Source organism: Coregonus clupeaformis, chromosome 1 (assembly GCF_020615455.1).
Source record: "Coregonus clupeaformis isolate EN_2021a chromosome 1, ASM2061545v1, whole genome shotgun sequence".
Lineage (NCBI taxonomy): Eukaryota > Metazoa > Chordata > Actinopteri > Salmoniformes > Salmonidae > Coregonus > Coregonus clupeaformis.
In genome coordinates this window covers 82,504,953-82,948,365 of record NC_059192.1, presented here as the reverse complement: position 1 = coordinate 82,948,365, position 443,413 = coordinate 82,504,953, and the positions used below count along the sequence as shown (strand labels likewise).

General features: G+C 42.2%; 1 protein-coding gene across 1 annotated transcript; it reads right to left on the bottom strand.

Annotated features, from left to right (window-relative positions):
* Window positions 1-31,312: 31,312 nt before the first annotated feature.
* On the bottom strand, window positions 31,313-385,878 carry csmd1a (CUB and Sushi multiple domains 1a). Its single transcript, XM_041888224.1, has 5 exons — window positions 385,562-385,878; window positions 189,633-189,849; window positions 137,019-137,131; window positions 32,523-32,717; window positions 31,313-31,524 (listed from the first exon to the last, which is right to left on the bottom strand). The coding sequence occupies exons 1-5, from the start codon at window positions 385,626-385,628 to the stop codon at window positions 31,313-31,315; spliced, it is 804 nt and encodes a 267-aa protein (XP_041744158.1). The 5' UTR covers window positions 385,629-385,878.
* Between the last annotated feature and the right edge of the window lie 57,535 nt (window positions 385,879-443,413).

The following is a 443,413-nucleotide window of genomic DNA, read 5'->3' as shown; positions in this document are numbered from 1 at the left end:
CTTTCGTACAGGCCAGGTTCCCAGAATGCTAAGGCAGATGCTCTGTCCCGACTGTATGACACGGAGGAGAGTTCCGTGGAGCCCACTCCCATACTTCCGGTGTCGTGTCTGGTGGCACCGGTGGTGTGGGAGGTGGACGTGGACATCGAGCGGGCGTTGCGTAACGAACCCACTCCTCCCCAGTGTCCAGAGGGTCGTGTGTACATCCCGCTGGAGGTCTGCGATCGGTTGATCTATTGGGCTCACGGGTAGGGGTTGCAATTTCCCTCTGGTCATCCTGGTATCGGTCGGACAGTGCATTGTCTTAGTGGGAAGTACTGGTGGCCCACCTTAGCTAAGGACGTGAGGGTTTATGTTTCCTCCTGCTCGGTGTGCGCCCAGTGTAAGGCTCCTAGACACCTGCCCAGAGGGAAATTGCAACCCCTACCCGTTCCACAACGACCGTGGTCCCACCTATCGGTGGATTTCGTGACAGATCTTCCTCCCTCACAAGGGAATACCACGATCCTGGTCGTTGTGGATCGGTTTTCTAAGTCCTGCTGCCTCATTGCTCTGCCCGGTATCCCTACGGCCCTACAGACTGCTGAGGCCCTATTTACACACGTCTTCCGGCACTATGGGATACCTGAGGATATAGTGTCTGATCGGGGTTCCCAGTTCACCTCGAGGGTTTGGAGGGCGTTCATGGAACGTCTGGGAGTCTCAGTCAGCCTGACCTCAGGGTTTCACCCCAAACGTAACGGGCAGGTGGAGAGAGTCAACCAGGAGGTGGATAGGTTTCTGAGGTTGTTTGCCAGGACCGGCGGGGGGAGTGGTCGGTTTTCCTCCCCTGGGCAGAGATGGCCTAAAACTCACTCCGCCACTCCTCCACTAACCTTACTCCATTCCAGTGTGTATTAGGTTATCAGCCGGTTCTGGCACCTTGGCATCAGAGCCAGATCGAGGCACCTGCGGTGGATGAATGGTTTCGGCGCTCGCAGGAGACCTGGAACGCTGCCCATGTGCGCCTGCAGCGGGGCATCGGGCAGCAGAAGGCGGCGCCAGTGAGGCTCCGGTGTATGCACCGGGGGACCGGGTCTGGCTCTCGACCCGAAACCTGCCCCTTCGCCTGCCCTGCCGGAAGTTGGGTCGGCGGTTTGTGGGGCCATTCAAAGTCCTGAGGAGATTGAACAAGGTATGTTATAGGTTACAGCTTCCTCCTGAGTATCGTATTAACCCCTCGTTCCATGTGTCTCTCCTCAGGCCGGTGGTAGCTGGTCCACTCCAGGAGTCTGAGATACGGGAGGTTCCTCCTCCCCCACTGGACATCGAGGGGGCACCGGCGTACTCGGTCCGTTCCATCTTAGATTCAAGGCGTCGGGTGGGATTCTGCCGAGGCTGCCCCTCCTCCTTGCTCGGGCAGGCTGCGGCGTTCGTCGTCACCGGAATACTAGCTACTGCCGATCTATGTTCTATGTTGCACCTGTTGTCTAATGTCACACACCTGTTGCCCATTATTCTAATCACGCCTTCCCTATTTAACCCAGTGGCTCCCAATGTGCTTTGTGCGTGGTTGTTTTTCGTTTTGTGTGTCGTTGGTGAGCGGGTTAGTTCCTTCCTGTGTGGAGGTATTTCTGTGTTGTTTTCTTTACTCATTTTCAGTAAAGTACATTTCTTCGAGTTCTGTGTCCTGCGCCTGACTTTGATCCACCGCATTACACTGACACTCATTACAAAGGTATTATAGTAGAAGCACAGGGCCAGGAGCAAGAGACAACGGTGACAAACAGCACACTCACAATTAGAGTATTAGAGCAATAAATCTCATTTCATGTTCTAACAAGATCACGCGGCATTAGTCTCAATGAAAGAAAAAGATTCCTCTATCGCTGCCATTAATTCAGAAGCCATGAAATAATACAAAGATGAGTCCACTCACAGTTACTGCAAATTTAGATCATTAGCAGTAAAACTGTCAATTAAAACCTTTGGAGCCAATTTGGTCTAATAATTTCTTTCAGAATAGAAAATACATTGATCATTGGGCGTTGTTTCATGTAAAACATGCATGCATCTAACACAACACAAAACCACTGGACAATACCCCAATACACTTTTATAGTATTATATCCTGCAATATAATAAACATTACTTGTATGTTTGCAAAATGTAAGTAAGAAGTTTAAGTAAGAAGGTAAGAAATCTGTCATACAATTTACAGAATAATGGTTGGATAGATGCATTTCTTAAAGGAACAACATATTTTTATATTACAGTGAACCGGTTTACAAGCTTTCATTCAAGAGAAATCATTGAACAGGTGAGTCAAAAGCTATAGAAATACAACAGCCTGTGCAATGTTTCATCATAACATTTGTATAGGTTGCATTCAGATACGAAATATTTATTTCCACCTTCTGATGACAGGAGCTTTAATGATTTACCGCTCATGGCAATTAGTGTTGCAAAGGGAGGGTATATTACTGGAAACTTTCAAAGTTTACCAGTAAACTTCCAGCATTTTCATAACTTTCAAGGAATATATGGAATTTTATCAGATGACATCTACTGGCCTTTTTGGGTACTTCAAATTATCACAGTTGTCTGTAATTATCTCTGGCCCTCTGTGTGGCCTTATCACATGTCAAAAATACACTCACCTGGACTGTTTATTAGGTACACCACCCCGTTCACAAAAATGGATCGATCCTACATACAGTGAGTCATGTGGCCGTGGCTTGCTATATAAAGCAGGCAGACAGACATCGAGGCATTCAGTTATTGTTCGTTTGAACATTAGAATGGGCATAACGAGTGGCCTAAGTGACTTTGAGTGTGGTATGATCTTCGGTGCCAGGGACGACGGATCCAGTATCTCAGAAACGTCCACCCTCCTGGGCTTTTCACGCACGACAGTGTCTAGGGTTTCCCGAAAATGGTGCCCAAAAAAAAATAATCCAGTCAGCGGTAGTCCTTTGGGCAAAAACAGCTTGTTGATGAGAGGTCGAAGGAGAATGGCAAGAATCGTGCAAGCTAACAGGCAGGCCACAAACAGACAAATAACGGAACAGTACAACAGTGGTGTGCAGAACGGCATCTCGGAAAGCACAACTCGTCGATCTCAGTCACGGATGGGCTATTGCAGCAGACGACCACACCGGGTTCCACTCCTATGAGCTAAAAGTAAGAAGAAACGGCTCCAGTGGGCATGCGATCATCAACACTGGACAATTGAGGAGTAGAAAAACCAAGCGTGGTCCGATGAATCCCAGTTCCTGTTGAGTCATGCTGATGGCAGAGACATGATTTGGCGTAAGCAGCATGAATCCATGGACCCACACTGCCTGGTGTCAACAGTACAGGCTGGTGGCGGCGGTGTACCACTGCGTGATGCCATTGCGTCATAATGGACTAACCTCCATGTGGAACGTTTACGACTTGTGGAATCCATGCCCTGAAGAATTCAGGCTGTTCTGGAGGCAAAGGGGGGTCCGACCTGGTACTAGATGGATGTACCTAACAAACTGTCTGGTGAGTGTATAAAATAATCAAATAAGATGTTTTGAAAATAAAAATAGAATGACAAAGCTGTAAAACATTATCCTAAATATTTCAAGCAGACCACCATAGTCCCTGTGCCCAAGAACACTAAGGTAACCTGCCTAAATGACTACAGACCTGTAGCACTCACGTCTGTAGCCATGAAGTGCTTTGAGAGGCTGGTCATGGCTCACTCAACACCATTATCCCAGAAACCCTTCCTGCTCCTCGCACCAGACTAGTGGTGCGTGTTCCCAGTCCTGCCCGGCCCGTTCCTGTTCCTCGCACAAGGCCAGTGGTCCGTGTCGCCAGTCCAACCCGGCCCGTTCCTGCTCCTCGCACCAGACCAGTGGTGGGTGTTCCCAGTCCAGTACGGCCCGTTCCTGTTCCTCGCACCAAGCTAGTGGTGCGTGTTCCCAGTCCGGTACGGACTGTTCCTGTTACTCGCACCAAGATAGTGGTGCGTGTTCCCAGTCCGGTACGGCCCGTGCCTACTCCCCGCACCAAGCCAGTGGTGCGTGTTCCTAGTCCGGTCCGGCCCGTGCCTGCTCCTCGCACCAGACCAGTGGTGCGTGTGTCCAGTCCGGCACGGCCCGAGCCCGTTCCACCGGTGCCTGGTCCGACACCGGTCAGCTGCTCCACTCCTGAGCCAGAGCAGTCCGCTCCACCGGGGCCCAGTCCAGATCCGGTCAGCTGCTCCACTCCGGAGCTAGAGCAGTCCGCTCCACCGGAGCCAAGTCCAGCTCCGGTCAGCGGCTCCACTCCGGAGCCAGAGCAGTCCGCTCCACCGGTGCCTGGTCCAGCTCCGGTCAGCAGCTCCACTCCGGAGCCAGAGCAGTCCGCTCCACCGGGGTCCAGTCCAGCTCCGGTCAGCTGCTCCACTCCGGAGCCAGAGCAGTCCGCTCCACCGGTGCCCGGTCCAGCTCCGGTCAGCGGCTCCACTCCGGAGCCAGAGCCGAGTCCGCTCCACCGGTGCCTAGTCCAGCTCCGGTCAGCGGCTCCAGTCCAGACCCAGACGTCAGCCCCTCTCCAGGTTCGGGGTCTCCCACACCAGGGTCCAGACAGGGCTTGGTGCATCGTGGGAGGAAGGAGAGGGGAAGCAGCGCACCGAGGTCCAGACCAGACCAGGGGTGCAACAGGGAGGCTGAGAGAATGTGGTCGTCACCAAAGTTATCATAGATTGCCATAGATTATGTGTTAATTACCAAAGAATCCGGTAACTTTAGTAAATTACCAGTAGCTTTGCAACCCTAGTGACAATACAAGGAAAACAAGCCATGAAAAGGTCATGGGATGGCTCCGCTTCATAGCACATCCTATTCCACCATTCCTGTGCCAATGTGTGTTTGTGTTCTCACCTTCACTTCTGCATCATTCTGTCATATAATCTCAGATGGTTTACTGCCCCAAAACCACATTAAATCAGTTTACACATAATTTTATCTCACTCTGTTGCAAAAAAAATCTATTTTTTCCACCCATTCCTTTTGATGTACTACACAGTAATCACAGACTACAGCATCCTTTCAAAACCATTTCCATGAGTGAACTCTCAATGTACAGTATGGTATTGGTTTAAGTGAAGATTACTTTCTATGAAAGATCAACATGCTACAGTACATGCGAGAAATGGCATATTGGAGGATACGTACAGTGCATTTGAGAATATATTAACCTTGTCCCATGAAATCAGATTTAGTCATTTATAATGCTAAAATGTTCATTTCAAGCCAAGGTCAGAGAATGTGTTCATGGACTGAGCAGCATGGACAGCCAGTGCTATCCCTTTGATCAACTGTCATGTATTTCTCTTTGATGTTGTCTTCATCTCCGTTTATTGCTGATATCAGTTAAAAAAGTTACACCGTGCGTTCAAAGCTTATGTCCAACTTACTGATGTGAATTTTGCACTACCATTTCTGTTTCCTGTACTGCACAATGATCATCCTAATCCACTTTTTTTGTGTTAGGACTATGGTTTGAAAATTAAAAGGATCATGACTTCAATTTCATACTAGTTTTATTTCTCAAGTTAACAAAGACATTTTGGTTTGTCAGCAAGTTTTTTATCAGGGAATATTTAGCAGGGAGAACTACAACTGAAAGCTTCCGTTCCCTCTCACAGCCTCCCCATTTCGATTTCTCTAGACTACTATTATAGTCAATGATAAGCCCACATAGCTCACTTCTGCTGAGAAAGGTACATTTTCCATTCCATCTTTAATGACTACTATCATTAAAGATCCACGGATGACTTCGTTAAGATACATATTTGAGTACTGTCAACAATAACAAACTGAACTTTGCTCCAAACACAGATACCAATTTAAAAATAATTTTATTTTCTGAGAAAATTACATTATTTTCATTGTAAATAGAACTACAGTGACTCTATTTTATATATTTTTGCAATCTCTTTTAACCTTTTCCATGGCTGCCTAGCTTGGGAATTTGAAGTGAAAATCAATACTTGGAACAGACTGAATAAGATTGTGATGGTATTCAGTAAGGTCATCAGAAATATTTACCTAGCAAGTTCTAGGTAAAGCCAAGACAACTTTAGATAGTGACCAATGCAGCTTGAATAAAGAATTAGAATTTCTTCCTTTGGGCCTGTAGGTTTATACTACCCAAGGTTAAGTGAAATAGAACAAAGAACTCTTTCATCCCACATGCAATCAATCTGCTAAATTTGTGCAGGTAGAGGTGGTTCTTCTGACCAGTATGTGCAAACCATCAGAAGGAAGGGTAATGAATACCCACACTCTATTGTATTCTCACACAGTTTATTGCAAGGTTTCGACCAGAAGGTGTTTGTCAGGACTTCAACTTCAGCCTGACAAAGATCTTCTGGTCGAAATGCTGCAATAAACTGTGGAAGCATACAACAGTGTGTGGGAATTTATTTCCCTTCTATATTAACTTTTTATTGACGTGATGGATCTAGTCTACGGAGCTGTGAGGGGAACGGCACCTCCTTACCTTGAGGCTCTGATCAGACCCTACACCCAAACGAGGGCACTACGTTCATCCACCTCTGGCCTGCTAGCTCCCCTACCTCTACGGAAGCACAGTTCCCGCTCAGCCCAGTCAAAGCTATTCGCTGCTCTGGCACCCCAATGGTGGAACAAGCTCCCCCACGACGCCAGGACAGCGGAGTCACTGACCACCTTCCGGAGACACTTGAAATCCTACCTCTTTAAGGAATACCTGGAATAGCATAAAGTAATACTTCTTCCCCCACCCCCCATTAAAAAAATAATTTAAAAAAAAAAAAAGGTGGTTGTCCCACTGGCTATCATAAGTTGAATGCACCGATTTGTAAGTCGCTCTGGATAAGAGCATCTGCTAAATGATGTAAATGTAAATGTAAAAACAGCTAGCAAACAATTGACAGAGGTGGGCAGCCAGTTTGGATCAGTATCAATTCATTATTGGTCCAATGGGGATACCCATTTGATGGCAAACACAGGCTCCACACTGTGTTGGTGGGTGGAATTTTCATCCAGTGAAAAATGTGAAGAAGCCACCTTGGTGATGGATGTCAGCCATCTTTGACCAACAGAATCAACAGAATTGACCAAAATATCGTCAATTTCAATGCAGATGAGAATATTTGAAATCTTGAAGGATATTACGAGTAGGCTGGCTATACATCTGGGGTTACACCTCTGCTCCTTAAATAAGCACCATGGGATCTTTAATGACCACAGTGAGTCAGGACCTGAGCTTAATCCCTCATCTAAAAGAGTCAGGTGATGGTGATAATATGCATAACCTTGTGTGGTGAATGACCACATACATTTTTCCTTTGCAGAATTTAGAATGCTTTAAAGGCAGTTAAGAGTTACAAACTTTGTTAATAATTACCTGTGCTTATTGATACTATTCAAGTATATAAATATGACTTTTTTTATACACTGCATTATGTTGTTCAGTTGACAAGGTTGCCTTACACCATCGTCACAAAATGGTGTTTTCATAATTGCTATTTGTTTATCCATCCAGGATCTAATATCACCATATACCTAAGATGCAAATTCCAGATTAGGCATGGTGCCTCACTTTTGCAAAATCAGCTATTTAGTAACACTAATTGCAATAGAACATGCTTTGTGAAGCATAGCATGGCACACATTACTAATACAATTTAATGTGGTGTTTACCAGGGGATTGTTTTTCCCCATACTATTATAGATAGCATCAAGGGCATCTTTTGGAAAACACATTATGGAAATTGGGCAAACATTAAACGCCAAGCAAACACTGCAAGTTGGATAATGATTTGTATGTGTGTGGATATGTGTGAAAATGAAAATCGTAATCAATTACGCACATAATTATGTGTGATACTCATAGTGGTAATGTCCAACTGATAATCAAACATATTACCACTTTTTGATAAATAAATATGAAAAACAAATACTATGACCTCAATTATATGGATACATTTATTCCCTGGATACTCAGAAGAGTGTTACTAGCAGGGTTTGAAATACATTTTGGTCCAACACCCAATGTGAATAAAAACATTAACTGGCTTTCTTGTAACAGCGTTTCAATCCAAGGTGGTAATTCGTCAGGTCAAAGAGATTGTATGTGCATATACTGTACATATCCATAAACAAATCAGAAACTACCTGATCACCATGCATACATCAGACTGGGTGGATTTAGTATATAATAAATCTGTCAGATAAAATCTGTTAGGGGGAATATTGATATTTCCACATATACAGTGGGGACATTTTTTTTTAGTCAGACACCAATTGTGCAAGTTCTCCCACTTAAAAAGATGAGAGAGGCCTGTAATTTTCATCATAGGTACACGTCAACTATGACAGACAAATTGAGATGTATCTTCTGCTTGGATAGTTCCATCTTTGCCACTGACAGTCTGGCTTTAATTCAAGTTTGTCTACAAATTAATAATTTATATGTTGAATTCACATCTCCATTTCAACCAAAAGTCTAAGTAAAAAAATAGGGCTAAAAAAAACTATAGTGATAACACATTGGGAATTCAACAAGTGTGTGAACAAATTATTTTTGAGTGTGTGAATAAAGGTTGAAATCTCATTGATCAATGTCTCAACCAAATATTACCCACATTTCCACGTTGAAATGACATGGTGTGCCCAATGGCACACTTGTGAAAGAATGTTGTGGCTAAACTGATTGTAAAATAACAAGATTGTATCGCCTCACTGTTATATTATTGGTGTGAATAGGGTCTATACCAGCAATTCTCAATTGGATGGGTAAAATAAATAAAATAAAATAAAATAAATAATTTGCTTTTTAATAATACAGTGGGGAAAAAAAGTATTTAGTCAGCCACCAATTGTGCAAGTTCTCCCACTTAAAAAGATGATTGAGGCCTGTAATTTTCATCATAGGTACACGTCAACTATGACAGACAAATTGAGAAAAAAAAAATCCTGAAAATCACATTGTAGGATTTTTTATGAATTTATTTGCAAATTATGGTGGAAAATAAGGTCACCTACAAACAAGCAAGATTTCTGGCTCTCACAGACCTGTAACTTCTTCTTTAAGAGGCTCCTCTGTCCTCCACCCGTTACCTGTATTAATGGCACCTGTTTGAACTTGTTATCAGTATAAAAGACACCTGTCCACAACCTCAAACAGTCACACTCCAAACTCTACTATGGCCAAGACCAAAGAGCTGTCAAGGACACCAGAAACAAAATTGTAGACCTGCACCAGGCTGGGAAGACTGAATCTGCAATAGGTAAGCAGCTTGGTTTGAAGAAATCAACTGTGGGAGCAATTATTAGGAAATGGAAGACATACAAGACCACTGATAATCTCCCTCGATCTGGGGCTCCACGCAAGATCTCACCCCGTGGGGTCAAAATGATCACAAGAACGGTGAGCAAAAATCCCAGAACCACACGGGGGGACCTAGTGAATGACCTGCAGAGAGCTGGGACCAAAGTAACAAAGCCTACCATCAGTAACACACTACGCCGCCAGGGACTCAAATCCTGCAGTACCAGACGTGTCCCCCTGCTTAAGCCAGTACATGTCCAGGCCCGTCTGAAGTTTGCTAGAGTGCATTTGGATGATCCAGAAGAGGATTGGGAGAATGTCATATGGTCAGATGAAACCAAAATATAACTTTTTGGTAAAAACTCAACTCGTCGTGTTTGGAGGACAAAGAATTGTCACGAGTTGCTAAGCCAGAACCCAGAAGCAGACCAGGACAAGGTAAGTTGAAACGAAGGTGAGTGTTTATTACAAATTCAAGAGTGGTGCTGAATAATCCGGGGAACAGAGCGGGCGGCGTTGATTAGTTGTTGGGGGTGCAGTGGTTGATCCCATCCTGGGTCGGCAGCCGCCGACCACCAGGCAGAGGTTGGATGAAGGTTCCGGACGGGTGACTGCAGATGGAACAAAACGGGGGTAAGTAAGCAACAACCCAACACGGTGCAAAAACAACAAAACTAACGCTAGGCTCAAAGACTGATACTCTGGTAAACCTACTGTTCATGGCTAACGATCCGGCAGGAACTGGATGTTAGGCCAGAGCCTAAGAAGGGTGATGATCAGGACCAGGTGTGCAGATTGCTGATGGGATGCAGGTGCGGAAATCAAGAGAGCTCCCCGGAGCGTTCCCGAACCCTCGGGAAACTGGAGATCACGAACAGAAAAACTAGTCACCAGACAGGACCCGACTCAGACTGCCGGGATCGTTACAGTACCCCCCCCTCCGACGAACGCCACCGGGCGGACTCCCCGGAGCGCCAGGATGGAGGCGGTAGAAGTCACTGATGAGGTCAGCATCTAGGACCTGTCGCCGCGGAATCCAACTCCTCTCTTCAGGACCATACCCCTCCCAGTCCACGAGATACTGGAAACCCCGGCCCCGCCGTCTGGAATCCATGATGCGACGCACCGTGTAGGCAGGACCACCTCCGATCATCCGAGGAGGAGGAGGAGGAGGCGGAGGAGGCAACAGAGGACTGAGGAAGACAGGCTTGAGGCAGGAGACATGAAAGGTGGGATGGACTCTGAGCGTCCTCGGTAGTTTGAGTCGAACTGCCACTGGATTGATCACCTTCTCCACCACAAACGGACCAATGAACTTCGGTAACAACTTCCTAGACTCAGTCCGTAACGGAAGATCCCGTGTGGCCAACCAAACCCTATCTCCGATGGTATAGGTGGGAGCGGGGATCCGGCGACGATTCGCCTGGAGCTGATACCGGTCCGAAACTCTAAGGAGTGCCTTTCTGGCCCGATGCCAGGTCCGGTGGCAACGACGAATATGGGCCTGAACAGAAGGCACTGAGAGCTCCTTCTCCTGAGAAGGGAACAGGGAGGTTGGTAGCCATACAGGCACTGGAAGGGAGACATCCCAGTGGCAGATGTAGGGAGAGTATTGTGGGCATACTCAACCCAAGGCAACTGAGAGACCCAGGAGGTGGGGTTGGAAGAGACCAGACAGCGTAGCGTGGATTCCATCTTCTGGTTGGCTCTCTCCGCCTGACCATTGGATTGGGGGTGAAAACCAGATGTGAGACTGACTGTAGCTCCAATGGCCAAACAGAAGGACTTCCAGACAGCAGAGGTAAACTGAGGGCCACGGTCGGAAACGATATCACTGGGCAAACCGTGGACCCTGAAAACCTCCCTAACCAGGATCTCGGACGTCTCCGAGGCAGAGGGAAGCTTGGCAATTGGCACAAAGTGGGCGAACTTGCTGAATCTGTCCACGATAGTCAGAACGACCGTGTTCCCCTCAGAAGCGGGCAACCCAGTGACGAAGTCCAGGGCCAGATGCGACCATGGTCGCCGGGGAATAGGAAGGGGGTGAAGTAGTCCAGAGCTGGGCCGATTGGTACTCTTATTCTGCGCACACACTGGACAGGCAGCAACAAAACCCCGAGTATCCTCGGCCATGGCAGGCCACCAAAAACGTCTGCGAAGAAACGCCATTGTCCGAGCCACGCCAGGGTGACAAGCCATCTTGCTGGCGTGGGACCATTTGAGGACAGCAGGACGAACCGACTCAGGCACAAACAACCGACCGGGTGGACCGTTACCGGGACCGGGCTGAGTCCGAAGGGCCGCCAGCACCTCCTCCTCAATCTTCCACATAACTGCTCCCACCGACGCAGTTCCGGGGGAGAATTGTCTCGGTCTTGGACCCACTCTCCTCCGTCTTGGAGAACATCCGGGACAAGGCGTCCGCCTTGCCGTTCTTAGATCCAGGTCGGAACGTCAGGGGAAAACTTGAATCGTCCGAAAAACAACGCCCACCTGGCCTGGACGGGAGTTGAGACGTTTAGCCGATTGCACGTAAGCAAGATTCTTGTGGTCAGTCCAGACAATAAACGGTTGCTCCGCCCCTCCAACCAGTGGCGCCACTCCTCCAAGGCAAGTTTCACCGCGAGAAGCTCCCGGTTACCCACATCGTAATTCCTCTCCGCAGGCGAAAGGCGACGAGAGTAGTAGGCGCAGGGATGGAGTTTACTGTCCGTGGAGCATCGCTGCGACAGGATGGCGCCAACTCCCACATCAGACGCGTCCACTTCAACGACGAACTGACGGGCCGTGTCCGGTTGAGAGAGAATCGGTGCGTTGGTGAATCGCCTCTTCAAATCCAGAAACGCTCGATCCGCCTCCGGATTCCACTTGAAGGTCCTGATACTGGAAGTCAAGGCAGTTAACGGAGCGGCCACACGGCTGTAATCCCGGATGAATCTGCGGTAGAAATTCGCAAACCCCAAAAAATCTCTGGAGCTGCAATCTCGCACCGGGCTGGGCCCATTCCAGAACCGCTCTAACCTTCTCCTGGTCCATCCTAATCTCTCCCCTGGAGATGATGTACCCGAGAAAGGATGTCGTGTGGGCGTGAAACTCGCACTTCTCGGCCTTCACGAACAGGCGATTCTCCAACAATCGCTGCAGAACCTGCCGGACATGCTGGACGTGGTCGGAAGGTTCCTTCGAGAAGATCAGAATGTCATCCAGGTAAACAAACACAAAGAGACCGATCATATCTCTCAGGACGTCGTTCACCATACTCTGGAATACCGCTGGAGCATTGGTCAGTCCAAACGGCATCACCTGATACTCGAAGCGACCCATCGGTGTATTGAAACCCGTCAACCACTCGTCCCCCCTCTGATCCGGACCATGTGATACGCATTGCGTAGGTCTAGCTTGGTGAACACCGTAGCACCCTGTAAGGAGTCGAAGGCAGAACTCATCAAGGGCAGGGGATACTTGTTCTTGACCGTGATGTCATTCAACCCCCGATAATCAATACACGGTCGAAGAGAGCCATCCTTCTTACCCACAAAGAAGAATCCTGCCCCCAGGGGTGATGACGAGGGACGAACGAGACCAGCAGCTAGGGACTCCTTGATGTAGGTCTCCAACGCCTCACGTTCAGGTCGGGAGATACTGTATAACCTTCCCTTGGGGTAGACAGCTCCAGGGAACAGGTTGATGGCACAATCATATGGTCGGTGGGGAGGGAGTGACAGAGCCTTCTGCTTACTGAAAACTTCCCCAAATCGTGATATGTCTCGGGAACCAGGGACAAATCTGGGGGTTTAGCCTCAATCACCTGACTGGGAACCGAATGGGGGCAGGCAGTCTTGAGACAGTTAGCATGACAATCAAGGCTCCAACTCGTTACCTTGCCCGTCACCCAATCGAACGTGGGATTGTGTTCCTTCAGCCAGGGGTATCCAAGGACCAGAGGAACATGGGAAGACGGCAGAATGAAGAATGAAATCATCTCAGAATGATTCCCCGACAACCGCATCTTAACCGGTTCAGTCCTCATCGTGATACGTGCCAGACTACTGCCGTTCAGAGTGGTCGCTTCAATGGCTTCCGGCAATTGCTCCTTGGAAAGCCCCAGCTGTTCCACCAACTCGGCATCAAGAAAGCTTCCATCGGCACCTGAATCGATAAAAGCGTTAATCGCTAAGCTCTGATTCCTGTTCACAAGGGTAGCCGGAAACGGGGTCTGACAGAGGTACTGAGAGGTTGAAACTGGCTCGCTAAAAGTCCTCCCAACTTTAGCGAGCCGGGCAGTTTGACGACCGCCGGGAACAAGTGGAGATGTAATGTCCCGAGCTACCACAGTAGAGGCAGCAGTTGGTCTTACGTCTATGTTGACGCTCCTCCTTGGTTAACCCGTGCCGCCCCACTTGCATGGGTTCAGAATCGGGAGAGAGGACCTCTCCACTAATCCTTTGTGGTGGAGAATGATCGACGTGGTCTGGTCCACCACCCGACCCGACTGGGAACTGAGAAGCTGATCGATTGGACGGACCCCATTGCTTCTCCCTCCTTCGCTCTCGGACTCGATTATCCACCCGAATAGACAAGGCTACCAAGCTGTCCAGGTCACTAGGCTCCGGATAGGAGATCAACTCATCCTTGAGCTGCTCCGACAGACCCTGGTAAAAGGCCGCCTGCAGAGACTCCTCGTTCCACCCACTCTCCACAGCCAACGTCTTGAACTCGATCACGAAGTCGGCCACGCTGCGAGTTCCTTGGTGAAGCGAAAACAGGCGCCTAGCTGCGTCCCTCCCTCGGACGGAATGGTCGAAGAGCTTCCTCATCTCGGCCGTGAACCCCTGGTATGAAGCCATGCAGGGGTCTTGTCGTTCCCAAACGGCTGAAGCCCACTCCAGCGCTCGACCACGCAGCAACGCAATCACAAAGGCTATCCTAGCCTTGTCTGTGGCATAAGAGTAGGGCTGTAGATCGAACACTAATCCACACTGCATAAGGAAGGAACGGCATCTTCCCAGCTCCCCCTCATATCTATCCGGCGTCGGAACCTCGGGCTCACGGAAGGACACAGCTCCAGAAGCGGCAGGCGAGATGGGTGAAACCGGTAGTGGATCCTCCACCGGAAACTTGCGTTGGTTCTGGACCTCCGTCAGACCGGTAGAAAGGTTCCGAACTGACAACGCGATCTCCTGTAGTACCGTGCTATGATGGCCCAACATCTTCTCCTGATGGGTAATGGCATGGCGAACAGAGTCCAGGTCCGCTGGGTTCATTACTGGCCGGATCGTTCTGTCACGAGTTGCTAAGCCAGAACCCAGAAGCAGACCAGGACAAGGTAAGTTGAAACGAAGGTGAGTGTTTATTACAAATTCAAGAGTGGTGCTGAATAATCCGGGAACAGAGCGGGCGGCGTTGATTAGTTGTTGGGGGTGCAGTGGTTGATCCCATCCTGGGTCGGCAGCCGCCCGACCACCAGGCAGAGGTTGGATGAAGGTTCCGGACGGGTGACTGCAGATGGAACAAAACGGGGGTAAGTAAGCAACAACCCAACACGGTGCAAAAACAACAAAACTAACGCTAGGCTCAAAGACTGATACTCTGGTAAACCTACTGTTCATGGCTAACGATCCGGCAGGAACTGGATGTTAGGCCAGAGCCTGAAGAAGGGTGATGATCAGGACCAGGTGTGCAGATTGCTGATGGGATGCAGGTGCGGAAATCAAGAGAGCTCCCCGGAGCGTTCCCGAACCCTCGGGAAACTGGAGATCACGAACAGAAAAACTAGTCACCAGACAGGACCCGACTCAGACTGCCGGGATCGTTACAAGAATGCTGAGTTGCATCCAAAGAACACCATACCTACTGTGAAGCATGGGGTGGAAACATCATGCTTTGGGGCTGTTTTTCTGCAAAGGGACCAGGATGACTGACCGTGTAAAGGAAAGAATGAATGGGGCCATGTATCGTGAGATTTTGAATGAAAACCTCCTTCCATCAGCAAGGGCATTGAAGATGAAACGTGGCTGGGTCTTTCAGCATGACAATGATCCCAAACACACCGCCCGGGCAACGAAGGAGTGGCATTTCAACGTCCTGGAGTGGCCTAGCCAGTCTCCAGATCTCAACCCCATAGAAAATCTTTGGAGGGAGTTGAAAGTCTGTGTTGCCCAGCGACAGCCCCAAAACATCACTGCTCTAGAGGAGATCTGCATGGAGGAATGGGCCAAAATACCAGCAACAGTGTGTGAAAACCTTGTGAAGACTTACAGAAAACGTTTGACCTGTGTCATTGCCAACAAAGGGTATATAACAAAGTATTGAGAAACTTTTGTTATTGACCAAATACTTATTTTCCACCATAATTTGCAAATAAATTCATTAAAAATCCTACAATGTGATTTTCTGGATTTTTTTTTCTCATTTTGTCTGTCATAGTTGACGTGTACCTATGATAAAAATTACAGGCCTCTCTCATCTTTTTAAGTGGGAGAACTTGCACAATTGGTGGCTGACTAAATACTTTTTTTCCCCACTGTAGTATACCCCCTAGGTAATGAATAGCAATCATACAATATAATTATGCAATATTAACATTGATCATATACAATGCCTTCAGAAAGTATTCACACCCCATGACTTTTTCAACATTTTGTTGTGTTACAGCCTGAATTTCTAATTGATTAAATTGAGATTTTGTGTCGCTGATCTTCAATCGAACGTTGCTGGCACCCACCCACCCGACTAGAATCACCACTCTCGATGGGTCTGACCTAGAGTATGTGGACAACTACAAATACCTAGGTGTCTGGTTAGACTGTAAACTCTCCTTCCAGACTCACATTAAGAATCTCCAATCCAAAGTTAAATCTAGAATCGGCTTCCTATTTCGCAACAAAGCCTCCTTCACTCATGCTGCCAAACATGCCCTCGTAAAACTGACTATCCTACCGATCCTTGACTTCGGCGATGTCATTTACTAAATAGCCTCCAACACTCTACTCAGCAAATTGGATGTAGTCTATCACAGTGCCATCCGTTTTGTCTCCAAAGCCCCATACACTACCCACCACTGTGACCTGTACGCTCTTGTTGGCTGGTCCTCACTACATGTTCGTCGTCAAACCCACTGGCTCCAGGCCATCTATAAATCACTGCTAGGCAAATCCCGCCTTATCTTAGCTCATTGGTCACCATAGCAGCACCCACCCGTAGTCTGCGCTCCAGCAGGTATATCTCACTGGTCATTCCCAAAGCCAACACCTCCTTTGGCCGCCATTCCTTCCAGTTCTCTGCTGCCAATGACTGGAACGAATTGCAAAAATCTCTGAAGCTGGAGACTCTTATCTCCCTCACTAACTTTAAGCATCAGTTGTCAGAGCACCTTACCGATCACTGCACATGTACACAGCCCATCTGAAATTAGCCCACCCAACTACCTCATCCCTATATTGTTATTTATTTTGCTCTTTTGCACCCCAGTATCTCTATTTGCACATAATCTCTTGCACATCTAGCATTCCAGTGTTAATACTAATTGTAATTATTTGCACTATAGCCTATTTATTGCCTTACCTCCATAACTTGCTACATTTGCACACACTGTATATATATTTTCTGTTGTATTTTATGACCTTATGTTTTTTTTACTCCATATGTAACTCTGTGTTGTTGTTTTTATCGCACTGCTTTGCTTTATCTTGGCCAGGTCGCAGTTGTAAATGAGAACTTGTTCTCAACTGGCTTACCTGGTTAAATAAAGGTTAAATAAATAAATACACACAATACCCCATAATGTCAAAGTGGAATTATAGTTTTAGAAATGTTTACAAATTAATTAAAAATGAAAAGCTGAAATGTCTTGAGTCAATAAGTATTCAACCCTTTTGGTATGGCAAGCCTAAATAAAAATGTGCTTAACAAGTCACATAATAAGTTGCATGGACTCAATCTGTGTCCAATAATGGTGTGTAGCATGATTTATGACTATCCAATTTCTGTACCCCACACATACAATTATCTGTAAGGTTCCTAAGCCAAGCAGTGGATTTCAAGCACAGATTCAACAACAAAGACCAGGGAGGTTTTCCTATGGTTCACAAAGAAGAGCAGCTATTGGTAGATAAGGAAAAAGAAAGCAGACATTGAATATCCCTTTGAGCATGGTGCAGTTATTGATTCTACACTTTGGATGGTGTATCAATACACTCAGTCACTACAAAGATACAGGTGCCCTTCCTAAATCAGTTGCCGGAGAGGAAGGAAACCGCTCAGGGATTTTGCCATGGAGGCCAATGGTGATTTTAAAACAGTTACAGAGTTTAATGGCTGTGATAGGAGATAACTGAGAATGGATCAACAACATTGCAGTTACTCCACAATACTAACATAAATGACAGAGTGAAAAAAAGGAAGCCTGTACAGAATAAAAATATTCCAAAACATGCATCCTGTTTGCAATAAGGCATTAAAGTAATACTAATAGCAAATTGGCAAAGAAAAGCATTTTTTGTCCTGAATACAAAGCCTTCTGTTTGTGTCAAATACAACACAACACATCACTGAGTACCACTCTTCATATTTTCAAGAATGGTGGTGGTTGCATCATGTTATGGGTATGCTTGTCATCGGCAAGGACTAGGGATTTTTTTTTACGATAAAAAGAGCTAAGTACAGGCAAAATCCTAGAGGAAAACCTGATTCAGTCTGCTTTCCAACGGACACTGGGAGACAAATTCACCTTTCAGCAGGATAATAACTTAAAACACATGGACAAATATACACGGGAGTTGCTTACCAAGACATCATTGAGTGGCCTAGTTACAGTTTTGACTTATATTGGCTTGAAAATCTATGGCAAGACTTGAAAATGGCTGTCTAACAATGATCAACAACCAACTTGACAGAGCTTGATGAATTTGAAAGAATAATGGGCAAATATTGTACAATCCAGGTGTGCAAAGCTCTTATGGACTTGCCCAGAAAGACTCGCTGCCAAAGGTGATTCTAACATGTATTGACTCAGGGGGTTGAATACTAATCTAATCAAGATATATTAGTGTTTTATTTTCCATTAATTAATCAATAATAATACAAACAAGTTTTTTTCTTCCACTTTGACATTACAGAGTATTTTTTGTAAATCGTTGACCAAAAAATGACAATTTAATTCATTGTAATCCCACTTAGTAATACAACAAAATGTGGAAAAAGTCAAGGGGTGTGAAAACATTCTGAAGGCACCGTAACTGTCAGATAATGGACACATACTGATATGGAATCATTTGTTTTTCAACAGGACAATGACCCAACACACCTCCAGGCTGTGTAAGGGCTATTTTACCAAGAAGGAGAGTGATGGAGTGCTGCATCAGATGACCTGGCCTCCACAATCCCCCGACCTCAAACCAATTGAGATGGTTTGGGATGAGTTGGACCGCAGAGTGAAGGAAAAGCAGCCAACAAGTGCTCAGCATATGTGGGAACTCTTTCAAGACTGTTGGAAAAGCATTCCAGGTGAAGCTGGTTGAGAGAATGTCAAGAGTGTGCAAAGCTGTCATCAAGGCAAAGGGTGGCTACTTTGAAGAATCTCAATTATTTATTATTTGTTTAACACTTTTTTGGTTACTACATGATTCCACGTGTTATTTCATAGTTTTGATGTCTTCACTATTATTCTACAATGTAGAAAATAGTAAAAAAATAAAGAAAAACCATGGAATGAGTATGTGTCCAAACTTTTGACTGGTACTGTAACTTTGTAAGAAAGCCTAATTTGTTTGTTTGATTTTATGATGATTCCAATTCTATGTGGGTAAAAACGGCACCTCAGCTCATAAGAAAGTACTTACAAACAGCATTTTTGTGGTTTGTGTCTTTGCTTGGAAGCAGTTTCACCCCTCTGGACTTCAGCTCAATGGCCTTTTTCACTGTTGGGGAGAGAAAGCACATCATAATCCATTCATGTAATTAGCAAAACACCCTAAGAGCACAGGCTGAAAGAAAATCTGTGTCACAACATGCAAACACTTCTGTGAGATTCCTTTGCTATACACGCATCTCTCCCACCCCACCCCCCACCCCCTCTCTGCCTCCCAAAAATCATTTTAAGCTGGTGTTTACTGGAGAAATTCACAAGCAGAGATGTCAAGCTGTCCTCCAGGTGACTGCAGAGGGCCAGGATGGTGCCAATGTGCCCAGGCCACCGCGTCATTATTGGGGCTGTATTATTTAGTCTTTATGGATCATCCAAGGCAGAGGAGTCCTATATTGTGCAGGGCAAGGGAGCGCCAGCTTGTGAATAGTGGTGGCAACACAGTCACCTAACACCACTGGGCTCAGTTCCCAGCAGGCAGTGCAGTGGACGCATAGCCTGAATTTGTGTCAACAAGAGCCAATTTGGATTTGGATATGACTCGGAATCTAATCTGGTAATTATGTCATGCTGGGAAGCCAATTAAACCCTAAGAAAACTGAAATAGGTTCAGTGTGAGTATTAGTTTCTCCATATGACTTGTGTCAAATTGTGGGAGGGAAAAAAGTTGCCAACTATTTTTAATGAGAATGGCCTTCGTATCCAAACTCTTTTAGGCAGAAGTACCTGGGGCTACACTTAGTGACTAAGCCTGGAGGGCCTCAAGTCGTGTTGCACTTCGTCAAACTCCATTTAACAGGCAGAAACCAGATAAATAACTATGCATACACCTGCAAACCGTATGCGGGCAGAATCCAGGTCAGGCCAAGATGTCATGTTTAGCGGAGCTCTGGCAGAGCGTGCCAAGTGATGTGATGTGAAGGAACTCACTGCCAAGTGCACTGACGACTGCCTGCAATGGGAAGGGATCTATCCCAACCCTTTGACACTGACCCATTACCTTGGTACTGGGCACTAAATCCTTTCCGCCGATGGTTGCTGTCTGATGTGAAATGCAGCCGTAACCAGTTCTTGCTGCTGATGACGGGGGAAGGTAGATTCATACCGGTCAGCCTGGAAGAAAATATGATTCTCATTTCAGCCGAGTGACCAAACACCTCCATCAAAAGGACACTCAAAATAAAACACATGGGGCGCTGTTAGTAACAATGCAACATCTACACTGCATGACTTCTGGAATCATTACACAATGGGTTAACTGGTAGGAATGCTAAGAGTACATACCAAATCAAAAGTTTAATATTATAAACTTATAAAATCACACACATGATTTACTCTCAAGTCTAGCTTGATTGTTTCTAGCCCAAAGAGTTATACAATGCCTACTCGAGTCGACAGCTGTGTGTTATATATTTTGCAGGGTTAACTTTGCTGCTCTGCTCCCATTAACCTCACAGATGCCTTGAGTAATCATCACACATTTTGATATGGCTGTATTGCTCTATTCCGCTGGTTTCAAGAGGCACTCAAGCTATTTATTTTTTTACTTTTCCTGTTGAAAAACAATATCCCATGTATAAATACAGTAATGTACACACACTTAAGGGTAAAACATATGTTAAAGAGCAAGTGCAAACTTCATGGAGTAGGCCATTCAAGGAGTCTGATGGTGCCCTCTGATGTCATCAGCCTCCCCCTTGCTTGAGGAACAATAGAGGAGAAATAGAGAATAAAATATGAAAGGGTCAACTGAAAAATGGTTACCTGAACCCAAATGAATGAAACCCTTATCAACAACCTCAGACATATCAATACAGTGTACCAACAAATATATACAGTATTATCCCAGTTTACCTATTTGCTTATGGTCTTGCCTACGCCTAGCGAACAGTTTTTTTAATTATATGAGAAAAAAATATTCCATTTTATTTGGAACGGAAAGCCAGACAAAATTAAACGGGCCTATTTATATAATAAATATGAATTCGGAGGACAGAAATGATTAAATATTAAAGCATTAGACCTATCATTAAAAGCTTCAGTCATACAAAAGTTATACTTAAATACGAACTGGTTCTTTAGCAAATTAGTAAGATTGTCTCACCCAATGTTCAAGAATGGCCCTTTTCCCTTTATTCAGATTACAACCTATCACATTCAGTTATTTGAAAAGGAAATAATCTCCCAAATATCACTATTTCTAAAACAAGACATAGAAAGTTAGTTGCAATTTCAATTTAATCCTCCAGAAACGACAGAACAAATAATGCAACAAATATTGTGGTTAAACTCAAATATACTAATTGATAAAAACACTTTATTTATTTTTTATGTTTAAAAACGGTATAATCTTCGTAAATTATATCATAGGTAGGACTGGTGGAGTTATGTCGCACATGCAGCTAACAAAAACATATGGAAATGTCTGCTCTACACAAAATTACAACCAAATAATTGCAGCATTACCGCAAAAATGGAAGAGGAAAGTGGAAGGGGGAAAAAGTAAGGAACTTGTCTGTCGGCCCTGCATTAAAGAACATAATTGGTTAAAGAAAATTGTGATAAATAAAAAAGTATACCAGTTTAATTGAAGGACCAAAGGACAAACAGCCGACCCATATAGATTGCAAAATAGTTGGGAAGAGATTTGACGTACCAATTCCATGGCATAGTGTTTATGAACTGATATGCAAAACGACGCCGGATACAAAACATATAATTTTTCAATTTAAATTATTATACAAAATTATTGCTACCAATAGAATGTTGTTTATATGGGGGATACAATCTTCACAGCTCTGCAGATTTTGCTGTGAAGAAACAGAATCATTAGATCATTTGTTTTGGTACTGTCAATTTGTAGCTTGTTTTTGGTCACAGGTTCAGGAATGGCTGAAGGTTTGCAATATTTACAGTGAGGGAAAAAAGTATTTGATCCCCTGCTGATTTTGTACGTTTGCCCACTGACAAAGAAATGATCAGTCTATAATTTTAATGGTAGGTTTATTTGAACAGTGAGAGACAGAATAACAACAAAAAAATCCAGAAAAACGCATGTCAAAAATGTTATAAATTGATTTGCATTTTAATGAGGGAAATAAGTATTTGACCCCCTCTCAATCAGAAAGATTTCTGGCTCCCAGGTGTCTTTTATACAGGTAACGAGCTGAGATTAGGAGCACACTCTTAAAGGGAGTGCTCCTAATCTCAGTGTGTTACCTGTATAAAAGACACCTGTCCACAGAAGCAATCAATCAATCCGATTCCAAACTCTCCACCATGGCCAAGACCAAAGAGCTCTCCAGGGATGTCAGGGGCAAGATTGTAGACCTACACAAGGCTGGAATGGGCTACAAGACCATCGCCAAGCAGCATGGTGAGAAGGTGACAACAGTTGGTGCGATTATTCGCAAATGGAAGAAACACAAAATAACTGTCAATCTCCTTCGGCCTGGGGCTCCATGCAAGATCTCACCTCGTGGAGTTGCAATGATCATGAGAACGGTGAGGAATCAGCCCAGAACTACACGGGAGGATCTTGTCAATGATCTCAAGGCAGCTGGGACCATAGTCACCAAGAAAACAATTGATAACACACTACGCCGTGAAGGACTGAAATCCTGCAGCGCCCGCAAGATCCCCCTACTCAACAAAGCACATATACATGCCCGTCTGAAGTTTGCCAATGAACATCTGAATAATTCAGAGGAGAACTGGGTGAAAGTGTTGTGGTCAGATGAGACCAAAATTGAGCTCTTTGGCATCAACTCAACTCGCCGTATTTGGAGGAAGAGGAATGCTGCCTATGACCCCAAGAACACCATCCCCACCGTCAAACATGGAGGTGGAAACATTATGCTTTGGGGGTGTTTTTCTGCTAAGGGGACAGGACAACTTCACCGCATCAAAGGGACGATGTACGGGGCGATGTACCTTCAAATTTTGGGTGAGAACCTCCTTCCCTCAGCCAGGGCATTGAAAATGGGTCGTGGATGGGTATTCCAGCATGACAATGACCCAAAACACACGGCCAAGGCAACAAAGGAGTGGCTCAAGAAGAAGCACATTAAGGTCCTGGAGTGGCCTAGCCAGTCTCCAGACCTTAATCCCATAGAAAATCTGTGGAGGGAGCTGAAGGTTCGAGTTGCCAGACGTCAGCCTCGAAGCCTTAATGACTTGGAGAAGATCTACAAAGAGGAGTGGGACAAAATCCCTCCTGAGATGTGTGCAAACCTGGTGGCCAACTACAAGAAACGTCTGACCTGTGTGATTGCCAACAAGGGTTTTGCCACCAAGTACTAAGTCATGTTTTGCAGAGGGGTCAAATACTTATTTCCCTCATTAAAATGCAAATCAATTTATAACATTTTGGACATGCGTTTTTCTGGATTTTTTTGTTGTTATTCTGTCTCTCACTGTTCAAATAAACCTACCATTAAAATTATAGACTGATAAATTCTTTGTCAGTGGGCAAACGTACAAAATCAGCAGGGGATCAAATACTTTTTTCCCTCACTGTACCTGGAGCTAACCCTGCAGATAGCACTACTGGGTGATCTGAAAAGTCATAGTCAATCGATCAATAATTTAATAATACTTTTAGAATATATGGCAAATAGAAATCCAATATGGATGGTGTTAAGAGATAGATGGGAGGTGTTGAATGGAGCTGAAGGATGGGACTAATAACAACTAACAACAACTAATAACAACAAGATAACTAATGTAAAGCATACTGTGTCCATGATAAGTATATAGGTTATAGGTTGAGAGCTTTTGTGAAAGAGCACAGTTAGAAAGATATGGCATATAGAAGCAAACCGGATGGACATCATGAAAATGATTGGAGAGGTTTAGGGTAGAGGAAGTTCAGGAGTAAAAACAAACAAAATAGAATTATTGTAAAATTGGTTGTGTCCATAAAATGTATATAGTATGTATAAGCTGGAAGTAGAGGCCTAAGCGTTGTTGTTCACTAGTTTACTCCAATTAGGGAAGGGGTGGTGGGGTTGGAAAGTAATAAAGGTTTAAAATATATATATATTTATATACAGTTGAAGTCGGAAGTTTACATACACCTTCCCAAATATATTTAAACTCAGGTTTTCACAATTCATGACATTTAATCCTAGTAAAGATTCTCTGTATTATGTCAGTTAGAATTACCACTTTATTTTAAGAATGTGAAATGTCAGAATAATATTAGAGGGAATTATTTATTTCAGCTTTTATTTCTTTCTTCATATTCCCAGTTGGTCAGAAGTTTACATACACTCAATTAGTATTTGGTAGCATTGCCTTTAAATTGTTTAACTTGGGTCAAACGTTTCAGGTAGCCTTCCACAAGCTTCCCACAATAAGTTGGGTGAATTTTGGCCAATTCCTCCTTACAGAGCTGGTGTAACTGAATCAGGTTTGTAGGCCTCCTTGCTCGCACACGCTTTTCAGTTCTGCCCACACATTTTCTACAGGATTGAGGTCAGGCCTTTGTGATAGCCACTCCAATACCTTGACTTTGTTGTCCGTAAACCATTTTGCCACAACTTTGGAAGTATGCTTGGAGTCATTGTCCATTTGGAAGACTCATTTGCGACCAAGCTTTAACTTCCTGACTGATGTCTTGAGATGTTGCTTCAATATATCCACATAATTTTCCTTCCTCATGATGCCATCTATTTTGTGAAGTGCATCAGTCCCTCCTGCAGCAAAGCACCCCCACAGCATGATGCTGCCACCCCCGTGCTTCACGGTTGGGATGGTGTTCTTCGGCTTGCAAGCAACCCCCTTTTTCCTCCAAATATAACGATGGTCATTATGGCCAAACAGTTCTATTTTTGTTTCATCAGACCAGAAGACATTTCTCCAAAAAGCACGATCTTTGTCCCCATGTGCAGTTGCAAACAGTATTCTGGCTTTTTTTCTGGCGGTTTTGGAGCAGTGGCTTCTTCCTTGCTGAGCAGCATTTCAGGTTATGTCGATATAGGACTCGTTTTACTGTGGATATAGATACTTTTGTACCCGTTTCCTCCAGCATCTTGACAAGGTCCTTTGCTGTTGTTCTGGGATTTATTTGCACTTTTCGCACCAAAGTACGTTCATCTCTAGGAGACAGAACGCGTCTCCTTCCTGAGCGGTATGATGGCTGCGTGGTCCCATGGTGTTTATACTTGCGTACTATTGTTTGTACAGATGAACATGGTACCTTCAGGCATTTGGAAATTGCTCCCAAGGATGAACCAGACTTGTGGAGGTCTACAATATTTTTTTCTGAGGTCTTGGCTGATTTCTTTTGATTTTCCCATGATGTCAAGCAAAGAGGCACTGAGTTTGAAGGTATGCCTTGAAATACATCCACAGGTACACCTCCAATTGACTCAAATTATGTCAATTAGCCTATCAGAAGCTTCTAAAGCCATGACATCATTTTCTGGAAATTTCCAAACTGTTTAAAGGCACAGTCAACTTAGTGTATGTAAACTTCTGACCCACTGGAATTGTGATACAGTGAATTATAAGTGAAATAATCTGTCTGTAAACAATTGTTGGAAAAATTACTTGTGTCATGCACAAAGTAGATGTCCTAACCGACTTGACAAAACTATAGTTTGTTAAAAATACATTTGTGGAGTGGTTGAAAAAGTAGTTTTAATGACTCCAACCTAAGTGTATGTAAACTTCCAACTTCAACTGTAATATATATATATATATATATATATATATATATATATATATATATATATATATATATATATACACACTACCGTTCAAAAGTTTGGGGTCACTTAGAAATGTCCTTGTTTTTGAAAGAAAAGCAAAAGCAGTCTCAACGTCAACAGTGAAGTGGCGACTCCGGGATGCTGACCTTCTAGGCAGATTTGCAAAGAAAAAGCCATATCTCAGACTGGCCAATAAAAATAAAAGATTAAGATGGGCAGTCTGATATATGGCTTTTTCTTTGCAACTCTGCCTAGAAGGTCAGCATCCCGGAGTCGCCTCTTCACTGTTGACGTTGAGACTGGTGTTTTGTGGGTACTATTTAATGAAGCTGCCAGTTGTGGACCTGTGAGGCGCCTGTTTCTCAAACTAGACACTCTAATGTATTTGTCCTCTTGCTCAGTTATGCACCGGGGCCTCCCACTCCTCTTTCTATTCTGGTTAGAGCCAGTTTGCGCTGTTCTGTGAAGGGAGTAGTACACAGCGTTGTACGAGATCTTCAGTTTCTTGGCAATTTCTCGCTTGGAATAGCCTTCATTTCTCAGAACAAGAATAGACTGACGAGTTTTAGAAGAAAGTTCTTTGTTTCCAAAACAATGACAATTTCTATGTGACCCCAAACTTTTGAACGGTAGTGTATATACAGTTATCTTTCAAATAAATTTTTACCCACATCATAGGAAACTACAGGATCACCTGCTATCTGTATTTCACTACCATAGCACAGTCTTTATGGGAAGCAGCGTTGTTGATGGAGTGAGTCGCTGCAGGTGAAGCAATTTAGGTAAAGTACCTCAGACCATGGACACATCATGATTGTTCCATCAACACCTCAGTCATTTTAGTTACACAAGCCCAGTTCAATCTCTGTTTATTTCAATAGCCTCAAAGCAACTGAAACCAATACTTGTTGATCAGCCAACTCTTAAATCTTCACAAACAGTACTAACAATGCAGTGGTTATTTCAATCTGCTTTAAAAGTACAGCAGCACATTTCCTTTTCATTCTTGCTCTTTTTCCTTGTACCTGGTATTGGGACCTTTTTGCCTTCTTTCTGTTCATACTGCTTCACAACCTAGCTTTCACACGCCAATGAGCAACACTGTCAAAAAGAAATTGAGAAGGCCCAAACACCACCCAGCATTAATTGCTATTCGTACACTGTCCTGTACCAACTCAGGCTAGACCTTCAATCCAATCCATTGCATGTTTATAATGGTGTTATAACATCATGATTTAATTGAGTAGTGGTAGTTATGAGTTCATAATGTTTAGGAAACCAATGTGATAAATACTGTAGTCAAGTGGGTGCAAAACTTCAAAGAAAAGGAAGGCTTTTATTTTATGCAGAAGCTATTATATAATTAATTCAGCTTTGGCAACAGAATGTCAGAGAGGTCATGAGGACAAGCATATCTGCACTTTGATGAGTTCTACTAGTATGTGAAGAGAATGGAGAGCCTTCCACACACATCATACACGCATGACAAAATCTCCTAGGATTAACTATAATAACCTTTGGACCACAATTCAAGGCACAACACCTTCTCAACCATTGGACACTACCTCCTGCTTATAGTGTTGCCACAATGGTTGTGCAAACACTGTTGTCCATGCATATTAGATGCAAATATCTGTTGTCACACACAAGATGTGTCAAATGCACTCAACATCCATTATTCTGCCTGAGAGTTTATGGGGCCTCTGTCATGTTCAAAGAACATGATTGGCATTTGACAGCTGCCAAATAGTGTCGTACATAGAGAATTGGGTAATTGTAATTTCTGTCAAATATGTTATGTTTCTGGTGATTATATCCTATTCTGAATTTAAATTATTAAAAGGTGTCATGTGACTTAATAGTGGGCGGCGGGTAGCCTAGCGGTTAAGAACTTTGGGCCAGTAACCAAAAGGTTGCTGGTTCGAATCCCTGAGCCGACTAGCAAGGCACTTAACCCTAATTGCTCCTGTAAGTCGCTCTGGATAAGAGCGTCTGCTAAATGACTAAAATGTAAAAATGTCAAATTTGATGCCATGGTAGTATCCCAACGCATCTTCTCCATATCTGTTGCCAAGTGAATAGTGATGCTAAGCAAGCTTTCGAAACTTCTGAAAATATCCTCTGAAAGTGAACATCAACAATAATTTTAACAACTCAAGTCGAAAATATCCCCTGGTTTAATTTGTATCACAACTGATACACCTCAGAGTCAGCGTAAATGAAATAAATAATCTTGACATTGGCTGGAGAGTTCAATTATGAAATTAACATATTTATTATGCTATGCAGTGTGAAAAAACCTAACATGACAGTTTGTCAGGCACCTGTCTGCCAGGATCATGTGGTGGAAATTGCTTAGGAAAGCATTTTAGGGAACATCCTAAGAGGAGGATATGTATCTGTCATCAATACAGGAATTTGTTCAGCTGTCAGTTGTCAATCTTGTTCACCGAGTCTCATTCCTTCATGTCTGTCTGTATATCAATCACCACCTCTTGTGTCAACGACGTACCAGTGACGAAGATCTAATATTCTATAATCTTATCAATTTGTCTGAGGTAATTTAATTCAGACAGAAGCAGTCCCTGTCAACTCCAGGTGAAGTATCAATATATGTATGTCATTCGCCGAACAGAGTGCCTTTTGGGTAGAGTAATTTTGTCAGAAATAACCATTTATTTCTACTTATTTTAACATTCTGTCATAAAGAGCACCTTTTCAACTCCATAACAAACATGTTTTCCCATCTCAAGAGTTAAATTAAGAAAAATGACTTTAACAGTGACAATTAAAGTGACAGGGTTGACAGTACAGGATTGACAAGTCTAGCCTATCTATCTATGGGTAACAGGGTTGATGTGTTATGCTCGACGCACTCCGTTTTCGACCAAAAAACACCAAAACATTTCCCCAAAAAGTAGAACTAGCTCATCTGCTTTTACACTGTGATTGGATTATTATGTTTAATGTTTCTTTAGAATTTCTTTTTTGGGGGGGAAGTTTTACCATATTAAAACAAAAGTTCAGTTCACGGTCCATGGGCACATTAAATAAGTAAAAAATCTTTAGAAATTACTTTCCCAAAGCAACAAATGAACTAGGGCTTTACAATGATGGTGAAAACGTGGGGAAATATTGGGGTTAAGTGGGTTAAAACTTTCGTCCTAGAAATTGGATGAACATGATTTGGGACATGCCAAAATTGGGATTTTCTGAGAAATCAAATAATTTATTTTAATGAAAACACACTGCTATTGAAATGTTTTACATGGTTTAGATTAGTTAGAGCATAGACATATAATATGTGATCCAACTGTTAAATGTAGTGTTTTATCAAAACGTACACAATGTCTGAAGGATATAAAAGGCAATCTATTCATGGAACGACCCATGTGTCTAATTAGCAACATGTATTATCTGCTTTATGACTCCCAAGTATTTTTACTGAATGGTATCATTTTTGTTCACTTCTTCAACAAACCACCAGACTTATGTCACAATTTCTCATGGGCAAGGACTGCATAGAACTTCTGAAGTTGAAGTATGAACTCTGAACATCTCTGGACACATGTCTAGGAGGTGGATGAGTTGCGGATGTAAAGGTCACGTGTGTGGTATGTCTATAAATGGTATGTCTATAAAACTGCTTCCAATCAGTATGAAAATGTATGCACTCACTAACTGTAAGTCGCTCTGGATAAGAGCGTCTGCTAAATGACTAAAATGTCAAAATCATCAGAGTGCACAACAATGTCAGTAGCAGAGCAATGTTATAGGACAATATCTGACTTTGAAAGGCTGTGTGAAAGTCACTCAAACGATTGATGCCCTTTGCCCCTTTCAGACTTTAATAGACAGAAGAATGGGGTAGTGATTATTGTGTTACCTAGTGACTGCCTAGTTTTTAAACTCCTGTAACCTATCATTGATTAATGCTAGCGAAGTGTACTTCTGTAAATGACAGTGAAAGCAGCTCCTGAAAAGATTAATTTGACCTATTTTGAGTTCAGTGAAGTACTTTTCATTGACTTTAACTTGTGGGGCTTTTACATGCTAATTGCGGACACAACTTATGACTCATCAATGACTATTGTAATGTTTTTTTTTTAAATACAATTAATCAGATAGTAGAATTCTCTATTGGAATTAGCATCTATGTGTGCTATCCACAGCTAAAGAAGATTTTGCCACCTACTTTAAACCCTATTTCCACAAGCTGAGTAGACTTAAAGTATGAAAGCTGTCAAGCTTTGCTTTGATGTTGATGTCATTCCTCTAGCCATGCTCCGGGTGTGGATTTCTGCTATTAAATATTAGGTGGTGCAAACGCAGATCTTGTGAGTCATTGGTTTGAGTTGTTTCTTAAATGACGGACGCCTACCATCAACCTGAAAAACAGAAAATATTTGGCAGTGTGCACATTGACATTTGGGTGATTCCTCACAACACTAGAACAAAACAAGACCATGATTTTGGGGATTTTCACTAAATGTAATCCATAGAAGGGTCCTTTGGAGGGAGGATTGTTGATATATACTGAACAAAAATATAAACGCAACATGCAACAATTTCAATGATTTTACTAAGTTAAAGTTCATATAAGGAAATCAGTCAATTGAAATAAATAAATTAGGCCCTAATCTATGGATTTCACATGACTGGGCAGGGGCACAGCCACTTGGGAGCCAGGCCCAACCAGTAGTTTCGTGAGGAATCACCCATTTATCATGGGATGCTGCAGTAACGCAATGTTATTTATAAAACTAATACGATATTGATATCGAATTTAAAAAATGCAACTGATATCAATATAGATGTTCCATATCGGTGCCGATCCCTTGTGTGAAGGACGTTGGAAGGAGGACGTCCTAAAATGGACACCATATTGCTGAAAAATGTAACTCCCTAACAGAAATGGAAGCCTCTTCAACAGTCTTCACAGGCAGTCTCCAAAATTTCACAGGCTGTCTATGTGTTTAAATGCAGATATGTCATCCCATTCTGCTCAGAATACACACTATAGCTCTCTGCATTGCAGTGGCATTCCGTTGACAATACGCCGTGAATATTATTTTGTCAAGGAATTGTCAAATGGACTGGTCCTCAAAGTGTCAGGTTTCAAGTCCTGAAATGACTCATGTCATACCTTAGCTGTTGACAGGACAAAATGAAGCAGTGTTGTGAGGTCCTGTAAAACTTCAGTGACTCATCTTTATATTCTCTCAGTTGAAAATAAAGGTATATTATTGACATACTGGGATCAAACTTATAACACAATAATACTTTAACTTATAGCTTTCATATATGAGTGAATCACAATCACGTCCCTCAATGACTTTTCGAGCAATTAGCAGATAATTGATGCCATGACAGTTGCTACCATTAGAATACAAGAGGTGCTATTGTGTTGGTTAATTACTTACCATATTGATGGCGCCTCAGTCCCACTTATCTCCAGAAAGTCGTATCTGTCTTCCAGCTGGAAATCACTAAAGACCAGGGCGATGGTGTCCCCTGGTTCAGCCAGAATACTCCATGTGCAGTCTGCATTATTCTCATACTCTGAAGGGAAATGTGGACTTGATATCGTCCCTGTTGTTCCCCTCAATGTCCCACCGCAAGCTCCTTCGGCTAAAGGAAGAAAATAAGTAAGACAAAATTGCATTACTGACTGGGTCACAACTTGCTCTTAGAAAATAAATCAGTCTCGACTGAGTCCTGACTCCAGCAATTGTTCCAACTCCTACTGAGTGGATGAATATTCACTTGTGGGAGATAAAGGTTTGACAGCTAAGATTGGTATTGCGTGTAAAATAAATGTTGTTTTCCGTTGCAGGTCGCAAGTTTAACAACAAAAACAGTGACCATTGGACGCTATTGCCTTGTGACCTTCAAAGACCTCTAAAACCTACAATTTGATACTTCAGGTTCCATGATCTAGGACAATCCAGGATCACCACATCTTAATGTCACTCTAGGTCAACACAAATAAATGACGATCCAGGATCAATACTGCTTAATGTGTTCATACTGGCCTGTTTGGCCCTCCTTTTCTTATAGTCCACAATCATCTCTTTTGTCTTGCTCACATTGAGGGAGAGGTTGTTGTCCTGGCACCACACTGCCAGGTTTCTGACCACCTCCCTATAGGCTGTCTCATCGTTGTCGGTAATCAGGCCTACCACTGTTGTGTCGTCAGCAAACTTGATGATGGTGTTGGAGCCATGCTTGGCCACGCATTCGTGAGTGAACAGGGAGTACAGGAGAGGACTAAGCATGCACCCCTGAGGGGCCCCAGTGTTGAGGATCAGCGTGGAAGATGTGTTGTTGCCTACCCTTACCACCTGGGGGTGGCCCGTCAGGAAGTCCAGGATTCAACACAGCTAAATGATGATCCAGGATCAACACAGCTAAATGATGATCCAGGCACAACACAACTAAATTACGATCCAGGATCAACACAGCTAAATGATGATCCAGGATCAACACAACTAAATTACGATCCAGGATCAACACTGCTAAATGATGATCCAGGGAATGTCTTATGCTCCAAAAACAAATAATATGATATAATATGTAAATATTGATATTCTTGCCCCCCACTACAAACTTAAAATGTAGTGTCTTACCTCGACAAAATGGTGCTGGAAAGTCCCATGATGCTCCAGTACCTGGACTCACAATACAAGTGAGTACAGCATGTCCCTCCAGTATATATCCCATGAGACAACTATAACGGATCTTGTCTCCCATGTTGTACCTTGTTCCATGAATTACTCCTTTTGGTATCAACCCTGGATTTCCACACGTGTGGCTTGGTAGCACTGAAAAACAAACCATATAGAACACAGATAATAAGCTCAATTCATTTTCATGGCAGGCCCAAGTGCTATTCTATTGTCATGAGTCTAGCACCAAGATCATTTCAGGTCCTCATCACGCACAAGGGCTCTATACTCAGCCACCTCTGGTCTCAGTCAGAACAGAGGAGTCACATCCATCTTCACAAAGAAAATTAGTAAACAACTATTTTCTCATCAGGTCGAAAGAAACACCTTTTATTCAGCAATGCCTTTCCACTTTTTTTAACGTTTTAGAAAGCTAGTTAAATTATATAATATTATTGTGAAGTTCTTCTAGCCAGTTATGTTTCTATGGTTAAATGTACTGTTCTAGTTTATTGGCATTTCAATTAGACAAAGCTTAAATTTGCTGAAGTCTCTAGAGAACTAGGACGTTGTAACAAGAAAGAGGTTAATTAATTGCAGAAGCATTTAAACATGCATAACTAAAACATCATCCTTTGTTAATTTAGAAATATTTTAAACAAAACATTGCCTGTCTTGTCAAATAAAATGAATCTACTTTAACACTGCCCAACAGATACCAGAAATAAGGGAGTATATTATTATTTTATACATTATGTAAGATAGTTTTCCTGATCCTTAAGACACATTCCAAAACCTCAACTTCCAGGGTTCATGTCAAAGAGCATTGTTACATCCTGCAAACTCTTAAACAACTGTGTCAAAACATGCCCTCGAGCAGTGTGAATTATATCTGTGACAGTCTCTATTTTTTTAAAGGGACCTCCTATGTGTTTTATATGGGCCTAATAGTAAAGATGTCATTTAATGTTAAAAAAATGTATTACCTTTTAATTTGGCATGAACACAATCAGCCTAGGGACCAGTCTGCCTCACAAAATAAGGGGGAAACATTGTTTTACCCTACCACTGAGACTTGCTTTAGTCTACACCTATGATGCAATTCCGGATAGAATTCTGATACTTTATGACGCAAATTTGGCATCATCAAATTCGTACACCACATGACCTAAAGTATGTGAACATCTCATTCCAAGATAATCTGCATTAATATGGAGTTGGTCCACTCTTTGCTGCTATAACAGCCTCTACTCTTCTGGGAAGGCTTTCCACTAGATGTTGGAACATTCCTGCAGGGACTTGCTTCCATTCAGACACATGGCCCGTGTAGCTCAGTTGGTAGAGCATGGCGCTTGCAACGCCAGGGTTGTGGGTTCGTTTCCCACAGGGGGCCAGTATGAAAATGTATGCACTCACTAACTGCAAGTCGCTCTGGATAAGAGCGTCTGCTAAAATGAGAAAAAAAAAAAAAAGAAGAAAAAGAGCATTAGTGCACTGATGTTGGGCGATTAGGCCTGGCTCGCAGTCGGCATTCCAATTCATCCCAAAGGTGTTAGATGGGGTTGAGGTCAGGGCTCTGTGCAGGCCAGTCAATTTCTTCCACACCGATCTCGACAAATAATTTCTGTATGGACCTCGCGTTGTGCAGGGGCATTGTCATGCTGAAACAGGAAAGGGCCTTCCCCAAACTGTTGCCACAAAGTTGGAAGCACAGAATCATCTAGAATTGCATTGTATGCTGTAGCATTAAGATGCCCCTTCACTGGAACTAATGGGTCTAGCCAGAACCATGAACAACAGCCCCAGACTAATATTCCTTCTCCACCAAACTTTACAATTGGCACTTTGCATTCGGGCAGGTAGTGTTCTCCTGGTGTCCGCCAAACCCAGATTCGTCCATCGGACTGCCAGATGGTGAAGCGTGAATCATCACTCCAGAGAACGCGTTTCCACTGCTCCAGAGTCCAATTGCGGAGAGCTTTACACCACTCCAGCCGACGCTTGGCATTGCGCATGGTGATCTTAGGCTTGTGTGCGGCTGCTCGGCCTTGGAAACCCATTTCAAGCAGCTCCCGACAAACAGTTATTGTGCTGACGTTGCATCCAGAGGCTGTTTGGAACTCGGTAGTGAGTCTTGCAACCGAGGACAGACTATTTATATGCGCTACGCGCTTCAGCACTCTGTGAGCTTATGTGGCCTACCACTTCGCGGTGGAGCCGTTGTTGCTCCTTGACGTTTCCATTTCACAATAGCAGCACTTACAGTTGACCTGGGCAGCTCTAGCAGGGCAGAAATTTAACGAACTGACTTGTTGGAAAGGTGGCATCCTATGACGGTGCCACGTTGAAAGTCACTGAGCTCTTCAGTAAGGCCATTCTACTGCTAATGTTTGGCTATGGAGATTGCATAGCTGTGTGCTCGATTTTATACACCTGTCAGGAACGGGTGTGGCTGAAATAGCCAAATGCACTAATTTGAAGGGGTGTCCACATGCTTTTGTATATATAATACAGTGGGGGAAAAAAGTATTTAGTCAGCCACCAATTGTGCAAGTTCTCCCACTTAAAAAGATGAGAGAGGCCTGTAATTTTCATCATAGGTACACATCAACTATGACAGACAAAATGAGAAAAAAAATTCCAGAAAATCACATTGTAGGATTTTTAATGATTTTATTTGCAAATTATGGTGGAAAATAAGTATTTGGTCAATAACAAAAGTTTCTCAATACTTTGTTATATACCCTTTGTTGGCAATGACACAGGTCAAACGTTTTCTGTAAGTCTTGACAAGGTTTTCACACACTGTTGCTGGTATTTTGGCCCATTCCTCCATGCAGATCTCCTCTAGAGCAGTGATGTTTTGGGGCTGTCGCTGGGCAACACAGACTTTCAACTCCCCTCCAAAGATTTTCTATAGGGTTGAGATCTGGAGACTGGCTAGGCCACTCCAGGACCTTGAAATGCTTCTTACGAAGCCACTCCTTCGTTACCCGGGCGGTGTGTTTGGGATCATTGTCATGCTGAAAGACCCAGCCACGTTTCATCTTCAATGCCCTTGCTGATGGAAGGAGGTTTTCACTCAAAATCTCACGATACATGGCCCCATTCATTCTTTCCTTTACACGGATCAGTCGTCCTGGTCCCTTTGCAGAAAAACAGCCCCAAAGCATGATGTTTCCACCCCCATGCTTCACAGTAGGTATGGTGTTCTTTGGATGCAACTCAGCATTCTTTTTCCTCCAAACACGACGAGTTGAGTTTTTACCAAAAAGTTATATTTTGGTTTCATCTGACCATATGACATTCTCCCAATCCTCTTCTGGATCATCCAAATGCACTCTAGCAAACTTCAGACAGGCCTGGACATGTACTGGCTTAAGCAGGGGGGACACGTCTGGCACTGCAGGATTTGAGTCCCTGGCGGCGTAGTGTGTTACTGATGGTAGGCTTTGTTACTTTGGTCCCAGCTCTCTGCAGGTCATTCACTAGGTCCCCCCGTGTGGTTCTGGGATTTTTGCTCACCGTTCTTGTGACCAGTACCTGGACTCACAATACAAGTGAGTACAGCATGTCCCTCCAGTATATATCCCATGAGACAACTATAACGGATCTTGTCTCCCATGTTGTACCTTGTTCCATGAATTACTCCTTTTGGTATCAACCCTGGATTTCCACACGTGTGGCTTGGTAGCACTGAAAAACAAACCATATAGAACACAGATAATAAGCTCAATTCATTTTCATGGCAGGCCCAAGTGCTATTCTATTGTCATGAGTCTAGCACCAAGATCATTTCAGGTCCTCATCACGCACAAGGGCTCTATACTCAGCCACCTCTGGTCTCAGTCAGAACAGAGGAGTCACATCCATCTTCACAAAGAAAATTAGTAAACAACTATTTTCTCATCAGGTCGAAAGAAACACCTTTTATTCAGCAATGCCTTTCCACTTTTTTTAACGTTTTAGAAAGCTAGTTAAATTATATAATATTATTGTGAAGTTCTTCTAGCCAGTTATGTTTCTATGGTTAAATGTACTGTTCTAGTTTATTGGCATTTCAATTAGACAAAGCTTAAATTTGCTGAAGTCTCTAGAGAACTAGGACGTTGTAACAAGAAAGAGGTTAATTAATTGCAGAAGCATTTAAACATGCATAACTAAAACATCATCCTTTGTTAATTTAGAAATATTTTAAACAAAACATTGCCTGTCTTGTCAAATAAAATGAATCTACTTTAACACTGCCCAACAGATACCAGAAATAAGGGAGTATATTATTATTTTATACATTATGTAAGATAGTTTTCCTGATCCTTAAGACAAATTCCAAAACCTCAACTTCCAGGGTTCATGTCAAAGAGCATTGTTACATCCTGCAAACTCTTAAACAACTGTGTCAAAACATGCCCTCGAGCAGTGTGAATTATATCTGTGACAGTCTCTATTTTTTTAAAGGGACCTCCTATGTGTTTTATATGGGCCTAATAGTAAAGATGTCATTTAATGTTAAAAAAAATGTATTACCTTTTAATTTGGCATGAACACAATCAGCCTAGGGACCAGTCTGCCTCACAAAATAAGGGGGAAACATTGTTTTACCCTACCACTGAGACTTGCTTTAGTCTACACCTATGATGCAATTCCGGATAGAATTCTGATACTTTATGACGCAAATTTGGCATCATCAAATTCGTACACCACATGACCTAAAGTATGTGAACATCTCATTCCAAGATAATCTGCATTAATATGGAGTTGGTCCACTCTTTGCTGCTATAACAGCCTCTACTCTTCTGGGAAGGCTTTCCACTAGATGTTGGAACATTCCTGCAGGGACTTGCTTCCATTCAGACACATGGCCCGTGTAGCTCAGTTGGTAGAGCATGGCGCTTGCAACGCCAGGGTTGTGGGTTCGTTTCCCACAGGGGGCCAGTATGAAAATGTATGCACTCACTAACTGCAAGTCGCTCTGGATAAGAGCGTCTGCTAAAATGAGAAAAAAAAAAAAAAAAGAAGAAAAAGAGCATTAGTGCACTGATGTTGGGCGATTAGGCCTGGCTCGCAGTCGGCATTCCAATTCATCCCAAAGGTGTTAGATGGGGTTGAGGTCAGGGCTCTGTGCAGGCCAGTCAATTTCTTCCACACCGATCTCGACAAATAATTTCTGTATGGACCTCGCGTTGTGCACGGGGGCATTGTCATGCTGAAACAGGAAAGGGCCTTCCCCAAACTGTTGCCACAAAGTTGGAAGCACAGAATCATCTAGAATTGCATTGTATGCTGTAGCATTAAGATGCCCCTTCACTGGAACTAATGGGTCTAGCCAGAACCATGAACAACAGCCCCAGACTAATATTCCTTCTCCACCAAACTTTACAATTGGCACTTTGCATTCGGGCAGGTAGTGTTCTCCTGGTGTCCGCCAAACCCAGATTCGTCCATCGGACTGCCAGATGGTGAAGCGTGAATCATCACTCCAGAGAACGCGTTTCCACTGCTCCAGAGTCCAATTGCGGAGAGCTTTACACCACTCCAGCCGACGCTTGGCATTGCGCATGGTGATCTTAGGCTTGTGTGCGGCTGCTCGGCCTTGGAAACCCATTTCAAGCAGCTCCCGACAAACAGTTATTGTGCTGACGTTGCATCCAGAGGCTGTTTGGAACTCGGTAGTGAGTCTTGCAACCGAGGACAGACTATTTATATGCGCTACGCGCTTCAGCACTCTGTGAGCTTATGTGGCCTACCACTTCGCGGTGGAGCCGTTGTTGCTCCTTGACGTTTCCATTTCACAATAGCAGCACTTACAGTTGACCTGGGCAGCTCTAGCAGGGCAGAAATTTAACGAACTGACTTGTTGGAAAGGTGGCATCCTATGACGGTGCCACGTTGAAAGTCACTGAGCTCTTCAGTAAGGCCATTCTACTGCTAATGTTTGGCTATGGAGATTGCATAGCTGTGTGCTCGATTTTATACACCTGTCAGGAACGGGTGTGGCTGAAATAGCCAAATGCACTAATTTGAAGGGGTGTCCACATGCTTTTGTATATATAATACAGTGGGGGAAAAAAGTATTTAGTCAGCCACCAATTGTGCAAGTTCTCCCACTTAAAAAGATGAGAGAGGCCTGTAATTTTCATCATAGGTACACATCAACTATGACAGACAAAATGAGAAAAAAATTCCAGAAAATCACATTGTAGGATTTTTAATGATTTTATTTGCAAATTATGGTGGAAAATAAGTATTTGGTCAATAACAAAAGTTTCTCAATACTTTGTTATATACCCTTTGTTGGCAATGACACAGGTCAAACGTTTTCTGTAAGTCTTGACAAGGTTTTCACACACTGTTGCTGGTATTTTGGCCCATTCCTCCATGCAGATCTCCTCTAGAGCAGTGATGTTTTGGGGCTGTCGCTGGGCAACACAGACTTTCAACTCCCTCCAAAGATTTTCTATAGGGTTGAGATCTGGAGACTGGCTAGGCCACTCCAGGACCTTGAAATGCTTCTTACGAAGCCACTCCTTCGTTACCCGGGCGGTGTGTTTGGGATCATTGTCATGCTGAAAGACCCAGCCACGTTTCATCTTCAATGCCCTTGCTGATGGAAGGAGGTTTTCACTCAAAATCTCACGATACATGGCCCCATTCATTCTTTCCTTTACACGGATCAGTCGTCCTGGTCCCTTTGCAGAAAAACAGCCCCAAAGCATGATGTTTCCACCCCCATGCTTCACAGTAGGTATGGTGTTCTTTGGATGCAACTCAGCATTCTTTTTCCTCCAAACACGACGAGTTGAGTTTTTACCAAAAAGTTATATTTTGGTTTCATCTGACCATATGACATTCTCCCAATCCTCTTCTGGATCATCCAAATGCACTCTAGCAAACTTCAGACAGGCCTGGACATGTACTGGCTTAAGCAGGGGGACACGTCTGGCACTGCAGGATTTGAGTCCCTGGCGGCGTAGTGTGTTACTGATGGTAGGCTTTGTTACTTTGGTCCCTGTCACGAGTTGCTAAGCCAGAACCCAGAAGCAGACCAGGACAAGGTAAGTTGAAACGAAGGTGAGTGTTTATTACAAATTCAAGAGTGATGCTGAATAATCCAGGGAACAGAGCGGGCGGCGTTGATTAGTTGTTGGGGGTGCAGTGGTTGATCCCATCCTGGGTCGGCAGCCGCCGACCACCAGGCAGAGGTTGGATGAAGGTTCCGGACGGGTGACTGCAGATGGAACAAAACAGGGGTAAGTAAGCAACAAACCAACAAGGTGCAAAAACAACAAAACTAACGCTAGGCTCTAAGACTGATACTCTGGTAAACCTACTGTTCATGGCTAACGATCCGGCAGGGAATGGATGTTAGGCCAGAGCCTAAGAAGGGTGATGATCAGGACCAGGTGTGCAGATTGCTGATGGGATGCAGGTGCGGAAATCAAGAGAGCTCCCCGGAGCGTTCCCGAACCCTCGGGAAACTGGAGATCACGAACAGAAAAACTAGTCACCAGACAGGACCCGACTCAGACTGCCGGGATCGTTACAGTACCCCCTCCGACGAACGCCACCGGGCGGACTCCCGGAGCGCCAGGATGGAGGCGGTAGAAGTCACTGATGAGGTCAGCATCTAGGACCTGTCGCCGCGGAATCCAACTCCTCTCTTCAGGACCATACCCCTCCCAGTCCACGAGATACTGGAAACCCCGGCCCCGCCGTCTGGAATCCATGATGCGACGCACCGTGTAGGCAGGACCACCTCCGATCATCCGAGGAGGAGGAGGAGGAGGCGGAGGAGGCAACAGAGGACTGAGGAAAACAGGCTTGAGGCAGGAGACATGAAAGGTGGGATGGACTCTGAGCGTCCTCGGGAGTTTGAGTCGAACTGCCACCGGATTGATCACCTTCTCCACCACAAACGGACCAATGAACTCGGTAACAACTTCCTAGACTCAGTCCGTAACGGAAGATCCCGTGTGGCCAACCAGACCCTATCTCCGATGGAATAGGTGGGAGCGGGGATCCGGCGACGATTCGCCTGGAGCTGATACCGGTCCGAAACTCTAAGGAGTGCCTTTCTGGCCCGATGCCAGGTCCGGTGGCAACGACGAATATGGGCCTGAACAGAAGGCACTGAGAGCTCCTTCTCCTGAGAAGGGAACAGGGGAGGTTGGTAGCCATACAGGCACTGGAAGGGAGACATCCCAGTGGCAGATGTAGGGAGAGTATTGTGGGCATACTCAACCCAAGGCAACTGAGAGACCCAGGAGGTGGGGTTGGAAGAGACCAGGCAGCGTAGCGTGGATTCCATCTTCTGGTTGGCTCTCTCCGCCTGACCATTGGATTGGGGGTGAAAACCAGATGTGAGACTGACTGTAGCTCCAATGGCCAAACAGAAGGACTTCCAGACAGCAGAGGTAAACTGAGGGCCACGGTCGGAAACGATATCACTGGGCAAACCGTGGACCCTGAAAACCTCCCTAACCAGGATCTCGGACGTCTCCGAGGCAGAGGGAAGCTTGGCAATTGGCACAAAGTGGGCGAACTTGCTGAATCTGTCCACGATAGTCAGAACGACCGTGTTCCCCTCAGAAGCGGGCAACCCAGTGACGAAGTCCAGGGCCAGATGCGACCATGGTCGCGGGGGAATAAGAAGGGGGTGAAGTAGTCCAGAGCTGGGCCGATTGGTACTCTTATTCTGCGCACACACTGGACAGGCAGCAACAAAACCCCGAGTATCCTCGGCCATGGCAGGCCACCAAAAACGTCTGCGAAGAAACGCCATTGTCCGAGCCACGCCAGGGTGACAAGCCATCTTGCTGGCGTGGGACCATTTGAGGACAGCAGGACGAACCGACTCAGGCACAAACAACCGACCGGGTGGACCGTTACCGGGACCGGGCTGAGTCCGAAGGGCCGCCAGCACCTCCTCCTCAATCTTCCACATAACTGCTCCCACGACGCAGTTCCGGGGGAGAATTGTCTCGGTCTTGGACCCACTCTCCTCCGTCTTGGAGAACATCCGGGACAAGGCGTCCGCCTTGCCGTTCTTAGATCCAGGTCGGAACGTCAGGGAAAACTTGAATCGTCCGAAAAACAACGCCCACCTGGCCTGACGGGAGTTGAGACGTTTAGCCGATTGCACGTAAGCAAGATTCTTGTGGTCAGTCCAGACAATAAACGGTTGCTCCGCCCCCTCCAACCAGTGGCGCCACTCCTCCAAGGCAAGTTTCACCGCGAGAAGCTCCCGGTTACCCACATCGTAATTCCTCTCCGCAGGCGAAAGGCGACGAGAGTAGTAGGCGCAGGGATGGAGTTTACTGTCCGTGGAGCATCGCTGCGACAGGATGGCGCCAACTCCCACATCAGATGCGTCCACTTCAACGACGAACTGACGGGCCGTGTCCGGTTGAGAGAGAATCGGTGCGTTGGTGAATCGCCTCTTCAAATCCAGAAACGCTCGATCCGCCTCCGGATTCCACTTGAAGGTCCTGATACTGGAAGTCAAGGCAGTTAACGGAGCGGCCACACGGCTGTAATCCCGGATGAATCTGCGGTAGAAATTCGCAAACCCCAAAAATCTCTGGAGCTGCAATCTCGTACCGGGCTGGGCCCATTCCAGAACCGCTCTAACCTTCTCCTGGTCCATCCTAATCTCTCCCCTGGAGATGATGTACCCGAGAAAGGATGTCGTGTGGGCGTGAAACTCGCACTTCTCGGCCTTCACGAACAGGCGATTCTCCAACAATCGCTGCAGAACCTGCCGGACATGCTGGACGTGGTCGGAAGGTTCCTTCGAGAAGATCAGAATGTCATCCAGGTAAACAAACACAAAGAGACCGATCATATCTCTCAGGACGTCGTTCACCATACTCTGGAATACCGCTGGAGCATTGGTCAGTCCAAACGGCATCACCTGATACTCGAAGTGACCCATCGGTGTATTGAAACCCGTCAACCACTCGTCTCCCTCTCTGATCCGGACCATGTGATACGCATTGCGTAGGTCTAGCTTGGTGAACACCGTAGCACCCTGTAAGGAGTCGAAGGCAGAACTCATCAAGGGCAGGGGATACTTGTTCTTGACCGTGATGTCATTCAACCCCCGATAATCAATACACGGTCGAAGAGAGCCATCCTTCTTACCCACAAAGAAGAATCCTGCCCCCAGGGGGTGATGACGAGGGACGAACGAGACCAGCAGCTAGGGACTCCTTGATGTAGGTCTCCAAAGCCTCACGTTCAGGTCGGGAGATACTGTATAACCTTCCCTTGGGGTAGACAGCTCCAGGGAACAGGTTGATGGCACAATCATATGGTCGGTGGGGAGGGGAGTGACAGAGCCTTCTGCTTACTGAACACTTCCCCCAAATCGTGATATGTCTCGGGAACCAGGGACAAATCTGGGGGTTTAGCCTCAATCACCTGACTGGGAACCGAATGGGGGCAGGCAGTCTTGAGACAGTTAGCATGACAATCAAGGCTCCAACTCGTTACCTTGCCCGTCACCCAATCGAACGTGGGATTGTGTTCCTTCAGCCAGGGGTATCCAAGGACCAGAGGAACATGGGAAGACGGCAGAATGAAGAATGAAATAATCTCAGAATGATTCCCCGACAACCGCATCTTGACCGGTTCAGTCCTCATCGTGATACGTGCCAGACTACTGCCGTTCAGAGTGGTAGCTTCAATGGCTTCCGGCAATTGCTCCTTGGAAAGCCCCAGCTGTTCCACCAACTCGGCATCTAGAAAGCTTCCATCGGCACCTGAATCGATAAAAGCGTTAATCGCTAAGCTCTGATTCCTGTTCATAAGGGTAGCCGGGAAACGGGGTCTGACAGAGGTATTGAGAGGTCGAAACTGGCTCGCTAAAAGTCCTCCCAACTTTAGCGAGCCGCGCAGTTTGACGACCCGACTGGAACCTGAGAAGCTGATCGGTTGGACGGAACCCATTGCTTCTCCCTCCTTCGCTCTCGGACTCGATTATCCACCCGAATAGACAAGGCTACCAAGCTGTCCAGGTCACTAGGCTCCGGATAGGAGATCAACTCATCCTTGAGCTGCTCCGACAGACCCTGGTAAAAGGCCGCTTGCAGAGCCTCCTCATTCCACCCACTCTCCACAGCCAACGTCTTGAACTCGATCACGAAGTCGGCCACGCTGCGAGTTCCTTGGCGAAGCGAAAACAGGCGCCTAGCTGCGTCCCTCCCTCGGACGGAATGGTCGAAGAGCTTCCTCATCTCGGCCGTGAACCCCTGGTATGAAGCCATGCAGGGATCCTGTCGTTCCCAAACGGCTGAAGCCCACTCCAGCGCTCGACCACGCAGCAACTCAATCACAAAGGCTATCCTAGCCTTGTCTGTGGCATAAGAGTAGGGCTGTAGATCGAACACTAATCCACACTGCATAAGGAAGGAACGGCATCTTCCCAGCTCCCCCTCATATTTATCCGGCGTCGGAACCTTGGGCTCACGGAAGGACACAGCTTCAGAAGCGGCAGGCGAGATGGGTGAAACCGGTAGTGGATCCTCCACCGGACACTTGCGTTGGTTCTGGACCTCCGTCAGACCGGTAGAAAGGTTCCGAACTGACAACGCGATCTCCTGTAGTACCGTGCTATGATGGCCCAACATCTTCTCCTGCTGGGTAATGGCATGGCGAACAGAGTCCAGGTCCGCTGGGTTCATTACTGGCCGGATCGTTCTGTCACGAGTTGCTAAGCCAGAACCCAGAAGCAGACCAGGACAAGGTAAGTTGAAACGAAGGTGAGTGTTTATTACAAATTCAAGAGTGATGCTGAATAATCCAGGGAACAGAGCGGGCGGCGTTGATTAGTTGTTGGGGGTGCAGTGGTTGATCCCATCCTGGGTCGGCAGCCGCCCGACCACCAGGCAGAGGTTGGATGAAGGTTCCGGACGGGTGACTGCAGATGGAACAAAACGGGGGTAAGTAAGCAACAAACCAACAAGGTGCAAAAACAACAAAACTAACGCTAGGCTCTAAGACTGATACTCTGGTAAACCTACTGTTCATGGCTAACGATCCGGCAGGGAATGGATGTTAGGCCAGAGCCTAAGAAGGGTGATGATCAGGACCAGGTGTGCAGATTGCTGATGGGATGCAGGTGCGGAAATCAAGAGAGCTCCCCGGAGCGTTCCCGAACCCTCGGGAAACTGGAGATCACGAACAGAAAAACTAGTCACCAGACAGGACCCGACTCAGACTGCCGGGATCGTTACAGTCCCAGCTCTCTGCAGGTCATTCACTAGGTCCCCCCGTGTGGTTCTGGGATTTTTGCTCACCGTTCTTGTGATCATTTTGACCCCACGGGGTGAGATCTTGCGTGGAGCCCCAGATCGAGGGAGATTATCAGTGGTCTTGTATGTCTTCCATTTCCTAATAATTGCTCCCACAGTTGATTTCTTCAAACTAAGCTGCTTACCTATTGCAGATTCAGTCTTCCCAGCCTGGTGCAGGTCTACAATTTTGTTTCTGGTGTCCTTTGACAGCTCTTTGGTCTTGGCCATAGTGGAGTTTGGAGTGTGACTGTTTGAGGTTGTGGACAGGTGTCTTTTATACTGATAACAAGTTCAAACAGGTGCCATTAATACAGGTAACGAGTGGAGGACAGAGGAGCCTCTTAAAGAAGAAGTTACAGGTCTGTGAGAGCCAGAAATCTTGCTTGTTTGTAGGTGACCAAATACTTATTTTCCACCATAATTTGCAAATAAATTCATTAAAAATCATACAATGTGATTTTCTGGATTATTTTTCTCAATTTGTCTGTCATAGTTGACGTGTACCTATGATGAAAATTACAGGCCTCTCTCATCTTTTTAAGTGGGAGAACTTGCACAATTGGTGGCTGACTAAATACATTTTTTCCCCACTGTATATATATAATACAGTATAGTCTGAGTTGCTATTCACACTTTCACCATCGTGGGGGAAAACACAGGATTCTCATAGGCCGCAAGCAAAAAAGCCTCCATTTATATGCTGCTTATGAGTATATTTCACACTACTTTTGGATTATAATTGGATCGTAAGGCTCGTATGAATGTCCTGTTTGTGTCATCGTTGCCAATCAACTGCAATATACTTAAAAAAACATTAAACATCAACCAGTAAAATTATCTTTGGCTAGCTTTGCTACCAGCCTATGTCAATGAGAGTTAGCATTCTAGCTAACAACTACTGCATCCAAAAAAGGTATTTTGCAACGATCACAACTAATCTTAGCGATTGTTCAAGCAATAACCAAAACAACATTGTAAGCCTATGGGAACCCAAAAAAGTGTTTTTGTTTAGAAGTAATAACTACTAGGCTATGTTGAATTGGCGCAGATGGCTTTCTGCAGTTGTTTTCCCCCAAGGTTGGCGTGGTTTAGGGGAGTACTTCATGACGTGAACAGCGACTCAGAGTATACTATATATCAGCTTTATCTTAAAGATAGGTGGACTGTGCTTCAAGTTTACAAGATGCTTTATTTTTTCCCTCATTTCATGTAAGGTACCAATAAACCTGTCATGTATATTCAGGCTAAATTCAAATACATGTAATTCGATATAAATAAATAATTGCATGCCCCGAATGCAAATGCTGCCTCCTTAGTGTTGTGTTCTGTGGACCTTTGAAATAACTACCTCTGTGCTGATTAGACCTTGGATGAGCTTAATGTCTTATTGCAGTTCCTTTTTCCTAATTGGAAATAAAATCAATAGTGAAAGCCTGATACAAGCACCTAGATTCAGTCCAGTGGCTGAGTCCTCCACCCGCCCCTCTTTCCCTTATGGATCAGACCGTCTCTGTCACACTGCTACCCCAGTAGATGAGACTGACTGAATCATCTTAGTAAGGAACTGACATGGATCTGGAGGTGTAAGAAATCACCACTGTTGGGGGGATTTAGATTGTGACAGGAACAGGAACTGGAGAGGAGGATATTGCGGTGGACAGGTCTACTACACTAAGGGCGCCTGGAAGGCCTCTGCATAGAGCAAGACATTCTGCAATCAATATAATATAAGAATGTAAGCCTGACTGAGTATTACTGTATGTTCCTACTGTCCTGCCAAAACAAGCATAAGTACCTAAAGTAATGTTAATCTAAACAAGTCACATACTGTACGTAATGAAGAGAAGTCTCCAAGCCTGCACATTCAGCACAACCTTCATCCCCCCAAATGTGTCAAATTTTTTTTACATTTTACGTCATTTAGCAGACGCTCTTATCCAGAGCGACTTACATTATTTTATTTTTTTTTCATACCCCCTGTGGGAATCGAACCCACAACCCTGGCGTTGCAAACGCCATGCTCTATCAACTGAGCTACATCCCTGCCGGCCATTCCCTCCCCTACCCTGGACGACGCTGGGCCAATTGCACGCCGCCCCATGGGTCTCCCGGTCACGGCCGGCTACGACAGAGCCTGGATTCGAACCAGGATCTCTAGTGGCACAGCTAGCACTGCGATGCATTGGTTCAGCATTGGTTCAGATCTAGATGACATGTCTTTTTAAAAAGCATTTGAAATGCAACAGTTTTGCGGTTACCTACATAAATGATTCACGCCTGTGGATGGATGATTCACCAATTGGGATTTTGAAATAAATGCTGTAACTTGTATTGTGAGTAATATAGTCTATTTTTCGCCCAGCCCTCAGCCTTCTTCATCGATCAAGGGATTACTACAAACACAGGATTGTAATGGCTACATAAGCCAAGAGGCAGTAGTTGAAAGACAATGTGAAAATTTTGAGACACTACAGATTTTCAGACTAAATAGTTGTTACAGTATCTAATATCTGGAATTCTATTAGCAACATTCAAGAGAAGCAGACAGAAAGAATATAGAAGGGAAATTCCAGCAACATTGTCACATTGTACATTTACATAAATGCTGGAATTTCCCTTCTTTGATGCTTCACAAAACACAAGTGGTATATAGGGCAAAGACACTGGAAGAAGAAGTCCTACAGACAGAAAATGACGCCCATTGTCTTAAATCATGAGCAACAGCCTTTGATGTTACCATATGTATGGTGTTAATTAAGGACCATGGCACGTCTCCCCAATACAATAGGGATTTTCTGAAGGAATTACTCCCTTTCCTTTCCTACCCATGCCAAATCTACACGGACTGATATTTCACCTGAGACATCCTTAATGCAGAAATCAATGGAGGCCTTTCTGTCGAAAAAAATGGTTAGTGTCTTTAAATTCTGTCACAGCTGAGGGGCATTTATTATGCAGTGTTGTGCACTTTGCATGCACTTTTTGAGACTCTTTTTTATGTCTCACTTTTTCGCTGTCATTAAGTATTTATTAGCAGTCTCCATATAGCATCTTTTTTTTTTGATAAAAAAGGTTGATTAATTCATGTGTGCTGGCAGCATAGTGATTGCATGATGAACCTTATTGATTTTATTGTAATTAATAATTGTTTGTCAGTTTAATCATCTAATGACAAGACAAGACCATTAAACATCACATGTGAAGATCTGTTTGTTTTCAAGGGTGAAGAATAAACCCTTTTAAATTCCAATATACATGCTCAATGAGAAACCCAAGTTGGTTTTCAAGTAGGCCTAGATTTCAATGATTACCTATAATGTGAAAATGATGGGCATCCATTAAGATCTCTAAGCCTCCACAACAAATTGACACGTTTTAACGACATCTGAAATGACAGAAAATGCACTGTCAACAGACTGCATCTGCTTCCCCCCGCTGCCTGCCCAAACTGATTGCATCACTAGCCAGCTAAATGTAACATCCCCTGCAGTTTGTGTTGGTTCAGAGAATAGGGCTGCTCCAGAACTGCTCACTGTTGGAGATGTGATGAGAAGATGTGATGAGACACTACCTTGCAGTCCCTCACACTCACTATCAATGTGTATATGTTGGTAAGTCAATGAGTAGCATTCATGAAAACATTCCCATTTTTAAAAGTATGTAACTAGTGGTCATTCAGCCAAATATCACATAAAATACAGAATGGAACAACTATTTTATGTGACAGTACTTTGGCTGGATCCATTGTGGTCCCCATACACTATGTTGCCCTATGGAGGTTTCATCCAGGCACAAAATATCAATCCCCATTGAATGGGGGATGACAGATGTAAATGTGACTGCAAGCTGTTAAATGAAGATGCATTAAGTCAGAAGGGGGTGTAAGTCAATTTCCCTCAGAACCTGTTGCTCGGGAGGCTGTTCATTCTTCCCCGGCACATCAGCTCAGAGGTTTGTGGCTAACCTTAGCATCTGTTTTGCCCCCATGTATCATTTGCCGAATCCCATGGCGTGACTGGACTAGCAGTCATGGGTCTTTTCTTGTATTGTTTTGACTGCCCTGAGCTGATACATCACTTTTCTTAGCACCTTCTTAGTTGGGGAAATTGTTGAAATGCATAAACTTTGCAATCATTCCAAAATGCAATCTGGAGTTACATATTTTTCAGGCAAATTTGGCATATCCAACTGCATTAAGAACAAATCTAGCTGTACTCACAGCATGGTAAAAATGGTGTTTGGTTACCAGCTGAAAAGATGGTCCTCGAAGAGCTTATGTATTTCATGTATATCTATTGGAGAGGAAGAAATCTGCATAAAAAATTAAAGACTTCTTCATGGGCACACCTCAGTGTTGCTGCCACCAGTCTAAAGCCTCTTCAGCAGAATCGCATTTGTCTTTTGAATATCAGTGAGCTCTTGAGAAAGGGCTTATCGGACAAGTGGAACCATGCATTGCTACGCAACAGAGACCCCTAAAGAGGGCGTTTACTCTTAAAGCATCAGCAGATATTGATCCTTGCCTCTTCACAACACCCTCAGTGAAATTAAAGTGGGGAAAGAGAAATGTGTTCTGGCTTACGAGGGCTTTCTCTTTTATGGTCAACCCACACGTTTTTGAGAATGGTAGATGACGGTGTGCAGAGGGGTGGGCAGAATGATGCGTCAGTTGCTTGAGTTGCTTGACTGTGCTTGCATGGTAACATTGTAATTACTCAAGTGGCAAGTGGTAATACAGTCAACCTACTGCCTTGTGACTAATAATATGGGACTGATTTAAGAGATCTCTTTATTGACACGTGTGGAACAAATTATATGATATTTTAGTTTTTTCCTCAAAAAACGCCAATTACAAAGTTAGAAAAAAGCAAGTCTTCCCTATCCCAGGTTGTTACAATACCCCAGAACTCTACTTATGTCTTTTGGACAATAATTTGCTGAGTCTTGACATTGTGATTGATTGAGTTTAGCCTCCAATTCCTAAACACATCCAAAACCATGATGTTCAATTGGCATCCATTCCTGCTGACGGTCAACTGATGGAGCTGTATTATGCAGTACATTGAGACCAGAAAGAAAACTATTTGAACTGAACTCTAGCCAAACAGCACTGCCACAAAAGCAGCCAAAGCTATACTTTTCTCCATGTGATGGATACACTGTTTTAACTTCAGTTCACTTGATAATAATGAAAGATGGATGCTGTTTATTTTAGTTCTCCCTTTACATAGCTCAATCCATTAAATATCTAGCCCATGGCGATAAGACCATAAAGGCACATTTCTTCTGGGTACAAAAGTCCTGCTGTGAAAGCGACAAAATGCACACTGTACGAAGAGTAGCACTTTATCATTCATTCATATCAATCATTAACATACTATATGTATAAATGTTGTTGATATCTGTCAAGTTACAAGAATATCAGGTTGTGCAAACAGTAACTAACCCTCGTGTTCCAGTGACATTTTGTGACATATTCAGATTATAACAAATCTAATAAAAATAGCAGGTCAATAACTTTAAGCACACGATGCATGTGGGGGATATCATAGTTTTCAGATAATTATCACTGTAGCTAATGCTCTGCTAGGTACATTATCCTTATATTGATGTTCTTCATAACATGTTTTATTGCATCAGTACATGCTGCAAAAATAGCCATTCATATGGGAACGTCTAGACAAGGACTACCGATCAAGGATATGGATTTAATGAGGGTAGTTTTTTCCTGTTTTGTTTGTGTTATTTTCAGTCTCTCTCTCCAAGTTTACTTTGAAAACTGACTTGCCAAATACTCGTCATACGTTGTTTTTCTGACTTTCCTCGTGTGAATGCTTATTTTGCGGTTTAAAATTGATTGCTTAACCCAGCTTTACATATAGAAAACACACATACAGACATGTTCAGACAGATCTTCAAAACATGCCAGGTCAGTATAACAATATGCAGATAAATTGTTAAGAATTCCCTGTTACCTTTACAATATACATTACAAAAACATAAGTGGCCTGGCCTCATTAACAGAAGTCGCCTCTCCAGTCACATCTTACAGTCAATTAGCATATCAACATTTACAAATTCATCATAGGCACAACTGTAAAAAGGTTGATCATTATAACTCAATTAAGTTAAATGTTATCCAGCCACAATGTGTTAGTGATTGAATCCTAGGTTGTACACAAGTCTTGACCTTTATCTAATTACTCGCTGTTATGTATGACCTTTGAAAGCTGTATCTCAATTAGAATATTTCAAGTCTTTCAAAACTGGTTCAGATTATGATTCTTTTTTGAAGTACAGTCTAAATGACACACCTAATAGTGAGTGAATACTGTGATTATATATACACTCCCCTATGTATTTATTTGCAGAAGCATCGTGCCCCACTCAGATTTGTCCTATTTAAAAATTAAAAATATAAACATTTATACATTATTTGTAAAACTACTAGCCACCTAGCAATTTTATGAAGTTGGCTTTAGCTAGCCCAGATAGGTTACCAATCTCCCAACCTCATAACTAGCTACCAAGTAGCCATTTCAGGATATAAAAAAATTACTCGCTGTATATATCAATCAAGTTAGAGTAGCTAGCTTGTTTAACTATCTTAGCTGGCATGCCTGCTGGCAAGGTTGGTAGACTTTAGAAAAGCAAGCATTAACTAAATGTACTGAATAAGACTAACATTCCTTTCAATCTTTTACCAAGATTTTAGCAGAGTATGGGGCTGTGGTGGTCATTACATTTTGTCCGACGGTTATTGTCTTGAAAAGACTGCCGGCCTCACGGTAATTTACCATTAATTAACATAAACACATTTAGCATTTCAAGGCCTCCACGCATACAATCCGCATACAAGCACGCCTTTGGAACGTCTACATTTAAAAATGTATAATAAATCAATGTAATATACACCATCACAATAAATCCATAATTTATTTTAGGCAGGTCTAAAGAAACATTATGATATGTAGAAAATGTATTTCAGAAGAACAAAATGCCATGCCATAGGATGTGCCATGCCATAGGATGTAGGCTTGTTCATTTAGCAGATAAGATATGCTTTCAAGTCCAGTGCAATGATTTTATATTATATGATTTTATAGTAAGAAGAATATAATTGAACTTAGCTAAATGAAAGAGAAAGGATATTTTTCCCATTCAAGAGTGAGTGTGCATATGAAGTGGCTATGTAGAGCGTAAAAGTGATCATTTGACAGGTCTTATATGCTACATTTAGAGTTATTTGGCAACTTTAGTTGTGAATGATACAAACCTTAGAATGTCTTAGAAATCAAAACATACACTGAGTGCCTTGCAAAAGTATTCATCCCACTTGGCGTTTTTCCTTTTTTGTTGCATTACAACCTGTAATTTAAATGGATTTTTATTTGGATTTCATGTAATGGATATACACAAAATAGTCCAAATTAGTGAAGTGAAATTAAATAAATTACTTGTTTAAAAAAATTCTAAAAAATAAATAACGGAAAAGTGGTGCTTGCATATGTATTCACCTCCTTTGCTATGAAGCCGCTAAATATGATCTGGTGCAACCAATTACCTTCAGAAGTCACATAATTAGTTAAATAAAGTCCACCTGTGTGCAATCTAAGTGTTACATGATCTGTCACATGATCTCAGTATATATAAACCTGTTCTGAAAGGCCCCAGAGTCTGCAACACCACTAAGCAAGGGGCACCACCAAGCAAGCGGCACCATGAAGACCAAGGAGCTCTCCAAACAGGTCAGGGACAAAGTTGTGGAGAAGTACAGATCAGGGTTGGGTTATAAAAAAATATCAGAAACTTTGACGATCCCACGGAGCACCATTAAATCCATTATTAAAAAATTGAAAGAATATGGCACCACAACAAACCTGCCAAGAGAGGGCCGCCCACCAAGACTCACGGACCAGGCAAGGAGGGCATTAATCAGAGGCAACAAAGAGACCAAAGATAACCCTGAAGGAGCTGCAAAGCTCCACAGCGGAGATTGGAGTATCTGTCCATATGACCACTTTAAACCATACACTCCACAGAGCTGGGCTTTACGGAAGAGTGGCCAGAAAAAAGCCATTGCTTAAAGAAAAAAATAAGCAAACACGTTTGTTGTTCGCCAAAAGGCACGTGGGAGACTCCCCAAACATATAGAAGAAGGTACTCTGGTCAGATGAGACTAAAATTGAGCGTTTTGGCCATCAAGGAAAACGCTATGTCTAGCGCAAACCCAACACCTCTCATCACTCCGAGAACACCACCCCACAGTGAAGCATGGTGGTGGCAGCATCATGCTGTGGGGATGTTTTTCATTGGCAGGGACTGGGAAACTGGTCAGAATTGAAGGAATGATGGATGGCGCTAAATACAGGGAAATTCTTGAGGGAAACCTGTTTCAGTCTTCCAGATATTTGAGACTGGGATGGAGGTTTACCTTCCAGCAGGACAATGACCCTAAGCATACTGCTAAAGCAACACTTGAGTGGTTCTCTCTGCCTCCTTCTTTCCACTCCTTTCCTCTTTTGATCTCACCCTCTCACCATCCCCCCCTACTCACAAGGCAGGCAATACGCTTGACCTCATCTTTACTAGATGCTGTTCTTCTACTAATCTCACTGCAACTCCCCTCCAAATCTCCGACCACTACTTTGTATCCTTTTCTCTCTCGCTCTCCTCCAACACTACTCACTCTGCCCCTACTCCAATGGTAATGTGCCGTCGCAACCTTCGCTCTCTCCCGCTACTCTCTCCTCTTCCATCCTATCATCTCTTCCCTCTGCTAAATCCTTCTGCCTCCGATCTCCTGATTCTGCCTCCTCAACCCTCCTCTCCTCCCTTTCTGCATCTTTTGACTCTCTATGTCCCCTATCCTCCCGGCCGGCTCGGTCCTCCCCTCCTGCTCCGTGGCTTGATGACTCATTGCGAGCTCACAGAAGAGGGCAGCCGAGCGGAAATGGAGGAAAACTAGACTCCCTGCGGACCTGTCATCTTTTCACTCCCTCCTCTCTACATTCTCTTCCTCTGTTTCCGCTGCTAAAGCCACTTTCTACCACTCTAAATTTCAAGCCTCTGCCTCTAACCCTAGGAAGCTCTTTGCCACCTTCTCCTCCCTGCTGAATCCCCCTCCTCCTCTTTCTCCCTCATCCCTCTCTGTGGATGACTTCGTCAACCATTTTGAAAAGAAGGTTGACGACATCCGATCCTCATTTATTAAGTAAAATGACACCGCTGGTCCTGCTCACACTGCCCTACCCTATGATTTGACTTCTTTCTCCCCTCTCTCTCCAGATGAAATCTTGCGACTTGTGACGGCCGGCCGCCCAACAACCTGCCCGCTTGACCCTATCCCCTCCTCTCTTCTCCAGACCATTTCCAGAGACCTCCTCCCTTACCTCACCTCGCTCATCAACTCATCCTTGACCGCTGGCCATGTCCCTTCCGTCTTCAAGAGAGCGAGAGTTGCACCCCTCCTCAAAAAACCTACACTCGATCCCTCTGATGTCAACAACTACAGACCTGTATCCCTTCTTTCTTTCCTCTCCAAAACTCTTGAGCGTGCCGTCTCTAGCCAACTCTCCTGCTATCTCTCTCAGAATGACCTTCTTGATCCAAACCAGTCAGGTTTCATGACTGGTCATTCAACTGAGACTGCTCTTCTCTGTGTCACGGAGGCTCTCCGCACTGCTAAAGCTAACTCTCCTCTGCTCTTATCCTTCTAGACCTATCCGCTGCCTTTGATACTGTGAACCATCAGATCCTCCTCTCCACCCTCTCCGAGTTGGGCATCTCCAGCGCTGCTCACTCTTGGATTGCGTCTTACCTGACAGGTCGCTCCTACCAGGTGGCGTGGTGAGAATCTGTCTCCGCACCACGTGCTCTCACCACTGGTGTCCCCCAGGGCTCAGTTCTAGGCCCTCTCCTATTCTCTCTATACACCAAGTCACTTGGCTCTGTCATATCCTCACATGGTCTCTCCTATCATTGCTACGCAGACGACACACAATACATTTTCTTCTTTCCCCCTTCTGATAACCAGGTGGCGAATCGCATCTCTGCATGTCTGGCAGACATATCAGTGTGGATGTCGGATCACCACCTCAAGCTGAACCTCTGCAAAACAGAGCTGCTCTTCCTCCCGGGGAAGGACTGCCCGCTCCATGATCTCGCCATCACGGTTGACAACTCCATTGTGTCCTCCTCCCAGAGTGCAAAGAACCTTGGCGTGACCCTGGACAATACCCTGTCATTCTCCGCTAACATCAAAGCGGTGAACCGATCCTGCAGGTTCATGCTCTACAACATTCGCAGAGTACGACCCTACCTTACACAGAAAGCGGCACAGGTCCTAATCCAGGCACTTGTCATCTCCCGTCTGGATTACTGCAACTCGCTGTTGGCTGGGCTCCCTGCCTGTGCCATTAAACCCCTTCAACTTATCCAGAACGCTGCAGCCTGTCTGGTGTTCAACCTTCCCAAGTTCTCTCATGTCACCCCGCTCCTCCGTACACTCCACTGGCTTCCAGTTGAGGCTCGCATCTACTACAAGACCATGGTGCTTGCCTACGGAGCTGTGAGGGGAACGGCACCTCCTTACCTTCAGGCTCTGATCAGACCCTACACCCAAACGAGGGCACTACGTTCATCCACCTCTGGCCTGCTAGCTCCCCTACCTCTACGGAAGCACAGTTCCCGCTCAGCCCAGTCAAAGCTATTCGCTGCTCTGACACCCCAATGGTGGAACAAGCTCCTCCACGACGCCAGGACAGCGGAGTCACTGACCACCTTCCGGAGACACTTGAAACCCTACCTCTTTAAGGAATACCTGGAATAGTATAAAGTAATCCTTCTTCCCCCACCCCCATTAAAAATAAAAATAAAATAAAAAAAAGGGTGGTTGTCCCACTATCATAAGTTGAATGCACCAATTTGTAAGTCGCTCTGGATAAGAGCATCTGCTAAATGATGTAAATGTAAACGTAAATGTTTAAGGGGAAACATTTAAATGTATTGGAATGGCCTAGTCAAAGCCCAGACCTCAATCCAATTGAGAATCTGTGGTATGACTTAAAGATTGCTGTACACCAGCGGAACCCATCCAACTTGAAGGAGCTGGAGCAGTTTGCCTTGAGGAATGGGCAAAAATCCCAGTGGTCTCTATAAGCATGTGCCATGCTTATAGAGACATACCCCAAGAGACTTGCAGCTGTAATTGCTGCAAAAGGTGGCTCTACAAAGTATTGACTTTGGGGGGGTGAATAGTTATGCACACTCAAGTTTTCTTTTTTTTTGGTCTTATTTCTTGTTTGTTTCACAAGAAAAAATATTTTGCATCTTCAAAGTGGTAGGCATGTTGAGTAAATCAAATAATACAAACCCCCCAAAAATCCATTTTAATTACAGGTTGTAAGGCAACAAAATAGGAAAAATGCCAAGGGGGGGGGGTGAATACTTTCGCAAGCCACTGTACAAAACATTAGGAACACCTTCCTGATATTGAGTTGCACCCCCTTTTGCCCTCAGAACAGTCTCAATTCGTCGGGGCATGGACTCTAAAAGGTGTCAAGTTGGCTGGATGTGCTTTGGGTGGTGGACCATTCTTGATACACATGGGAAACTGTTGAGTGTGAAAAACCCAGCAGCGTTGCAGTTCCTGACACACTCAAACCATTGTGCCTGGCACCTACTACCATACTCAGTTCAAAGGCACTTAAATATTTTGTCTTGTCCATTCACCCTCTGAATGGAACACATACACAATCCATGTCTAAATTGTCTCAAGGCTTAAAAATCCTTCTTTAACCTGTCTCCTCCCCTTCATCAACACTGACTGAAGTGGATTTAACAGGTGACATCAATAAGGGATCATAGCTTTCACCTTGATTCACCTGATCAGTCTATGTCATGGAAAGAGCAGGTGTTCCTAATGTTTGTACACTCAGTGTATATGGGCTGCATGATGCGACTATAGGTTATTGATGATTTGAGAAAGTCGTAAAAAAAGCTTGCGCTCTGTTCCATGCCTCAGGCTGCACATGCTGTTTTCTCATCAAGTGATCATATTTTCACTATTCTCAATTTAATCTTGTCTTTACTAATTTTAAAATTAGTTTTGATTTAGAATGGCCCATTATCGAATTGGCATGAACAGGGCCAGGGGAAATAAGACAAGTCATCCGTATGCACTTTCCCCGAGTTAGTTTTTCAATCATGCCGCGTAAGCTACTCCGGTTATTTCACTCCACACATCAACCATTGTTTGAGGAGCATGCAGCCTCTCACTGCATGACAGGTGATATTCTGCCCAAACTCTGTATGCTATGGGCTCTCCAATCATGTTCCTGCAGCTATCCAGTGCTTCATTTGGGAAACCAAGTGAAATCTGTTCGGGAACATCGATAGTAACATGTTTTCACAACTAAACGTTTAATTAAACTGTTGACAGCCCCTCTCTCTGCGCACTCGAGAAAGGAATGAAGGAGGAGATGGAAATGCATGCCGGTGAAATATCCTGTAGCTAAAGGTAATGTCAGCCTATTAATTATGAAAATATAAAAAATGACCTATTACTTGGCTATTCAAAATCAAATACAAAAAAGTATCTATAATTGTAACTCTGTAAGCCGATATTTTTGACATATAATGAAGCCTAATGATTATGGCTCTAGATTGCAGGAAAAAGCTGTTTAAAAAAAACAACCTGAAACAACTTTTTCCTGCAATCTAGAGCCATATTCATTATGCTTAATTATATGTAAAATAAATGTGTATTTTTCGGAATATCTAAGCATAGCTATTGAGCTGTCTGTATCTTCCTGACGGATGGTTCTTTTTGAAAATAAACTATTATGCTTCTATGCTAGGGCTGTTGTGGTAGACCTGCTAGTTATTTCTTGTCACACAATGAATGTCCCACACCTTAATATGATGTTTAGTATTGACAAGTTTTGTAAGTTGGAAGGGCTAATCAAACTCCTAAATGAGAAAACAGAATCACTTGAAAATCATTCCAAAAATTTAATGTGTGGGTCACAGGACTTGAAACTGGTGTGGAAGCAGCGGGCAACCCAACTTCCTTCATGAGCAATCTTTTCTAGAAACTTTTCGAGCAGGAGAAGGTGGGTCCAATGCAGCTGACTAACATTGCGCACCGCACGGGTCAACTCCGTAACGGCTCTCGCTGTATGATTGTACAGATCCACAGCTTTGAAGTCAAGTAGCGAATTGTTCGCTTTACAGCGGGATCCAGGTGACTGACCTATGCAAGGAGAATCAGCATCTACCCAGACATGAGATCCGAACTGCTAACAGAGGGAGACCTACAACAAAGTGAGATCCCAACTACACAAGATAAACCTGAGATGCGGCTTCATCCACCCGGCCAAACTCATCTTGACCTTCCAGAACACAACACACACGTTTTCCACTGCCAAGAAAGCTCAAGACTTCTTCGAGAACCACATCAAACCCAACACACAAGCGGACAGATAGAACCCCATGACTGGCTCATTATTCAGGTATGCTATCCCTGCACAATCACGTAGCCTAGCCTGTGGCTATGATGCTGCCCTCAGCATAAGACAATGACACCCCTCATGTTTGGGTAGAAGGAACAATATTACTATTATTGCTGAGCATTGAACTTGTTATAATTATATTGCCTATGGTCCAGGACATTTACACAGTGATGACACTATGCCAATTAGTGAACAATGGACAATATATGGAGGTGTCATACGTACTGGGAATACTCTCTTGTGTGGCTACAGCGCATTGAATCCATTTGGGCTAAATATGGCAAATAAGTTTGACGCTATCCCCATACACTTTTTTGTTTAATTTTGTATGCATTTTTTTGCTACTGGCAAGGAGAGATGGGCAGTCCCATATGGGCTGTCCCATATGGGCTACTACAACACAATAGCTTTTTTGCTTTTGCTTGTTTTTCTTCCTGTTGATTCCTGTCCCCCTCTGTTTAGGCTACTGAATTTATATCCCAGGGAGGACTTGCCCTACAGGCAATAATGCATTATTATATAATATCTAGAGTATAGACTTCACTTTTTGCACATACCCTCTTCTTTTTTTATACATAGTATAGAGCACTTAAAGGAGGGCAAATGTAGGTTTACGGTCATTTAAAGTGTATTGCTAATAATAAATGAAGATAATGGATTAAGTGCTATTGGTCCTACTACTATCCTATTTTTGACTGTTGAGGCATTAGGCTTGCATTTGTATCATATCTTATTTTTGTTTTCATATTCTATATTTTTTCTTTATTACCCACCCTTTCTCATCAAGTCTGCTAACTTAATTGTAAAGGTCTGAATTGGTTACATATTTTGTTTTACCTATTATTATTATTATTATTATTATTATTATAACATTATTATTATTATTATTATTATTATTTTAAATTTTTGAATACCTTAAGACCAAAAGATTTATAGAGGGTCTTCTGGGTGGGGAGCGACCAATGGGTGGGCTTCCCTGTGGGTCCTGCTTTTTATTTTACATCCATGGGCTTATCAACACTAGAGATAACGATTACATTTTAGAAAAACAATGGCAACACTAGCTATTCTCTCGTGGAATTTGAAAGCCCCTAATAGTCCTATCAAACATTCCAGCTGTCTGGATATTCTAGCAAGAAACCATATTGATATATCGATGCTCCAAGAAACACACCTGCTCCAAAAGGACACAAATAGAATAGAGAACCAATTCTACAAACATGCTGCTTTTTCATCAGCCCCTAACAAAACTAAGGGTGTAATGATAATGATACATACAGTGAGGGAAAAAAGTATTTGATCCCCTGCTGATTTTGTACGTTTGCCCACTGACAAAGAAATGATCAGTCTATAATTTTTATGGTAGGTTTATTTGAACAGTGAGAGACAGAATAACAACAACAAAATCCAGAAAAACGCATGTCAAAAATGTTATTAATTGATTTGCATTTTAATGAGGGAAATAAGTATTTGACCCCTCTGCAAAACATGACTTACTACTTGGTGGCAAAACCCTTGTTGGCAATCACAGAGGTCAGACGTTTCTTGTAGTTGGCCACCAGGTTTGCACACATCTCAGGAGGGATTCTGTCCCACTCCTCTTTGCAGATCTTCTCCAAGTCATTAAGGTTTCGAGGCTGACGTTTGGCAACTCAAACCTTCAGCTCCCTCCACAGATTTTCTATGGGATTAAGGTCTGGAGACTGGCTAGGCCACTCCAGGACCTTAATGTGCTTCTTCTCGAGCCACTCCTTTGTTGCCTTGGCCGTGTGTTTTGGGTCATTGTCATGCTGGAATAACCATCCACAACCCATTTTCAATGCCCTGGCTGAGGGAAGGAGGTTCTCCCCCAAGATTTGACGGTACATGACCCCGTCCATTGTCCCTTTGATGCGGTGAAGTTGTCCTGTCCCCTTAGCAGAAAAACACCCCCAAAGCATAATGTTTCCACCTCCATGTTTGATGGTGGGTATGGTGTTCTTGGGGTCATAGGCAGCATTCCTCCTCCTCCAAACACGGCGAGTTGAGTTGATGCCAAAGAGCTCAATTTTGGTCTCATCTGAGCACAACAGTTTCACCCAGTTCTCCTCTGAATCATTCAGATGTTCATTGGCAAACTTCAGACGGGCCTGTATATGTGCTTTCTTGAGCAGGGGGACCTTGCGGGCGCTGCAGGATTTCAGTCCTTCACAGCGTAGTGTGTTACCAATTGTTTACTTGGTGACTATGGTCCCAGTTGCCTTGAGATCATTGACAAGATCCTCCCATGTAGTTCTGGGCTGATTCCTCACCGTTCTCATGATCATTGCAACTCCACGAGGTGAGATCTTGCATGGAGCCCCAGGCCGAGGGAGATTGACAGTTATTTTGTGTTTCTTCCATTTGCGAATAATCGCACCAACTGTTGTCACCTTCTCACCAAGCTGCTTGGCGATGGTCTTGTAGCCCATTCCAGCCTTGTGTACGTATACAATCTTGTCCCTGACATCCTTGGAGAGCTCTTTGGTCTTGGCCATGGTGGAGAGTTTGGAATCTGATTGATTGATTGCTTCTGTGGACAGGTGTCTTTTATACAGTTAACAAACTGAGATTAGGAGCACTCCCTTTAAGAGTGTGCTCCTAATCTCAGCTCGTTACCTGTATAAAAGACTCCTGGGAGCCAGAAATCTTTCTGATTGAGAGGGGGTCAAATACTTATTTCCCTCATTAAAATGCAAATCAATTCATAACATTTTTGACATGTGTTTTTCTGGATTTTTTTGTTGTTATTTTGTCTCTCACTGTTCAAATAAACCTACCATTAAAATTATAGACTGACATTTCTTTGTCAGTGGGCAAACGTACAAAATCAGCAGGGGATCAAATACTTTTTTCCCTCACTGTAAGAAACTCAAAATCACCATCCTTGTATCCATAATGAAAAGAAAAGTGCTTTTATTAATGTGTATGCTCCAAATTCATATGATCCTATGATTTTTGATTCTCTGAACAGCACAATGTTAGAATTAACAGAATTCCAACTGGTTATTGGGACAGACATGAATCCCATTCTGGATATGCGGGACAAATATAATAAGACCAACTACAATCCACAGGCAACCAAGGCTCTCTAACATAAACTCTCTGATTACAACCTCATTGATGCCTGGAGAGCTCACAACCCTGAGTAACATTTATATTCAAACAGGCACAAAACAATCTCCCATATCGATTTCGTACTATCATCTACTTCTCTATTTTCGTTAATCAAGAAAATAGAAATTCGACACATGAGCCTATCTGATCATCATGCTTTCTACTGCCAGATACACATTTCAGAATCTCCTAAAAGAGCCACAAGATGGCGCTTTGTTTCCTTACTACAAAATCCTACTTTCTGTGAACAATTTGAAACTGAATTTAATTAATTCATAATGATTAACAAAAATTCAGTCGATGATCCTCAGATTTTATGGGACGCCATCAAAGGTTTTATTAAAAACAATGCAACTGGGCCTCCCAAGTGGCGCAGCGGTCTAAGGCACTGTATCACAGTGTTTGAGGCATCACTACAGACCCGATTCCGATCCCAGGCTGTGTCACAGCCGGCCATGACCGGGAGACCCATGAGGCGGCGCACAATTGGCCCGTCCGGGTTAGGGGAGGGTTTGGCCGGCCGGGATTTCCTTGTCCCGTCGCGCTCTAGTGACTCCCTGTGGCGGGCTGGGCGCCTGCAAGCTGACTTCGGTCGCCAGCTGGACGGTGTTTCCTCCGACACATTGGTGCGGCTGGCTTCCGGGTTAAGCGAGCAGTGTGTCAAGAAGCAGTGCGGCTTGTCAGGGTCGTGTTTCGGAGGACGTATAGCTCTCAACATTCGCCTCTCCCGAGTCCGTAGGGGAGTTGCAGCGATGGGACTAGACTGTAACTACCAATTCGGGAGAAAAAGGGGTCAAAGTTACAAAAAAAACAATGCAACTTAATTTGCATCTGGGCTGAATAAATCACAATTAAAGAAGATATCAGAATTGGAAAAGTTGTTAACGACGTTATAGCGTTCTCAACAAACAATTTTTTCAGACCAGATAGCAACTACTCTCTGCAAAGTCAAGACAGAACTACATTTATTGATAAGACAGAGAGCAGAATTTGCCATCCATCGAGTTAGACTCAACCATTACTTCCATGGTAATCAACCCAGTCGTCTACTGGCTAACAAGCTTCGCTGTAATGATCAATTAGTGGATATTGCAACTATTGAATCTGAATCAGGTGAATTACTATTAGAATCCAAATTAATCAACCAAAAATTATTTTTAAAAAATATATAAGAACTCCTCTTCTCTCAACTGAGGAAGCCGGCTTGCTGGGAGGCCAAATCTCTCTCCATGAATTTAAAAGGGCATTGGATAACATGAATAAAGACAAATCACCTGGTTGGGATGGTATTCCTCCTGAGGTCTACTTAAATGTTGGAACCAATTAGGTCCACTGTTACTTGAAATGCTTAACACATCCGTTCACAAAGATTCATTTGGAAGGGATGTAAATACAGCACTAAGTTCACATTTTTATTTTTAGGTAAGGAGGCCACCCACTGTTCTCACTATCACCCCATATCTTTGATAAACACAGATATTCAACTATTTTCAAAAATTCTGTCGTTCCGTCTTGAAACTTACTTACCCTAATTAATACATCCGGATCAAAGCGGGTTTGTTAAAAAACAATTATCCTGAGATAACTTCCGTCATCTATTACATACATTCATTCTCCAAGATGGTGTAGTAGTGCGGTCGTGTATTGTGTTGTGTGCTCGTGTAAATAGCCAGTTTTTTTTTGTTTTTTGTGTCTTTTATTTGTAAATATTTCTCTCTCACTTTCCATCCTTTAACTAAATATACTTTCCTGCAACCCGCCTCACCCAATGTGGAACGGATTCTATTATTTCTTTATATTAATCAAGAACCTACGGCTGAAACTAGCCAGCTAACTAGCTACTTGCTATTAGCCACCGTTAGCGGTCTTCACCACTGTCCGTGGCCTGCACTACCTACCAGCCAGCTCTAGCCTGGACAATTATCGGCCAGTCTGCACAGCGTGCTATCGACCCAGAGCATATCGGATTTTCTGCCGGAATCACTGAATCACTGGACCTTAACACCGGACCGTCGCAACTAACTAGCTGCAACCGAATGGCTGTTGTTGGCTAATCACCACTTCCCGACGTACCAGTTAGCCTTGAGCTAGCATCAAGCCAGGCCCATCTCCCTGCTATCTACCTCTCTGTCAACCGGACGGGACCTCTTAGTGTCGACACGGAGCACCACCGATCCATCACATCACGACTGGTCTGCCGACGTAATCGTCTGATGTGGTTTCAACAGACTTCCCATTGCGACGACCACGAACATCCATCTGCTAGCCCCGGCCCGCTAGCACACGCAATCAACGGCCGTGCCTCCTGCTCGCCTGTGCTTTAGCAGCCTACGATCTACTCCCGGACTTACTTAGTGTTGATCACTGGACCTTATGATCACTCAGCTACACAGCTAATGCCTGCTGGACTGTTCCTTTACACGGTACCCCATCCTGTTTATCTGTTTAGCCTCAGCCCAAACTTTCGTCGCCATTACCAGTTGTTGTCTTAGCCCTCTCGAATAACACCTGTGATTGTGTTATGCCTCTCTCCCATGTCAATATGCCTAGCCTATTGCTGTTTGGGTTAGTTCTTATTATACAATTTCACTGTAGAGCCCCAAGTTCAGCTCAACCAGCCTCAGAGAGCTCCTTTGTCCCACCCCCCATACACGCGGAGACCGGCTCAATCGGTACCTCCAGTGATGCTATCTCTTTCATAGTTACCCAATGCTTAGGTGTACCTCCACTGTACTCATATCCTTCCATATGCTTGTCTGTACATAATGCCCTGAATCTATTCTACAACGCCCGGAAATCTGCCCCTTTTTTCTCTGTACCCAACGCACTAGAAGACCAGTTCTAAAAGCCTTTAGCCGTATCCTTATTCTATTCCTCCCTTGTGTAACACCCTGGCTCTGGGACTCTATATGTTGAGCCAGGGTGTGTTCTTTCTATGTGGTGTATTTCTATGTTGGGAGTTCTAGTTTGTTTATTTCTATGTTGGCCTGAGTGACTCCCAATCAGAGGCAACGAGTGTCAGCTTTTGGCTGGTTGTCTCTGATTGGGAGCCATATTTAAACTGTCTGTTTTTCCCTTTGTGTTTGTGGGTTCTTGTTCCGTGTTGGTCTATGTTACCTTGGACGTTACGGAGTCGTTTGTTGTTTTGTTGTTTGTCCGTATTTATCACTAAAGATAAATAAACATGTTCGTTCATCACGCTGTGCCTTGGTCTATTCCATACGACGATCGTGACAGAAGAACCCACCATACAAGGACCAAGCAGCGTGTCCAGGAGCAGGCAGACTGGACATGGGAGGAAGCGCCGGGAAAGGAGATGGAGAGGTTGGCGATGGCCCAGGTGGGCAAATCGTGGTCCTGGGAGGACATGCTCGGGGGCAAAGGGCCATGGGCTAGGATTAAGGCCCTGGCGAGAGAGGAGCAGCGGCGTCAGCAGTGTCATCGTCGGACGGACGAGAGGCAACCCCAAAAATTTTTAGGGGGGCACACGGCATGGGCGGCTGGGCAGCAGGAGGCTGCCACAGGGCGATTTGGAGAGGAGGCCACCGGGTTTGGGGGCCAGAAGGCAGGTTGGCGGAGCCTGGATGGAGAGCGGAACCAACTTCCCGTACTCAGGCATGGCAGCATGGGACTGGGCAGGTTCCGCGGTATGCGGAGCGGCGTTCTGTGCCACGAGTGGTCCGGCATAGTCCTGTACGTCCTGTGCGAGCACCCCGCACGTGTTGTGCGAAGGTGGGCATGCAGCCAGGACGGAGTGTGCCGGCTCAGTGCTCGTGGCCTCCAGTGCCTCTCCTCGGTCCCGGATATCCTGCGCCAGTGTCACGTGCTGTTATGCCAGTACAGGTACACAGCCCTGTACGTCCTGTGCTGATGACACAGGGTAGGCATTCAGCCAGGACGGGTTGTGGCAGCTCTTCACTCCAGGTCTCCTATCCGTCCCCACAGCCCGGCCCGGCCTGTCCCTGCTCCTCGCACCAAGCCTACGGTGTGCGTCGCCAGCCCGGTCCGGCCTGTCCCTGCTCCTCGCACCAAGCCTACGGTGTGCGTCGCCAGCCCGGTCCGGCCTGTTCCTGCCACTCGCACCAAGCCTACGGTGCGCGTCGCCAGCCCGGCCCGGCCTGTTCCTGCCACTCGCACCAAGACTACGGTGCGCGTCGCCAGCCCGGCCCGGCCTGTTCCTGCCACTCGCACCAAGCCAGGGGTGCGAGTCGTCAGCCTGGTCCGGCCTGTCCCTGCTCATCGCACCAAGCCTACGGTGTGCGTCGCCAGCCCGGTCCGGCCTGTCCCTGCTCCTCGCACCAAGCCTACGGTGTGCGTCGTCAGCCTGGGCCGGCCTGTCCCTGCTCCTCGCACCAAGCCTACGGTGTGCGTCGCCAGCCCGGTCCGGCCTGTCCCTGCTCCTCGCACCAAGCCTACGGTGTGCGTCGCCAGCCCGGTCCGGCCTGTCCCTGCTCCACGCACCAAGCCTACGGTGTGCGCCGCCAGCCCGGTCCGGCCTGTCCCTGCTCCTCGCACCAAGCCTACGGTGTGCGTCGCCAGCCCGGTCCGGCCTGTTCCTACTCCACGCACCAAGCCAGGGTTGCGCATCGTCAGCCCGGTCCGGCCCGTTCCTACTCCACGCACCAAGCCAGGGGTGCGATTCGTCAGCCCGGTCCGGCCCGTTCCGGCTCCACGCACCAAGCCAGGGGGTGCGCGTCGTCAGTCCAGCACAACCCGTGCCTGGGTCACCGGTGCCTGGTAAGGTACCGGTCAACTGCTCCACTACGGAGCTGAAGCTAACCGCTCCTGCTACGTCCAGTTCAGCTCCAGCCAGCGGGGCCAGACCGGACCAGGGGCGCTATGGGGGGGTTTATTGGAGGGTGGTGGGCAAGGCCGGAGCCAGAACCGCCGCCGAGGAGGAATGCCCACCCAGCCCTCCCTGTTTTGCTCTAGTTGAGGCGCGGTCGCAGTCCGTGCCTTTATGGGAAGTACTGTAACACCCTGGCTCTGGGACTCTATATGTTGAGCCAGGGTGTGTTCTTTCTATGTGGTGTATTTCTATGTTGGGAGTTCTAGTTTGTTTATTTCTATGTTGGCCTGAGTGACTCCCAATCAGAGGCAACGAGTGTCAGCTTTTGGCTGGTTGTCTCTGATTGGGAGCCATATTTAAACTGTCTGTTTTTCCCTTTGTGTTTGTGGGTTCTTGTTCCGTGTTGGTCTATGTTACCTAGGACGTTACGGAGTCGTTTGTTGTTTTGTTGTTTGTCCGTATTTATCACTAAAGATAAATAAACATGTTCGTTCATCACGCAGCGCCTTGGTCTATTCCATACGACGATCGTGACACCTTGTTCCTCTGGTGATGTAGAGGTTAACTCAGGCCCTGTAGCCCCCAGTATCACTCCTACCCCCCAGGCGCTATCATTTGTTGACTTCTGTAACCGTAAAAGCCTTGGTTTCTTGCATGATAACATCAGAAGTCTCCTCCCAAAGTTTGAGTTATTCACTGCGTTAGCACACTCTGCCAACCCTGATGTTCTAACAGTGTCTGAATCTTGGCTTAGGAAGGCCACCAGAAATTAAGAAATGTCCATTCCGAACTACAACATTTTCCATCTAGATAGAACTGCCAAAGGGGGCGGGGTTGCAATCTACTGTAGAGACAGCCTGCAGAGCTCTATCATACTATCCAGGTCTGTGCCCAAACAGTTTGAGCTTCTACTTCTAAAAATCCACCTTTCCAGAAATAAGTCTCTCACTGCTGCCGCTTGCTACAGACCCCCCAGCCCCCAGTTGTGCCCTGGACACCATATGTGAATTGCTTGCCCCCCATCTATCCTCAGAGTTCATACTGCTTGGAGACCTAAACTGGGATATGCTTAACACCAAGGCCGTCCTACAATCTAAACTAGATGCCCTCAATCTCACACAAATTATCAAGGAACCTACCAGGTACAACCCTAAATCCGTAAACATGGGCACCCTCATAGATATCATCCTGACTAATTTACCTTCTAAATACACCTCCGCTCAACCAGGATCTCAGCGATCACTGCCTCATTGCCTGCGTCCGTAAATGGTCCGCGGTCAAACGACCACCCCTCATCACTGTCAAACGCTCCCTAAAACACTTCAGCGAGCAGGCCTTTCTAATTGACCTGGCCCGGGTATCCTGGATGGATATTGACCTCATTCCGCCTGGATGTTCTCCAAAAGTGCTTTCCTCTCCATCTTAAATAAGCATGCCCCATTCAAAAAATTCAGAACTAAGAACAGATATAGCCCCTTGTTCTCCCCAGACTTGACTGCCCTTGACCAGCACAAACATATCCTGTGGCATACTGCATTAGCATCGAACAGCCCCTGCGATATGCAACTTTTCAGGGAAGTCAGGAACCAATATACACAATCAGTTAGGAAAGCAAAGGCTAGCTTTTTCAAACAGAAATGTGCATCCTGTAGCACTAACTCCAAAAAGTTTTGGGACACTGTAAAGTCCATGGAGAATAAGAGCTCCTCCTCCCAGCCACCCACTGCACTGAGGCTAGGAAACACTGTCACCACCAATAAATCTACGATAATCGAGAATTTCAATAAGCATTTTGCTACTAATGGCCATGCTTTCCACCTGGCTACCCCTACCCCGCTCTGCACCCTCCACTGCAACTTGCCCATCCCCCCCCGCTTCTCCTTCACCCAAATTCAGATAGCTGATGTCCTGAAAGAGCTGCTAAATCTGGACCCCTACAAATCAGCTGGGCTAGACAATCTGGACCCTTTCTTTCTAAAATTAGCCGCCGAAATTGTCGCAACCCCTATTACTAGCCTGTTCAACCTCTCTTTCGTATTGCCTTAGATCCCCAGAGATTGGAAAGCTACCGCGGTCATCCCCCTCTTCAAAGGGGGTGACACTCTAGATCCAAACTGTTGCAGACCTATATCCATCCTGCCCTGCCTTTCGAAAGTATTTGAAAGCCAAGTTAACAAACAGATCACCGACCATTTCGAATCCCACCATACCTTCTCCACTATGCAATCTGGTTTCCGAGCTGGTCATGGGTGCACCTCAGCCATGCTCAAGGTCCTAAACGATATAATAACCGCAATCGATAAAAGACAGTACTGTGCAGCCGTCTTCATCGACCTGGCCAAGGCTTTTGACTCTGTCAATCACCGCATTCTTATTGGCAGACTAAATAGCCTTGGTTTCTCAAATGACTGCCTCGCCTGGTTCACCAACTACTTCTCAGATGGACTTCAATGTGTCAAATCGGAGGGCCTGTTGTCTGGACCTATGGGGGTGCCACAGCGTTCAATTCTCGGGCCGACTTTATTCTCTGTGTATATCAATGATGTCGCTCCTGCTGCTGGTGACTCTCAGATCCACCTCTACGCAGACGACACCATTTTGTATACATCTGGCCCTTCATTGGACACTGTGTTAACAAACCACCAAACGAGCTTCAATGCCATACAACACTCCTTCCGTGGCCTCCAACTGCTCCAACTGCTAAATGCATGCTCTTCAATCGAACGCTGCTTGCACCTGCCCGCCCGACTAGAATCACTACTCTCGGCGGGTCTGACTTAGAATATGTGGACAACTACAAATACCTAGGTGTCTGGTTAGACCGTAAACTCTCTTTCCAGACTCACATTAAGCATCTCCAATCCAAAGTTACATCTAGAATCGGCTTCCTATTTCGCAACAAAGCCTCCTTCACTCATGCTGCTAAACATGCCCTCGTAAAACTGACTATCCTACCGATCCTTGATTTCAGCGATTTACAAAATAGCTTCCAACACTCTACTCAGCAAATTGGATGTAGTCTATCACAGTGCCATCCGTTTTGTCATCAAAGCCCCATATACTACCCACCATTGTGACCTGTACGTGCTCATTTGCTGGCCCTCACTTCATATTCGTCGCCAAACCCACTGGCTCCAGGTCATCTATAAATCACTTCTAGGCAAATCCCTGCCTTATCTTAGATCATTGGTCACCATAGCAACACCCACCTGTAGTATGCGTTCCAGCAGGTATATCTCACTGGTCATCCCCAAAGCCAACACCTCCTTTGGCCACCATTCCTTCCAGTTCTCTGCTGCAAATGACTGGAACGAACTGTAAAACTATCTGAAGCTGGAGACACTTATCTCCCTCACTAACTTTAAGCATCAGTTGTCAGAGCAGCTTACCGATCACTGCACCTGTACACAGCCCATCTGTAATTAGCCACCCAACTACCTCATCCCCATATTGTATAGGAGGGCGGCAGGTAGCTTAGTGGGTAAGAGCGTTGTGCCAGTAACCGAAAGGTCGCTGGTTCTAATCCCCGAGCCGACTAGGTGAAAAATCTGTCGATGTGCCCTTAAGCAAGGCACTTAACCCTAATTGCTCATGTAAGTCGCTCTGGATAAGAGCGTCTGCTAAATGACTAAAATGTAATGTAAATGTATATTGTTATTTACATTGTTATTTATTTTGCTCATTTGCACCCCAGTATCTCTATTTGCACATCATCTTCTGCACATCTATCACTCCAGTGTTAATACTAAATTGTAATTATTTTGCACTATGGCCTATTTATTGCCTTACCTCCATAACTTACTACATTTGCACACACTGTATATAGATTTTATATTGTGTCATTGACTGTGCATTTTTATTCCATATGTAACTCTGTGTTGTTGTTGTTTTTATCGCACTGCTTTGCTTTATCTTGGCCAGGTCGCAGTTGTAAATGAGAACTTGTTCTCAACTTGCTTACCTGGTTAAATAAAGGTGAAATAAAAATTAATAAAAAATAAATACAGTATCTTACATGCGTCATTAGAAACCAACACTCCTTGGGCAGTTCTATATCTCAATGCAGAAAAAGCTTTTGATAGACTAGAATGGTCATATCTTTGGTCGGTTTTGTAACATATGGGACTTGGCTCCAATTTCATTCAAATGAAAAAAATATTATATGCCAATCCCTCAGCCATAGTAATAACAGGCAATACCTGCTCTGTTCTGTTCAGAATAACTAGAAGTAGCAGGCAAGGTGATCCGATCCCTCCTCTGCTATTTTTATTGTATATGGAGCCCCTGGCCCAGGCAATTTGACAATCGAAAGAAATTACAGCAATATCTCTCAATTTTACGGATCACGTCATCTCATTATATGCCAACGATATCTTACTTCATCTAGACAATGTACAGTATCTCAATCCCTCCAAAACGCTTTGAAGATCGTAGACAAATTCAGCTCCATCTCAAGTTATAAAATCAATCTAACCAAATCTGCCCTACTGCCTCTCAAGACCCCGATGGAGGACTCCATCTCTACTTATGGAATATCAATCGTTTCCCATTCAAAATATTTGGGAATAGATATATTTCCTTCCTTAGATGAAACCATTGCCAGAAACTTTAACAGAATCTTCAAATCAATTCAATCCGACCTCAGTAGATGGACTAATATCCCAGTTGCTTTAACCGGCAGAATCTCCATTGTCAAAATTAATATATTGCCATGGCTGAATTTCTGTGGTACAATGCGTCCCTTGTCTCCCCCTTCTTGCTATTGGGATTAAATGTATACGGCAAGGTAAGTGATCCCGGATAAAATTAACACATTTACAAAGAGGGAAAGACATAGGAGGACTATTCGTAGAAAACTTAAAATTACATTTCCAGGCACTAACATCTCGTCCCATCCTAAATTGGTTTAGACATGATTCTTCGGCCCCCTGGCTGAGTATAGAGAAATAAGCACCCACCTAATTATCTAATCTTAAATATGGTGTTTCCTATTGCCCTGGAAGAGGTCGTCTTCACTGATATATCACTTAAACAATGTAAACTATGCTTTGGTCTTATAATTGCTCACAGAATTTCAATTTTGGGCAAAATTGAAAAACAATGTAACTGGGAATAAAAATGGCATGCCCATACTTAAGATTTATAAATACATTTTCTGAGCTCCCGAAAGGACTAATCTCTACAATATATAAACAACTTTTGAAAAGCTCATATTCTGAGCTAGCCATTAAAAAAGTATGGATTTACAGATCTAAGTAAATTGGAACAACCCTTTTAACTAACATAATATGGAAAAATATGACCTTGACATCCCGTAATCTGAACCATCAATTTATACATTTTAAGTTTGTTCACAGACTGTACTTAACACCAAGGAAAGGTTTTATGATTAAATTAGCCCCAACTCCCTACTGTTCACTGTGTCCCCTGCATCAGGTAGGAACATTCCTTCATATGATGTGGGAGTGCCCTGCAGTTAAATGCTACTGGGACAAAGTTTAAGAAACAGACACCTCACAGGTCCTCAACTGGCAGCTTCATTAAATAGTACCCGCAAAACACCAGTCTCAACGTCAACAATGAAGAGGCGACTCCGGGATGCTGACCTTCAGAGTTGCAAAGAAAAAGCCATATCTCAGACTGGCCAATAAAAATAAAAGATTAAGATTGGCAAAAGAACACAGACACTGGACTTTTTCTTTAAAACTCTGCCTAGAAGGTCAGCATCCCGGAGTCGCCTCTTCACTGTTGACGTTGAGACTGGTGTTTTACGGGTACTATTTAATGAAGCTACCAGTTAAGGACCTGCGAGGCATCTGTTTCTCAAACTAGACACTCTAATTTATTTGTCCTCTTGCTCAGTTATGCACGGGGGCCTCCCACTCCTCTTTCTATTATGGTTAGAGACAGTTTGCGCAGTTCTGTGAAGGGAGTAGTACACAGCGTTGTATGAGATCTTCAGTTTCTTGGCAATTTCTCGCATGGAATAGCCTTCATTTCTCAGAACAAGAATAGACTGACGAGTTATTGCTTCTTTAATCAGCACTTTCAGCTGTGCTAACATAATTGCAAAAGGGTTTTCTAATGATCAATTAGCCTTTTAAAATGATAAACTTGGATTAGCAAACACAACGTGCCATTGGAACACAGGACTGATGGTTGCTGATAATGGGCCTCTGTACGCCTATGTAGATATTCCATAAAAAAATCTGCCGTTTCCAGCTACAATAGCCATTTACAACATTAACAATGTCTACACTGTATTTCTGATCAATTTGATGTTATTTTAATGGACCATAAAATTGCTTTTCTTTCGAAAACAAGAACATTTCTAAGTGACCCCAAACTTTTGAACGGTAGTGTATATGTGCAGTACCAGTCAAAAGCTTGGACACACCTACTCATTCCGGGGTTTTTCTTTATTTTTAATATTTTCTACATTGTAGAATAATAGTGAAGATATCAAAACTATGAAATAACACATTATGAACAATAGTTTTGGCAAGTCGGTTAGGACATCTACTTTGTGCATGACACAAGTAATTTTTCCAACAATTGTTTACAGACAGATTATTTCACTGTATCACAATTCCAGTGGGTCAGAAGTTTACATACACTAAGTTGACTGTGCCTTTAAACAGCTTGGAAAATTCCAGAAAATGATGTCATGGCTTTAGAAGCTTCTGATAGGCTAATTGACATCATTTGAGTCAGTTGGATGTGTACCTGTGGATGTATTTCAAGGCCTACCTTCAAAATCAGTGCCTCTTTGCTTGACATCATGGGAAAATCAAAAGAAACCAGCCAAGACCTCAGAACAATAATTGTAGACCTCCACAAGTCTGGTTCATCCTTGGGAGCAATTTCCAAACGCCTGAAGGTACCACGTTCATCTGTACAAACAATAGTACCCAAGTATAAACACCATGGGACCACGCAGCCGTCATACCGCTCAGGAAGGAGATGCGTTCTGTCTCCTAGAGATGAATGTACTTTGGTGCGAAAAGTGCAAATCAATCCCAGAACAATAGCAAAGGACCTTGTGAAGATGCTGGAGGAAACAGGTACAAAAGTATCTATATCACAGTAAAACGAGTCCTATATCGACATTACCTGAAAGGCCGCTCAGCAAGGAAGAAGCCACTGCTCCAAAACCGCCATAAAAAAGCCTGACTATGGTTTGCAACTGCACATGTGGACAAAGATCGTACTTTTTGGAGAAATGTCCTATGGTCTGATGAAACAAAAATAGAACTGTTTGGCCATAATGACCATCGTTATGTTTGGAGGAAAAAGGGGAACGCTTGCAAGCCGAAGAACACCATCCCAACCATGAAGCACGGGGGTGGCAGCATCATGCTGTGGGGGTGCTTTGCTGCAGGAGGGACTGGTGCACTTCACAAAATAAATGGCATCATGAGGAAGGAAAATTATGTGGATATATTGAAGCAACATCTCAAGACATCAGTCATGGAGTTAAAGCTTGGTCGCAAATGGGTCTTCCAAATGGACAATGACCCCAAGCATACTTCCAAAGTTGTGGCAAAATGGCTTAAGGACAACAAAGTCAAGGTATTGGAGTGGCCATCACAAAGCCCTGACCTTAATCCTATAGAAAATGTGTGGGCAGAACTGAAAAGGCGTGTGCGAGCAAGGAGGCCTACAAACCTGACTCACTTACACCAGCTCTGTCAGGAGGAATGGGCCAAAATTCACCCAACTTATTGTGGGAAGCTTGTGGAAGGCTTCCCGAAACGTTTGACCCAAGTTAAACAATTTAAAGGCAATGCTACCAAATACTAATTGAGTGTATGTAAACTTCTGACCCACTGAAAATGTGATGAAAGAAATAAAAGCTGAAATAAATCATTCTCTCTACTATTATTCTGACATTTCACATTCTTAAAATAAAGTGGTGATGCTAACTGACCTAAGACATGGAATTTTTTACTAGGGAATAAATGTCAGGAATTGTGAAAAACTGAGTTTAAATGCATTTGGCTAAGGTGTATGTAAACTTCCAACTTCAACCGTATATATGAAAATAGCCTAAAATAAGAGGTTACATTTTGTACTGTCGCCTCATATATAACATTTGATCTCAAATCCAAAATGCTGGAGTATAGAGCCAAATTAAAAGCTTTAGCTTCCCTGTCCAAATAAATACGTAGGAGAGTGGATAAACAGTCTTCACATTTTGCTGCCTTAAAATTTAATCTAAAAATGGGTTGAATTCGATTTTCTTTCCTGCCGATCTACACAACCTACTCCACATTTTCAAAGTGAAAGAAGAATTATAGAACAGAGGAAGCATCTTTTGGCAGCCATTACAGCTGTGAATAAGATTCTACCAACTCTGCACAACTCTTATAGGGCAACATTAATCCATTGTTTTGGTCAAAATTTCTCGAGCGCGGTAAACTTGGTTGTGAATCATTGATATACAGCAATATTCAAGCCTTGTCTCTGATTTTCAAGCAAATTTAAGTCAGGACTGAGAATGGACCACTCAGGAACACTGTTGGAAAGCCATTCTGGTATGTCTTTAGCATTGTGTAATTGTCCCACTGAAAAATACAACTCTATCCCAGGCTTAAAGAGGAAGTTCACCAATTTTTACGTGGCTTTATTTTCACTGTTTCTGTGATCCACCAAACCGTTAAAAAAATATATTTTGTTTCGTTACAAACTGGTTGTCACATTTTGTTGAGTCATAACTTGCCATTGATTATAATGCAATATGCATATACAGTGGGGACAAAAATATATTTAGTCAGCCACCAATTGTGCAAGTTCTCCCACTTAAAAAGATGAGAGAGGCCTGTAATTTTCATCATAGGTACACGTCAACTATGACAGACAAAATAAGAAAATAAAATCCAGAAAATCACATTGTAGGATTTTTAATGAATTTATTTGCAAATTATGGTGGAAAATAAGTATTTGGTCAATAACAAAAGTTTCTCAATACTTTGTTATATACCCTTTGTTGGCAATGACACAGGTCAAACGTTTTCTGTAAGTCTTCACAAGGTTTTCACACACTGTTGCTGGTATTTTGGCCCATTCCTCCATGCAGATCTCCTCTAGAGCAGTGATGTTTTGGGGCTGTCGCTGGGCAACACGGACTTTCAACTCCCTCCAAAGATTTTCTATGGGGTTGAGATCTGGAGACTGGCTAGGCCACTCCAGTACCTTGAAATGCTTCTTACGAAGCCACTCCTTCGTTGCCCGGGCGGTGTGTTTGGGATCATTGTCATGCTGAAAGACCCAGCCACGTTTCATCTTCAATGCCCTTGCTGATGGAAGGAGGTGTTCACTCAAAATCTCACGATACATTGCCCCATTCATTCTTTCCTTTACACGGATCAGTCGTCCTGGTCCCTTTGCAGAAAAAACAGCCCCAAAGCATGATGTTTCCACCCCCCATGCTTCACAGTAGGTATGGTGTTCTTTGGATGCAACTCAGCATTCTTTGTCCTCCAAACAAGACGAGTTGAGTTTTTACCAAAAAGTTCTATTTTGGTTTCATCTGACCATATGACATTCTCCCAATCCTCTTCTGGATCATCCAAATGCACTCTAGCAAACTTCAGACGGACCTGGACATGTACTGGCTTAAGCAGGGGGACACGTCTGACACTGCAGGATTTGAGTCCCTGGCGGCGTAGTGTGTTACTGATGGTAGGCTTTGTTACTTTGGTCCCAGCTCTCTGCAGGTCATTCACTAGGTCCCCCCGTGTGGTTCTGGGATTTTTGCTCACCGTTCTTGTGATCATTTTGACCCCATGGGGAGAGATCTTGCATGGAGCCCCAGATCCAGGGAGATTATCAGTGGTCTTGTATGTCTTCCATTTCCTAATAATTGCTCCCACAGTTGATTTCTTCAAACCAAGCTGCTTACCTATTGCAGATTCAGTCTTCCCAGCCTGGTGCAGGTCTACAATTTTGTTTCTGGTGTCCTTTGACAGCTCTTTGGTCTTGGCCATAGTGGAGTTTGGAGTGTGACTGTTTGAGGTTGTGGACAGGTGTCTTTTATACTGATAACAAGTTCAAACAGGTGCCATTAATACAGGTAACGAGTGGAGGACAGAGGAGCCTCTTAAAGAAGAAGTTACAGGTCTGTGAGAGCCAGAAATCTTGCTTGTTTGTAGGTGACCAAATACTTATTTTCCACCATAATTTGCAAATAAATTCATAAAAAATCCTACAATGTGATTTTCTGGATTATTTTTTTCTTAATTTGTCTGTCATAGCTGACGTGTACCTTTGATGAAAATTACAGGCCTCTCTCATCTTTTCAAGTGGGAGAACTTGCACAACTGGTGGCTGACTAAATAAAATTTTCCCCCACTGTATGTCTAAAGCATATTAGAAAACACTCTGAAACACTAAAACTCATCTTACATCAGAATCCCATTCTGAATGATGTCTCTGCACTAAATTGTTTTTAAATGTTCCAATGTGTCATAAATCAATGTTTGAATGATGCTGTTTACAACAACAAAAATATACAAATATGGGATTTACAGGACAGTGGAAATGTTTTTTTTTTTTATTGTGCAGAGACATCATTCAGAATGGGATTCTGATGTAATATGAGTAGGTTTGGAGTGTTTTGAAGTGTTTTCTAATATGGCAAGTGATGACTCAGCAAAATATGTCTACCAATATTCTTTGTAATCAACTACAATCACAGAAAGAGTAAAAATAAGTCTACATGGAAAAATTGGTGACCTTCCCCTCAGAAGACTGAGGTGGGTTTTCCTCTAAGTTTTTATCTGGGCTTTGCTCCTGTCATATTTCTTTTGATCCAGATAAACTCCCAAGTCCCTGTCTGTGACAAGCCTATCCATAACATGATACTACCACCACAATACTTGATAATATAGTGGTTTTCACTCTGTGTTTTGTTGAATTGGATTTGACCCAAACCTGTTGTCTTTAATTTAGGCCAAAAAGTGATTTTATTTGCCGTGTTGTCTTACAGTATTAGTTAACAGGTGTTTTGGAGTGGATTTTCTAAACACAGGCTTCCTTATTTTCACTTTGTCATACAGGTCAGTAATGTGGAGTCAATGCAATGTTGTTCATCCTCTGTATTTTCAAGTATTGAGGTGGTAACATAGATGTATAGATGTATTGCATACGTGCCAGCCATGTACAAAGCAATACAGATAACATTATTCAATTTTTTTTTACAACATTTACCTTCGAATACTTTGTGGCTGTCACGGTCGTTGAGAGACGGGTCAGACCAAGGTGCAGCGTGGTATGCGTACATGTTTATTAAGATGAATAAACACTTGACAAAAATAACAAAAACGTGACGTCCTATGGGCTATACATACAACAAGCCTAACAGGAACACAACCAAGATCCCACAACTAAGGCAGGCAACCAGGCTACAGCTGCCTCTGATTGGGAATCACACCCGACCAAACATAGAAATATAATGACATAGATCTCAACTGAAACTCACACCCTGACCCAACCAACAAGAGTTCTCTAGATCAGGGCGTGACAGTACCCCCCCCGCAAAGGTGCGTACTCCGGCCACACCAACCTGACTCATTAGGGGAGGGTCCGGGTGGTCATTCAGCCTCGGAGGCGGCTCCGGCTCCGGGCGTGACGACCTCTCCCTCTCTGCCTCCCCGTTGCGCCCCTGGTCTGGTCTGGACCTCGGCGTGATGATTCCCCTCTCCTTCCTCCCACGATGCACCAAGCCCTGTCTGGACCCTGGTGCGGGAGACCCCAAACCTGGAGAGGGGCTGACGTCTGGGCCTGGATCGGCAATCCTCCCGCGATGCACCAAGCCCTGTCTGGACCCTGGTGTGGGAGGCCCCAACCCTGGAGAGGGGCTGACGTCTGGGCCTGGAGTGGAGCCGCTGACCGGAGCTGGACTGGGCACCGGTTGAGAGGACTGCTCTGCCTCCGGAGTGGAGCCGCTGACCGGAGCTGGACTGGGCACCGGTGGAGCGGACTGCTCTGGCTCCGGAGTGGAGCCGCTGACCGGAGCTGGACTGGGCACACACACCACTGGTCTGGTGCGAGGAGCAGGCACGGGTCGTGCCGGACTGGAGACACGCACCACTGGTTTGGTGCGAGGAGCAGGCACGGGCCGTGCCGGACTGGATACATGCACCACTGATTTGGTGCGGGGAGCAGTTACGGGGCGTACCGGAATGGCGACACGCACCACTGGTTTGGTGCGGGAAGCAGGTACGGGCCGTACTGGACTGGATACACGCACCACTGGTTTGGTGCGGGGAGCAGGTACGGGGCGTACCGGGCTGGTGACAGGCACCACTGGTTTGGTGCGAGGAGCTGGCACAGGCCGTACCGGGCTGTGGAGGCGCACTGGAGGTCTGGAGCGTAGAGCTGGTACAACCCGTCCTGGCTGGATGCCCACTTCCGCAACGGTACGTGCGTGGCGTTAGCACAGGACGCACTGGGCTGTGAACGCGCACTGGAGACACAGTACGTAGAAACGGCACAGAATATGCTGGACCGAGGAGGCGTACTGGAGACCAGGAGCGTTGAGCCGGCACAACCTGTCCTGGCTGGATGCCCATTTTCGCACGGCACGTGCGTGGCGCTAGCACAGGACGCAATGGAATGTGCAGGCGCACTGGCGACACAGTACGTATCTCCGCATAACACGGCGCCTGCACAGTCACACGCTTCTTAGCGTGAATACGGGGAGTTGGCTCTGCTCTGAACCCTGGCTCCACCAACCACCCCGTATGCCCCCCCAAAAAAAGTTTATTCGGGCTGCTTCTCTGGCTTTCTTCGTGACCGAGTCCTTTTGAGTCGCCGTTTCTCCTCCCTCGCTGCCTCTGTTTGCTCCCAAGGAAGGCAATCCATCCCAGCCTGGATCTCTTCCCATGTCCATGATCCCTTAACATTTAATATCTCCTCCCAAGTCCATGATTTCTGCTCCTCCTGGGCACGCTGCTTGGTCCTTGTTTGGTGGGATCTTCTGTCACAGTCTTTGAGAGACGGGTCAGACCAAGGTGCAGCGTGGTATGCGTACATGTTTATTAAGACGAATAAACACTTGACAAAAATAACAAAACCGTGACGTCCTATGGGCTATACACACAGCAAGCCTAACAGGAACACAAACAAGATACCACAACTAAGGTAGGCAACCAGGCTTCCTAAGTATGATCCCCAATCAGAGACAACGAGCGACAGCTGCCTCTGATTGGGAATCACACCCGGCCAAACATAGAAATATCCAACTAGATCTAAACATAGAAATACAATGACATAGATCTCAACTGAAACTCACACCCTGACCCAACCAACAAGAGTTCTCTAGATCAGGGCGTGACAGTGGCCCAGAAACCCATTTTTCCCAGCAGTGGTTTTGATATTCCTCTCTGCTCAATCTTTTTTATATGGCAAAGCACTTTCATAATCTAATCCAAGAGACGCAGTTTGACACAAAGTGTCAACATAAATGACACATTTGGGGACACATAATTTTTTACCCTGCACTTTGTGGCAATGTCAGGTCCTATTCTATTGGCCAAGGATTTCTTCCTTCACACGCTATGTAGTGCTATGACATCCCTGACAGTTGTATGTATGAAACTGTTTATAAGGGCCATTGGAGCATTTGGAGGCCAAATTTGTTACTATGCAACACAAATAAAAACATGGTTACTCCTTCTCTGACCCTAATTTATTCACACTAGTAATAGAATGGTATTACAACATTGATAAAATACAGTAATTAGCCTACAAGCCGCTGCCAAATCAAGACCACAATCTGGCCCTGCACTCTATATCGACCCATTATGATAAAAATACATTTCAGTCAACCAGATAATGTCCCATTGTGACTGTAGAGAATGTAATTTTGCTATCCAAAAGATGTTTCATGTGTGAAGGGATTTCAAACAACTTGATTAGGGCCCTGGATTCTAAATAACTATATCAGTAGACCCTGACTACACCAATGCACCTGACTGGTGCATTGATTTATTTCTAGACATATAAAATATCAGTGATTATATCTAAGGAAACATTGGTTTGAGTTGTGGTTTCTCTTATCTTGACATTTTTAGTGTGTCTCGATGCAATAGAAATTGACGAACAAGTATATTGTCTGTCTAGACTACACTATATATACAAAAGTATGTGGACACCCCTTCAAATTAGTGGATTTGGCTATTTCAGCCACACCCGTTGCTGACAGGTGTATAAAATCAAGCACACAGCCATGCAATCTCCATAGCCAAACATTGGCAGTAGAATGGCCTTACTGACTTTCAACGTGGCAACGTCATAGGATGCCACCTTTCCAACAAGTCAGTTCGTCAAATTTATGCCCTGTTAGAGCTGCCCCGGTCAACTGTAAGAGTGCTGTTATTGTGAAGTGGAAATATCTAGGAGCAATAACGTCTCAGCCGCGAAGTGGTAGGCCACACAAGCTCACAGAACGGGACCGCCAAGTAATAATCGTCTGTCCTCGGTTGCAACACTCACTACAGAGTTCCAAATTGCCTCTGGAAGCAACGTCAGCACAAGAACTGTTCGTGGGGAGCTTCATGAAATGGGTTTTCATGGCCGAGCAGCCGCACACAAGCCAAAGAACACCATGCGCAATGCCAAGCATCGGCTGGAGTGGTGTAAAGGTCGCCGCCATTGGACTCTGGAGCAGTGGAAACGCGTTCTCTGGAGTGATGTATCGTGCCTTACCATCTGGCAGTCCAACGGATCACGAATGCATAGTGCCAACTGTAAAGTTTGGTGGAGGAGGAATAATGGTCTGGGCTGTTTTTCATGGTTCGAGTTTGGCCCCTTAGGAAAATCTTAACACTACAGCATACAATGACATTCTAGACGATTCTGTGCTTCCAACTTGTAGCAATAGTTTGGGTAAGGCCCTTTCCTGTTTCAGCATGACAATGCCCCTGTGCACAAAGCGAGGTCCATACAGAAAGGATTTGTCGAGATCTGTGCTCGGCCATCGAAGCTTGGCCATGGTAACCCATTACATGAAGCTCCCGGCGAACAGTAATTGTGCAGACGTTGCTTCCAGAGGCAGTTTGAAACTCGGTACTGAGTGTTACAACTGAAGACAGACGATTTTTACGCGCTACGCGCTTCAGCACTCGGAGTTCCCGTTTTGTGAGCTTGTGTGGCCTACCATTCCGCGGCTGAGTCTTAGTTGCACCTAGATGTTTCCACTTCACAATAACAGCACTTACAGTTGACCAGGGCAGCTCTAGCAGGGCAGAAATTTGACGAACTGACTTGTTGGAAAGGTGGCATCCTATGACGGTGCCACGTTGAAGCCACTGAGCTCTTCAGTAAGGCTATTCTACTGCCAATGTTTGTCTATGGAGATTGCATGGCTGTGTGCTCAATTTTATACATTTGTCAGCAAAGATTGTGGCTGACATAGCCGAATTCACTAATTTGAAGGGGTGTCCCTTTTTATATACAGTGTACCTCCAAGTGGTCTCAGGAGCCAAACCCTTTATCGACACTTTTGACTTCGCGATTGCATTGGGCAGACATAAAAAAGCCTTCATTGAGAGGATGGGAGGCTATGCTTGGTTTTTAATCAAATAAAAGAAAATGGGAAAAAACATTACTTTTTTATGTTTCTAAATACCAAGTATACAGGCACCAAAAGCACATTTGGCTACTCTTGTTCCATGCGCATATGGGCAGTGTGCGTCACGGCTGGATAGGCTGTTTTTCCGCTGTCAAAATTCATGCCATAACCAACTGCGTTACCGCTAAAACCAGATTTTGGTTGGTCTTAAATATCCCAATCAGCGCTGCCTGAAATTAGCACTTTGGATCATGTTTTTAAGGACACCCCTCAAATATTTCCACCCGCCCATCTGAGCGCAAGCGAGCTGATATAAGACAGGTGAACTGCCGAACTTGGCATTAGGGCTGGAAAATGCCAGTGCGCCCGTTTTTACATGACGAAATTGCAAACTAACATGCGTTTGACACTAGTGCCACCTTAACGCCAGCCAAAAATAGATCCCAAAATGTAATATTGAGATATAAGCTCAAAATTGAATACATTTCAACTATATCTGACATGATACAGTTGTCGTCTTTTTTTAAACCCATAACCATGTGTGTTTCAAAGCAGATTTGTTTAAAACTACCAAGAAACACTATGTGTGACCCTTAATTAGCCCTCAGATCCTCAAAATGTTCTACAGCTGCACCATTGAGAGTATCTTGACTGGCTGCATCACCGCTTGGTATGGCAACTACTTGGCATCCGATTGCAAGGCGCTACAGAGGGTAGTGTGTACAGCCCGGTACATCACTGGGGCCAAGCTCCTTACCATCCAGGATCTCTATACTAGGCGGTGTCAGAGTAAGGCCAAAAAAATTGTCAAGGACTCCAGTCACCCAAATCATAGACTGTTTTCTCTGCTACTGCACGGTAAGTCTGGAACCAACAAGACCCTGAACAGATTCTACCCCCAAGCCATAGGACTGCTAAATAGTTAAATAGTTGCTACCTGGACTATCTGCACTGACCCTTTTTGCACTAACCTTTTTGTCTCATCACATACACTGCTGCTACTGTTTATAATAAATATAATATGCCATTTAGCAGACGCTTTTATCCAAAGCGACTTACAGTCATGCGTGCAGATTATTTTTTTGTGTGTATGGGTGGTCCCGGGGATCGAACCCACTACCTTGGCATTACAAGCGCCGTGCTCTACCAGCTGAGCTACAGAGGACCACTTTATTCTTAGTTATATCCACCTCAATTACCTCGTACCCCTGCACATCGACTCGGGACTGGTACCCCATGTACAGTGGGGAAAAAAAGTATTTAGTCAGCCACCAGTTGTGCATGTTCTCCCACTTAAAAAGATGAGAGAGGCCTGTAATTTTCATCAAAGGTACACGTCAACTATGACAGACAAATTAATAAAAAAAAATTCCAGAAAATCACATTGTAGGATTTTTATGAATTTATTTGCAAATTATGGTGGAAAATAAGTATTTGGTCACCTACAAACAAGCAAGATTTCTGGCTCTCACAGACCTGTAACTTCTTCTTTAAGAGGCTCCTCTGTCCTCCACTCGTTACCTGTATTAATGGCACCTGTTTGAACTTGTTATCAGTATAAAAGACACCTGTCCACAACCTCAAACAGTCACACTCCAAACTCCACTATGGCCAAGACCAAAGAGCTGTCAAAGGACACCAGAAACAAAATTGTAGACCTGCACCAGGCTGGGAAGACTGAATCTGCAATAGGTAAGCAGCTTGGTTTGAAGAAATCAACTGTGGGAGCAATTATTAGGAAATGGAAGACATACAAGACCACTGATAATCTCCCTCGATCTGGGGCTCCACACAAGATCTCACCCAATGGGGTCAAAATGATCACAAGAACGGTGAGCAAAAATCCCAGAACCACACGGGGACCTAGTGAATGACCTGCAGAGAGCTGGGACCAAAGTAACAAAGCCTACCATCAGTAACACACTACGCCGCCAGGGGACTCAAATCCTGCAGTGCAAGACGTGTCCCCCTGCTTAAGCCAGTACATGTCCAGGCCCGTCTGAAGTTTGCTAGAGTGCATTTGGATGATCCAGAAGAGGATTGGGAGAATGTCATATGGTCAGATGAAACCAAAATATAACTTTTGGTAAAAACTCAACTCGTCGTGTTTGGAGGACAAAGAATGCTGAGTTGCATCCAAAGAACACCATACCTACTGTGAAGCATGGGGGTGGAAACATCATGCTTTGGGCCTGTTTTTCTGCAAAGGGACCAGGACGACTGATCTGTGTAAAGAAAAGAATGAATGGGGCCATGTATCGTGAGATTTTGAGTGAACACCTCCTTCCATCAGCAAGGGCATTGAAGATGAAACGTGGCTGGGTCTTTCAGCATGACAATGATCCCAAACACACCGCCCGGGCAACGAAGGAGTGGCTTCGTAAGAAGCATTTCAAGGTCCTGGAGTGGCCTAGCCAGTCTCCAGATCTCAAACCCATAGAAAATCTTTGGAGGAGTTGAAAGTCCGTGTTGCCCAGCGACAGCCCCAAAACATCACTGCTCTAGAGGAGATCTGCATGGAGGAATGGGCCAAAATACCAGCAACAGTGTGTGAAAACCTTGTGAAGACTTACAGAAAACGTTTGACCTGTGTCATTGCCAACAAAGGGTATATAACAAAGTATTGAGAAACTTTTGTTATTGACCAAATACTTATTTTCCACCATAATTTGCAAATAAATTCATTAAAAATCCTACAATGTGATTTTCTGGATTTTATTTTCTCATTTTGTCTGTCATAGTTGACGTGTACCTATGATGAAAATTACAGGCCTCTCTCATCTTTTTAAGTGGGAGAACTTGCACAATTGGTGGCTGACTAAATACTTTTTCTCCCCACTGTATATAGCCAAGTTATCGTTACTCATTGTGTATTTATTATAACTTATTTTCTTATTACGCATTTTAATTTCTATTTGTTCTCTATTTTCTTTCGCTCTGCATTGTTGGGAAGGGCCTATAAGTAAGCATTTAATTGTTAGTCTACACCTGTTGTTTACGAAGCATGTGACAAATAAAACTTGATTCGATATGATTTCAGGAAGTAAGGACATCACCAACATCTACTGCCATGAGGCATGTAAAACTGGGTACCTTGAAATGTGACTTAAACACATAAGCAAGCACTGACATTGAGGCCTTTCACCCATTATCCATTTCAATTATGTATAGTGCATTATCCTTGTTTTATAACCTTGTTATTGCAATAATTTACATTGTGTCCAGTCATAAATTAGATGTAAGTTCAAGCTTTGCTGGATTTGCAGTTTCCTGTCATCGAGCAGGGTTACATCTGTACTTGTCGCTCAGAGAAATTACAAAATGTGACGAATATGTGTTTGAAATGTTGCAAAGGTGTCATCGTTAGTGCCAGTGTTGTTGTCACACTTGAGTAACTTGCCCCTCAGGCCTAGAACTCACACACAAGGTCCTCGGGTCACCAAGGTATACTCAGTCAAGCTGTTCCCCAACCTACTGCAAACTCTATTAGGAAGGGCGACCTTAAAAACACGTCAATGATGTCTGTCACAAAGGGCTTTACTTCAATCCCAGGGAAACCAGCTTTATTATGTTAGGAATCAAACAAAAACAATTCTTAATGTTTCCCTGAAAACATGATTTGTGTGTATTACTGTATGACAGAGCTTCTATAAACAACAATGGGAGAGACAATAACAGCACCTCCATCAGTGACACGCCCGCAAGGAGTCCGTGGTCTGCGGGCTCCATGAATCATGAAATTTCATATGGGAAATACCTGAAGTTCTACCATCACTTGTAAAGATAATTTGTCTGTTTTATCACTACACGGGGACATCTCAATGGTCCAAAGTGTTTTCCTCTCCTGGTCTCCTCTCCATCATTTGCACTCGTGAAATTCCATGACAAGCAATACAGTAGATGCCTACCTGAGATTGTACTTTTTTCTTCTCCAGTTCTTTCATATCAATGCAGATGAAGCAAAGAAGATGAGTAGAGGAAGCTACTTTGATATGTTGGTATTGATATGCACCCCTACAGTACATCACCCTGTTGCACCTGCCATTTTGTCTGCTTTCAGCATGTGTTGTGATTGCACACAGCTGGGTGATTAATTACATCTGATTCAGTAAACAGCATAATATAATGATCGCAAATGAATTGGTAGTTATGTCACATAATATCCCATTTCCAATAAAGCAACCATCTCACAAGCATTTCACATCTGTATATGTAAGGGATAATCAAAAAGGGGCTATAGGTTCTATAGAAAATAATGCACAGTGGTGTGAAGTACTTAAGTAAAAATACTTTAAAGTACTACTTAAGATGTTTTTTTTGTATCTGTACATTACTATTTATATTTTTGACAACTTTTACTTCTACTCCACTACATTCCTAAAGAAAATATGTACTTTTTACTCCCATATGTTTTCCCTGACACTGAAAAGTTACATTTCGAATGCTCAGGCAGGACAGCAATATGGTCCGATTCATGCACCTATCAATATACACTGCTCAAAAAAAGAAAGGGAACACTTAAACAACACATCCTAGATCTGAATGAATGAAATAATCTTATTAAATACTTTTTTCTTTACATAGTTGAATGTGCTGACAATAAAATTACACAAAAATGATCAATGGAAATCAAATGTATCAACCCATGGAGGTCTGGATTTGGAGTCACCCTCAAAATTAAAGTGGAAAACCACACTACAGGCTGATCCAACTTTGATGTAATGTCCTTAAAACAAGACAAAATGAGGCTCAGTAGTGTGTGTGGCCTCCACGTGCCTGTATGACCTCCCTACAACGCCTGGGCATGCTCTGATGAGGTGGCGGATGGTCTCCTGAGGGATCTCCTCCCAGACCTGGACTAAAGCATCCGCCAACTCCTGGACAGTCTGTGGTGCAACGTGGCGTTGGTGGATGGAGCGAGACATGATGTCCCAGATGTGCTCAATTGGATTCAGCTCTGGGGAACGGGCGGACCAGTCCATAGCATCAATGCCTTCCTCTTGCAGGGAACTGCTGACACACTCCAGCCACATGAGGTCTAGCATTGTCTTGCATTAGGAGGAACCCAGGGCCAACCGCACCAGCATATGGTCTCACAAGGGGTCTGAGGATCTCATCTCGGTACCTAATGGCAGTCAGGCTACCTCTGGCGAGCACATGGAGGGCTGTGCGGCCCCCAAAGAAATGCCACCCCACACCATGACTGACCCACCGCCAAACCGGTCATGCTGGAGGATGTTGCAGGCAGCAGAACATTCTCCACAGCGTCTCCAGACTCTGTCACGTCTGTCACGTGCTCAGTGTGAACCTGCTTTCATCTGTGAAGAGCACAGGGCGCCAGTGGCGAATTTGCCAATCTTGGTGTTCTCTGGCAAATGCCAAACGTCCTGCACGGTGTTGGGCTGTAAGCACAACCCCCACCTGTGGACGTCGGGCCCTCATACCACCCTCATGGAGTCTGTTTCTGACCGTTTGAGCAGACACATGCACATTTGTGGCCTGCTGGAGGTCATTTTGCAGGGCTCTGGCAGTGCTCCTCCTGCTCCTCCTTGCACAAAGGCGGAGGTAGCAGTCCTGCTGCTGGGTTGTTGCCCTCCTACGGCCTCCTGGTAGCGCCTCCATGCTCTGGACACTACGCTGACAGACACAGCAAACCTTCTTGCCACAGCTCGCATTGATGTGCCATCCTGGATGAGCTGCACTACCTGAGCCACTTGTGTGGGTTGTAGACTCCGTCTCATGCTACCACTAGAGTGAAAGCACCGCCAGCATTCAAAAGTGACCAAAACATCAGCCAGGAAGCATAGGAACTGAGAAGTCGTCTGTGGTCACCACCTGCAGAACCACTTCTTTATTGGGGGTGTCCTGCTAATTGCCTATAATTTCCACCTGTTGTCTATTCCATTTGCACAACAGCAAGTGACATTTATTGTCAATCAGTGTTGCTTCCTAAGTGGACAGTTTGATTTCACAGAAGTGTGATTGACTTGGAGTTACATTGTGTTGTTTAAGTGTTCCCTTAATTTTTTTGAGCAGTGTACAATACTGGTCAAAAGTTTTAGAACACCTACTCATTCAAGCGTTTTTCTGAATTTTTACTATTTTCTACATTGTAGAATAATAGTGAAGACATCAAAACTTTGAAATAACACATATGGAATCATGTAGTAACCAGAAAAGGGTACAACAAATCAAAATATATTTTATATTTGAGATTCTTCAAATAGCCACCCTTTGCCTTGATGAGAGCTTTACACACTCTTGGCATTCTCAACCAGCTTCACCTGGAATGCTTTTCGAACAGTCTTGAAGGAGTTCCCACATATGCTGAGCACTTGTTGGCTGCTTTTCCTTCACTCTGCGGTCCGACTCATCCAAAATCTTCTCAATTTGGTTGAGGTCGGGGGATTGTGGAGGCCAGGTCATCTGATGCAGCACTCCATCACTCTCCTTCTTGGTAAAATAGCCCTTACACAGCCTGGAGGTGTGTTGGGTCATTGTCCTGTTGAAAAACAAATGATAGTCCCACTAAGCCCAAACCAGATGGGATGGCACATCGCTGCAGAATGCTGTGGTAGCCATGCTGGTTAAGTGTGCCTTGAATTCTAAATAAATCACAGACAGTGTCACCAGCAAAGCACCCCCACACTATAACACCTCCTCATCCATGCTTTACAGTGGGAAATACACATGCAGAGATCATCCGTTCATCCACACCGCATCTCACAAAGACACGACGGTTGGAACCAAAAATCTCACATTTGCACTCCAGTCCAAAGGACACATTTCCACTAATGTCCATTGCTCGTGTTTCTTGGCCCAAGCAAGTCTCTTCTTCTTATTGGTGTTCTTTAGTAGTGGTTTCTTTGCAGCAATTCGACCATGAAGGCCTGATTCACACAGTCTCCTCTGAACGGTTGATGTTGAGATGTGTCTGTTACTTGAACTCTGTGAAGCATTTATTTGGCCTGCAATTTCTGAGGCTGGAAACTCTAATGAACTTATCCTCTGTAGCAGAGGTAACTCTGGGTTTTCAATTCCAAGTTTGCTAGATAGCTACAGTAACTGCTTTGGTAACCAAACAAACTATTATTATTATATATTTAAAAAATTAGGGGGTAGATCAGCTTTAATATTGCAGATAGATTGTGGATTCTATCAATGTAATTGTCTGCATCACACAATACCCCATAATGACAAAGTGAAAACAGGTTTTTAGAATTTTTTACAAATGTATAAAAAAACAAAAACAGAAATATATTATTAAGTATTCAGAGCCTTTGCTATGAGACTAGAAATTGAGCTCAGGTGCATCCTGTTTCCATCGATCATCCTTGAGATGTTTCTACAACATGATTGGAGTCCACCTGTGGTAAATTCAATTGATTGGACATTATTTGGAAAGGCACACATCAGTCTATATATGGTCCCACAGTTGACAGTGCATGTCAGAGCAAAAACCAAGCCATGAGGTCGAAGGAATTGTCCGTAAAGCTCTGAGACAGGATTGTGTCGAGGCACAGATTTGGGGAAGGGTACCAGAATTTTTTTGCAGCATTGAAGGTCCCCAAGAAAACAGTGGCCTCCATCATTCTTAAATGGAAGAAGTTTGGAACCACCAAGACTCTTCCTAGAGCTGGCCACCCGGCCAAACTGAGCAATCGGGGGAGAAGGGCCTTGGTCAGGGAGGTGACCAAGAACCAGATTGTCACTCTGACAGAGCTGTAGAGTTCCTCTGTGGAGATGGAAGAACCTTCCAGAAGGACAACCATCTCTGCAGCACTCCACCAATCAGGCCTTTATGGTGGACAGACGGAAGCCACTCCTCAGTAAAACGCACATGACAGCCTGGTTGGAGTTTGCCAAAAGGCACCTAAACACTCTCAGACCATGAGAAACAAGATTATTTGGTCTGATGAAACCAAGATTAAACTCTTTGGCCTGAATGCCAAGCGTCACGTCTGGAGGAAACATGGCACCATCAATAACGGTGAAGCATGGTGGTGGCAGCATGATGCTCTGGGGATGTTTTTCAGCGGCAGGGACTGGGAGACTAGTCAGGATCGAGGGAAAGATGAACGGAGCAAAGTACAGCGAGATCCTTGATGAAAACCTGCTCCAGAGCGCTCAGGACCTCAGACTGGGGCGAAGGTTCACCTTCCAACAGGACAACGACCCTAAGCACACAGACAAGACAACGCAGGAATGGCTTCGGGACAAGTCTCTGAATGTCCTTGAGTGGCCCAGCCAGAGCACGGACTTGAACCCGATCGAACATCTCTGGAGAGACCTGAAAATAGCTGTGCAGCAACGCTCCCCATCCAACCTGACAGAGCTTGAGAGGATCTGCAGAGAAGAATGGGAGAAACTCCCTTAATACAGGTGACAAAAGGCTTGTCGCGTCATACCCAAGAAGACTTGAGGCTGTAACCGCTGCCAAAGGTACTTCAACAAAGTACTGAGTAAAGGGTCTGAATACTTACAGTGGGGAAATTTTTTTTTGTCAGCCACCAATTGTGCAAGTTCTCCCACTTAAAAAGATGAGAGAGGCCTGTAATTTTCATCAAAGGTACACGTCAACTATGACAGACAAATTGAGATTTTTTTCACCAGAAAATCACATTGTAGGATTTTTAATGAATTTATTTGCAAATTATGGTGGAAAATAAGTATTTGGTCACCTACATAAAAGCTAGATTTCTGGCTCTCACAGACCTGTAACTTCTTCTTTAAGAGGCTCCTCTGTCCTCCACTCGTTACTTGTATTAATGGCACCTGTTTGAACTTATTATCAGTATAAAAGACACCTGTCCACAACCTCAAACAGTCACACTCCAAACTCCACTATGGCCAAGACCAAAGAGCTGTCAAAGGACACCAGAAACAAAATTGTAGACCAGGCTGGGAAGACTGAATCTGCAATAGGTAAGCAGCTTGGTTTGAAGAAATCAACTGTGGGAGCAATTATTAGGAAATGGAAGACATACAAGACCACTGATAATCTCCCTGGATCTGGGGCTCCACGCAGATCTCACCCCGTGGTGTCAAAATGATCACAAGAACGGTGAGCAAAAATCCCAGAACCACACGGGGGGACCTAGTGAATGACCTGCAGAGAGCTGGGACCAAAGTAACAAAGCCTACCATCAGTAACACACTACGCCGCCAGGGACTCAAATCCTGCAGTGCCAGACGTGTCCCCCCTGCTTAAGCCAGTACATGTCCAGGCCCGTCTGAAGTTTGCTAGAGTGCATTTGGATGATCCAGAAGAGGATTGGGAGAATGTCATATGGTCAGATGAAACCAAAATAGAACTTTTTGGTAAAAACTCAACTCGTCGTGTTTGGAGGACAAAGAATGCTGAGTTGCATCCAAAGAACACCATACCTACTGTGAAGCATGGGGGTGGAAACATCATGCTTTGGGGCTGTTTTTTCTGCAAAGGGACCAGGACGACTGATCCGTGTAAAGGAAAGAATGAATGGGGCCATGTATCATGAGATTTTGAGTGAAAACCTCCTTCCATCAGCAAGGGCATTGAAGATGAAACGTGGCTGGGTCTTTCAGCATGACAATGATCCCAAACACACCGCCGGGCAACGAAGGAGTGGCTTCGTAAGAAGCATTTCAAGGTTCTGGAGTGGCCTAGCCAGTCTCCAGATCTCAACCCCATAGAAAATCTTTGGAGGGGAGTTGAAAGTCTGTGTTGCCCAGCGACAGCCCCAAAACATCACTGCTCTAGAGGAGATCTGCATGGAGGAATGGGCCAAAATACCAGCAACAGTGTGTGAAAACCTTGTGAAGACTTACAGAAAACATTTGACCTGTGTCATTGCCAACAAAGGGTATATAACAAAGTATTGAGAAAAAAAAATGTATTGACCAAATACTTATTTTCCACCATAATTTGCAAATAAATTCATAAAAAATCCTACAATGTGATTTTCTGGAAAGAAAATTCTCATTTTGTCTGTCATAGTTGACGTGTACCTATGATGAAAATTACAGGCCTTTAAATTACAGCTTTTTAAGTGAGAGAACTTGCACAATTGGTGGCTGACTAAATACTTTTTTTCCCCACTGTACATTTCTCAAAAGTGGGGTTACAAGTTTATCAACTTTCAAAGCAGTATACCATTTTCTAGCTCTGATTCTCTACTTTTATCCAATGTAAAAAACACAATTTCAAATGTTGATACATAGGACCAAATCCAGGTGGTGGGTCACATATAAATATTGTCTAGATTCTGAAATACACATTTCTACATTCATTTATTCAACATTAAACATATTAACAAGAATATCTCAAAAGTACCCTTTTTGATTTTGTTCATTTCAAGACATATTGTTTGAAACAACATACTCTACAAGTACATCACATTTCCAAAGTGGGCTCTCTGCTAATTCTGCAGATCTGATCAATTTTATGAACGCCCCAGTGAACAGTAAATGAATTCAAAGGAAACTCCCTCTGCTGGGGATTAGCTGAATGTGCAATCCCAAATGAGGGCTGTGATTGGTTAATGACCTATAATGTCAATTTCTATTCATAAGCTGGTTGGTTCGAGCCCTGAATACTGATTGGCTGACAGCCGTGGTATATCAGACGGGTATGACAAAATATTTATTTGTACTGCTCTAACTACGTTGGTAACCAGTTTATAATAGCAATAAGGCACCTCGGAGGTTTGTGGTATATGGACAATATACCACGGCTAAGGGCTGTATCCAGGCACTCCACATTGTGTTGTGTATAAGAACAGCCCCTAGCCTTGGTATATTGACCATATACCACACACCCTTCTGGCCTTATTGCTTTAGTATACAATGGGCCATATCATTAAAAGTACCAGAGAGCCCATTCTGGAAATTTGATGTGTTTGAAGAGTATGTTGTTCCAAACAATTTGCCTAAAATAAAGCATAAACAAAAATGGTATTTTTTCCTCATTAATCCGCACACAATACCCCATAATGACAAAGCGAAAACAGGTTTTTACAAATCTTAGCAAAATTATAAAAAATCAAAAACAGAAATACCTTATTTACATACAGTTAGATTGGAGTCATTAAAACTAGTTTTTCAACCACTCCACACATTTCTTGTTAACAAACTATAGTTTTGGCAAGTTGGTTAGGACATCTACTTTGTGCATGACACAAGTCATTTTTCCAACAATTGTTTACAGACAGATTATTTCACTTATAATTCACTGTATCACAATTCCAGTGGGTCAGAGGTTTACATACACTAAGTTGATGGTGCCTTTAAACAGCCTGGAAAATTCCAGAAAATGATGTCATGGCTTTAGAAGCTTCTGATAGGCTAATTGACATAATTTGAGTCAATTGGAGGTGTACCTGTGGATGTATTTCAAGGCCTACCTTCAAACTCAGTGCCTCTTTTCTTAACATCACGGGAAAATCAAAATAAATCAGCCAAGACCTCAGAAAAAACATTGTAGACCTCCACAAGTCTGGTTCATCCTTGGGAGCAATTTCCAAATGCCTGAAGGTACCACGTTCATCTGTACAAACAATAGTACGCAAGTATAAACACCATGGGACCACGCAGTCATCATACCGCTCAGGAAGGAGACGCGTTCTGTCTCCTAGAGATGAACGCACTTTGGTGCGAAAAGTGCAAATCAATCCCAGAACAACAGCAAAGGACCTTGTGAAGATGCTGGAGGAAACAGGTACAAAAGTATCTATATCCACAGTAAAACAAGTCCTATATCGACATAACCTGAAAGGCCGCTCAGCAAGGAAGAAGCCACTGCTCCAAAACCGCCATAAAAAAGACAGACTACGGTTTGCAACTGCACATGGGGACAAGGATCGTATTTTTTGGAGAAATGTCCTCTGGTCTGATGAAACAAAAATATAACTGTTTGGCCATAATGACCATCGTTATGTTTGGAGGAAAAAGGGGAAGGCTTGCAAGCCAAATAACACCATCCCAACCGTGAAGCACGGGGGTGGCAGCATCATGCTGTGGGGGTGCTTTGCTGCAGGAGGGACTGGTGCACTTCACAAAATAGATGGCATCATGAGGAAGGAAAATTATGTGGATATATTGAAGCAACATCTCAAGACATCAGTCAGGAAGTTAAAGCTTGGTTGCAAATGGGTCTTCCAAATGGACAATGACCCCAAGCATACTTCCAAAGTTGTGGCAAAATGGCTTAAGGACAACAAAGTCAAGGTATTGGAGTGGCCATCACAAAGCCTTGACCTCAATCCTATAGAAAATGTGTGGGCAGAACTGAAAAAGCGTGTGCGAGCAAGGAGGCCTACAAACCTGACTCAGTTACACCAGCTCTGTCAGGAGGAATGGGCCAAAATTCACCCAACTTATTGAGTGTATGTAAACTTCTGACCCACTGGGAATGTGATGAAAGAAATAAAAGCTGAAATAAATCATTCTCTCTACTATTATTCTGACATTTCACATTCTTAAAATAAAGTGGTGATCCTAACTGAACTAAGACAGGGAATTTTTACTAGGATTAAATGTCAGGAATTGTGAAAAACTGAGTTTAAATGTATTTGGCTAAAGTGTATGTAAACTTCTGACTTCAACTGTACATAATAACCCCAAAGCGAAACAGATTCTCCTTACATATTTTCTTGTTACAAAAACTATTATAACAACCTGAGCCCCCTTTCTATCAAAGGACCTGGCCTACATAGTGTAAATTTACCTGTATTGATGTGTGAGTTTCTGTCTGTGTGAAGGGATCAAGGACTTGTTCTTTTACCGGAATGTGTGAAAGGCTACCATAGTCAAGTCCTTTAGTTCCCCAACTTAAGGTGAATCCCCACTAAACCTGGTGCAGGGTTAAATAAAACTCTGGACATTGACAGATACCTTTGTTTTCCCAGTATTTCAGGGAACCTTCATTTTCTGGAGCCCTGCCATAATTTTCCACTTCATGGTAACTAATACAAAGCAATAACTGCAGGCTTTTTGATTGACTGTGTTTCCTGATGAGGAAGGTCATATCACTACATTAGATTATATAAGGATGAGGATAAATAGTCTGACAGACTTTGCACCTTTTGTACTCTTAAAATGTATTCACCACCATTTGTATACTTATTGTACAATAAATTCCAAACATGTAGAGGCCAGATTTATTATGCTGGATGTTTTGTTCATAGTGAGAAATATAATACCAAAAAGGACATGAAACTTTCATAATTTGTAATTGAACTGTTCTCTTAGAATAGAAATGCTGTCCCTTAATGTAAATTATGACTGAAAGAGACATGCTAATTTTTGAATCATGTAATAGGAATAGCTGAAATGCATCCATTTCACCCAAAATGTGATAATGACTAATTATGGTTTAATGCCTGATTCAAGCAAAGGCACATTAGGTTAAGTAGTATTGCTGAACGGTACAGTACAAGTGTCTCATCTATGACTGAACTTGTAACACTGAGGTCAGAAGAACAGAACCACAGCCACTCGTTATACTTGTCCTTTTTTTTTATTTAAGAAAATACGCATAATCCATTCCATTGAGACTCAAACAGTGCATAAATTACTATCTCAATGAAATTATACTTATATTCCACCCATATAGTTACAGATGTAATAATAATTCATTGTATTCAATCTTTTTGTATGGCATAAATGTCAAGATCACTTACCATTTTAATACATTGTATGACAAGTCACTATTGTGATATTTTCTCCCTCATGAAACATGTAAGTGCTGATATGATCGACAAGACTCAACAAGGTTTGAACTCCATGTCTCTTGAACGTCAGAAAAGTGCATTAGCCCACTATGCATAAGCCTATGCATTGGCTCAGAGAGGTACAAGCAGCGGCAAGGTTACTTATCACTTGAGCATGACAAAATCAAGGACAGACAGAGGGGAGGAGGAGAGCAGAGAGAGAGCTACCTAGCAGCAGTAGGCCTAACAGATTTATTTCAGCTTTTATTTCTTCCATCACATTCCCAGTGGGTCAGAAGTTTACATACACTCAATTAGTATTTGGTAGCATTGCCTTTAAATTGTTTAACTTGGGTCAAATGTTTCGGGTAGCATGGGTGCACCTCAGCCACGCTCAAGGTCCTAAACGATATTATAACCGCGATCGATAATAGACAGTACTGTGCAGCCGTCTTCATCGACCTGGCCAAGGCTTTCGACTCTGTCAACCACCGCATTCTTATTGGCAGACTAAATAGCCTTGGTTTCTCAAATGACTGCCTCGCCTGGTTCAACAACTACTTCTCAGCACTGATAGAGTTCAATGTGTCAAATCGGAGGGCCTGTTGTCTGGACCTATGGCAGTCTCTATGGGGGTGCCACAGGGTTCAATTCTTGGGCCGACTCTTTTCTCCGTATATATCAATGATGACGCTCTTGCTGCTGGTGACTCTCAGATCCACCTCTACGCAGACGACACCATTTTGTATACATCTGGCCCTTCATTGGACACTGTGTTAACAAACCTCCAAACGAGCTTCAATGCCATACAACACTCCTTCAGTAGCCTCCAACTGCTCTTAAACACTAGTAAAACTAAATGCATGCTCTTCAATCGAACGCTGCTGGCACCCGCCCACCCGACTAGAATCACTACTCTCGACGGGTCTGACCTAGAGTATGTGGACAACTACAAATACCTAGGTGTCTGGTTAGACTGTAAACTCTCCTTCCAGACTCACATTAAGAATCTCCAATCCAAAGTTACATCTAGAATCGGCTTCCTATTTCGCAACAAAGCCTCCTTCACTCATGCTGCCAAACATGCCCTCGTAAAAGTGACTATCCTACCGATCCTTGACTTTGGCGATGTCATTTACAAAATAGCCTCCAACACTCTACTCAGCAAATTGGATGTAGTCTATCACAGTGCCATCCGTTTTGTCACCAAAGCCCCATATACTACCCACCACTGTGACCTGTACGCTCTTGTTGGCTGGTCCTCACTACATATTCGTCGCCAAACCCACTGGCTCCAGGCCATCTATAAATCAGTGCTAGGCAAATCCCCGCCTTCTCTTAGCTCATTGGTCACCATAGCAACACCCACCCGTAGTATGCGCTCCAGCAGGTATATCTCACTGGTCATCCCCAAAGCCAACACCTCCTTTGGCTTCCATTCCTTCCAGTTCTCTGCTGCCAATGACTGGAACGAATTGCAAAAATCTCTGAAGCTGGAGACTCTTATCTCCCTCACTAACTTTAAGCATCAGTTGTCAGAGCACCTTACCGATCACTGCACTTGTACACAGCCCATCTGAAATTAGCCCACCCAACTACCTCATCCCCATATTGTTATGTATTTTGCTCATTTGCACCCCAGTATCTCTATTTGCACATCATCTCTTGCACATCTATCATTCCAGTGTTAATACTAATTGTAATTATTTTGCACTATAGCCTATTTATTGCCTTACCTCCATAACTTGCTACATTTGCACACACTGTATATATATTTTCTGTTGTATTTTTGACTTTATGTTGTTGTTTTTATCGCACTGCCTTGCTTTATCTTGGCCAGGTCGCAGTTGTAAATGAGAACTTGTTCTCAACAGGCTTACCTGGTTAAATAAAGGTGAAATAAAAATAAAAGAAATAGCCTTCCACAAGTTTCCCACAATAAGTTGGGTGAATGTTGGCCCATTCCTCCTGACAGAGCTGGTTTAACTGAGTCAGGTTTGTAGGCCTCCTTACTCGCACACGCTTTTTCAGTTCTGCCCACACATTTTCTATAGGATTGAGGTCAGGGACTTGTGATGACCACTCCAATACCTTGACTTTCTTGTCCTTAAGCCATTTTGCCACAACTTTGGAAGTATGCTTGGGGTCATTGTCCATTTGGAAGGCCCATTTGTGACCAAGCTTTAACTTCCTGACTGATGTCTTGAGATGTTGCTTCAATATATCCACATAATTTTCCTTCCTCATGATGCCATCTATTTTGTGAAGTGCACCAGTCCCTCCTGCAGCAAAGCACCCCCACAGCATGATGCTGCCACCCCCGTGCTTCACGTTTGGGGTGGTGTTCGGCTTGCAAGCCTTCCCCTTTTTGCTCCAAACATAACGATGGTCATTATGGCCAAACAGTTCTATTTGTGTTTCTTCAGTACGATCTTTGTCCCCATGTGCAGTTGCAAACCGTAGTCTGTCTTTTTTATGGAGGTTTTGGAGCAGTGGCTTCTTCCTTGCTGAGCGGCCTTTCAGGTTATGTCAATATAGGACTCGTTTTACTGTGGATATAGATACTTTTGTACCTGTTTCCTCTAGCATCTTCACAAGGTCTGCTGTTGTTCTGGGATTGATTTGCACTTTTCGCACCAAAGTGCGTTCATCTCTAGGAGACAGAATGCATCTCCTTCCTGAGCGGTATGACGGCTGCGTGGTCCCATGGTGTTTATACTTGCGTACTATTGTTTGTACAGATGAACGTGGTACCTTCAGGCGTTTGGAAATTGCTCCCAAGGATGAACCAGACTTGTGGAGGTCTACAATTTTTTTCTGAGGTCTTGGCTGATTTCTTTTGATTTTCCCATGATGTCAAACAAAGAGGCACTGAGTTTGAAGGTAGGCCTTGAAATACATCAACAGGTACACCTCCAATTGACTCAAATGATGTTAATTAGCCTATCAGAAGCTTCTAAAGCCATTACATCATTTTCTGGAATTTTCCAAGCTGTTTAAAGGCACCGTCAACTTAGTGTATGTAAACTTCTGACCCACTGGAATTGTGATACAGTGAATTAAAAGTGAAATAATCTGTCTGTATACAATTGTTGGAAAAACTACTTGTGTCATGCAAAAAGTAGATGTCCTAACCGACCTCCCAAAACTATAGTTTGTTAACAAGAAATGTGTGGAGTGGTTGAAAAACAAGTTTTAATGACTCCAAGCTAAGTGTATGTAAACTTCCGACTTCAACTGTAGCTTTTACAGTTTTTTTCAATTACTAACATGAATTGGTCAAAACTGAAGTCACATTGTCAAAACGCTTCACACAGTCAGTGAAACAGAAGTGTATGTGGACCAAACTGTGAATACTTTTTCATTGCTTTCACACAAAATGCATTCAATGACCACATTCTCCAAAATCCATGAACTCTTTTCTCATTCATACTCCACCACCTGCAAAACGATATATTTGCAGCACATGTTTTCAAATGCAAACACACTGTTTCCAAAACTGTTAAAAACACATTCAAAACAGAATGATGGCAAATGTCGTGCATATAGAACATATAGAAAATCTCAGCAGAATATCATTCCAAACACAGCTGATTGCAATTTCAGCTGAAAGCCTACCCAAGTGTCCTGTTTTTAGTCTCGTTACTTAACAGACAAAAGAGGATGGCTTCGGAATGATTTAGTTTGGAAACATGGATCAAGGAAGACAGGTTGGTGGGGAAAGAAGAGTGGCATGGAGAGGGAGAATGCGTGGAGGACAAAGGAGAGGAAGACCAAGAGTGGTGGTCTCTGATGAGATAAGAGCCACAATTATTATTGTAAACCATTGTCTCTCTTTGAGAGAGGCTGGTTTAAGGGTGCAACCAAATCTGCAGCGTTCAACAGTTGCATCAATAGTACAAATTTTCCGGCAAAACAACAGGTGAGATGTGCATCCTTCAATGATAATTGAACTACATATTACAGTACAATACAGTATGTTCACATTTTTACATGTACTGACATTTTGAAATATATTGATTGTTTTGTGTTTTTCAGTAGGATCCAAAGGTTGCCTCCCACAGGAGGGAGAGACAGAATATTATCAGATGTGCAGGAAATTGCCATTGTTGACATGGTAATTGACAACATTGCAATAAAGCTGTGGGAAATTCGGGACAGAGTGCTATCAATATCACTTTTGGGAATGTGAATACGGTCAGCACAACGACAATTGCCAGAGTCCTAGAGAAACATAAAATAAGGATGAATCAGTTGTACACTGTACCCTTTGAGAGAAACGGTGAACGTGTGAAAGAACTCCGGTATCAATATGTCCAGGTAAGATGTCTGTTGAATAACCAAACAGGGTACATACACAGCTATGTATAATGTAAAGTACTGTAAAACTGTGGATTTACTGTATTTTAGAGAGTAATGGAGATGGAAGCCAGGCAAACTGCACATACAGTGGGGAAAAAAAGTATTTAGTCAGCTACCAATTGTGCAAGTTCTCCCACTTCAAAAGATGAGAGAGGCCTGTAATTTTCATCATAGGTACACGTCAACTATGACAGACAAATTGAGGAAAAGAAATCCAGAAAATCACATTATAGGATTTTTTATGAATTTATTTGCAAATTATGGTGGAAAATAAGTATTTGGTCACCTACAAACAAGCAAGATTTCTGGCTCTCACAGACCTGTAACTTCTTCTTTAAGAGGCTCCTCTGTCCTCCACTCGTTACCTGTATTAATGGCACCTGTTTGAACTTGTTATCAGTATAAAAGACACCTGTCCACAACCTCATACAGTCACACTTCAAACTCCACTATGGCCAAGACCAAAAAGCTGTCAAAGGACACCAGAAACAAAATTGTAGACCAGCACCAGGCTGGAAAGACTGAATCTGCAATAGGTAAGCAGCTTGGTTTGAAGAAATCAACTGTGGGAGCAATTATTAGGAAATGGAAGACATACAAGACCACTGATAATCTCCCTCGATCTGGGGCTCCACGCAAGATCTCACCCTGTGGGGTCAAAATGATCACAAGAACGGTGAGCAAAAATCCCAGAACCACACGGGGGGACCTAGTGAATGACCTGCAGAGAGCTGGGACCAAAGTAACAAAGCCTACCATCAGTAACACACTACGCCACCAGGGACTCAAATCCTGCAGTGCCAGACGTGTCCCCCCTGCTTAAGCCAGTACATGTCCAGGCCCGTCTGAAGTTTGCTAGAGTGCATTTGGATGATCCAGAAGAGGATTGGGAGAATGTCATATGGTCAGATGAAACCAAAATAGAACTTTTTGGTAAAAACTCAACTCGTCGTGTTTGGAGGACAAAGAATGCTGAGTTGCATCCAAAGAACACCATACCTACTGTGAAGCATGGGGTGGAAACATCATGCTTTGGGGCTGTTTTTCTGCAAAGGGACCAGGACGACTGATCCGTGTAAAGGAAAGAATGAATGGGGCCATGGATTTTTTTTTCTCATTTTGTCTGTCATAGTTGACGTGTACCTATGATGAAAATTACAGGCCTCTCTCATCTTTTTAAGTGGGAGAACTTGCACAATTGGTGGCTGACTAAATACTTTTTTTCCCCACTGTACATCTTTGTGGATGAAGCTGGATTCAACCTGGCAAAAACACGCCGCCGGGGAAGAAATGTGATTGGACAGAGAGCAACCATGGATGTCCCAGGCCAGAGAGGAGCTAACATCACAATATGTGCAGCACTGTCCAATGATGGTTTGCTGTTACACAAACCACTCATTGGCCCCTACAATACAGAGAGGCTGATTTATTTTCTGGATGACCTGCATAATCGACTTGTGCCAGCAGAGGAGAGAGGGGCAAGAAACTCCTCTACCTTCCACCACTCTGCTGCAGTCATAGACTGGTTTGCTGCACATCCCAGGATGTCAGTACTATTCCTGCCTCCATAATCCCCCTTCCAAAACCCCAGAGAGGAGTTTTTCTCTGCGTGGAGGTGGAAGGTTTATGACCACCATCCACATGACCAGATGTCCTTACTGGATGCCTTGAATGCGGGGTGTGGAGACACTTCTCCTGAAGACTGCCAGGGTTGGATTAGACATTCCAGAAGATACTTTCCAAGATGCATCGCCAGAGAAGAAATAAGATGTGATGTTGATGAGAACTTGTGGCCAAATGCAGGAGAGAGGGAGAACTAGAACCCTCACAGTACTGTACAGTATGAGTGATTATACTATACATGTTGTTGATGTTTATTTTTTATTATTATTGCAGTCCTGGAATTTCAGGAATTTGTTTTTTGTTTCAACTTTTTATTTTTCACAAGTAAATTACTATATGCAAAGATATAGAAAATATAAAGGCTATTGAAGCAAATTGCTGCATTTCTGAATCAATCTTGTTACATATTTAGTACAGTCAATAAAGTGAAAAGGTGTTATTCTTATTCTATAATGAAATACTGATTTATGTGAAAAATCATTCAAACTTCTAAGAGAAAAGTTAATCATTTATGTAATTCTCCCTGTTGTTAGTGTTTTTTAGGTCAATGTGTTATGAGTGACAATGTATGCTTTCTGAGTGAGAATTGTTGCCAGTGTTATGGTCGAACAAGCTTATTTTGTATGAAGTGTTTTGGTGGTTTGAGTGAGTTTTGGAGGTGAGATTAACTGTTTGACCAAGATGCATGTTGGTAATGCAGACTGTGTGAAGAGTTTTGAAAAAGTGGCTTCAGTATTGACCGATGCTTGTTAGCAATTGAAAAAAACTGTAATACACAATCAATGATGCTATGATGCTGCATCCAAAATGTTCCTTCAGAAACAAGACTAGCTGTTGACTAAGGAGATGAATGGATTACTCAGTAAAATAATCCAGGGTCGTTCCATGTGATTTCAATCACTTTCAGACAGCACCACTCCACACTGCCCTTTCCCACCTCGACAAAAGGAATACCTACGTGTGAATGCTGTTCATTGACCACAGCTCTGAGTTCAACCCCATAGTTCCCTCCAAGCTCATCACTAATGTAAGGACCCTGTGACTGAACACTCCCTCTGCAACTGGATTCTGGACTTCTTGACGGGTCGCAACAACACATCTGCCATGCTGACCCTCAACACGGGGCCCCTCAGGGCACGACTCCAACATCATCATTAAGTTTGCAGACGACACAATGGTGGTAGGCCTGATCACCAACGACGATGAGACAGCCTATAGGGAGGAGGTCAGAGACCTGTCAGTGTGGTGCCAGGACAACAACCTCTCCCTCAATGTCAGCAAGACAGAGGAGCTTATCGTGGACTACAGGAAACGGAGAGCCGAGCACCCCATTCACATCGACGAGGCTGTAGTGGAGCTGGTCGAGAGCTTCATGTTCCTCGGTGTCCACAACACTAAGGATCTATCATGGTCCAAACACACCAACACAGGTGTGAAGAAGGCACGACAATGCCTCTTCCCCCTCAGGAGGCTCAAAAGATTTGGAATGGGACCTCAGATCCTCAAAACATTCTACAGCTGCACCATTGAGAGCATCTTGACTGGCTGCATCACCGCTTGGTTAATGTTATTTTATTGTGTTACTATTTTATTTTTTATCTATTTGTTAATTTTCTTACTTATTAGATGCATTGTTGGGAAAGGGCTCGTAAGTGAGCTCCCTGCCATCCAGCACCTCTATACCAGGTGCTGTCAGAGGAAGGCCCTAAAAATTGTCAAACTCCAGCCAACCATGTCATAGACTGTTCTCTCTGCTACCGCACGGCAAGCGTTACAGGAGCGCCAAGTCTGGGACCAAAAGGCTCCTAAACAGCTTATACCCCCAAGCCATATGACTGCTGATCAATTAATCAAATGGCTACCCAGACTATTTGCATTGACCCCCTTTTTTTTGCACTGGTTCTATGCCCACTCACTGGACTCTAACCCCACACTCACACATACAGTGAGGGAAAAAAGTATTTGATCCCCTGCTGATTTTGTACGTTTGCCCACTGACAAAGACATGATCAGTCTATAATTTTAATGGTAGGTTTATTTAAACAGTAAGAGACAGAATAACAACAAAGAAATCCAGAAAAATGCATGTAAAAAATGTTATAAATTGATTTGCATTTTAATGAGGGAAATAAGTATTTGACCCCCTCTCAATCAGAAAGATTTCTGGCTCCCAGGTGTCTTTTATACAGGTAACGAGCTGAGATTAGGAGCACACTCTTAAAGGGAGTGCTCCTAATCTCAGCTTGTTACCTGTATAAAAGACACCTGTCCACAGAAGCAATTAATCAGATTCCAAACTCTCCACCATGGCCAAGACTAAAGAGCTCTCCAAGGATGTCAGGGACAAGATTGTAGACCTACACAAGGCTGGAATGGGCTACAAGACCATCGCCAAGCAGCTTGGTGCGATTATTCGCAAATGGAAGAAACACAAAATAACTGTCAATCTCCCTCGGCCTGGGGCTCCATGCAAGATCTCACCTCGTGGAGTTGCAATGATCATGAGAACAGTGAGGAATCAGCCCAGAACTACACAGGAGGATCTTGTCAATGATCTCAAGGCAGCTGGGACTATAGTCACCAAGAAAACAATTGGTAACACACTACGCCGTGAAGGACTGAAATCCTGCAGCACCCGCAAGGCCCCCCTGCTCAAGAAAGCACATATACAGGGCCGTCTGAAGTTTGCCAATGAACATCTGAATGATTCAGAGGAGAACTGGGTGAAAGTGTTGTGGTCAGATGAGACAAATCAAGCTCTTTGCCATCAACTCAACTCGCAGTGTTTGGAGGAAGAATGCTGCCTATGACCCCAAGAACACCATCCCCACCGTCAAACATGGAGGTGGAAACATTATGCTTTGGGGATGTTTTTCTGCTAAGGGGACAGGACAACTTCACCGCATCAAAGGGACGATGGACGGGGCCATGTACCGTCAAATCTTGGGTGAGAACCTCCTTCCCTCAGCCAGAGCATTGAAAATGGGTCGTGGATGGGTATTCCAGCATGACAATTACCCAAAACACACGGCCAAGGCAACAAAGGAGTGGCTCAAGAAGAAGCACATTAAGGTCCTGGAGTGGCCTAGCCAGTCTCCAGACCTTAATCCCATAGGAAATCTGTGGAGGGAGCTGAAGGTTCGAGTTGCCAAACGTCAGCCTCGAAACCTTAATGACTTGGAGAAAATCTGCAAAGAGGAGTGGGACAAAATCCCTCCTGAGATGTGTGCAAACCTGGTGGCCAACTACAAGAAACATCTGACCTCTGTGATTGCCAACAAGGGTTTTGCCACCAAGTACTAAGTCATGTTTTGCAGAGGGGTCAAATACTTATTTCCCTCATTAAAATGCAAATCAATTTATAACATTTTTGACATGCGTTCTTCTGGATTTTGTTGTTGTTATTCTGTCTCTCACTGTTCAAATAAACCTACCATTAAAATTATAGACTGATCATTTCTTTGTCAGTGGGCAAACGTACAAAATCAGCAGGGGATCAAATACTTTTTTCCCTCACTGTATATATATGTGTGTGTATGTATGTACAGTGGGGAGAACAAGTATTTGATACACTGCCGATTTTGCAGGTTTTCCTACTTACAAAGCATGTAGAGGTCTGTATCATAGGTACACTTCAACTGTGTTTCAACATCTTGACCCAACACCCTGATCTGCCACAGTATGTACACATTTCTTCCCAGTAACTCTATTCAATGAGAATAAGCCATTACACAGACAAATTCTAACTCACTTAACAAATGTCTTTGTTTATTATTGTCTAAAAGCACTTGATTACAACACGATTTGTCACACTGTTTTAATCTAAAGAAATATGATGTTACAGTAGTAGGTGCAATATGAGCTATCTCAGGTCACTAGTACACAAGGGCACTGATGCACCAATACCTGTACAAATCCAAGCTGGCTAGCTTGCAATTGCTATCTATAGCAATTTGTCATTTAGCTGAATGACGATCCTGGGTCAACACAATTACAGTAAATGATGATCCAGGATCAATACAACTAAAAGACAATCCAAGTTTTTCCTCCGTTTAATCAGAGCGATATATTTGAAGTTTGACATCATCCAACCATACAAGTAAGCCTATGAAAGTCTGTTTCAGCAAACAGTTATTTTGTTTTACTATAGTCATGAAACGTTCCTAGGCAACAGAATCAATCTAAGAGAAATTAAAGGTTGGTCTGACCTCCCCTTTACAGATTCTTGGAAAATGCTTTTGCAAACCATGTAATTTCCAAACACAGCAGGGATCAGGAGAGAAGCAAATATTGTCTTTTGATTTCATTTCTTTTTTACAACCACACAAAATTATTTTAATGAAATGCATTATAGTTAGTTGAGAAGTCTGAGTCCTCAATGCATACATTTTTCATTATCTTGACATTTCTATTCAACATAAATTCATAAAGGATATTATGAAAATCTAAAATGTTTCCATGGTGTTTTTTGCACCATTCTAGATGACACCTAATCATAGAGACAATGACAGAACCATTTTTCTTCAGCAGTTGTTGAGTTGTGCTCTGCTCTTTTGCTACTGACCCTACATTCCAGCTCAGGAACCTAAGCATCCTCAGCCATGATTTGTAGTAGATTGATGTTTATTGGGGTGAATCTTGTGTGATTTCCACAAGATGGGCCAGCTGCAAAGTCAAAATTGGCCATATATTGTAAAAATTCCTGAAAACAATTTTTATTTATTTTTGGTCTTAATTTAAGATTAGGATAGGCATAAGGTTAGCAGTGTGGTTAAGGTCAGGGTAAAGGTAGTACCCTGTGTGCCTACCCTGCAGAGCTAGTGCCTATGACTGTAAGTCGCTTTGGATAAAAGCGTCTGCTAAATGGCATATTATTATTATTTTATTATTTACCCTGAAGACCTGCCTCCAGTACATGAGTCATCCCAATAAATGTCAACCTGCTGATTTGTGTTTTTGTGCTGGAGTTGCAGTTCCATAGAGTCACCTGTTGAGGGCCCCATGTCTCACAGATTCTACCATTTAGAATTCCTGGTTCAGATAACAACACATGTTTAAATGTGTTGTAAACACATCCATTTTTCAAAATCATGGTACATTCAAGGTTCTCATGAATTTGGGGGGAGGGATTTCCCTGCTCACTGATTGAAACCAAAGTGAAGACCAAGCAGTGAAGAATCACAATTCCACTTTCAGCACTTAACCATTTGTCTTTCCAATCCTCTTGTCTGCACAAAACATATTTGATAATGTGATAGTGTTGTTGCACCTCACATTAGTAGCATTAGCACTAACATCTTTCCCTGAGTTACTGACAGATGGTACTCCGTCACATGCCCAGATCCATTCTTTAGGCCTCATTGATCCTTTCAGGAAGTCCATTCCAGCTTTTGCTTGACTGTCCTCATTTGCATAGGAATGAAAGGCCCGATATGTGTGAAGGCTTCCATTGATTAGAAACAAACTGAGGGTTGCAGCAGAATCTTTCCTCTGTCACAAATGGATTCCCTTTTTCGTCATCAAAAGGGAGGCAAGTGGCTGCTCAAGAAAAATCACCTAAAAAGGCATTTTCCAAATGCTTGGCCTTTCTCTTTTATCTATGAATTGTTCTTAATACAGGCAAGGAATGCCGTTATTCCACAGAAAACTCCACTGATGCTATTTAGATTAGTTATGTTATTGAGGTAGGTTTTGGCTCGGCTGTACTCTTTTTCCTTTTTTTAACAATGTATATTAATGGTGTGGGCTATTTTAATACCCACAAATAATCCATCCGATATCTGCGTGAACCAAGTCACTACCCACTTTATATTTGTGAATACAGTGCAATACAGTCCATTGTTACTATGCATACTACTGCTCTTATTACTTCTATTACTTGTTATTATTGTTATTGACAGATGTACTACATTGTTGAGGGAGCTAGCACATAAGAATTTCACTGCACCTTTTATACATGATGTAAACTGTGTATGTGACGAATACATTTTTTGATTAAAGGTCTCTTTAAGGTTAACTATAATGTTTTATTACCTATCCATTTAAGTACTCCATTAGCACAGCAACCTCCCCACATTACTGTCCGACAGTAAGACGGCTGGGCAATCATTAGAATTCTAGTTAATCTCAGGTCTCCAATGGACGGTGGTGAGCCCTTTCAGTTTGAGGAGAAAATTACACCCTCTAACTTCTTTATGTGTGGGGGAAAATAGCCCTCCAGCATCTACTCAGCCTAAATATTCCTTATATGAACCCCTTGTAACCTAATGCAGTGATCCAACTTTAAGAGTGACACTGACACCAGAGAAATATTAATGAGACAAGAGATTCTATAATCAATGTGTATTAGGACGACAGCAGCTTATAGATATGTTTATGTATACCATGCGACTGCATAGTTTTGGTTATTTTGTTTTTAAGAATCTATAAATAGTAATAGGAACAATAGGAATGTAATCAGGTGAATCACAGAGCATGAAGGATGCAAATATTAGAGGACATTCAGCAGCTTGTTATTACAATCATCACTGCATATAGCACTGCAAGACAAGAAAGTGGTTTAGCACATTATCATACTGAGAGAAGTGAAGTGGTCAATCATAGATTAACTACATTTGGCCAGCAAATGTTGTTATCGAAGCTATTGACAGCCTGGACTCAATTTATTTAGCGTACAACTTTGTGTATCTACAAATTGTATATCTACATGGTTAGTTCATTGTGATGCAAGATAATTGCTGTGTTTTTGAGAAAAGAAAGAGAAAGATTTACAAAATTAGACCTTTATAATAACATGGCCACTCTCATTCCCCATGATTGACAAACCATATCATTAGCATATACCAATCCAAAAAGTAACATTTCCACTGCCTTCAACAGTGCCACCATAATGTGACTACAGAGCCAACCCAGATGTAGACTACCCTTAATGTAAACTCAACATTACTAATAACAAGTAGGATGCCATCAGAAGCAGATTTATTAAAATATCTCTAGAGGGGCCTTGCCGTAGTTTATATGGATTCCAATACCCTTCAAAACAGCTTGCAGGCTACATCATAATATTGTCATGTTGTGCATGTACCAACATAAAGTTGCCAAGCAGTTTTACAGTTTTTAAGTCTGGCAGCCAAGTAGCAGACAGGGCTTGATGTATTAAGTGAAAAGTGAGGCCTCACATGAGAGCTAAAGACAATTCTTAAACAAATCTTCCATAATGAATTCCTTTCCCCATGAGATTGAAGGTAAGAGGATTTATAAATACTGAAAAGGTCAAGATATGTGGTACTGTACATTACTGTAAACCTTAGAACTCTCCACAGTATGCAAGCGCTTGAGAGTAATTCTACAGACACATGCAAGAAACATCTATTATCCAAATGACAACCTGGCCTTAAGACAATGAAGTTTGCAACAAAGAGGCCTACAGAGATAGGATTGTTGGACCACTGATCCTCATCTAACTGCTAACTTTCATCGTATTGCTACAGTTTCCATAACTCTATGTGTATGATTATAATAAGATAACATTGTTAAATTCTTACAAATCTAGTATTATTAGCTAAGGATAGAGAATGCCATTCCTGAGATACACGTTGTTTCATTTGATGATTGTTCACCCCTATAAATTTGGAATTTATCATCATAACACTCAAAGCCAAACATTATGACTTCGCTACCCTTTATACACAGCAACTGAGAACATGTCAAGAAGGAATTCTTGAGAAGTAGAGTTCTTTAGGGGAAAACGTCAGCACAATCACACATTGTACTTCAAATAACTAGATTTATTTTGACATTTTATCCTCAACCAACGCTGAGAAGTGTTGATAAGTTGGCTCTGATAGAGTATAACCTACATACAGAACATACAACTTAATCTGAAGGTTAAGAAACAAATTGACTTAACAGGGACATTGTTATGACATATATTTGATGTGTCTTCGCCGATGGCATTGTTGGAACATTTGGCTCATCCAATGTTAATCCTGATGACAAAGGTCATGTATATGGAGCATATTTCTGCTTCAAGCAGTCATGATGAACCAACCTAATATTGGCCACAAATGGCTAATTATGGGCCTGATCTCAACAAAGCCACTTACAGTGCCTTCAGAAAGTATCACAAAAGAGCTGTGCGCAAACCACACCAGAAATATTTGAATGAGCCACTACCCCTACATTTTAATTATCACTAAAAGAGGAAATAACCCTTTTCTGAACTGCAAAGAACCATTGAAGGGCTTAAAGTGTTCTTTGAGACATTATGGTTCCACATAGAACTATCACACTTCCCAAAGAAACCTTGAGGAATCTTATTTTCTTAGTGTGTGGTAGAGATCCTAGACGATGTACAGGGCCTTCAGAAAGTATTCACAACCCTTGACTTTTTGTTGTGTTACAGCCTGCATATAAAATTGATTAAATTGAGATTTTGTGTCACTGGCCTACACAAAATACCCCATAATGTCAAAGTGGAATTATGTTTTTAGAAATGTTTAGAAATTCATAAACAAATGAAAAGTTGAAATGTCTTGAGTCAATAAGTATTCAACCCCTTTGTTATGGCAAGCCTAAATAAGTTCAGGAGTCACATAATACATTGCATGGGCTCACTATGTGGGCAATAAAAGTGTTTAACACGATTTTTGAATGACTATCTCATCTCTGTACCCCACACATGCAATTATCTGTTAGGTCCCTCAGTCGAGCAGTGCATTTCAAACACAGATTCCACCACAAAGACCAGGGAGGTTTTCCAATGCCTTGCAACGAAGGGCACCTATTGGTAGATAAAAAAAGCAGACATTGAATATCCCTTTGAGCATGGCGACGTTATTAATTACACTTTGGATGGCGCATCACTAGTCACTTAGTGACACCCAGTCACTAAAAAGATACAGGCGTCCTTCCTAACTCAGTTGCCGGAGAGGAAGAAAACCGCTCAGGGATTTCACCATGAGGCCCATGGTGACTTTAAAACAGTTACAGAGTTTAATGGCTGTGATAGGAGAAAACTGAGGATGGATCAACAACATTGTAGTTACTCCACAATACTAACCTAATTGACAGAGTGAAAAGAAGGAAGCATGTACATACATTTTTTTATTCCAAAACATGCATCCTGTTTGCAATAAGACACTAAAGTAATACTGCAAAAAATGTGGCAAAGAAATTAGCTTCATGTCCTGAATACAAAGCGTTATATTTGGGGCAAATCCAACACAACACATCACTGAGTACCACTCTTCATATTTTCAAGCATGGTGGTGGCTGCGTCATGGTTTGGGTATGCTTGTCATCGTCAAGGACTAGGGAGTTTTTTTTTTGAGAAAAATTAAACGGAATAGAGCTAAGGACAGGCAAAATCCTAGAGGAAAACATGCTTCAGTCTGCTTTCCAACAGACACTGGGAGACAAATTCACCTTTCAGCAGGACAATAACCTAAAACACAAGGCCAAATATACACTGGAGTTGCTTACCAAGACGACATTGAATGTTCCTAAGTGGCCTAGTTACAGTTTTGACTTAAATGGGCTTGAAAATCTATGGCAAGACTTGAAAGTGGCTGTCTATCACTGCCAAAAGTGATTCTAACATGTATTGACTTAGGGGTGTGAATACTTATGTAAATGAGATATTTCTGTATTTAATTTTCAATACATTTGCAAAAATGTCTAAAAACATGTTTTCACTTTTTCATTATGGGGTATTGTGTGTAGATGGATGAGAAAAATATAAATTTAATCAATTTTGAATTCAGGCTGTAACACAACAAAATGTGGAATAAGTCAAAGGGTATGAATAATTTCTGAAGGCACTGTAAGTGCTTTCTTAAGTGAATCATAGTATGTAGGGTTTATGAGGGATTGCTCCTATTGTATCCTTGTGAATTTGTAAATATGCGGATATACACTGTGTACAAAACATTACGAATACCTTTCTAATATTGAGTTGCAACCCCTTTTGCCCTCAGAAAAACCTAAATTCCTTGGGGCATTGGCTCTACAAGGTGTCGAAAGCATTCCACAGAGATGCTGGCCCATGTTGACTCCAATGCATCCCACAGTTGTGTCAAGTAGGCTGGGTGTCTTTTGGGTGGTGGACCATTCTTGATACACACGGGAAACTGTTGATCCTGAAAATCCCAGCAGCATTGCATTTCTTGACACAGTCAAACCAGTGTGTCTGTCACCTACTACCATACCCCGTTCAAAGGCACTTAGACCTTTTGTCTTGCCCATATACCCTCTGAATGGCACACATACACAATCCTTGTCTCAATTAAAAATCCTTGTTTAACCTGTCTCCTCCCCTTCATCTACAATGATTGAAGTGGATTTAACAGGTGAAATCAATAAGGGATCATAGCTTTCAGCTGGATTCACCTGGTCAGTCTATGTCATGGAAAGAGCAAGTGTTCCTAATGTTTTGTACACTCAATGTATCTTGGCCTGATGAAGGTCAACATTCTCTGAATCTCAAAATGACTAACATTTACGAACGTGGCAGATAAGGCTTAGGCACGCAGACTTGTGGTTAGGGTTAAGTGCTACCAGTTTAGTATGGTAGCTAGTGGTTAGGGTAAGGTTAGAAAAACAAAACCAAAACATGCCTGTATTTGAGCCGCTGTCACCCCCCCCCCCACCCCCCCTTCCCACACCCTTGAAGAAGACTGCTTTTCAAATGTCCTTATCATGATTCAGGTTTGTTTGCAATTAATTAAGATACTCACCTCAATAATTATTTCAATTAAAAAACCCTGACAGTTTTCTACTCTAATGACAAACTTCAAATGCAATCTTGGTTCACTCCAATTATAGATTTGTTTACTGAACAAACAAATTGCAGAGGCAAAGTGATCTCATCATGAAATGTCTAATTTGACAAAACATTCAAAGTGAGTTCAGGCATACTATGGATAAAAGGGTTAATAAAATGTATATTATAAATTGAATAAGACATTCTATGTTGACCATTTCAGCCTTTTTGAATAATTACTCAGTCACTGCACACACACACGGGTGAAACTCCACAGCTTTACTTAATGTGAATGTAAATTACCTGCATATATTAGTCAAAAGGAATCCAAGTGTCTTCTATTGTAGCAGTATTGAAAAAAATTAAGAGGCCCTTCTTTGCTTTTGTATTCATAAGCATTCATGTCACATGCAACATCACAAAAACTTGCTCAACAAACTTCTTTCAATACTGTATGCGTATCAGGCTGACCAATAATCTTAAAACTAAAAGACAAATCCTGACATGAGATTAGTGTACCTATAACTGGCATTTCTGCACACATTTCAAATTGACAGTTATGCATGACTTAAGTGAAAATGATTTTGACCTTTATTTTGTATGGGTTTAGTGAGCAGTTGTGTGGCCAAAACATCAGCAATAAAAAGCATGAGTCTCCCTATGATCCCTTTCCTTCTGTCTTTCTGCAATGAAATATTTAAATAATTACCATCCCTACCGGCTTGGTATAATACACACCTAGCCTTCCTGGTCTGCCTCATATCACAGCACCGCTGACTGTTGACATCCTGGTTCTGATGTGGTCTGTCTTTTGAGCCCAGGGCTGTTTCTGTTCACCATCCATTTGTGGGAACTTTAGATGGATTTTCATGTCGTCTTGAATGTCAGTCATGCTGGCTTGCGGTTGGTCACTTCCTCTTGACTGCTCTATTGTCTGTTTGTGGATTGGATGTGGCGTCTTCTTCGCTAAGCAAGCCTTTCTAAAAAGCACTAAGTGTCTATGTTTGGCGTCAAAACACTTTTTTCAAGGCCCATGACCTCAATGTAATTCTGGATGGCATATACAGCAATTGGCATTGTAAATTAAATGTAATGCGAAAGTATATCATTGGGTGAAAATTTTTATTTTAGGCGTTTACTGTTGATTTGGGCTTTGTCGCCTTATGTAAAGCCTCACAAATAAATATGTTTTGGAGAATTATGTTAATCGTTACATTAGCTTCTCCAAATATATTGCTATGATGATTTTTACTAAAAGTATAGTCATAAAATAAAACATTTTCTCTATTTGTGTCAAGCAAAAAAGCATAAAGGTCTCCAGCGGAGCAAGTCAGATTATGGTTGCCCAACCAAAATAGAAAGTAATTTGTGTAGGCTGTTCCAATGAGATACTCTGTTAAGTAAAACTTTGAAAGAGACAGATTTGGTATGACTGACTGGTTTTCATGACAATTTGCAAAAGAGGAAAATATATGGAGAGAAAGTGAGTGAGAAAAAGTTCTGTCCTTGAAGACAAACCTTAGAGAAACTATAGAGCCTATTGGCATAAGTACAAAATGTCTTGTCAATGACATCCACAAAGTAGTATTCCCTGCAGTATTGCAGACATTTTCAAGGCTAAGATGGACAGGGTAACTTTGAACAATGCATACAGCCTGAAAGTCCTTTGACATTTCAATTGCGAGAAAGGGACATTTATGTTACCAATGCATTTAAACCACTTTTGACTATAATTAAAATTGGTCAATCCAATGTAAAAAAAAACATATATTAAGGCCTTTTACTTTGAAAAAAAGATTAACAATATCTTGGGAATTCAAGAACAGAGAAAATAAGCCAAAAATAAATCATAATCACAACTAATTTCAAGAACTGCATTGATTTCAGATGATTACATCAAATATGACGCAGACAGGCCTATTTTGAATTAGCAAGTCATATTAAAGGCCCAATACAGCCGTTTTTATATCAATATAAAATCATTTCTGGATAACAATTAAGTACCTTACTGTAAAATATTTCCATTAAAATGGGCAAAAATTGCTTTTTATCAGGAGGGAAAAACTGAAAACAAGCTGTTATTGTCAGAGAGGTTTGGAACTCTTTGTTATTGGTCTATTAACCAATTTACTGCATGGTAATGTCAACGTGGAAAGCCGAAACAACCGCCCAATCAAACCTGCTGATTAGAAGGTCCTATGTAGATTGTATTTTCAACCAGCAACTATCAGGAAATAACACAAAAATCACACATTTACAGTGTTAGTTTCAACAGCTGTTGCACAATTTAATACAAAACTCAGGAAAAACTTAATTTTGACAGCACTGGGCCTTTAAGATCAAGTTGTCAGCTGACTCTAGCCAGTCAAACTGAAAATCTCGAACTGAACATATCAATGCCTCCCATTTGGATGTGATCTTCATTTTCACATCATACACAATTTGACCTCTATTTCAGCCATTCTGTATTGTGACTGGACTTTCTGTGATTTAGAAGTCTGGGAAAGTAATAATTACCAATGTCCTTGAAACACAAATTAGTACATGCTGTTAATCTAACGTTACATTCACTTTCCAATAGAACACTGAAGCCTAAATGCATCCACATGATTCTAATCTGAAACAGTGTGGAACAGTATATTTGACAATATTTTGTGACGTTTTTGTTAGTTTTGGTCTTTGGCAAGGGTTTTTTCGGCTGTTCGTGCACACAACATTCTTTCTCGAGGCAAGACAAAGTTGGTAGCCGAAGTCTACGCCCCTTCGTCTGTGATTGGTCAACAGTAGGGATTCTTCAATGAAGTCTTTGTTGTCATTCAACGAGAGACCAATAGTTTTCTTGTAAATGTTTTCACTTGAGAAATACTGAACCAAACATCTTAGTTAGATGCAATTTTGTGCGACTAAGATATCTTCTGCAAAAACGTCAACATTAATGACAGTTATCTTAGATTAATTCAGACTATTTTGAGGAAGTGTATACTGGCTACGGCGTCTCAAGATGTTTTTGCAAGCGAAGGTCTTTTAAGGGAGTATGCGAGCATACAGTGGGGAGAACAAGTATTTGATACACTGCCGATTTTGCAGGTTGTCCTACTTACAAAGAATGTAGAGGTCTGTAATTTTTATCATAGGTACACTTCAACTGTGAGAGACGGAATCTAAAACAAAAATCCAGAAAATCACATTGTATGATTTTTAAGTAATTAATTTGCATTTTATTGCATGACATAAGTATTTGATACATCAGAAAAGCAGAACTTAATATTTGGTACAGAAACCTTTGTTTGCAATTACAGAGATCATACGTTTCCTGTAGGTCTTGACCAGGTTTGCACACACTGCAGCAGGGATTTTGGCCCACTCCTCCATACAGACCTTCTCCAGATCCTTCAGGTTTCGGGGCTGTCGCTGGGCAATACGGACTTTCAGCTCCCTCCAAAGATTTTCTATTGGATTCAGGTCTGGAGACTGGCTAGGCCACTCCAGGACCTTGAGATGCTTCTTACGGAGCCACTCCTTAGTTGCCCTGACTGTGTGTTTCGGGTCATTGTCATGCTGGAAGACCCAGCCACGACCCATCTTCAATGCTCTTACTGAGGGAAGGAGGTTGTTGGCCAAGATCTCGCGATACATGGCCCCATCCATCCTCCCCTCAATACGGTGCAGTCGTCCTGTCCCCTTTGCAGAAAAGCATCCCCAAAGAATGATGTTTCCACCTCCATGCTTCACGGTTGGGATGGTGTTATTGGGGTTGTACTCATCCTTCTTCTTCCTCCAAACATGGCGAGTGGAGTTTAGACCAAAAAGTTCTATTTTTGTCTCATCAGACCACATGACCTTCTCCCATTCCTCCTCTGGATCATCCAGATGGTCATTGGCAAACTTCAGACGGGCCTGGACATGCGCTGGCTTGAGCAGGGGGACCTTGCGTGCGCTGCAGGATTTTAATCCATGACGGCGTAGTGTGTTACTAATGGTTTTCTTTGAGACTGTGGTCCCAGCTCTCTTCAGGTCATTGACCAGGTCCTGCCGTGTAGTTCTGGGCTGATCCCTCACCTTCCTCATGATCATTGATGCCCCACGAGGTGAGATCTTGCATGGAGCCCCAGACCGAGGATGATTGACCGTCATCTTGAACTTCTTCCATTTTCTAATAATTGCGCCAACAGTTGTTGCCTTCTCACCAGGCTGCTTGCCTATTGTCCTGTAAACCATCCCAGCCTTGTGCAGGTCTACAATTTTATCCCTGATGTCATTACACAGCTCTCTGGTCTTGGCCATTGTGGAGAGGTTGGAGTCTGTTTGATTGAGTGTGTGGACAGGTGTCTTTTATACAGGTAAGAGTTCAAACAGGTGCAGTTAATACAGGTAATGAGTGGAGAACAGGAGGGCTTCTTAAAGAAAAACTAACAGGTCTGTGAGAGCCGGAATTCTTACTGGTTGGTAGGTGATCAAATACTTATGTCATGCAATAAAATGCAAATTAATTACTTAAAAATCATACAATGTGATTTTCTGGATTTTTGTTTTAGATTCAGTCTCTCACCGTTGAAGTGTACCTATGATACAAATTACAGACCTCTACATGCTTTGTAAGTAGGAAAACCTGCAAAATTGCCAGTGTGTCAAATACTTGTTCTCCCCACTGTACTTGTTCGGTTCGCCTAGCCGAGTTCGGCTACACTCAAGCTGAACTGAAGCATGCGGAAGGTTTAAGGCTATTTGCTGTATTTCCCCCCTTACTTTGCTAATTACCATTTGCTCTCGGGACCATACCTTGACCCCCTGCGACTAGTATTCAATACTTCATTGTGGTAAATAGGGCATGTTGTGACATGAATGAGGAACTTTGATTAAATTGATGATTATATTTCTGATAATGCCACTCATTAGGTATCTGTTTTAATCATGGTTTAATCATGAGCTATAGTACAGTAGTTGTCATTGTGAATTAGGTAAGCCTAAAGCTAAGCCTAAAATTACTGAGAAACATTTTGCGCATGTACATCAAATATTAGGGACGAAAATGCAGAAGTGAGTGTAAGCATACTGTTTGAGGCTTTTAGATGTATTCTGTTAAGAGTATAATACTCATGAGTAAACCTGTATTAACTATAAACACTTTTTCCCACATTCTGATAGACATGCCTAAGGAAGTAGTTTAAACTGTTTGCAGGCATCCAATTCCTCTATGCATTCTGAAATAATCAATTCTGTAATTTCTTTGTTCTCTGTGGCCACAATCAAAGCTCGAACAAAGCCCATGCACCAGATTCCTGAGGTTGATATTTTGACCAGAATGAAACCACAGATTGCACTTTTAATCTTCTCAAGCTATTAAATGAATCCAAATAAGACTGATTGCAACAAAAATGTTTCACCTTCACTTTAGTAATGACAGACAACATTCATTCAAGGAAAGCACTGAAACTGACATTACAAATGTGTGATGTGAAAATAAGATAATATTATGCTTATGAAAGTACTTGGTAGCCACCAACATATTCATTACAACACATCATGGGTATTGAATTATGTTTTAATTAATGGAATGGCTTACTGTATGTAGTGAACCAACCACATACTGGGAGTTTAGATGTTTCATGCCCACCCATACATACAGGTAGCTTATTTGGGGCATTTTAATCTCTAATGGCTTAAAAGCTTTTATACCTTAAGTGCACACCATTCTGACGAATTACAACAACATGCTCAATAATATCATTTTAAGATAGACGATTAACTTATCTTATTCGATCAGAAGTGTGCTCTCAATATAGTCATGACACATCTAAAGTTCAGTACCATGGAAACCATCTTCAGAAAATGTGTATCCTTGGTCATTTAAAGGAGTTTGTGTTTGTTCTCTATGACTCAGAGTTATTCCTCTCTGTCGTGTAATTAAAACAACCTGCTGCTGTGGATTCCCTTCTATGGAGCACAGAATGAAAACAGTGGGAGTTCTCTGAGGGATAGAAAACATTATTCCTCAGCTGCTTGACTACAAACTCAGATGACAAGCCATAGTGAGGCTGCCACCTGATTTATCAAAGTAAACTCTTTATTTGCTTGACATTCTTATGACTGTCACAGAGGACGCAGAATATATATCTCCTGAGTGGTTATTTGCACTCTAACATTGCAACAGTAAACAGGGGAATCTTAAAGGGGTACCTTGGGATTTTGGCAATGATGCCCTTTATCTACTTCCCCATAGTCAGATGAACTCGTGGATACCATTTGTCTGTCTCTGTGTACAGTATGAAGAAAGTAGGTAGTTTTGCAAGCCAATGCTAACTAGCAGTAGCGCAATGACTGGAAGTGTATGGGTATCTGCTGCCAAAATCCCAAAGTATCCCTTTAATACTCACCAACTTCAGAAGTGTGCCTAGTGGAAGAATAAGCCTTGGGTAATAATATATGCCATTTAGCAGACGCTTTTATCCAAAATGACTTACAGTCATGCGTGCATACATTTTACAAATGGGTGGTCCCGGGAATCAAACCCACATTGCAAGTGCCATGCTCTACCAACTGAGCTACAGAGGACCACAAACTATCATACAGTATATGATAATACTATCATACTACAGTGAGGGAAAAAAGTATTTGATCCCCTGCTGATTTTGTACGTTTGCCCACTGACAAAGACATGATCAGTCTATAATTTTAATGGTAGGTTTATTTGAACAGTGAGAGACAGAAGAACAACAAAAAAATCCAGAAGAACGCATGTCAAAAATGTTATAAATGTATTTGCATTTTAATGAGGGAAATAAGTATTTGACCCCTCTGCAAAACATGACTTAGTACTTCGTGGCAAAACCCTTGTTGGAAATCACAGAGGTCAGACGTTTCTTGTAGTTGGCCACCAGGTTTACACACATCTCAGGAGGGATTTTGTTCCACTCTTTGCAGATCTTCTCCAAGTCATTAAGGTTTCGAGGCTGACGTTTGGCAACTCGAACCTTCAGCTCCCTCCACAGATTTTCTATGGGATTAAGGGCTGGAGACTGGCTAGGCCACTCCAGGACCTTAATGTGCTTATTCTTGAGCCACTCCTTTGTTGCCTTGGCCGTGTGTTTTGGGTCATTGTCATGCTGGAATACCCATCCACGATCCATTTTCAATGCCCTGGCTTTCACCCAGTTCTCCTCTGAATCATTCAGATTCATTGGCAAACATCAGACGGCCCTGTATATGTGCTTTCTTGAGCAGGGGGACCTTGCGGGCGCTGCAGGATTTCAGTCCTTCACGGCGTAGTGTGTTACCAATTGTTTTCTTGGTGACTATGGTCACCCGCAAGGTCCCCCTGCTCAAGAAAGCACATATACAGGCCCGTCTGAAGTTTGCCAATGAACATCGGAATGATTCAGAGGAGAACTGGGTGAAAGTGTTGTGGTCAGATGAGACCCAAATCGAGCTCTTTGGCATCAACTCAACTCGCTGTGTTTGGAGGAGGAGGAATGCTGCCTATGACCCCAAGAACACCATCCCCACCGTCAAACATGGAGGTGGAAACATTATGCTTTGGGGATGTTTTTCTGCTAAGGGGACAGGACAACTTCACTGCATCAAAGGGACGATGGACGGGGCCATGTACCGTCAAATCTTGGGTGAGAACCTCCTTCCCTCAGCCAGGGCATTGAAAATGGGTCGTGGATGGGTATTCCAGCATGACAATGACCCAAAACACACGGCCAAGGCAACAAAGGAGTGGCTCAAGAAGAAGCACATTAAGGTCCTGGAGTGGCCTAGCCAGTCTCCAGACCTTACTCCCATAGAAAATCTGTGGAGGGAGCTGAAGGTTCGAGTTGCCAAACGTCAGCCTTGAAACCTTAATGACTTGGAGAAGATCTGCAAAGAGGAGTGGGACAAAATCCCTCCTGAGATGTGTGCAAACCTGGTGGCCAACTACAAGAAACGTCTGCCCTCTGTGATTGCCAACAAGGGTTTTGCCACAGAGGGGTCAAATACTTATTTCCCACATTAAAATGCAAATCAATTCATAACATTTTTTACATGCATTTTACTGGATTTTTTTGTTGTTATTCTGTCTCTCACTGTTCAAATAAACCTACCATTAAAATTATAGACTGATCATGTCTTTGTCAGTGGGCAAACATACAAAATCTGTGTACGTGACGAATAACATTTGATTTCATTTGAAAGCCATAGAGGGATTTGTAGGCATTCAGATCCCCAACACCTCCCAAAGTACCTGCCACTTTAATAGAGGATACCAACACTCAGCAGTCAGCAGAAGATATTGGTCAACTAGCACTGGATATTGCTTGGGCCTATTCTAAGAGAACTTTAAATGGGTATTTGGCAAGTTCTTTAAGTTGTTGGTTAGTAGTTATAATAATGCTGAATACAGTGCTCAATGAAACAATAGAAAGCGACAATCTTGCCTATGCAAGAAGTACATTTTGGGAAGCACAGACCAGTAAAAAGCACAGACATTTGGAGGTATAATCTCCACAATGTTGTTCCAAGTTGTTTGTTGTCAGCAAGTCCATCATTTCTGAATTATACTCATCTTAACTTTTTGGGAACTGTTGAAGATGAAGAAGTCTATTGAGGTATTTTAGAGAGAAAAGTTTGTTCAGTGATTAGCACTCTGCGTGAATATATTACTTACTCTCTTTACTCTTTGGTCAGTATGATGAAGGGTTTGGGATTGAATGAGGTGACAAGAATACAGGTAGCCCTTTTATGTCTCAGTGAAAGAATTTCCTGAGAATCCCTAATCACCTGGCATTGATGACACTGGCTTTTGATTTTTTTGAGAGCTTGCTGTCTACAAAGAAAACTCCAAAGGTGCTGTCTAGGCCCTCGGGGCAGAGAAGGTGTACGGTCCTTAGAATACCAAGCCACCTCAGATTGAGCTGACTGAAGAAATCATCCACAGCTCAATGCCCTCTGCACTCAAGATGGTCTCTGCAAAGGGAACTAAAAATAAACATTTTCCCTAAGGTCTCCTCAGGCCAGCATCCTGTCAAAAGTAGACCTATCTTCTCATTCCACTTCTCGTCTGACTGCAGGGAGGGGAAGGTATTTTCTGTTTAATAAAAAAAATATTGAGGTTCCACATTTAGAAGAAAGGAAACTTCAGATTACTCCATATATGTGGCCACAGGCAAGCTATTTCTATCCACAAATGTTGCCACAAGGCTGAAGCTGCAGGGCACTGACAGTATATGAAATAATCTGATTTACACTCCTCTTCCACTTTTTAGGAACATTGAGGTGGCTTCCCAGATTGACTACTAACTGATACACTGGAGTATATCAACTACCTGATATGCTTGAGTATTTTATTAAGTGCTGCTATAACTTTGATCATCAGAAATGTGGGTCAAAGGATTTAATGGAAAATATGTTTGGAAAAATAATTAGATGATAAGATATGTAATTATTGTATTACCCCATTATTTATGTCTTTGTTTGCCATGTGAGTCTTTGTAAATAAACAATGTATACCTTCAAAATATGTAATATAATAATGTACAGTGCCTTCAGAAAGTATTCACACCCATTGACTTTTTCCACATGTTGTTGTGTTACAGCCTGAATTTAAAATTTATTACATTGAGATTTGTCACTGGCTTACACACAATACCCCATAATGTCAAAGTGGAATAATGTTTTTCAAAATTTTTACAAATGAATAAAAATCAAAAGCTGAAATGTCTTGAGTCAAGAAGTATTCAAACCCTTTGTTATGGCAAGCCTAAATAAGTTAAAAAGTAAAAATGTCCTTAACAAGTCACATAATAAGTTGCATGGACTCCGTATGTCTCATAATAGAGTTTAACATGATTTTTGAATGACTACCTCATCTCTGTACCCCACACATACAATTATCTGTAAGGTCCCTCAGTCGAGCAGTGTATTTCAAACACAGACTCAACCACAAAGACCAGGGAGGTTTTCCAATGCCTAGCAAAGAATGGCACCTTTTTTGAGCATAGTGAAGTTATTAATTACACTTTGGATGGTGTATCAATACACCCAGTCACTACTAAGATACAGGCTTCCTTCCTAACTCAGTTGCAGGAAGGAATGCTCAGGGATTTCACCATGAGGCCCATGGTGACTTTAAAACTGTTATTGAGTTTAATGGCTGTGATGGGAGAAATCTGAGGATGGATCAACAACATTGTAGTTACTCCACAATAAAACATTTTGTGATCCAATTGACATTTTAGTCATTTAGCAGACACTCTTATCCAGAGCGACTTACAATTAGTGAGTGCATACATTTTTCATAATACTAACAATACTAACCTAATTGACAGACTGAAAAGAAGGAAAGCCTGTACAGAATAAAAATATTCCAAAACATGCACCCTGTTTGCAACAAGTCACTAAAGTAATACTGCCAAAATGTGGCAAAGCAATACATTTTTTGTCCCGAATACAAAGTGTTATATTTGGGGCAAATCCAATCCAACACATTACTGAGTACCACTCTCCATATTTTCAAGCATAGTGGTGGCTAAATAAGCTTTTTGTGCGTATGTAAAATTTCTGGATGTTTTTATTTCAGCTCATGAAACATGGGACCAACACTTTACATGTTGCGTATATATTTTTGTTCAGTACATGTTTGTTTTTGCTTGACCTAATTTCATATTCAGCTGTCCGACTGTGTAAAATTGTTTTTTTGTTATGTGGTTTAATTCATGTATAGGTTACTTTGAAAAAATCACCAAAATCACCAAAACCTTTGATCTGATCTAAGTCCGTCATGTGTTTCTTCCACTTCTCTAGTCATGTATTTATTTTGCAGAGGAAGTGTCAAAATGATCTCTTCTTTGGGTGCTACTATTCAATATGAAAGCATGAACTAAACAGAGGTTACACAGCAATACACAGATAAATACGACGTTTGTCAAAGTTTTTAGTCTTTTCATATAATTGGAATGGTGTTCTATTGGGTGGCAGGTAGCCTAGTGGTTAAGAGCATTGGGCCAGTAACTGAAAGGTTGCTGGTTTGAATACCCGAGCCGACTAGGTGAAAAACCTGTCGATGTGCCTTTGAGCGAGGTACTTATCCCTAATTGCTTCGGTAAGTTGCTCTGGATAAGAATGTCTGCTAAATAACTAAAATGTCTATAGCAAGCATGTGGTCTCTAGATGTGATGAAGTAGATCTTAAAGGGAGATGATGGGGGGAAAGGAGTGCTGTATGGGGTGGTTTGGGAATATCTCGAAAGCGCTTAATCCTGAGCCAAGAACCAGATATAATCAGCTCGTAGCATTGATTTTTCATTGAAACAAACTAACAAAGTTCTTCCACATAAAGCAATTGTAAAACCCAGTGGGCCCTGTTTCTGTGACAAATTTGCCAGGCCCTTGTTTTTGTTGGTTGTTGAAAAATGAAAGCAATGTAGAGTACAACTGGTGAATAACATTAGCGCCTTTGTAAAGCAACGATCCTATAGTGCTGTTTATCTTGTTCAGTTTAGAATCTACTTTAATACATCTCTATTCACACAGTTGCTCTGAGGAGTGCATTACAACAACAGATAATCTGATAAAGAAAAAATCACTATGTCATTTATTTTCATACTAAAGTGCTTCATTTCAAATGATTTCCATGCCTTATGCCAGCTCAAATTGCCCAAGTTTATTTTAATTATCTTAATCAGTCTATGTATAGCTGATAAGACTTTTAATTTCCTCCACTCTTTCATGAAGAAGTCCAGAATGCCACAAGCCAAATCAGGTACTGATAAGAAAACATTAGCTTACAGAGAAGGTTTACACAGGGGATTTGTGTGTTTACTCAGAACGCAACGCAAGTGAGTACACACCCTGGTCTCCGTTTGCAGCAGGTTCATTTCAGACCGGGCCTCTCACATACAAATACATTAACACCTACATGGCTTAATAACCAAATCGCCCTCTAGTGTCCTCATGGGTGGAATGTTATTAATACTTTTCATAATTTCATAATTAATTTACGTTTCTTTATTTTTTACCCAGAAAATCCGGTGTTTCTATGTCAAACGGTTTAATATTTCAGTCTTCTGTGGTTTATATCAAGTGTAATATTGGGATGCAAACTGAATTGAATACATTTCAACTCCATATCTGACATGGCACAGGTGTCTTCTTTTTCTGATTAAGACTACCAAGAAACACTCTGTGTGACCCTGATTTAGCCTACTGCAGTAAAAGGTTAAATTTTTTAACATTTTGGTCATTTAGCAGACTCTTATCCAGAGCGACTTACAGTTAGTGCATTCATCTGAAGATACAATGCATTTGGAAAGTATTCAGACCCCTTGACTTTTCCCACATTTTGTTACCTTACAGCCTTATTCTAAAATTGATTAAATTGTTTTTTTCCCTCATCAATCTACACACAATACCCCACAATGACAAAGCAAAAACAGGTTTTTAGACATTAGTGCAAATAAAATAAAATAAAAATTGTTGAAGCGCCTTTGGCAGCGATTACAGCCTTGAGTCTTCTTGGGTATGACGCTACAAGCTTGGCACACCTGTATTTGGGGAGTTTCTCCCATTCTTCTCTGCAGATCCTCTCAAGCTCTCAGGTTGGATGGGGAGCATCGCTGCACAGCTATTTTCAGGTCTCTCCAGAGATGTTCGATCGGGTTCAAGTCCGGGCTCTGGCTGGGCCACTCAAGGACATTCCGAGACTTGTCCCGAAGCCACTCCTGCGTTGTCTTGGCTGTGTGCTTAGGGTCGTTGTCCTGTTGGACGGTGAACCTTCACCCCAGTCTGAGGTCCTGAGCGCTCTGGAGCAGATCTTCATCAAGGACCTCTCTGTACTTTGCTCCGTTCATCTTTCCCTAGATCCTGACTAGTCTCCCAGTCCCTGCCGCTGAAAAACATCCCCACAGCATGATGCTGCCACCACCATGCTTCACCGTAGGGATGGTGCCAGGTTTCCTCCAGACGTGACACTTGGCATTCAGGCCAAAAACTTCAATCTTGGTTTCATAAGACCAGAGAATCTTGTTTCTCATGGTCTGAGTCCTTTAGGTGCCTTTTGGCAAACTCCAAGCGGGCTGTCATGTGCCTTTTACTGAGGAGTGGCTTCCGTCTGGCCACTCTACCATAAAGGCCTGATTGGTAGAGTGTTGCAGAGATGGTTGTCCTTCTGGAAGGTTCTCCCATCTCCACAGAGGAACTCTGGAGCTCTGTCAGAGTGACCATCGGGTTCTTGGTCACCTTCCTGACCAAGGCCCTTCTCCCCCGATTGCTCAGTTTGGCCAGCCAGCCAGCTCTAGGAAGAGTATTGGTGGTTCCAAACTTCTTCCATTTAAGAATGATGGAGGCTACTGTGTTCTTGGGGACCTTCAATGCTGCAGACATTTTTTGGTACCCTTCCCCAGATCTGTGCCTCGACACAATCCTGTCTCGGAGCTCTACGGACAATTCCTTCGACCTCACGGCTTGTTTTTTTTGCTCTGACATGCACTGTCAACTGAGGGACCTTAAATAGACAGGTGTGTGCCTTTCTAAATCATGTCCAATCAATTGAATTTACCACTGGTGGACTCCAATCAAGTTGTAGAAACATCTCAATGATGATCAATGGAAACAGGATGCACCTGAGCTCAATTTTGAGTCTCATAGCAAAGGTTCTGAATACTTATGTCAATAAAGGTATTTCTGTTTTAGTTTTTTTATAAATGTGCAGAAATGTCTAAAAACCTGTTTTCGCTTTGTCCTTATGGGGTATTGTGTGTAGATTGATGAGGGAAAAAATTTAATTTAATCAATTTTACAATAAGGCTGTAACGTAACAAAATGTGGAAAAAGGGGTCTGAAAACTTTCCGAATGCACTGTAGCTAAGTGAGACAACCACATATCACAGTCATTGTAAGTACATTTTCCTCACCTCTGTCCATTAGGGCTTCCCATCTGATATCTCATTCAGACAAACAGACTCTCTCTGAGTTGCTTTGAGAATTCACTGGAAGTAATGGATTATTAATGCCGACGTGGCAGAATGTGATCTTTACTGAATTAAATCTCTTTTGACATTTTAGTATCTTCAAAATATATTTTTTATACATGATGTTCTTTGGATCTGGCTTGAAATTACAACATGTGTCAACACAGACAGCTTTGATGAGAAATTATACACAAATGTCTGATTTTAAGTTGAGTTAACTTCTACTGAATACAAACACAATTCACCTCTGTGTAGCCATTATTCCTACAAGACACCACTGCAGTCTATGGGTCAACACCAGTCAACCACTCTTGTATCAGGAATATGGGTCACTTCCTTATTTCCCAAATGTCACCCTTGCTCAAACATTGGTGACTCATACTTTTTTGCCTCGGGCATCAATATTACCATCAACCAGTTCTTTCAACAACAGTACCCTTTGTAACCTTTAACTAACCAAATTTGACAACCTAGTGTACACTGTACAGGATTTCAAAGTGGTCTGAGATGCATGAGACATTGCATTCATGTTTTTCAAAGCTTAATGAACTAAGACCTTTTGAAATTGAGGGCTTTTACATTACAGCACTAAAGAACCAATGTGTTCCTGAAATATTTAAAAAAATATATCCTCTGTAGGTATGTTATAATCTTATGGTGACTTTAGAGGGATATGTGATGAATATATGTATGTAAGTGACATATGAATATGGAGTCAGAATACTAAACTCTTCAAAATGAAGGGTGTTTAGGTCAACATTCCTTGCATCTCATTTACTAGACGTCAGTTAAATGCAATGGGTTTTTAATTATTTAAGAACAGCATGACTAAGATATTAGCAAAAGTCTAAGATATTAGCTTCCATAAATTTTCTCTCTTAGTTTTAAAGATGCTGTGGGTCAATGGTGTTCCAACCATTTAACTGATTTCGTAAGAATTACAAGCTTCATTAATTCCTTAAAAGGGTAATACAATTACATAATACTCACCACCCTATCTGTTTTGTGATTGTTTGAATAAGGCCTCAATATATTCTTTACTTTTTATGGCTGAATACTTGTTGTTCATTTTTGTTAATATTATTAATAAGCCCATGAGAGTATAACAAACAGTATAACTGTGATATTATGTACTTTTTTGGAGAGTGGCTCAGACTATGAGGACAGTCATGCCATATTGCAGAGAAATATGTTTTACCAGATGTCAGGAATTTTAGATGTGCCACTGAGCCTGCACATGAATTGGCACCATCTTGTTTTAACCAACACTGCACTGTCCAGTCTGTACTTCTTAGCCAAGAGCAATTTCTCAAGCAAGAATTTTGCTAAGACTGTCTGGGAGTAGTCTGAGTGGTGAGGGGGAAACTGAAAACTAGCTGTTATTGGCAGAGAGGTTTGGAACTCTCTTTCTTATTTGTCTACTAACTCATTTACCGCCTGAAGATGTCACCAGGCAGGCCAAAACTCCATCCCACCCAAACAGGCTGAAATTTCAGGCGGTCTTTTCAAACAGCTCTTACACTAAAAGGCCATAATTTTCACAATTTCACAGTATTATTCCAACCTCAGTGTGGAAATATAAAACACAGGAAAATCACGTTTTTGACTGCACTGGGCCTTTAATGCATTTAATAATAATAATAATAATATGCCATTTAGCAGACGCTTTTATCCGAAGCGACTTACAGTCATGCGTGCATACATTTTATTTTTGTGTATGGGGTGGTCCCGGGGATCGAACCCACTACCTTGGCGTTACAAGCGCCGTGCTCTACCAGCTGAGCTACAGAGGACCACATGTATGCCAGCATGTGGTTACTGAATAAGAAAACACTGGCATAGGACTTTAGGGAGACTGCAACTGTGCATACTAAAACCATTTGTGGTACAGTGAGTGGCTTATTAATGTATGAATTCAGAAGCAAGATAGGGGTATTGAAATAGGAAGTAGATGATAAGTGCCAATACATTCAAACTTCTTTCAGTCGTTTATCAAAAGTTTCTAGGCTATATTTTAAGTTGATCAATGTCCCCAATTCGTCATATTTTGTACAGTATGCCCTCTCCATACTATGTATTTGTTGATGAGCTATGAATCACTCCAGTAAACACTACTATACAGTAGATTCCATTAAATGTGTCACAGGCTGTGTTAATGAGCTGTGGGAAATATATTTTGACAAAGACTAAGCAGGACAGATTGCATTACGAGTGGAAACAACAATCCTGATACCTGGCAACTAGACTGGCTTTGCAGGTTTGCTTTCCTCATGAGGAATCATATGGATAGACTGTTAATTATGAAAGGGAATATAGCAGGTCACAGTTTGAACATGAAGGACAAAAAATATGCACTCATATAACATTGATTCATTCCATTAAATGTTTCTACATTGTCTCTGTAAGCACTGTAGCAATTTATGGGACACTGTAGTGCCATCTGTTATTCCTCGATAAAGGGCCATGATTCAAGGACTCCATCCAGCTATTCCTGCCAGTTCAGGTCCCTGAGATCTGGACAGCATAAGAGACCTTAGACCTTTGACATGTATAGAATTGGATAAACATTTAACTGGAAAACAATATATTTTCAAATTGGCCAAAGGCAGCCATATACCATGACAGTGACTCTGGCCTTTAGTATCTGGTCATTTCATTTCTAACTCACATCAACGTCTCAAGTTAAAAGTTGGAGCCATTTGAATGAGTCAGCAGAAAATAGTTTGCGCTTTCAGTTACAGTTTCAAGGAGGCGTCCCTCTCTTTTTTATGCAAAGTGCTGCTTCAATCTAGACTAGCTACTTTTCTATTTTTTACAACGCTTCAGTCTAAAATGTGGACAACGTGTTAGAGCTGTGCTCCCAGAGCAGAACCAAGTCTTCTTTACATCTGTTGAATATGAAATGTCTATGGTCCCAGGCCACTGAGCCTTGAAGGTTTTTACTCTGACCCATGCTGATCTGTCATGGCCTCTACGGATAGGGTGAGCCAATGAGGGTTGCTGTTGAGTGAGCTAGGGAGTAAGATACGTTTTACATTTAAAATCCCAGTGTATTCACACAAAGCAGAACACCAGTCTATGAGCTCAGAACTAGAGTGCTTTCATTTCTGCAATTTCGGCAATGGATTTTGTGACATTTACTTGTGTAACAGTGTTGCTTCCGTCCCTCTCCTTGCCCCAACCTGGGCTCGAACCAGGGACCCTCTGAACACATCAACAACTGCCTCCCATGAAGCATTGTTACCTAGCGCTCCACAAAAACAACTATTTCAAAGTCTCAGAGCGAGTGACGTCAGCAATTGAAACGCTACTAGCGAGCACAGCCAACTAACTAGCCATTTCACACCAGTTACACTTGTGTGCTTTATATTATTGCAACTTGGAGAGAGACAATCTGAACATAGCCACTGTATTATTGGTTATGGTATCAAATGAAAAATCAACAAAGAAGTATAAAGAAATATACAAATGTTGATATGTTACAAATCCAGATGACTTTTGGTGTTGACAAAAGCAGCTCCCTTAGGGTGGTGGCCCAGATTGGAGGCTAAGCAGAATCAGTGTAAAGGTGCAAGGAGATTTTCAGCAACAACTAAAAACATGAACTCTAAGAGGCAGCTTGGATTTGATTGGATATGGAGTTTGTCCTTGACCGTCGATACAAAGATCTGTCATTAAAACCACAAACACTCAGCGCTGATTGATCTGAATATCAATGTCGATCTTCCCTCATACTGTAAATACAAATACATTCACACAATCTGAATTAATGTGTTCATACATTTTACTTTTTAATTGTGTAAACAGATAAAACTCTCTACATATTGGAAAGTATCTGGGCTATAAACCTTGTGATATAAAACTGACTGGAAGTTATTGACAAAGCTAACAAATCTTTACTTGTAAAGGTGTGGAATTGTAGATAAACATCTTATGGCAAGCTCCAAGGCTGGTGTGTGTTAAATATGCACATGCATTATTTATTTATTTATTTTTAGTCATTTAGCAGACACTCTTATCCAGAGCGACTTACAGGATGCATCTTCAAGTTATTCAACATAATCTGTGTGCACTGTGCTTCAATCATTCAAATTACTTCTGTCTCATAATTTAGCTATTCATGGGATTAGCTCACCTCACACTACAGGCCGTCCAATATGTCCAAACCATCATCTTATTGCACAGGTGATAGTCTATCATCCTTTGAATGCTCTGCAGCACTTGATTATTGCATCTTGGGCTTTTTTTTCAATATGAAATATCATTATGGCTCTAAATGAAGCTGTTGCAATATAAACACCCATGAGGTGTATGCATCGCAGCACAAATGTAAGCACTATACATAAGATGCAGGAGTAAACATCTTCCTAAAGGAAATAGTGAACAAATTTCCCATTTAATGTCATGGGAAATTCCCTTATATACTGACCAAAAATATAAACGCAACATGCAACAATTTCTAAGATTTTACTGAGTTACAGTTCATATAAGGAAATCAGTCAATTGAAATAAATTCATTAGGCCCTAATCTATGGATTTCACATGACTGGGAATACAGATATGCATCTGTTGGTCACAGATACCTTAAAAAAGGTAGGGGCGTGGATCAGAAAACCAGTCAGTATCTGGTGTGAATACTATTTTCCTCATGCAGCGCGACACATCTCCTTCGCATTGAGTTGATCAGTCTGTTGATTGTGGCCTGTGGAATGTTGTCCAACTCCTCTTCAAAGGTTGTGCGAAGTTGCTGGATATTGGCGGGAACTGTCGTACACGTTGATTCAGAGCATTCCAAACATTCTCAATGGGTGATGTCTTGAGACATCTGTGGCATTGTGTTGTGTGACAAAACTGCAGATTTTAAAGTGGCCTTTTATTGTCCCCAGCACAAGGTGCACCTGTGTAATGTTCATGATGTTTAATCAGCTTCTTGATATGTCACACCTGTCAGGTGGATGGATTATCTTGGCAAAGGAGAAATGCTCACTAACAGGGATGTAAACAAATGTGTGCACAACATTTTAGAGAAATAAGCTTTTTGTGCGTATGGAAAATTTGTGGGATCTTTTATTTCAGCTCATGAAACATGGGACCAACACTTTACATGTTGCGTTTCTATTTTTGTTCAGTATAGGATCCTGTTGAGAATTAATCTCCTGTGAAAATTGCAGGACTGAAATAATGATTAATACTTAACATGGTGGAATGGGGCAAAGAATGCTGAGTGTTTGACTCTTGTTCAGTGGGATCTGAAACCAATAAAAAAGATGTGTGGTTGTGTACCTAAGCTTAACTGCTGCAGCACATGCCACTTTTTCATGCCTCCAAAAATTCACAGATTTGCACACACCGCACACCACTACATTCAAATGCATACATCGCTACCAACTGCAAAGCAACATGATGGTTTGTTAACTTTTGGCAGTTTGACATAAGATAAACACTTTGATACCGCTGTACAATTTTCTTGTCATTTAAAACATGAGCTATATGTATCCTCTGCTGGTTGGTTGTATTCTCTCTTATTTTGTAGTTTTTTAAATTATATTTTGTCTCAGATAATATTTCCAGCAAATAATATTCAGATATGTCTTATGGCTGATTTTAAAACGTCTTCATGTTGCGCTGTGCAAGAAAGGTAAAGAAATCCCTTGACAAGAGACTCAAAAGGAATGATTAAAAGTGGCACAGGGATTTAAATCCTTCCAGTTTGCCAACTTTAGTGCTTTGAAGACAGCATCTTGGTGGTTGCAGTTAGTACTATGGGGAGCAATATCTCTAACAAACCGGAGAGGCGTTGGTTGTTCATGGGCACTTCCTCTGTACTATCTAGTACAGCTTGTTTCATACCTGGGTGTGACATGTAACCAGTGTGGCTCCCATGCATTTTCTCAAAGTAATGTGTTCAAAGGTCCTTTGAGGAAAGTTACTTTTTTTCCATTGATCTAATATGAGAGACGGCACTTCTAAGATTATTTTGTTACTCTTCTTGGATTGTAATTGAACACACTTTAAGTGTGTGTCCCCATAGAGCCTTAAGACTAAAAGGCTGAATAAAATAGCATATTTGCATGCTACATTTTACATTTACATTTTAGTCATTAACAGACGCTCTTATCCAGAGCGACATAGAAGTGCCGTTAGAAGTGCATACATTTATTTATATTTTTTGTAGACCTCTAACATATATTTTTCATTGTTTCATAAAACATAGTAGCCCAATTAGTTAATATAAAGCTGATTATTGGCGTAAAGCACTATTCTGAATCTTCAAGGCTTCGTTAAATATCGGTTGGACTCTCATCCTACTTGATGGACCAGGCTCCATTTTAAGTTTTCAATCTATGTTGGGAAATTCATTGATTTATATCTTTGGAGCAGTACCCTGCTGGAGTTGTCCATTTTCTGCTGCAGTATTTTGTCCTTGTCATTTATTTGAATCTTTCCTAATAAAATATTAGTGACAATGACTGAATTAAAATGGGATCACTAAGATGCAATATTGGCCCTCCTGTAGCTCAGTTGGTAGAGCATGGCGCTTGCAACGCAAGGGTTGTGGGTTCGTTTCCTACGGGGGGCCAGTATGAAAAATGTATGCACTCACTAATTGTAAGTCACTCTGGATAAGAGCGTCTGCTAAATGACTAAAATGTCAAAATATGGGTTTTTATAATAATATGGTTCCAAAACACAGCCTTTGTCTTTTCAGAACAGGTTTGTGCTCTCAATTAGCTTCATCAATAGTAAACCAATTAGCAAACATAGCTATTTCTGATTCCTGAGAGCATCTGGGGAGGTAAATACGCTGCTAGGTTATTTATCAACCTCGCACACTGCTGTGCCAATCAAGACAGGCAAATAGATTAGCTACAATTAGTCAAGTGTAATGGCCCATAAATCACAATCTAAGGGCTGCTGGGAAAACCTACAGGTTGTATAGTTGAATGACATAATATCTCAATCTCAACTGCAATAAACTGAAAATGACAAAAACAATGCTACTGTACCAAAGGAAATGTTGTTACCATCAATACTATTAACACTCTAGGGGTCCAGCAATACCCTTCATCATAACAATGGTTGTGACACTTTCATCAATGAAATCCTGGCCTGTATAAAATTTCTACAAAATCCCAGACAAAATCTGCAGTCAATTTAATTTAGACTCCAATGGTTACATTGACAATTAATCTTTGTAGGCTTAAATAGAGCCCATTCAGACAACCAGACAAAACACCCTTATTAACCTCTACGGGATCGGTGTCCCGTATACGGGACGGTTGAGCTAACGTGCGCTAATGTGATTAGCATGACTGTTGTAAGTAACAGCAAACTTTCTAGGACATAGACATGTCTTATATGGGCAGAAAGCTTAAATTCGTGTTAATCTAACTGCACTGTCAAATTTAAAGTAACTATTACAGTGAAAAAATACCATGCTATTGTTTGAGGAGAGTTCACAATAACAAAAAACGTATCACGGCAACTGGTTTGATACATTCACCTCTGAAGGTAAATAATGTACTTACATTCAGTAATCTTGCTCTGATTTGTCATCCTGAGGGTCCCAGAGATAAAATGTAGCATAGTTTTGTTTGATAAAATCAATTTTTATATTCAAATGTAGGAACTGGGTTCTACAGTCTGAACCCTTGCTGTCTCTGGCTCCACACCCACCCCGCCCGGCCATCTAGGTGTGTGAAAGTTAGTGTATAAGCTAATGATCCATCACAAATAAAACACATGTAGAGAGAACGCAATATTGCCAACCTTATTCATGCTGTAATATACAACATACACTAGCTGTAGTTCATTCTGAGGCAGTGGTTAGTACTAAGATATCAGTAGTCAATGCTAAGATATCAGGAGAAAGTGTTCTGATACAGCCAACATTAGATAAGCCCATCATGGTTAATTATTTCTTATCACTCACAGCAAGAACTAGCACACGCTACACACAATAAACCATTGTCCATAAAAGGCATTGTCACAACCAGGAACAATTGATGTTGCCAAATGAGACTGATATTGCGTTAGAAAACATTTAGGGAATTGAGTTTTGGTATCCCTTCACAACCCTGTAGCAATAACACAACTCTGAATCACTAGAGATGAAAATGTTCTGGGAAAAAGAAACAAAGAAAAAAAGCATGCTTATCCTTAGAAAGGTTTACGAGCAAAGTGCCATGCTCGTGCATCATTCATTGCTTAGGCCCCAGTGTCTCAAGAGGGCTCATGAAGTTTGCTACAGTGTATGCCAGCCTGAGAGATGGTTCCTACAAGGGGGGTGAGTTGAGACTCCAGTGGTATTTAGACTTCATGGAAAGTATATGACATGCTGTATTGTCCTGACTGGGTCAAAGTGGTTTGTGCTGTATACTTTATAAAACACACTATACAGTTTTGTAATTACCCTGGTTCAATACAGTTGTCCTGAACTCCCTTGAAATACCACAGCTATCAATCAACGACAGGTTTAATAATGCAAAGAAAGCCAAAATAATGTAAATGGGAACATGTGCTAAGCAGACAACATCTACATCTCTCTGCACACAGCTTAAACAGTAACCAATTGACATGTTAAAGGAAAACTCCATCCCAAACCTATCTTTAGTTTTTTGTTTCATTAGTCCATTGTTGATATAGTCCCAAAATGTTTTGCATGTCAGCAATCAAGTTTTCAAGATATGGAACTTTCAAAATGCAGAAATACAGCTAGTATGATGCGGTATGCAAAATTCATCATACAGGCTGTAAAAACAAATACCAAAAGATTGTTTTTGAGTGTAATTTTCCTTTTAGCGCACACTACTTAGCAGTGTTTATTCATATGAAATGCACCCTGCTCACTGAAAGCATTTTGTGACATACAGTGGGGAGAACAAGTATTTGATACACTGCCAATTTTGCAGGTTTTCCTACTTACAAAGCATGTAGAGGTCTGTAATTTTTATCATAGGTACACTTCAACTGTGAGAGACGGAATCTAAACCAAAATCCAGAAAATCACATTGTATGATTTTTAAGTAATTCATTTACATTTTATTGCATGACATAAGTATTTGATACATCAGAAAAGCAGAACTTAATATTTGGTACAGAAACCTTTGTTTGCAATTACAGAGATCATACGTTTCCTGTAGGTCTTGACCAGGTTTGCACACACTGCAGCAGGGATTTTGGCCCACTCCTCCATACAGACCTTCTCCAGATCCTTCAGGTTTCGGGGCTGTCGCTGGGCAATACGGACTTTCAGCTCCCTCCAAAGATTTTCTATTGGGTTCAGTTCTGGAGACTGGCTAGGCCACTCCAGGACCTTGAGATGCTTCTTACGGAGCCACTCCTTAGTTGCCCTGGCTGTGTGTTTCGGGTCGTTGTCATGCTGGAAGACCCAGCCACGACCCATCTTCAATGCTCTTACTGAGGGAAGGAGGTTGTTGGCCAAGATCTCGCGAGACATGGCCCCATCCATCCTCCCCTCAATACGGTGCAGTCGTCCTGTCCCCTTTGCAGAAAAGCATCCCCAAAGAATGATGTTTCCACCTCCATGCTTCACGGTTGGGATGGTGTTCTTGGGGTTGTACTCATCCTTCTTCTTCCTCCAAACACGGCGAGTGGAGTTTAGACCAAAAAGCTCTATTTTTGTCTCATCAGACCACATTACCTTCTCCCATTCCTCCTTTGGATCATCCAGATGGTCATTGGCAAACTTCAGATGGGCCTGGACATGCGCTGGCTTGAGCAGGGGGACCTTGCGTGCGCTGCAGGATTTTAATCCATGACGGCGTAGTGTGTTACTAATGGTTTTCTTTGAGACTGTGGTCCCAGCTCTCTTCAGGTCATTGACCAGGTCCTGCCGTGTAGTTCTGGGCTGATCCCTCACCTTCCTCATGATCATTGATGCCCCACGAGGTGAGATCTTGCATGGAGCCCCAGACCGAGGGTGATTGACCGTCATCTTGACATTTTCTAATAATTGCGCCAACAGTTGTTGCCTTCTCACCAGGCTGCTTGCCTATTGTCCTGTAGCCCATCCCAGCCTTGTGCAGGTCTACAATTTTATCCCTGATGTCCTTACACAGCTCTCTGGTCTTGGCCATTGTGGAGAGGTTGGAGTCTGTTTGATTGAGTGTGTGGACAGGTGTATTTTATAAAGGTAAAGAGTTCAAACAGGTGCAGTTAATACAGGTAATGAGTGGAGAACAGGAGGGCTTCTTAAAGAAAAACTAACAGGTCTGTGAGAGCCGGAATTCTTACTGGTTGGTAGGTGATCAAATACTTATGTCATGCAATAAAATGCAAATTAATTACTTAAAAATCATACAATGTGATTTTCTGGATTTTGGTTTAGATTCCGTCTCTCACAGTTGAAGTGTACCTATGATAAAAATTACAGACCTCTACATGCTTTGTAAGTAGGAAAACCTGCAAAATCGACAGTGTATCAAATACTTGTTCTCCCCAATGTATACTATGCCGATATTCAGACACAGATTCATGAATTACCCTATAATACAAAAATAACAGTCATTTATATTTTATATTCAGAATTTGGGCCATGGGGGAATCAAACGACTCTGGTGATGCAAGTACAATCCACTGCCAACTTAACCATTGAAATCGATATATAGTAGAGAAACAAGTCAATAGTAAGACAATTACCATTTTGGTAACACAAATATGTTCAGTATTTTTAAACCCTCTAATACATCAATCCAGCCAGGCTTTTAATTGGAGAAATATGCAAGAATAATAGGTCTCACCTTCATAAATTGCTTTAAATCCTTGTGCACTCACAGCAAAATCTGTCGTGAACCAAAGGGCCATTATTGACCCTGTGCTCACAATAGGCGACGGCAACATGAAGCCAGATAACCTGAGAAGAGAGAGAAATGTTACATAACATTTAGTCATTGTTATCAAATAATGAAGTACTTCACATTATTGTTAGTGGCCCCAGCTTTGTATGGTGCTTTTGTCTCAGATATTAACAGTTTTCCTAGAAAGAAAGTGAAATGAAAATGCTTTACACCCAGCAGAAAAGAAAATGACATCAGGCACACAATAACAAGCATGACATGGAACAGAAGGACCATAGCATTGCTAGACCAGCTCAAGGACCCAGGAACAAAGAAACAGCGTATGCCTTCACTAGGATCAAACACTAACACATTCTGGTGTCAGAGCACATGGATAAGATAGTGTCACATGGACAGAGTGCAGCCCACAGAAACAGTGCAGAAATGACACAGAAATAAACCCAACTGATGTTCTCTGTACGCTTACATCGCTAGTGTCCACATTCAATTATAGATAAAGCTCCCCAAAATGTGTATCGCTGCGTGATGTGCACTCACAACTTTCTATTTCCTAGAGCCAGTTCAGACTGGTCAGATTCTACTGCCAAAATGTCCGTCCATTAGGTGTGAATGCTAAACCAGAGTTGGGCAGCATCTTGTTGACCTGTTAATGCACAAGCATTAAGATAAGTAAAGTGAAAGTTATGTAGCTTATGTCGATAATTTAGCTAATGTAGCTAACTTCTAACAATCAAAAAAGTGTTCCTGAACAGAATACCAAGCAAATACATAATATTTACTGGATAATAAAGGCATTATTGTTCATTTGTTACAATAAAGTTTAGGTACAAACACCTAGTAACCAATATTATTAATATTAATATCAATAGTTTGCAGTTAAACAAGCTAACATGCTAGCCTACAATCTTGATTCAACAAATTAAGCCAAGAGTTGTAAAGTCTGTAAAATAAAAAGTGGTAGTAAAGCACTAATCCATTAGGTCTATGCAATAATCATTTCCCAGAAGAGGCTTTTAATCCTTTCTCAATGACACCCTTACTCATGGCTGATATACATTTACATTTATGAATCATATTAGTCAATGAAATCAAACACTAAATATAGATATTTCTTTACACTCTTAGAAAAAAGGGTTCCAAAAGAGTTCTTTGGCTGTCCCCATAGGAGAACCCTTTTTGGTTCCAGGTAGAACTATTTTGGGTTCTATGTAGAACCATCTGTGGAAAGGGTTCTACGTGGAAACCAAAAGGGTTCTACCTGGAACCAAAAAGGGTTCTTCAAAGGGTTCTCCTATGGGGACAGCCGAAGTACCCTTTTTGGTTCTCAATAGCACCTTTTTTTCGAAGAGTGTAGCTACCAATGGCATCCTTATACTGTACTACTGCAGCATGTTCCCAGAATTATGTATGCAGTTCTTGTTTCCAGTAGAGTATCTATCTGCCTGGCAGGTCTTTGATCAATCATTCATTTTCCGCTAATGTAATGTCCAGTGATTTTCCCACTTACTTTTGTTCTACATGCCATTTTGTGTTTATCTAATTTCAAACTTGAGCAGCGTATGAATCTTTCATTCTGTGTTGGTACAGGAGACAACTGCACTGAATTATCCCCCACCTACCCTCCCGCCCTCCCACACACACACACACACACACACACACACACACAGACACACACACACACACACACACAGCAAAAAAAATGTGCATACCCTCAGTGTATTATTACTGTTCGTTTCTGTTAGCTCACCAATGGCTGTCCACACATCTAGTATTACCGGGTAAAATAGATTGGCAGGTAATATGCCATAATCTCTTAAATGCCACGCTAATTAATATACAGTATGCAATGTGAGCCATCCAATCTTCCTGGGCCTGTATCTAATCCAAATGATCTAACTAATCCTAACTGGTCCTCTGTAGCTCAATTGGTAGAGCATGGCGCTTGTAACGCCAGGGTAGTGGGTTCGATCCCCGGGACCACCCATATGTAAAAATGTAAGCACACATGACTGTAAGTCGCTTTGGATAAAAGCATCTGCTAAATGGCATATTATATTATTATTATTATAATCCAGACACAGGTGTCAGCGTCAGAAACATGTTTCAAGCATATGCACATGGAGGACAGATGACCAACATGGCCTAAAGAAACAAAGGTGCTAAACTGTTTACACTGAGGATGATTGTGTGGACATTTGAGATGTCCCTGTGAAAACCTCTGCCAATAACATTGGTTTCAGTCAGTACACCACCAGTCAAAAGTTTTAGAACACCCACTCATTCAAGGGTTTTTCTTTATTTTTACTATTTTCTACATTGTAGAGTAATAGTGAAGACATCAATACTATGAAATAACACATATGAAATCATGTAGTAACCAAGAATTTGAGATTCTTCAAATAGCCACCCTTTGCCTTGATGACAGCTTTGCACACTCTTGGCATTCTCTCAACCAGCTTCATAAGGTAGTCACATGGAATGCATTTCAATTAACAGGTGTGCCTTCTTAAAAGTTAATTTGTGGAATGTATTTCCTTCTTAATGCATTTGAGCAAGGTAGGGGGGATATACAGAAGACAGCCTTATTTGGTAAAAGACCATGTCCATATTATGGCAAGAACAGCTCAAATAAGCAAAGAGAAAAGACAGTCCATCATTACTCTAAGACATGAAGGTCAGTCAATACGGAACATTACAAGAACTTTGAACGTTTCTTCAAGTGCAGTCGCAAAAACCATCAAGCGCTATGATGAAACTGGCTCTCATGAGGACCGCCACAGGAATGGAAGACCCAGAGTTACCTCTGCTGCAGAGGATAAGTTCATTACCAGCATCAGAAACTGCAGCCCAAATAAATGCTTCACAGAGTTCAAGTAACAGACACATCTCAACATCAACTGTTCAGAGGAGACTGTGTGAATCAGGCCTTCATGGTCGAATTGCTGCAAAGAAACCACTACTAAAGGACACCAATAAGAAGAAGAAACTTGCTTGGGCAAAGAAACATGAGCAATGGCCATTAGACCGGTGCAAATTTGTCCTTTGGTCTTGAGTCCAAATTTGAGATTTGTGGTTCCAACCGCTGTGCCTTTGTGAGACGCAGTGTGGGTGAATGGATGATCTCCGCATGTGTATTTCCCCCTGTAAAGCATGGAGGAGGAAGTATTATGGTGTGGGGGTGCTTTGCTGGTGACACTGTCTGTGATTTATTTAGAATTCAAGGCACACTTAACCAGCATGGCTACCACAGCATTCTGCAGTGATACGCCATCCCATCTGGTTTGGGATTAGTGGGACTATCATCTGTTTTTCAACAGGACAATGATGCAACACACCTCCAGGCTGTGTAACGGCTATTTCACCAAGAAGGAGAGTGATGGAGTGCTGCATCAGATGACCTGACCTCCACAATCCCCCGACCTCAACCAAATTGAGATGGTTTGGAATGAGTAGGACAGCAGAGTGAAGGAAAAGCAGCCAAGAAGTGCTCAGCATATGTGGGAATTCCTTCAAGACAGTTGGAAAAGCATTCCAAGTAAAGCTGGTTGAGAGAATGCCAAGAGTGTGCAAAGCTGTCATCAAGGCAAAGGGTGGCTATTTGAAGAATCTCAAATATAAAATATATTTTGATTTGTTTAACACATTTTTGGTTACTACATGATTCCATATGTGTTATTTAATAGTTTTGAAATCTTCACTATTATTATACAATTTAGAATATAGTAAAAATAAAGAAAAACCCTTGAATGAGCAGGTGTTCTAAAACTTTTGACCATTAATGTATATTAAGGCTATTGTTACCTTATCTACACTACCGTTCAAAAGTTTGGGGTCACTTAGAAATGTCCTTGTTTTCCATGAAAACATACATGAAATGAGTTTGAATTGGAAATATAGCAAAATGAATAGGAAATGTAGTCATTGACAAGGTTAGAAATAATAATTGTGTCCTTCAAACTTTGCTTTCGTCAAAGAATCCTCCATTTGCAGTTATTACAGCCTTGCAGACCTTTGGCATTCTAGTTGTCAATTTTTGAAGTAATCTGAAGAGATTTCACCCCACGCTTCCTGAAGCACCTCCCACAAGTTGGATTGGCTTGATGGGCACTTCTTACGTACCATACGGTCAAGCTGCTCCTTTAACAGCTCAATAGGGTTGAGATCTGGTGACTGTTCTGGCCACTCCATTATAGACAGAATACCAGCTGACTGCTTCTTCCCTAAATAGTTATTGCATAGTTTGGAGCTGTGCTTTGAGTCATTGTCCTGTTGTAGGAGGAAATTGGCTCCAATCAAGCGCCGTCCACAGGGTATGGCTTGGCGTTGCAAAATGGAGTGATAGCCTTCCTTCTTCAAGATCCCTTTTACCCTGTACAAATCTCCCACTTTACCACCAAAAAAGCACCCCCAGACCATCACATTGCCACCACTATGCTTGACAGATGGCATCAAGCTCTCCTCCAGCATATTTTCATTTGGTCTGTGTCTCACAAATGTTCTTCTTTGTGATCCGAACACCTCAAACTTTGATTTGTCTGTCCATAACACTTTTTTTCAGTCTGCCTCTGTCCAGTGTCTGTGTTCTTTTGCCCATCTTAATCTTTTCTTTTTATTGGCCAGTCTGAGATATGGTTTTTTCTTTGCAACTCTGCCTAGAAGGTCAGCATCCCGGAGTCGCCTCTTCACTGTTGACGTTGAGACTGGTGTTTTGCGGGTACTATTTAATGAAGCTGCCAGTTGAGGACCTGTGAGGCATCTGTTTCTCAAACTAGACACTAAATGTATTTGTCCTCTTGCTCAGTTGTGCACCTGGGCATCCCACTCCTCTTTCTATTCTGGTTAGAGCCAGTTTGCGCTGTTCTGTGAGGGGAGTAGTACACAGCGTTGTACGAGATCTTCAGTTTCTTGGCAATTTCTCGCATGGAATAGCCTTCATTTCTCCAAACAAGAATAGACATGAGTTTCAGAAGAAAGTTATTTGTTTCTGGCCATTTTGAGCCTGTAATCGAACCCACATTTGCTGATGCTCCAGAACCTCAACTAGTCTCAAGAAGGCCAGTTTTATTGCTTCTTTAATCAGCACAACAGTTTTCAGCTGTGCTAACATAATTGCAAAAGGGTTTTCTAATGATCAATTAGCCTTTTAAAATGATAAACTTGGATTAGCAAACACAACGTGCCATTGGAACACAGGAATGATGGTTGCTGATAATGGGCCTCTGTACGACTGTGTAGATATTCCATTAAAAATCAGCTGTTTCCAGCTACAATAGCCATTTACAACATTAACAATGTCTACACTGTATTTCTGATCAATTTGATGTTATTTTAATGGACAAAAAATTTGCTTTTCTTTTGAAAACAAGGAAATGTCTAAGTGACCCCAAACTTTTGAACGGTAGTGTATAATTCACAGAAAATGTATGTGTATTCTGTCACCAATATACATATGTCCTTATGTTATATTGACAACACTATTGCTTCAACTAAAGGGATACAACCCTAAACAGCTTCAACTTGCTTAAACTCCATCTTAAATGCACCCTTTGTTCAATGAGAATAGGCTCCTTATCCTTGCTTGACATTGAATTATTGTTTGGGTTAACTCTCAGTTCCTCTTGGCAAATCACTTGGAAAGTTGTCTAAGAGTCAAAACGCATGAAATAAGTGGTTTCTCCGTCACCCCAAAGTCGAGACCCTTGAGAAAATGCAGCTCGTGTTCACAGATGAAAACTCCTGATTAGCAGCTGCACTGACAATAGCTCTGAAAACAGAATACTTTTTTACGCTGCCATGGTCACATCACCATACTTTGGAAGCACACAATTAATTAGACGGTAATTGTTGTTATATGGATAATCCTTGAATAAACACACCGGAACTGAGGACTAGGAGGACATACAGTGGGGGAAAAAAGTATTTAGTCAGCCACCAATTGTGCAAGTTCTCCCACTTAAAAAGATGAGAGAGGCCTGTAATTTTCATCATAGGTACACGTCAACTATGACAGACAAATTGAGGGGAAAAAATCCAGAAAATCACATTGTAGGATTTTTAATGAATTTATTTGCAAATTATGGTGGAAAATAAGTATTTGGTCACCTACAAATAAGCAACATTTCTGGCTCTCACAGACCTGTAACTTCTTCTTTAAGAGGCTCCTCTGTCCTCCACTCGTTACCTGTATTAATGGCACCTGTTTGAACTTGTTATCAGTATAAAAGACACCTGTCCACAACCTCAAACAGTCACACTCCAAACTCCACTATGGCCAAGACCAAAGAGCTGTCAAAGGACCCCAGAAACAAAATTGTAGACCTGCACCAGGCTGGGAAGACTGAATCTGCAATAGGTAAGCAGCTTGGTTTGAAGAAATCATCTGTGGGAGCAATTATTAGGGAATAGAAGACATACAAGACCACTGATAATCTCCCTCGATCTGGGGCTCCACGCAAGATCTCACCCCGTGGGGTCAAAATGATCACAAGAACGGTTAGCAAAAATCCCAGAACCACACGGGGGGACCTAGTGAATGACCTGCAGAGAGCTGCGACCAAAGTAACAAAGCCTACCATCAGTAACACACTACGCCACCAGGGACTCAAATCCTGCAGTGCCAGACGTGTCCCCCTGCTTAAGCCAGTACATGTCCAGGCCCGTCTGAAGTTTGCTAGAGTGCATTTGGATGATCCAGAAGAGGATTGGGAGAATGTCATATGGTCAGATGAAACCAAAATAGAACTTTTTGGTAAAAACTCAACTCGTCGTGTTTGGAGGACAAAGAATGCTGAGTTGCATCCAAAGAACACCATACCTACTGTGAAGCATGGGGGTGGAAACATCATGCTTTGGGGCTGTTTTTCTGCAAAGGGACCAGGACGACTGATCCGTGTAAAGGAAAGAATGAATGGGGCCATGTATCGTGAGATTTTGAGTGAAAACCTCCTTTCAGCATGACTTTCAGCATGACAATGATCCCAAACACACCGCCCGGGCAACGAAGGAGTGGCTTCGTAAGAAGCATTTCAAGGTCCTGGAGTGGCCTAGCCAGTCTCCAGATCTCAACCCCATAGAAAATCTTTGGAGGGAGTTGAAAGTCTGTGTTGCCCAGCCACAGCCCCAAAACATCACTGCTCTAGAGGAGATCTGCAAGGAGGAATGGGCCAAAATACCAGCAACAGTGTGTGAAAACCTTGTGAAGACTTACAGAAAACGTTTGACCTGTGTCATTGCCAACAAAGGGTATATAACAAAGTATTGAGAAACTTTTGTTATTGACCAAACACTTATTTTCCACCATAATTTGCAAATTAATTCATTAAAAATCATACAATGTGATTTTCTGGAGTGTTTTTTCTCATTTTGTCTGTCATAGTTGACATGTACCTATGATGAAAATTACAGGCCTCTCATCTTTTTAAGTGGGAGAACTTGCACAATTGGTGGCTGACTAAATACTTTTCCCCCCCACTGTATTCAGTAGTCCCCTGTAGCTCAGTTGGTAGAGAATGGCGCTTGCCACGCCAGGGTTGTGGGTTCGTTTCCCACGGGGGGCCAGTATGATTTTTTTTTTTTTTTATGTATGCACTCACTCTCTGGATAAGAGTGTCTGCTAAATGACTAAAATGTCAAATTTAATATTCAGGATATTCTCTTTAGTCAGTTATAATGGAGAAGGGGAGTAACGAAAGAATCGGAGTAATGATAATAGCAAGACTAATGCCAGGGTCTAGTCACAGAGACTGTATTAGTGGTTAGTGTTGCACCGTTACTCAATTTCAAATGGAAGAGTGGCAGGTTGCAAACAATGTGAGGGTTTTCTCCAAATCAACAGACTGTTGGATCATGGCATAACAGCACCTTTCTGCAAGTAGAGACAGTTATGGGTTTAAGGACTTTGATTCATGTTGTCAGCTTTTAGCTCTTGGGGAATATAACTTAGCCATCAAGTACAAAGACCAAGTACAACAAATATATTGCTAACATTCACAAAGGACTAATTGACCTAAACGTGTGTCTGAATGGAATTCTTAGAGCCTGGATACTGTACAACATGACCAACTAATGTGTATACATTCCATTGTTGCCCAATACCATTGTACCTTGTTCGATAGATTGTGTTAATAAATACAACCATCTCTATGGCTAGGATTTGAACTTTGGCTTCTAAATTGTCCATTTGGGACTTTTTGAGTGCATGCATGTTTGCAGTTTGCAAAGAGATGCCTGATTGGTGTTGAAAATGTATATTGTCAGTAAATTCCCAGATCAGTCAGAGGCTTTTATTAGAGTCCATAACAGAGATAGGCTGTGGAGTTGTTATAATGCTGCTACTCTTTGAAGGGTGTCAGTACATTGTGCATTAGCTCAGAGAGAACATGGGACTTAGCTCCATTTCCAATGTCTCCAAGGTCAGTGAGTAACTGTAGGCCTATCTTTTTACTGACAGACGATTCATCCACCTTAACTTCTATCCCTCCCTTTTAACGATAATTTAAAAAGTATTTTCAGAAGTACGGCAATAGATTCTTCACAGACGATGGAGTGTCGTTTTCTTTATTATTTGTTTGTTATAAACCTATACATAACTTTAAAAGTTTACAGGGTTTTTACGTCATCTCTATTGATCACTGTGACCATGCATCTCTAAAGGCAAAATGGTACAGAAGTCCAAAGATCATAAATACTGGCTTTTGTCTAAAGGTTCAGATTTTTGAGCTGAATAAAAAACAAATACTTGGAAAAGTAACTAAGTGATCACTTAGTCATACAGACAATTGTGTCCAATTACTTTCTTAGAACTCCCTCCCTTTTTAATTTGCTTGATCTGTAGCTTAATTGCAATGTACCTCAATAGACTCCAAACAAAAGAACAACGCTTCGTGTGGAATAAAGGCAGGCAGCTCTGAAATTGCCTTTATATTCTGTGATGAGGGTTCCTGGATATAAGAGCTGTGTGTATAATTTCACTGGTGAACACTGATTGTAAGATTAGGTGAACTGATCTCTGAATGTCTGCCTCACAAGTCATTAATGAGGCCAGAGTGCACCCACACAAAGCCGCCATCAGTTTAGTTTAGAGAGATCTCATGTTGGTGGTTGGGTGTATGTGCAGATTGATTCAGTGTATGTGTAGATTTGCATGCACAGTTGATTGCGTTACTGTTCGACTGTGAATCGAGTCTGACTAGTGAAGAGACGTGAACGCCTAAGAGCTAAGTAACTACAGGGGTATACTACACAGCCACAGCCAAAGTAAAAAGACAAATCTCGAGAGAAACAGGGGAAAGGAAGTGTTGATTCTGTCTGTTATTGACAATAGGTCGGTCTATGCCACACAACTTGTCCAATGAGACCAACCATTGTACTCGTCTGCTACTGATTCTTAACAAGACGCTACTGTGCATTTGGGAAGGAAGCGCACTTTCACAACGAGAACTGGTGATTGATTGTTGGAAAGATTTTTCAAATAGCTTACTGTGAGGAACTATATTTTTTATATATTATCATTCATATCGGATGTTAAAAAAGCACTTTCCTACATTTCCACGCAGCAGGCCAGGTACAGTTGAAGTCGGACGTTTACATACACTTAGGCTGGAGTCATTAAAACTTGTTTTTCAACCACTCCACAAATGTCTTGTTAACAAACTATAGTGTTGGCTAGTCGGTTAGGACATCTACTTTGTGAATGACACAAGTAATTTTTCCAACAATTGATTACAGACAGATTATTTCACTTATATTTCACTGTGTCACAATTCCGTGGGTCAGAAGTTTACATACACTAAGTTGACTGTGCCTTTAAATAGCTTGGAAAATTCCAGAAAATGATGTCATGGCTTTAGAAGCTTCTGATAGGCTAATTGACATAATTTGAGTCAATTGGAGGTGTACCTGTGGATGTATTTCAAGGCCTACCTTCAAAATCAGTGCCTCATTGCACAGCCAAGATCTCAGAAAAAAAATTGTAGACCTCCACAAGTCTGGTTCATCTTTGGGAGCAATTTCCAAACGCCTGAAGGTACCACATTCTTCTGTACAAACAATAGTACGCAAGTATAAACACCATGGGACCACGCAGCCGTCATACCGCTCAGGAAGGAGACGCATTCTGTCTCCTAGAGATGAACATACTTTGGTGCGAAAAGTGCAAATCAATCCCAAAACAACAGCAAAGGACCTTGTGAAGATGCTGGAGGAAACAGATACAAAAGTATCTATATCCACAGTAAAACAAGTCCTATATCGACATAACCTGAAAGGCCGCTCAGCAAGGAAGAAGGCACTGCTCCAAAACCGCCATAAAAAAGCCAGACTACGGTTTGCAACTGCACATGGGGACAAAGATCGTGCTTTTTGGAGAAATGGCCTCTGGTCTGATGAAACCAAAATAGAACTGTTTGGCCATAATGACCATCGATATGTTTGGAGGAAAAAGAGGAAAGCTTGCAAGCTGAAGAACACCATCCCAACTGTGAAGCACGGGGGTGGCAGCATCATGCTGTGGGGGTGCTTTGCTGCAGGAGGGACTGGTGCACTTCACAAAATAAATGGCATCATGAGGAAGGAAAATTATGTGGATATATTGAAGCAACATCTCAAGACATCAGTCAGAAAGTTAAAGCTTGGTCGCAAATGGGTCTTCCAAATGGACAATGACCCCAAGCATACTTCCAAAGTTGTGGCAAAATGGCTTAAGGACAACAAAGTCAAGGTATTGGAGTGGCCATCACAAAGCCCTGACCTCAATCCTATAGAACATTTGTGGGCAGAACTGAAAAAGCGTGTGCGAGCAAGGAGGCCTATAAACCTGACTCAGTTACACCAGCTCTGTCAGGAGGAATGGGCCAAAATTCACCCAACTTATTGTGGGAAGCTTGTGGAAGGCTACCCGAAACGTTTGACCCAAGTTAAACAATTTAAAGGCAATGCTACCAAATACTAACTGAGTGTATGTAAACTTCTGACCCACTGGGAATGTTATGAAAGAAATAAAAGCTGAAATAAATAATTCTCTCTACTATTATTCTGACATTTCACATTCTTAAAATAAAGTGGTGATCCTAACTGACCTAAAACAGGGAATTTTTACTAGGATTAAATGTCAGGAATTGTGAAAAACTGAGTTTAAATGTATTTGGCTAAGGTGTATGTCAACCTCCGACTTCAACTGTAGTTATGCGTGCTCAGGCGTGCACGCTCTCGCAACATTATCAGGACATCTATTTTAATAAATCCTTTGAATATAGACCATCAAATAGAAATCCTTTTTTTTTTTTTTATGCAGGTCCAAATAAAACATTATAAGACTAATAAAATGCTTTTTCTAAAGAATAGAATGGCATATTTTGAGTTTAATTATGTTAATGGTCTGTGCAGCCTACATGGCTGTGCCATGCACATGAAATCAGTAGTTATTTTGTTAATTAAACACACAAGACACACTCACAGGCAACACACATATAGTAGGCTAAGAATATAATGAAATATAACTACTAATAAACATATTTTAAAAAGTTATATTTTGAAACCGAGCAGGCGTAGTGTCTTACATTGAGAGTATCTTCATCATGATACCAATAGAAAATAATAGCATTATATATTTTCAAAAGCATGTGAGTCTCATGTTCATATTTCACAACCTTCGCAGGCTTTTGGAGTTGCCTTTACGGGACAAGATGGTCATGAGCAGCACTCACCTCAACTTAGCTAACATTTCCACAGACTAATTGTAGCCTAACCAATATCCAAACGGGGATACAGAGAAAAAATATATATGATATTGATTGATTTATCAAGACGAGTCCCCACGTCTCAAAGCAGCGCGAAACGGTGTTGAAATAGCTTCAAATGCATTATAACAATTGGATGAATTGGGAGTTTCAGTAAGCAACAATTTGATGCCTTCAATTGCATTAGCTTACTTTGCTCCAATATTTTTGTCCTTCAGTGATATTTATTCCCACAGTAATTATTTATGTATGTATGTATCCAGTTTTGGTTAAGAAAACAGTGCACAATGGTGCGCTGTTTAGAATGGTGTTTTCCTAGGTGCGCTGTTTAGAATTGTGTTTTCCCGCTAATTGCATTTTGGCAAATGTTTGAAAATGTAGTTTTATTGGCTGCTTCATTACATGAGTTGCATATTCTGTTAAGATGCATTACCATAATCTAAATGTGATTTCTGTCATTCTGAGCATGGGTGGATGCCCTAATGGGCTATGCACCCAATGCATATGGGTCCGGTAAAAAAATATTTCCGGTCATGTTGTATGGCGACACATTTTCCTGGAACGAGAATGGAGTGAGTTACATTTGAATTGAAATGACCATCGAAAGGCCTTTAACCATATAAATATTTTATACAATATTCTGCCCATATTTCTATTTTTGAAGTACTTGAACCAACAGATGTGTTAGGTACAGTGGGCTACTGTAAATTGCATTTTTGTTTTTCTTGGAATAGAAACACCATAATATTAACCCATTTATTTTCATCAATAAAAAATAATGGATAATCAAGTAGATGTGCTCAAAGATGCCCTCTGGTGGTTAAAATTAGCATTAAAGGCAAGCACTGCAACAAACCGAAGCATACCACAACAAACCAAAGCATACCACAGCATACCGCACGCTATTCTGCAGTATGACGCAACTTTTAAATGAGGAACCACTGTATGTCACTAATGTATTTTAAGTGAATGGTGAGCAGAATTACCATGTCATAGATGTAGGATTGCTTCGTCGATATACATTGCCTTTTCAAGGTATGTACTTTTTCATTTCTAGTGTCTGCCATGTTATCTTCATACTGTATAAAATAGGGTTTTAATTAAATCAGTCTGATTGATTTGTGTTGATGAAGAATCCAATATGTAGATTTATAAGAGACTTATCATTCAATATTACAAAACCATTGACCAACAACCTCTTGAATTCATCAGAGGAATTCCCTTGCCACCCACACATTCATAAAGGACCTTCATGAGGGAATTAAACTGAGAAAATTAGGACATCTTTTCACTGAGACTAATGTCGTCAGAAAGACAAGTTACATAATGAAATGAATAGTCTGATTATTAAGTATCTGAGAAATCAGTTCCGCTTTGCCGTTCAACTCTTTCAATTCTTCAAAGCATTGTTTTAAGTCAATTGGTCTCGACTGTAATACTGTACCTATGTGGGGGCCTCAGAGAAGTAGGTATAATGTCATGCCTTTTAGTTTCAGTTCTAAGGTAAGGAGAGCAATGCAGTTCCCTCGGCCCTATTCATATTGCAATGTTTCACTTCAAGAGTTTTCCATGAGGGTAACTTTGCCTTGCAAAAAATATCCTTGGCTTTCTTAGAAGAGGTTTAGTTTTCTGGCTTTGTGAACCTCTGGACTGAACAATAATGACAGTCATAGAAAAAAGTATATTGCGATTTCATATTGCAGTTTCAAATTGCCTGATGTATCATTCTCAGTCCTGGGTTATTCTGTTTCTGGGATTATCTTTGTGCCTGGTTTGTGACTAGAGATATATCAGTAGTTCACAATGTGTTCACACCTCAGTCACTGATACAACAGCTGATTATAGATTCTCAACCAGTGCATTGTTTGAGGATTTTTATTATCATTATTTCTGAGATCCATCAGGTTTCAACTGGAGAAAAAGCTTAGTTGACAGAGCAATGACCACAACTGTGGACTTAATCTAACAGTGGATTCAACAACTTTACGTCGTCAAACATCAACAGCCAAGTAAAAGTAATACGTAGTATTCACTCTATAGTATTCACTCTATAGTATTCACTCTAGTACAATGAAGTCTAAGTCATCTCCTTTTGTGTTTTAATACCCTCAAACTGTATTACATCAGCTACAAGGTGTTTGGAAAAAACACTAGACAAAACAAGCAACAACTTTGTTTGAATGCTATATATACAAAAGTATGTGGACACCCCTTCAAATTAGTGGATTCGGCTATTTCAGCCACACCCGTTCCTGACGGGTGTATAAAATTGAGCACACAGCCATGCAATCGCCATAGACAAACATTGGCAGTAGAATGGCCTTACCGAAGAGCTCAGTGACTTTCAGCGTAGCACCGTCATAGGATGCCACCTTTCCAACAAGTCAGTTTGCCAAATTTCTGCCCTGCTAGAGCTGCCCCGGTCAACTGTAAGTGCTGTTATTGTGAAGTGGAAACAACGGCTCAGCCTTGAAGTGGTAGGCCACACAAGCTCACAGAATGGGACCGGCGAGTGCTGAAGCGCGTAGCTATCCTTGGTTGCAACACTCACTACCGAGTTCCAAACTGTCTCTGGAAGCAACATCAGCAAAATAACTGTTTGTCGGGAGCTTCATGAAATGGGTTTCCATGGCCGAGCAGCCAAACACAAGCCTAAGATCCCCATGCGCAATCCCAAGCGTCGGGTGGAGTGGTGTAAAGCTCGCCGCCATTGGAAACGTGTTCTCGGGAGTGATGAATCACGCTTCATCATCTGGCAGTCCGACGGACAAATCTGGGTTTGGCGGATGCCAGGAGAACGCTACCTGCCCCAATGTATAATGCCAACTGTAAAGTTTGGTGGAGGAGGAATAATGGTCTGGGGCTGTTTTTCAGGGTACGGGCTAGGCCCCTTAGTTCCAGTGAAGGGAAATATTAACGCTACAGCATACAATGACATTCTAGACGATTCTGTGCTTCCAACTTTGTGGCAACAGTTTGGGGAAGGCCCTTTCCTGTTTCAGCATGAAAATGCCCCCATGCACAAAGCGAGGTCCATACAGAAATGGTTTGTTGAGATCGGTGAGGAAGAACTTGACTGGCCTGCACAGAGCCCTGACCTTAACCCCATCGAACACCTTTGGGATGAATTGGAACGCAAACTATGAGCCCAACCTAATCGCCCAACATCAGTGCCCGACCTCACTAATGCGCTTGTGGCTGAATGGAAGCAAGTCCCTGCAGCAATGTTCCAACATCTAGTGGATAGCCTTCCCAGAAGAGTGGAGGCTGTTATAGTAGCAAAGGGGGGACCAATTTCATATTAATGCCCATGATTTTGGAATGAGATGTTCGCCGAGCAGGTGTCCACATACTTTTGGTCATGTTGTGTATGTTTTGCCACACCATGGACTCAAGCAAGTCTTAGAAATACACCCCAATATATAGTATAGTGAATCATGAAATGGACACCAGCTGTACCATTTGTCATTCTGCAAAAAGGTGAGCATGCTATTGGAGCCCACCAACGGTGTAGTCAAAATATATTGGTATATCCATCACATGGCTCAGCAAGCCTTGGCTCTCCTTGACTCACAGTACAAGTGCATCAATCATAGGAGTCAAACACATACTCTGTTCTCTGTTACAGAATTCAATTCACTGACAGTGGTACTTTCTACACCCCCCCAGCACTTCTGCACAGAATTCAGGTGACTGAACCGTGACTTCTGATCCATACGGATACAAAGTCATGGAACCAAAAATAATTATTCAAAGGGTTCTCCTATGGGAACAGCCGTAGAACCCTTTTAGGGTTCTAAGAGTGTAATAGTGTGTGCTATCTTGGATGTTTGTTTTTCCATGATGAGCATGATTGATAGCAAGACCTTTAGCATATAGAAATGTATCATTAAAATTGTTAAAGTAAAGTGGTGTGTGTTTGTGGCTTATCAATACTCGAACACGGTCAGCATAGTATACACTATAGGGTCAAATAACCAAACATGTTATTAGTGTTTTTATCAAATGATGAGAAACACTAAGCCTATAAGTGACTAAAATACAAAGTCACTACAGGTGACTAAATACAAAGCACTACAGGTGACTAAATACAAAGCACTACAGGTGACTAAATACAAAGCACTACAGGTGACTAAATACAAAGCACTACAGGTGACTAAATACAAAGCACTACAGGTGACTAAATACAAAGCACTACAGGTGACTAAATACAAAGCACTACAGCAATGCCTGTCTGTCTGCATTGTCTGTTTGTATAATCTAGTGCTCCAAGCAATTTTCACTCAAATCTAAAGTAGGCCAGGAGAATGTTCACATTATGCCACCCCGTCACGCACAACCTGAAACATACATTAAATTGTCTCTGTGGGGATTAAATGCATTATTTGACAAACCATTAAAAACAATGTCATAGTATACTATAGTCTAAATACATTAGTATTTCTATATTTATATAATATAGTATTCACTGTAGTGTTTTTGCGGACATGACTGTAGTATACAGTAGTATTTACTGTAGTTTTTTCACATACATGACCGTAGTATACTGTAGTATTTACTGTAGTGTTTTTGCTGATATGACTGTAGTATTTTGTAATAACACCTGCCGACTAGGGTTAGCTAAAATGGCACACCTACCAGACTACGCCACTTACTGTGTAATGAGAGGAATACCTCAACCATAACATAAGACACACAGGTTCGTGACCAGCCAACAAGGGGGGGGGGGGTGGACAATGCAAATAGTCCGGGTAGCCATTTGATTAGCTGTTATGGGTAGAAGCTGTTAAGAAGCCTTTTGGACCTAGACTTGGCGCTCCGGTACCGCTTGCCGTGTGGTAGCAGAGACAACAGTCTATGACTACAAAGTTCATATAAGGAAATCAGACAATTGAAATAAAGTCATCATTCCCTAATCTATGGATTTCACATGACTGGGCAGGGGCGCAGCCATGGGTGGGCCTGGGAGGGCACAGGCCCAGCCAATCAGAATGAGTTTTTCCACACAAAAGGACTTTATTACAGACCGAAATACTCCTCAGCATGCTCCCTCAAAACTTGTGACATCTGTGGCATTGTGTTGTGTGACAAAACTGCACATTTTAGTGGCCTTTTATTGTCCCCAGCACAAGCTGCACCTGTGTAATGATCATGCTGTTTAATCAGCTTCTTGATATTCCACATTTGTCTGGTGGATGGATTATCTCGGCAAATGAGAAATGCTCACTAACAGGCATGTAAAAAAAAAATGTGTGCACAAAATTTGAGAGAAATAAGCTTTTTGTGCGTATAGAACATTTTGGGGATATTTTATTTCAGCTCATGAAACATGGGACCAACACTTTACGTGTTGCGTTCATATTTTTGTTCAGTATATAAAGACTCTTAAACTGAACTACATCTCTGCCTCTGCCTGCTCTGGAGTCCCACAGTAAATGGGCATCACCATAACCCTCAACTAAATCTTAATCAGTTACAATCTTGTAACTGAATAATATTGTGTGACAGGCTAGGAACCAAAGTTTTCATCAGTTTCCTTAGGCACCCTTATTAGGGGAGGTCATGCAGGAAATTTATAAAAGCACCCCTTGGTCATGTTCAGGTGACAGCTTTGTACCTGGAAGGTCCTTTGTGTGTGTGTGTGTATGTGTGTGTGTGTGTGTGTGTGTGTGTGTGTGTGTGTGTGTGTGTGTGTGTGTGTGTGTGTGTGTGTGTGTGTGTGTGTGTGTGTGTGTGTGTGTGTGTGTGTGTGTGTGTGTGTGTGTGTGTGTATAGGCTGTACTGTAAAAATGGTGGTTGCAGTTTTTTTCTGAGCAACCATTTTTGTGACCATGCAGTCTTGTGGGTTAGCTGTAAATGTGTAGCTGTAAATGGGTAACATGTTTGTTTGAACTAGGACCAAAATGGAAATACATTATAAACATTTTTTCTGTTATTCTCTACACATTTCTAAATGCATTGTATGCACATTTGGGGTGGTATGGTTTTTAAATATTCAAATAAAATCAATCAATCAATCAAGGGATACTACATTGTGGAGTATAGTATTCTACAAAATTCTATAGTAAGCACTACACGATCGAGGGGGAACCTCAGAGGAAATCCCCGGCATGAGCTCCCCAAGGACAGCACATTCAAATCAAAACAGCATCAACAAAGCTACTGTAGCAGTAAAGCTAGCTAGCAGTCCAATCAATCTAAAAATTATAAAGTAAGCACTACACGATCGAGGGGATACTACAGTGTGCAGTATAAAATTCTCCAGTATATTACACAATTCAATAGTAAGCACTATACGATCGTGGGATACTACAGTGTTTAGTATAGTATTCTACAGTATACTACAATTTTTGGATTAAGTACTACACATGGTCAAGGGATAGTACAGTGTGTAGTACAATATACTACAAAAGTCTATAGTACGCACTACACGTTTGAGGGATACTAGTGTGGAGTATTTGATTCTACAGTATACTACATAATTTTATAGAATTACATAGTAAGTACTATAGTATTCTATAGTAAACTGTATTTTTATGTGTGTACTAGAGCACTTTTTTGTTGTTGTCTGTCTCAGTTAACAAAGCCACTAATGTCATGACATGTGGGAACAATGAATGACCATAGCAAATGTTGAAATGTGTTTTATGAAGTTGCTGGATTCCAGCTCTCTCCTTCATGCTCACGAACCGTAGGCCTGGCCAGAGCCTCTTGATAAACATCAACAATGAAATGCACACATTAAAGATTTGTCTAAAATTCACATACAGTAAATACTTTATATTGGCATAATGAATCATTGCTCTCAAAAACCCAAGGAATTAACAAGGCATTCTGCCTCATCCCAAGGGTTCTCAGCTATAAGCACTGCTTACCGGTGAGACCATGTGAACTACAATCCCAACGCTCTGTTTTAACGTTTAGGAACATCCATAATCATCGCTTGTGATCCGTTTTTCGAAACATGGAACTTATATTTTATATCAGCAAGAAATAATCTTTCTAAAAAAAAATATACACTTACTGTAGCAGGTGTGCACAGATCCATACGGCTGTGTGTCTCCAGCCGACGAACCACACTTCTGCTACACTTCCTCCCCAGTTATGCTTACACACAGGTGTTCGAGCACACTAGATAGCTAATTACCACAGGTGGTCGTCTCTGTCTTCCGTCTGTCTTCCGTAAACAATGGCTGTAGCATGGAGATATGGGCGTGTGGGAAAACTAAACCTAACTGTATAAAGGTGTGTAGTAATTTAACCTTTAGTTTTTTGAAAATTATTTCTAGGTGATATGAAAGATACTCTCCTTATGCTTCCAAAACCGTACCGCGAGCGATGCGTGTTAACGTTCAGAACGAGCGACGGGGCTCTTAACAAAACTCCCCCGGCCAGTAGATACAGTGCCTTCAGGAAGTATTCATACCCCTTGACTTATTCCACATTTTGTTGTGTTACACACAATACCCCATAATTGCAAAGTGAAAACGTTTTTATTTATTTGTGCTAATTTATTGAAAATGAAATACAGACATATCTTATTTAAATAAGTATTCACACCCGAGCCAATACTTTTTAGAAGCACCTGTGAGTCTTTTTGGGTAAGTCTCTAAGAGCTTTGCACACCTGGATTGTATAATATTTGCCCATTATTCTTTTTAAAATTCTTCAACTTCTGTCAAGTTGGTTGTTGATCATTGCTAGACAACCATCTATGAATGGGCTATATCAGGAATGCACATCTGGCGGCATCTGGCAGCCCTCAGATCCTTTAAATTAGGAACGTTTTCAGGGTCTCAACTTACTGTTGCGAGTTAGAATAATAAAGGTGCAATTTCGAAATTTGGTTGTGCATCAGCAGTTTTTCTCTTGTTATGTCAGTCACTGATAGTCAGTAAATTAGACAAAGTCAGAAAAAAAATAGATTGCTTAGTTCGTAACTAACTTATCAATAAAAAACGTGTTGCTGACATGGGCTAATTGACAGACTATCAGTGACTGACATAACATTATAAACTTTTTTAGGGGGTAGATCAGCTTTAATATTGCAGATTGTGGCTTCTATCAATGTCATTGTTTGCATCATTTCCAATCCCTCATATATATGTTTTGTAAATATATATAGTATTTTAAATATATATATATATATATATTAAATATATTTTCCTTCTTTCAGTGGAATATGTTTTGCTCATATAATTTTTTAAAAACAAGACGTTAGGTGTAGGCAGGGCCATAAGCAAATAGGTCAACTGGGATATGACTAAAGAATTAATCAAATAATTAATCAGGGTGATTTTTCCACACATAGACAGGTGTTGCCCTTTCCATGGTAGCAAGATATCATCTAATTTGGCTAACTTTCTATTAAAATGTATTGTAATGAGATAATTTCTTTCTTTCGGGATATGAATAACGAATATGTCCCCTTCACTGTCGGACCATTTTATTGGTAAACAACACAGTAATGTAAAACTTGTATTTTTTTGCAATTCAATACGTAATATGGTGCATTTATCATAATTCGGTTTTAATCCAGAGAGGTTTGAAACATTATATCTAGATCCTTTATGAGGCTGTGCAGGGATCCCAATTGCGGATTTAAAAGAAAAACATGAATCGTCAGCGTAAAATGACACCTTTGTTGTAAAGCCCTGGATTTCTAGCCCTTTGATATTATTGTTGGATCTGATTTTAATAGCTAACATTTCGATGGCCATAACAAATAGATATGCCGATAGCGGACAACCTTGTTTTACTCCTCTTGACAATTTAATATTTTCTGAGAAGTAGCCATTATTTACCATTTTACACCTGGGGTTACTATACATAACTTTGACCCATTGTATAAGAGATTCTACTAAATTAAAATGTGTATTATGGCAGAAATACCTTCTGGAACATGTGAACTTTCATGTGCCTTAATAATAAACTTGTATGCCATCTGTAAATACGAATAAAATTGTTAAATTATGAGCCTAGTTGGTTTAGCCACGGAAAAAGCCAAGAACCATCCTGCTAGCCATTATTTGCTGAGATAATGGATGGGCTGGACATGCCGAGAGATGAGTTCAGATTGGTCTGCCATGTAGCCCGCTTCTGTCTATAACATGAGCTGCTCAGTACAGTGGCTTGCGAAAGTATTCACCCCCCTATGCATTTTTCCTATTTTGTTGCCTTACAACCTGGAATTAAAATTGATTTTTGGGGGGTTTGTATCATTTGATTTATACAACATGCCTACCCCCCCCCCTTTTGCGGCAAAACTGCTCCAGCTCCTTCAAGTTGGATGGGTCTGCTGGTGTACAGCAATCTTTAAGTCATACCACAGATTCTCAATTGGATTGAAGTCTGGGCTTTGACTAGGCAATTCCAATACATTTAAATGTTTCCCCTTAAGCCACTTGAGTGTTGCTTTAGCAGTATGCTTAGGGTCATTGTCCTGCTGGAAGGTGAACCTCCGTCCCAGTCTCAAATCTCTGGAAGACTGAAACAGGTTTCCCTCAAGAATTTCCCTGTATTTAGCAGCATCAATCATTCCTTCAATTCTGACCAGTTTCCCAGTCCCTGCCGATGAAAAACATCCCCACAGCATGATGCTGCCAACACCATGCTTCACTGTGGGGATGGTGTTCTCGGTGTGATGAGAGGTGTTGGGTTTGCGCCGGACATAGCGTTTCCTTGATGGCCCAAAAGCTCAATTTTAGTCTCATCTGACCAGAGTACCTTCTTCCATATGTTTGGGGAGTCTCCTACATGCCTTTTGGCGAACACCAAACGTGTTTGCTTATTTTTTTCTTTAAGCAATGACTATTTTTCTGGCCACTCTTCCGTAAAGCCCAGCTCTGTGGAGTGTATGGCTTAAAGCGGTTCTATGGACAGATACTCCAATCTCCGCTGTGGAGCTTTGCAGCTCCTTCAGGGATATCTTTTGAGTTTTTCCTTATTGTAGGCTACTACTTTCATCACTTTTAGTCTTGAAATCTTTGGTTGTTTACTACACTACCTTACTCACTCTGTTTAGCACTGGCCTTATATGTGAATCCTTAAAGAGATGGGTTGAGCTAAGGCTTAAGAGGGTGTGAACAATGCTAAATAGGTGTAGACAAAGAAGAGTTCTCCAGTAGGTGTCCCAAAACATTCAAGGGGCATTTTCTCAAAAGTGGGGTTACAAGTTTCTCAACTTTCAAAGCAGAATTATTTTCCCATTGTTCCTCAACTGCAGTGTATGATATACAATTGTGTAGCTCTGAGTCTCTACTTTTATCCAATGTAAAAAAAACAATTTCAAATGTTGCTACATAAGACCGAATCGAGGCGGTCGGTCACATTTAACGGCCAGCTATCTAAACTTGTTATCATGGTTGAATTACTGGCCGTGGGGCACCCATTGATTTTGTTAGTCAGTCTCACTCAGATATCATATTAAAAATGGCTAAATCTTCCGTTCGCCCCATGGCAAAATGTGTAGAATTGCAGCAAATTTCTTTAAAACTGCAACATTGTCTCTACACCCATGACAAAATGTGTAGAATTGCACAAAATTAACTCTAAAACATAAAACAATTATCTCTGCTGTGAAGAGGGGGGAGGCAGGGTGGTATGGATGTGGTTACGCAGACCCAACAGCAACTGTGGCCCCTCATGAGTTCAGATTTTTTGTAGCCCCCACCCCCATCAAAGTTGCCCATCCCTGGGCTAAATGAACCATGGCCTATCTTCACATGAGCAAACAACAAACAGGAAGTTCACTGAAAGGACTTATTTTCATATACTCATATTCAGTATATTTCCCCCACCGCACATCATCCTATAAAATTGTATTTTTATTTATGAATCTCTACATACATAATGAATAATGTAGCTACGTTTTGAAGCTTGTAGTTATTTTATTTTATTAAATGTTTTATTAAGGGGTAGATCAGATTTAATATTGCAGATAGACTGTAGCTTCCATCAGTGCAATTGTCTGCATCATTTTCAATCCCCCAAATATATTTTTTGTAAATATATACACTACTGGTGAAAAGTTTGTGGTCACTTAGAAATGTCCTTGTTTTCCATGAAAACATACATGAAATGAGTTTGAATAGGAAATATAGCCAAATGAATAGGAAATGTAGTCATTGACAAGGTTAGAAATAATGATTTCTAATCTAAATAATAATTGCATTCTAGTTGTCAATTTGTTGAGGTAATCTGAAGAGATTTCACCCCATGCTTCCTGAAGCACCTCCCACAAGTTGGATTGGCTTGATAGGCACTTCTTACGTACCATACCGTCAAGCTGCTCCCACAACAGCTCAATAAGGTTGAGATCCGGTGACTGTGCTGGCCACTCCATTATAGACAGAATCCCAGCTGACTGCTTCTTCCCTAAATAGTTATTACATAGTTTGGAGCTGTGCTTTGGGTCAAGCGCCGTCCACAGGGTATGGCTTGGCGCTGCAAAATGGAGTGATCGCCTTCCTTCTTCAAGATCCCTTTTACCCTGTACGAATCTCCCACTTTACCACCACCAAAGCACCCCAAGACCATCACATTGCCTCCACCATGCTTGACAGATGGCATCAAGCACTCCTCCATCATCTTTTCATTTGGTCTGCATCTCACAAATGTTCTTCTTTGTGATCCGAACACCTCAAACTTCGATTTGTCTGTCCACAACACTTTTTTTCCAATCTTCAACTGTCCAGTGTCTGTGTTCTTTTGCCCATCTTAATATTTTCTTTTTATTGGCCAGTCTGAGATATGGCTTTTTCTTTGCAACTCTGCCTAGAAGGTCAGCATCCCGGAGTCACCTCTTCACTGTTGACGTTGAGACTGGTGTTTTGCGGGTACTATTTAATGAAGCTGCCAGTTGAGGACCTGTGAGGCGTCTGTTTCCTAAACTAGACAGTCTAATGTATTTGTCCTCTTGCTCAGTTGTGCACCGGGGCCTCCCACTCCTCTTTCTATTCTGGTTAGAGCCAGTTTGCGCTGTTCTGTGAAGGGAGTAGTACACAGCGTTGTATGAGATCTTCAGTTTCTTGGCAATTTCTCGCATGGAATAGCCTTCATTTCTCAGAACAAGAATAGACTGATGAGTTTCAGAAGAAAGTTATTTGTTTCTGGCCATTTTGAGCCTGTAATCGAACCCACAATTTCTGATACTCCATATACTCAACTAGTATCAAGAAGGCCAGTTTTATTGCTTCTTTAATCAGCACAACAGTTTTCAGCTGTGCTAACATAATTGCAAAAGGGTTTTCTAATGATCAATTAGCCTTTTAAAATGGATTTAAACTTGGATTAGCAAACACAACGTGCCATTGGAACACAGGACTAATGGTTGCTGATAATGGGCCTCTGTACGCCTATGTAGATATTCCATAAAAAAATCAGCCGTTTCCAGCTACAATAGCCATTTACAACATTAACAATGTCTACACTGTATTCCTGATCAATTTGATGTTATTTTAATGGACATTTCTAAGTGACCCCAAACTTTTGAACGGTAGTGTATATATATAGATATAGATTTTTAAATATACGTTCCTTTATTATTTTCCCCTAACCCTACCACCCCTCCCCTATTTGGAGTAAACTAATGGACAACAACACTTAGGCTTCTACTTCCAGCTTATACATACTATATAAATTTTACGGACACAGTGTATTTTACAATAGTTACCTCGGCCTTAGGCCTAAATATCACGGTGACAAGGGATATGAACTAACAGGTTATAGAGCAAACTTTTTACCCAAAAACAAAAACAACTCTATGTGGGATCTGGCCAATCTCAGGTCAGAAGTTGGAAAGGTAAGCTAAGCACAGGAGGCTGGTGAGGGGAGGGCTGGACTAGAGTGAATGGAGTGGTATCAAACACATGGAAACCATGTGTTTGATGCATTTGATACCATTCCATTCATTCCGTTCCAGCCATTACTATGAGCCCGTCCTCCCCAATTTGGTGCCACCAGCCATCTGTGAAGCTAAGGTAAACCTTTGGTTACAGCAGAACCACACCATTACCTATTCAACTACCACCACTTATTTTACATAAACATTGAGATCAGGTTATGGACTACCTAGGCAGGCCTAGGCACCCTAGATGTTGTGAAAGTAGGTTTCTCTGTCGGTCGTCTAACTAAGCATTTCTCTAACCTACATGTCCTCGGGGCCCCCCAGCTGTTTCAGATAGGCTTTTCAGCATAAATACAACAGGGCATGATTATTATTATTATTATTATTATTTTTATTTTTTTGTCATTTAGCAGACGCTCTTATCCAGAGCGACTTACATGAGCAATTAGGGTTAAGTGCCTTGCTCAAGGGCACATCAACAGATTTTTCACCTAGTCGCCCCCCACGATGAATAGTTAAATAGTTGAAATAGGTGTGCAAGAACTATTCTCAAATATGCATAGTGATAGGTGCAGTGGATGGGGGGCCCAAGGACAGGTTTGAGAAACATTGAGCAAACAGAGTTTGTAACAATATGAACAAGCCTGCAACATTAAATATTTGGAATATAACAAGAAATATATTTCATTTTCACAACCCTAGCATTAAAGTTTTTCCTTCACTACGTTGCCTATGTCGACTTTTCCTGACATTAAGGGCCACTTTCATTAGTGTGATTATTGCAGCAATATCCTCTCTATCTTTCCAAATATCACACATTTACAGGGCTTAAAGAAACTTAACTGATCTTGGTCTGGGGTGGTCTAGCGGTCTAAGCTGCCTGTACCGCTGCCAGCATGGGTTCGAATCCACTTTCAGCACTTTCACTCCTACTTTTCTCCTCTGTCTCTTTCTATCCAATAAACATACAAAATATTTTTAAAATATATTTAAAAAATAAACGTAACTGATCATTTCCTTGGAGTATGTCCTCCTCAGATATAATTATATGATGTCATCCCACTGGGAGTCTAAAGCTTACCGTATGCTTCCCAGTCAAAACAGTTTGCGTATATATTATGACGAAATGTTGGTCTTCGGCAGTTTTTTTTTGTTCGTGCACACATTTTAACTTGAGAATTACTGCACCAAACATCTTAGATGTAAAATTGCTTCATTAAGACCTCCTTGGCAAAAACGTCAAAATTAATAACACATTTCTTGACTAATTTCAGATTCATTTGGACTAGATTGAGGAAGTGTTTGTGGCTATGTTGTTGCTATGGTGGCTCAAGAGGGACAAACAACACTAATATTGCCGCTTTTTAATCGTTTTTCATGCTAAGGTCTTCAGGGAGTATGCGAGCACAGACGTTTGTTTCGCGTAGCCGAGTTTTGCTAGGCGCAAACCGAACCTATGTATGCTGACGCCTTTACAACCATCAATAAAAGAGTGACAAAGAGAACAGTTTTAGATGGACCAATATGTCTACAACTCAGTCCACCTCCTCAGAGTATGCCCCATGGCCTCAGTTCCAAAATACATGGCTCATTTTCAAATGAGCAACCAGAATTCACTTGTGTTTTTGAAACCCAGTTAACCTATTGTAATAAGACCCAATTAAAGATAATACATTATTGTGATGACTAGTATTTTCTTATATTTCTTCTTGCACTATAGAAGGTGTCCAATAAAGTGTGCAAGACTGTTTGTGCTGAGGAATTAGACAGCATATTTCATGTGATACACTCAGGGCCTGTCAAGAGTAAATGCAATACAATCTAAGCTTTTCTCTATACATAATAAATAATAATAATAAATCTATACTTCATGTTCATTTATTGTACATAAATATTATAATAATATCAAAAACACCATTGCCATGGACCATGGCCCATGGTTTATATTACCAATGACCTTTAACTGAAGTGAATTATTTAAACTTGTGGACATGTGTTCCAGTGAGATGAATGATGACTGTTTGGACACTTCATCATACTATTACACTGGATGCGGCAGTGAAGTCTAATAGACAATAGCTGTTGACAAAGATTGTCTTTCAACAGTGCTTCTCAAAATCACAAACAAAACAGCAATGCCAATGATGAAGTGTCAGAAGTGTGTATGAGCATGATGGAATATGATCTGCCTGAGTAATGTACATCACTCTAGATCATACTTGAGTGCCAGATGCCCCAAAACCCTGATATTAACATGACCCTCGCAGATAATATAATTCCCAATCCCTCTTTGAAATGCCTTAACAGAGAGATTGCTTCCCCTTTATCCCAAAGAGTGTTATGCAATATTCTAACAGCATATTAAGTACTAGCATGTAAATTAGAATTTGTGTTTGCATTTTTGTCTGAATTACAGAAATAAAGTAGGTAAAGGATTATCTCGGCAACCCAGTTACCAGTTTTGATTGAATTTAGACCCACTGTCACTTGATCACCTATATAACGTTAACCAGCACTATATTAAAAATCATAAGTATCAAATGTGCATGTTAAAACATGGTGCTAAATCCAATTAACCCGGATATGCTAACTACCACAATTACCTCGTACCCCTGCACATCGACTCGGTACTGGTACCCCTTGTATATAGCCAAGTTATCGTGTATCTATTATTACTTTTATTATTACGTGTTTTACTTTTCTATTATTTCTCTATTTCCTTTCTCTCTGCATTGTTGAGAAGGGCCCGTAAGTAATTATTTCACTGTTAGTCCACACCTGTTGTTTACAAAGCATGTGATGAATAACATTTAATTTCATTTGATATGCATGAAGCAGCAGTTCTGGGAAATATCAGGCTAAGGAGTGAGTTTCACAGATCACCATCTGCTACATTCACCCCACAAACTCAATCACAGCGACCACAGCGCCACTGCAGATCTGAGTCACTTGGCACCATTGAAAAGGACGTCACACAGCATTTCTTAGCGAGTACCACTTCCCCCTGATTCAGCTCATACCAATGCTTGAACTCAGGTCCTCTGCCTCGCAAACACACGTTTGGAGGATGCTTAAGGACTGCCCTCCTTAAGCGTCTTACCAGTCGCGCCACCGAAAAGCTAGCTATTTGGCAGCGCAAGTGGGGACACCCATCTGCTACACAAGTTAATGGTCCAATGCAGCTGTTTTGTTCTCAATATCAAATAATTTCTGGGTAACAATTAAGTACCTTACTGTGATTGTTTCCAATTAAAATGGTCAAAAAGAAACCAGGCAGGCCAAAACCCCATCCCACCGCAACAGGCTGAAATTTCAGGCAGTATTTTCAAACAGCTCTTACACTAAAAGGGAATTATCATCATCTTCACAATTTCACAGTATTATTATTAATTAAAAATGAAAATCTGAAATGTATTGAGTCAATAAGTATTCAACTCCTTTGTTATGGTAAGCCTAAATATGTTCAGGAGTAAAAATGTGCTTAACAAGTCACATAATAAGTCACATGGACTCACTCTGTGTGCAATAATAGTGTTTAACATGATTTTTTAATGACTACCTCATCTCTGTACTCCACACATGCAATTGTCTGTTAGGTCCCTCAGTTGAGCAGTGAATTTCAAACACAGATCTTGAAGAATTTTGAAAAGAATAATGGGCAAATGTTGCACAATCCAGGTGTGGAAAGCTCTTAGAGACGTACACAGAAAGACTCACAGCTGTAGTCACTGCCAAAGGTGCTTCTACAAAGTATCGACTCAGGGGTTTGAATACTTATGTCTTTATTTCATTTTCAATAAGTTTGCTAAAATATCATTATGGGGTATTGTGTGTAAATTGGTAAAACATAATCCCTTTTGAAGTCAGGCTGTAACACAACAAAATGTGGAATAAGTCAAGGGGTATGAATACTTCCTGAAGGCACTGTATAAATCCATCCATGTTACCATTAATCATTGGGATTAAGGTTAGTTCAAGAGGCATGTATTGATTTCTGGATGAACGTATACGTATTGAGATACACTGGATCATGTCTGAAATAGGCCATCTTTCAGGGCCTGCCTCCTTTTGATATTGTATGCAGTGTAATACTAACAGACAAATTGTATTGGATATCTAACTGGATAGGCAAGGTCAAGAGTTCTCACTGTGCCGGTAAATCCATACATTTTCTGAATTTAAATAGGCGTTGACAATCAGCACATTACTCAGTTAAAAAGTGGAGTTGTATTGAATGACTCCAGTCCTCTACATCATTAATTGCTGATTTGTCCTCTGCCTCTGTCTTTGACTTCACCCAGGGCCTTGACATCTGTACAGCAACTGTTCACTTTCAAATATTAGAGAAAAGCAATTAATGCCAAAAATAAAAGGGAGTAGCCTCATTCAAGCATAAAAGTTATTCTAGCAGCCTCTTAATATAAATAAGCTTAAAGACCTGTGATCACATTTCCATGGTGACTATAAACATCTATCATGCTCACGGTTTAATCGTCGTTTGCTTACAAGAACCTAGATTACAATAACTCCTGTTTGAAAACTCCCTTTTCCTCTTCTTCAAGGGATAGCTAATTAGTCTGTAGTTTTAACTGTATTTAGTTGTTGCATAAATTTGCATGAGTCCCTTAGTGTAGTGAATTGATTGACCGCACTACAATACATAGAGCTTGTTCCTTAACAACAACATTGGTAATACCCATGTTCAATATACTCGATAGTCAATCAATTTCAGATAGTGGTTTTCCATTTTATTTGCACAGCAGCATGTCCCGGATGGAGGGAGTTGACACCTGATTTAGAAACTGGCAGTCCCATGGTGTGGGACTGTTCTTGATGGCAAACCTGGCTGAGAAGTCATCCAGTGTACACAACCAGACTGACAATTTCTATATCAAGTTTCAACAGAGCCATTTGGGGAAAATTAGGATTGCATGGAGAAAATCACCAACCAAAAAACGTGTGTCTTGGCATTGTTCATTTTCATTACCCAATCAAATTTCTTCCTGCATTCTTTGTTTTGGAGAATCAAGAAAGTCAAATGCCCAGGGAAATAAAAGTGGACTTGGTGGAGGTTTCATTTACTACAGATACAGCTCTGGCTCAAGGCAGAGTCATGCTGTCTATCAAACTGTCCCTGACACCATGTACGATTCGGTGACTTCAAACGGACATGATTTATGTCTTTAGATCTGACCAGTCATTGCCACGTTTCTGTCTGGCTTATGGTAAAGTGTGTTCTTGCCAGTGGGGTAGCACTGTGTTGGTCTAGAATGTAGATTACATGTGCAGACAAGGGCGGTGATCAGAGCAACAGTGAGGTTGTAAGTCACTTCCTCTCCAATACATCCACCAAACACACCTGAGCTTGTATAAAAATAGATATTTCAATATATTCCTTTTCTCTCTCTCTCTTACCATCAATTTATGTTTTTCTTGGTGGCCCACTATTTAATGGTGTGTAGAGTATGAGGCTTTAAACCATCTTGAATCGTCAATTCAGTTTTGTGTAATGTCAAACTGAATCTCTAATTAAACCAGACAGTTGATATTTAGCCCATTGCAACATTAGCCAGCATATTAGCTGCAAGCCGATGATACATTGCCACAGTAGCACTCTGGGTGGGAATAAAGCCACACGGGAAATAAATTGTTACTAATATCCTTCCCTATTCCTACCTGGCCCTAATACCTCCACTGTTAAAATGAAGTGCTTTGTAACAACTTTGTGACAACTGAGCTGCAACCAAAGCAAAGGAGACAAAACCTTAACTTTGCTGCGGTATTGAAACACATCATCCTGAGATGTTTAGAAACAATACATGGTGTGTTGTAACACCACTTAATCAAGTGTTGTGCAACACCTTGCCAGGTACTGCGAGCCCTACCGGAAAAAGGTTGAAAACACTATTTAGGTGTTTCGAGTTCTGTTTAGTGCAGAATTAGTTACCTTCTCTTTTAATGTTGTTTCCTCTCTCTAAATCCTCTACCCACTATTATGGCATTTCAAATCCTGTCTAGTGCAGAACTAGATCACTTCTTCTGCAGTATTTGAATGTTTAACATTGATTTATGTAAATGTTCTGATCATTTGCCAGTTTAACCCATTTTGGCAGGCACTGTTGAGCACAGTGCTCAATCCACCAGCAGTGACTAGATGTTTTCCAGCAAGCATTGCATGATACTGTATTTGCCTCTACCATAAAAAAATAGGAAATGTGGGAATAATGTAGGTCATCTCACCATTTAACGTAATTTTGCCTGACGGTTTTGATATCCGTTCATCATGATCCATTACACCTCATGGCACAAGAAGCTGCTTAATACTAATATACTGTAGAAGTATGCTTTTCTTCAAACATGCATACAGCATTGTGTAAAATAAGAATTCCTCTAAAACCCAGACTACCAATTAGTTAAATCACTTAATTTTCTCTATTTTTGGTTATCCTCATAAAATATACTTACATTTTGAGCAACATATTAAGTTGGATTTATAGAAAAACATTTTTTTTAAATGAAATTAACAAATCATTGAAACGACTTGCATTAATTTTTATTAGGAAATATATATATTTTTTGGTCAATTTCAATTCACCCCAGAATAATTATTTACAGTGTGGTTGAGTGTGTAAAATTCCAATGAAACGTACCATCTTACTGCAGTCAGGGGTTCAATTCCCGCTTCTGCCTGTCCCGCTTTCACTCCTTCTCTGTTCTCTGTCTTTAAAGCATTTAAAAAATGAAGGTGGAATTCCACAAAATATATTCTCATAAGCCCTTATCATCAATCAATATTTAGGCTATGAACATTTGCATTTCTTAACCATGTGTGTTTTGATGCTGCCTTTTACATGCACTGAAACCCCAAAAAGTGTTTTCAGAAAACCAATATTCAGATTGAAGAACCACTTTGGGTGTTTCAAGCACCCTCCAAACACCAGATCTCAGGTTAGGTGCACTACTGTTGTCACGGATTCAGCCGAGGCTGCTCCTCCTCCTTGCTCGGGCAGGCTTCGGCATTCGTCGTCCCCGGAGTACTAGCTACTGCCGATCGATGTTTCGGTGTTTGTCTTGTTTGGTCTTTATTGTTTACACCTGTTTCCCATTATGTTGGATTGTATTCCCTATATTAACCCCTGTCTCTCATTGGTTATTTTGTGTGTGATTGTTCTTTGTCATTTCGGCAGTTGCTTTGTATGACGGGTATTTGTGTTTTCCTCCCTGTTTGGAGGTTTGTTGTTTTGAACGTTTATTACTGTGTTCAGTAAAGTACGTTGCCAGCCGCTCTGTGTCCTGCGTTTGACTTCGCTGACCGCATACACGTCGCGTGACAACTGTTCATGGTTTCATTACACAATCATGGTGTTTTGAGTATTTCTATTTTAACAGTGTTGACAAGCTAGCCACCTCAGAATTTGTATGCCAAAAAGTTTTGATGACTTAGGCATGACTGTGGTTTAAAATTTAGATTGTCTCCCAATTCAGAGAAGATGTGATATTACCTAGCTTAAATACTTTTAAAATATATTATTTTACTGACCTCCCACATTTAGTTTAATATCCATTCCTTTCTGATGTTATTAGTAGTCGGGCAAACCAAGCTGAACATTGTTAGAGGCATCACTTTTTTTTACAGCTTTAATCACTACCTGTAATCACTACCGCAGATCGTTTAGACCAGAAGCTCTTGGTTTTCTGTCATATCTCTGCTTCATAGTACTATTTTCTTGTCATTCTGAATGGGCTTGATCAAAGATGTTTGATCGCAACCCTTGATACAGTATATAAGGCTTGTGGTAAATACACCCAACTATCACATATGCCGTTGATAAATTATGAGGGGCCTCCTATTGACATTGCCATATGATGATGCAGAAAAATACTCTGAAACTCATGGTTGCCCGAGTGATTAGGTCATGCCTGTCCAAATGATGTTTCTGAAAAATACTCCTCTCAAGGAGCTGTCTTAGGTCACTCAGTGGATATCATACATGTACTGCAACCTGCAAGACCCAAATGTTACATACAAAAAGTATTATGATGAAGCCATCTCTCATTTATCATACAATACTGTCTCTAAAAATATATTATGTGACAATACTGAAAAGACAGAATCAAGCGATACACAGACGATGCAAAAATGTGAATGGATAGTCCGATGATGACCAAAGTATGAGCATCAATAATGACAAAATCAATGCACCACACAGATTATGATACCTGCCAACAAAATTACACCTACTAGGACTATTTATATTTATATGGAGGTTAATCTGTGGGGTTCCATTCCAAAGGAATTATATTTTTTACAAGCATATCAGATGTAAATGCAGGATTGTTTTCTGAATGTGAGATTCAAAGCATCCAGCTGAGACCACAGTTTAGCTGTGAGGGGAACAACTACAAATGCAAGGATTCTTTAAAAAAAAGGTAAACAATTGAATTAGTTATATACGAAGACGGTGTGTGTGTGTGTGTGTGTGTGTGTGTGTGTGTGTGTGTGTGTGTGTGTGTACATTAATCCAATATATTGTTTGACATCCCTACACGCTTAGAAAAAAAAGGCGCTATCTAGAACCTGAAGAACCATTTTTAGTTCCAGGTAAAACCTATCTGGTTCCAGCACAGAGGGTTCTACATGGAACCCGAAAGGGTTCTACCTGGAACCAAAAAGGGTTATCCTATGGGGATGGCCGAAGAACCCTTTTGGAACCCTTTTTTCTAAGTGTACCACTCAAGCAGTACCTTATTAAACAATAGCCTATATACAGTAACAGCAGGTGAGCAAACACTTTGCATTATCATTTCTGCAGAGCAGTTTTCTCATTCTTTACCATGTTTACTTCCAAATACTGTTTATAAAGTGAATAAAGTGTAACAGACTGCAATTTCAGTGCTGTATTCTATATCACCTCAGGGTTGGTAGACCATACCAACACCACACCACGCTATTTCATTGTGGATTATTTTCAAACATCAGCACAACTAAGAGTTGGTTTTATGTTATGTAACCTTGTAATACAGTGCATAAAATTACAGAGCTTGTTTGTTGATGTTAACTGAATAAGTAAATTAAATCATCACGGAAAACAAGTCACCGTGCCAGATTCTCTGCATGCAATCAATCAGTTGAGGATAGAACTGGGTTAGGTTTAACCATTATTTGAACGACTCTATTGAACATCCTAAAACATGATTGTTTGTTCACCTGCTGAAAATCTCTGCAGTGATGCCTCGCAGCACTGAACAATGGGGAGTGCTTTTTGCCTCGCTTTGTCTCTGAAGAACATGGAAATATGCCTCGACAAACTGCCTGAAATAGCCCAAAATCCTGTGGGAACTGCCACCTTCAGCATAAACGGTGGAGGATTAGATTGCAGAAATATTCCTCCATCATATTGCCATTGTAGCCAGTGAAATGGTAAAACATCACAGCAGAATCCTACAACATACAGAACCAGAATTCCTTTATAGAGATACAGAATGGAGTAAAAAATGTATATTCCACAAAATATAACACTATATTCCGGTATGTATTATGTAATGGGCGAGTGAATCAAGACACGCCTATACAGCAGTGGTTTGAATCAGAATCATTCTCTCAACCCATTATGTCGCTGGCGAGGCCTTGTGACGTACCTTTGCCTGAGAGACAAAGAGAGGTGGCCGATGAAACTGTAAATTGACTTTCAACACAGTGTGAGGCGAAAAAGACGGTTGGATTGGTTTGTCAACAGTCTCTCCCTCCATCTCATTGTGCCCACACCTGGTGTTGTAATTATTTTTACACTGTTCAATTTCTCGCCTGGCCCTGGGGTTTTCAAAAGTTATACAACAGTGAACATTGGTTTCGTTTCTCTCTTCAAGGAAGTTAGACTGCTGTTCTTTCCCCTGATGCTCTGTCTCTCTCTCCCACCCTTCCTTCCTCTCACACTCTCTCCCCCATCTCTGTCTCTTCCTCCCTGTCCTCAATCTCTCACTCTCCTTTTAATCATATTGTACTATGGTCTAGCTCAGTGGTATAGAAACATACAGTATTTGAGGGGTGATGTATTGTAGACATTCAATTAAAAATATATATATATATATATATGAATTATATTTTTATTATTTCTATTTGAAGTGAAAATGAACAATAATATAGTGTATATTAAGGGGAAGAAATTCAGAGCCAATCTGTCAATAGGGAATATGTCACTGGGTTCTCTAGAATAGACTGCATTCTCCCATTGAGACTAATATGTGTGATTTCTTTAAGCGTTAACATACACTGTTATTAACCTTATGTGATAGATAGTGATACTAAAATTCATAGTGAAATTGTCACTTAATGTTCACCTCTATGGCGGAAACTAATTGGATTGTTTTTCTTATGAGTCCAAGATGGCAGCACTATGACGTCAAGCGTTCAGCTTTAAATTGTACTTAATTGGGAGATTGTATATGACATACCAGCTGAATTGTGTATGTCATGGAGAGAACTTTCACTCATAAGGAAAACTTGCTAGAAGTGAGATAATTAGGAGAGGCCAGTGTAATGTGTCATGCTGATTGCAGTTCCCTAAGCAAACTGTTCACACTTGTGTTTATTACAGTGCTATGAAAAAGTATTTGCCCCCTTTCTAATTTTCGCTACTTTTGCATATTTGTGATACTGAATGTTATCAGATCTTCAACCAAAACCTAATATTAGATAAAGGGAACATAAGTGAACAAATAACACAACAATTACATATTTATTTCATAAACAAAGTTATGCAACACCCAATTCCCCTGTGTGAAAAAGTAATTGCCCCCTTACACTCAATAACTGGTTGTGCCACCTTTAGCTGCAATGACTCCAACCAAATGCTTCCTGTAGTTGTTGATCAGTCTCTCACGTCACTGTGGAGGAATTTTGGCCCACTCTTCCATGCAGAACTGCAATTTCCATGTAGACTTGATTGTGTGTTTTGGATCATTGTCTTGCTGCATGACCCAGCTGCGCTTCAGCTTCAGCTCACAGACGGATGGTCTGACATTCTCCTGTAGAATTCTCTGATACAGAGCAGAATTCATGGTTCATTCTATTAAGGCAAGTCGTCCAGGTCCTGAGACAGCAAAGCATCCCCAAACCATCACACCACCACCACCATGCTTGACCTTTGGTATGATGTTCTTACTGTTGAATGCAGAGTTTGGTTTTCGCCAGGCATTACTGGAACCATGTCGTCCAAAAAGTTATACTTTTGAATCATCTGTCCATAGAATGTTCATCCAAGAGTCTTGATGATCATCCAGGTGATTTTTGGCAAACTTGAGTCAACCAAACTCTGCATTCCACAGTAAGAACATCATACCAAAGGTCAAGCATGGTGGTGGTGGTGAGATGGTTTGGGGATGCTTTGCTGCCTCAGGACCTGGACGACTTGCCTTAATAGAATGAACCATGAATTCTGCTCTGTATCAGAGAATTCTACAGGAGAATGTCAGACCATCCGTCTGTGAGCTGAAGCTGAAGCGCAGCTGGGTCATGCAGCAAGACAATGATCCAAAACACACAATCAAGTCTACATGGAAATTGCTAAAAAGCAACAAATTGGAAGTTTTGGAATGGCCTAGTCAATGTCCAGACCTAATCCAAATTGAGATGTTGTGGCAGGACTTGAAACGAGCAGTTCATGCTTGAAAACCCACACGTCACTGAGTTAAAGCAGTTCTGCATGGAAGAGTGGGCCAAAATTCCTCCACAGCGACGTGAGAGACTGATCAACAACTACAGGAAGCATTTGGCTGGAGTCACTGCAGCTAAAGGTGGCACAACCAGTTATTGAGTGTAAGGGGGCAGTTACTTTTTCACACAGGGGAATTGGGTGTTGCATAACTTTGTTTATGAAATAAATATGTAATTGTTGTGTTATTTGTTCACTTATGTTCCCTTTATCTAATATTAGGTTTTGGTTGAAGATCTGATAACATTCAGTATCACAAATATGCAAAAGTAGAGAAAATTTGAAAAGGGGCAAATACTTTTTCATAGCACTGTATATATTGCTATGCACGCCATACATAAACACCTTTGTTAGCATAATGAAGCATATCTGCTTTAGCCTCAAGAATCAGAATAAAAATCACAGTGTATGTCTATGTCCTCTATACTACCTTCGAGTTTATGATGTTATTTAATATCCATAACATTGTTGTAGCCAGTGCCCCATGCCAATATAAGATGCTGATGATTTAAATTAAACTTTCTCATTGCATAATCATATACATTTTATTTCTAAATGGCTATAAAACACAAACATGTCTGGTCCAAGCCCAGATTTTTGAAAGCCCAGTAGCCTGTTAAGTTCCTTTGCATTTCATTGCTCACTTTATAGCACCCTCATAGGAGAAAAGACCAATACTTAAAAGTAGGAGAAGCATTGTTATGCAAATCTTCTGTTAAGCAATGGCACCAAATCATCTCTCGGTGTATGATTGAGCATCAGCACTGATGTTTTTTTTCTTCATATTCATAACACAATCATGCAGCCTTCCTCCAAGCCTCCTCTATGACATTCTTTATCACATGCAAAACTGGTTCATCCTCTTTCTACTCTTTATCGCAGCCTCCAGAGCAATTACTCTCACTCTGGCAAGCAACGGCGCCTGTGCCAGCATTCCTATCCTCACATTATAATAATTCTGAAAAAATATCAAAAACATGACAGCAAACTCACATGTCACTCGCTGTCAGTGACGAAGGCTGCTTTTCACTTAAGTGCCAATGTTGGTGCCAGTTTCTTGGATGAAAGTAAAGCTCTGCTCTGGGCCTGTGAGTTGTGACTGTGTAATGACAGGGTTATTCTTCTATCAGCAGTGGAGAGGTAGGCCTTGCTGTAGATGGTGTGGTGGGAGCAAACAAAGGAAGAATAATCAAAGTTGATAAAGAACTGCAGTAGACAAGTGGGATGTAACTGAACCGAGACTACTGCGCAAGAAAGACAAATGGAAAACACTGAGATGTTGACTTTCCCAAAGCTCCACCTTGAGGGATGAGGGGAATGAGATGGTGGGAACCTATCACCAACCTTTTTTATTCTCTTTGAGAGTTCATTAAGGGAAATATGTATTTTCCTTTCAAAGCATGCTACTGAATACCACACAGTTTGTATATTGGTTAATATTCAACTATGAGTAGCTGCTTTATTTGTTTTAAAGATTATCTTCTTCATAGATCCCAGAGCTTTCCAAGTTTCCTCTTGTAGTGAAGTAGTGATACTAGTGACAATGCTTCACTATAGAACCAAAGATTATACTTTTTTGTCTCTAACTACTGCAAGTAGTGGAGTTCATTACCTCGGAGTACATATCAGCACTATGTAAAACAACTGTGAAATGAAAGCCTCATCAACACATTTTATGCAGACCCCACACAGAAAAGGCATCTCAATCTCCCATTTCCAAACAGAACGCCTAATCCACTGGCCCTTCAGATGCTCTTTTCTTGTTTGGCAATGAAGCATACCCTAGAGGAGAATGTAAAGAACCTAACTTGATTGCCTCAGAGGATCAGAGAAGTACTATATCAATCTACTATACTCTATACACACATTCCATGTAAGCTATAGTGATAACCACAGGAGTCAATTTCTCTTTGGATAACGAACCATGGAAATCAACTCCAACCAGCCTTTTATCATGTCCTTACAATTAATAAGCATTGTATATGTCACAACAGAACAGCTGGAGAGCATTATGCTAAATATTTGGCCCTGTGGTCATAGCATACAGCCTGCTCATGTGAGTCAACAGTGTTGCAAACATGTAATTATGTGCTTTTAGAATGTCTCCGACAGAGTAGCCTAATACTATCAGTGAAATTCCAACAGTGTGGGTTTCAAACTGCTGTGATTTCAACCTCGACAACATGCATTCTGCAACGAAAATATGAAAAAGGCTCACACCTTTATAAAACTCTACATAATATACTGTATGTGGTAGAATAATAGCCTAGTATATTGCATGGCCATGCGCTGTAGTAATACACTGTACGTTTATTTAGCATTAGCATTTTTGTTCTGCCACTGTACATATAGTGTGGCAGAAGCAATTAAAACAGTGTCACAAGCTTACAAGGATTTTATCCAGTGTTGGAAAAATCATTTATTCATGCACTCGCGAAGTCAGCAATGAAGAGGCAAGTAATTTGGAGACACTCCAGCCTAGTGGCAAATTCTGACCACTTGTGAATCAAGATTACAAGGAGAAAAAAAGTGATGGGCAATACAAACACTCTGAGCGATAAAACAACAGCGCATCCTGCTGCAAAGGTGATGAAATGCTTTTAGGTCAACTCCGAGTTCAAATAGCTGCTTAAAGCTTTACTGTAGACACACAGTGCTGCTCTCTAAATTATTAGCCTTCTGTAAGTTTAAGAAACATTGCCTTTTGCCTTGTAATTCCGTTACCAAAAACCCACATATCTTTAAGGTATATTCTAATTTCTCTCCCTCATGAGGAGGGATACTGAAAGTTCACAGAAGTAACGAGTAAAGGTAGACCTACCAATTAGTTAGTGTTTGAACTTATATACATTTTTGTTTATGAATTATTACGTGATTAAAACATAGAATTCTGTTACCAAATCTGTAACAAAATTACCTACAAATGACTAATGGAATTACAGCAATTTAATTGGCTACAATGGGAAATCATAGTAGTCACAAACCACAGTTGGGTCACCTGCTACTGTCCTCTCTTCATCTGGTATACTGTTATGTTCAGCTCATAACTGTTTTCTTTCTCTTTCTGTCATCTGGTGGTCAAAGCGAGAGTGTGAAAACAGTCTGGACAATACCTCCCTCTCTTTCTCTTTCTCTGCCTCTATATTCTCTCTATTCTCTCCAGTTAAATGTTACCTCTCCCGGCTCCTATTGACACCTACCCATGAAACCCCTTTCTTTCCATTTATTGTAACAAGCATCCGCACCCACTGAGCACCAACCGTCACTGGACGTCCACGGATGTTGAAAAGTAGTTGTAATATGGTCAATCTGCCCTGCCCTGGCCTACAGATGTAGATTTTTGGTCCGATCCAGCCTTGATTTGGCCCAAACATATACAGTTGAAGTCGGAAGTTAACATACATTTAGGTTGGAGTCATTAAAACTCGTTTTTCAACCACTCCACACATCTCTTGTTAACAAACTATAGTTTTGGCAAGTCCAGCTGAAATAATAAATGAAATAAAAATATGATATAAATGTAATAAATACACAAAAAATACATTATCTGATGAAATTGCTTTAGAAGGGGCACAAGACAGGGATGTCCTCTCTCCCCCCTCCTGTTTGCACTGGCAATTGAACCACTTGCAGAAAGAATTAGACAGGACCCAAATGTCACAGGTATCAGTATTGGTAAGCATGAATATAAACTAAACTTATTTGCAAATTATCTCCTGATATACCTGACCAATATTGAAAACTCAACGCCCCCCTTGCAAAAAAAAAAATTCAGAATACTCTAAAATCTCGGGATATAATATTAATGTGAAAAAAAAACAAAATAATAGCAACAGGAAAAATAAAAGCTACAGCAATCCTTTAAGTGGACCACAAAAAAAGATCATATACTTAGGATGCATAATAAGTGACAACAAACAACAAATACAGTTGAAGTCGGAAGTTTAGATACACTTAGGTTGGAGTCATTGAAACTCGTTTTTCAACCACGCCACAAATTTCTTGTTAACAAACTATAGTTTTGGCAAGTCGGTTAGGACATCTACTTTGTGCATGACACAAGTAATTTTTCCAACAATTGTTTACAGACAGATTATTTCACTTATAATTCACTGTATCACAATTCCAGTGGGTCAGAAGTTTACATACACTAAGTTGACTGTGCCTTTAAACAGCTTGGAAAATTCCAGAAAATGATGTCATGGCTTTAGAAGCTTCTGATTGGCTAATTGACATCATTTGAGTCAATTGGAGGTGTACCTGTGGATGTATTTCAAGGCCTACCTTCAAACACAGTGACTCTTTGCTTGACATCATGGGAAAATCAAAAGAAATCAGCCAAGACCTTAGAAAAAATATTGTAGACCTCCACAAGTCTGGTTCATCCTTGGGAGCAATTTCCAAACGCCTGAAGGAGGAAACAGGTACAAAAGTATCTATATCCACAGTAAAACAAGTCCTATATCGACATAACCTGAAAGGCCGCTCAGCAAGGAAGAAGCCACTGCTCCAAAACCTCCATAAAAAAGCCAGACTACAGTTTGCAACTGCACATGGGGACAAAGATCGTGCTTTTTGGCGAAATGTCCTCTGGTCTGATGAAACAAAAATAGAACTGTTTGGCCATAATGACCATCAATCCTATAGAACATTTGTGAGCAGAACTGAAAAAGTGTGTGCAAGCAAGGAGGCCTACAAACCTGACTCAGTTACACCAGCTCTGTCAGGAGGAATGGGCCAAAATTCACCCAACTTATTGTGGGAAGCTTGTGGAAGGCTACCTGAAATGTTTGACCCAAGTTAAACAATTTCAAGGCAATGCTACCAAATACTAATTGAGTGTATGTAAACTTCTGACCCACTGGGAATGTGATGAAATAAATAAAAGCTGAAATAAATAATTCTCTCTACTATTATTCTGACATTTCACATTCTTAAAATAAAGTGGTGATGCTAACTGACCTAAGACAGGGAATTTTTACTTTGATTAAATGTCAGGAATTGTGAAAAACTGAGTTTAAATGTATTTGGCTAAGGTGTATGTAAACTTCAGACTTCAACTGTATGTCCATGATTGGTGACCATACCAAATCTGAACCAATCATAGACAGTACAGTAGAGCAGGGTTTACCAAACTCGGTCCTGGGGTCCCCCCTGGGTGCACGTTTTGGTTTTTGCCCTAGCACTACACAGCTGATTGAATCAGCTTTGCCCAAGACCTGCCAGATCTCTACATTTGTTTTGTTTGTCTTTCAGATTCTCTTTGTAATGAAAAGAGCTATATAAAATACATATATTATTATTATTATTATTATTATTATTGTACTGAACTGAACTCTACTGTACTTTACTGAACTCTACGGTGTGCTTTATTGTACTGTACTCTCCTGTGCTGTACTGTCCAAACTTGTGAAACATAGAGGTCTATGATTGGTTCAGATTTGGTTAAGGTTCGAACCAACCATATTTGGTCTTGTTTGGGGGCGGAGATCATTAGAATAATAGCCAGTGTGTAGAATAATACCCGTATATGCAAAGGATGATATTGTACATTTCTTCCTTTGTGTACCTATTCTTGATACATCACCATGAAGAGACCCACTGGACACACCATGTCATTTCAACATGGAAATGTGGGTAATATTTGGTTGAGATGTGGATTTAAACCTTTATTCACCTACACAAAAAGACAGCCAGAAGTTTGTTGAATTCCCAATGTGTTATCACTATGCTTTCAACCATCTAAAAGCACAACCAAATTCCAATGGAAAAACAATACCAGATTTTTGGTTTAGTTGTCATCTAAATGTGTTATCACTGCGCTTTCAACCTTTTAAAAGCAAAACTAATTTCAAATGGGAATACAGTGTCAGATATTTTGTATTTATACAACAATTTAATGTGTTATCCCAATGCTTCATCTAATAGCACAACCAAATGACCTGGATTGCAGTTGAGATTACATTAAAAGTACATAGTGCAGACGCACACAAACATCAACGACTTCACACCTGCCTAGACCCACCTGCTCACACCTCCATCTCCAGCGCCCGCATCACTCTCCGTCACATGGCCTCAAACTGCACCATTTTGTTTCTCTCCGTCGCCCATTTAGATAATAAAGCATTTGACCTTTCCATTGTGTTAACAATGGAGGATTGGTTAATTTTCCAGTTTTTAAGTACACGTTTTTTCAAGATGATTGACGAGAAAAGTATCGTCCAACCCGTCTGGTATCTCAATGCACCATCATATGAAATGTATTGAAATATGCAGACAGACGATTTAAAGTAAATTTATATTGTAATAATTCTGACTACCAACTTTCTAACGCCGCTGATAACTTTTGGACTTTATTGCATTCCCAGATGTCATGGATTATTGAGTCATTGTTAGTTTTACACTTAAGACATGACTGCCGTTGTGCTGTGGAATTTGTGAATTTGTCTCTTGTATAATAAATTCTATTAGTTTATACTGGATTAACCATACATTTTCGTTAACTGTAATTTCATTAGCTATGTTCCAACATTCCCTCCATCTTGTGCCAATATCAGTTCTTTTTAAGTATTATTTTTTCTAAGAGATTGTCAGTTGGATAGGCTCTCTGCAAAGTTTTGTATATCTTACCTCTCATATCATATAATTTTCTGACTCAAATAGGATTTCCTCAAGGTTGCTCTGATGTCCAAAAGATTTCAAATCGAAATGTTGTAATATTAAACTTTTTTAGTGCCATGTATTTGAAGATATCTAGATTGGTCAGTCCAAAATTGCTTTTCAATTCTGTCATGGAAATACCGTAAATGTATTTCCTATTACCAAGTCATTAACGGTTTCTATGTCTTTAGTTTTCCATGTCGACCAATTTATAGGTGAATTAAGAAAAGCTATTCAAGGATTATTCCGTGGGGTTGTGTTTTAAGGGAGTGATATTGGTTCTTGTAGAATGTGTTTAATATAAAGTCTGTGACTAAAGTCTTCGTGGGGTTATTGGTATTGCCGAGAATAAATATAAAAACTTTGGGAGCCATGCCATTCTGAAGAGGTTTAGTCTACCTGTAAGATTTATGGGAAGATTGTTCTATTTAATTAGATCTGCTTTCATATTGTTCAGTAATGGGATAAATGTATCTTCATATACAGTTGAAGTCGGAAGTTTACATACACCTTAGCCAAATACATTTAAACTCAGTTTTTCACAATTCCTGACATTTAATCAAAGTAAAAATTCTGTGTCTTAGGTCAGTTAGGATCACCACTTTATTTTAAGAATGTGAAATGTCAGAATAATAGCAGAGAGAATGATTTATTTCAGCTTTTATTTATTTCATCACATTCCCAGTGGGTCAGAAGTTTACATACACTCAATTAGTATTTGGTAGCATTGCCTTTAAATTGTTTAACTTGGGTCAAACGTTTTGGGTAGCCTTCCACAAGCTTCCCACAATAAGTTGGGTGAAGTTTGGAAAATTCCTCCTGACAGAGCTGGTGTAACTGAGTCAGGTTTGTAGGCCTCCTTGCTCGCACACGTTTTTTCAGTTTTGCCCACACATTTCTATAGGATTGAGGGCAGTGCTTTGTGATGGCCACTCCAATACCTTGACTTTGTTGCCCTTAAGCCATTTTGACACAACTTGGAAGTATGCTTGGGGTCATTGTCAATTTGGAAGACCCATTTGCGACCAAGCTTTAACTTCCTGACTGATGTCTTGAGATGTCGCTTCAATATATCCACATAATTTTCCTTCCTCACGATACCATCTATTTTGTGAAGTGCACCAGTCCCTCCTGCAGCAAAGCCCCCCCACATCATGATGCTGCCACCCCCGCGCGTCACGGTTGGGATGGTGTTCTTCGGCTTGCAAGCATTCCCCTTTTTCCTCCAAACATAACGATGGTCATTATGGCCAAACAGTTCTATTTTTGTTTCATCAGACCAGAGGACATTTCTCCAAAAAGTACGATCTTTGTCCCCATGTGCAGTTGCAAACCGTAAGTCTGCCTTTTTATGGCGGTTTTGAAGCAGTGGCTTCTTCCTTGCTGAGCGGCCTTTCAGGTTATGTCGATATAGGACTTGTTTTACTGTGGATATAGATACTTTTGTACCTGTTTCCTCCAGCATCTTCACAAGGTCCTTTGCTGTTGTTCTGGGATTGATTTGCACTTTTCGCACCAAAGTATGTTCATCTCTAGGACACAGAACGCGTCTCCTTCCTGAGTGGTATGACGGCTGTGTGGTCACATGGTGTTTATACTTGTGTAATATTGTTTGTTGGAAATTGTGGCGTGGTTGAAAAACAAGTTTTAATGACTCCAACCTAAGTGTATATAAACTTCCGACTTCAACTGTATTTGTTGTTTGTTGTCACTTATTAAGCATCCTAAGTATATTATATTTTTTTGTGGTCCACTTAAAGGATTGCTGTAGCTTTTATTTTTCCCTGTTGCCATTATTTTGTTGTTTTTTCACATTAATATTATATCCTGAGATTTTAGAGTATTCTGAAAAATTTTTTAGCAAGGGGGGCATTGAGTTTTCAATATTGGTCAGGTATATCAGGAGATAATTTGCAAATAAGTTTAGTTTATATTCATGCTTACCAATACTGATACCTGTGACATTTGGGTCCTGTCTAAATCTTTCTGCAAGTGGTTTAATTACCAGTGCAAACAGGAGGGGGGAGAGAGGACATCCCTGTCTTGTGCCCCTTTCTAAAGCAATTTCATCAGATAATGTATTTTTTGTGTATTTATATATCATATATCATATTTTTATTTCATTTATTATTTCAGCTGGAAAGTTGAAAGCTTCCAAAGTTTTGAATAGAAAAGGCAATTCAAGACGGTCAAAAGCCTTTTCAGCATCAACAGCCATTATTGATACATCTATATCTGGGTTTTTTTGTGTATTGTATAAAATTGAAATTTGTTTGTAAGTGTCTATTTTTAAACGTATCAAGACTGGTAAGACTTTTACCATTCTATTGCTTAAAGAGCTTTGTTATTATTTTATTTTCACAATGTATTAAACTTATGAGTCTATAATCAGCAGAGGACTCTCCAGATTTTCCTGGTTTTAATATAACTTAAATAACAGTTTGTTCTTATTCCATCCAGCACCGCGGTTATCGCCTGTCTTCAGGTGCCAAAGAGGCTATTTCTCACCGTAGAAATCACTAGTACATAGTTGTAATTACTCCTGTGCCAGTGAGTTATTAGATTCAGCCAATGATTCAGCCAAACATGGCAACTGTTCACTTAGACCACATACACTGTTATTACATAGTAATGAATTAGTTCCTTTGTAATTGCACTTTGACAGCCTATGTAAATACCATGTAAATACATAGGTAAATAGAGAGCCATTCATCATTCAAAAATAATTAATAAATATGAAATGGTTTGAAAACTATTGTGAAAAAGTATTACTGTAACAAAGAAGAAAAGTAATTCAAGTGTACTGCAATAATAATTGTTGACAGTAAGATATGTACTCCTTCACTACAATACACAGTAGGCTTCCATCTCTTTACAATGCACAGGTGAACTCCCTTTTACCTGCATCCATAGTCAGTCTGCACATGTTCAGGTAGCAGTATGTTATTCAAAGGTTAAGGGAAGTATCGTTCTCAAAGGACAGAATATGCAACATAACAGCTGCTTCAGGTAGAGGAAATCTGTGCAGCATAATAACTCCTATCAGTCAGAAATGCCAGTTTGCGCGGGTGTGGCCAGCATGTTCTCGTTCGAATGACCGTTTCAGCGACCTTTATCCACTTTCAGACCTGCAAAGTGCTACTTTCTTTCAATGAATGTGAAGTCTTCATCTCTAGTGAAGTGTTTTTATCTCTACTTTCCCAAGACTGTTCTCTTTATTCATAGTGCTCAACTCAATACAGCTCAATACTTTGTTTGGTGTGGGCCTACAGTACTGTACAGTTGTGTCTTGCTGGTATGGCACTATTTGTTATCTTTATTTTTAAAAATTGCCTTCAACTTTTGATACCATTCTGAGACATGTATAAAGAAGCTTATAGAATTATCCAATGCAACAATGCAACCAACATGGCAAAGCCACTTCCTCCACATCCTACCCATGCTTACTTAGTTCAGCTAGCTTGAGTCCTTATCCTCCTGTGCTGGATTTGTTCAAATCACTGGTTATCTTTGCCTGCCCTATTTTCCTTGCTGAATGTAGGCTATTCTGTTATATATGTTTGATGCATGTCATTAGCATAAAAACACAGGAATTTAGGTTTCACTGACATCTAGTGGCGGTAAGTCACTGTTACCAGTCAGCATCTTAGAGGTAATCGGCACATTTTTGGAGCTGAGGAGACAGACAAAGAGGGCAACTGTGACGGTAACAGGCAGCGTTTATAGGTCGAAACCCACAGTGTTATAAAGTTTGACACTGCAGTCATGGTGAGCAATGTTTGTCACTCTCTACATACACAGAGGTAGAGTCCCATCAGCCCAGGAGAGGTTCACCAGAGACGGATACTGCTTGTCACTAGAGCATCGCTCCTAACCCTCTGGTAATGCCATGTGTTTAATTAGCATAAACACAGAATCTCATTACCATACTATTACATCCTAAATGATAAAGAGCCATTGGTGAAAAGGGGGACGGGGTAAAAAAAGACCCCTTTATAGAGTCTGAGGAGATCATATAGCCAGTGATCTTTGCCCGTGTAATGACCTGCTTAGGCTAGTTATTGCCCTGAAGTAATGACATCAACACGTCGTGTCACACAGTATGAGGTGTGTGTTAACAGACTATTAACAGAGAAATTATCCATGTCTTCACACACACTTAAAAGAGATGGAATGAGAAGGCTGTGAATACCAGATGGCATTGAGCCTTTACCATTTTGGCACAGAGGTAAAAGACAGAAATGTTTTCTTTTAAATCCACAACTAGAATCCCTCCACAGCCTCATAGAGGATCTAGATACATGTTCTAACCTCTCTGGATTACAACCAAATTATGACAAATGTACTATATTACGTATTGGATCACTAAAAAATACAATTTTTACATTACCATGTAGTTTACCAATAAAATGGTCTGATGGTGATGTGGATATACTCGGAATACATATCCCAAAGGAAATAAATGATCTCACTCCAATAAATGTTAATAGAAAGTTAGCAAACATAGATAAGATTTTGCTACCATGGAAAGGTAAATACCTGTCAATTTGTGGAAAAATCACCCTGATTAACTCTTTAGTACTATCCCAGTTTACCTATTTGCTTATGGTCTTGCCTACGCCTAGCGAACAGTTTTTTAAATTATATGGAGAAAAAAATATTCCATTTTATTTGGAACGGCAAGCCTGACTAAATTAAACGGGCCTATTAATATAATGAATATGAATTCAGAGGACAGAAATTATTAAATATTAAAGCATTAGACCTATCACTAAAAGATTCAGTCGTACGAAAGTTATACTTAAATCCGAACTGGTTCTCTAGCAAATTAGTAAGATTGTCTCACCCAATGTTCAAGAATGGCCTTTTTCCCTTTATTCAGATTACAACCTCTCACTTTCAGTTATTAGAAAAGAAAATAATCTCCCAAATATCACTATTTCTAAAACAAGCCATAGAAAATTGGTTGCAATTTCAATTTAATCCTCCAGAACTGACAGAACAAATAATGCAACAAATATTGTTGTTAAACTCAAATATACTAATTGACAAAAAAACTATTTTTTTTGACAAAATGTTTAAAAAAGGTATAATCTTCATAAATGATATCATAGGTAGGACTGGTGGAGTTATGTCGCACATGCAGCTAACAAAAACATATGGAAATGTCTGCTCTATCCAAAATTACAACCAAATAATTGCAGACTTACCGCAAAAATGAAAGAGGTAGGTGGAAGGGGGAGAAAGTAAGGAACTGTCGGCTTTGCATTACAGAACATAATTGGTTAAAGAAAACTGTGATAAATAAAAAAGTATACCAGTTTCATTTAAGGACCAAAGGATTGACAGCCGTCCCATATAGATTGCAAAATACAGTGGGGAAAAAAAGTATTTAGTCAGCCACCAATTGTGCAAGTTCTCCCACTTAAAAAGATGAGAGAGGCCTGCTACACAGCTATTTGCAGGTCTCTCCAGAGTTTTTAGATCGGGTTCAAGTATAGGCTCTGGCTGGGCCAATCAAGGACATTCAGAGACTTGTCCCGAAGCCACTCCTGTGTTGTCTTGGCTGTGTGCTTAGGGTCATTGTCCTGTTGGAAGGTGAACCTTCGCCCCAGTCTGAGGTCCTGTGTGCTCTGGAGCAGGTTTTCATCAAGAATCTCTCTGTACTTTGCTCCGTTCTTCTTTCCCTCGATCCTGACTAGTCTCCCAGTCCCTGCTGCTAAAAACATCCCCACAGCATGAAGCTGCCAACACCATGCTTCACTCTAGGGATGGTGCCAGGTTTCCTCCAGATGTGACGCTTGGCATTCAGGCCAAAGAGTTCAATCTTGGTTTCATCAGACCAGAGAATCTTGTTTCTCATGGTCTGAGAGTCCTTTAGGTGCCTTTTGGCCCAAGCAGGCTGTCCTGTGCCTTTTACTGAGGAGTGGCTTTTGTCTGGCCACTCTACCATAAAGGCCTGATTGGTGGAGTGCTGCAGAGATGGTTGTCCTTCTGGAAGGTTCTCCCATCTCCACAGAGGAACTCTGGAGCTCTGTCAGAGTGACCATCGGGTTCTTGGTCACTTCCCTGACCAAGGCCCTTCTCCCCCGATTGCTCAGTTTGGCCGGGTGGTCAGCTCTAGGAAGAGTATTGGTGGTTCCAAACTTCTTCCATTTAAGAATGATGGAGGCCACTGTGTACTTGGGGACCTTCAATGCTGCAGAAATGTTTTGGTACCCTTCCCCAGATCTGTGCCTTGACACAATCCTGTCTCGGAGCTCTACGATTCCTTTGACCTCATGGCTTGGTTTTTGCTCTGACATGCACTGTCAACTGTGGGATCTTATATAGACACGTGTGTGCCTTTCCAAATCATGTCCAATCAATTGAATTTACCACAGGTGGACTCCAATCAAGTTGTAGAAACATCTCAAGGATGATCAATGGAAACAGGATACACCTGAGCTCAATTTTGAGTCTCATTCAAAGGGTCTGAATACTTATGTAAATAAAGTATTTCTGTTTTTTATTTTTAATAAATGTGCAAACATTTCAAAAAACCTGTTTTTGCTTTGTCATTATGGGGTATTGTGTGTAGATTGATGAGGATTTTTTATTTATTTCATCCATTTTAGAATAAGGCTGTAACATAACAAAATGTGGAAAAGGGGAAGGGGTCTGAATACTTGTATGTCCTGCAAATCTTGACCTTGAGAGCTGTATAATGAAATGTATAAGTATCATTAGCCTGATATTTTCTCACTGGCCAAGAGACTGACTGACATTTTCACTGATCTAGTCAAGTAATGCTACAGGGCACAGCTTCTGTACGCACTTGAAATTCAAACTTATTCCCCTCCCATACGAGACCTCCACAAAGCTTGGTTAATATTTTGCATGGGCAGATTGTGCAGAGGGAGGATGGATGTAAATCCAGAGAGAGCACACATGACTTACAACCCAGCAGGTTGTTTCAGGTGGGTGGAGTTCGCCCGCGATTTCAAGGTATTTGTTGTGAAACATTTCACAGAATGTATTGCTTTGAGCAAAGGCTAAGCCATGCGAGCTGAATCGAGTGCAACAAGAGTCAAGAAAATTTAGCAATGTCCAACAAGCACAGATTAAAAATAATCTACATTGCATTGGACACTGGACAGACGCTTTTAGAATTTACATAAAGTCATTGCAAACCACATCCCATGTGTTCAGTGTCACAGAGTCCCCGGTGTAGGTTCATATTCACATATTTTCTACCGATATAAAGCTTTGCAGATACATCACATCACCCATTTTTTAACTTCCATTTTACAACTAAATGTATTCAACCTATATTACCTCAAAACCATTTCATGTTTTGGCGATGTCTTTTTCAATGTCAGAAAATTATGATACAAAATAACCAATTTGTCAGGACAACCATTAAGGATTTGGGCTAATATAAACTATACAGTATATCACACACACGTAAGGTTCAAAAAATGATAAAACTATGAGGGAGGGGCTGGATGAAGGAAAATCATTGTCTGAAGGAAGCTGTTAGACAAAGTGAAGATGACTTAATTACTTGATTAAATTTGGTGATATTTTGTATCTTAATCCTAATGATCCTAATGAATCAACTCTTTTTTTCTTTTCAAGAGGATCGAGGAGCATGGTTTTTTTAAACACCCTCTAGCAGGGTATCCCAGACCACTTAAAATTGGCAATAAGAAGTTCATTAAGCTTATGTGAACAGCCTGTGAATAGAAAACAGTAAGACATCCTGAGCTATAATTCCAACACCAGTCTTTCCTAGCTACAGTGCATCCCCTACGTATTAGCCCCAGAGCACTAAGGCCTACACTTCTGGATCTGCAATGCAACAGTCTCCTATCTTTAGCCTTAGTAATTAATAGACACATTTCCATAGAAAACACAACTGAAAGTATACTTAAAGCACAAATGAAAGCATGTACTGCACTATACTATGAGGATTATACTGTATGTAAGTACCAGTGCATTGACTCCATCTCCAATTATGAAGAGTTACTCTTTGTCAGCCCATGCATATGTCAGTGACTTCTCTCTAAATGTGTTCCCTCTCTGATCAGGCCACATTAAGCATCTGCACAGAATTACTTACAGGCTGTATGCAGCTAGTTCAGCACCAGAATTAATAATACCTCAAATCCATTGGCATGTTGTTGTTTTTTTTACATCTGCATTAGGCCACTTTCATCAAGCATACAAAACGACCAAACACAATAATCATCGTCATCATCATCATCATCATCATATAGCAATAATAATAATAATAACAACAACAATAAAAATAATAATAATAATAACAATAATAATAGTAGTAAGTAGTAGTAGTGGTTTTAATATAGCTACTTATGTAAGCCGAAGCATTCCATTGGACTTCGTAGAAATGACAATAAGGGGCTATATGCTACATAAAAACCTAATGAGCATCTTTTTAAGTTCTAGACTTCTACTTCCAGCAGAATGCATGTTACATCTGCATCACTATTTTAGGTGCTATGTACATGGAATCACATTGCTCTGTCTAACACTTTATATTCATTAAGTAAGTAGCCTTGCACAAACCTTGGCTTGTGTGAGCCAGAACGTGCTCTCCTGTTTCGGTAGCATGAGGCAGTTTGATGTATAATTACAACCCCTTCACAGGACACTAGTCTATCGCAGGGCCTTACCAACAATCTATCTCCTTCATGCTGATTGCCAAGCAGAGATGCAGCGGGTGCCATTTTCAGAGTCTTTGGTATAACTCAAACGGGGATCGAACTCCCAACCTTCCAATCTCCGGGCAGACAATCAAACCAGAAGGCCACTGAGTTGGTAAACACTTTATAATACCACCTATATATTTACTTGGTAAATACTTTTCAACAGCATTAGTTTCTCTTCACCCTCTTTATGCAAACAGTTGTGTTAATCATCTGTTACTAAAAGAATGCTGCATCTGATTAAAGCCATTCCATTTTCACTTGGAGCACAAGTATTTTGAGATTGCCTTTATTGATTGCAGGTCCCCATTACTCACTTCAATGCCCAGAGGGTGCCTCCCGTACCAACCTATTGGCATACTTCAAACCTGGTAAGTGCAACCTTGGCAACCACAGGGATGCAGTTTAACTTGCATGGCGTTACAAATGTTCACTTGTTTCAGAAGGGTCCTGATGGGAATTTTACTTTTTCAGTTGATTTGCTCTTTTATGGCAAGATAAAGAATCCCTGTGGTACTTTAAGTACAGTTGGAATGAATGAGTGCCCTTATAACACCAATATAACTATTCAGTGGGTACACATGAATGTTCAACACAACACAACTAAAGTATCTATCACTTAACTAGCACAATAGGCCAAAATCTATATACATTTGCATTTTACATTTTAGTCATTTAGCAGACGCTCTTATCCAGAGCGACTTACAGTTAGTGAGTGCATACATATTTTTTTTTTTACATACTGGTACTGGCATAAGCAGTCATGTCAGCATGTATCATAATAACCTTAGCATTGCTAGCGCCACACAGGACCACTAAAGTTACAACAATACAGTAACACTCAAATCCAATGAATACATATAAAACTGCATATGGGTAAGTAAAAGTCTTACCTCATTTTCAGGTTTCCTGGCTGCGGTTGTCCATCATAAATGGCGACTATGTCAAAGTCCTCTTCAAGAGCAAATGTGTGAAATGACAACTGTATCCTGTTTCGTTCTCCTGTAATGATGATCCAGGTACAGTTCGCATAGTTTGGGTAGCCATGGGGAAAGCCAGGACTCTCTATCGTTCCATTTAGTCCTTGTACAACACCACCACAAGTTTGACCTGAGGACAAAATCAAAGACAGACATTAGATATAATATTTCCAATCTAAGAATTTAACCGTTGTACCAGAAAACTTTTGGAATATGACAACACCGAAACCGGTGAACTACTATGTAGGGAAACTCCTTCAGCAATATTATGCATGACTCACGGAGGGATTTCTGTGGTGTCCTGATAAACTGTCATACTTTAGAAATGGCGAGAAACAGCTATTTACCGTCCTCAAGTATGCCACTGAAACAGCATATTTGTAGCATAACAAAGCATCCAATTACCCATTAGAAGCCTCAGGCCTGAATCTAATAACCTCTCTTCACAAACATTAAATATATATGTGTTTGGGTATGTTTTAACGTGTTGACATACACTACCAGTCAAAAGTTTGGACACACCTACTCATTCAAGGGTTTTTCTTCATTTTTACAATTTTTTACATTGTAGAATAATAGTGAAGACATCAAAACTATGAAATAACACATATGGAATCATGTAGTAACCATAAAAGTGTTAAACAAATCAAAATATATGTTATATTTGAGATTCTTCAAATAGCCACCCTTTGCCTTGATGACAGCTTTGCACACTCTCTGCATTCTCTCAACCAGCTTCATGAGGTAGTCACCTGGAATGCATTTCAATTAACAGGTGTACCTTCTTAAAAGTTAGTTTGTGGAATTTCTTTCCTTCTTAATGCATTTGAGCAAGGTAGGGGGGATATACAGACGATAGCCCTATTTGGTAAGAACAGCTAAATAAGCAAAGAGAAAATACACTCCATCATTACTTTAAGACATGAAGGTCAGTGAATACAGAACATTTCAAGAACTTTTAAAGTTTCTTCAAGTGCAGTCGCAAAAACCATCAAGCGCTATGATGAAACTGGCTCTCATGAGGACCGCCACAGGAATTGAAGACCCAGAGTTACCTCTGCTGCAGAGGATAAGTTCATTAGAGTTACCAGCCTCAGAAATTGCAGCCCAAATAAATGCTTCACAGAGTTCAAGTAACAGACACATCTCAACATCAACTGTTCAGAGGAGACTGTGTGAATCAGGTCTTCATGGTCAAATTGCTGCAAAGAAACCACTACTAAAGGACACCAATAAGAAGAAGAGACTTGCTTGGGCCAAGAAACACGAGCAATGGACATTAGACCGGTGGAAATGTGTCTTTTTTTCTGGAGTCCAAATTTGAGATTTTTTGTTCCAACCGCTGTGTCTTTGTGAGACGCAGTGTGGGTGAACGGATGATCTCCGCATGTGTATTTCCCACCGTAAAGCATGGAGGAGGAGGTGTTATGGTGTGGGGGTGCTTTGCTGGTGACAGTGTCTGTGATTTATTTAGAATTCAAGGCACACTTAACCAGCATGGCTACCACAGCATTCTGCAGCGACACACCATCCCATCTGGTTTGGGCTTAGTGGGACTATCTATCGGAAAGCAGAGTGAAGGAAAAGCAGCCAACAAGTGCTCAGCATATGTGGGAACTCCTTCAAGACTGTTGGAAAAGTATTCCAGGTGAAGCTGGTTGAGAGAATGCCAAGAGTGTGCAAAGCTGTCATCTAGACAATGGGTGGCTATCTGAAGAATCTCAAATATAAAACATATTTTGATTTGTTTAACACTTTTTTGGTTACTACATGATTCCATATGTGTTATTTCATAGTTTTGATTTCTTCACTATTATTCTACAATGTAGAAAATAGTCAAAATAAAGAAAAACCCTGGAATGAGTAGGTGTGTCCAAACTTTTGACTGGTACTGTATGCACATTGATGGTCAATGTTCCATTTCACATTTCTCATCTCTCGCTGCGTCATATCGTATGCAGCATAGGGGGACCTTCCAATATCTTGGCATATTTATGATTGAAAAGCAGTATGTGAGAAATACAGCACACACACAAATGCTTGCACACACCATGATTATACCAAGTCATTAGGCTATTCCTCATCGAATCTTTTATGAAAGGAGATTATGCCATTTTCCTTTCAACCTCTCGAGCTTTGCAATGAAAGAGTAACAAGGCTAAATCCTGACATTCTTTGGTCAAGAACCATTAGTTCAAAGTAAATAAACAGAGTGTATTTCTGCATTGAATTCAATTAAATGTGCTTGCTGCTAATACTCCCGGCAGACATTTGTGTCAATCGAAACCCACTCATAGAAAGACATCATTTTCAAATGTTGTTGGTGGCCATAACAGTAGCTGAAAGGCTAGGGCTAATTTGAATTATCTGCCACTGGAAAACATTGTTCTCAATTTCCTATCTGTTGATGTATTTTAATTACCATTGTTATTCTTAGAACATAACATCAGAAATATAAACAGTCCACAATTTTCTAGACTAGTGCTCTACATTGATAAAGGATGATGGAACTACAAGTATGGGGGTCTGTTCATATGTAAGAAAAACCTTCTTTTCAGAAACAAATGGAGAATGAAAAAATGCTGAATCATCAAAGTTTTGTCAAAGCTTCTGAGCCAATATTTTATAACTATGGTACCATGAAATTACAAAATAAAAAGACCTCTGAAATCAAACGCAGCAATAAAAACTTGAGACACAAAATGTTTAATTTTAATTTGTAGTGACAAACAAATGGGCTACAGTAATTCTAAGGTAAAAATAGCTGTTCATTAAGCAGCGACTTAAAAAACGTAGATGTGTTTACGCTTTAGACGGTGTAATCAGGGGGACCTTCCAATATCTTGGCTTATTTATGATTGAAAAGCAGTATGTATGAAATCAGTGTCATGTTGTATTGTTAACTAATGGACCAAACCTAAAAAGGAACCCAAACCAAATAAATAGACAGTCTGCAGATGGGACATGCTATCTTTCTAATAGTTTACATTAATTGAGCACTCCAATATGCCTAAAACATGCTCAGGCTGTAACCAGATGATGCTGGATTTGTTTGATGCTGGACACCGTCAGACATCTGTATACTGTTATTCTGTCTCTAAAAGTGTAACAGTAGGGAACTTTCTGTTCCAATGCACTTTGTGTACTTTGTACTATAATACTGTAGGTGGGCATTTGGGTTAAACACCATTTGTGTTTGCATGTTTTTTCATATTTTATTTGTCAGCATGAATGATAACCAGTGTTGGGTAGGTTACTTTCTAAATATAATTCGTTACAGTTACTAGTTACCTGTCCAAAATTGTAATCAGTAACTTAACTTTTGGATTACACAAACTCAGTAATGTAATCAGTTTATTTTCAGTTACTTTTAGATTACTTTCCCCTTAAGAGGCATTAGAAGAAGACAAAATTGAATATTACCAATTGAAAGACATCTATTGCAGGATAAATACATGTTAGAGTTTACATAGCTGGCTATAAACGGATGTTGCATTTTACTTTATGGGTTGGTTATGTAGGATTCTTCTAACCCATTGTTTTCTACTACAGATAATAATATGATTAGGCTATATCTTTGCATTAAAAACCAAGGTCTGTCAAATTTCCAGTCATTCCAATTAATTGAATATCCCTTGATCTTCAAGAATAGGACTTGGAAATATGTTAATATAGATTAGGCAAATTGTTTTACCTTAGTATAACCAAAAACTAAGGATTTATTAGCGTATGTTGTTTATCTTGTTGTCATGGAGGACTGATTGGACTCGTTGCTTCGAGTTGAAAAAGAAATGCTGCTCTCATGGAATGGCTATTTGCATGTGAACAATGTATGCCATATGCTGCATTTGCTATAGGCCTAGTTTATGTTTTTGTTGGTGACACTTTGATATCTCGATAATTTGCAGCTGTTTAAGTCTATCAAAAGTGTGCGAGTTTGAGCATGTGTCCATAAAAAAAAAAAAATTAGCACTAATTAGATAGAGCAATAAAAGCCCCACTCATAGTCTTCTTAAATTAAACTAGTTTTTGACAGTATGGAGCGCAATACCACTGAGAAGTTTAGAAGGGATGAACTTCCTCAAACTTTTCCATAGTCTGGGATCCGCACTATGCAGCTGTTGGAAGATTGCATTTTTCACTGGCTGTCCACTGGTCGCAAAAACAATGATTGATAGGCAGCTTAAACTTCTTCAATTCAACCATTATTGGGTTAAAATACAAATATACATTTGTGTACAGCCATTCACAACCACCAAAATCCGTAAAGTGCAAATAGCTAAATGAGTGAGCAGCAGTGTTATTCACATCAATGCGCTATGTAGATACCAATAACTGTAGCTTCAATGCAACCAAGAGAGTGAGTCCAGCCCAATGTAAGAACTCTATAAAAACTATCTTGCTCGCATCGAAGCTATAATAAGTGATATCCGTATCGCCCGTAGGCTACACCACTGCTGTCGTCCTTACCTCCAAGCGTTTAATCAAATTGGATAATCTTTGAATGCCTACAGCAGTCGCACCATTGGAAGACAGAGCTCGGACTGTAGCCTACAAAAGTATCCATCACATGCATTTGGTGTGTCATCATAGTGGTCTCTGACTTGTGGTCCAACACAATCTCACACTCAATTCGTGCAAATATGTAGAAAAGTATTTCAGCAGATTTCTTGCGCTTTTGTGTGGCTTAATTCGTGTGAAAATACACACATTTCTGTTGTGAACTAACTCGTAGGAAAAGACAGACAGTTTTGTGTGACTTCATTCGTTGGAAAATACATTTTTGGGGGCAAACTTCAGAACATTCTTTTGAAAGTGATTGTAGCGATGCATTTTGGGCAATGGTGTTCTACACTGCCTTTTTTTGTGTCCCACATTTATTTATATAAAAAAAGAAAAAATGTTAACAACCCAATACTGTTGATCCATCCGGTTCTGATCTAATGAGATGGGTGTAGGATTTTCTATGGCCTAAATTCGATACCTTTCCCAGACATGAAGGACGAAGCTAGGCCCCTCTTGGTTCTCGTTGGCGAAGACTGAAGTCAAGTTGGGGGTTAAATGTCAGACTCTCCTATACCACTTTGCCCAACATGTTATACCCCAGAGGTTGTAAATAAACAATTTCTAAGGTGATATAGCTTGTATCATTATTATAGGGCTGTGAAACCCATAGCCGAATGGTTTCAGACTGAGCATTTCTCACCATTTTATTGTTTTATAACAGGTAGTGTCCATTTATTTACAGTAGTGTGTTGATTAATTATTGCTTTCTTCAGTTGAAATACAGAATATGTATAAAAATGCCATATATACCAAAAGCTAAATCAAGCAGAGATACAGTTGAAGTCGGAAGTTTACATACACCTTAGCCAAATACATTTAAACTCAGTTTTTCACAATTCCTGACATTTAATCCTAGTAAAAAATCCCTGTCTTAGGTCAGTTAGGATCACCACTTTATTTTAAGAATGTGAAATGTCAGAATAATAGGAGACAGAATGATTTATTTCAGCTTTTATTTCTTTCATCACATACCCAGTGGGTCAGAAGTTTACATACACTCAATTAGTATTTGGTAGCATTGCCTTTAAATTGTTTAATTTTGGTCAAACGTTTCGGGTAGCCTTCCACAAGCTTCCCACAATAAGTTGGGTGAATTTAGGCTCATTCCTCCTGACAGAGCTGGTGTAACTGAGTCAGGTTTGTAGGCCTCCTTGCTCGCACACGCTTTTTCAGTTCTGCCCACACATTTTCTATAGGATTGAGGTCAGGGCTTTGTGATGGCCACTCCAATACCTTGACTTTGTTGTCCTTAAGCCATTTTGACACAACTTTGGAAGTATGCTTGGGGTCATTGTCCATTTGGAAGACCCATTTGCGACCAAGCTTTAACTTCCTGACTGATGTCTTGAGATGTTGCTTCAATACATCCACATCATTTTCCTTCCTCATGATGCCATCTATTTTGTGAAGTGCACCAGTCCCTCCTGCAGCAAAGCACACCCACAGCATGATGCTGCCACCCCCGTTCTTCACGGTTGGGATGGTGTTCTTCGGCTTGCAAGCTTTCCCCTTTTTTCTCCAAACATAGCGATGGTCATTATGGCCAAACAGTTATATTTTTGTTTCATCAGACCAGAGGACATTTCTCCAAAAAGTTCCTGTCCCTCGCACCAAGCCTGTGATACACGTCGCCAGCCCGGCCCGGCCTGTTCCTGCCCCTCGCACCCAGCCAATGGTGCGCGTCGCCAGCCCGGCCCGGCCTGTTCCTGCTCCTCGCACAAAGCCAATGGTGCGCGTCGCCAGCCCGGCCCGGCCTGTTCCTGCCCCTCGCACCCAGCCAATGGTGCGCGTCGCCAGCCCGGCCCGGCCTGTTCCTGCTCCCCGCACCAAGCCTATGGTGCGCGTCGCCAGCCCGGCCCGGCCTGTTCCTTCTCCCCGCACCAAGCCTATGGGGTGCGTCGCCAGCCCGGCCCGGCCTGTTCCTGCTCCCGCACCAAGCCTATGGTGCGCGTCGCCAGCCCGGCCCGGCCTGTTCCTGCTCCCGCACCAAGCCTATGGGGCGCGTCGCCAGCCCGGCCCGGCCTGTTCCTGCTCCCGCACCAAGCAAATGGTGCGGCGTCGTCAGCCCGGTCCGGCCCGTTCCTGCTCCCCGCACCAAGCCAGTGGTGCGCCCGTCAACCGGTCCGGCCCGTTCCTGCTCCCGCACCAAGCCAGTGGTGCGCTTCGTCAGCCCGGTCCGGCCCATTCCTGCTCCCGCACCAAGCCAATGGTGCGCCCGTCAACCGGTTCGGCCCGTCCCTGCTCCCCGCACCAAGCCTGTGGTGCGCGTCGTCAGTCCGGCACAGCCCGTGCCCGTTTCACCGGTGCCTGGTCAGGTACCGGTCAGCTGCTCCACACCGGAGCCTAAGCAATCCGCTCCACCGATGTCCAGTCCAGCTCCAGCCAGCGGGACCAGACCAGGGGCGCTACGGGGGGGTTGTTAGAGGGTGGTGGTCACGCCCGGAGCCGGATCCGCCTCCGAGGAGGAATGCCCACCCGGCCCCTCCCCTGTTGGGTTTATGTTGGCGCGTTCGCAGTCCACGCCTTTGGGGGGACTCTCATATGTTGAGCCAGGGTGTGTAGAGTCATTGTTTTGTGTTCTATGTTTCAGTGTCTAGTTCATGTGTTTCTATGTTGGCCGGGGTGGTTCTCAATCAGAGGCAACGTGAATCAGCTGTTGCTTGTTGTCTCTGATTGGGAACCATACTTAGGCAGCCGTTTGGGCAGTTGTGTTTTGTGGGATCTTGTTCTGTGTTGGTTTGTTTGTTAACTGAGGACTTCACGTTTCGTTTTGTTGTTTTGTTAGTTGTGTAAGTACTCTAATAAGAGATGTACGCATTCCACGCTGCGCCTTGGTCTACTCCTTTTGACGATCGTGACAAAATGTCACCAGTGCAACAGTAATTAATGAGATCCACAACCAGGGATTCACTTTGACTAGTTTGAACTGACAGACAGTAAAGCTGCCCTTGCAGAGGACCAGTTTGCACTCTGGAACATGAAATAAAGCCTTAATTGTGCCACTGATAGCCCCCTGTATTGATTTATTAACATTATTACTGCAGTAGCCAACCCGGGGTCGACGGTCAATACATTCCCACACTTTGTCTCAATAACAACCAAGCAGGGGCCAGATATTGAAATACATGGCATTGAATAAACAACCATATAACACATGAATAAATAAAGATAATTTACATCTATGATGAATAGCCAGTTGGTTGCTTCTCCAAGGGGGTTGTAAAAGCAACAGCAAATTACCTTTTTATTAATGCACAGTAAACATGCTATTAGCGGTCATGTATTAATGACACCCCAATGAGTGATCTCTGCATGCTTTGTTAGAACAGGGACATCCTGTGATGTTCAGAAAAACAACAATCAGTACAAAAGCATTTCTGCGGAAATAAGTTATCTACTCAGGTGAGAAGATTACAATGTAATGATGCTAATATTCTAAACTATCATATAAGGTCAGAACAAACTGTTTGTGTCATGATCGCTACAAGAGGCAGACCAAGGCGCAGCGTGATAGGCGTACATCTTTTAATGAGTACTTTACACAATAACAAAACAACAAAACGATACGTGAAGTCTAAAGGTTCATCAACACAAACCTATACAGAACAAGATCCCACAATCAACTGTGCAAAACAGGCTGCCTAAGTATGGTTCCCAATCAGAGACAACGAGCAACAGCTGCCTCTGATCGGGAACCACCCTGGCCAACATAGATCTAAACGATCTAGACAGAAAACAAGGAACAACTAAACATAGGAACTAACACCCTGGCTCAACATTAAAGAGTCCCCAGAGCCAGGGCGTGACAGTACCCCCCCCCAAAGGCGCGGACTGCGACCGCGCCAACCAAACACCACAGGGGAGGGGCCGGGTGGGCATTCCGCCTCGGAGAAGGATCCGGCTCCGGGCGTGACCACCACTCTCTCTCTCGCCCTCGTGGTCTGGCCCTGCTGGCCGGAGCTGGACTGAACACCGGTGGAGCGGATTGCTCTGGCGTGGAGCAGCTGACCGGTGCCGGACCAGGCACAGGTGGAACAGGCACGGACCGTGCCGGACTGACGACGCGCACCACTGGCTTGGTGCGGGGAGCGGGAACGGGCCGGACCGGGCTGACGACGCGCACCACTGGCTTGGTGCGGGGAGCAGGAACAGGCCGAACCGGGCTGGCGACGCGCACCACTGGCTTGGTGCAGGGAGCAGGAACAGGCCGGACCGGGCTGGCGACGCGCACCACAGGCTTGGTGCGGGGAGCAGGATCGGACCGGACCGGGCTGACGACGCACACCACTGGCTTGGTGCAGGGAGCAGGAACAGGCCGAACCCGGGCTGGCGGCAGCGCACCACTGGCTTGGTGCAGGGAGCAGGAACAGGCCGGACCGGGCTGGCGACGCGCACCACAGGCTTGGTGCGGGGAGCAGGAACGGACCGGACCGGGCTGACGACGCACACCACTGGCTTGGTGCGGGGAGCAGGAACAGGCCGAACCGGGCTGGCGACGCGCACCACTGGCTTGGTGCGGGGAGCAGGAACGGGCCGGACCGGGCTGACGACACGCACCACTGGCTTGGTGCGGGGAGCAGGAAAGGGCCGGACCGGGCTGGCGACGCGCACCACAGGCTTGGTGCGGGGAGCAGGAACGGACCGGACCGGGCTGACGACGCACACCACTGGCTTGGTGCGGGGAGCAGGAACAGGCCGAACCGGGCTGGCGACGCGCACCACTGGCTTGGTGCGGGGGAGCAGGAACGGGCCGGACCGGGCTGACGACACGCACCACTGGCTTGGTGCGGGGAGCAGGAAAAGGGCCGGACCGGGCTGACGACGCGCACCACTGTCTTGGTGCGGGGAGCAGGAACAGGCCGGACCGGGCTGTGGGGAGACGGACTGGAGGTCTGGAGCGAAGAGCTGACACAACCCGTCCTGGCTGAATGCCTATTTCTACACACTCTGTGTGAGGCATCAGCACAGGACGTACAGGGCTGTGCACTCGTACTGGCACTACAGCACGTGGCACTGGCGCAGGATATCCGGGACCGAGGAGGGGTACTGGAGGCCACGAGCGTTGAGCCGGCACACTCCGTCCTGGCTGCATGCCCACCTTAGCACGACACGTGCGTGGTGCTAGCACAGGACGTACAGGACTGTGCCGGACCACTCGCGGCACAGTACGCAGCTCCGCATAACTCGGAACCTGCCCAGTCTCACGCTGCCTAGCCTGAGTACGGGGAGTTGGCTCTGCTCTACCTCTAGGCTCTGCCAACCTCCCGTCCAGCCCCCCAAACCTGGTGGCCTCCTCTCCTAATCCGCCGATACGTCCTGTAGCTGCCTCCAGCATCCCCGTCGTCCATGCCGTGTGCCCCCCCCAAAAAATGTATTGGGGTTGCCTCTCGCCTGTCCGACGACGACCCGGTTGGCGCCGCTTCTCCTCTCCTGCCTGGGCATCCTCCCTCATCGCCCTCCGGTAGCGGACGGCCTCCTCCTCTGTGATTCTCCCCCAACCGAGGAGGACATCTACCAGAGTAACCTCCTGTTCCATACCCGGCGTTTGCTCCTGCACACGCTGCTTGGTCCTATTTTGGTGGGATCTTCTGTCACGATCGCTACAAGAGGCAGACCAAGGCGCAGCGTGATAGGCGTACATCTTTTAATGAGTACTTTACACAATAACAAAACGATATGTGAAGTCTAAAGGTTCACCAACACAAACCTATACAGAACAAGATCCCACAATCAACTGTGCAAAACAGGCTGCCTAAGTATGGTTCCCAATCAGAGACAACGAGCAACAGCTGCCTCTGATCGGGAACCACCCTGGCCAACATAGATCTAAACGATCTAGAAAGAAAACAAGGAACAACTAAACATAGGAACTAACACCCTGGCTCAACATTAAAGAGTCCCCAGAGCCAGGGTGTGACAGTTTGTGGAAAGATATTGTAACTATAACACATTAAGATTGTGACACTGATTTAGATTTAGTTTGAGTCTTAGTCTTAAAATACCTTTTAGTCATAGTCACATTCATCCTTCGTTAGTTTTAGTTATTAATCAGTCGACTAAAACTGGACAATTGTAGTCTAGGTTTAGTCGCAGCCATTTCAGTCACACAATAGTGAGAAGAAGAAAAAATGAAACAATGAATATTTAGGCTACCCCTAACTTCCATAATGTGCCCATTCAGATAGCCTTGTCCAGCTAGGACTACTATCCCCTCCTATACCTTAACTGGCAACATTGATATTGTGGCAGATTGTAACCAATGTCAGCCATAATTAACCACATAGTCTATAAAGCCTTGGCTAACAGGTGCTAAACAATAACAGCTATGATTTTCTCCACATCATAACCGTCAAGGAGGGTAAATAACAGTGGTTTCATTGAAAAGGGGATTTCAGCTTTTCAATAATACCAGAAGTATTACTGTAATCCTAATATTCAACAAATAGCATTTGTTTTTCCCATAGGAAAAAAGCAACCGCAACTCGAATTTGTAGACTGCGGCGCGAGAGCAGCAACACAGATGAATGAATAACAACACCATGGGAAAACAGAGCTTCTGATGTGATCAAAGCAAAAATAGCCTACATGAAAGTAAGAGAGAGAGAGTAAACATGATTGTTTCTAGTTACATGTCAAGCGTCCTGGCTACGCATCAGTTCAGAAGATTGACGAGTGACTGAAGTGACTACCTGGGAGCTGTGTGGGAGAGCTGGGCAGATCAGCTCAATCAGAACATGCAACTGAAATATGTCAATTCTGCCAATGAGAGGATTGCATGAAATATTCTGCATCCATGCATGCTTATAATTGGACAAAACAGATGAAAAGGAGCTTCATGTCAAATTAAATGTCCATTAGTCTCACATGGAATTCTCTTCTTGTCACATTTTCGTTGACTAAAATGAAAAGTAATTTGTAATAGTTAGTGGTTTTTCCAGGGCATCTCGCTATCATCATAGTTTTAGTAAAAAAAAAAGTTTTTTTCATCATAGCTGTTCACGAAATTAACACTGCTCCATGCAATGCATTTCAGTCATATTATTACACACCCACACAAATAATAAATAACAGTAGCACAAAATCCACAATCTGTATGGAACCCATCAACAATGCATATCATCAGCCAGAGCAGGGGCAAAAAAGCTTGTATTTTGATGCATTGTTTACATTCAGTTACAGAGAGAGAAAAAGGAATATCAAGGATTAGCCCAGTCCATAGATGTAAAAGGTTTGTTGACAGTAGGTTGGACCTTAATAATCACTGTGGCAACCTTGAAAGGAACCGGGAGCACATATCACAGGAGATGACACCTTGCAGGCATTTTTTTACCTGCAAACCCTGCTTGCACTGATATCATCAGCCTTCTCTAACTGATGAATTCAAGGTTTCCAATGTGGAAGGCTTAAAGTAAATCAAAGAGACTATGAATAAATAAGGTTTGCTTTTCACAACACTCAAAATAGTGCAGAGGGGGGTTGGGGGGAGGGGTAATGTCTCTCGGTCAGCACGAACAAAGATTACAGATATACTGACAAGATACTTGTCTCTCCGCCCTAACAATGGGAGTCGCTGTCCACAAAGTGGCACAGTGGTCTGTCTAGCTCCCACCTATCCTTTCTTTGGATTGGTGGATACAGCTCATTATTTTAATACTTTTTTGAATATTTGATGAGGGTTGTTGACGCCAACCGCCTGTATTCAATGGAGAGATGCTATGCTACTAGCCTTATACCATGAATATGCATAGCCACCTCGAGAAAACTCTGATATAAAGTGTTTTTTCTCAAAGTTGCGGGAATGTCACGTGTCCTACTTATATCAGTACACTCCTAACAACGTAAGCATTATGACACTTATATTCGATTAAATAAACCTCACCTAGCTAATAAGCCATTCATTTTTTTGCTGACCAAATTCGACACTCTCATTGACCTCCATACAAATACTCATTGCTTGGTGTTTGAAAAAACAAAAAAATGCCACCTACTGGAGGGAGGGAGACTTTCTGCTGAGTTGGGCCTTTCTCTTTACCTCTCCCTCTCTGGCATTAATATGTGGATTTTAGGAGTAAGGAGTCCTGATTTTGCTGAGTTGGAGTACAGAGGTGAGTCAGGTACTTTGCTTGTTATTGTAGTTTGGCAACATCAAATACTGTAGTTGTAATCCCCTAAAACTATACTAGATTTTTATTTCCATGGAGGGTGATAGAATTGTGTTTTTGGTACCACACTTTTTTCAGACATGATTTATCACATACACAGCCAGGGACATTGTTTCAGTCTGCATGTAAGTTTGGCCAAGTGAGACTAGCTGTAGGTAATTGGTGTTTCACACTGGGTTGCATGCTAGCAGAACAGAATGTCATATGTGAAGATGACAATGGAGGTCACAGGTATGTCCCATGTCGATTCAGTGTAAATGAAAACAAATTGTTCTACAAGCTAGAGCCTCCTGAAAACTATTTATACACATACTGACTCAGCTCAGGGTACTGACAGCTATATATGTCACACCTTGGCATATTTACCAATGTTATATCCCTCCAAAGACATTGTTCTATTGTACACAAAAGTTTGATTAAAAGGTTTGACTGAACTTGCTAAAAAAATGGGAGGGGGAGTAGATTCCTTGAATATCTTTTTTAAAGCAAGCTGTGCATATATTTATGTTCAATTTCATAATACTGATTGTGTTTAAAATACTCATTGCCAGTGCTCTAGATCACTTCACTATTTCACAGAGGAATTTTCACTCATTAAGTTCACATGTAAGTCACGATGTCTTCGTATCATTGTCTGCTCAGCCTTATCAGCCACAACTTCAAGCCCTCCCTCTTAATTTCTCACAAACTGGAAGAGAGTTGATAAACAAATTGTTGGCAAGATGAATCATTCTGTATTGTTAACAGCCTGCAATGCCTATTGCCTGATGAGTAATCCATCATTTCTTGGCCAAGTTTGTTAGAGAGCCACGTTTGACTTTGTTTTATTCGAGTATTTATGCACTGTGACTGTAAAGTCTGGACATGGACACCAAGACCCAGCAAATGGTAATGCTACTGGCTGTGGCGGCCATGAAATTTTGTCAGCCGGTAACTGTCATGCAAATGACTGCAGGTCTCACAGTAAAAGTGACTGTTAATTAACATAAACACCTTTAGTATATCAAGGCTTCCAAGCATACCAAGCCACTGATGCGTGCCGTTGGAACATCTACATTTTAGAAAGTCTAATAAATACATTTAATATAGCCTACACCATCACAATAAATCCATTATTTATTTTAGGCAGGTTTAAAGAAACATTACAATATGAAGAAAATGTATTTCAGAAGAACAGAATAGCATATTCTGAGTCAGCCTTATGTTAGGCCCTACTGGTCTGGCTAGGCTGTAGTACACTTAGCAGACTATACTTCACCTGCCATTATTTTATATTATTTTATAGTAAGAAGAATACAATTGAACATAGCTGAATAAAATAGAAAGGATCTTTTACAGTTAATATAGAGTTATTTGGCAACTTTAATTGTCATATAAAGCTTAGAATGTATTATAAATCAAAACATATAGCCTATGGTTGCATGATGAGACTATAATGATTATTTGAAAAAGTTGCAAAAAGGGCATGCGCTCTGATTCTTGCACAGGCTGGACACACTTCATTAGTCTTTCATTCACACTGTGACACGCACTCAATAATATTCTCAGTCTCACCCATCAGACTATTCTCAATTTAATCTGGTCTTTACATATAGCCTACTAATATATGTGTGAAATTAGTTTTGATTTAGAATGGGCCACAAAAACATACATCCGTAGCCTATGCACTAGCGAATGGAGGAAGCGCATCCCACGTTTACATTTTTAATATGCCAGGTAGGCTACTCCGGTTGTAAAGCAGATTAATGGAGAAGGGAGTAATTCCAGCTGCAATTCCGGTATTCCTGCATGTGGGCATTCCTGCATCTGTAGGAACCACTCTTTATACTTCCATTGGTCCATTTTTAAGCTAGGACTCTGGTACACAGGCGGGAGGCGAAAATGTTCCAGTACAGTAGGTGGCAGTAATGCACCATAACGTTGGATGTCAACCGCCGATAAACCCCACAGAAGAAGAAAAAGAAGAGGCGGGGAAGACACCGCTAGCTAGCTAAGACACCGGTAGACAGTGTCCTTTGCCCCCGCTTGCCGAGCACTGCTTTCCTGCAGTTCTGTTAATGTTATTGCAAGGGCAGGGTACTCAGAAGGCAGGGGCAAAGGAGACTGTGTGCTAGCTAGCTAGATAGTGTACTGGAGTTAAGAACTTACCGTAAACTGACTCCACAGATACCTGGAAAATGTTGCGGATGGAGCCATCCAATCAGTACATTTTGAGTGGCTCAACCCTTTGGAACATTGTCAAGGAGGGCAGTCATGTGTGTTGCGAAGCAGAGGATCACTGGTTCAAGCCCAGTATGGGGCAGTCGGACAGTTCAGGAAGCTAAGCTGTTAGGAGGAGGCTAAACAACAATTTATTTAGGAAGCTAAGCTGTTAAGCGGCAGGCGGGGGCAAAATACACTATGTGCTAGCTAGCTAGGCCTCTGGTACACAGGCAGGAGGCGTGGGCGACACCGGTGTCACACAAATGAAAAGTGTGACACAAGCATTAAGATGGGGGGGGGGGACGTTCCTGCAGCTGAGCCCACATGCAAGAACCAATGGGATGCTCGAGGGGAAGCCGCAATCACACACTATTGGATTAATGTGCTTAATTATAAGAGTTGAAAAATAAATATAGTAGCACTAGAAAGCTGGGAATATCTTATTTTAAATAGTGGCCAGTCAAAACTCAGTTCTTACACACGAGTGTGCAATGACTGAGTTTATAAGAACACATATTTCACTATAGGCCATATGTCAGGGCTCTCAAACCCTGTTCCAGGGGTCCTATGGGCTACACTTAATTTAGAGTTATTGGGCCATTTTGTTGTGATGCAAACCTTATCAACACATATAGGCCTATGGGCTCTGTTTCCTGCCATAATAGACTGCAGATGCTGGACAGTCTCTCAAATTCACAATATTCTCACCCATCAGACTATTCTCAATGTATTCTTGTCTTTACATAAAACTAAATAATATATGTATGAAATTAGTTTAGATTTAGAATGGGGCATTATCATGCCAGAACAGGAGCAGGGGGAATAAATGACGTAATCCATATGCACTTGAATAGTGAATGGAGGGCACTTTTTCCGCGGTTAATTTACATGCCAGCCAGGTAGGCTACTCCATTTGTAAAAGGAAGCAATGTGCTTAATATAAGGAAAGCTTAGAAATAAATATAGTAGCCTAGCAATAGAATGCTGGGATCCTCCTCTTTTTAAAAGAGGCCATCAAAACTCTGTTTTCACATGAAATTGCATGCCTATAGAAATGTTGCGCAATGACTGGGCTTATAAGAACACTTCTTTGAGGAGCTGGCTCTCGCTATGCGACAGGTGATATTCCGCTCAAACTCTGAATGCCAGTTAGTTGGAGCATCGTTAAATCTCGAGCTGTTTCCCAAAACCATTGTTATTAATTAAGGTCGATGTCCCCACCCCCACAAAATCTAATTAGCATAATAACAAATCCCCATAAAAATCCCACAGTTTAAGATAGCGATATCTGTTTTTTTGCATTGGATGCGTCTCAATCCACCGCATCCGCCTATGTAACACTTACGCATCTGCAGTGAAAGGTGACAGAGCTAGAGCGGTGTTTGTCAGACCATGAGACATTCCGTAAATCGTTCTTCTCACAAAAGTAATCTGTAGCGTCCGAACGCTTTGGCCTACAAACTATTATGAGACTCTCACAAACACGATGGTGTTCTCCGTTTTGCTCTACGACCTCCACAAGTGTCAGGAGACTCGTCTGAAGTCGGTACAGCTGATCTGATGGGTTAACATTGCACTTGAAAACACTCGTAATCTAACACCTGCCTCAGACCACTCGTAGAATAGGTAAATGTGTCATTAGATGCTTTTTTGCCCTCCCGCATCACTTTATACACAGAAGATAGAAACATAGAATTACATGGTTTATCCGTCATTTTTATTGGGTCATTCAAATAAGCCGTCTCAATATTGTAATTAAGAATGTGTTCTTAACTGACATGCCTAGTTAAATAAAGGTTAAATAAAATAAATAAATAAAATATTTACAGCCTTAAATGGTAATATCTCTAAGAGCTGATTCGTAGTAAGTATTGTGAAATAATTATAATATTAAGATAAGATTTGAATGGAGAAGCTGTCCGGGAGCAGCGCTGCCTTTCTTTCAATCCTATTAGTATCGAAACATGCTCCAACGACGCACTTAGCGACCGTTCTCTCTGTGTGGTGTTTTGGGAAACACATGTTACATCTTCGGCCGTTGTAGGAAAGATGCATCGTTAAAACACTAGTAAGCCTAAATTCCATCGCTATCAGGAAACCGGGCCCAGGCCATTAGCGACTTGAGGGCCGTTAGCAAGATTGGTAGGCTAACGACCATCGGTACAATTCATTTAAAGGATGCAGTTTTGGAGAAGCCTAGTTACCGTGACTCAACGGTCACATGGAATTTGACTGTGGTCATGACTCGTGACTGCCAGTGTGGTGGTATTACGGTCTCCGTAACAGCCCTAGGACTCATGCATTAACCAGGCCAGAATAATATAAACTCAGCAAAAAAAGAAACGTCCCTTTTTCAGGACCCTGTCTTTCAAAGATAATTCGTAAAAATCCAAATAACTTCACAGATCTTCATTGTAAAGGGTTTAAACACTGTTTCCCATGCTTGTTCAATGAACCATAAACTATTAATGAACATGCACCTGTGGAATGGTCGTTAAGACACTAACAGCTTACAGACGGTAGGCAATTAAGGTCACAGTTATGAAAACTTAGGACACTAAAGAGGCCTTTCTACTGACTCTGAAAAACACCAAAAGAAAGATGCCCAGGGTCCCTACTCATCTGCGTGAATGTGCCTTAGGCATGCTGCAAGGAGGCATGAGGACTGCAGATGTGGCCAGGGCAATAAATTGCAATGTCCGTACTGTGAGACGCCTAAGACAGCGCTAAAGGGAGACAGGACGGACAGCTGATTGTCCTCGCAGTAGCAGACCACGTGTAAAACCACCTGCACAGGATCGGTACATCCGAACATCACACCTGTGGGTCAGGAACAGGATGGCAAAAACAACTGCCCGAGTTACACCAGGAACGCACAATCCCTCCATCAGTGCTCAGACTGTCCGCAATAGGCTGAGAGAGGCTGGACTGAGGGCTTGTAGGCCTGTTGTAAGGCAGGTCCTCACCAGACGTCACCGGCAACAACGCCTTGGTGGAAGAGTGGGGTAACATCTCACAGCAAGAACTGGCAAATCTGGTGCAGTCAATGAGGAGGAGATGCACTGCAGTACTTAATGCAGCAGGTGGCCACACCAGATACTGACTGTTACTTTTGATTTTGACCCCCCCTTTGTTCAGGGACACATTATTCAATTTCTGTTTGTCACATGTCTGTGGAACTTGTTCAGTTTATGTCTCAGTTGTTGAATCTTGTTATGTTCACACAAATATTTACACATGTTAAGTTTGCTGAAAATAAACGCAGTTGACAGTGAGAGGACGTTTATTTTTTTGCTGAGTTTAGTTTAGAGCTATGTAACACTGAAGAGGACATTTATAAAGTCTGGATCTTTGTAAACATTACACCAAATGGAGGAAGAATGCTATCACCCCTGATCAATCATCAGCTATTGTATTGAATTTTTTTTGTAATACTACAGAGATTATTAAAGGGGCAATCTGCAGTTGATACATCCATTTTTTACTTTACATTAATGATATGTACCCATTGATTCTTGAAAAATACAACGTATAAATGCCTCATGAGCTTATTAGTTCAACAGTCGTACCCCATCAGAACCCAAAATATAAGCTTGTTTAACAAACAAAAAATATAAACCAAATAAACGTGAACAAACACTGTATAGCCTCAAAACATGGTTAGAACTATAATTTTGATATCATGGCTGTTCTTGAATCCATAGCTCTGTCTATGAATTTGAGAGTGATTACATGTCTCCAGCCCCATCCCTCAGATATTTAGCGAAACAGGGGTGAGGAAAATGCTTTGTTATGGTTTCAACTGCTGATTGTCCCTTTAATCTTCACTCAAAACTTCCAAAATAGATTGTAGAGGAGCATCCAAACATAAATAGCTCTGTTATCATTGAGAGTATTAGATAAGGCTAAAATGTATCAGAAATGTATTATCACAAGGGTGAGGCAGAAAGGAGAACAAAATGAAGAGCCCATACCCAAGACTACAATCAACATGCTAATTGTTACAGGAGGGGGTCGCAGTTCCAGAGTGACCAACTAGGTGTCATCCTCCGACAGCCTTAGGCCGCTCCTCACTCACTGTCTGGACTAATCAGTATTCTATTGGTGTCAACTGTGTCTACCTGTTCACCTGTGTATTTATGCCCTCACTTCCCTGTGTTCCCTTGCTCAGTTTTCTCTGCTAGTTTCTCTATGCTCAGCAGTACTAATCAGTGTCTGATCGGAGAAGTATGTACAGGTACTCGAGAAGTGTTCTCCCTGTTTCTTTATTATTTCAGTCGTAGTTACTATTTTGTATTTTGGCTGTCAGACTGTTTTTGGAGACTTATTTGCTCTACCTTTCTTTTATCGTGTTAAGTCCGTTGTTTTGTATCCTGGCTTCGGGACCACCAGTAAAGATCCTTGTTTCACCATCTCTGCCTACTGCCTACTGTCTATCCTGCACCGCACCTGAGTCACACCTCACACCAACCCTTACAGCTAATGCTATTGCATAAGGTGAACGTATCCACTGGCAGAAATACATGGCCTTCAATAACAAAAGTATCCCTTATTGCTATGAAAAACACAATTTGAAAATAAAATGGAGCAGTGCCATTCCATTATACTGACGATAATTACAAAAACTTTGTTTGACAATAGTCTCCAGTAGATTTGCATTTAATTGAGATAAACTTCCTAGTTATTTAACTGGCACATTTCTATTGTGGTCTATTAAATATAATAACACATTTTACCAGAATTCCTGATTATTTTACAATCTTTTATTAATTAATTTTTTACTAAAATCCCCCAAAATATGATTATTATTTGATTTGATTTACTTACTCAAAACTTTGGGGACCAAAACAAATCACAAAACGTTCCTGCGGGCTGCCTGGTGCCGGCCCCTGCCTTAGAGAGATCACCACAAACACAAGGATAGTACATTTGTTTAAAACCAAAAAAGTTAAAGAGAAAAACACCCTCCAGGTGAGATGTTTATTTTGCTGTTAATAGAGTAGATTATTCCAACTTTGATTTGGCTTGGATTTGCCTGCAGCTGATTGACCTGTATGTTGGACCATTTTAGAATTCTGTATGCTAAATGATTTACCATAGTCTCTTTTGAGTCTTCACCTTTGACCTTGTCATTCTTCATTTTAATTCAATGTCTAAGTAAAAGGTTATTAATCACTCTGCGGAGAGCAGTCAGCTCTCAATCAAATATAGATTGTTAACGCCTATAACTGTGGCTTGAAAATAAGAACTGAGATGAATGTTCTGTCATAGTTTTTAATGGTCTCTGCAGAGCTGTGTACTCAATTCTGATACATTTGCCCTACAGGCATAGACCCCTGCAATCAATGTTTGGATCGCTGACCAACCTGAATTCAATGTGCATTATACAACGTTTAGTTCCTGCCTTGCAATCTGACTGGTTAAAAAATGGGTTCTAGCCATGCATTGAGCCCTGCACACAAAGCCCGCAGAGGCCACAAGGACGATGTTAGCATTTTTTGGCGACTCCGCATAGGCAATAGAGAAATAAGCCTTTCCTCTCAGACTCTTTGCCCCTTCGCTAGCCTAATTAAAAGCCTATTTTACACATCAAAACTGGTCTGACAAATAAACCATATCCCCTCTAATAAGTACCATTCTTTAATAAGCACTTTGTGGTCAAAATCTTAGATTAAATTTAAAGTCACCGTGAATTGTTACACTGCGCAAATATGAGTTTTAAAAAACTGTCATGATGTGAATTGTAGTCCAGAGGCACAAACACAAAATCGCAGTATTGCCAGATGTCTCTCGTGAAAGAAAATGTCTCCCACTGGTATAATGTTCAAAATAATGCCTTTATAATCAGGGGTGTTTATTCAATACAAATAAATAGCACTAACTTGAAAATAGGCCAATACCAGCCTCATATTGAGTTATACGTTTGTGTAATGTTTTTCTAACATACTGATGATGTCACCGCCAAGTTATCATACTGACATAAAAAAGAAATCCCAACCATGTGATGAGCTATTGGAAGGAACAGGTCTCACACAAATGTGCCGGAGGGCCTTGGTGCTCTCTCTGGTAAGATGTATGATGGGATCATTGGAGTGCAGTCTGCTACTGCGAGGCAGAGCGCCCATCAAGTTAACATGTGAGTGATGTGGACAGCTAAGGTGAGTGCAAGCAGGTGCATGGGAGCATTGGAATGGGGAGCGTCTTGTCGGCTGACTGCAGCTCCAGCAGTGTACACAGAAGAGTGAGTTGCTGAGTGCAGTAGCCTGGCAACAAGGAGTAGATGAGAGAGATGAGAAGAGAGTGTGTGCCTGAATGTGTTCATGCTATAGCTCTCAAAGAACGCTTCAAAGCTCACAAACAATGAGGAAGCGGGAACAGACTGTTCAGTTGAAAAATGGTTTGCTACAATGTCATCACACTCAGCTTACAGCTTCTTCTTTTCATGTTATTTTGACAAAAGGGGAAAGCAACAGCGGATCCCCAATGGAAACTTTTGACATTGATGATTTCTACTTTTAATTTTTGTACCCCATCAATGAAAAGGCATCAAATTCAATCACAGCTGTAATATCAAAGAGATTGGATTTAAGCATTTGAACACTTTTCTTGCAATAGAACCGTAGACACTAATTTAAAATATTTCAGTGGTTGATATCTCTTACACTCTTAGAAAAAAAGGTGCTACAGTGGATTGCGAAAGTATTCACCTCCCTTGGCATTTTTCCTATTTTGTTGCGTTACAACCTGGAATTAACATGGATTTTGGGGGGGGGGTTGTATCATTTGATTTACACAACATGCCTACCACTTTGAAAATGCAAATAATTTTTTATTGTGAAACAAACAAGAAATAAGACAAATAAACAGACAACTTGAGCGTGCATAACTATTCACCCCCCCACCCCTCCTGCTGGAAGGTGAACCTCCGTCCCAGTCTCAAATCTCTGGAAGACTGAAACAGGTTTCCCTCAAGAATTTCCCTGTATTTAGCGCCATCCATCATTCCTTCAATTCTGACCAGTTTCCTAGTCCCTGCCGACATCAACACAGCATGATGCTGCCACCACCATGCTTCACTGTGGGGATGGTGTTCTCGGGGTGATGAGAGGTGTTGGGTTTACGCCAGACATTGCGTTTTCCTTGATGGCCCAAAAGCTCAATTTTAGTCTCATCTGACCAGAGTACCTTCTTCCATATGTTTGGGGAGTCTCCCACATGCCTTTTGGTGAACACCAAACGTGTTTGCTTATGATTTTCCTTAAGCAATGGAACAGGTGTATATATACTGAGATCATGTGACAGATCATGTGACACTTAGATTGCAAACAGGTGGACTTTATTTAACTAATTATGTGACTTCTGAAGGTAATTGGTTGCACCAGATCTTATTTAGGGGCTTCATAGCAAAGGGGGTGAATACATATGCACGCACCATTTTTACGTTATTTATTTTTTCGAATTTTTTGAAACAAGTCCTTTTTTCCATTTCACTTCACCAATTTGGACTATTTTGTGAATGTCCTTTACATGAAATCCAAATAAAAATCTATTTAAATTACAGGTTGTAATGCAACAAAATAGGAAAAACGCCAAGGGGGATGAATACTTTTGCAAGGCACAGTATCTAGGACCTAAAAGGGTTCTTAGGCTGTCCCCATAGGAGAACCCTTTGAAGAATCATTTTGAGTTCCATGTAGAACCCTTTCCACAGAGGGTTCTACATTGAACCTAAAAGAGTTCTACCTGAACCCAAAAATGGTTATCCTATGGAGACAGCCGAATAACCCTTTTGGAACCCTTTTTTCTAAGAACTGATACCCTACGCTGCTGGATTTACTTTATTTGGTGGAAATGTCACCATACAGCATTCAAATTGCATAAAGTAGAATTGATATGCTTACGCAGTAATGTCTGAGAGCAAAGGGTAAGGACCAGCAATTGCAACAAAAACAAACAATACACATAGTTTATTTCTCAAGTAGCAAAATATTGTTAAACAACCTGAATGATATTATCAATAATTTCTGGGTTTTGTCTAACCAAAAGGTACGGTGCCTGCTGTGCCCGCTGTGCCGTGGTGCCCAATTCCAGTCCTCTACCCTTACACATTGTTTTTGTCAAATTTGCAGTTTCACATGTGAAAATCACATTTTCACACGTGAAATAGCTGTTTTCACATGTTGACCTTAAATTTTACATGTATTACATGTTAAAAAATTTCACGTGAAAATCACATTTGCTGTTTCACTTGTTAAAAAACCTCCACATGAAAATCTTACTTCAAATCTACCAAATCTGGAACCATCATAGACTGCAAACCGCGAGGACTGGAGCACCCTTGCCATAGAGTAATAGAGTATGCATAGAGAGTATGCATCCCATTACATCTGCAACATTAGATAGGTCCTGTATAGACAGAAACCCTGCAAATAAACCTTGCCATGTACAGGGTGCCATGAAGGGTTATTTTGTTTTCTCAACACACAGTTTACAAGGTCTACTTGCCACTCACACTTGGTTTGCTTTATATGCCTTTAGGCCTGTCGTTAAGTTGTCTGTGACAATGACTTGAAGGAAATACCATACAAATAAAACTGAATTACATTGGAACTAGCAAAACACTTTCTCAGAGGCAACAGAAATGCCATCCACAGAGCATAGCAGTAAGGGAAACCAATTGAATTCATTTTCTTTACGCCCACAACCATTACAAAAAACATGAAAAATCACATTTTATTTTTATTTTTTACACGTGGTTTTTGGCCACGTGTGAACACACATGTGAACAAATCACATGTGAAAAATATCTCATGTTAAAAAAAAGCATGGGTCAGACTTAGTTTTCAGAACGTGTGAAGTTTCACATGTACATTCTTCACGTGTTTTTCCCTTGTGAAAAAAAGATCCCCACATGTGAAATTGTTTTCTCCACACATTTATTTCACCACTTCCAGCTACATCTGGTGTCCCATCCAGGGACCAACCAGGACCGACCCTGCTTAGCTTCAGAGGCAAACCAGCAGTGGGATGGAGGGTGCTATGTTGCTGGAATGAATGTGCCAAAACTTGCAACTGGAAAAAAGGAAACAAAGTCAAAGGCCAGGGTAACAATACCAAAGACTGGAAAAATTGCAAGAAAGAGGGAGACGTTTTCTTAAAATTGAGTTATCATAATAATTGTTTTGCATAAAAAAAAATGTTTGCATCCATTTACAATTAATTATTCTCGCATTTTGAAATTATTTCCTTGCAATATTTTGTTTTGCTATCAATACTTTTGGGTTTATGCTTTGCTTTCAATATCATTATTTTTTGATTGAAATACTAAGGATTTTGTTTCTCGACCTAGAAGTTTTGCTTGATATTAATGGTACAAAAGTAACTCACTCACTAGACCATTCAAATCAAATCAAATCAAAACAGTGAAATGCTTACAAGCCCTTAACCAACAATGCAGTTTTAAGAAAAATAAGTGTTAAGTAAAAAATAGATAAGTTAAAAATAATAAAAGAGCAGCAGTAAAATAAAATAACAGTAGGGAGGCTATATACAGGGGGTACCGGTACAGTGTTAATGTGCGGGGGCACCGGTTAGTCGGGGTAATTGAGGTAATATGTACATGTGGGTAGAGTTAAAGTGACTATGCATAGATAATAAACAGAGTAGCAGCAGCGTAAAAGAGGGGGTGGGGTGGGGTGGGGTTTGGACAATGCAAATAGTCTGGGTGCCATGATTAGCTGTTCAGAGTCTTATGGCTTGAGGGTAGAAGCTGTTAAGCTTTTGGACCTAGACTTGGCGCTCCGGTATCGCTTGCCGTGCAGTAACAGAGAGAACAGTCTATGACTAGGGTGGCTGGAGTCTTTGACAATTTTTAGGGCCTTCCTCTGACACCACCTGGTATAGAGGTCCTGGATGGCAGGAAGCTTGGCCCCAGTGATGTACTGGGTCGTACGCACTACCCTCTGTAGTGCCTTGCGGTCGGAGGCCAAGCAGTTGCCATACCAGGCGGTGATGCAACCAGTCAGGATGCTCTCGATGGTGCAGCTATATAACTTTTTGAGGATCTGAGAACCCATGCCAAATCTTTTCAGTCTCCTGAGGGGGAACAGGCTTTGTCGTGCCCTCATCACGACTGTCTTGGTGTATTTGGACCATGATAGTTTGTTGGTGATGTGGACACCAAAGAACTTGAAGCTCTCAACCTGTTCCACTACAGCCCCGTCGATGAGAATGGGGGCGTGCTCAGTCCTCTTTTTTTTCTTGTAGTCCACAATCATCCCCTTTGTCTTGATCACGTTGAGGGAGAGGTTGTTATCCTGGCACCACATGGCCAGGTCTCTGACCTCCTCCCTATAGGCCAGGGGTGTCAAACGTACGGCCCGCGGGCCGGATCAGGCCCGCAAACGGGTTTAATCCGGCCCGCGAGATGATTAAAAAAAATAAAAAAAATAAAAAATAATAATAATTTTGTAAAGTATAAAAATGCGCTGCAATTTTTCAATAAAATAAACTGCTGTTCCAATTGCGTCCACTGGATGGCGCAATAGCAATTGTGTTAAGCAAGCAAACTGTTTATACCGGGGCAGAGCATGTAGGTCAAGCACGTGCAGCCAATGAGCTACTTTGTTTTGCCCGCAATATTTATTACGGCTTCTACTTTTAACATTATGTGCTTTGGCACCCTCATTGCCCCAATACAGTGGGGAAAAAAAGTATTTAGTCAGCCACCAATTGTGCAAGTTCTCCCACTTAAAAAGATGAGAGAGGCCTGTAATTTTCATCATAGGTACACGTCAACTATGACAGACAAATTGAGAATTTTTTCCCAGAAAATCACATTGTAGGATTTTTAATGAATTTATTTGCAAATTATGGTGGAAAATAAGTATTTTGTCAATAACAAAAGTTTCTCAATACTTTGTTATATACCCTTTGTTGGCAATGACACAGGTCAAACGTTTTCTGTATGTCTTCACAAGGTTTTCACACACTGTTGCTGGTATTTTGGCCCATTCCTCCATGCAGATCTCCTCTAGAGCAGTGATGTTTTGGGGCTGTCGCTGGGCAACACGGACTTTAAACTCCCTCCAAAGATTTTCTATGGGGTTGAGATCTGGAGACTGGCTAGGCCACTCCAGGACCTTGAAATGCTTCTTACGAAGCCACTCCTTCGTTGCCCGGGCGGTGTGTTTGGGATCATTGTCATGCTGAAAGACCCAGCCACGTCTCATATTCAATGCCCTTGCTGATGGAAGGAGGTTTTCACTCAAAATCTCACGATACATGGCCCCATTCATTCTTTCCTTTACACAGATCAGTCGTCCTGGTCCCTTTGCAGAAAAACAGCCCCAAAGCATGATGTTTCCACCCCTATGCTTCACAGTAGGTATGGTGTTCTTTGGATGCAACTCAGCATTCTTTGTCCTCCAAACACGACGAGTTGAGTTTTTACCAAAAAGTTCTATTTTGGTTTCATCTGACAATATGACATTCTCCCAATCCTCTTCTGGATCATCCAAATGCACTCTAGCAAACTTCAGACGGGCCTGGACATGTACTGGCTTAAGCAGGGAGACACGTCTTGCACTGCAGGATTTGAGTCCCTGGCGGCGTAGTGTGTTACTGATGGTAGGCTTTGTTACTTTGGTCCCAGCTCTCTGCAGGTCATTCACTAGGTCCCCCCGTGTGGTTCTGGGATTTTTGCTCACCGTTCTTGTGATCATTTTGACCCCACGGGTGAGATCTTGCATGGAGCCCCAGATCGAGGGAGATTATCAGTGGTCTTGTATGTCTTCCATTTCCTAATAATTGCTCCCACAGTTGATTTCTTAAAACCAAGCTGCTTACCTATTGCAGATTCAGTCTTCCCAGCCTGGTGCAGGTCTACAATTTTGTTTCTGGTGTCCTTTGACAGCTCTTTGGTCTTGGCCATAGTGGAGTTTGGAGTGTGACTGTTTGAGGTTGTGGACAGGTGTCTTTTATACTGATAACAAGTTCAAACAGGTGCCATTAATACAGGTAACGAGTGGAGGACAGAGGAGCCTCTTAAAGAAGAAGTTACAGGTCTGTGAGAGCCAGAAATCTTGCTTGTTTGTAGGTGACCAAATACTTATTTTCCACCATAATTTGCAAATAAATTCATTAAAAATCCTACAATGTGATTTTCTGGATTTTTTTTTCCTCAATTTGTCTGTCATAGTTGACGTGTACCTATGATGAAAATTACAGGCCTCTCTCATCTTTTTAAGTGGGAGAACTTGCACAATTGGTGGCTGACTAAATACTTTTTTTCCCCACTGTATGTCTCTGTCAAAAAAGAGAAACGTGGACGCAGTGTGCAGAGTGTTCCAAGAAAAATGGTCATCCTATTTAATCACGGAATTGAATGGGAAAGCTGTATGTTTGGTGTGTTCAGAGCATGTTGCAGTGCTGAAAGAATATAACCTTCGTCGCCACTATGTGAGTCTTCATGCCGACAAATATGACAACTTTCAAGGACAGCGGAGATGAGAGAAGGTGAATGAACTGTTGGCGGGTCTGAAGAAACAGCAGTCTGTGTTTACTCACAGCCGAGACATCAGTGACGCTGCAGTGAAAGCTAGCTACCTCATTGCTAATGAAATCGCAGTGGCTTCAAAACCATTTAGTGAGGGTGAATTTGTAAAAACATGCATGATGAAGGCAGCGGAGATTGTGTGCCCTGAAAAGCGGCAGGCTTTTGCAAATATCAGCCTGACAAGAAACACAGTTGCAGACAGGATTTCCGATCTTTCAGTGGATTTGGACAGCCAGTTGAAGCAAAAAGTAAAGTCATTTATTGCGTTTTCTCAGAGAGAAAGACCACATCTATGGCCTGCCATACCACACTGAGGTAAGATGGTTAAGCCGAGGTGCTGTGCTGAGGCGTTTCTTTGATTTACGAGAAGAAATTGAACAGTTCATGGAAGAAAAGGGCAAACCAGTGTTAGAATTTCATTCCGCAGAATGGATGCCGGACCTTGCATTTATGGTGGATGTTACAGAGCACCTGAATAACTTGAACAAACAGCTGCAAGGGCGCAACAAAGTTGTCACGCAGTATTATGACAGCATACGTTCTTTCAAGTTGAAGCTGTCATTGTGGGAGACGCAACTTGCCGGTGGTGATGCAGCTCACTTCCCCTGTCTGAAAAATGTGTACACGACCCAACATGTGGCAGACATGAAGCGGTTCAAAGATATAATAACGGGACTGTTACGGGAGTTTGAGCAACGCTTTCAGATTTATGTTTATATGTTTTTATGTTGATGTGCTATTGTTTTTAATTGGTTTTATTTTATTTGTATATTTAACCTATTCTTGACTCTGTGGTTCTTGCACTTGTTTGGGGAACAGGATTTCATTATTTTTATCTACATTTCTGCCTGAGAAATTACACCCTGATATAGTTCTGTGATCTGTGATATACTTCTGTGAATCACTGAGGCATTGTGTGTTTGTGTGTTCTTTGTCCTCAGAACTTTCAAATAACTTGAGGTGTTTTATGATTAATAGTGATGTTGTGCTTTTGGACACTGTCCTCAGGCTCCAGCTTTATGTTTATATGTTTTTATGTTGATGTGCTATTGTTTTTAATTGATTTTATTTTATTTGTATATTTAACCTATTCTTGACTCTGTGGTTATTGCACTTGTTTGGGGAACAGGATTTCATTATTTGTATCTACATTTCTGCCTGAGAAATGACACCCTGATATAGTTCTGTGATCTGTGAAACAGTTCTGTTAATCACTGAGGCATTGTGTGTTTGTGTGTTCTTTGTCCTCAGAACTTTCAAATAACTTGAGGTGTTTTATGATTAATAGTGATGTTGTGCTTTTGGACACTGTCCTCAGGCTCCAGCTTTATGTTTATAAGTTTTTATGTTGATGTGCTATTGTTTTTAATTGATTTTATTTTATTTGTATATTTAACCTATTCTTGACTCTGTGGTTCTTGCACTTGTTTGGGGAACAGGATTTCATTATTTTTATCTACATTTCTGCCTGAGAAATGACACCCTGATATAGTTATGTGATCTGTGAAACAGTTATGTTAATCACTGAGGCATTGTGTGTTTGTGTGTTCTTTGTCCTCAGAACTTTCAAATAACTTGAGGTGTTTTATGATTAATAGTGATGTTGTGCTTTTGGACACTGTCCTCAGGCTCCAGCTTTATGTTTATATGTTTTTATGTTGATGTGCTATTGTTTTTAATTGATTTTATTTTATTTGTATATTTAACCTATTCTTGACTCTGTGGTTCTTGCACTTGTTTGGGGAACAGGATTTCATTATTTTTATCTACATTTCTGCCTGAGAAATGACACCCTGATATAGTTCTGTGATCTGTGAAACAGTTCTGTTAATCACTGAGGCATTGTGTGTTTGTGTGTTCTTTTTCTTTAGAATTTTCAAATAAACTTGACGTGTTTTATGATTAATAGTGATGTTGTGCTTGTACTATTTTGGACACACTGTCCTCAGGCTCCAGCTTTATGTTGTATGTTGATCGTATTAAAACAAAGAAAACAATCTGAAGTTGTTGTTTTTAAGTTATATATACCATGATTTTTTCGGTCCGGCCCACTTGGGAATAGATTTTCCTCCATATGGCCCCTGAGCTAAAATGAGTTTGACACCCCTGCTATAGGCTGTCTCATCGTTGTCGGTGATCAGGCCTACCACTGTTGTGTAGTTTGCAAACTTAATGATGATGTTGGAGTCGTGCCTGGCCATACAGTCATGGGTGAACAGGGAGTACAGGAGGGGACTGAGCACACACCCCTGAGGAGCCCCCGTGTTGAGGATCAGCGTGGCAGATGTGTTGTTACCTATCCTTACCACCTGGGGGCGGCCCGTCAGAAAGTCCAGGATCCAGTTGCACCATATAATAACACTATTACTCTATTAAATGTGTTTAAAGCGGCAATCCTTAATTGAAACATTAACAAAATGTAATCCCAGCCACAGTTTCAGTAAAAAGCTGAGGGATGGGGCTGGAGAAATGCAACCACTCTCAAAACCATAGACTACGCTATGGATGCAAGGATTGACCATCCATTATATCAAAATGATAGTTTTAACCATGTTTTTCGGCTTGTTTGAGTGGTTGTTTACATGTTTTTTTTGTTTTTTTTTACAAACATTGGAGTAAAACAAGCTTATATGTTGGGTTCTGATGGGGTACGACAGTTGAACTAAGCTCATGAGGCATTTGTACGTTATATTCTTCAAGAATCTATGGGTACATATCATTAATTTATAGGTTCAAAAATGGATGTAGCAACTAAAGGTTGCCCCTTTAACATGCTGTGACCTTCATACAGCAAAACTACAGTATGTCGCCATTTCAACGTGATCCATTAACCTGCCCCACAAAAATCTATTCTGTCCACTGTGAAAGATTTTCACAGTTGGAGTTTTCATACGTGAAATTTCAAATTTGATTTTCACATATGGAATTGCAAGTTCACATGTGAAAAACAACCACATGTAAAAATCTAATTTGCAGTTTCAATGTGAAACACTTTCACATGTGAACCTGCAAATTAGATTTTCACGGGATTGATTTTCAAAAAAAATTTAAACGTGTGAAACTGCATATCCAATTTTCACATGTGAAAGTTTTTAACATGTGTAACAGGAAATGTCACATGCAAAACTGCAATTCACATATGAGGTGAAACCACGTATTCTCCTCACATGTGAAAAGGTGGTGTTAACATGTGAACTCTAAATGTAATATGTGAAAATATGGTTTCACGTGTGAAATTTAAGATCAACGTGTAAAAACAGCTATTTCACGTGTGAAACTGCAAATTTGACATGTATTTTTTTGTGTACAGCACCGGCTCCTAGCCTTTTGGGGGCCCTAAGCGAAATTTGGCAAAACATTGTACTGGCCCCCCTCTTGGCAGCGGATATGTTTATTTTTTAAGTTTTTAAGTTATTTCATGCAATTATTACTCATTTTGCCATGGGGCAAAGGACATTTCTGCAGTTTTAAAGCAAATTTCCTGCAATTCTATACATGTTGCTGTGGGGTGGAGATAACATTTTGCTGTTTTAAAACTTATTTCATGAAATTCTACACATTTTGCCAAGGGGCAGATACCTTTTTTGAAGTTTTAAAATGTATTTAATGCAATTCTACTCATTTTGCCATGGGGCAGAGGGACATTTTTGCATTTTTAAAGCTTATATCCGGCAATTCTACATATTTTCCAGTGGGGTGGAGAGACAATTTTGCAGTTTTGAAGTGAATTACCTGCAATTCTACACATTTCGCCATGACTTATGCCAAATCAATGGGGTGGGCCCTGGAGGTCAGGGCCCTTGGGCACGTGCCTTGTTTGCCCTGTCGGTAACTTGACCATGATCACTACAAGAGTTAGATAGACTAACTTACATAGCAATCTAACATGGGCTAATTGAGTCACTGTCAGTGACTGACATAAGAGAAAAATCTGCAGATGCATTACCAATTACCAAAACCAAAAAAAAAATCACGGAAAAGTGGTGCGTGCATATGTATTCACCCCCTTTGCTATGAAACCCCTAAATAAGATCTGGTACAACCAATTACCTTCAGAAGTCACATAATTAGTTACAGTGGGGAGAACAAGTATTTGATACATGCCGATTTTGCAGGTTTTCCTACTTACAAAGCATGTAGAGGTCTGTAATTTTTATCATAGGTACACTTCAACTGTGAGAGATGGAATCAAAAAAAAAATCCAGAAAATCACATTGTATGGTTTTTAAGTATTTAATTTGCATTTTATTGCATGACATAAGTATTTGATCACCTACCAACCAGTAAGAATTTCAGCTCTCACAGACCTGTTAGTTTTTATTTAAGAAGCCCTCCTGTTCTCCACTCATTACATGTATTAACTGCACCTGTTTGAACTCGTTACCTGTATAAAAGACACCTGTCCACACACTCAATCAAACAGACTCCAACATCTCCACAATGGCCAAGACCAGAGAGCTGTGTAAGGACATCAGGGATAACATTGTAGACCTGCACAAGGCTGGGATGGGCTACAGGACAATAGGCAAGCAGCTTGGTGAGAAGGCAACAACTGTTGGCGCAATTATTAGAAAATGGAAGAAGTTCAAGATGACGGTCAATCACCCTCGGTCTGGGGCTCCATGCAAGATCTCACCTCGTGGGGCATCAATGATCATGAGGAAGGTGAGGGATCAGCCCAGAACTACACAGCAGGACCTGGTCAATGACCTGAAAAGAGCTGGGACCACAGTCTCAAAGAAAACCATTAGTAACACACTACGCCGTCATGGATTAAAATCCTGCAGCGCACGCAAGGTCCCCCTGCTCAAGAGAAGGTCATGTGGTCTGATGAGACAAAAATAGAGCTTTTTGGTCTAAACTTCACTCGCCGTGATTGGAGGAAGAAGAAGGATGAGTACAACCCCAAGAACACCATCCCAACCGTGAAGCATGGAGGTGGAAACATCATTCTTTGGGGATGCTTTTCTGCAAAGGGGACAGGACGACTGCACCGTATTGAGGGGAGGATGGATGGGGCCATGTATCACGAGATCTTGGCCAACAACCTCCTTCCCTCAGTAAGAGCATTGAAAATGGGTCATGGCTGGGTCTTCCAGCATGACAACGACCCGAAACACACAGCCAGGGCAACTAAGGAGTGGCTCCGTAAGAAGCATCTTAAGGTCCTGGAGTGGCCTAGCCAGTCTCCAGACCTGAACCCAATAGAAAATCTTTGGAGGGAGCTGAAAGTCCGTATTGCCCAGCGACAGCCCCGAAACCTGAAGGATCTGGAGAAGGTCTGTATGGAGGAGTGGGCCAAAATCCCTGCTGCAGTGTGTGCAAACCTGGTCAAGACCTACAGGAAACGTATGATCTCTGTAATTGCAAACAAAGGTTTCTGTACCAAATATTAAGTTCTGCTTTTCTGATGTATCAAATACTTATGTAATGCAATAAAATGCAAATTAATTACTTAAAAATCATACAATGTGATTTTCTGGATTTTCTAGATTCCGTCTCTCACAGTTGAAGTGTACCTATGATAAAAATTACAGACCTCTACATGCTTTGTAAGTAGGAAAACCTGCAAAATCGGCAGTGTATCAAATACTTGTTCTCCCCACTGTAAATAAAGTCCACCTGTGTGCAATCTAAGTGTCACATGATCTGTCACATGATCTCAGTATATATACACCTGTTCTGAAAGGCCCCAGAGTCTGCAACACCACTAAGCAAGGGGCACCACCAAGCAAGCAGCACCATGAAGACCAAGGAGCTCTCCAAACAGGTCAGGGACAAAGTTGTGGAGAAGTACAGATCAGGATTGGGTTATAAAAAAACATCAGAAACCACAACAAACCTGCCAAGAGAGGGCCGCCCACCAAAACTCACGGACCAGACAAGGAGAGGCAACAAAGAGACCAAAGATAACCCTGAAGGAGCTGCAAAGCTCCACAGCGGAGATTATAGTATCTGTCCATAGGACCACTTTAAGCCGTAAACTCCACAGAGCTGGGCTTTACGGAAGAGTGGCCAGAAAAAAAAGCCATTGCTTAAAGAAAAGAATAAGCAAACATGATTGGTGTTCGCCAAAAGGCATGTGGGAGACTCCCCAAACATATGGAAGAAGGTACTCTGGTCAGATGAGACTAAAATTGAGCTTTTTGGCCATCAAGGAAAACGCTATGTCTGGCGCAAACTCAACACCTCTCATCACCCCGAGAACACCATCCCCACAGTGAAGCATGGTGGTGGCAGCATCATGCTGTGGGGATGTTTTTCATCGGCAGGGACTGGGAAACTGGTCAGAATTGAAGGAATGATTGATGCTGCTAAATACAGGGAAATTCTTGAGGGAAACCTGTTTCAGTCTTCCAGAGATTTGAGACTGGGACGGAAGTTCACCTTCCAGCAGGACAATGACCCTATGCATACTGCTAAAGCAACACTCAAGTGGTTTAAGGGGAAACATTTAAATGTATTGGAATGGCCTAGTCAAAGCCCAGACCTCAATCCAATTGAGAATCTGTGGTATGACTTAAAGATTGCTGTACACCAGCGGAACCCATCCAACTTGAAGGAGCTGGAGCAGTTTTGCCTTGAAGAATGGGCAAAAATCACAGTGGCTAGATGTGTCAAGCTTACAGAGACATACCCCAAGTGACTTGCAGCTGTAATTGCTGCAAAAGGTGGCTCTACAAAGTATTGACTTTGGGGGGGGTGAATAGTAATGCATGCTCAAGTTTTCTGCTTTTCTGTCTTGTTTCTTGTTTGTTTCACAAGAAAAAATATGTTGCATCTTTAAAGTGGTAGGCATGTTGTGTAAATCAAATGATACATACCCCTCAAAAATCCCTTTTAATTCCAGGTTGTAAGACAACAAAATAGAAATGCCAAGTGGGGTGAAAAAGTATATATTAGTGCCCTAGAAAACACTATAAGTCAAGAGTAAAGAGGCCTTCAGCACAATGTCTGTCGGTGGTACACTGCGAGACACACCAATCAATTTAGCCCTTTATCATTGGGGGAAAGGAATGATCAATTGTGCTGCTCCCTCCCTCGATAAACGACTGTATTCCCCTTGAAGCCTGTTAATTGCCCTGTCCTTCAGAAATTCACTGGTACATTAGTGCTGCATTTTCAGGTTCCTAAACCTTCCATTACCTCACGTCTGGTTGCTATGTTGAACTGGCAATGCATGGGACTGACTCAAGTGTATTTCTTAGTGCAAATGAGTTTCTGTATTATGTAATTTAGCACCAGTTATCATGATAGTTTTAGAGGGGGGCAGTACAACGATCATAGTGTATCAATCACAAATTATACAGGTAGCACAGCACATTACATTGATTTTGAAGTTTAAGACTACAATGCCAAACTTCCAGTCTTTAAGTGACAAAGTACATAGTGTCATAGACATGCTTTTCTTTTTACTTAGTTTGTCTAATGGCTCCAAAATCTCCTTGGTGATATGTCATTTATTGGCTTATTTATGCCTTAATTAAGTGGATTATAAGGGTGATATTTTCACAGGGTACAAAAAAACACACCTTATCACTTCAAACACTTGGCACATCATTCATTTCAAAATAGGTTTAGAATGTGAGTTATACACGTCTGAATCAGAGGGCTTGTACCCACACCATACTAAACCCGCAGAAATGTACATCTCCCTACATTATTCTGTGTAGGGTGGTGTTAATTTCTCAATTAGAGGTTTTGAAGTAAAAGTGTTGGGTGTATTATGGTTTCATTTGACACCAGTGCGGCTTATTTAAGCCATTAAAATGGAGCCCTTGGTGTTCATGTGCGGTATTAAATAAGCTTCCAGAATTGCATTTAAACTTAGCTTCTGCCACACAAGAATAAAGTTGCAGCACAGACTGCTTTAATCCTATGTTTCCATGGTTACATCAGCCACAGTTCTGTATAATTCTGCACTGAAAATTATGCAAAGTGAGATGCCACCGACTAAAATCAACACACTATAACAGATTATTGTGAAATAGACACAAATTACTTATTCGAATTCGTGACAGGCACTATTACAAATTATAATGTCCACCACATGATTTTCTTCATAAAGCATTCGTGTCCAGTACACGATTTTCTTGTCCACCACACCATTTTTTTCATAACGCATTTGTGTCCACAACACGATTTTGTTCATAACAAAGTCCAATTTGTTGTGGCTAGCGTTAGCTTGGTGGCTAACTTTAGCTAGGCTCGGTGTTAAGGTTAGGGTTAGGGGTTAAGGTTAGGGTTAACTAACATGCTAGCTATGTAGTTAAAAAGTAGTAAGTAGTTGCAAAGTGCTAATTAGCTAAAATGCTAAAGTTGTCCATCGTGATTCAAACACGCAACATTTGGGTTGCTAGACTTTCGCGTTACACGCCCACCCATCCTCCCCAACCAACCTCCCTCCTATCGTTTCTGTCTTAAGCAATCTATTGCCTTGATCTGTGATTGAAATGCACTGTATACAGAATTGTGTGGTGGACATAAGTATTTTGGTCTATTTAACAATAATTTGTGATGGTGGGTTGACTAAAATACCAGGATTAATAATAACATGGTAGATGGAGAATTAAATTCATGTTTAATACAAGGGCATTACCTTTTCAATACATTTCCCATGTTATTAAACAGATTTGCATTGCAAATAGAACTATGAAACCAGTGTACAACACTTAAAAAAAAAATCTAAAATGGAAGGAAAAGGACATCTTTCTACTGAGTATGATATTTTTCTAATTCGCACATGAAAGTTCTCACACACATCAATCTAGTGCATAAAATTAACATATGCATTAATTCATGATTCATTCTGTAACAAGGTGTATGTAAACATGTTTGTTCGTAAGAACTAAGCCTGCTACTTCAACCCTGGAACAGAGCAGACGCTGGCTCTTATGACAGGAGAGTGGCAATACTAAATAATGCATGACTGACGTAAAGAAAAGAGCTCAGGGCTTCTGCGACCGACAGAGAGAAAGGGAGATGGATTGCATTATTTCTTTGTAATTTACTCTCAGGAATCAAATTCTATCTCTGGGAAAATGACAACGGGCTTAAGCATTTTCAGGATCTATGCCTGTTTACTGTATTTACAGAGGTCAAATGGAGATACAAAACCACCCTTTCAAACACGACAGCCACTAAAAGGTCACTGCACACAGTTAAATTAACTCTCACTCACCCAAATAGAGATAAACCACAACTGGGTAAAATCATGATAAGCCACAGTTGTTGACCTGATGTGCCCACTAAAGCATCCAACTGACAGAAATTAAGTTAACCATAATCAGTACATACCTCCACATATACTAGTACGACATAAGAGATAGTGACATATATAAATCAAATATATTTTTTATCCTGTATCATCAAACTGAATTTATTTTTTACATGTTAGCAGTAGGTCAGACTGGGCAAATGCCTAGGGTTGATAGGTCAGAGTGGACAAATGTCTGGGATGGGCAGTTGAACAAGTGCAGTAGGTTCCACAAAGAACATATGGTTTTTTTCCACAAATATATATATATACAGTTGAAGTCGGAAGTTTACATACACCTTAGCCAAATACATTTAAACTCAGTTTTTCACAATTCCTGAAATTTAATCGTGGTAAAAAGTCCCTGTCTTAGGTCAGTTAGGATCACCACTTTATTTTAAGAATGTGAAATGTCAGAATAATGGTAGAGAGTGATTTATTTCAGCTTTTATTTCTTTCATCACATTCCCAGTGGGTCAGAAGTTTACATACACTCAATTATTATTTGGTAGCATTGCCTTTAAATTGTTTAACTTGGGTCAAACGTTTCAGGTAGCCTTCCACAAGCTTCCCACAATAAATTGGGTGAATTTTGGGCCATTCCTCCTGACAGAGCTGGTGTAACTGAGTCCGGTTTGTAGACCTCCTTGCTCGCACACGCGTTTTCAGTTCTGCCCACAAATCTTCTATAGGATTGAGGGCAGGGCTTTGTGATGGCCACTCCAATACCTTGACTTTGTTGTCCTTAAGCCATTTTGCAACAACTTTGGAAGTATGCTTGGGGTCATTGTCCATTTAGAAGACCCATTTGTGACCAAGCTTTAACTTCCTGACTGATATCTTGAGATGTTGCTTCAATATATCCACATCATTTTCCTTCCCCTGATGCCATCTATTTTGTGAAGTGCACCAGTCCCTCCTGCAGCAAAGCATCCCCACAGCATGATGCTGCCACCCCCGTGCTTCACGGTTGGGATGGTGTTCTTCGGCTTGCAAGCAACCCCCTTTTTCCTCCAAACATAATGATGGTCATTATGGCCAAACAGTTTTCTTTTGTTTCATCAGACCAGAGGACATTTCTCCAAAAAGTATGATCTTTGTCCCCATGTGCAGTTGCAAACCGTAGTCTGGATTTTTAATGGCGGTTTTGGAGCAGTGGCTTCTTCCTTGCTGAGCGGCCTTTCAGGTTATGTCAATATAGGACTCGTTTTACTGTGGATATAGATACTTTTGTACCTGTTTCCTCCAGCATCTTCACAAGGTCCTTTGCTGTTGTTCTGGGATTGATTTACACTTTTCGCACCAAAGTACGTTCATCTCTAGGAGACAGAATGTGTCTCCTTCCTGAGCGGTATGACGGCTGCGTGGTCCCATGGTGTTTATACTTGCGTACTATTGTTTATACAGATGAACGTGGTACCTTCAGGCATTTGGAAATTGCTCCCAAGGATGAACCAGACTTGTGGAGTTCTACAATTTCTTTTCTGAGGTCTTGGCTGATTTCTTTTGATTTTTCCTTGATGTAAAGCAAAGAGGCACTCAGTTTGAAGGTAGGCCTTGAAATACATCCACAGGTACACCTCCAATTGACTCAAATGATGTCAATTAGCCTATCAGAAGCTTCTAAAGCCATTACATCTTTTTCTGGAATTTTCCAAGCTGTTTAAAAGCACAGTCAACTTCTGACCCACTGGAATTGTGATACAGTGAATTATAAGTGAAATAATCTGTCTGTAAAGAATTGTTGGAAAAATGTCTTGTGTCATGCACAAAGTAGATGTCCTAACCGACTTGCCAAAACTATAGTTTGTTAACAAGAAATTTGTGGAGTGGTTGAAAAACAAGTTTAAATGACTCCAACCTAAGTGTATGTAAACTTCCGACCTCAACTGTAATTTACTTTTTACTCCATAAATTGTCCCTGACACCCAAAAGTAGGCTACTTGTTACATTTTAAATGCTTAGCACAACAGGAAAATGGTCCAATTCACGCACTTACTGTATCAAGAGAACGTCCCTGGTCATACCTACTGCCTCTGATCTGGCAGACTCACTAAACACACATGCTTCGTTTGTAAATTATGTCTGAGTGTTGGAGTGTGCCCCTGGCTATCCGTAAATAAAAAAAACAAAAATAAGAAAATGGTGCCGTCTGGTTTCCTTAATATAAGGAATTCAAACTTTTGATACTTAAGTACAGTGGGGAAAAAAAGTATTTAGTCAGCCACCAATTGTGCAAGTTCTCCCACTTAAAAAGATGAGAGAGGCCTGTAATTTTCATCATAGGTACACGTCAACTATGACAGACAAATTGAGAAAAGAAAATCCAGAAAATCACATTGTAGGATTTTTTATGAATTTATTTGCAAAATATGGTGGAAAATAAGTATTTGGTCACCTACAAACAAGCAAGATCTGGCTCTCACAGACCTGTAACTTCTTCTTTAAGAGGCTCCTCTGTCCTCCACTCGTTACCTGTATTAATGGCACCTGTTTGAACTTGTTATCAGTATAAAAGACACCTGTCCACAACCTCAAATAGTCACACTCCAAACTCCACTATGACCAAGACCAAAGAGCTGTCAAAGGACACCAGAAACAAAATTGTAGACCTGCACCAGGCTGGGAAGACTGAATCTGCAATAGGTAAGCAGCTTGGTTTGAAGAAATCAACTGTGGGAGCAATTATTAGGAAATGGAAGACATACAAGACCACTGATAATCTCCCTCGATCTGGGGCTCCACGCAAGATCTCACCCCGTGGGGTCAAAATGATCACAAGAACGGTGAGCAAAAATCCCAGAACCACACGGGGGGGACCTAGTGAATGACCTGCAGAGAGCTGGGACCAAAGTAACAAAGCCTACCATCAGTAACACACTACGCCGCCAGGGACTCAAATCCTGCAGTGACAGACGTGTCCCCCTGCTTAAGCCAGTATATGTCCAGGCCCGTCTGAAGTTTGCTAGAGTGCATTTGGATGATCCAGAAGAGGATTGGGAGAATGTCATATGGTCAGATGAAACCAAAATAGAACTTTTTTGGTAAAAACTCAACTCGTCGTGTTTGGAGGACAAAGAATGCTGAGTTGCATCCAAAGAACACCATACCTACTGTGAAGCATGGGGGGTGGAAACACCATGCTTTGGGGCTGTTTTTTCTGCAAATGGACCAGGACGACTGATCCGTGTAAAGGAAAGAATGAATGGGGCCATGTATCGTGAGATTTTGAGTGAAAACCTCCTTCCATCAGCAAGGGCATTGAAGATGAAACGTGGCTGGGTCTTTCAGCATGACAATGATCCCAAACACACCGCCCGGGCAACGAAGGAGTGGCTTCGTAAGAAGCATTTCAAGGTCCTGGAGTGGCCTAGCCAGTCTCCAGATCTCAACCCCATAGAAAATCTTTGGAGGGAGTTGAAAGTCCGTGTTGCCCAGCGACAGCCCCAAAACATCACTGCTCTAGAGGAGATCTGCATGGAGGAATGGGCCAAAATACCAGCAACAGTGTGTGGAAACCTTGTGAAGACTTACAGAAAACGTCTGACCTGTGTCATTGCCAACAAAGTGTATATAACAAAGTATTGAGAAACTTTTGTTATTGACCAAATACTTATCTTCCACCATAATTTGCAAATAAATTCATTAAAAATCCTACAATGTGATTTTCAGGATTTTTTTTCTCATTTTGTCTGTCATAGTTGACGTGTACCTATGATGAAAATTACAGGCCTCTCTCATCTTTTTAAGTGGGAGAACTTGCACAATTGGTGGCTGACTAAATACTTTTTTTCCCCACTGTATATTTTAGCAATTGCATTTACTTTTGATACTTAAGTATATTTAAAACCAAATACTTTTAGACTTTTACTCAAGTAGTATTTTACTGGGTGACTTTCACTTTTACTTGAGTAATTTTCTATTAAGATATCTTTACTTTTACTCAAGAATGACAATTGGATACTTTTTCCACCACTGCCGAAACATCCAGTCATTGCATTCTCTACGTCAATATCTGGTGTGTATTTCATTTGAAGGTGGTGTGCAGTGACTCTATGGTATGGTATGTGAAAACAAACACCAAGTCAATGGCCGTCGGAACTCGATATCACACTGTTGAAGTAGACCTTGCCTTTGTCTTTCCATTACTAACAACTGATCAATCAGATGGAGGGGGGAAAAAAAGATATCTCTCTAGCACCTGACAACCTGTCCCATGTGAGAGGCTAGCTGTCAGTGAATGAGGAACTGGCATGAGGATAAGCGATCACTTGCCACCCTGTGTTGCACCTAAAGGTCCTACCATGGTAGAAAAAGAGGCCAGCAACCTTAATTCAACATTATCCACATTCTTGATCACTGATCTGGAAATATTGTTCATTTCTTCATAGTGAATGCCTTATTGTTATGTGCAGTGCTCTTGTTCGGTCTGTCCTATAGCTTCAGGTTTGCTTAATTCCAGGAAAATGACTATTTATTGGTAGCCTTTTGTTGGATGCAGAGTAAAATATTGTTTATGAGTTTATGTGTTGAGTAAGTAATTGTGTCTATTTTCCATGGTTGGGGTGACTTCTGTGGAGCTTATAAAAAGCAAGGGTGTATCATTTTCTGTTCTGCTCCGATAACCTTTTAAGACTATACTAAGCCCTCCCTTTAATGCTTAAGACATTGCTTGATGCTTTCATAATGAAAACAAATAGTACCCTATGTTGTCGTGATACACATCCATGGTTGTTTTTATGGAAAAAGTGGCTCTTTATGTCCCTCAAGATATCAAATTATGTAAATTAGAATGGATTTCTGCATGGGGTATTTCTCTATTATGTACTGGACTCCCCTTTTAACAACACCTTCAAGGCGGCAAGTAGCCTACAGGTACCTACAGGGCAGCAGGTAGCCTAGCGGTTAGTGTGTTGGCCGATTCGAATACCCGCGCTGACAAGGTGAAAGGTCTGTCGATGTGCCCTTGAGCAAGGCACTTAACCCTTATTTGCTCCAGGGGCGCCGTACTACCATGGCTGACCCTGTAAAACAACACATTTCACTGCCCTTATCTGGTGTATGTGACAATAAAAAAACTAAAATTAAAATAAAAAAGACTATTTTTTAAGATCCTGTCCCTTTACTGTTGGTAACCTGAGACCCACTGTCCCTGTACTGTTGGCAACCTGAGACCCATTGTCCCTGTACTGTTGGCTACCTGAGCCAGTTTCTTAGCAGTACGTTCAGTGAATTACTGAAAAAATGTACTGCCGCTGATCCCTCCATCAGACCGATTTCTGCCAACTATCTCTGTGAGAGAGCCACGTAATTAATCACGAACGTAGCACAATTACTCAGAGATCTGTAATGATCTGCGCTTAATTTAACTAAGTATAATATACCTCCATTGATTAATTACCGCTTGTTATATAATAATTATGATAGACATTTTGGTAGTTTTTTCGCAGCAGCATGACTCACTGTGCCTTCCTGGTATTACTGCATGTGACTCTTGCTACATTACAGATGTGTGTTTGTCGGGGGGTGCATCTCTTACTCAGACTCAAAAACCTATGTGAACACGATCCATCAACCATAACCATCAAACTCTCACATTAGCCTGCATAGCATGTTATCAATGTTCAGGGCATGTGTCAAGGAATGTGTATGGTAAGTTGAGGTCATGCAAACCATACCACCATACAGGTGTACATTATTGTTTTTCTATTAGGAGGATTTCCTGCACTTCAGTTTGTGCTTGAGTCAATGGCCTGACCACTATTGTGCATTAGTCCTCAACATAAAAACTGCATAGATTTTATAATGACCTTGGTTTGAATAAACAAAAACATAGGGCATTGACAACATTTTGGAGGCCATATTTTATATATACTGTATTTAAACCATTAAACCAACCTCCACAGCAACCAGCAACCACTTTTGCCAGATACAACCTTACTTACTCAGACATTAACACTGGGAGTTTGCCAAAAGGAACAATGTTCAAAGAAATCAATGTCAAATAATTGCAGCATTACTGCAAAAATGGAAGAGGAAAGTGGAAGGGGGAAAAAGTAAGGAACTTGTATGTCGGCCCTGCATTAAAGACCATAATTGGTTAAAGAAAATTGTGATAAATAAAAAAGTATACCAGTTTAATTTAAGGACCAAAGGATTGACAGCCGTCCCATATAGATTGCAAAATAGTTGTAAAGAGATTTTTGACGTACCGATTCCATGGCAAATGGTTTATGAACTGATGCAACCAATAGAAGTTTATTTATATGGGGGATACAATCTTCCCAGCTCTGCAAATTTTGCTGCGAAGAGACAGAATCATTAGATAATTTGTTTTGGTACTGTCCATTTGTAGCTTGTTTTTGGTCACAGGTCCAGGAATGGCTGAAGGATTGCAATATTTACCTGGAGCTAACCCTGCAGATTGCACTACTGGGTGATCTGAAAAGTCATAGTCAATCGATCAATAATATAATAATACATTTAGCAAAAATGTTTATTTTCAATTTACAATCTGTAGAAACAATGAGAATAGAAGGGTTCAGAACGTTTGTGAAACATCACAGTACAGTTGAGAAATACAGTGGGGGAAAAAAGTATTTAGTCAGCCACCAATTGTGCAAGTTCTCCCACTTAAAAAGATGAGAGAGGCCTGTAATTTTCATCATAGGTACACGTCAACTATGACAGACAAAATGAGAAAAAAAATTCCAGAAAATCACATTGTAGGATTTTTAATGAATTTATTTGCAAATTATGGTGGAAAATATGTATTTGGTCAATAACAAAAGTTTCTCAATACTTTGTAATATACCATTTGTTGGCAATGACACAGGTCAAACGTTTTCTGTAAGTCTTCACAAGGTTTTCACACATTGTTGCTGGTATTTTGGCCCATTCCTCCATGCAGATCTCCTCTAGAGCAGTGATGTTTTGGGGCTGTCGCTGGGCAACACGGACTTTCAACTCCCTCCAAAGATTTTCTATGGGGTTGAGATCTGGAGACTGGCTAGGCCACTCCAGGACCTTGAAATGCTTCTTATGAAGCCATTCCTCCGTTGCCCGGGCGGTGTGTTTGGGATCATTGTCATGCTGAAAGACCCAGCCACGTTTCATCTTCAATGCCCTTGCTGATGGAAGGAGGTTTTCACTCAAAATCTCACGATACATGGCCCCATTCATTCTTTCCTTTACATGGATCAGTCGTCCTGGTCCCTTTGCAGAAAAACTGTGTTGTTTCCACCCCCATGCTTCACAGTAGGTATGGTGTTCTTTGGATGCAACTCAGCATTCTTTGTCCTCCAAACACGACGAGTTGAGTTTCTACCAAAAAGTTCTATTTTGGTTTCATCTGACCATATGACATTCTCCCAATCCTCTTCTGGATCATCCAAATGCACTCTAGCAAACTTCAGACGGGCCTGGACATGTACTGGCTTAAGCAGGGAGACACGTCTGGCACTGCAGGATTTGAGTCCCTGGCGGCGTAGTGTGTTACTGATGGTAGGCTTTGTTACTTTGGTCCCAGCTCTCTGCAGGTCATTCACTAGGTCCCCCTGTGTGGTTCTGGGATTTTTCCTCACCGTTCTTGTGATCATTTTGACCCCACGGGGTGAGATCTTGCGTGGAGCCCCAGATCGAGGGAGATTATCAGTGGTCTTGTATGTCTTCCATTTCCTAATAATTGCTCCCACAGTTGATTTCTTCAAACCAAGCTGCTTACCTATTGCAGATTCAGTCTTCCCAGCCTGGTGCAGGTCTACAATTTTGTTTCTGGTGTCCTTTGACAGCTCTTTGGTCTTGGCCATAGTGGAGTTTGGAGTGTGACTGTTTGAGGTTGTGGACATGTGTCTTTTATACTGATAACAAGTTCAAACAGGTGCCATTAATACAGGTAACGAGTGGAGGACAGAGGAGCCTCTTAAAGAAGAAGTTACAGGTCTGTGAGAGCCAGAAATCTTGCTTGTTTGTAGGTGACCAAATACTTATTTTCCACCATAATTTGCAAATAAATTCATTAAAAATCCTACAATGTGATTTTCAGGATTTAATTTTCTCAATTTGTCTGTCATAGTTGACGATAGAGCGGTTCCGCTGTTTAGCAGAGGAGGCCACCAGATTAGGGGGGTCATTGGTTCAGAGGGAGCGGAAGGAAAGTGTAGAGGCACGGCGAGAGGAGCTGGTTAGGCAGCAGAAGGAGCAGGGGTTAATGAAGGAACCCAGTCCCGCTCCTCGCACCAATCAAGTGGTGCTTGTCGCCAGTCCGGTCCGGCCCGTTCCTGCATCCCGCACCATGCCAGTGGTACGTGTCGCCAGTCCGGTACGGCCCGTTCCTGCTCCCCGCACCAAGCCAGTGGTGCGCGTCGTCAGCCCAGTCTGGCCCGTTCCTGCTCCCCGCACCAGGCCAGTGGTGCGCGTCGCCAGTCCGGTACGGCCCGTTCCTGCTCCCCGCACCAAGCCAGGGGTGCGCGTCATCAGACAGGTCCGGCCCGTTCCTGCTCCCCGCACCAAGCCAGTGGTGCGTGTGTCCAGTCCGGTACGGCCCGTTCCTGCTCCCCGCACCAAGCCAGGGGTGCGCGTCATCAGCCAGGTCCGGCCCGTTCCTGCTCCTCGCACCAATCAAGTGGTGCTTGTCGCCAGTCCGGTCCGGCCCGTTCCTGCTTCCCGCACCAGGCCAGTGGTACGCGTCGCCAGTCCGGTACGGCCCGTTCCTGCTCCCCGCACCAAGCCAGTGGTGCGCGTCGTCAGCCCAGTCCGGCCCGTTCCTGCTCCCCACACCAGGCCAGTGGTGCGCGTCGCCAGTCCGGTACGGCCCGTTCCTGCTCCCCGCACCAAGCCAGGGGTGCGCGTCATCAGCCAGGTCCGGCCCGTTCCTGCTCCCCGCACCAAGCCAGTGGTGCGTGTGTCCAGTCCGGCACGGCCCGTGCCTGTTCCACCGGTGCCTCGTCCGGCACCGGTCAGCTGCTTCACTCCGGAGCCAGAGCAATCCGCTCCACCGGGGTCCAGTCCAGCTCCGGTCAGCGGAGGGGGTGAATAGTTATGCACGCTCAAGTTTTCTATTTTTTTGTCTTATTTCTTGTTTGTTTCACAGTAAAAAATATTTTGCATCTTCAAAGTGGTAGGCATGTTGTGTAAATCAAATGATACAAACCCCCCAAAAAGTCCATTTTAATTTCAGGTTGTAAGGCAACAAAATGGTTGAGAACTTTTGTGAAAGAGCAGAGTTTGGGGATATGGCATGTAGAGGCAAACCAGAGGTTAAGGGTAGAGGAAGTTCAGGAGTAAAAACAAACAAAATATAATTATTGTAAAATTGACTGTGTCCACAAAATATACGTAGTATATATAAGCTGGAAGTAGAGGTTTAAGTGTTGTTGTTCACTAGTTCACTAGTTTACTCCAATTAGGGGAGGGGTGGTGGGGTTGGAAAGTAATAAAGGAAAATATATTTTAAAAAAGGATATGTGTATATCTATGCATGTATATGTATGTATGTATGTGTATGTATATACAGTTGAAGTCGGAAGTTTACATACACTTAGGTTGGAGTCATTAAAACTTGTTTTTCAACCACTCCACAAATGTCTTGTTAACAAACTATAGTTTTGGCAAGTCGGTTAGGACATCTACTTGGTGCATGACACAAGTCATTTTTCCAACAATTCTTTACAGACAGATTATTTCACTTATAATTCACTGTATCACAATTCCAGTGGGTAAGAAGTTTACATACACTAAGTTGACTGTGCCTTTAAACAGCTTGGAAAATTCCAGAAAATTATGTCATGGCTTAGAAGCTTCTAATAGGCTAAGTGACATCATTTGAGTCAATTGGAGGTGTACCTGTGGATGTATTTCAAGGCCTACCTTCAAACTCAGTGCCTCTTTGCTTGACATCATGGGAAAATCAAAAGATATCAGCCAAGACCTCAGAAAAAAATTGTAGACCTCCACAAGTCTGGTTCATCCTTGGGAGCAATTTCCAAACAACTGAAGGTACCACGTTCATCTGTACAAACAATAGTACGAAAGTATAAACACCATGGGACCACGCAGCCGTCATACCGCTCAGGAAGGAGACGTGTTCTGTCTCCTAGAGATGAATGTACTTTGGTGCGAAAAGTGCAAATCAATCCCAGAACAACAGCAAAGGACCTTGTGAAGATGCTGGAGGAAACAGGTACAAAAGTATCTATATCCACAGTAAAACAAGTCCTATATCGACATAACCTGAAAGGCCGCTCAGCAAGGAAGAAGCCACTGCTTCAAAACCGCCATTGGAGGAAAAAGGGGGTTGCTTGCAAGCCGAAGAACACCATCCCAACCGTGAAGCACGGGGGTGGCAGCATCATGCTGTGGGGGTGCTTGCTGCAGGAGGGACTGGTGCACTTCTCAAAATAGATGGCATCATGAGGAAGGAACATTTTGTGGATATATTGAAGCAACATCTCAAGACATCAGTCAGGAAGTTAAAGCTTGGTTGCAAATGGGTCTTCCAAATGTACAATGACCCCAAGCATTCTTCCAAAGTTTTGGCAAAATGGCTTAAGGACAACAAAGGCAAGGTATTGGAGTGGCCATCACAAAGCCCTGACCTCAATCCTATAGAAAATGTGTGGGCAGAACTGAAAAAGCGTGTGTGAGCAAGGAGGCCTACAAACCTGACTGAGTTACACCAGCTCTGTCAGGAGGAATGGGCCAAAATTCACCCAACTTATTGTGGGAAGCTTGTGGAAGGCTACCCGAAACGTTTGACCCAGGTTAAACAATTTAAAGGCAATGCTACCAAATACTAATTGAGTGTATGTAAACTTCTGACCCACTGGGAATGTGATGAAATAAATAAAAGCTGAAATAAATCATTCTCTCTGCTATTATTATGACATTTAACATTCTTAAAATAAAGTGGTGATCCTAACTGACCTAAGACAGGGAATTTTTACTAGGATTAAATGTCAGGAATTGTGAAAAACTGAGTTTAAATGTATTTGGCTAAGGTGTTTGTAAACTTCTGACTTCAACTGTAAGTACTTTACACCATTGTGTTTTGGTGTGCATAGACCACTATAAATGGGTAAAAAATTTATAATAGCTCATTCACATATTGTGTAATACAAATTGATGTCCTTGTATTTAATATACCAAGAGATAACTGTGCAGTTTTGTGCAGTTTTGTCACACAACACAATGCCACAGATGTGTCAAGTTTTGAGGGAGCGTGCAATTGGCATGCTGACTGCAGGCATGGCCACCAGAGCTGTAGCCAGAAAATGTAATGTTAATTTCTCTACCATAAGCCGCCTCAAACGTTGTTTTCGAGAATTTGCCAGTACGTCCAACCGGCCTCCCAGCTGCAGACCATGTGTATAGCGTCATGTGGACGAGCTGTTTGTCACAAGGATCTGTACACTATTCCTGGAAGCTGAAAATGTCCCAGTTCTTCCATGGCCTGCATACTCACCAGACATGTCACCAAAAAGACTGCTGAACAATTACACTGCTGCTACTCGCTGTTTATTATTTACGCATAGTCACTATACCCCTATCTACATGTACATATTACTTCAATTACCTCGACTAACCTGTACCCCCGCACATTGACCCCTGTATATAGCCTCGTTATTGTTATTTTATTGGGTTACTTTTTTACTTTAGTTTATTTAGTTCTTATTTTCTTGACTGTATTGTTGGTTAAGGGCTTGTAAGTAAGCATTTCACGGTAAGGTCTACACCTGTTGTATTCGGCACATGGGACAAATACAATTTGATTTGATTTGATTGAGCATGTTTGGGATGCTCTGGATCGACGTCTACGACAGCATGTTCCAGTTCCCGCCAATATCCAGCAACTTCGCACAGTGATTAAAGACGAGTGGAACAACATTACACAGGCCACAATCATCAGCTTGATCAACTCTATGCGAAAGAGATGTGTTGAGCTGCATGAGGCAAATGGTGGTCACACCAGATACTGACTGGTTTTCTGACCCATGCCCCTACCTTTAAAAAAAAAAAGATATCTGTGACCAACAGATGCATGACCCAGTCATGTGAAATCCATAGATAAGGTCCTAATTAATTTATTTCAATTGACTGATTTCCTTATATGAACTCTAACTTAGTAAAATCTTTGAAATTGTTGCATGTTGCGTTTATATTTTTGTCCTGAAACATTTACATTTTAGTCATTTAGCAGACGCTCTTATCCAGAGCGACTTAGTTAGTGCATTTATTTTAAGGTAGCTAGGTACGACAACCACATATCACAGTCTTAGTAAGTACTACTTTCTTCAATAAAGCAGCTGTCAGCAAAGTCAGTCCTAGTAAGAAAAGACAAGTTCAAGTGTTAGTGCAAGAAAGGAAGTACAACGGTAGGGTGTAATCAGTTACGTTACCAGCAAAAATATTGTCAGATTACAAATACTTTTGAAAAACGTATTGGATTACTATTAAATTGATGTTTGTGAACAAATACATTATGACACCTTTCTGTTTTCTCAATGACATTCAATTCAGCACTGAAAAAAGGTGCAGGTTTAAGTTTGTTCCACCTGAGTGAGTCTGACCACAAGTCAGTGACCACTATGATGACACACCAAATGTGTTTGATGGATCCTTTTTGTCTTCTTCTAATGCCTCTTAATGGGAAAGTAATCCAAATATAACTGAAAGTAATCAGATAACGTTACTGAGATTGGGTAATCCAAAAGTTACGTTACTGATTACAATTTTGAAAAGATAACTAGTTACTGTAACTGATTACATTTAGAAAGTAACCTACCCAACCCTGGTGATGATGTAACTAACTGTGCCCTTCATCAGATTATCGCTTTTGTGAGCTCACTCCATGGAGTCTGAACATGAATTGATCCACATGCTCCATATATCACAGATGCTGTACTCTGGTTCACATAGGAATAGTCACATGCTGAGGTCGTGATGAGCTGAATAGCTCAATCAAAATCCATTATAGCTCCAATTTAAAGGCTATTCTTTGGCAATGTATAGCAAAGGTGTCAGAGATAGTTTCAAGACACTGCCATCCAAGGTTTCAAGACATTATGAGGTCATTAGAAACATTCAATTTTTTCAATAGTAAAATCAGGCCTTGATTTGCAGTGGTTACAGTGCAAAATGAGAGTAGTACTGTGTAACTTGTATGTTCTGTAAACTATCATATGTATGGTAGAATAATGTTACAACACAAATAGTGAAAGCAACTACAGCATGCATTACTAGTATTACAAAGTAAATATTTTAAATCAGTTATTTGAGAATGAAATTAAATAATCTTAACAATAGAGTATGAGTATCTGACTGATCAAAACAATACTGTACAATCTTCGTTTGTCAATAACAAATCACATGGATTGAATGACTTGTATTTATTTTTTCAGGTATACCAAAATAAAAAAGGCCATGGATTGAATGGCTTATATTTATGTTTTCAGTTATAGCCCTCCTATTTGTATTCTCAAAATCTTGTATCTATTGACACACCTCTGATATTTATAGGTAAGACTGGCCGAGGTGTCTGAAACATAATTTGAAGGTCCTCAGAGTTTAGTTCAGTTTAATGTCATGTTAATAATCACTTTTTTCTCCTCAGGCTTCAAATGGAAACATAATGACAAACGGTGTCCTTGAAGCTACTCTGAGAAAACATCACATGAAGCCTCTCACCTTAGATTTACAGTTGCTCTCCTGTTGTGGTCTGAGGATATAATCTTTCAAGATGGTCCGTCAATCTTTTAATGTAATGTCGTACATACAAATGCGGGAATCCTATCTCAGAAAAAAACTCAAAAATCAAGCTTTGCTATACCTAGTTGGAGTAGACAAAGGTTAAAAGGAAACTACTTGAAAAAGGGGTGTCCTTGGGTTCTGGTAACCCATCTAAACCCATGGCTTTCAGAGTACTTTTCCCTCTAGGTTAAGCACAATTCCCTTTTTTTTTGCTCTTTTTTTTTTACAATGAGTCATCAATGATGTGAGACCAGCAGTGTGGTCCAGTGTGTATTTATTTTATTTTTATTCTATTTCTATCAACTCGCTCCTCCATTTGATATGCTTTCCAATCTTAGTAATATAAAAAAAATACAGTGCATGGAAAAATATCTCATCATAGTTTCCCTGGGGCTTTTTCAAATGGCATTAACCTGGAAGATGCAACAGCAAAGTTGTGAGGGAAATTCAATGTTTCCCTACTCTACTGATAAGCTACAAGGTATATTTGCTGAGCATTGTCGACGGGGGGGAAGGAAGAAATGTTTGTGCCGATTGATGTATTTTCTGATGAATATGTGGGAGTTCCCGCATCCTGGCTGTGTCATCACTGCAAAACCTCAAAAGAAACCAGTAGCTTTTATATTCTAATGAATAGATAAATGCACATCACAGTTTCTTTGTCGCAAATTAACGTCAATCTTTTGACTCCAATATATTTTCTTCAATAATGATTATTTTCTGATCATTACTGCAAAAAGAGATGGATAGTATTTCCAGCTGAAAGAATCTTGTATATAAGAAATCATTAACTCATGACACAGTTCTCTGAATATCAACTCAATTAACATGGACCCCCCAATAATCATTTCCGATTCACATTGTGTCAGTCGGGAACTTCAAAAAGCCATTTAAGGTGACTCAAGTTATTACTCTTAAATTTTGCTCTAATACATTGCCAATTATTTCAACACTAAGCTGTATTATATGGACACACTCCAGTATCCAGTAACTGACTGGTGCATACCCTTGGGAAACGTTCATATCCTACTGCCCCCACAGTAGTTTGCTTAACACACTGTATAGATTGGTAAGGAGAAAGGGAAGGATCAGTAGGGAAGGTTGTTTTGTACCTAATTAGACATGACGGCCCATGGCCTGCCTTAACATAGTATTTATGACCTCCTTCAGCTTTATACCTTGCCACCGCACACAGAGACAAAAAGAGAAGGAAGCCTTTTGGTGTCTGCAGTATTGAGCTCATTTAATAGCATTCCTAATTCAGCCTTGGAATAAACTCATCTTGAAATTGCAGAATCTGGGGTTTCCTTAAAAAAAGGACTTCTACCATGCGACTAAAGACCTTACATTTAGAGGTGACACCGACTAGGCCCCGAGCCTAAACTGCTAAATAAAAGCCTCCCACTCTTGTAGTCTTTCTCCTCCACGCATCTGGTGGGTTGTATTTTAACGTGTCATGGAGAAAGATGTAATGTGACAAGGTGAGATTGATGAGAATGTTCTACTTCTCCCGTTATATGAACATACAATTAGGGTAGAATGAAGACTGCACCAGATGTACACTAAATTTAACAACAGTTGGGGTTGTCACTGACATCACAACATCTTGCGCTAAAGCAATTTTAGCCGGGAGATGTCTGCAATTAATGCCAATGGAAATGTGTTCATAGATTAATAAAACATTCAAGTTGTAGTTTACAGTTATAATTAAATACTATAATGTAATAAAAATATGTTAATATGATAGCTTTGAGACAGTAAGTAATAACGAACCGAGAGTCAACAGCATGTTGAGAGAGACCACATAAATCTTAATGCGTATTTCTACCATAACACATGTAGCCTACTACTGTTGAAACGGTGTTAAGCAGTTTATTATATAATACCCTGAATATGCTTGGTTTAATAGCAACCAGTGTGCAGAGAATAGGCCAAGACATATACCACTGCCTCAGACTACTGAAACCAGCATTAGCGCACATCCAACCTCCAGACCTCCGTGTGGAAAGGACTTTTTTTGCACGTTTGAAATTGCATTGAACACAAAGATGATACAAGTCACTATATATTTTGCTGAAAACTATTTTGTCTCTTTAAACGCTCAATGTACATGCAATTACATTTCCAAAACAGTGTAGCAGATGATATCATCCATCATCACCATTGTGGCAAAACCAATGCTACAGCCCCACTTGCATAAGCCCCACTCTCATCTGGGTGATTGCATGTCATACAGTAAGAAAACAACCAGGAACTAACATTTCGACAGACATCACTAAGGGACGTCACAAACATCACATTAGGACGGCATAGAGAGAATCAGGAGTTGTAACAAATCACTACAGGGAGAAAACTGCATGTCAAATCATCACTATGCATTATTCCTAGACAGCATTGTGTCTCTCTACCAACTCATTGGATACTGTAACGGGAGATGCCTCTGGAAGCCGCATTGAAAGTAGGTCCAACAGGCCACAAAGACGTAAGCTACGCCACAAGTAACCACCAACTCCTACTAGTCATGTACAGTCTCCAACAGATGAGAAACCCTCCTTTACAATAATGCACCTTCCAGCATCTTCCACATACAGACCATAATAACTATGGTAGCACAGTAGCACTTTATTTTATGGTACTGTTTCCACCGATATATAGCTCACACGTTGTGATGTAGAAAACTGAGAATAGACTAACCACCTGCCAAGTGCATCAAGTTGCCCACCATTGAGATGTACAGCCGTCATTCCACTTTCCTTTGTCCTTCATCTGTCTGCCATGTTCTCCATTGATTTACTGATTTTGTCAGCAATTCATCTGTTGTCTTCCCTTTTCAGCAATCTACCGTATGTCCATGTTATCCACTGTTTTGTTTACAGTCTTTACCGAGGTCTCGCCAGACTGACACGAAATACAATTGTGTGAAAGCGAGAGATCTATATGTTTATTGTTGACTATCATTTTTGAATTCCGGTTTCTCATAGACACATTTCATTCTCATGCATAATAAAAAAAAAACATTTCCTATTTAGGTTTGTATTAGGATTTTGCGTTTCGGGATTCACCTTTGTTTCCCTGAAATGATATGCTGCTCGTCTCGAGCTGCTAGGTCAAATCCACCACGATGCCCTGTTAAATAAACCAGTCTACCAGGAGACTGCCAACCGACTGTCATCATCCCTTAACCCTCAGCAAAGTAAATCAATCAGAGTGGGATTCAATCAGCAAACACAATTCTGATCCTTTGCCCTTCCATCTTGCATAGGTCACATCTGGAGAGATATCATTCTGCAGCACTGGCCTGTCTAATCTACTCACGTTGGCAAAAATCCCTCCCTCCCTCCAAGATCCCTCAATAGCATCCATTTACCCGCCAGTCTCCTGAAGCTGCCTTGGTATTACTTGACTGTCAACCCACTGTGAGGTTGCAGTCGGCTGCTGTGGACCATCCTTTCACACTGGCCCTCAAGGCACTCTCACGGTTTAACAGGGGGGTTGTGAGGCTACATCAAAGATATGGTTCCATGATTTCCCATAATCCATAATCTGGCAAAGCCATATGGGCCATTCAGATTGTACATAGCTGAGCTCAAAATAAGACATACATCAGTTCACTCCAATTTGATTTGCAGAGCTGTCAAACAACCACTACTGGAACCATAAACAGATCATTGCCTGTGCCTTGCAGCTAGTTTTCACCAGTACTATTGACGTTATTTACCTTGGAGGAAAACTGAAAACTGGAAGCATCTACAGGTGAGAGGAGTCTTATTTTCTACAGTAACCAAAATGCTTTAGAATAGTGTATGCAGGGATTAAGTGGTCAAAAATAAGGTTTGTAAACACTGAACGCCAGTCCAGATGATTGAATTGAGGCCCTACTCTGTCCAATGAGCGTCGTGACTCAAAAGCTATGGAACACAGGCATTGTCTAGTGTGCAATTCAGACAAATAAATTATATGTATAAAGGGGTTGACATTCAGAGGATGTTTTCAGTTTATGAAATGAGAGTGTTTGTTTGAGCTCAGAACAGTTTATACTCAAATGTAGTGTTCTGGCAGGTGGTCACCTTGACAATGCTAGAAAATGAAGTGTTCTGTCACATGGCTATCGCGAGTGCTGAGGCAAACATTCCAATGTCCTCCACTTGAATCCGAAATGTAAAGCTCCTTTCAGGGTAACATCAAGCCAAAAATGGAAGGATGTCGGTCGTTCCACCTCAAAAAGCACAAGAAAGAGGATTTCAAAATCCCACCATCTCAGATTATTCCCCCCCAAAATTATGTTGTTAGAAACATAAGATTAGCATTCATGCAACATTATTTGGTTGAAATATAATTCGATCTCTGATAAATTAAGCTAATTGATTGCATCCAAATTGGCCATTTAAATTGATAGGATTCATATAATATTCTATAAATATAGTATCTAACATCCAATTTGGACCACACTTTTTTCAAACAATGAGTTAGACATAGTTATGAAGGTTCAAAGGCCACCCACGGACCCTCCACACCAATCCCACCCCAACATCAAGTATACAGTGTCAGGTTTCTATGTCTGACAAGTAATATGGAGCTCAGTGGAGGCTGCTGAGGGGAGGACATCTCATAATAACGGCTGGAATGGAGTCAATGGAATGGCATCAACCACATGGAAACCACGTGTTTGATGTGTTTGATACCATTCCATTGACTCCATTCCAGCCATTATTATGAGCCTTCCTCCCCTCAGCATCCTCCACTGAGGGAGCTGCAGCTCTGAATATTCTTTCTTCATCCTATGTAATGCATTCCCAGTGAATTTGATGATGTTTGTTTCCCCTTTCAGATACATTTGTCATTGCCATCCTTATATAACCAGGTTCTGACCACTAGAACCTGTTCCTGCTATTAGGTGAAAAAAGTTTGAAGAATCCCACCCCCTCAACGTTAAAGGGATAGTTCACCCAAATTACAAAATGAAATTGGTTTCCTTACCCTGTAAGCAGTCTATTGATACGGTATGACAGCAACCCATGCTTTGGTTTTGTTGGCCACTGTTTTAAATGTTAACTTTTTAACATTTGTGTCACAAATCCAATGCAAGTCAATGGCACCTTTATTAGCATTGTAACGCTTCATGTTCAAATCATCCTAAAGTGCCAAAAAATTATTTGTGTAACACAATGATGTTAATTGGATATAAAGTGTGAAAATGCTAATATACACTACCGGTCAAAAGGTTTAGAACACCTACTCATTCAAGGGTTTTTCTTTATTTTTACTATTTTCTACCTTGTAGAATAAAAGTGAAGACATCAAAACTATGAAATAACACATATGGAATCATGTAGTAACCAAAAAAGTGTTAAACAAATCAAAATATATTTTATATATTTGAGATTCTTCAAAGTAGCAACCCTTTGCCTTGATGACAGCTTTGCACACTCTTGGCATTCTCTCAATCAGCTTCACCTGGAATGCTTTTCCAACAGTCTTGAAGGAGTTCCCACATATGCTGAGCACTTGTTGGCTGCTTTTCCTTCACTCTGCGGTCCGATTCATCCCAAACCATCTCAATTTGGTTGAGGTCGGGGGATTGTGGAGGCCAGGTCATCTGATGCAGCACTCCATCACTCTCCTTCTTGGTAAAATAGCCCTTACACAGCCTGGAGGTGTGTTGGGTCATTGTCCTGTTGAAAAACAAATGATAGTCCCACTAAGCCCAAACCAGATGGGATGGCGTACCGCTGCAAAATGCTGTGGTAGCCATGCTGGTTAAGTGTGCCTTGAATTCTAAATAAATCACAGACAGTGTCACCAGCAAAGCACCCCCACACTATAACACCTCCTCCTCCATGCTTTACGGTGGGAAATACACATACGGAGATCATCCATTAACCCACATCGCGTCACACAAAGACACGGCGGTTGGAACCAAAAATCTCCAATTTGGACTCCAGACCAAAGGACTAATGTCCATTGCTCATGTTTCTTGTCCCAAGCAAGTCTCTTCTTATTATTGGTGTCCTTTAGTAGTTTATTTGCAGCAATTCGACCATGAAGGCCTTCACACAGTCTCCTCTGAACAGTTGATGTTGAGATGTGTCTGTTACTTGAACTCTGTGAAGCATTTATTTGGGCTGCAATTTCTGAGGCTGGTAACTCTAATGAACTTTACTCTGCAGCAGAGGTAACTCTGGGTCTTCCATTCCTGTGGCGGTCCTCATGAGAGCCAGTTTCATCATAGCGCTTGATGGTTTTTGCGACTGCACTTGAAGAAATGTTCAAAGTTCTTGAAATGTTCCGTATAGACTGACCTTCATGTGTTAAAGTAATGATGGACTGTAATTTCTCTTTGTTTATTTGAGCTGTTCTTGCCATAATATGGACTTGGTCTTTTACCAAATAGGGCTATCTTCTGTATACCCACCCTACCTTGTCACAACACAACTGATTGCCTCAATCGCATTGAGAAGGAAAGAAATTCCACAAATTAACTTTTAAGAAGGCACACCTGTTAATTGAAATGCATTCCAGGTGACTACCTCATGATGCTGGTTGAGAGAATGCCAAGAGTGTGCAAAGCTGTCATCAAGGCAAAGGGTGGCTATTTGAAGAATCTCAAATATAACATATATTTTAATTTGTTTAACACTTTTTTGGTTGCTACATGATTCCATATGTGTAATTTAATAGTTTTGATGTCTTCACTATTATTCTACAATGTAGAAAATAGAAAAAATATAGAAAAATCCTTGAATGAGTAGGTGTTCTAAAACTTTTGACCAGTAGTGTAGGTACCTTAATTTGATTTGTGCCACAAATGCTAAAATGTTTGCATTTAAAACAGTGGCCAGGTAAACAAAACCAAAGCATGGACATACCTTGTCCTTAGACTGCTTACAGGTGTAAAGAAACCAATATGTCATTTTGTAATTTGGGTAAACTACCCAATGGGTCATCAACTGTTCAACCACATTATTTCTGTGTTCATACAGTTCAACAGAGCTCTAATAGTTGTCATTACCTCGTGCATGTTTAACATTTAGCTAGCTATATGTAAAGACCAGCATCAGAAAATCTTTATTGGGGATTTACGTGATAAAGAGACATCTTTAGTGTGCTCCTGAGAAGCACTGTATCAGTATTTTAGCAGTTTCTAGAAAAGCATAAAATTAAGATTAGGCTTGGTCAAAACAAAGAGTGTTTTTGAATGTGCTCTTTTATCTGTGGAGATTGATGGCAAAATAATATGCTTTTTTCTTTCACTGAAGGTTGCTTGCATAGAATTCCTAAATCTTTAAAATAATATTTTCTTCAGAGATCAACAGGGTCATCTTGGAGTTCTCTTCTAATCAATGTCAAATACTAACGTCTGGTAATCAGAATTACTTTGGGTCTTTTCTGGGGTCATTGAACGCTTTGGACTCAATGTTCCCACATTGTCAGTCTGCGATAACGGGGTTGGAGACTAATTAATTGGAGTTGAGAAGTCACTGAAGACGATTTTTGTAATCTTCCACTGGTAATGATGACAATCAATTGTGGAGCGACTTTTCACCATTGATATGGCATTCTTCATAGTGCACTAAGCACTGGAGTTGTTTTTGAGACATTCAATTGTGACTTGACCAGTTCTGACTCGACCTCTGACATTTAAGCTATGTGACTTCTGAGTCATTTTGTTTTCTCTTACAAAGTGAAGTCTACCTTTGGGAGCCATCCAAAAGTAGAATGTCATTACTCTATGTTCAGACATTAATGGCTTGCTGCCTGGCACAGAAAGTGTGTGCATGTGTGGGGGCATGACACATGAACTGATTTTTAGCACTTTTTCTGACACTCCAGTGTGCCCTAAAAAAACAAAATAGGAGTGCTGATCTAGGATCAGGTTTCCTTTTACAGTGAGGGAAAAAATTATTTGTTCCCCTGCTGATTTTGTCCACTGACAAAGACATGATCAGCCTATAATTTTAATGGTAGGTTAATTTGAACAGTGAGAGACAGAATAACAACAAAGAAATCCAGAAAAACGCATGTCAAGAATGTTATCAATTGATTTGCATTTTAATGAGGGAAATAAGTATTTGACCCCTCTGCAAAACATGACTTAGTACTTGGTGGCAAAACCATTGTTGGCAATCACAGAGGTCAGACGGTTCTTGTAGTTGGCCACCAGGTTTGCACACATCTCAGAGTTTTTTTCCCACTCCTCTTTGCAGATCTTCTCCAAGTCATTAAGGTTTCGAGCCTGACGTTTGGCAACTCGAACCTTCAGCTCCCTCCATAGATTTTCTATGGGATTAAGGTCTGGACACTGCCTAGGCCACTCCAGGACCTTAATGTGCTTCTTCTTGAGCCACTCCTTTGTTGCCTTGGCCGTGTGTTTTGGGTCATTGTCATGCTGGAATACCCATCCACGACCCATTTTCAATGCCCTGGCTGAGGGAAGGAGGTTCTCACCCAAGATTTGACAGTACATGGCCCCGTCCATCGTCCCTTTGATGCGGTGAAGTTGTCCTGACCCTTAGCAGAAAAACACACCCAAAGCATAATGTTTCTACCTCCATGTTTGACGGTGGGGATGGTGTTCTTGGGGTCATAGGCATTCAAATGTTCATTGGCAAACTTCAGACGGGCCTGTATATGTGCTTTCTTGAGCATGGGGACCTTGCGGGCGCTGCAGGATTTCAGTCCTTCATTGTGTAGTGTGTTACCAATTGTTTTCTTGGTGACTATGGTCACAGCTGCCTTGAGATCATTGACAAGATCCTCCCATGTAGTTCTGGGCTGATTCCTCACCGTTCTCATGATCATTGCAACTCCACGAGGTGAGATCTTGCATGGAGCCCCAGGCCGAGGGAGATTGACAGTTCTTTTGTGTTTCTTCCATTTGCGAATAATCGCACCAACTGTTGTCACCTGTCACGCCCTGGCTCTGGGGACACTGTTATGTTGAGCCAGGGTGTGTAATTCTATGTTTGTATTTCTATGTTGGCCTGAGTGACTCCCAATCAGAGGCAACGAGTGTCAGCTGGTTGTCTCTGATTGAGAGCCATATTTAACTGTCTGTCTTTCACTTTGTGTTTGTGGTTTCTTGTTCTTATTTGGTTTGTGTTCAACCGTAGACATCACGTTTTCGTCTGTTGTTTTGATCGTGTGATCATTCTAATAAATATAATGTTCGCATTCAACGCTGCGCCTTGGTCTCTCCCTGACGATCGTGACAGAAGAAACCACCAAAACCGGACCAAGCAGCGTGTCCAGGAGCCATCGCTAGCAGATCTCCGTGGCAACCTCGACTGGGTCAAGCCTAGTGAGGAGCAGAGAGGGTGGACTTGGGAACAGTTGAGGAAGAGCTTCGACTGGGTCAAGCCCATTGAGGAGCTGAATAGCGGGAGTTGGAGACAGAAGAGCGAGAGTTGGGCGAGAACGATAGAGGCCTGGCCCACGGGGAGGAGAGACCCCCAGAACATTTTTAGGGGGGGGGCTCACGACGTCGGGGCAGCAGGAGGCCGTGATAGAGCGGTCCAGCGGGTTGGCAGAGGAGGCCGCCAGGTTACGGGGGCCACTGGTGGAAGAGGGGATGGAAGGTGGAGAGGCACGGCGAGAGGTACTGGGGTGTGTTACCAGTCCGGTCCGGCCCGTTCCAGATCCCGGTGTAGGGCCAGTGGTGTGTGTCCCCAGTACGGTCCGGTCTGTTCCTGCTCCCCGCACCAAGTCAGTGGTGCGCTTCGTCAGCCCGGCTCGGCCCGTTCCTGCTCCCCGCACCAAGTCAGTGGTGCGCTTCGTCAGCCCGGCTCGGCCCGTTCCTGCTCCCCGCACCAAGTCAGTGGTGCGTTTCGTCAGCCCTGTCCGGCCCGCTCCTGCTCTCCGCACCAAGTCTGTGGTGCGCGTCGCCAGCCCAGTCCGGCCCATTCCTGCTCCCCGCACCAAGTCTGTGGTGCGTTTCGTCAGCCCGGCTCGGCCCATTCCTGCTCCCCGCACCAAGTCTACGGTGCGTGTCGCCAGCTCGGCCCGGCCTGCTCCCCGCACCAAGTCAGTGGTGCGTTTCGTCAGCCCTGTCCGGCCCATTCCTGCTCCCCGCACCAAGTCTGTGGTGCGTTTCGTCAGCCCGGCTCGGCCCATTCCTGCTCCCCGCACCAAGTCTACGGTGCGTGTCGCCAGCTCGGCCCGGCCTGCTCCCCGCACCAAGTCAGTGGTGCGTTTCGTCAGCCCTGTCCGGCCCGCTCCTGCTCCCCACACCAAGCCAGTGGTGTGCGTCGTCAGTCCAGCACGGCCCGTGCCTGTTCCCCACACCAAGACAGTGGTGTGCGTCGTCGGTCCGGCACGGCCCGTGCCTGTTCCACTGGTGCCTGGTCCGGCACCGGTCAGATGCGTTACGCCGGAGCTAGAGCAATCCGCTCCATCAGTGTGCAGTCCAGCTCCGGCCAGCGGGGCCAGACCGGACCAGGGGTACTTTGGGGGGTTGGAGAGGGAGTGGGGATCAGGCCCGGAGCCGGATCCGCCGCCAAGGCGGAGTGCCCACCCGGTCCCTCCCCTGTGGTATTTAGTTGGCGCGGTCGGAGTCCGCGCCTTTAGGGGGTGTACTGTCACGCCCTGGCTCTGGGGACACTGTTATGTTGAGCCAGGGTGTGTAATTCTATGTTTGTATTTCTATGTTGGCCTGAGTGACTCCCAATCAGAGGCAACGAGTGTCAGCTGGTTGTCTCTGATTGGGAGCCATATTTAACTGTCTGTCTTTCACTTTGTGTTTGTGGTTTCTTGTTCTTATTTGGTTTGTGTTCAACCGTAGACATCACGTTTTCGTCTGTTGTTTTGATCGTGTGATCATTCTAATAAATATAATGTTCGCATTCAACGCTGCGCCTTGGTCTCTCCCTGACGATCGTGACATCACCTTCTCACCAAGCTGCTTGGCGATGGTCTTGTAGCCCATTCCAGCCTTGTGTGGGTCTACAATCTTGTCCCTGACATCCTTGGAGAGCTCTTTGGTCTTGGCCATGGTGGAGAGTTTGGAATCTGATTGATTGATTGCTTCTGTGGACGGGTGTCTTTTATACAGGTAACAAGCTGAGATTAGGAGCACTCCCTTTAAGAGTGTGCTCCTAATCTCAGCTCGTTACCTGTATAAAAGACACCTGGGAGTCAGAAATCTTTCTGATTGAGAGGGGGTCAAATACTTATTTCCCTCATTAAAATGCAAATCAATTTATAACATTTTTGACATGCATTGTTCTGGATTTTTTTGTTGTTATTCTGTCTCTCACTGTTCAAATAAACCTACCATTAAAATGAAAGACTGATCATTTCTTTGTCAGTGGGCAAAAGTACAAAATCAGCAGGGGATCAAATACTTTTTTCCCTCACTGTAGATTACAATGAATGGACGGGTTGGAGCTTAGATCTGCACTCCTACTCTGAAACGCTTTGCGAATACGGGCCCAGAAATGATCTTATTGGACAGAATAGGTCTACTTTTTGACTTACCTTTTTGTCTTTGGCATGCATTGACACACTCAGCAGTACATTCACAGCTTCTGATAAGGCACAGAAACTCTATAGCTGAAGTAGTACTACAGATGTAGGATCTTAATTTGAGCCAGTCTCCTACAGCAGAAAAATATAATCCTTCAGTAACAGGAAATGTGAATTATTATGTGGATTATAAGTAATGGATATTTTTGTAGCGGTTGATACAATTTTCGTAAGGGAAAAATCTAAGTGATAACTAAAAACTTGCAACAGGGTGATCAAATTAAGATCCTACACCTGTACAGGCTCAAGCACCTCTGCATTCATGCTTGAATGGAATCATACACTACAGTTTAACCCTTCCTTTAACAAATAACTTTTCCTAACTTGATAGACCACAATCACCTAAGTCTGCCTTACTTTCTCTAAAGAGGGTGCGTATACTGGTATTTCTGTAAAACATCTATATCAATGATTGAGCCTATCAGAAACTACACAGCATTACATGTATTTATTTTTCTCTCGTTCTGCCAAGACATCAAATGCAATTCTTGCTTAGCCATGGGTAAATCAGTGATGTGAGGCTTTGTATTTCTTTCTCTGAAACCAACAATACGTCAAAATTGACAAAGTAGAACCGGAGATACTCAAAATTAAGTGGAACTGGGCAAATATCTTCATCGTTTTTTTTATTTATTTCTTTACTTTTTTTTTTATTAACCTATTGCGAGTCACATATAACACATCTAGCAACATACATACAGTCAATTCCTAAAAACCAAGCTGTTTCTTCACTTAAAAAGCAGACAGCGAGAGACTGACAATTTACTTTAAGATGTGACTTAATTTAGGAACCCACCAGCAGTTATGCGATCTGAGAACAGCCAACACCTGTGTCAAAGCCCTTTAGAAAGAGTGTGGCATAGAGTGCGACTGCACACGACAAGTGCTTTTTGCCAAGCACTTACCTGGACAGTGCCTCTGGCTGCTCATCCAGTGAGGAGATCCTCTCAGACAGTTACTCCTAGCAGAACAGCATGACTGATGCTGCAAAGCATAGCAGGGTCACTCACTGATGGAAATGGCTAAAAAGTTCAATGTTTCTGGAGAGCTGGGAGCACATGGATTTCTTTAATCTTTTAGTTTTATGACACGCTGTGTGAGCATCAACCTGGGAATGGTTTTCTAGAAATCTGTGTATTAGTTAAAAAATTCAGTAGAAAGTAGTAGGCCTACTGTCCAAACAAGTAGTGAAACGATCATGGACTGAAGTAACTAAATCCAAATGACTAGTGGTTATATGTTTCCAAGCAGCAACACATCTACTGTAGAGATTTCTATCTGATTATCATAACACCATGTTTTTGCAATGATACAGAATTACACCCATAGGCTGCTTAAATCGGCTTATTAACTACGCTGCTCAAAAAAATTAAGGGAACACTTAAACAACACAATGTAACTCCAAGTCAATCACACTTCTGTGAAATCAAACTGTCCACTTAGGAAGCAACACTGATTGACGATAAATTTCACATGCTGTTGTGCAAATGGAATAGACAACAGGTGGAAATTATAGGCAATTAGCAAGACACCCCCAATAAAGGACTGGTTTTGCAGGTGGTGACCACAGACCACTTCTCAATTCCTATGCTTCCTGGCTGATGTTTTGGTCACTTTTGAATGCTGGCGGTGCTTTCACTCTAGTGGTAGCATGAGACGGAGTCTACAACCCACACAAGTGGCTCAGGTAGTGCAGCTCATCCAGGATGGCACATCAATGCGAGCTGTGGCAAGAAGGTTTGCTGTGTCTGTCAGCGTAGTGTCCAGAGCATGGAGGCGCTACCAGGAGACAGGCCAGTACATCAGGAGACGTGGAGGAGGCCGTAGGAGGGCAACAACCCAGCAGCAGGACTGCTACCTCCACCTTTGTGCAAGGAGGAGCAGGAGGAGCACTGCCAGAGCCCTGCAAAATGACCTCCAGCAGGCCACAAATGTGCATGTGTCTGCTCAAACGGTCAGAAACAGACTCCATGAGGGTGGTATGAGGGCCCGACGTCCACAGGTGGGGGTTGTGCTTACAGCCCAACACTGTGCAGGACGTTTGGCATTTGCCAGAGAACACCAAGATTGGCAAATTCGCCACTGGCGTCCTGTGCTCTTCACAGATGAAAGCAGGTTCACACTGAGCACATGACAGACGTGACAGAGTCTGGAGACGCCGTGGAGAACGTTCTGCTGCCTGCAACATCCTCCAGCATGACCGGTTTGGCGGTTGGTCAGTCACGGTGTGGGGTGGCATTTCTTTGGGGGGCCGCACAGCCCTCCATGTGCTCGCCAGAGGTAGCCTGACTGTCATTAGGTACCGAGATGAGATCCTCAGACCCCTTGTGAGACCATATGCTGGTGCGGTTGGCCCTGGGTTCCTCCTAATGCAAGACAATGCTAGACCTCATGTGGCTGGAGTGTGTCAGCACATTACATCAAAGTTGGATCAGCCTGTAGTGTGGTTTTCCACTTTAATTTTGAGGGTGACTCCAAATCCAGACCTCCATGGGTTGATACATTTGATTTCCATTGATAATTTCTGTGTGATTTTGTTGTCAGCACATTCAACTATGTAAAGAAAAAAGTATTTAATAAGATTATTTCATTCATTCAGATCTAGGATGTGTTATTTTAGTGTTCCCTTTATTTATTTGAGCAGTGTATAATATATAGTGTGTACTATTCTCTCCCTCAAAAAATACAATCCTAGGAATAGCAACATGTTTCTCTCTTATTTGGCAGAAAATGTACTCTAAATCTAAATTCCACTCTTTGATTGGAAGACTTAGGGCACATTGTGGATTCTATTGTTTTCTAATGAGCAATTCAGACTTCTGCAGATGCTAGCCCCCCTCCAATCCATCACCACAAACCCTCTGTGCATGAAGATCAGCTTCCTGGCGCTGGATCTGAACACTGTTAACAGGGGTTGACACCACTGTAAGAGACTCATTATATACACAATGAACCATGGTGCACATTCCGTTCCCAAACTCTGTAGCAAACTTAGCAACTGTCCAATTAATCTCACTCATGGCACTGTTATGCTGATGCTGAATCTTTCTCTTCCTCTAACGCCTCAGCTGTGTACTGTCACAAGGGGGCAAGATGATATGACTAAGTTGTTCCCCTAGATTAATGCATGGTAAATTGACAGTGTAACTCCAACCATAATGATACTGTGCTTTATTATCTTAAATTGTCCAAAAAAATCAAACATAATAAAAAATAAGTGCATGTACTTACCCTGCTACAAAATAAATAAAAAATACTCCAACCATGATGATACTGTGCTTTATTCTCTTAAATACATTTTTAAAATTAAAAGTGCATGGCTTATTCTGCTACAAAAGAAACCCAAAATACTATTTTCGGGAGCAGCTATTGTTATGATATGAGGGGGTAGATTAGTGTTGGCGTCAGGCCAGGTGCTGTGCCAAGCCTTGATAAGCACACAGGTGTGGGCAATCAGGGATCGGCAATCTAGAGTGGACAGCAGCCTCTCGGCCTGCCAGTGTTTGTTTTGTGTTACCTCTTCAGGCATGCATTTTTGTATATATTTATTTTTGTCAGCAGAAACTGAACACACAATGATCTTCTTGGGCTGGCCATTCAAGGAGTCAAGACTGAGCTGGCCCTAGCTAAGTTTGCTGTCTCATGGGGCACATGCATACAACATGGTCTGCATACTCTGACTTGTCACGTAAATGCACACATAAAATCAGCTTACGGACTCTTCAGCTCGAACTAGTACCCCTAGACTTATTGAATGTAGCAAAAAAAGTAGGCTACCTAGGTGGTTTTGTAACACTAGCTCTTTCTTTTCTCGTTTATGTAATGATCAAAGAGAGGGTGCTTGAATTTATGCTAGCAATGACATTGTAGCGCTAGTCGGACTGAAGCTCATTTCAATAGAACTCAAGGTCACTGTGAACTGTCTTGGTCTGTGAACACACATGAACATCCTCCTTCATGATACACATTCAATATGTAACTTCTGTGTTTTGAATGTGGAAATGTGTCTGAATGCTGTATTTAAATTTGATCTGGCAATCACGTTTGTGATTCTGTAAATGTATAGGAGATGTGATGTATCCCCTCCCTAAATTATCCCCATGCCCTTTCAAGATACAGGTACTTCTGGAAGTGTGTAGGAGTGCATACAAAATAAAGTGTACTGTATACAAGGACCAATATGAAAGCACCTCAGATGCAAATGAGCTTAATAGTAGTGCAACAGACATGCTATGCAAGGTTCCTGACAAATGCATAAACAGAATCAATTAAGGATTACTTTAATTCAGTGTGACAGAAATAGTGTTCAGATGAGGAAATAGCATTCCCACGCCACTTCTGGGCAAGACAATTGGCCCAGTGTATCTCCAATTGTCGTTCCAGTTACACTTCGACAAGAGATACTGAGGTTGGCTCACAATGGTAGCACGGCAGGCCATCTTGGTGTTTGCAAGATGTATGACCATATTTTGCGTAACTTCTTCTGGGCTGATCTTAAACAGGATGTTGTGGTTTACGGTAAATAGTGTCGCGTTAGCCAGCTGACAGGTAAACCGAACCAAACAGTGCCAGTTGCACCTTTGCAGCCTATTCCTGCTTTTGACAAACCTTTCAGCAGGGTTCTGGTGGACTGTGTTGGGCTTTGCCCAAAGCAGGTATAGGCTGATTGTCTTTCGAGGGGGTGCAGTCTATATGTTTCTGTTTTGTGTTTAGCCAGCACATTTTGTTTTGACTTCACATTTTACCATATTGGGGATGTAAGTTTGGTTTTGGTTGGGCTCGTCCCGAGGGAATGGGAATACTAGAAGGGTATAAAGATCGCGATTTTCCATCTGTTTTCAAAACATGAGTTTTAGGTGGCTAATTTATTTTATATATCAAAAATATTATTTAAAAAAACTACCAAAAAAAGAGAGAAAAATAAGCGGCTGTTTTGTACAATAGCCAGAAAATAAACAAAAATGTTTAATTGGAGAAAGTGACGCATTTAAGTAGTGACACAAGTTGATCATGTTGTGAATTGGGAGTTGTTTTCTGTTGGTTGTGAGCAAACTACATGGTATATATTTGTCTTAAAGACTTGCTCCAGAACTTTGGCGACTAGTACGTTTTTTTTTTTTTTTTAAACCTCCCGCTTTGGGCTGGATGTGTCAATGTCTAGTTCATACATGCATAATCTATGAGCAGAATTACGGTCTTACATCAATTAGGCACGAAATCCCTAGTTTGAAAGCGACTGTTTACTGGAAGCTGTGCAGTGCCATTTCCCCTAAATTTTCCCCTAACATTTTCCCCACATGGGCCAACCTCCTAGCAATTTGAGTTCCAGACAAATTAGGTTCAGCCCCTCACCATTTCAGCTAGCAAGATGTACACACAGCAGAGTGAGACCAATGACATGGTGCACATTACTACACATATGTGACGTTGTACACAATTTTCGTGAGCGCTACTTTAAGAACTACTGGCTAAAAAGTCTAAAAAAAAGTACTGGATAATCTCTTTAAGGGGGAGGTGTTACAAGCTTTTGGTTTTCGAGGTTGGTTCTAAATACTGAACAAAAATATAAACCCCAGATCAAATCAAATCAAATTTTATTTGTCACATCCGTGTTTAGCAGATGTTATTGCGTGTGTAGCGAAATGCTTGTGCTTCTAGCTCCGACAGTGTAGTAATATCTAACCAGTAATATCTAACAATTTCACAACATATATCCTATACACACAAATCTAGGTAAGGAATACATTAATGCAAAAAAAAAAATCTGAGTTACAGTTCATATAAGGAAATCAGTCAATTGAAATAAATTCATTAGGCCCTAAAATATGGATTTTACATGACTGGGCATAGGCCGACCCATTTGGGAGCCAGGCCCAGCCAATCAGAATTAGTTTTTTTCCCCACAAAAGGGCTTTATTACATACAGAAATACTCCTCAGCTTCTTCCCGTGTAGCTCAGTTGGTAGAGCATGGCGTTTGCAATGCCAGGGTTGTGGGTTCGATTCCCACGGGGGGCCAGTATGAAAATGTATGCACTCACTAACTGTAAGTCGCTCTGGATAAGAGCGTCTGCTAAATGACTAAAAATGTAAAAAAATGTTGATATGCCACACCTTTTAAGACCCAACTGGAGTTGCTTGGCCAACATTCAGTAGACCCCCCATGGATGCCTTTCAGAACCCATGTTAAAACCCTGCCTGTTTAATTTTGGTTGTCGGTGGATCATTTGTTAGTTCCCTTTTTCTGTTGATCATCGATTTTTGGTTTCTTATTGGGGAACGTAACATCAATAAAATAAATTTGACTTTCTTTCATGGATGTTGATTTTGCCTCCATAATTTCCTAACTACTACCCAGCTGCAGCCTGGCTGAGTTTATTATTCCAACAACAGCCTATTAGACATTATTATTCCTGCCTGGCTTGATTCAGAGTCCACTGTGAGGTGAAATAGTTTAAAACAATAATAATTTAGATTCTATAACTCCCATTTTAGAGCCCACTCTTGGTACAGTACTATACAGGGAGATACTTTTTTGAATCACAGCATTTTGTCAATGTGTGTCAAATGTCTTCAATGTGTGTCATATGTAGACTGACCTAATATACATTGTGATAGGCGAAACCCATGAACATTTGCATTGCCTAATGAAGTGTTGATTGTACAGTGCCATCTTAAGATTTGTATTGTGAACTACAGTAGTTGGCACTGCAGAGGGTATCTACTGAAACTTCACACGTTTATATTTAGCTTAAAATGTGGTGTGCCAAAGTGTTTCTCTCCTGTTGTGTATATTGCCTGAGCGAGCTTGTTAGTGAAGCCACGCCAGCCCTTGTCGTCAACCTCATTTCGATTCCAATCAGATGCGGCCTACCAATCTAATCACACTGACAATGATTTATTCATCTGGAATGTATGCTCTGAGTTGAGTAAAACTACTATCTTCATTTAAAGAACATGCAGTAAATTGTCAAACCAAGGCAGTCCTTTCTGCGCCAGTCATCCTGATTTTAAAGGCTCCTCGGGCTCAGACAGATGGATCTGACGTAGTAAGGTAAAGTCCATAGGGGAAGTCTAACTCTTACCAACCTACACAAACCTCCATAGCACGTCAGCAAACATTAAATGTCAGGGGACCATGATTCAATTAATCAGAGGCGATGGCCTATATTCTAAGAGAGCGGTGTAGCCTACTAAAGCAAAGTAAGTATAGCCTAGCTTTTTCTAAAGATCAGATGGCATGTTTGAAGATCATTCCCACAGGGTAGTTTTTACCTTAGCTCTCTTAAATCATAACTTTCACCCAAATGTGTTCTTTCAATCGTTCAAGAGTCTGGGTTCCCAAGGCTTATGTATTTAAATACCTGCCTTTAGTGCTGCGCGGTACACCTTCCTCGGGAAATAGCTTTAGACAATACACTGATACATGAAACTGCGAACAAAACTATGACGATTTCATTAAGCTGTTGACCGTTAATAAAGTGCCATGGCTGTTTAATCTCCCCCCACCCCTCTTTTCAATATGTCTGACCCAGGTGGTCTTGCAACAGATGATTCGGAGTCAGCATTAATTATAAACCTGGAGCAGGTCCTAGAAGCTGCACATTGAGGAGCCGCGAAACACACATCTCAAGGGACCAACAACGACTTAACACTAAACCTCAGAATGCTCTGGGGGAAAAATTATACCATCATCTGAAATCTGAAAATTGGTGTTCTTGCTGAACCCATGGTTGTGTCTGAATAAAAACAGAGAATGTTTACTACAGGATCGGGGGCTAAGCTCAAGTATCTTTTATGACGAAAGTGGGAAAGCAATTCTAGTTCAGATTAGGTAATATTCTAAATCCATTTTCAGCTCCTATCGTAACAACTATTCTCTAAGCACAACAACAGGGACAATGACACAAGGGGGCGGCAAGGAAAAGTACAGAACAAAGGGATACTCAATTAGGTCAACCTTAAAGATAATAAAATCAAGATGAAAATTAATTCTTAATTAAGAGCACTCTACAGCTGATGCTTGAAAAATCAACCAACAGAACTAAATCTGTACTAAACAAAAATATAAACGCAACATGTAAGGTGTTGGTCCCATGTTTCATGAGCTGAAATAAAAGATCCCAGAAATGTTCCATACGCACAAAAAGCTTATTTCTCTCAAATGTGCAAAGATTTGTTTACATCCCTGTTAGTGAGCATTTCTCCTTTGCCACCTGACAGGTGTGGCATATCAGGAAGCTGATTAAACAGCATGATCATTACACAGGTGCACCTTGTGCTGGGGACAAAAGGCCACTCTAAAAGGTGCAGTTTTGTCACACAACACAATGCCACAGATGTCTCAAGTTTTGAGGGAGCGTGCAATTGGCATGCTGACTGCAGGAATGTCCACCAGAGCTGTTGCCAGAGAATTGAATGTTAATTTCTTTACTATAAGCCGCCTCCAATGTCGTTTTAGAGAATCTGGCAGTACGTCCAACCGGCCTCACAACAGCAGACCACATGTAACCACACCAGCCAAGGACCTCCACATCCAGCTTCTTCACCTGCAGAATCGTCTGAGACCAGCCATCCGGACAGCTGATGAAACTGTGGTTTTGCACAAGTGAAGAATTTCTGCACAAACTGTCAGGAACCATCTCAGGGAAGCTCATCTGCGTGCTCGTCGTCCTCACCAGGGTCTTGACCTGAATGCAGTTCGGCGTCATAACGACTTCAGTGGGCAAATGCTCACCTTCGATGGCCACTGGCACGCTGGAGAAGTGTGCCCTTCAAGGATAAATCCCGGTTTCAACTGTACCAGACAGATGGCAGACAGTGTATGGTGTTGTGTGAACAATCGGTTTGTTTATGTCAACGTTGTGAACAGAGTGCCCAATTGTGGCGGTGGGGTTATGGTATAAGTAGGCATAAGCTATGGACAACAAACACAATTGCATTTTATCGATGGCAATTTGAATGTACTGAGATCCCGTGATGAGATCCTGTGGCCCCATTGTCGTGCCATTAATCTGCCGCCAACAGTATGATAATGCACAGCCCCATGTCGCAAGGATCTGTACACAGTTCTTGGAAACTGAAAATGTCCCAGTTCTTCCATGGCCTGCATATTCACCAGACATGTCATTTGGAATGCTCTGGATCGACATGTACCACAGCGTGTTCTAGTTCTCGCCAATATTCAGCAACTTCGCACAGCCATTGAAGAAGAGTGGGACAACATTCCACAGACCACAATCAACAGCCTCATCAAGTCACGCTGCATGAGGCAAATGTTGGTCACACCAGATACTGACTGGTTTTCTGATCCACGCCCCTACTTTTTTTGTTGTTGGTATCTGTATTCCCAGTCCATGTGGAATCCACAGATTAAGGTTTTATGAATTTATTTCAATTGACTGATTTCCTTATATGAACTGTAACTCAGTAAAATCTTCAGAATTGTTGCATGTTGCGTTTATATTTTTTTCAGTGTAGATAGAAGTACGTAGCTCTCAATTTAAAATGCTGATGAACCATCAATATACTGTACAGTATACAGTTGAAGTCGGAACTTTACATACACTTAGGTTGGAGTCATTAAAACCCGTTTTTCAACTACACCACAAATTTCTTGTTAACAAATTATAGTTTTGGCAAGTTGGTTAGGACATCTACTTTGTGCATGACACAAGTAATTTTTCCAACAATTGTTTACAAACAGATTATTTCACTTATAATTCACTGTATCAGTTCCAGTGGGTCAGAAGTTTACATACACTAAGTTGACTGTGCCTTTAAACAGTTTGGAAAATTCCAGAAAATGATGTCATGGCTTTAGAAGCTTCTGATAGGCTAATTGACATAATTTGAGTCAATTGGAGGTGTACCTGTGGATGTATTTCAAGGCCTACCTTCAAACTCAGTGCCTCTTTGCTTGACATCATGGGAAAATCAAAAGAAATCAGCTAAGACCTCCACAAGTCTGGTTCATCCTTGGGAGCAATTTAAAATACCTGAAGGTACCACGTTCATCTGTACAAACAATAGTACGCAAGTATAAACACCATGGGACCACGCAGCCGTTATACTGCTCAGGAAGAAGACGCATTCTGTCTCCTAGAGATGAACGTACTTTGGTGCGAAAAGTGCAAATCAATCCCAGAACAACAGCAAAGGACCTTGTGAAGATGCTGGAGGAAACAGGTACAAAATATCTATATCCACAGTAAAACAAGTCCTATATCGACATAACCTGAAAGGCCGCTCAGCAAGGAAGAAGCCACTGCTCCAAAACCGCCATAGAAAAGCCAGACTACGGTTTGCAACTGCACATGGGGACAAAGATCGTACTTTTTGGAGAAATGTCCTCTGGTCTGATGAAACAAAACTGTTTGGCCATAATGACCATTGTTATGTTTGGAGGAAAAAGGGGAATGCTTGCAAGCCGAAGAACACCATCCCAACCGTGAAGCACGGGGGTGGCAGCATCATGCTGTGGGGGTGCTTTGCTGCAGGAGGGACTGGTGCACTTCACAAAATAGATGGCATCATGAGGAAGGAAAATTATGTGGATATATTGAAGCAACATCTCAAGACATCAGTCAGGAAGTTAAAGCTTGGTCGCAAATGGGTCTTCCAAATGGACAATGACCCCAAGCATACTTCCAAAGTTGTGGCAAAATGGCTTAAGGACAACAAAGTCAAAGTATTGGAGTGGCCATCACAAAGCCCTGACCTCAATCCTATAGAAAATGTGTGGGCAGAACTGAAAAAGCGTGTGTGAGCAAGGAGGCCTACAAACCTGACTCAGTTACACCAGCTCTGTCAGGAGGAATGGGCCAAGATTCACCCAACTTATTGTGGGAAGCTTGTGGAAGGCTACCCGAAACGTTTGACCCAAGTTAAACAATTTAAAGGCAATGCTACCACATACTAATTGAGTGTATGTAAACTTCTGACCCAATGGGAATGTGATGAAAGAAATAAAAGCTGAAATAAATCACTCTCTCTACTATTATTCTGACATTTCACATTCTTAAAATAAAGTGGTGATCCTAACTGACCTAAGACAGGGGATTTTTACTAGGATTAAATGTCAGGAATTGTGACAAACTGAGTTTAAATGTATTTGGCTAAGGTGTATGTAATCTTCAACTGTATATATTTAGTAGCCAGGACTAAAATACACCTTACATTTTTAAAGCCATCTCCTAACCCTACAACCTAGAACGCCAACCGTTTGACGCCAAATTATCAATGCAGGCTGCGACACTACACTCACTTAACTACAAACCCACACAGATAAATCAAGTGGGGTAAAGTCCTTGGAGAGTACAGTCCAAGCCAAAACCACTCTGGCCTATGCATTGTCACAGTGAGGTAATATTATCTAAGAGAAGTGGTTGTCTGAAAGATAATGCGCTGTTAACAACTTGACCTCCTTTCTCTGGCACTGGGGTCACAAGTGATTCCAAGAAAATGTGATATGCTTTCACTTTGACGCCAAGATTCACTTCAAAACGATTTGATAGTATTTATTACTGCTGTGGACAGTGTTATGTCTTAGGCGTCCAATGGATATTTTAGGCCATATGTCTTGTCCAGACCTATTGCCAACAGTGAAAGCTGGAAAGAGTCACATCATGATAATTATATTGCCTCCATCTGTTGTAAGAAATATAAAATCAAATCAAATTTTATTGGTCACATACACATATTTAGCAGATGTTATTGCGGGTGTAGTGAAATGCTTATGTGCGTAGCTCCAACAGTGCAGTAATATCTAACAATACACAACAATACACACAAATCTAAAAAGTAAAAGAATGGAATTAAGAAATATATAAATATTTGGACGAGTGGGTAAAACAGCATGTGAACATTACTTACAGTGACCAGTGTTCCTTGAGTATGTACATAGGGCAGCAGCCTCTAAGGTGCATGGTAGAGTAACCGCGTGGTAGCCGTCTAGTGAGAGTGACAAGTTCAAGGCAGGTTACCAGGCAGGGGCCGGCTATCGGTGACTATTTAAATCTGATGGCCTTGAGATAGAAGCTGTTTTTCAGTCTCTCTGTTCCAGTTTTGATGCACCTATACTGACCTCGCTTTCTGGATGGTAGCGGGGTGAACAGGCCGTGGCTTGGGTGGCTGAGGTCCTTGATGATCTTCTTGGCCTCCCTGTGACACAGGGTGCTGTAGTTGTCCTGGAGGGCAGGCAGTGTGCCTCCGGTGATGCGTTGGGCAGACCGCACCACCCTCTGGAGAGCCCTACGGTTGCGGATGTTGCAGTTGCCGTACTAGGCGGTGATACAGCCCGACAGTGTGCTCTCAATGGTGCATCTGTAAAAGTTTGAGGGTCTTATGGGCCAAGCCAAATTTCTTCAGCCTCCTGAGGTTAAAGAGGCGTTGTTGCGCCTTCTTCACCACACTATGTGGGTGGACCATTTCAGAATGTCAGTGATGTGTACCTTCTCCACTGCGGCCACGCCGATATGGATGGGGGCGTGCTCCCTCTGCTGTCTCCTGAAGTCCACGATCAGCGCCTTCATTTTGTTGACGTTGAGGGAGAAGTTATTTTTGTGGCACCACTCCACCACGGCCCTCACCTCCTCCCTGTAGGCTGTCTCATCATTGTTGGTAATGAGGCCTAACACTGTTGTGTCGTCTGCAAACTTGATGATTGAGTTGGAGACGTGCGTGGCCACGCAGTCATGAGGGAACAGGGAATGCAGGAGGGGGCTGAGCACGCACCCTCGTGGGGCCACTGTGTTGAGGATCAGTGTAGTGGAGGTGTTGTTGCCTACCTTCACCACTTGGGGGCAGCCCGTCAGGAAGTCCAGTACCCAGTTGCACAGGGCAGGGTTCAGACCCAGGGCCCCAAGCTTAATGATGAGCTTGGAGGGTACTATGGTGTTGAAGGCTGAGCTGTAGTTAATGAACAGTATTCTTACTTAGTTATTCCTCTTGTCCAGATGGGATAGGGCAGTGCGATGGCGATTGCACCATCCGTGGATCTATTGGGGCGGTATGCAAATTGCAGTGGGTCTAGGGTGTCGGGTAAGGTAGAGGTGATATGATCCTTAACTAGCCTCTCAAAGCACCTTATGATGACAGCAGTGAGTGCTACGGGGCGATAGTCATTTAGTTCAGTTACCTTCGCTTTCTTGGGTACAGGAACAATGATGGACATCTTGAAGCAAGTGGGGACAAAAGACTGGGATAGGGAGAGATTGAATATGTCCGTAACACTCCAGCCAGCTGGTCTGCGCATGCTCTGAGGACGCGGCTATGGATGCCGTCTGGGTCGGCAGCCTTGCGAGGGTTAACACGCTTAAATGTCTTACTCACGCCGGCCACGGATAACGAGAACTCAGAGTCCACATGGTGGCCCGCGTCTGCGGCACTGTGTTTCCCTCGAAGCGGGCGAAGAAGGAGTTTAGCCTGTACGGGAGCAAGACGTCGGTGTCCGCGACGTGGCTGGTTTTCCCTTTATAATCCCTGATTGTCTGGAGTCCCTGCCACATAAGTCTTGGGTCTGAGACGTTGAATTGCGACTCCACTGACATTTTGCCTGTTTGATTGCCTTACGGAGGGCATAATTGGACTGTTTGTACTCAACCATATTCCCAGTCACCTTACCGCAGTTCTTTCAATTTTGCGTGAATGCTGCCATCTATCCACAATTTTTGGTTTGGATAGGTTTTAATATTGAGTTGAACCAGGATATTGTAATCTGCCAATTGGGCCATTTCATCTTTTTTAGGCAACATCCATATCCAGAGATATGCATTTTCTTTAAAACACATTGAGCTACTTTGGACTCACACTCACAATACAGTGAAAGGGTCTGTCGGTTTCCTCCCAAGGGCCTGTCGGTTTCCTCCCAAGGGCCTGTCGGTTCCCTCCCTCATAGTCCCACACTCCTAAATCCAAATAGGGTGGGCTTTTTTTCCAGTTTGAGGGGCAAAGTTACTTGACGTGCATCTTCCGGTGATTGTGTGCACCGCTCATTTTGCAAAATTACACATTACTAGCTAGGGAAGTCAAAGGAAATAGTTGCACCATCATGACTAAAGGATGGAAAACATTGACCTTACAATAAAAGAAACAACAAAATAAAACTGACGGGATGGTCTACTTTAACCATACTAACGAAATAGAATAGATGTGAAACCAAAAGGGTGGAATAAAGGGTTAATATTGTAGAGCATTGTCTCCATGGAAACTAATACCATTTATTTTCAGGGGACTGAAGGAGAACAGCAGCCTTGCAGAGCCTTTTTCTGTGCCACTTGCATGTACTCTGGGAAATTGTATTCCCTTCTAAAATATCACTTTACAGCTGTGATAGAGAAATGGCAGAGCAAAAGTCCTCAGCCTTCTTAACTGATTATGGATCTGAGAGAACACGTAGACATCTGCTATGGACATTGCTACCATGCTGTTAGCTACTGTCTCACAGCCACAAAGGGCGTGCTTCCAGAGAGGAATTGCCATGTCTGCTACGTTTGCTTTCAATAGTGTCTTGCTGTGTACATTTCTCCCCTCTGAGACAGGGAGGATAATTCTGATTGATGGTTATTAATTGCCTAATTGGTGACCCTGTGATGTCTGGGCTGGTTAGATTTGCAGGATTTGTTCACTGCAAGGTCGAAAGGATGGGCCTGTGTAATCCTGACCTGAGGTTGTTTTAAGATAATACGGCTGTAAATACATTGTTCTGGTGTAATATGTGCTGCCTTTCTGCCTATCAGTTCAAAAGTACATAATTAAACCTTGATGAACCTAGTACATTAGAGATCTCATAAACCCATTGGATTAATTTAATATAGCACTATAGTATAATACAGTAACTAAATAACTGGAAGCACTTCATTTTACAGTACATAAATGACTTTGTATTTATGTAAAAGTATTAGTTAAATATTATTAGGAAACTACATGGTAAAATGGCAGTTATACAATAATAACCTATGAATCACTTATTTATTTCATTGGTATTCAATAAATCAAAAACCACTGGGCACTGGTTGGCGCCAGGTAGTTAACTATTGTGTAGAATTATTAAGTAAGTACCAGAATGTTTCCAAATACCAGTGGGAACAGTACCGTCAAATAAAGTGCTAGCAAATAATTGATATAGCAAATATCAGACTTAGAATTAAATGCCTCAAAATGCTATCATGCAATGTAAAAAAAATGCTAAAGATCCATGAGATGAAAATCAAGGAATTATGTAAGGACATTTTAATCAAAGCCTCATTAATTTTCATCTTGCAATGTAAATTACACCACAGAGAAACATGACGCACAGCTCTGCAGTGAGGAGATGGTTAGATTTGCCTTGGTGATTCTACGGTGTGGGCAAATCTGACAGGTAATTACTGTACATCAAGAGAGACAGACTGTGCACTTAAATCCCTGTTGAAAAGGCCCTAGGATAGACAGTGAGGAATTCTAATGCACCCTGAGACCATGATTGTTTGTGATGGTAGAGTAGAAAAGTACCAAAGGTGACCAACACCGCAGACCTTATTACACACTGAAGAAATTACTCTCAATGGTATGGTTTCCCCTTTTTCTAATCCTAAAGTCAGGTGATCAGGGGGTATGAACTATACACAGATGGGCTTGATTAATACACCAAAGCATGGTGTATCAAACAGATATTCACAGAGGGAAAGTGACACTTTCACTAAAACTAACTGTGACCTCCGAGGTCTGAACTTCTCTCCTACGGTGAAAGCTCATGACGACGGAGAAGGTAAAAAAGCAAATGAGACTATGGCCCGAATTAAATGGAAATCATGGCACTGCAATAAAAAAAGAATAGCCTTGACAGCTTAATTCATTTTGATGTAATTGCTGCCGGTGTGATGCACTGGGTTACAACATTTCCCTTTAACATCTGGAGGTGTGATTTGAATAAGGGCAGGTGTCTTTGCCCTGTAGTTTTTTAAAGGCAAAAGTGGAAGATTGGATTAGAATTAGATGGATTTAGCCGTGCTGAAATATTCATCTTCTCCTTCTCCATGTCCTGGATTGGCAGAATGGAAATGCTGTTCGGAGCTCTCCCAGTATTGTTTTTCCAAAATGGAACTAGGTCAGCTCTGGCAAGTGTGTTGAGGCCTTTGAGGAGACAAGCGTCTCTAGTATGCATCATGCGCTAGAAAAACAACAGAAAAAGGCAAGCCCCTGTCAGGTCGGCCCTCCACTACACATCTCAGTGGGCAATCCAATGCTGCTCCTGAGTTACCTTTCACGCCGGGCCCACCTGTCACCAAAGACTGATAACTGGACGGCTACCTGCCAGAGTGCATGGCCCTGTAAGTCAACACACAGACCTCCCAGGAATTTCGGGTTCAGTTCTCCCTGGCTTTACTTCCAGGACAGATGATAAGAGGAGATTAGAGTGTCAATCAGACCCTTTAGTCAATAGTCGTTCAATCTCACACTTCTCCCCAAGTTAACAATACATAGTATCTCTCCATAAGGACTCCTACTTTTCACTGCATCTACTGGAAAGAAATGGAGGGTCAGAAGGTTTTGAAAATATAGAACCAGTCAGTGACTGTGGATCTGCTGCTATGCTGATATCTGCCTCCATGTACAGAAAGTCTCTTTTTGAGTCGTGAATAGGCTACTTCTTGTTTGTCACCTGGCAACTACTGATTTGCTGAATCTCAGTGCTCTCATTTTCTTAAATTCACTGTTAATGCATATATTCATATACCAATAATTAACTTGAGCTAAGGCCAGTCACCTCATTCAAAAAATATATACAAACATGTACACTTAGAATTATTTCTTCATTATGGATATAGCAGTAAAGTTTGTGTGTGCGCGTCACCACAGCCTTGTTCCTATGGAAGTGATCAGATTAAGTATATAGTTGGTTTACAGAAAAGGCCAGTGACACAGGGCCTTTCCAAGCTCCTGTAGATTTTGTGAATCCTTGCCCCAGCATTGAATGACTATTGCAGAGCACTGCCAACTAACTTCTAGACACAGATCATCAAAATGTACCTTCTAAACACTATTTACATAGATAGTATAAGTACACATTTCTAGACTCAAAGCAGATATGAGACCAAAGCAAAGCTGCGGTTTTATTTTTAGACCAAGTGACACAGACAGCACTTTCACAGGTACGCAACATACTGAAACAAATTTGTATACAACAGATTCACAAGATGTGAATGTGTAAGTACTTTTTTCTCATAACATTCCATTCATATTCTTAGATTAAAGTAGTTTAATACATTAACCTTATGAAATTACTTCCATAAAGTCACATTTATTTCTGATATACTCTGGCTTAGCTTGACCTCTGTTTCAATAGATGGCTATTTAAAATAATCTGCAGAAATAGCAAAAATATCTACTCAACACCCAAATTGTGATATAAGCCGAGGCAAAATGGCCCAGCATATTGTAGCGTTGGAGTGAAACACTGAATGAAACAGATTGTATTTATAATAAACAAAAATATAAACGTAACATACAACAATTTCTAAGATTTTACTGAGTTACAGTTCATATAAGGAAATCAGTCAATTGAAATAAATTCATTAGGCCCTAATCTATGGATTTCTGGGAATACAGATATGCATCTGTTGGTCATAGATACCTTTTAAAAAATGGGCCTCACAATGGGCCTCAGGATCTCGTCACGGTATTTTTGTGCATTCAAATTGCTAATCGATAAAATGCAATTATGTTCGTTGTCCGTAGCTTATGCCTGCCCATACCGTAACCCCACCGCCACCATGGGGCACTCTGTTCACAACGTTGTCCTCAGCAAACCGCTCGCCCACACGACGCCATACAGACGTTGGAGGTGGCTTATGGTGGAGAAATGAACATTACATTATCTGGTGGACATTCCTGCAGTCAGCATGCCAATTGCACGCTCCCTCAAACCTTGAGACATCTGTGGCATTGTGTTGTGTGACAAAACTGCACATTTTAGTGGTATTTTATTGTCCCCAGCACAAGGTACACCTGTGTAATGATCATGCTGTTTAATCAGCTTACTGATATGCCACACCTGTCAGGTGGATGGATTATCTTGGCAAAGGAGGAATGCTCACTAACAGGGATGTAAACAAATTTGTGAACAAAATTTTAGAGAAATAAGCTTTTTGTGCGTATGGAAAAGTTCTGGGCTCTTTTATTTCAGCCCATGAAACATGGGACCAAAACTTTACAATATCCTTTCACTGAGGAAAATGAACACATGTAGCCTAGGCCTATGTCTGATAACAATCAACTAGGTTATTTCCTGCACATTTTTGCCGTCTGTGAAAATAGAGGATATTACTGGTACTGTACAGGTCAGGAACAGATACTAATGCCTTACATTACAGGTTCCTTTCTCTTCTTTGACATCTCATGGAAAAATGACAATAAAAGAATGGCAACAAGAGACATTACATTTTCAAGGCTCGTAGATGTTCACTTGCAAAACAAGGTGAGTGGGCCTCCATACTCTTTAGAAACACAGATTTCTAGGGGAAATGTAAGACATTATTGGAAACACTTAAGTGAATCATGTTTTAAGAGGAAGACCTCTAGCCCTACCATTTATCAGGAGGTTCTACTCAGATGCCCAATCTAATTTACAGAAGAAACACATATTCTACAAGAACCAGGGCTGAGGTAAGAGTTGAAAGCCTGCTGAGATATACACAGCTCCTGGCTTTTATAGGGTAAATATAAAATACAAGTATACCTCAGAGGAATGGAAACAGCATTACATATGATTTAGCTGTATCCTCATCTTGGCCACCAATGATATGACGTGTCCAAAGGCACAGGTAGAGAATTACATTTTGAAAAATTCAACTCACAGGAGAGCCCAAGATGAGGTATTTTGGTAAACATCTTATGGAACAACCCCCCTTTTATGTTTTGTGGTCTCTAGACTCAACTTTATCACTGGGAAAAACAGAATCATCAAGAAGGGTCAATGGGAACGCAAGTGCTATTCAGTGGCCTGAGAGAAGATTACCTCTCTGGTAATATATTTGAGGAAATTTCAGCTCGCTATACAAGAGGGACATTTGAGTTCAGATGAAGCCAAGGCTGGGAATGAATCCCCTAGAGGTTCTCTTCCATGAAATTCTCACGTGGCATGGAGATCTTTACTTGTATCCATCATGGACCAGATGGTGCCTGGACACAGGCTTTTGTCACTCCATTGACCATTAATATCTGTCCAGGTGAGAGAGTGGGCGTGGAGTCAGTTCAAGTCCAGCTCATTAGCAGCGATGTCTGGACACATGCACCCCGTCGACAAAAGACCTAAACAGAAGGAATCTACCCGTATCATATCCATGGGATTCCTCCACAGTAGTTGCTGCATGATTTTTAACCGCTGTGTCAAAATTAAAAGAGAAACAGAGTGGTTTGGCACATACTTTAAATGGTACTTATTTTTTAAACAACAACATTGTCCATGGCAATGGTTTTAAAACTTTTGGGCCTTGCCCCCGTTCGCCAACTACTTTTCTCCTTAGGGACGTATAAGCCTATTAATTCTGGAATTAGCGATTATACCTTTTTGAGAAAATTACTGGTTTAATTAAACATAAATACATGGATATTTCACATTTTAATACCCATTGGTGGTTTGAACTGCGGCAGCTACTGTACCCTCTCATAAAATTGAATGGGAAAACAGATGTGGGATGCACAACTACGAGTTGTTACAGTGGGGAAAAAAAGTATTTAGTCAGCCACCAATTGTGCAAGTTCTCCCACTTAAAAAGATGAGAGAGGCCTGTCATTTTCATCATAGGTACATGTCAACTATGACAGACAAAATGAGAAAAGAAAATCCAGAAAATCACATTGTAGGATTTTTTATGAATTTATTTGCAAATTATGGTGGAAAATAAGTATTTGGTCAATAACAAAAGTTTCTCAATACTTTGTTATATACCCTTTGTTGGCAATGACACAGGTCAAACGTTTCTGTAAGTCTTCACAAGGTTTTCACACACTGTTGCTGGTATTTTGACCCATTCTTCCATGCAGATCTCCTCTAGAGCAGTGATGTTTTGGGGCTGTCGCTGGGCAACACAGACTTTCAACTCCCTCCAAAGATTTTCTATGGGGTTGAGATCTGGAGACTGGCTAGGCCACTCCAGGACCTTGAAATGCTTCTTACGAAGCCACTCCTTCGATGCCCGGGCGGTGTGTTTGGGATCATTGTCATGCTGAAAGACCCAGCCACGTTTCATCTTCAATGCCCTTGCTGATGGAAGGAGGTTTTCACTCAAAATCTCACGATACATGGCCCCATTCATTCTTTCCTTTACACGGATCAGTCGTCCTGGTCCCTTTGCAGAAAAACAGCCCCAAAGCATGATGTTTCCACCCCCATGCTTCACAGTAGGTATGGTGTTCTTTGGATGCAACTCAGCATTCTTTGTCCTCCAAACACGACGAGTTGAGTTTTTACCAAAAAGTTATATTTTGGTTTCATCTGACCATATGACATTCTCTCATACCTCTTCTGGATCATCCAAATGCACTCTAGCAAACTTCAGACGGGCCTGGACATGTACTGGCTTAAGCAGGGGGACACGTCTGGCACTGCAGGATTTGAGTCCCTGGCGGCGTAGTGTGTTACTGATGGTAGGCTTTGTTACTTTGGTCCCAGCTCTCTGCAGGTCATTCACTAGGTCCCCCCCTGTGTGGTTCTGGGATTTTTGCTCACCGTTCTTGTGATCATTTTGACCCCACGGGGTGAGATCTTGCGTGGAGCCCCAGATCGAGGGAGATTATCAGTGGTCTTGTATGTCTTCCATTTCCTAATAATTGCTCCCACAGTTGATTTCTTCAAACCAAGCTGCTTACCTATTGCAAATTCAGTCTTCCCAGCCTGGTGCAGGTCTACAATTTTGTTTCTGGTGTCCTTTGACAGCTCTTTGGTCTTGGCCATAGTGGAGTTTGGAGTGTGACTGTTTGAGGTTGTGGACAGGTGTCTTTTATACTGATAACAAGTTCAAACAGGTGCCATTAATACAGGTAACGAGTGGAGGACAGAGGAGCCTCTTAAAGAAGAAGTTACAGGTCTGTGAGAGCCAGAAATCTTGCTTGTTTGTAGGTGACCAAATACTTATTTTCCACCATAATTTGCAAATAAATTCATTAAAAATCCTACAATGTGATTTTCTGTTATTTTTTTTCTCAATTTGTCTGTCATAGTTGACGTGTACCTATGATGAAAATTACAGGCCTCTCTCATCTTTTTAAGTGGGAGAACTTGCACAATTGGTGGCTGACTAAATACTTTTTTCCCCCACTGTACATGAGATGTTCAACTAAGATTTACTGAGTAACACTTTACTTCAACCTGCTCATCCTTTATGCTGTGTGACTTGTATGGGCCCTCTTAGTGTTAGAGTAATTTGTACTAGCGAAATGAATTGTAAGCGAGTGGGGTACTGAGGTCTACATTCCTGAATTAAACAATTTCAAATTTGTACATCTGTTTACCACCCCAGTGCATTTCAAAGCACATTCACAAAGCTTAGTGCAGCCATGGATCCTCTCGCTGGTCAATGAATAATAAGGCCTGATGTATTTCTTAAAGCACTTTGCTCCTCTGGTTAAGTAAGAGTCTTCTCTTAATCACTTTTGGAAAGGGTATATGTACATGATTAAAGGAAGATTTGATTGCACTGTTAGCTTTCCCTGTTGACAGAGGAGATGAAATAGTGACTCACAGTGCATATCTATTAAATTATTCCATGCTTCATTCGTTTAGCTGTGAGGAGAAACTGGTAGAACTTGACAAGTAGGATATTTGTCACAACCTCCTTACTTCCTGTGATGATGACTGACACCATATTGTCTAATTAGCATAACTTGCATTATGTTTTTTTTTTTTCTCCCTACGCAGGATGGATTCTCATTAACTGTAAAAGCATCAGAGAGCTGAACAGACACTAGTGCCATTTTGTGACTAAGTAATCACCTCTAGATCTCAAATAAAGCATGCCTAATACTTTAAGAGATTTTCCAGACAATTGTATAATTTGGACAAATCAGACGGTAAATTGAGGGAGAAATCTTTCAAGAAATGTGAAAATACTATTGCGCCACAAAGCAACTTGAAGAATACTGCTAAGATCGCAACAACTGGATACACTATCCGATTTTCATCCCAGTGGAAATGATCTATAGCAAAACGATCTCTAGTCTAGACATGTCCTTAACTACAAGCAATCTAATTCGAAAGTACAGCACCAAGCAGTGGTGGAAAAAGTACCCAACTGGCATATTTGAGTAAAGTATCAAAAGTAAATGTAATTGCAAAAATATACTTAAGTATCAAAAGTAAAAGTATAAACCATTTCAAATTCCTTATATTAAGCAAACCAGACGGCACTACATTCTTGTTTTTTATTTATTTACGGATAGCCAGGGGCACACTCCAACATTCAGACATTTACAAACGAAGAATGTGTGTTTAGTGAGTCCGCCAGATCAGAGACAGTTGGGATGCCCAGGGATGTTCTCTTGATAAGTGTGTGAATTGGACAATTTTCCTGTCCTGTTAAGCATTCAAAATGTAACAAGTACTTTTGGGTGTCAAGGAAAATGTATGGAGTAAAAAGTACAATATTTTCTTAAGGAATATAGTGAAGTAAAAGTAGTCAAAAATATTAATAGTTAAGTACAGATACCCCAAAAAACTACTTAAGTAGTAATTTAAAGTATTTTTACTTAAATACTTTACACCACTGGCACCAAGAGTGTACAGTCGTGCTCAAAAGTTTTGAGAATGACACAAGTATTGGTCTTCACAAAGTTCGCTGTTTCAGTGTTATGAGATATTTTTGTCAGATGTTACTATGGTATACTGAAGTATAATTACAAGTATTTCATAAGTGTCAAAGGTTTTTATTGACAATTACATTAAGTTTATGCAAAGAGTCAATATTTGCGATGTTGACCCTTCTTTTTCAAGACCTCTGTAATCTGCCCTGACATGCTTCTGGGCTACATCCTGACTGATGGCAATCCATTCTTGCATAATCAATGCTTGGAGTTTGTCAGAATTTGTGGGTTTTTGTTTGTCCTCCTGCCTCTTGATGATTGACCACAAGTTCTCAATGGGATGAAGGTCTGGGGAGTTTCCTGGCCATGGACCAAAAATGTGGATGTTTTGTTCCCAGAGCCACTTAGTTATCACCTTTGCCTTATGGCAAGGTGCTCCATCATGCTGGAAAGGGCATTGGTCGTCACCAAACTGTTCTTGGATGGTTGGGAGAAGTTGCTCTCGGAGGATGTGTTGGTACCATTCTTTATTCATGGCTGTGTTCTTAGGCAGAATTGTGAGTAAGCCCACTCCCTTGGCTGAGAAGCAACCCCACACATGAATGGTCTCAGGATGCTTTACTGTTGGCATGACACAGGACTGATGGTAGCGCTCACCTTGTCTTATCCAGACAAGGTGTTTTCCGGATGCCCCAAACAATCGGAAAGGGGATTTATCAGAGAAAATGACTTTACCCCAGTCCTCAGCAGTCCAATCCCTGTACCTTTTGCAGAATATCAGTCTGTCCCTGATGTTTTTCCTGGAGAGAAGTGGCTTCTTTGCTGCCCTTCTTGACACCAGGCCATCCTCCAAAAGTCTTCGCCTCACTGTGCGTGCAGATGCACTCACACCTGCCTGCTGCCATTCCTGAGCAAGCTCTGCACTGGTGGTGCCCCGATCCCGCAGCTGAATCAACTTTAGGAGACGGTCCTGGCGCTTGCTGGACTTTCTTGGACGCCCTGACGCCTTCTTCACAACAATTTAACCTCTCTCCTTGAAGTTCTTGATGATCTGATAAATTGTTGATTTAGGTGCAATCTTACTAGCAGCAATATCCTTGCCTGTGAAGCCCTTTTTGTGCAAAGCAATGATGATGGCACGTGTTTCCTTGCAAGTAACCATGGTTAACAGAGGAAGAACAATGATTTCAAGCAACACCCTCCTTTTAAAGCTTCCAGTCTGTTATTCTAACTCAATCAGCATGACAGAGTGATCTCCAGCCTTGTCCTCGTCAACACTCTCACCTGTGTTTTCTTTTTTTTCTTCTTCTTTTTTTTCCACCTTTATTTAACCAGGTAAGCCAGTTGAGAACAAGTTCTCATTTACAACTGCGACCTGGCCAAGATAAAGCAAAGCAGTGCGATAAAAACAACAACACAGAGTTACATATGGGGTAAACAAAACATAAAGTCAAAAATACAACAGAAAATATACACTGCTCAAAAAAATAAAGGGAACACCTAAACAACACAATGTAACTCCAAGTCAATCACACTTCTGTGAAATCAAACTGTCCACTTAGGAAGCAACACTGATTGACAATACATTTCACATGCTGTTGTGCAAATGGAATAGACAACAGGTGGAAATTATAGGCAATTAGCAAGACACCCCCAATAAAGAAGTGGTTCTGCAGGTGGTGACCACAGACCACTTCTCAGTTCCTATGCTTCCTGGCTGATGTTTTGGTCACTTTTGAATGCTGGCGGTGCTTTCACTCTAGTGGTAGCATGAGACGGAGTCTACAACCCACACAAGTGGCTCAGGTAGTGCAGCTCATCCAGGATGGCACATCAATGCGAGCTGTGGCAAGAAGGTTTGCTGTGTCTGTCAGCGTAGTGTCCAGAGCATGGAGGCGCTACCAGGAGACAGGCCAGTACATCAGGAGACGTGGAAGAGGGCGTAGGTGGGCAACAACCCAGCAGCAGGACCGCTACCTCCGCCTTTGTGCAAGGAGGAGCAGGAGGTGCACTGCCAGAGCCCTGCAAAATGACCTCCAGCAGGCCACAAATGTGCATGTGTCTGCTCAAACGGTCAGAAAAAGACTCCATGAGGGTGGTATGAGGGCCCGACGTCCACTGGTGGGGGTTGTGCTTACAACCCAACACCGTGCAGGACGTTTGGCATTTGCCAGAGAACACCAAGATTGGCAAATTCGCCACTGGCGCCCTGTGCTCTTCACAGATGAAAGCAGGTTCACACTGAGCACATGTGACAGACGTGACAGAGTCTGGAGACGCCGTGGAGAACGTTCTGCTGCCTGCAACATCCTCCAGCATGACCGGATTGGCGGTGGGTCAGTCATGGTGTGGGGTGGCATTTCTTTGGGGGGCCGCACAGCCCTCCATGTGCTCGCCAGAGGTAGCCTGACTGCCATTAGGTACCGAGATGAGATCCTCAGACCCCTTGTGAGACCATATGCTGGTGCGGTTGGCCCTGGGTTCCTCCTAATGCAAGACAATGCTAGACCTCATGTGGCTGGAGTGTGTCAGCAGTTCCTGCAAGAGGAAGGCATTGATGCTATGGACCGCCCGTTCCCCAGACCTCAATCCAATTGAGCACATCTGGGACATCATGTCTCGCTCCATCCACCAACACCACGTTGCACCACAGACTGTCCAGGAGTTGGCGGATGCTTTAGTCCAGGTCTGGGAGGAGATCCCTCAGGAGACCATCCGCCACCTCATCAGGAGCATGCCCAGGCGTTGTAGGGAGGTCATACAAGCACGTGGAGGCCACACACACTACTGAGCCTCATTTTGACTTGTTTTAAGGACATTACATCAAAGTTGGATCAGCCTGTAGTGTGGTTTTCCACTTTAAATTTGAGGGTGACCTCCATGGGTTGATACATTTGATTTCCATTGATAATTTTTGTGTGATTTAGTTGTCAGCACATTCAACTATGTAAAGAAAAAAGTATTTAATAAGATTCTTTCATTCATTCTAGGATGTGTTGTTTAAGTGTTCCCTTTATTTTTTTGAGCAGTGTATATACAGTGTGTGCGAATGTAGTAAATTATGGAGGTAAGGCAATAAATAGGCCATAGTGCAAAATAGTTACAATTTCGTATCAACACTGGAATGATAGATGTGCAAAAGATGATGTGCAAATAGATATACTGGGGTGCAAATTAGCAAAATAAATAACAATATGGGGATGAGGTAGTTGGATGGGATAATTAGAGATGGGCTGTGTACAGGTGCAGTGATCGGTAAGCTGCTCTGACAACTGATGCCTAAAGTTAGTGAGGGAGATAAGAGTCTCCAGCTTCAGAGATTTTTGCAGTTCGTTCCAGTCATTGGCAGCAGAGAACTGGAAGGAATGGCGGCCAAAGGAGGTGTTGGCTTTGGAGATGACCAGTTAGATATACCTGCTGGAGCACAGACTACAGGTGGGTGTTGCTAAGGTGACCAGTGAGCTAAGATAAGACCTGGAGCCAGTGGGTTTAGCGACGAATATGCAGTGAGGGCCAGCCAACAAGAGCGTACAGGTCACAATGGTGGGTATTATATGGGGCTTTGGTGACAAAACGGATGGCACTGTGATAGACTACATCCAATTTGCTGAGTAGAGTGTTGGAGGCTATTTTGTAAATGACATCGCCGAAGTCAAGGATTGGTAGGATAGTCAGTTTTACGAGGGCATGTTTGGCAACATGAGTGAAGGAGACTTTGTTGCGAAATAGGAAGCTGATTCTAGATCTAACTTTTGATTGGAGATGCATAATGTGAGTCTGGAAGGAGAGTTTACGGTCTAATCAGACACCTAGGTATTTGTAGTTGTCCAAATACTCTAGGTCAGACCCGCCGAGAGTAGTGATTCTAGTCGGGTGGGCGGGTGCAAGCATCGTTCGGTTGAAGAGCATGCATTTAGTTTTACTAGTGTTTAAGAGCAGTTGGAGGCTACGGAAGGAGTGTTGTATGGCGTTGAAGCTCGTTTGGTTTGTTAACACAGTGTCCAATGAAGGGCCAGATGTATACAAAATGTTGTCGTCCGCATAGAGGTGGATCCGAGTGTCACCAGCAGCAAGAGCAACATCATTGATATACACAGAGTATAGAGTCGGCCAGAGAATTGAACCCTGTGGCACCCCCATAGAGACTGCCACAGGTCCAAACAACAGGCCCTCCGATTTTACACATTGAACTCTATCTGAGAAGTAGTTGGTGAACCAGGCGAGGCAGTCATATGAGAAACCAAGGCTTTTTAGTCTGCCAATAAGAATGCGGTGGTTGACAGAGTCGAAAGCCTTGGCCAGGTCAATGAAGATGGCTGCGCAGTACTGTCTTTTATCGATCGCGGTTATAATATCGTTTAGGACCTTGAGCGTGGCTGAGGTGCACCCATGACCAGCTCGGAAACCGGATTGCATAGCGGAGAAGGTACGGTGCGATTCGAAATGGTCGGTGATCTGTTTGTTAACTTGGCTTTCAAAAACTTTCGAAAGGCAGGGCAGGATGGATATAGGTCTGTAACAGTTTGGATCTAGAGTGTCACCCCCTTTGATGAGGGGGATGACCGCGGCAGCTTTCCAATCTCTGGGGATCTCAGTCGTTCCGAAAGAGAGGTTGAACAATAGGGGTTGCGACAATTTTGGCGGCTAATTTTAGAAAGAAAAGGTCCAGATTGTCTAGCCCAGCTGATTTGTAGGGGTACATTTTTCAGCTCTTTCAGAACATCAGCTGTTTGAATTTGTGTAAAGGAGAAGCGGGGAGGGGGGGCATGGGCAAGTTGCAGCGGAGGGTGCAGAGCTGGTGGCCGGGGTAGTGGTAGCCAGGTGGAAAGCATGGCCAGCCGTAGCAAAATGCTTGTTGAAATTCTCGATTATTGTAGATTTATCAGTGGTGACAGTGTTTCCTAGCCTCAGTGCAGTGGGCAATTGGGAGGAGGTGCTCTTATTCTCCATGGACTTTACAGTGTCCCAAAACTTTTTGGAGTTAGTGCTACAGGATGCACATTTCTGTTTGAAAAAGCTAGCCTTTGCTTTCCTAACTGATTGCGTATATTGGTTCCTGACTTCCCTGAAAAGTTACATATCGTGGGGGCTGTTCGATGCTAATGCAGTACGCCACAGGATGTTTTTGTGCTTGTCAAGGGCAGTCAAGTCTGAGGAGTACCAGGGGCTATATCTGTTCTTAGTTCTGAATTTTTTGAATGGGGCATGCTTATTTAAGATTGAGAGGAAAGCACTTTTAAAGAACAACCAGGCATCCTCTACTGACGGAATGAGGTCAATATCCATCCAGGATACCCGGGCCAGGTCAATTAGAAAGGCCTGCTCGCTAAAGTGTTTTAGGGAGCGTTTGACAGTGATGAGGGGTGGTCGTTTGACCACGGACCCATTATGGACAGAGGCAATAAGGCAGTGATCGCTGACATCCTGGTTAAAGACAGCGGAGGTGTATTTAGAGGGTACATTTGTCAGGATGATATCTATGAGGGTGCCCATGTTTACAGATTTTGGGTTGTACCTGGTAGGTTCCTTGATAATTTGTGTGAGATTGAGGGCATCTAGTTTAGATTGTAGGTTGGCCAGGGTGTTAAGCATATCCCAGTTTAGTTCACCAAGCAGTACGAACTCTGAGGATAGATGGAGGGCGATCAGTTCACATTTGGTGTCCAGGGAACAGCTCTGGGCTGAGTGGGGTCTGTAGCAAGCGGCAACAGTGAGAGACTTATTTCTGGAAAGGTGGATTTTTAGAAGTAGAAGCTCAAACTGTTTGGGCACAGACCTGGATAGTATGATAGAGCTCTGCAGGCTATCTCTACAGTAGATTGCAACCCCACCCCCTTTGGCAGTTGTATTGAGACGGAAAATGTTGTAGTTGGGGATGGACATTTCTGAATTTTTGGTGGCCTTCCTAAGCTAGGATTCAGACACTGCTAGAACATCAGGGTTGGCGGAGTGTGCAAACGCAGTGAATAACTCAAACTTAGGGAGGAGGCTTTGGATGTTAACGTGCAAGAAACCAAGGCTTTTATGGTTACAGAAGTCAACAAATGATAACGCCTGGGGAGTAGGAGTGATACTGGGGGCTGCAGGGCCTGGGTTAACCTCTACATCACCAGAGGAACAGAGGAGGACTAGAATAAGGATACGGCTAAAGGCTTTAAGAACTGATCTTCTAGTGCGTTGGGTACAGAGAATAAAGGGGGTAGATTTCCGGGCATTGTAGAATATATTCAGGGCATTATGTACAGACAAGGATATGGAAGGATATGAGTACAGTGGAGGTAAACCTAAGCGTTGGGTAACGATGAAAGAGATAGCATCACTGGAGGCACCGATTGAGTCGGTCTCCCCGTGTATGGGGGGTGGGACAAAGGAGCTGTCTAAGGCAGGTTGAGCTGGGCTGGGGGCTCTACAGTGAAATAGTACAATAAGAAATAACCGAAACAGCAATAAGCAAGGCATATTGACATGGGAGAGAGGCATAAAGCAATCACAGGTGTTATTCGAGAAAGCTAAGACAACAGCTGGTAATGGCAACAAAGTTTGGGCTGAGGCTAAACATAAACAGGATGCGGTACCGTATAAAGGAACAGTCCAGCAGGCATCAGCTGTATAGCTGAGTTATCATAAGGTCCAGTGAACAGCAATAGGAGAGTTCGGAGGTAGTTTGGGGGCTGCTACAGCACTGGCGAGCAAGAGGCCCAGCTTGCGTGTGCTAGCGGGCCAGTGCTAGCAGATGGATCTTCGTGATCGACGTCGTAATGGGAAGCCTGTTGAAACAACATCAGACGATTTCGTCGGCAAACCAGTCGTGTTGGATTGGCGGGCTCCGTGTCAACACTAGGAGGTCCCGTCCGGTTGACGGGTAGATAGCCGGGAGATGGGCCTGGCTCGAGGCTAGCTCAAGGCTAACTGGTGCTTGCTAAGGGGCAATGGTAATTAGCCAACGACAACAGCCATTTGGTTGCAGCTAGCTTGTTGCGATGATCCGGCGCTAGGGTCCAGTGATTCCGGCAGAAAATCCGATATGCTCTGGGTCGATAGCACGCTGTGTAGACTGGCCGACAAATTGTCCAGGCTAGAGCTAGAGCTGGCTGGTGGATAGTGCAGGCCACGGACAATGGTGAAGACGCTAACGGTGGCTAATAGCAAGTAGCCATTCGGTTGCAGCTAGACTAGTTTCAGCTTAAGGTTCTTGATAAAAGTTATAAAGAAATAATATAATCCTTTCCACGTTGGGTGAGGCGGGTTGCAGGAAAGTATATTTAGTTAAAGAATGAAAAGTAAAAATTGAGAAATATATACAAAATAGACAAAAAACAAAAAGAACTGGCTATTTACACAAGGACACAGAAAAAAACACGACCGCACTGCTACGCCATCTTGGATTGACGAGAGAATCACTGACATGATGGCAGCTGGTCCTTTTGTGGCAGGGCTGAAATGCAGTGGAAATGTTTTTGGGGGATTATGTTCATTTTCATGGCAAAGAGGGACTTTGCAATTAATTGCAATTCATCTGATCACTCTTCATGACATTCTGGAGTATATGCAAATTGCCATCATCAAAACTGAGGCAGCAGACTTTGTGAAAATTAGTATTTGTGTCATTCTCAAAACTTTTGACCACGACTGTAGAGCTAAATGGACTCATGCCATAGTGAGTCCTAGTTGTGCCTTGTCCTTTCCCTGCTGGTGTTCATCTCCTCTAATCATCTATACACTGCCACCATTACTGTAAAGCCCCGGCCATGACAAGACGGAGCTCAATGTTATTCACTTTGCCAAACGATCACAGTAAATGTGTCTGAGACATGTTTCAATTAAACCAAGGCCTACAATTGACTTGCCACAAAGGAAGGCCAGTCCTTTGATATGAATGTGAAAAGAAATGTAATAGAAAATGTTAGCAAAAAACAGCCACACAAAAGGATAATTGAAAGCGTCCATCTGTGTGGGTAGGAGAATGACAGAGAAAAGGTTTATGAACCAATGTGTTCCAGTCAATCTTAGTTCACCTCATATACCTAGTGCTAGCTAGGTATTTGAATAAAGACAGGAGAACCAATTAGTCAAGTCATTATGCCCTGGCTCAAAGGTCAACAGCTCCCAGAGGGACTTTTTTTATTCACTATTAGTTGTTTTGGAGGTTAACTCATGTCAATTTAACTGAGATGACTTGTCTTTGAGCCCTGTCTGCCAACACCCTGTCTCTCTGCGCCCTGACGAGGGAACATTTGGGAATATAGTGTTGAAAAGTAATGAAAATAAAATAACCGTGGTCGATGTTAGGACACTTGTGAGGTATGATAACCACTGATTAAAGAGATTCTCTTGTACTTTGTATACTTTTTAGCCAGTAGTTTTGAAAGTGGTGCTCACGAGCCAAAAGTGGTCCCGGAAAATTGTGTACTACGTCACATATGTGCAGATACTGTATGTGCACCGCGTCATTGCTCTCTCTCTCTTGCTCTGCTGTGGGTGCATCATGTGCATCTTGCTAAATGTCATTAATATGGCGAGGGGCTGAAGCTCATTGGTTGAACTAAAATTTCTAGGGGTCTGGCCCACGTGGGGGGAAATGTAAGGAAAATAATGCAGCACAGCTTCCAGAAAAACAGTCATTTCAAACTAGGGATTCCGTGCGAATTGAGGTTAAACCATAATTCTGCTCATAGATTATGCATGTATGAGCTACACGTTGACACATTCAGCCCAAAGAGGGAGGTTTAAAAATAATCTTTAGTCGCCAAATTTCTGGAGCATTACTCAACATACCATCTTAAAAATTTGCTATTTAATTTCGAATTAGGCCTAATCAATACATTCTGCATCATCAGGATTTTCTAAAGGTCAGGGAACTGTTGGAAATCATAGCCCATAAAAGGTTACGTTAACAAAACTAAACAGATTGGCCTAGATTTCTGTATGCACCATTACACTGGCAGCTCTCTCTCTCTCTCTCTCTCTCTCTCTCTCTCTCTCTCTCTCTCTCTCTCTCTCTCTCTCTCTCTCTCTCTCTCTCTCTCTCTCAGACCTCTCTCTCTCAGACCTCTCTCTCTCAGACCTCTCTCTCTCAGACCTCTCTTGTGCATTGTGTGATTTAGAGGAACTCCTTCCCTCTCGAACAGTGTCGATGGTATTGTATCCTCAATCCAGCTACTTCTTCACTCCATTAATTACAACCCTGGCTGCAGCTGTCCCCCTTCTGGAAGGCCCCTCTCCTCCACCCATATTGTCTCAGTCTAAGGGGGATCAGAAATGTGGTTTGGCTGAAGGGCTCTTTCCACGCATTAAAGAGCTAACGCCATTTACTGACAGAAACTCCACAGCTGTTGTCCGCTTTAGAGTATGGTCTTCATAAAACTGTTCGCGTTGCAACGCCATAGTGGCACGACTGCGAGCGGTGGCTAATTGTGTTAGCATCTGTTGCATTCAAGTACCCATGTGTCTAAGCTGAAATCTGGTGACCCTTATGTTGGGCTTTACAGACCATCCTTTGACTCAGGTACAGTATGTTTGCCAGTCTGTGGGGTAGCTAATTGCCAGATCAGAGGATTTAGCATACAGATGTAGGATCTTAATTTGAGCCAGTTTGCCACAGCAGAAAAATTATGCTGCACAAACAGGAAATGTCCATTAATTATATTCCACATAATTCACATTTATGTAGGGGTTGATACATTTTTCATAGGGAAAAATCCAGTCTTAAATTTCAAAGTGGAATTTCCAAACTTAGAAGCCTTTTTGAACCTCAAATGCACTATACATTTAACATTTCCTGCATTGCTGGAACGTTCCCCTGCAACAGGGTGATCAAATTAAGTTCCTACATTTGTACCATTATGGCTAAGACAATCCCTTTCTCTCTTGGCACTATTAAAAGCTCATAATTGTAAAGGTGTCGGAAAAGTCTATCGCATGATAGATTTTCAATTTCCTGACTAAAATCATCTTGATTCCAAATCTGTAAATATAAATAAAATGTATTTTTCATACAAACATAATGATTTCCCAACACAACGTTGAGTGTGAGAGAAAGAATATAGCCTATAACTATCCAACTCGTAGAATGATAGTTGACAGTAGAATTCTCTGAACACTCTTGTTTCCAAGCACAAAATAATAGCTCTCTATTTGGCAACATTTAACTTGAGTCTGGCAGTATTATCCTGGGGCATGCCTGGTGTTATAGTTCTGAATGACTGTTCTCCCTACCTAATCAGCTGGCTAATGGAATACTTCTAATAAGAGTGAGAAAACCAGACCATGTCATTATGTCAAATTCCCACGAATTCCACTGCAACACTCCCCTAGGTAGGCGGTAGATTAAATGTAACTTAAAAACATTGCGTTTCAGTCATCAGTATCCTACTTGGGGCGGGAATAGCTTGTGTCCCCCATGTCAAAATATCTAATACACAGGCATACACTTGTTTCTTTTATTCCAGCCGTCTGGCGGCGGGACAGCAGTCTGCCCCACAGTCACAGGCGAATTGAATTATTTATTCTATTAGCCATTGATTCCCTAAAAACCAGCATGCTCCGACCAGCATGACGCTCTGTGTTAATTACAAGGACTGGGACATAATCAGACACAAGATGCCTGCTTGCTTACGAGTAATAGCAATGCTGATAAGTAATGAGTATAGGCCAGGCGCTGTGTCGCGTGTGTGCGTGCGTGTGTAGTTGTGAGTGTGTGCGTGCATACCTGTAAACGTTCAAACGGCAAATTCACCAAGAGTGAAACTAATCGATATCCTTGGTTTTGTAGAGCCAGCCACATCACAGTACCCTATAACTAACACCCTGGAGTAAATGTTGATGAGGATATGGATTTGTAAATTGAAGCCCCATCTAAAATTAATCCTGCACATTGACTCATTCATGCCAATTCTTAAAATTCCAGGCCAATTGAAACTTCCAAATCCTATTGGCTGTCTGCTGTCAATGGCTGTCTTAGGCTATAACCACAGTATTTTGACCCACATTTCTGTTTTCAAAGCGCTTCCCTCCTCCTTGTTACACTAGGCAAGATCTTATCTGCTGCCAAAACAATGGCAGGAAACCCTTCAGTAAATGTTATGTTTGAAGTACTGCCTCATACACACTAACCTGCACGAGGTAATGATTAATCCCGGCATGCCATGCCCATCTGTCCATCTGATTTATGTATTCACTTCAGCCTCTATCTGATCTAATTAACTAGAACCCCATCACTCAACTCCCACCAAAGACATCATTTCACAGAGCCACATCCACACACACATGCCTTGTCATTAAAGTGAATAAAACCATTACACATGCTGAACCCAAGTGTAACAACTGCTAGGCTGGCTAATTGCATTAATGTCCGCTGCCTCTAAACTGGGATTGATTGCTTCCGGATAAAGATAGCGTTTTTGTATTATTACAAATGGACACTTTCCAATCATTTGTCCAAACAATTGTTGCTTCCCATACAGGCCTTCTCACTGCACATATTACTTTTTTCAAAAGTATGAAAAATAAATAAAGATGTCTAAACCCTCTCACACAAAAAATGGTGGTTAGTGGTTACAATGGTGCAGCTAGATAGATCTCACTTTAGTACCTGCAACTGTGCTGCTGTGGAGATAAAAAATCATTTTAGTTCCCTGGAACATTCATCTTTGAAAAAAGCACTGAAACCTGAACGTACAAGTGACATACATGTGATGGTTTTCAGTCAAGCCTAAAGTGAACAGGATTGTGTGAACAGGATCAGCTTTAGCTGTCCATGTCTGAAGGCTTGCTAGGTCTTTTGAAATGTGACTTACTGTATATCTAGAAATCTGTCAAATGCTGCATGCAAGACAATTGCCTAAATACACAAACAGTTGTGTTTTACTGATTACCACAGGCAGTTCCACTGGCAATATTTAATCCGTTTTGAATCTTGCCAGTATGAGTTGAGATCATCTGCACACGACAGTCACGAAAAAGCACTCCGTCTAAATTAAAGAAATCCCATAGCCTATGTGTAACCTCACAAAATGTGTCTAAACAGTTCGCCTACATTATGAGATACAAAGACTGAATTTCTCAACCTTACCCAAAGCGATGGAGGGAGCGTGGCCGAAATGGTTTGTTGATGTGTTTCTACATCTTTGTCCATACAAACCCACAGCTCCCTTATATTTGATCCCCTTCATTATTAAGAAGGGAAAACATTCAGTATTTATCAGTTATGCTAATCTGTACAGTGCACCTTTGTCACAGTAAGAGTTGAAATGCTTCATGTTGGGCAGAGCCATGCATATGAAAGGGACTGTTGTTTTCTACCCTATGCTTGCTGTTATGCTTGCTGTGGTATTTCTAATAATACGTGGGTTTTTGTCAGCTATTAAATGTCACAGCTTGTCGCCCCTTGAGACACGCTACACAGCTAACAAGAAAGAAAACACTCCAGAGAAGGCTAGTAATTGAAAACATATTTAAACATTTTGAAGAGTTCCATTCCTAAATATTATACACTGAGTATACCAAACATTAGGAACACCATCCAAATATTGAGTGTATATCCATTTTAAGAAATTTTAGTAAATTAGCTATTATTGTTTATAGAAAATATAAAAGAGATTGGTGTGCTTTTTCACTATTTAATCATTGCATGGGGTTGTTCAATGACAGACAAGTATTTGTTTAAAATCTATCACTTGATGGTTTCATTTCAGAGACAAATAATTGTTATATCTGTATGTAAAACATTTACATTTGACATTTTAGTCATTTAGCAGATGCTCTTATCCAGAGCAACTTACAGTAAGTACATTCATCTTAAGATAGTTAGGTGAGACAACCACATATCACAGTCAAATGGATACAAACTTTCCATTCCAGCTAAACAATGGATACAGTCCTGTGTAGCTCAGTTGGTAGAGCATGGCATTTGCAACGGCAGGGTTGTGGGTTCGTTTCCCACGGGGGACCAGTATGAAAAAAATAAATTATGCACTCACTAACTGTAAGTCGCTCTGGATAAGAGCGTCTGCTAAATGTAAATATATAGCATTTTGCACAAAAAAATAAAAAACATTTTCATACACATCTAAAATCAATTAATAAAAAATCTGAACAGTAATATTTTTACACACACATGAAGGTACCCATAAGCAATCATTTTTGGAGAAAAAAAATGTGACAAATTGGTGGATATAGGGTTTAGAAAATTAACTTCATTTGAGGAACAGTGGGTGTGGAAAACATTCCTACAGTGGCTGAACAGGGACAAGAGGGATAAGGGATGATGTAGTTATAGGCTACACATGTTTACTATAACAACCCATACAAATCCCATATTAAAGCTGGAATCCTTAGTTGCTACATCCATCTTTGGACTTATAAATGAATGATATATACCCATTTGACTCTTGAAGAATATAACTTAGAAATGCCTATGAGCTTAGTTTAACTGTCATACCCCATCAGAACCCAAAATACAAGCTTGTTTTACTCCAATGTTTGTAAACAATGTAAAAGTAAACAAACACTGTATAGACTCAAAACATGGTTAAAATGATATATTTTGATATCATGGATGGTCAGGTCTTGCATCTCCAGGCCCATCCCTCAGCTTCTTACCAAAACACAGGCGGGGTGACCGCTTTGTAAATGTTTCAATTAAGGATTCTAGCTTTAAAGGAAGTCATGGGTAAAATAGCCAAGTAAACATTTAACACAAAATATCTAAGGAAAAAGTTGAGAGCCTTTTCAACATGCGTGCAAAAGACACAAAGATACAGTGGGGAAAAAAGGATTTAGTCAGCCACCAATTGTGCAAGTTCTCCCACTTAAAAAGATGAGAGAGGCCTGTAATTTTCATCATAGGTAAATAAATTCATTTTCATCATAGGCAAATAAATTCATTAAAAATCCTACAATGTGATTTTCTGGGGAAAAAAAGCTCAATTTGTCTGTCATAGTTGACGTGTACCTATGATGAAAATTACAGGCCTCTCTCATCTTTTTAAGTGGGAGAACTTGCACAATTGGTGGCTCACTAAATACTTTTTTTCCCCACTGTATGGCCAGTGAGGAACATGAGAAATGAAAGTCTTGTTGTACATTAGAGTAGGCATGATTTAGCACATTTCTGTGTTTGCCTATAAACTTTACATCTTGCCAACTAGCCAACATTAGCCGAGGTCATTATACCCATTGGGGCTAAAACATTGCTTGCCTGTGCAAATCGTTATTTATCTAATTTGTCTACATTGGCAAAGTGTTGTCTTTGTTGTTTGCGTAGGCTTTTGAATAGTCCTATAAATCCCATGACTGTATTAGTTTCTGCTGTAAAACGGAATGGATAGTACAGGCCAACCATTCGTTGGTGTAATTATCATCGTGTGTCAGTCATATAAGTGACACACAACATACCTTCCAATTCATAAATGTATATATTCAAATTATCCATTCTAAGTTTTCATTTCATATGTTCATTGAGTCCTTTGTGGCCAGAGCAGTTTGGGTCCAGAAGTTGCCTGCCAATAAATATCCAAACACTTAAATTGCATTGGAACCTTATTGTGTCGCTCACAAAATGGGCCAGTATACTTTAAACGGAGGATATATCTATTTTAGTTGTTTTTATTACAGTTCTATCAATTTTACTACTGTTTTTGTTTCTTAACACCTTAGCGTTCTTAATCTGTTATTTATTTAGATTTGAACACACAGACGGGGTACGCCTATAGCATGTTGACTGAGCCATTAAGAGTGAGGACTGGATATTCAATGAATAGTCTCTCCATGCTCACTCTAGCCCCAGAGCTCAGCCAGCCTCAAATGGTAATTTGGCTCTACAGACTAGACAGACATTGCTGGTAATTTCAAAGTTAATGTTGCATTTCATGGCCTCAGTCCCTCTTCCTTCAATTCAGGGGACTTTGCACTCATCATTCCAATAGGCCTGTGTGGCTCAGCAGAGGGCTGTAGCACCATGGACAGCATCCACTATTCTCCCCCTCCCTATTCAGCAACCACGAACAGAGCTGATGACTCAATGGTGGCAGCTGCAGCCCATTGCTAATCACATACAGTACCTGGAGGGTGATAAGGCTCATGAATGAGAGCAGGGGAAGCACACAACACAATACATCACATCACAGAAACAGAAAGAGGACCGTAGTGTGGAGAGATAGTGACAGTCCCATGGCTACAGCTTGTTGTGCTCGAGTCTATGATTGATCACTTCATATGCACGCAAGTACGTACGCAGATGCACACACACATGCACGAACACACACACACCTCTACTTGGTTCATTACATTTCTTTGCACTTTACTGTCTTTCTCTGTGTTCCACATCTACCCTCTAGCCGAGTTGGCGACAGCAAGTTGAAGGCTTTTTCCCAACTTCTCTGTCCTCACCCTGATCGAGAGTGACATTATATTTTTTACAGTTGTAGCTTTACCGCTAACTGGGGAAGTACACAGTATAAGTGCTTGCCCACTGCACATAGAGGGTTTAATTCTGGCTGTTATGTGTGTCTACTATATTTTTAGGCACTAGGCTACACCACCATGCTGTTGTGCCTAAAACCTAAAACAAGATGACAGTTTACCGCTGTGTTCTCTTAAAGGCAGGATTAATATGATTTTGTTAGTCCTTTCCAGTTAAGCATAAAATTGCACCTCATATTTTTTGTAACACTTTTCTTACTGTTCTGTAAAGAACTGTGCAGTGCAGTGACTGGATAGCTAAGGTGTGGGACATACACTAAAAGTAAATGCACATACAATTAAGTATACTTAAATCAATGCAAATTTCAACATTTTAAAGTGCCAAATTTACTGTGACTGAACGCTTGACACATTATAATATTGAAATATGCATTGATCAAACAAATCATGTTCAATTCTCCGGCATCCATTGGTCTCTGACTGCTCTGTTTGCCAACCGCATTGGCTACTCAGTGCTCAGTGGCCCATATACAGGAGAAAACCCACTACCAGGTGAAGGTTTGTATAATTCTTGGTGTGGATACAGTATGAAAAGGGTTAAAGCGCGAGACTTAATTTGCATGCATATTTTCTCTCAGCGTTCCTGTCCTCTGAATTACAATTTCGATTAATATCACCATGGCTCTTTTTCAACACGACAGTCAAGGACACTTTTTTCCCCATATGCGTACTGCATGCATGGGAGCATTGGCCCAAAATAAGTTCCTGTATCAATGTATGCCTCAGATAAGAGATCAAATGAAATGAACCCTTCCAAGTAATCCCTCAGTGCCTGGAAAAATAAGCCTTAACTTTGGGGTAAAAAAAAAAGAAGTTACACAAGGAGGGTTTATAGAGACCCATCATTTTGTGGGACAGTTTTTTTAGATTGTAACCTACAAAACCACAACCACAAGTGGGTAGTGGATTTGTGTTGATTAGACTTCACTATCCTTTACTGGTGTATAGGAGTGCATTCAGACCCTTTCCCTTTTCCCACATTTTGTTACGTTACAGCCTTATTCTAAAATGGATTAAATCAATTTTTTTCTCAATCTACGTACAATACCCCATAATGACAAAGCAAAAACAGGTTTTTAGACATTTTTGCAAATTCATAAAAAATAAACAGATACCTTTTTTACGGAAGTATTGCTATGAGACTCGAAATTGAGCTCCGGTGCATCCTGTTTCCATTGATCATCCTTGAGATGTTTCTATAACTTGATTGGAGTCCACTTGTGGTAAATTAAATTGATTGGACGTGATTTGGAAAGGCACACACCTGTCTATATAAGGTCCCACAGTTGACAGTGCATGTCAGAGCAAAAACCAAGCCATGAAGTCGAAGGAATTGTCCGTAGAGGATTGTGTCGAGGCACAAATCTGGGGAAAGATCTGGGGAACTTTCTGCAGCATTGAAGGTCCCCAAGACCACAGTGGCCTCCATAATTCTTAAATGGAAGAAGTTTGGAACCACCAAGACTCTTCCTAGAGCTGGCCGCCCAGCCAAAATGAGCAATCGTGGGAGAAGGGCCTTGGTCAGGGAGGTGACCAAGAACCCGATGGTCACTCTGACAGAGTTCCTCTGTGGAGATGGGAGAACCTTCCAGAAGGACAACCATCTATGCAGCACTCCACCATTCAGGCCTTTATGGTAGAGTGGCCAGACGGAAGCCACGCCTCAGTAAAAGGCACATGACAGCCCGCTTCTGTCAGCTTCCTGCCTCCTGTTTGTCTCCGGGCCTCTAGAGGTCATCTGTGTTCCCCTCTGCCTTAGTTCTTCCTCGTGTGTCCTAATTAGCTTGATCCAGGTCACCTGTGCCTTGTTTCCCCTTGTGTATTTTAGCTGTGTGTTTTCCCCTTGTTTCTCACTTGGTTATTGAGTCCTGGCTATGTGTCTCCTGCTTTGTTCCACCGTGTCTTTCCAAGTAAGGTTTTCTAAGTTATCTTTAGTTTGTTTTTCTCCCCTCGTGGAGTTATTTTGTTTTGCCTCCTGTTTTGTTAACATACCTCTTTCTGAGAAGAACTTTTGTTGGACTATTTGTGAATGGCGAAGAACCTTTGTTTTTACATTAAATCTACTGGCCTGGAGTATTGCCTTGGGTGTTTCATTTGGGTCCTACTACACCTCCTCTGTGGCTAAGGGGTATTACCCCCAGCTCTCCACATCTGAGACCGGAGTTCTAGCACGGCTTGTGACAGAATAACCAAGTCAATCATGGACCCAGAAACACTCAGTTCCCAGGACCTGTTGGCGGTGATCACTCGACATGAGGCTTCTTTCCAGCGCCATGAAGCCGTTCTCAGCCGACAAGAGGAGCTGATGGCTAGACATTCTCAACTCCTGGCCGAAATGATGAGTTCCCTTCACCAGCTCTTTGAACGCCTCCTTGGTCCTCTCCCTTCCCTCAGGTCACCTCCCAGTGACGACAGGCCTTCTCGGTTGGCGGAGCCCCGACTACCACCTCCCAAGCCCTTTTCTGGGGATCCAAGCTCTTGCCAGGGTTTCCTCACCCAATGCTCCCTCACCTTCGAGCTCCAATCCTCAAGTTTTCCCACAGACCGTTCCAAGATTGCCTACATCATTACCCTTCTTTCAGACAAGGCGCTCGCCTGGGCCTCTGCGGTGTGGCAGTCCCAGGAGGCCTGTTGTGATTCCCACGCTGCATTTGTAGAAGAGTTCAAGCGGGTGTTCGATCATCCTGTCAGTGGGCGGGAGGCTTCCAAGCGCCTACTGTCTCTCCGTCAGGGCTCCCGAAGCACGGCGGATTTCGCCATTGATTTTCGGACCATAGCAGCAAGGAGCGGATGGAATGATGAAGCGCTGAGGGTCTGCTTTCAGGGAGGGTTATCTGAGCCCCTTCAAGATGAGTTAGCCACCCGAGAACCAGCTGGAGATCTCGAGTCCCTCATAGCCTTGGCCATCCGCCTGGACAATCGTCTAAGAGAGCGGAGAACGGCTCGCCGCCAGGTGTCTCAGTCCCAAGTTCCTCGGAGCAGCTCTGTTTCTCCTGTTTGGACTCCGTCATTCAGAGCTTCCCGGCTCCTGAACTGCTCCAGGATTCCCCGGAGAGCATGCAGTTAGGCCGTTCCAGGCTTTCTCCCAATGAAAGGGAACGTCGCATGAGGGGAGCGTCGGTGCCTCTACTGCGGGGTTGCCGGCCACTTCCGATCCACTTGCCCCGAGCTTTCGGGAAACGCCAGTCCCCGCCCAGCTACAGGAGGGCTGTGATGGGGAGAATTAGAGCTCCTCCTACTAACGCTGTCCTGGCTATTCCAGCCACTCTGTCCTGGGAGGGCCACCAGCATCGGGTCCAGGCTATGATCGATTCCGGTGCCGCAGGTGATTTCCTGGATGTAACCTTGGCTAAGGAACTTAAGATCCCTACCCAACTACTTCCTCATCCCCAGGCAGTTACAGCCTTAGATGGCAGACCTCTGGAACCAGGAAAGGTTACAGAGGCGACTCAGTCCCTGCGACTTACCATCTCTCAACACCAGCAGGAGGAAACCTTCTATCTCATTGACTCTCCCGAGTATCCTATTATCCTGGGTCACCCTTGGCTATGCAGACATAATCCCCAGATCGACTGGCCTACTGGCACCATTCTAAGCTGGGGTCCCACTTGCCAACTCACCTGCATGCTTCAGAGTCCCTCAGCCCCTAGTACCCAGTTTCAAGAGTCTGTTGACGTCTCCCTAGTCCCCAGTGTTTACCATCGGTTCAAGGCTGTGTTCAGCAAGGCCCGGGCTACTTCCTTACCGCCTCATCGCACGTATGACTGTGCCATTGATCTACTCCCTGGGTGCTGCCCTCCTAGAGGTCGGATCTTTTCCTTGTCCTCCCCCGAGCACGCAGCTATGGACACCTACATTAAGGAGTCCTTGGCAGCCGGCCTCATCCATGCCTCTACTTCCCCGGCTGGGGCGGGCTCTTTTTTGTTGAAAAGAAGGACGGGGGTCTTAGGCCTTGTATTGATTACCGGGGACTCAACAAGATCACGGTTCGGAATCGATATCCTCTTCCTCTCATGGCCACTGCTTTTGAGCTGCTTCAAGGGGCTTCCATTTTTTCTAAACTGGATCTCCGCAATGCTTACCATCTCGTGCGGATCCGGCAAGGTGACGAATGGAAGACGGCGTTCAACACGCCCACGGGGCACTATGAATATCGGGTGATGCCGTTCGGGCTCACCAATGCCCCGCAGTATTCCAAGCCCTGATTAATGATGTTCTCCGGGATATGCTTAATCTGTTCGTCTTCGTGTACCTGGACGATATCCTCATCTTCTCGAGGTCACTGAAGGAGCATGAGGGGCATGTTAGCCGGGTTCTCCAGAGGCTCCTTGACAATCACCTCTATGTTAAACCTGAGAAGTGTGAATTTCATGTTTCTCAGACTCAGTTTCTCGGGTTTATTGTCACTCCCGGGCACCTAGAGATGGATCCCAAGAAGGTCGAAGCGGTCCGCAGCTGGCCCACACCTGCCACGGTCAAGGAGGTTCAACGGTTCATTGGCTTTTCTAACTTCTATCGGGAAGTTCATCAAGAATTTCAGCTCAGTGGTAGCCCCCCTTGACGACGCTTACCAAGGGGAGGAGGGACCAAGGTTCACTGGGGTCCGGAAGCAGCAGGGGCCTTCGAGGATCTCAAGCGCCGCTTCACGTCTGCTCCGATTCTGGTGACTCCTGACCCAGAAAGACCTTTCGTGGTGGAGGTGGACGCCTCAGAGGTGGGGGTGGGAGCCGTCCTGTCACAGAGGGGGTGAGGATGGGAGATTACACCCTTGTGCCTTCATGTCTCGCCGCCTGTCTGAGGCCGAGCGCAACTACCACGTGGGGGATCTAGAGTTGCTTGCAGTAAAACTGGCCTTGGAAGAGTGGCGCCATTGGCTTGAGGGGCTCAGCACCCGTTCCAGGTTCTCACAGACCACAAGAACCTGGAATATCTCCAACAGGCTAAGCGGATGAACCCTCGGCAAGCACGATGGTCCCTTTTCTTTAATCGATTCCAGTTCCTCCTGTCTTACCGACCTGGCACCAAGAACGTCAAGCCGGATGCCCTGTCTCGAGCCTATTCTCCCGAGGTACAAGAGAAGCCCTTGGCATCGATTATTCCGAGGTCTAGGATCGTCGCACCTCTTCAGTGGGAACTAGAAAGAGGGGTGCGAGAAGCCCTTGTCCATGAGCCCGATCCAGGCGGTGGTCCTGCCGGTCGCCTGTACGTTCCTCTCTCTGTTCGGGCCCGCGTCTTGCAGTGGGGTCATGAGTCGCCCTTGACATGCCATCCAGGCAGTGCTCGCACACTGGAATTCCTCCGACGGCGGTTTTGGTGGCCGTCCATCAAGAAGGACGTGCAGGTCTATGTTGAGGCCTGCCCGGTGTGCAACCAGGGAAAGTCGACGCGCCAGCGACCCCAGGGACTGCTCCATCCCTTACCTATTCCTCGAAGGCCATGGTCACACCTTTCTCTGGACTTTGTTACGGGACTTCCTCCATCCCAGGGCAACACCGTCATCCTAGTGATCGTTGACCGGTTCTCTAAGGCTGCCCGGTTTATTCCCCTGCCCAAGCTGCCCTCGGCTAAGGAGACTGCTGAGCTCCTCATGAACCATGTCTTCCGGATATTTGGCATTCCCCTGGACGTGGTCTCGGACCGAGGTCCCCAATTCTCGTCCCGGTTTTGGGGGGCCTTCTGCAGGCTTATTGGGGCCACAGCCAGCCTATCGTCAGGGTTCCATCCAGAGTCTAATGGCCAAACGGAACAGATTAATCAGGATCTGGAGACCACCCTGCGGTGTATGGCGGCCAGTAATCCCACGTCTTGGGCCACCTATATCATTTGGGCTGAATATGCCCACAACACCCTCCAGTCTTCAGCCACCGGATTGTCCCCCTTCGAATGCCAGTTCGGTTACAACCCTCCATTATTTCCAGAGGAAGAGGCGCAAGTTGGTGTTCCCTCGGCCCAGCGCTTTGTCCAACGCTGTAGGCGGACCTGGAAGAAGGCCAGGTGTATCCTCCTTCGGACCTCCCAGAGATACCAAAGTCAGGCTAATCGACACCGCCGGACGGCCCCTAGTTTCCGAGCTGGTCAGAGAGTTTGGTTGGCCACTAAGAACCTGCCCCTCCGGGTCGAATCCAAGAAGCTTTCCCAGAGATATATCGGCCCTTTCCGCATTGCTAGAAAGGTTAACCCTGTTTCGTATCGTTTGGTTCTGCCTCGCTCCCTTAGAGTTAACCCCACTTTCCATGTTTCACTCCTTAAACCTGTCTTGTCTTCTCCTTTTGCCCCCCCACGCAGACCCCCGCCACCTCCCAGGATCATTGACGGCCAGCCAGCCTACACAGTCCGCCGGATACTGGACTCCCGGAGGGTCCAGAACTCTCTGCAGTATCTGGTGGACTGGGAGGGCTACGGGCCAGAGGAGCGCTCCTGGGTTCCAGCCAGGGACATCCTGGACCCAGGTTTGATCCGAGATTTTCGCACCCTGGGGCCGGGGTGTTCTGGAAGGAACGTCAGGAGTCGTTCCTAGAGGAGGGGGTCCTGTCAGCTTCCTGCCTCCTGTTTGTCTCCGGGCCTCTAGAGGTCATCTGTGTTCCCCTCTGCCTTAGTTCTTCCTCGTGTGTCCTAATTAGCTTGATCCAGGTCACCTGTGCCTTGTTTCCCCTTGTGTATTTTAGCTGTGTGTTTTCCCCTTGTTTCTCACTTGGTTATTGAGTCCTGGCTATGTGTCTCCTGCTTTGTTCCACCGTGTCTTTCCAAGTAAGGTTTTCTAAGTTATCTTTAGTTTGTTTTTCTCCCCTCGTGGAGTTATTTTGTTTTGCCTCCTGTTTTGTTAACATACCTCTTTCTGAGAAGAACTTTTGTTGGACTATTTGTGAATGGCGAAGAACCTTTGTTTTTACATTAAATCTACTGGCCTGGAGTATTGCCTTGGGTGTTTCATTTGGGTCCTACTACACCTCCTTTGTGGCTAAGGGGTATTACCCCCAGCTCTCCACATCTGAGACCGGAGTTCTAGCACGGCTTGTGACAGCTTCGAGTTTGCCAAAAGGCACCTAAAGACTGTCAGACCATGAGAAACAAGATTCTCTGGTCTGATGAAACCAAGATTGAACTCTTTGGCCTGAATGCCAAGGGTCACGTCTGGAGGAAACCTGGCACCATCCCTACGGTGAAGCATGGTGGTGGCAGCATCATGCTGTGGGGATGTTTTTCAGCGGCAGGGTCTGGGAGACTAGTCAGGATCGAGGGAAAGATGAACAGAGCAAAGTACAGAGATCCTTAATTAAAACCTGCTCAGGACCTCAGACTGGGGCGAAGGTTCCAACAGGACAACGACCCTAAGCACACAGCCAAGACAACACAGGAGTGGCTTCGGGACAAGTCTCTGAATGTCCTTCAGTGGCCCGGACTTGACCCTGATCGAACATCTCTGGAGAGACCTGAAAATAGCTGTGCAGCGACGCTCCCCATCCAACCTGACAGAACTTGAGAGGTTCTGCAGAGAAGAATGGATGAAACTCCCCAAATATAGGTGTGCCAAGCTTGTAGCGTCATACACAAGAAGAATCAAGGCTGTAATCGCTGCCAAAGGTGCTTCAACAAAGTACGGAGTAAAGGGTCTGAATACTTATGTAAATGTGATATTTCAGTTTTTTATTTTGTATACATTTGCAAAAATTTCTAAACCTGTTTTTGCTTTGTCATTATGGGGTATTGTGTGTAGATTGATGAGGAAAATAAACAATTTAATCCATTTTAGTATAAGGCTGTAACGTAACAAAATGTGGAAAAAGTCAAGGGACCTGAATACTTTCCGAATGCACTTTATATAGTGCTGTAGTGAACCTTTGTACAGTATCTGCTTACTTATATGTGGCAAACAGTGGTGTTGAAAACTTTATTGTCCATTTTATGACTGTAATCTTGTCTGTCTTTAGTGCTGATCATTATTTCAAAAGGCAAACACAGCTCATATGGCATTTTGTCTTGGGGGGACTATGTGGCATTGTTGTAACGGTTTGCTTAATTCATAAAACAGATGGTGGGAACTCAATCAAGTCCTAATGGCATATAGATCTGGGACATGCCCTTTAATGCTGGCTTACAGTACCTTTCCACTGGTGAGTGCTGAACCGAGGAGGAGAGAGCTGTCTGTGAACGTAAACTCTGTATAAACACACGCCAAAGATAAAAAGGTGCTTCTAATCAAAATCTTCCCAAGATCTGTGTGCGAGCCTGAATTAATATGTATACTAATACATGCTACGTCATTTATAAGCTTGCTTCTAATGTGCACAGCATGCTGTCCTGGAAACAGAGAATCTGGGAGTCAAAACAGCCCATTTGATATTGAAACGCAATCAAGCTTAAGACGGGCTGGATTTTAACCACTTCCTCCAAGGAGGTGCAGTTTGGAATAAGAAGTAGGACTCATACTGGCTAGGCCCATAAACTCATACCAGCTAGGCTTGTGGCCAGGAGCAGACGTTGGCATGTCACATCCAGTGAGTTTGATTAAAGTGTTAAGACAGATCGTTGGAGGAGGCGTTATGTGAGGTTAGGCACACTCACACTGCTGCTCAGTACTCACTCTCTCTCATACACGCTCGTCAAGACGATGTTAGCAAAGCGAGTGTGAGTGAGAGGCACCAGAGGAGTGAGTCAGTGTGGATGACAAGGACATCATCTCTCTGAGATGCCTCATGTTCTAATATATATGGTTAAAGTGGCAACCACTAGTTGACAAAAAGGGCAATAGGCCATGGCACTTCTGAGGGGATAGCGCATGGCACTTCTGACATGGAAAAGGTCAATAATAACTTGGGCTGTGGCAGTCATGAAATTTCGTCAGCCGGTGATTGTCAAGAAAATAAATGCCCGTCTCACGGTAATTGACTATTAACATAAACATGTTTAGCATCTCCTGGCTTCCACGCATAGCCCACAAGCCACTGATGCAGACCTTTGGAACATCTATATTTTAAAAAGTCTAATAAATCCATTTAAAATAGCCTACACATCACAATAAATCCATTATTTATTTTAGACAGGTCTAAAGAAACATGATATGAAGAAATTGTGGTCTCTTTCAGAAGAACAGAATAGCATACTCTGAGTTGTCCTTATGTTAGGCCCTGATCTGGCTATGCCATATGGCTGTGGGCTACACTAGTTCATTTAGCAGACAATATTTGCTTAGGATTCCATGGCACTATTTTATATTATTTTATAGTATGAAGAATACAATTGAACATTGCTGAATAAAATAGAAAGGATGTTTTCTCCAAACGATTTCTGAGGGAGTGTGCACATGCGGCTATTCTGTGTTGAGCGGTTAACAAAGAAACCGGTCCTCGTATATGCTTTATTTAGAGTTATTTATGCAACTTTAATTGTGATACAAATGTTGGGCTATATGTTTATATTTTTAATACATTGTAAGGCTGCATGATGCAACTAGTGATGATTTGTAAAAAGTTGCATGAAACGCAGGCTGCACACACTTCATCAGTCTCTCATTCACAATTTCACAAGTGCTTGATAATATTCTCACCAGGTCTCGAATTTCCCGGCAGCATCCTCCTTGTGTGGCCGTTATGCCCCCTAAATAAATCCTTGCCTTTTGCGGTCAAAGTGGCCGTTGTACCCTTGGGCTGAATATAATAATTATAATTCCCGGCTGCCAATCGCCGTGCTCCGAAGCACTTCTCACTCACATGGCTCTCTCAGATACAGTATCTCAATTCTTATTAGCCAATGCCGTCACGTGATTGGGTCCTTCTTACAGTCGTCTCAGCTCCGAAGTGAAGACCGACACATCGGGGATGCAACTGTGCGCGTCCTTATTGAATTCCGAGGCGCATATTGAAGATGATAGAAGAACTGTCCACATTTACTTTTCGTTAGCCAACAAGATGAGTAGGGCTACCGAACAGCAAAAGCACTAGCCTATGTCAATCTACTATACTCAATATTCCAAACATAGTCTGGACAGTTGTGGGATGTGATGGATCCCAAATTAATACAACCACTCGCATAAAAAACCCCAGTTTAAAAGCAAATGAGGCTGATGCAACAGATCAGAACGTTTAGCTTAAAATGTTCATAAACATTTAGGCAATTTCTTCATATTAAAGCGCAGCAATGTGCATGCGGCAGTAGGCTATAAGCATTACAAAATGCAATCAATTAGCAGAATACACCATTCTCAAAAGTGACTGCAAATGTGATTATGCATGTAATGTTTATTATAAAGGTGCATTTTTATGATGAAAATAATCTTCCCCAAACTTGAAACTCACGCGCCGCCTATGTATGCCAGTTAGGCTCTACACCGGTTGTAAAGCTGATTAATGTGCTTCATTTTAAGAAGTTTTTTGGCCACTTTAGTTGTGATACAAACCTTATCAAAACATATAGGCCTATGGGCTTGGCTACATGAGGTATGCGATTATGATTTCAAAAAGTCACAAAAAAAGGCATGCGCTGTTTCTTGCCTTACTGCACATGCTGGGCTTCAGTCACAAGTGATAATACTTCATTCACAAGTGATAGGCTAATATTGTCACCCATCAGACAATTCTTAATTTAATCCTGTCTTTACATATACTAAATAATATATGTGTGAAATTAGTTTTGATTTACAATGGAACATTATCAGGCACCTGTCTCGGAACTGGGGCAGGGGAAAAATATACATATCATCTATGCACTTAAATTGCGAATGGAGGACATTTTTCTCGTGGTTCATTTTCATGCCAACCAGGTAGGTTATACTCCTGCTGTAAAGCAAAGCAATGTGCTTAATATTAGGAAAATTTAGAAATAAATATAGTAGGCCTAGCCTATAGAAAGCTGATGGGATCCACTTTTTTTAATAGGAGCCATCAAAACTGTTTTCTCACGCAATTGCATAGCCTATAGAAATGTTGCGCAACATGAGCTCATTGGCTCTCATGAAGAGTTTGATTTGACATTCAATTACATTTGCATTGATGTCAGAGTGATTAGAGGGACAACGGAGTGCTGATTACCAGGCAGTTAGCAAGTTTGGTAGGATACTAATGACCATCTGCAGCATCAGAGCTTGGAGAAGCCTAGTTACCGTGACTAAACGGTCAAGTGGAATTTGACTGCGGTCATGACTCGTGACCGCCGGTGCGACGGTAACATGTTCACCGTAACAGCCCGAATAATAACCATGATGGAGTATGTGGTGATGACGTTGTATTCCTTCCATAGTGACTGGAAGAACATGGTGAGCTTAAAACAATGCTGTATGATAACTCTAACCAACATGTCTCTTTGCTGGTTTTGCTGCTGATTTAAATCTTGTAAATGTGCCACATACTGCAGCTTGTTCTACTTATTATACCAATGGTTATTCAGTATGTTGCCTACACTAGCACCATGAAATACTTCGGGTGACAAGACCAGAAAGAAAAACATGGGTCCTTCAGTTAGTCTGTGCATAGTTGCCAGCTACAGTAGCAGATGCACACAGACATGCTTTGTGCACTCCAGTGAGTTGGATTTGGTCCCAAAAGACTATGCCTGGTTATTGTCTGACAGTCTGCTCAGTCAAAGCAAGAATGCTTTGGGGATTAAAAAAAACGATGGCTGCACGAAATAAGCATATGTACATCAATATGAAATGATTATGTTAAGAGTCTCAAGGGTATAGCCATGTCACTATGGCCACTCAGAGCATGAGGTCCCTCCAGGCTGCTCTATTGGATGGTATTATCTTAGCGTTTCAATGAGGGATTGGGACACCTCAGGCTCCATAAACAACCAGTCATGCTTTTCTCAATGCCATTTTTGACACAGCTTATTTACAGTCCATAATACGTAGAAGATGCTTTGCTTGTCAAAGTTTGGAGTACATTTCCTAAACACGTTAATGAAATGCTTCTTGGGTGCAACGGACAGCTAACATAAATACCAAGAAACATAAGAACAAGAGCTAAATTAGTCCTCACAACTAACTAGCGCTGGGAGCTAAAAGGATTTGTGCCTAGCAAGAGACATTAAGGCTACAGCCTTTACCCTCAATAACTCAAGACTCGTGTTGGTTATAAAGAGCACGCAAAATAATCAAAATAAGGCCCAGTCTAGTCAAACTTGTATTTCCTGTGTATTATTTATATATACTGTATATATATTATTATTTTTTCACAGAGTTTGTACTATTACTGTGAAATTGTGAAAATTATGATAATGCCTTTGTAGTGTAAGAGCTGTTTGAAAGGACCACCTGAAATGTCTGCCTGTTTGGTGGGATGGAGTTTTGGCCTGCCTGGTGACAAAACCAGGTGGTAAATTGTTTAATAGACCAATAAGAAAGAGTTCCAAACTTCTGTGCCAATAACTGCTAGTTTTCAGTTTTCCCCTCCCCACTCAGACCCCTCCCAGACAGTCCTAGAAAAATTATTGCTTGAGAAAGTTCTCTTTGCTAAGAAGCTATTGCAACATTTACCTGGAGCTAACCCTGAAATAGCACTGCTGGGTGATTTCAAAAGAAAATCGATCAATAATATAATACTCTTAGCAAAAATGTTTATCTTTAACAATCTGTAGAAACTATGAGAATAGAAAGGTTCAGAACCTTTGTGAAAAATACATGACAAATAGAAATCAAAACTGGATGGTCTTCAGAAATAGATGGGAGGGGTTGAGGGTAGCTGAAGGATGGGACTAATAACGAACAAAATATAAATATTGTAAAATGTACTGGGTCCGTAAAATGTATAAGCTGGAAGTAGAAGCCTAAGTGTCAATTAGTGCATTCGGAAAGTATTCCTTTTCCACATTTTGTTACGTTACATAATTATTCTAAAATTGATTTTTTTTTAATTATCCTCAACATCTACACACAATACCCCATAATAAAAAAGCGAAAACAGATTTTTAGAAATGCTTGCAAATGTATTACAAATTAAAAACAGAAATACCTTATTTACGTAAGTATTCAGACCCTTTTCTATGAGACTCGAAATTGACCTCAGGTGCATCCTGTTTCCATTGATCATCCTTGAGATGTTTCTACAATTTGATTGGAGTCCACCTGTTGTATATTCAATTGATTGGACATGATTTGGAAAGGCACACACCTGTCTATATAAGGTCCCACAGTTGACAGTGCATGTCAGAGCAAAAACCAAGCAATGAGGTCGAAGGAATTGTCCATAGAGCTCCGAGACAGGATTGTGTCGAGGCACAGATCTGGGGAAGAGTACCAAAAAATATCTGCAGCATTGAAGGTCCCCAAGAACACAGAGGCCCCCATCATTCTTAAATGGAAGAAGTTTGGAACCACCAAGACTCTTCCTAGAAATGGCCGCCCGGTCAAACTGAGCAATCGGGGGAGAAGGGCCTTGGTCAGGGAGGTGACCAGGAACTCTGACAGAGCTCCTCTGTGGAGATGGGAGAACCTTCCAGAAGGACAACCATCTCTGCAGCACTCCACCAATATGGTAGAGTGGCCAGACAGAAGCCACTCCTCAGTAAAAGGCACATGACTGCCCGCTTGGAGTTTACCAAAAGGCACCTAAAGGACTCTGACCATGAGAAACAAGATTCTCTGTTCTGATTAAACCAAGATTGAACTCATTGGCCTGAATTCCAAGCATCACGTCTGGAGGAAACCTGGCATCATCCCTACGGTGAAGCATGGTGGGGGCAGCATCAGGCTGTGGAGATGTTTTTCAGCGGCAGGGACTGGGAGACTAGTCAGGGTCGAGGCAAAGATGAACGGAGCAAAGTACAGAGATCCTTGATGAAAACCTGCTCCAGAGCACTCAAGACCTCAGACTGGGGTGAAGGTTCACCTTCCAACAGCACAACGACCCTAAGCACACAGCCAAGGCAATGCAGGAGTGGCTCCACGACAAGTCTCTGAATGTCCTTGAGTGGCCCAGCCAGAGCCCGGACTGAGAGGATCTGCAGAGAAGAATGGGAGAAACTCCTCAAATACAGGTGTGCCAAGCTTGTAGCGTCATACACAAGAAGACTCAAGGCTGTAATCGCTGCCAAAGTTGCTTCAACAAAGTACTTAGTAAAGGGTCTGAATACTTAGGTAAATGTGATATTTCAGTATTTTTGCAAAGATTTCTAAAAACCTGTTTTTGCTTTGTCATTATGGGGTATTGTGTGTAGATTGATGAGGAAAAACAACTATTTAATCCATTTTAATGGAAAACAATCACAGTAAGGTACAGTGGGGAAAAAAAGTATTTAGTCAGCCACCAATTGTGCAAGTTCTCCCACTTAAAAAGATGAGAGAGGCCTGTCATTTTCATCATACGTACACGTCAACTATGACAGACAAATTGAGAATTTTTTTTCCAGAAAATCACATTGTAGGATTTTTAATGACTTTATTTGCAAATTATGGTGGAAAATAAGTATTTGGTCACCTACAAACAAGCAAGATTTCTGGCTCTCACAGACCTGTAACTTCTTCTTTAAGAGTCTCCTCTGTCCTCCACTCGTTACCTGTATTAATGGCACCTGTTTGAACTTGTTATCAGTATAAAAGACACCTGTCCACAACCTCAAACAGTCACACTCCAAACTCCACTATGGTCAAGACCAAAGAGCTGTCAAAGGACACCAGAAACAAAATTGTAGACCTGCACCAGGCTGGGAAGACTGAATCTGCAATAGGTAAGCAGCTTGGTTTGAAGAAATCAACTGTGGGAGCAATTATTAGGAAATGGAAGACATACAAGACCACTGATAATCTCCCTCGATCTGGGGCTCCACGCAAGATCTCACCCTGTGGGGTCAAAATGATCACAAGAACGGTGAGCAAAAATCCCAGAACCACACGGGGGGACCTAGTGAATGACCTGCAGAGAGCTGGGACCAAAGTAACAAAGCCTACCATCAGTAACACACTACTCCGCCAGGGACTCAAATCCTGCATTGCCAGACGTGTCCCCCTGCTTAAGCCAGTACATGTCCAGGCCCGTCTGAAGTTTGGGAGAATGTCATATGGTCAGATGAAACCAAAATAGAACTTTTTGGTAAAAACTCAACTCATCGTGTTTGGAGGACAAAGAATGCTGAGTTGCATCCAAAGAACACCATACCTACTGTGAAGCATGGGGGTGGAAACTTCATGCTTTGGGGCTGTTTTTCTGCAAAGGGACCAGGACGACTGATCCGTGTAAAGGAAAGAATGAATGGGGCCATGTATCGTGAGATTTTGAGTGAAAACCTCCTTCCATCAGCAAGGGCATTGAAGATGAAACGTGGCTGGGTCTTTTAGCAACAATGATCCCAAACACACCTCCCGGGCAACGAAGGAGTGGCTTCGTAAGAAGCATTTCAAGGTCCTGGAGTGGCCTAGCCAGTCTCCAGATCTCAACCCCATAGAAAATCTTTGGAGGGAGTTGAAAGTCCGTGTTGCCCAGCGACAGCCCCAAAACATCACTGCTCTAGAGGAGATCTGCATGGAGGAATGGGCCAAAATACTAGCAACAGTGTGTGAAAACATTGTGAAGACTTACAGAAAACGTTTGACATGTGTCATTGCCAACAAGGGGTATATAACAAAGTATTGAGAAACTTTTGTTATTGACCAAATACTTATTTTCCACCATAATTTGCAAATAAATTCATAAAAAATCCTACAATGTGATTTTCTGGATTTTTTTTTCTCATTTTGTCTGTCATAGTTGACATGTACCTATGATGAAAATTACAGGCCTCTCTCATCTTTTTAAGTGGGAGAACTTGCACAATTGGTGGCTGACTAAATACTTTTTTTCCCCACTGTACTTAATTGTACCCAGAAATGATTTGATATTGAGAAAAAAACGTCTGCATTGTATCTTAAATAAAAATAATAATACAAATAAATAAATAAGCATCTCTAGTGAATAGTGCAGTGAGAGGAGAGATGGAAGAAAAAAAACAGGAACACAGTCCTCATTCATCTGGAAACATACATAAATGCGGATTTATCTCTAGTGCCTATATTTCTGTCTGCTCCTCTGCAGCAGAAAACCATATACACCCACACAGTGAGTGGGAAAATATGTCTGTAATCTGCAGCAGATGCAGAGGCAGTTAACACCAGCAGCTCCTAAGAATAGCCCTTTTGCCGACATTAAGCCATTATCTTTTTTACTTTCAAAATCAAATCTAACTTATACAGCACATTTCATACATGGAATGTAACACTGTACAGGAAATAAAACTATGAAAATAAAAACTTAAATATTTACTACACAACAAACATAAGAGGCTAAAAAACAAAATAATAACAATAAAATCTGAAAGACTAAAAAGCAGCCTAAAGTAAAAGCAAAGCTAAAAAGGTGTGTTTTAAGATCTCTCTTAATGTCCACAGTTTCAGCCCCCCTCAGGTTCTCTGGCAGGGTATTCCAGAGGATGGGGGCATAAAGGCTCTCTCCATGCCTCTTGGTCCTTTGTGTAACTTGATGAATTTGCTGGTTGAACCCTCATACAGCTGTGGAAAAAATTAAGAGACCACTGCAAATGTTTCTTAAATCAGCATCTCTACATGTATGACAGCCATTCCACTCCAGTGTCTGTTGAATTCCAACACAGGCACACCTCATTCTACTGAATTAGGTACTGATTAGGTGATCACATGAACCAAATCTTATTTAAAGAGGAAAAGTATAAAAACCACTGCTGTGGTCATCACTATCCTCTTGCAATAGGACCAGCTGGATGGCAAAAACAGTGCTAATAGTACCTCAAAAGTAATATTAATCAAAAAATAACTATTGACCATGCCAAAAGAGTTGAAAAGGAAAGTTCTGAGTGAGGAAAAGAAGGGTTCAATTCTGGCTTTACTGGCAGAGGGATACAGTGAGCGTCAGGTTGCTTCCATCCTTAAAATTTCAAAGACGGCGGTTCATAAGAACAAGGTCAAGCAGCAGACATTGGAGACAACAAAGCTACAGACCGGCAGAGGGCGAAAACGACTCTCTACTGACCGGGATGATCGCCAACTCATTCGAATGTCACTCAACAACCGTAGGATGACATCAAGTGACCTACAAAAATAATGGCGAACGGCAGCTGGGGTGAAGTGCACGGCGAGGACGGTTCGAAACAGGCTCCTAGGGGCAGGGCTGAAGTCGTGCAAAGCTAGATAAAAGCCCTTCATCAATGAGAAGAAAAGAAGAGCCAGGCTGAGGTTTGCAAAAGACCATAAGGATTGGACCGTAGAGGACTGGAGTAAGGTCATCTTGTCTGATGAGTCCAATTTTTAGTTTTGCCCAACACCTGGTCGTCTAATGGTTAGACGGAGACCTGGGGAGGCCTACAAGCCACAGTGTCTCGCACCCACTGTGAAATTTGGTGGAGGATTGGTGATGATCTGAGGGTGCTTCAGCAAGCCTGGAATCGGGCAGATTTGTCTTTGTGAAGGACGCATGAATCAAGCCACGTACAAGGTTGTCCTGGAAGAAAACTTGATTCCTCTTGCTCTGACATTGTTCCCCAACTCTGAGGATTGGTTTTTCTAGCAGGACAATGTGCCATGCCACACAGCCAGGTCAATCAAGGTGTGGATGGAGGACCACCAGATCAAGACCCTGTCATGGCCAGCCCAATCTCCAGACCTGAACCCCATTGAAAACTTCTGGAATGTGATCAAGAGGAAGATGGTTGGTCACAAGCCATCAAACAAAGCTGAGCTGCTTGAATTTCTGCTCCAGGAGTGGCATAAAGTCACCCAAGATCAATGTGAAAGACTGGTGGAGAGCATTCCAAGACGCATGAAAGCTGTGATTGAAAATCAGGGTTATTCCACCAAATATAGATTTCTGAACTCTTCCTAAGTTAAAACATTACTATTGTGTTGTTTAAAAATGAACATGAACTTATTTCTTTGCATTATTCGAGTTCTGACAACACTGCATATTTTTTCTTATTTTGACCAGTTGTCATTTTCTGCAAATAAATGCTCTAAATGACAATATTTTTATTTGGAATTTGGGAGAAATGTTGTCAGTAGTTTATAGAATAAAACAAAACATTTATTTTTACCCAAACACATACCTATAAATAGTAAAACCAGAGAAACTGATAATTTTGCAGTGGTCTCTTATATTTTCCGCAGCTGTATGTGCACAGTCTGTGTATCTCTCTCCTCCCATTCCAGCCCTCTCCCCCTCTAACTCTACCACTTTCTGATACAAACACACACCCACACAAACAGTCTTGCACTTATTCACATTAACATTGCATGCCCGATGCCAATAGGCTTCAGGACCTTTGTATGCTATCTCACATGAGTTGAGTGTAATCTTTGCACAATACAAAGGAAAAGACAACTGAATGGCAAATTTGAGGAAATATCCACTTTTTGTTTGAAACAAAAGAAGACATGGCTGCATGCCCATCCATACACGGTGAAGCTGATCTACTACGCTAACATATGGAATTTAAAGATGGTCATTCCAAGGATCATTTAGCTTTGATTTTAGGACCAATTTAGGTATAAAAATAATAATAGTCATGTAAAATATATATATATATATATATATATATATATATATATATATATATATATATACAGTACCAGTTAAAAGTTGACACACCTACTCATTCAAGGCTTTTCTTTATTTTTACTATTTACTACATTGTAGAATAATAGTGAAGACATCAAAACTATGAAATGACACATGTGGAATCATGTAGTAACCAAAAAAGTGTTAAACAAATGAAAATATGTGTGCAAAGCTGTCATCAAGGCAAAGGGTGGCTACTTTGAAGAATCTAAATTATAAAATATATTTGTTTTACACTTTTTTGGTTACTACAAGGTTCCATATGTGTTATGTCATAGTTTTGATGTCTTCACTATTATTCTACAATGTAGTAAATAGCAAAAAATTAAGAAAAGCCTTGAGTAGGTGTGTCAACTTTTGACTGGTACTGTATATACAGTTGGGAGAACAAGTATTTGATACACTGCCGATTTTGCAGGTTTTCCTACTTACAAAGCATGTAGAGGTCTGTAATTTTTATCATAGGTACCCTTCAACTGTGAGAGACGGAATCTAAAACAAAAATCCAGAAAATCACATTGTATAATTTGCATTTTACTGCATGACATAAGTATTTGATACATCAGAAAAGCAGAACTTAATATTTGGTACAGAAACCTTTGTTTGCAATTACAGAGATCATACGTTTCCTGTAGGTCTTGACCAGGTTTGCACACACTGCAGCAGGGATTTTGGCCCACTCCTCCATACAGACCTTCTCCAGAACCTTCAGGTTTCGGGGCTGTTGCTGGGCAATACGGACTTTCAGCTCCCTCCAAAGATGTTCTATTGGGTTCAGGTCTGGAGACTGGCTAGGCCACTCCAGGACCTTGAGATGCTTCTTACAGAGCCACTCCTTAGTTGCCCTGGCTGTGTTTTTCGGGTCGTTGTCATGCTGGAAGACCCAGCCACGACCCATCTTCAATGCTCTTACTGAGGGAAGGAGGTTGTTGGCCAAGATCTTGCGATACATGGCCCCATCCATCCTCCCATCAATACGGTGCAGTCGTCCTGTCCCCTTTGCAGAAAAGCATCCCCAAAGAATGATGTTTCCACCTCCATGCTTCACGGTTGGGATGGTGTTCTTGGGGTTGTACTCATCCTTCTTCTTCCTCCAAACACGGCGAGTGGAGTTTAGACCACAAAGCTCTATTTTTGTCTCATCAGACCACATGACCTTCTCCCATTCCTCCTCTGGATCATCCAGATGGTCATTGGCAAACTTCAGACGGGCCTGGACATGCGCTGGCTTGAGCAGGGGGACCTTGCGTGTGCTGCAGGATTTTAATCCATGACGGCGTAGTGTGTTACTAATGGTTTTCTTTGAGACTGTGGTCCCAGCTCTCTTCAGGTCATTGACCAGGTCCTGTCGTGTAGTTCTGGGCTGATCCCTCACCTTCCTCATGATCATTGATGCCCCACGAGGTGAGATCTTGCATGGCGCCCCAGACCGAGGATGATTGACCGTCATCTTGAACTTCTTCCATTTTCTAATAATTGTGCCAACAGTTGTTGCCTTCTCACCAAGCTGCTTGCCTATTGTCCTGTAGCCCATCCCAGCCTTGTGCAGGTCTACAATGTTATCCCTGATGTCCTTACACAGCTCTCTGGTCTTGGCCATTGTGGAGAGGTTGGAGTCTGTTTGATTGAGTGTGTGGACAGGTGTCTTTTATACAGGTAATGAGTTCAAACAGGTGCAGTTAATACAGGTAATGAGTGGAGAACAGGAGGGCTTCTTAAAGAAAAACTAACAGGCCTGTGAGAGCCGGAATTCTTACTGTTTGGTAGGTGATCAAATACTTACAGTGGGGAAAAAAAGTATTTAGTCAGCCACCAATTGTGCAAGTTCTCCCACTTAAAAAGATGAGAGAGGCCTGTAATTTTCTTCATAGGTACACATCAACTATGACAGACAAATTGAGAAAAAAAAATCCAGAAAATCACATTGTAGGATTTTTAATGAATTTATTTGCAAATTATGGTGGAAAATAAGTATTTGGTCACCTACAAACAAGCAAGATTTCTGGCTCTCACAGACCTGTAACTTCTTCTTTAAGAGGCTCCTTTGTCCTCCACTCGTTACCTGTATTAATGGCACCTGTTTGAACTTGTTATCAATATAAAAGACACCTGTCCACAACCTCAAACAGTCACACTCCAAACTGCACTATGGCCAAGACCAAAGAGCTGTCAAAGGACACCAGAAACAAAATTGTAGACCTGCACCAGGCTGGGAAGACTGAATCTGCAATAGGTAAGCAGCTTGGTTTGAAGAAATCAACTGTGGGAGCAATTATTAGGAAATGGAAGACATACAAGACCACTGATAATCTCCCTCGATCTGGGGCTCCACACAAGATCTCACCCCGTGGGGTCAAAATGATCACAAGAACGGTGAGCAAAAATCCCAGAACCACACGGGGGGGACCTAGTGAATGACCTGCAGAGAGCTGGGACCAAAGTAACAAAGCCTACCATCAGTAACACACTACGCCACCAGGGACTCAAATCCTGCAGCGCCAGACGTGTCCCCCTGCTTAAGCCAGTACATGTCCAGGCCCGTCTGAAGTTTGCTAGAGTGCATTTGGATGATCCAGAAGAGGATTGGGAGAATGTCATATGGTCAGATGTAACCAAAATAGAACTTTTTGGTAAAAACTCAACTCGTCGTGTTTGGAGGACAAAGAATGCTGAGTTGCATCCAAAGAACACCATACCTACTGTGAAACATGGGCGTGGAAACATCATGCTTTGGGGGTGTTTTTCTGCAAAGGGACCAGGACGACTTATCCGTGTAAAGGAAAGAATGAATGGGGCCATGTATCGTGAGATTTTGAGTGAAAACCTCCTTCCATCAGCAAGGGCATTGAAGATTAAATGTGGCTGGGTCTTTCAGCATGACAATGATCCCAAACACACCGCCCGAGCAACGAAGGAGTGGCTTCGTAAGAAGCATTTCAAGGTCCTGGAGTGTCCTAGCCAGTCTCCAGATCTCAACCCATAGAAAATCTTTGGAGGGAGTTGAAAGTCCGTGTTGCCCAGCGACAGCCCCAAAACATCATTGCTCTAGAGGAGATCTGCATGGAGGAATGGGCCAAATACCAGCAACAGTGTGTGAAAACCTTGTGAAGACTTACAGAAAATGTTTGACCTGTGTCATTGCCAACAAAGGGTATATAACAAAGTATTGAGAAAGTTTTGTTATTGACCAAATACTTATTTTCCACCATAATTTGCAAATAAATTCATTAAAAATCCTACAATGTGATTTTCTGGATTTTTTTCCTCATTTTGTCTGTCATAGTTGACATGTACCTATGATGAAAATTACAGGCCTCTCTCATCTTTTTAAGTGGGAGAACTTGCACAATTGGTGGCTGACTAAATACTTTTTTTCCCCACTGTATGTCATGCAATAAAATGCAAATTAATTACTTAAAAATCATACAATGTGATTTTCTGGATTTTTGTTTTAGATTCCGTCTCTCACAGTTGAAGTGTACCTATGATAAAAATTACAGACCTCTACATGCTTTGTAAGTAGGAAAACCTGCAAAATCGGCAGTGTATCAAATACTTGTTCTCCCCACTGTATATAAATATATTTGAAACATTGAATTTGGCTTTACAGCTATTAGCCCATGGAAACGCATTGAATAACAGATTCATACGTGGAAAAACAGATAGTCAAAAAGTAAATCGAAAGAACGTTTGTTTTAAAATCTCTGTCCTATAACTGAGAGATATAAGAAAGATCGGGAAATTATATACTTAAAAAATCATTAAAAAAACATATTGAACCCCCTTTTTTTGGCACTAAACTTCTTCCATTAATTGTTTTAACTGGTACCGGCTACCTTCAGACGACTCTTGTGATGCTTGTGGGCATCCTCGAGCAAACCAACCGACATATACGTGTTCGTCAGAATTTCTCCTTTCCATAGAGGGGTCCAAACCAGTAGCCCAAACTGTTCGGATGCGACAGACAGAAGTTGGCAGATCGGCGGTACCAACTTAAGATGAGTCCCGTGACACTTGTTGTAGAGCTAAACGGAGAACACCATCATGTTCGTGAGTCTCACATTTCCGTAGAGTGGTCATATTCGTTTTGTAGGCCAAACCGTTCGGACGCTACACACGTTTTCGTGAGAAGACTGATTTTTAGGATGTCTCATGGTCTGACACACACCGCTGTAGCTTGGTCACCTTCCACCGCAGACGCAGAAGGCTGCCATACAAATATCTCTAGCTTAAACAGACAGATGTTGATGGGAATTTCTTTATTATGCTAATTAGATTTCCACAGGGGCCAGACATCGACGCTACATACTTTTTTCCCCAAACAAGATACTAAGTCATTCAAACGATATACTAAGTCATTCAAACGAGATACTAAGTCGTTCAAACAAGATACTAAGTCGTACGAACGAGAATAGTTATTTTGTCTATTTAGGCCTCATTTGTTATGCAGCTTGTCAGACCGTGTAATGGTTGCTGCAGCCATTTATTCACTGATTCCATCCATTGATATGATTGGCAGTTCTTTGATAGCCTAAAACATGGTTGCTTTGAATGCCAAAGCATGTAAGTGGCCGAGTGAGGAGCAGAGCATAATTGAGCAGATTTAAAAAACTGCTCAGCCACAAGCTCTGGGCATGCTCTGCCTAGAATATTTCATTTCCATTTTCACTATTTTAATTAGACCTATTCAGTTGTAATTATTTAACCTACCCCACCCACAGTATCCTATATCTAGTTTATATTCTACTTTCTAACATTTGGATATGTAGGACTTCAAATGTATTAACAGATTGTATAGGTAAGCAATACATAGGTTACTGTCAAATGTATTGGATTTTTTCTTGGAATAGAAACACCATAAAATATATAAATTAATGAACCAAAATATAATAAATAAATTGTTAATAATAAAGCCCAGTATCAGCTTATTTTCATAAATAAAAGGGAATAAATAAGCTTAAACCCCAACAAGCTTCACATGTGCACTGAGCGTGGGAAATGCACTCTACAAATTAACTATTATTATTATAAAGACAGAAAAATACACATGTAAAAGCTTAATTACATAAAGGAATATTAGTGGGAATATAGCCATAATATAAACAAGAAAGGAGAATGGAATTCGAAAAGACTAAAATTGAAAAATATATTGAGATGAAGCCGCCCTAGTGTGTGGAAGCTATTTCAAAAAAATGGAGAAGGAAAACAATAAACCTTAGTGAACTGTTTACAGAAAATATATACAAAATAATACATATAGGAGCAAATCAGCCTGAATATCAGGACGCACAACTGCAATGCGTTTCGACTAATTCATACGCACATTGCATCTGAAAATGTTCTTTAGAGATTGCAACCCCTCTTCCGCCACGAAAAGTGTGTTTAGGGCTCCATCTAAGTTAATTCCACCTAGGCCTATTGACCCAGTTTTGGATACATACTACATATTTGTGCGTAAAGACATATCCAAGCTAGAGGCAATAGGATATGTCAGGAATAACTTTACCCGCTCTGAGAAACAAGCCCTTAAATCTCCAGAATGACACTATAGTCATCCTCCCAGCGGACAAGGGAGGCGCTGTTACTGTACACGACTACATTGTCTATAAGACTGAAGTACTCATCAATCAGTTGCCTCAGACGTTGTATAAAAGACTCACTACAAATCCCACAAAACAGCTTTTGGGTGTAATCGAACAGACTGTCACCAAGGGCATGCACAAACAAGAACACAGATTATTGGTGGGAAAAAAACAGCTCCACACCGGTAATCTGAAGTCCCTAAAATACTGTTTAATTATCTAAATCCTCAAAGAGACAGGATGAATCTTCTTTGAAATATCAGACCAGGTTTGGCAGAAGGCATGAAGATCTCTGCTTGGCTTCAAATGCCCTAATTGATAAATATGCCCATATGTATTGTGACACTTTTGTTTACCAAAGATACAATTAGACATTAGTTAAACTTCTTCCTGCTAATAAAAACGACTCCACACAACGTTATTGTCCAAATAATCTGTGCGCACCTCAGAATTTTTTTTGCTCAGTAGGTGACTTTTGACTCCACTAAGTATTTGAAATAGCCTAATCGGTCCGCGTCAGCTCGCGTAGAATAGTAAAGTAGTTATAGTTGATTATTATTATTATTATTACTGCTACTGCATGAGGCTATAAAACTGCATGCCACATTAAGTTGATCCCTGCAATGGGAGGATTTATTTTGCAACCCGTCCGCCAAATCCATCCATTAGGCTACGCACGGTTCCCCCTTATCAAATTAATAGGTTGTCTTCGGTGCTATTGAAAATCGGATATCTTCCTTATGTTTCAGTAAACCAAGCCAAAACTTCAATGATTAAACAGTGTCATCATTAAAGTTTACTATCTCTTTATTTCATTTTGGTGATTAAACATATTTTTTCCTGTTATTGTGAACTGTAGGCTATAACAAGTTAAATTGAAGGCCTATCACAAACCTCTTTTGTAGGCGATTCTGGTAGGCTAATAAAAGCATGTCGTTCGCAGCATAAACCAGCCTATTATCTCTGAAGTTCATTAATTTATTGGTGATATATACTTTAACTTTATGTTTAAGCTACTATTAAAGAGCTCACATGGTGTACTTCTCTGCCAGAGCGCGTGAGATAACTAGTCCTACCGGTAAGTGCGGTCTAAGCAATTCCCTTATGATATCACGTTACCGCCCTACACATAGGCAACATGTCCATAAGGCTAGTGGAATTTAAGCTTTCCCAAAATTTTACTTAATTAAATTGGCAAAATTATATAGCCCAATTAGCCTAGTCCTGTCTACACAGAAATAAATTAAATCATTCAAAATAGGCTACAGAGGATGATTTGGCCACAGAGGATCATTAGCTTTAAAAAAAATTAACTGCATTGCCTACAGTCGGAAAGGCAGTGCGAGTAATTTTGGCAGCTTGCACGGCAAATACCAAATAGATGATTGTTGAGTTGCGACTGTCAATGAAAAGTAGAGAGGCCCAGCCAGGCATATCGCAATATTTCTAAATAAAATTGCGGGAAAACATAGTTTGGAAAGCAAATGGCTATTGCTGTAAAGAGAACACAATGAAAACACTCTAATCTGTCTAGTTATAAACATTCTCTACTTAATTGAGCGAACAACAGCGTAGCCTATCTTATTGGCATCAACGGAGAGCATCAGCCATATCCCTGGTGAGTGCGCACTGTGCATATTCACAATATCATTGTTGGGTCAGTGCCACATAAGTTTGTTTTTGGACAATAATTTCCTCCTCCAGTTTAGATGGGCGTCATATTCTATTTGTCTCCCGTTCTTGTAGGCCTATAGAATAGTAGGCAACCTTACATAAGTCTGCAAATGTGATGATGCATGGAATGCTTTATTTTAAAAGGTGCCTTTTATTGATTATATTGATGTCAAACTGTTCTTTACCTATTGCTGCACACATTTCATTCTACATTTCATTCACAATCAAGGAAGGCTGCGTATTCCCTCAAGCAGTTGTGAAGTGTAGGCCTAAGAACAATGTTCTGCTGAGTGCAAATTTGAACATTGTGAAAATTCTGTGCAACTTTTGGCGCATGTTTACTGTGAACACTGAGGCTATACCCTGCTTTAAGTTAGTTATAACAGTTTCCAATTAGGCTACTGTGGCTATTTGATCATAATGTAGGCCTATAAGAGTGGTCTACCATCAAAAACTATGGAAAAATGCATCCCATAACATTTTAACATGGAAATAGCTGTTCTATCATTCAGCCTTCAGTAGCAGCCAATCTGTGGTGTTCAATGTAGGCCTACATTCCATGAGACTTTTGAAAGAAACATTCAGACAAGGTGACTGAAAATGTTGTGGTGTTTGATACAAGAAATCAAAATTCATTATTATTTCCATACCATTATTACAGAGAATCAGACAAATTATGCTACCCTGTCCCTATTGCCTATTTAGCTTATTCATCCTGCCTCTTTAAGACAGAACAAAAGCTCTTTACCTGACTCATTTTTCAAAGATGGCTAGAAATGCATACGTTTTGTGCTCTTGCAGGAAGCAACCACTCCCCCATTGCTGACTAGAAATGATCTATAACTGGGCTAATACTGTAACTCACTTACTAGCAAAGAATATGAACAAATGTGCACACGTGGCTACATGCAGCTCTCGCTTTGATCTCAAAACAAGTGCATCTACTCGTGACCACTCATGGTGTGAACACAGTCCAGTTCAAAGTGAATGGCACAGATCCATATACAGTGGGGAGAACAAGTATTTGATACACTGCCGATTTTGCAGGTTTTCCTACTTACAAAGCATGTAGAGGTCTGTCATTTTTATCATAGGTACACTTCAACTGTGAGAGACTGAATCTAAAACAAAAATCCAGAAAATCACATTGTATGATTTTTAAGTAATTAATTGCATTTTATTGCATGTCATAAGTATTTGATAAATCAGAAAAGCAGAACTTAATATTTGGTACAGAAACCTTTGTTTGCAATTACAGAGATAATACATTTCCTGTAGGTCTTGACCAGGTTTGCACACACTGCAGCAGGGATTTTGGCCCACTCCTCCATACAGACCTTCTCCAGATCCTTCAGGTTTCGGGGCTGTCGCTGGGCAATACGGACTTTCAGCTCCCTCCAAAGATTTTCTATTGGGTTCAGGTCTGGAGACTGGCTAGGCCACTCCAGGACCTTGAGATGCTTCTTACGGAGCCACTCCTTATTTGCCCTGGCTGTGTGTTTCGGGTCGTTGTCATGCTGGAAGACCCAGCCACGACCCATCTTCAATGCCCTTAATGAGGGAAGGAGGTTGTTGGCCAAGATCTCGCGATACATGGCCCCATCCATCCTCCCCTCAATACGGTGCAGTCGTCCTGTCCCCTTTGCAGAAAAGCATCCCCAAAGAATGATGTTTCCACCTCCATGCTTCACGGTCGGGATGGTGTTCTTGGGGTTGTACTCATCCTTCTTCTTCCTCCAAACACGGCGAGTGGAGTTTAGACCAAAAAGCTATATTTTTGTCTCATCAGACCATATGACCTTACCTATTGCAGATTCAGTCTTCCCAGCCTGGTGCAGGTCTACAATTGTGTTTCTGGTGTCCTTTGACAGCTCTTTGGTCTTGGCCATAGTGGAGTTTGGAGTGTGACTGTTTGAGGTTGTGGACAGGTGTCTTTTATACTGATAACAAGTTAAAACAGGTGCCATTAATACAGGTAACGAGTGGAGGACAGAGGAGCCTCTTAAAGAAGAAGTTACAGGTCTGTGAGAGCCAGAAATCTTGCTTGTTTGTAGGTGACCAAATACTTATTTTCCACCATAATTTGCAAATAAATTCATTAAAAATCCTACAATGTGATTTTCTGGATTTTCTTTTCTCAATTTGTCTGTCATAGTTGACATGTACCTATGATGAAAATTACAGGCCTCTCTCATCTTTTTAAGTGGGAGAACTTGCACAATTGGTGGCTGACTAAATACTTTTTTTCCCCACTGTATATTCCATTCTCCTTTCTCTTGTTTTATATTATGGCTATATTTCCACTAATATTCCTTTATCGAATTAAGCTTTAACATCAATTTTTCTGTCATTATAATAATAATATTTCATTTGTAGAGCACATTTCCCATGCCCAATGCACATGTGAAGGTTGTTGGGGCTTACTTCTGTGCGCAAATCATTGCACGGCTGCAGTTTGGGCTTATTTATTCCCTTTTATTTATGAAAAGAAGCTGATACTGGTTTTTATTTGATTTATTTCTGATATATTAGCTTAATGAAATTGATTTATATTATGGTGTTTCTATTCTTAGAAAAACCCATAGATTTTACAGTTGCCTATGTATTGCCTACCTAAAACATAAATTAATACAAGTCCTTCAAAATAGAAACTATATATCCTGTTAGAAAGTAGAGTATAAACTAGATAGGCTACTGTGGGTGGGGTAGGCTTAATAATTACAACTTAATAGACCTAATTAAAATAATTGTGATAATGATAACAAAATATTCTAGGCAGAGCATGCCCAAAGCTTGTGGCTGAGCAGTACCAGAGTGAAATTGGAGCGGGAGAGAAGGCAGACAATTGTTTTTTAATCTTCTGAATTACGCTCTGCTCCTCGCTCCACACTTGCCCACTTACATGCTCTGGCATTCAAAAGCAGCCCTGCTTTAGGCTATCAAAGAAGTGTCAATTATATCAATGGATGGAATCAGTGAATGAATGGTTGCAGCAACCATAACAAATTAGGCCTAATTAGACAAAATAACAATTATCTTGTTTGAACGACTTAGTATCTTGTTCGAACAACTTAGTAAAACAATTATAATAATAAATAAATAAAAGTTGTATAAAACGCGATACTAAGTCGTTCAAATTAGAATTCCAAGAGTCTTTTTTTGGTTTTGTTTCTTGCCATGGGCTTCAGGGCTTCCATAATGAAGTAATGAATCACACATTACAGAATTAAGACTTTACAATGAAACTACGCAAAGGATATTTCCACGGTAAAGGTATCATATAAGTGTAAATCACACATCCCATTTCAAGCCAATGATGTTTGAAAAATCACATTATCTCTACATCACCGTGGGAGGTGACCTGCTTTAACGCCACCTATCTGTCTGAAATTACATTTGACTGCCATCTACTGTACCTGTGCAAGAACATCCATCAACTCCATGTCCCTCTTCCCCAGCCTTTTTCATCTCACAACCTCATCCTATTAATCCTCTCTGCATGGCTAGACCGCAGTATCATGTAGAACACAGACCACAGTTACCATGTGGAACATAGACCACTCATCAAAGATCCACTTCTGTGTGTAAAGTAGCTAGTGGGTGAACTAGCTCTCACAAGAGACTGGGAGCCAGTACATGGTCATAGCCCCCTTCTTTGCTGCTTCACTGACCCCTTGTCTCGTTGATCAGATAGATAGACATCAATAGGTCGGGTCACCTACAGTGTTCTAAAGAGCCACTCAACACAGCTTGGGGTTGTAGAGTGAATCACACCTGAATCACACACACATGGCCTGCATAAGTGTGTCAGTGCCCCACATTCTCCAGCGCCACCAGGTAAGCTTGGTCATGATTTTACATTTCTGTTTTTAGGGATAAACCACCACCATAAGCATTGTACGTATCACCTTTTTCTGTGAAAGGGAGTAATGTTTTATAAATAAGGAGAGTGCAGTTCTGCTCATCCATCTGCTGGTTTAAACAAATGTTGATTCAATACAGTGCACCAGACTTTATTAGCAGGAAGAAGAGAACTTAATCAAGTACCCTCCAATCAAAATAAATAACCCACCTCTCCATTAGATATCAGATTAGCTCTAAACACATTTGACAATCTGGTGTGTCTCTAAATCCTTGATCTTGCTCTCAGAAAAAGTAGTATTTTACCGTCGTACTTCAAGAATAAAATTATTTCTAAACCATCTAACCCAGCTCCCCCCACCCCGTTGGTATAACTGCTTGCTTATCGTTCCTTTAAAATTCCCTTTCATTCTGTGTCTCCTTTCATGTGACTATCCTCATCAGTTTCTGATTCTAAGCCCCGTTTTCATTTACTTTCCCCTTCTTTTTATGTGCTGCAATGCCTTCTGTTCCAATAAAACAAAGTTGCACTTCAAATAAGCAATGGCATATTGTGTCATCTTTAGTCAACAATCCAATCCTTCTTCTGTGAGGTTGGCAAAGCAGCCTCCCCATTTCATATCTAGCATCTAATGTTCTCACCAGGTAGAATTTGATCCAGGGAGAAAGGCTTTATGTGTACATGCTTTTAGTGCAGACATTTCATTGTCTGTCATAACTCCTACTGATATGAATGTTGTTATACGAGTTGTGCCTAACTCCTGAAAACATTTTTCGTTTTCAATCAAGTTCTGCTAAACAGTGGAGTTATTTATTTGGTAAATCAAATATAGATCACTTTCTTTGAAAGCGAATAGTCACTGTTTTACTAACGTCCACAAGGTATTGAAAATGGTCTATAATGCATGGCATTAGGTTTTATAAAAGCAAAGACTTGTAAATACAGTATATATAATTTAGATATCCATCTGAAGGACATCTGGGGTTTCACAACAGCAGGAGGAAGTTGAACATCATTAATCATTGGACAATTCCCATATTTCCTTTATCTCCCTTGCTTACCGAGCTGATCAGTGCAACTCAATTCAATTTGTGGGTTCCCTGTTAATATTGCCACACGTATTTCCTCATGAACACATTTCACAGTGGCTTTCTTTAAAAACGAATGTTTAAATATATTTTCCTTTACTATTTTCCCCTAACCATACCACCACTCCCCTAATTGGAGTAAACTAATGGACAACAACACTTAGGCTTCTACTTCCAGCTTATACACACTATATATATTTTCACAGCTACCCAAGTACATGAAGTACCTTACAAATGTTACAGTTAGGTTACAAAGCAACAATTCAATTCCATTTTCAGTGTAAAACACTCTGTATCAATTTGTCTGTCACTTGATTGCTCAACATTTCACACAACATCACACTCACTTCCCTGAGCTAGTGTGTTTGAATTCAGTTAACAGTTCAAGATCAGATTTTATCAGTGGGAGAAAAAGTTACATATCAGACCAAATAATATATTTTTTCATTCAAATACTTTGATTAAACCTACCTGGAGTGCCAAATGGCAAGAGTTTGAACTTTTGTGACAACTCCATTCGTTCCACTGCCAGGCAAGCTCACTCAAGTGCAGCAAAAGTATTTGAAAGAAAACAACTTCTATACCGGGACCCAGGTCTGGTGGTAATGTATTGAATAGCTTTAGACATTATCTCCCTGAGTAATCCCCCAACAACACCAAGCTGGGGCTTCAGCGAACAGTCCCTGAAACTCAATAGGAGCAGATCAGTGTCGGGGAGAAGTAAAGGAGCAGTAGAAAGTGAGCTTATGTGGGGTGACGGGGGTGCAAGGGAACGGGGCCTCCAACACATTTCATCAAGCAGGAGTCTCGTCAAGCAGCGTTATTGGAAAACAACTGTCTGAGAGGAGCCAAAGCAGGTCAGTTTACTCTAGGATTGTATCAGCAGGCGCTCACACACATTGCAAATCGAGGGAAAAGGGGGAGCAGTATACTGCAGCAGGGGACGTGGGAGAGGTGGCAGTCCGGCCAATTACTCTGGCATTCAGCTAAAAATCGCAGAAGCCCCAGAGTGTTCTCCCACTGAATATGAGATGGGTGGCGGAGTGACACTGATCCCTCGCCGTGACAGGGGAGAGGATGTATTCAGTGGTGAGCTATGGTATCGGAGTGATCTGTGGAACAACCTGTCAATCAGTGGAGCTGACTGAGAACCAGGTTACACAAGAGCAAGTGACAAGCATTGAAAATGGTATTCGTTTATTGTAGGCTGACTTGGTTTATATACTGTAGTTCAATAATTGCTCATGGTATGGAACAAAAGTGAAATCTCACTCCTGGGTGGCCAGGAGGGTTATGTGTGTTATGAGCTGCAGTATTGTTGATAATTTCAATTCAAAACATGCTTTAAATGATATTCCACAGCAGTGCCACAAATGGCATGTTAAAAACATATTACTGCAACATTCAGGGTGGAGATATGAAGTGTCCATGATGTTGTGAAAAGTCTACTATAGACGTCCTACAACAAATATACATACTACCTCAAAAGTAGCCTACTATATAATTATATTCCAACAGAAGTGTTAAGCTTAATCGGAATATCCGGTATTATGTAAATGACCAGGACCCTGTCTGTCTTCTACAAAAGGGCAGATACCAGTGTAAAAACATGACTAATTATTGTGAATGCTCTTGGCTAGATGTTTTTTAAACAGTACAGTATCTCTTTGCTCTATAAAGAGGAGCCAAATCTGTAATTAACACCGTGTACCTCCACTCTCGCCGCAACACCTGATTGTCAAATGTGGATTAAGCCCCAATTAACTTAATACCACAGACAATTCACCTGAGAAGTCAGTTGGAACAAAGTCTGAATATCATTGTACCTTTTATATCTAAAGGGCATAGTATTAGTGAGACTACACAATATGACAGTATGTTCACAAACATTTTTTATCTGCACTGAGCAAATTTCAGGTCTGCTGAGCGCAAACTTCAACATTATGAAAATTCTGTGCAACTTCCAGTGTGCGTTTACTGTGAACACTGAGGCTGTACCCGCTTAAAGTTAGTTTTAAGAGTGATCATAATGTTTTTTTTATTTTTTATTTCACCTTTATTTAACCAGGTAAGCCAGTTGAGAACATGTTCTCATTTACAACTGCGACCTGGCCAAGATAAAGCAAAGTAGTGCAATAAAAACAACACAGAGTTACATATGGGGTAAAAAAAAAAATACATAAAGTCAGAAATACAACAGAAAATATATATACAGTGTGTGCAAATGTAGCAAGTTATGGAGGTAAGGCAATAAATAGGCTATAGTGCAGAATAATTACAATAGTATTAACACTGGAATGCTAGATGTGCAAGAGATTATGTGCAAATAGAGATACTGGGGTGCAAAAGAGCAAATTAAATAACAATATAGGGATGAGGTAGTTGGGTGGGCTAATTTCAGATGGGCTGTGTACAGGTGCAGTGATCGGTAAGGTGCTCTGACAACTGATGCTTAAAGTTATTGGGGGAGATAAGAGTCTCCAGCTTCAGAGATTTTTGCAATTCGTTCCAGTCATTGGCAGCAGAGAACTGGAAGGAATGGCGGCCAAAGGAGGTGTTGGCTTTGGGAATGACCAGTGAGATATACCTGCTGGAGCGCAGACTGCGGGTGGGTGCTGCTATAGTGACCAATGAGCTAAGATAAGGCGGGGATTTGCCTAGCAGTGATTTATAGATGGCCTGGAGCCAGTGGGTTTGACGACGAACATGTAGTGAGGGCCAGCCAACAAGAGCGTACAGGTCACAGTGGTGGGTAGTGTATGGGGCTTTGGAGACAAAACGGATGGCACTGTGATAGACTACATCCAATTTGCTGAGTAGAGTGTTGGAGGCTATTTTGTAAATGACATCGCCGAAGTCAAGGATCGGTAGGATAGTCAGTTTTACGAGGGCATGTTTGGCAGCATGAGTGAAGGAGGCTTTGTTGCGAAATAGGAAGCCGATTCTAGATTTAACTTTGGATTGGAGATTCTTTATGTGAGTCTGGAAGTTGAGTTTACAGTCTAACCAGACACCTAGATATTTGTAGTTGTCCACATACTCTAGGTCAGACCCGTCGAGAGTGGTGATTCTAGTCGGGTGGGCGGGTGCTAGCAGCGTTCGATTGAAAAGCATGCATTTAGTTTTACTAGTGTTTAAGAGCAGTTGAAGGCTACTGAAGGATTGTTGTATGGCATTGAAGCTCGTTTGGAGGTTTGTTAACACAGTGTCCAATGAAGGGCCAGATGTATACAAAATGGTGTCGTCTGCGTAGAGGTGGATCTGAGAGTCACCAGCAGCAAGAGCGACATCATTGATATACACGGAGAAAAGTGTCGGCCCAAGAATTGAACCCTGTGGCACCCCCATAGAGACTGCCATAGGTCCAGACAACAGGCCCTCCGATTTGACACACTGAACTCTATCTGAGAAGTAGTTGGTGAACCAGGCGAGGCAGTCATTTGAGAAACCAAGGCTATTTAGTCTGCCAATAAGAATGCGGTGGTTGACAGAGTCGAAAGCCTTGGCCAGGTCGATGAAGACGGCTGCACAGTACTGTCTATTATCAATCGCGGTTATAATATCGTTTAGGACCTTGAGCGTGGCTGAAGTGCACCCGTGACCAGCTCGGAAACCGGATTGCATAGCGGAGAAGGTACGGTGGTATTCGAAATGGTCGATGATCTGTTTGTTAACTTGGCTTTCGAATACTTTCGAAAGGCAGGGCAGGATGGATATAGGTCTGTAGCAGTTTGGATCTAGAATGTCACCCCCTTTGAAGAGGGGGATGACCGCGGCAGCTTTCAATCTCTGGGGATCTCAGACGTTATGAAAGAGAGGTTGAACAGACTAGTAATAGGGGTTGCGACAATTTCGGCGGCTAGTTTTAGGAAGAAAGGGTCCAGATTGTCTAGCCCAGCTGATTTGTAGGGGTCCAGATTTTGCAGCGCTTTCAAAACATCAGCTGTCTGAATTTGTGTGAAGGAGAAGCGGGGGGGCATGGGCAAGTTGCAGCAGAGGGTGCAGAGTTGGTGGCCGGGTTAGTGGTAGCCAGATGGAAAGCATGGCCAGCTGTAGCAAAATGCTTGTTGAAATTCTCGATTATTGTAGATTTATCGGTGGTGATAGTGTTTCCTAGCCTCAGTGCAGTGGGCAGCTGGGAGGAAGTGCTCTTATTCTCCATGGACTTTACAGTGTCCCAAAACTTTTTGGAGTTAGTGCTACAGGATGCAAATTTCTGTTTGAAAAAGTTAGCCTTTGCTTTCCTGACTGCTTGTGTATATTGGTTCCTAACTTCCCTGAAAAGTTGCATATCGCGGGGGCTATTGTAGGCTTACCAGAGTGGCCTACCATAAAAAACAATGGAGAAAATGCATCCCATAACATTTAACATGGAAATAGCTGTTCTATCATTCAGCCTACAGTAGCAGCCAATGTGTGGTGTTCAATGTAGGCCTATTTTCCATGATACCTTTCAAAAAAACATGCAGGGCTTGACATTAACCTGTTTATCCACTTGTCCTTCAGACAAGGAAGTGACAAAAAATGGTGTTTGATGCAAGAAACCAAAATAAAATGCATTATTATTCCCATACCATTATTACACAGAATCAGAAAAATGGTTACCCTCTGCCTATTGGCTACTTAGCTTATTCAAGCCTGTCTCAAAATACAACACTGCTCCTTTAAGACAAAAAAAAAGATCTTTACCTGACTCGTTTTTCAAAGATGTCTAGAAATATACACTTTTGTGCTCTTTTTGGAAGCAATCACTCCCCTATTGCTGACTACAAATTATCTATAACTGGGCTAATAACTCACTAACTAGCAAAATATATGAACAAAATGTGCACACGTTGCTACATGCAGCTCTCACTTTGATCTCAAAACAAGCACATCTACTCACAACCACAGCTGTAAACACAGTCCAGTTCAAAGTAAATGGCACAGATCCATATATGGCAATGGTCTATTTGCATATAGGCCTACTGCAGCTCTGACTGGTTATGCTGCACAGGTCTGTGTAGAGTACGGTCTGTGTAGAGTACGGTCTGTGTCGAGTACGGTCTGTGTAGAGTACTGGCTGATTCATTGGTGTCAATGCAATAGAATCCTATTCTGATGCATTCTGCCTACAACAAAATCTCTTGCATAGTTCGTTTTGTTTCGGTATGTTGCATTGAAAGTAGCTAATATTGCGTTCATTTGATCACAATTGCCACAGTAAAGGAAAACATTGATAGTGTTAACAGGGACAACTCTAGAAAGTTGAGTGAACTTCAGTCTCGTGCGTCTCTCTGTGGGCTGATATTTCTTCTGTGCGGCAGTCCAGGGGGAGCTGCACGGCAGTCTTGGGGCTACTGCGCGCCCATGTGCAGCTTAGAGGGAACATTAAATATGACTCCATATTAAACTTGAAGTGGTCCTTTATGCAGAGTAAATCATTCTCGAATTTTCCAGCACTTATTTGGCACCAACCCACCATTGTATTGAACAAAGAGTTCATGTAAACATCAGGTATTTAACATGACTTTTCCAGGTGACACAAAGAACCAAGTGACTCTTAAGAAAAACCTAAATCCTATAAAAGAACATGGCACTGCTTGGTACTGTTAGGTTGGTATTTTGGTTGCCGTTACCAAGGCAATTGTTTCTACTAACCATTGACTTAACAGCAGGACTGGTGAATTTAGATTTTGTTCAGTAGACTGAAACCCAAAAAGAAAACAAACAATCTTCATGCGAGATTGTGCTTTCTTGCTTGGTTTCCAGGCAATGACTGCACTGCAAATAGTCACAAGCCCATTTGGAAAATCAGAGTAAATCTAGTCCATGGGAATTGAGACAAACTTCTTTCACAGCTTGTGTTTTATGACAGTCAATATGAATGCCCTGGCTGACACTTCTCATCTAGACACAGAAAATGAATTCAATAAAGGGGACGATTTCTTTGCAGTTGAAGACTAAGCCAAGCAATTATGAAATTGCAATACGCCTGGGAGGAAGTGGGCAGTCCAGAATAATTAATTTAGGTTGGCTAAAAGGCCATGGGGTGGACAGAACTCCTAGTCTGTGATGAATGTCTGTGTAATGCTATCAATCACACAGGACAATTACAATACTATACAGTAAGTCTCCTCCTCCCGTGCATGTTAGAATGTCAATGTCACATTCAAGCAAGCATAGGCAGAAGTTCAACAGATCTATAAGAGAAGAGACCAATTCTAATTTAAAAGGACTTTAACTGTCTATGTCATTGAATACCTCTCTTGGATAAAAGGGTTGGATCTTAAACAGGTTTCGGTTCAAGACGGTTACAGGACGGACTGATTTTACTATCGCCAATTTCAATTACAGTTAAGCAAGATCATCAAGTTATTCACCTTAAATCTATTCTTAGAAATATTTAATGAATCACATTGAGGTCATAGCTAAATTAATAATGAAAAGCTCTACTCTACAGTATGATGAAATATTAATCATATTCACATTGTATTAGTATTTTCTATCAGTAGTAAAAAAAAAAATGTTTTCGTTATGTGGTCCTGTATGGCTGTTGGTAGAGCATGGCGCTTGCAATGCCAGTATTGTGGGTTCGATTCCCGACACCCATACAATGCAATGAGTCCACAAACATTAGGAAAACCTACTCTTTCCATGACATAGACTGACCAGGTGAATCCAGGTGAAAGCTATGATCCCTTAATGATGGCACACTTCAATCAGTGTAGAAAAGGGGAGGAGACAGGTTAAAGAAGGATTTTTAAGCCTTGAGACAATTGAGACATGGATTGTGTATGTGTGCCATTCAGAGGGTGAATGGGCAAGACAACAGATTTAAGGGCCTTTGAACGGGATATGGTAGTAAGTGCCAGGCGCACTGGTTAGAATATGTCAAGAACTGCAACTCTGCTGGGTTTTTCACGCTCAACAGTTTCCTGTGTGATTCAAGAATGGTCCACCGCCCGAAGGACATCTAACCAACTTGACACAACTGTGGGAAGCATTGGAGTCAACATGGGCCAGCATCCCTGTGGAATGCTTTCGACACCTTGTAGTCCATACACCGACAAATTAAGGCTGTTCTGAGTGCAAAATGTGGTGCAACTCAATACTAGGAAGGTGTTCCTAATGTTTTGTACACAGTGTATATGTAGTATGTAATGTTTACGTACTGTTTTACCCACTTCATATGTACATTATAATATAGTCTAGTTAAGGATAATCCTATTTAACTACTGCTGTATACATATTTTCTATTCATATACTGTCCATAATGTCTATACACACCATTAATCTTCCCTGCAAACTGCCCTGTCTGGAACTGAGAGGAGTAACAGCGTAACCTACTTTGCTACCATGACAAAGACCAAAGCCGGCGGAAGTACCCTGTAGGACAGTGGTGTCTCTCTATCACAGGTGAAGGATCTTTTAAACAAACAAAAATAGTTCTACAAGCAGTTGTTACAACAACAACAAGAAAATAGCGAACTAATAAAATAATGGATGACCTGACCAGAGAGCTCCAGGACCTGAAGAACAGTTTGCAGCTCTCCCAGGGTCAGCTCAATGAGTTTAAACAGGAGAACGGCAAGATGACAGCAATCTGTAAGTCACTGAGAGAGGACATCAGTTCTGTATGTGAATCCATAATAACAATGACAGAGAAATCAGATTATCTCAAGGTACAATCAAGGCAGAACAACATGGTTGTGGATGGAATTGCAGAATCTCCACGAGACCTGGACGGAGTCTGAGGACAAAGTGAGGGGAATGATCTTGAAGAAACTAAAGATGGACCACAGGAAGATTGAGGTGGAGCGTGCCCACAGGACTGGAAGACCAATTACCAGCCCAGGTGACGTGACAGGCCCAGGCCGATAGTGGTCAAGTTCCTGAGGTTCAAGGACAAGGTAGCTGTTCTGGAAAGAGCCAAGAACTTGAGAGGAACGTACAGGTAAAAGTCAGTAAATTAGAATATTTTGAAAAACTTGATTTATTTCAGTAATTGCATTCAAAAGGTGTAACTTGTACATTATATTTATTCATTGCACACAGACTGATGCATTCAAATGTTTATTTCATTTAATTTTGATGATTTGAAGTGGCAACAAATGAAAATCCAAAATTCCGTGTGTCACAAAATTAGAATATTACTTAAGGCTAATACAAAAAAGGGATTTTTTAGAAATGTTGGCCAACTGAAAAGTATGAAAATGAAAAATATGAGCATGTACAATACTCAATACTTGGTTGGAGCTCCTTTTGCCTCAATTACTGCATTAATGCGGCGTGGCATGGAGTCGATGAGTTTCTGGCACTGCTCAGGTGTTATGAGAGCCCAGGTTGCTCTGATAGTGGCCTTCAACTCTTCTGCGTTGTTGGGTCTGGCATTCTGCATCTTCCTTTTCACAATACCCCACAGATTTTCTATGGGGCTAAGGTCAGGGGAGTTGGCTGGCCAATTTAGAACAGAAATACCATGGTCCGTAAACCAGGCACGGGTAGATTTTGCGCTGTGTGCAGGCGCCAAGTCCTGTTGGAACCTGAAATCTCCATCTCCATAGAGCAGGTCAGCAGCAGGAAGCATGAAGTGCTCTAAAACTTGCTGGTAGACGGCTGCGTTGACCCTGGATCTCAGGAAACAGAGTGGACCCGACACCAGCAGATGACATGGCACCCCAAACCATCACTGATGGTGGAAACTTTACACTAGACTTCAGGCAACGTGGATCCTGTGCCTCTCCTGTCTTCCTCCAGACTCTGGGACCTCGATTTCCAAAGGAAATGCAAAATTTGCTTTCGTCAGAAAACATGACTTTAGACCACTCAGCAGCAGTCCAGCTCTTTTTTTCCTTAGCCCAGGTGAGACGCTTTTCGCGCTGTTTCTTGGTCAACAGTGGCTTGACACGAGGTATGCGGCAGTTGAAACCCATGTCTTTCAAGCGTCTCTTGGTGGTGGATCTTGAAGCCCTGACTCCAGCAGCTGTCCACTCCTTGTGAATCTCCCCCACATTTTTGAATGGGTTTTTTCACAATCTTGACTAGGGCGCGGTGATCCCTATCGCTTGTACACTTTTTCTGACCACAGTTTTTCCTTCCCTTTGCCTCTCTATTAATGTGTTTGGACACAGAGCTCTGAGAACAGCCAGCCTCTTCTGCAATAACCTTTTGTGTCTTTCCCTCCTTGTGCAATGTGTCGATGGTCGCCTTTTGGACAGCTGTCAAATCTGAAGTCTTCCCCATGTTTGTGTAGGCTTCAGAACTGGACTGAGAGACCATTTAAAGCCCTTTGCAGGTGTTTTGAGTTAATCAGCTGATTAGTTTGTGGCACCAGGTGTCTTCAAAATGTAACCCTTACACAATATTCTAATTTTGTGACACACGGAATTTTGGATTTTCATTTGTTGCCACTTCAAATCATCAAAATTAAATGAAATAAACATTTGAATGCATCAGTCTGTGTGCAATGAATAAATATAATGTACAAGTTACACCTTTTGAATGCAATTACTGAAATAAATCAAGTTTTTCAAAATATTCTAATTTACTGACTTTTACCTGTATATCTTCCTCAACGAGGACTATCCTGAAACTGTGCGCCAGAAGAGGAAAGAACTTATTCTAGCCATGAAAGCCGCCAGAGCGCGTGGGGACATTGCTTACATCTGCTATGACAGTGTCATTGTCCACCCTCCCTCCCAAAAGCCTGGAAGGGATGAGAGAGCCAAGCCTATGGGTTCGTAGCTTCAACCCTGCAGCGCACACACACACACTTAGACACACCAACTGATTAATGGACTGCTGAATGTTTATATTTTTATCTTGCTTTGTTTGCTCTTTTCCATATTATGTCTATCTCTAATAAGTTAGCCAGGAAAGGGCTGAAAATAGCCCATATTAATATGGGTAGCCTTAGAAATACGGTTCAAGAAAATAACTTGCTAACATCAGATAACATTCATATACAGTGGGGGAAAAAAGTATTTAGTCAGCCACCAATTGTGCAAGAGGACTGTAATTTTCATCATAGGTACACGTCAACTATGACAGACAAATTGAGAAAAGAAAATCCAGGAAATCACATTGTAGGATTTTTAATGAATTTATTTGCAAATTATGGTGGAAAATAAGTATTTGGTCACCTACAAACAAGCAAGATTTCTGGCTCTCACAGACCTGTAACTTCTTCTTTAAGAGGCTCCTCTGTCCTCCACTCGTTAGCTGTATTAATGGTACCTGTTTGAACTTGTTATCAGTATAAAAGACACCTGTCCACAACCTCAAACAGTCACACTCCAAACTCCACTATGGCCAAGACCAAAGAGCTGTCAAAGGACCCCAAAAACAAAATTGTAGACCTGCACCAGGCTGGGAAGACTGAATCTGCAATAGGTAAGCAGCTTGGTTTGAAGAAATCAACTGTGGGAGCAATTATTAGGAAATGGAAGACATACAAGACCACTGATAATCTCCCTCGATCTGGGGCTCCACGCAAGATCTCACCCCGTGGGGTCAAAATGATCACAAGAACGGTGAGCAAAAATCCCAGAACCACACAGGGGGACCTAGTGAATGACCTGCAGAGAGCTGGGACCAAAGTAACAAAGCCTACCATCAGTAACACACTACGCCGCCAAGGACTCAAATCCTGCAGTGCCATACGTGTCCCCCTGCTTAAGCCAGTACATGTCCAGGCCCGTCTGAAGTTTGCTAGAGTGCATTTGGATGATCCAGAAGAGGATTGGGAGAATGTCATATGGTCAGATGAAACCAAAATAGAACTTTTTGGTCAAAACTCAACTCGTCGTGTTTGGAGGACAAAGAATGCTGAGTTGCATCCAAATAACACCATACCTACTGTGAAGCATGGGGGTGGAAACATCATGCTTTGGGGCTGTTTTTCTGCAAAGGGACCAGGACGACTGATCCGTGTAAAGGAAAGAATGAATGGGGCCATGTATCGTGAGATTTTGAGTGAAAACCTCCTTCCATCAGCAAGGGCATTGAAGATGAAACGTGGCTGGGTCTTTCAGCATGACAATGATCCCAAACACACCGCCCGGGCAACGAAGGAGTGGCTTCGTAAGAAGCATTTCAAGGTCCTGGAGTGGCCTAGCCAGTCTCCAGATCTCAACCACATAGAAAATCTTTGGAGGGAGTTGAAAGTCCGTGTTGCCCAGCGACAGCCCCAAAACATCACTGCTCTAGAGGAGATCTGCATGGAGGAATGGGCCAAAATACCAGCAACAGTGTGTTAAAACCTTGTGAAGACTTACAGAAAACGTTTGACCTGTGTCATTGCCAACAAAGAGTATATAACAAAGTATTGAGAAACTTTTGTTATTGACCAAATACTTATTTTCCACCATAATTTGCAAATAAATTCATTAAAAATCCTACAATGTGATTTTCTGGAGAAAAAAAATCTCATTTTGTCTGTCATAGTTGACGTGTAACTATGATGAAAATTACAGGCCTCTCTCATCTTTTTAAGTGGGAGAACTTGCACAATTGGTGGCTGACTAAATACTTTTTTCCACCACTGTATTAGCCATTTCTGAGACTCACATAGATCATTGATTTGATGATACAGCAGTAGCAATACAAGGATATAACATCTATAGAAGAGACAGGAATACTTATGGGGGAGGTGTTGCTGTATACTGTATATTCAGAGCCATATCCCTGTGATGCTTAGAGAAGATCTTATGTCAAGTGTTATTGAAGTGTTGTGGTTGCAGGTTCACCTGGCACATCTAATGCCTTTTCTTTTAGGGTGTTGCTATAGGCCACCAAGTGCTAATAGTCAGTATCTAGATAATGTGTGAAGTGCTTGATAGTGTATGTGATGTAAACAGAGAGGTCTATATATTGATCTGAATATTGACTGGTTTTCCTCAAGCTGTCCGTTCAAGAGGAAGCTTCTCACTGTAACCAGTGCCTGTAATCTGGTTCAGGTTATTAATCAACCTACCAGGGTGTTACAAACAATACAGGAACAAGATCATCCACATGTATTGATCACGTTTTTACTAATACTGTAGAACTTTGTTCTAAAGCTGTATCCGTACCCATTGGATGCAGTGTTCACAATATTGGCTATATCCAGGAAATCCAAAGTTCCAAAAGCTGGGCCTAAAATATTGTATATGAGATCATACACGATTTTGCTGTGACTCTTACAGTGAGTGAAAAAAGTATTTGATCCCCTGCTGATTTTTACTGATCAAATACAGTCTCTACAGAAAGCCCTGTGAAGTAACATTGAACAGAACAAAAAAAATATATATATATAATTGTCCAAGTTTTCATACTTATATTCCATGCATTGTTTACTTTACAGAAGTAAAAAAAAACACAATTAAGATTGGGGTCAAAAGCCAGAAAATAATCCCTTTAAGCCTTTTTTTTTTTTTTTTTATGTTTAAATTTTTTTCAGGGGGTAGATCAGCTTTAATATTTCAGATAGATTGTAACTTCCATCTATGTAATTGTCTTCATCACTACCAATCCCAATATGTTTTTTCTCTCGCAAAATATATATATATATATATATATATATATATATATATATATATATATTGTGACGTCACGAGAGGCTACACAGCTTTCAGCGGGATTGCTCAAGTAGTGCAAGGAGACAAGGTTCAAACAAAACAAGGATTTTATTATAGGTCTTGGGAAATTAACAAAAATATAACAAAATTCTGTTCTCTTGTGGCTCTTTAAGGGTTAACAGTTCAGGGATGTCTCTTCCACATCCAAAATCATAATTCTCACTCGCTCAGATAACTTTTCCCCAGCCTTACTGTAGTCCACGTTGCAGCTAGTGGCCAACCCAGCAAAAAGTCCTTCCAAATGTCTCTCACGTATTTCCACAGGTGCATATATCCAAAGGTGAGTATTTCCCAAAGGTAAGTATCTCCAAATCCTTAGATTCCTCATGGAAGTGGACGTGCAGCACTCTTGTCCTCCAGAGAGCCCCGGTTGGAGACTGTGTCTCTTCCCTTCCCAAACCTTCAGCTCATCAGCTCCTCATTTGTTTCAGCTGCGTGGGAAGATTGGCCATAGAGGGGTGGAGTTCCCGACCATACCAGCAGATGGAGCCATAGCTGTCCGGGTTTGCAGCCACCTCAGGGGATGTAACGTCCCTCCCGGACACAGCCTCTCGTGACATCACACATCCCCCTCCTCGGGACCGACGTCCTCGTCGGGGTAAAGGCAGCGAAGAAGGCATCACGCCGGGAGAGGGCGTCCGCATTGCCGTGGTGCTTGCCAGCCTGCTCTCTCTTCAACTCCTCCACCTCTAGGACCAGGGACTCAGCCTCCTGTTGTCTCTCCTTGAGTTTCTTACTGAACGCATCAGCCTTGGTTTTAGCAGAGTTTAGCTTCTGTTGAGCAGCTTTCAGTTCCTTCTCTCTCTCTGCCTCCGCATTCTTCATCTTGTTCTCCAACACCTTGTACTTCTCCTCTGCCTTCTTCTGGACCTCCTTACTACTGCGCAGGGTCTCCTCACACTCCTCGATGGTCCTGCGCAGCATCTCCAGCTCCTCCTGTTGCTTATGGAAGGAGCTCTGTTGGAGTTTAGCCTGGAGGATATCTAACTCTTCTGTCTTCATGTCTAACTGTTGCTTTAACAAACGATACCTCTCAGCGGTCCCCTTCAGACCAGACAGTTCTTTGTCCAGATTCTGTAGCTCTGTCTCTGTGTCGGTCTGGGCACCTGCCATCCCTATCAGAGCCCGGGCGGGAGTGAGTAATTCGGAGGATTGCACCGGAGCCTTCCCAGGATGAGTCTTGCCTCTCCGTTTCCGAGGTACTCGGGTTATCCTCTCCTGAGACTCTCTCCAGAGTGGGTAAAAGGCTGGGCAGTCTCGTCCAATTAGGACCGGGACGGGGAGGGAATCAACCACCCCCGCCGTCGTGTGTATGGTTCCCTGTGTGCTGGTCATTGTAAGTTCAGTAATGGGGTATTCTCTGGTGTCCCCATGGACACAGCAAACTGGGAGGACTTTCCCCGGGGTCAGACACGTTGGGCCCACCAAATCCTTACGCACCAGGGTGGCCCGGCTACCAGAATCCAGTAAGGCCTCCACATCATGGTGATTCACAGTTACCGGGCAGGTGGGGGTCGATCTGGGCCGCCATCTACGACTCCCAAGAGCGAGGCAAAACGGTGTGTGGGTGCTGAGCTGGAGGACTCCGCAGTGGGCATAGGTTCATCGGCTGGTTTCCCACACTGCCAGGAGATATGTCCCATCTCCCCACACCGGTAACACTGTCGAGTTTCCCCCTCCTGGTGTACTCTTCTTGGACCCGCCTGGTTTCTGGCTCCCCCTGGAGCCGGGATAAGTCCTGACGTGGCTGGGTTCGAGACCTTGGGGTCCTTTGGACGGGTTCTTCCCATTTGTGGTGGGGCCGCACTCCTGGGGTCTTTTCGGGAAGCATTCAGCATCTCCGCTGTGGCCTGGTACTTTTCCACAGCTTCCACGGTCAGATCAGCCGTGGTCAAGGCCTGTTGACTGATGAACCGTTTTGCCTCATAAGGCAGGGCGCGTAGGTAACGATCCACCACAACGGCCTCCACCACCGCCGCTGCTGTATTCCTCTGCGGATCCAGCCATTTCCTTGCGATTCGGACAAGTTCATGCATCTGCGCCCGAGGAGGTTGGTCTGGTTGGAAGGTCCAGCTGTGAAAGCGCTGGGCCATACCAAACTTTGTGAGTCCATATCTGCTGAGGATCTCAGACTTCAGGGCATCATAGTCAGTAACCTGGTCAGGGCCCAGGTCCCGGACAGCATTCAGCGATTCCCCGGTTAGAAAGGGGGCTAACAGACCAACCCACTGTTGCTTGGGCCAGGCTTCCCTAGTGGCCGTGGCCTCAAATGCATGCAGGTATGCCTCAATGTCATCGGTAGCTCCCATCTTAGATATAAAGTCACTTGCCTTTATTGGGCGGGTATTTTGGACCACCCTCTGTCTCTGCAACTGCAATTCCTCTGCCTTCAGAAGGTTGGCTTTCTTTTGCTCCTCCAAGAGAGCCACATTTGCTTGCATCTGGGCTTGCTGGCCAGCAACAAGGGCTTTCAATATGTCCTCCATTTCAGTCGGCGGGGAGCCTACGGCCAACTTGGAAAACTGGGTGATCAAACCTTCGGTATCCTCCTCTGACATGCACTATTAACGCTTGAGCGTGCCTGTATTCTCCACCATCTGTGACGTCACGAGAGGCTACACAGCTTTCAGCGGGATTGCTCAAGTAGTGCAAGGAGACAAGGTTCAAACAAAACAAGGATTTTATTATAGGTCTTGGGAAATTAACAAAAATATAACAAAATTCTGTTCTCTTGTGGCTCTTTAAGGGTTAACAGTTCAGGGATGTCTCTTCCACATCCAAAATCATAATTCTCACTCGCTCAGATAACTTTTCCCCAGCCTTACTGTAGTCCACGTTGCAGCTAGTGGCCAACCCAGCAAAAAGTCCTTCCAAATGTCTCTCACGTATTTCCACAGGTGCATATATCCAAAGGTGAGTATTTCCCAAAGGTAAGTATCTCCAAATCCTTAGATTCCTCATGGAAGTGGACGTGCAGCACTCTTGTCCTCCAGAGAGCCCCGGTTGGAGACTGTGTCTCTTCCCTTCCCAAACCTTCAGCTCATCAGCTCCTCATTTGTTTCAGCTGCGTGGGAAGATTGGCCATAGAGGGGTGGAGTTCCCGACCATACCAGCAGATGGAGCCATAGCTGTCTGGGTTTGCAGCCACCTCAGGGGGATGTAACGTCCCTCCCGGACACAGCCTCTCGTGACATCACAATATATATATATATATACAGTGGGGAGAACAAGTATTTGATACACTGCCGATTTTGCAGGTTTTCCTACTTACAAAGCATGTAGAGGTCTGTAATTTTTATCATAGGTACACTTCAACTGTGAGAGACGGAATCTAAAACAAAAATCCTGAAAATCACATTGTATGATTTTTAAGTAATTAATTTGCATTTTATTGCATGACATAAGTATTTGATACATCAGAAAAGCAGAACTTAATATTTGGTACAGAAACCTTTGTTTGCAATTACAGAGATCATAAGTTTCCTGTAGGTCTTGACCAGGTTTGCACACACTGCAGCATGGATTTTGGCCCACTTTTCCATACAGACCTTTCAGGTTTCGGGGCTGTCGCTGGGCAATATGGACTTTCAGCTCCCTCCAAAGATTTTCTATTGGGTTCAGGTCTGGAGACTGGCTTGGCCACTCCAGGACCTTGGTGTGCTTCTTACGGAGCCACTCCTTAGTTGCCCTGGCTGTGGGTTTTGGGTCGTTGTCATGCTGGAAGAACCAGCCACGACCCATCTTTAATGCTCGTACTGAGGGAAGGAGGTTGTTGGCCAAGATCTCGCGATACATGGCCCCATCCATCCTCCCCTCAATACGGTGCAGTCGCCCTGTCCCCTTTGCAGAAAAGCATCCCCAAAGAATGATGTTTCCACCTCCATGCTTCACGGTTGGGATGGTGTTCTTGGGGTTGTACTCATCCTTCTTCTTCCTTCAAACATGGTGTGTGGAGTTTAGACCAAAAAGCTATATCTTTTTCTCATCAGACCACATTACCTTCTCCCATTCCTCCTCTGGATCATCCAGATGGTCATTGGCAAACTTCAGACGGGCCTGGACATGCGCTGGCTTGAGCAGGGGGACCTTGCGTGCGCTGCAGGATTTTAATCCATGACGGCGTAGTGTGTTACTAATGGTTTTCTTTGAGACTGTGGTCCCAGCTCTCTTCAGGTCATTGACCAGGTCCTGCTGTGTAGTTCTGGGCTGATCCCTCACCTTCCTCATGATCATTGATGCCCCACGAGGTGAGATCTTGCATGGAGCCCCAGACCGAGGGTGATTGACCGTCATCTTGAACTTCTTCCATTTTCTAAAAATTGCGCTAACAGTTGTTGCCTTCTCACCAAGCTGCTTGCTTATTGTCCTGTAGCCCATCCCAGCCTTGTGCAGGTCTACAATTTTATCCCTGATGTCCTTACACAGCTCTCTGGTCTTGGCCATTGTGGAGAGGTTGGAGTCTGTTTGATTGAGTGTGTGGACAAGTGTCTTTTATACAGGTAATGAGTTCAAACAGGTGCAGTTAATACAGGTAATGAGTGGAGAACAGGAGGGCTTCTTAAAGAAAAACTAACAGGTCTGTGAGAGCCGGAATTCTTACTGGTTGGTAGGTGATCAAATACTTATGTCATGCAATAAAATGCAAATTAATTACTTAAAAACCATACAATATGATTTTCTGGAGTTTGGTTTTAGATTCCGTCTCTCACAGTTGAAGTGTACCCATGATAAAAATTACAGACCTCTACATGCTTTGTAAGTAGGAAAACCTGCAAAATCGGCAGTGTATCAAATACTTGTTCTCCCCACTGTATATACATACATACATACATACACACATGTATATATAAAGTGAGGGAAAAAAGTATTTGATCCCCTGCTGATTTTGTACGTTTGCCCACTGACAAAGAAATGATCAGTCTATAATTTTAATGGTAGGTTTATTTGAACAGTGAGAGACAGAAGAACAACAAAAAAATCCAGAAAAACGCATGTCAAAAATGTTATTAATTGATTTGCATTTTAATGAGGGTAATAAGTATTTGACCCCTCTGCAAAACATGACTTAGTACTTGGTGGCAAAACCCTTGTTGGCAAATCACAGAGGTCAGACGTTTCTTGTAGTTGGCCACCAGGTTTGCACACATCTCAGGAGGAATTTTGTCCCACTCCTCTTTGCAGATGTTCTCCAAGTCATAAAGGTTTCGAGGCTGACGTTTGGCAACTCAAACCTTCAGCTCCCTCCACAGATGTTCTATGGGATTAAGGTCTGGAGACTGGCTAGGCCACTCCAGGACCTTAATGTACTTCTTCTTGAGCCACTCCTTTGTTGCCTTGGCCGTGTGTTTTGGGTCATTGTCATGCTGGAATACACATCCACGACCCATTTTCAATGCCCTGGCTGAGGGAAGGAGGTTGTCACCCAAGACTTGATGGTACATGGCGCCGTCCATCGTCCCTTTGATGCGGTGAAGTTGTCCTGTCCCCTTAGCAGAAAAACACCCCCAAAGCATAATGTTTCCACCTCCATGTTTGACGGTGGGTATGGTGTTCTTGGGGTCATAGGCAGCATTCCTCCTCCTCCAAACACGGCGAGTTGAGTTGATGCCAAAGAGCTCGATTTTGGTCTCATCTGACCACAACACTTTCACCCAGTTCTCCTCTGAATCATTCAGATGTTCATTGGCAAACTTCAGACGGGCCTGCATATGTGCTTTCTTGAGCAGGGGGGACCTTTGCTGGCGCTGCAGGATTTCAGTCACTCACAGCGTAATGTGTTATCAATTGTTTTCTTGGTGACTATGGTCCCAGCTGCCTTGAGATCATTGACAAGATCCTCCCGTGTAGTTCTGGGCTGATTCCTCACCGTTCTCATGATCATTGCAACTCCACGAGGTGAGATGTTGCATGGAGCCCCAGGCCGAGGGAGATTGACAGTTCTTTTGTGTTTCTTCTATTTGCGAATAATCGCACCAATTGTTGTCACCTTCTCACCAAGCTGCTTGCCGATGGTCTTGTAGCCCATTCCAGCCTTGTGTAGGTCTACAATCTTGTCCCTGACATCCTTGGAGAGCTCTTTGGTCTTGGCCATGGTGGAGAGTTTGGAATCTGATTGATTGATTGCTTCTGTGGACAGGTGTCTTTTATACAGGTAACAAACTGAAATTAGGAGCACTCCCTTTAAGAGTGTGCTCCTAATTTCAGCTCATTACCTGTATAAAAGACACCTGGGAGCCAGAAATCTTTCTGATTGAGAGGGGGTCAAATACTTATTTCCCTCATTAAAATGCAAATCAATGTATAACATTTTTGACATGCATTTTTCTGGATTTTTTTGTTGTTATTCTGTCTCTCACTGTTCAAATAAATCTACCATTACAATTATAGACTGATCATTTCTTTGTCAGTGGGCAAACGTACAAAATCAGCAGGGGATCAAATACTTTTTTCCCTAACTGTATATATATATGTGTATGTATGTATGTATGTATGTATGTATGTATGTATGTATGTATGTATGTATGTATATATACAGTGGGGAGAACAAGTATTTGATACACTGCCGATTTTGCAGGTTTTCCTACTTACAAAGCATGTAGAGGTCTGTAATTTTTATCATAGGTACACTTCAACTGTGAGAGACGGAATCTGGTCCTCTGTAGCTCAGCTGGTAGAGCACGGCGCTTGTAACGCCAAGGTAGTGGGTTCGATCCCCGGGACCACCCATACACAAAAAAAATTTATGCACGCATGACTGTAAGTCGCTTTGGATAAAAGCGTCTGCTAAATGGCATATTATTATTATATTATTATAAAACAAAAATCCTGAAAATCACATTGTATGATTTTTAAGTAATTAATTTGCATTTTATTGCATGACATAAGTATTTGATACATCAGAAAAGCAGAACTTAATATTTGGTACAGAAACCTTTGTTTGCAATTACAGAGATCATACGTTTCCTGTAGGTCTTGACCAGGTTTGCACACACTGCAGCATGGATTTTGGCCCACTCCTCCATACAGACCTTTCAGGTTTCGGGGCTGTCGCTGGGCAATATGGACTTTCAGCTCCCTCCAAAGATTTTCTATTGGGTTCAGGTCTGGAGACTGGCTTGGCCACTCCAGGACCTTGGTGTGCTTCTTACGGAGCCACTCCTTAGTTGCCCTGGCTGTGGGTTTTGGGTCGTTGTCATGCTGGAAGAACCAGCCACGACCCATCTTTAATGCTCGTACTGAGGGAAGGAGGTTGTTGGCCAAGATCTCGCGATACATGGCCCCATCCATCCTCCCCTCAATACGGTGCAGTCGCCCTGTCCCCTTTGCAGAAAAGCATCCCCAAATAATGATGTTTCCACCTCCATGCTTCACGGTTGGGATGGTGTTCTTGGGGTTGTACTCATCCTTCTTCTTCCTTCAAACATGGCGTGTGGAGTTTAGACCAAAAAGCTATATCTTTGTCTCATCAGACCACATTACCTTCTCCCATTCCTCCTCTGGATCATCCAGATGGTCATTGGCAAACTTCAGACGGGCCTGGACATGCGCTGGCTTGAGCAGGGGGACCTTGCGTGCGCTGCAGGATTTTAATCCATGACGGCGTAGTGTGTTACTAATGGTTTTCTTTGAGACTGTGGTCCCAGCTCTCTTCAGGTCATTGACCAGGTCCTGCCGTGTAGTTCTGGGTTGATCCCTCACCTTCCTCATGATCATTGATGCCCCACGAGGTGAGATCTTGCATGGAGCCCCAGACCGAGGGTGATTGACCGTCATCTTGGACTTCTTCCATTTTCTAAAAATTGCGCTAACAGTTGTTGCCTTCTCACCAAGCTGCTTGCTTATTGTCCTGTAGCCCATCCCAGCCTTGTGCAGGTCTACAATTTTATCCCTGATGTCCTTACACAGCTCTCTGGTCTTGGCCATTGTGGAGAGGTTGGAGTCTGTTTGATTGAGTGTGTGGACAAGTGTCTTTTATACAGGTAATGAGTTCAAACAGGTGCAGTTAATACAGGTAATGAGTGGAGAACAGGAGGGCTTCTTAAAGAAAAACTAACAGGTCTGTGAGAGCCGGAATTCTTACTGGTTGGTAGGTGATCAAATACTTATGTCATGCAATAAAATGAAAAAAATTAATTACTTAAAAACCATACAATATGATTTTCTGGAGTTTGGTTTTAGATTCCGTCTCTCACAGTTGAAGTGTACCCATGATAAAAATTACAGACCTCTACATACTTTGTAAGTAGGAAAACCTGCAAAATCGGCAGTGTATCAAATACTTGTTCTCCCCACTGTATATACATACAGTGGGGGAAAAAAGTATTTAGTCAGCCGCCAATTGTGCAAGTTCTCCCACTTAAAAAGATGAGAGAGGCCTGTAATTTTCATCATAGGTACACGTCAACTATGACAGACAAAATGAGAAAAAAAATTCCAGAAAATCACATTGTAGGATTTTTTATGAATTTATTTGCAAATTATGGTGGAAAATAAGTATTTGGTCAATAACAAAAGTTTCTCAATACTTTGTTATATACCCTTTGTTGGCAATGACACAGGTCAAACGTTTTCTGTAAGTCTTCACAAGGTTTTCACACACTGTTGCTGGTATTTTGGCCCATTCCTCCATGCAGATCTCCTCTAGAGCAGTGATGTTTTGGGGCTGTCGCTGGGTAACACGGACTTTCAACTCCCTCCAAAGATTTTCTATGGGGTTGAGATCTGGAGACTGGCTAGGCCACTCCAGGACCTTGAAATGCTTCTTACGAAGCCACTCCTTCGTTGCCCGGGCGGTGTGTTTGGGATCATTGTCATGCTGAAAGACCCAGCCACGTTTCATCTTCAATGCCCTTGCTGATGGAAGGAGGTTTTCACTCAAAATCTCACGATACATGGCCCCATTCATTCTTTCCTTTACACGGATCAGTCGTCCTGGTCCCTTTGCAGAAAAACAGCCCCAAAGCATGAAGTTTCCACCCCCATGCTTCACAGTAGGTATGGTGTTCTTTGGATGCAACTCAGCATTCTTTGTCCTCCAAACACGATGAGTTGAGTTTTTACCAAAAAGTTATATTTTGGTTTCATCTGACCATATGACATTCTCCCAATCCTCTTCTAGATCATCCAAATGCACTCTAGCAAACTTCAGACGGGCCTGGACATGTACTGGCTTAAGCAGGGGGACACGTCTGGCAATGCAGGATTTGAGTCCCTGGCGGCGTAGTGTGTTACTGATGGTAGGCTTTGTTACTTTGGTCCCAGCTCTCTGCAGGTCATTCCCTAGGTCCCCCCGTGTGGTTCTGGGATTTTTGCTCACCGTTCTTGTGATCATTTTGACCCCACGGGGTGAGATCGTGCGTGGAGCCCCAGATCGAGGGAGATTATCAGTGGTCTTGTATGTCTTCCATTTCCTAATAATTGCTCCCACAGTTGATTTCTTCAAACCTAGCTGCTTACCTATTGCAGATTCAGTCTTCCCAGCCTGGTGCAGTTCTACAATTTTGTTTCTGGTGTTCCTTGACAGCTCTTTGGTCTTGACCATAGTGGAGTTTGGAGTGTGACTGTTTGAGGTTGTGGACAGGTGTCTTTTATACTGATAACAAGTTCAAACAGGTGCCATTAATACAGGTAACGAGTGGAGGACAGAGGAGCCTCTTAAAGAAGAAGTTACAGGTCTGTGAGAGCCAGAAATCTTGCTTGTTTGTAGGTGACCAAATACTTATTTTCCACCATAATTTGCAAATAAATTCATAAAAAATCCTACAATGTGATTTTCTGGATTTTTTTTTTTCAATTTGTCTGTCATAGTTGACGTGTACCTATGATGAAAATGACAGGCCTCTCTCATCTTTTTAAGTGGGAGAACTTGCACAATTGGTGGCTGACTAAATACTTTTTTTCCCCACTGTACATACATACATACACACACGTATATATAAAGTGAGGGAAAAAAGTATTTGATCCCCTGCTGATTTTGTACGTTTGCCCACTGACAAAGAAATGATCAGTCTATAATTTTAATGGTAGGTTTATTTGAACAGTGAGAGACAGAAGAACAACAAAAAAATCCAGAAAAACGCATGTCAAAAATGTTATTAATTGATTTGCATTTTAATGAGGGTAATAAGTATTTGACCCCTCTGCAAAACATGACTTAGTACTTGGTGGCAAAACCCTTGTTGGCAAATCACAGAGGTCAGACGTTTCTTGTAGTTGGCCACCAGGTTTGCACACATCTCAGGAGGAATTTTGTCCCACTCCTCTTTGCAGATGTTCTCCAAGTCATAAAGGTTTCGAGGCTGACGTTTGGCAACTCAAACCTTCAGCTCCCTCCACAGATGTTCTATGGGATTAAGGTCTGGAGACTGGCTAGGCCACTCCAGGACCTTAATGTACTTCTTCTTGAGCCACTCCTTTGTTGCCTTGGCCGTGTGTTTTGGGTCATTGTCATGCTGGAATACACATCCACGACCCATTTTCAATGCCCTGGCTGAGGGAAGGAGGTTGTCACCCAAGACTTGATGGTACATGGCGCCGTCCATCGTCCCTTTGATGCGGTGAAGTTGTCCTGTCCCCTTAGCAGAAAAACACCCCCAAAGCATAATGTTTCCACCTCCATGTTTGACGGTGGGTATGGTGTTCTTGGGGTCATAGGCAGCATTCCTCCTCCTCCAAACACGGCGAGTTGAGTTGATGCCAAAGAGCTCGATTTTGGTCTCATCTGACCACAACACTTTCACCCAGTTCTCCTCTGAATCATTCAGATGTTCATTGGCAAACTTCAGACGGGCCTGCATATGTGCTTTCTTGAGCAGGGGGACCTTGCTGGCGCTGCAGGATTTCAGTCACTCACAGCGTAATGTGTTATCAATTGTTTTCTTGGTGACTATGGTCCCAGCTGCCTTGAGATCATTGACAAGATCCTCCCGTGTAGTTCTGGGCTGATTCCTCACCGTTCTCATGATCATTGCAACTCCACGAGGTGAGATGTTGCATGGAGCCCCAGGCCGAGGGAGATTGACAGTTCTTTTGTGTTTCTTCTATTTGCGAATAATCGCACCAATTGTTGTCACCTTCTCACCAAGCTGCTTTCCGATGGTCTTGTAGCCCATTCCAGCCTTGTGTAGGTCTACAATCTTGTCCCTGACATCCTTGGAGAGCTCTTTGGTCTTGGCCATGGTGGAGAGTTTGGAATCTGATTGATTGATTGCTTCTGTGGACAGGTGTCTTTTATACAGGTAACAAACTGAAATTAGGAGCACTCCCTTTAAGAGTGTGCTCCTAATTTCAGCTCATTACCTGTATAAAAGACACCTGGGAGCCAGAAATCTTTCTGATTGAGAGGGGGTCAAATACTTATTTCCCTCATTAAAATGCAAATCAATGTATAACATTTTTGACATGCATTTTTCTGGATTTTTTTGTTGTTATTCTGTCTCTCACTGTTCAAATAAACCTACCATTACAATTATAGACTGATCATTTCTTTGTCAGTGGGCAAACGTACAAAATCAGCAGGGGATCAAATACTTTTTTCCCTCACTGTATATATATGTGTATGTATGTATGTATGTATGTATGTATGTATGTATATATACAGTGGGGAGAACAAGTATTTGATACACTGCCGATTTTGCAGGTTTTCCTACTTACAAAGCATGTAGAGGTCTGTCATTTTTATCATAGGTACACTTCAACTGTGAGAGACGGAATCTAAAACAAAAATCCTGAAAATCACATTGTATGATTTTTAAGTAATTCATTTGCATTTTATTGCATGACATAAGTATTTGATACATCAGAAAAGCAGAACTTAATATTTGGTACAGAAACCTTTGTTTGCAATTACAGAGATCATACGTTTCCTGTAGGTCTTGACCAGGTTTGCACACACTGCAGCAGGGATTTTGGCCCACTCCTCCATACAGACCTTCTCCAGATCCTTCAGGTTTCAGGGCTGTCGCTGGGCAATACAGACTTTCAGCTCCCTCCAAAGATTTTCTATTGGGTTCAGGTCTGGAGACTGGCTAGGCCACTCCAGGACCTTGAGATGCTTCTTACGGAGCCACTCCTTAGTTGCCCTGGCTGTGTGTTTCGGGTCGTTGTCATGCTGGAAGACCCAGCCACGACCCATCTTCAATGCTCTTACTGAGGGAAGGAGGTTGTTGGCCAAGATCTCGCGATACATGGCCCCATCCATCCTCCCCTCAATATGGTGCAGTCGTCCTGTCCCCTTTGCAGAAAAGCATCCCCAAAGAATGATTTTTCCACCTCCATGCTTCACGGTTGGGATGGTGTTCTTGGGGTTGTACTCATCCTTCTTCTTCCTCCAAACACGGCGAGTGGAGTTTAGACCAAAAAGCTCTATTTTTGTCTCATCAGACCACATGACCTTCTCCCATTCCTCCTCTGGATCATCCAGATGGTCATTGGCAAACTTCAGACGGGCCTGGACATGCGCTGGCTTGAGCAGGGGGACCTTGCGTGCGCTGCAGGATTTTAATCCATGACGGCGTAGTGTGTTACTAATGGTTTTCTTTGAGACTGTGGTCCCATCTCTCTTCAGGTCATTGACCAGGTCCTGCCGTGTAGTTCTGGGCTGATCCCTCACCTTCCTCATGATCATTGATGCCCCACGAGGTGAGATCTTGCATGGAGCCCCAGACCGAGGGTGATTGACCGTCATCTTGAACTTCTTCCATGTTCTAATAATTGCGCCAATAGTTGTTGCCTTCTCACCAAGCTGCTTGCCTATTGTCCTGTAGCCCATCCCAGCCTTGTGCAGGTCTACAATTTTATCCCTGATGTCCTTACACAGCTCTCTGGTCTTGGCCATTGTGGAGAGGTTGGAGTCTGTTTGATTGAGTGTGTGGACAGGTGTCTTTTATACAGGTAACGAGTTCAAACAGGTGCAGTATATACAGGTAATGAGTGGAGAACAGGAGGGCTTCTTAAAGAAAAACTAACAGGTCTGTGAGAGCCGGAATTCTTACTGGTTGGTAGGTGATCAAATACTTATGTCATGCAATAAAATGCAAATTAATTACTTAAAAATCATACAATGTGATTTTCTGGATTTTGGTTTTAGATTCCATCTCTCACAGTTGAAGTGTACCTATGATAAAAATTACAGACCTCTACATGCTTTGTAAGTAGGAAAACCTGCAAAATCGGCAGTGTATCAAATACTTGTTCTCCCCACTGTATATATATTTGCGAGAAAAAAAACATATCGGGGATTGGAAGTGATGAAGACAATTACATAGATGGAAGTTACAATCTATCTGAAATATTAAAGCTGATCTACCCCCTAAAAAAAATAAAAAATATAAAAAATATAAAAAATAAAAAGGCTTAAAGGGATCATTTTCTGGCTTTTGACCCCAATCTTAATTGTGTTTTTTTTTACTTCTGTAAAGTAAACAATGCATGGAATATAAGTATGAAAGCTTGGACCACCCAAGAGTGGTAAAGCGGCCTTTACTGTTTCTAACAGCAGAACTATCAGCTTGCTGCCAGCTCTTAGCAAACTGTTGGAAAAAATTGTTTGACCAAATGCGATGCTATTTCTCTGTAAACAAATGACTAACAGACTTTCAGCATGCTTATAGAGAAGGGCACTCAACATGTACAGTGGGGAAAAAAAGTATTTAGTCAGCCAGCAATTGTGCAAGTTCTCCCACTTAAAAAGATGAGAGAGGCCTGTAATTTTCATCATAGGTACACGTCAACTATGACAGACAAAATGAGAAAGAAAAATCCAGAAAATCACATTGTAGGATTTTTAATGAATTTATTTGCAAATTATGGTGGAAAATAAGTATTTGGTCAATAACAAAAGTTTCTCAATACTTTGTTATATACCCTTTGTTGGCAATGACACAGGTCAAACGTTTTCTGTAAGTCTTCACAAGGTTTTCACACACTGTTGCTGGTATTTTGGCCCATTCCTCCATGCAGATCTCCTCTAGAGCAGTGATGTTTTGGGGCTGTCGCTGGGCAACACAGACTTTCAACTCCCTCCAAAGATTTTCTATGGGGTTGAGATCTGGAGACTGGCTAGGCCACTCCAGGACCTTGAAATGCTTCTTACGAAGCCACTCCTTCGTTGCCCGGGCGGTGTGTTTGGGATCATTGTCATGCTGAAAGACCCAGCCACGTTTCATCTTCAATGCCCTTGCTGATGGAAGGAGGTTTTCACTCAACATCTCACGATACATGGCCCCATTCATTCTTTCCTTTACACGGATCAGTCGTCCTGGTCCCTTTGCAGAAAAACAGCCCCAAAGCATGATGTTTCCACCCCCATGCTTCACAGTAGGTATGGTGTTCTTTGGATGCAACTCAGCATTCTTTGTCCTCCAAACACGACGAGTTGAGTTTTGACCAAAAAAGTTCTATTTTGGTTTCATCTGACCATATGACATTCTCCCAATCCTCTTCTGGATCATCCAAATGCACTCTAGCAAACTTCAGACGGGCCTGGACATGTACTGGCTTAAGCAGGGGGACACGTCTGGCACTGCAGGATTTGAGTCCCTGGCGGCGTAGTGTGTTACTGATGGTAGGCTTTGTTACTTTGGTCCCAGCTCTCTGCAGGTCTTTCACTAGGCCCACCTGTGTGGCTCTGGGATTTTTGCTCACCGTTCTTGTGATCATTTTGACCCCACGGGGTGAGATCTTGCGTGGAGCCCCAGATCGAGGGAGATTATCAGTGGTCTTGTATGTCTTCCATTTCCTAATAATTGCTCCCACAGTTGATTTCTTCAAACCAAGCTGCTTACCTATTGCAGATGCAGTCTTCCCAGCCTGGTGCAGGTCTACAATTTTGTTTCTGGTGTCCTTTGACAGCTCTTTGGTCTTGGCCATAGTGGAGTTTGGAGTGTGACTGTTTGAGGTTGTGGACAGGTGTTTTTTATACTGATAACAAGTTCAAACAGGTGCCATTAATACAGGTAACGAGTGGAGGACAGAGGAGCCTCTTAAAGAAGAAGTTACAGGTCTGTGAGAGCCAGAAATCTTGCTTGTTTGTAGGTGACCAAATACTTATTTTCCACCATAATTTGCAAATAAATTCATTAAAAATCCTACAATGTGATTTTCTGGATTTTTTCTCATTTTGTCTGTCATAGTTGACGTGTACCTATGATGAAAATTACAGGCCTCTCTCATCTTTTTAAGTGGGAGAACTTGCACAATTGGTGGCTGACTAAATACTTTTTTCCCCCACTGTACTGCACTGACACAAATGACTGATTATTGGTTGAAAGAATTTGATAAGATGATTGTGGGAGCTGTACTGTTAGATTACAGTTCAACCTTTGATATTATTGACCATAACCTGTTGTTGAGAAAACGTATGTGTTATGGCTTTTCAACCTCTGCCATATTGTGGATTGAGCTATCTATCTAATAGAACTCAGAGGGATTTCTTTAATGGAATCTTCTCTAATGTCAAACATGTGAAGTGTGGTATACTGCATGGCAGCTCTCTAGGTCCTCTGTTCTATTTTTACCAATGACCGGCCACTGGCATTAAACAAAGCATGTCTGTCCATGTATGCTGATGATTCAACCATATACGCATCAGCAACCACAGCTAATGAAGTCACTGAAACCCTTAACAAAGAGTTGCAGTCTGTTTTGGAATGGGTGACCAGTAATAAACTGGTCCTGAACATCTCTAAAACTAAGAGCATTGTATTTGGTACAAATCATTCCCTAAGATCTAAACCTCAGCTGAATCTAGTAATGAATGGTGTGGCTATTGAACAAGTTACCTTAGATTGTAAACCGTCATGGTCAAAACATATAGATTCAATGGTTGTAAAGATGGGGAGAAGTCTGTCCTTAATATAAAGAGATGCTCTGCTTTTTTGACTCCACAAAGCAAGTCCTGCAGGCTCTAGTTTGATCTTATCTTGATGATTGTCCAGTCATCTGGTCAAGTGCTGCAAATAAAGACCTAGTTAAGATGCAGCTGGCCCAGAACAGAGCGGCACATCTTGCTCTTCATTGTAATCAGAGGGCTAATATAAATACTATGCATGCCAGTCTCTCTTGGCTAAGAGTTGAGGAAAGACTGACTGCGTCACTTCTTGTTTTTATAAGAAACATAAATGTTGGAAATTCCTAATTGTTTGCATAGTCAACATCCACAGAGCACTGACACACACATACCCCAACAGACATGTCACCAGGGGTCTTTTCACAGTCCCCATGTCCAGAACAAATTCAAGGAAATGTACAGTATTATACAGAGCCATGAGTGCATGGAACTCCCTTCCATCTTATATAGCGCAAGTGAACAGCACACATGTGTCACGCTCTGGCTCCGGGACTTTGTATGTTGAGCCAGGGTGTGTTCGTTTCGTGGTGTTCTGTTTGGTTGGGTTGTTCTATGTGGTTGTATTTCTTTGTTTGAATGAGTGACTCCCAATCAGAGGTAACGAGTGTCAGCTGTTGGCTCGTTGTCTCTGATTGGGAGCCATATTTATACTGTCTGTTTTCACCTTGGGGTTGTGGGTTTTTGTTCCGTGTTCAGTCAGTGTTACTGTGGACTTCACGATCGTGTTTTGTTTTGTACTTGTGCTTTAACTATTAAAGTCATGTTTGTATCACACGCTGCGCCTTGGTCTACTCCTTCTCGTCAAGACGATCGTGACAGAAAAACCCACCAAGACCAGACCAAGCAGCGTGTCCAGGAGCCATCGCTAATAGATCTCCGTGGCAGCTTCGACTGGGTCAAGCCCATTGAGGAGCTGAGTGACGAGGGTTGGAGACAGAGGAGCGAGAGGTGGGCGAGAATGTTGGAGGCCTGGTCCACGGGGAGGAGAGACCCCCAGAAAATTTTTAGGGGGGGGGCTCACGACGTCGGGGCAGCAGGAGGACGCTATGGAGCGGTCCAGCGGGGTTGCAGAGGAGGCCGCCAGGTTACGGGGGCCACTGGTAGAAGAGGGGATGGAAGGTGTAGAGGCACGGCGAGAGGTACTGGCGTGTGTTGCCAGTCCGGTCCGGCCCGTTCCAGATCCCGGTGTAGAGCCAGTGGTGTGTGTCCCCAGTACGGTCCGGTCTATTCCTGCTCCCCGCACCAAACCTACGGTGTGCGTCGACAGCCCAGCCCGGCCCGTTCCTGCGCTCCGCACCGAGTCTGTGGTGCGCGTCGCCAGCCCAGCCCGGCCTGTCCCTGCTCCACGCACAAAGCCTACGGTGTGCGTCGCCAGCTCAGCCCGGCCTGTTCCTGCTCCACGCACAAAGCCTACGGTGTGCGTCGCCAGCCCAGCCCGGCCTGTACCTGCTCCACGCACAAAGCCTACGGTGTGCGTCGCCAGCCCAGCCCGGCCTGTTCCTGCTCCACGCACCAAGCCTACGGGGTGCATCGCCAGCCCAGCCCGGCCTGTCCCTGCTCCACGCACAAAGCCTACGGTGTGCGTCGCCAGCCCGACCCGGCCTGTTCCTGCCACTCGCACCAAGCCTAGGGTGCGAGTCGTCAGCCTGGTCCAGCCTGTTCCTGCTACTCGCACCAAGCCAAGGGTGCGAGTCGTCAGCCTGGTCCAGCCCATTCCTGCTACTCGCACCAAGCCTAGAATGCGAGTCGTCAGCCTGGTGAGGTCCGTTCCGGCTCCACGCACCAAGCCAAGGGTGCGTATCGTCAGCCAGGTCCGGTCCGTTCCTGCCTCACGCGCCAAGCCAGGGGTGCGCGTCGTCAGTCCGGTGCCTGATCAGGTCAGCTACTCCACTACGGAGTTTGAGCAATCCGCTCCGTCTATGTCCGGTCCAGATCCAGCCAGCGGGGTCAGACCGGACCGGGGCGCTACGGGGGATTGTGGAAGGGTGGTGGTCAAGCCCGAGCCGGAGCCGCCTCCGAAGAGAAATGCCCACCCAGCCCTCCCCTGTTTGGGGTTTTGAGGCGCGGTCGCAGTCCGCGCCTTTAGGGGGGGGTACTGTCACGCTCTGGCTCCGGGACTTTGTATGTTGAGCCAGGGTGTGTTCGTTTCGGTGGTGTTCTGTTTGGTTGGGTTGTTCTATGTGGTTGTATTTCTTTGTTTGAATGAGTGACTCCCAATCAGAGGTAACGAGTGTCAGCTGTTGGCTCGTTGTCTCTGATTGGGAGCCATATTTATACTGTCTGTTTTCACCTTGGGGTTGTGGGTTTTTGTTCCGTGTTCAGTCAGTGTTACTGTGGACTTCACGATCGTGTTTTGTTTTGTACTTGTGCTTTAACTATTAAAGTCATGTTTGTATCACACGCTGCGCCTTGGTCTACTCCTTCTCGTCAAGACGATCGTGACAACATGGTTTCAATAAACTAATGCAACACCTCATGGCACTTGTTGTGTGTGTACTGACATGTATATGTAACTGATAGATGCACACACACTACATGTTAATATTTTTTCACGGATGGAAATTGTAAAGTATTTTGTCTGTAATGTCTTTTTTGGTACGTTGGACCCCAGTAAGACTAGCTGTCGCCATTGTCGTTGGCAATTGGGAAACCTAATAAATAAAATAAAATAAAATATACTTATACATGTATATTTATATTCCGGACTGACATTGCTTGTTCTGATATTTCTTAATTTCTTAATTTTTATTTTTTGAAATTGTTTATTGTTAAGTATTACTGCATCGTTAGAGCTAGAAACATATGCATTTCGCTGCACCTGTGATAAAATATGTAAAATATGTGTACGCGACCAATAGCATTTTATTTGGTTATGTACGCTTGACTGTAAGTCGCTTTGGAGAAGAGTCTGCTAAATGGCTATTATTATTATTATTATTATTATTATTATTATTATACAGTGAGGGAAAAAAGTATTTGATCCCTTGCTGATTTTATATGTTTGCCCACTGACAAAGAAATGATCAGTCTATAATTTTAATGGTAGGTTTATTTGAACAGTGAGAGACAGAATAACTACAAAAAAATCCAGAAAAACGCACGTCAAAAATGTTATAAATTGATTTGCATTTTAATGTGGGAAATAAGTATTTGACCCCCTCTCAATCAGAAAGATTTCTGGCTCCCAGGTGTCTTTTATACAGGTAACGAGCTGAATTGGAGCACACTCTTAAAGGGAGTGCTCCTAATCTCAGTTTGTTACCTGTATAAAAGACACCTGTCCACAGAAGCAATCAATCAATCAGGTTCCAAACTCTCCACCATGGCCAAGCCCAAAGAGCTCTCCAAGGATGTCAGGGACAAGATTGTAGACCTACACAAGGCTGGAATGGGCGACAAGTCCATCGCCAAGCAGCTTGGTGAGAAGGTGACAACAGTTGGTGCGATTATTCGCAAATGGAAGAAACACAAAAGAACTGTCAATTTCCCTCGGCCTGGGGCTCCATGCAAGATCTCACCTCGTGGAGTTGCAATGATCATGAGAACGGTGAGGAATCAGCCCAGAACTACACGGGAGAATCTTGTCAATGATCTCAAGGCAGCTGGGACCATAGTCACCAAGAAAACAATTGGTAACACACTACGCCGTGAAGGACTGAAACCCTGCAGCGCCCGCAAGGTCCTCCTGCTCAAGAAAGCACATATACAGGGCCGTCTGAAGTTTGCCAATGAACATCTGAATGATTCAGAGGAGAACTGGGTGAAAGTGTTGTGGTCAGATGAGACCAAAATCGAGCTCTTTGGCATCAACTCAACTCGCCGTGTTTGGAGGAGGAGGAATGCTGCCTATGACCCCAAGAACACCATCCCCACTGTCAAACATGGAGGTGGAAACATTATGCTTTGGGGACAGGACAATTTCACCGCATCAAAGGGACGATGGCCGGGGCCATGTACCGTCAAATCTTGGGTGAGAACCTCCTTCCCTCAGCCAGGGCATTGAAAATGGGTCGTGGATGGGTTTTCCAGCATGACAATGACCCAAAACACACGGCCAAGTCAACAAAGGAGTGGCTCAAGAAGAAGCACATTAAGGTCCTGGAGTGGCCTAGCCAGTCTCCAGACCTTAATCACATAGAAAATCTGTGGAGGGAGCTGAAGGTTCGAGTTGCCAAACGTCAGCCTCGAAACCTTTATGACTTGGAGAAGATCTGCAAAGAGGAGTGGAACAAAATCCCTCCTGAGATGTGTGCAAACCTGGTGACCAACTACAAGAAACATCTGACCTCTGTGATTGCCAACAAGGGTTTTGCCACCAAGTACTAAGTAATGTTTTGCAGAGGGGTCAAATACTTATTTCCCTCATTAAAATGCAAATAAATTTATAACATTTTTGACATGCATTTTTCTGGATTTTTTTGTTGTTATTCTGTCTCTCACTGTTCAAATAAACCTACCATTAAAATTATAGACTGATCATGTCTTTGTCAGTGGGCAAACGTACAAAATCAGCAGGGGATCAAATACTTTTTTCCCTCACTGTATATTACAATTTATTGTTGTGGGACAGTGGATCTTTAGTTTTACAAGTACTACAAAGAAATCACCTGTTGGAAATACTGATCAAAGCTAAATATTTCCTTCAAAACCAAAATAAATAGAAATGTCAAACAAAACACAGCTGTCTGCACAACATATATCTTGAATCGTGTTTATTTTTTCCTAATACTCTCTCAGCTTGGAACCATTCTATAGAAAATGGCTTCGGCGAAGACAATAAAGCAACACAATCATTCTGTCCCGTATTTCTCTCAAGCTCACATCCTTTCATAGAGAGCTCTATATTGATTAAAATATCCAAGATAGCCATATTAAGTTCCAGGGCTTTTACCACTTGTCCATTTACATTTTCTCTGTGTTAATACGTTTAAAATCCCCTTCCCTTTTGAAGATAACACGCTTTACCCCCTTTGAGAGGGGGGATGTGTTTCCCTATCCTTCATGCCCTCTTGAACCTGATTGTTTTTGGATCCATTTTTTTTACAATATGAAAGCAGTTAATCAAACCATACATTCCTGCCTTACACTAAGTGCTGGCGTTCAAAATGATAGATATACACATATCCTCTAAGACACTTATTACACGGAGACACCCTAAGGAACGACGTGCTAGTTATTGCAATGTTGCAAGCACGAGAAGGATGGTGATCATTTACCCTAGTCACTATTATTCATGATAGTCAGTTGAAAAACTATTTAACATTCCTGTTAGTATGTGTCCTCAAACGGCATGATTAGTATACTTGCCCTTCCCCACACACTCCTCATTCTGTTGATGTGGCCTTTAATCAACAGTTAATAGAAAACATCTCCCTTGTTTAGAGGCATATACTGTAGAAGATCAAATGTGAAGCATACAGATATGCTTCTCTGGCTTATGGCATTATTCACATCCTTTCAATTTTCCTCTTTCAAACTCATTCAGGTCAGGTTATTAAAATGATTGTGATCGCCCCTGGGGAATTGGATTAGGTGCACCTCCACCACCTATGTGCCTGGAGTCCTCTACTACTACTACTACTACTACTACTACTACTACTACTACTACTACTACTACTACTACTGTATTCACACGACCTCGCTACACTACACACAGACGTACACACACACTCACATACACACAATCCCGACCCCATAGATGTCAGCCTTCTCACTCGACATAATGGTATTAATCATTCCTAGGAGCTGGGAGCTGAACAGCAAACTGTAGCTTACTGTATCTCTCCCGAGTGGCACAGCGGTCTAAGGTACTGTATTGCAGTGTTGCAGCGTCACTACAGCCTGGGGTTCGATCCCAGGCTGTCACACAACCGGCCGTGACCGGGAGTCCCATAGGGCGGCCCACAATTGGCCCAGAGTTGTCCGGGTTAGGGGAGGGTTTGGCCGGGGGTCTTTACTTGGCTCATCGCGTTCTAGCGACTCCTTGTGGTGGGTCGGGCACCTGCAGGCTGACTTCGGTCGTCAGTTGAACGGTGTTTCTTCCGACACATTGGTGTGGCTGGCTTCCGGGTTAAGCGAGTGGGTGTTAAGAAGCGCAGCTTGGCGTGTCATGTTTCGGAGGACGCATGACTCGACTTTCGCCTCTCATGAGCCCGTTGCGGAGTTGCAGCGATGAGACAAGATCGCAATTGGATATCATGAAATTGGGGAGAAAAAGGGGGTAAAATTACAAAAAAAAGTACAAATAATAATATGCAAGCGGGACCCTTCCCCCTCCATCTCCATTCTGGAAAAGTCATGGAGAAATTTCATAATTTGCCTTTTGAGGTCCATTCACCTACCCACACACTCTAAAAACACTAAAATCATAACTGAAAGGCTAAAGAAAACACTCACCAAGTGGAGTTATGTCTCAATGTTGTGTGGCATCCAGACAGAAAGGAAACAGTTCATCTCTTGTAATCTGCAGTGATAGGAGTCCAATTAAGTATGAAACAAGGCTGTCAGAAGCTGGTTGATGTACAACAGCCCAGGAGTGAATGCAGCATTGCCTGAGTCCACACAAGTTAATGTGCGTATCTGGGAACTGACTACTGCCATTAATAAAAGGCATGGTGCTTGCATACCCAACTAGCTCTCCAATGTGGGAATAATGAACAACCTTTGGAAGTGAGATCACTGCAAAGGTAGCAAATCAACTGCTATGGTTATCTTCCATTTGGCCTTAAGGCTACGACACAGATGTTAGCCCCATTGTCATACACCGTTTTAAGGCTCTAATTCAATCATTTCACATTGCGAAATTCAAACATTACAAAACATAAACAATCCTTGTCAGCATTCAAAATGGTTGAGATTGAAACTAATATTTTATGGATAGGTATGGTTTTGCATGTATCAGTGAGATGTCAATCTTTGAGTGCCCTGAGCCTTAGCACCTGTAACACCTCAATGAGATATGTGAGCGTAACTAGACTTTTTTATTTATTCATTTACAACTGCGACCTGGCCAAGATAAAGCAAAGCAGTGCGATAAAAACAAAAACACAGAGTTACATATGGGGTAAAACAAACATAAAGTCAAAAATACAACAGAAAATATATATACAGTGTGTGCAAATGTAGCAAGTTATGGAGGTAAGGCAATAAATAGGCCATAGTGCAAAATAATTACAATTAGTATTAACACTGGAATGATAGATGTGCAAGAGATGATGTGCAAATAGAGATACTGGGGTGCAAATGAGCAAAATAAATAACAATATGGGGATGAGGTAGTTGTGCCGTTTGTTAACTTGATCTGTTTGTTAACTTGGCTTTCAAAAACTTTCGAAAGTCAGGGCAGTATGGATATAGGTCTGTAACAGTTTGGATCTAGAGTGTCACCCCCTTTGAAGAGGGGGATGACCGCGGCAGCTTTCCAATCTCTGGGAATCTCAGACATTACGAAAGAGAGGTTGAACAGGCTAGTAATAGGGGTTGCGACAATTTCAGCGGCTAATTTTAGAAAGGAAGGGTCCAGATTGTCTAGCCCAGATGATTTGTAGGGGTCCAGATTTTGCAGCTCTTTCAGAACATCAGCTGTCTGAATTTGTGTGAAGGAGAAGCGGGAGGGGCATGTACAAGTTGCAGCGGAGGGTGCAGAGCTGGTGACCGGGGTAGTGGTAGCCAGGTGGAAAGCATGGCCAGCCGTAGCAAAATGCTTGTTGAAATTCTCGATTATTGTAGATTTATCTGTGGTGATAGTGTTTCCTAGCCTCAGTGCAGTGGGCAGCTGGGAGGAGGTGCTCTTATTCTCCATGGACTTTATAGTGTCCCAAAACCTTTTGGAGTTAGTGCTACAGGATGCACATTTCTGTTTGAAAAAGCTAGCCTTTGCTTTCCTAACTGCTTGTGTATATTGGTTCCTAACTTCCCTGAAAAGTTGCATATCGCGGGGGCTATTCGATGCTAATGCAGTACGCCACATGATGTTTTTGTGCTGGTCAAGGGCAGTCAAGTCGGAGGAGAACCAGGGGCTATATCTGTTCTTAGTTCTGAATTTTTTGATTGGGGCATGCTTATTTAAGATTGAGAGGAAAGCACTTTTAAAGAACAACCAGGCATCCTCTACTGACGGAATGAGATCGATATCCATCCAGGATACCTGGGCCAGGTCAAATAGGAAGGCCTGCTCGCTAAAGTGTTTAGGGAGCGTTTGACAGTGATGAGGGGTGGTCGTTTGACCGCAGACCCGTTACGGATGAAGGCAATAAGGCAGTGATCGCTGAGATCCTGGTTAAAGACAGCGGAGGTGTATTTAGAGGGTAAATGAGTCAGGATGATATCTATAAGGGTGCCCATGTTTACGGATTTAGGGTTGTACCTGGTAGGTTCCTTGATAATATGTGTGAGATTGAGGGCATCTAGTTTGTATTGTAGGAGGGCCGGGGTGTTAAGCATATCCCAGTTTAGGTCACCAAGCAGTACGAACTCTGAGGATAGATGGGGGGCAATCAATTCACATATGTTGTCCAGGGCACAGCTGGGGGCTGAGGGGGGTCTGTAGCAAGCGGCAACAGTGAGAAACTTATTTCTGGAAAGGTGGATTTTTAGAAGTAGGAACTCAAACTGTTTGGGCACAGACCTGGATAGTATGATAGAGCTCTGCAGGCTGTCTCTACAGTATATTGCAACTTCACCCCCTTTGGCAGTTCTATCTAGAGGGAAAATGTTGTAGTTGGGGATGGACATTTCTGAATTTTTGGGGGCCTTCCTAAGCCAGGATTCAGACACTGCTAGAACATCAGGGTTGGCGGAGTGTGCTAACGCAGTGAATAACTTCTGATGTTAACATGCAAAAAAACAATTATTTTACGGTTACAGAAGTCAACAAATGATAGCTCCTGGGGAGTAGGAGTGATACTGGGGGCTGCAGGGCCTGGGTTAACCTCTACATCACCAGAGGAACAGAGGAGGACTAGAATAAGGATACGGCTAAAGGCTTTAAGAACTGATCTTCTAGTGCGTTGGGTACAGAGAATAAAGGGGGTAGATTTCCGGGCATGTGTGGAATAGATTCAGGGCATTATGTACAGACAAGTGTATGGAAGGATATGAGTACAGTGGAGGTAAACCTAAGCGTTGGGTAACAATGAAAGAGACAGCATCACTGGAGGCACCGATTGAGCCGGTCTCCGCATGTATGGGGGGTGGAACAAAGGAACTATTTGAAGCAGTTTCAGAGGGACTTGGGACTCTACAGTGAAATTGTATAATAAGAACTAAGTGGAACAGCAATAGGCAAGGCATATTGACATGGGAGAGAGGCATAAAGCAATCACAGGTGTTATTCGAGAGAGCTAAGACAACAACTGGTAATGGCGATGAAAGTTTGGGCTGAGGCTAAACAGATAAACAGGACAGTGTACCGTGTAAAGGAACAGTCCAGCAGGCATCAGCTGTGCAGCTGAGTGATCATAAGGTCCAGTGAACAGCAATATGTGAGTCCGAGAGCAGTTCGAATTCGTGCTACAGCACAGGCTAGCAGGAAGCACGGCTGTTGTTTGCGTGTGCTAGCGGGCCGGGGCTAGCAGATGGATCTTCGTGGTCGTCGCAACGGGAAGCCTGTTGAAACCACAGACGATTACGTCGGCAGACCAGTCGTGATGGATCGGCGGGGCTCCGTGTCGACTCTAGGAGGTCCCGTCCAGTTGACAGAGAGGTAGATAGCCGGGAGATGGGCCTGACTTGAGGCTAGCTCAAGGATGATTAGCCAACAACAACATCCATTTGGTTGCAGCTAGCTAGTTGCGATGATCCGGTGTTAAAGGTCCAGTGATTCAGTGATTCCGACAGAAAAAACGATATGTTCTGGGTCGATAACGCAGTGTGCAGACAGTGCAGACTGGCCGATAATAGTCCAGGCTAGAGCTGGCTGGTAGGTAGTGCAGGCCACGGACAATGCTGAAAAACCGCTAACGGTGGCTAATAGCAAGTAGCTAGTTAGCTGGCTACTCCCGTCCGGTAGACAGAGAGGTAGATAGTCGGGATATGGGCCTGGCTCGAGGCTAGCTCAAGGCTAACTGGTGCTTGCTTCGGGGGCAGTGGTGATTAGCCAACAGCAACATCCATTCGGTTGCGGCTAGCTATTTACGATCCGGTGTTAACGTCCAGTGATTCAGTTATTCCGGCAGAAGATCCGCAGAAAAACCGCTAACGGTGGCTAATAGCAAGTAGCTAGTTAGCTGGCTAGCTAGTTTCAACTGGAGATTCTAGATAAAAGGTAAGTCAATAATAGAATCCGTTCCACATTGAGTGAGGCGGGTTGCAGGAAAGTATATTTAGTAGAAGGATGAAAAGTGTGATAGGGAAATATGTACGAAAAATACAAAAAAAATACAAAAAATATATACTATTTACACGGACACACACAGAGTACACGACCGCACTGCTACGCCATCTTGGAACGTAAATCTCCTATTTACACCACTATATGACTTACACAGTCATACATTAGGATTCATCTCATTGATTTATATACTTGGTGTTATTTTTATTGATTCATATACAGTAACAACATTATGTAAATCGTTTTGATTGATAAAGGGAGGTGTTTCTTAACACTCTAAAGTTTAGCAGAGGAAATACAGGGAGCCCTCAGTTTGGCATGTCTGTGTGGGCTGTAGTTCCCACAATGGAATGATTCTGCGTGGCTGTATAATACTGGTATCTCTATTTAGTTTAAAGACAAACTCTGCATGTACAAATAGCCCTGGGGGCTGGCACTGGCTACTCTGAGTAAAGTGCCTCCAAGGTACTTCCATACTATTCCACATTGTACATATATCTTAAGTGCTGCTGGTAATGTGACTTTTGCTCTCAACTTCTGATCACAACCATTTTTCCACATCAAGTAATGAGGTATTAAACTTAGAGGCTTGTTTCACCCTGCAGTTGCACTACTTTTGAAATGATTTTAAATCAAATACTTTGCTCCAAAGTCTGCATTTAGTCGACCAAAACCATATACCTGCGGCCTCAAGTGTAAAAGCATTATAATGTATTCAGTCAGCTGAAGGTGTAGAAGAAAGTCTGGCCCTCTTAATCTGACTGGCCTTCAGACCTATCAATCAGTCACCAACCACGCGTGCTTTGCCGTCTTGAGAAGTGCTGTTTGATGCAAAAATACTTTTCACATGCTGCCTTTCTATGAAGTGTTGTGCGTGCGTCCATTGGAATAACCACACACATATAAAAAAATCTTCCAATGGAAGCAGCTGTGTCCGCGTGTGTGTGTGGTGATGACCAAGTTACAGTAATGGGTCTCAACATCACATTTTAACCAGACAGCACTATACAGTGCCTTGCAAAAGTATTCATCCCCCTTGGCGTTTTTCCTATTTTGTTGCATTACAACCTGTAATTTAAATGGGTTTTTATTTGGATTTCATGTAATGGACATACACAAAATAGTCCAAATTGGTGAAGTGAAATGAAAACAATTCTAAAAAATAAATAACGGAAAAGTGGTGCGTGCATATGTATTCACCCCCTTTACTATGAAGCTCCTAAATAAGATCTGGTGCAACCAATTACCTTCAGAAGTCACATAATTAGTTAAATAAAGTCCACCTGTGTGTAATCTAAGTGTCACATGATCTGTCACATGATCTCAGTACATATACACCTGTTCTGAAAGGCCCCAGAGTCTGCAACACCACTAAGCAAGCGGCACCAAGGAGATCTCCAAACAGGTCAGGGACAAAGTTGTGGAGAAGTACAGATCAGGGTTGGGTTATAAAAAGATATCCGGAACTTTGACCATCAAACGGAGCACCATTAAAACCATTATAAAATTTTTTAAAGAATATGGCACCACAACAAACCTGCCAAGAGAGAGCCGCCCACCAAAACTCACGGACCAGGCAAGGAGGGCATTAATCAGAGAGGCAACAAAGAGACCAAAGGTAAACCTGAAGGAGATGCAAAGCTCCACAGCGGAGATTGGAGTATCTGTCCATAGGACCACTTTAAACCGTACACTCCACAGAGCTGGACTTTACGGAAGAGTGGCCAGAAAAAAGCCATTGCTTAAGGAAAATCATAAGCAAACACGTTTGGTGTTCGCCAAAAGGCAGGTGGGAGACTCCCCAACCATATGGAAGAAGGTACTCTGGTCAGATGAGAATAAAATTGAGCTTTTTGGCCATCAAGGAAAACACTATGTCTGGCGCAAACCCAACACCTCTCATCACCCCGAGAACACCATCCCCACAGTGAAGCATGGTGGTGGCTGCATCATGCTGTAGGGATGTTTTTCATCGGCAGGGACTGGGTAACTGGTCAGAATTGAAGGAATGATGGATGGTGCTAAATACAGGGAAATTCTTGACGGAAACCTGTTTCAGTCTTCCAGAGATTTGAGACTGGGACGGAGGTTCACCTTCCAGCAGGACAATGACCCTAAGCATACTGCTAAAGCAACACTTGAGTGGTTTAAGGGGAAACATTTAAATGTCTTGGAATGGCCTGGTCAAAGCCCAGACCTCAATCCAATTCAGAGTCTGTGGTATGACTTAGATTGCTGTACACCAGCGGAACCCATCCAACTTGAAGGAGCTGGAGCAGTTTTGCCTTGAAGAATGGGAAAAAATCCCAGTGGCTAGATGTGCCAAGCTTATAGAGACATACCCCAAGAGATATTTTGCATCTTCAAAGTGGTAGGCATGTTGTGTAAATCAAATGATACAAACCCCCCAAAAATCCATTTTAATTCCAGGTTGTAAGGCAACAAAATAGGAAAAATGCCAAGGGGGGTGAATACTTTCTCAAGCCACTGTAGTGGGCAGAACCAAAACAAATAATTATTAAGTATATAGCGTGTGAGGGCATATCCGGCCAACTGCTCAGATGAGCTCCAGCTAGCTATTTTTTCATGTTCCCAGTTCTCACCGGATTTAGCGACCAACAGTTTTTTTCAGTAGCGATAGTTGACAACAGTTTTACACCAAAAACATTTATCAGCGTGACTCCACGCATCCAATGGCATTGTTATAATTGACAGCCAATCTTTTGGCCAACCCTCTCTCCAGCCATTTGTAATAAACCAGCTCACGCTTTGTATTTTATGCAGTGAAGATTTACATTGAGCTGTGAATTTAGAAATTGCCAGTGTTAAACCATTTATTCTGCCCTGACAGCTCATTAGATTGTGGTGAACACAGTCCCTGGCTGGGCCGGCCTCCGGGGCTCTGATACTGCTCCACAGTAGAGTGCTGTGTACTGTGAAACGAGAGGGCCAAAGGTTAACAGGCTCCATACTACTCATTCTGTCCCTTCTGACAATGTTGTCATTATGATCTCTACCTCCAGTCATGGAGTAGAGAACCATAGCAGGAATCTGTCAAGAATAAACTTTATATGAAGGGAATTTCTTGAACTTCTTGCCCAATTTACCATGGAGTTGCATGCACTGGGAAGTTGTGTCAGGGACAGACAATCTCAGTCATACAGACTTGGTGGCAACGTCAGTCAGACATCAATCAAACATCTAGACAAGATCCCATAATTACATGGCAGACATATTGGTGCCTCATGGGCAAGGGGCCTATACTGTGCAACTAACAATTCACTTCATTTTATGAATTCTAAACCAAGTTAGTTTACAAAGTAGGAACAAGAAGTATTAAATACAGTGGGGTCCGAAATGATTGACACCCTTGATAAAGATGAGCAAAGATGACTGTATAAAATAAATAATTCAAATACTGAGCTTGATTGTATGCAATTGCTCAGAGAAATATTTTTATTAAACAAGTAATATATTTTTTCTCAAAGGTAGGGGTAAAAATTAACACCCCTGTTTTCAATACCTTTCAATACCTCACCTTGCAAGGATAACGGCAGTGACACCTTTTTCTAAAATGTTTTATGAGTTGGAGAACACGTTGGGAAGCATCTTAGACCAGTGTTTTCCAACCCCGGTCCTCCAGTACCCCCAACAGTACACATTTGCATTGTATCCCTGGACAAACACGCCTCATTCAACTCATTGAGGGCTTGATGATTAGTTGACAAGTTGAATCACGTGTGCTTGTCCAGGGCTACAATGACAATGTGTACTGTTGGGGGTACTTGAGGACCAGGGTTGGAAAACACTGTCTTGGACCATTCCTCCACACAGAATCCTTTCAGATCCTTGATATCCTTAGTCTGTGTTATGGACTGGCCTCTTCAATTCAAACGTTTTCAATGGATTTCATGTCTGGAGACTGAGATGGCCATTGCAACATTTTTACAGTAGTTATGTGGTTCTTTTCTGCTCATGCATTCTCATTTAGACGCAAAACCCACCACTGGTGTGCTTGTCCAAAGAGCTCTATTTTCGTGTCATCCAACAAATGTAAATGACTGGAGTTTGCTAAAAGGCATTGCCACTTGGAACCGGTGCTTTGGTCAGATGACATGAAAATAGAGCTCTTTGGCCATGCACACCAGTGGTGGGTTACGCGTCGAAATCAGAATGCGTAAGCAGAAAATAACCCCATACCTGCTGTAAAATTGTGATGTCTCTTTGATTGTATGGGGCTTATTTGCTTCCATTGGTCCTGGGGCCCTTGTTAAGGTCAACGGCATCATGAACTTCACCAGTACCAGGACATTTTTCAAAGAAACCTGGTTGCCACTGCAACTTGGTCGCAAGTGGATCTTCCAGCAAGACAATAACTCCAAGCACACATCAAAATCCACCAAGGAATTGTTAATTGGCCAATGGCCATTTCAGTCTCCGGACTTGAAACCTATTAAAAACGTGTGGTTTGACTTAGTTCGGGGTGAAAGTAAGGCAGTAAGGTCTGGTACGGCGTCCCGGAAAAATAAATAGTGGGGGTACGCCGTACCGGTAAAACATGAGCCGATCACAATAATTAAAACAAACTGTCAAGAAAACTGTAGGCTATTACACCACTATTTATCATAACCGCATGTCAGAGGCTTTAAAAATGTGCGAATGGACTTGAAAATGGGTGGTATAGCCTATGCTCCATAATGCGATGTGGTTCGATGAGAACACAGAAATGTTGTTAAGGCAGAGATCAGTGGCTGAGATGCCCGCGGACAGCAGTGGATGCATACATTCTGGCCTAATGACAATCGCCAAATGTCATTACCCTTTTTGGTGTTTTGTGTAACAGATGTCTCTTTCCATTCACCACTGTTTAGAGGCTGGAAATACGTTGCGAGTGGATGAACTTGCGCGGGTAGACTAGTAAAGGAGCCCTTTGAAGAAATTGTTTGACAAGCGTGTGCACTTATAGGATGTCCCGTACCGGGAATAAATTAATTCTACTTTTACCCCTGGTATTAGTATAAAATAATACAATTTCCCAATTTTTTGGGAGCATACAATATATCTCAATATTTGAAAAATGTATTTTATACAGTCATTTTTGCTCATCTTTATAAATGGTGTTAATAATTTTGGACCCCACAGTATATACTGTATTTCCACAGTATGAGGTTGGAATAATACTGTGAAATGTTTTCAATTATAGTCCCGTGTAGCTCAGTTGTAGAGCATGGCGTTTGCAACGTCAGGGTTGTGGGTTCGATTCCCACAGGGGGCCAGTATGAAAATGTATGCACTCACTAACTGTAAGTCGCTCTGGATAAGAGCGTCTGCTAAATTACTAAAATGTCAAATGTAAAAAATTATGATAATGACATTTTAGTATAAGAGCCGTTTGAAAAGAATGCTTGAAATTTCAGGCTGTTTTGGTGGGATGGAGTTTTGGCCTGTCTGGTGACATCACCAGGCGGTAAATTAGACAATAGACCAATAAGAAAGGGTGGATGACTCAACACTATACACGTCAGCTTCTACAGCAACTGAAATAACTGCAACACTTAACAAAGAGTTGCAGTTAGTTTCGGAATGGGTGGCAAGGAATAAGTTAGTCCTGAATATTTCCAAAACTAAAAGCATTGTATTTGGGTCAAATCATTCACTAAACCCTAAACCTCAACTACATCTCGTGATGAATAATGTGGAAATTGAGCAAGTTGAGGTGACTAAACTGCTTGGAGTAACCCTGGATTGTAGACTGTCATGGTCAAAGCATATTGATACAGCAGTAGCTAAGATGGGGAGAAGTATGTCCATAATTAAGCGCCGCTCTGCCTTCTTAACAACACCATCAACAAGGCAGGTCCTACAGGCTCTAGTTTTGCTGCACCTAGACTACTGTTCAGGTGCCACAAAGAGGGACTTGGGAAAATTGCAGTTGGCTCAGAACAGGGCAGCACGGCTGGCCCTTAAAAGTACACAGAGAGCTAACATTAATGACATGCATGTCAGTCTCTCCTGGCTCAGAGTGGAAGAGAGATTGACTTCATCACTGCTTGTTTTTGTAAGAGGTGTTGACAAGCTGAATGTACCGAGCTGTCTGTTTGGAATACTGGCACACAGCTCGGACACCCATGCATACCCCACAAGACATGCCACCAGAGGTCTCTTCACAGTCCCCAAGTCCAGAACAGTCTATGGGAGGCGCACAGTACTACAGAGAGCCATGAATACATGGAACTCTATTCCACATCATGTAACTGATGCAAGCAGTAGAATCAGATTTAAAAAACAGGTAAAAATACACCTTATGGAACAACAGGGACTGTGAAGAGACACAAACAAGGGTATAAACACATGCATACGCACACATTGTGATATTGTTGTATGGTGGTATTAAACATTTTGTATTGTAGATAGGTAGTGGTGTAATAATGTCATATGATGTACTGTTTTATATTTTGTTTTATATGTAATGTAAGTGCTTTAATATGTTTGGACCCCAGGAAGAGTAGCTGCAGGCATATTGTACCTACACAAATATAAATAATATGACCCTGAAAGCAATGCAAGTTGTGACGATTCAAAACATATTGATTTAGAAGAAATAGTGCTGTGCAAATCATCCTAAATTTCCAACATATGCATCTAGAATTTTCCTCGACAAATATCAATGGCATTTCATTACAAAATCCATCTGTTACATAAATAATACTGTAAAATCACAGGAGGAATGTAACTTTGTTAACCCAATCCATACTAGTTGCACGTTTTACTTACAGCTGGGTTGAAACAAGACACACTTGGAATAATGATGCTCAAACACAAGGAAAACATTCATTTAAACACTTAAAGTGAATACCCTGGAGACAAGCACTAAAGCGCTTTCTTACAGTTGATAGTTCTAGGTACATCACAGTGGGTGGTCTTCAAATCTGCCGATATCTGCCGTACCCTTTATGCTCAATGACTTCTTAGCAACAGTGAATGTAAATTGTTGCTTTTGTGAGACAAATGACAACAAAGTGATACAAGTAGTTATCAGAAAGTGTTTTGTTCTTTTATGCATGAAATAGTCACAAAAAGTGTGGAATATGTCTGGACAAAAAGTACTGTGATCTTCCATGGAATGACAAAAAAAATTGGTGTAGTGTCTATTTTGGTGACCATTAGCACAGGAAACTGAAGCGTGGATCCTATAGTACAGTTTTCTATTTGTATAAAAAATATCATACCAATATCATACAGAAGTACTGAGACCTACAGTATCCAACAGACTGATAGCTCAAACCAAGCTCATTTTCTTTGTCATGGAAGTGTGGCCATAGTTGGATTGTTACAAAGACGGATGTGGGCCAGATTGAGGTGGATTTTCTTGTTTCATTTCTTACTGCAAACATGCCAATAGGTGGGTGTCGCTATCGCTGTTTTTTACTGTGAGAAATAAAAACTGAAAATCAAATTAAATCTGGGCATTCATCTCACAGCTCACATCAGTGCTACCGGTAGGTTTGTATTTTCCTATAATTTTTCAGGAGGCAAAATAGGCAAAGTCAGTCATTTGGGAGGGAGAACTGAATAATGTAGGCCTAGTGAGGGTATGTCTGGAGAAGTCAATCAGAACACCTTCAAGTATAACCATTATAACCATTGTTTCTGTTGAGTCCATGTGATGTAAACCCCAGCACACTGAAAAGAACTTCAGTCGACAAACGATTGTGGGTCTATAGTGCCTCAGATGTGGTATTTCTAAAGTACTTTCACAAAAAAACATGTTCATGGAGCACTACATTTTAAAGTAACTGCACAATGTTTCCAGATTTCTATCAAATATAATAATAATAATAATAAAAATATGACCTATAATTACAGTTTACATACACCTTACCCAAATACATTTAAACTCAGTTTTTCACAATTCCTGACATTTAATCCTAGTAAAAATTCCCTGTGTTAGGTCAGTTAGGATCACCACTTTATTTTAAGAATGTGAAATGTCCGAATAATAGTAGAGAGAATGATTTATTTAAGCTTTTATTTCTTTCATCACATTCCCAGTGGGTCAGAAGTTTACATACACTCAATTAGTATTTGGTAGCATTGCCTTTAAATTATTTAACTTGGGTCAAACGTTTCGGGTAGCCTTCCACAAGCTTCCCACAATAAGTTGGGTGAATTTTGGCCCATTCCTCCTGACAGAGCTGGTGTAACTGAGTCAGGTTTGTAGCCCTCCTTTCTCGCACACTCTTTTTCAGTTCTGCCCACAAATGTTCTATAGGATTGAGGTCAGGGCTTTGTGATGGCCACTCCAATACCTTGACTTTGTTGTCCTTATGCCATTTTGCCACAACTTTGGAAGTATGCTTGGGGTCATTGTCCATTTGGAAGACCCATTTGTGACCAAGCTTTAACTTCCTGACTGATGTCTTGAGACGTTGCTTCAATACATCCACACAATTTTCCTTCCTCATGATGCCATCTATTTTGTGAAGTGCACCAGTCCCTCCTGCATCAAAGCACCCCCACAGCATGATGCTGCCACCCCTGTGCTTCACGATTGGGATGGTGTTCTTCGGCTTGCAAGCACCCCCTTTTTCCTCCAAACATAACGATGGTCATTATGGCCAAACTGTTCTATTTTTGTTTCATCAGACCAGAGACCATTTCTCCAAAAAGTACGATCTTTGTCCCCATGTGCAGTTGCAAACCGTAGTCTGGCTTTTGTATGGCGGTTTTGGAGCAGTGGCTGCTTCCTTGCTGAGCGGCCTTTCAGGTTATGTCGATATAGGACTCGTTTTACTGTGGATATTTACATTTTTGTTTCCTCTTCACAAGGTCCTTTGCTGTTGTTCTGGGATTGATTTGCACTTTTCGCATCAAAGTACATTAATCTCTAGGAGACAGAACGCGTCTCCTTCCTAAAGCGGTATGATGGCAGATGAACGTGTTTCCTTCAGGCATTTGGAAATTGCTCCCAAGGATGAACCAGACTTGTGGAGGTCTACAATTATTTTTCTGAGGTCTTGCCTGATTTCTTTTGATTTTCCCATGATGTCAAGCAAAGAGGCACTGAGTTTGAAGGTAGGCCTTGAAATACATCCACAGGTACACCTCCAATTGACATAGGCTAATTGACATCATTTGAGTCAATCAGAAGCTTCTAAAGCCATGACATCATTTTCTGGAATTTTGCAAGCTGTTTAAAGGCACAGTCAACTTACTGTATGTAAACTTCTGACCCACTGGAATTGTGATACAGTGAATTATAAGTGAAATAATCTGTCTGTAAACAATTGTTGGAAAAATGACTTGTAGATGTCCTAACCAACTTGCCAAAACTATAGTTTGTTAACAAGAAATTTGTGGAGTGGTTAAAAAACGAGTTTTAATGACTCCAACCTAAGTGTATGTAAACCTCCGACTTCAACTGTACTTACAATATGAGCCTTCAAGCAGCTTTTATGTGTTGGAATGGTGTGGCATACCACAACAACAGAATGGTGTGGGCTTATACAGGTCATAAAAAATATTAATACAAGTAAACTGCTGATTGGCCAGCTCATCCTCCTCTAGACCGCTGATTGGCCAGCTCATCCTCCTCAGGGAGATTACATCATGTTCGATGAGGAAATAGCAAGCATTTCTTAAATGGTCTGTTTGAGGTGTTAACGTTTTTTTCTTCTCCAATTATGCTTTGGCCACAAATACTAGTAGAGGATGAGTCAACAACCTGTTTTGGATATGAGTTAACAGAATGTGAGATTTTCACTGGGTAGTTACTTTAAGATAGTACAACATTTGAAATATGCCCACCAAATTTTGAGGAGAAAGTTGCAATAGTCCAGTAAAATCCACCTTCAAAAAGGTAAATGTCAAATACCAAGAAGCTGACAACTCCTATTTTTGGCAATATTTTGCCCTTTAGTGAATTTTGATTAGGTGGCTGGCATTTTGTTGAAGTGTTACTTCATGTAAGACTCTACTGAAGCTTTTATTTGTGAGATACTCTACCCTCAGATCTTTGGCTCCAATTACTGTCAATGCATCTGTGCTGCATGTACAACATAACACAATGCCTGTTATTTTCTATTGTCAAACACTGCAGTTGTCCTCAGTTCTCTATTGAAGGTGTCAAAGAATTATCCAGAACACCACAGTTTATCACGTGATGATTCTTACCTGTTGATACTTAGCGGACTATGTGTAGAGAGAGAGAGGGCACTGACTCAGGAGTTTCTATTTTGTCTTACTACTGTAAGATGTACCAAATTTTCAATGCCTGTGAAGCCTTTAAAGATAATTATACATCCTTAGAAGTTGTCAGAAAGTTGACAACCAATTGTTAGGTCTATGCTCTTTCCTATACAGCCAATGATCTAAAGTTTTCAGTCTCTAATACTCCATTGCTATTTGCGCATTCAGGTAAACTAAACACAAAGTATAATGTCCAATACTGATGGCTGTAATTGCATCAGGAGTAAACACATTGATGTAAATGTACATTAGGCAAAGCATCATTAGTGAGAACTTCTTGATGAGACTGATAAAGATTTAGGCTAAATCGGCAGAATTTTGTGTGGGTGTGATGTCAGATTATGATTCTCTCACTGACTACGTATTGCAGAACAGCTAAAGCTGTTAAGTGCATGAGTTAATGGACTATCTACATTTTGCTCAATTATTTCCTCCATTCAAATCAATGTCTGCAGTGTTCTCTTCCCATTTTACCCCAACACATTTTTATTTACACTGAGCCACTTTCTCCAGTGCAATCAAAATAGGTGAGATAATCACATTTTCAGTTAAAAATGACAATTTCCTGTATGTGTTCTGCTACGCTGTATTTTTGGAAAGACATAGGCCTACGACTTGTGAGGAAGAGGGATTTGATCACTAAATATGTTGCTTATTAAACTTCATCCAATGCATGTTAGATATATTTTGTTTGTTTTTCTTGGGGGGGAAATTTTTAAAAGTGCTGATTTGAGCAAATATGCTACTGAAAGTGATCAACTTTGATTTAGCTAGATAGTCACTGATGCAGTTGCTTATACAGTGGGGGAAAAAAGTATTTAGTCAGCCACCAATTGTGCAAGTTCTCCCACTTAAAAAGATGAGAGAGGCCTGTAATTTTCATCATAGGTACACGTCAACTATGACAGACAAATTGAGATTTTTTTTCTCCAGAAAATCATATTGTAGGATTTTTTATGAATTTATTTGCAAATTATGGTGGAAAATAAGTATTTGGTCACCTACAAACAAGCAAGATTTCTGGCTCTCACAGACCTGTAACTTCTTCTTTAAGAGGCTCCTCTGTCCTCCACTCGTTACCTGTATTAATGGCACCTGTTTGAACTTGTTATCAGTATAAAAGACACCTGTCCACAACCTCAAACAGTCACACTCCAAACTCCACTATGGCCAAGACCAAAGAGCTGTCAAAGGACACCAGAAACAAAATTGTAGACCTGCACCAGGCTGGGAAGACTGAATCTGCAATAGGTAAGCAGCTTGGTTTGAAGAAATCAACTGTGGGAGCAATTATTAGGAAATGGAAGACATACAATACCACTGATAATCTCCCTCGATCTGGGGCTCCACGCAAGATCTCACCCCGTGGGGTCAAAATGATCACAAGAACGGTGAGCAAAAATCCCAGAACCACACGGGGGGACCTAGTGAATGACCTGCAGAGAGCTGGGACCAAAGTAACAAAGCCTACCATCAGTAACACACTACGCCGCCAGGGACTCAAATCCTGCAGTGCCATACGTGTCCCCCTGCTTAAGCCAGTACATGTCCAGGCCCGTCTGAAGTTTGCTAGAGTGCATTTGGATGATCCAGAAGAGGATTGGGAGAATGTCATATGGTCAGATGAAACCAAAATAGAACTTTTTGGTAAAAACTCAACTCGTCATGTTTGGAGGACAAAGAATGCTGAGTTGCATCCAAAGAACACCATACCTACTGTGAAGCATGGGGGTGGAAACATCATGCTTTGGGGCTGTTTTTCTGCAAAGGGACCAGGACGACTGATCCGTGTAAAGGAAAGAATGACTGGGGCCATGTATCGTGAGATTTTGAGTGAAAACCTCCTTCCATCAGCAAGGGCATTGAAGATAAAACGTGGCTGGGTCTTTCAGCATGACAATGATCCCAAACACACCGCCCGGGCAACGAAGGAGTGGCTTCGTAAGAAGCATTTCAAGGTCCTGGAGTGGCCTAGCCAGTCTCCAGATCTCAACCCCATAGAAAATCTTTGGAGGGAGTTGAAAGTCCGTGTTGCCCAGCGACAGCCCCAAAACATCACTGAAAAAAAATATAATTTTGTCTGTCATAGTTGACGTGTACCTATGATGAAAATTACAGGCCTCTCTCATCTTTTTAAGTGGGAGAACTTGCACAATTGGTGGCTGACTAAATACTTTTTTCCCCCACTGTATCCATGACATTACTGACAAAACCGCTATTCCGCAGAAAATACTTTGATGTGTCTAATCTGATTCTAACATTGTTCCAGGCAGGTTGTAAAATGTAATCAACTGTTCACAAAGCACAAGAGATTAGCTAGTACTGTGTAATAGCTATAAATAGCTATCAGAAATTAGTCTGGATTCATCACACTTGATTCTCAACCTCCTTTTCTTTCTCACATTCTGACATCACGCAAGAAGTGCTAGTACACTGCCTTTTTAGGAAACCCAGCCACCTGTTGGTAATGTTTAGCCGATTATAGGAGAGGTCATGAGAACCTCTTCATATCTGACTAGTTAGGAGGACTCTAAAGGCTAAACATTTTTAATACAGTTCGTCTTACTCCTAAATATACTGTAGGCCTGCATCTATATTTCATATCTCTCTACTCTTTTGGAGTAGGCCTACTTTGAACAGATTTATAGATGAAGTATTCCCCTGAGCAGCTGTGTGGACACACGCCCAGTCGTAGATCATAGAAGAGTTTACGCCCAGGTGGTGCAACAGGTATAATTTTTGGGTCCGGCGTAGAGCGCATTTTGCTTTGGACATAGAGTTACGACCCACTTACGACCAACTGGAGCAACCGGCCCCAGCATAGTCACATGAGAATTCAGGTAAACGTTGTTCTTCATTGTTCTTGTGTTTAATATGCACCCTGGGCTTCACCCCCCTGGGTTTACCATACACTGAATCTCAAAATAGACCAAAGGAGAAATAATGCATATGAAATAGAATTACAATATTCTTACAGAACTATAGCATCTACCTCTACCAATGAGACTTCCCATCAGGGCCTCATAACCCTTTGAACATGTCCACGGTTATCCATAGTTATAAAGGGTTATCCATAAATAGCCTGAGTGACAGGCATAACATGTATTGAGTAGGTCTAGCCTGCATCTCCTTGTCAGGAATGGTTTTGCATCTATAAACAGTAAACCTAGTGCTTAAACTGCCTCTTAACCCACCAGATGATCAGATGACAACAACCACTAAGTTCTCCCTGGTCTTTTGTTATGTTTTTCCATGTGGCAATGTTGATACTTATGAATGGTGACCATTATTAGAATGCATGATGACTGCATCATCATGCATATTATCTGTATGCCTTAAGTGTGTTACCGAAGTCTCAAACCAACTGTCTAACCTGGTGCAAGGACGGTCCATCTCTTATCTGGTCAAGGAGCTATAATATTGCCCACCACTGGAGCCTTGTTGCCAAAGCACCTCCATTCCAACCACTGAGATGACATTGACTGTGGGACATTTCACAATTCCCAGTAGTTATTTCAGAAACCACAGTCCATTTAAAGCCAGTTAAATATGAATGCAATAGTAGAGTATTCCTCCACCACACAGCCACCACAAAGCACTGCACTCACATGGCAATGTGAAGTACAGTACACAGCTGAGTCTGTAGAAATGATTGACATATCCATTTTAAATGCCCTAAATTTCTCCTCTGAAAATCAGAGTAGACTACATAACCATTCCAATTGTCATATACCATACATCCCGATAATCACCAAATGGGAGGGAACAACTTCAACATTTCAATATCATCCCTAAACTGTGCCAACCAGCCACTTAATTTAAATGCATATTTTCTGAGGGCCAAGCCATCCAGCCTTTCTTTTATTCTGCCTCTGATTTCGATAACCTTAAAATCACAACAAAAACGCAACACAGTTTCTGCTGACTCTGTCTGCTTTGAAATGCAAATGGCCTTATTGGTTATGTATGTATAGCTAGGTTTCCATCCAAATAGCGACAGATTTTCATGCAAGTATTCTACAATCCCCATACAATTTATTTAAATTTTTTCCCACCAAACTGACTTGTTGCGGAAAAAAATCAGTGCGTGATGACGTAGTGCACACAATGTACTTTTTAGCTTAAGTTTTCATGTACTGAATAATATCTAAAGTTCAATGTTTTCCATTGCATTTTCAACTCTACTGATAGTTTTGTCACAACTGTTGCATTAAATACAAATGTGCCTACTCTGGTCTTGGCACGTGTGCTCTAGCCAACAGCTCGCAGATACAGTGTGGGTAGGCTGTGCAGGTAGGCTAGTCTACATGATGAGATTATTATGGATAAGAGCGAGAATATTTTTATTTGTGAATTGGCAGTCAAGCATCGATCATGTCAACAGAATAAGACCCTCAAAATTGTAATGACCCTGGCTGGGTCATAAAGAAAAAAAGAGACGGACACCAGATGTGCAGGGCAGAACACAGGTTTATTCCTAAACTGGGCAATTGTTCAGGCCACAGCCCACGCTGCTAAATTCCAAACGTACACAAATTCACAATGTAAAGTTAAGTGGCAGACTCATAGGAGCAGATCAAGATCCCGAATCGAAAGAGAGAGAGATGAGACAGTAGCCCCTATTTATGCATTTCAAAACCCTGCGGGATTACCCATCATACCCCCCCAACCTTTCAGTCCCCCCCTCCCCCGACAGTCCGCTGGACAAGGGTCGGCTCCACCCGCCCCCAACAGGTAGTATATGTCTGGTCTCACCAGGGTTACTGAAGAGCCCGTGTCGACCAGGGCCGAACATTCCACCCCCTCTACCGTGACGATGACATTGCAGAAGTCCCCCACGGTGGTACGTCCCACCACAACTACCGGACTAGGAAACGCGGCGGTAGCTACACCCTGGGGGAGCAGGTCCCCACCCTCTTGCCTGCGCTGCTGGGTACCTCTTCTGCTTACTGTGGGTTTGGGGGCGGGGGGGTGGACCCGCACTGCCCCCTGCGCGACAATGGGAGTTGAGCTGACGCTGCGACGTTGCCTGGAGCCCCTCTCAATGACAAGCAAAGCAGTCTTGACTAACCCGCCCAACTCGTCAAACCCACTCTGGTTTGGCACCCCCCGGCACCCCGGCCACCACTGCTCTCACCTCCGGTTGACTGGCAACCCCTCTTCCTGGCTATCTCCACTGCAGCCCGCAGAGATGGTGGCTCCGCCATCTGAACATGCTTACCCAGTTCGGTGGAAGAGAGCGCTCTAATAAAACTGACCCGTGCCAGCTCGTCTTCCACCCCAATTGGCATAGTTGCATAAGCCCGCCGGGTCAGGCTCAGAATACCACTCACCAACGACTTTAACGATTCCCCCAGAAGTCTCTTTCTGAAACGGCACCCCAATGCCTCCACTAGTGCACCGTAGTCGCCCCTCTCATCCAGGGCTAGCGTTACCAGGCATTCCAACGCCTCCTCTGCCAGGCTCAGAGCAAGCTGTAATGCTTTCGTCTCGCCAGACCACCTCCCGGCTCTAGCCAACAACTCGAATTGAGGAAAAAAATTCCCATTTACCTTGTCCATTGAACTTCGGTAGTTTAGCCGCTACTGTGGCTAATGGCAATAAGGCACTGCCATCTTTGTTTACATAAGCAGGCCCAGCCATTTCTGCACCCGGTGACGTTGACATCCCCGTCGCCGTGACGTCTGCTCTGGTCGAGCGCTGCGAAGGAAAACCTGCCAGTTCTGCCATCTTGCTGACTGACAATTTAACTTCCGCCATGTGGCTCTCCAGCTCCTCTACAGCAGTCGCCGCCTGACCCTCCCGACTGGGTACCCCCGAGCCCGCAACGGACACTTTATCCGACTCCTCCTTAATTTTCCGCCTTGCCCCGAACATCATGAACGTAGATGCGAGCCACGCTAAAGCCAACCACGGTCTATACTGAAACAGCTAACTCGCCTAATCTTGATCCGTCCCGTAGTTCGAAAGCACTTCTGACACCAATGTAATGACCCGGGCTGGGTCATAAAGGAAAAAGAGACGGACACCAGGTGTGCAGGGCAGAACATAGGTTTATTCCTAAACTGGGCTATTGTTCAGGCCACAGCCCATGCCGCTAAATTCCGAACGTACACAAATACACAATGTAAAGTTAAGTGGCAGACTCATAGGAGCAGATCAAGATCCCGAATTGAAAGAGAGAGAGATGAGACAGTAGCCCCTATTTATGCATTTCAAAACCCAGCGGGATTACCCATCATACCCCCCCAACCTTTCCATCTGTCCTGGCATATTTAACCCCTGCTAGCACCCATGAGAACAATAACACACAACACAATACCGGGTCGTTAAAATATTTATTAGAAAGGCGCATCAAGCTAATCACTGTGCACTTTCACCACCCAGTGAAGTTCATCATAATTTATGTAATCTGCAAACTAATAAACTGCATGGTTTCCCGAGTCGTAGTTGGAGGACCACACACCATATCATCGCGTGTCTCCAAGTTTACTTCAATATGATATTATTATATCATTTTTTGCGCATAAAGGTGTTTCCACCGCCATTTCTCGCGTAATTAATTTTAACGACACAAAAAGATCCCACCATGTTGAACGAACAAATTATCTGCCAGCATTTATACAATTGTACCGAAACTTCCCTGTTTACATCACAGCTGTCGTGATTTAAAAAAAAATCTGTATTACTTGACTCCCATAAAAACTGTCGATGGTTTATAAGAGGGGTCTTTTAAATGCATAAGTGGGCCTCCAACCTGGTGTCCAAAGAAGTGAAATAACTGGACAGGGAACAATTTTCGAAGTCACAAAACTCTCCATTTACCTTGTTTTTCAATGGAAAGTGTATACATATAAATAGGATTCTATTTGACTGATTACATAATTTAGAGTCTAAAATGGCATGGACAGCTATGCATCTTGCCTCTTCTAAGAATTGTAGATTATTCTATTCATTCAAATGTTTTTCCTTGTAAAATGTGGAAAAACTATGTGTATTTTCCAGAATCAGTCACAAAACTCAAATTATTTAGTATACATACGTGTAAAAAGCACCAGCAATAAACTCCATGTATAGCCTTTGTTTTATAGTCCGTTTGTAAGTCTGTCTTGAAGAGTGCCATAGTAGAAGAAACACTATAATACACAATAGCAGGGGGGAAAGATTCAATAGAGTTTCATGAGTGTTCATGCTGATGCAAGCACAATAAAACTGATTCACTAGCTCCATGGCAGAAATGTCTAGACATCTCTTTGAAATGTATGTTAGAGCTTTTCAAAACTGTCCGAACCATGCCCAACCAACACTATTTTTAAGTCATGTTCATTATTGTATAATAATTTGTACATAGACTATCACCATAAACAGGAAAATAGGAAAATATCCAGTTGCTACACTCAAGAAACAAAAATGAGGTAAAGGACTGACGCTACATTTCTGATCATGGCAATATTTCTGCTTAATTAGGCTGTTTCACAAATCAACCACGTCAGTCTTGTTTCAATAAACAAGTGCCTTTCTATGACTGCACTTCCTCCCCATCAAGGTCTAGATTCTAGAATGTCACATTTGCATGCAAGGTCTGACGGAATCACAATGTCTTGTAGTTAAGCAATGACTATCATCTAATTGTAACCATGTATCTGCCTTGGACAATCAAACATGCACAAGATCGCCTATTTTATGTTGGTAAATTAAGTTACCACCCTGCTTGTATTACAACCCCACACCCTACCTCAATGCAAATAAGCTTTACAGTAATTTCACCTTTGTATAGAATATATGTGTAGCTCAGTTGGTAGAGCATGGCATTTGCAACGCCAGGGTTGTGGGTTCGATTCCCACGGGGGGCCAGTATGAAAATGTATGCACTCACTAACTGTAAGTCGCTCTGGATAAGAGCGTCTGCTAAATGACTAAAATGTAATATTGATGCACTTAAACATTTTAAGCATATCCTGCCAAATAATTGCATCAAATTGATTTTTAAGATGTTCCCTACATACAGTGCCTTCCGAAAGTATTCATAGCCCTTGACTTATTCCACATTTTGTTGTTACAGCCCGATCTCAAAATTGATTAAATATTTTTTTTTTCTCCTCACCCATCTACACACAATAACCCATAATGACAAAGTGAAAACATGTTTTTAGAAATGTTTTTGAAAATTAAATACACACCCGAGTCAATACATGTTAGAATCGCCTTTGGCAGCGATTACAGCTGGGAGTCTTTCTGGGTAAGTCTCTAAGAGCTTTCTTTGCACACTTGGATTGTACAATATTTGCACATTGTTCTTTTCATAATTCTTCAAGCTCTGTCAAATTGGTTGTTGATCATTGCTAGACAACCATTTTCAAGTCTTGCCATAGATTTTCAAGCAGATTTAAGTCAAAACTGTACCTCGCCCACTCAGGAACATTCACTGTCTTGTTGATAAGCAACTCCAGTGTAGATTTAGCCTTGTTTTAGGTTATTGTCCTGCTGAAAAGTGAATACAAGTGTCTGGTGGAAGGCAGACTGAAAGAGGTTTTCTTCTAGGATTTTGCTTGTACTAAGCTCCATTAAGTTTCTTTTTTTTAATCCTGAAAAACTCCCCAGTCCTTAACGATTGCAAGCATACCCATAACATGATGCAGCCAACCACTATGCTTGAAAATATGGAGAGTGGTACTCAAATCAAATTTAATTTGTCACATGCGCCGAATACAACAGGTGTAGACCTTACAGTGAAATGCTTACTTACAAGCCCTTAACCAACAATGCAGTTTTAAGAATACCAAAAAAATCACTCAAAAAAATCCAATATAAAATAATACGAAATAAAAGTAACAAATAATTAAAGTGCAGCAGTAAAAATAACAATAGCGAGGCTATATACAGGTGATACCGGTACCGAGTCAATGTGCGGGGACACTGGTTAGTGGAGGTAATTGAGGTAATATGTACATGTAGGTAGTTATTAAAGTGACTATGCATAGATAATAAGCAGAGAGTAGCAGAAGCGTAAAATAGGAGGGGGGGCAATACAAATAGTCTGGGTAGCCATTTGATTAGATGTTCAGGAGACTTATGGCTTGGGGGTAGAAGCTGTTTAGAAGCCTCTTGGACCTAGACTTGGCGCTCCGGTACAGCTTGCCGTGCGGTAGCAGAAAGAACAGTCTGACTAGGGTGGCTGGAGTCTTTGACAATTTTTAGGGCCTTCCTCTGACACCGCCTGGTATAGAGGTCCTGGATGGCAGGAATCTTGGCCCCAGTGATGTACTGGGCCGTACGCACTACCCTCTATAGTGCCTTGCGGTCGGAGGCCAAGCAGTTGTCATAACAGGCAGTGATGCAACCAGTCAGGATGCTCTCGATGGTGCAGCTGTAGAACCTTTTGAGGATCTGAGGACCATGCCAAATCTTTTCAGTCTCCTTAGGTTTTGTCGTGCCCTCTTCATGACTGTCTTGGTGTGCTTGGACCATGTTAGTTTGTTGGTGATATGGACACCAAGGAACTAGAAGCTCTCAACCTGCTCCACTACAGCCCCGTTGATGAGAATGGGGGCGTGCTCGGTCCTCTTCTTTTTCCTGTAGTCCACAATCATCTCCTTTGTCTTGATCATGTTGAAGGAGAGGTTGTTGTCCTGGCACCACACGGCCAGGTCTCTGACCTCCTCCCTATAGGCTGTCTCGTCGTTGTCGGTGATCAGGCTTACCACTGTTGTGTCATCGGCAAACTTAATGATGGTGTTGGAGTCGTGCCTGGCCATGCAGTCATGAGTGAACAGGGAGTACAGGAGGGGACTGAGCACGCACCCCTGAGGGCCCCCCGTGTTGAGGATCAGCGTGGCGGATGTGTTGTTACCTACACTTACCACCTGGGGGCGGCCCGTCAGGAAGTCCAGGATCCAGTTGCAGAGGGAGGTGTTTAGTCTCATGGTCCTTAGCTTAGTGATGAGCTTTGAGGGCACTATGGTGTTGAACGCTGAGCTGTAGTCATTGAATAGCATTCTCACATAGGTGTTCCTTTTGTCCAGGTGTGAAAGGGCAATGTGGAGCGCAATAGAGATTGCATCATCAGTGGATCTGTTGGGGCGGTATGCAAATTGGAGTGGGTCTAGGGTTTCTGGGATAATGGTGTTGATGTGAGCCATGACCAGCCTTTTAAAGCACTTCATGGCTACAGACGTGAGTGCTACAGGTCGGTAGTCATTTAGGCAGGTTACCTTAGTGTTCTTGGGCACAGGGACTATGGTGGTCTGCTTGAAACATGTTGGTATTACAGACTCAGACAGGGAGAGGTTGAAAATGTCAGTGAAGACACTTGCCAGTTGGTCAGCGCATGCTCGGAGTACACATCCTGGTAATCCGTCTGGTCCTGCGGCCTTGTAAATGTTGACCTGTTTAAAGGTCTTACTCACATCGGCTACGTCCGGAACAGCTGATGCTCTCATGCATGTTTCAGTGTTACTTGCCTCGAAGCGAGCATATAAGTAATTTAGCTCGTCTGGTAGGCTCGTGTCACTGGGCAGCTCACGGCTGTGCTTCCCTTTGTAGTCTGTAATAGTTTGCAAGCCCTGCCACATCCGACGAGCATCGGAGCCGGTGTAGTACGATTTGATCTTAGTCCTGTATTGACGCTTTGCCTGTTTGATGGTTCGTCGGAGGGCATAGCGGGATTTCTTATAAGCTTCCGGGTTAGAGTCCCGCTCCTTGAAAGCAGCAGCTCTACCCTTTAGCTCAGTGCGGATGTTGCCTGTAATCCATGGCTTCTGGTTGGGGTATGTATGTACAGTCACTGTGGGGACGACGTCATCGATGCACTTATTGATGAAGCCAGTGACTGATGTGGTGTTCTCCTCAATGCCATCGGAAGAATCCCAGAACATATTCCAGTCTGTGCTAGCAAAACAGTCCTGTAGCTTAGCATCTGCTTCATCTGACCACTTTTTTATTGACCGAGTCACTGGTGCTTCCTGCTTTAGTTTTTGCTTGTAAGCAGGAATCAGGAGGATAGAATTATGGTCAGATTTGCCAAATGGAGGGCGAGGGAAAGCTTTGTATGTGTCTCTGTGTGTGGAGTAAAGGGGTTCTAGAGTTTTTTCCCTCTGGTTGCACATTTAACATGCTGGTAGAAATGAGGTAAAACGGATTAAAGTTTCCCTGCATTGAAGTCCCCGGCCACTAGGTGCACCGCCTCTAGATAAGCGTTTTCCTATTTGCTTATGGCCGTATACAGTTCATTGATTGCGGTCTTAGTGCCAGCATCGGTTTGTGGTGATAAATAGACCGCTACGAAGAATATAGATGAAAACTCTCTTGGTAGTACTCAATGTGTTGTATTGGATTTGCCCCAAACCTAACACTTTGTATTCAGGACAAAATGTGCATTTCTTTGCCACATTTGTTGCAGTATTACTTTAGTGCCTTGTTGCAAACAGGATGTATGTTTTAGATTTGTTTTATTCTGTACAGGATTCCTTCTTTTCACTCTGTCAATTAGGTTAATATTGTGGAGTAACTACAATGACGTTGATCCTCAGTTTTCTCCTATCACAGTCATTAAACTCTGTAACTGTTTTAAAGTCACCATTGGCCTCATGGTGAAATCCCTGAGTGGTTTCCTTCCTCTCCGGCAACTGAGTTAGGAAGGATGCCTGTATCTTTGTAGTGACTGGGTGTATTGATACACCATCCAAAGTATAATTAATAACTTCACCATGCTCAAAGGGATATTCAATGTCTGCTTTTTTTGTTTTACCCATCTACCAATAGGTGGCCTACTTTGCGAGGCATTGGAAAACCTCTGTGGTCTTTGTGGTTGAATCTGTGTTTGAAATTCACTGCTCGACTGAGGGACCTTACAGATAATTAATTATATGTGTGAGGTACAGAGATGATGTAGTCATTCAAAAATCATGTTAAAGACTATTACTGCACACAGAGTCCATGCAACTTATTATGTGACTTGTTAAGCACATTTTTACTCCATAACAAAGGGGTTGAATACTTATTGACTCAAGACACTTCAGCTTTTCATTTTAATGAATTTGTAAAAATGTCGAAAAACTGAATTGCACTTTGACATTATGGGGTGTTGTGTGTGTGTGTGTGTGTGTGTGTGTGTGTGTGTGTGTGTGTGTGTGTGTGTGTGTGTGTGTGTGTGTGTGTGTGTGTGTGTGTGTGTGTGTGTGTGTGTGTGTGTGTGTGTGTGTGTGTGTGTAGGCCAGTGACAAATAAAATATCAATTTCATCCATCTTAAATGCAGGCTGTAACACAACAAAATGTGGAAAAAGTCAATGGGTGTGAATACTTTCTAAAGGCACTGTATCTCTACTGTCATCATAGGGTCTCAATCTGTGCATTGTAGTCTACAGAATAAGGCAAACAGTAGAGACTAGAATTTTAGTGAATCAAGGAACTCACTTTTTACCCTATAGATAAATTAATAAACACGTATTTGTTTACGATAAACATATTATTAGCATTACAATGATGTAGGTCTGAAATGTGTACGGTGCATTTTCTTCTAATACTCTGTAACATCCTGCCTGATAAAACAAGATTAATTAGGCCTTGTCCGCCCAAAGTCCCCACATGCCTTTGAGATGCAGCATTGTCATTAACTCTGATGGCACAGCTGTGACAAAACATGAATGTTTATTTTACAAGCATGGGAACCACTGAAAATGCCTGTAGCATCGCTAATTCCTCTGGAAATCGTGTCACTCAAAACTAAATATTATGGGAGTAGAAAAACTAGTGTTTGACTTATGGTTCATGCACAATAGGCCCCTCTCTGCAGAAAGTAGAAGCTTCATATGAATATAACAGGCTGGCTAAATGAGTACCAGGTATCATATATTCTGATGCCGAGTCACCTTACCCCTATGCATATCTACCTCTATTACTCCAGTATCCCTGCACATTGTAAATATGGTACTGGAAATGACTGTCCCCGTATATAGTATGCTTGCTTACTTTCTCGTGTTCTTATTTTTATTTATTGTGTGTTTTTGTTCTACCTTATGTTCTTTTTAGTATTACATTGTTATTGATTACTGCATTGTTGGGTTTAGAGCTTGCAAGAAAGGCATTTCACTGTGCTTGTGCATGTGACATTAAAGCTTGAAACTTGAAAAACTTGAAAACCAATGCTGTAATGAAGGTGAGAGACTGAATAATCTAAAATGGCAACTGCCTTGCCGGCGCAATGACATACTTTGTCCAAGCGACTCCTAAACTCGTCCTTTAACAGCATCCCATGTCTAAGGATGCTAGCCTAATGTAAGACGAGGCCATCACAAATTCTTACTGAGTCCAACAAAAATCTTTAACCTCTGTCATTGTGCAATTTCAGCCCAAGATTCTTACGATGAGTATAATCCATTTGGACTAAGTCCTCTGTTTCTATGGAAATGCCAGCTGCACTACATAAAATCACCAGCACGGGAGAGACGCTGAATACTTCAAAGAACCAAAGCTTCCCTTTACTAGGACAATTGCTGCATAAAAAAAAAGATCTGCAAGTTAGCCTGTGATGGGTGAGTTCAGAAGAATGATTAATTAAATGATATCTAGAAGAATTGGATGTGATCATCAAAGTATTGCGAGAGTCAGTGGAAGTTGTCATTATGGCCTGTATATGCATCTAGAATCCACTTGAGTGTCAGCACAAGCATGGGGCCTTGCCTAATATGGCTGCAGGAGTGGGTGGGAGTTATGATGAAACTGCACTTCACTATCAATTGTGGGTCAAAATATTATTAATTGAAGGTACAAGTCTGGGGTTCACCCTATGCCAGGAGGCAGGCCTATGACCTCTAAGCGTGCTGAGGGTGTTGTTTTCAGCGGTTCAGACACTCCTCAATTTAAAAACATGTAGCCCGTGTTGCACATGGGGATGTGAAACTTACTCCTCAGCCTAAAGTGTCCCCAACTGTGTTGTGGTATGTCTAGCTTTCTGTGTGGCGCGACTGGTAAGACGCTTCTGGAGGGCAGTCATGTGTGCTAGCAAGGCAGAGCTCCTGGGTTCGAGCCTCGCTGTGAGCCGAATCAGGAGAAGTGGTACTCGCCAGGCCAAGCAGCGTCCTTTTCGCCCGCATGTGCAATTCCATGGTGATTCCATGGCCTTACTACTTAAGACGAACATTGAGAGAATATATAGGCTGCTACAAAACAATTGTCATACACAGACAGCAATATGAATAGTCATAGTCATATGCTGCTAAGCCTGCTATGTAACAGTGTGTTATCGTAACGGCCTAGTTTTGATGACACAAGTGATACAATGTTGAATCACTTGTGTCAATAATTAAATATTCAGATGCTACAACAAACTATGCAGTGAGCCTCCGTTGTCAACACGTGTTCCATAAGGTTTTCCTGTGATTAAAGTTGGACGTTAGGGTAGATTGTAGTAATTTAAATAGCCTATCAACCTGAATTTGAGGCATGTCATTATCATTATCTCCCGAGTGTCGCAGCTGTCTAAGGCCCTGCATCTCAGTGCTAGAGGCATCACTACCGACCCTGGTTCGATTCCAGGCTGTATCACAATCCAGCCGTGATTGGGAGTCCCATAGGGCGGCGCACAATTGGCCCAGCGTCGTCCGGGTTTGGCCGGGGTAAGCCGTCATTGTAAATAAGAATTTGTTCTTAACTGACTTGCCTAGTTAAATAGTAAATAAATAAAAAATGATTGCTGCCTATTGTCAGAACAACATTGGAAGCCAGTTAGTTATGACCACAGATGCTACTGATATATTCAATATTCAACACTGGCCACTGTAGTCGACTATAGACAGTCTTGAACATATGATCAATATTGTATCTCACTCTACCCCCAACCCCCTCCCCTCTTCAGTACTGGTTCCCCCCTTCAATCACAATACATCTACGTGATCGAAACTGACATTTTAAGAGGCATTACAGAGAAAATGACACTGATGGAGCGCCTATTTGCCAAGTTATCAAATCAAGTTACCAAGGTGTTTTGATTACTAGCAATATTCTTAAACATTATAAATATTCACAAATTGCCCATCACTCTACTTCTGTGGTTTACCATTAAAAGGTAGAGACATTATTTCAACTAAATGACATGAAAGTACAGATGTGATCAATAATAACTGTCTCAAATAAGAAGTACACACATTTACAATAGGCCTACATGATTAATCCAATAATGGCAATGAAAAGTACATGAGAATAAGAACCACTGGTATAATCATAAAGGGATTTGTGGCAATGATTTACAATGCATTGTGAAAGAACAATAAACAGTCTGATGACAAATCATTAATTTTGGCTAGTGGAGGAATATTAATGGTAATGGAAATGATAGCCTAATCATGAAATCTCTGTGGAGGCCAAGGTGACACAAGCGTATGCCATTGTTTCGTTCACAAGAATGTGGCTTTTTAAAACACTTAAAACCATTGGAGGGCACAGTCACTGGTCAGAGGAGAAATAAAATGCATATAAAGGCGCTATTGATGAGGCACTTGTGTAACGGCATGCCAGTCTCGGAAAAACAGGAATGAGATCGACCGTCAGGTTTCAGTCAAAAGCATATACATGAGCTGAAATTATGCCTAAATTATCATTTATATATAGACTACCATGAAAAGACACAATAAATAGTCACCATCATTCATCAGGCGTTTAGTCACTGTAGGCTAATTGAGAAACGTTTTGGCTCTGGATATATTGGATACATGCAAGTTTTTCTCAAACTATTAAACGTCAGATTATACGTATTCCACATATCTAGAGAGCAAACCCCACAGATGGAAAGGATTTTAACTTACCGTTAGCTGCGGTAATCAGACATGCAAAAATAAGCAGGGCATGCTTAAATTTCCCCATCGCAGTCATGTTCGTTGTTATTCCACGCAGCCACCGGTTTCTTGGGTTTAGTTCAACGATCACAAAAATGCATAGAGATCCAGCTTTGGCAAGAAGATGTGACGCCTATGGTGCAGGGATTCGCCTATATTAGCTCTCATATCATCAAGACGGGCTACTGCAGAGATACGATATTGTAGAGCAGAGACCCAAATAGGTTTCCCTGATCCAAGGAGAGAGACAGAATGTGTACTGTAGGATACTACGAGATCGCAAGAGAGGGAAGAATAGAGGGAGTCTGTATCCAGCAGAAGGAGTTGGACTCAACCATCATATACAACCTGGTCTCATAGAGTAGACGTAACATAGAAATATAAACCGAGACAGTCAAATTAGTATTATGGTAAGTTTGTTATGGTTACATAAGACAGAAGGCTACTTAAGGCAAAAACGAAAGTAGGGTGAATGGGTAGACGTATAGCGTGAATGTCTAGCAATCTTAAGGCTGTGTGTTCAAATCTCATCTGAGACAACTTTAGCATTTACATAATTAGCTACTTTGCAACTACTTACTTTTTTATGTTGCTTTTTTGCAACTACTTAGCATGTGAGCTAACCCTTTAACTTAACGCCTAACCCTAACCTTAACCCCTAACCCCTAGCCTAACAAATGTTATTGTTAGCCATTTAGCCACCTAGCTAACGTTAGCCACAACAAATTGGAGTTCGTAACATTTCGTACATTTTGCAAATTTTTAACATATTGTACGAATTGCTATTCATAACATATTGTACGAAAAGGATGATGGACATCCACAAATTAATACATACCACACGAAACGAAACATCCCAGAATTATATTTACTGTGTTACGTCTACCTCTGATTCCAGGTTGCCATATATGATACAGGGGAGTTGAGAATCAATCTGAGTGCCTGCACTGCAACTTTGAGACTGGTAGCATACCACAACTCTGAAGAAGCACTGACGCAAATGCATCAAATTCAGCGAAACGCATGTTAACACTGTAATATCACCTACTAGACCAAGAGATTAATGATTGACAGACAATGTGACCAAGAAAAGGAACATGTGAACATGTTTTAATTGATATTTTGTACGTTTCTGCTTTACACGAACCCTAGGAATTAAACAAATTTCACTAGATCACACCTGTAGGCTGCTTCACCCATTAAAAATGTTGATCAAATCAATATGCAAGTGATTGTTGCGTGTAGCCTTTGTGTTGATTGGTGTAGCCCAGTATGTAAGCAGAGTGGGAACACCACTGCTTTATAATCAGAAATGTAACACTGCATTCTTATCATCACTCTCGAACTAGCACCAATGCTCTGTTCCCTCCACTTGGGTAGGAAGCCTACAAAGACATTATGATTTGGTTAACAAAATATTTCACATTCTGTTTCACAATTGCACTTTGTTTTCAGAAGATGACTCCTGCATAAAACTGGAATTCCCTTAAGGCAGATGTGTACTTGCATCTATTTGATTATAAAGTAACCTAAACGATCTGGTTTGCTGTATTGGGAGCAAAAATGTGTCATTTTTATGGACAGGTAACTAATGGAAGAAAGCTTGTCATCAATCCTTTCCAAACATCACAGAATGAAAATGTATGCACTCACTAACTAAATGACAAAAAAAAAAAAAAAAAAGGCTACTTATAAAACATGTTCAAATAGAATAGATCACAATATGTGTTTAGTTGTTCATGTGGTCATTAAGCCTACATACAACAACAAAAAATATTCAGTCATTGCCAAAATAGAAAGTCTAAAATGGTAAGTCCAGCTGTTTTCTGTTAACTGCGTCACGTGCATTGGACAGCAACACACTAAAGTAAAATGTGTGACTGTGCTGCCATCTAGTGAAAATGAATGCATGACCAGTCTACTGAATGAGCCAAAGTCTACAATAGTTTAAAGACAAATAACATAGTTTGCACTCAAATAAAGATTTAGAATTACAAACAATTAATGAAGGGCCTACACAAACAAGAGTTTTGGTGAGATTTAGAAATAGATTATCAAAATTATCCATAGAGGAGAGAATGAAAATGTCATTCAACAAACATGAACAAACAGGTATACCTATTGTCTATTCTGAATGTGGCATTCCTCTCTCCCTCTTGATATTCATTGACTGAAAGGACTGAATTAGAGATCAATGTGGGTGGGGAGATTTTCTATGTCTCTAGACTAATTTGAATGACAAAATTCACTGAGCTGAAAATTAGAACTGATTAACAGTGAAATTGATATTTCTGTATAATCTGCAAGGTCTAAGTATGCCATCCTGCATATTTAATTGAGGAATTAATGCATTGGCCATTCAGTGAACCATGATTGCGTGTTGAGTAATCATGCCAGAGATCTGAACACTTGCTAAAGCCTATGCTTTAGTTCAGTGGGCTAACAAAGTACACTGAACCAAAATATAAAAGCAACATGTAAAGTGTTGGTCCCATGTTTCATGAGCTGAAATAAAAAATCCCAGAAATGTTCCATACGCACAAAAAGCTTATTTCTCTCAAATGTTGTGCACAAATTTGTTTACGTCTGTGTTAGTGAGCATTTCTCCTTTGCCAAGATAATCCATCCACCTGGCAGTTGTGGCATATCAATAAGCTGATTTAACAGCATGATCATTACACAGGTGCACCTTGTGCTGGGGACAATAAAAGGCCACTCTAAAATGTGCAATGCCACAGATGTCTCAAGTTTTGAGGGAGTGTGCAATTGACATGCTGACTGCAGGAATGTCCACCAAAGCTGTTGCCAGAGAACTGAATGTTCATTTCTCTACCATATGCTGCCTCCAACGTTGTTTTAAAGAATTTGGCAGTACCTCCAATCGGCATCAAAACTACAGACCACGTGTATGGCATCGTGTGGGCGAGCGGTTTGCTGATGTCAACATTGTGAACAGAGTGCCCCGATGGTGGCGGTTGGATAATGCTATGCGCAGGCATAAGCTACGGACAACTAACACAATTGCATTTTATCAATAGAAATTTGAATGCACAAAAATACCGATTTTTTTTTAATGGTATCTGTGACCAACTGATGCATATCTGTATTCCCAGTCATGTGAATTTCATTGATTAGGGCCTAATTTATTTATTTAATTTGACTGATTTCCTCATATGAACTGTAACTCAGTAAAATCTATGAAATTGTTGCATGTTGCGTTTAATATTTTTGTTCAGTATATAATGGTAGGTGACCCGGATTCAGCCACAGTTGGTCACATTAGCAATCATGTTTTCTTGCCAAAAGTGTTTGCAACACCATTCTGTAAACTACCTTTAAATATTGCAAGCAAAAATTCTACCTATTGCACCCTACTTATGACAGCACATTTGGCAATGAAAGTAGGCCAACTCTGCAAATAAATACCACCACTGCAATTCACTCACTCCACTCACAGCTTACAGGTATGCAGTTCAGTGAGAGGTTATTTTCAAAAGTGCATCCACGCAAACCGCTTCTGAAAACTACCACATATCCTGAAGAAAACTGATATGGGTTTTAATGGAAGAAACAATCAACCAATGCATTGCAAACCCTATAACCTCTACCCTGTTGTCCTGCATGTTTCTCTTATAACTGTAGTAACACTGTAATTAATACAGGAATATCATTGTTGTTACATACTTCCTAAGTAATTGCATTGTACTTGTATAGTAATGGAGTTTAGCGGCAATTGTATTTGCACAAGTAGAACGTGAAAGAGTGACTTGGAACTCTGGGGATTTTCTGGCAAAGAGAAAGGCCCGAAAAATTGCCAAAGACTCCAGCCACCCGAGACGTGCCATTCTCCATGCTCCCATCCGCAGACGGTACCACAGTGCATCAAGGCTCAGACCAACAGACTCCTAAACAGCTTCTATCCCCTTGCCATAAGACTGTTAAATGGCTAACAACTATTTCTCCCCCTCAAACCTAAGCTGCTGCTAAAATGATAATTGATTACATTTATTACTAAAACTACACTGCTGTTCGTTGATTATTGATTTCCATTACCATTAGTACCTATCTATTTTATCATGCTACTGGTCACTATTACTCCTGTTTCCATGTATATATTACCACTAGTATATTACCATAAGCATTTACAGTGCATTCGGAAAGTATTCAGACCCCTTGACTTTTTCCACATTTTGTTACGTTACAGCCTTATTTTAAAATGGATAAAATAAAACATTTCCTCATCAATCTACACACAATACCCCATAATGACAAAGCAAAAACAAGTTTTTAGACATTTTTGCACATGTATTAAAAATAAAAAACAGATACCTTATCTACGTAAGTATTCAGACCCTTTGCTATGAGACTCGAAATTGAGCTCAGGTGCATCCTGTTTCCATTGATCATCCTTGAGCTGTTTCTACAACTTGATTGGAGTCCACCTGTGGTACATTCAATTGATTGGACATGATTTGGAAAGGCACACACCTGTCTATATAAGGTCCCACAGTTGACAGTGCATCTCAGAGCAAAAACCAAGCCATGAGGTCGAAGGAATTGTCCGTAGATCTCCGAGAGAGGATTGTGTTGAGGCACAGATCTGGGGAAGGGTACCAAAAAATGTCTGCAGCATTGAAGGTCCCCAAGAACACAGTGGCCTCCATCCTTCATAAATGGAAGAAGTTTGGAACCACCAAGACTCTTCCTAGAGCTGGCCGCCCGGTCAAACTGAGCAATCGGGGGAGATGGGTCTTGGTCCGGGAGGTGACCAAGAAACAGATGGTCACTGACAGAGCTCCAGAGTTCCTCTGTGGAGATGAGAGAACCTTCAAGAAGGACAACCATCTCTGCAACACTCCACCAATCAGGCCTTTGGTAGAGTGGCCAGACGGAAGCCATTCCTCAGTAAAAGGCATATGACATCCCACTTGGAGTTTGCCAAAAGGCACCTAAAGGACTCTCAGACCATGAGAAACAAGATTCTCTGGTCTGATGAAACAATACTTACGTAAATGTAATGTATTTTATAACATTTTTTTAGACATTTGCAAACATTTAGTAATTATGGGGTATTGTGTGTAGATTGAGTGTGAAAAAAACAATTTAATCAATTTTAGAATAAGGCTGTAACGTAACAAAATGTGGTGAAAGTCAAGGGGTCTGAATACTTTCCGAATGCACTGTATACAGTGAGGGTAAATACTATTTGATCCCCTGCTGATTTTGAACGTTTGCCCACTGACAAAGACATGATCAGTCTATAATTTTAATGGTAGGTTTATTTGAACAGTGAGAGAGAATAACAACAACAAAATCCAGAAAAATGCATGTCAAAAATGTTATAAATTGATTTGCATTTTAATGAGGGAAATAAGTATTTGACCCCTATGCAAAACATGACTTATTACTTGGTGGCAAAACCCTTGTTGGCAATCACAGAGGTCAGACGTTTCTTGTAGTTGGCCACCAGGTTTGCACACATCTCAGGAGGGATTTTGTTCCACTCCTCTTTGCAGATCTTCTTCAAGTCATTAAGGTTTCGAGGCTGACGTTTGGCAACTCGAACCTTCAGCTCCCTCCACAGATTTTCTATGGGATTAAGGTCTGGAGACTGGCTAGGCCACTCCAGGACCTTAATGTGCTTCTTCTTGAGCCACTCCTTTGTTGCCTTGGCCGTGTGTTTTGGGTCATTGTCATGCTGGAATACCCATCCACGACCCATTTTCAATGCCCTGGCTGAGGGAAGGAGGTTCTCACCCAAGATTTGACGGTACATGGCCCTGTCCATCGTCCGTTTGATGCGGTGAAGTTGTCCTGTCCCCTTAGCAGAAAAATACCCCCAAAGCATAATGTTTCCACCTCCATGTTTGACGGTGGGGATGGTGTTCTTGGGGTCATAGGCAGCATTCCTCCTCCTCCAAACACGGCGAGTTGAGTTGATGCCAAAGAGCTCGATTTTGGTCTCATCTGACCACAACACTTTCACCCAGTTCTCCTCTGAATCATTCAGATGTTCATTGGCAAACTTCAGACGGCCCTGTATATGTGCTTTCTTGAGCAGGGGGACCTTGCGGGCGCTGCAGGATTTCAGTCCTTCACGGCGTAGTGTTACCAATTGTTTTCTTGGTGACTATGGTCCCAGCTGCCTTGAGATCATTGACAAGATCCTCCCGTGTAGTTCTGGGCTGATTCCTCACCGTTCTCATGATCATTGCAACTCCACGAGGTGAGATCTTGCATGGAGCCCCAGGCCGAGGGAGATTGACAGTTCTTTTGTGTTTCTTCCATTTGCGAATAATCGCACCAACTGTTGTCATCTTCTCACCAAGCTGCTTGGCGATGGTCTTGTAGCCCATTCCAGCCTTGTGTAGGTCTACAATCTTGTCCCTGACATCCTTGGAGAGCTCTTTGGTCTTGGCCATGGTGGAGAGTTTGGAATCTGATTGATTGCTTCTGTGGACAGGTGTCTTTTATACAGGTAACAAGCTGAGATTAGGAGCACTCCCTTTAAGAGTGTGCTCCTAATCTCAGTTCGTTACCTGTATAAAAGACACCTAGGAGCCAGAAATCTTTCTGATTGAGAGGGGGTCAAATACTTATTTCCCTCATTAAAATGCAAATCAATTTATAACATTTGACATGCGTTTTTCTGGATTTAGTTGTTGTCATTCTGTCTCTCACTGTTCAAATAAACCTACCATTAAAATTATAGACTGATCATTTCTTTGTCAGTGGGCAAACATACAAAATCAGCAGGGGATCAAATACTTTTTTCCCCTCACTGTATATTCCTGCTACCAGTAACCTTCCAGCCCTGTTTACATGTATATCCACCAATCATGCCTACACTTTCACTCTTGCGCACACACTCACTCACACCCACACACTTACATACAAACACTCAACAACATGCACACACCCAGGGCCAGCTCTAGACTTTTGCAAGATTTGGTTGGGGGGCCCCCCCACCTCGCTGTAAAACATGTTGTCTGTGGAGAGAAACATTTAAGTTTTAAAGTAAATTTCCTGCAATTCTACACATTTTGCCATGGGGCGTAGAGAAAATGTTGCAGTTTTAATGCAAGTTTTATGCAATTCTATACATTTTGCCATGGGGCGGAGAGAACTTTGCAATTGTATAATACTTTTCATGCAATTCCAGTCATTTGCCATTGGGCACAGATAATGTTTTGGCAGTTTTACAGCTAATTTCTTGCAATTCTACCCAATTTTGTAATGATGTATGCCATGGTAATATCTGAGTGAGAATGACAAACAAAATCCGTGGGGACCCCCTGGAGGTCAGGGCCCCTGGACATGTGCCCTGTGTGTTCGTTCAGTATTAGGCCATGATTATTACAAGTTTAGATAGCTGGCTAGACTAACTACTGTCAGTGACTGACATAAGAGAAACATTTTGAAATTACACCATGCGGCCGGGAGCCCTAAGTGACGACTTATGTTGCTTATGCCTGGAACCGGCCCTGCACACAACCACCCACAACTTATGCTGCTGCCATACTGTTTACTATTATTATTAGTATTATTATTATTTATCCTGCTACAAGTCACTTTCTCCTAATCCCCACCTATATGTACATATCTACCTCAAATAGTCCAGTATCCCTGCACATTGTAAATTTGGTATTGGCACTGACCCTGTGTATAGCTTCCAATCTTATTTCACGTGTTCTCTTTATTTTATTTTTTATTAGTTGTACTATTTTGATATTGATTACTGCACTGTCAGGTAGAGCATGCAAGTTAAACATTTCACTGGACATGTGACCATAAAACTTGAACTTGTAAATTGTGTATATACAGGGCTCTCCTGGGACTCACTGCTAAAATAAAGGTAAAATAAATAATAAACCCATACACATTGTGAAAGGATTTGTGTTTTGATATATATTGTTATGCAAATTTCCCAACCGGCAACAATCAAATGTACAGATGCGCTATATTAATTTAACCATGCTTTTCACAGCAGGAAAATAATCCTGCAGCAACAGGAAATGTGAATTATTATTAAATGGATTTTAATTAATAAATGTTTTTGTAGGGGTTGATACATTATTGATTAAGGCAAATAAAAATGTATTAATAAATTAAAGTGGAAATTACAAACTTTAAAATACTTTTTAAACCTTGAATACACTACAATTGTCATTTTCCGTTAAAGGGACACTTCGGGATTTTGGCAATGAGGCCCTTTATCTCCTTCTCCACAGATTAAACTTGTGGAAACCAACTTTGTGTCTCTGTGTCCAGTTTGAAGGAAGTTAGAGGTAGTTTTGCGAGCCAATACTAACTAGCATTAGCGCAATGACTGGAAGTCTATGGGTATCTACTATCAATTCTCATTAAGGCAAATAAAACAATTCTCTGTGACAACAGAGTAATCAAATTAAGGCAGCAAATCTGTACATGAAGACGTGTACCATAACCTCATGTTTAATTTAATATTGATTCCTAAAGAGTGCACAGTCATAATAAACAGTATGCAAGCATCTTAATGGACTGCAACCTTGAACTTAACCCCACTGGTCATGCTGTATAAGTGCACTTTGTGCATTTTATGTGCAAGTATTCTAAATAATAGCTTTTAAAATGTACCTTGGGACCTATAAACAGGTTTTTGAGAGGACACATCTGTGCTAGAACATCAACCCTCTTCAGATTATATTATGGCAATAGACAGTCATCTATTTTTTATTTTTTTAAAGGTGAACTTGCTGACTCTATGACCTAGGAATGCAAAGGTTATTTCACGCTAGCAGTGTCCTAATTATTTTACCTTAAAGTAATTTATTAGAATTGCTATTAGAATGTAATAATAAAAGAGTTGAACCTGGTTTATTGTAGTATTCCCATGAGTCGCCACTACTGAGGCAAGGACACAACTGAAGCAAAATGTATTGAAAACTGAAAGACCTTGAAATAGGCCTAAACATAGGATAATGACTGAAAAGCCTCAACAAAAGGTAATTTCAGTACCAGGAGTTTTAGTTTGTGATGGGATGTCAAATTAGGTCTTTCAACCTCGAAAGCGGGGGGAGGTGGAGGCGGTCAAAATATATAAATGAAGAAACAAAAGTATTTCATTAATTCTTTAAAACGTATAGTCCAGATTCTCAGTGACAAAAAAATATAATCAAATGCACCTTTAGCCAATTGTAACTCACCGCTATCGGTTACGAAACTTTGAAAGCAGGTTTGTAGTCTTGTGAATTATAAGCTCACTGGAGCTTGATTGAAAGCCTCTGCAGGTGGCAGCTACTTGGTCAGTTCTCCATCTTCACCAGAAACCCAGACTTCCCTCTGGCAGCTCTCTCCAAGTACCTGCTCAGAGAAACTAACAGAAACCAATCCAACTGAAGAAAGGTTACTAAAACAGTGATTTTTGCCAGTGAGCTTAAACTGGAGGGTGGGATATGAATTCTGAGTTGTAGCAATACACAAGGCTGAATAAATCATATAATAAGACGGAGACTCAAACAGAACCTACAGTAAAAGCAATCAATACGTTCAATACAGCATTATTGTGCAAAAGTTCTGTCAAGTGCCAACAACTTTTAACCTGCATAAGTAGTCCTGTGTAGCTCAGTTGGTAGAGCCAGGGTTGTGGGTTCAATTCCCACGGGGGGCCAGTATGGAAAAAAAAATGTATGCACTCACTAACTGTAAGTCGCTCTGGATAAGAGCGTATGCTAAATGACTAAAATGTAAATGTATGGCTTGTGTTGAAAAGATGGTGCTGGAGTGGATAGTAGCTGTCTTACGGGCTCTTAAACAATTCTGCAATTTTGTGTTTTTTTACACCATCATTTCCAATGACCGAAACAGCTTCTGGACATCAGAACAGCGATCACTATCCTCGATTTGGATGAAAATGTCTACTTCAACGAGTTGGAAGCTCTGACGTTCTAATTACTCTGGATCAGGCCCTAATCCCCGGGACTCGAAAGCGTCGGCGAAAGAGGCAGGCGAGGCGGCATCCTGACGAGAGTACGTCGGCGAACAAATAGACCGCCATTGCCCTCTGTTCTATTGACGAACGTGCAGTCACTGGAGAAAACTGTTTTACCTCATTTTTAACAGCATGTCACCTGTGCAACTAGAGGCGACAAAACTCTAGATCACTTTTACTCCACACATAGAAACGCATACAAGGCCCTCCCTCACCATCCCTTTGGCAAATCAGACCAAACTGTAACTCTATCCTCCTGCTTACAAGAAAAAACTCAAACCGAAGTGGTCCGATGTAGCGGATGCTAAGCTATGGGACTGTTTCGCTAGCAGACTGGAATATGCTCCTGGATTCATCCAATAACATTGAGGAGTTTACCATATCAGTCACCGGCTTCATTAATAAGTGCGTCAACTACGTCGTCCCAACAGTGACCATGTACATACAGTACGTACCCCAACCAGAAGCCATGGATTACAGCCAACATCTGCACTGAGCTAAAGGCTAGAGCTGACGCTTTCAAGGAGTGGGACACTAATCCGGATGCTTATACGAAATCCAGCTACGACCTCCGAGGCATCAAACAGGCAAAGCGTCAATACAAGACTAAGATCGAATCCTATTGAGCCGGCTCTGACACACGACAGACGTGGCAGGGCTTGCAAACTATCATGGATTACAAAGGGAAACTCAGCCGCGACCTGCCTAGTGACGCGAGCCTACCAGACGAGCTAAATATCTTCTATGCTCGCTTCGAGGGAAGCAATACTGAGCCATGCATGAGAGCACCAGCTGTTCCAGACGACTGTGTGATCTCGCTCTCCGTAGCCGATGTAAGACTTTTAGGTTAAACAGGTTAACATTCTCAGGGCCGCAGGGCCAGACGGAATACCAGGACGCTTACTCAGAGCATGCACTAACCAGCTGGCAAGTATCTTCACTGACATTTTCAATCTATCCCTGACCCGGTCTCAACTTCTTTCAAGCAGACCACCATAGTCCCGTGCCCAAGAACGCCAAGGTAACCTACCTAAATTACTATCTCCCTGTAGCACTCACATTTATAGCCATGAAATTTGAAAAGGCTGGTCATGGCTCACCTAAACACCATCATCCCAGACACCCTGGACCCACTCCAATAAAGCATTCTGCCCCAACAGATCCACAGATGACGCAATCTCCATTGCACTCCACACTGCCCTCATCCACCTGGACAAAAGGAATACCTATGTAAGAATGCTGTTCATTGACTTCAGCTCAGCATTCAACACCATAGTCCCCTCCAAGCTCATTACAATCCACATTGATGGGGCTGTAGTGGAGCGGGTCGAAAACTTCAAGTTCCTCTGTGTCCACAAACCCTAAGGAATTAACATGGTCCACACACACCCACACAGGAGGCTGAAAAGATTGGGCCCCCAGATCCTCAAAAAGTTATACAGCTGCACCATTGAGAGCATCTTGACTGGCTGCGTCACTGCTTGGTACGGCAACTGCAACGCACCTGACCGCAAGGCGCTACAGAGGGTGGTGAGTATGGCCCAGCACATCACTGGGGCCGAGCTCCCTGCCATTCAGGACCTCTATTACCAGGTGGTGTCAGAGGAAGGCCCAAAAAATTGTCAAAGACTCCAGCCACCCAAGCCATAGACTGTTCTCTCTGCTACCGCATAGCAAGCGGTACCAGTGCGCCAAGTCTGGAACCAACAGGACCCTGAACATGTTCTACATTTACATTTTAGTCATTTAGCAGACGCTCTTATCCAGAGTGACTTACAGTTAGTGAGTGCATACATTTTCCATAGTGCATACAATTCTACCACTAAGCCATAAGACTGCTAAATTAGACAGTTAAATAGCGAATCAAATGGCTACCCGGACTACCTGCATTGACCCTTTTTTGCACTAACTCTCCTTCACTGACTCTATGCACACACACTGGACTCTACCCACACACTTACACATACTTACACCCCAACACACACACACACACACGCTGCTGCTACTGTCTTATCTATCCTGTTGCCTAGTCACTTTACCCCTACTAAATATAATTTCGCTATCTCAATGACCTCGTACCCCTGCACATCGACTCTGTACTGGTACTCCCTGTATATAGCCATGTTATTTTTACTCGTTATTGTTATTAGTTATTCACTGTGTATATATTCCTCGTGCCACTACTTCTATATATATATATATATATATATCTTTATCTTTAAGTCCGCATTGTTGGAAAAGGAGCCGTAAGTAAGCATTTCACTGTTAATATTTCACCTGTGTTTACGAAGCATGTGACAATTAAAACTCTTTCTTTTCTTTATTCATTACCTTCAGCTATGCTACATTTTTCCAATCTGTTGTTGTAATTATTTTTGGGATAATTAAATTATAGGAACCAACCTACAAACTTGATGGGAAATATGTATTTTGTGTGTAAAACTGCCATACCAATATTGGATGTGCTGGTCACCTCAATTACATTCTGACAACTCTTTATAAACAACATGTCCATACAGTGTATCAATCAACACAGGATGTAGGGGCTGTTCCTTATTTTGTCCATGGGCATGTACCTTGAGGAATATTTTCAGTCAAAATGGGTTTTACGTTATGATCAGATGAGATATGGATGATTGATCAATGTGAAGTTCGTAATGCACAATATGGCCATTTATCACAATCAGAGAGGTTATAGGAATGTGAGACATAACAAGTAATATAGTAATAGCTTTTGCATAACATTTCAATCAAGCAAATTTGACAAATTCTAAATTTCCCCCAAATACCTCAGAGATGCTTTGCGAACATCTATTGACTTAACATCTTGAAAGGCAGATTTGTATTTATCTGACACATAATGGATTTAGACCATGTTTCTGCAAGTAAATCCCCCCACTCAATCAAAATCCCACTTGGGCATGGTCTGAATTTTAAGAGGTACAAAATCAACGTTGCAGCAGTTGCTACCACCCTGAATCGTTTCAGACTGTAGATAAGGGTAGATCACATTCTGTTTGTAGATCACAAACAAACTGTGTTGAATGGGATTGAGGAGCGCTTCAATATCTGTGTTTTCTTGACCTCAATAGACACATACTGCACTCAAAATGAGATTATGTTTTAAAGGGATAAAAGCAATGAGTGCTTTTTGAATTCACTCACAAATAGATTGAGAACTCTCACATAAGTGGAATGCATAAAACAGAAGAATAGAAGCAATATAAATGCCCTGAGGCGAATTCAACAAGGCTTTTGTTTGCAGCGAACATGTTGCCAGAGTAACAATTTCAGTTAAACGATTTGAATGAACATTCCAAAATGTTACGGTGAAAGGATTACTGTGACTTTTTAGTGTCAATATTCAAAGTAAAAATGACTTACCTATTCCTATTAATATAGTAGAAAGTCTACATGGCCAGTTTATTATTTTTAGCGGCAGTTTAGACCCGAAACAGAGACTTACGTTTGCCGCACACTATCTTCTTAGACTGTTAGCTAACTTTAGAGAACGGTCGCGGCTAACACAAAACAAATGGAATATGTTAGCTAACGTTAGCCAACGTTCGCAAACTATTTGCCTTGTTGAACGCACCACTGTATCATAACGTACAAACAAGCACAGAACCTTATGTGGAATGGACAGTCAGTCAACTGAGTTGAATGCTTGGTTCTGCAATGGGAGTACATAATACATACATTGGTCCCGTTTTAAATGACGTTCAGCTTATAAAGGCTTCATAAAGCCTTCATAAGCACTACATAAATGTGTTACGAAGCATAACCATGTCATGCTTTATAAAGGATTCATAAATATGGCATAACTGTGACATAATCATCAATGTCAAATGTGACATAACCCACTATGTCGAATATGATATAAACATGTGCTTTATAAAGGGTGACATGTTGTGCTGAAGAATGGCATACGCTCTAAAGGGATGCCATGTTAGTCGCATTATATCTAATCACGTTCACCGACACTTCCGCCCAAATGCGCTGAAGGTCTGGTGGACCAACGCATCAAACCTGTCCTTCATTAGTTAGGGTTAGGTTTAAAATAAAAATGTAAGAAGATCAATTGTGGAAATGGGCAGGGTTAGCCATAATTATGACTTTCTGACTGTTAGCTAGTAACGATGACAAATACTTTACTCAGGTCACTCCTATAGAATTATATGGTCACTCCCACTAAGGCCAACTTTGAATGGTTGATATCCCAGGCGTATATGTGCTGTGTGAGAAATAGCCTGGGGACGACGTTACACCAAGGAACACTTACCTTGATGAAAGCCCCAGACCTAAAGAAATTGAAAGTGTCTTTCTTCTGGAACAAAGTTACATGTTCCTCAGTACACAAACATGCACACAACAAAGACGAGCCATACCGCGCGGTATTGGGCCCAGTCAGGTCTTTGACATATTCACCCACATACAGAAGATAGCCCTATTTGGTAAAAGACCAAGTCCATATTATGGCAAGAACAGCTCAAATAAGCAAAGAGAAACGACAATCTGTCATTACTTTAAGACATGAAGGTCAGTCAATATGGAAAACGTCAAGAACTTTACTGTTTCTTCAAGTGCTGTCGCAAAAACCATCAAATGCTATGATGAAACTGGCTCTCATGAGGACCGCCACAAGAATGGAAGACCCAGAGTTACCTCTGCTGCAGAGGATAAGTTCATTAGAGTTACCAGCCTCAGAAATTGCAGCTCAAATAAATTATTCAAAAGTTCAAGTAACAGACACATCTCAACATCAACTGCTCAACATCAACTGTTCAGAGGAGACTACGTGAATCAGGCCTTCATGGTCGAATTGCTGCAAAGAAACCACTACTAAAGGACACCAATAAGAAGAAGAGACCTGCTTGGGCCAAGAAACATGAACAATGGACATTAGACCGGTGGAAATTTGTCCTTTGAGATTTTTGGTTCCAACCGCCGTGGCTTTGTGAGACGCGGTGTGGGTGAACGGATGATCTCTGCGTGTGTATTTCCCACTGTAAAGCATGGAGGAGGTGGTGTGATGGTGTGGGGGTGCTTTGCTGGTGACACAGTCTGTGATTTATTTAGAATTCAAGGCACACTTAACCAGCATGGCTACCACAGCATTCTGCAGCGATACGCCATCCCATCTGGTTTGGGCTTAGTGGGACTATCATTTGTTTTTCAACAGGACAATGGCCCAACACACCTCCAGGCTGTGTAAGGGCTATTTTACCAAGAAGGAGAGTGATGGAGTGCTGCATCAGATGACCTGGCCTCCACAATCCCTATTAGTTCCAGTAATACTTAGTTTGAAGTGAGACACCTTCGGACATTCATAACACATCCATAAAGACTCTATCGTATGACACTGTACTTAATTTAAAGACAGATACCTTTGGTCATTTATAACGCATACATAAATGCCTTATATCATATGATGCTGTACTTACTATAAGGTCAGACACCTTTGGTAATTCATAAAGGCTTTATGACGTAAACACAAATCTATTAACACTTAGGGAATTATCACTAACAGCTAAAACAAATAAACATTAAAGACATGTTTAAACCATACGTTTCCTTTTATTTGTACATTTTTAAAACAATACAAATATGTGAAGTTTCAAAAAGTCCAGCAATGCAATTACATTGAACATTACACAGAGCTGTGAATAGTGTAGCTTGTCCCTGAGCTGGCGGAAGAATGGTTCTTTCCTCTCTTCCTGCTGGAGGTACTGCATGTTGGTTCCAACCTTAAAGTAACAACAAAGAAAGTTAGCAGATCTGTTAGGAAATGCTTTTGTCCAACCATCTGGATAAGTGCATTTCTGTGCTACACCCGAAACTCTAAATGGGAAGATGGGGAAACTCCATTCAATTTGTATTTTTATATTCCTCTTTCATTTACAAATCTCATGACGTGACTGAGACATGGCTGTATCTCGGGGATTTGTATTTAGCTGAGCCTGCTAGCTAGCTAGCTACATTTCGGCTAACTAGCAATTGCTGTGAACTCACCAAAATTATTTGAAATAACAATTGAGGTAGCTAAGGTATGTAATCTAACTCAACACTTATCTACTACAAACTGATTTAAATTACAATAAAGGTTGACCTGTTTTTCACTGTCCAGTGGCAGCACAAGTGGAGCATTTGATTTGCGAACTCATCACATGATCAGCGTCTCGTTAGCAACACTATAAATGTACTTCCATGTCAATGAATTTCAGAAATGTCCCCCACGTAATAGTAGAATAGTCAATAACCATTCATGATATATGAAAAATAAAGGTCTGAACATTAACAATGATTCATATTGAGTGAGATTTGCATTCAATTTGGTTTTTAAAATAAATGCTGCCAATGCGAATCACTGTATATGGAATACATTTTGGCTTAGAGCAAGAACTATTCTGGATGCCGAATTAAAATTATTGTAGGGAATACTCAGTAGGGTCTGTAGAATGTATGTACTGTATGGTGTCATTTCATGGGGCTCTGAATATACAGTAATAATACTCCACCCATTCCATTGGCGACCGAATCACATCACAGAAAATCCGCTAACCAAACAACAGCATTCTCACTAAATTAAAGGACAACTACACTCAATCAAAGTTTCTTAGATTTTTCCCAGACCTCAAAAGTCATCCCCTGATGTGGTTTAAGCATTGTTGTGAACACAGAAAATCAAATTTTGTTTTTCTGTTAAAAAAGTGTGAAAAAACTGGGGTAAACCAGAAGAAAATGTGGGAAACCCGAAACCCAGAAAAACTAAACTAAGAAAATGGAATTTGGGAAAAAACAGAAGTAGGCAAAAAATATAAACGTTTTTTGCTGTGCGTGACTGCACTTTATAGTATGTGTCATCCTGCAGCACAGCATTTTGGGGGAAGTTGAAGTCAGGTCCAATATTGGCTATACACCCAAGAGGGAAAGAGGTTGGGCCATCCTAGAAATGTTTTAGTATAATATATCAAATTTAGCAGTCACTTTTATCCAAAGCGACTTAGTCATGCGTGAATACATTTTTATGTATGGGTGGTCCTGGGAATCTAACCCAATATCCCAGCATTGCAATGCTCTACCAAGATGCATGACAGGGTTATAAATGCTCAATTTAATATGATTTATAAGGCCTTTATTAAGCAGTGCTTATGCCACCCTTTATAAAGCACAGGTTTATGTCATATTTGACAGTAGGTTATGTCACATTTGACATTGGTGGTTGTCACACAGTTATGCCACATTTATGAACCCTTTATAAAGCATGACATGACATATGGTTATAGATGATTCGTAACACATTTATGTAGTGTTTATGATGACTATGAAGGCTTTATGAAGCCTTTAAGCGGCAAGTCATTTAAAGCAGGACCCATACATCTCTCATTTCTAACATCTGAAGTACTTTAGAATATAAATTAGGAACTTGAAGTGGATAACGATGTCCGAGCACTTAACTTCTACTTAATAGCATATTCAACCAGTTGACAAGAATCCAGACCTTTTCAAATGCATATTCAGGAAGCTGCAGTTAAGGTGTGAGGTTAGAACAAATTGACTGCAGTCAGTTAAACATTCATATCTATAATCACCTTCGATTCACATTCCTGACTATGGGACATCTTTTTCAGTTTTGCCACCAAATGATTTCCGCATGACGCTAAGTCAGAATACAAAATGACATCAAACATAAAAAAGAAACCTTTTAAAGCTCAACTGAGACTGATATGACAAAGAAATGTATTTTTATTTTGTTTCTTAAAAACAGATAATCCATTAGACCAGCATAGTACACACCGTACTGTTTGCATCAGAAGCCAAATAGATATTATCATTGCAGCTAAAGGTTTTCACTATCTTATTTCCATTCAACACTGTGTTGCAAAAATAGAATAACATGCCTTTTAACAATGTGCAAAATGTATTTGCTCAGGCTTTACCTCATGAAGGTGCCCCATGTTGTGTTTCACACACAGTTTGCATGCACATTTTATTTTATACATGGCTGTGATGCTTAAGTTATGGCCAGTGGTGGAAAAAGTACCCAACTGTCATACTTCAGTAAAAGTAAAGAGACCTTAATAGAATATGACTCAAGTAAAAGTGAAAGTCCCCCAGTAAAATACTACTTGATTAAAAGTCTAAAAGTATTTGGTTTTAAATATACTTAAGTATCAAAAGTACATGTAATTGCTAAAATATACTTAACTATCAAAAGTAAATGTATAAATTATTTCAAATTCCTTATATTAAGCAAACCAGACGGCACCATTTTCTTGTTTTTTTATTTATTTAAGGATAGCCAGGGGCACACTTCAACACTCAGACATCCTTTACAAACAAAGCATTTGTGTTTAGTGAGTCCGCCAGATCAGAGGCAGTAGAGATGACCAGGGATGTTCTCTTGATAAGTGTGTGAATTGGACCATTTTCCTGTCCTGCTAAGCATTGACAATGTAATGAGTACTTTTGGGTGTCAGGGAAAATGTATGGCGTAAAAAGTACATTATTTTCTTTAGGAATATATTGAAGTAAAAGTTGTAAAAAATAGTAGTCAAAAATATAAATAGTAAATTAAAGTACAGATACCCCAAAAAACTACTTAAGTAGTACTTTAAACTATTTTTACTTAAGTACTTTACACCACCACTTATGGCACTACCTCAGTGAAGAGAGGACCTTTGACCTGGCCCAGAGAATGCAGGGCATTGCAGGGTTTATCCACTCCAGAAGTTGTAATAAACCTACAGTACCACTAATGGATGCTCAAAGTAGGGAGTTTTGTGAAATGTCACACTTAACCAGGTCTCTTGGTTAACTTTTAATCTGCTCAAATGACCCCTCCAGGGTGTAATTTGTGTGTTGGACATTTCATTTTGATGTGGGTAACCCCTTTCTGTGAACTTAGTAATTGATAGTCTACTCCTTGCAATAAACACTTTCTGCTGCCCACAGACTAGACTAAATTAGGGGGCAGGCGAGGAGGCAAACGACTGACTTGGTCATTCAAGGCAGTCGGTTGTTAAAAGTGAGTGGGTGAAGTTGCTTGTATGGAAGCGCTACCCTGGGGTGTGGGAAAAGAAGCTGGCGCAGAAAGATATTTTTAAAAATTGAAATCTGTATCATGGCTTTTCAAAGGATGGATAGATAGAACACCCCCATGTCATTCTTTGTCCATTTAGGTCCATAAAGAAAATAAACAAGTGATTCTCATTAAGACCAACATGTTTACTCTCATAGGTGGTTTTGAAGTGTTACAAATGTGATCACAGTACTTTATGTGTGCATATTTAATATGGATTTTAGTTGAATCATGGAGATGTAGTTGCGGAGAGTAACCATGTTTTGTTTTCCGAGAGTATTTTAGAGATCATCTTTAGTGTCTCTACTTTAAAAACACATGGATTGTGTAGTAAGTGAGATGATCTTTTGGGAATATCTACAGTCTAGACCTATTCTATTCAGAGATAGCTGTAAGGGGATGGAATAAGAAATACTAATTCTAATCTATGGCAGTTACTGTAGGTAGCACTGTGTACAGAAATGCCAATGCTGATTCAATTTACTGTCTAAATAAAACCATCTGTGTTTCTCTGCACACTATAAAGTACATTATTTTTCCTCAATTAAAACTTCATCTTTGCCGCATTATGCATGCTAATGCATTATGCATTCACACCCTACATCCACCAACAGCTAGCTAGGATTTTAGGTCCTCTTTCTTTAAGACAGGACTAAGCTATTTTCATTCTGTTCATCAATCCACAGTGCAATCACACAGAATTAGCAATTAACACTTAGTATTTTGTAAATATGAGACCCATGCCATTACAAGCTTCCAAATTTAAAATACATCCAGGATCATGACATAACTAATCTCATTCTTGGCACTTGTTTGTTTAACTTTCCACAGCAATTCTGTAGCATTTTAATTCCCTGCATTTGTGATGCAGATGCTGCTTTTCCTGTTTACAGAGTGGATACAAATAGACTTGGTTTCTCAATACATGTTGTTGAGATATTGTCTTAAAAACAAAACAATTTACTCTAAATAAAACGATCAGCCTCTGGTCATGTGCAACGCTGTACAAGCTCAGATTCTGACACTGATCATAAATAATTGACATGGCTGACATTCGATGATTCGAGTCAGAGCTATCAAATAGGATTTACTTGAATTGAGGGTGCGATCCTTTTCCATCCATTTATCTGAGTTTTAATTTGAATGAGTGCCCTTAAGCGGTCATCCTGTAGTCATGTACCTGCAGCTAATGAGCAACGTACACTACAATTTACACTTGTATTCCAACGATATAACTTGGGGGGGGGCGGGGGTCACAACAGATTTGTGCTGTATGTCCAGTATAAGGATCACTAAATAAAGCATATAACAACCGACATACTTATATTGACATGAATAGTACAGCAATAAGAAGATTCATTAAGTGAAAATCAGCTATTGGCAAAAGTAGCCCCATGTTCATGTTTCCAGCCTTAAAGACAGGACTCAGGTCTCCAAATTTGTCTTGTATATTTTATATTGACAACTTATCTTGTGGAAAGAAGTCCTGTGTCAGATTGTTTTGGTCACCTGATACAAATCAATGCTTATTTCTCTCCATGGAGAAGCTCAACTTAATTTGTATTGAAGACATAACATACTCAGACTAATATGTCAAAACCTGTTTAAACCTAGTTTTGACATACACTAAATGACAAAGTATGTGGACACTTGCTCGTCGAACATCTCATTCCAAAATCATGGGCATTAATATTGAGTTGGTCCCCCCTTTTGCTGCTATAACAGCCTCCACTCTTCTGGAAAGGCTTTCCACTAGATGTTGGAACATTGCTGCGGGGACTTGCTTCCATTCAGCCACGAGCATTAGTGAGGTTGGGCACTGATGTTGGGCGATTAGGCCTGGCTCACAGTCGGCGTTCCAATTCATCCCAAAGGTGTTAGATGGGGTTGAGGTCAGGGCTCTGTGCAAGTCAGTCAAGTTCTTCCACATCGATCTCAACAAACCATTTCTGTATGGACCTCGCTTTGTGCACAGGGCATGCATTGTCATGCTGAAACAGGAAAGGGCATTCCCCAAACTGTTGCCACAAAGTTGGAAGCACAGAATCATCTAGAATGTCATTGTATGCTGTAGCGTTAAGATTTCCCTTCACTGGAACTAAGGGGCCTAGCCCGAACCATGAAAAACAGCCCCAGACCATTATTCCTCCTCCACCAAACTTTACAGATCGCACTATGTATTGGGGCAGGTAGCATTCTCCTGGCATCCGCCAAACCCAGATTCTGCCAGATGGTGAAGCGTGATTCATGGCGGGGAGCTTTACACCACTCCAGCTGATGCTTGGCATTGCGCATGGTGATCTTAGGCTTGTGTGCGGCTGCTTGGCCATGGAAACCCATTTCATTAAGCTCCCGAAGAAACAGTTATTGTGCTCACGTTGCTTCCAGAGGAAGCAACTGAGGAAAGATCATTTTTACACGCTACGTGCTTCAGCACTTGGCAGTCCTGTTCTGTGAGCTTGTGTGGCCTATCACTTTGCGGCTGAGCCTTTGTCGCTCCTAGATGTTTCCACTTCACAATAACAGCACTTACAGTTGACCGGGGCAGCTCAAGCAGGGCAGATATTTAACAAACTGACTTGTTGGAAAGGTGGCATCCTATGACAGTGCCATGTTGAAAGTCACTGAGCTCTTCAGTAAGGCCATTCTACTGCCAATGTTTGTCTATGGAGATTGCATGGTTGTGTGCTCGATTTTATACATCTGTCAGCAATGGGTGTGGCTGAAATAGCTGAATCCACTAATTTGAAGGGTTGTCCACATACTTTTGCGTATAATTCCTCTCCTTTCTTCCCTCATTTATTATTATATTGGCTGTCTGATTAACGTACCAAAAAAGTGAATTGCAGCCTTGGGATACTGTGGCGGAAAGGTAATATTTCCATTTGACAATGCTAAAGCTGATTGCTTCATTACTCCTGCTGGGGTCAAACTAAGAAAATGAGGTTAAAGGAAGGTCATGCTCTGAGCTGATTAGGAGAGCGTTATTCCGTTGCAGGTATCACTTTAAACATAGAGTCTGACGAGGCCTCCAATAATGTTTTTAAAATAAGATTTGAAGTCTAGCTCCTTATGGAGTCATGCTTTGCCAACTCATATTAAATTAACATCTGTTCGCCAGTCTAATGGACTGGTTAATTGCCAATTGGAATGTACTGAATTTGAGATGCCATTTCATTAATCAATCATATATTGCAAATCATTGGGTTGTCAAGATGGTGTCTCCTGAATAAAATGAGTGCAAGTAGACATCTTTGATAGCTGCTGATAAACATGTAAATGGCAACATTTCCCCTCCTATTATTTTAGTAGTAGACACCAGGATGTGTGTTAATTGCCAGGTATCACAAAGTTTGAACAGAAAATCTAAAAACTTTTCAAAGAAATGCTTCAATATTCAATGCTTGGTCTTCGCAAAAGGGGAAATGTAGACCTAATAATACATGCCATTTATCCTACGCTACTTACAATCATGCGTGCAGACATATTCGTTTTGGTGGTCCCAGCGATAATCAAATCTACAATCCTGGTGTTGCAAGCACCATGCTCTACCAACTGTGCCACATAGGACCGCGACCTACAATGAGGGAAATAAGTATTTGATCCCCTGCTGATTTTGTATGTTTGCCAACTGACAAAGAAATGATCAGTCTATAATTTTAATGGTAGGCTTATTTGAACAGTGAGAGACAGAATAACAACAAATTAATCCAGAAAAACGCATGTCAAAAATGTTATAAATTGATTTGCATTTTAAATGAGGGAAATAAGTATTTGACCCCCTCTCAATCAGAAAGATTTCTGGCTCCCAGGTGTCTTTTATACAGGTAACGAGCTGAGATTAGGAGCACACTCTTAAAGGGAGTGCTCCTAATCTCAGCTTGTTACCTGTATAAAAGACACCTGTCCACAGAAGCAATCAATCAATCAGATTCCAAACTCTCCACCATGGCCAAGACCAAAGAGCTCTCCAAGGATGTCAGGGACAAGATTGTAGACCTACACAAGGCTGGAATGGGCTACAAGACCATCGCCAAGCAGCTTGGTGAGAAGGTGACAACAGTTGGTGCGATTATTCGCAAATGGAAGAAACACAAAATAACTGTCAATCTCCCTCGGCCTGGGTCTCCATGCAAGATCTCACCTCGTTGAGTTGCAATGATCATGAGAACGGTGAGGAATCAGCCCAGAACTACACGGGAGGATCTTGTAAATGATCTCAAGGCAGCTGGGACCATAGTCACCAAGAAAACAATTGGTAACACACTACACCGTGAAGGACTGAAATCCTGCAGCGCCCGAAAGGTCCCCCTGCTCAAGAAAGCACATATACATGCCCGTCTGAAGTTTGCCAATGAACATCTGAATGATTCAGAGGAGAACTGGGTGAAAGTGTTGTGGTCAGATGAGACCAAAATCGAGCTCTTTGGCATCAACTCAACTCGCCGTGTTTGGAGGAGGAGGAATGCTGCCCATGACCCCAAGAACACCATACCCACCGTCAAACATGGAGGTGGAAACATTATGCTTTGGGGGTGTTTTTCTGCTAAGGGGACAGGACAACTTCACCGCATCAAAGGGACGATGGACGGGGCCATGTACTGTCAAATCTTGGGTGAGAACCTCCTTCCCTCAGCCAGGGGATGGGTATTCCAGCATGACAATGACCCAGAACACACGGCCAAGGCAACAAAGGAGTGGCTGAAGAAGAAGCACATTAAGGTCCTGGAGTGGCCTAGCCAGTCTCCAGACCTTAATCCCATAGAAAATCTGTGGAGGGAGCCAAAGGTTTGAGTTGCCAAACATCAGCCTCGAAACCTTAATGACTTGGAGAAGATCTGCAAAGAGGAGTGGAACAAAATCCCTCCTGAGACGTGTGCAAACCTGGTGGCCAACTACAAGAAACGTCTGACCTCTGTGATTGCCAACAAGGGTTTTGCCACCAAGTACTAAGTCATGTTTTGCAGAGAGGTCAAATACTTATTTCCCTCATTAAAATGCAAATCAATTTATAACATTTTTGACATGCGTTTTTCTGGATTTTTTAGTTGTTATTCTGTCTCTCACTGTTCAAATAAACCTACCATTAAAATTATAGACTGATCATTTCTTTGTCAGTGGGCAAACGTACAAAATCAGCAGGGGATCAAATACTTTTTTCCCCTCACTGTAGCTCTCCACATCCCATCAGTATTATTCAGACTAATGTTGTGTTCCAGTGTCTAACCAAGCAAACAGGACAGCTTGGCTTCAGAACCATGGATAGTAATACCTACTCTAAGTACAGAGGATAATATAATGATAGGAATCTATGCCATTTAGCAGACACTTTTATCCAAAGCGAGTTACTGTAATGCGTGCATACATTTGATGTACTGGTGGTCCCGGGAAATGAACCCTCTATCCTGGTGTTGCAAGCGCCATGCTCTACCAACTGAGCTACAGAGGACCACAAAGAGGATCACTAAGAAGATCACCCTTTCACTGGGCTGCCTGGATGGGCAGTATTACGTTCAATTGTCTGAAAGTGCAGTGAGGTTGGTAACAAAGAGTGGTTCAACAAGTTGATAGTGCAAACAGGACAACTAGGTTTCAGAACCATGGACAGCAGCACCAAGGCCTGCTGTAAGTACAAGGCAAGCTATAGTAAGCCCTAATACAGTATTTAACTTTACTAGCAAAGCCACAAATATGATAAATGCCTGTAATTATGTTAATATCGAAGTCCAATTACCTCAGAAGTTAGTGTAGGCCCACATTGATCGAAGTAGATTGCTGTGCTCTATTTTGCTGCTTGCATTAATTGCGCTCGCATCACATCTTTCTTCACAGAGGGGAAAAGGGACAACACATTCCTGGGAACAAGTCTAACAACTCAACCAGATAAGTAAAAAAGATTGATTCCTTTGCGAACTGCACAGCCCTGAGATACATTATGAATGAACTACAATAGGATGAAGTTGCCCCTGTAACAACCCCTTATTTTCTGACCTTAGGTAAATTCTGTTTTTCCACCCCCCCTTAAGTTAAGATTTGAGGGAGGGTACGCTGATACTAGATCTGTGCCAACAGGCAACTTCTACCCAGAATGAATGAACCGTCTAACAAGACTGGCAGAAACCTGCTCTATCAATTCTCCTGGTCAATGCTTCACATGTAATTAAATAGCTTAGCAGAGGACCTATGCAATTACAATTGTCTGCCAAATCAATTTCAATTCTGCTCTGCCTAACTGATGCACCTTCATCTCTTTTGCTAATAGATTCTTCCTTTGAGATGCACAGGTTTGCCATTATTGATCTTTATTCCGGGTCCATCTTGCCTGCATTGAGTGGAACAGGTTCAGTCTCATGCTTCCATTGAGCCCATGCAGATATTTTACACAGGCTGTCAATCTGCATTACGAGCGAGCCAAACTGGTTGACTTCGCTTCACTTATTTTGTTCTCGTCAACTGAATATGAAAGATATTAGTATTCCATTGAGTCGTGCGCCAGTTTTAATGGAAGATTTGTGTGACTGAAATTGGAAGTAAATATCAAATGTTTGTACTATGATGTAGATTAAGTGCAAGTAAAGAAATATATAGAATTTTACAATTAAATTCATTCTTGGTATATTTTCCATTTGCAGACATCTCTCAGCACCTAAGCTGCATGTTTTAAGGTAGAACGTTAGGGAGTGGTTGAAAAAGTAATTAAATATTCAACAGGGAAGGTACTTTTTCTTTAACAGCAATATGACACATCTTTAATGTTCAGGCATCATTACAGTAAGTGCATATTTTGCCTAGAGGGTAACTTACAGTGCAGAATACATACAGTGCCTTCAGAAAGTATTCATACCCCTTGACTTATTCCATATTTTGTTGTGTTACAGCCTGAATTAATAATGGATTCAATCAACAAAAATGCTCACCCATCTACACACACTACCCCATAATGACGAAGTGAAAAAACAATTTTTTTGACGTACACATTTATTAAATAATTAAGTACATAAATATTATATTTACATAAGTATTCACACCCTTGAGTCAATACTATGTAGAAGCACCTTTGGCGGCGATTACAACTGTGAGTCTTTCTGGATAAGTCTCTAAGAGCTTTTCACACCTGAATTGTACAATATTTGCCCATTATTCTTTATAACATTCTTCAAGCTCTGTCAAGTTGATTGATCATTTCTAGACAGCCATTTTCAAGTCTTGCCATTTCAAGCCGATTTAAGTCAAAACTGTGACTAAGCCACTCAGGAACATTTAATGTCATATTGTTAAGTAACTCCAGTGTAGATTTGGCCTTTTGTTTTAGGTTATTGTGCTGCTGAAAGGTGAATTTGTCTCCCAGTGTCTGTTGGAAACTAGATTGAACCATTTCCTCTAGGATTGTGCCTGTGCTTATAGCTGCATTCTGTTTCTTTTTATCCTACAAAAACTCCATGGTCCTTACTGATGACAAGCATACCATAACATGATGCAGCCACCACCATGCTTGAAAATATGAAGAGTGGTACTCAGTGGTGTTGTGTTAGATTTGCCCCGAACATAACACTTTTGTATTCAGGACATTAAGTCAGTTGGTTTGCTAAATGTTTTGGAATATTTTTATTCTGTAAGGCTTCCTTCTTTTCACTCTGTCATTTAGGTTAGTCTTGTGGAGTAACTACAATGGTTGTTGATCCATCCTCAGTTTTCTCATATCACAACCATTCAACTCTAACTGTTTTAAAATTACCATTGGCCTCATGGTGAAATCCTTGAGCAGTTTCCATCATCTCCGGCAACTGAGTTAGAAAGGACGGTTGTATCTTTGTAGTGACTGGATGCATTGATACACCATCCAAAGCCTAATTAATAACTTCAGCATGCTCAAAGGGATAATCAGCGTCTACCAATCAGTTCTTTGCGAGGCATTGGAAAACCTCCCTGGTCTTTGTCGTTGAATCTGTGCTTGAAATTCACTGCTCGACTGAGAGACCTTACAGCTAATTGTATGTGTGGGATACAGAGATGGGGTAGTTATTCAGAAATCATGTTAACCACTATTATTGAACACGGAATGAATCCATGCAACTTAATAGGCGATTTGTTTAGCACATTTTTTTCTCCTGAACTGCTGCCTTCAGGCTACTGTTGAAATAGGACACCCACAATATGGCCCATCCCAAATGAACAGGTATCAGTAGCCTAACCAGTGATCATTGTGTGATTAAATGATTCTGTTCAATTACTTATAATACAATAGGTCAAAGCGGTCATGAAGACACGTTTGTATACAGTTAGTTGAACCATCTGTAGGGGATGATCAAAATGGTCCAATGTGGTCCTCTGTAGCTCAGTTGGTAGAGCATTGCGCTTGCAACGCCAGGATAGTGGGTCCGATTCCCGGGACCACCTGTATGTAAAAGATAATAATGGAAGCAAAATGTCTGCTGAAATGATATTTGTTCTTTAAACATAGTGTTATCCTAAAGTGTGAATTGGACATATTGGTGGGTTTACAAGATCTTTCGTTTTTGTTCAGGCAGGGAGGAGCTGGATATTTCAACTGAGAAAAACAGAGATAAACAGGTGACAGTTTAGAAACTTTAAAAAAAAAAACTTCTCATCAGCTTGAGTTACTAGAGATGAGCCTCTAGTAGCAGTGATCCCAGCTTGATAGAAACAGAAATAAAAACAGAAATACTGTGTCTCTTTGAAGAGCAACAGTAACAAGAGGGACTGTTTCTCCAAGTGGCTACCGTTTTCTTCAGGCATTAAAATAAATGTTGTTCAAGTAAAGTGTCAATGAAGAGACTGTTGTTATAACTCCTAATGACATTGGTTATCAGATTTATGACAGAATTACAGTATGTAGGTCATACCGATAGTTCAAGTAAAATGCTTGATATCTCAAACTGATCTTTGGCAAACATTTCTCATGTACATACACTCCCCTCCATATGTATTTGGACAGTGAAGCTAAAATATTTAATGTGGCTCTATACTGCTACATTTTCAATTTGAGATCAAATGAATTATATAAGGCAACAGTACAGAAGGTCACCTTTTATTTGAGTGTTTTTTTCATACTCTTCATAAAGTATTCAGACCCCTTGACTTTTTCCACATTTACAGCCTGAATTTAAAATGGATTAAATTGAAAGAAAAATGTCACTGGCCTACACACACAACACCCCATAATGTCAGTGGAATTATGTTTTTAGATTTGTTTTACTAATTAATACTAAATTAAAATATGAAATGTCTTGAGACAGTAAGTATTCAATCCCTTTATTCTGGCAAGCCTAAATAAGTTTAGGAGTAAAAATGTGCTTAACAAGTCACATAATGAGTTGCATTGGCTCACTCTGTGTGCAATAATAGTGTTTAACATGATTTTTTTATGACTCTCTCATCTCTATACCCCACACATACAATTATCTGTAAGGTCCCTAAGTCGAGCAGTGAATTTCAAACACAGATTCAACCACAAAGACCAGGGAGGTTTTCCAATGCCTCGCAAATAAGGGCACCTATTAGTAGATGGTCAAAATAAAAAAAAGCAGACATTGAATATCCCTTTGAACATAGTGAAGTTATTAATTACACTTTGGATGGTGTACAATACACCCAGTCACTACAAAGATACAGGCGTCCTTCCTAATTCAGTTGCCGGAGAGGAAAGAAACCACTCAGGGATTTCACCATGAGGCCAATGGTGACTTTTTAAAACAGTTACAGAGTTGAATAGCTGTGATAGGAGAAAACTGAGGATGGATCAACAACATTGTAGTTACTAACCTAATTGACAGAGTGAAAAGAAGGAAGCCTGTCCAGAATAAAAATATTCCGAAACATGCATCATGTTTGCAACCAGGCACTAAAGTAATACTGCCAAAAATGTGGCAAAGCAATTACCTTTATGATCTTTTTTTTTAGGGGGTAGATCAGCTTTAATATTGCAGATATATTGTAACTTCCATCAATGTAATTGTCTGCATCACTTCCAATCCCCCATATGTTTTCTCTCTCGCATATATATATATATATATATATATATATATATATATATATATATATATATACAGTGGGGAAACAAGTATTTAGTCAGCCACCAATTGTGCAAGTTCTCCCACTTAAAAAGATGAGAGAGGCCTGTAATTTTCATCATAGGTACATGTTACGGATACAGGTATCCTGTGTTTTTGTGTGTTTCTACTCCTTCTGCCCTAATCACAGGTGTCCTGTATGTTCCTGATTGGTGGTCGTTGAGGTGTCTGCTGATTGGACCAATCAGTGAACATTCCTGTGCATTGCACCACCTGTTACTCGTTTGTTCAATCACACATCCCATTGTATAAAAACCAGTCTTGTGGTTGTTGAGAGAGAGAGAGAATATTTCTGTATGTGAGTATGGACACGGTGGTGTCCTGTTTTTGGTTACTCACTAGTTGCTGTTTACTATGATTGGTAATTCTGTTAGACTACTGTTTTATATGTGAGTAATGGATACTGTGATGTCCTTTGTTTAGAGTACTCACTAAGTTGCTGGTTACTCTGTTTGGTAACTATTGTGTGTTTCTGGGAAAAGGGGAGTTTGAGCTAGCTGCCCTGGGGCATACATTTCCCGTAGAAAGAACTGTCTATAAACACTAGTTAGACCTGAGCGGACCACCCACTGTATTTTTGTATGGTAGCAGTAGCCTAGCGGTTCTTGAGGCAGGCAAGATCAGCTTAGGGGTGTTTTACCTTATTGTTTCATTTCTTGGGTCCTGCTCAGCCCTTTTTCCCAAACCGTTACCGTGTGTTCAGAAATAAACCATTTGTGTTTGACGGTAGTTTATGGTTGTCGTGTAGTTTTTCCTTCTCACTGTTCAATGCCACACTTATAATTTGCATGATTTATGTTACGGGTCTCATGTCCATCCACCCTAGACGTTTAGAGCCACGGGGTTCGTAACAGTACACGTCAACTATGACAGACAAAATGAGAAAGAAAAATCCAGAAAATCACATTGTAGGATTTTTAATGAATTTATTTGCATATTATGGTGGAAAATAAGTATTTGGTCAATAACAAAAGTTTCTCAATACTTTGTTATATACCCTTTGTTGGCAATGACACAGGTCAAACGTTTTCTGTAAGTCTTCACAAGGTTTTCACACACTGTTGCTGGTATTTTGGCCCATTCCTCCATGCAGATCTCCTCTAGAGCAGTGATGTTTTGGGGCTGTCGCTGGGCAACACGGACTTTCAACTCCCTCCAAAGATTTTCTATGGGGTTGAGATCTGGAGACTGGCTAGGCCACTCCAGGACCTTGAAATGCTTCTTACGAAGCCACTCCTTCGTTGCCCGGGCGGTGTGTTTGGGATGATTGCCATGCTGAAAGACCCAGCCACGTTTCATCTTCAATGCCCTTGCTGATGGAAGGAGGTTTTCACTCAAAATCTCACGATACATGGCCCCATTCATTCTTTCCTTTACACGAATCAGTCGTCCTGGTCCCTTTGCAGAAAAACAGCCCCAAAGCATGATGTTTCCACCCCCATGCTTCACAGTAGGTATGGTGTTCTTTGGATGCAACTCAGCATTCTTTGTCCTCCAAACATGACGAGTTGAGTTTTGACCAAAAAGTTCTATTTTGGTTTCATCTGACCATATGACATTCTCCCAATCCTCTTCTGGATCATCCAAATGCACTCTAGCAAACTTCAGACGGGCCTGGACATGTACTGGCTTAAGCAGGGGGACACGTCTGGCACTGCAGGATTTGAGTCCCTGGCGGCGTAGTGTGTTACTGATGGTAGGCTTTGTTACTTTGGTCCCAGCTCTCTGCAGGTCATTCACTATGTCCCCCCGTGTGGTTCTGGGATTTTTGCTCACCGTTCTTGTGATCATTTTGACCCCACGGGGTGAGATCTTGCTTGGAGCCCCAGATCGAGGGAGATTATCAGTGGTCTTGTATGTCTTCCATTTCCTAATAATTGCTCCCACAGTTGATTTCTTCAAACCAAGCTGCTTACCTATTGCAGATTCAGTCTTCCCAGCCTGGTGCAGGTCTACAATTTTGTTTCTGGTGTCCTTTGACAGCTCTTTGGTCTTGGCCATAGTGGAGTTTGGAGTGTGACTGTTTGAGGTTGTGGACAGGTGTCTTTTATACTGATAACAAGTTCAAACAGGTGCCATTAATACAGGTAACGAGTGGAGGACAGAGGAGCCTCTTAAAGAAGAAGTTACAGGTCTGTGAGAGCCAGAAATCTTGCTTGTTTGTAGGTGACCAAATACTTATTTTCCACCATAATTTGCAAATAAATTCATTAAAAATCCTACAATGTGATTTTCTGGATTTTTTTTTCTCATTTTGTCTGTCATAGTTGACGTGTACCTATGATGAAAATTACAGGCCTCTCTCATCTTTTTAATTGGGAGAACTTGCACAATTGGTGGCTGACTAAATACTTTTTTTCCCCACTGTATACATACATACATACACACACACACACATCCTTTTTAAAATTATATTTCCATGTATTACCTTCCAACCCCACCACCCCTTCCCTAATTGGCGTAAACTAGTGAACAACAATGCTTAGGCCTCTACTTCCAGCTTATACAGTGGGGAGAGCAAGTATTTGATACACTGTCGATTTTGAAGGTTTTCCTACTTACAAAGCATGTAGAGGTCTGTCATTTTTATCATAGGTACACTTCAACTGTGAGAGACGGAATCTAAAACAAAAATCCAGAAAATCACATTGTATGATTTTTAAGTAATTAATTTGCATTTTATTGCATGACATAAGTATTTGATCACCTACCAACCAGTAAGAATTCCGGCTCTCACAGACCTGTTAGTTTTTCTTTAAGAAGCCCTCCTGTTCTCCACTCATTACCTGTATTAACTGCACCTGTTTGAACTCGTTACCTGTATAAAAGACACCTGTCCACACACTCAATCAAACAGACTCCAACCTCTCCACAATGGCCAAGACCAGAGAGCTGTGTAAGGACATCAGGGATACAATTGTAGACTGCACAAGGCTGGGATGGGCTACAGGACAATAGGCAAGCAGCTTGGTGAGAAGGCAACAACTGTTGGCGCAATTATTAGAAAATGGAAGAAGTTCAAGATGACGGTCAATCACCATCGGTCTGGGGCTCCATGCAAGATCTCACCTCGTGGGGCATCAATGATCATGAGGAAGGTGAGGGATCAGCCCAGAACTACACGGCAGGACCTGGTCAATGACCTGAAGAGAGCTGGGACCACAGTCTCAAAGAAAACCATTAGTAACACACTATGCCGTCATGGATTAAAATCCTGCAGCGCACGCAAGGTCCCCCTGCTCAAGCCAGCGCATGTCCAGGCCCGTCTGAAGTTTGCCAATGACCATCTGGATTATCCAGAGGAGGAATGGGAGAAGGTCATGTGGTCTGATGAGACAAAAATAGAGCTTTTTGGTCTAAACTCCACTTGCCGTGTTTGGAGGAAGAAGAAGGATGAGTACAACCCCAAGAACACCATCCCAACCATGAAGCATGGAGGTGTAAACATCATTCTTTGTGGATGCTTTTCTGCAAAGGGGACAGGACGACTGCACCGTATTGAGGGGAGGATGGATGGGGCCATGTATCGCGAGATCTTGGCCAACAACCATCTTCCCTCAGTAAGAGCATTGAAGATGGGTCGTGGCTGGGTCTTCCAGCATGACAACGACCCAAAACACACAGCCAGGGCAACTAAGGAGTGGCTCCGTAAGAAGCATCTCAAGGTCCTGGAGTGGCCTAGCCAGTCTCCAGACCTGAACCCAATAGAAAATCTTTGGAGGGAGCTGAAAGTCCGTATTGCCCAGCGACAGCCCCGAAACCTGAAGGATCTGGAGAAGGTCTGTATGTAGGAGTGGGCCAAAATCCCTGCTGCAGTGTGTGAAAACCTGGTCAAGACCTAAAGGAAATGTATGATCTCTGTAATTGCAAACAAAGATTTCTGTACCAAATATTAAGTTCTGCTTTTCTGATGTATCAAATACTTATGTCATGCAATAAAATGCAAATTAATTACTTAAAAATCATACAATGTGATTTTCTGGATTTTTGTTTTAGATTCCGTCTCTCACAGTTGAAGTGTACCTATGATAAAAATTACAGACCTCTACATGCTTTGTAAGTAGGAAAAATTGCAAAATCGGCAGTGTATCAAATACTTGTTCTCCCCACTGTACATACTATATACATTTTATGGACACAGTCAATTTTACAAATTCTATTTTGTTTGTTTTTACTCCTGAACTTCCTCTACCCTCAACCTCTCCGATCATTTTCATGATGTCCATCCAGTTTGCCATATATTTCTAAATGTGCTCTTTCACAAAAGCTCTCAACCTATAACCTATATACTTATTATGGACATAGTATGCTTTACATTAGTTATCTTGTTGTTATTAGTTGTTATTAGTCCCATCCTTCAATTCCATTCAACACCACCCATCTATCTCTTAACACCATCCATATTGGATTTCTATTTGCCATATATTTTTTAACTGTACTGTGATGTTTTACAAAAGTTCTGAACCTTTCTATTCTCATTGTTTCTACAGATTGTAAATTGAAAATAAACATTTTTGCTAAAAGTATTATTATATTATTGATCGATTGACTATGCCTTTTCAGATCACCCAGTAGTGCCATCTGCAGGGTTAGCTCCAGGTAAATATTGCAATCCTATAGCCATTCCTGGACCTGTGTCCAAAAACAAGCTACAGATGGACAGTACCAAAAAAAATGATCTAATGATTCTGTCTCTTCACAGCAAAATCTGCAGAGCTGGGAAGAGTGAATCCCCCATATAAATAACATTATATTGGTAGCAAGAATTTTATATTATAATTTAAATTGAAAAATTCTAAGTTTTAAATCCGGTGTCGTTTTGCGTATCAGTTCATAAACACTATGCCATGGAATCGGTACGTCAAAAATCTCTTCCCAACTATTTAGCAATCTATATGGGACGGCTGTCAGTCCTTTGGTCCTTAAATTAAACTGGTATACTTTTTATTTATCACAATTTTCTTTAACCAATTATGTTCTTTAATGCAGGGCCGACAGACAAGTTCCTTACTTTTTCCCCCTTCCACTTTCCTCTTCCATTTTTGCGGTAATGCTGCAATTATTTGGTTGTAATTTTGGGTAGAGCAGACATTTCCATATGTTTTTGTTAGCTGCATGTGCGACATAACTCCACCAGTCCTACCTATGATATAATTTACGAAGAGTATACCTTTTTTAAACATTTTGTCAAAAAATTATGGTTTTTTATTAATTAGTATATTTGAGTTTAACCACAATATTTGTTGCATTATTTGTTCTGTCATTTCTGGAGGATTACATTGAAATTGCAACCAACTTTCTATGGCTTGTTTTCGAAATAGGGATATTTGGGAGATTATTTCCTTTTCAAATAACTGAAAGTGAGTGGTTGTAATCTGAATAAAGGGAAAAGGGCCATTCTTGAACATTGGGTGAGACAATCTTACTAATTTGCTAGAGAACCAGTTCGGATTTAAGTATAACTTTTGTATGACTGAAGCTTTTAGTGATAGGTCTAATGCTTTAATATTTAATAGTTTCTGTCCTCCGAATTCATATTCATTATTTAAATAGGCCCGTTTAATTTTGTCTGGCTTTCCGTTCCAAATAAAATTGAATATTTTTTTCTCATACAGTTGAAGTCGGAAGTTTATGTACACTTTAGCCAAATACATTTAAACTCAGCTTTTCACAATTCCTGACATTTAATCCTAGTAAATATTCCCTGTTTTAGGTCAGTTAGGATCCCCACTTTATTTTAAGAATGTGAAATGTCAGAATAATAGTAGAGAGAATGATTTATTTCAGCATTTATTTATTTCATCACATTCACAGTGGGGTCAGAAGTTTACATACACTCAATTAGTATGTGGTAGCATTGCCTTTAAATTGTTTAACTTGGGTCAAACGTTTTGGGTAGCCTTCCAAAAGCTTCCCACAACAAGTTGGGTGAATTTTGGCCCATTCCTCCTGACAGCGCTGGTGTAACTGAGTCAGGTTTGTAGGCCTCCTTGCTCACACACGCTTTTTCAGTTCTTCCCACAAATGTTCTATTGGATTGAGGTCAGGGCTTTGTGATGGCCACTCCAATACCTTGACTTTGTTGTCCTTAAGCCATTTTGCCACAACTTTGGAAGTATTCTTGGGGTCATTCTCCATTTGGAAGACCCATTTGCGACCAAGCTTTTACTTCCTGACTGATGTCTTGAGATGTTGCTTCAATATACAGTGGGGGAAAAAATTATTTAGTCAGCCACCAGTTGTGCAAGTTCTCCCACTTAAAAAGATGAGAGAGGCCTGTAATTTTCATCATAGGTTCACATCAACTATGACAGACAAAATTAGATTTTTTTTCCAGAAAATCACATTGTAGGATTTTTTATGAATTTATTTGCAAATTATGGTGGAAAATAAGTATTTGGTCAATAACAAAAGTTTCTCAATACTTTGTTATATACCCTTTGTTGGCAATGACACAGGTCAAACGTTTTCTGTAAGTCTTCACAAGGTTTTCACACACTGTTGCTGGTATTTTGGCCCATTCCTCCATGCAGATCTCCTCTAGAGCAGTGATGTTTTGGGGCTGTCGCTGGGCAACACGGACTTTCAACTCCCTACAAAGATTTTCTATGGGGTTGAGATCTGGAGACTGGCTAGGCCACTCCAGGACCTTGAAATGCTTCTTACGAAGCCACTCCTTCGTTGCCCGGGCGGTGTGTTTGGGATCATTGTCATGCTGAAAGACCCAGCCACGTTTCATCTTCAATGCCTTTGCTGATGGAAGGAGGTTTTCACTCAAAATCTCACGATACATGGCCTCATTCATTCTTTCCTTTACACGGATCAGTCGTCCTGGTCCCTTTGCAGAAAAACATCCCCAAAGCATGATGTTTCCACCCCCATGCTTCACAGTAGGTATGGTGTTCTTTGGATGCAACTCAGCATTCTTTGTCCTCCAAACACGACGAGTTGAGTTTTTACCAAAAAGTTCTATTTTGGTTTCATCTGACCATATGACATTCTCCCAATCCTCTTCTGGATCATCCAAATGCACTCTAGCAAACTTCAGATGGGCCTGGACATGTACTGGCTTAAGCAGGGGGACACATCTGGCACTGCAGGATTTGAGTCCCTGGCGGCGTAGTGTGTTACTGATGGTAGGCTTTGTTACTTTGGTCCCAGCTCTCTGCAGGTCATTCACTAGGTCCCCCCGTGTGGTTCTGGGATTTTTGCTCACCGTTCTTGTGATCATTTTGACCCCACGGGGTGAGATCTTGCTTGGAGCCCCAGATCGAGGGAGATTATCAGTGGTCTTGTATGTCTTCCATTTCCTAATAATTGCTCCCACAGTTGATTTCTTCAAACCAAGCTGCTTACCTATTGCAGATTCAGTCTTCCCAGCCTGGTGCAGGTCTACAATTTTGTTTCTGGTGTCCTTTGACAGCTCTTTGGTCTTGGCCATAGTGGAGTTTGGAGTGTGACTGTTTGAGGTTGTGGACAGGTGTCTTTTATACTGATAACAAGTTCAAACAGATGCCATTAATACAGGTAACGAGTGGAGGACAGAGGAGCCTCTTAAAGAAGAAGTTACAGGTCTGTGAGAGCCAGAAATCTTGCTTGTTTGTAGGTGACCACATACTTATTTTCCACCATAATTTGCAAATAAATTCATTAAAAATCCTACAATGTGATTTTCTGGAGAAAAAAAATCTCATTTTGTCTGTCATAGTTGACGTGTACCTATGATGAAAATTACAGGCCTCTCTCATCTTTTTAAGTGGGAGAACTTGCACAATTGGTGGCTGACTAAATACTTTTTCCCCCCCACTGTATCCACATAATTTTCCTTCCTCATGATGCCATCTATGTTGTGAAGTGCACCAGTCCCTCCTGCAGCAATGACCATAACAATGGTATAACAATGGTCATTATGGCCAAACAGTTCTATTTTTGTTTCATCAGACCAGAGGACATTTTCTTTGTCCCCATGTGTAGTTGCAAACCGTAGTCTGGCTTTTTTATGGCCGTTCAGCAAGGAAGAAGTCACTGCTCCAAAACGGCCATAAAAAAGCCAGACTACGGTTTGCAACTACACATGGGGACAAAGAAAATGTTTCAGGTTACACATGGGGACAAAGAAAATTCAGGTTATGTCGATATAGGACTCGTTTTACTGTGGATATAGATACTTTTGTACCTGTTTCCTCCAGCATCTTCACAAGGTCCTTTGCTGTTGTTCTGGGATTGATTTGCACTTTTTGCACCAAAGTACGTTCATCTCTAGGAGACAGAACGTGTCTCCTTCCTGATTGGTAAGACGGTTGCCTGGTCCCATGGTGTTTATACTTGCGTACTATTGTTTACACAGATGAACGTGGTATCTTCAGGCGTTTGGAAATTGCTCCCAAGGATGAACCAGACTTGTGGAGGTCTACAATTCTTTTTCTGAGGTCTTGGCTGATTTCTTTTGATTTTCCCATGATGTCAAGCAAAGATGCACTGAGTTTGAAGGTAGGCCTTGAAATACATCCACAGGTACACCTCCAATTGACTCAAATTATGTCAATTAGCCTATCAGAAGCTTCTATAGCCATGACATCATTTTCTGGAATTTTCCATGCTGTTTAAAGGCACAGTCAACTTAGTGTATGTAAACTTCTGACCCACTTGAATTGTGATACAGTGAATTATAAGTGAAATAATCTGTCTCTAAACAATTGTTGGAAAAATGACTTGTGTCATGCACAAAGTAGATGTCCTAACGGACTTGCCAAAACTATAGTTTGTTAACAAGACATTTTTTGGAGTGGTTGAAAGACGAGTTTTAATGACTCCAACCTAAGTGTATGTAAACTTCCGACTTCAACTGTATAATTTAAAAACTGTTCGGTAGGCGTAGGCAAGACCATGTTCTTAATACAAAGTCTTATGTTTGGGGTAAATCTAATACAACACATTACTGAGTACCACTCTCCATATTTTCAAGCATAGTGGTGGCTGCATCATGTTATGGGTATGCATGTAATCGTTAAGGACCGGGGAGTTTTTCAGGATAAAAGAAACGGAATGGAGCTAAGCACAGGCAAAATCCTAGAGGAAAACCTGTTTCAGTTTGCATTCCACCAGACACTGAGAGATGAATTTACCTTTCAGCAGGGCAATAACCTAAAAAATCTACGCTGGAGTTGCTTACCAAGACGACATGTCCCTGAGTGACCAAGTTACAGTTTTGACTTAAATCTGCTTGAAAATCTGTGTCAAGACCTGAACTTTGTTGTCTAGCAATGATCAACAACCAATTTGACTGAGCTTGAAGAATTTTGAAAATAATAATGTTGAACAATCCATGTGTGCAAAGCTCTTAGTGTCACGGATTCTGCCGAGGCTGCTCCTCCTCCTAGTTCGGGCAGGCTTCGGCGTTCGTCGTCCCCGGAGTACTAGCTGCCACCGTTGAATGTTTCTATGTGTGATTGCTTTTGTCTGTCTGTCACACCTGTGTCCGTTTGTGTCTGATTACGTGTTCTATAAGTTGCCTGTGTTGTATTGGTTAGGTTGTGTGTTGTTTTTCGCCTGTCCGTAGTGCTGCGTGTTTTTGTATCTGTTTCTTTGTTTATTTTGTTATACGCATAGTTTGCGTATTGCTCGCCTCTGTTTTGTTGAGGCCGTTTACTGTATCCTTGCCTGGTGGTTTTTCACAGTAAACTTTGTTGGACTAAGCTTCGGTGTCCTGCGCCTGACTTCCACACATCATACACCTCAGCCTTGACAGAACAACACACCTCTTATGGAGTCAGCAGGAGCAGTGGCGGCACCCAAGTCGCTGGAGGATCGGATCAGCGACCAAGACACCATGATCCGGCAACTTGGGGCCGCCATGAACGAGGTGTCCAACACTATGCGCCGGTTGGTTACTGGAGAGGTGCCCACGCCTTCTCACACCATCCCATCACCAACGGCCAGTCCTCCTCTCTCAGCACCGGAACCCAGTGGCATACGGCTCTCGCTCCCGAGGGCATATGACGGTTCTGCAGCCGGGTGTCAGGGGTTCCTCCTGCAGGTGGAACTCTACCTGGCTACCATACACCCTGCGCCCTCGGGATACGAGAGCGTCTCCGCCCTCATCTCCTGTCTATCCGGCAAGGCGTTGGAGTGGGCCAACGCCGAATGGAGGGGAATAGACGCCGCTACCATCACCTACGCGGAGTTCTCCCGCCGCTTCAGGGCTGTCTTCGATCACCCACCTGAGGGGAAGGCGGCGGGGGAGCGTCTGTTCTACCTCCGACAGGGGAAGAGGAGCGCACAGGAGTTCGCCCTGGAGTTCCGGACTCTAGCGGCGGATGCGGGGTGGATTGAGAGGGCCCTCATCGACCATTACCGGTGTAGCCTACGAGAGGACGTTCGTCGTGAGCTGGCCTGCAGGGACACCAACCTATCCTTCGACCAGTTGGTGGACATCTCCATCCGTCTCGACACCCTGCTGGCTACCCGCGGACGTCCCGAGTGGGGGTCGTCCATTCCACCCTCCAGCACCTCCGAGCCGATTCCCATGGAGCTCGGGGTGCTGGCGCTAGAGAGAGGAGGAGAGAGAACCCGAGGGGGGCCATCCCCTGCACCAACTGTGGCCGTGGAGGACACACCGCGGCCAGGTGCTGGGGAGGGTCTCCTGGGAGAGGGGACAACAGGTCACGCACTGGGGAGTCATTTCAGGTGAGTAGGCGCCCCACTTACCCAGAGCTCTCTGTTGGTCACATGAGCATACCTGTGAGATTTCCACAGGTGGCACCTCATTCCCAGCATAAGGCGCTCGTAGATTCAGGCGCAGCTGGGAATTTTGTTGATCGTGCATTTTGTTATAGGTTAGGAATTCCCCTTCGGCCGGTAGAAGCCCCCTTTCCTGTTCACGCCCTAGACAGCCGGCCGTTGGGGTCGGGGCTGATCAGAGAAGTCACAGCACCACTTAAGATGACGACGCAGGGGGTCATGAGGAGATCATTCAGTTTTATCTGATTGACTCTCCTGCGTATCCCGTGGTGTTGGGGCTTCCCTGGTTAAGCGCCCATGATCCTACCATTGCGTGGCAACAGAGGGCTCTTATGGAGTGGTCTGCCCAGTGTGTAGGGAGATGTCTAGGTGTTTCCTTAGGGGGCGACCTCGGTAGAGAGTCCGAACCAAGTGCCCGCAATGCGCATTCCCCCTGAATATGAGGATTTAGCACTTGTGTTCAGCAAAACGAGGGCAACACGGCTACCACCTCATAGACAGGGGGATTGTGCGATAGATCTCCAAACAGGAGCGGCACTTCCGCGGAGCCGTGTGTATCCCCTGTCTCAAGAGGAGACAGCGGCTATGGAGACTTACATAGCCGAGTCCTTGGCACAGGGATACATACGGTCCTCCACTTCCCCGGTTTCCTCGAGTTTCTTTTTTGTGAAGAAGAAGGACGGGGGTTTGTGCCCGTGTATTGATTACCGTAGTCTCAATCAGATCACGGTTAAGTACAGTTACCCTCTTCCACTGATTGCGACTATGACGGAATCATTACGCGGAGCGCGGTTCTTCACAAAGTTGGATCTCAGGAGCGCGTATAATCTGGTGCGCATTAGGGAGGGGGATGAATGGAAAACAGCATTTAGCACCACCTCGGGTCATTACGAGTATCTCGTCATGCCATACGGGTTAATGAATGCTCCTTCAGTCTTCCAATCCTTTGTTGACGAGATTTTCTGGGACATGCATGGGCAGGGGGTGGTAATGTACATCGACGACATCCTAGTGTACTCTTCTACACGAGCCGAGCATGTAGCCCTGGTGCGCCGAGTGTTGAGGAGACTGTTGGAGCATGACTTGTATGCCAAGGCAGAGAAATGCTTGTTCTTCCAGGAGTCCGTCTCCTTTTTGGGTTTTCGGTTGTCCGCGTCTGGTGTGAAGATAGAGGTTGACCGTGTGTCGGCCGTGCGTAATTGGCAAACTCCAACCACTGTAAAAGAGGTGCAGCAGTTTTGGGGTTTTGCTAATTACTACCGGAGGTTTATCCGGGGCTTTGGACAGGTTGCAGCTCCCATTACGTCCCTGTTAAAGGGGGGTCCGGTTCGCTTGCAGTGGTCAGCTGAGGCGAACAGAGCATTTGTCAAACTGAAAAACCTGTTCACCTCGGATCCGGTGCTGGCGCATCCGGATCCCTCTTTACCATTCCAAGTAGAGGTAGACGCGTCCGAGGCCGGTATTGGGGCAGTCCTGTCGCAACGGTCCGGCACGCCACCTAAGCTCCGCCCCTGTGCGTTCTATTCCAAGAAGCTCAGCTCGGCGGAGCGTAATTATGACGTAGGGGACAGGGAGCTGTTAGCTGTAGTCCAGGCCCTAAAGGTGTGGAGGCATTGGCTTGAGGGGGCTCAACACCCTTTCCTCATTCTGACTGATCACCGTAACCTGGAGTACATCCGGGCAGCTAGGAGATTGAACCCTCGTCAGGCTAGGTGGAACATGTTCCTAACCCGGTTTGTTTTTAAGATCACATACATCCCAGGGTCCCAGAACGGTAAGGCAGACGCCCTGTCCCGGCGGTATGACACAGAGGAGAGGTCCATTGAGCCTACTCCCATACTGCCAGAGTCTTGTCTGGTGGCTCCGGTGGTGTGGGAGGTCGATGCGGAGATCGAGCGGGCACTGCGTACCCGACCCTACTCCCCCGAGTGTCCTGTGGGGCGGACGTACGTTCCGCTCGAGGTTCGTGATCGCCTTATTTATTGGGCTCATACATCACCCTCCTCTGGACATCCAGGTATTGGCCGGACAGTGCACTGCCTTAGCGTGAAATACTGGTGGCCAACGTTAGCTAGGGATGTGAGGGTTTATGTCTCCTCCTGCTCGGTGTGCGCCCAGTGTAAGGCGCCTAGACATTTGCCCAGGGGAAAGTTACATCCCCTGCCCGTTCCACAACGACCATGGTCCCACCTCTCGGTGGATTTTGTGACCGACCTACCCCCCTCCCAGGGGAATACCACCATTTTGGTCATTGTGGATCGGTTTTCCAAGGCCTGTCGTCTCCTCCCAATGCCGGGTCTTCCTACTGCCCTACAGACTGCTGAGGCCCTATTTACCCACGTGTTCCGGCACTATGGGGTCCCCGAGGATATTGTGTCTGACCGAGAGTCTGGGGGGCGTTCATGGAACGCTTGGGGGTCTCGGTGAGCCTTACCTCGGGCTACCACACAGAAAGCAATGGGCAGGTTGAACGAGTCAACCAGGATGTGGGTAGGTTTCTGAGGTCCTATTGCCAGGACTGGCCGGAGGAGTGGTCTAGGTATATCCCCTGGGCAGAGATGGCCCAGAACTCTCTCCGCCACTCCTCCACCAATTTAACACCTTTCCAGTGTGTTTTAGGTTATCAGCCGGTCCTGGCACCATGGCACGAGAGCCAGATCGAGGCCCCTGCGGTGGATGAGTGGATTCGGCGCTCGGAGGAGATGTGGGACGCTGCCCATGTCCATCTGCAGCGGGCCATCCGTCAACAAAAGGCGAGCGCCGATCGCCACCGCAGTGAGGGACCGGTATACGCACCGGGAGATCGAGTCTGGCTCTCGACTCGAAACCTGCCCCTCCGCCTGCCCTGCCGGAAGCTGGGTCGGCGGTTTGTGGGGCCCTTTAAAGTCCTGAGAAGATTGAACGAGGTGTGTTACAGGTTACAATTGCCTATTGAGTACAAGAATATTAACCCCTCGTTCCATGTGTCTCTTCTCAGGCCGGTGGTAGCTGGCCCACTCCAAGAACATGAGATAGGAGAGACCCCTCCGCCCCCTTTGGACATCGAGGGGGCCCCGGCGTACAGAGTCCGGACCATCTTGGACTCGAGGCGCCGGATGGGTGGTCTCCAGTATCTCGTGGAGTGGGAGGAGTACGGTCCGGAGGAACGGTGCTGGGTGCCTAGGAGGGACATCCTAGATCCATCCCTCCTGACGGAGTTCCACCGTGGGCATCCCACGCGCCCGGGTCCGCGTCCTCCTGGCCGTCCCCGAGGCCGGGGGTCGGCGCACGGCTGGAGCCGCGCGTCAAGGGGGGTACTGTCACGGATTCTGCCGAGGCTGCTCCTCCTCCTAGTTCGGGCAGGCTTCGGCGTTCGTCGTCCCCGGAGTACTAGCTGCCACCGTTGAATGTTTCTATGTGTGATTGCTTTTGTCTGTCTGTCACACCTGTGTCCGTTTGTGTCTGATTACGTGTTCTATAAGTTGCCTGTGTTGTATTGGTTAGGTTGTGTGTTGTTTTTCGCCTGTCCGTAGTGCTGCGTGTTTTTGTATCTGTTTCTTTGTTTATTTTGTTATACGCATAGTTTGCGTATTGCTCGCCTCTGTTTTGTTGAGGCCGTTTACTGTATCCTTGCCTGGTGGTTTTTCACAGTAAACTTTGTTGGACTAAGCTTCGGTGTCCTGCGCCTGACTTCCACACATCATACACCTCAGCCTTGACACTTAGAGACTTACCCAGAAAGACTCACCGCTGTAATTGCTTCCAAAGGTGATTCTAACATGTATTGACTCAGGGGGTTGAATACTTACCGTATGTAATCGAGATTTATAGTAGTGTTTTATTTTTCATTTGTTTTAAACAAACGTTCGAATATTTCTTCCACTTTGACATTAGAGTATTTTGTGTATATCGTTGACCAAAAATTACAATTAAATCCATTTTAATCCCACTTTGTAACACAGCAAAATGTGGAAAAAGTAGAGGGGTGTGAATACTTTCTGAAGGCACTTTATCAGTTTTACTATTTAGAAATTAAAGCACTTGAAGAAGTGTATGATCTTTGTGCCTCTGTAACCTTTTCCCTTATAATTATTCACGATTAATTCATGATTATCCATAATCATGGTAGCATCCACATGAATGTAGAAGTGTTCAGAAACAACTTCTATTCTTACAATAAAAGTGACTTTTGACTACTTTAATACATTAAGTGAATTTGTCCAAATACTTATGACTTCTTCATTAAGTGCTTTAATTTCTAAACAGTAAAATAGATACAAATGAAAATACCCTTAAATAAAAGCTGATAATCTGTACTGTCGCCAAGATACTGTCGTATCTAAATATATGGCTCTGCTGTCGCCTAATATGAAACATTATATCTCAAATGCTGGAGTATAGAGCCAAATTAAAAAATTTAGCTTCACTGTCCAAATGCACTTTAGTTGGGAGTGTATGTGTCACATACACTGAGCATTTAGTAACATTGAAAAGATATCTATCTTGTCCAAGTCAAACAGCCTAATGAAATGTCTATTTTATTTTTCTCCAGTGCTCTCAATGATGAGCATCATCACAGTGTGTCACACAGAGTCAAGTTTCTTATCTTTCAAAAATAAATACTGCCTTTATTAAATCTGTAGAGTTACTTCAAAAGAGAACTCGATTAGAAAAATATGTATTTTTAATTAAGGCTAATATTTCATTTTGATTCACAGGGCTCACCAAATTTCTAAGTCAATATTAATAATACATTATTTTCACTGTCACTAAACTTTTATTCCAACTGGAATAATTTCTTTAAGCACTTAAACAGGGACATAAGTACTACATTATACAGCCTTCAACACCAACACTTGGATAGCCGGAATTAATACGAAATGACAAATCAACAAAATATATGAAATTTGTTGAAGGCGCAGACCCATGGTACTTATCATCCGTTGTATCTCTCTCACTGTAGGTGGACAGTATCCATTAATCAAAATAACCAGAATTATTGTTTTATGGACTGTAAAATCTCTCAAATGGAATAGAAAAATCATATCCCAATTTTTATCACATTAAATAACATTTATGTAAATGTGTAGCTCTTTTAGACCAAACAAATATTTTTAATAAAACATTTTGGGAAATTAGTTTGGTAACCTATTTGACATAGAAAAAAAAAAACTCTGGGTCCTTATCCAGTAAATGTAGAGAAATACAACTTAAAATATTGTTTTGTTATTTTATAGTACAGTTCTGTGTTCTTTAGTAATCTTGCAAATCTTATTAGAATAGAAACCTGCATTCAACTTCTGTCATACTTGCACCTTGCCTTCAAAGCTTCCGTCACAACTTCCCTGAAACATTTCATTGTATTACAGTGTAGGACAAGATTAACATTACAATGTCAGTCCCATAGTAAATTCAGTGAGTGGTACTAAAAGAGTGCAAGTGAACGCATGAGTCTTAGCTTTATTAATACAAAGATACTCGCAGCTGCTTCCTGGTGCCACCACAGTCACAAGTCAAATGAGCAGTAAGCCTGCTGCACCGCTCTGGTGCAAGAGAACATAACAACTTGTTAAACTAGCTGTCCTGTCTCCTCACCCTCCTCTTAGCCTTTATATTTTGGGATTAGACGGTTTGTAATAGTAGGAACATGGTCATCAGCGCCTTAAAAGGTGAACATGCTGGTAATTAAGAACTGGATACAAGGTTATTTAAGTGACAATGCCCGAGAAGCCGGTGTTTGGAGGATACATTGGCACGGGTGTTGTTATGCCCGAGACTAAGTCGAGGGCCAGCAAACCGTGCCAATATATACTCCAAACACCGGCTTCGAGGGCATTATCACTTTTATACAACGGGTTACCAACATATTCAAATAATGATTGACATATTTACCTTCAAGACGTTATTTTTATGAATTTATTCATACTATTCATTCTTCAACAAGATATAGTACCGACACACATCTAGGGTTGCTACCCAAGCCGACTGGTCGTTCGTTCTATCGGTTCGGTTGCCAGTCGTTCAGTGTTTTTGTTCTGTATCTATAAATGTCCATAGCCATACTGGCTGGCAACATTCTTATCCCTTGTTTGCTAGCTAGCCAACTACTGCTAATTTACAATCACGTCAAACAGTGCAGCCAGAATAACAACAGTAGCTGCATTTGCATTTGTTTAAGCTGTTTTCTAGTGACATTTATTTGGATACATCCATAACAATGAGCTAATGAGGCGTGAGTTCACCTGGCATAGAAAATGTGCTCTCTTGTCAGGACACTGTTGTTCAGAGGAGGTAGTCAACAACACAGCTAACATAATCACTTCAAACTGAAGCTGGAAAGACTGCAAACTAGCTGCACTTCATTTAGTTTGAACTTTTTTCAATTGACATTTCTTTGTATATATCCATGAAAATGATGCCAGCTGATTCATGATTTTGACTGGCTGAGAAACGCTGCCTGCCTGTCTGTCCCGACTCCCGACACGTTCATTACTATGGGACAGCTGGAGATGGAATTTGAATATTGAAACAATGTTGCAAATGTCGGAGAGACAGACAGCAAGGTTTATTAAAATCTCTGCTGTTGAAAACTAAATGTTAGTCTAAAACAAATGAGGCAATGTCTAGATGCTTTTTATAGTGGAGATCAAGTTTATAAATTGCCTGACTGTGCTGATGAGACAGTGGATTGCGCAGTCAGATGGAACAGAGTAAATAGGCATTTAACGTCATTGATTTAGCCGGTGGTAACTTGTGGAATAGACAACGGCTGGAATGCGGTTTTAACCAAACAGCATTCAGGATTAGACCCACCCGTTGTATAAATTAGAATACCGCACTCTGAAATGACATAACACATACTGTAGTGCCTCCTGAATTATATGACTCAACAGAGACTAAATTGCCTGTCATGCAGTAACATAGCATAATATTTCCCTACAGTATTTCATCCCTCCTGGGGCGGCAGGTAGCCTAGTGGTTAAGAGCATTGGGCCATTAACTGAAAGGTTGCTGGTTAAAATCCCCAAGCCGATTAGGTGAAAAATCTGTCGGTGCCCTTTAGCAAAGCACTTAACCCTAATTGCTCCTGTAAGTTGCTCTGGATAAGAGCGTCTGCTAAATGACTAAAGTGTAAAACCTTTTATCAAATTCAATTGATTTGCAAAAGCAGTAGATGTGAGCTAATTTGCATTTTATATTGATATTTTTGTGGCAGACCATGAATTAGACTAACACAATTGATTGGCAAGTCTATCTCAAAGGTAGCATGCTGCTGGAATAAAAACTTTTTTGTGACAAAGTTGGTGAGAATATATGACGAAGGGGTCAGACTGAGGTGTAAATGGACTAACTTTCTTGAATGTAATCAGTCAGTAACAAGTCTGTCACATAGCATGGGTAAACCCAGAGAGTTCTGAAATGTTTTCTACGGTCTTCTATAAAGTTGGCAGCTACAGTGCTGTGAAAAAGTATTTGCCCCCTTTCAAATTCTCTACTTTTGCATATGTTTTACACTGAATTATCAGATCTTCAACCAAAACCTAATATTAGATAAAGGAAACCTAAGTGAACAAATAACACAACAATTATATACTTATTTCATAAACAAAGTTATGCAACACCCAATGCCCCTGTGTGAAAAAGTCATCGCCCCTTACACACACTAACTGGTTGTGCCACCTATCATAGTCTTCGAAGCGACATTCCGATCTCAGATTTCATTAAATAAGAAGACTTTGCAAACACAGTTTTAATTTGACTCAAAGCTGAGGGATAACTACATGATAAATGTTTGATCAGCTTAGACGCTTGTTTCACAATTATGATGAGTATTCGTGAGCCAAAGCAAAGGTCTACCAAATAATTTAGTATATGTCCCTCAACAAAGTTTTGTTTGTGTGTTACTCACAGTATGTGATGAGGTGTGAATGAAGGAGTCAGGCCCAGGAGGTAAAAGACCGAAGTCCAGAGTTTATTCCGTTTACATAAATAAAACGCACCAAGCGTCAAAACGAAACTATCACAAGGGAAATATTCCACCTTGGCAATAACAAATGGAAGAGTAGCTCAACCGAGCTACTCGCTCTCACAATGAAACAATCACTCACAAAGACAAGGGGAACAGAGGGAACACTTATACCCATACTAATTAGGGGAATGAGCATCAGGTGTGTGTGATTGACAAGACAAGACATGACAAGTGGAGTGATGAGAATGGAATCGGCAGTAGCTAGTAAGCCGGTGACGACGAACGCCAAAACCTGCCCGAACAAGGAGCGGAGGCAGCCTCGGCGGAAGTCGTGACACAGTAAAGTAGTACTTCAAAATGAAAAGCTGTTAGATTTTAATTTGATGGTCAAATCATTGAATCCATTTCCTGTAATATCCACTGGCTCTTGGAGGACTCAGCGTGTATGCTTCAGGATGGATATAGATGGTTTTCTCGGATAGAATATGAGGAGCGTTCCCAACTGTCACAGGTCACAGCGTTTGGTGGAAGCTCCAGTGGGGTAAAGATAACAATGAATAAGATTGTTTCCTTCAAACATAAACTTTGATTCATTGGAGGCAGGTAGCCTAGGGGTTAAGAGCATTTGGCCACTAAAGGAAAGGTTGTTGGTTTGAATCCCCGAGCCGGAAAAGTGGAAAAATCTGCCGTTCTTCCCTTAAGCAAGGCAGTTAACCCCCAACAACAGCTGCTCCCTGGATGCCGTGGAAATTAATTAAGGCAGTCCCCCACACCTCTCTGATTCAGAGGAGTTGGGTTAAATGTGGAAGATACATTTCGGTTTAATGCATTCAGTTGTGCAACTGACTAGGTATACCCATTCCCTCTGTCTCTTTCACACAGCGTGGATTGTAGAAGAGCTTTGTCTGTAGCAACAAAACCTAACTTATTTTTCCTCCTCGATTTGTGACTGACTTTAGATTTCTTTAAAATCTGACGCAGATACAAATCGACAAATGAATGAATAATTAACATTTTGTTACGTGGAGTGGAACAGGGGAACCCAAGAGCAGACTCAGACGAGGAGACTGGGATGAAGTAACCAAGGTATTTATTGAAACACGGGGAAGATGGAGTGCAGGTCAGGGGAAACTGCTGGAAACCAGGTGTGGAGGCTGAGGCTGGAGCGAGGGTGGTTGTGACAGGGTGAGCAGGTCCGGAGGGGAATCCAAGGGAGTAGTAGAGTGGGGAATCCAGGACAGAGTAGCAGGATGACGAGGTGTGGGACTGGAGACAGGGACCAGAGTCGGAGCGGCAGAATGAGCAGAGGTTACGATCTGGCAGTGTGGAAGTGGCAGGACTGAGTATTTGTAGAGGTCTTGATTATGGAACAGGTTGCAGTTGGTGGGGATCTGCTCTGACTCCAGCACACCTGTCTCCGCCCACACAATCACACACACACAGAGAGAGAGAGAGGGAGAAGGAGAGAGTACTGGGGGAGTGGCGGCAGGTCAAGGAGACACAGGATGAGCAGTAGAGGGCGTTGCAGGAGCAGATGTGACACATTTTATTTTAAGAAAAAAAATGGAAGGTGAAACAGCATGGAAACTTGTTTGAAAAGTAGTGGAAGGTATACAATTAGGCTGTGTGCGTACGTGCGTCACAGAGGTACAAGGATGAAAGAAGAGGTGGATTTTGTGTTGATCCGTGAACGGAAACCTTGTAGCTGCTTTATAATAATAATAATAATAATAATAGCTTTATGAGGTACATGCATATAAAAACTGTAGTTACATAGCCTAATACACACCTCAAGTCTTTTAGGTCCCAGTTGTTGTTGCTAGTCAACTTTCAGTGACCCCCATGAGTCTTTCAGAACCCCTCCTAAAAGCCCACCTGTTTCATTTTGCTTGTTGTCAGTGACTCTTTGTTAGTTCCCCCTTCTGTTTGAGTGACACTTTTTGGTTTTCTTGCTGGGGAACGTAACAAGATGGATGTACTGGGTAACTTCAGTGAGATTTAGTAGTGTCAGACACAGCAATCTCCTGCCGGCCCTCTTGGGTCTGAGATCTGCCATTCCCAGATATTGCTTTATTCTGAGATTCAATATTGTTTTTCATTGCAAACAAACCATCATAGCAAACCACTTCAAGCTTTGTATGCCAGTCAGGAGTGGATGATTGGATGCCTTTCATATTATTTGATGAAGAAGGAAACAAGACCGCACCTGCTTTTTGGACCAAACTCTGAGTCATTGCACAAGATCTCAATCTTCCAACTTTTTTTTTGAGGACAGTGTATATCATCCCCCCAGGGCCGGCCCCAGCCTTTTGGGGGCCCTAAGCGAGATTTGTTTGGGAGGCAACCCCACCTCACAGGAAAAAAAATTTTAGTGACCGCTTTCTTGGTGGCGGGGAGAACATTTAGCAGTTTTAATGTTAATTTCCTGCAATTCTACACATTTAGCCATGGGGTGTAGAGGAAAGGTTGTCGTATTAAAGCATATTTCCTGCAATTCTGCACATTTTGCCATGACTTATATGCCATGTTCAAATGATATCTGAATGAGAGTGACTAACAAAATCAATGGTGGCCCACTGGAGGTAAGGGCCCATGGGCACGTGCCCAGTGGGTAATTTGGCCATGATTACTACAAGGTTTAGATAGGTGTGTCACGCCCTGACCTACAGAACTCTAGTTAGTTTGGTCAGGGTGTGCATGTTGAGTTCTATGTGGTGGTAGATCTATGTTTAGATCTAGGTGTTGTATGTCTATGTTTGGCCGGGTGTGATTCCCAATCAGAGGCAGCTGTCGCTCGTTGTCTCTGATTGGGGATCATACTTAGGCAGCCTGTTTTCCTGCCTGTGTTGTGGAATCTTGTTTGTGTTCGGTGAGTTTTGGCTTGTTCGTGTATAGCCTTCCGGCGTCATGTTTCGTTGCCTTTTGTTGTTTAGTATGTTTATTCAGTTAAATAAACATGTATGCATTTCACGCTGCGCCTTGGTCTGACCCGTCCTTCAACGTCCGTGACAGAAGATCCCACCAAAAATGGACCAAGCAGCGTGCCCAGGAGCAGACATCCTGGACATGGGAGGAGATCCTGGATGGAAAGGGATCTTGGACATGGGAGGAGATTCAGGCGGGGATGGATCGCCGTCCTTGGGAGGAGACAGTGGAGGCCCGGGTTAGAGAGGAGCAATGGAAACACAGAAGGCACCGGCCGAGGAGGAAGCCCGAGAGGCAGCCCCAAGAAAACATTTTGGGGGGCTAAAGGGGTGGTCGGGGAGCGAGAGAGAAGAGCCCTGACCACTGCACCCAGTGGGTTTCCAGGTTGAGTCCCTACGACCATGGGAACAAGAGTGGGAACAGTTTTATACTGAGGAGTCGGAGGATGACGACGACGATGAGTTTCTGTTCCCTAACTCGTGGGTGCTCCCGGAGGAGTCCTCACTGGAGGAGGATTGGGTGCAGAGAGTAAAGGACTGGTACCTCCAGCGCCGGTTCCCAGTCCGGTAAGATCCGTGCCTGCTCCTCGCACCAAACCAGTGGTGCGTGTCCCCAGTCCGGCCCAGCCCGTTCCTGCTCTTCACACCAGACCAGTGGTGCGTGTTCCCAGTCTGGCCCGGCCCGTTCATGCTCCTCGCACCAAGGCAGTGGTGCGTGTCGCCAGCCCGGTACGCCCCGTTCCTGCTCCTCGCACCAGACCAGTGGTGCGTGTTCCCAGTCCAGCCCGGCCCATTCCTGCTTCTCGCACCAAGCCTGTGGTGCGTGTTCCCAGTCCGGTACGGCCCGTGCCTGCTCCCCGCACCAAGCCAGTGGTGCGTGTCGCCAGTCCGGCCCGGCTCGTTCCTGCTCCTCACACCAAGCCAGTGGTGCGTGTTCCCAGTCCAGCCCGGCCCGTGCCTGCTCCTCGCACCAGACCAGTGGTGCATGTTCCCAGTCTGGTCCGGCCCGTGCCTGCTCCTCGCACCAGACCAGTGGTGCGTGTTTCCAGTCCGGCACGGCTCATGCCCGTTCCACCGGTGCCTGGTCCGGCACCGGTCAGCTGCTCCACTCCGGAGCCAGAGCAGTCCGTTCAACCGGTGCCCAGTCCAGCTCCGGTCAGCAGCTCCACTCCGGAGACAGTCCGCTCCACTGGTGCCCAGTCCAGCTCCGGTCAGCGGCTCCACTCCGGAGCCAGAGCATTCCGCTCCACCGGGGGTCCAGTCCAGCTCCGGTCAGCTGCTCCACTCCGGAGCTAGAGCAGTCCGCTTCACCGGTGCCAAGTCCAGCTCCGGTTAGCTGCTCCACTCCGGAGCCAGAGCATTCCGCTCCACCGGTGCCAAGTCCAGCTCCGGTCAGCTGCTCCACTCCGGAGCTAGAGCAGTCCGCTCCACTGGTGCCAAGTCCAGCTCCGGTCAACGGTTCCACGCCAGAGCAGTCCGCTCCACCGGTGCCTGATCCAGCTCCGGTCGGTTGCTCCACTCCGGAGCCAGAGCAGTCCTCTCCACCGGTGCCTAGTCCAGCTCCGGTCAGCAGCTCCACTCCGGAGCCAGTACTGTCACGCCCTGACCTACAGAACTCTAGTTAGTTTGGTCAGGGTGTGCATGTTGAGTTCTATGTGGTGGTAGATCTATGTTTAGATCTAGGTGTTGTATGTCTATGTTTGGCCGGGTGTGATTCCCAATCAGAGGCAGCTGTCGCTCGTTGTCTCTGATTGGGGATCATACTTAGGCAGCCTGTTTTCCTGCCTGTGTTGTGAGATCTTGTTTGTGTTCGGTGAGTTTTGGCTTGTTCGTGTATGGCCTTCCGACGTCACGTTTCGTTATTTTGTATGTTTATTCAGTTAAATAAACATGTATGCATTTCACGCTGCGCCTTGGTCTGACCCGTCCTTCAACGTCCGTGACAAGGTGGCTGGACTAACTTACCCAGCAATCAAAACAAAAAATGCTAACATGGGCTAATTGAGTGAAAACTGATTATGCACTACCCAATTTCTAAATTGCATCTTGGGTATTCAACTATTCTAACTCTCAACAGTAAGTTGAGACCCTGACTGAGTTCCAAAAAAATATTGGGGTCAGGGGCCCGCTAGCGGCACCTTATTTCACTAATTGGCTCGGCTGGCACTGGATCCTCCTTCCATCCCCCAATCAATTCATTGCCTTGACTCAAATCGGCTCAAGAGGCATAAACATATAAATGAAAAAAATAGGCTAATCTCTGTCAAGATCTGTTCTTGTTGAACATATGGCCCCATACACCAGGCCTGTGCTTGGAATGACCAACCAGCCCATTTAAGGAAGTGTAGTGAGAGAGATGCTGAGCCACTATTACATCCAAATAGGAAGTGCTTCTTTCAAACTCATTGTTTTGGGCAAACATGGATATTCTCCCCCTGACTTCAAAGGAAATATAGCTACGGACTTGACACAGACTGAATCAAAGACTCAGAGGGGTAATGACTACAATAATAACCATGCTCATGGAAAGAGCATTACAATGGTAGAGGTAGATACATTTCAAAGGTGCCCAAAATTCCTGAGGTACAATCGGTATCAATTAGAACAATTATCAAGTATAACTTACTGTGTACTCATGCACTCATGCATCAAAGCAAAATAAAAAACGATGTGAACCTTTTGCAGTATGAAATTGTTCAAGTAAATCATGCTGCCACAAGGCTTGTTCTGACAAATAAATAATTTATTTCTAGCTCTCTTCTTCTTGTAAATATTCCATGTACAGGCTCATCGTGCAGCCTTTCAAACCGCTGTATCTTTGTGTAACACATGCAGTGGTGAGCAGTGTATTTGTACATCCTCATAGATGAAGTGGTTCTGTCATGTACTGCAACCATCACATACAGTGAGGGAAAAAAGTATTTGATCCCCTGCTGATTTTGTACGTTTACCCACTGACAAAGACATGATCAGTCTATAATTTTAATGGTAGGTTTATTTAAACAGTGAGAGACAGAATAACAAAACAAAAATCCAGAAAAACGCATGTCAAAAATGTTATTAATTGATTTGCATTTTAATGAGGGAAATAAGTATTTGACCCCCTCTCAATCAGAAAGATTTCTGGCTCCCAGGTGTCTTTTATACAGGTAACGAGCTGTGATTAGGAGCTTAGGAGCTGTGATCAGCTTGTTACCTGTATAAAAGACACCTGTCCACAGAAGCAATCAATCAATGAGATTCCAAACTCTCCACCATGGCCAAGACCAAAGAGCTCTCCAAGGATGTCAGGGACAAGATTGTAGACCTACACAAGGCTGGAATGGGCTACAAGACCATCGCCAAGCAGCTTGGTGAGAAGGTGACAACAGTTGGTGCGATTATTCGCAAATGGAAGAAACACAAAATAACTGTCAATCTCCCTCGGCCTGGGGCTCCATGCAAGATCTCACCTCGTGGAGTTGCAATGATCATGAGAACGGTGGGGAATCAATCCAGAACTACACGGGAGGATCCCCCTGCTCAAGAAAGCACATATACATGCCCATCTGAAGTTTGCCAATGAACATTTGAATGATTCAGAGGAGAACTGGGTGAAAGTGTTGTGGTCAGATGAGACCAAAATCGAGCTCTTTGGCATCAACTCAACTCGCCGTGTTAGGAGGAGGAGGAATGCTGCCTATGACCCCAAGAACACCATCCCCATCGTCAAACATGGAGGTGGAAACATTATGCTTTGGGGGGGGGGGGTTTCTGCTAAGGGGACAGGACAACTTCACCGCATCAAAGGGACGATGGACGGGGCCATGTACCGTCAAATCTTGGGTGAGAACCTCCTTCCCTCAGCCAGGGCATTGAAAATGGGTCGTGGATGGGTATTCCAGCATGATAATGACCCAAAACACACGGCCAAGGCAAAAAAGGAGTGGCTCAAGAAGAAGCACATTAAGGTCCTGGAGTGGCCTAGCCAGTCTCCAGACCTTAATCCCATAGAAAATCTGTGGCGGGAGCTGAAGGTTCGAGTTGCCAAACGTCAGCCTCGAAACCTTAATGACTTGGAGAAGATCTGCAAAGAGGAGTGGGACAAAATCCCTCCTGAGATGTGTGCAAACCTGGTGGCCAACTACAAGAAACGTCTGACCTCTGTGATTGCCAACAAGGGTTTTGCCACCAAGTACTAAGTCATGATTTGCAGAGGGGTCAAATACTCATTTCCCTCATTAAAATGCAAATCAATTAATAACATTTTTGACATGCCTTTTTCTGGATTTTTTTGTTGTTATTCTGTCTTTCACTGTTCAAATAAACCTACCATTAAAATTATAGACTGATCATTTCTTTGTCAGTGGGCAAACGTACAAAATCAGCAGGGGATCAAATACTTTTTTCCCTCACTGTATGTGATCTGAAAGCATAATAATAATAGGACCTCAATCATAATGGATGATGTTCCAACATGTTATAGACTATGTTATGTGTAACAACAGATAAAACAAGAAAAACATATAACGAGTAATACACAAGCATAATAAAGATAAATGTCCAAGGGAATATGATCAAGACAGAGTTAATTGTTTCTTTGACCCTAATTAGCATTCTGTAATCAAACGTAGCACAACACATCATAGAGTATGGAGTCAGGAACCTGGTTGCCCAGCTGCATTATACCTTAACCAGCCGTTAATTTATAGAGAAGATGAAAGGCTGAAAGCCAGATGCTCTCTAGATTATGAGGCAAATTGTAGTTAAACAAAACACAGCTACATTGCTGAAAACCCATTCCGTCTTTAGTGTGCGATGTTTTCATAATTCCCAGTACAGATATGAAAAAAAGAAACAGTTCCGTGTCCATCTGTTAGTGTTTTTCATAATCTTCTTTGATTGTTCCAAACTTGCAAAGTGGCTAAGGAGGCATGAACACTTATAGAATGGAAAATAGTTTATTTTGAATCCCTTTGAATTAAAAGAAAAAACAAGTCTAAACAAAAGGAAAACCCACTGACAATATTTAGGAAATAGTGTGTGTTGAATCAAGATGTTTTTTTCTTCCTAAAAAGCATGTTTACCACAAACTAGGCCTAATACATTTTTTTTTTCTTATTGAGAGCAAAATATGAGCCTGTGCATTTTGAGAGGAAAATTATTAGTGTTTCTTCAACTTGATTGGAGTCCACCTGTGGTAAATTCAATTGATTGGACATGACTTGGAAAGGCACACACCTGTCTATATAAGGTCCCACAGTTGACACTGCATATCAGAGTATAAACCAAGCCATGACGTCGAAGGAATTGTCTGCAGAGCTCTGAGACAGGATTGTGTCGAGGCACAGACCTGGGGAAGGGTACCAAAAAATGTCTGCAGCATTGATGGTCCCCAAGAACACAGTGGCCTCCATCATTCTTAAATGGAAGAAGAGGTTTGGAACCACCAAGACTCTTCCTACAGCTGGCCGCCCGGCCAAAATGAGCAATCGGGGGAGAAGGGCCTTGGTCAGGGAGGTGACTGAGAACCCGATGGTCATTCTGACAGAGATCCAGAGTTCCTCTGTGGAGATGGGAGAACCTTCCAGAAGGACAACCATCTCTGCAGCACTCCACCAATCAGGCATTTATGGTAAAGTGGCCAGACGGAAGCCACTCCTCAGTAAAAGAAACATGACAGCCTGCTTGGAGTTTGCCAAAAGTCACCTAAAGACTTTCAGACCATGAGAAACAAGATGGTCTCTGGTCTGATGAAACCAAGATTGAACTCTTTGACCTTAATGCCAAGTGTCACGTCTGGAGGAAACCTGGCACCATCCCTACGGTGAAGCATGGTGGTGGCAGCATCATACTCTGGGGATGTTTTTCAGCGGCAGGGACTGGAAGACTAGTCAGGATCAAGGGAAAGATGAACGGAGCAAATTACAGAGAGATCCTTGATGAAAACCTGCTCCAGAGCGCTCAGGACCTCAGACTGGGGCGAAGGTACACATTCCAACGGGACAACGACCCTAAGCAAACAGCCAAGACAACGCAGGAGTGGCTTCAGGACAAGTCTCTGAATGTCCTTGACTGGCCCAACCAGAGCCCGGACTTGAACCCGATCAAACATCTCTGGAGAGACCTGAAAATAGCTGTGCAGTGACGCTCCCCATTCAACCTTACAGAGCTTGAGAGGATCTGCAGAGAAAAATGGGAGAAACTCCGCAAATACAGGTGTGCCAAGCTTGTAGCCTCATACCCAAGAAGACTCAAGTCTGTAATTGCTGCCAAATGTCCAAAGTGGCCTTTAGAATTGAAAACAGTAAACATACTGCAATGATACAAAGAAATGGTGATTTGAAAATGGCACTGACATTTCTAAAGCCGTACATCCAAGTTGGGAAAATATGTAAACGACCTAGAAGTCTCTAACTGGCAATGGAGCAGAATTAAAGGAGTTCTTTCTTGATGACTCACTTTACTGCAATAATGTGCCCACTCTTTTCTCCACCATAACTGCCAATGCATTATTACTGTGGAGCCTTAACATATGATGCGTTGTGAACATGTAGCCTGTATAATGCCTCAGACAGAAAAATGAAAGGTATTTAAGCTGCTAGAAGCTTGAATAAGATGTTGAGAGCATTGAGGACAAAGTGGAGTTCATTGAGGGTGACACACGTAACTCTAAACATCAACTGCATTTCAAACACATCATCAAGTTCAATCAGTATGGAGCTTGAGCTGATTTATTTCTGGCCTGTATCGGGTAACCAAGGTGACGTACAGTACAGTCTGACTTGATCTCTGTTAAAACCCCCGCTGCTATCACTATTATGAAATCTATGAGTAATTGGAGATAGTAAATCTAAACCGCCTGTTCTCTCGCAGAATGCAATATAATAGAGCGATTGAATGTCCCAAAATGCAGCCGCTGTGGGTCAAAACAGATTAGACCCATGATGAACAGCTTATTTGATAACTTTAAAGAATCACATTACTTTCAATTACTCTAATGTCAGATAACCCCTGCGAGATACCATTGTGGAACATTGTGACTTACAGTAGAGGCCGCCGCAATGAGCGCTGTAGAAGTCGCTCTT

Excerpts from the sequence above, each read along its gene's own strand:
- csmd1a (XM_041888224.1), bottom strand. The coding sequence starts at position 385,628 with ATGACTGCGATGGGGAAATTTAAGCATGCCCTGCTTATTTTTGCATGT. Across the intron at positions 32,718-137,018 it reads ATTTAAAGCAATTTATGAAG|TGCTACCAAGCCACACGTGT; the intron begins GTGAGACCTATT and ends TTTGTTTTTCAG. Across the intron at positions 31,525-32,522 it reads TCCAGCACCATTTTGTCGAG|CCGAAGGAGCTTGCGGTGGG; the intron begins GTAAGACACTAC and ends TTCTTCCTTTAG.